This window comes from Coloeus monedula (assembly GCF_965178545.1).
Source record: "Coloeus monedula genome assembly, chromosome: W".
In the NCBI taxonomy this organism is placed as follows: domain Eukaryota; kingdom Metazoa; phylum Chordata; class Aves; order Passeriformes; family Corvidae; genus Coloeus; species Coloeus monedula.
In genome coordinates, this window is record NC_138821.1 from 17,119,268 (window position 1) to 17,695,983 (window position 576,716).

Sequence of the window (576,716 nt, forward strand, 5' to 3'; positions counted from 1 at the left end):
AATCGAGGACGCTGTCATCAAGGAAGTGAAAAACCAGCGACTTTTTGATCTGTTATTACAACTAAAACGTCCCCTATGGGTTCCGGCCAAATGGACTAAGCCTGTTGTCACTGATGAGCAACCCACAACAGAAGAAGAAAAGAAGGGTACAGAGGAAGATCTCACAAATCCTGCAGGAAGTTGAGCAGCGGTTTTGCATTACCTTCCTTGTGGACTCTGAACAGGAGATAGAGGGTTATCTCCTCCCACATTTGCAGAGACACTTTTTGCGCTTTTGCCAATCTGCTTGCTTTGCATGTAATTGTAATAATCATAAGGCGTGGGTAAGATTGCTTTGCGGAGGCTGTAATTTACAGTGGTGGGTCCACCAGCAACATCTATCAGAAGGGTTTGGGTGTCAGTCTTGTAGTTTTCACTGGCACCGTGAGACGGCTCAAGGAGCATTAGTACAACTCACAGGCAAAAATATCATTGACAGTTTGCAATTAGTTGAAAATCTTGAAGATCTGCGGCTAAGAGAATTAGCGTGGTCAGTACAGCATTTAGCAAAAAAGATCTTAGCCGATAGCTACTCTGTAGTTTTGCAATCCTCGTGCCAACCAAATATCGGGTCCCCCATTCAGTGGCAAGTTGACCCAAGAAAGTGGGATCATGTTTGCCGGCGGTTTAAGCATCGTGCTGCTAATCGCAGGCTCAGTAATGGGTCACCCCCTTTCCTACCCTCCTAAGGTGTTTGACCCTAGAGATAATATCTGGGTCTCCTTGGCACGTGAATTGAACACCACAACATTCTGTGCCTCCTTAGCCACACCCAGTACCCCATTTTTGACATGCTTAGTTGGAGTACCACTAACAGATAATACATGGCGTAACTTCGTAATCGAGACCCAGAACCAGTTCAAAATTATTAGACCATTAAAATCCACAATGAATATTACCACTGGCCTACAAGAGTATGATAGCTGGGATGATAAACTCCCGGTGGGCCCTGAGCCACAAGAGATAGAACTAGTTAATTCTCTTAACGCTACAGCCTGTATTTATATTAATAGTTCACGTAATTTATGCCAAGAGGGCAGCCTTAATGGCTGTCGACTGAATGAATCCAACCCCACCTTGATTTATCCTATTGGCAATGCTTCACAGTGGGATTTAGAATGGTGCAACGTTACCGTGAGAAATCGATCTCTTGCAGCCCCTGGAACGTTTTTCCCTCGAAAGTTACCCAGAGGGTTTTTCCTAATTTGTGGGAATCGTGCCTGGTCAGGTATTCCATCCAGGCCTGTAGGTGGGCCCTGTACCTTTGGCCAACTGAGTCTTGCACTTCCACAGCACCATCCTAATGCTACACACCGAACACGATGGCGGAGGTCTTTAACAGAAACTATAACACCTGAATGTCAGGATGACCTCACTCTATGGAGCAAATCAGAAGTGCTTTTTACCTCCCTTTTTGTTCCTGGTGCAGCTGCGGCACGAGCCCATCGTCACTTAGAAAAACTGGCATGTTGGGTAGTTAAACAGGCAAACGGTACCAGCTGAGTGTTGTCTGAACTTGCAGAAGACCTGAGTTCAGTCCAACACGCCCTGCTTCAGAATAGAGCAGCTATAGATTTTCTACTCTTAGCCCACGGCCATGGCTGTGAAGACTTTGAAGGAATGTGCTGTATGGATCTTGAGGATCATTCTAAGTCCATCCACGCCGAAATTAAGAATTTGATTGAACACTCCCAAAAAATAAAAAAAAGACTCCGGATTTTTCGGATTAGAAGGACTTACAGAGTGGATGGGCTTAGAAGGATGGATGAAAAGTGTGATTAAATCTTTAATGCTGTTGCTAATAATTGTTTTGCTTGGTTTACTTATGCTTAGCTGTATAATGTCATGTGTAAAAAATTTAATTTTGAAGTCAATCAATATGACTATGATCATGCAAAAAGAAAACAGGGGAAGTGTTGAGAGTCTTTCTGAAGAATGGCTAAAAAGCAAAGGTCATGATAACACAGCAGGCTTAGTAAAGATGCAGACACTGAGTCCTTGAGCAAGAGGTTGCATAGATAACAGAATGTGCATTCAGATAAGTAAGCAGACAGAAACCATATGGAAGAGGAAGATAAGACCACCGTGTTTGCAGATCCCATGGAATAGCTCCCACCAATGAGGAGCTCGACTTTTGCAATATGTATGAGCTAATTAAAGGTACTATAAGTAAGTGTAGTTTTGAAAAATAAATCGAGACTTGCTGAACATCATGCCTTGAGTGCTTGTCTCCCGCGACTCCACCCAACAGGAGGTGTGGAATTGTTCCAAGAACCAATACTGTTTTAAATGCCTTGGGAATAACAGAATCTATGAATGTGGCCTTAGTCAAGCTCACTTTGCCTGGAGAGGAAAATCAACTCTCTATTAATATGGTGATTGGGGATATCCCAACCAATTTATTAGGAATGAATGCCCTCGTTGGGAGACAGTGGGAGGACTCAGAGGGTCTTCTGTGGTCTTTTGGCACACCACGTTTTAACGTCAGATTGCTCCAAGCCACACCCTCCCTACCATTCAGCAAAGTAACTAATGTGAAACAATACCCCCTCCCCCTGGGTGCCAAAGAGGGTATCAAGCCAGTGATACAGGAGCTACGAGAACAAGGAGTAATAGTTAATACTCATTCTCCCTTCAATTCTCTGGTGTGGCCAGTGCGAAAGCCTAATGGGAAGTGGAGGCTGACAATAGATTTTCATAGGCTAAATGCCAACACAGACCCTCTTACAGCAGCTGTCCCAAATCTGGCAGAATTAATAACACTGATTCAAGAAAAGGCTCATTCAATCATGGCACCTATAGATGTCAAAGACATGTTTTTTATGATACCTTTACAGCCAGAAGATATGGACCGTTTTGCTTTCACTTGGGAAGGTCAGCAATACACTTTCACTAGGCTTCCCCAAGGGTACAAACATTCTCCTACCCTGGCTCATCACGCTTTAGCCCAAGAGTTAGAAAAAATACCCAAAGCTGACAATGTGGCTGTTTATCAATACATTGATGATATCCTTGTGGGAGGAGATGTAATAGAAGAAGTGAGAGATACCCAACAGAAAATAATCTCCCACTTAGAAAGCCTTGATTTGCAAATTCCCCCAGAAAAAATTCAAAACCCTTCACATGAAGTGAAATTTTTGGGAATTTGGTGGAAAGGAGGTATGACATATCCCACCTGATACCCTAACCTCTTTAGACCAGATTAAAATGCCTGAATCCAAAAAAGATCTCCAACATGCTTTAGGATTATTAGTATTCTGGAGAAAACACATCCCAAATTTTTCCATAATTGCCAGACCTCTTTATAACTTGTAAAGAAAAGGGATAAAATGGGAATGGACTGCTTCTCAAGAAGAAGCATTGCAATCGTTGATTTTTGAAGCAACAGCTCACCAAGCCCTGGGCCTTATTCACCCTACAGATCCTTTCCAGGTGGAATGGGGATTTGCCTCCTCAGGGTTGTCAGTACACATATGGCAGCGGGGCCCTGAGGGTCCGACAAGGCCTGTTGGTTTTTACTCCCGTGGCTTCAAAGATGCTGAAAAAAGATACACTACCTGGGAGAAAGGATTGTTTGTGGTTAGCTTAGCTCTCATAGAAGTGGAGAAGATTGCACGACAACAACCAATTGTTTTGAGAGGCCCTTTCAAAGTTATTAAGGCAGTCTCTACTGGGACCCCCCCACCTGACGGGGTGGCCCAGAGGGCCTCAGTAAGGAAGTGGTATGCTCAGATTGAACATTATTGTAGCATCTTCTCAGTAACTGAAAGAGCTGTAAAAAATCTGGCAATCCAAGAGACTGAAAACTTGGGTAGCAGCCAAGACAAACCTGCCTCAGTCATTAAAGTAGCCCCTCCTTTTTCCCCCGAACAGTCAGCAAATTCTTGGTTTACAGATGCTTCTGCCAAGCGAGAAGGAAAGGTGTGGAAATATAAGGCTGTAGCCCTCCACACTTCCTCAGGTGAACGAATTATCACAGAGGGGGAAGGCAGTGCCCAAGTTGGCGAGCTGATCGCTGTTTGGAGTATCTTCCAACGTGAGGCACAGAATACTTCTCTTGTCTGTATCTACACCAATTCCTATGCTGTGTTTAAGGGATGTACTGAGTGGCTTCCTTTTTGGCAGCAAAATGACTGGGAAGTTAACAGAATCCCAGTATGGCAAAAGGAAAAGTGGCAAGAAATTATAAATATTGCAAGTCAAGGGAAATTTGCCGTGGGGTGGGTAGCCTCTCACCAGACAGATGGAAATCCAGCAGGAGAGTGGAACAATAAAGCTGATGAATTAGCAAGACTAAGTCCTTTGAAAAAGGATCAGATTACAGAGGACTGGGAGCACTTATTAGAATGGTTGCATGTAAAAAGACAACACACAGGTGCAAAAGATTTGTACAAAGAAGCCCTTGCTTGTGGTTGGCCTGTTACCAGAGAAATGTGTAAAACATGCATATCAGCCTGTGAACAATGCCGCAGACGGCTGGAAAGACACCCTTTGGAAGATGACCCTCTGCATTTAAGAAAGGGTAAAGGCTTGTGGGATGCATGGCAGGTAGATTATATTGGCCCCTTTAAAAAGTCAGGAGGTAAACACTTTGTGCTGGTAGGAGTAGAGATAATATCTGGGTTAGTCCAGGCTGATGCCTTTAAAAGAGCTACAGGAGATAACACTGTCAAAGCATTGCAGGGTTGGTTTGGAACTTTCCCAAAACCACAAGAAATTCAATCTGATAATGGGTCTCACTTTACTGCCAAGCTTGTACAGGATTGGGCAAAAAGTGAAGGGATTAAATGGACTTTTCACACCCCTTACTACCCTCAAGCTAACAGGATTGTAGAAAGGACCAATGGTCTCTTGAAACGACTTCTGAAACCACAGGAGGGAAATTGGGATGTTCGGCTATGGGAAGCTGTGAAAGGTGTGAATGATAGATGGGGGGTAAACCGGTGTCCCAAAATCACTGCCTTTTGCCCAACAGCTCCAAGCATAATTCCTTCACTACAGGGACCTAATGATCCTAAGAATCCTGCACACTACCCTGGATAACCTGTTTTGGTAGACCTCCCTACTGTGGGAGAAGTACCACTAGTGCTAAAAAGCCCTCTGAATAAATATGCATGGGTAGCCTCTGATGCCCTAGGGAGAGAGCATCGGATACATACACGCTGGATAATTCCATCATTCTAATTTTCTGCCTTTTGGTGGCAGACTCTGTTGTGTTTACTTTTCACAGAAGAACTCCGAGGGACATAAAGACCACATAAACCATGATAAAACTGGTGATACTTTTCTGCATCCTACCACAACACCAGGGCCAAAACTCAGCTGAGTGGCCATGGTCTGAAGCTACCATTAGGTACACTAGTGCTCTAGGATCCTATCCCAGAGATCGTCGCCCAAACCTAGCGACTGTAGTACTGCACGACTCTGAGGTATACCGTTCAAATGAATGGGGATGGGACTTGAAGGATTGGACTACAATCCTAAATGGAACAACTGGTGAAAGAATTGAGGTAAGATGCAGAAAAGTAGAAGGATCTCTCTCCGAGAACGCTTCCACCATTGCAATTGCTGGGAATTTTCTAAAACCAGATGGGAAAAGTGATTTGCACCCCAACATTACCGCCGAACTCTGCCCTACAATGGAGTGGGTGTGTGACAAACAAACCCCCTTCATCCTGTGTTGTCATCAGAAGAATGTCGGTAACTACACCTTAGACCCCAGTACCAACAATGTTGAAATCACGAAGCTTTGCAAAAACGAACCAACTGACTGCTGGTATAACTTTAACTAAATCAGCCTATGTAACATGCAATTGGAGAAATAAACAGGCAGATCAGCCAAGTTTGAAAGGTTTAACTTATAGGTTCAAAATAAACGCCGTAGCAAAGCCCATACTGAGAGCAGTAGTTATGTACCATGGTATAAGTACCTCCCTTGTGCTAGATGACAAGAATAACGTTTTTCCTCCCTTTATGGTAACCCAAGGTGATGATGTTTCAATACGATGTAGATTAATTGATGGATCTTTTACTGAACCTATACACAGTTATAGCATTGGACCTCACAGCCGTGTTTTGTTTTGTGAAATTCAAAACCAAGATTGTTGGCTAAACTTAACCGCTGTACAATTTTCCCATAAAGTCATGTGTGGTAAAAACAATACAAAACACTGGGGGGAACTCGATGTCGATGTTGTAATACCTACCACCCAACCACCGGTTATGCTAAGCCCGAGAATTTTTGAAATTGGACCATATATAATCAGGAAAACAGGCCAACAACAAATATTGTTCAATCCGGCATGGTCCCTTAAACAAGTCAAATTGCTGATGCAAAACAATGTCTCAGAAGTTCAGCCAGCTTGTTCACATTTTCTGCAAACTTCCTTCGAGGGGTGGACAACCTGGTTGCGAAAATGGAACCCTTCTAAGAAATGAACGCAAAGAAACATAACCGGTGTTGTGGGAACAGGATTGGGAATCTTAAATAGTATTGATTCAGAAGTACTAATGAATAAATTGGCTGCCACAACTACAGATTTGACTAAAATACAACAACCACTACAGTCATCCCTATTAGCCTTGGGAGTCCATCAGTGGTTGTTATCAAACATATTACCAAATTGGGAAAAGGTAATGACCACAAACTGATAATTGACGCACCCGATGCTACACAAAACAACATTCCTTTGGCTCTCAGCTGCATCCAGGCTCAATTATGGATGCAGTCAGTTGCTGCCTCAATTATAAGAGAAGGCGAAGAAGGCACTTTCCCTACTGAAATTCAGAAAATAATCTGGAACAGTGGTACGGATTTTGAAAGAGAATTCCAATCCTGGTGGAACTTAGTGAATTTTACCTACAATCCCATCACAAACACAGCCACAGCCTTTGTATTAACCATACGTAATGCTTCAGTGCATTTGATATTCCCTGTCATTGCATTAGGGCTGAACCATGATGGAGCTGTTCTCTATCCTTTCGAGCATAGAGAATGGGCCCGTCAAATTGGTGAGAAGTGGCAAACTGTTAATTTAGAAACTTGTATTGTCTGAGAACAAGGGTTCATCTGTGAAAGTAATGCAATTAGAGCTCAAGACATTTGTTTAGATACAGAACAAAATATCTGTCATTTTGAAATTCATCCTAACGAGATTCCTGAAACAGTGCTTGTCTATATAGGTAATGGATGTGCATGCTTAAGAACTGCTTGTGATAAAGTATTTGTAGAAAATTTAAGAGTAGATACAAAAAATCTTTCAAATTTTTGTGTTTGTAACTTTACTAAAATCATAGGATGTGATTTTTCACATTTAGCCACAGTTACTTCTTATCACCTTTTACAGTCCAATTACACACTGATCCACCAATTTTTGCCTACCCCCATTGGGATGAACCTTACTTTGGTAAAGCAATTGTTGCTTCACCAAGATTTAATTGAAATTTTGGAAAAGATCAAGAAAAATGGACAGAAAACCTTGGTAACTGTTCATCACAATGTGAAAGAAATACATCGTGTTCTAGAAAGGGTAAAGAAAGATGCTGAACACAGGTGGTGGGATACTCTTTTTGGGTGGTCACCTACTGCTACAGGTGTCCTGAACAAATTGTGTCATCCCATCACTGTTCTCTTGATTTTGATTATGATTGGTTTTGCTTTATCAGCAATCTTATACATCATGAATTGGAGAATGATGAAACGGTTAACACAATTGACATCTATAATAGATGTCCACGATTTGGCCAATATCCCATCCACTGTGGACATACCCAAGGTTATTGACACGAGACGAACTACACGAATATTAAAATAAGATGTGATAAGAAATTAGAGGTGTATTTTGATTAAAATATTACATGTGTATTCTGATTAAAAAATTACTTATTTCCTTATTTTGTTTCCTTCTTTTTCTTTTCTTTTCCTTCCTTTCTTATGTTCTCTACCTTTTTTTTTCCAGGATATGCTACCAACATTGACGAGTCCTGAAGACTTCACAACAGCACTACGAAATCGTGCTGATGGAGTTCGCTTGATGACAATCGTGAGTCACGGGGTGGTGTAAGAGACAGTCTGAAGATCCCTCATCTGCCTCACGATCATCGCCGAGGACAGAGACTGAACACAGGAGTCCTGGCCTGGCTGAGGTGGGATGTCTGCCAAGTGTTGCCTGCAGGTGTGCCCACTGGGAACTGGTACGCATTCCTGAGGAAAATTAGTGCAGGTCGCAATGGACTGTGCCGTTCTTGCTGCCCAGGGGGGAAGGACTGCACTGAAGTGGAAAGGAATGACCTGTCCTGTACACCTCTCCTGTACACCTGTCCTGTATGTCTGTCCTGTATCTGTTTCCCAAAGCAACGGACCCCATAACAACGGCTGTAGATTTCCCAACCTCTTGGCCAGTTGCCCCTCGCTTCTGAAAAGGACTATAAAGGGACTTTCTGAAATAACTGAGCCCGAGATCTCCCCACGGAAAGAAGACAGATCTATTGGCGGAAAACCACAAGGACTTCGTCTCACCTGTTGGTAGCTATTGCTCCCCCCTCTTTTTCTTCCTCTCTACTTTGTGTTTCTTTCTCTCTCTCTCTCTTTCTCTCTTCTATTGCATTGCTGTGTTGTGGGCACTTAATAAAGGTGCACTGTTTTGATTAAAACTGAAATCTCTTGTGTCCTTTTACACTGAGATCGATAAACGAACTATCACGACCCCCGCTTGCATTAGTGGATCGTGACAGAAGGTGACCTCCAAAAACCCTCAGATCAAGCTACAACCTTATCTGAAGTAGCATTACAAGACATAGCTATTACAGCAAAGACATCACTGCTCCTTACTCCTGATGATTCTGTTCCTACACAATATTTCTCTAACATCAAACAGTCAGCAAATGAAAGTTTCATTAAGTTCGTTGATCGTTTAAAAACAAGCTTAGAGAAACAGGTAGAGAGTCCTGATGCACAGAAAGAACTTTTGGGTAAACTTGCCATGGCAAATTCTAACGAACAATGTAAGAATATCTTGAGGGCCCTACCCATGGACACAGAACCCACAATAGACCAAATGATAGAGAGCTGTACTAGACACACATCCACAGAAAACACAGTGACCCAAGCAGTTGTAAAGGGCATCACAGGGAGTTTCCGGTGCATTTGCTGCAGCAGTCTCTAAGGAGAATGCCAGCTGTTTCTATTGTGGCAAACTTGGACACTTTATAAAGGACTGCCCACAAATGTCACCCACCCAGGACCATCGTGCCACCTACCAAAGGCACCAGAGACAGCAACAGCACCAGCAGCATCCAAAAAACTTCTATCGGAGCGCAGTGCCAAGGCCCCGCGCTCAGAAAACAAATCACAGGCCATACTACCCCGTCCCGGCTGCAAACTCCACATCGCATCACCGAGAGCAGACAACTGGACCTCACACGGCACCATCATCCCAGGCGATCCCAGAACACGAGAAGGATCGAACACACGGAGCGCTACCGATGGGAACCAGACGTCAACTGGTAACGTCACTGCCACTTAACTTTATTGACAAGCATTTTTATTGTGTCCCCGCAGGAAAGTACGGACTGCAGAACGGCCCATGGGACATTCTTATCCTAAGTGATACCCTCCATGGTCCAGAACAACTCTTTGTATTACCTGAGATACAAACAGTGAACCCTGGACAAGAAATTCTTGTCCAGCTTTGCTGCACGGACACACCTTTCTTTCTCCCACAGGGAACACCGATTGCTCAAGCTTTTTCACTTCCACAGAACTGCCGAGAACAGCTCCCTCTCAATCCAACAGCAATGTGGATGGAGATTGTGGGTTCAAACAAACCGACCATCGAATGCAGCTTGTTCTGTAAAGGAGAGAAGATCTACCATCCAGGGATGCTGGACACCAGAGCAGACGTGACCATCATCGCCTGCTCCGAGTGGCCAGGGAATTGGGAACTGGAGCCAGTGGCAGGTATGATCTCCGGGATTGGTGGAGTTGCAGTATCCATGAGAAGCAAATGAAATGTCGTCATCGAAGGACCCAAGGGCAAGATATGGACCACCCGACCATTCGTGGTAAGGGCCCCCATCACCCTATGGAGCAGAGACCTTCTATCCCAGTGGGGTGCCACCCTCGCCATTCCCAGTCAGGATTTCTGACTGGGGCCACTGAGAAACGTGCATTACCATTTACTCCCCCGCTCACCTGGAAGACTGACAACCCAAAATGGGTTAAACAGTGGCCCCTTGAAGAAGAAAAACTCCGCGTGTTGGAAGCCCTGGTGGAAGAACAACTCGCCAAGGGTCACATCACCGAGACCACGAGCCCCTGGAATTCCCCTGTCTTTGTACTGAAAAAGCCTGGCACAAACAAATGGAGACTACTTAATGACCTACGAAAGATCATTGAGGTCATTGAAGACATGGGCACCCTCCAACTCAGCCTGCCATCACCATCGATGCTGCCCTGAGACTGGATGCTTGCCATCATAGACATAAAAGACTGTTTCTTTAACATCCTGCTCCATCCCCAAGACGCACCACAGTTCGCCTTCTCCGTCCCCTCTCTTAACGAACAAGCCTCACTCAGAAGATACCATTGGCTCGTCCTCCCACAAGGCATGAAGAACAGCCCGACCATCTGCCGGTGGTACGTCGCCCACATTCTATCCCCCATCAGGAGCCTGTTCCCAGAAGCAATCATCCACCACTATATGGATGACATCCTAATCTGTGCATCAGAAAAAACTTATTTGGACAGAACTCTTAACAGGACAATTGAAGCCATAGAAGAAGCAGGGTTCGAGATTCGAGAGGACAAAGTGCAGCACTCCAGCCCATGGACTTACCTTGTCCTCCAGATCCGTGAGAGAACCATCGCACCCCAGAAACTCACCATCAAAGATGATCCCAAAACCCTAAGGGACTTCCACAGTTTGTGCGGATCCATAAATTGGATACGCCCCTTACTAGGAGTCACAACAGACAACCTCACTCCCCTCTTCAACCTCCTCCACGGCAGCGGAGACTTGGACTCTCCACGTGCCCTCACGCCTGAAGCCCGAGATACCATCACCAAAGTCCAGGAAGCCCTGTCTTCACGCCAAGCCCATCGCGTTGAACCCAGCCTGCCTCTCCAGTTTGCAGTTCTGGGCAAGGCTCCCCTGTTGGGGTGACCCAGCCCACTGTGGGGCTGGGGCTGCGTAATGCCAATCAATCCCAGCCCCTCCCCTGGATCGAGTTCCCCGAAGAGCCAGACTCGGGGGCGGCTCAGAAGCCGAAGCTGCACCCCCCCTGGGCGGCAACCGGGTACAAGCCACCTCCCCCGGTTCGGGAAAATTCTCGGTTAGTCGGTCGTTCATTGGTTCTGTAATAACTCCCGCCTCTCGGTTTACCCCAGTGGTTCTTGTTACATTGTATCCTCCCCCTGGCTTGTAACTCATTGGTTGTTTTCCCCTTTCACCGGGGTTTTCCAATTCCCTATAAAACTGAGGACAAGGCTCTGAGGAGCCATCCCATCAATCCCATCCCATCACAATCCCATCATTCCCATCACATCGGATTCCAGCCTTCCGAGCTCGTTCGGGTTGCGAAACTTCTAACAATAAACCTGTTAGAAGTCAGACCTGAACAGCCTCTCTCTTCCTTTGTCTCCGAGCTAACGTGAGCCGACATCATCGGCTCCTGCCGTGTTCCCTCTGCAAAGAAGCCAGCTAGCTAGCCCAGCAAGCAGCTCTTTTCCTGATCCCGAAGTCGCTTCTGCGACGGGCAGAAGTAAGGCAGCTGGACTCTCTGACCTGGGGCATGCCAGAGCTCGTTAACCCTGCGTTAGGTTGGCGCACCAAGCATGGGGCTCACGCGAGTGGATTCCTGCGATGTCGTGGCTAAGAAGCGACTTTGGACTGCCAACACCTCTTGGTGCAGTCTGCTCTGTTTTAGGAGCAGTGCCCTGAGAGAAGGCTGCTAACTCCCACTGATTCTACACTAAACTGACCTTGGAGAGCAGCCTTGCCAAGGAGAACCCCACCTGTGCCTTTTACTTTGTGACCGGATGAATTTGTGCTGATTTCTGAAACTTGTGTGAGTATCCCTGGTCCCTTATACATTGTTTCTTTTTTTGTTTTGGGGGTGGCAGGTGAAACAAGTGCTGAGAGAGAGATGGGATCAAAACTGTCTCAGCCCCAAAGAGAGGTTTTTCTCCAAGTTGCGAAATTCCTTTCAGTTAATGGCTTTAGATTTTCCAAGGATCTGTTAAAACAGTTTGTTCGCTAGCTTTTCTTTTGCCTTCCTCAAGTATCTCCCACAAATTTAAAATCTCCTGCCTTCTGGCAGGATGTGGGGGATAAGATTACTGATTTAAAGCAAAAGGGAGACTCCTTTGGAGAAAAATTTTTCCCCCCTGTTCTAGTCCTTAGGGACTTGCATAAAATGGATCAGAAAGTAAAAGAAAAGCACATATCCCCTCACAGTTCTTCCCATATCTCTCCTTCCTCTCGTCCTGCTCCTCATCCCACTTCCCTTTTGTTAGAAAAACCGAATGGAGTGATATGCCAAGAGGCTCAAAGTTGCTGCCTTCTCTCTGACTCTTCTCGGTCTTTTCAGCCCCCCTGTCAGAGTAGCCCTGGCCACACCGCCTCAACCTCTTCCCAAACCCCATATCCCTCTCCCTCTTCCCCAGTTGTAAGCCCAGAAAGCTGTTCTAAATGCTGTTTGCCATTGTTCCCCCCCCACTCCACATTTCTGAACAATGGTGCCGACCACATGGCACAGTTCACCCCTCCACCCTCTTCTTCTTCTTCCCACAATCCCTTTCACCCTCCTATCCCCAACCCTTTCCTATCCCCGCCCCTGGGCGTGATGTCGTCAGGTTCCTCCCATGCGACGGGTAGCGCCCCCTGCATCGGGAATCCCTGCCCATCCTGTGACCATGTCCCCTGGTCCCCCAACCCCACCCCTGTGGAGGACTTCCTGGTTCCCACGCCCCATCTTCCGGTTCCCATCGGGCAGAAACCGGAAGCGACGCCATCTTGAAATCGGGTCTGGGAGTCCCCTCAGCCCCCTCCTACCCCTTTGCTGCTCCTGTAACATATGATCAAACTGGCAATAATCCCACATGGAAACCCTTTGATTCTGCAGGGCTCAAAGAGCTTTGCAAAGCCCAGAAAGAATTTGGGAGGGAGAGTCAGTATTTTAAGAACCTTCTGCAGATTACTCTCTAGTACAGTTCTTGTGCCACATGACCTCAAAAGCATTTTCTCCTGCTTGCTTTCCCCATCCGAGTTTCAAATGTGGGAAGAAGGTTGGAGAAAGCAACTGGGAGAGGTCCTCCCGATTTTACTGCAGGATCCAAGCAACACCGGGGTTTCTATCGATCACCTTACTGGCGAGGGGTTATTAGCCAAGCCCCAGAACCAGGCTCAAAATACACCAGAGCCAGTTCTGAATGCTGTAAAGCAAGCAGCTGAGCAAGCGTTCTTTATGATGCCTCCTAAATTAGGACCTCAATTGAATTATACTGAGATTCGGCAACTGCAAAATGAGCCATTTATTGATTTTGTGGATAAACTGAGGCTTGTGGTGGAAAGACAAGTGGAAGATCCGAAAACAAGAGAGCATATTATAATGCAAATTGCAAAAGCTAATGCCAATGATGCTTGTAAAAGAGTGATTTTGGGTCTTCCATTCGAACCTCCACTGACCCTAAGTCAAATGATTCGTGATTGCACGACATTGGTGCCAATTAACCAGCCAAATTTTAATACGGGGGAAAACTTAATAGGAACTGCAGCCGCTGCAGATGCAACAGCATCTCAGGACAAAAGAAATGCTAATTGGGTCTGTCACAGGTGTGGCAAACCAGGGCACTTGGCCCAAAACTGCAGAGCTCCGGCTCCAATTAATCAAGGTTCCTGAGCTACCTCCCCAGGGCAAATGTCATCGCCTGCCGCCGATGGGATGCAGCCAAAAAACTGACTGGACCGCGTGGAGTGGCAAAGCCACACGAGGGAACAAATCAAGAAACTGACACCAGGAAAATGGTCACCACGACCTCTGCAACTCAAATGGACTTGGTGACACCCCAGAGAATCCTCTTGAGTTGCAAGAATCTGAGAGACTGTATATTGTTTGTGTTAAAAGATGTTGTACATTCACCAGCTGACATTTGTGTTACACCAGAAATTATTCAAATGGGGCCACAAGGGTTCTTTACTGTCAATATTCAGTGTGTTAACCCTCTCTATTTTCTTGCTGCTAAGCAGGTTGTGGCCCAAGCTATTCTCATGCCCAATGGTCCGCCACAGGACTACAACCCCTCTGTCTTCTGGGCTGAGGTAGTTGGGAACGACAAACCCATGCTTAATTGCAAACTGTCTTGCCAAGGCTCAGACATCCGCCTGGCAGGAATGATGGACACGGGAGCAGACGTGACAGTCATTTCTTCCCACAAGTGGCCGTCACACTGGGAGCTGCAGCTGGCAGAAGGTATCGTGACTAGTGTGGGAGGATCTATATCTGCTCAGAGAAGCAAGGCAGTTGTCCAAATTGAGGGTCCAGAGGGACAGATAGCATCAGTCTGTCCTTTTGTAATTTACTCTGGATTTACATTATGGGGCAGGGATCTCATGTCCCAGTGGGGGGCTCGAGTCGAAATTCCATCTCAACCCCAAAATTTTTAGTAAAGGTGACTGCGGAGCGCCCCTTCCAGAAATTAAATTGGATCTCTGTCAAACACATCTGGATTGATCAGTGGCCTTTGAAAAATGACAAATTAAAGGCGCTCACCACACATGTGGAAGAGCAATTGAGAAAAGGAAATATCGAACCCTCGAATAGTGCTTGGAATTCCCCGGTGTTTGTAATCAAAAAGCCGGGGAAAGACAAGTGGCGCCTCCTACAGGACTTGCGGAAAATAAATGCAGTTATTGAGGACATGGGACCCCTGCAGCCCAGAATGCCTTCACCTTCCATGCACCCCAGGCAGTGGAAGGTAGCAGTCATTGATATTAAGGACTGTTTCTTCCAGATCCCTCTGCACCCAGACGATGCTGCCAGGTTTGCCTTCTCGGTCCCTTCCATCGACCGAAAGGCGCCCATGCAGTGCTACCAGTGGCGAGTTTTGCAGCAAGGCATGAAAAACTCACCCACCATCTGCCAGTGGTATGTTGCTCGCATTCTGTCCCCCATCAGGAAGTTAGCAGCAAAGGCAAGAGTGCTCCACTATATGGACGATGTTTTGGTGTGTGCTCCTAACCAGCAGTATTTAGACTGGACATTGGGGAAGGTAATTGAGGCCTTAGAGGCAAATGGATTTGAGATCCAGGCTGAAAAGGTCCAGAAAACCTCTCCATTTAAATACCTTGGACTAAAAATCCATGAACAGACTGTGGTTCCCCAACAGGTGAAAATGAATGATAACCCTAAGACCTTGCAGGAACTCCACCAGCTCTGCGGGTCCGTAAATTGGGTGAGGCCACTCATAGGGCTGTTTACAGAAGATCTCGCTGCTCTGTTCAACCTTCTGCGAGGGAAAGATGACCTCACATCGCCTAAGCATCTAACAGAGGAGGCGAGACAGTCCATCTGTAAGGTACAGGAAGCGCTGTCGTCCCGGCAGGCACACTGCTGCTGCCCCAGGTCTGCCTTTTCATTTTATTATATTAGGGGAAATGCCATACCTTTACGGGCTGATATTTCAATGGGACGAGGCGCAGAGTGATCCCCTGTTAATCATCGAGTGGGTTTTCCTCTCACACAAGCCGTCCAAAAGTATAACAACGCCACAGGAGCTCATGGCCCAGTTGGTGATGAAAGCTAGATCCCGTCTCTGCACCCTTGCAGGGTGTGACTTTACATGTATCTACCTACTATTGGCAACCGATTCACTTGATAAACTCCTTCAAAACAATGAGCACCTCCAATACTGTTACAGCGGGGATACTGTAACACAATGCACCAAACCAGGAGGCCCGTGGAAAAGAAATATATATGTGAACAGATTCTTGCTAGATGTTTCAGAGATGTTTATTTCTCCAGCTGCATGGCCGGGGCTCTCCCGAGGAACTCTCACAGTCACTGGGGCCGAGGGTCCTTGCCTGCGCAGGGAAACACAAACCAACCAATGGGGAACGAGGCTGACCAGGGACAGGGAAACCCCGTGCCTCCCCTCAGGGCCCCTCTCCCAGGGCTACATGGCAGGGGGAGGAGACCCCCACATTTCACCCGTTTATTTTTAACAAAAGAGATGTAAAACTTAACATTGCAAACAACAAGGACAGTTTCAAAACAAAACAAGCTACCCTCATGAGTCTTTGAATGCCCAAACAGATTCTGTGGAACATCTTAAGGCTGACAGAAGGGAGACAGAACTCTCTGAGCATGCTTTGTGGGGAAACTGAGGCAGGAAAGGGTTTAATTTCTTCCCTCCCCCTTTTCATCCCCCACTCGGCATTGGAAAGGGATTTTTGGGGAAACAATTGGCAAAGGTATGGTTTTGTGAGGGAAACCATGGATGAAGAAACGGATTGGAAATACACTGGGGGTAATAGCATATAGGGTAAAAGGGAAAGGTGGGATTAGGAAAGGGAGACTGTAGGGGAGGGCCTACAATGGAGATATTGTCTAACATGACTACGATTTTTTGTATATATACTGCCTTTCACAGGAACACCATCAGGCCCAGTGACCTGCGATGCTTGTAACCCTTTTCTACCTAGTACAATTTTGAATTCCACCACCTCTCCGTCTCCCAACCTTGGGATGCATTTTTCAGGGTTATTCTTTTTAATAGCAGTTCTATGCACGAATATGTCTTGCTGGTTGTCACATCTCATTATAAAACCATAATTTTGTTTAACATTATACCATTTTACTATTCCTAAAACCTTAGCTACTATGATCTTTTCCTTTTTCTGAGTGGCTGCTGTTTTCTGTCTTGCTGCGTTCTTGCTTTCTCTTTCGCTCTCTTCCATGCTGGAATTTCCAGAGCTGCTCGTGCCTGCCCGCTCTTCCCAGGGCCGTGCGAGCCAGGCCGGGCCACGCTGCTCAGTTCTCCGTTCGTCGCCTCCTCTGGTCGCAGCTTCGCTGCCGATGCCAGGTGCTGCATCTCGGCCGGACACCGGAGCGATGACCCCCCCGCGCCCTGCTCCAGCGCTCGTCTCGGCTGGGCGCAGCTCCGCTCCACCGCCGCCGCGAGCCGCCTCCCGCACGCTGCTCGTCTCGGTCGGGCATTCACGGGGCTCGCTCCACCATGCGCTGCGCAGGGCTCCACCGGGTCGTCCCACTCCTGCCGCGCCTTGCTCTGCCGTCGACACTGCAGCTCATGTGGCTCCGCCCGCGCACGGGAACTGCCTCGCTGCTGCTCGCAGAGGGCTCGATCCACGTGGCCTGGATCGTACGGTCCCTGAGGCAGGGTTCCCTTCACCAGGACACCGCTGACATTGCTCAACAGTCTCAGTAATTAAATAATATTCACAAAAATATTCTTCCATCGGCACATATTTTAACTCGAAAATTAACTGTGTCCAAACGGTCTTCCAAAAGTCTTTGGTAAGAATTAAATCCCAAGAAACATAGAAAAAGTTCTTAAACAACAGTGCCAGGAAGTGTTTCAGTTCTTTTTGAGCTTGAATCAAGCTAAAATTTACAAATCGTTTTTCAAGAATCTTTTCAAGTTTAAGATAAATGTCCATATGCGGCTCTGAAAGCCAAGAGTCTTCCCACGGTTCCTCCATAGTTTAGATATGGAACAGCAAAACAAAAACAAGAAGAGGAATCCAAAATTTCTAGGGTTTACTCACACAAATCAGTCGCTTAGGGATCAGGGATCGTTCTGCTCTCAATTCACCACCATTTGTTACAGCGGGGATACTGTAACACAATGCACCAAACCAGGAGGCCCGTGGAAAAGAAATATATATGTGGACATACTCTTGCTAGATGTTTCAGAGATGTTTATTTCCCCAGCCGCATGGCTGGAGCACTGCCAAGGAACTCTCACAGTCACCGGGACCGAGGGTCCTTGCCCACGAAGGGAAACACAAACCAACCAATGGGGAACGAGGCTGACCAGGGACAGGGAAACCCCGTGCCTCCCCTCAGGGCCCCTCTCCCAGGGCTACATGGCAGGGGGAGGAGACCCCAACACAATACACCCTAGACAGCTACACAGGCCAAATTTCTATACACCATCCACAACACAAACTGTTTATTTCAGTCTTCCAACTGATTCCAAAAGAAATTCAAAGCAGAAAACCATTAAATGCCTTGACAATCTTTTCAGATGCCTCCGGTCGTTCTCGCAAATCTGTCGTCACATGGAAGGATTCTCGCACTCAGAAGTGGAAGTCTGATGTGCAGGTAGTTGAAGGATCCCCACAAATGGCAGAACTTGCAGCCGTGGTCAGGGCATTTGAGCGGTTCAGTGAACCATTTAATTTGATAACTGATTCAGCCTATGTAGCAGGTGTAGTTTCCAGGGCAGAGAGAGCCTTACTAAAGGAGGTTGCAAACCCAAAAATTCATAACTTGCTTTCGAAATTGATTCAACTGATCTCCCACCGAAAGCACCCATTCTATGTCATGCATGTGAGATCACACACTGACCTGCCAGGATTTATTGCTGAAGGGAACAGGAGAGCAGATGCCCTAGCTATGCCCATCGAGTTAGTCAATCTGCCTGACAGATTCCAGCAAGCCCAGCTGAGCCATGCAATGTTCCATCAGAATGCTCCAGCTCTCATCCGAATGTTCCACCTCACTAGAGACCGGGCGAAAGCCATTGTGGCAACATGCCCCAACTGCCAGAAACATCAGCTTCCATCATTAGGTCAGGGGGTTAACCCCCGAGGCCTAGGCAGTTGTGAGGTATGGAAACAGATGTCACCCATTTCCCCCAATTTGGCCACCAGAAATATATTCACGTTTCTGTGGATACTTTTTCTGGTGCAACCTCTGCCTCAGCCTACCGTGGGGAGAGGGCCAAAGATGTCATCAACCACCTAGTACAGGCCTTTGCTGTATTGGGGACACCAAATAAAATAAAAACTGACAATGGCCCTGCATATACCTCTGCAGAGTTAGATTCATGAGTGAGTGGGGTGTGGATCACATCGCTGGCATCCCTCACTCGCCCACAGGCCAAGCCATCATAGAAAGAAAGCATCAAACAGTAAAAAGACTGTTAGAACAACAAAAAGGTGGCAATGAGATCGCTGCCCCCATCATAAGACTGTCCAAAGTGGTGTTCACTTTGAACTTTTTAAACTGTTCCTATGAGGAACCTGATCCTCCCATAATGAGACACTTCACAAACTCTGCTGAACATAAACTGACTGAGAGACCTGAGGTCCCAATAAAAGACCCTGATACTTTACAAATACATGGCCCGTACCCCCTAGTCACCCAGGGTAGAGGCTATGGGTGTGTTTCCACCCCAGAGGGTCCAAGATGGATCCCTGGGAAATGGATCAAACCTTTTTTGAGACCACCTGCGGATGCCAAGTAAAGGAAAGAAGCTGCCACACCCTATAAAAGAAGAAAAACCAAGCCACATGGAAAAAAGACTCCTCCTCCAGGCCTGAAAACCAAACCTTCCACCTCTCAGTCTCCTTAAAATGTGTCTCCCTTCCCAAAATGACCCCTCATTTTGTTTTGAAAGAGGGGGAGTCCAAGGGAGCCATTGTTATTTAAGTTAATTGTATTTGTATTAATCTTATTTGTGTTGAACTGATCCTAAAGTTACCTCCATTGACAGCATGATGACATCCTACATGCTGCTGTCCCAGTTGCTGCTGCAGCTCCTCCTCTGCACCAGGAGATCCAGCAGCCAGATTCCTTCCATTATCAAGGACATTGTATGGGGTTTCTTTATGGAATTGTTAATTTTATTAGCCCTTCCCATTTTTAAGTGTTTGGTTTTGAAATCCCTTAAGCCTTCCCCCTCATTTCAAAGTAATAAAGAAGGGGGAGATGTTGGGGTGACCCAGCCCACTGTGGGGCTGGGGCTGCGTAATGCCCAGGTACAAGCCACCTCCCCCGGTTTGGGAAAATTCTCGGTTACTCAGTCGTTCATTGGTTCTGTAATAACTCCTGCCTCTCGGTTTACCCCAGTGGTTCTTGTTACATTGTATCCTCCCCCTGGCTTGTAACTCATTGGTTGTTTTCCCCTTTCACCGGGGTTTTCCAATTCCCTATAAAACTGAGGACAAGGCTCTGAGGAGCCATCCCATCAATCCCATCCCATCACAATCCCATCATTCCCATCACATCGGATTCCAGCCTTCCGAGCTCGTTCGGGTTGCGAAACTTCTAACAATAAACCTGTTAGAAGTCAGACCTGAACAGCCTCTCTCTTCCTTTGTCTCCGAGCTAACGTGAGCCGACATCATCGGCTCCTGCCGTGTTCCCTCTGCAAAGAAGCCAGCTAGCTAGCTCAGCAAGCAGCTCTTTTCCTGATCCCGAAGTCGCTTCTGCAACGGGCAGAAGTAACGCAGCTGGACTCTCTGACCTGGGGAACGCCAGAGCTCGTGCCTCGAGCACCAAACCCTGCGTTACTCCCCGTTTCCATGGACTGATCTTCCAATGGGACCCTCAACTCAGAGACCCTTTGCTGATACTTGAATGGGTTTTCACAAGCAATCAACCTACAAAGACCTTAACGACCTTCCAAGAAGTAATGGCACATTTAATAAAAAAGGCCAGAACTCGTCTCTGCTCTCTTGCAGGGTGTGAGTTCACATGCATATACTTGCCATTGACCACTGAAGATCTGAAGCACTTGCTCCAGACCAATGAGAGCCTCCAGTTCGCCCTAGATAGCTACACAGGCCAAATTTCCGTTCACATGCCAAAACATAGACTTTTCTACTGTGATGCCACCTTTAAATTGATTCCAAAATTAATCCAAAGTAGAAAACCTCTTAAAGCTCTGACCGTCTTTACCGATGGGTCTGGCTCATCCCATCGGTTTGTCATGACTTGGAGGCAACCCAATACTCAAAAATGGGAGTCTGATATCCAAATAGTAGAGGGATCTCCACAGATTGCCGAGCTAGCAGCCGTTGTCAGAGCCTTTGAGAAATTTAAAGATGAACCTTTTAATTTGGTCACAGATTCGGCTTATGTCGCTGGTATAGCTATGAGGGCTGAACATGCTTTTCTAAAGGAGATCTCCAATCAAAAATTATACCAATTGGTTTCTACATTAATTCATTTAATCTCGCACAGAAAACAGCCTTACTACATTATGCATGTGAGGTCACACACTGACCTCCCTGGTCCCATTGCCAAAGGGAACAGGAGAGCAGATGCACTGGCCATGCCAGCAGAGACTGCAAAAGTCCCTGACATCTTTGCCCAGGCAAAGTTGTCACATGCATTTTTTCACCAAAACATTCCTGCACTCGTCAGAATGTTCAAGCTTTCAAAAGATCAAGGAAAAGCTATCATTGCAACGTGCCCGAACTGCCAGAACTACCAAATACCATCTATGGGTACCAGAGTCAACCCCCACAGTCTGAACAGCTGCCAATTGTGGCAAACCGATGTAACCCACTTCCCATCCTTTGGGAGACCCAAATATGTACACGTGTCAGTCGACACATTTTCTGGGGCAGTGTTTGCATCAGCCCACGCAGGGGAAAATGCTGTCCACGTCATCAAGCATTTTCTCCTTGCCTTTGCCACCCTGGGAGTCCCTGAAGAAATCAAAACGGATAATGGGCCTGCCTACACCTCTCGTAAGTTAGAAGATTTTTTCAACCAATGGGGAATAAAACACAAGACAGGCATACCTAGCAATCCCACAGGGCAATCCATCGTGGAAAGGACCCACCAAACCCTCAAAAGAGTCCTCAATCAGCAATGGAGAGAAACAGAAATCTTGTCTCCTGTTGAAAGACTCTGTAAGGCTCTCTACGTCATTAACTTCCTAAATGGTACCTCATCCGAGCCTGACCCCCCAATACTCCGCCACTTCTCAAATTCAACCCAAGCTAAGCTCACGGAGAAGCCACCAGTGCTGGTGAAGGACCCAGAATCACACCAGGTCTCTGGGCCTTTCCAATTGATTACCTGGGGGAGAGGCTACACCTGCGTCCAGCTACCATCTGGCCCGAAGTGGTTCCCATGAAAAAATATAAAACCATACCTAGGCCCTACAAACACTGCTCCCACAAACACCAACAAGAACTCTCCCAAATCAAATACAGGACGTCCCCAAAACCAGACCAGCTCTGCATGGAGACGAAGACATCGCCGAATGCCCGCCAACCAGAGAAAAGATCATCCCACCACATGGCAGCAGACGAAACAGAAAGCTGAACAAGAAGCTAGAGCAAAAGTCAAGCCATAGGCCAGACACAGTCTGAAAAACCAATCCTTAGTTTATATGTTCCCACCCCTTTTTTACCCCAAAATATCCCCTTCCCTCAACCCTTGTCAAACCTCCTTAAACCCCAAAACCTCCCCTCTCACCACAAAGCTAACAAATCTCGCTTATATTCCCTCTCAGAAGCCCCATCCCTGTCCAAAGATGAAATTTATCTACGTTGATGCTGTCCTCACCGCTGCCTCAATGACCTAAAAGTAGATAAGAGCCTAGACTGAGTCAATGACCTTTTTGGAGGATGGGGAATAACGGGATGGATTGCATCTTTGATTAAGGGAGCTTTGTGGGTATTCATTGTAATTATTATTGTGTTACTTATGTTCTCTTGACTCCTACGTTGCTGCAGAAAGGCTGCCGGGAATGCCTTTTTAATAAATACAGAAGGGGAAGTTGTGGGGTATGCCCAGCCACTGCCCTGGAGGGACGTCTGCTGAGATAAGGCGATTGAGCAATCTCCCAGCAGGACCCCGCCTGGAAAGGCAGCTACTCTTCAGTTATGGCAAGAAGAAGACAGACCCAGAATCCTCTGGGAGACCCTGTGCAGATCCTTTGTCACCCATTGGCCTTTACCCTCTGACACCCATCCCCTGTATCCCTATAAAGCCCCTGTGAGGGCAGAGAGCTGCCCATCCCTGGCCTCCCCTTTGCCAGAGTATGGACCAACAATAAAGTTACTTCGTGCAGAACCAGCTACACGAGCCTCTCATCTCTCTCCCTGGTCTGGCCTGGAGGCTGCCCTGCAGAGCTAAGCTGAAATCACGAGCTGACAATCACTAAAGAGCTGACGGCTTCTGCACGGGCCCTCCTAGCTAGCAGCTGAGGGAAGACACCAGACCTCAGGAAGGTGATTCCTTTTGAGACCATCTCTCCAGACCGGTCACCTCTTCCTTGGTCAGAGCTACTGACCCCTCACCAGCTGTAATACCTCATTTTATTTTGAAAGAGGGGGAGTCCACGGGAGCAATCGTTAATTGTATTTGTGTTAATTTTATTTGTGTTATACTTTTCCTAAAGCAACCACGCTTGACCGTGTGATGACCTCCTACCTGCTACTATTCCACCTGCTGCTGCAGCTCCTCCTGTGCCATCACCAATGAGGCGAGGCATGGATCATACTACAGCCACAAAACAACGTGTCGGTAACGCTGGGCCAAGCCCTCAATCAAACGGGGATATGCTTGGGCATGGGCAGGGCAAAGGACCCAATGTCGACCTGCCTTTTGATATTCCCATGCACACTGAAGAGTTTGTTGCCTACACGCATGGCATCCACATCCTCCAGCCCCACTGCTGGGACCAGTGGATGTGGAAACTTCCAACAGCCATACGGGAGCCCCAAGAACTACATCTTCAGGGGTCCGCTGAGGCAGCCTATTGTTTTAACATGTTGTCTTGGGGTGACCTTATGATGTGTATCCCATATCACTGCCTATGGCCAGAAATTAATTCCTGTGCCTTTCTATACCTCTAAACTGAGCCTGAGAGGGGGAAGGAAAAACTGAGCAAAACTTTTTCAAAGCCATTTTCAGCTTGTTCAAGGTCACACACAGATAGCAATTTGTTTCCCAGCTGTGGCAGGGGAGGGAGGAAGCACCCGGCTTGCTGTTTCCCCAGGACAGTTTTTTTTGGCCAGTTGTTCAGCTGCTTTTTCTCCGGAGACAGACTGAGAGTTGAATTTTTCCTTCCCTGGAATTTCAGATTTTCTCCCTTTTCTACTGGACTGCTTGATTGCTTTAACATCAGAGGACATCGGGAGGACCTTCCACCCAGCACAGAGGGCCTGGCCCTGGGCCAAGCCCCAGCTTCGAGGAGACCAAAGGGAGGACTCTAACACTTTCCCAGGATTTTTCTCCACAGGGAGAGATTTTATTATTTAGCATTATTTTCCTTTTCCCATGTGTTTGTTAAATAAATAGTTTTTATCTCTTTCACTTTCCTTTGAGGAAAATTTATTTTCCCCGAACCTGGTGGGGGAGGGGTGGTGACCTGCCTTCTATGAGAGGATATATTTCTAAATTTGGCCAAATCAGAACAAATTTGGTGGCGCCCAACTGCGTGGCTCGAAGGAAAGTGAAAAAACCTGTAGTAATCACATTTTGGTTTGAATTTACTTATTCTGTGTTGGGGTAAAGTAGTCACCATGCTGGTTGAGTTCATAATGTCTTTCTGCCTTGATGTACTCATGTCTTTCTGGTCCTTAGGCTTCATTGAGGTACTGGTGTTTTTCTGGTCCCTAGGGTTGTTTGCCTATCCACAACTTGCTCCAATCTTGTCCCTGATATGTAAATTTTACAGAGAAGGGAGACGAATCAGGATTTCTAGCTTGCTGTGCTCGGTGATAATGATTTATAAGAAGTTGACAGAGGTACAGGCAGCTGTTCAAAGTGTGTATGATAAGTGGTTTCTCCATCCTAACCCCAGTCCTAGCTTCAGTAGCCGGCTTTGGGAATTTATTAGTAATTGCACCCAGATTGTTAGAAGAGGAGGAGACGGGGTTTCCCTTCCCTTTAAATTTGATAGGTTATCCTTTGAGAATGTTCAGTATCCCCTGGATGTTAAAGAGACCACCTTCCTGGTATTTAATCTGGTAAGCTTCCTCTATGTGCTCTATATGTCTCGCAGGTTGTCTAGAATGAGAGCTCAGATTTCCAGGGTGACTGCTGAGACACCTGACCCAGAGGTGGAAAATCCTGAGTGGTGTGGGGAATGGGAGGACATTGGCCAAACCCTAAAGAAATTCTCTGACCCAATGGTTTGCAATTTCCCCCCTGAACAAATTCAGAAACCAGCTGAGGTGGGGAAATATCTGAAAGAGAAATACAATGACAATTCTGAGAAAAAGATCTTTGCAATATGTTGGGCTTTGGCATATGCCTATCGCACAATGCAGCAAGTAAAGATAGAAAGGCAGGAAGATAAATCAGCAAAGCTGGCAGACACCCCAGTCACTCAGGCTGCAGATAAACCAGATAGCAAGTCAAAACCAGATGGAGAGTCTAAGCCAATGACAGTGGCTCCTGTCACGAGGAAAAAGCACACAACCAAAACTGATTGCCCAGTGAAAGATGAGGATAATGCAGGGGAAGGAACCTTAAAAGATGCAGGGGCAGGAACCTCAAAGACATCAACTGACTCAGGCACAGAAACCATTACTGAGTCATTGTCCATAAAGGACCTTCACAGCCTAAGAAAGGATTACACCCGACGGTGTGATGAATCCATAAGTTGGGTGGTCCATATTTGGGATGCGGCAGGTGATGATGTAATGCTGGACGGTGCTGAAGCGAGGCATTTGGGATCCCTGTCACGTGATCCAGTTATCAACCAAACAATGATAAGGGGGCTGACTCTACCAGTGTCGGGAGACGGGTTTTGACAGGCGTGATTGACAGATATATGTGCGGAGATGATCTCTACATGCAGCAAACCCAGTGGAAGACCATAGAACAAGGGATCCAACACCTGAGAGAACTAGGGGTGGTAGAGGTTGTCTTCACAAATGACCCAGGATTGAGGAGTCCAGACCGGGCCAGAGTTATTCCATATATGTGGCAAAAACTCATACAACTTGGGCCACAAGAATACGCTTCTGCTTTAGCAATAATGAAACCGGACTACGGTGCGAATGAGACCGTGTGGGATATGGCAGTGAAGCTCCGAGCATATGCAGACTCTGTGCACTGCCCAACACATGCAAGAATCACAGCTGTGGAAACACGTGTGCAGAAAATGGAAGATAAGATAGAGAAGAATCACCAGGAGATTAAAGAGTGCCTTCTCCGCGGACGTTCCCCAGAGAGAAGGTACATCCCACGAAGTGAGCTGTGGAAATTTCTGTGTGACAGTGGGGAAGACACGAAGAGGTGGGGTGGACAACCCACCTTTGCTCTGGCAGCATGAGTGCGTGAATTGAAGGAGCGCATGTCTCAGAAAGGAAGTTCTACCAAAAAGGAAGTAGCTCCAGTTGCCTGTAGCCAAACTGCCGGAAATGATGGAAAAGACGATGGCATGTCCGATTCCCATGAAGGAACCTCTAAGATGCAGGCCCAGGGAAAGAAGGATAACCAGGCATAGAAGGGCCCTGACTCTAGCCAGGTAGAGGTCAGGGAAAACGGTGTTTTTTGGACTTTGTGGATTCATTGGCCTGGTACATCAGAACCACAAAAATATGATGCCTTGGTTGACACTGGTGCACATTGTACAATAATCCCATCACAGCATGTGGAGGTAGAATCTGTTTCTATTTATGGTGTAACAGGTGGATCACAAGATTTGACCTTGGTGGAAGCTGAGGTGAGCCTGACTGGAAATGAGTGGAAGAAACATCTCATTGTGACTGGTTCAGAGGCCCCGTGCATTTTGGGAATAGACTTCCTCCGGAACGGGTATTTCAGAGACCCAAAGGGACTCAAGTGGGCTTTTGGAATAGCTGCTGTGGAGACAGGGGGCATTAAGCAATTGAACACCTTGCCTGGATTATCAGAGAACCCATCTGCAGTAGGCCTTCTGAAGGTGGAAGAACAAAGAGTATCAATTGCTACCTCGACAGTGCATGGCCGACAGTACTGGACAACTCGAGATGCTGTGATTCCCATCCACAAGATGATCCGTGAGCTAGAGAGCCAAGGGGTGGTCAGCAAGACCCACTCACCCTTCAACAGTCCCATTTGGCCTGTGCACAAATCGGAAGGAGAATGGAGATTGACTGTGGATTATCGTGCCTTGAATTAAGTGACTCCACCATTGAGCGCTGCTGTGCCATACATGTTGGAGCTCCAGTATGAGCTGGAGTCCAAAGCAGTGAAGTGGTATGCCACTATTGACATTGCCAATGCATTTTTCTCCATTTCTTTGGCAGCAGAGTGCAGGCCTCAGTTTGCCTTCACCTGGAGGGGTGTGCAGTACACCTGGAACTGACTGCCCCAGGGGTGGAAGCACAGTCCCACCATCTGCCATGGACTGATCCAGACTGCACTAGAAAAGGGTGAGGCTTCAGAACATCTGCAGTACATTGATGACATCATTGTGTGGGGGAACACCGCAACAGAAGTGTTTGAGAAAGGAGACAAAGTTTATCCAGATTCTCCTGGAAGCTGGTTTCACCATCAAGTAGAGCAAAGTCAAGGGACCTGCTCAAGAGATCCAGTCCCTGGGAGTGAAATGGCAAGATGGACGGTGTCAGATTCCCACCGAGGTCATCAATAAGATCACAGCAATGTCTCCACCAACCAACAAGAAGGAAACGCAAGCTTTCCTAGGTGCCATAGGCTTTTGGAGGATGCATATTCCTGAGTACAGCCAGATTGTGAGTCCTCTTTACCTGGTTACCCACAAGAAGAACGATTTCCATTGGGGCCCTGAACAGCAACAAGCTTTTGCCCAAATCAAGCAGGAGATCGCTCATGCAGTAGCCCTTGGCCCAGTCAGGATAGGACCCAAAGTGAAGAACATGCTCTACTCTGTAGCCGGAAGCCATGGCCTGTCCTGGAGCCTTTGGCAGAATGTGTCTGGTGAGACTTGAGGTCGACCACTGGGATTCTGGAGCTGAAGCTACAGAGGGTCTGAAGCCAAGTACACCCCAACAGAGAAGGAACTCTTGGCAGCCTATGAAGGAATCCAAGCCGCCTCAGAGGTAATTGGCATGGAGGCACAACTCCTCCTGGCACCCCAACTACCGGTGCTGGGGTGGATGTTCAAAGCAGAGGTTCCCTCTACCCACCACGCCACCAATGCTACATGGAGCAAATGGATTGCTCTTATCACACAGCGGGCCTGTATCGGAAAACTGAATCGCCCTGGGACTTTGGAAATAATCACAAATTGGCCTGAAAGTGAAAACTTTGGTCGCGCTGATGAAGAAGAGCAAGTGACAAGTCCTGAAGAAGCTCCACCATACAACCAACTGCCATCAGAAGACACACGCTATGCTCTTTTCACCGATGGTTCTTGTCCTATCATAGGGATGAAACGAAAGTGGAAAGCAGCTGTATGGAGTCCCACACGACGGGTTGCAGAAGCTACTGAAGGAAAAGGTGGATCAAGCCAACTCACTGAACTCAAAGCTGTTCAACTAGCCCTGGACATTGCTGAAAGGGAGAAGTGGTCAAAGCTCTATCTCTACACTGATTCATGGATGGTAGCCAATGCTCTATGGGGATGGCTAGAAAAGTGGGAAAAAGCTAATTGGCAGCGTAGGGGAAAACCAATCTGGGCTGCTGAAGAGTGGAAAAACATTGCTGCCCGAGTAAGAAAGCTGGTTGTGAGAGTCTGCCATGTAGATGCCCATGTCCCCAAGAGTAGGGCTAATGAGGAACAGCAAAACAACAAGCAGGTACATCAGGCTGCAAAGATAGAAGTGTCACAGATAGGCTTGGACTGGAAACACAAGGGAGAGTTGTTCCTAGCTCGATGGGCCCATGATGCCTCAGGCCATCAGGGCAGAGATGTCACCTATAAGTGGGCACGAGATCAAGGGATGGATCTAACCATGGACAGTATCTCCCAGGTGATCCATGACTGTGAGACATGCGCTGCAATCAAGCAAGCCAAGCGAGTAAAGCCCCTGTGGTATGGTGGGCGGTGGTCCAAATACAAGTATGGGGAGGCCTGGCAGATTGATTACATCACACTGCCTCAAACCGGCCAAGGCAAGTGCTATGTGCTCACAATGGTAGAAGCCATCACAGGATGGCTGGAGGCCTACCCTGTGCCTCATGCTACTGCCCGGAACACCATCCTGGGCCTTGAAAGGCAAGTCCTTTGGAGGCATGGCACCCCTGAGAGAATTGAATCTGACAATGGGACTCATTTTAAGAATAGCTTTATTAATACCTGGGCTAGAGAACATGGCATTGAGTGGGTGTACCACATCCCTTACCATGCACCAGCTGCAGGCAAAGTGGAACGGTGCAATGAATTGTTGAAAACCACTTTGAAGGCACTAGGTGGGGGAACTTTCAAGAATTGGGACCAGCATCTGGCAAAGGCCACCTGGTTAGTTAACACCCGAGGTTCCACCAATAGAGCTGGTCCAGCCCAGTCTGAATCCCTGCATACAGTAGATGGAGATAAGGTCCCAGTAGTGCATGTCAGAGGTCTGTTAGGAAAGACTGTGTGGATAAATTCTGCCTCGAGTACAGACAAACCCATCCATGGGGTTGTCTTTGCTCAGGGATCTGGTTGCACATGTTGGGTAATGCAGAAAGATGGAACAACACGTTGTGTACCGCAGGGAGATCTGATTGTTGTATGAGAACCACCTGTTTGAAATGCTTGTATACCCCTGCTTGCTGATTGTCACTGTCACTGTTCATATATAGCTGTGTATGTATATATAAATATATATATGTGTGTGTGTGTGTGTGTATTAATGTGGGTGTACAATTAGAATATCTTCGTTTGGGCATTGAGCCAACAATATGGGATAAGGGGTGGAATGTCTTGGGGTGACCTTATGATGTGTATCCCATATCACTGCCTATGCCCAGAAATTGATTCCTGTGCCTTTCTATACCTCTAAACTGAGCCTGAGAGGGGGAAGGAAAAACTGAGCAAAACTTTTTCAAAGCCATTTTCAGCTTGTTCAAGGTCACACACAGATAGCAATTTGTTTCCCAGCTGTGGCAGGGGAGGGAGGAAGCACCCGGCTTGCTGTTTCCCAAGGACAGTTTTTTGGCCAGTGGTTCAGCTGCTTTTTCTCTGGAGAGAGACTGAGAGTTGAATTTTTCCTTCCCTGGAATTTCAGATTTTCTCCCTTTTCTACTGGACTGCTTGATTGCTTTAACATCAGAGCACATTGGGAGGACTTTCCACCCAGCACAGAGGGCCTGGCCCTGGGCCAAGCCCCAGCTTCAAGGAGACCAAAGGGAGGACTCTAACACTTTCCCAGGATTTTTCTCCACAGGGAGAGATTTTATTATTTAGCATTATTATCCTTTTCCCATGTGTTTGTTAAATAAATAGCTTTTATCTCTTTCACTTTCCTTTGAGGAAAATTTATTTTCCCCGAACCTGGTGGGGGAGGAGTGGTGACCTGCCTTCTATGAGAGGATATATTTCTAAATTTGGCCAAATCGGAACACTCGTGCTATAGTAAGCTGAGACACCAATTCCCAGTCATCCCGTTCGAAAAAATCTATAATTCCCAGGGCTGGTGTCAGAATATGGCCATGTCAGTTTCCAACTCTGTTAGTCAGGAGTTGCCAGAAGAGTTATTTTCAATCTGTGGGGACCGGGCATGGAAAAGAATCCCACCATTTCTCACAGGAGGTCCCTGCACTCTGGGGTATTTGGCCACCCTCACCCCAGACAGGTCTCAACTTCTCAAATGGCATAATTCGGCTAATCAGAATAGATCAAAACACTCTATTCACAAAATCCCTGACGATTGTGATGATTTGGTCACTAATTGGCCTCATTATAAAAGAGTTGTCTTGTCAATTTTCTTGCCGTGGGTCGAGGCAGCTAAGGCCCTTGGAGAACTTTAGCAGATTTCTTGCTGGCTAGGGAAAAACTCCCAAGCCACGTCCTCCACCCTCAGCCAACTTTTAGCTGAGGAAGAAAAAACAAGGCAGGCAACATTACAAAATCGAGCTCCCATCGATTTCCTTCTCCTCGCCTATGGCCACGGCTGCGATGAATTTGAAGGACTTTGCTGTATAGACCTTTCGTCAAATAGGAAGTCCATCCATGCCGAAATTAAAGAAATTCACACCCAAGTAGACAACCTGCACGCAGGGGGCAGCGACTGGTTTTCAAACCTCTTTTCTGCCTCCAGTTCTCCTTTGTTCCCCGGGAGCTTCAGCAGCTGGATTCCCTCTGTTATCAAAGACATTGTATGGGTTTTGTTTATGGTGTTGTTAATTTTACTTGTTTTTCCCATTTTTAAGTGCTTAGCTTTAAAATCCCTTAAGTCCTCTCCCTCATTTCAATATAATAAAAATGGAGGAGATGTTGCGGTGACCCAGCCCACTGCTGGGCTGGGGCAGTTGAATGCCAAACAAATCAGGGTTATCCCTTGGGTGGATTTCCCCACCCAGGACAGTGAGTCGGAGGGTGGGTCGATGGGCGGCACAGAAGCCTAAGCCGCATCCCTCTGGGCGGCACCTGGGTTCAAACCACCTCCCCCTGTTTGAGAAAGTTCTCTGTTATTCGGTTGTTCATTGCCTCCCTGTTGTAACTCCCGCCTGCCAGTTTCCCCCATTGGTTCTTGTTAAATTGTATCCTCCCCCGGCTTGTATCCCATTGGTTGCCTTCCTTTTCCCCACCTTTTTCCACCCCCCTACAAAACTGAAAGCAAAAACCCCTCGGTGCTTTTTTTTGGTTCCTGGACCCTGTTACGATCCGGTTTAAACCTAGAAAAGCAAAGCAAACTAAGTCTCTGTGCATAAACCGAAAAGAACTTAGAAAGTTCAAAATATCCCCAGAAATGAGATTAAAACCAAACAAGGTTAGATGTTGTTGCCAAAAAAATGGATGTATTTTATTTAATAGTAAAAGAGGCAAAGAGAAGGGAAGAGAAAAGAAAGAGAGAAAGAAAAGAAGTGTGCGTGGGGGCTGGGGGAACAGGGAGAGATGACAGGGGTTAGATGGAAGCATATCACCCATCTGAGGGTCCCAACGACGTCTCGTTGCTCCCCTCCATCTGGTCTGCTGGTGGTGAGGGTCCCCTGTCGCCGCCGTGGCCATGCCACTACATGCTGCCACACGCCGTCACAAGCTGCCACACGCCACGCCGCCACACGCTGAAGAGTGCAGAATTCCGTATATTAATATACACTTTGGGCCAGGTGGGAACGCCCATGTGCCTCCTCTTGCAGGGGCTAGCTTGACACACTGTCCCTTGCAACACTGAGGGTCTGTTGCATCATCTCTGGTGCTCTGGTACAGGGTCTGGGGACCCCTTTGAGGGGGGCCCCTGTGATGGGCCATGTCACCCCCTTCTGCTGTGGATAAGCTCCCCCCCCCCGTGAGGACCCCTCAGCTGGGCTCTGCACAGTTGGAGGATGGGCAGTCACTGCGCCTCGGACCAGAGGCTTTTCCAAGATACCCAGAGCCTCTCCTCCCTCCACCCCTTGGTGCGAGGGTCTGTGCGAGCCTGGCAGCTGATAGCCCTGGGGCTTTGGTCCTCATCTTGGAGGTGTTAAGCCTATGCTCAGTGAATGTCCCCAGCCCTGAGTTGTTACTTTATCTTATCTTCATCAGCGAGCAGTGTCAGGCCTCAGGGCCCCATTCAGGGTGTGGGAGTCTTCTCTTCAGCTTTTGTAATACAGTTTTAAAAGTCCTTTAAGAAAATGTTTAAGTCATAAAATATAATATTTCAGTCTCTGACAGACCCTCTGACAATAAACTTGTTGGAACCCATACCAGAAGCCCCCCTCTTTTCCTTTGCCTCCAGATTAATGCGAGCCCAGACCATCGGCCGTGACGTGCCTCCTTTGTGGAAGAACCAGCATGCGCGCCCAGCCAGCGCCTTTCCTGCTACTGAAGTCAGTCCTGAAGGACATCGCAGAAGTAACGCTGCATCCCCTCTGACTGAGGGCATGCCAGAGCTCGTGCTAGCGAGCCAGGGACAGCGTTAATGGCTACTGAAAAGAAAGCATTAGCAAGATCCATTACCACCTTCCAGGGATGTAAAGCTTTGCCGATTTTTCCTATGACGGTAACCATGTCTTGTACCGTAACTGTGAGTGGGGGGGTGTTACAATCCACTTAATTATAGAGGAGTAAAGAGAGCTCTCTGTGAATTGCAGGAAGAAATTCAGGTTCGAATATTCCCTGAAATGAGATTAAAACTCAAACAAAGCTATATGTTGATACCAAAAAAAAAAAATTGATATTTTCACTTTATTAACTGTAAAAGAAGCAAAGAGAGAAAGGGAAAAGTAAAGGAAAGTTGGAAAAAGATAAGATTACTTTAAAAACATAGGATAGTGTCATGGGTTAGCAAGCATAGCCCCAGAAGTGATGTTCTTGCAAAGGGGTGCTTACAGCTTCCTCTGCGTAGCGGGTTGGGTTTGGAACCGGGCGGAAACACCAATTTAGTGTAGTGGTTTGGTCCAAAATACTCATTACTGTTTACCTTCTGTGAGATAAGAATTAGGAGAAATGCAAAGCAGGCACCAATCTTGAAAGAATATAAACAAGTTTATTAACAGACCTAAAAGAAGAAAAAAAAAATCATACCACACCTTCAGAACTCTCCTCCTCCCCCCACCTTCCTCCCTTCTCCAAGTGACAATGTAAAAAAACAACCCTTGAGATGTTCAGTCTGTTTACCACTTCCATAATAACCTTGTTCAGTCCATTTAGGAAGAGGAGTCTCTCTTGCCCATGCTATGAACACATTATCACAACGAGACAGCTGCCCACTTCCAAATAACTTTGTTCAGTCCATTTAGGAAAAGGAGTCTCTCTGCTCGCATGTGAGTCCCTTCCCCCGACTTGCAACTTTCCCACAACTGCTTTCGAGGGTCCACTCTTGAAGTTTTTTGGGGTACAACTTTAAGGTTGAGCCGTTCAGAAAGAAAAGTTCTCTTCACCCATCTCTATGAGCATTTCATCTCTAAGAACAGAGGCCCTTCTCCTTTCCTGGGAGCAAAGGGTCTTCCTCCTCTTCATCTTTAGGACTATCTCTGGGAGCATCTCTAGGGACTGAGGTTTTCTCCTTTCCCATTTGGAGCAAAAGTCCTCATCGCTTCCATCTCGCCCTGTTCAACTTCTCATGAAATTACAGCTGCGTCAGCATCTGCCTATCTCAGCACAGGTGCTTTTGCTTACACGTTGAATTGAACACTCTACCCTCCATATCTTCCCTCAGGTTTTCAGCTCTTCACAGCACTAAAAGGGTTAATCTCACCTAGGCCTTGCAGCTGGAATGTTGCTTATTGTAGTGGAGAAGGGGGGGGGAGCCGGGCCGCTCTGGCTGCCCACAGCAGGGATGCGGGGGGGGGGGGGGGGGGGGGGGGGGGGGGGGGGGTGTTCTGCGGGTGGAACAGGGCCCATCGGCTCCAGGATGGCTGTGGCCCGGCCTGGCCCGGCCTGGCCCAAGCAGGGCCTGGGCTGGGCCCACTGGTCCCCCGCACCGGGGCCCGCAGCCACCTGTCCCAGCACCGGAAACGAGACAGAGAGGCTCTGCCTCGGAGTTTCCTATTCTTAAGTGTGCATCACAGAGACACTCACAACTTTAAGTGGCTTAAAGAATTGTCCATATTCAAACCGGCCATCTGATAGGTTCTGTTAGGTCACAGAGGAAGCTGTAAGCACCCCTTTGCAAGAACGTCACTTCTGGGACTATGCTTGCTAACCCATGACGCCATCTGGACATAACAGGGCTGTGGGGGGGGCCACGGGTGGAACAGGACTGCACGGCTCCACTGCGGCTGTGTCCCGGCCTGGACCCGGCCGAGCAGGTCCCAGCCCGGACCCAGCCCAGACCAAGCAGGTCCCGGCCCGGGCCCACTAGGCCCCATACAAGCCGAGCCCAGTTACCTGTCCCAAACCAGAAGCCAAAGAGTGCTTTCCTGGGGTTTGTCCATTCTTAAATGTGGACCACAGAGGCGGTCAAAATTTGAAGTGGCTTAAAAAATTGTCAATATTCAAACTAGCCAGTTGATAGGTTCTGTCAGGTCATAGAGTAAGCTGTAAGCACTCCTTTGCAAGAACATCACTTCCGGGACTATGCTTGCTAACCCATGACACTCTGTGACCTGACAGAACCTATCAGATGGCCGGTTTGAATATGGACAATTCTTTAAGCCACTTAAAGTTGTGACCGCCTCTGTGATGCACACTTAAGAATAGAAACTCCGAGGCAGAGCCTCTCTGTCTCGTTTCCGGTGCTAGGACAGGTGGCTGCGGGCCCCGTGTGGGAGCCAGCGGGCCCGGCCCAGGCCCTGCTCGGGCCAGGCCACTGCCATCCTGGAGCTGATGGGCCCTGTTCCACCCGCAAAACCCCCCCACAGCCCTGCTGTGGGCAGCCGGAGTGGCTTGGCTCCCCCCCCCTCCACTGCGGCCAAGATCGAGCTGAAGCTGCACAGCTGTCCGGCAGAGGTCATGGGACCGACAGTGATAAGCCACATTCCAGCTGCAAGGCCTAGGTGAGATTGTCCCTTTTAGTGCTGTGAAGAGCTGAAAACCTGAGGGAAGAGAAAGAGGAGATGCTTAGAAGCTGAAAATCTGTTGTAGAGCTATGATATATCAGAGTATCTGTTGTAATTTCATGAAGATATGGGGGGTGGAGTGTTCAACTCCTGAGCAAAAGCACCTGTGCTGAGATAGGCAGATGTTGAAGCAGCTGTAATTTCATGAGAAGTTTGAACAGGGAGAGATGGAAGCGATGAGGACTTTTGCTCCAAAAGGGAAAGGAGAAAACCTCAGTTCCTAGAGATGCTCCCAGAGATTTCTTAGAGATGAAATGCTCCCAGAGATGGGTGAAGAGAACTTTTCTTTCTGAACGGCTCAACCTTAAAGCTGTACCCCAAAAAACTTCAAGAGTGGACCCTCGAAAGCAGTTGGGGAAAGGAACTCACATGCAAGCAGAGAGACTCCTCTTCCTAAATGGACTGAACAAAGTTATTTGGAAGTGGGCGGCTGTCTCGTTGTGATAATGGGTTCATAGCATGGGCAAGAGAGACTCCTCTTCCTAAATGGACTGAACAAGGTTATTATGGAAGTGGTAAACAGACTGAACATCTCAAGGGTTGTCTTTTTACATTGTCACTTGGAGAAGGGAGGAAGGTGGGGGGAGGAGGAGAGTTCTGAAGGTGTGGTATAATTTTTTTTCCTCTTTTAGGTCTGTTAATAAACTTGTTTATATTCTTTCAAGATTGGTGCCTGCTTTGCATTTCTCCTAATTCTTATCTCACAGAAGGTAAACAGTAATGAGTATTTTGGACCAAACCACTACAGATAGTTTACCAACCACACTTGCGACCTTTTCACCGAGGTGGGGGGGGGGGGGGGGGGGGGGGGGGGGCAGGGGGGTGGGGCAAAGCAGTTTTTGCCTTTTTTGCCTTTTTTTTCTCTGCCTCTCAAATGGGCTTTATCTGTGTTTTCTGGTCTGCTCGAGGCTGACAGCTTAGCTGGAATGTAGTCACTTGCCTTCTGAAAAGAAGGCACAGCGCATGGTCCCTGCAGCTGACCTCGGTCCACTTGTGTTGCTCACACCAGAGGATGCAGGAGCAGAGGAGGGTTTCCACAAGTCATGAGCGTGTTTGTAACCGGGCGGAAACACCAATTTAGTGTAGTGGTTTGGTCCAAAATACTCATTACTGTTTATCTGCTGTGAGATAAGAATTAGGAGAAATGCAAAGCAGGCACCAAACTTGAAAGAATATAAAGAAGTTTATTAACAGACCTAAAAGAGGAAAGAAAAAAAATTATACCACCTTCAGAACTCTCCTCCTCCCCCCACCTTCCTCCCTTCTCCCACTGACAATGTAAAAAGACAACCCTTAAGATGTTCAGTCTGTTTACCACTTCCATAATAACCTTGTTCAGTCCATTTAGAAAGAAAAGACTCTTCTTGCTCGTGCTATGAAAACATTATCACAATGAGACAGCTGCCCACTTCCAAATATTGTTCAGTCCATTTAGGAAGAGGAGTCTCTCTGCCTGTGTGTGAGTCCCTTCCCTCGACTTGCAGCTTTTCCCGCAACTGTTTTCGAGGGTTCACTCTTGAAGTTTTTTGGGGTACAATTTTAAGGTTGAGCCGTTCAGAAACAAAAACAGAGGCCCTTCTCCTTTCCTGGGAGCAAAGGGTCTTCCTCCTCTTCATCATTAGGACTATCTCTGGGAGCATCTCTAGGGACTGAGGTTTTCTCCTTTCCCGTTTGGAGCAAAAGTCCTCATCTGGTTCATCTCTCCCTGTCCAAATTTCTCATGAAATTACAGCTGCGTCAGCATCTGCCTATCTCAGCGCAGGTGCTTTTGCTTATGAGTTGAACACTCCACCCCCATATCTTCATGAAATTACAACGGGATACTCTGATATATCATAGCTTCACAACAGAATTTCAGCTTTAAGCATCTCCTCTCTCTCTTCCCTCAGGTTTTCAGCTCTTCACTGCAATAAAAAGGGTTAATCTCACCTCGGCCTTGCAGCTGGAATGTTGAATTTTTCTTATCACAGTGGAGAGGGGGGAGAGCTGAGCCGCTCCGGCTGCCCACGGCAAGGCAGTGAGGGGGGGGGTTCCACGGCTGGAACAGGTCCATCGACTCCAGGATGGCCGTGGCCCGGCCCAGCCTGGCCCGAGCAGGGCCTGGCCGGGCCCGCTGTCCCCCACACGGGGCCTGCAGCCACCTGTCCCAGCGCCGGAAACGAGAGAGAGAGCTTGGAGGGGGAGTTTGCCTATTCTTAAATGTGGATCACAGAGGTGGTCACAACTTTAAGTGGCTTAGAGAATTGTCCATATTCAAACCGGCCATCTGATAGGTTCTATCAGTTCCCAGAGGAAACTGTAAGCACCCCTTAGCAAGGACATCCCTTCCAGGACTATGCTTGCTAACCTATGACAATGGGCCAAAGAGGGGCATTAAAAGCAGTCATATCTCTAATAATTCCCACTCCTTGGAGTGCAGGAGTCAGTTGAGTGATGTCCTCTCCCCCCCTGGAACACCATACTGCTTTACATTCACCACCTTGGCAGATGCTGGTAACACAACAGCATCCCACTCAATGACTCCACATAAAGGAGTTATAGATCAAGTGGAAAATCACACTTGTGGAGGGCTAAAGCAAAAGTAATTATTCAGTGTTTCAACAGTTTGCTCTGGCAGCACACCATTGCCCAAGATATATTCTTTAATTGGAGCAATTAACACCTGTGTGACAAATGGAGTGTCTTCTATCATTAAAGTAACCTTAGCTTGAAGGGCAGGGGTGGAAGTGCCCCTCAAGCCACAGATCTGTGAAGTAGCTTCTTTAGAAGCAATATCACCATGTAATATGGTAACTTCTGCACCTGTATCCACCAGAGCTGACACATGCAAATTTCCTCCAGATTGCTGTCATCAAATTACCTAAAACAGTTGAATAAGACTCATTAACACCAATTTAGAGTTAAAGAAGGCATCATTTATTCAGGCGCCTGAAGTGACATGGGGAATAATGTTGGGGAAGATGAAACAGGAAAGCCTTATAAATATGATTGCCTGACAAAAGATTTTGGGAATATGAAAACTATAAGCGACATCGAAATGAAGGCCACCTTTGAGATACCAAGTCTTAGTTACTGAACAACTGGAAAACAATGGTATGGCCAACTGAAGGTAATCCCCTCTTGATTGAACAGTACTCTCTGCTTGCAGACAGGTCCAAGGGTCAGAGCAGACCCTACTAGCTCAGCAGAAGGGGTCCAAAGAGTAGTTTTTAGGAGTTAAAGTGTAACACTCTATGGTAATATAATAACTCTTATAGGCTGTATGTAAATGCTATAGGATTTGTATCTTGTACTAGATTGGCTAGTGAAAATTAGAATATTCAGTACAGAAGATGATTTATTGTATTGTAACGAGGACTTCCCCCCTTACTTACTTCCTCTCCGCTCACTCTTACTCCGCTCTTACCTACTTGCTCTTACTTTTACATTCTTGCTCTCTTGGGCCTGCTCCGAGCTGCAGCTGGCAGCTCTAAGCAGTGCCCCTGTACCCACGCCCTTTGCAATAAACCGCATGTTCCAAGATCTGACTTCAGAGATCTCTCATCTCCGCCCGTCCCGACCGTCCAACCCACCCAAGCTCCTACAGAATAACACCTCCTAATGTGCCCTCCGATTTCTACAAGTGTGTTGCTAATATACAGTCACTACATGCATATTATATTTTGTCCATTACCATAAAACCCTCCCCATGTTCCCCAAGTTCCCAAACTCAGTCCTTGTTTTGGATGTAGCTACATTCCTGAGCCAGATGCCTCCTCTTTATCTTCAAATGTCCAACAGCAGTTTCTGCATGCCTTGTTTCTCTGCTAAAGGTTCAGACACAGTAGAAATTGAATTAACCTTTTTGGCATCATTGCCACTTTATAGTTAGAGGAACACAGGGGAGTTGGTCCTGCTCCCAGTGAAAGGCTACAGTGGTGGCAATTTGGGTGGACCCACCAACCTGATGTTTTGGCATCTGCCAGGAATTGAAGTGCTTCCAGGTGTCAGGAGGGGCTGTGGGGGGATTATTTCTTTTCGCAGATGCTAATTTTTGCCCCGACAAAACATTTCTGATGATGCAATACCATCTTTTTCTGACTGTGGAAAGTCAGTGAAAGGAATGAGAGGGATTTGTCTTTACAAACAAACTGTGGGTCTGCTGGTAGATAAAGCCAGATATTGGGAGATGAAAGAAGCAATGGGAGGAACCATAAATTCCATAGGAATTCCACTGGTTGACACAAATTGTTACTCACCCAAGGCCATGCTAAATCCCTGGATTTAGAGAAAAAGAACAGAGACACAAGGAAAGGAAAAGGGAGGGGTATTGTACTAGTTTGAAAACAAACCAGTGGAAGATTGCAAGTCAGAATTACAATTTAATAGGAAAATTAAAATAAATGCAATAGTACAAGAACACTGACAGAGTCAGGATACAACCTGACACCCTGTTAGTCAGGGAGGTGGTAGCAATCCAGATGAAGTGGTCCTGTTGAAGTGGTGATCCTGTAGAAAAGGGTCTGGTCTTCACCTGAAGGTCCAGTGGTAGCTCTTGTTCTCTGGGAATCCAGTAGGCAGGGCTGCTTGTGCTGTTCCAAACCCCAGATTGTTTTATTCCCACCCCAGGTGGGAATGCTTGACTCCTACCCCCTGGGCAGAGTATCACACAATGGGTTGATGTAATTCTATGAGTCATGCAGTGGGTCCTTGATTACCCATTAAACAGAGATAGCCTCCTCCTCGGGAGTTATCAAGGATGAGTCATGGTAGGAGATAACAAACATTGCCCCACCTGCTTTAACAGTTTGTGAAGATGATAATAGAATACATACTATTGGTTACATCTTACATTGTAACCTAGGACAGGTATACATTAGAAGGAGGTCTGTATTAGGCAATTTGGGAGGTCTGTACCTCTCAAGTACCTCAGCCAATGGGGAAAGAGAGAGGGAAATGAGGACGGGAAATTAGGATAAAAAGGAGGCTTCATCCTCCAACAATTTGAGAGACCCCATGGGAAATGCCCATGACCTCTCCCTTTATTCGAATAAAGTTACAGGACTCCTCTGTCTCCTTTTTGGACATAAACCTCTGGTGTTTGTGGATTAATTTTCCTGACATCATCTTGCACAAGATTGTTCCACATTTGTTTCCTTGTCACCTGCAAGTGACCCTCTGGCTTTGCCAGCTTACTTTCTTTCACTACCCACACAGCTGGCTCTGAGTCCATAGCTCCAACATCTCTCAAGGTAGTTGTCAAGGCACTTATATTACCCGTAACATTCATGACTGCTAGTGCAACCAGGGGTCTCAATTTCTCAGATGTCCCTTTTGTGAACTGCATTTTAATATTTTTTGTTAGTGCCACTTCATCGGGATTAGACCCTGTGGTCAGGGCATTGTTGAGCTTTTGACGGGGTACCCTTCCTTCTCGGACCAGGGTAAAAGAGCAGAGGAGGCTGCTGTTCTGCTAAGTTCTTTATTTCATAGTCTCATACCTTTCTCGAGTTCGAAGGGGTTACATAATAAAGCCAAGCAGCAACAGCAAACAGCAGGCAAAACCAGCTTCTTCTTCTTCTATATGCTCTATATGCTCTATACTCTATATGCTCTATACTCTAGACTCTATATTTTTTCTTACAGAAGTGTGGATTATATTTGCTAACTGACCAATAAGATTAACACACGATTCTAGTTTTTCTTTTTTTAACCTATCGTGGTCTAATTCTAACAGTCATAAGTCTTACACAAGTGTTGCATAGGTATTACACAGATTTGCGTACACAGTTTCTATCAGTTCTTATTGTTTATGTGAACATTTTATCTAAAAAATGTGAACAGTATAATTCTATCTATATTTTGTCTAAAGTAAAGAATTCTGTGAAAAGGTAACACTGTTGCAGCAAGAACTGTGTTTAAGGTCTCTGCTACAGCTTTTTAATGTTTAAGGCACTTAGCATATATTTCTACTAAAAGTTAAAAAATCTATATTTCTATCTCACTTTGGTGTGGCTTCATGTATCTCAGCTTGTCCAAAGGTTTTAATTCAACCCCTGTGCTTTGGCTTCCCTTTGGGCCTGAGTCCAGAGGAGCTTTCACTCCAACATCTCCCCCTCCTGTTTGAACCATGAAGACTGCCTTAATAGCTTTGTTGATCATTTGCCGGATACACTGAAGCAAACAAGGCACCATTATTAACACAACTATAATGGTAACTAATATGTAAAAACCCATCTTTAAAAGCCCTTTCACCCATGTTGTTAAATTCCATCCATCAAGCAGGTTATTTAACCAAGTTCCATCATCAACTCTAATCTTTGACACACCTTCTTTTAGTTGTTGAATACTCTTATGAATGGATTCTGAATGATCAGATAAATTCATACAACAGATTCCTTCAAAGTCTTTACACCCATGTCCATGTGCTAATAAAAGGAAATCAATTGCAGCCCTGTTCTGCATAGTTGCACGTCTGACATCTTTGGTATCTGTTAGCATATCACTTAATGCAAGGGAAGTAGCATTGAATTCCTTACTCAGCCAACACCCTAGTCGGTCTAATTGTTTTAGTGTGACTCCTGAAGCAAGCTGTGGTAAAAGAAGAGCTGCTGAGAGCCTTTTTACAGGACTCCAGGGTACAAAATTATCATTACAATCTGGCTTATACAGAAGAATAAACCTTTTACTTTTATGTCTCATAAAAGCAAGCATTTTTGCACTGGGTGTTAGCAAAGTAAATTTTCCCACGCTACATGGTCCACCAGTAATGTATGCTGGGATAGCAGGCCAAACTCGATCTCCACAAATGAAAAATACTCCACGTGGTAATTGAAAGGGAGTATCATATACAGAATGAATTAGAGAAGTATAATTGCACCATGAGGTCTGATTTTTTTATAAATTGTGATAAGGAGTAACATCCTTAATTAAAGATTGACCCTTGTTTGTATAATTAAATTTGACACAAAAGATCATATATGTAGAACCAAGGATCTCTAATTCCTGAGGTTCAGAAGATGCCTTGGGAAGGTGAGGAACCCACCAATCCCATGCATCTACTGGATTGTAGTAGTTCCACACATTTGTCTTAACAAAAGGACCTTGAATAGCTTCATCAGTTTCTATCGGGATTGGCCAAGCATCCATTGGCACACCAACCAAACAGGTGGAAAATGGTTTCTCAGGGGTCGTGTTGGACAAACATATAGTATCTAAACCTGATGCATTAGCTAAAGTCACCCAAACATTAGCTTTAGGTTGCTTAACTGGTAAATCTGCATAGCCAAAAGGAAGCAAAGCAAAAAAGCATAAGCATAATTTTCGATTAAGTTCCATATTCTTCTTATACTATCATCTAACAAAAAATTCTACAATACGACTGATTCCCACACCCAAAGTTCACAGTCTTCTGTAGATAGAATGCAAGACATCAGGCAGAGGTTGCGATCTCTGTTCAGTTCACATCTGTGTGCCTGCTTCTTTACTTGTGGGGTTGTCAGTGTTTCTTCGCGTTTGATAAGGTTTCACGTTCTTCGCTGGAAGCTATCTGAGTTGACCACCTGTGGAAACACAAGCAAATCCTTTGCCCCATGTTATTAAAGGAAATGGACCTTCAATCTGCCCTGTTTCTGGGTTTCTAATTAACACTGGAGGATTTTCTTTTAACTTTGCTCTTGTACTGTTAGAGAAATGTCTGAAAATTGGTGGATCAGGCTCTACAAAAGTGCTGTTTAAAAAATTAAAGACATACAGAGCTTTGCTCAACCTCATCTGTGGTGTTGCCTGTGCCATCCCTCCTTTTTGTTGATCTAGAATACGTTTTAAAGAGTGATGTGTTCTTTCAACAATGGCTTGACTTGTGGGAGAGTAAGGAACACCAAAAGTGTGCCAAACTCCCCAATCCATTAGAAAATCAGCCAATTTCTTTGCAGTGTATGCAGAATCTGTAATCAGATTAAAAGGTTCTGGAAAGAGCTGAAATGCTCTGACCACAGCTGCCAGCTCTACCACTTGAGGAGAACCTTCCACTGTTTGAATAGCTGATTCCCATCTTTTGGTTGTTTGGTTTTGCTACATTATTCCTGATTTATGGGTCTTGCCTGAACCATCAGTAAACACTGTGACAGCTTCTAAAGGCACTTCATTTAAAATAGGTTTTTCCCTGAAGCTTAATTTTGCTTGCAACAGCTTGTAACTTCGAAAGTGAATAGAGCAGGCACCTGAGTAGTTTAACAATGCAATTTGTAAATCTTCTGATTTTTGTAAACCCCAATCAAAATACTCTCTTTTTAAAGGCATATAAATTATTGCAAAGTCTTGACCTGTCATGGTCAACAGCCTTTCTCTGGCTAGGATTATGATTTGAGCCAGCATTTCCATGGTCATGAATATTGGTTTTGGCAACCTATAAGGCAAAAAGATCCATTCTATTATCAACAAAGGATCTCTTTTGGAAGTGTCCCGCTGGAATATGAGACCATACAGCTGCATCTTCTCTCCTAGGACTGCAAGGAAAAAAAGGTAGGGATTCTACACATCGATGAGCTTGTCTTTGTTGAAGAGCTTTAGTGACCTTTTCGAGAGCTATCTGGGCTTCAGGTGTTAGGGATCTCGGAGAAGTAATGTCACAGTCCCCTCTGAGTAGGTCAAAAACTGGAGCAAGTTCATAATTGGTGATCCCTAAAGTGGATCTGACCCAGTTTATTTCTCCCAAAAGTTGTTTCAGATCTTGCAAGGTGTTGATCTTGGTTTGCAGCTGTATCTTTTACTTTCCCTCAAAGGGTGTATTGATTGAAGGAGAGACGGGTTTTCTTCTTCATCAGAAGCATAACAGTCATTGTCCATTCTTCTGCTTTTATTATTCCAGCAGCTGTTTCCTTCTGGTCCATCTCCCTGTCTTGGGGTGACTTTATGATGTATATCCCATATCGCTGCCCTATGCCCAGAAATTAATTCTTGTGCCTTTCTATGCCTCTAAACTGAGCCTGAGAGGGGGAAGGAAAAACTGAGCAAAACTTTTTCAAAGCAGTTTGCAGCTTGTTCAAGGTCACACAGAGATAGCGACTTTTTTTTTTCCCAGCTGCGGCAGGGGAGGGAGGAAGCACCTGGCTTGCTGCTCCCTGGTCAGTTTTTGGCCAGTTGTTCAGTTTCTTTTTCTCCGGAGACAGACTGAGAGTTGAACTTTTTTTTCCCTTCCCTGGAATTTCAGATTTTCTCCCTTTTCTACTGGACTGCTTCAACCTCCAAGCACATCGGGAGGACTTTCCATTGGGCACAGAGGGCCTGGCCCTGGGCCAAGCCCCAGCTCCGAGGAGACCAAAGGGAGGACTCTAACACTTTCCCAGGTTTTTTCTCCACAGTGAGAGATTTTATTATTTAGAATTATTATCCTTTTCCCATGTGCTTGTTAAATAAATAGTTTTTATCTCTTTCACTTTCCTTTGAGGAAAATTTATTTTCCCCGAACCTGGTGGGGGAGGGGTGGTGACCTGCCTTCTCTCAGAGGATATATTTCTAAATTTGGCCAAATCGGCACACTCCCCCCTCTCTGTGAAATGGAATGTGTTGTTGGGAGGGAGGCTGTATCTGTGTCTGTTTATTATAAGTATTTGAGGGTGCAATAACAGAAGCAGCCACAGGTGGTGCTGAAGCTGGAGGATGAGCCTCTGGTTGCAAGGTGCTGGCGGAAGTACGTGGGCATTGTTTGCGGAAGTACGTGGGCATTTTTTACGGAAGTGACGAGAGTGCCGCCATGTTGTTGTAGTTCTCCAGGACAGCATGGTAAAAGTTTTGTAGTGAAGTTGTCTTTCGGCCTGGCGCCAGTCCGAACAAAGGAGACTTGATCCACCTGAGGAGCCATGGGTGGAGGACTGCATTCAGGGTGGTCCTGCCACTGGCTGGCCGGTGCAGGCAGCGGCCGCATGGATGACGGGGAAGTGAAGGCGGGCGCCGAGCGCTGCTCCGGCATGGGCTGCAAGCCGGATCCCACAGCAGGTCTGCATGGGCCACCCTGATCTGCCCCAACAAACCAATACCTTCCTCCATTGCACACCAGGTCCCAAGGGATAACACTAACTCAGCAGGATCTGCATGTGCTGTTAAAACCACTGCATGCAGCCAGTGATACAGCATAGGTGCAACAATATCCTGTCCATCAGGGCTTCTGATATTCCGTAGCTGAGCATAACACTGTTGGATTTTATTATCAGTGGCTATAGGAGTTAATAGATCCTTCTCACCCACTAATAAGTGAATAGCAGAAATACCAGCCTCCAGAAATAGCAGCTTCCCTACTAGTAGGTAAATGATGGACTTCTAGTGACTTGTGAAGAGGTAAATTTAGAATAATAGAATCATAGAATAGTTTGGGTTGGAAGGGACTTTTAAAAGTCATTGTCCTGGGTAACCCCAAAATGTGTATTGTATTCCATATCTGTGCTATGTCATATGCCAAAAAGTTGTAACTGCCTCTTCAAGACCCAGGGGCCAGAAGCAGAACTGAGGCATTTTACCTGGGGTCATGGAGGGGGTTGACCCAGGCTCTCTTTAAAAATCTGGGGCACTCAGGCAGAAGCTGCTCTTGCCTTTTCTCTTTTGTTCTCACCAGGAAAACTTAGACAGCGCAAGGCAGAATCCTTCTTTTGTTTCTCTGCAGGCTCCTAAGGACATTCCTTCGGCAGGTCTCCAAGTAGCTACAGTAGCAACTGGAGAAGCTGCATTTCGCAATCCAAAACTGTTTCAGAGTGAATTTTGCAACACCTGTCTACAGCAGGAGTTATTGCTGCTGAACCTGTGGTTTGCTGCTGCCCCAGTTCCTGAGTTCTCCAGTTCCCAAGTTCTTCAGCCTCCAGAGTTCCCCAACCACTTTTATTGACAGAGCTGCTGCCACCAGAGAGGGAGACAGATCTTATCCAGATTGAGGGGGATTTGACTGTTTTTGGACTCCAGGTTTTCTTTTTTTTTGTCCTTGTTCCCTGTTGGATGTTGTTTAGGGGAAGAAAAAGTTTTTGTAATCACAGAAGTTCGGTCACTGTGTTGTTTTTTCTCTCTTTGTTCTCTTTCTCCACATGTGGTCAGGAGAGGGGAGCTTGTCTGCCATTTTGCCTTTGTCTCATGGACCACGAGGTCATCTATGGAGGGCACCATCTTGGGAGAGAGGTTTCTCTGCCATTTTGTTTTTCTTTGTTCCTAGAGAGTCCACAAGATTTGGCACCTTTGTATCTAGTGATTATCATTGTTATTTTTGCATGCTGTGTTTCATTTTTTAGTAAGCTGTTATTTGTTCACTTATATCTTACATTCATGTCTCCTTATTGGTGAAAAGGGAAGTGGCTAAAAGGGGAGGTAACTCATTTTGGAGTGTTCACCCCTTAAATTGTCTTAAACCAAGATAGTCATCTAGTTCAACACCTCCTGCAATGAGCAGGGACATCTTCAACCAGATCAGGTTGCTCAGAGCCCTGTCCAATCTGACCTTGAATGCTTCCAGGAATGGGGCATCCACCACCTCTCTGGGCTACCTGTGTCAGTGTTTCACCACCCTTATTGCAAGAAAGGTCATCCTTATATCTAATCTAAATTGACTCTCTTTTAGTTTAAAACCATTACCCCTTGTCCTATCACAACAGGCTCTGCTACAAAGTTTGTTCCCATTTTTCTTATAGGCCCCCTTCAAGTTCTGAAAGGCTGCAATTAGGTCTCCCTGGAGCCCTCTTTTCTCCAGGCTGAACAACCCAAACTCTCTCAGTTTTTCCTCATAGGAGAGATGTTCCATGCCTCTGATCATCTTTGTGATTTGACAATATGCAAGAGCTATATAGGGCTAAGGACAGTAATTTAAGATGAATATAAGTGTATCCAAACAGACTGAAAGTGTCAGACATCTTCAGAGAAATATTCGAAATAGCTTCCAAGATCTTTTGAGAGATAAATTAGAATGTTATCCATTATGCTATTTTTCTCACTTGACATTGAATTGCATTTCTTTTTTTATTTGGTTTGTATGTCAAGGTTTTAGTAGGGGGGCTACATGGGTGGATTCTGTGAGAAGCTCCCAGAAGCTTCCCCTATGTCTGATAGAGCCAATGCCAGTTGGCTCCAAGACAGACACAGCGCTTGCCAAGGTTGAGCCAAAGAACAATAGTGATAGCACCTCTGTGATAACATATTTAAGAAGGAAAACAAACCCCAAAACCTTCATAAACAACAGCAACAGAGAGAAGAGTGATAATATGTGAGAGAAACAACTTTGCAGACACCAATGTCAGTGAAGAAGGAGGGGGAAGAGGTGCTCCAGGCACTGGAGCTGAGATTCCCCTGCAGCCCATGGAAAAAACATGGTAAGGCAGGCTGTTCCCCTGCAACCCATGGATGTTAATGGTGGAGCAGAGATCCACCTGCAGCCAGTGGAAGATCCCACTCTGGAGCAGGCAGATGCCTGCAGGAGGCTGTGACCCCATGGGAAGCCCACGCTGGAGCAGGTTTGCTGGCAGGAGCTGTGACCCTGCAGGGGGTCTTACACTGAAGCAGTCTGTTCCTGAAGAACTGCACCCCATGGAATGGATCCACTGTAGTAATGAGAAGTCGTCCCCCTGAGGAGGAAGGAGAGGTAGAGACAGTGTGATGAACTGACTGCATGTAGCAGGACTTATGCCCCCGCCACTAGAGAGTTTATCTGTTGTCTGTTAGCTGATGCAAGGCATCTCGCCCTTCACAAAAGCTTGCTATTTGGTTAAATAACTCACTAAAGACCACCTGTCCCAGCGTTATTCAGGTGCTATGGAAGTGACACTTCTAGGTGACAATAAACATCTTGCTGTGGAAGCGAGATGTGGAAAGATAAGCTGGGATTTCTGACTGACAGACACTTCACTTTACAAACTATAAAAGTTACACCAAACTTTGACAGAGCAGAAATCTTCTGCACATTCCCTGAAATGTGTGGAGTTTTCTCCTGTAAGTCGGGATGCTGACTTTCATGGTTATTCTCCCAGAGGTTGAGTGAAAGGAATCTGTGTACACTGTCATCGATTGGTGGTAAATTACATTGACTGCTAATCTATACTATTTCTTTCCTAGCTATAATATAGGTACCTTTATGTCATGCACTGTTTGATGTAATCTACTAGTAGTTTTTTTTGGTTTATACAGTGTAGTAAGTAACTCTGTTTAAGGACTTTTGTCTGTTACCTTCTGTCTATTCAATAAAGAACTCCTTTTATAATAGACCTAATCAGCTATTCTTAAGAACTTGCAAGCCAGAGTGATTTAGGTGCAGTTCACCTAAGTAGAGCTCCTGCCAAAAATCTGAGCCTAAGGCAGGGCTTGTCTAAAGCTCTCACTCGATCCAGAACACTGCAACTCCCATTCCCTGTCCCCCTGTGTCGCAGTTGAGGCAGGTCATGACACATATATACTCTGACAACTCCAGGCAGTGGCAAAAAGCATCTTTAATTCTACAAAGCCTCTTTTATACAGTTTCTTGGCGCTCATGCTGTGTCCCCATTAGCTTCTACATTAACACCCCACAAAACTACTGGTTACTTGCAACTAACACCCATCTAAAACAATCTAAAGCAAATATCAGTCTCCTTAGACCAGCTGTGCTTTCTACATCTGTTGTTTATGGTTTCTCGCTTCTGTTGATGCTATAATTCTCACGGGTACAAACCGAATTCTCAAGAGTACAAAGTGATTGTGTCCAAGTCGAGCTCTGTGAAACTTTCAGAGCAGCTTGTCGGTTTCCACAGTTTCCCCTTTTTGTTTTCAACCGGAAATCCCGTTTTAACAATTCTAGAAAAGCAAGCAAGGTGACACTAGTCTGTTTAGAAAGCTAGTCCTGGGATTAAGGAGAAACTAAAACACGTTTTTCTAATCCCCAAAAATCTAAGGTGCTATCGCAGTCTCTTGCAAAGGAATGCAAGGACTGTTTGTCACGGGTTGCATGCGTGTGATTTAAAGGCATAGTTAAATAAACTGTCCAATTGTATCATGCTGTGACATTCTGAAATATGGGATTTTTGGGTCACATGTTTTGAGTAGCATTAGAAAATGAATCACCTTTGCACCTGTGAAGCCATTATCCTATCAAGACTGTTACTGGTTATCTACTGGTCACAGGATAAGATACATGGAATACAGATCACAATCAATAAAACTCATCAAGAACAATCATATCACTGACAAAGAGATCAGCAGCATAGAAAAATAAAAGATAGTTTCCAATGTCCCCAGAAAGAGAGCTGCTGCTTCTTCTGCAGTTGGCAGTAAATGGCTACTGTTCCAAAGCTCATATGGCTGGAGCTCAGGAGCTGTGCTGTTTAGGCAGGAGGGAGTCGATTAGCTAGAAATGCTGACTTTAACATTACCGAATGTCTTTCTGGAAGCATGGAACAGGGAATAGCTGAATAAGTTCAGCAGGAACACAGTAACATGATGGTAGATGCAGCAGGACACAAGGCAGTTGGCAGACTGCCTCCGTAAGCTCCCAGGCACAGCCATGTTCCTGGCAGTCCTACCTCTGCTCCTGCTTTAGCCATGAGGGCTGGATGGTGAATCAGTCATTTTTCTTCTCGCTGGGCCGCATTTTCTCAGAGGCAATTGATGTTTGTCAGGTCAGGCAGGTAATCACATTAGACCTGTTGGCAATAAAACACATGCATACCTTCTTTCCTAGGTTAGTAAATCAGCTAGGCCTTGTCATTACACACCCAATTATGGATTCTTACATAAAGCCTTTTTAGAAATTGGTCTCACACACGCAAATCTTCAGACCGGTATTGCTCTGCTGGGGATCAAATTGATGATCTGCCTGCAAAAACTTTTAGTGTAAATATTGCATTATCCAAATGCTCCTGGGGAGCCATATTCCCCCTTTCTGTTTTGTGATAACCTGCATGTCTGTCACTGTAAACATGAAGGCAACATAAAAGCAAGCAAATACATGTAATGAGACAGTAAAGTCACACTGAGCAAGAACAAACAGGATAATACATATAATCCACAGCATGTGATAAAAGGATAGTAACTTGGAACAATACACTTTCAATTGCCTAAATACTGTACCATCACCCAGAGTCTGCAGTAGCTGGTGAGCCCCATTTCACAATGAGGACCTGGAGAACCCTCCTGGGCAAGGCTCCTAAGTTTATCTCAAAAGGGGGTCCAGCTTTTAGAAGCCCAAATTGGCAAGTCAAAGTGACTCAATTACGTTTTTAGTGCAGAAACACCTGGGTCTGTAGGTATGCCTCCCCACCAGGTAGGGCCAGGGCTTGGCCAGAGCCAAGGCCTTAACTGGAAGGGTTTCCCTAACATATCCTACAAAGAGACCTGTAGTAAGGGCAGCTGGGAAAGTTTCTTAAAAAGATACATATCTTACAGATAGCTACACAACAGTATGTGAAAGTTTGTAAAGCAGTTGACTTTGTCATTTATCCTTAGCTAAGTAGTCAATGGTACCATAAACAGACTGAAAACAACTAAGGAAACGCACATGTGTAACATCAAATAATATCTTCTGGATAATGCCTTTTATGAAAAGTCAGTGAATTCACGCTATTATATTAAGAGCATAAGACAGCTACAGTAACTTATTCTAAGAAATCGATAGTATACTTCTCTACACATCTATGCATATAAGAAAATAAGGCAAAGCACTGAACAGCTTACAGTCAATAATATCCATAACTTGCAATTGTTACTCATCCTTCTCTGCAACCTATGAAAGATAAAACAGCAAAGATTGTCATGAATAATCATCTTAATTGAGTGTCATGGGTTAGCAAGCATAGTCCCAGAAGTGATGTTCTTGCAAAGAGGTGCTTACAGCTTCCTCTATGACCTGACAGAACCTATCAACTGGCTAGTTTGAATATTGACAATTTTTTAAGCCACTTCAAATTTTGACCGCCTCTGTGGTCCACATTTAAGAATGGACAAACCCCAGGAAAGCACTCTTTGGCTTCTGGCTTTGGGACAGGTAACTGGGCTCGGCCCGTATGGGGCCTAGCAGGCCCGGGCCGGGACCTGCTTGGTCCAGGCTGGGTCCAGGCTGGGACCTGCTCGGCTGGGTCCAGGCCAGGACACATCCACAGTGGAGCCGTGCAGTCCTGTTCCACCCGTGGCTCCCCCACAGCCCTGTTATGTGCAGATGGCGTGGCCTAGCTCCACACACCCCCCCCCCCCCACACCCTGCCCCCCCCTCCCCAGTGCGGCTGAAGATTCAGCTGAAGCTGCCCCTCTGCCCAGAAAAGATCATGTGACCAACAGCGATAAGCGAACTTCAGCTGCAAGGCCCGGGTAAAATTAACCCTTTTAGTGCTGTAAGTTTCCTCCAGAATAGATGAAGCCTGCAGACATAAAGTAAAGAAAGAAGAGCTGAAATCCTGAGGGAGGAGAAAGAGGAGATGCTTAGAAGCTGAAAATCTGTTGTAAAGCTATGGTGGTGATAGACTATGATATATCAGAGTACCCGTTGTAATTTCATGACAGCATGGGGGGTGGAGCGTTCAAACTGTACTTGTGAGCAAAAGTACTTGTGCTGAAATAAGCAAATGATGAAGCAGCTGTAATTTGATGAGAAGTTTGAACAGGGAGAGATGGAAGTGATGAGGACTCTTGCTTCAAATCAGAAGAAGACCTCTGTTCCTAGAGATGCTCCCAGAGATAATCCTAGAGATGAAGATGATGAGGACCCTTTTTCTCCCAGGGAAGGGGGAGGGCCTCTATTCTTAGAGATGAAGATGCTCCCAGAGATGGGTGAAAAGAACTTTTGTTTTTCAATGGCTCAACCTTAAAATGGTACCCCAGTAGCTCAAGATTGGACCCTCGAAAGCAGTTGTGGGAAAAGCTGCAAGTCGGGGGAAGGGAATCACACATGCGAGCAGAGAACCAACCCAGGCGGCTGTCTTGTTGTGATACTGAAGCCATGAGAGAATTTCTTGTGAAGATGTCTCCATAGCATGGGCAAGAGAGACTCCTCTCCCTAAGTGAACTGAACAAGGTTATTATGGAAGTGGTAAACTGACTGAAAATCTCAAGGGTTGTCTTTTTACAGTGGGAGAAGGGGGAAAGGTGGGGGGCGGAGAAGTGTTCTGAAGGTGTGGTATGATTTTTTTTTCCCTTCCTTTTAGGTCTGTTAATAAACTTCTTGATATTATTTTAAGTTTTGTGCCTGCTTTGCTTTCTCCTAATTCTTATCTCACAGAAAGTAAATAAGTAAGTGATAATTTGAACAGAACCACTAAACTAAATTGGTGTTTCTGCCCGGTTACAAACTGAACCCGCTACATTGAGCAATGCAGAACATTCATACCCATAAAATTTGCAATAAATTTAAGGATCTAACAAGCTGAATCCTCACGTATTTTTACAACTTATTATCTTATATTCATAAACAGTTGCTTACCAATCCTTTATCATAATTGTTTCAATCTGTCCATTCCTATCTCTATAGCCAAAGAACTGTATCACTCAGTTTAAATGAGCATATTTCAGCAGAAGGTAGACTTAACTTCACTCAAAATAAATGTTACTCAAAAGTAACAGAAAGTAAACTGAACAGAACTTAAAGTTAACATCACTGAAACTGAACAGAAATTAACCTTAATATAACTTAAACTTACAAGACTTTTAAAATAACAAAACTTAAACTGAACATACTTAGGCTTGACTTTGCTTAAACTTAACAACACTTTAAACTAACAGAACTTTAAATATAACAGAATATCAAATTAACAGAACTTAAACTTGACATAAATTTAACAACAGGTAAACTTAGTAGAACTTAGCCTTAGCATCACTTAAACTGTACAAACTTGCACTTAGCAAAACTTAATATTAGCAGCACTTAAATTTAACAAAACTATAGTCAGAGTGGAGAGTGTTCCTTTAAAGGTGTCAAATACAGCAGAATATAACTCATTTTGACTCTATCAGTGCAAGAAAGCTACCAAAAATTTTGTCACATACCAGTTAAAAAACAGTAAGCAAGCAGACAACTGATTTGTAAATGAATTACAGCAACATAGATTTACTATAGAAATCATAAAGGTGTGGCAAATACGTTGTGATTTGACATAATTCAGCTGTGAGAATAGCTCATGGTAATGAGAAACATTATTGAACACATCCGTTCATGGTCAGGACCTTTCTGGTATAAGCACAATTTTGCAGGATTTTCCAATCTGCAGCTGTACTGCAAAAAAAAATGACAACATTGTATGTCTTTCAGTAGTTTTCTGGTATAAGCATAAATTTGTTAGGGTCTTTTAATATGCAGTTTATAAGGCACAGTACAGTCACCAAATCTCTGGCAATTTCTCAATGTGCCGAAAAATATCGTGAATGTGCTAAAGGTGTTAACAAGCTTTGAGTTAGAACTCACTGGCAACTTTTCCCACACCACGAACACAGGAAGGGAAAGGAAGAGCAGGGTGGAAGCAGGAAGCTGGACTGTCCTCCTCTTCAGGTCGGACAAATGCCCTGAAACTCAGTTCTCATTAATTAAAAAAGGCACTTTGAAAAAGTAGGCAGGTGTAGAGGGATTCCTTATGGAACAAGGGCATATCATACCCCTGGAAAGATTGGACAACTCAGGGTTGCTGAGGGATAGGCCCTAACACTAGGGAAAGCCCCTGAACAGGCCCCTGGCTGCAGGCAGGCCTGAGAGTCCTTGACAAGGTATACACTGGCTGGCTCCCCCGCTGATTAGAGGCTGTCTAGAGGGACTGGACGTGAATCTTTGCAAAAGTAGATATAAGCTGGCATAGTTGAACAAGAAAGGGAGAATGATGCTTAATCGTATCCCTGTACGTGTCGTTTATCCGGTCAGCTCTCCGGACTCGGTCCCTAACACCTGGTGCCCGAACAGGGACTAGAGTGATTTTACTCACCTAAACGTGGTTTGTTTCACCTAAACGCGGTTCGTCTAAACCCGGCAAGACTCCGAATCATCACACCGGTGGTGAGGAGCCTGGAGAGCTGGAGCAGGAGTGTCCTGGCAAAAAGCTGAGTGGTGCCGGAGACCAGAGCTTGCACGGCCGAGCAAGCCCCCGCAGGTAAGACAGCTATGGAGTACGAGGCTGCAACTCGTCTCCTAGCCAGTATCCTCTCTAAGAGAGGCGAGACTGTAAAAGATAGAGATCTATATGCCCTAATAACGTGGGCCTGCGAACAAGGGTTTTTGAAATGCACTTTGCTTTTGTTTTCGACCGAAGAGTGGTGGGAAATTGGAAACAGACTATGGGAGTTCACAATTGAGGGTGGAAAGGAAGGTAAAGAAGCTAAAGCTCTCGGATTAACATGGAGAGCTGTAACTAATACCCTCACAGAAATGAAAGCAGAGAGGAAGGTGGCCGCGGCAGCCATGGAGGCGCTGGGGGATGGCGGCCCCAGAAAAGAAAGAGAGGGGGGGCTCACAGAGCGGCGGCCAGAGGCCAGGGCGGAGTCCAGGGCTGCGCAATTCTTCTGGCTGACCGCGGGTCGACCGATGAAGGGGACATCAGTGCCTGTATGCTCACTGCGGGAGCTGCTGGACCCAGCAGGGAAGGAAGTTACCCCTCCGACGTCTGAGGGAGAACTGTTAGCAAAGGCGGAAGCGCAGGCTCCCAACCCTGGGGGCGGGGCGCAGGCGAGCAGAGGAGAAGCAAGTGGTCTTAGCTGCCGGCCGAAAACAGCAGCGCACTACCCCCCCCCCCGCCGGACAGCGGATCATCATCCGACTGCGAAGCAGCCTCTACGGCTTTGTCGCCTGTGGAGGCAGAGCCAGCCAGGGCTGCCGGGGGTCAGCCCCAAGAGGAGGAGAAGCACCAAGAGATGTTGCATGAATTAATGAAGAAGCTTGCTGAATTGTCTAGGTTTCAGGACGCGCTGGAGTCTACGGCTCACAAAACCACACCATCAGCACCATGGTGTCCTGTGGACCCACCGGTCAAGACGGCCACCAGAATTCCTCCATTCCCATTGGGAGAACCGGGTACAGGGCCTATGGCCATTCCCTTCCCACAAGAGGAGGTGCAGCCCTTGCCTCCGTCAACCCCGACGGCAAGGACTGATCCATTGCGAAGGAGATGGAACGGAGTTGTCTGTAACGCAATCATTGAAGGAGATCGGCAAGCCATAGATGCCCTAGCCTGCCCTGTACTGATACAGGGGGACACCGCAAGGTGGGAGCCCCATGACTGGAAGATCTTGCAGCAAGCGAAGCAAATGGTCACCACGCACGGCCTCCAGTCCGAAGCTACACGGAGCATCCTGCAGTTTATCTTTACAGCAGATGTCCTGTGTCCTAATGATTGCACAGTTGTTGTTGATCCCTTCACAGTTCCTGCTCTGGGAGGGAACGTGGAAGCGGCTAGGACAAGAAGAAGCTAGCAAACACCAAGGTGATACGCAAGACCCACTGTATGCTATCCAAGCCAACATGCTAACTGGGAGCGGGGCTTATGGAGCGATGGTGACACAGCTGACCATGCCCACAATCATTCATCAGTTGTCACAGACTCTTGCCCACAAAGCCTTGTTGTCAGTACCTGAAAAGAAGAAGTCTCCTCCATATGCAGCAGTCCGACAGGGGCTGTCAGAGCCATATGGTCAGTTCATCGACCATCTGTCAGCAGCCTTGAAGGACGCAACTGAGCTCTCTGAAGAGCTCCAAGAGCAAATGTTCTGGACCCTTGCCTTTGAAAATGCTAATAGGCAAACTAAGACAATTCTCGCCATGCTGCTCCAGGGAGCCGGAGTAGACAAGATGCTCGTGCGTGCTACCCGTGCGGAACAGTCATCTCAAGCAGCTGCTTTTATGCCGCCGTGTGGGAAATGGCCAGCGCAGCGCGGTGGGGCCACACGCCAGGACACAAGTGAGCGCCCCAAAGAGCCACGAGTCGAGCGCAACTCCAGTGGTTTCCTTCAGCACAACCAGCCAGCCACCCGAGGGAGCTTCGGAGTGGATGTGGCAACCTCAGTAGAGGTCACGCTGATGAACCACCACGTCACCCTGATCCTGACTACAGCCAAGGGCCCCCTGTCATCAGACAGCCCTCGTCTGGGTGGCCTACTCGTGGGGAGGCCATCAACTAGCCGGCAGGGAGTAGTGGTGCTCCCTGGAGTCATTGATGCCGACTATACCAGCGAAATTAAGATCATGGCCTACATGCTGCAACCACCTGTGACTATCCCACAGGGCAGTCACATTGCCCAAATCGTCCCCATTCCCCTCATGACCAACGGGGGAACCAGCAACAGCAGTGTCCGCAGAGACCACGCTTTTGGGTCCTCTGGGTTGTACGTGTTTTGGACATTGAACCTGGCCCAAAGACCTCAGCGGCAAGTGATCCTGCGAAGGGGGCAGAAGCCATCAAAATACGGCCTGATGTTACCATAATTAACCAAGTGGTATGGCCACCTGGTTGGGGACTGGAAAAACCAGCAGCCATGCTGGTAGGGGTGGGGGGAACACAAATCCCCCAAGTAGGTGCAACCCCAATTACCCTAGAGTTTGAGGACAATCAAACCATTATGTGTTGCCCCTATGTTATGAAGCTGCCTCAGACCCTGCAAGGCCTGATTGGACGCGACATCCTTGCGCGGCTAGGCCTTGTGCTCACCATAGACCAGCATTTATGCTGACAGCCACTGCTGATCAGCAGCCCATATGGGCTCTCACCTGGTTAACAGATGACCCTGTCTGGGTCGAGCAGTGGCCGGTAACAGACGAAAGGCTGAAGATAGTAGAACAGCTTGTTGCAGAACAGCTAGCGGCAGGACACATCAAACCTTCAGTCAGCCCATGGAACACCTGATCTTTGTGATCCCAAAGAAGTCAGGAAAATGGCGCCTCCTTCATGACTTTCGACAAGTGAATGCGTGCATGCAAACTATGGGGGCGCTGCAACCTGGGCTACCGGCTCCTACAATGATCCCAGTGGGATGGCAAATCACTGTAATTGACTTAAAAGACTGCTTTTTCACAATCCCACTGCATCCAAAGGACACAGAATGTTTTGCCTTTACAGTGCCCACAAAGAATCGCAGTGAGCCTACTAAGCACTACGAGTGGGTTGTCCTGCCCCAGGGGATGAAAAATTCCCCCATGCTGTGTCAGCTATATGTTGACTGGGCGCTATGTCTGATTCAATGACGCTACGCAGAAGCACTCATCTACCATTACATGGATGACATCCTGATAGCTACTGCTAAAGAGTTCCCAGATAAAGAGATGCAATGGGTCAGAGAGCAACTGCATGAGATTGGATTAGAGATCGCCCCCAAGAAGATCCAGCGGACTGCACCATGGAAGTACCTGGACTGGCTCATATCAGAATCGCAAATTAAGCCCCAAAAGATCGAGCTACACACAGAAATCTCCACGCTCCATGATGTGCAACGGCTGCTAGGAGATCTGCAATGGGTCCGCAGAGTCGCGGGAATCACTAATGCCGACCTTGCCCCCTTCCTGCTATGGCTGCACGGGACGAACGCTGCCAAACATCGGGAATGCTCCCGGGACCAAGCAGCAGTTCTCGCCAAGGTCGCAGATAAGCTGGCGCATGCATGGGTGTCGCGCAGAGAAGAAGGAGTCCCACTCGCCATCCTCATCACCCTGACTGGCGCAGCGGGTTCACATGCCATCATCCACCAATGGCAAAAGAAAAAGGGGGAGGACATCTGGATTCTCAAATGGATCTTCCCGCTGACTCAGCCACACTTCAGACTGCAGTCCAGGGTGGAGATGGTGGCGCTTTTCATCCAAAAGAGTCGCGACCGAGTGGTGGAGTTGGACGGCAGGGAGGCAGAGGACATCAGTATACCGGTCTGGACAGGGGACTTGGAGTGGATGCTACGCCATGTGGAGGCACTGCAAGAAGCTCTGCTCAGATTCACCAGTGTGGTCCATAACAAGCACCCACAGGGAAGGCTGGCACAGTTTCTGGGGCGCTATGAGTGGCTGGACAGCCCGCTGAATGTAGAACGGCCGGTACTAGGGCGTACAGTGTTCACGGATGCGGGGAGGAAGACGAAGTGGGCCGCCTGTGCGTGGAAAGCGAACATTCGCTGGAAGACTCATGTCATAGTGGGAGAACCGGCCGACAGCTTGCAAACACTCGAACTGCGCGCCGTAATATGGGCATTACAACAGTGGTCAAAGGAACTGGTGAATGTAGTCAGCGATTCCCTATATGTCGTTGGAGTAGCCCAACGGATCCATGATGCAGAAATCCAGCGTGCTAACAACGAACATTTGGGCAGACTGCTTATCATATTGAGGCATACCCTGCAACAACGGACACACCCCTACTGTATCCTGCACTTTCGGAGCCACCAGTGGAACATAGGGCTGGGAGAGGGCAACGCCTGTGCAGACGAGGCGGTGACCTGTGCCCCCATAGTGCATCTCCCGCCTGCGAGCACTTTCAAGCAAGCCAGATGTAGCCATGATTTGTTCCACCAAAACGCAAAATCCCTGCAGAGACATTTTAGGATCCCGCTGATAGAAGCGAAAGGCATAGTGCGGACTTGTCCCCTCTGTAGCCATCACGGCCCTGGGTTAGGTGTGGGGGTTAACCCCAAGGGTCTGAAAGCCCTCGAGCTCTGGCAAATGGACGTCCCCGAGTTTGGCCGACAGCGCTATGTCCATGTAACAACTGACACCTTTTCACACTTTCTGTGGGATACCCCTCAGACAGGAGAGAAGGCATTGCATGTGGAGCGGCATCTGCTCTCGTGCTTCGCAGTAAAGGGAGTACCCAAAAAGATCAAAATGGACAATGGGCCAGCATACACCAGCGGCCACCTAGCAAGATTTATGCAGCAGTGGGGGGTAGAACATATCACGGGGACCCCACACTCGCCCACTGATCAGGCAGTGGCAGAGAGAGCCAATCGTACACTAAAAGAATATCTGGGCCGACATTGAATTTCCTCTCTCTGGCCGAGGATAGGGAGGAGCCTCCAGTGGCAATCCATCATCAAACAGTTTGTAACGCAGGGTTTAGTGCTCAAAGCACCAACTCTGGCATGCCCCAGGTCAGAGAGAGTCCAGCTGTGTTCTTCTGCGTGTCGCTGAAGCGACTTCGGGATCAGGAAAAGAGCTGCTGGCTGAGCTAGCTAGCTGGCTTCTCGGCAGAGGAAACACGGCAGGAGCCGATGATGTCGGCTCACGTTAGCTCGGAGACAAAGGAAGAGAGAGGCTGTTCAGGCCTGACTTCTACACAGGTTTGCTGTTAGAAGTTTCGCAACCCGAACAAGCTGGAATCCGATGTCATGGGAATGATGGTATGCGATGGGATGATGATGGGAGGGCCCCTTGGAGCCTTGTCCTCAGTTTTATAGGGAATTTGAAAACCGCGGTGAAAGGGGAAAACAACCAATGAGTTACAAGCCAGGGGGAGGATACAATGTAACAAGAACCACTGGGGTAAACCGAGAGGCGGGAGTTATTACAAAACCAAGGAACGACCAACTAACAGAGAATTTTCCCAAACCAGGGGAGGCGGCTTGTACCCGGGCGCCGCCCGGGGGGGTGCAGCTTCGGCTTCTGAGCCGCCCCCTGAGTCTGACTCTTCGGGGAACTCGATCCAGGGGAGGGGCTGGGATTGATTGGCATTATGCAGCCCCAGCCCTGCAGGGGGCTGGGTCACATCAACATCTCCCCCTTCTTTATTACTTTGAAATGAGGGACAAGGCTCAAGGGATTTTAAAACCAAACACTTAAAAATGGGAAAGGCGAATAAAATTAACAACTTCAGAAAGAAACCCCATACAATGTCCTTGATAATGGAAGGAATCTGGCTGCTGGATGTCCTGGTGCACAGGAGGAGCTGCAGCAGCAGGTGGGATAGCGGCATGTAGGATGTCATCACGCAGTCATGGGAGGTAACTTTAGGGACAGTGTAACACAAATAAAATGAATACAAATACAATTAACTTAAATAACAATGGCTCCCTTGGACTCCCCCTCTTTCAAAACAAAATGAGGGGTCATTTTGGGAAGGGAGACACATTTTAAGGCGACTGAGAGGTGGAAGGTTTGGTTTTCAGGCCTGGAGGAGGAGTCTTTTTTCCATGTGGCTTGGTTTTTCTTCTTTTCCAGGGTGTGGCAGCTTCTTTTCTTTGCTTGGCATCCACAGGTGGTCTCAAAAAGGGTTTGATCCACTTCCCAGGGATCCATCTTGGACCCTCTGGGGTGGAAACACACCCGTAGCCTCTACCCTGGGTGACTAGGGGGTACGGGCCATGTATTTGTAAAGTATCAGGGTCTTTTATTAGGACCTCAGGTCTCTCAGTCAGTTTATGTTCGGCAGAGTTTGTGAAGTGTCTCATTATAGGAGGATCAGGTTCCTCATAGGAACAGTTTAAAAAGTTCAAAGTGAACAACACTTTGGACAGTCTTATGATGGGGGCAGCGATCTCATTGCCACCTTTTTGTTGTTCTAGCAGTCTTTTTAGCGGATGATATTTCCTCTCTACGATGGCGTGGCCTGTGGGCGAGTGAAGGATGCCAGTGATGTGATCCACACCCCACTCACTCGTGAATCTGTCTAACTCTGCAGAGGTGTATGCAGGGCCACTGTCAGTTTTTATTTTATTTGGTGTCCCCAACACAGCAAAGGCCTGGACTAGGTGGTTGATGACATCTTTGGCCCTCTCTCCACGGTGGGCTGAGGCAAAGGTTGCACCAGAAAAGGTATCCACAGAAACGTGAATATATTTCTGGCGACCAAATTGGGGGAAATGGGTGATATCTGTTTGCCAAACCTCACAACTGCCTAGGCCTCAGGGGTTAACCCCCTGACCTAATGATGGAAGCTGATGTTTCTGGCAGTTGGGGCATGTTGCCACAATGGCTTTCGCCTGGTCTCTAGTGAGGTGGAACATTCGGACGAGAGCTGGAGCATTCTGATGGAACATTGCATGGCTCAGCTGGGCTTGCTGGAATCTGTCAGGCAGATTGACTAACTCGATGGGCATAGCTAGGGCATCTGCTCTCCTGTTCCCTTCGGCAATAAATCCTGGCAGGTCAGTGTGTGATCTCACATGCATGACATAGAATGGGTGCTTTCGGTGGGAGATCAGTTGAATCAATTTCGAAAGCAAGTTATGAATTTTTGGGTTTGCAACCTCCTTTAGTAAGGCTCTCTCTGCCCTGGAAACTACACCTGCAACATAGGCTGAATCAGTTATCAAATTAAATGGTTCACTGAACCGCTCAAACGCCCTGACCACGGCTGCAAGTTCTGCCATTTGTGGGGATCCTTCAACTACCTGCACATCAGACTTCCACTTCTGAGTGCGAGAATCCTTCCATGTGACGACAGATTTGCGAGAACGACCGGAGGCATCTGAAAAGATTGTCAAGGCATTTAATGGTTTTCTGCTTTGAATTTCTTTTGGAATCAGTTGGAAGAATGAAATAAACAGTTTGTGTTGTGGATGGTGTATAGAAATTTGGCCTGTGTAGCTGTCTAGGGCGTATTGGAGGTGCAGGTTGTTTTGAAGGAGGTTATCAAGTGAATCAGTTGCCAATGGTAGGTAGATGCATGTAAAGTCACACCCTGCAAGGGTGCGGAGGCGGGATCTAGCTTTCATCACCAGCTGAGCCATGAGCTCCTGTGGCGTTGTGATATTTTTGGAGGGCTGGTGCGAGAGGAAAATCCACTAGATGATTAACAGGGGATCACTCTGCGCCTCGTCCCATTGAAATATCAGCCCGTGAAGGTATGGCATTTCCCCTAATATAATAAAATGAAAAGGCAGACCTGGGGCAGCAGCAGTGTGCCTGCCAGGACGACAGCACTTCCTGTACCTTACAGATGGACTGTCTCGCCTCCTCTGTTAGATGCCTAGGCGATGTGAGGTCATCTTTCCCTCGCAGAAGGTTGAACAGAGCAGCGAGATCTTCTGTAAACAGCCCTATGAGTGGCCTCACCCAATTTATGGACCGGCAGAGCTGGTGGAGCTCCTGCAAGGTCTTAGGGTTATCATTCATTTCCACCTGTTGGGGAACCACAGTCTGTTCATGGATTTTTAGTCCAAGGTATTTAAATGGAGAAGTTTTCTGGACCTTTTCAGCCTGGATCTCAAATCCATTTGCCTCTAAGGCCTCAATTACCTTCCCCAATGTCCAGTCTAAATACTGCTGGTTAGGAGCACACACCAAAACATCATCCATGTAGTGGAGCACTCTTGCCTTTGCTGCTAACTTCCTGATGGGGGACAGAATGCGAGCAACATACCACTGGCAGATGGTGGGTGAGTTTTTCATGCCTTACGGCAGAACTCGCCACTGGTAGCACTGCATGGGAGCCTTTTGGTTTATGGAAGGTACTGAGAAGGCAAACCTGGGAGCATTGTCTGCGTGGAGAGGGATCTGGAGGAAACAGTCTTTAATATCAATGACTGCTATCTTCCACTGCCTGGGGAGCATGGAGGGTGAAGGCATTCTGGGCTGCAGGGGCCCCATGTCCTCAATGACTGCATTTATTTTCCGTAAATCCTGTAGGAGGAGACACTGGTCTTTCCCTGGTTTTTTGATTACAAACACCGGGGAATTCCAAGCACTATTCGAGGGTTCGATATTTCCTTTTCTCAATTGCTCCTCCACAAGTGTGGTGAGCGCCTTTAATTTATCATTTTTCAAAGGCCACTGATCTGTCCAGATGGGTTTGACAGAGATCCAATTTAATTTCTGGAAGGGGCGCTCTGCAGTCACCTTTACTAAAAATTTTGGGGTTGAGATGGAATTTCGACTCGAGCCCCCCACTGGGACATGAGATCCCTGCCCCATAATGTAAATCCAGAGTAAATTACAAAAGGACAGACTGATGCTATCTGTCCCTCTGGACCCTCAATTTGGACAACTGCCCTGCTTCTCTGGGCAGATATATATCCTCCCACACTAGTCACGATACCTTCTGCCAGCTTCAGCTCCCAGTGTGACGGCCACTTGTGGGAAGAAATGACTGTCACGTCTGCTCCCGTGTCCATCATTCCTGCTAGGCGGATGTCCAAGCCTTGGCAAGACAGTTTGCAATTAAGCATGGGTTTGCCGTTCCCAACTACCTCAGCCCAGAAGACAGAGGGGTTGTAGTCCTGTGGCGGACCACTGGGCATGAGAATAGCTTGGGCCACAACCTGCTTAGCAGCAAGAAAATAGAGAGGGTTAACACACTGAATATTGACAGTAAAGAACCCTTGTGGCCCCATTTGAATAATTTCTGGTGTAACACAAATGTCAGCTGGTGAATGTACAACATCTTTTAACACAAACAATGTACAGTCTCTCAGATTCTCGCAACTCATGAGGATTCTCTGGGGTGTCACCAAGTCCATTTGAGTTGCAGAGGTCGTGGTGACCATTTTCCTGGTGTCAGTTTCTTGATTTGTTCCCTCGTGTGGCTTTGCCACTCCATGCGGTCCAGTCAGTTTTTTGGCTGCATCCCATCGGCAGCAGGCGATGACATTTGCCCTGGGGAGGCAGCTCAGGAACCTTGATTAATTGGAGCCGGAGCTCTGCAGTTTTGGGCCAAGTGCCCTGGTTTGCCACACCTGTGACAGACCCAATTAGCATTTCTTTTGTCCTGAGATGCTGTTGCATCTGCAGCGGCTGCAGTTCCTATTAAGTTTTCCCCCGTATTAAAATTTGGCTGGTTAATTGGCACCAATGTCGTGCAATCACGAATCATTTGACTTAGGGTCAGTGGAGGTTCGAATGGAAGACCCAAAATCACTCTTTTACAAGCATCATTGGCATTAGCTTTTGCAATTTGCATTATAATATGCTCTCTTGTTTTCGGATCTTCCACTTGTCTTTCCACCACAAGCCTCAGTCTATCCACAAAATCAATAAATGGCTCATTTTGCAGTTGCCGAATCTCAGTATAATTCAATTGAGGTCCTAATTTAGGAGGCATCATAAAGAACGCTTGCTCAGCTGCTTGCTTTACAGCATTCAGAACTGGCTCTGGTGTATTTTGAGCTTGGTTCTGAGGCTGAGCTAATAACCCCTCGCCAGTAAGGTGATCGATAGAAACCCCGGTGTTGCTTGGATCCTGCAGTAAAATCGGGAGGACCTCTCCCAGTTGCTTTCTTCAACCTTCTTCCCACATTTGAAACTCGGATGGGGAAAGCAAGCAGGAGAAAATACTTTTGAGGTCATGTGGCACAAGAACTGTACTAGAGAGTAATCTGCAGAAGGTTCTTAAGATACTGACTCTCCCTCCCAAATTCTTTTTGGGCTTTGCAAAGCTCTTTCAGCCCTGCAGAATCAAAGGGTTTCCATGTGGGATTATTGCCAGTTCGATCATATGTTACAGGAGCAGCAAAGGGATAGGAGGGGCTGAGGGGACTCCCAGACCCGATTTCAAGATGGCGTCGCTTCCGGTTTCTACCCCGTTGGAACCGGAACAGAGGGTTGTGGGAACCAGGAAGTCCTCCACAGGGGGTGGGGTTGGGGGACCAGGGGACGTGGTCACAGGATGGGCGGGAATTCCTGATGGAGGGGGCGGTACCTGACATGTGGGAGGAACCCAATAACATCACGTCTGGGGGTGGGGATAGGAAAGGGTTGGGGGTAGGAGGGTGAAAGGGATTGTGTGAAGAAGAAGAGGGGGGATGGGGTGGTCGGCGCCATTGTTCAGAAATGTGGAGTGGGGGGGGAACAATGGCAAACAGCCTTTAGAACAGTTTTCGGGTCTTACAACTGGGAAAGAGGGCAAGGGATACGGGGTTTGGGAAGAGGTCGAGGCGGCCTGGCCAGGGCTAACTCGACAGGGTGGCTGAAAAGACCGAGAAGGGTCAGAGAGAAGGTAGCAACTCTGTGCCTCTTGGCATATCACTCCATTCGGTTTTTCCAACAAGGGGAAGTGGGATGAGGAGCAGGAGGGGAGGAAGGAGGGATATGGGAAGAACTGCGAGGGAATTTGTGCTTTTCTTTTACTTTCTGATCCATGTTATGCAAGTCCCTAAGGACTAGAACGAGGGGAAAAAATTTTTCTCCAGAGGAGTCTCCCTTTCGCTTTAAATCAGCAATCTTATCCCCCACATCCTGCCAGAAGGCAGGAGATTTTAAATTTGTGGGAGATACTTGAGGAAGGTTAAAGAAAAGCCAGCAAACAAACTGTTTTAAAAGACCCTTTGAAAATTTAAAACCACTAACTTGAAGAGATTTCGCAACTTGGAGAAAAACCTCTCTTTGGGGCTGAGACAGTTTTGATCCCATCTCTCTCTCAGCACTTCTTCCACCCACCACCTGCAAAACGAAAAAAGAAACAATGTATAAGGGACCGGGGATACTCGCTCAAGTTTCAGAAATCAGTACAAATTCTTCTGGTCACAAAGTAAAAGGCACAGGTGGGGTTCTCCTAGGTACAACTGCTCTCCAAGGTCAGTTCAGTGCAGAATCAGTGGGAGTTAGCAGCCTTCTCTCAGGGCACTGCTCCTAAAACAGAGCAGACTACTCCGAGAGGCGTCGGCAAGCTCCAAAGTCGCTTCTTCTCACTGTGCACCGACAGCAACAACGTCGTAGGGATCCACTCATGTGAGCCCCACGCTTGATGCGCCAACCTAACGCAGCGTTTTGTGCTCGAGGCACGAGCTCTGGCATGCCCCAGGTCAGAGGGAGTCCAGCTGCGCTACTTCTGCGGGTCGCTGAAACGACTTCGGGATCAGGAAAAGAGCTGCTTGCTGGGCTAGCTAGCTGGCTTCTTGGCAGAGGAAACACGGCAGGAGCCGATGATGTCGGCTCATGTTAGCTCGGAGACAAAGGAAGAGAGAGGCTGTTCGGGTCTGGCTTCTACACAGGTTTGCTGTTAGAAGTTTCGCAACCCGAACAAGCTCGGAAAGCTGGGATCAGATGTGATGGGATGGGATGGAATGTGATGGGATGGCTCCTCAGAGCCTTGTCCTCAGTTTTATAGGGAATTTGAAAACCGCGGTGAAAGGGGAAAACAACCAATGAGTTACAAGCCAGGGGGAGGATACAATGTAACAAGAAACACTGGGGGAAACCGAGAGGCGGGAGTTATAACAGAGAACAACCGAGTAACCGAGAATTTTCCCGAACCGGGGGAGGTGGCTTGTACCCGGGCACCGCCCAGTGGGTGCAGCTTAGGCTTCTGAGCCACCCTCTGAGTCTGACTCTTCGGGGAACTCGATCCAGGGGATGGGCTGGGATTGATTGGCATCACACAGCCCCAGCCCCGCAGTGGTCTGGGTCACACCAACAGCCCTCAGACTATTGGTTTTGGATGGTCTGCCCGCCTTTGGGAGTTTTCAGGATAAAACGGGCACGGGCTTTTGAGTTGTTTGTTCTTGCCTCTGTTCTCTTCAGGTTTTTGCTATTAAACGCCTCAGAATTGCATGCAGAGAACCCCTCTCGCCTCTTTGTCTCCAGTTTGTGCATAGACTGTGTGTGAGCGGCTGTTCACAACCACCTGCGAAGGTGAGATTGTGTGCATGCGTAGGTTCTAAGAGAGTGCCACCTAAGCGGTCCACGAGGGACCCAGTAGGGACAAATGCAGCATCGATCCACCGAAGCCCTCTCCTTTACAGGGCCAATAATGGACACCTTGGGGTTGGGGTCTACTACAGGCCACCTAACCAAGAGGAGCCTGATGATGAGGCCTTGTTGCTTCAGCTCCAGGAAGCATCATGCTTGCAAGCTCTCATCTTGATGGGGGATTTCAACCACACAAATGTCTGCTGGGAAAGCAATAATGCTGTCTGTAAGCAATCCAGGAGACTCCCGGAGTGTGTAGAGGATAACTGCCTGGTCCAGGTATTAGACAAACCAACCAGAGAAGAAGTGTTACTGGACCTGGTGCTCACCAATGCAGATGAGCTCATTAAAGAGGTTAAGACTGGAGGCAGCCTGGGCTGTAGCAACCATGCCCTGGTTGAGTTCATGATTTCAAGGACCATGGGCCTGGCAAAGAGCAAAGTCAGGACCCTGAAATTTAGAAGGGTGAAATTCCAGCTGTTTAAAGAATTAGAGGATGACATTCCCTGGGAAACTGCCTTTAGGGGCAGAGAAACTGATCAGAGCTTGAGGAAGTTATCTTTTCAGCTTTTTACTGGCTAGGCTAGTGGTTTAATGCCTTAGAAAGCCTCGAGCAGCCTAGAGAGGTAGCACGGGCAATCTAGCACTTTAGTAGCTCTAAAATCGGTACCTGTATCAGCTGCAAAGTAAACATCACCAGCAGAAGCAAAGAGGGAGAAATATAGCTCTCTGCTCGCTCAATTTCCTGCAGTTAGAAGCTTTCAAAAGAAACAGACAACAGGAGATGTTCGCAGAAGGATAGCAGAGCCAAGAGAGGGTGGGGTGTCCCTCGATCATCTCTTTTGTTCAGAGAAGGGGAAAGGGGAGGACTGGGGGCGGACCCGGGGTGACCGGCCAATCAGACACTGCTAAAGAGTTTGAGTTACATTTGGTTTTGCCCACGCTTAGAACAAAGGAGCTCAGAGCACGTGGCAGAGGCAAGTGTCTTTGAGAGGGGGAAGGGAAGCTCAGAACAGGCAGCAACAATAGCTGGCAACTCTTTAAGGACACTTAGAGCACAAGAGCTCTCTATCCCCATGTGTAAGAAATCAGGCAAGGCAAGGCCAGAAACTGGCATGGCTGAGCAAGGATCTGCTCCTCAAACTAAGGAGTAAGAAGGAAACGCACAGCCAATGGAAGCAGGGACAGGTGACCTGGGAAGAGTACAGGGCTAGGGTTCATATGTGTAGGGATGGGATCAGGAAAGATAAGGCACAAATGCAATGGGACTTGGCAAGAGATGTGAAGAATAACAAGAAGGGATTCTATAAGTAGATATGTCAGAAAAGAAAGGTCAAGGAGAGTGCCCCCCCCCCTTCCCCGATAAATGAGAACTGATAACAACACATATGGAGAAGACTGAGGTACTTAGCAAGTTCTTTGCTTCAGTCTTCACTGGCAGTCAGGCTTCCCACTTCTCTCAAGTCCCTGAACCTCTAGGTGGGGTTGGGGGAGTGAAGTCCCTCCCACTATAAGTAAAGAGCAGGTTTGAGACCACTTTATGGAACTGAATGGGCACAAGTCTCTGGGGCTTGATGACATGCATAGAATCATAGAATAAAAGAAACATTAAGGTTGGAAAACATCTCTAAGATCAAGTCCAACCATTAACCTAACACTGCCAGGTCCACCACTAAACTAAGCACCACACTGACACATTTTTTGAAACTTTCCAGGGACAGTGATTTTACCACTTCCCTGGGCAGCCTCTTCCAATGCTTGACCACCCTTTCAGTGAAGAAAATTTTCCTAATTTCTAAGCTAAACCTCCCATGGCATAACTTGAGGCTGTTTCCTCTTGTCCTATCACTTGTTACCTGGGAGAAAAGACCAACCCCCACCTGTCTACAACCTTTCTGTTGCGGTGGCTAAGTCCACTTTACACCCCCTATGTTACTTTAAAGTGGTCTCTCCCTACACCACTGTGCTAGAAAGTTCTCCCTTTACCGAGATTCCACTGGTCACTGACTCTCTCCCCCCTCCCATCCCTTCTCCCATTGGCTCCTGTTATGTCACTCAACCTTGCCTCTGCCCCCTAGCCCTCAGATCATTGGCTTCTGATGCTCTGCCCTCCCCTGGGACCCTTCAGGATAAAACCACGCTTAGGCTTCATTCTTGGTTCTTTGTCTCTGTTTCCCTTCGAGTGTGTTTGCACCATTAAACGCCTCAGAATTGCATGCAGAGAACCCCTCTCACCTCTTCGTCTCCGGTTCATGCTTAGACTGTATGAGTGGCTGTTTGTGACTACCTGCAAGGGTGAGATCGTTTGCATGCGTGGGTGCTAGTAGAGTGCTGCCTAAGCATCTCCACGAGGGACCCTGTGGAAAAAAACATGGCATCGATCCTCCGACGCCCTCATTCCATACCTGGTGCCACGAACAGGGACCTCGGCTGAAGTCCCTGAAAGAGTGTCCCTCAGCGAGTGAATGGTCTGAGGAGTCACCATTCAGAAACACCAAGACCCCAACAGGAGATGTAAATTCTATTTGACCTGTCTGGAACGACAGCCAATACCTCTCTCAGCGTGAGAGAGCCGGCTGAAGAATGGAGAACTATCCACCGAGAATTTTTCTTTTACCCAGGAGCTGGGAGCCAGAGGGCTTGGCGGGGATCAGCGCCAGAAGTGCAGCGTGAGCAGGTACACCACAGCAGGGCTCAGCGGAGTGGCTTTGGAGTCGGCGAAAGCCGGCAAAACTTGGGGGTGAGTGAAGCCAATGAAAGCTCATTCGGATCCCTTTTCACCTTTTCTTTTACTAGCTTTTTTCTCTCGGTGGATGGGTGAGGTTTTTGGGGAAAGATGGGTATGAAATTCTCAATTCCCCAACAAGACACTTTTATCCAAGTTAAAAATACCCTAAAAGCGAGGAAAATCCCTTTTTCTAAGAGACTCAGAATGCTTTATGTGATGGATTTGCTATTATTTCCCTAACGTTACAGTAGAGTCAGCTAAGAACCCTGCGTTCTGGGACTGGGTGATCGAGAGGCTGGCGTTTCTGAGATAAGGCGGGGATGAGTCATTTAAGAAATTTTTTCCTTTAGTGGTTTTAATTTATAAAGTGGTCTCAGAATCAGAAAATGAGGCTGCAATGCCTGAGAATGCAGATTCCCAGGCAGAAGACACTCCTCCCCGCCCTGCAGCGCTCCCCACCCGTGGACAGCACGGCCACGCGTGGCCGCTTTCATGCCGGGGGGCATGCCCCCACCAAGTCCACTTAACAGCGGTAGCAACCTAGCCTGCCCTGCCACGGCACCCTCCCCGGTTCCAAGTTTGTGCGCCCCAGCCCCAGCCCCGCGCCACAAACATGGCTTGGCCCACATGGCCGACTCTGGCGCCTCATCACCCCCCCCCCCCCGCTATGGGTTTTCCCACCCCTGCCCCAAACAATGGAGGCCACGTGGCAGCGGCGGCCCCTCAAAATGGCGGAGACCATGCAGTCCCCCACAGTCCTCCTCCTCCTGTCCCCGCATGCATCATCGTGCCAGGCCCCTCCCCTACGTCGATGGGTGTAACTGAATCAGGGGGATGGGAAGCAGAAGAATTAGTTTGTTAGGAACAATGCATCTAGCTTAGTCAGCATACCAGAGGAGGAAGAAAAGATAAGAGACCACTGATAAGGGTAGGGGGAGTGTCAGACAGACATCCTGTGCTCAACCCAAAACTAGCTCAAACCAGTCTCGAAGCTTAAACTCGGGCCAGGGGTATAAAGAACATGCGCAGGGAGGAAAGGTGAAAAGTTCAGGATGAGGAAGACTCCTGACTTTATCAGAAGACGACCCTCGGAGACCCCTACCAAAGCCAACAGACAACACTGCGCACGCGCAACATAGATGTAAATGACTTTTGGGTTCATTATAATACGAAGCGAGGCTGGGCGGGGCTAGGTAATGAATATGTATAGGCGTATTGGGAAACTTAATGAATATGGAACTTGTAATCTGATAAATACCAAGCTGAATGCAGCTGTTGGCACGCATGATTTTGGAGGAGCGCTCCCCCGTGCATTCCAGCGCTGGAATAAACATACCTATTTTCCTACTTATTTAGTAGTGGAGTCTTTTCTGCTCATCATAATCGCGCTGGGACCCTCCTACATCACTGGGAATCCCTTCCATGACACAGACCCTGCCCCCACAGGGAATTCCTTTTGCATCACGGGCTCTGCCCACATTCCTGCCCCCTCCATCGGCAGCCCCTCCCCCAACCCCACCTCCCCCCTCGGTTCCCATGCCTCCCCCCTCGGTTCCCACAGTCCCGCAGACCCGGAAGGGAACAGAGACTGGAAGTTTATGGCTGCCCCAGTCATGTACAATAGGCAGGGACAGAATCCCCAGTGGGAACCATTCCTGTTTGTCAATTTAAAGGAACTGTGTAATGTGGGATATGCCCAGCCACTGCCCTGGAGGGATGTCTGCTGAGAGAAAAGATTTCGCAATCGCCCAGCAGGACTCTCTGGGAAGGCAACTACTTTTGGGTCATGGCGAGGAAAGGTAGACCCACAATCCTTTGGGAGACATTATGCAGATCGTTCTGTAACCCATTGGTCTGTCCCAGACCCTCTGTAATCCATTGGTCCCCTTGCTGATCCCCTGTATCCCTATAAAGGCAAGCTCCCTCAAACCCCTCGAGAGAGGTCGTCCGTGGCTCTCCCCTTCGCCGGAGGGGACCCATAATAAAGCTACCTTCGTGCGGAACCAGCCACATGGGCCTTCTCGTCTCTCTCTCTGGTCTGGTTTGGCCTGGAGGCAGCCCTGCAGAGCTGAGCTGGAATCACGAGCTGATATCACTAAAGAGCTGACAGCCTCTGCAAGGGCCCCTCTGCCAGCAGCTGAGAGGAAGACACCGGACCCCGGGAAGGCGATTCTTTTCGGGACCATCTCCCCGGACCGGTCATCTCTTCCTGGGTCACAGCCTAAGACCCCACCTCCAGCTGTAATAGTGTAAGGCTGCAAATGATTTTGGGCGAGAATCTCCTTATTTCAAAAGCCTAGTACAGGCTACCTTTGCCGAGAGCATTTTAGTGCCGCATGATATTAAAAAGATCATGTCTTGCCTAGTCTCCCAGCCTGAATATCTATTGTGGGAGAGAACATGGAAAAGGCTGCTCTGGGATCTCAACGCGAGTTACCAGAGAGATTCCAAGAGATCAAATTTAACCCTAGAGCAGCTATGTGGTGAAGACAACCTGGAAAAGCCTCTGGATCAGGCCCGGATACTCCCGGAGCCAGTCCTGGGTGACTTAAAGTGGGCTGCGGAAAGGGCTTTATCTCTTACCCCCACAGGTTCCACTCCCATGCTAGCTTTTCCCATATAAAGCAGGAACAAGGGGAAGGTTTCATCAAATTTGTAGACCAGTTAAAAGGGGCAATAGAGATCCAGGTCGAAAGCATAGAAGCTCAGACAGAGCTGCTTAGAACTTTGGCAAGAGATAATGCAAATGCAAGATGCCAAAGTGTCATAAGAGCCCTCCCCCTGGACCCTGCCCCCACCCTCGACCAAATGGTAGAAGTATGCACCAAACTAGTATGGGAAGAATCCACAGTTAACCCAGGTTTCCAACAAGGGGTGGTGGGTGCAATAACAGCAGGAAAAGACGATAATGAAAGGCCCTGGTGTTACAATTGTGGAAGTTTTCAACACTTCGTAAAACACTGCCCTGAACCCAAAAGATCTAACGGGAACAGAAAGCCTGTTGTTACAGACTGTTCTACCTGCAAGCACCAGCCGGGAAACGGGCAGTGAAGCGCGGCCTGGCCCCGCGCAACGACACCATATCAGCAGCCATCTCTCCCTGCCCTACCACCCATGCCACGGACAGTGACTCCTCACCACAGTAGGAAGCAGGCGAAAGACTTCTGCTTGTGAGTACCTGTGCACACCTTTTCCATGACAGAATTCAGCAACCCATACATGCAGGTTTAAAAAAACTTCTAGACAAAACAGTGGACATTTTAGTAATCGGAGACATCGTGCGAGGTCCACCCGAGCTCTCTATTTCACCTGAGGTGCACAGGATGGACCCCAGTGGACAGGTACAGATTGCTGTCTCCTGTGCCAACACCCCTTGGTTTCTACAAAAGGGTCAAGTGGTAGCACAGGCTATCATCTTACCCGAGTACTTCCCCGGGTTCTACAGGACGCCGTCCACATGGTGGGCAGAAGTAGTGGGACGGGACAAACCAACCCTTCATTGCAAACTGCACAGTGGGAAATCCACAGCTACACTGACGGGGATGGTCGATACAGGGGCTGATATCACCATCATATCCAAAGCAGAGTGGCCATGGCAGTGGGGACTTAAGCCAGCTGCTGGGGTAGTTATGGGGATTGGGGGTTCTGAAGCATCTATGAGGAGTACAAATAACATCATTATCGAGGGCCCAGATGGACACTATGCATCCATCAGGCCATTTGTTATCCCATCAGGTTTCACCTTATGGGGCAGGGACCTCCTTAGCCAATGGGGGGGCTCAGCTGGTAATCCCACCTCCATCTCAGGATTTTTAGTTGGGGCCATTGGAAAGTGTGCCACTCCAGCTCTTACCTGGAAGACAGGCAAAGCTATCTGGACCGAGCAGTGGCCCCTATCGGCTGAAAAGCTGCACGCGCTTGAGTCCCTTGTAGAGGAACAGCTGGCCAAAGGCCACCTTGTTCCCTCCAACAGCCCTTGGAACTCCCCTGTCTTTGTTCTAAAAAAGCCAGGCGAAGACAGATGGAGGCTTCTGCAGGACCACTGGAGAATTAATGAGGTAATTGAAGACATGGGTTCCCTGCAACCCGGCCTGCCCTCACCCTCAGTGCTCCCCCAACGGTGGAAGCTTGCTGTCATAGACATTAAAGACTGCTTCTTTGCTATCCGATTACACCCACACAATGCCCCTCGGTTTGCCTTCTCCGTGCCATCCCTGAACCAGCAGGTCCCCATGCGCAAGTACCATTGGCGAGTTCTACCCCAGGGTATGAAAAATTCCCCGACAATCTGCCAGTGGTATGTCGGACACGTCCTGTCCCCTATCAGGAAAGAGTTCCCCAGGGCCATCCTACTCCACTATATGCATGAAATGTCGATCTGTGCACCTGATGACAATTACTTGGACTTGACCCTCCAAGAGACTGTCCGAGCCATCGAGAAAGCAGGGTTTGAGATTCAAACCAAGAAGACCCAGCGTACCTGCCCATGGACTTACCTTGGGCTCTGCATCGGTGAATGGACTGTCATGCCCCAGCAGCTCACCATCCAAGACGACCCTAAGACCCTCCGGGATTTGCATCAGCTTTGTGGGTCCATCAACTGGGTACATCCTCTGCTGGGTGTTACGATCGAAGACCTCTCGCCCCTGTTTGACCTTCTCAAGGGTTGTGAGGACCTGGACTTGCCACGTGCCATCACCGCGGAGGCCTGGGAAGCCATCGGTAAGGTGCAGCTCGCCCTGTCTTCTTGACAGGTTCACCGGACCCTTCCACACCTGCCTTTCAGTTTCATTGTTCTAGGTAATGTACCTATATTTCATGCCTTGATCTTTCAGTGGGACTCAGTGCAGAGGGACCCTCTAATCATCATAGAGTGGATCTTTCTGTCACATCAGTCGCCCGAAAGCATCACAACACCACAGGAACGAATGGCCCTAATGCCTTAAGAGGCCTCCTAGAAACAGAGACTAGACAGGAGCAAGGGAATAAAAGTAGGTATTTATTTGAAAGGCCTTCAAAGGTACCCCCTGGGCAGCCACAGGCTATTGCCAAGATGGACCCCAAGATGGACGATAGGTCACGAGTTCTTCACACTTTTATAGGTTTGGTTCATTTGCATATCAGGGTTAATTCTCCAATTAAAGCTTCAGTTTTCCCCTCAGCTTACCCCCCCCCCCCCCCCCCCCCCCCCTGCTTAGCAGCTCTTTGGTTTATACTTTTGGGCCTAGGACAGCCTAAGTGTCCTTGAAGAGCAGGCCCAGAGAGGCTTTGTTATGTCTACCTAGCACAAGTGAGCAGAAATTAACAGGATACAAGAAACTTCAGAGTTACACACTAAGCAGTACAGAATTTGAAAAATTTAAAAGTTAAAACCTAAGGCATCATTTCCCCCCTTTAGAGGCTTGACAAGGCCTCCACCTTGGTGAGACTCTATTCCAAATATTCTAAATATCTACTAATAATATGTATCTAACAGCAGTATATATCTATAAACAAGAATTATAATTACAATCATTATAAACAATCTTTAATCCAGGGTCGGTTTGGTAACCACGAAACCAGGGTGTGGAAGATACAATCAGCTTTGAATGTTATCCAATGTAAGATCTAAGTTAATTCTCAAATTGTAAACAAATTTTGTTGATCTTTTCACTTCAGTTCACATGTCAATTATTAGTTTTGTATCCAAATGAATGTCTTTGGATATACTTTGGACTAGAATCATATGCAAAATTTAGTTCCAAACCTGAGCCAGGGTTACCGTGTAGATAATAAGCACAAGAAAAAAATCATTTAAACTACATCATCTTCGTTTGTATCAGTCTCTGTTTTCTCAGTTGTTTCAGGAGCAGAAGCCTTCTTAACTCTGGAGTAGTGAATCCAGGGTCCTTTGCCAGCGACTTTGACTGTGGTGAGGGTGGTCAGCAAAATCTGGAGTGGTCTTCTCTACTTGGCCTGTAGAGGATCACTCTCCCACCACTTAACATAGACCCAGTCTCCAGGCTGGAAGGGATGTGCAGGGGTGTCCAGTCCTATGGGTCTGGATAACACAATGTAATTCTGGAGCTTCTGCAAAGTAGAATCTAAGGCCATTAGATATCTCTGCAAATCAAGTTTTCCCCTCATGTGAATTTCACCTGGAACATGTGGAATTTGATATGGCCTGCCATACAGTATTTCATAGGGACTGATATTATCCCTCTGCCTCGGTTGTATGCGGATCCTCAGTAAAGCTATAGGTAAGGCCTGAACCCATGTCATGGATGTCTATTGACAAATTTTGCTAATTTGTGCTTTAAAGGTCCCATTCATGCGTTCCACTTTACCACTTGCTTGGGGTCTGTAAGGTGTATGCAGATCCCAAGCAATTCCCAAATTCCGGATAACTTCTTGAATCGCATTTGCAACAAAATGTGGTCCCCTATCCGAGGACATACCCAAAGGAACCCCAAACCTTGGTATTATATGATTAAGCAAAACTTTCACCACCTCCTTGGCTGTGTTAGTGCGACAGGGGTAAGTTTCAGGCCATCTGCTGAAAGTGTCAGCTAATACCAATATGTACTTGTATCCTTCTTTGCATGGTAACTCAGCAAAATCTATTTGCCAGTAATCTCCAGGAAGATCCCCTGCCTTTGTTACTCCTAACACAACTCTTTTTCTTGTATCAGGATTGTTTTTGCAGCAGATTTCACACTTGCTCACTACTGACTGTACAATATCTGTCATTCCCTTTCCTATTACTACCTTTTTCAGATGTTTCAGAAGATTTTCAACCCTGAAATGTGTGCTTTCATGTTCTCTTCGAGCTAGATCTCAAAGGATTAGAGGTGGGACTACAACCTGATTGGCAGGTGTAACAGCCCATTCATTTTCTGTGATCTCAGCCTTAAGAAACTTAATTAACTTGTGGTCAGCCTGATCATATTTTGGGGTGAAACCTGACAAGTCCATCTTTTTTTTTTGTGGAATTACTGCAAGAATACCTTTTTCTGCAGCCCTTTTTGCTGTTTCATCAGCAAAGTGATTTCCCAGTTCTGGAGTGGTTTTCCCTTTCTGGTGACCCCTACAATGCATGATAGCTACTTCTGTGGGTCTTTTGATGCTCTCTAAGAGGGCAAGGGTCTGTTCAGCATGTTTGATCTGGTTACCTTGAGCGTTCAAAAGTCCTCTCTCCTTCCAGATGGCTCCATGGGCGTGGACAACACTAAATGCATATTTAGAGTCCGTCCATATATTTACCTTCTTTCCTTTGCTCAGGTCTAGGGCCTTCGTTAATGCAATCAGCTTGACTTTCTGCGATGACACATCTGCCTGCAGGGCCTTCACCTCGATCACCTTGTCCTGGGTGGTTACTGCATAACCCATCATTCGTTTACCATTTCTCATGAAGCTGCTCCTGTCTGTAAACAGCTCCCAGTCTGGATTTTCTAGGGGCACGTCCTTCAGGTCTGGTTTGCTGGAATAGACCTCCTTGATTGTCTGCAAACAGTCATGCTCAGGCACATCGTCAGTTAAGGTAGAGGACAGAAACATGGCAAGGTTAACAACAGAAGTTGTTTTCAGGGTAACATCATCCTGTTCTAACAGCAGTGACTGATATTTAAGCATTCGGTTGCTGGACAGCCAATGTCCTCCTTTCTGTTCCAGTACTGCTGGAATGTGGCATGTGGCACATACACTACAATGTGTTGTCCAAGGGTGAGTTTCCGGGCCTCTTGAATCAGGATGACAGTAGCCGCCATGGCCTTCAAACACCCAGGCCACCCTTGGCTAACATTGTCTAGCTGTTTGGAAAAGTAGGCCACAGCCCTCCATTGGCTTCTGAGGCGCTGTGCTAATATGCCCAGTGCCACATTAAGTCTCTCATGTGTAAAAAGTTCAAAAGGCTTAGTCAAGTCTGGTAAGCCCAGTGCTGGGCCACCATGAGGGCCAGGGGCTTGCCTCCAAATCCTCGCTGGGTGCGATTTTGCATGCATACATTTGCCATTAACAGTTGGTAACTTGGAGCATTTGCTCCAGACAAACTAACATCTCCAGTACGCTCTGGACAGCTACACAGGCCAAATTTCAGTCCACAAACCCAAACATAAGCTGTTTACACAGCATTCAATCTGGTTCCAAAATCACTGCTAAGTCGAACCCCTCTCAAAGATCTGACAGGCTTTACAGATGGTTCAGGCTCTCACAAATCTGTGATGACTTGGAAGGACCCCAGGACACAGATGTGGGAATCTGATGTCCAGGTGGTAAAGGGATCCCCACAAATTGCTGAATTAGCTGACGTGGTTAGAGCATTTGAAAGATTTCAAGAACCATTCAATTTAGTCACAGATTCGGCCTATGTAGCTGGCGTGACCACCAGAGCAGAACACGCCCTGTTAAAAGAAGTGGCAAATCCCCAATTATACCAACTGCTCTCAGAACTGGTCTACCTTCTCTCTCACTGAGAGAACCCTTATCATGTGATGCATGTAAGGTCACACACAGATCTGCCAGGACCCATCGCAGAGGGAAACCGGAGAGCTGATGCCCTGGCCATGGCTGTGCACAGTCCCAATTTACCTGACACCTTTGCACAAGCCAAGTTAAGCCATCAGTTTTTCCACCAGAATGTTCCTGCCCTCATTAGGATGTTTAACATCCACAGAGATCAAGCAACGGCAATTGTAGCGACGTGCCCTAACTGTCAACATTATCAGGTACCATTGTTAGGCACAGGGGTAAACCCCCATGGCCTCAGCAGCTGCCAATTGTGGCAAACGGATGTCACCCATGTCTCCCAATTTGGGAGACTGAAATACATCCATGTGTCAGTAGACACTTTCTCTGGAGTTGTCTTTGCCTGTGTGGGAGAAAAGGCCACAGATGTAATAAAACACTTTCTCCTTGCCTTTTCTACCCTGGGCGTGCCCAAGGAAGTGAAAACGGACAATGGTCCTGCCTATGTTTCTAATAAAGTGCAAGATTTCTTTAGTCAGTGGGGCATTCAGCACACCACAGGCCTACCCCCCTCCCCCACAGGACAATCTATTGTTGAAAGGACCCACCAAACTCTCAAGAGGGTCCTTGACCAACAATGCGGAGGTGCAGTGGGTAATTCTCCCGTTGTGAGACTCTGCAAAGCTCTCTTTACCATCAATTTTTTAAACAACTCCTTCTCAGAAACCACCTCCCCCATATTCTGACACTACCAATTCAACACAAGCCAAATTAAAGGAACAGCCACCTATGTTGGTCAAGGATCCAGAGAGCTGTCAAATTCAGGGACCCTTTCCACTGATCACCTGGGGGAGGGGATACGCTTGTGTTTCCACACCAGCAGGTTTGAAATGGGTGCCAGGAAAGAATATAAAGCCCTACCTTGGACCACTGACAACAGCTCCTGAGGACACAAGAAAAAATGCAGAAAACCCTGACGCTGAACCCGAGAAAGACGAGACTAGTGCCGCCTGGAGGTGACGTGGATGCAAAGTGACAGGCCATGTGAACATCTAATTTGCGCCCCCTCCAGACAGTTTCAGTTTAAAATCCCCCTGAACCCCTCTGACCTTCCCTCATGGTTTCCCTGCCCAAATAATCCTTTACCCTTCCCATACCCCATACCTACCTTCTTTTTTGTAAAGGGAGGATGGAAAAGGGAAATTGATAAAGGGAGAACAAACATTTCCAGTTTCAGATATTCTCCTCGAGTGATTTGATCTTTCAATAATTTGCCATGATCCTTAACAACTTTGTTTGAGACCCTTACAGAGACACCGGTCCCAACTCCCCCGTGGAACCTGGCACCTGTCACCCTGCCGTCTCCTAGATGTCCCTAATCCAAGCAAGTACCCAGAGACGCTGCTGTGACTACAGGTGCTGTGGCTGATAGGAGCATGGAAATAGCAGCCTCGGTAGCCCGGAAAATCTACCGCATCCAGCACTGTCAAAGGAACTCGGGACTTGTTGGGACATTGGGAACTTGGGGGGGGGGTTGCCTCCTTTTGGGGGCTTTGCGGGTGTTTCTGCTTGTTCTGCCATCTGTTCATTGTTTGAAATACTGCCACAACCCTGGACCCTCACTGTTAAAATCAAAATACCCCTTCCCCACTCATACAAAGGGGAAGAACGGTTCCCACCTTGATTAGTTCCAAGTAAGTGGAGGAAGCCTTCTTTTAAAATAAATTAGGGGGAGATGTTGTGGTGGCTAAGTCCACTTTATACCCCCTATGTTACTTTAAAGTGGTCTCTCCCTACACCACTGTGCTAGAAAGTTCTCCCTTTACCGAGATTCCACTGGTCACTGACTCTCTCCCCCCTCCCATCCCTTCTCCCATTGGCTCCTGTTATGTCACTCAACCTTGCCTCTGCCTCTAACCCTCAGACTATTGGCTTTGGATGCTCTGCCTGCCTCTGGGACCCTTCAGGATAAAACCACACGCGGGCTTCGTTCTTGGTTCTTTGTTTCCCTTTGAGTGTGTTTGCACCATTAAATGCCTCAGAATTGCATGCAGAGAACCCCTCTCGCCTCTTCGTCTCCAGTTCATGCTTAGACTGTGTGTGTGAGTGGCTGTTCGCGACTACCTGCAAGGGTGAGATTGTTTGCACGCGTGGGTGCTAGCAGAGTGCCGCCTAAGCATCTCCACGAGGGACCCTGTGGAAAAAACATGGCATCGATCCTCCGACGCCCTCATTCCATACCTTTCAGGGAGTTATAGAGAGCAATGAAGTCCCCCGGAGCCTCTTTTTCTCCAGACTAAACAACCCCAGCTCCATCAGCCGCTCCTCATAAGAATTGTGTTCCAGCCCCTTCACCAGATTTGTTGCCCTTCTTTGGACACACTTCAGCACCTCAATGTCTCTCTTGTAGTGAGGGCTCAAAACTGAACACAGTATTCAAGGTGCAGCCTTACCAGTACTGAGTACAGGGGGACAATTGCTTCCCTAGTCCTGCTGGCCACACTATTTCTGATACAGCTAGCTCATTTCATTCAACATCCTGCAGCTGATCCTGCAGGCAGCTCCCAATTTGTACCAGTGATTAAGGCACCTGCATGGACTTTATCTAAAAGTGCAGCAGGAAGCTCTTATAGGAACATCCTTCCTGTTTGACAGTAGAAATTATGACTAGAATTGCTTTCTTGTAAGAAAAGCCCATAATAGCTTTTATGACCAAAAAGGAGGAACTTCTCCATGGATGGGATCCGCCCAGCATGCTATGGGAAAATCCATCCAGGGTTAAGCTAATGCTGCATGAACTGTGGTTCCCAGCATCTGATGGCATGTAAGATTTACTCACTATCTATATTCGTCTTTTTATTCTATCTTATTATAACAGCTATTTTATTAAGCCATTTGTTGTCAGGCCTTTTTTATCCAGATCTAGGTGCACCCTGCTCCCTCTCTCTCAAGTCCCCCTGCCTGCACAGAACAGGATGCAAACCTTTTTATTCCAGATGCACATCTTCCCATCTGTTCCCATCAATCAGTTGATATTAAAAAAAAATTGGCTTCTGAGACTGTCCATATAGTTGTTAGGATAAACTTTACATGTTGTCTTGGGGTGACTTTATGATGTGTATCCCATATCGCTGCCCTATGCCCAGAAATTAATTTTTGTACCTTTCTATGCCTTTAAACTGAGCCTGAGAGGGGGAAGGAAAAACCTTTTCAAAGCAGTTTGCAGCTTGTTCAAGGTCACACAGAGATAGAGACTTTTTTTTTCAGCTGCGGGAGGGAAGGGAAGCACCCGGCTTGCTTTTCTTTCCAGCCAGCTTTCGGCAGATTTTTTTCCCCCAGGTCTTTTCTCCTTCGGAGTGTTGAACTTTTGTTTTCCTGGGACTTCGGGTTTTTTTCCTTTTCTCTCTGCTGGACGGTTTCAACATCAGAATACATTGGGAGGACTTTCCACCGAGGCCTTGGCCCTGGAGGTGGGCCCACCACCCCGTCCCAGCTCCAAGGAGGGGGAGAAAGAGACCTATGGAAGGAATCTAAATTTTCCCAGGTTTCTCTCAGCAGGGCAAGGGGTTTTATTATTTAGCATTATTATCCTTTACCCGTGTGTTTGTTAAATAGTTTTTGCCTCTTTCACTTTCCTTCGAGGAAAATTTATTTTTCCCAAACCTGGTGGGGGAGGGGTGGTTGTGCCTTCTCTCAGAGGATATATTTCTAAATTTGACCAAGCTGGCACACATGTGTTAACTTTAAGATGAAGACACCAATGTAGTGTATTTGAAAGGAACACAAGAGGTTTTCTGGCACGTCTATGCAGATACCTGAGTTCAATCGAGTTACTTTGTTGCTGAGTTATTTTGTCACTACATAAAGTAGTAGTCCTGCAAATCAGGAAGTATGTACTATAGTAATATTTAGAGTGGAGAAATGACTGTACAATTTTACATCATCCAAAGAGTAACCACTAGAACTTTATGGTATACAGGCACATGAATGCCTGGGGGTTTTCTTTGCAGTGACAAGAATGAGGCTTGTATTAATAGAGCCATTTTAACTACTCTACTTTTGTGTCCTTCATGGTAAAGGTTTTGGAGTTGCAATTCTTCATTACCTACTTAGTGACTTCCAAAGGGAATTGAATTTTACAGAGTTTGCACCATCATATGAAAGGAAGAGGAAACAGATAAGCCATTGTTATATACAGAGAGAAATTCAGCATTAGAAAATTTTAGACTTCTTCAATAATATTGAAAAATATTTAATAGACATTGGTATAGTGTCTGTTTCTCACGCTTTCACGTGTCAGAGGAAAATAACTTTCAGGGATGGGACTATGCAATTACACGAATTTATTGTTTAAAATAACAAACACATCAGTCCAGGCGTGAGATTTTACAACACCTCCAAGTAATGGCGACTAGTCACAAGATTTAGGGTTACATCGTAATTTATAACTTTCTAATCCAATAGATACTTAAAACGACACTTTGTTTTGGATTTATGACCTATCACCTGTGGCACTTCTCACTGCAATGCAGCTGTGTCTTGACCAATAACTTCTCATGTCACGTACACACAGATGTCTCTCTTATACCATCTACATTCTTAACTTAAACTATATAAAATCACACTATTATATTTTAAAACCCTTCACCAAAACACCCAGTGTACAATTTTACTTGTAATTATAGGAATACAAGTTTGTAATCCTTTTGCTTAAAGTCCACAAATCTCTGTCAATTAAGACAGACCTAGTCTCCTCCAGGGTTGTAAATCAAAGCCTCCTTTAATTGCAGGAGTTTCTACTCTTCTGTCTCCCACAGTATAGCACTAAAGGTTTACAAATTTGTGAAATACTACTACAAACTGGACTTTTAATATAGGTGAAAACAGTGGACTTATTTTCAGTTGCCACTAACTATTCAAAATCTTGTCAATCTGATAATTACAAACAATTGTGCTTAAGTCATTAAAATGGTCTGAAAAAATAGTTAAGCCAAAACCATAAAAAATAAATGTAGGAACTTCCTATAGTTGTCCTTAAACTTTGTGACAAATAAATATAGACTAGGGGGAAAGCTAGGTTGTCTAGTAATCAAGAGTCATGAATTCTTCTGACTAAGAAAAAGAAAAGTTAATATTTGGAATGGTTTCTTGCTACACATTTAACTGATAGGGTGAATAATTCAAATTTATATTTTCTAGATTTTAGTGTGTTTTGAGGAATGTTACCAAGCTTAGTTTAAGACTCAGGAATCTAAATTAAAAGCTGCCTTTTCCAAAACAGTTTTGATAAGACTTCTCTAATAAAATGGTGCATTTATAGTATCGTACCTCACCAATTCAGTTTGTCAGCTTTTTACTAATTCAAAGGTCATCAAAAGGTTTAAAATACTATAGACTTTTGTTAGGTGCATATTACACAGATGCATGTGCTGGTTACAAAGGTATAATTTTTTACCATAAAAAGCATTGAGTTATAATTTGGGAAATCTATGGTTTTAGGAAACAGTCTACAGTTCTCAAACTATATGCTTAATATTAATACAGTAGTTAGTTGCATATTGCCTGAAACCTCATTTCCTAGTAAGTACAGAAAAAGATCAAAAGCCGAACATTTAACTTCTGAGTTGTTCAACAATGCGTGTCTTCAATGTTATGTGATCAAAGATGCTACCAACATTAAAACATTATGCATTAGTACAGTGTAACTGAAATTCCTTATCTAAAACTAACTTGGAAAAAAAGAAAAAAAAGCAATTACATTTGTCTGATTCATTATAGAGGGGAAGGTGAAGGCAAGGTTTTGAATCAGAGATTTTCATCATAAATGTGCCCATACTTCTCTAATATGAATGTACCTGTAGACAAGCACTCAGAAGGGGATTATCACTTTACATATAAAGCTATTAACAAATCAAAGATAATACCTTACTGATAGAACACAGCCTCAAAAAATATTTAACAGTAAATAATAAACAGCATTTCAAAGGTCTGAAATGAGAATTGACGAAAAAAAAATAGTATCTAGTTGTTATTTTTCTCCAACATCATAGCATATCCTCTTTGTAGACTACACCATTGATACCACCCCATGACTACTTAGACACCCCTTTTACTGATCACTGTGCTAGGATCCCACAACATAAATTGCTAACAGGAAGGAAAAACTCTCTTCCACAGCAGGTCCCAGAACTCCTGCTCTGATATATAGAGGTAGGGCTACTTGTGCTTGTCTCAAGCAGATGCCTCAATAGTTGCATCTGTAGCAGAAGCACTGCTACAGGTGAAATATGTAAGACCCTGAATGAGGTTAGATTTTTTTCTTAAGTCATGGTGCAGGGGAGGCATAGTGGCTTAGTTCATTTGAGCAAACATTCTTCTGTTTTCTTGATGAATGAATTAAGGTATATGAAGAATTGAGTTTGAAGAATAAGAATCCTGTCTAAAGGTAATATTCCGTAGTCTGAAAAAAAAGTATCTTAATTTTAAATGTAATAATTTGACAAGTTTGAATAATACAAAACCCACAAAAATAGCAACATTTCTGAATCATAAAATATTTAATAATGTATATTTTGGGGGAATATATTGTATATAAAATTTAAGGTCACCATATTAAGCAATTTAAACCCTTTCAAGCTAGCACTGTCTTCAATGCTGTATAGATTTATTGCCACTGATACAAGACCTACTAAAAGCATACATTTTAAACTAATACAAAAATGGCTTTTTTAATATGTTTTTTTTTGTACACAGCTACTGCCTTTAATATCTGTTAAGTGCAAAACAACACAGATCACTTTACATTACTGCAGCAACAATGCATTCATATTGTTCATTAGTCCTTAGTAGTCAGCTTGCATGAAATACAAGAAAAAGCACAGTGAAGCTCACAAAAATAGCGTAAAAGTCAACCTGTTCTTGAAAAAATACACAATAATGGAAGAAAGACAAAAAAAGGACTATGCACACCACAGATTTTTCTGTTCTTTAATCCAACTGACTTAAGTGCTATTTGGTTTTTGTTGGTTTATTTTGGGTATTTGGGTTTTTGGCCTTTTTGTTGAATCAACCCACATAGACTAGACATGAGTAAAATTAAGAAAGCAGTGGTAGCTGAAACTTTATGAAGTATTTTTCTTCCCCATCTTTTTTTTTCCTCTTCCTGAGGTAGTTGCAAAAAACAAATCATAATTTAAGCACCAGTTAGGACTCATCACTTAGACTTAAAGCTTCTGGTTTGGTGGTTTTTTTCCTCCCTTTAAAAATTATTTGTCAGCTCACCAAAACTATCTTTGAAGTTAAAGACAGCAGAGATTTAGAGTTCTCACTACATGAAGAAAGATGGCAATGGGGTGGAAGATGATTAGCTGATTCAAAATGTGGCAATAGATTAACTTCCATCAAGTTGACTGGTTCACTGTTGACTTTTAGATGTTTATTCTCCTTTACTGTCTATAAAATCAATGGGAGAAATATAAAATTATTTGAACACATCATCGTCCTTTACTGTAACCGGGGAAGAATTGGTCAAGTAGTGCCTGTAATATCTTGTTAGGAACCATGGCGTAGCTCTTTCCAAGGTCATAGCGGCAGGCAGGACAGGTAAAAACTTCAGCTCGGAAAGAGCGCTGTAAACAGCTCTGGGGCATACAAAGACAAAGAAGTAAAAGTGTTACAGCTTTTGCTTTTCATCAAAAATTTAGCTAGCAAAAATTAAGTAATTACTAGGAACCAAAGATGCAGTTTCTCACATTTCCAGAAACAGCAAGTTCTTACTGAGTTCTCTTGCCATATTTGTGCCTTTACAACTGAAATAATGTATTTGGTTTGGCTGGGGTGTAGTTAATTTTCTTCATAGCAGCCTGTATTTGTCTGTGTTTTAGATCTTTGACTAAACCAGTGTTGATAATACACCAATGTTTTAGCTATTGCTGAACAGTGATTGCACAGCGTCAAAGCCTTCTCAGTTTCTCATTCTACCTCCCCAGTGAGTAGGCCAGGGATGAGCAAGAGGTTGAGAGGGGACACAACTGGGACAACTGACACCAACTGACCAAATGGATATTCCATACTGTTGTGCTGGAGGGTGGTCTTTCCAAAGTAGTCATTGCTTGGAGACTGGCTGGACATTGGTCTACTTGTGAGAGGTGGTAAGAAAATGCCTTTATATCACATTTTTTCCCTTTCCTTTTTTTTCCTCTTTACTTATTAAACTGTCTTTATCTCGACCCATGAGTTTTTCTCACTGTGGAAAGGATTGAGTGAGCAGCTGGTGGGTGTTTATTTGCTGGCTGGGGTCAACTCATCACAAAGGACTTAACTAAATAAATCTTCTTTTGATTAGGAGGCAAAGCCTTGAGTCTATCAGGCATTTAAAGTGTTACTACTGATATACTTCATTTTCCCTAATGTGTTTCAGTGAATCTACCCACAGTTTCTTTCTAGCATTTCTGTTAGAGTGCTGTAAGTATTCCACAGTTTCATTTCAAGATGTAGCTGAACATACAGGTGTATAGCATTTTATCTAACAATCCATAGCTATTTCATCTCTATAAGACTCAGTGTTTAAGCCTCATGAGTAGAATAAAATAGGTTTCAGACTACAGTATCTAAAATATGATTATGAATGTTGCCTTCTTTTTTTGCTTGTCTTTCCAAACTGCAGACAGTCCAAGCGTATAAGTTAAATATGAAAATTTTATGTGGGCCAATCTTTGCCCAAAGAACAACACTGTCTGTCAGTCTATACCTTAAAACAGTAATTGTGTGTTACTTTATAATTAGTCATTGATAACTTCAGATTCTATGCTTTGAAGTTGTTGCCATTAAACATTCTCCATGTTTTTTTCTATGACTCAGTATATAAACCCCCTCATAATACTTTACCTCTATGTAACAAGCAGCTCTTTGAAGGAGCAGTCTTGCTCTATTCTAATTTCTTAGCTACATAAAATTAATCTTATTGTACTAACATCTAGCTCTGGAACAAACCAATTGCAAGCATAGCTCTACTAATTACAAGGGAGTGATAAACTTGATACATCATGTCTATAAGAAATTATACTAAATACATTTCCACTTTTTTTTAGATAAAATGAAGATTAATTATATAGCAGCCACACAACTGGAAGCAAGCACGTTACATTTCTTGCTCTGACTCCTAGGCAATAATTATTGTCTTCCTAAAATATGTGCTGGTTTTGGTGATCAATGTCTCAGAGCCAAGAACACAGTCCAGAGCAATACAGGGATTATTCTTACTTTACAGATGTTGTGGAGACACTCTGTTGTCACTGGCTGGTAAACCAGCTCCTGACAGCAGACACACATAAAAGATTGTTCCAATTGCTTCAGGAAATTCTAGTATAGGACAAAAGAAGAGAAAAATAGAACTATTAGAGGCACATTCACAAATATGCAAACAAAAAGGTGCATTTTTAGTTAAAATTATTAAAGGTTTTTTAAAAGATAATTTGCCTAACTACTGCAATTATTACCTATATTTAAATTATAAATTCACAACCAAATTCACAAACCTAAACTGGGTAAAAAATTTGGCCTTCATAGCATTTGGTAAATGCAGAGATAGATTCATGAGATACTTGTTTAACATCCTTATTATTCCTCCCAAACTCACAGTTAGCATTGTCTAATAATGCTACAAAACTGCTAGGAGTTTTTAAATCCAATATTCAGTGTGATAGGACAGTTGGACATTGCAAAGATTGTTTACACTGAAACTTTTCTATTGCGACCATCATGTCTCAGTCCAAGTTACAAATTTCCTTCCAAAGCCTACCACAATTGCTCCTGTATTAAGGGACATTTACATAAAGACATTCCCACACCCTCTGCTATTACCTCTACCTGTCTTCTGCTCATTCCCTATATTGTTGATGTTCACAGCATCTTGTTCATTCTTATTTCCTCAGAAGCGAACCTCTATTGTGCTCAGTGCAAGGTATACATTTAATAAATTATGTTTATTGCATTAAAAAACTTTTGTAAGGTTCATCTTATATCCTTCACATCTATGAGAAGCAGTGTGGCTAACAAAGTATTTAGAAAGCAAGTCCACGAGCAAATAATTTCCCTGCTTTTCATAGAATCATAGAATGGCCTGGGTTGGAAGGCACCTTAAAGATCACCTTGTTCCAACCCCCCTATGTGAGGTATGCCCAGCCCCTGCCCTAGAGGGAGGCCTGCTGATAAGGAGATTGCATAACCTCCCAGCAAGATCCCCTTGGAAAAGGCAGCAGTTCTCAGTGAGGGTGAGAGAAAACAAGAACCGTGATCCTCTGGGAGACCCTATGTAGATTCTTCGTAACCCATTGGCTTCTACCCTCTCCCACCCACCCTTGTATCCCTATAAGATCTATCCTTCTCCCCCTTTGAGTGCAGCGAGCTCGTCCCTAGCCTCCCCTTCACAGGGTGCGGACTAATAAAGCTGCCTCATGCGGAACTGCTAAATGAGCCTCTTGTCTCTCTCCTCCTGGTCTAGCCTTGCAGAACTAGAGCTGAAATCACTCTTGCTGAAATCACTAGAGAGCTGACAGCCTGCTGAGACAGGCACCCCCTGCGGAGGCACCCCGGTGGCTGAGGGACCGCCGTAGACCTCTGGAAGACTGTCCCTTGCGGGACACTCTCTCTGGGTCAGTCACGGCTTCCTGGGTCTGAGCCACAGACCCCAACCCGGCTGCAATACCCCTACTATGGACAGAGATACCACCCACTAGATCAGGTTGCTCAGAGCCCCATCCAACCTGGCCTTGAACACTTCCAGGGATGGGGCAGCCACAGCTTCTGTGGGCAACCTGTTCCAGTGTCTCACCACCCTCACAGTAAAGAATTTCTTCCCAACATCAAATCTAAATCTACCCTCTTTCAGTTTGAAGCCATTTCCCCTTGTCCTGTCACTACATCACTACATGCTCTTGTAAATAGTTTATCTCTATTTTTTTTTGTAGGCTTCCTTCAGGTACTGCAAGGCCACAATTAGGTCACCCTAAAACCTTATCTCTCTCCAGGCTGAACAAACCCAATTCACTCAGCCTTTCCTCATAGGAGAGGTGCTCCATCCATCTAATCATCTTGGTGGCCTCCTCTGGACTCACTCCAACAGGTTGATGTCCTTCCTGTGCTAGGGACCCCAGAGCTGGATGCAGTATTCCAGGTGGGGTCTTACTAGAGCAGAGCAGAGGGGCAGAATCACCTCCCTTGCCCTACTGGCCATGTTTCTTCTGATGAAGCCCAGGATGCGATGGGCTTTCTGTGCTGAAAGTACACATGGCCAGCTCACATCCAGCCTCTCCTCCACCAGCACCCCCAAGTCCTTCTCAGCAGGGCTGCTCTTGATCTGTTCATCCCCCAGCCTGTATCGATACTGGGGGTTATCTTGATATCTATTTTCTACAAGTCAGAGAACTAAGATTTTGAAGGTTATTTGGTTGTACATTATTATCAGTAAAAACAAAACAGAGAGCCCATCAAGCCTGATTCTTGGCACAATTCAGAGAATTTGGAAGCTAATAAATGTATTTAGTGATCATCGGTATAATTTTGCACATCAGTGATGGGAAAGTGATTGCTGCTGCTTTTCAAAGGGAAAGAAAAGTACCTTTTTCACTAAGAAATTCACCTCTGCACCTGCTGGAGGTATTTAATTGGTTTCTTGAGTCCTCACTGAAATAATCTGCAATAGGTAAAAGAACCTTACTGGTTTTCAGTCTTCTCAGAGCAACTCTGAAAAATGTGGGATAATTTTTGTGACATAAATTTTACACATACAAGCATACTCACTCCAGTATACAGTTATAAAAAGCAGATATAAAGTTGCTCAAAAGATAGTTATTTTCAGTACTTTAAATAGTATTAGATTCATCTCAACTGAAAAATTATAATTAAAGTTGAATGGTTGTTTCAAGCATTAAGATCACACAGAATCACAGAATTAACTAGGTTGGAAAAGACCTTTGAGATCAAGTCCAACCTATGACCTAACACCTCCTCATCAACTAAACCATGGCACTGAGTGCCACATCCAGTCTTTTTTTAAACACGTCCAGGGGCGGTGACTCCACCACCTCCCTGGGCAGACAATTGCAGTGCCCAATCACTCTTTCAGTAAAGAATTTTTTCCTGATGTCTAACCTAAACTTCCCCTGGTGCAGCTTAAGACTGTGTCCTCTTGATCTCAGTGGTTGCCTGGGAAAAGAGACTGACCCCCACCTGACTACAAGTTCTTTTCAGGTAGTTGTAGAGAGTGATAAGGTCTCCCCTGAGCCTCCTTTTTCCAGCCTAAACAACCCCAGCTCCCTCAGCCATTCTTCATAGGGCTTGCATTCCAGGCCCTTCACCAGCCTCGTTGCCCTCCTCTGGATGTGTTCAAGCATCTCAATGTCCTTCCTAAATTAAGGGGCCCAGAACTGGAAGGTTTATTTTTTCATTGCAGCTATCTAATGGTAGTTGTGTGATTCCCATTGGAATTTCTATATGGCTTTCACCACAGGCAATCAAAATTATGGGCAGGAAGCTATAGGAAAATAGCTTTCTAGTAACTGGATTTCTCTTAAGATAGTGTTTTCTTCTGCTTTAGAAACACACATCTACTGTATTTTGTCACATAAGTAAGTTGAAAGTCTGATTATTTGCAAACTCACCAGACAACTCACTGATAAACAAAACTTTACAGTATCAGCTCCTGTACAAGTACAGTAGTATTATAGCAATACTAGTACTGTAAGTGGAAGAACAAGGAGTTACCAGATGGTTTTTTCTGTCAAAGAAGCAAAGTAAATAGCCCCTTGAAATATGCAAATTAAGTCATTTATTACATTCATTTTTAGGCATCCATTCTTCATCTAATGTTTTGTTCTTTCACTGACTTGATAGTGACCTTCACCATTCTGATACCTTGATTTATTTTTCTTCTGCAAAACAGCTAAAATAACTATGAATTGGAACATCAATAAAGCTAATTAATGCTCAAAAACATAATATTTTGTAGGATATTCCATCAGAGACTAATTAAAAAATATCCACAGGTGTCTTCAAACTTGAACTATCCTTGCTATTTTCTTGACAACTGGGAAGTATTTCCTCTTTTGTACTTAAGGTTCTTTCTATAGTGAGTGAAATAATCTGCTAAACTTGAGTTAAAATATTTTCATTTGGTATCTAAGTCTCAATATAACAGTATTTCTTCTGTATCCTGAAGTGAATGAAATTACATGCCCCATCAGCTGTTTCTAAACAGATAGTATGTATTCAGCAATTTTAAGCAACCTAGATTTTAACAAAGCCTCATTTCTCCTAATTCTATATAAAGAAAGGTTAAAAATGAGTAATTTAAACATATTGCAAGCATACTGGTCCTTCCTTAAGAGAAGCAAGTACTTCGTCCCACAATTTCTGGTTCATACAGTCTTCTTTAATCAGCCACTGCTGTTGCTTGGTCAGTTGGAAAGCTTCTCCTTTCTCTCCATCTCCCATTCTCATGGCTTTGGATGTATTTTTAGTCTCCTCTATACCTGTCGAAAATTATGACAAGATACAGTAACAGTGGTGGTTTGAACTATTGAAAAGGGAAGACAAAATTATTTCTAGAAAGCTAAAACATGAATCACATCTATGTAATGATGCAATAAATCTCCGATTCAAATTGGCCAGATTTATTTTGAACTATAGATCATAATTACATAGAAGATTGTTCATATTTCTGTGAAGTTTAAGGAAAAGAAATCTTATACGTATGGAAGAACACCGTAAGATCCCCAGCTTCCCACTTTTATACTGAGTGCTTAACACACATTTGGATTCCAAATGACTTCCAACTTTCTTGTAGTTTTCATACTATTGGCTTATGTATAACTTGACAGAGCTCTAAGAGGTAAAATGAAATACCATCATCAATTGTCCTTTTATGGTTTCCATTATCCTGGCTGGTTTTCTCCTGTTTCCCACTTTGCTTCTTAACCTTAGCCTTTCTCTCTTTATTAGCCATGGCTTCCAAATAACCTTCTGGATACTAAAAAAAACATTAAAAACAGATTTAAAACAAAATCCAATGGCATCTGGAAATTCCTAAATACTGACAAGTTTATTTTCTAAAAGAATCGAAACCCCTATGACTACATATTGAAATAATATAAAAATATTTTTAAAACCCTATATAAACAGGAAAGCTTTTAAATTAATATATTTTTAGAAAGATGTAGTTAAGTTAAAGGATCTGATCTAGAATAGATTTTATTAAAAGACACCTTACATCCATAGCTACAGCTCTAACTACACAAATCAGAAAGCTAAAGTTGAAGATGATGTCATGTAGCAAAACAACCCATCCAAAGGAAATTATTGGCTTGCTGAGGAAAAAAAATACTACTTTCATTCTTCTCATCTGCCACAAATTTTGCAGTGCCTAAGTTCCTGCCTGAAATATGTTATCTGTAATAGTTCCTCAATAATAGGTTACAATTAGAGAAAAATACATAAAACCACATATTTTTTAAAATTCTAAGAAGAGACTCAACTACTGCAAGAGTTACTTTTATAAATCTTATCCCATGTAAGGATCACAAAATTGTATTCAGTTATTTCCTGATCCATATATACAGAATAATTTCCTGTTAACGCATAAAGCTTAATCAACAATTCTTTCTGCTTTGCAAATATCATAGTTTTTCAAATTAGAAATATTTCTAAAATATAAAAATATTTTTGTATTAGATCCTGCCTCGTTGTAGTATATGAAAAATAGCCCTGAAATTTTATTCACAGTCCTAGTTTTAAAATTTGAGATTCCATTTACTTGAACAGAATATCACAGCAACTTGGTGAACACTGATTCTGACCTGTACACTCAGACCCAGTTTCTTTGACCGTTCGATCCCTTCTGAAGTCCAAGGTGCGGGTTCAATATCATCTCTCCTCAGAAGATAGCGCCAAACTAAGAACCCACATTTCCCAATTTCTGGCCAATATTTTACCACCTAAGGATAAATAACAACATGCTTATATTTTTGCTATCACAGTAGATCATAGAATCATAGAATTATTTTGGTAGGAAGGGACCTTAAAGATCATCTAGTTACAACCCCCCTGCTATGGACAGGGATGCCACCCACTTGGTCAGGTTACTCAGGGCCCCATCCAACCTGGCCTTGAACATTTCTGGGGATGGGGCATCCACAACTTCTCTGGGCAACCTGTTCCAGTGCTCCACCACTGTGCTGGTTTTGCACAGCCTGGTTTTTGGTAGCGGGGGGGGCCACAGAGGTGGCTTCTGTGAGAAGCTGCTAGAAGCTTCCACCATGTCCAGCAGAGCCAATCCTTGATGGCTCTGAAGATGGACATGCCGCTGGCCAAGCCTGGGCCAATGAGAGAGGTTGGTAATGCCTCTGTCATAACATATTTAAGAAGAAAATCAAAACAAAGTGGGCATGCACAGTTTTTTTTCTACCCAGAGGAGGAGGTGAGAACATGTGAGGGAAAATGACATGGAGACATCAAGGTCAATGGAGAACGAGGGGGAGAAGGTGCTCCAGGGGCCAAAGCTGAGATTCCTCTGCAGCCTGTGGTGATGACCATGGTGAAGCAGGTTGTCCCCCTGCAGCTCATGGAGGTCCATGGGGGATGCAGAGATCCACCCGCAGCCCGTGGGGGAGGTGCTCACTCCAGGAAAGGTGCTCATGCCGGAGCAGGTGGATGCCTGAAGGAGGCTGTGATCCAGTGGAAGATCCGCGGGAGAGAGGGGATCCCTGCTTCCAAGCTGGAGCAGCCTGTCCTTAGTGGACTGCACCCCGTGGAAGAGCAACCCACGCCGCAGCAGTTTTGGGAGGAATGTTTGCCCGTGGGAGGGACTCACACTGCAGCAGTTTTGGGAGGACTGCTGCTCATGAGATTTGGAGCCATGCTAGAGAAGTTCACAGACAACTGTCTCCTGTGGGAGGGACCCCATGGTGCAGCAGGGGAAGGACTCCTCTCCCTGAGCAGCAGAAGAAAACCTTGGGTGATGAACTGATCAAACTCCATACCCTGTCTCCCTGCGCTGTTGGTGGGAAGGAGGGAGGGGTTGGGGAAAAAAAGGTGTTTTTTAAGGGCTTTGTTTACTTCTCATTATCCTCCTCTGACTCTGTAATAAATTCACTTTGTAGCTCTAATCTGAGCCTGTTTTGCCCTTGAAGTGTTTTCTCCCAGTCCTTATCTCAGCCCATGAACCCTTAGTTAATTTTTCTCTCCTCTGCCCAGCTGTGGCAGGGGAGGGTGAGCGAGCGGCTTTTGTGGGTGCCTGGCATTTGGCCAATGTCAAACCATGACAACCACCCTCTGAGTAAAGAAATTTTTCCTAACATCTAATCTAAACCTGCCCCTTTTTCAGTTTAAAACCATTGCCTCTTGTCCTGTCACTATCTGCCCATATAAAAAGTCCCTCTCCCTTGTTTTTATAAGCTCCCTTAAGTTACTGAAAGGCTGCAATGAGGTCTGCCCGAAGCCTTCTCTTGTCCAGGCTGAACAACCCCAGTTCTCTGAGTCTGTCTTCATAGGATAGGTGCTCCAGCCCTCTGATCATCTTTGTGGCCTCCTTTGGACCTGCTCTAACAGGTCCACATATTTCTTTTGCTGGGGGCCCCAGAGCTGGACACTACTCAAGGTGAGGTCTCACAAGGGCACAGTAGAGGGGGAGAATCACCTCCTTCGACCTGCTGGCCACAACTCTTTTGATGCAGCCCAGGACGTGGTTGGCTTCCTGGGCTGCGAGCTCACACTGCTGGCTCATGTCCAGCTTTTTATCCATGAGAACCCTCAAGTCCTTCTTATCAGGGCTGCTTTCCATGACTTCCTCTCTCATTCTGTACTCATGTCTGGGATTGCCCTGACCCAGGTGCAGCACCTTACCCTTGGACTTGACCTTCATGAGGTTCTTGTGGGCCCGCTTCTCAAACTTGTCCAGGTCCCCCTGGATGGCATTCCTTCCCTCTGTTGTGTCAACTGCACTGCTCAGCTTTGTGTCATCTGCAAGCTTGCTGAGGGTGCACTCAATCTCACTGTCTGTGTCATTGGGAAAGATATTAAAGAGCACCAGTCCCAAGACAGAGCCCTGAGGGGCACCACTCATCACCAGCCTCCAGCTGGACATAGAGCCATTGACCACAACTCTCTGGCTGCATCCATCCAGCCAATTCCTTATCCACTGAATAGTCCATACATCAAATTCATGTCTTTAGTTTGGAGATAAGGATGTCATGTGGGACTGTATTGAAGGCCTTACAGAAGCCTAGATAGACAACATTTGTTGGTCTTCCCTTGTTGACTGTTACTATCACTCCATCATAGAAGGCCACCAGATTAGTCAGGCACGATTTGCCCTTAACGAAGCTGTGCTAGCTGTCTCAGATCACCTCCTTGTCTTTTATGTGCCTTAGCATAGCTTCTAGGAGGATCTGTTCCATGATCTTCCTAGGAACAGGGGTGAGGCTCAGCAGTCTGTTGTTCCTCAGGTCTTCCTTTCTCCCCTTTTTAAAAGTGGGAACAATGTTTCCCTTTTTCACATCACCAGGGACTTCACCTGACCACCATGACTTTTCAAATATGATGGACAGTGGCTTGGCAACTACGTCAGCCAGTTCCCTCAGGACCCTGGGATGCATCTCAACAGGCCCTGAGCCAAAGCTGACCTCTAGATGAACCTTCCAACCAAATGTGATATGTATCCGCTCATTATTGAAGTATTATTAGCAATATGATAAATGTATTGCTTTATTGGCGAAACATGTATTTACCTTTCTGTATATAGAAACTGGACTAGGCCACATCTTGACTTGTTTGGAGGTGTAGGATCAAAGACAACTCCCTTGGTTCCCCCTAGAGCCCTGGCCAGGCTTTGGGAGAAACCCAATAGGAGAATGAAACCAGATGTTCCTGCACTAGAAGTAATGGTAGCTTGTTTATTCAACAATATAAAAGCTGGGCTTCTCTCACAGCAAAGTTAGGAAGCTTCATTGTCTGCAAAGATAGACACGCCACAAGATTTCCCAGTTACTGAGCGTGGCTCTCCAGTCCTTCACTGTGACAGCTTTCCCCATCTGATGTTTGTGGATCTAGATGAAGGGGTAAAGTATTAGGGTAACTGGTGATGTATCTTTCTTAATCGCTATAGGCAATCTTTTGTAGTAATGATTATGTGCATTGCTTATCTTATCCTTTTGTAATTCTTTGCTAATGCTTATGTGCATTGCTTAGTGTCTTGGATTAACAATGAAAGGTGTAACCAAAAGTATGTATTCTATTACCATCTACATAAACTGTTAAAATAGGTGGAGCGGCGTTCTTTATCTTCTCCATGACTCAGCCCTGGTAACTCCCTCTGGGGAAGCAGCAGCCACCCTGGGAGGGCCATCTCCACTAATGGGCCATCAAGGTCTCAGAGAATGAATCATAGAATTACATCATCCCATAGTGAGATGCCCCGCCCTGGGGGGAGGAACCAAACATTCCTACCTGGATATAATCTGAGGCCTGGAACACCACAAGAGCACTACCACTGGATTCCCAGAGGACAAAAGCCTGATAACCGCCACTGGACCTCCAGAGAAGGACCAGACCTTGCTACACACCACTTCGACAAAACCACATCCATCACTCCAATGGGACTGTAGCCACCATTTAATTGGGCTGTTACCACCACCCTGACCAACAGGGTGCCAGGTTGTATTCAGACTTTGTCAGTTTAAGCTGGTGTTTCTGTACTATTGCCTTTATTCTAATTTTCCTATTAAATTGTAGTTCTGGATTAGAATCTCTCACAAAATATTTGTGTGGAGTTAATCCCTCCCCTGGTTTGCTTTCGAACTAACACACTTGCCTTATCCTTTTGTGATTCCTTGCAGTTTTGCATTATAGTAAATTACACTATTCCTTAAATTAGCATCTGTGTCTTTGGTGCTGACCTTGCCCACCAGCAAAACAGCCCCATAGACTTGTGGCTATTCAGTTTCAAGTGGTCCCGAACCTTCTCTTCACATATAGTGGGAGAGACTTCACTCACTTCCCCCTCCACAGAGGATCAGGGACTTGAGAGAAGTGGGAAGCCTGACTGACAGTGAAGACTGAGGTGAAGAACTCATTGAGTTCCTCAGTCTTCTCTGTATCAGTGGTCACCAGTTTTCCCTTCTTGCTTATTGGGGGGAGGTACATGTGGGAACAGTACCAAGCACCTGGAATCTTAACAAAGATTAGAACAAGAGAATATTGACCCTAGAGGGTCTGCCACTCTGTGAGTTCATTGAGCATGCTGTGGGAAATTACTTCAGTGGAAGACAAATTGTATGTGAGTATGATTTACCGTGTGTACTAGTTTGAAAGCAAACCAGTGAAAGACTCCAAGTCAGAACTACAATTTAATAGGAAAATTAAATGCAATAGTACAGAAACACTGACAGAGTCAGGATACAACCTGACACCCTGTTGGTCAAGGTGGTAGTAGCAGTCGGATTACATGCTGGCTGCAATCCTGTTGAAGTGATATATGTGGTTCTGTTGAAGCAGTGATCCTGTAGAAGGGTCTGGTGTTCCTCAAAAGATTCAGTGGTGGTTATGCAGCTCTTCTCCTCTGGGAATCCATTAGGAAAGGGCTGGGTGTGGTGTTTCAAACCTCAGATTATATCCAGGTAGGAATGCTTGGTTCCTCCCTCTGGGCAGAGCATATCACAATGGGATGATGTAATTTTATGAGTCATGCAGTGAGACTTGATGGCCCATTAACAGAAGATGTCTCTCTGGAGGGAGTTATCAGGGATGTGTCATGGAAGAGATAAAGAACACTGCCCCACCTGGTTTTAACATCTTATGAAGATAGTGACAGAATACATACTTTTGGTTACATCTTACATTGTAACCTAAGACACAGTGATTGAAAACAATCACATGCATGGAATGCTTGAGACATGTTTTTGTTACAAAATTAGCAGAGATCCTAGGGACCAATCAGAAGGGGGTTATTAATCTGTAACGAAATTAAAATAAAAGGGAACTCACATGGGAAAGAGAGGAGGAGAGAGAAAAAATAACACCAGTGAGCTCAACGCTAGAACACTGTGTGTTTTTTCCCATCCCTGACATGTTAATTTTTTACATTTAGATTTTTCTTTGCATTTGATTTCATCACCAACATTTGGTGAGCCCCGATGTACAAACATATCAAAGACATGATACCAATGACGGGGGACTTTTTGGAGAACCACAATCCATCAGGGCTAAGTTGCCAGCACATCCTATAAAATTAGGACAGTGATATTCTCTGGACGAAGAAACACTGGATTGTGTAGTCTAATATCATGGGACAGGGGGTTTCCCAGGAGCATCGGCTCTACTTAAAAGTGTTACAACAGATTTTCTGCACTGCAGAACATAAAATCTCTGACAAGCAACTTTTATTACTGGTTAAAGAACACTGTAACTGGTTTCCAAATGAGGGGAGCTTTGATGTTAAGGTGTGGGAATGTGTGTGGGAACATTTACGAAGACGTAAAGACTTAGGTTTTTTGATTCCTGGTTCAGTAATAATAATGTGGTGATTTCTCATGAATGCCTTAAAGTCCCTACATGTAACAGAGGCAGGAGATGATGAAAAGGATACTGATAATGAACCAGATGAGGATGTATTACCATCAGCTCCTGTTACTCCTGAAAATGAGCCAGCACTGTATCCTCCCTTAAAACAGCCCTTAGAATCCCCTTACCCCCCTCCAGCATTTAGCGAAGAACCATTTGCACCTTATGTACCCCCCGCTGTCCCCCTGCCGTCCCTCCGCCCTCCCCCCCCCCCCCCCCCCCATCTTGAAAAAGGATCCATCTCTCCCTGGCAATGCTCCACAATCGCAAGTGTTTATGGCACTGGAATGCTGTAAAAGGGAAGCATTATTGGAGGGTGATGTAACATCTTTTGCTTTTCCCGTGCTATATCGACCTCACCAACCCCCAATTCATGAGGGCCTTCTTTATAAAGTTTTTAAAGAATTATGAAAATCAATACAGGAAAATGGGCTTCAGAGCTCATGTACTGTTGGAGTTGTTGAGGTAGTGAGTAACTCCTATTTAATGACCCCCTGGGATTGGTTTAATCTATTAAAGACTGTATTAACACCAGCCCAGTATGGTCTATGGAAACTAGAATATCAAGAGTTAGCTGCTATACAAGCTATGGAAAATATAATGAATGGAGTGGCTATTGGAATAAATATGTTAACTGGAACAGGGCAATATATCATAGCACAAACACAAACAAAGCAGAACAGACAGTTATTTGCTCAAGCCTCTCAGTTAGCTGTACGTGCCTGGAGAAGGATTCCAGAGGCAGGAAAAAACTGGCTCATTTGCATCAATTAGACAGGGACCACAGGAACCATATGCTTCCTTTATTGATAAAAATAAATCAAAGACAAATTGATAATCCTGAGGCAGCAGACACGTTACTTATGCAGTTAGCATTTGAGAATGCTAATAGTGACTGTCAAGCAACTCTTTTGGCAGTAAAGGGAAAAGCATTGGCAAACATATCAAAGTCTGTCAAAACATTGGCACTGAATCTCATTGTGCCTTGGCCCTTGCTGCCACTCTTTCACAGATACAATTCTCAAAGGAACCACTGAAATGTTTTAATTGTGGCAAGGAAGGACAAATTAGTAAAATTGCCCAGAAAAAAGACAAAAACGAAAAGACAAACCTCTGTCGACACTGTGCCCTTGATGTCACAAAGGTTATCATTGGAGCAATCAATGCAAATCAAAATTTGACGCTTGCTGGGAAATGCCCTGGGGGGGTTGCTCGAGGTCCGGCACCCCTCAAGTCTCCAGGGCCTCTCTCCTAACAGTGGGACCTCAGGAACAAAGCTGGCAATGGGCCAATGCAGAGTCACTGATTTATGCCCTGCAACATCAGGCAGCGTGAGCTTGGACTTGGCAGCTGCCTCAGAAACAATACTTAAAAATGCTAGTGAAATAGTGCTTGTTGATACTGGAGTTTGGGGACCTTTACCAGAAGGGATGGTAGGATTAATTTTGGGGCGATCTAGTTTCTCAAAACAAGGTATGTTCTTGTTACCAGGAGTGATTGATTTGGATTATCAGGGAGAAATTAAAGTGATGGTTAAGATTTTAACTGGTTATGCCATGATTGCAAAGGGACAAAGGATTGCACAAATATTACTTTTACCTTAATGGGTGCCTAATTCTCAAACAAACACCTGGGGACATGGAGGGCTTGGTAGTACCAACAGAATGATTAACTGGACTGCTGATATTACTAAGGATCAACCTCTGCTAACTATTTGGATTAAAGGAAGATCATTTACTGGGCTCATGGATATGGGTGCTGATGTTTCTATTATAGCTGAGCAAGACTGACCTCAGGAATGACCCTTAAGGCTGACACCCACATCTATAGCAGGGGTAGGAGGAATACAAATTCCTTGGCAGAGTGTGCATTTGTTGCAAGTGCAGGGACCGGAAAAACAGATGGGCTGGATTCAACCTTTTGCTCTAAAAACGCCTACCAACTTCTGGGGGTGAGATCTCTTACAAATGTGGCAAATGTGAATAGTCACAGGAGAGGCAAATTTGTCCTAACGGCCACTGAAAGAATCCCCCTACTCAACCTTCACTGCCTTAGGGAAAAATCCTGTTTGGGTAGATCAGTGGCCCTTGAAAGGGGATAAGCTAATTAAGGCAAACCAACTAGTAGTAGAACAATTACAGGCAGGACACATAGTTCCTTCTACTAGTCCCTGGAATACACCTATTTTTTTTGATCCCAAAGAAATCAGGAAAGTGGCATTTGTTGCATGATTTATGGGCTATCAATGCAGTCATAAAACCTATGGGTGCCCTGCAGCCAGGCACCCTGAACCCTATTTTACTGCCCAGGGATTGGAACTTGATTGTTATTTACTTAAAAGACTGCTTTTTTACTATTCCTTTGCACCCTGAGGACTGTGAGCATTTTGCCTTTTCTGTCCCTTCAGTTAATAAATGCTGAACCCATGTGTCGATATCATTGGACAGTGCTTCCTCAGGGGATGATAAATAGCCCTACTATTTGCCAAATGTTTGTGGCCAATGCCCTGGCGCCTGTGCAGGCTCAATATTCTCAGAGCATCATTTATCATTATATGGATGATATTTTAGTTTTTGCACAGGATGATTCATATTTGCAAGATACTATTGAGTATCTCGTTCTTAATCTTACTCAGCATGGGCTACAAATTGTCCCTGAAAAAATTCAGAGAACCCCTCCTTGGAAGTATTTAGGATGGATACTGACTGAATGAAATGTGAAACCACAGCAATTAACTTTAAAGCCTGATGTCAAAACATTGAATGATTTTCAAAAGCTGTGGGGAGCAATTAACTGAGTAAGACCCATGCTAGGTTTAGCCACTCATCAATTAAAACATTTCTCTGCTCACTTGAAAGGACACCCTGATTTATCTTCTCCATGAACATTATCTGAAGAAGCTATTTGAGAATGACATATAATTAGCTCACGAATCTCTACTGTAAAAGAGGGACAGAATTGCACCAGCTTTACCAGTTCCTTTGTTTTTGTTCCCTATTGCACCTTATCCCACAGTTTTAATAGAGCAAGTGCAGAGAGACAAAACTATTTACTTAGAATGGATTTTTGTACCAAGTACACCTAGGAAAACAATTACTACCCTGATAGAGCTCTATGCATCTTTAATTAAGAAGGACAGAACCCACATCGTACAATTGACTGGATACGATCTGGAAGTTATCCATTTACCACTGTCTGTTGACAATTATGAGTATTTGTTACAAAATTCAGATATTTTTCATATAGCATTGGCAGATTTTGTAGGACAGATTTCTTTCTCTTTACCTGCCAGAGGTTAGGATTTTTCTTTTTTTTTCTTCTTTCTCTCAGGGAATTTTGTCCCATTTGTTGCCTAAGAGATGATAATGACCCGTACTTAAGAGACAAAAGAAGTGGCCAAGGTGGGGGGAAGGGTGCAGCTGGCTACTCTCTTATCGGGGGGGGGGGGGGGGGGGAGGGGGGGGGTGTTTCTCTTGGGAAGGGCAGAGATACTGTGAGATTTTGGCTGGGGGGTGAGGGGCTGGGCTCAGCTCCTCTGGCTCTCTCGCTCTCGGATCAGAGGGGAACGGTCGCTGCTACTGCTAACTCAGACAGATGGTTTCACTCAACAGGTTGAACTTTGTGCAGCAGTGTTAGCTTTAACGACTTTTAAACAAGAAGCAGTCAATATAATTAGCGATTCTGAATATGTTGTTAATGTCATAACAAGAATACACTGAGATTTTATAAAGAAAGTCAGCCATAAGATATTGTCTGAGCTTTTTGTTCAATAAAGTCACTGAGAACAGAAAACATCCTCCTTTTGTCATTCATATACAGAGTCACACAAGTTTACCTGGTCCTATAGCAGAAGGGAATGCTAAAGTGGACAGCTTAACTGCAGCTACATTACAATTCGATTATGCCTGCTCATCTCATTCATTTTTTCAGCAGAATGAAGCAAGGCGGAGTAAGCAGTTTCACATTCCTTTGTCTCAGGCAAGAGATATCGTGCATGCTTGCCCAGACTGCCGGCAACTCCCTTCACATCCTTCCGCCCAGGAAGTTAATCCCCAAGGTCTACAGCCTAATGAGTTATGGCAGACTGATGTTACTCACATATATTCTTTTGGTAGTTTGAGGTTTGTTCCTGTTACCATTGATACATTTTTCAGCCTAATATATGCTTCTGCTCACATAGAGGAAAAAGGTAAAGACATCCATAAGCATTGGACATGTTGCTTTGCTATTATGGGCCTGCCGAAGACTATAAAAACTGACAACAGCCCAGGTTATACTTCTAAAAATACTCAGGAATTCCTTCACCAGTGGAGCATGAAACATGTTGAGAAGGGGGTTGATCAATAGTTAACTCATGTAAGCACGAATTAACCATTAAGAGACAGCAAATCTTAATCACAAAACCTAAGAAGCGGGATTCGCCTTAATCTTGTCAAGATAAGAGGAACAGGATCTTATGAAAACCAGCACAGAAACCACTGAATCATTCTACAAAGGACTGCGCATGCTCCAGAAAGAAAGGTGAAAAGTGCATTGTGACGAAGACTACTAGCATTCATCAGAAAGACCCCCGAGGATGAAGAGGAGCCTTCCTCAGTGCAACCACCAGGGTACATAGACCATGCGTGGCATGTATGCTAATGATATTAATGACTTCCAAGAAGTAATTTGTATAACCACTCCTATCCCAAGGAATGTGATGAATATTCATAAATTATACCCATAATACTGGGCTGTATGGAGTGCTGTGTGTGTGTTAGGAGGAGCCATCCCCCACGCACCTGGCACCGAATAAAGCAAATACCCGCTTCTTGGACTCTGAAGTGTCTCTTGGCCCAGTTTGGGGTGATTCAATGTTACGGGCATTCCATATAATCCCCAGGGCCAAGCCATGATAGAATGATGTCATTTAACACTTAAGTGCATGTTATTAAAACAAAAAAGGGGGAATATGGCTCCTCAAGAACAATTAGATAATGCACTTTATTTACACTAAAATTTTTGAAAGCAGATCACCAATCTTGATCCCCAGCAGAGCGACACTTCTCTGAAGGTCTGTGTGTGCAGAACCAATTTCCAAAAGTTTTATATAAGGATCCACACTTGGGTGTGCGATGGCAAGGCCCAACAGATTTGCTAACATGGGGGAGAGGGTATGCATGTGTTCTATCACCAACAGGTCCAAAGTGGTTACCTGCTTGTCTGGTAAAACCATACCATGAGCTATAAAGACCAGTCCAACAACCCAATACCCCAGCTGAAGAGACTCTCAATAGTGACAAAGAGGTGCTGCACAACACCAGCCAGCAGCATAACATGGGGGATGCTGAAGCGAGTGCAGCAAACAGCTGAAGTCCTGATGCACAGTGTAGGAGTGGCACCAACCCTGAAGAACACCTTCTTGGCCTACCTAGCAATCATAGCTAGCAACAGTACTGTAAGAAGTTTATTCTGTTTTCTTATCATGCCTTTGGTGACTGCAGAACAGGTATATTGGGCTCATGTTGTTGATCCTCCCATTTTTAGACCCCTTACATGGTGGGATGCTGAACTACCAATAGCAAGTAATGATAAAAAATGGACAGGAGGTGTTTGGCTTCCACCACAGGAGCCTTTGGAAGAAAATAAAGAATGGATCAAAAACAATGGTTCCCAAACATTTTACACTGAGTTGCCCCCAATTTGTATTGCTAAAAAACCTATCTTGGGATGCCTTGTTTCACTTACACTATCAAAGGAGTAAGAACACCCAAAAACACTAGGCATATCTTACTTTTATGTCTATATCAGGCATTAATAGTAGTGAGGTAATGAGTAACACCATGTTGGCTGCACCAGCTCATCTTCCCATTTACAAAATTCCTCAAGGCACTACTATTGATGTGTCAAAGCTTAATTGGCTTTCATGTAGACTACCTACTCTAGGTAAAAAGACCATCAATATAACCACACTAGAAATAATTGACTGGGGACCAAGAAGACACCTAATAAGCAACAGTTCAAAACCAATAAACTTCTCAGAAGTGACAAATGGAACACTGAAGTGGTCAGAAGGAGGGCTTTCAAGCCCTGTGTTGCATGCTAAATTTTTAAACAATTCTGGACCTTGGTTTACCAAAATATGGTGCTTAGCAATGCCTTTTCGTCTGTGACATGTAGTTCATGGTTATTATACAAAGACAAATGAGGCATATCGACTGAGCTTAACCAATTGGCACAACGATTCTGTAATGATATGTACTGCACATTCATATGTCTCCATGGCAGCAACTGATGTTAAGGTCAAGGTAGAGAGACACACATTTAACATGACTATCACCTATTCCTATTATTTTAGTTGTATTACTAATCAGAATGTGTCCCAATTAATCTTATCTGTTATTGTACCTATGCAAAGACAAGAAGAATTTTGGCTTCCAGTGAATTTGACCGGAGAATGGAAAGGAGAATCAGGATTAGGACAATTGGCAAGACTACTTAAAGCACCCAAGGACCGATCAAAGAGATTCATCGGATAGCTAATAGCTTTTATTATCACTGCAATAATAATAGCAGCTATGGCTGCTATCGCAACAACAACACTTACAAAAGATGTGCAAACTGCTCGTGCTGTCACCGATGTGTTAGGTAATTCTACGGCAGAAATGGCCATGCAAACAAGTATTGATCAACAACTATTAACTAGATTAGATGCATTAGAAGCAGCACTAGTGTGGTTAGGAGATCTACAAGAAGCTTTAAACACTCACCTGAAACTTCACTGGGATTGAGAACACCAGCATCAGGGGTTGTGTGTTACTCCCCTTCACTGGAATCAAGCCACTTGTGTCTGGGAACATGTTAAAGCCCATTTACAGGGTGCCTTTGCTACTAACGTTAACAGCAAAATGCAAGATTCCAATCCCTAAAACAGCAAATGGTCAGTGTGCAAAACCTGGCAGAACACGATGTATGGGATGAGTTGTCCAATAGTGTACAATAGCTTAACCCCAAACACTGATTTGAGGGACTTAATTTACGCATATGGGTTTTTGTGGCAGTGGGAGGTTTCTTAATCTTTTGTGTATTTATAGTTCTGCGACTCATCTGGAGAAACATCAGGCGTCTCTGAGATGAAGCCTGGGTGTACACTGTGATCACCATGAACCCTTTGCACAAAAAACAATAAAGGGGGAGATGTGGGAACAGTGCCAAACACCTGGCATCCTAATCAAGATTACAACAAGAGAATATTGACCCTAGAGGCTCTGCTAATCAGTGTTTGTTGAGCGTGCTGTAGGAAATTACTTCAGTGGAAGACCAATTGTGTATGTACGATTTACCGTGATTGAAAACAATCACTTGCATGGAATGCTTGAGACATGTTTGTGTTACAAAATTAGCAGAGATCCTGGGGACCAATCAGAAGGCGGTTGTTTATCTGTAACAAAATTAAAATATAGGGGTGCTTGCATGGGAAAGGAAGGTGGAAGAAGAAAGAAAACACCGCCTGTGGAGCTCAAAACTAAAACACTATATCGATGTTTTTTCCCATTGCTGGCATGTTGACTTTTTACATTTAGATTTTTCTTTACATTTGATTTCATCACTAACAGGTACACTCTCCTTGACCTTTCTTTTCTGACCTATGTACTTATAGAATCCCTTTTTGTTATTCTTCACATCCCTTGCCAAGTCCCGTTCCAGCTTTGCCTTAGCTTTCCTGATCCCATGCCTACACATTCGAACCCTCTCCCTGTACTCTCCCCAGGTCACCTGTCCCTGCTTTCATCGGCTGTGTATTTCTTTCTTACTCCTCAGTTTGAGAAGCAGGTCCTTGCTCAGCTATGTCAGTTTCCGGCCTGCCGTGCCTGATTTCCTACACACTGGGACAGAGAGCTCTTGTGCTCTAAGAAAAATGGTCTCAAAGAGTTGCCAGGTCTGTTCAGCGCCTCTGTCTTTAAGGATAGGTACCCAAGGGATCTCATTCACCAACTCCTTAAACATCTGGAAGTTCGCTTCTCAGATATAATTTAAGAAATTCTACCGAAAAGCTCAACAGATAGTTGAACTAACAGTTTGTCTAGATAGTCATTAATTTACCACAAACCAAACACATGAAGGTAGTCGTACTTTCTTGGCTCAAGGCAAGGAGAGGAAATTTGAATGATATGTTACCATTTTAAAGTATCTCTTCTCAGTTGGGAAATGTTTGCATTTTGATAAATAAAAGATGCACATCTTTATTCCGGATACCAAGAAGACATTAAGTGTATGAAAAGTCAGAAAGGGAGCTGGAAGAAGTGAAGAAATCAATTGATTTCCAGAAATGAATATAACTCAGCAAGCACACAAAAAATAGCTTACATATTCAACTTGATATATCCTATTATAGATTGTGTTCTACTATCACTGCTCTGAATAGAAGAATCATAGAATCATAGAACAGCCCAGGTTGGAAGGGATGTTGAAAGATCATTTGGTCCAACCTTTTGTGGGAAAGGGAGCTTAGATGAGATTATGTAGCACTCTGTCCAATTACATCTTGAAAACCTCCAGTGATGGGGACTGCCACATTCCTGGGGAGGTTGTTTCAGTGAATGATTATTCTCGCTTAAAATTTTTTTTCTTGTATCAAGATGAAACCTGTCCTGGTGCAACTTGTACCTATTCCACCTTGTCTTTCCCATGTGGCTCCTTTTAAAGAGAGTATGGCCTGACAAGCAGAGAGTGGTATGATCAAGTCTATCTCTGCTAGTAATGCCCCTGCAGATGCAGGCCAGGATCTGATTTGCCTTTTTTGCTGCAGCAACACATTGCTTACTCATGTTCAGCTTGTCCACCAGGACCCTGAGGTCCCTTTTAGCAAGGCTGCTCCCCAGCCACACAGATCCTCACCTGTACTGGGCTCTTGTTATTCTGACCAAGATGCAGTATTTTGCACATCTTTGTTAAACTTCATACTGTTCTTGCCAGCCCACTCTTCCAGCCTGTCCAGGTCTCTCTGTAAGATGGTTTTCCCTTCTGATGTGTTCACCTTGCCATGCAGTTTCCTGTCATCAGCAAACTTGGTGAGAATGCTTTCAATCCCACTGTCCAGATCATTTATGAAGATGTTTGTATTGGATCTGGCTGGGATGGAGTTAACTTTCGCCATAGCAGCCCTCACAGTGCTGTGCTTTGTGTTTATAACTAGAAAGGTGTTGATAACACACCAATGTTTTGGCTACTGCTGAGCAGTGCTGGCACAGCATCATCACTGTCACTCCAATCACTCCCCACATGCTAACCCCAAAGGCCAGAAGGTTGTGGGTGGGTGAGAGGTTGGGAGTGGATATAGCCAAGACAGCTGACCCAAACTGACCAAAGGGAACCCGAATGTACAAAAGTCCATGGGACCTGATGACATACATCCCAGAATCCTGAGGGAATTGGCTGATGTAGTTGCCAAGCCACTCTCCATCATATTTGAAAAGTCATGACAGTCAGGTGAAGTCCCAGGTGATTGGAAAAGAGGAAACATTGTACCCATCTTTAAAAAGGGTAGAAAGGAGGACCCTGGGACCTACTGACCTGTCAGCCTCACTTCTGTGCAGGGAAGATCATGGAACAGATCCTCCTAGAAGCTGTGTTAAGGCACATGGAAGACAGAGAGGTGATTCAGGAGAGCCAGCACGGCTTCACCAAGGGCAAGTCCTGCCTGACCAACCCAGTGTCCTATGATGGAATGACTACATCAGTGGGCAAGGGAAGGGCAACAGATGTCATTTATCTGGACTTCTGTAAAGCCTTTGACATGGTCCCCTGTCTTGGGGAGGGCTCAAAATTGTATCCCATAATCATTTGTACTGGGAATTGTCACTGTTTCCCCCCCTCCTTCATGATTCAGGGGTTATCGCAAGTGATATAAGCTCGGCCGGGACCCTGTGGGGGGGGTAGGGGCCAGGCCGGATTGGCTCTTCCCTTCCAGTTTGGGGATCGAGGAGACTGGCTGTGTGGGTGGCGGAGTGTGTGTATCTGGCCAGGTGTATTGCTATATTGTAACTTGGCACTAGGATTGGATCTGCCTGCCTTCATGGTTTCTGCCTACTGCTAGTGGTGGTACTGAGACTGATTGCTGCCCATGAATTTACAAAAGGAGCAATTTCCCCTCTTCCCCTTCGTCCAAACCTCTATCACCACCTGAGGAGCTTGCTGAGCTCATGTCAGAGCGCCCCCTGAAGCCACTGGGAAATCATCGCACCTTCCCTGCCTCTCCAGAGCCTGCTAGCATCCTCTGCAGGCTGCAAGAGTCACTGCAGCTGTCGCCTCACTGGAGCCACCAGTGCCCCCTGCCAGTTGTGGTCATAACTACACCAAAGGGGAAAAGTGGTGTTTAACAGGTGTGAAAACTTCTGTTATTGGGTTTTTTTGTTGTTTGTTCTGTTCTGTTTTATATGTATATATATATATATTCTAGTAAAGAATTGTTATTCCTTTTCCCATATTTTTGCCTGGAAGCCCCGTAATTTTGAAGTTATAATAATTTAGAGGGAGGGACTCATCTTTCCATTCCAGGAAGGTTCCCACCTTCCTTGGCAGACATCTGTCTTTGAAACCAAGATATCCCCCACAACATCCTTCTTTCAAAACTGGAGAGAGATGGATTTAGTGGGTGGACTGTTAGATGGATAAGGAATTGGTTGAGATGGTTGCATCCAGAGGGTAGTGGTCAACAGCTCAGAGTCCTGATGGACATCAGTGAAAAGTGGTGTCCCTCAGGAGTCTGTATTAGGACCAATGTTATTTAATATCTTCATTATTAGCACCCTCAGTAAGTTTGCAGATGACACCAAGCTGAGTGGTGCAGTTGACACACCTGAAGGATGGGATGCTATTCAGAGGCACCTGGAAAAGTTTGAGAAGTGGTGCATGGGAATCTCATGCAGTTTAACAAGACCAAGTGCAAGGTGCTACACCTGGGTCAGGGCAACCACTGGTATCAACACAGGCTGGGGAATGAACAGATCAAGAGCAGCCCTGCTGAGAAGGACTTGGGGGTGCTGGTGGAGGAGAGGCTGGATGTGAGCTGGCCATGTGTACTTTCAGCACAGAAAGCCCATTGCATCCTGGGCTTCATCAGAAGAAACATGGCCAGTAGGGCAAGGGAGGTGATTCTGCCCCTCTGCTCTGCTCTGGTAAGACCCCACCTGGAATACTGCATCCAGCTCTGGGGTCCCTAGCACAGGAAGGACATCAACCTGTTGGAGTGAGTCCAGAGGAGGCCACCAAGATGATTAGATGGATGGAGCACCTCTCCTATGAGGAAAGGCTGAGTGAATTGGGTTTGTTCAGCCTGGAGAGAAGAGGAGGCTTTGGGGTGACCTAATTGTGGCCTTGCAGTACCTGAAGGGAGCCTGCAAGAAAGATGGAGATAGACTATTTACAGGACCATGTAGTGACAGGTAAAGAGGCAATGGCATCAAACTGAGAGTAGGTTTAGAATAGATATTTAGGAAGAAATTCTTTACTGTGAGGGTGGTGAGGCACTGGAACAGGTTACCCAGAGGAATTGTGTCTGCCCCATCCCTGGAAGCGTTCAAGGCCAGGTTGGATGGAGCTCTGACCAACCTGATCTAGTGGAAGCCATCCCTGTCCACATCAGGGACTTTGGAACTAGATGATCTTCCCACTCATGCCATTCTATGATTCGATGAATTTATGATATTCCATACCATATGACATTGTGCTCAGAAATAAAAGCTGAGAGAAAAGAGGAGGAGCAGGGGGGCATTTGTTTTTAAGGCATTTCTCTTCCTAAAAATGTGCTATGTTTACTGAGACCCTACTTCCCAGTAGGTGGCTGGACACCTCCTGCTGATGGGAAGTAGAAAATAATTGTTTTGTGTTTTCCTTTGCTTCAGTGCATGGCCTTTTCTTTTCATTACTGAACCTTCTTTATCTTTATGCATGAGTTCTTAATCTTATTTTCTCCCCGTCTTGCTGAGGGGGGAAGTGAGAGAGCAACTAGTTGGGCACCTGGTACCCTGTGGATGCTAAAAGGCAGGAGCAGAGGAATTTTCCTGTGAAACTTTTCTTTCTCATAAGAGAGCAGTTAGAGAAATCCAGCTTCTCACAGCTTCTCTGTGAAAGCTTTCATTCTCATGCGAACTGGATGGACAACAGTTTGTAAGAATGTAAACCATTTCTGCACTTGCAAGTTGTTGTGAGAACAGTAGAATTGTTTTCAGTCTTGTGAGAATAATATTTGGAAAAGGGTGTTTTACTGCTCAGCCTATCACTTTGAGAGGTGGTGGGTCAATAGGCCAATCATGTAATTTCTCTTTGGCGAACCATGCTATAAAAGGTATGGGTGATTAAACAAGGTTGCTTCGGCCATATCTTTTAACCTGGACTTGTGTCGTGATTTCGCCGTTCTCAGGGGATAACAGCGACAGTACCCAGCCAAGGTCAACCCACCACAGTCTTTTGTGGCACCCAGTGTGGGGTATAAGACAACAGCAGTTTTGAATTGAGCATGCTATAGTTATAGTAGTTACTAAGTGGCAAGCTTCTATGCAGATTATGGAGTTTGCTGGCTGCACTACTTATCTCTATTTTTCTGAGGCTGGGAACATGTTAATAGAAACAGTAGCTATGCACTTTGCCCTGGTATTGATGCCTTTACTGTGCTGGGGTATCTATCTTGTGAAGAGAATAAGGGAATACTCCCTATCCCGGATTGATGCATGTGGTTTTATTGTGCAGGCTCCCAAGGTCCTTGTTCACCCTTATGTGAGCTGCTTAATGCTACTAATTAACATGGTTGGCTTACTCTTGGGCTTGTAGAATCTGGTGTTGTCTTGGCATAAGAGATCACTTTTGGATGAGGCAATACTGGAAGGATTTGAGCAGGTGCCTAGGGTGGTTAACATCTCCCATAGCCTAGGACTTTACACCTGAACATCAAGTAATCCTGATGAATTGACATGCCACTTGATAGAAGGGTACCTTGGCTATCTCAATGAAGACCAGCAGCTTCTAGCCCTGTACTGTGTCTTGGCCTGTTCCTCTCAAGCCACAATTCTGTACTATCAGAGAACTGTGGTTAAGACAGGAACCCAAACCACTTCTAAGAGTGCCATGATTGAGACTGGCATACAAACGACATCTAAGAACATGATAGCTGACACAAGGTACCCAAGTACCAACTACAGTAATTGCTCTGGTAGCGAAAACACAAACTGGACAAGGAGGTCAACTGGTCCATATCATCAATTAGTAAGGGAGCAGGAGGAAGGGGCTGATCCCTGCTAAGAAGGGGACACCCAAGAAGGCTCTCAGTGTAGTTGATGTTGAGACCCAAGAAGGCAATCAGCGATGTCCCAAACATAAAGGACTGAGATCACCTCCCTTGATTCTGGCAAAGGGACCTCTGATCTGGCCCTGCAAGGATCAGACAGTGAATACTCTGATCAGGAACAGGAATAGAGGGTCCCTGCCTTCAGCCAAGGGGAAGAAAGAGATGACTGGATATACTGGACTGTATGATTCAATGCCTGGCACATCAGACTCACAGAAGTATAAGGCTTTGATAGATACTGTTGCATAGTGTATACTAGTGCCATCAGGGTACAGGGGCACAGAACCCATCTGGATTACTGGACTGACAGAAGGATGCCAACAATTGTCTATATAGGTGGCTGAGGTGAGCTTAACAGGGGACAAATGGCAAAAGCACCCCACTGCGACTGGCCCAGTGTCCCAGTGTGTCCTTGGCATTGACTACCTCAGGAGAGGGTACTTCAGGGACCCAAAAGGGTACCAGTGGGATTTTGGCATAGCTACCATGAATAGAGAGAAAATCAAACTGCTATCTTGCCTGGCCTTGGAAGATCCTTCTGTTGTGGGCTTGCTGTGCATGGAAGAACAGCTGATGCCAATTGCTACTATGACAGTGCAGCAAAGGCAATATCACATCATCCAAGACTCCCTGGTTCCCATCCATGACCTGATTTGCCAACTGGAGAGCAAAGCAATGATCAGCATGACTCACTCACCATTTAATAGTCCCATATCATCAGCACAAAAGTCTGACAGAGGGTGGAGGTTAACGGTGGGCTATCGTGGCCTGATCATAGTCATATCACCTTTGAGTGCTGCCATTTGGGACATGCTAGAGCGCCAATAGGAGTTGGAGTTGAAGGCAGCCAAGTGGTATGCCACAACTGATACTGTCAATACATTTTTCTCGATCCCTTTGGCAGCAGAATGCAGGCCACAGTTTGCTTTCACATGGAGGAGTGTCCAGTACACCTGGAATCAAGTGCCCCAGGGGTGGAGGCACAGCCCTACCATTTGTCACAGACTGATCCAGACTACACCAGAGCAGGGTGAAGCCCCTGATCACCTGCAATACATTGATGACATCATTGTGTGGGGCAACACAGTGAAAATAGCAAGATGCATTGTCACAAACTCAAGGGATATGTTCAATAAGAAAACAGCTATGTCCCTGATGCCTTGAGAGGCCACCTAAAAAGAGACTAGACAAAAATAAGGGACTAAAGGTAGGTATTTATTTGAAAGGCCTTCAAAGGTACACCCTGGGGAGCCAGAGGCTACTGCCAAGATGGACACCAAGATGGATGGCAGGTCACGAGTTCTTCACATTTTTATAAGTTTTGTTCATTTGCATATCAGCATAAATTCTCTAATTAAAGCTTCAGTTAATGATGTAATTTCCCCAAGCTTGCCCCCCTTCAAAAGCTTTTGCTTTATACTTTTGGGCCTAGGACGGTCTGAGTGTCCTTGGAGAGCAGGCCTGTAGAGGCTTTGTTATGTCTACCTAACATGAGAGAGCAGAAGTTAACAGGCTACAAGAAACTTCAGAGTTACACACTAGGCAGTACAGGATTTGAAAAATATGAAAGTTAAAACCTAAGGCATCATCCCTACCAGCTAACAGGAAAGAAACACAAGCTTTCTTAGGCCTTTGCGTGATTCTGAAGAATGTATATCTGGGTTATAATCAGCCTGTGAGCCCTCTTGAGGAAGTGACCTGAAAGAAACATTTTGTCTGGGGCCCTGAGCAACAGCAGGCCTTTGAACAGATCAAACAGGACATAGGTTGTACAGTAGCTCTTGGGCCTGTCCATACAGGACCAGCTATGCAATATGTGGTCTACACTCCAGATAGGGAGCATGGCCTCACCTGGAGCCTCTGTCAGAGAGCACCAGGAGAAACCTGAGGTCGACCTGTAGAGTTTTGGAGCCAGGGGTATAGAGGATCTGAGGCCTGCTACACCCCAACTAAAAAAGGACATACTAGTAGCATATGAAGGAGTTCAAGACACTTCAGAATTTGTTGGTACAACTGTGCTACAATTCCTTGTGCTACACTATATGTTCAAAGGAGATGTCTCATCTACACATGCAACTGACACTAAATAAGAGGATAAATGGGTAGTGTTGATCACACAACAAGCTTGACTGGGAAAACCCAACCCCCAGGAATCCTGGAAGAGATCATGAACTGGCCAGAAGGCAGAGATTTTTGAGCATTACCTGAGGACATGGCTCATGCCCAAGAGGCACCACCAGACAATGAGTTATCAGAAGATGAAAGATGCTATACTCTGCTTACTAATGGATCCTGTTGTGTTGAAGGAAACCATCAGAAGTGGAAAGCTGCTGTGTGGAGTCCTGCATGACAAGTCACTGAAGACACTGAAGAAGAAGGTGATCAGTGTGGTTAGCAGAAGTGAAAGCCATCTAACTAGCCCTAGAGATTGCTGAATGAGAAAAGTGGCCTGTACTCCATCTCTACACTGACTCCTGGATGGTGGCTAATGCCCTACAAAGGTGGATGCAGCAATGGAAGAAGACCAATTGGCAGCACAGGGGTAAACCCATCTGGGCTGCTGCATTGTGGCAGGACATTGCTGCACAGGTAGAAAACATGACTCTAAAGGTACATCGTGTGGATGCTCACATGCCCAAAAGCTGAGCCACTGAAGAACATCAAAACAACAAACAGGCTGCCAAAATTGAAGTGGCTCAGTTGGATTTGTGTTGGGGTTCCTCCCCCCTGGTGTGGGGTCCGGGGGGAGGGGACCCTGGAGTAGAGGCATGGCCTACGGGGTTTCCCTACTCCCTGGTCAATCTTGTTCCTCATTGGTTGTTTTGTGTTCCCCTGTGCAGGGAGGACCCTGCTTGTCCTGTGATTGCTCAGTTCTTCAGCAGGAGCCCGGCCATGTGTCTGGAGAATAAAGATCTCTGAAACATCTATAAAGAATCGGTCCCTATTTCTTTCCACGGGCCTCGCTGTCTAATGCATGTTGCAGGACACCCCACTGCAACAGACCTGGACTGGGAGCACATGGGTGAGCTATTTGTAGCCTGATGGGCTGTCTTGGTTTGAGACAAATTCGGAGGAACATCTGAAATGAAAGTCCTCTGATAGAAGGCAGGTTACAGTCATTCCCTCCCCCACCAGGTTCGGAAAGAATTTTCCTCGGAAGAAAGTGAAAGAAAAAAAACTATTTAACAAACACAATGCACTCAGGCATGGGAAAAGAATAATGCTAAATAATAAAACCTCTCGCTGTGGAGAGAACCTGGGTAGATTTCAGAGTCCTTTGTGGGTGTGGCTTTCTCCTCTCCAGAGCTGGGGTTCGGTGTGGGCCCCTCTGGGCTGAGGTGTAAGGTCTCCCCGCCAATGTTCTGGTGTTGTTGAACAGTTCCAGAAGAGAAGAAGAAGAAGAAGAAGCCAAAGTCCCAGGGCTCCGTACTTTAGCTAATGAACAAGAAACTAGCTAAAAAGCAAAAAGAATTTAACTCTCTTTCCTGCTGCAAAAGCAGAGCAGCCAGACAGGAGAAGCCATCGAACTTATCTGTGTTTTGAACACAGAGCTGAAGGAATTCCACCAGCTCTCTGCCCTGTCTCTTAAAGGTACAGAAAGGCACAGGGTTCATGTCTGGCATAGGGCAGATGATAGGGAATACAGTATCATATAGTATCCCCAGGACATGGGTCCACAAAACATCAGGGCATCTAAGGAGATGCAACATATGGATGGGCTTGTGATCAAAGGGTGGAGCTGATCATGAAGGCTCATGAATGTGAAATGTACTGCAATCAAGTGAGCCACATGAGTAAAGTCTCCCTGGAATAGAGCGCAGTGGCTGGGTTTCCTATATGGTGAGGCCTGGCAAATTGACTACATTGGGCCACTGCCATGAACATGCCAAGGCAAGGGCTACATACTCACCATGGTGGAAGTACCTCCTGTGGCTGAAAACATACCCTATAAACCATGCCACTGCCCAAAACATCATCCTGGACCTTTAAAAGCAAATTTTGTGGTGACATGATGTCTTGGGGTGACATTCCTAAATTTGGCCAAACCGGCACACATGATATCCCAAATATAGTTGAGTCAGACAACGGGATTAATTTCCAAAATAACCTCATAAACTCCTGGGCCAAGAAACATGGCATTGATTAAGTGCATCACATCCCCTGTCACTCACAAGCCTCTAGAAAGACTGAGAGATATTATGGACTGTTAAAGGGTATGTTGAGACCATTGGGAAATGGGACATGAAAGCACTGGGATATAAATTTAGCAGAAGCTAAGAAGAACTTGGTTGGTTAACACCGGAGAATTTGCTAACTAGCCTGGCCCTGCCCAAACAGAATCCCCTACATACTATGGAGATAAAGTCCCTGTAGTGCATGCACATAAGGAAATGTTTAGGGGAAGGCAGTGTGGGTTGCTCCTCCTTTAGGAAAAGACAAACCCATTTGTGGGATTGTCTTTGCTCAAGGACCAGGGTGTACTTGGTGTGTAATGTGAAAGAATGGGGAGATCCAGTGTGTACCACAAGGAGATTTTAACTTGGGGAAAATAATCTGTGATGAAACTGTATGCTGTAGGAAGTAATATAGCAGGAACTACCTGAACCAACAAAAAGTAATCTTTGCAAGGAACCTGGTGAGTGCAGCGATGACCCAAACCAAGCTGGTGTTGGTGCCCAAAAATAGAACACTTTGCTTCTCCTGTCCTGAGCAACCATCTTGACAGATGAGGCCCAAGTAATAGCCAGTTCTTATAAATATTTTATTCTCTACTTCCCATCAGCAGCCAGTATCCAGCCACTTACTGGGAAGTAGGGCCTAAGTGTGAGTAGCAGATGCTTAGGAAGAGAAATGCCTTAATAAAAACTGCCCCCTACTCCTCCTTCTTTCTCTCAGCTTTTATTGCTGAACACAATGTCATATGATATGGAATATCCCTTCGGTCAGTTTGGGTCAGCTCACATAATTTGATACATTTACATATCTTCTAACCATCTCATTGTATATGTTTCTCATTCCTGAAATCCCCTCTTATAAATACTTACAACTGACCAAAATTACCCAAGCTGGGGTTTTTTTTTTTGTTTTCCTTTGCTTCTGTGCATGTCTTTTCTTTCTTTATTGAACTGCCTTTATTTTGACCCATGAGTTTTTCATCTTATTTTTTCCCCGTCTTAGTGAGGAGGGGAGGGATAGAACAGCTTGGTGGGCACCTAGCAGCCAGCCAAGGTCAACCCACCACAATGTTGAACAGACTAGGGTCTAGTAACAATTCCTGGGGAACCCTACCTGTGACAGGCTGCCAGCCTGAGTAAAAAACATTGACTACCACCCTCTAAGTGCAATCTGTTAGCCAATTTCCTACCCACCTTGCAGACCACCCATCCAATCTGTGGCTTGCCAGCTTGTCCAGGAGAAGGCTGTGGGTAACAGTGTTGAATGCTTTACTGAAGTCTAGGTAAACAGCATCCACTGTTCTCCCCATGTCAATAAAAGATGTTATTTTGCTGTAGAGGGTGATCAGGTTAGTCTGGTAAGATCTGCCCTTGGCAAATCTGTGCTGGCTTCTTCCAATCACCTACTTCATTTGGTTTATGATAGTTTCTAGGAGGACTCATTCCATTACTTTCCCAGGTGTGAGAGACTGGAAGGATTTATACTGAGTGCTATCACGCAGCACTTACAGGATGGCCAGGGCATCAGACCCAGCCAGCATGGGTTTATGAAGGGTAGGTCATGCCTGACCAACCTGATCTCCTTTTATGACCAGGTGACCCGCCTGGTAGATGTGGAAAGGCTGTGGATGTTGTCTATTTGGACTTCAGCAAGGCCTTTGACACTGTCTCCCATAGCATACCCCTGGAAAATCTGGTAGCCCATGGCTTGGACAGGAGCACTCTTTGCTGGGTCAGGAACTGGCTGGATGGTCAGGCCCTGAGAGTGATGGTGAATGGTGCTGCATCCAGCTGGCAGCCAGTCACTAGTGGTGTCCCTCAGAGATCTGTAATGGGACCAGTTCTGTTCAATATTTTTATTGATGACATGGATGAGGGTATTGAGTCATTCATTAGTAAATTTGCAGATGACACTAAGCTGGGAGCTTGTGTCGATCTATTGGAAGGAAGGAGGGCTCTGCAGAGAGACTTGGATAGATTGGATGGATGGGCAGAGTCCAACAGGATGAAGTTCAATAAGTCTAAGTGCCGAGTTCTGCATTTTGGCCACAAAAATCCCCAACAACGTTACAAGCTGGGGACAGTGTGGCTGGACAGTGTCCGGGAGGAAAGGGACCTGGGGGTGCTGGTTGATAGCCGACTGAATATGAGCCAGCAGTGTGCCTTGGTGGCCAAGAAGGCCAATGGCATCCTGGCCTGTATTAGGAATTGTGTGGCCAGCAGGAGCAGGGAGGTCATTCTTCCCCTGTACTCAGCACTGGTGAGGCCACATCTTGAGTACTGTGTCCAGTTCTGGGCCCCTCAGTTTAGGAAGGACGTTGAGATGCTTGAGTGTGTCCAGAGGAGGACAACAAGGTTGGTGAGGGGCTTGGAACACAAGCCCTATGAGGAACGATTGAGGGAACTAGGGTTGTTTAGCCTAGAGAAAAGGAGACTCAGAGGTGACCTTATCGCTCTCTACAACTTCCTGAAAGGAGGTTGTAGACAGGCGGGGGTTGGTCTCTTCCACCAGGCAGCAACTGACAGAACAAGAGGACGCTGTCTCAAGCTGCGTCAAGGAAGGTATAGGTTGGATATTAGGAAAAAGTTTTTCACAGAAAGAATAATAAAGTGCTGGAATGGTCTACCCAGGGAGGTGGTAGAGTCACCATCTCTGGATGTGTTTAAAAAAAGACTGGTCATGGCACTTGGTGCCATAGTCTAGTTGAGGTGTTAGGACATGGGTTGGACTCGATGATTTTAGAGGTCTCTTCCAACCTCGTGATTCTGTGATTCTGTGATTGCTTGCTCAGAACATTTCAGGTGCATGTGTGTGTGGGAAGGGGCAAGTCAGGTCTTGCTTTTGGTGAGGCAATGCCCTGCTCCATACACCCCACCTCCCTGGGCCTGTATCCCAGCCCCCCCAGTGGCTGCCAATCACTGGCACACCGGAGGCGATGCTCCACACCCTGCCTCTGGAGCCCCTAACCCATCTCCTAAGTGACCAGATGACTGGAAGTCCAACCTGGGGGAAGGGCCCAGGAAAGCCAAAGGGTATTTAACCTGAGACGTGAAGCAAGCGTGTCTTGACCCTACCTCCTCTTGGAATTTCTATCAGCTGAACACTGCTGGAACCAAGAGTGGTAGCTATGTTTGTTCTTTTCTGTATCTCTTCTTTCTCTTTCTTCTTCTAATTCCCTCTCCTTGGGATTTGGAGTAACTTAAAATCAAATGGGCTTGGAGTTTGCTAAGTTAATACTTTGAGAAGTGTTTTATGTTGATTGAATGCTGCTCTAAATATTTTGCCAAAGTTCTCTGATTTTCTGAGGTTGCCAGTAAAGTTTTTTGTTGTTTTGATCTCTTGAGAATATCTTGTCGGTATTTCTCCTGTGCGTCTAATTCAGAGTACATGAAGAACTGTAAGCCCTTTAAGGTGTCTCATCGAGCAAGGTTTTTTGGGGTCTTACACCAGGGACTGAAGCAAGACTAATGGGCCTGTAGTTTCCTGGGTCCTCTTTTGGGCCCTTCTTGTAGATGGGTATGACATTTGCCCTCTTCCAGTCATCAAGGACATCCCTTGATCTCCACGACTTTTCAAAGATTTTGGACAGTGACCTTGCAAATATGTCAGCCACTCCTATAACCCTGAGATGGATTCCACCTAGGCCCACAGATTTATGTGGGTTGAGCCCTTGCAAGAGGTCACAGACCAACCCTTCCTCCACTACTCGTGGATTTGACACACGTGTTGTTGTAGATACTTGATCCTGTGATCTGGGGTTCAGCTACACCAGTAAAGACAGAGTCAAAGAAAACATTGAGAACCTCTGTCTTGTCAGCATTATTAGTGACTAGTTTGCCTGCCCTGTTTAGCAATGGGCCATTGTCTTCCCTGTACTTCTGCTTACTGCTCACATACTTGAATAACCCTTTCTTGATGTTCTTGACATCTCTGGTCAATTTCAGTTCTAGCTGAGCCTTAGCTTACATGATGGCATCTCTGCATGTCCTAGCAAGGTTCTTGAAGTCCTCGATAGCTATTTAGCTGCCTTTCCATAGCTAGTACACTTCTTTTTTGCCCTTAAGCACAGCTAAAAGCTCATTGTTAAGCCAGGGGGGCATCTTGTTCTGCCTTCTTCCTTTCTCTTTGTAGGGGATGGATTGTTCTTGTGATTCCAGGAAACTGTTCTTGAACAACTCCCAGCACTCACAGGCTCCACTGTCTTCCATGGATACTTCCTATGGAATCCCTCACAGCTGGGGTCTCAGAGTATTGAAGATAGCTCTTCTAAAATCCAGTGTCTTTGTCCTGCTACTGGTTTTCAGTGTGCTAGGCAGGATATTAAATTCCACAATGTTGTGATCGCTGTACCCAAGGCTACCATTGGCAGTTATCTTGTCAAGTAAGTCTTCTCAGTTTGAGAGCAGGAAATCCATCAATGAACTGCTCCTAGTTGGCATGTCTAGTATCTGTGGCAGGAAGCAATCCTCAGTGCATTCTGAGAACCTGATGGTCAAATTGTGCCCCACTGTGTTGTTTCCCCAACAGATGGCTGGGTAATTGAAGCCACCCATGAGGACCAGGTCCTGTTGGCCTGAGAATTCCTTGAGTGGCCAAAGTAAGGTTTTGTCAGCCTCATCACCCTGATTGTGAGGTCGGTAATGGATACCTACCATAAGATCCCCTTGGTAACAATCCCTCCAATCCTGATCCAAAGGCATTTGATTGAACTTTTGTGGTCTCCATGATTCACCTCCATACATTCAAATTTATCTTTTACATAAAGTGCAACTCTACCTCCTCTTCTTTCTGAAAGAGCTTGTAGCCATCCATTGTGATGTTCCAGTCATATGAGTTTTCCCACCAAGTTTCTGTGATTTCTATGACATCATAACTCTCAGACTGGGCACAGAGCTCTTGTTCCTCCTGTTTGTTGCCCAGACTACTTGCATTCGTATACATGGACTTAAGGTGTCTGGACTTGCATTGGTGAGCACTTGAGGTGGCTGGACTTAGGGTTCTTGCCTTTGGAGAGGATTGGGGAACATTCCTCACATCCTGGTTCGTGGCTCTTGGCATGCAGCAAACTTTCCTTGACTGTATATCAGGCCAGCTGATGGGTGTGCCTCCATGCCTCTCAGCAGTCACCCACTACTGGCACTTGCTGCTTCCTTTTGCATCTTTTACTAAGTGTTGCTGTTGCAGTTTCTCTCTGTGAATCTTGCTCATTGGTTTCCTCTGCTGTCCAGATTTCATATCTGTTGCTGGTTGGTACTGAGAGGAAAGATGTGTGCTAATGTCTTTACAAATAATTTGATGGGTGAAGGTATGGGTGTTAATGTCTTTGAAATGGGTCTTAATGTCTCTACTGACTTTGGGCAGCAGGTTTTGCAGAGCCCAGACAGCTTGGTTCCTGAAACAGACAAGGGTCTACACAAGCCTGAACTTCTGAACTTTGGGGTAAACCAGTAGGTTCAAGGGGGGAATATGTGGTAGGCGGTTCAGGAAGGCTGTACCTTCCTAGTACCTCAGTCAATGGGGAAAGGAAGAGGGCAACATGAGGCCAGGAGTTTAGGATAAAAGGAGGCCGCACCCTCTGAAGCCCTGAGAGAGAAAACCCTGCGGGCATGTGCCCCAGTGGACTCTCTCCCTTTATTCAAATAAAGTTCAAGAACTCCTCTGTCTCCTTTTTGGACATAAACCTCTGGCATTTGCGGATTTTCCTGACACTACATACAAAGAAATGGGTGGGGATGATATCCTGTTCCCACAGGTCACCAGACACCATGGTGCCTCCTTCTCCAAGATGCTATTTGTTTGCTTTTGAAGATCTTTGTCTGGTAGTTCTTGGATGTTCTTGGATGGGGCCCTAGTATTTCTTCTCGCAAAGTCTCAAATATACTGTTTCTTGTTCCCCCTTCTTAATACAGAATAACCTGCTGACTTCCTCCTGCAGCTCCTTCACCTGCTGCCTGAGTGACTCCACTAGAGCAAAACTTGCACCCTCCTCCACCCAGGAGTGTGAGGTGCAGTCTTTACAGCCCTCCACCTGGACAGCAGCTTCCCTGATAGGAAGCTTTGTCTGGGTGGCTGCCTCCAGTCATCCCAGGTGAGCCTGGCTAGATAGATGGTGAAAGGAATAAGATAGATTTGTCTTTACAAACAGTGTGTCTGCTGATAGGTAAAGATAGATACTGAGAGAGAAGAAAAGCAATGGGAAGAACCATAAATTCCATAGGAAAAGAAAAAGAGGGGGTATACATTTGAAAGGTCTGTATTAGGCGATTTGGGGAGTCCGTACTTCTCAAGTACCTCAGTCAATGGGGAAAGAGAGAGGGAAATGTGGCAGGGAAATTAGGATAAAAAGGAGGCTGCATCTTCTAAAAATTTGAGAGACCCCAGGGGAATGTCCCATGGCCTCTCCCTTTATTTGAATAAAGTAACAGGACTCCTCTGTCTCCTTTTTGGACATAAACCTCTGGTGTTTGTGGATTAGTTTTCCTGACAATGGGCTCCCAGCTGCTGCAGAGCACAGCCCTCGCCAGGTCTCTACCACCATGCTTCCAACGATCCCAAAGCATTGCCTAATAAGCCCTTCTAATTCCCTGGAGACCTCAAGCTGCCAGTTAGGTTTGCACAGCCAACAGCTAGTTGGGGTGATCATCGGGGATGCAGCCTAAGCCTGTGAGAAAGCAGAGCAGGCAGCACTGATAACTGGCAGTGTGCAGCCCTTTCTTCTCATACATCTGTGTGAACTGCTGTGCAATATTTCAGCGCCACAGTTGGAATGGAATATTTCCATTTAATTTCACTACAGAATGATGTAGGCTAAACCATCCTCACTGTAACAAAATAATTATTCCTTCAAAAGCCATAATGAACAGTTTGCTATGTAACACAAAAGACTCTTAATAAACATCCTAAGGCAAATGTAATGCTATATATACTGCAAAAATCATAATACCTTGTAAATGCCATCATATCTGTTGCCTTCCTCTGGGGCATATTTGCTGATCCGTCGTCCTTTTGAACTGCGTACTACTCGGACTGGCTTACCAGCTCTCCAATTCTTAGACTCTGCTCCATTTTTGTCATCCAATGAGGCATCACAGTTAAGGGCCAATGCCCTGAAAATCACATGAAATATCTTTTTAAAACCGATTGCATCATGCAACATACTATTGAGAATCAGTGTGACAAGATCTAATTTGTTTGCTTTATCTTATTATGTTTATTAAGCAGAAGAATTTGCAGTGAATTCTTCAGTAGACTGAAACACCAATAGAAGCACTGAGATCAACTCTACCACGTGTGAGAATGGGAATACAGTATAGTTAGTTCCAAATGTTCACAATGAAAACTCATATAGTTGAATAAAAGAAATCCTCAGGTATAATGTCTTAAAATAAATAATTATTTCTCAAGTAACATGGAAGGATTTTAAAAAGTTGTAAGAACGGCAAATTATCTCTCTGACTATTCCACATTACTGCATATTTTTAGGCTTTTAAAGTGAGCATGAATTGATAAACATGAAAAAGCAACTGTTGGGGATTAGGTTTTGCTATTTTTTTTCTTTCTCTCAGGGAATTTTCTTCCCATTTGTTGCCCAGGAGACAATGAATGGATGGTACTTAAAAGACATGGCTAGGCGTCTTGGCATTTCCATTGGAATGGTTCTGGGGGGGAGGGGGGAAACGGTGTGGTTTCGGCAGTCTCTTAGCTGGGGGTAGGGGCGTTTTTTCCCGGCTCGGAGGGCAGAAGGTTGTGGTGTTTGGTGTTGGACTCCTGCTACCCAGAGGACTCACTGCTACTGCTGAGCTTTCCTTCACTGCTTCTCCAAGAGCCGCCGTTGGACTGGGACTTTTCAACACCCAACATCGCTGGGAGGCACCCTCACTATCTGCCTGGGTGCCTCAGGGGAAACCCGGGCCCTCACCTCCTCCCTCTCTCTGGAGGAAACACCTCCCGGCTGCTTACTGGAGCCCTGGCTGCTGCTGCCGCCGTCGCCAGGACATCACACAGGACACGTGAGAGCCAGGGGAAAACCGAAACGCCCCCCCCACCACCACCTTCTCTCTCTCCCCAAGGCCGCCATTACCCCCTGGGGAGGCTCAGAGCTTGCTTTGGTCGCCCTCTGGAGCCGCCTGAGCCAACAGCGCCATCTGCAGCTGCAGGGGAGTCACTGCACCCCCCTCTGCCTCACCAGGAGCCAACAGCACCCCCTGCTGGATGTAAGAGTCACTGCAGCCATTGCCTTGCCAGGAGCCACCAGTGCCCCCTGAAGCCGCAGGGGAGTCACTGCAGCCTCTCTTCCTCAATGTGCGCCAACATCGCCCCCTTCTGGTTATAGTTGTAACGACACCAAAGGGAAAACTGCTCGACAGGTGGGAAAAGGCTGGGTTTGGGTTTTCTGTTTCCTTTGTTGTTGCTGTGGTTGTTGTTGTCTGTCTTGTTATATAGCTATACACCTATATATATCCTAGTACAAAACCTTTTCCCGTATCTTTGCCTGAAAGCCCCATAATTTCAAGGTTATAATCATTTGAAGGGAGGGGGTCATATTTTTCCATTCCAGGGAGGTTCCCACCTTCCTTGGCAGACACCTGTCCTTCTAAACCAGGACAGTAACATATGGAAAAAAGTACCTAGTGACTATCCAAAAATCTGTTGGTAGCAAATGTTACTGTTCTTAGTCCATTAACTACCTAAGCTTAGGAGTGAAATGCCATTAACTAATTCAGATAAAAACAAACTGTAGTGGTCTTCTTTTCTATGTATTTTGATCTAGAAGTATATAGATGGATCATCAGATATTCAGAAAAGAATGACTCATAGAATCATAGAATCATAGGATCATAGAATGGCCTGGGTTGGAAGGGACCTTATAATCATCCAGTTCCAACCCCTCTGCCGTGGGCAGGGACACCTTTCACTAGACCAGGTTGTTCAGAGCTCCATCCAGCCTGGCCTTAAACATTTCCAGGGATGGGGCATCCACAACTTCTCTGGGCAACCTGTGCCAGTGTCTCACCACCCTCACAGTAAAGAATTTTTTTCTAATATCTAATCTAAACTTACTCTCTTTCAGTTTGAAGCCATTTCCCCTTGAATATCAGTAAACACCACAAAAATATTCCTCCTTGTTTAGTTGGAGCCTCTCCCACATCCCACATTAACTTTAACAATGGATGACAATAAGAATTTATATGCATGGGTGGGGGGAAAGTAATGTTTTTGCCAGTAAGTGAAAATCTTTATGGACAAACCTTTATCCCCCCAAAAGGAACACAGGTGAATAAAATAACATGGAGAGAGATGGCATTTCTGAAAGGAACTTTATAATAATATACAGGAACATTAAGCAATAGTATTTATATTGTCTAAATTTAGCTGTCTGTATGTCCATATAATTGATGAGAAGAAGTAGGTTCCAGCCTTGTCTGAGTCTCTCCTGAAGCACTCATTTGTCCTGGTTTTGGTTGGGATAGAGTTAATTTTCTCCCAGTGGCTGCTGTGGGGCTGTGTTTCTGATTTGTGCTGAACACAGGGTTGATAACATAGAGATGTTTTTGTTATTGCTGAGCAGGACTTGCACAGAGCCAAGACCTTTCCTGCTTTTTGTACAGCCACACTGGCAAGGGGGCTGAGGGTACATGGGAGCTTGGGAGGAGACACAGCCAGGACAGGTGACCCAAAGTGACCAAAGGGATAGTCCAGACCATATGACATCATGCTCAGTATGTAAAGTGGGCAGAAGAAGGAGGAAAGGGGGGGGGACGGACATTCTGAGTTATGGTATTTGTCTTTCCAAGTCACTGTTATGCCTGATGAGGCCCTGCTCTCCTGGGGATAGCTGGACACCTACCTGCCCATGGGAAGCAGTGAATGAATTCCTTGTTTTGATTTGTTTGCATGTGTGGCTTTTGCTTTTCCTTTTAAACTGTCTTTATCTCAACCCATGAGTTTTCTAGCTTTTACCCTTCCGATTCTCCCCTTGATCCTGCTGGTGGGAGAGTGAGCAAGTGGCTGCGTGGGGCTTGGCTTCTGTCTGGGGTTAAACCATGACATCACTTTTATCCACTATTTGTATAGGTGTTCTCTTCTAGAAACTTAGTATGAATCCCTGCCTGACTGAACAGTTTGAACATAAAATATCTTTATTGCCATACATTGATTTGAGTGTGTCTCTGGGATCAGGTTCAAACTCAACCATGGACCACAAAAGAAACAGTGGCACTCAGAAAAATATGGCAAACTCTACAGCCTGCAATATACAGAAAAGTAAGGAAAGGTGAAGTAATGCGGGTTTTAAAAGTATTTCTTTTGTACAGACAAAATAATATAATGTTCTGGATAAACAGAAAACCAATTCTGATTCTATTACATTCAACCATACTGTCTGTCTTAGGTTACAATGTAAGATGTAACCAAGAGTATGTATTCTGTCTGTTAAAACCAGGTGGGGCAGTGTTCTTTATCTCTTCCCTGACACATCCCTGGTAACTCCCTCCAAAGAGACATCTTCTGTTAATGGGCCATTTAGCCTCAGTGCATGACTCATAAAATTACATCATCCCATTGGGAGATGCTCCACCCAGGGGGAGGAACAAAGCATTCCTACCTGGATATAATCTGAGGCCTGGAACACCACAGTCAGCCCTTACCTACTGGATTCCCAGAGGAGAAGAGCTACATAACCACCACTGGATCTTCAGAGGAAGACCAGACCCTTCTACAGGATCACCACTTTAACAGAACCATATCTATCAGCTCAAGACAACTGCAGCCACCACCTAATAGGACTGCTACCACCACCCTGCCTGGCAGGGGGTCAGGTTGTATCCTGACTCTGGCAGTTTAAGCCAGTGTTTCTGTATTATTGCCTTGTTATATATACTAGTAAAGAACTGTTATTCCTATTTCTCATATATTTGCCTGAAGCCCCTTAATTTCAAAATTATAATAATTTGGAGGGAAGGGGGTTACATTTTCCATTCCAAGCAGACACCTGTCTTTCAAACCAAGACACTGTCCTACTTCAATCATCACAAGAGTTAAGACCATTAGACCCAAAGCAAAGACTACAGACAGCCAGTCTGATGCCTAGGTTTTAACTTTTATATTTTCCTGATTCTGTACTGCTTAGAGTGTAACTCTGAAGTTTCTTGTAGCCTGTTTGTTTCTGCTCTCTCAGGCTGGGTAGACATAACAAAACCTCTCCAGGCCTGCTCTCCAAGGTCACCCAGACCGTCCTAGGCCCAAAAAGTATAATCCAAAGAGCTTCTAAGGGGTGAAAGCAGAGGAGAAATTACATCATTAACTGAAGCTTTAATTGGAGAATTAACCCTGATATGCAAATGAACCAAACCTATAAAGGTGTGAAGAACTCGTGACCTGTTGTCCATCTTGGGTTCCATTTTTGGCAATAGCCTGTGGCTCCCAGGGTGTACCTTTGAAGGCCTTTCAAACAAATACCTATTTTATTCTTTTACTCCTGTCCAGTCTCTGTGTCTAGGAGGCCTCTTAAGGCATCGTCAAAATGGATAAATGGTAGCACCACATTATACTCCATGCATCTCAACTACTACAAAGCAACCAGACACACACTTTGCCAGTGGATTTCACAACCATTTTCTGAGAGCAGAGGAACAACAAGACTAAAGAGGTTAGGTTTTGTTCCAGGTTCCAATAAAAAGTTTGCTTTCATTATTAAAAGCCATTATAAACCTGCTGCCCAAATCTATTTTTTGTCTCACTTCTTTCCATACTCTTGTTTCTGTTAAATCTATCTCCTCCTTCTCTGTCAGTATCCCGTTTAGGCTTTTCTTCTTTCTCCTCTGAGTACCAAGAGAAGGCCTGAAAGATTACCTTCCCATTCAATTTTGGTGCTTGACAGAAGCACAGCACATCCAGTGTCAGATCTGGTAGAGAGTTCCAGTCAATCTTAGTACCCCATAGCCACTGCATGGTTAGTTGCTTCATGCAGATAGTATATATTTAGAAATGTAAAGGTATTGAGAATAGCTAGTGTTTAGGAAGGCTGTTTATAGAACATAAATATACTTTAAGTAAATTTCCAATTTATTTTTTCAAACATTTATTTTCTTCAGTCAAATCTTTTTGCTTAAAATTTGGCAAAAAAAAATAGGCCAACTTTTCTCAGGGAAATGAAATTACACAACCTAAAGGCAAAGAAATACTAATTCCTTGTTCTTCATACAAAGTATGAAGGTACTTAAGGCCATCAGATATATGTAAGATTTCTTTTAGTACAGGCAAATGAACATACTTTCTTCATACCTAACTTTCATAAATCATTAAACCATTTAAGATAAAACTTTATAAGAACAATCTGAGGCAAATACCCAGCACAGAAAATTTCATCTTAAAAGGTTGTCTTGGGGTGACTTTATGATGCTGTATCCCCTATTGCCTGCTCTACGCCAGACATGATCCTATGCCTTTCTGTGCCTTTAAACTGGGTCCAGGAGAGGGGGGAGAGAAGCAGAGCGAATTCTTCAGAGTGGTTTTGTGTTCAAGGACACATACACTCCCCTGCGCTCTCACAGCTGCAGAGCTGAGGAAGCACCTTCCTGCTTTTAGCCAGCTTTCAGCTCAGTTTTCTCAGGAGAGAGACGGAGAGTTAAAATTATTTGCCTTTTAACTAGCCTGCTATCTGAGGCAAGAAACTTTTTTTCCCCTGGGACTTTGGCTTCTTCTTCTTCTCTTCTGGACCGTTCAGCAACACCAGAACATCACCGAGAGGCCTTACACTGCAGCCCGGAGGGGCCCACGCTGAACCTCAGCCCCAGAGAGGGCAGAGCCACACCTACAAAGAACTCTGAATCTATACAGATCTTCTCCACAGCAAGAGGTTTTATTATTTAACATTGTTCATTCTTTTTTTTGGTGCCTGCCTGCACACTGCTGGTTAAAAAAATGGGATTTTTTTCACTTTCCTCTGAGGAATTTCTTTCCAAACCTGATGGGGGAGGGGCTGCTGATATTTGCCTTCTATTAGAGGATACATTCATTTCAGACGTTTCCTCCAAATTTGTCTCAAACCGGAACCAAGGTTTTAGTTTGGCAAACTTCTAATCACCTGAAAACCAAGTCTTTTCATAAGAAGTGTTGGACAATTTCAAAGAGATAAATATAAAGATAAAGATAAATATAAAATAGATACAAATACCTATCAACTGAATCTGTAATACAGCAATATGTTTTCATTAGTTACAAATAATTTAAATCAAAATAACAACGTTTTACAAAATGCCTCTAAACAGCAGGAGGCATCACTGTTTATAGTAGCAAATGTATAAAAGGGAACAAATTTTTCAAAATATCATTGTCCTTGTTTAAAGGACAGGTGTCTGCCAAGGAAGGCGGGAACCTCCCTTGGAATAGAAAATGTGATCCCCTTCCCTCCAAATTATTATAACTCAAAAATTATGGGGCTTTCAGGCAAAAATATGGGAAATCCAATAACAGTTATTTACTAATATTTATATGTATAACAAGGCAAACAAAACAACAACAGCAGCAACAATAAACAAAACCAGAAACCCAATAACAGCCCTCTCAGCAGTCAAGCACTTTCCCCTTTGGTGTAGTTATGGTCACAGCCAGCGGGGGCGCTGTTGGCTCCCAGCCGGGCAGGGCAGGTGTGATGATTCCCTCGCAGCTGCAGGGGGGGCGCCGTGGCGCGAGCTCAGCTGCCTCCTCACGTGGTAATGGCGACTCAGCCTGCGGGAGGGATGGAAAAGGGGCTTCCTTTGCAAACTCACAGGGGTAGCCGATCCTGGTGCCCCTCCAGATGGCAAAATGAGCTTTAGCAGGAACCTTGGAACAGCAGAGGTGGGCACATCCGGCGTAGCAAACAAGATGTAGCAGAAATTACACAGCTGTAGCAGGAGCTGTGGGTGTCCCAGCAGGCATGGGGTGCTAAGTTACAGTGTAGCTAAAAACCCAGAGCAGTGGCAGAAAAACAACGGGGCTGGGCAGTGGCAGCCGGGCTCCCAAACGCAGCCTGGCTCGGCTCCCTCGGAGGGGCTCGGGGTCCCGGGTTTTCCCCTGAGGCACCTGAGTAGATGGTGAGGGTCCTTTCCAGTGAGGTAGGGTGTTAATAAGGTCCCAGTTCAATGGCCGCTCTTACGAGCAGAGCCTCACTCATGGTAGGAGAAAATAGTAGGAGACAGAACTCTGCAGTGGTGGTGAATTCTTCCCACAGCGACAGCAGCCTGTGTTCCCTCCAATCCCGAGAGCGAGGAGCCAAGCCCAGGCCCTCACCCCCCAGCCAAAATTGCATATCTCTGTCCTTCCAAAGAGAATGCCCCTCAGCTACAAGAGTACAGCCAGCTGCACCCCTCCCCCCACCTTGGCCACTTCTTTTGTCTCTTAAGCACCGGTCGTTATTGTCTCTTAGTAACAAATGGGACAAAATTCCCTGAGAGAGAAAAAAAAAGGAAAAATCCTAACCTCCAACAATCATTTTTAAATTAAAGGCATAAAACTTAACTCTTTGGTCTGGATTTTTTTTTTAATTTAGTCTCAAAAACTTACCTGTTCATGTGTGTTAATGTTTGATCGAATGAATGTTCTCCAATTCTTTTATTTCCAGAAAGATCTCTACCTCCACTCCCAGTATATGTGAATTCATCTCCTCGGTCCTGTGTAAGAAGATTATCCTCCATTTTAGCATTCTGTATTAAAGCATCTGAACTGAAAACCTGCTCCTTCATTTGTTCTATTTACTCAAAGAAGAACAATTGCCTGAGGCAAAGAAAAATGTGCTGTTTTAACATCATTCTCCTTTCAGAGTAACAATGCCAGCAAAAAGTTACTGGTTCAGATACAGCATATCAGAAAGTGATTATAAAAAAAAATACACCTGCCTTAAAATATTCTTTGAACTCCTCAAGCATTACTTTTAGTCACACAGATATTTCTGGTAGAGGGAATGCCTTCTAGGTAGCATTTTCTCATTCTCTAACTTCACAGCTGAAAGGAAAATCCCATTTGGAAAATAGTAATATATCACTCAGAGTCCTCATTTCTGCATCTTCATGGGACTGAGCACCAATACAGCAAACCACTTTGTATCTAAATACAAGTAGTTTACTCCAATAACACTATACACATTACAATCAAGTAAAAATATTTCGGAAAAAAATACAAATATAAAAGAGTTGTCTATGAATGGGGTTTCTTGCATTTGCAGAGGTTGCCTCACCTCAATTTCAGTTGTTCAGAACCACTAAGAGTTTAGAAGGCTTCTTCAGATGCAAATTTTGTGAAATTGAATGAAGGTTGATTAGACATTCCTTTGAAATAAGCTTTAAATATAATTAAAATATACATAGCACTTAAGTGAAGCCACTATTATTATTCTTTAAAAATTCGGATGAAAGACACATATTTAACTATCTTTATAATTAACCAGCAAAACCAATTTACATGGGAAACAGGGAGTTCTCAAAATTTTGAGGCCTTCAAAGTAAAATTAGATGACTGGAAGATATTCTTTAATCAAAGCTATCTTTTAGACATTGGTCTTCATAAAGAGATAAGATAGATGTAAGGCCTGGGCATACATACTTACTTGACCTATAAACCTTCAGTGTTCTACACATGAATGGGCAAAATGCTATAGATTTCGGATAAACTGGAAATCCAGGAGAAGGAAAATGAGGAACAAATGGGACCAGTTCTGTTTAATATCTTCATCAATGAGGGGGATGAGGGGATCAAATGCACTCTCAATAAGTTTGCAGATGACACCAAGTTGGGTGGGATTGTTGATCTTAAGGGTAGGAAGGGTCTATAGAGGGATCTGGATGGGCTGAATCAATGGTCAGAGGCCAATCATATAAGATTGAACAAGATGAAGTGCTGGGTCCCATACTTGGGTTGCAACAACCCCATGAAATGTGATAGGCTTGGGGAAGAGTGGCTGGAAAGCCGCTCAGGGGAAAAGGACCTGGAGATGTTGGTCAACAGCCAAATGAACATGAGCCAGTGTGTGCCCAGGTGGCCAAGAAGGCCAAGGGCATCCTGGCTTGTATCAAAAATAGTGTGGCCAGCAGGACTAGGGAATTGATTGTCCCCACTGGTGAGGCTGCACCTCAAATGCCATGTTCAGTTCTGGGCTCCTCATGACAAGAAAGACATTGAGGTGCTGGAGTGTGTCCAAAGAAGGGAAACAAAACTGGTGAAGGGTCTAGAGCACAAGTCTTAGGAGAAGCAATTGAGGGGATGGGGGTTGTTTATTCTGGAAAAAAGGAGGCTCGGGGGGACCTTATTGCTCTCTACAACTACCTGAAAGGAGGTTGTGGTGAGGTGTGTGCCAGTCTCTTCTCCCAGGTAACAAGTGATGGGAAGAAAAGAAATCGCCTCAACCCTGAAAGTGGTTGTCAAGCATTGGAACAGGCTGCTCAGGTAAGTGGTTGAGTCATCATCCCTGGAGGTATTTAGTGTAGATATGACACTTACGGACATGGGTTAGTTGGTGGACTTGGCAGTGCTAGGTTAATGGTTGGACTTGATGATCTTAAGGGTTCTTTCCAGCCTAAATGATTCTATGATGATTGCTACTGTAGAGGGATTCCTTGTGGAACAGGGGCATATGATCCCCCAGGAGACTCTGGGCAACCCAGGGTTGCTGCAGAAGCACCCCTGAAGGGGCCTCAGCCTGCAGATAGGCCAGAAAGACACCTGGCAGCAGGCAGCCTTGAACAGCCTTGGGAAAAGCTACACGCTGGTCGGCTCCCCCGCTGCTTAGAGGCTGTCCCATGGGAATAGGGTGTGAATCTTTGTAAAGAAGATATAAGTGAGTGTAAGTAAACAATAAAGGGAGCACGATGCTCAAATCGTATCGGTGTTCGTATCGTGACTTCGGCCGGCTCCCCTGCACTCGGAACCCCCCTCCCCCCGCTAAATGCTACAGATCTAATTATGAGAGGCGGCATCTTGCCTTGGGGTGTTTTTATGATAATAATGTATTCCCCTATTGTCTACTTTATGCCCAGAAATGGGTCCTGTAGCTTTAAGCTGGGTCCGGAGTAGGGGTGGGAGCTGGGGGAACTCTGGCACGGGTTGTGTGCAAGCACTCACTCGCCTGTGTGCTCGGCTTTGTGGTGGGGAGTGAGTTACATTTTTGCTTTTAGCTAGCTTGGGTTTTGTTAGCTGAGTGACACTGAACCGTGCCATAAATCAAATCCCTCCTGATGGGATTGAATTTTCTAAAAGTCCTTGCAAGGAGTTTCAAAAGGTAAACTGTTGGGGAAGATGAAACAGGAAAGCCTTATAAATATGATTGCCTGACAAAAGATTTTGGGAATATGAAAACTATAAGCGACATCGAAATGAAAGCCACCTTTGAGATACCAAGTCTTAGTTACTGAACAACTGGAAAACAATGGTATGGCCGACTGAAGGTAATCCCCTCTTGATTGAACAATACCCTCTGCTTGCAGGCAGGTCCAAGGGTCAGAGCAGACCCTACTAGCTCAGCAGAAGGGGTCCAAAGAGTAGTTTTTAGAAGTTAAGATGTAACACTATATGGTAATATAAGAACTCTTATAGGCTGTATGTAAATGCTATAGGATTTGTATCTTGTATTAGATTGGTTAGTGACAATTAGAATATTCAGTACAGAAGATGATTTATTGTATTGTAACCAGGACTTCAGACACTCTTACTATTCTCTCTTACTATTCACTCTTACTATACTCTCATCTCTACACCCATTCTCTCTCACTACTTCTTCACTCTCATTCCTCTCACTTACCCGCTTACTCTCTTGCTCTCTTGGGCCTGCTCAGAGCTGCCAGCTGCAGCTCTAAGCAGTGCCCCTGTACCCACGCCCTTTGCAATAAACCGCATGTTCCAAGATCTGACTACAGAGATCTCTCGTCTCCATCCGTCACCGTCCCGACCATCCGAACCCGCACCGAGCACCCCCCAGACAGAGTTCCTACAGTCTGGCGCCCAACGTGATTGCCGAACCCCCCAAGAACCTTCAGTCTGGCGCACAACGTGATTGAAGGCTCGGTTCAGCTTTTTCCATCTGTGGGAGACTTCTCCATGGACGGTAACTAAAAGACCGGTTATAGCCACCTAGAACGTGTCGTGAGCACGGCATACCGTTGCTGCGCATCGTAAAAGCCGGAGCTCTATAATTCTGCCGAGGCAGCCCTCGAGCACGGGGATTACCTGGAGCTCTTGGAGGGAATTGCCTGGCAGTCCTCGAGCACAGGCGGCCACTGCTGCGCAGCGGCTACCTGGAGCTCTTTGAGGAAGTTTGCCGTGGCACCCCTCGAGCACGGACACGCTGCTAAGCAATGCCGACCGGAGCTCTAAGGAGGGACCCTGCCGCGCGCCCCGAGCACAGGCGAGTAGTGCTCAGCACCGCCCGCACTGGAGCTCTTAGTGTGGACCCACCCGTGAGGTCCTGAGCACGGAAAGCCGTTGCCACACGACGCCTAAAACCGGAGCTCTGAGAAAGGACCCAAAAGCAGCGTCCTGAGCGCCGAGTGGAGTGCCTGGCCAGCCCCCCACGACGGACCTCTGAGCAAGGACACTGCTCCTGCGACATCATCTAAGTGAGTATCATACTGGTCTGATAATGGGACAAATGCACTCTGCCCATGACAGAGATCTCTATAAGCAACTTAAGCATTTACTAAGCTCTAGTTCAAGACAATTACCTAAACAGGAGCTAAAAAACCTCTTAGAATGGACTCTGATTAATTTCCCAAATGCTGACCGTTCAGCCGTCTTTACAAGAGACTTCTGGGACACAGTTGGGGTTAAGCTCTTTAATAATATATCCTACCGGGATATGGCTGCCGCGCAGCTGCTCCCAGCTTGCAGAGCGCTGGTGGAGCTGTTTGCTGCGAAGGCGCCGCCCGCAGCAGTCACCCCGCCGAGCCCGGCTCCTGCTGCGAGCCCGCCCCTTGCCGCCGCGAGCCCGCAACAGGACGCGGCCCCCGCCTCTCCGCCGGACCTCGCGGCTCCAGTACCCGCGGTCCGGCTGACTCGCGCTGCCCCCCCCCCGCGCTCGCGGTCCCGGCACCCGTTGCCCCGGCCGCAGCCACCCCACCGGACCCTACGGCCCCTCCCCCCATCCCCGCCCCCGCCATCCCGCTCGTCCCCGCTGTCCCGGCTCCCGCCCTCGGTTCCAGCGTCTTCGCGGCCCCGCCCCTCGCTTCTATCACCCCGTCCGCCAGCGTCTCCGCGACCCCGCCCCTTGCCCCTGCCCCCACGTGCCCCCCCGCTGCTGCCGTCATTGTTACCCCACCCCCCACTGATGGCATATTCGTAGCCCCGCCCCCCGGTGATACCCCGGCGGGGGCGGTGGCTACCCCCCTGCTAGCTACGGGTGCTACCGCTCCCCCAGCCGCGCCAGTTATGGCCATGGCTGCCATTATAGCCGGCCCCCCGCAAAGCCAAGCGGCGACCCTTCTTCCAGCCCCCCAGGTCCCCCTTGCCGCCACCGACACGGCGCCGGTGGTAGCTAATAGCCCATCCGCGTCCGTCGCTGCTGCGTCTTCACAGTCTCCTGCCGCTCCCGAACCACCAGTACCGACAGCGCCTGTCACGACCGCGCTGGGGCCCCCGGTGCCCCCTGTGCACGTTGCCGCGGGAACCCTGCCCCCTCACCCTACCGTTCAAGCGCACACAGCACGCCCCGAGCTGTCCCCCGGCCCCGCGGCAGCACAGACGTCTATGTCTACTCCCGTCCCTGCCGGCGTCCCTGCGCAATCCCCCGATCCCGGCACACCATCGCTCGCGCTGGAACGCGGAGCGCCCCAGCCCTGCGAGCCACTTGGTGCCGGTACTGCAGCGTCTGCACGGATGGCTGCAGCCCCCTCCGTGCCTGCCGCTGCCCCAGCCCCGTCTCCCGGCACCGCCGCTCCGGCAGCGTCGTTCCTGCCCGCCGCACCACCACTCACCCCAGCCCAGCCTACAAGCTCCCAGCGGCAGTACGCCGTGATCCAGCCGCCGGCCCTCCTGCCTCCCGCCGCCCCGAGATCATCTCCTGCCGACAGAGCAGCTCTGCCGCCGCCGCCCGCCTCCGTGGCCCCAGACCGCACCCTGCTGTATCCACCACAGACTCCCGCTTCTCAGCTGCCAAATAGTGCAGTCCTACCGCCACCGGCATCCATGATCGTCCCATCGCCCCCTCCCTCGACCGCGGCCGCAGCCCCAGCCCCTGGTTCTGCAGTCCTGCCATCTCCCGCTCTTCCCGAACCGCCCGCCACACGGACTGCCGCCATCACAGCCTGCCACGTTGACCTGATGACGCAACCCACGCATGCGCAATTGCTGCAACTCCCGGACCAGCGATATCACTCCGCTCACACTCCTCCAGTCGCAGCACCGCTCCCGGGACCAGCCGCACATCACTCCGCGGCTCCGCCGCCTGCCCTCCTGCCTCCGCATCCCGGAGCCAACCCAAGCAGCACCGAATCACGCCCGCACTCCCTCGAACACCCAGCCGCGCTATCGCCCTCCGCGCTCCTGGCACCGAATGGGACTACGTTGTATCACCAATCGATCGCACTGCCACAGCCAGGCACACAAGCCGTGCAACGAGGAGGGGGAGGGTGGAATATGACACCTGCTTTTATAAATACAGGACAGACTGAGAACTATTTTGCCCCTGCAAATGCCAACACCTTAATCCCAATACAAAACAATTCCAAAAAAGAATTAAGTCTGTTCCCAAACAGGTTCACTGTCCCCCCAGTGTTTGGGACAGACTCCTCAACCCAAAAAGAGACACTAAACCCTGAAAATTCGCCTGCGTTAATCCCAAAAGTAGAAAACTCCCAAAAATGTTTTAATAATTTTCAATTAACAGACTGGCATGAAGTCAGACGCCAAATTTGCAAAGAGGAAAATCTAAATCCTTTAGCTATGCCTGTACTATTCAGCCAGCAAGCTGGTGGTCCTAGAACATGGCAAGCTATCCCACACCATGAGATTAAAGAGTTGCGGAAAGCAATAAAGGACAGTGGTATCTGCTCTCCATACTTCAAGCAACTGCTGAAAAGTACCCTGGAAGGACATACACTCATACCAAATGACTGTAAAAATCTTGCTAGTATAATTCTCACAGACTCACAATATATGCCATGGGAACTCAAATGGAAGAGACTGCTTGCAGGGGTACTAGCCACTTATAAACAAAGTACTGACGCAGACCTTCGTACCCTTGTCATATCTAAGCTGACTGGTGACCATCCTGATGATCAAAATGACAATCAAATAAATTTACCCAAAACAGCATTAGATGACATCAAAAAGATGGCTCGCAAAGCCTTCTTGCAAATTCAGCCTGCAGGAAGTTTTGAGAAAGCCTATAATCTCATTAGCCAAGAGTTGTCTGAACCATTCACCACATTTGTGGACCGGGTCATCCAAGCAGCAGAACGGCAATGCAGCGACGACATAGCTCGCCCAATAATGATACGGGACATTATTGAAAATAATGCCAATGCAGAATGTAAAAAAGTTATCAAAACTCTGGGAAAAGAAAGACCCACAGTGCCTGAGATGATTGATGTCTGTAACAAAATAGGAGGTCCACAGCAGGTGGCAACTATCCAAGCAAATGAACTTGGAAAAGCTCTAGGAGAAAAAATTGAAAGGGCTCTGACAGCTCAAACAGTACAAACAGCTGCACAGGCAGCACAAGCAGAAACACGAGACCAAAAACTTACTGAAATCCTGGCTGCCTTGCATCTAAACTTCCAGCAACAAGGCAACACCATAGCTGTTATGCAAGCTGCTGTAACTTCAGGACCTTGCTATTCCTGTAAAAAACCCGGCCATATCATGAAGAACTGCCCAGAACTCAAAAAGGGTGCACAAGCACCGGATCGCTGCCCTATCTGCAAGAAGGGAAAGCATTTTGCCTGGCAGTGTCGATCCAGACAAGATACAAGTGGAAAACACAGTCCAAAAAACTCCAATACGAGCGCGCAATGCCATCGCGTGACGAAACAAGTAGTGGCACCCCAAACACCCAAGATAAAATTTATGAATACCCCGACTCAAAACCACTTCGCTTCACCGTCAGCGCAATCCCAAGTAATGACCCAGGCCTACTACCCCCAGGGTCCCAGTGTACGTTGGCAACCTCCAAGCCAACAACCTTTTTAAAGGATAATGGCTATGACTATATTTCAACAAGAATTATAGGGACTTCACAAACTAGACAAGACTTTTTGGTTGTTGGTAAAGAGAGGAATGGCATCCTGGGACTGCTAGTTTTGCCTTGTGTAATATCTGCTAGCTGCAATGAAGAACTGCTAGTGCTAGCAAATGCCTGCCATCCCCCATTGTATATCCCACCTAGAACCCCTATAGCTATTGCCATAGCACTGCCCATGGGAACTGCGGAACAAGTACCACCGTGCCGTCTCTCAGTTGCTCCTGAAAGTCCTGAGGTTCTATGGGTTCAACACATAAGTCAGCAACGACCAATGCTAACTTGTGAATTGTCAAATGGTGGGATTCAAGTTAACATCAAGGGGATGATTGATACGGGGGCAGATGTTTCTGTTATCTCTTATTATCATTGGCCAACAGATTGGAAATTAATAACCCCCCCAGGCGCTCTCACAGGCATTGGAGGTGTCACTCCATGCCTGCGGAGCGAATCTGTAATCAGTATTACAGGACCACAAGGGAAAAAGGCATTGATCCGTCCCTATGTAGTGCAAAAACCCATCACAGTGTGGGGAAGAGATTTGCTCTCTGAATGGGGAGCCAAAATTGAACTGGATTTTTCATAGGGACCACTAAAGCACTCAGTACTTTAAAACTGACCTGGAAAACTGACACCCCTGTCTGGGTCGACCAGTGGTCCCTGCCAGATCATAAGCTGAGTGCCCTCAAAAAACTAGTGATTGAACAACTGCAAAAAGGACACATTCAACCTACTAACAGTCCCTGGAACTCGCCTGTGTTTGTAATCCATAAGAAAACTTCTGACACGTGGCGATTGTTACATGATCTCAGAAAAATCAATGCAGTAATTGAAGACATGGGCCCTCTCCAACCTGGCCTGCCCAACCTTTCCATGATCCCAAGAAATTGGCCGCTTGTAATTATCGATCTAAAAGACTGTTTCTTCAACATCCCACTGCATCCAGACGATGCTCCTTGTTTTGCCTTTTCCGTTCCAAGTACAAACCTGCAAGAACCGCTTCAAAGGTATCATTGGCTAGTTTTGCCTCAAGGCATGAAGAACTCACCGACTATTTGCCAACATTTTGTAGCCCGTACTTTGTCCCCAGTCCGTGAGCAATTCCCGCAATCAATTATTCTCCACTACATGGATGATTTGCTCATCGCAGCGTCAACACAAAAACAAATGGAAGAAACTCGTAACAGTGTTGTTGCTGAAATCAAAAAGGCTGGACTGGTGATCTCTGAATCAAAAATACAAGAGACTGCTCCCTGGAAATATCTAGGATGGAAACTAACAGAACAGTCTATTACACCTCAAAAAATACAAATTCGAACTGATGTTTGTACCTTGCAGGACTTGCATCAGCTCTTAGGAGAAATCAATTGGGTCAGGCCTGTGCTAGGAATCACTAATGATGAACTTGCTCCACTCTTTGATTTGTTGAGAGGAGACAGTGACATTAAATCCCCTAAATCTCTCACTCCTGAAGCTTGCAAGGCCCTGGAAAAAATTACTGATGCTCTGCAGAACAGGCAGGCACATCGCTGTAATCCTAACAAACCCTTTTTCCTTGCAGTTTTAGGAGAAAAGTTGAGACTGTATGGCCTCATTTTTCAATGGGATTCCTCTCAAATAGAACCGCTGTTAATAATTGAATGGGTTTTTCTTCCTTACAGGTCGCCAAAGACAATCCTCACACCTTTAGAAATGATGTCTCAAATCATCATCAAAGGCAGAGCAAGGCTTCTTTCGATAGCAGGTTGTGAATTTGCAATTATCTATTTGCCCATGATTAAATCCTATTTTGATTGGGCAATGCAAAAATCAGAGGACTTGATGTATGCCTTGCTCGATTTTCCAGGTGTTTGCTCTATTCATTACCCAGCACACGGAATAATCAAAGCTAAATTGTGCTACAAAGAAAAACCCCTAATCAGTGAAGAGCCTTTAGATGTGGTCACTATCTTCACTGATGGGTCAGGGCGAACACACAATTCTGTGGTCACATGGCAAAATAAAGATACTAAAGTCTGGAAACAAGATGTTCAAAAAGTTGAAGGTTCTCCTCAAATTGTTGAATTGGCAGCTGTTGTAAGAGCTTTTCAGCTCTTTCCAGAACCTTTCAACCTAATCACTGATTCAGCATATGTTGCTGGTATTATTAAAAGAATTGAAGGATCTCTTTTAAAGGATGTGAACAACGACAAATTGTGTCTTTGGCTCACCTGTCTCTACCAAATTTTATCACACAGAACTAATCCTTATTTCGTTTGCCACATTAGAGCTCATTCTGGTCTTCCAGGATTTATGGCAGAAGGAAACGCACGAGCTGATGCATTGGCATCAGCAGCATCTGATGGAGAAGTTGCAGCAGGCATTGAAAATCCTACCTCGGTGTTTGCTGCAACTACCTTGCCTAACACTATTGAACAAGCCAAATTAAGTCATGCGTTCTTTCACCAAAATGCACAGGCAATCAAACGAGATTTTCACATTACTTTAGAACAAGCTCAAAATATTGTACGAGCTTGCCCAAACTGTCAGCTTGTTCAACCTGTCCCCTCCTCAGGAGCCACCAACCCACGAGGGTTGGAGAGCTTACAGAAATGGCAAACAGATGTTACTAAGTACCCCTCTTTTGGAAAACTTAGAAATATTCATGTCTCTGTCGATACATTCTCAAATGCAGTCTTCGCTTCTGTGCATACAGGAGAAACAGCTAAGCATGTTTGCCATCATTTTTCACAAGCTTTTTACTATTTAGGTATCCCGCAAGAAATTAAAACTGATAACGGTCCTTCTTATGTTTCACAAGAATTAGCTGCATTCTTAAATGACTGGGGTGTCCGCCATACATTTGGTATTCCCTACTCCCCCACGAGTCAAGGAATAATAGAAAGAACACATCAAACTCTAAAACGCATTTTAGATCAACAGAAAGGGGGAGAAGCTCAGGATACACCTCAAAGGAGGTTGAACAAGGCTTTGTATGTTTACAATTTTTTGAATAGCTCTGCAGAAGAGCCTGACCCCCCCATTTACAGACATTTCTTAAACAACAAAAAAGCAAAGCTGAAAGAACACCCCCCAGTTTTAATTAAGAATCTAGAATCAGGAAAAATAGAAGGACCATACAATCTTATAACATGGGGGAAGGGATTTGCATGTCTCTCCACAGGTGAAGGAACCAAGTGGATTCCAGCAAAGAACGTGAAGCTGTACCACCCATCAAAGCCCGTTGTCGGTTCCACTTCAGCCAGTGACCCCGCGAGTGGAAGCCGAGAAGCCGTCACCCAAATGTGAACTAGGCAGAACCACTGAGAGAAGATCATCTGCCAGAAACGGCTCAAGAAAAGAATGGAGTTCTAGTATTATTTGTGTAGATGCATGTTGTTTTTAACCTTTTGTTTTTGTTTTTGTAGTGAAGCTTTACCTGTAAATCAACCAAAGACAAATGTTTGGGTTGCTTTAGCCAAATCTGCAGGCTCCGATACCATCTGTCTGTCTGACACAAGCCCTGACAAACCTTTCTCAACTTATAGAGTGCCTTTCCCAGAAGGTTTTAGTACAGTTACAAAACCTAAGGGACCTAGCTAACCAAATTACAACAGATAACCTGTCTTGGCTAGACAGTTTGTTTAATGGTTGGAGCTTTGCACCCTGGCTAAGGGAACTCTGTAAAATAGGCTTGATTATTCTAGTAGTAATAATTATAGTTTTAGTAGCAGTACCTTGTATACTTCAGTGTGTGCAAAAAATGACAAGTAGGACTGTGTCTAATATCTTAGTTGTTCATCGGAACGGGGGAGATGTTGGGGAAGATGAAACAGGAAAGCCTTATAAATATGATTGCCTGACAAAGATTTTAGGAATATGAAAACTATAAGCGACATCGAAATGAAAGCCACCTTTGAGATACCAAGTCTTAGTTACTGAACAACTGGAAAACAATGGTATGGCCGACTGAAGGTAATCCCCTCTTGATTGAACAATACCCTCTGCTTGCAGGCAGGTCCAAGGGTCAGAGCAGACCCTACTAGCTCAGCAGAAGGGGTCCAAAGAGTAGTTTTTAGAAGTTAAGATGTAACACTCTATGGTAATATAAGAACTCTCATAGGCTGTATGTAAATGCTATAGGATTTGTATCTTGTATTAGGTTGGTTAGTGACAATTAGAATATTCAGTACAGAAGATGATTTATTGTATTGTAACCAGGACTTCAGATACTCTTACTAGACTCTCTTACTATAGACTCTTACTATTCTCTCTTACTATTCTCTCTCTTTGCTTACCCGCTTACTCTCTTGCTCTCTTGGGCCTGCTCAGAGCTGCCAGCTGCAGCTCTAAGCAGTGCCCCTGTACCCACGCCCTTTGCAATAAACCGCATGTTCCAAGATCTGACTACAGAGATCTCTCGTCTCCATCCGTCACTGTCCCGACCGTCCGAACCCGCACCGAGCACCCCCCAGACAGAGCACCCACAGTAAACTGAGACTTTTCCTGGAGTTTCAGTGCTGCCGGATAGTTGTCTATTAAGTCTTATCAGAGGAACAGAGCCACTAGCGTGACCCAGGTACTGCATAGAGCACAGAAAGCAGTAGAGAAGTCTAATTATGAAGATTTACGTGGCCTTTTAAAGATAATTTAACCAATAGTTACTAAAAATGTATATTATTTTCACTTTCCTACCAATTATTCAGTAACGCAGGCAGGAACTGCAGAATTCTCTATCCAATCATTCCAAACTACTTTTACTGCAGAACATGGAGTAGTAGAAGAAGGAGAAGAAGGTTTAGAGAACAACAACAATCCTCCATTTTGATATTTTTTACTCTTATCTATTTACTACAAAGAGAAGCCTAAAACCTCTAAATTTTTCACCCTGTGACAATCTTAAGTAGTAGTCTATCACCTAATTCACACCACTGTATTTTCTAGTTCTTGTCTGATCGTTGGTAATTTTTTCCAAGGTTGGAGGTTAAAACAGTGTTGTTCAGGGGAGTAAGAACCCTTAAAAACAGGCAGAGAAATATTCTCGGCACTCTGGGTTCCTACATCGAGGACTGCAGTAGCAATCCTCTGGTGACTTCTGTGGCTTCTGGAACTGTTCGACTTAGCTTTGGTCCGAGAACCAGACCATCGGTGGGAGCCGGATGCCACAGATCAGTGGTGAGGCCGTGGGACACCACATCCTGGCTCCAGACCTCGGGAGAAGCCGAGCCAGCAAAAGAAAGAACTATTAATCCACCAGCTTTCTCCACAACAAAGAGGTTCAATATCTAAGTTATTCATTTTTTCCTGTGCCCTGTGGGCACTTTGCTTGTTAAATAAACATGTTTTTCACTTTCATCCAAGAAATTCCTTTGGTATCGGTGGGAAGGGAGTGATGAAACCTGTTTTCTTTAGAGGAAATGTTCATTCCAGAGCGTTTTCTCCCAAAATTCTCTCTAAACCGAGACATATCTCTTAGCACTTTTCAGTATAACTGTACTCCTTACCTCATTTCTGCTCATCTTCTCAAAAGAACTTTCCATGTCAGAACATCAGACAAAAAAATAATTGTGAGGAAAGACAACACAGTTGCTGGAATAGGAAGAAAATAGGACTCATAAGCAACTTACACAGAACCCCCATCATATTAAAGAAGAACAGGGGTACTGATTTGGAAGAAGGGGGAAATCAAAAGGACATTGAACCTCTGATATAAGGTGAAATAGGATATACAACTACCAATCCTTAGAATAGTACAAGTGGAAGAATATGAAATTACTTGCACCGAGAAAGGAAGTCTAGACTGACAAGAAATGTGGCCACACAGTAAGAAAGAGTAAGGTAAGTATGGGCAGAAATACAGCTTCTGCACACAGGAGTGATACTGGCAGAGTAGGACAGAATGAAAGAACCTACTCCTACAGGAGATAATGCATTTTACTTTGAAACTGGAATGTCTCAGGAATATACACACAGCCAGCTACTATGCATCTGCTGATGGATAGTGACTTATTAAATCATGATTCCTCAATAACTTTAAGATAGGATCCTCCCTACGGACAATTCAGGATCTATCTATCAATGTAGTGGGTTCAGTTTGTAACTGGGCGGAAACACCAATTTAGTGTAGTGGTTTGGTCCAAGATACTCATTGCTGTTTACCTTCTGTGAGATAAGAATTAGGAGAAACGTAAAGCAGGCACCAAACTTGAAAGAATATAAAGAAGTTTATTAACAGACCTAAAAGAAGAAAAAAAAAATCATACCACACCCTCAGAACACTTCTCCTCCCCCCCCCACCTTTCACCCTTCTCCCACTGACAATGTAAAAAGACAACCCTTGAGATGTTCAGTCTGTTTACCCACTTCCATAATAACCTTGTTCAGTCCATTTAGGAGGAGGAGTCTCTCTTGCCCATGCTATGAACACATCACAACAAGACAACCGCCCGGGTTGGTTCTCTGCTCGCATGTGAGTCCCTTCCCCCAACTTGCAGCTTTTCCCACAACTGCTTTCGAAAGTCCACTCTTGAATTACCCTCTAAGAATAGAGACCCTTCTCCTTCCCTGGGAGAAAAAGGGTCCTCCTCATCTTCATCTCTAGGACTATCTCTGGGAGCATCTCTAGGAACTGAGGTCTTCTCCTTTTCCATTTGGAGCAAAAGTCCTCATCACTTCCATCTCTCCCTGTTCAAATTTCTCATTAAATTACAGCTGCTTCAGCATCTGCCTATCTCAGCGCAGGTGCCTTTGCTCACAAGTACAAGTTGAACACTCCACCCCCCCATGCCTTCATGAAATTACAACGGGTACTCTGATACATCATAGCTTTACAACAGAATTTCAGCTTTAAGCATCTCCTCTTTCTTCTCCCTCAGGTTTTCAGCTCTTCACAGCACTAAAAGGGTTAATCTCACCTCGGCCTTGCAGCTGGAATGTGGCTTATCACTGTTGGTCACATGATCTTTTGCTAGACAGCAGGGCAGCTTTAGCTGAATCTTGGCCACAGTGGAGAGGGGGAGGTGGGCCGCTCCGGCTGCCCACAGCAGGGCTGTGGGGGGGGGTTCCGCGGGTGAAACAGGGCCCATTGGCTCCAGGATGGCCGTGGCCTGGCCCGGCCTGGCCCGAGCAGGGCCTGGGCTGAGCCCGCTGGCCCCTGCACGGGGCCCGCAGCCACCTGTCCCAGCACCAGAAAGAAGAGAGCCTCTGCCCCGGGGTTAGTCTATTCTTAAGTGTGGATCACAGAGGCGGTCACAACTTTAAGTGGCTCAAAGAATTGTCCATATTCAAACTGGCCAGCTGATAGGTTCTGTTAGGTCACAGAGGAAGCTGTAAGCACCCCTTTGCAAGAACATCACTTCCGGGACTATGCTTGCTAACCCATGACAATCAACTTTTGCAGTGTCCAGCTTACAGCTTGTGTGTGACAGGTAAGGGTTGAAGGCTTCTTAAACTTCAACAGGATCTAAGGGCAGAGCTCAAGATACTGATACTGTGATAAATTCTGGGCTGGACAGGTAAAGATTGACAAAGGTGACAATCAGCAAAGGGAATTTGTTAGTGGCATCTGCATTCCAATCGTTTATGAGAGGCCTTGAATCCCTCTTTAGAAATAATGCAATTACTAAAAACCATTAGAAATATTATCATTATTAGAAATAATAGAATTATTATAAATAATGTGAAATTATTTTACATTCTTGCCTTTCCTTTTTTTCCTTCCTCCTACCGTTTCCCCACTGTTTCCTAGCTTAAAATATAAATTTTCTATTATCTCATGCATTGGTTTGCATGGCAAGATTTTAGTAGCAGAAGGGCTACAGAGGTTGCTTCTGTGAGAAGCTGATGGAAGCTTCCCTTATACCCAATAGAGCCAGTGTCAGATGGCCCAGCCAATCAGTGACAGTAGTAATACCTCTGTGATAACATATTTAGGAAGGAAAAAAAAGTTGTGCTGAAGCAAATTGCATTCAGAGAAGAGCATATGCATTTAGTGTTGTCCATGACCATGGAGCCATCTGGAAGGAGAGAGGACTGTTGAACGCTCAAGGTAACCAGATCAAACATGCTGAACAAATCGTTGCCCTCTTAAGAGAGCATCAAAAGACCCACAGAAGTAGCTGTCATGCATTGTAGGGGTCATCAGAAAGGGAAAACCCCTCCAGAATTGGGAAATCACTTTGCTGATGAAACAGCAAAAAGGGCTGCAGAAAAAGGTGTTCTTGCAGTAATTCCACAAAAAAAGATGGACTTGTCAGGTTTCACCCCAAAATATGATCAGGCTGACCACAAGTTAATTAAGTTTCTTAAGGCTGAGATCACAGAAAATGAATGGGCTGTTACACCTGCCAATCAGGTTGTAGTCCCACCTCTAATCCTTTGAGAGCTAGCTCGAAGAGAACATGAAAGCACACATTTCAGGGTTGAAAATCTTCTGAAACATCTAAAGAAGGTAGTAATAGGAAAGGGAATGACAGATATTGTACAGTCAGTAGTAAGCAAGTGTGAAATCTGCTGCAAAAACAATCCTGATACGAGGAAAAGAGTTGTGTTAGGAGTAACAAAGGCAGGGGATCTTCCTGGAGACTACTGGCAAATAGACTTTGCTGAGTTACCACGCAAAGAAGGATACAGGTACATACTGGTGTTGGTTGACACCTTCAGTGGATGGCCTGAAGCTTGCCCCTGTCGCACTAACACAGCCAAGGAGGTGGTGAAAGTTTTGCTTAATCATATAATACCAAGGTTTGGGGTTCCTTTGGGTATGTCCTCGGATAGGGGACCACATTTTGTTGCAAATGTGATTCAAGAAGTTAGCCGGATTTTGGGAATTGCTTGGGATCTGCACACACCTTACAGACCCCAAGCAAGCAGTAAGGTGGAACTCATGAATGGGACCCTTAAGGCACAAATTAGCAAAATTTGTCAAGAGACATCCATGACATGGGTTCAGGCCTTGCCTATAGCTTTGCTGAGGATTCGTATACAACCAAGGTGGAGGGATAACATCAGTCCCTGTAGAGGGATTCCTTGTGGAATATAGGATACCCCAGGAGAGCTTGGGCATCCCAGGGCTGTTGCAGAAGTACCCCTGACGGGGCCTCAGGCTGAAGATAGGCTTGCTAGGCACCTGCTAGCCAGCAGCCTTGAACAGCCTTGGGAAAAGGCATACATTGGTCAGCTCCACCGCTGCTTAGAGGCTTTCTCATGGGAAAGGGGCGTGAACTTTGGAAAAAGTATAACGGTGTAAGTGAACAATAAAGGGGAGCACGATGCTCAAATCTAATCTCAAATCTAATGGCTTTAGGTTCTACTTTGCAGAAGCTCCAGAATTACATCATGTTATCCAGACCCATAGGACTGGACACCCCTGCACATCCCTTCCAGCCTGGAGACTGGGTCTATGTCAAGTGGTGGGACAATGATCCTCTACAGGCCAAGTAGAGAAGACCACTCCAGATTTTGCTGACCACCGTCACCACAGTCAAAGTCGCTGGCAAAGGACCCTGGATTCGCTACTCCAGAGTTAAGAAGGCTTCTGCTCCTGAAACAACTGAGAAAACAGGGACCGATACAAACGAAGATGATGTAGTTTAAATGATTTTTTCTTGTGCTTATTATCTACACAGTTGGTAACCCTGGCTCAGGTTTGGAACTAAATTTTGCATATGATTCTTGTCCAAAGTATATCCAAAGACATTCATTTGGATACAAAACTAATAATTGACATGTGAACTGAAGTGAAAAGATCAACAAAATTTGTTTACAATTTGAGAATTAACTTAGATCTTACATTGGATAACATTCAAAGCTGATTGTATCTTCCATGCCCTGGTTTCATGGTTACCAAACTGTCCCTAGTTCACAGATTGTTTATAATGATTGTAATCATAATTCTTGTTTATAGATATATACTGCTGTTAGACATATTATTAGTGGATATTAGAATATTTGGAATAGAGTCTAGACAAGGTAGAGGCCTTGTCAAGCCTCTAAAGGGGGGAAATGATGCCTTAGATCTTGACCTTTGTGTTCTTCAAATCCTGTACTGCTTAGAGTGTAACTCTGAAGTTTCTTGTGGCCTGTTGGTTTCTGCTCTCTCAGGCTGGGTAGACATAACAAAAGCCTCTCTGGGCCTGCACTCCAAGGTCACCCAGACCATCCTAGGCCCAAAAAGTATAATCTAAAGAGCTTCTAAGGGGGTGTATCAGTTTGGCCAAATTTAGAAATATATCCTCTGAGAGAAGGCAGGTTACTACCCCTCCCCCACCAGGTTCGGGAAAATAAATTTTCCTCAAAGGAAAGTGAAAGAGATAAAAACTATTTATTTAACAAACACACGGGAAAAGGAAAATAATGCTAAATAATAAAATCTCTCGCTGTGGAGAAAAAACCTGGGAAAGTATTAGAGTCCTCCCTTTGGTCTCCTCGGAGCTGGGCTTGGCCCAGGGCCAGGCCCTCTGCACTCGGTGGAAAGTCCTCCCGATGTGTTCTAATATTGAAGCAGTCCAGTGGAAAAGGGAGACAATCCAAAATTCCAGGGAAGGGAAAAAAAAATTCAGCTCTCAGTCTCTCCCTGGAGAAAAAGAAGCTGAACAACTGGCCAAAAAACTGACTCGGGAAACAGCAAGCCGGGTGCTTCCTCCCTCTCCTGCCGCAGCTGGGAAAAAAAATAAATTGCTATCTCTGTGTGACCTTGAACAAGCTGCAAACTGCTTTGAAAAAGTTTTGCTCAGTTTTTCCTTCCCCCTCTCAGGCTCAGTTTAGAGGCATAGAAAGGCACAAAGTTAATTTCTGGGCATAGGGCAGCGATATGGGATACACATCATAAAGTCACCCCAAGACAGGGGGGAAAGCGGAGAGGAAATTACATCATTGAACTGAAGCTTTAATTGGAGAATTAACCCTGATATGCAAATGAACCAAACCTATAAAAATGTGAAGAACTTGTGACCTGTCGTCCATCTTGGGTTCTATTTTGGCAATAGCCTGTGGCTCCCAGGGTGTACCTTTGAAGGCCTTTCAAATAAATACCTATTTTATTCTTTTACTCCTGTCCAGTCTCTGTGTCTAGGAGGCCTCTTAAGGCATCACTGTAGTATGCTCAGATTTCAACATCTTTAACATCTTCATTAATGATCTGGATAATGAACTGGGTGGAGTGGCTGATACTCCAGAAGGTTGTGATGCCTTCTAGGCAGACCTTGAAAACTGGAGAAATGGGCTGAGAGGACAACAATGGGAAGTGCAGTGCTGTCCCTAGGGAGGAACAATCTCATGGACCACTACATACTGAGGGCTGCCCAGCTGGAAAGCAGATTGGCAGAAAAGGACCTGGGAGTCCTGGTGGACACCAAATTGAACATGAGTCAGAAATGTGCCTTTGGGGCAAAGAAGGTGTGGTGAACCTGACTGAAAGATCACTGTACATCTAGGAGTTAGTGATCCACATAGCAGTTAATCTGGGTAGGCCCAGGCCTGTGCTGTGCTGCATAAATCCCTTGGATGAAGGATGAACTCAGACAGCACATTGTAACAAAGGAGACTTCAGACAGTTCCCACTTGGTACTGGTTATTACGCCACCTAGATGGCCTTGCCCCTATCTAATAAAGCAGCAAGAAGTTCTCATGAGAACATAGTTTCTGTTTTAACAGGAAAAAATCATGGAGTTGTTTCCTCATAAGAAAATCCTATAATAGCTTGAATGACCAAAATGGGAGAATCTCTTCTATGGACAGTGTCTGTATGGTGTACTACATGTGGATTGGAGGTCTGTTTGATGCTACATTGCTCAGGTTTCCCAGCATCTAAAGAAATCCAATATCATCTATGCTATTCTCTCTGTTATGAAGGGACTGGAGTGTTTCTCCTATGAGGAAAGGCTGAGAGAGCTAGGACTGTTCAGTTTAGAGAAAAGGCTGAGGCAGGATCTTATCAATGTATATAAATACCTTAATGGAGGGTACAAAGAAGGCAAAACCAGACTCTTTTCAGTGATGGCCAGTGACAGGAACAGAGGCAATGGGCACAAATGGAAACATATGGAAAAACTGTTACTGTGAGGGTGACTGAACACTGGAGCAGGTTGACCAGAGAGGTTGAGAAACCTCTCTTTTGGAGATATTCAAAAACCATCTGCACACAGTCCTGGACAACTAGCTCTAGGTCACCCTGCTTGAGCAGGGGGTCAGGACCAGATGAGCTGCAGAGGTCCCTTCCAATCTCAGCCATTCTATGATTCTATGACTTGTTTAGTCTCATATATGCACAAAAGCCTGCATCTGTCAATATAAAAAATATTATATGATTAAAGGTTAAGAGTTTCTTTAGTATCACAAAATAAAATCTTTTTAAAAAAAAGAGGCTATTAAATCCAAGACAAGGTTTAAATATAAGACTCTTATTTGAAACAATAAAATAGGGTTTTTCAGGCTGTGAATGTAATCTTCAACACAATGCAAGTACAGACAAGGAGACAATGAGGGGTTTGAAGATCAGGAGACAAGGAGAGATTTCACAAAATGATACAAGAAAGAGATTTTTTTTTATATTAGCATTTTGTATAAACTGAAAGGTAACAACAATATTGGAACAATATGGAAAGGAAGGTGGAGAAGAGGCTATTGCAGAACAGAAAATAGTCTGCCTAAGAATCTGAAATGCCAGTAACAAGAAAGTATGAATTTTAAAAATACCAAATAACAAAATAATGTTAATATCAGAGGTGGAAAGAGGAAACATAACAAATCTAAATGGATGGGAAGATGCTTGCTGGCTATCCCCATAGGAGAGAGATCACTCTAAGTGTCTCACATTGGAACACTAGTTCCAAAATAATAGGTGCTCACTCAGCATGGCAATTAAGAGATGTTGGAACCATGACAGCATCTATAAAACTGGATAACAACTATCAGGTTTTCAGCTCCATAATCAGTTCAGATGACTCAGGCTAGACAGATTCTCAGTAGAATGACTCTAATGAGTTTCTGATCTTGGATCCTCAGCAATATTAACAGAAATTAGAACATCTCAAAGGACTTGTACTTTTAGCAACAGTCAGCAGGGCATATTTCAAGACATTTATGTGTGATACAGCATTTCCTTTGTACCTAGCACATCAGTACCAGTTCTCACATTGGATCCAGATGATGTAGGTATCTAGCTAGCATAGATACAGATCATACATTCCATTTTGACTAGCAGTTTACGCAGACCTTTGGATATAACAACTGTTGACTCAAACCTGAAGCTCTTATTGACACATCATTTGTATCTAAAATAATTTCAACAAACAATCAGTCTTGGCAACATATCTTGGGGACTAATAAAACTGATCTATCATTTTCATTAAGGAATAAACATTAAGCAATAGTTCAGAGATTCTGGGTCATCATAAGCTTGTCCTAGGTTACAGTATAAGATGTAACCAAAAGCATGTATTCTATTATCATCTTCACAAGCTGTTAAAGCAGGTGAGGCAATGTTTGTTATCTCCTACCATGACTCATCCTTGGTAACTCCGGAGGAGGAGGCTATTTCTGTTTAATGGGCAATCAAGGACCCACTGCATGACTCAGAATTACATCAACCCATTGTGAGATGCTCTGCCCAGGGGGAGGAGCCAAACATTCCCATCTGGATATAATCTGGGGTTTGGAATAGCATGAACAGTCCTTATCTACGGGACTCTGAGGACAAGAGCTACACCACTGGACCTTCAGGTAAAGACCAGATTCTTTTTCTAGAGGATCACTGTTTCAACAGGACTAATTCATCTGGACTGCTACCACCACCCTGACTAACAGGGTGTCAGGTTGTATCCTGACTCTGTCAGTGTTCTTGCACTATTGCATTTATTTTAATTTTCCTATTAAATTATAATTCTGACTTGCGATCTCCCACTGTTTTGTTTTCAAACTAGTACAAAGCTCCAGACAAATCTAGAGATCTAAATATTATTAATGCTGTAACTGTACAATGTCAAGGAAGTAGAAGACAACCATGCTGACACATTGGAACTGATTACCCAAACACAAGATTGATGTGGATACAAAGACTATCCAAAATGGATGGTGGACTGTTTTACAAAGCAGTTTATTAATTCATATTCTAGGCACTAGATTTGATTTACACAGATTTTTTTTTTTTAAATCTAAGAAACAAATATATTAATTTGGAGTCACATTTGAGTCACTATAATTGCCCTAAAAAATATATATGTATATATTTATATATACTCAGAATCTTCAGAGCGTGAGTGATCACAGCAGATACCACTATCTGAGACATTCTCAATCTCAGTGTTGAGGCACTATATGATTGTATATGCAAAAGCCACTTAGTGGAGAAACAGACTTTGAAAATCTGAACAACACTGAATGAAAATTAACATCTTAATAATACTACCTCAATACAGCAGAATTATGTATCTCAAAATTTATACACAAAGAAAGTAAACATAGTTTTTGAGTCAAACTCAGAAACAGTGGCAACAACTAGGATATCAATTTTGCAACTCAAGGAAAAAGTAAAATATCTTCCGCCACTGTTTGATAAAGAAATACTTTAAAATCATTTAACCATGGAGTTCATGAAAATATCTTTTGCAATAGCCCAAAGTAACTAATATCTGGGTTACAAATGTTAATCCATTCTGAAAAAAATCTTACTTTCAGATTCACAAAAATAATTCTTGCACTTTCTCAGATAATATGCCCATTATAGTTAAGTATCAAGAGGACCATCAGAAGATTTGCAGTTTTAACATAACCAACACTAAATTTAAGTACTATAGTTAATGAATTTTAAATCAGGTAATGGAAGTAATGGAAGTACTTGTCACTAAAATACTAGGTTAAACATTCACAAGAGAGATATTCACATACAAAATTGTATGTAAGAATATTTTACATATGAAGCTAAATTTTATTTGACATAATATTACTTTTTCAAAGTACAACCTTATTCCTTTTCAATTTTGAGGCCCAATCTTGTATTGAGGCAACTTGTTATTACCAAGTGTTCCAAACCTTCAGGTGGGCAATGTCCCTCACAAGTCAATGTTTGCAGGATCATGAGCTTCCAAATGTGAATAATAAAAAAGACAAAACTGGAAAGTCAAACAGTGAATGCTATTTCCTGAAGTATATCTTTGAAACTACTCTTACCCCAATGGTAAACTGTTCAAAAAGAGAACATTAAAGAGGTAGCATTTTGGCAGGTTTGAAAGAGACTATAAATATACAGTAAAATGTTCTTAAAAATATATTTATTTCATAGAGTTTATCAAAATATTTAGGCTGGAAGGGACCTCCTTAAGTGTCTAAGTCCAACCCTCACTCAAAACAGATGTAGTTAGAGCAGGTTGCTCAGGGCTTTGTCCAGTCAAGGTTTGGATATCTCCAGGCATGGAGATCCCATAACTTCTTCAGGCCCCTGTCCTAGTGTATGAGGAATTTTTTTTCTTATACCTAACTGGAATATTCCATATTCCAACTTGTCTCCATTGTGTCTCATCCTTCCACTGTGCACCTCTAAAAGTCTGTCTGTTTTTTCTATGTGCTCCCAATACATAGCTGAAGACAGCAATAAGACCTCCCAGAACCTTCTATTTTTTACAGCTGAACAAATCCAGTTCTCTCCATGTATGTCATGTGTTTCAAACCCTTGATCAGCTTGGTGACCCTCCATTGGACTTGCTCCATTATGTCTCTCTTGTATGTCCAAGTCACAGGCTTTTTTTTTTTTTTTTTTTTTTCCTGACCTCTTTAAAATTAAAATTGATGTATTTAACTTTAGAGGTATTATGACTCCAAAAGAGGAGGCATCTATCTAAATTGATAACAGTAAAAGCAATGACCAGGACAGAACTTGAAGTATATCACTTGATATATGTTATAAATAAAGTATGTAATTCGTGCTATTATGTATAAAACTGGAATGTAATCAAACCATGTAGAGACCCAGTTTCAAAATCCTGGCTGAGAGAAAAATTTCACAACACCAAAAGTAGTTCTCTCACAATAAGTGAGGATTTCACCTAGGTGGGGTTGGATCTTATCACCGAGACATTTGCACCATGACGACTTGATCACCACACTCTGATATCTACATCGCATCTGATAAGGAATCAGACATTCCGGGAACTAAAAATAACTGTTCCAAGAACCAGAGATGGCCCATCCATCACCAGAAATGGCCCACTCATCACCCAGGATGGACAATTCATCAGACCCAGGAAAGGCTTTGTGCAGCCCAACTCCGGGACAAGAAAACTTCATGAATACAAGAAGAATAGAATTAATTCGGACTCTACCCAAAAACTGTATAAGAAGGGACCAGCCGAAGCAGCAGTCGTGAACTTGGGAGGTCTGGTGCGATAGAGATCAGATCTATGCGTGTTCACCCAGCTCCAACCCCGGGCTCGGTGCTGCTTTTCTCGATCGTGGCTTTTGAAACCGATATTTCAGTCTCATAATAAATGTTATTTCTTTATAAATTTTGATTGGGCACTCTGTTTATCTTAGTTTGGTGACCCTGACGTGATCCGATTTGGGGTACCGCGGACCCCTTTTTTCCCAGGAGGTGCCCCGCTAATTTTTCTAGCGGTCTGGCCGGACAAGGGACCCCGCGGACCAATCGGATCGATGAACCTAATTTAAAGTGGCACCTCGATTGAGAAAAGGAAATAAAATGAGCTCTCCGGGAACTCGGGGGGGACCCAGGGTGGGATCCCCAAAGCCGCGGCAGGGTAATTCACTCCTAAAAATCTACGTGCACGAAGAATCCACGCAGGAAAAATGGACCGTAAGTATTGCGTGGTTGAGTGGGAGCGGCCGAGCGTGTGCGAGATGTGATATTATCACGAAGCCAGTGCGGACCCCAAGATCGCAGTTCCTCTCTTCGGTGAGGGAAGAGGTCCGTCACGGGGGAAGCGAAAGAAAAACCTAATTCTTTTCCACATGTCAAGCCTGAATAAACCAAGAAATTCGGGGGATCAGCCGTGGACGGCTAGGGGGAAGGGTACGTCCTTTATAGAGTTCAAGGACTGGTAAGTCCCCTAGTCTCGGACATATTATAGTCCAGGTAAAAGTCAGTATTTTGAGAGCAGTTACCGGAGGAAAACCCCCAGGGCGGTCCCCTGCGAGGGCTACTAGACCGGTGACAAATTAAATACAAATTCAAAACTGTACCGAATTCGGAAATTTAGAGGACCCTTCACAAAATCCAGGTAAGGTACGCTAGCGAAGTAATTTTTTTTTTTCTTTCTTTCTTTAAGATGGGACAGAAAACGAGTAAAATCCCGAGAAAACCCCAAAAAAATTCAGGGGGTGGGAAGGAACAAGGGATACCTGAAATCCCGAGAGATAGTCCCTTAGGCTGGATACTAGAGCACTGGGGAGACTGTCCTGAAAGGAGAAATAAATCCAAGGAAAAAATGGTTTATTTCTGTATGGAAGTATGGGAGGGCAAATAAATCAGGGAACATGTAATTTGGCCTATTTTTGGCACTTTCGAAAAGTGGATGTGCCAAGCTTTAAGTAATTATATAAATACTAGGACTCCACCGGGAAAAGAGGAGGAAGAATATGCTAAGATGTGGGCGTCTGCTCGAACCGAGCTACTCCCGATAAAAATACAACAGGGGCCTGCCACCCTGAATGGGACATGGGACCCCTTAGACAACCTCCCGCCCCCATATTTGGTCCCTCCACACCCACCCGTGCCGGCACAAGCTCCTCAAATGGACGGTGCCGCGGCGATACCGGGACAAGTACCGGTATCACAAATTTATCCCCAGCTCCAACCCTTGCCTTCACCGCCACCTGGGGGAAATGAAAATCCCCCCACCCCCACACCGGGAGCCTACTCCCCCCCTTCCAGCAGAACACGTTTTCAAGCAAAGAAAGCCAGCGGAGATCACGGGGAGGGGGAGGGAGAAAAGCATAAGCTGCTTCCCCTGAGAGAGGTGCCAACTGCACCAGGTGTTATAGGGTTCGTAAACGTGCCCATTAACACGGGTGATGTGAGGGCTTTCAAGACAGAGATGGGAAAATTAATGGATGATCCCCTAGGGGTGGCAGACCGGCTGGATGAATTTCTGGGAAACAGTATATATTCATATGATGATATATGCGCAATACTAAGGTCCCTATTCAACACCGAGGAACGGGAAATGATTAAACAAGCAGGGATACGGGGATGGGAACACAGGAATCCACAGGGAACACCAGGCAGTCAGAAATGGCCAAGCCAAGACCTGGAGTGGAATGCTCAGACGGGGGATGGTAGACGAAACATGATAGATCTGAGAAACATAGTAATACAAGGGATACGGGAGGCAGTACCCAGAGGGCAGAATCTGAGTAAAGTGTTTGGGGAATGCCAGGGAAAGGATGAAACACCCACGGAATGGCTAGAAAGATTGAGGTGAAATTTACAAATGTACTCAGGGACTGACCCTAATTCACCGATTGGGGAAGTTCTATTAAAAACACAATTTGTTGCAAAATCCTGGGAGGACATATGGAGGAAACTTGAGAAAATTGATAATTGGCAGGAGAAGAATTTACAGGAGTTGCTCCGAGAAGCTCAGCGGATGTACATGAGGAGAGATGAGGAAAAACAAATGGCACAAGCGAAGGCGCTAGTGGCAGCAGTTAGGGAGGTGCAGAAGCAGGAACGCCCAAAGGACACAGTAAGCCCAGGACAGGGCTCCAAGCTTCAGAGGAACCGGGTCCCTCCCCCGCAACAGAACCAAGACAGCCGGAGAAACCTTCTGGAGTGCTTTTACTGTGGGAGGAGAGGCATTTTAAGAAGGATTGTAGGAAAAGGATGAAAGATGAAAAAATCTTTCAAGAGGATTAGGGGTGTCAGGGGCTCCTCAATCTAGGGTCCAGAACATCCAGAGAGCCCTTGATAAAATTAAAAGTCGGACCCCTGAAGCAAGAACTAATTTTTTTTAGTAGACTCAGGAGCTGAACAGACCACGGTTCAGCAACTGCCGAGCGGACGTAAAAAAAGTAAAGATACTCAAATAGTGGTCGGGGCAAAGGGGGAACCCTTTAAAGTTCCGGTTATTAAAGATGTAGAATTTGAATCTGAAACCAGGATATGCCTAGGGAATGTGTTATTGGTTGAAGAGGCAGACTACAATCTGTTGGGAAGAGATTTGATGGTGGCTTTGGAGGTAAGCTTGATTGTTCAAGAGTCACAGCTTATGGTGAGTTTATACAAACTAACCATAGAGGATGAAAATAAGGTTAATCCAAAAGTCTGGTATACTAAAGGAGAGGCTGGCAAAATAGAAATGACACCCATTCACATTGAAATTGAAAGACCAGAAGACCCGATCAGAGTTAAACAATACCCTCTCCCTGTAAAAGGGAGAAAGGGACTGAAACCAGTGATAGATGAACTAATAAAGAAAGGGACTCTGGAGCCTTGTATGTCCAGACATAACACTCCTATTCTGGCAATACAGAAATCAGACGGCAGTTATAGACTTGTACAGGATCTGAGAGCAGTAAATGCGAGAACTAAAACACTATTCCCCACAGTCCCTAACCCATACACTTTATTAAGTCATGTCTCCCCCTCAGATACCTGGTATAGTGTAATAGACTTAAAAGATGCCTTTTGGACTTGTCCTCTAGCAGAGGAAAGTCGAGACTATTTTGCTTTTCAATGGGAAGATCCTGAGACCCACCGGAAACAACAGCTCAGGTGGACCTCCTTGCCTCAGGGGTTTGTAGACTCACCGAACCTGTTTGGCCAGGCTCTTGAACAATTGCTCAGCCAATTTGAACCTATTCAATGAACCAAGCTACTCCAGTATGTAAATGACTTGCTAGTAGCTGGACCAACAGAAAAAGATGTAAGAGAAGCCACTATAAAGTTGCTAAACTTCCTAGGGGACAAAGGGTTAAAAGTCTCCAAGTCAAAACTTCAGTTCACTGAACCCGAGGTAAAATACCTGGGACATTGGCTAACGAAAGGAAAAAAGAAATTAGATCCTGAAAGGGTAGCAGGTATTGTGGCTCTGCCTCCGCCTGGTACAAAGAGAGAAATCAGGCAGTTACTAGGACTCCTAGGGTACTGCAGACAATGGATTGAGAGCTATAGTGAGAAGGTGAAATTTCTATATGAGAAACTAATCACCGACAGGATAAAGTGGACAGAGCAAGATGAAAAAGAATTTAAAGAATTAAAGGAGGCCCTAATAACAGCCCCAGTCTTGAGTCTTCCAGATGTGAAGAAACAGTTTCAATTATTTGTGGATGTCAGCAACCACACTGCCCATGGGGTCTTAACTCAAGATTGGGCAGGAGTTAAGAAACCAATAGGATATATGTCAAAGCTGTTGGATCCAGTAAGCAAAGGATGGCCTACATGCTTGCAGGCAATAGTAGCTGTGGCACTGATGGTAGAAGAAGCAAAAAAAGTGACCTTTGGGGCACCTTTAATTGTATATACTCCTCATAGTGTCAGGAACCTGCTGCAACAAAAAGCTGATAAATGGCTTACTGATGCTAGGCTCCTGAAATATGAGGCAATATTGGTCCATTCTCATGATTTAGAACTGCGGACAACTACAGCACAAAACCCTGCCGTTTCTGTATGGGGGGGGGGGGGGGTCTCAGAGACACCAACTCATAATTCTGCTGAAATAGTAGAACTACAAACAAAGATAAGACCGGATCTGGAGCAAGAAGAACTGGAAGGAGGAGAGAAATGGTTTGTGGACGGCTCAGCAAGAGTAGTGGAAGGTAAAAGAAAGTCAGGATATGCGGTGATAGATGGAAAGACAGGAGAAGTGGTGGACTCAGGACCTCTAAGTGCTAGTTGGTCAGCTCAAGCATGTGAATTGTATGCAGTGTTAAGAGCTCTGAAAGGATTGAAAGGAAAAAAGGGAACTATTTTTACAGATTCCAAGTATGCATTTGGTGTGGTACACACTTTTGGGGAAATTTGGGAAGAGAGGGGGCTAATTAACACCAGAGGGAGAGGATTAATCCATGGGGAAATAATAAAACAGATCCTAGAAACTGTCAGAGAGCCAGAGGCGATCTCAATAGTGCATGTTAAGGGACACCAGACAGGGATGCAGTTCCGGACCCGAGGAAATAATTTAGCTGATAAAGAAGCAAAAAATGCAGCATTATTAAAGGTAAGTACCCCGGAGGTCGAGCAAGGAGAACCCAAAGAATACCCCCCACAACCCTCCAAAAAGGAGATTGAAGATTACCTAAAAATCGGAACAAAACAAGAAGAAGGTAAGTGGAGGTTACCTGATGGGAGGGAGCTACTGTCAAAGGAATATAGTAGGAAAATTCTAAAAAGACTACACCAGCAAACTCATTGGGGGGCAAGGGCCCTAGCAGAACAATTTTTAAAATTTTTCGGACGTAAGGGCATTTATGAATTAGCAAAGCAGGAGGTACAGGGGTGCATGATATGCCAGAGAATAAACCGGGCTAACTCCCGGCAGGCAGTACTGGGAAGTTATCCTGCTGCTCATCGGCCTTTCGAAAGGATCCAAATAGATTTTACTGAGCTTCCTAAAGTCGGAATATATAAAAATTTGTTGGTATTAGTTGATAAACTAACCCACTGGGTGGAGGCTTTCCCTACCTCAAGGGCAACAGCCCAGACAGTTTCAAAGATATTATTGGAAGAAATTATACCCCGATATGGTATAATAGACTACATAGATTCGGATCAAGGGACACATTTCACCTCTAAAATTATTAAGCAATTGACTGAGGCACTAGGGATTCGATGGCAATATCATACCACTTGGCACCCCCCGAGCTCAGGCCAGGTCGAGAGAATGAACCAAACTCTAAAAGTACAATTATCAAAATTAATGTTAGAAACAAAAATGTCCTGGATAAAGTGTCTTCCCTTAGCCCTCCTAAACATCCGAACTATGCCCCACTCAGAGACAGGGCTGTCACCCTTTGAGATGCTGTATGGGATGCCTTATGAACACGGAATGCCAGTAGGGCATCCAGGGATAGAGGATGGACAAATCCATCCTTATCTGACAGCAATCAATAAAAATTTACAGGAGTTAAGGAAACGGGGGCTGGTGACACAACATTTTCCCCTGGGATTTGCTATCCACAAGATACAGCCGGGGGACAAAGTTCTTATAAAAACATGGAAGGAAACCCCTCTCACTCCTCACTGGGACGGTCCATTTCTTGTCCTCCTCACTACAGACACAGCAATTCGAACGGCAGAGAAAGGCTGGACGCACGCTTCTCGAGTGAAGAAAATCGAAGTCCAGGAAGGAACACCTGAGTGGAGGATCACCTCTTCACCAGGAGATTTAAAAATAAAATTTCACAGACCCAACAAATGACCGGAAGGGATCAGATAAGTTGTAATGTAATTGGTTGTGAATGTTATCCCTTTGTCTCTTTCAAGTGTGAATATTGTAACGAAATTTGGGTTGTTCATTGTCGCAGAGGGGATAGGCCCAGAGGCCTGTGTACAAAGTGTTTAGAGGAGGAGCAAGACCTGACTAGCCAATACTTAACCCTTGCTACTAATGTAGGGAAATTGGAACTAGACTCCCCTGAGTGGTACACCATATATAAATACGGGGTCAGGGGAAAATTGGATGCACAAGCAGAAATTCTAACAGTCGAGTGCCAGAAAACAATCAAAGTACCTTGCGGATCAGACACAATAAAGCTCTCTAGGTGGAACGTATATAAGAGAAGGTATGCTATTCGGTCCAGCCATAGGACTCCAGAAGAGTATTCCTGCTGCCGAGAAGATGGCTTACCTCACCACTGGCTGCACTCCAGTGGGCGAAGGCAAAGGCAGAGGGATACACCTATGGGGGTTCCTGATGGTTCTGAGCCTGACCATATGCCTAACACTTAATACACCACTAGAGGGTTTGTCCCCCAAAGAAGGCCGAAAAGCTGGCAGTCTTTGTGAACTGTGTCAGCAGGTCCTCCTAAAGGAACAGGAGACACATCAGAGCCCAGAGAACTGCAAGAGAAATAGCAAACATTGTGATCTGAATGGCACTCGATTTCAAATTTGTGAATTTAAAGGAAGAATTAAATGCTTATCTCGAAATGCAAGGTTTAAGAAAAGGAAGTCAGAAGCTCCTCCTTTCAAAAACAGAAACAAATACTCTAGGAGACATAAAAGAAATATAGACCAAATGCCAGTTTCAATCTGTGACCACTGTAATCATACTGTATGGGGTGGAGGGAAGAAAAAATCTATCTTCGTAGCCTATTCTCAAGTCAACAAATTATGTTATGATAATTCAAAATTAAGCATGTGCATGATGGATGGAAAAACTTACTGGGTGGGGAAAAATTTAAGGTACGAAGACAGATCACCCCTCGGCAATGAACCAGTGTTGGGGTTTTAGTTTAGTCTTAGTTTTTTTTCCTGTTAAAGGAATTTTCTCCCATATGCATGTTGCTAGGGGACAAATAGCTGTACTTAAGAAAGACAAAAAGGGGGTGGGGCGGGCCTGGCTACTCCTTTGTCTACACCGGGGTGTGGGGTCAGTTCGCTCTGAGCGTCCGGAGAGAGAAGCTGCAGAGAAAGGAGCTGCTGCTTCTTTCTTTCGGCCGTTTTTTCTTCCTGCTGGAAACAACACCGGGACCCCAAAAGCCGCTTTCCCTGCCCTGCTGGAGGCCGGGCTGTGGCTGCCTTGCCCCGCTGCTGCTGCTTCGAGCTTTCGCTACACTGTAGCTCTGCTCGCCCTGCCTGCCTGGGCCTCCGTGGGGTTTTCCCATCTGGATACATCTCGCCTGCCACCCGGGATTTGTGCTCGTCCCTGCCGCTCTAGCCTGCCGCTCTAGCCTGCCGCTCTAGCCTGCCGTTCCAGCCTGCCGTTCCAGCCTGCTGTTCCTAAGAGTCCGGGATCGGCTGCCCAGGGGTTTGTGAAGCTTTTGTTCCATCCCTTCCCGGGATCCTAAGGCACCAGTGCCGCGTGCTCCCGAGCTTGCTCCGGAGCGCCCCCTGCAGCCGCGGGGGAACCATTGCACCTGCCTTGCTCACCGGGAGCCGCCAGCACCCCTGCCGGCTGCGAGCGGAACTGCACCCAAGGGGAAAGGGCCTGACAGCTGAGAAGGCTGGGACTGGGTTTGTGTTTGCTGTTACTGCCATAGTTGTTGTTGTTTTGTTTGACTGGTTATATACATATATATATATATAGTAAAGAACTGTTATTCCTATTTCCCACATCTTTGCCTAAAGGCCCTTGATTTCAAAATATAATAACTTAGAGGGAAAAGGGGTTATATCTGCCACTTCAAGGGGGGCTTCTGCCTTCCTTAGCAGACACCTGTCTTTCAAAACCGAGACAACCAGTTATACTAGACCTCCTTGAGGAAAATGATGACAGGGCATGCTTGCAATATGATAACACCTTTTGCTTTTCTAAGAACAAGGATGGCATGGACCCAGAACACACTATGAAACAGGTAGCATTAGACCTTAAGAGACAAGAATCAGAAATAAGAAAAAAGAGAATAGAACAAGAGATACTATTGGCATTAAGCAAACAATACGACTTACTAGAAAAGCAGTATGATTGGGAATGGCCAGCCCCTAACACTAACTTGTTCATAGACCTGATGTAAGAAATTGCTACTGAGTTAGGTTTATCCAACTGTTGGATATGTGGGGGGCTAAAATCAGCAGAAAAATGGCTTTGGAAGGGTGAAGGCTTAGCTCCAGAATAACTTCTAAAAAGAGATAAAAATCAGTTCTCAAAGACTACACAGAGTCCTGAAGGCTGGATTCTAGACCAACGAGTAATAGGAATAATTTGCATCAGCAGGGAAGGAAATGAATATACTGAGGTTGTGGGATACACCCCATGTATATCCACCCTAGCAATATATTCAAATAACAAAAGTAAAATCTGGCAACCAGAACCCCCTGCAGGATATTGGAGTCAAGAAAGAAAAGCAAATTGTGATTGGAATAGTCGAGTTAACCTTTGCTGGTACAAGCAATCCGGAGCTAACCCTTACCAATCCTTAGAAGACTTAAAAGAGTATTGGAAAGAACCAGAAAATACAAGAATAAAATGGAAAGCCCCTGATGGTATATACTGGATATGTGGCAAAAAGGCATACAGCGAACTGCCCAGCAAATGGAAAGGTTCATGCACTCTAGGTATGATTTGACCTTCTTTCTTTACACTCCCCAGATCAGAAAGTGGCCTGTTAGGAGCCCCTCTATATGAAACCTTAAGCTGAAAGAAAAGGGGGATAAAGAAAACACTACCTATAGCAGGTGGGAGTCAAAAATGGGGTGAAGAAGAATGGCCCGCAGAAAGAATAATCCAATATTATGGCCCAGCAACATGGGCACAGGATGGGAGCTGGGGGTATAGAACCCCTGTCTATTTACTCAATCGGCTCATAAGGCTCCAAGCTGTAGTAGAAGTGGTTTCAAATCATACCTCGGATGCACTAGAACTGTTAGCTAAACAACATTCTCAGATGCAGGCTTTTGTGTACCAAAACTGAATTGCATTAGACTATTTGTTAGCTGAGGAAGGAGGAGTCTGTGGCAAGTTCAATGAATCAGAATGCTGCATAGAGATTGATGACTATGGAGAGACCATCAGGGACCTCGCAGCTGAGATCAAAAAGGTGGCACATGTTCCAGTCCAAAAATGGAATTCCATCTTACAAGCATCTTTGTGGGAACAATTATTTGATGGTACATGGTGGAAGAAAGCAGCATTCTTCATACTTTGTTCAATGGCTGGGGTGATATTCATACCCTGCATGATACCATGTTTTATTAGATTAATACACTCAGTAGTACAAGGTATGCAAATAGCTGCGATGCCCATGGACCCGGAACTAGCTGCTGGAGGATTAGGCAAAAACAATAAAATCTCTAAAATCATGGAATTAAAAGAAGAAGCAAATAGTAAAGCTTCCAAGGTTCTGATAAAGTTTGAAAAGCAGATTAAGGAGGAAAAGCTAGAGTTACAAGAAAAACTAAATAGCTATGACTAAAAAGAATTATTTTGTTTGAATTTTCATACCTTTATGTTTGTAGTAAGTATTTGATGATAGTATTTCTATTTTTAAGTAACAAAAGGTAGCACGAATGTAGAGGGATTCTTTGTGGAATATAGGATACCCCAGGAGGGCTTGGGCATCCCAGGGCTGTTGCAGAAGTAACCCTGATGGGGCCTCAGGCTGAAAACAGGCTTGCAAGGCACCTGCTAGCTGGCAGCCTTGAACAGCCTTGGGAAAAGGTATACACTGGTCAGCTCCCCCGCTGCTTAGAGGCTTTCTCATGGGAAAGGGGCGTGAACTTTGGGAAAAACTATAACTTGGTGTAACCGAATAATAAAACTGGAGCACGATGCTCAAATCGTATCGGTGTTCGTATCGTGACTCTGGCTGGATTCCCCTGCTCCCGGGACCCCCCCCCCGCTACACGTGGCGCCCGAACGGCAGGGACCCGGGTGAGTTTTGCTTCAGGCAGGTTCGCTTCAATGCGGTGACTCCGTATTTCATCGTATCGGTGCGGCGGAGCCAGGGGAACCAGAGCGGGTGGCCCCAAAGCCGAGTAAAGCCAGGGGCCCGGTCTCGAAGCAGAATAGAAGGCTGGAGGATAAGTCCCGAAGCCGAGTAAAGCCGGGGGCTAAACCTCGAAGCTGAGTGGCCGGAGACCGTATTTTCGCGCGCCCGAGCGAATACCCGCAGCACGGAAGCTATGGATTATGAGGCGGGGACTCGACTCCTAGCTAGCCTACTCTCTAGGAGAGGTGAGATTGTGAAAGACCGAGATCTGAATGCCCTCATTACGTGGGCCCGGGAACATGGGTGTGTGGAATACACTTCGCGTTTGTTCTCAGTCGAAGCGTGGGGGGAAGTTGGATATAAATTGTGGCTGTCCACGATTGAGGGTGGAAAGGAAGCTAAAGAAGCTAAAGCCCTCGGCTTAACCTGGAGGGCAGTAACTAGCACTCTCGCAGAGACGAACACAGAGAGGACAGTGGCTGCGGCTGCCATAGAGGCTTTAGGGAGTAGCAGCTCTGGGAAAGGAACAGACGGGGGTCTTATGGAGCGGCGGCCAGAGACCGGAGCGGAGTCCAGGGTAGCACGGTTCTTCGGGCTGGCTGCGAAAAGATCGATTAAAGGCACAGCAGCACCCGTCCGCTCACTGCGGGAGTTGCTGGACTCAGCAGGGCAGGATGTTCTCCCTCCGACGACCGAGAGAGAAATGGCTGCGAAAGAAGGAGCAGAGCCGCCCGACTCAGGGGGCGGGGCACAGACGGGCCAAGGAAACACAGGCAGTCCTGCTGTCCTGCCGAAAGCGGCAGAGCAACAGAGAGGTCCTAAAACCCAGCCAAAAGCGGCAGAGAGTAAACCCCCCCCCCCCCCCCCGCCAAACAGCGGGACGTCCGGCAGCAGCGCGGCTTCTGCGGTTTCATCTCCTGCAAAACCAAAGCCGGCCGGGGTGGCCCGGAAGCAGCCCCGGGACGGGGAGAAACATCAAGAACTGATACAAAAAGTAATCAAAAAGCTTGCTGACTTATCTACACAAAGCATTTTGCAGTCTATCTTTACAGCAGATGTCCTGTGTTCAAAGGACTACATCAGCATCGCACAATTGTTGTTGTTAACCGCTTCTTAGTTCCTGCTCTGGGAGCGAACGTGGAAGCAGCTAGCACAAGAAGAAGCTAGCAAACATCAAGGTGACACACAAGACCCACTGTATGCACTCCAAGCTGACATGCTAACTGGGAGCGGAGCTTACGGGACAACAGTAACACAGCTGACCATGCCCGTAGTCATCCGTCAGTTGTCACAGACTCTTGCCCACAAAGCCTTGTTGTCAGTACCTGAAAAGAAGAAGTCTCCCCGGTATGCAGCAGTCCGACAGGGGCTGTCAGAGCCATATGGTCAGTTCATCGACCGTTTGTCAGCAGCCTTAAAGGATGCAACTGAGCTCTCTGAAGAGCTCCAAGAGCAAATGTTCCGAACACTTGTCTTTGAAAATGCTAATAGGCAAACTAAGACAATTCTTGCCACGCTGCCCCAAGGAGCAGGTGTAGACGAGATGCTCATACGTGCTACCCGTGCGGAACAGTCATCTCAAACAGCTGCCTTTACTGCAACACTGCAGAATGTCCTGCAACAACAGGGACAATTCATCGCCGCAGCACTGACCAGAGGGGTGCCCAGCAAGTGGTGCCGTGCTACAGGACCCCGAAGCCAGAAGGTGCAGTCAGCATCAGCTCCTGAGGAAAGTGATGCCACTACCATAACAGCTGGAACTCTGGGACCTCCATCCCAAGAAGCCTTGGGAGAGGCTGCAGACGTGGCTGATTGAAGGAGCTGAGGACTTGCCAGATCCACCACTCTCCGTAGCAGGAGAGATAACGAGACCCTGGGGTGAATCTAACAACTGCCCTAGGTGGTTGCTAGTGACTTGTAGTGGGTGTCGGGGAACCCTCTCCAAAGGCGAAACCAAGAAGGAGAGTTGCATAAATTTTTGGGTATAGCACCAGACACAGAGGTAGAGTGAGAAATTGTTTTTTGACTGTCTGGAGACAGGAACATTAGCGGACATTTTCAATCAGCTGTCCACCCATTTAGATCAAGTGAAGGCAGTCAATTTGGCTAGCATCTATGTTGTTACCTGGTGTTTTGGCAGCCAGGGCTCATGCTATTTTGCATAAACTTGCTTGCTGGGAGAGGGATAAGTTAAACATAACTTCGCAGATGCTTGGTGAGTTAAGCGTAGATGTTACTAGTGTTAGACATACAGTATTACAAAATCGAGCAGCCCTTGATTTTCTACTACTAGCTCACAGCCACGGCTGCAAAGAGTTCCAGAGTATGTGCTGTATGAATCTTTCTGACCACTCTGTCCCAATTCACAAGCACCTCTCTAACCTCCAGAGGGGCCTACACATCTTTCAGGAGACAGACGACCTGATTGGAGATTGGCTTAAGGGTCTGGGTATCACCAGATGGCTGTGTACCTTGGTAGTAGAAGGCTGCCGATTGATATTTGTAGTTATATTAGGTTTAATAATACTTGGGTGTATTTTTTTGCCTTAAAGCAGGGCTGCGAAAAATCATCGACCAGACCTGGGTTGCCCAAAAAGAAAATGGGAGATGTGTAGAGGGATTCCTTGTGGAATATAGGATACCCCAGGAGGGCTTGGGCATCCCAGGGCTGTTGCAGAAGTAACCCTGATGGGGCCTCAGGCTGAAAGCAGGCTTGCAAGGCACCTGCTAGCTGGCAGCCTTGAACAGCCTTGGGAAAAGGTATACACTGGTCAGCTCCCCCGCTGCTTAGAGGCTTTCTCATGGGAAAGGGGCGTGAACTTTGGGAAAAAGCATAACTTGGTGTAACCGAATAAAACTGGAGCACAATGCTCAAATCGTATCGGTGTTCGTATCGTGACTCTGGCTGGATTCCCCTGCTCCTGGGACCCCCCCCCCCGCTACACACGAATTAATGTTTTCATATAAAAAAGGGGGGGAATTGTTATAAATAAAGTATGTAATTCATGCTATTATGTATAAAACTGGAATGTAATCAGACCATGTAGAGACCCAGTTTCAAAATCCTGGCTGAGAGAAAAATTTCACAACACCAAAAGTAGTTCTCTCACAATAAGTGAGGATTTCACCTAGGTGGGGTTGGATCTTATCACCGAGACATTTGCACCATGACGACTTGATCACCACACTCTGATATCTACATCGCATCTGATAAGGAATCAGACATTCCGGGAACTAAAAATAACTGTTCCAAGAACCAGAGATGGCCCATCCATCACCAGAAATGGCCCACTCATCACCCAGGATGGACAATTCATCAGACCCAGGAAAGGCTTTGTGCAGCCCAACTCCGGGACAAGAAAACTTCATGAATACAAGAAGAATAGAATTAATTCGGACTCTACCCAAAAACTGTATAAGAAGGGACCAGCCGAAGCAGCAGTCGTGAACTTGGGAGGTCTGGTGCGATAGAGATCAGATCTATGCGTGTTCACCCAGCTCCGACCCCGGGCTCGGTGCTGCTTTTCTCGATCGTGGCTTTTGAAACCGATATTTCAGTCTCATAATAAATGTTATTTCTTTATAAATTTTGATTGGGCACTCTGTTTATCTTAATATATCAGAGGGTTGTGCTGCCATTCAGAGGGATCTCAACAGACTTGAGAAATGGGCTGAGAGCAATCTCATGCAGTTCAACAAAAGGAAATAATAAGTCTTGCACCTGGAGGAAAGTAACCCCAGGCACCAGTACACACTGGGGGCCCAACAGCTGGAACGCAGCTTGGCAGGAAAGGCCCTTGGATTCCTGGTGGAGACCAAGTTGACCGTGAGCTAGCAACATATCCTTGTGGCAAGAAAGGCTAATGATATCCTGGGCTGCACAGTGTTGCTAGCAGATGGAGAGAGGTGATTCTTCCTCTCAGAACTGGTGAGGCCAGTTCCTGTGTCCAGTTCTGGGCTCCTCAGTACAAGAGAGACATGGACATACTGGGGGGAGTCCTGACAAAGGGCCACTAAGATGATTAAGGGATTGGAGCACCTCACATATGAGGAAAAGCTGAGAGACCTGGGACTTTAGTCTAGAGAAGAGAAGACTCGGGGGGGAAGTTTCATCAATGTGTACAAATATCTGAAGGGAGGGTGCAAAGAAGGCAGAGCCAGGCTCTTTTCAGTGGTGCCAGGTGACAGGACAAGAGGCAATGGGCACAAACTGAAACACAGGTGGTTCTGTCTGAAACACTTTTTTACTATGAGTGTGCTTGAAAACTGAAACAGGGTGCCCAGAAAGATTGAAGTTCCTATACATAGATATATTCAAAAGCTGACTAGACACAGTCCTTCTCTAAGTAACTCTGCTTGAGCAGGGATATTGGACTAGACCCTCTCAAAAGGTCCCTTTTGATCTCAATGATTCTGTTGTTTTGTGACTTGTGAGATAGAAGATTTCAAATGATAATAAATTCTGACTATATAATCCCATTGAAACTTGATTTCCATAAATATTTTTAAATTCATATATAATTAATATGAGACTAAGAATATTATTTAAGAAAAAAGTATTTTTAAAAATTATTCTAAAAATAGTAACACAGAGAAAATAAGATATTGGGTAGCAGCAATTTTTGCATACTCATATTTTCATAAGTATTAATTTTAGGATCAGCAACAGACACCACTCTTTATTGTTATAAACTTTAAAATAGTATATTAGTGATTTGACTAAATGACATACCACTTCATCTTCAAATCCTCCAGCTAGTACAAGTGAATAAGCTCCATCGTTACTGCGTCCATGAATTCCACCAACATGAGGTCTGTGAACACCTGCTTCACTCACCTCAAGTATTAAAAAAGAACAAATTTTAAAATAACTTTTTGAAACAGCTGGCCTTCTGCTATAATTTTTCTGCTTAAAAATTATTTCTATAAGTATGCTTGTGTAACAGGATTGACATGAAAGGAAATAATTTTATGATTTGATTGTTTGAGTGTTTTTAAGGAAAAAAAAACACAAAAGAAAGGACATCCAATGAAAAGAAACAACAGTATAGAACAGTGCTGATACAAAGATGAATAGGTAGACTTTGCCCCTTAGTAAAAAGTCTTCATAATTCTTGCTATAAGCAACATTATAGACCAGATTCATAATTGCTTAGACCAACTCTAAGAAGATACATATTATCTTCTAATTCAGTAGTATTTTAAATTTGTGTAAATAATTATGCAAGAAAGATCATAGTGAGCAAAATTTTTTTGTGAAAATTATGTCAAGTATTGTTAAAAGTTAACCAGCTCAGGAAAATACAATCACATTTACAGCCCGTCTTCATCTCTGAACATTTTCTCTTTTTCCAGTTCTGCCCAATCCCTCTACTTCCCCACACACTTTTATGCAATTTTATAAGATTTTATATTGCCATAAGAATATGAGTCGTCAAGCTGCATCAAACCAGAGTTCCAGCTAGCCAAATATTCTGTCTCTGACAATGAATAAAAGCAGATATCCGATCAGTGTGAAAACTATCAAGTGCACAATGATATTTACATGTAAATTTTCTCAGTTTCCAGCTCTGTGTGGCTTAGATTTCCTGGGCCAATGGCATAATCTTTGCATTTCATGGAAGAAAAGTCAGACAATGATTATTAATTTATCTACTTGAGTTATGAACTCTTGCACACTAAGCTTTCACAATGTCCTAAAGGAAAGAGTTCACAGTATTGAACATTTGTTCTTAATCTAGCAACTGATCATTTCATTTGATGGCCCCTCGTTTTGCATCAAAAAAGTACATACAGTTGTTCCCTATTCACCTTCTTCAATTTTAATAGACCTCTGTAGTATAGCATCTTTCATACATGTTTTGTATGAAAGCTATTCCATATCTTTAAGCATCCTTGTTCTTCATAATCATATTGGCTCGCATCTTATTTTCTTAATTGTAGAGGGATTCCTTGTGGAATATAGGATACCCCAGGAGGGCTTGGGCATCCCAGGGCTGTTGCAGAAGTAACCCTGACAGGGCCTCAGGCTGAAGATAGGCTTGCTAGGCACCTGCTAGCCAGCAGCCTTGAACAGCCTTGAGAAAAGGCATACATTGGTCAGCTCCACCGCTGCTTAGAGGCTTTCTCATGGGAAAGGGGCGTGAACTTTGGAAAAAGTATAACGGTGTAAGAGAACAATAAAACTGGAGCACGATGCTCAAATCGTATCGGTGTTCGTGTCGTGACTCTGGCTGGATTCCCCTGCTCCCGGGACACTCCCCCCCGCTACACTTAATAATTCCTAACAGTTGATTTATGTTTCTGACCATTACTGAGCAGAAAAATGCCATTAAAAAATTACCTATTACAAATTCTGTTTCCTAAATGATAATAATTAGCTGAAAGCCCTTTATCGGTGTCTTGGGGTGACCTTATGATGTGTATCCCATATTGCTGCCTATGCCCAGAAATTAATTTTTGTGCCTTTCTATGCCTCCAAACTGAGCCTGAGAGGGGGAAGAGGAAAAAACTGAGCAAAACTTTCTCAAAGCAGTTTGCAGCTCGTTCAAGGTCATATAAAGATAGCAGGTTTTTTTCCCCCCAGCTGCGGCAGGGGAGCGAGGAAGCACCCGGCTTGCTGTTTTCCAGTCAGCTTTTGGCCAGTTGTTGTCAGTTTCTCGTTCTCCAGAGAGAGACTGAGAGTTGGACTTTGCTTTTCCTTCTCTGGAATTCCGGATTTTCTCCCTTTCCTACTGGACTGCTTTCAACCTCAGAGTACATCGGGAGGACTTTCCACCGGGCACAGAGGGCCTGGCCCTGGGTCAAGCCCCAGCTCCGAGGAGACCAAAGGGAGGACTCTAACGCTTTCCCAGGTTTTTCCTCCACAGTGAAAGATTTTACCATTTAACCTTATTTTCCTTTCCCGGGTGTTTGTTAAATAAATAGTTTTATCTTCTTCACTTTCCTTCTAGGGAAATTTTTTTTTTTCCTGAACCTGGTGGGGGAGGGGTGGTTGTGCCTTCTCTCAGAGGATATATTTCTAAATTTGGCCAAACCGGTACAATCGGCTATGAGAAACTGAGGTTTTTTCCCCTCATCTTTACTTAGCATTGTGACTTAACTGTGAGTCATTTTTCAACTTTTCCAGACCATTTATAAACATGTTGAACAGCACAGGCTCTGTTTTCTCGCATTCTATTAACGGTAATTTCATTCATTCCTTCTTTCATTTTCATGAGGTATGTGGAATTTGACTTAAAATTTAGATTTCTGTCCTCTGGATGCTGTATCCAGAAACAGTCCTAAGTCAATTTCCTGGTAGGAAAAAGAGATTTGTAAGCTTTTGAACTACATGGCTAAACATAATATATAATACACCACATTTACATATTCTTAAGAAGCTTGTTGCATGAAAAAAGGAAGAAAACCATGAGACAGCATTTACAATATTTTCCTTCTAAATTCTCATAAATCTGCTAAGAATCCATTTTCATACAAAAGAACAGTTGAGTCAGAAATAAAAGTGTAACGTTTTACACAGAAAAATATTGATCTTTTCAAAAAGTATGTAATTAATACATAGCCATTATTAAATAATTATGTACAAATAATTCTTCTAATATTTACACCCTACATTATAAGTCTTATCTGCTTAATTTTCTGAGAAAACCAAACCTCTTTACTTATAGTCCTGTTTGCAATCAGCACTTGGAAATTCTGGTATCTATTTGATCTATTTCACTAATGGAATCCTTAAAGAGGTGAAATCCTAACCTTTATTCCTGCTCATACTGGCTGATCCAGTAACAATAAAATTTGATACAGAGGTCTTGAGATAAAGGATAGATAAGAATAGGCATTAATTTTCTCAAACAAGTAGATGTGAGAAAAATCAATTAATAATTGACAGTAACACTGCAATTTTACATTAAGAAATTAATTTGCTTTGCTATTCTCTGTATTGATGGAAGTGCTCACATTAGCACCAAAGTAAGATAAGATCCAAGGATATTGTTTAGTATTCAGCTGTTTCACTGTGAATTCTATTAAGGGAGAAACTAAAAACTGTTGGTAAGGGGTAAAACCTCTGCTATTGACCATTTTAGCCTGAAGACTTGCATGTCATACCAACCCCCAAATTATTCAGATATTAATTTTCCATAAGAAAAGAAAGGGGGTTTATATGTACTTTCTCTGGAGGCAATGTGTGGGATGAAGATGCCAGAAAACACATTAGAAAAGGCTTTTGGTTATTGTCATGCCCTTCTTCCCCAACGGGGAAAAAAGTCTCTGGCTATTCTGGCTATGATGAGAATAATCCTGAAATATGTTCTTCTCCACACTGTTCATTCCTGCCCCCTTTGTGCTGACACAGTATTTGTATAGCCACAAAGTGAAAGGATTGGGAAAATTACCCTCCCCCACAAAAGATTGTTTTTCTGATAGATTACATTCCAATATAGTTTATCATATGGCCTGAGAAACATTTGAGACAGAAAATGGAAGGGACAGTGCAAGAAGTGGACATAGCTGGGTGGACTACTTCTTTCAATAGTCAATACTATTCATCAGCCTAAAGGAAGGTACTGATGCCAGTTGTGTATGACCTAAAAGGAACAGGTAATCAATTTATAGTGATACAATCAGAGGTGGCTCTTACCTTGGGAACAGTAGGTTCCAACCCCACCAGAACTTTAGAACCCTCAGTAAAATCTTATTTCTTTCCTGTATTAAGTATGGATAACATGCAAACTAGCACCAAGCCTGGTACCGCAACACATTGGAAGAGAAGTATGCACTGAAACAGGAACTATATTGCACCTGCACAATAGCTGTCAGTGGGGATCCTGACCAGTTAATAAGCATTAGAGACACCATTGGACACAATAAATATTTTCTGAATGCTATAATCTATATCCATAAGTGGAGTAGATCGGTTCATGTTCCATAGCATTAGACTTCTGAAAATATTCAGCTTCCTCTATTTATTTCGGTTGGCAGTTTAACACACAAGATATAAGTCCATCCTAATTATAGCAGGTTCCCCTTTAAAAATAGTAAGTACTATGTTTACAATTGGAATTAAGTTGTATTTTCAAATCCACTATAATTGGCAGTATTTTGAATATTAGAATTTAAAATACACTCTCCATCTTTATTCTTAGTGAATATGACAATTACCAATACACAAATATTTTTGTGTCCAAGACATACCTATTATTTTGATTTATTTCAATTGCAAATTAAAAAACATACCTGAACTCTAAATTTCCAGGTTGTCCCAACAGGGACACCAGGTATAGGACCATAGTGATTAGAAGGGACAATAGTGCATTCCTTAGTGCGACCAACACAAGCCATGCCCTAAAAAACACAGTTGAGAGAATGAATTTTCTAATATTTAAAATAATTTATAAAAGCTGATGCAGATATCAAGACATCCAACCATTATAGTAAACACTTCAAAATATATTAATATTAACATTGTCAACAGATGTTTTAATTAATTAATTATAATGTCTTTATTTACCTCTAGTAATCTTAATAATTCTTTAGAAGTTTTAACTTTCAGTAGACAGTGTACAGGATTCAACATTTCTTTACAGTCTGTTCAATCCTGTACTGAATATTGTGCAATGCATACACATAGTTAGACATGCAACACATGCATGAATGGTGAGCTATTTTTAAATTGTAACACACTCTACCTTGCCCCAGTCTCTCTGTCTTTCAGAACTGGCAGATGGCATCTTTGCTTTCTTTTTACTCTGTTTGAGTTTTTCTCCAGCCTTTATAACTTCATTAGAATCGTTTTTGCATGAAGGACAATACCTAAAATAAAAGTTTCAGTAAATTCTTTATTACTTAGTAATAATAGCAATACATTTCTTCCAAGAAAAGTAGTGTCACATTTGTTCATCCTGAAGAAATATTTTGAAGCTAGCAAATATACAACAGTTTTTAAAAGCTGAGGACTCGGGCTGAAAACTAAACTTAACAAGAACAAATACTGTCCACTTCTAAAACAAGATTTGTTTTTTTAAGTAGGGTGGTAGAGGTGAAACATTTCACTCCTCACGTGATGTACAAGAGATCCTCACATTTCCTTCATTCCCTCCTCATTTTCTCTTCCTCTCCTTGCTTGTCCAGATCACATAGGGGAGAGGAGAAATGAGATTAGAATATACTGCTCATGGTTAATTTCCACATCCTGCCCACTCATCAGGTGCTTGTACTGCACCAAATCTCACTTCAGACAGTTGAATGTGGAACAGCCCTAGGATACCACAAAACATGCATACATGTACACATGAATCCTTATCCTACCTCACCATGCCTAAGGCATCAGGAATGTGACTTAGTACTCAACAAATGGGAAGAGTATTAAACTCCATTTCTATCAATTTCTTTGCCTCAAATGGCATTGGGACTCATTCCAGCCACCATAAAACCATTACGGTAGAAAAAGGATAGGAGACGGTAGGAAACAGTGGCTAAGGCAAAGGGAGGAAAGGAGCACACAGATCCTTTTATTGCTTCTAACCGCACTTTTTTCCCACTCCAGGAGTGCCAAGACAAAGGCAACTGCCACTGCTTCTGGTTTCCATAGGCTGTTTGGTTCCAAAGTCACTAGCGGAAGAAGTCTGATCTACAATAATAACAACAATATATTTAGATTACTGGTACTACTAATGCTTTACTTTTACTGGATACCTTTTATCTTTGAGTATGAACAGAACTATTTACCAGAGGGCAACAAATCACTGTGTACAGATATTTCACAAGAATTGCCTGTGTACACACTCTAAACCCTCTAAGAGGATAGGAGCTACCTCAAATCAGTTTTTTATTTGCAATCTAGAATTCATACAGATGCTTATTGCAGAACACAGTCACAATTCACAATTCAGTTTAACACTTGGGATCTTGGTACTCTTAAAGCAGCTTATTACACCAAAACCAAGAAATAATGTAAAAGTATTCTAAATTTCTAAAAATTGAAAAATAGAGACTAAAACAATCATATCCAAATCATACCTGTTCAATTTAAAGGTAAAGAAGAATTTTTCCATAATTTTCACTGGGCAAACTCCCCCTGGACATTGACATTCAGTCTATGTTCTTTCCTGTTCAAACATGTTTTGAGGGTTGTTCTTTTATAAAAAAATTAAACTTGGAGCACGTGCACTTTCCTTTTTGTAACTTTGTTGTTATTAATATTGGAACATAAAATTGCTTTTTGCTGCTGGAGTACTGGTATAGAGTCTTTTAGGAGTAAGGGGACCTGAAGAAGAATGGATGCAACGGCAGAGGACAGATTCTAAATAGTATTTCCTTTAATATTCTGAATGACTGTAGTAAAAAAACTTCTCAGTTGTTCACAGAATCACAGAATTAGCTAGGTTATGAAATAAGAAGTTTGTTTTACATAGCTAAGCACAAGTAATTAGCATAAGTAAACAAGTACTTACCACAAGTATACATAAGTGCTTAGCATAAGAGCATAAGAAAGCCTGACAGGCCTAGCTTGACAGGAGTATGACTGACAAAAAAGGCTTTAGACTTAGTATACCAGAATAGCTAAGGGCAAGTAGGGAATTGCCCCTGTGCAAGGAATCGATAAGGAAGACTAGCTGCTTTAGGGCATGTAGACTGCACATGGACACTAGTTTAAAGTATAGGAATCTGACGCAATGTATTTCTAACCTTTGCTTATTGGGTACTAACTTTAGGAGTGTAAAGATGTGTAGTATTTTTGATAAAAATGCTATATAAACCCATTGAAATTTGAATGTGATGAAGAAGCATTTTGGTGGGGTGTGGACCCCTGCTCTCCCACTGGCTAAAATAAAAACGCTTTTGGCAGACAATCTGTTTGTTTGTCAATTTTTTTGAATCAGTTTTGGCGGAGCCAGGCAAGAGACCCTCTGTTTGGCTGCAGGACCCTGGGGCCAGAGGACTCACCTGGGCACCCCAGGCCCTTTTTCCTGTAAAGGAGACTCCACAGACCCAGGATCTACACAGGGACAAACAAGGACCTGAAGTACGTCATACAGAAAAGCACTTTACTACTAACCATCTGCATTTGTTATATCTGTCACTTTGTTACCTGCAGTATAAAGTAATACTTGTAAGTTGTACACAGAGGCCCCCACCTACATGGCTCGTTCACGTGGTGTGGGATAAAGTCCCATGTGTCGGTTGCGCAGGTGGGTTAGAGTCCCACCTAGCTGTCCCAGGTTTAGAGTCCCCTCTGGTGGGTTAAAATCCCACTGACACAGGTTAAAGTCCCATGGGTTGGTGTAGTGGGTTCAGTTTGTAACCGGGCAGAAACACCAATTTAGTGCAGTGGTTTTGGTTCAAAATACTCATTACTTACTTATTTACCTTCTGCGAGATAAGAATTAGGAGAAACGCAAAGCAGGCACAAAACTTAAAAGAATATAAAGAAGTTTATTAACAGACCTAAAAGAAAGAAAAAAAATTCAGACCAAACCTTCAGAACACTTCTCCTCCCCCCCACCTTTCTCCCTTCTCCCACTGACAATGTAAAAAGACAACCCTTGAGATTTTCAGTCAGTTTACCACGTCTATAATAACCTTTTTCAGTTCACTTAGGGAGAGGAGTCTCTCTTGCTCATGCTATGGAGACATCTCCACAAGAAATTCTCTCATGGCTTCAAGTATCACAATGAGACAGCTGCCCGGGTTGGTTTTCTGCTCGCATGTGAGATTCCCTTCCCCCGACTTACAGCTTTCTCCACAACTGTTTTCGAGGGTCCAATCTTGAGCTACTGGGATACCATTTTAAGGATGAGCTGTTCAGAAGCAAAGGTTCTCTTCACCTATCTCTGGGAGCATCTTCATCTCTAGGAACAGAGGTCTTCTTCCGATTTGGAGCAGGAGTCCTCATCACTTCCATCTCTCCCTGTTCAAATGTCTCATCAAATTACAGCTGCTTCAGCATTTGCTTATTTCAGCATAGGTACTTTTGCTCACAAGTACAGTTTGAATTCTCCACCCCCCCCATGCTTTCATGAAATTACAACGGGTACTCTGATGTATCATAGTCCATCACCATCATAGCTTTACAACAGAATTGCAGCTTCTAAGCATCTCCTCTTTCTCCTCCCTCAGGGTTTCAGTTCTTCCTTCCTTACTGACTTTGGTGTCTCTCTGGTGCTCTCTTAACTTGCCGTCACCTTACTTTCTTCCTCTGACTCGGGAGAGGATTGATGTCTGCAGGCCTCATCTGTTCTGGAAGAAACTTACAGCACTAAAAAAGGGTTAATCTCACCTGGGCCCTGCAGCTGGAATTCACTTCTCTCTGTTAGTCACATGATCTTTTCTGGGCAGTGGGGCAGCTTCAGCTGAATCTTCGGCCGCACTGGGGGGGGGAGGGGTGGGGTGTGGAGCTGGGCCACGCCACCTGCACATAACAGGGCTGGGGGGGGGGGGGGGCACGGATGGAACAGGGCCGCACGGCTCTAGGATGGCTGAGCAGGGACCGGCCCGGCCCCACTGGGCTGCACAGGCCCCCCCCACAGTTACCTGTCCGAAAGCCAGAAGCAAGAGAGAACTTTCCCGGGGTTTGTTCATTCTTAAATGTGGAACACAGAGGCGTGTCAAGCTCCTTAAGTGTCTTTAAAAGTTGCCAATATTCAAACTAGCCAGTTGATAGGTTCTGTTAGGTCATAGAGGAAGCTGTAAACACCTCTTTGCAAGAGAATCACTTCCGTAGCTATGCTAACCCATGACAGTTTGGAATGGTAGACTAACTGGTATTGAATAAATGTGGCTGGAATTTGGACTGGGAGCTGGTTTAGAGTTTTATTAAGTCTGGTATTATATTGTGTGTGTTCATGTATTAAGTCTGTCACTGCACCATTGATTATTCCTTGCCTGTGTTAAAGTAAGTGTCTTGGTTTAAAAGACAGGTGTCTGCTAAAGAAAGCAGGAGCCTCCCTTGGAATGGAAAATATGACCAAAGTATTACAACTTTGAAATTAAGGGGCTTTCAGGCAAAGATATGAGAAAAGGAATAACAGTTCTTTACTAGTATATAGAACAAGGCAAACAAACAACAGCAACTATGGCAGCAACAACAAACAAAACCAGAGACCCAGTAACAGCCTTCCTGGCTGCAGGCACTTTCCCCTTTGGTTGAGTTATGGTCACAGCTGGCAGGGGCACTGGTGGCTCCCCAGCCAGGCAGGGCAGGTGCAATGATTCCCCCGTGGCTGCAAGGGGGTGCTCTGGTGCAAGTTCGGGGACCACGCGTGTGCCAGTTTGGACAAATTTGGAGGAAAATATCCTCTGATAGAAGGCAGGTTACAACCAGCCCTCCCCCACCAGGTTCGGGAAAAAAGAAATTTTCCTTGGAGGAAAGTGAAAGAGATAAAAACTATTTATTTAACAAACACACAGGAAAAGGATAATAATGCTAAATAATAAAACCTCTCGCTGTGGAGAGAAACCTGGGAAGATTTCAGAGTCCTTCTGTAGGTGTGGTCTCTCTCCTCCTCCTCAGAGCTGGGTCGTGGGCCCACCTCTGGGGCTTATGTGGGAAATTCTCCCGGTGAGTTCTGATGTTGAAACAGTCCAGAAAACAAGACGAAGGGAAAAAACTGAAGTCCCAGGAAAACAAAGTTCAACTCTCCGTCTCCCTCCAGAGGAAAAGGGCCAAAAGCTGGCTGAAGAGCAAGCAGGGTGCTTCCCTCCCCTCTCACTCTGCTGCCACAGCTGAACGCAGAGGAGCTGTCTCTATCTCTGTGTCCTTGAAACACTGCTTCGAAAGTTCTCTCGGGTTTTTTTCCTCTCCCCCCTCTCAGGCTCAGTTTAAAGGCATAGGAAGGCACAAAATTAATTTCTGTGCATAGAGAAGTGATAGGATATACACATCATAAAGTCACCCCAAGACATTCCACCCCTTATCCCATATTGTCGGCTCAATGCCCAAAATAATATATTCTAACTTTAAACATACACATTAATACATACATATATACAGCTATGTACAAACAGTGATGGTGACACTCAGCAAGCAGGGGTATACAAGCATTTCACATTACAGATGGTTTTCACCCAACAATCAGATCTTCCTGCGGCACACAACGTGTTGTTCCATCTCTCTGCATTACCCACCATGTGCAACCAGGTCCCTGAGCAAAGACAACCCCACGGATGGGTTTGTCTGTACTCGAGGCCAAATTCATCCACACAGTCTTTCCTAACAGACCTCTGACATGCACTACTGGGACCTTATCTCCATCTACTGTATGCAGGGATTCAGATTGGGCTGGACCAGCTCTCTTGGAGGAACCTCGGGTGTTAACTAACCAGGTGGCCTTTGCTAGATGCTGCTCCCAATTTTTGAAAGTTCCCCCACCTAGTGCCTTCAAGGTGGTTTTCAACAATCCATTGCAGCATTCCACGTTGCCTGCAGCTGGTGCATGGTAAGGGATATGGTGCACCCACTCAATGCCATGTTCTCTAGCCCAGGTATTAATAAGGCTATTCTTAAAATGAGTCCCATTGTCAGATTCAATTCTCTCAGGGGTGCCATGCCTCAAGGACTTGCTTTTCAAGGCCCAAGATGGTGTTCCGGGCAGTAGCATGAGGCACAGGGTAGGTCTCCAGCCATCCTGTGGTGGCTTCTACCATTGTGAGCACATAGTGCTTGCCTTGGCGGGTTTGAGGCAGTGTGATGTAATCAATCTGCCAGGCCTCCCCATACTTGAATTTGGACCACCGCCCACCATACCACAGGGGCTTCACTCACTTTGCCTGCTTGACTGCAGCGCATGTTTCACAATCATGGATAACCTGGGAGATACTGTCCATAGTTAGATCCATCCCTCGATCTCGTGCCCATCTATAGATGACATCTCTACCTTGATCACCTGAGGCATCATGGGCCCATCGAGCTAGGAACAACTCTCCCTTCTGTTTCCAACCTAAGTCTATCTGTGACACTTCTATCTTTGCCGCCTGATCTACCTGCTTGTTGTTTTGCTGTTCCTTATTAGCCCTACTCTTGGGGACATGGGCATCTACATGGCGGACTTTCACAACCAGCTTTCTTACTCGGGCAGCAATGTCTTTCCACTCTTCAGCAGCCCACATTGGTTTTCCCCTACACTGCCAATTAGCCTTTTCCCACTTTTCCAGCCATCCCTATAGAGCACTGGCTACTATCCATGAATCAGTGAAGAGGTAGAGCTTTGGCCACTACTCTCTTTCAGCAATATCCAGGGCTAGTTAAACAGCTTTGAGTTCAGCGAGTTGGCTTGATCCACCTTCTCCTTCAGTGGCTTCTGCAACCCGTCGCGTGGGACTCCATACGGCTGCTTTCCACTTTCGTTTCATCCCTACGATGCGACAAGAACCGTCAGTGAAAAGAGCGTAGTGTGTGTCTTCTGATGGCAGTTGGTTGTACGGTGGAGCTTCTTCAGCACATGTCACTTGTTCTTGTTCTTCTTCATCACTGAGACCAAAGTTTTCACCTTCAGGCCAATTTGTGATTATTTCCAAAATTCCGGGGTGATTCAGTTTTCCGATATGTGTGATGAGAGCAATCCATTTGCTCCATGTGGCATTGGTGGCGTGGTGGGTAGAGGGAACCTCTGCTTTGAACATCCACCCCAGCACCAGTAGTCGGGGTGCCAGGAAGAGTTGTGCTTCAGGGCCGATTACCTCTGAGGCGGCTTGGATTCCTTCATAGGCTGCCAAGATTTCCTTCTCTGTTGGAGTGTAGTTGGCTTCAGACCCTCTGTAGCTTCAACTCCAGAATCCCAGTGGTCGGCCTTGAGTCTCACCAGGCACCTTCTGCCAGAGGCTCCAGGACACACCATGGCTCCCGGCTGCAGAGTAGAGCACATTCTTCACTTCGGGTCCTGTCCTTACTGGGCCAAGGGCTACTGCATGAGCGATCTCCTGCTTAATCTGGGCAAAGGCTTGTTGCTGTTCAGGGCCCCAATGGATATTGGGTTTTTTTTGCAGGTAACCAGGTAAAGAGGACTCACAATCTGGCTGTACTCAGGAATATGCATCCTCCAAAAGCCTATGGCACCTAGGAAAGCTTGCGTTTCCTTCTTGTTGGTTGGTGGAGACATTGCTGTGATCTTATTGATGACCTCGGTGGGAATCTGACGCCGTCCATCTTGCCATTTAACTCCTGGGAACTGGATTTCTTGAGCAGGTCCCTTGACTTTGCTCTTCTTAATGGCAAAACCAGCTTCCAGGAGTATCTGGATGATTTTCTCACCTTTCTCAAACACTTCTGCTGCGGTGTTCCCTCACACAATGATTTCATCAATGTACTGCCACACGAGCCTCTCGACTCTCTCTCTGGTCTGGCTTGGCCTGGAGGCTGCCCTACAGAGCTGAGCTGAAATCACGAGCTGATAATCACTAAAGAGCTGACAGTCTCTGCACAAGCCCTCCTAGCTAGCAGCTGAGGGAAGACACCGGGCCTCGGGAAGGCGATTCCTTTTGGGACCATCTCTCCGAACCAGCCACAGCTTCCTCAGTCAGAGCTACTGACCCCTTCTGCAGCTGTAATAAATAGTGGCACACCACTTTGCTGCTTTGGACTCTAGCTTGTACTGGAGCTCCAACATGTTCGGCACAGCAGCGCTCAATGGTGGAGTCACTTCATTCAAAGCACGATAGTCCACAGTCAATCTCCATTCTCCTTCAGATTTGCGCACAGGACAGATGGGACTGTTGAAGGGTGAGTGGGTTTTGCTGATCACCCCTTGTCTCTCCAGCTCACAGATCATCTTGTGGATGGGAATCACAGCATCTCGAGTTGTCCGGTACTGTCTTCGATGCACTGTGGAGGTGGCAATTGGTACTCTTTGTTCTTCCCCCTTGTCCTAGGTTACAATGTAAGATGTGCCCACAAGCATGTATTCTATCACCATCTTCATGAGCTGTTAAAACCAGGTGGGGCAGTGCTCCCTGCCTCCTCCCTCAAGACTATGTCCTGTTAATGGCCCATCAGTGCCTTATGTCATGACTCATCATTCCATTGTGAGATGCTCCACCCAGAGGGAGAAACCAAGCATTCCATCCTGGATATAAACTGCGATTTTTGAAGACCACAAGAAGCCTTTTCCCACTGGATTTTCCAGAGGACAAGAGCTACATACCTACCACTGGACGTTCTGAGGAAGACCAGATCTTTCTACACAGGATCACCACTTCAACAGAACCACATCTGTTCACTTCAGGAGGACTGCAGCCACCACCTTATTGGACTGCTACTGCTACCCTGACTAACAGGGTCAGGTCGTATCTGACTCTGTCAGTTTAAATCAGTTTTGTTCTTTTTTTTTCCTACCTTGTTTTATATATATATATGTATAAATATATATATATATATATTATAAAAGAAATGTTATATCTATTTCACATATCTTTGCCTGAAAGCCCCTTGATTTCAAAATTATAATAATTTGTAGGGAAGGGGGGTTGCATCTGCCATTCCAAGGGAGGCTCCTGCCTTCCTTAGAAGACACCTGTCTTTCAAACCAAGACACCCCTTCAGAAGGCCTACTGCAGATGGGTTCTCTGATAGTCCAGGCAAGGTGTTCAATTGCTTAATGCCCTCTGTCTCCACAGCAGCTATTCCAAAAGCCCACTTGAGTCCCTTTGGGTCTCTGAAATACCTGCTTCGGAAGAAGTCTATGCCCAAAATGCATGGGGCCTCTGAACCAGTCACAATGAGATGTTTCTTCCACTCATTTCCAGTCAGGCTCACCTCAGCTTCCACCAAGGTCAAATTTTGTGATCCACCTGTTATACCAGAAATAGAAACAGATTCTACCCCCACGTGCTGCGATGGGATTATTGTACGCTGCGCACCAGTGTCAACCAAGGCATCATATTTTTGTGGTTCTGATGTACCAGGCCAACGAATCCACACAGTCCAAAAAACACTGTTTTCCCTGGCCTCTACCTGGCTAGAGTCAGGGCCCCTCTATGCCTGGTTATCCTTCTTTCCCTGGGCCTGCATCTTAGAGGTTCCTTCATGGGAATCAGATATGTCATCATCTTTTCCATCATTTCCGGCAGTTCGGCTACGGACAAGAGGAGCTACTTCCTTTTTGGTAGTACTTCCTTTCTGAGACTTGCGCTCCTTCAATTCACACACTTGTGCTGCCAGAGCAGAAGTGGGTTGTCCTCATGTCTTCCCCAATGTCACACAGGAAATATCACAGCTCACTTAGTGGGATGTACCTTCCCTCTGGGGAACGTCCACGTTTGGTAGCAGAATCTCTGATCTGTACTGCCGAGATTTGGAGAAGGCCCTCTTTAATCTTGTTCTCAATCTCCTTCTTGAGTTCCTGGTGATTCTTCTTCATCTAATCTTCCAATTTCTGTATACGTGTTTCCACAGCTGCGATTCTTGCATGTGTTGGGCCATGCATGGAATCTGCATATGCTCGGAGCTTTGTTGCCGCATTCTGCACAGTCTCATTCACACCGTAATCCGATTTCATCATTGCTAAAGCAGAAGCATATTCTTCTGGCCCAAGTCGTATGAGTTTTTGCCACATCAATGGATTAACTCTGGCCCTGTCTGGACTCCTCAATCCTGGGTCATCTGTTGTCTCGGTTTTGAAAGACAGGTGTCTGCTAAGGAAGGCAGAAGCCCCCCTTGAAGTGGCAGATATAACCCCTTTTCCCTCTAAGTTATTATATTTGAAATCAAGGGCCTTTAGGCAAAGATGTGGGAAATAGGAATAACAGTTCTTTACTATATATATATATATATGTATATAACCAGTCAAACAAAACAACAACAACTAGGGCAGTAACAGCAATCACAAACCCAGTCCCAGCCTTCTCGGCTGTCAGGCCCTTTCCCCTCGGGTGCAGTTCCACTTGCAGCCGGCAGGGGCGCTGGCGGCTCCCGGTGAGCAAGGCAGGTGCGATGGTTCCCCCGCGGCTGCAGGGAGCGCTCCGGAGCGAGCTCGGGAAACACGCGGCACCCGTGCCCTGGGATCCCGGGAAGGGAAGGAACAAAGGCTTCACAAACCCCTGGGCAGCCGATCCCGGACTCTCAGGAACAGCAGGCTGGAACGGCAGGCTGGAACGGCAGGCTAGAGAGGCAGGCTGGAGCGGCAGGGACGAGCACAAATCCCGGGTGGCAGGCGAGATGTATCCAAATGTAAAAACCCCACAGAGGCCCAGGCAGGCAGGGCGAGCAGAGCTACAGCGTAGTGAAAGCTCAAAGCAGCAGCGGGGCAGGGCAGCCACAGCCCGGCCCCCAGCAGGGCAGGGAAAACGGCTTTTGGGGTCCCTGCGTTGTTTCCAGCAGGAAGAAAAAACGGCCGAAAGAAAGAAGCAGCAGCTCCTTTCTCTGCAGCTTCTCTCTCCGGACGCTCAGAGCGAACTGACCCCACACCCCGGTGTAGACAAAGGAGTAGCCAGGCCCGCCCCACTTCCTATTTGTCCCCTAGCAACATGCATATGGGAGAAAATTCCTTTAACAGGAAAAAAACTAAGACTAAACTAAAACCCCAACATCTGTGAAGACAATCTCTACCACCGCTAGTGCTCTCAGGCGCTGGATCCCCTGTTCTATAGTCTTCCACTGGGTTTGCTGCATATAGAAAATATCTCCGCAAAGATATCTATCCCTCACGCCATTCAAGACCACGTCTCCAGAGACTGTCAGACTCAGCCCTACTTATTATTGCTTGGTAGATAGCTGGATCAGGTGACAAGGATCCCAAATGCCTTGCTTCAGCAGCATCCAGCATTACATCATCACCTGCAGCATCCCAAATATGGACCGTCCAACTTATTACAGATTCATCAGACCATCAGATGTGGTCCTTTCTTAGGCTATGAAGGTCCTTTATGGACAATGACTCAGTAATGGTTTCTGTGCCTGAGTCAGTTGGTGGCTTTGAGGCTCCTTCCCCTGCATCATCATCATCTTTCACTGGGCGATCAGTTTTGGTTGTGTGCTTTTTCCTTGTGACAGGAGCCACTGTCAATGGCTTCGGATTGCTGTCTGGTTTATCTGCAGCCTGAGTGACTAGGGTGTCTGCTGATTTATCTTCCTGCCCCTCTACCTTTATCTGCTGCTCCATAGTACCTAGCAGTGTGCAATAGGCATATGCCAAGGCCCAACATATTGCAATGAGCTTTTTCTCATTAGACTTGTCATTGTATTTCTCTTTCAGATATTTCCCCACCTCAGCTGGTTTCTGAATTTGTCCAGGGGGGAAATTCCAAGCTATTGGGTCAGAGAAATTCTTCATGGTTTCGCCCCTATCCTCCCATACCCCACACCACTCAGGATTTTCCACATCTGGGTCAGGTGTCTCATCAGTCACCCTGGAAATCTGAGCTCTCATTCTAGCCAAGCTGCAAGACATATAGAAGAAGCTTACCAGATAAAATACCAGGAAGGTGGTCTCTTTAACATCCAGGGGAAACTGAACATTCTCAAAAGATAATGTATCAAATTTAAAGGGAAGGGAGATGAAAGGCTGGGAAACCCCGTCTACTCTGCCGCCAACAAACTGGGTGCAATTACTAATAAACCCCCAAAACAGGCTACTGAAACTAGGACTGGCATTAGGACGGAGAAACCACATATCATACACACTTCAAACGACTGCCTGTACCTCTGTTAACTTCTTATAAACCATTATCACCGAGCACAGCAAAATACAAATCCTGATTCGTGCCCCTGCTCTGCAAAAGTTTTGTATCAGGGACAAGATAGGAGTAATCTGTGGATAGGCAAATAGGCCTAGGAACCAGAAAGACATTAATACATCAAGCCAGAGAGACATTATGAACTCAACCAACATGGTACCAAAATGTAATTAGTACAGGTTTTTCACTTTCCTTCGAGCCACACGTTTTGGGCGCCACTAATTATTTGTGCCGGTTTGGACAAATTTGGAGGAAAATATCCTCTGATAGTAAGCAAGTTACAACCAGCCCTCCCCCACCAGGTTTGGGAAAAAAGAAATTTTCCTTGGAGGAAAGTGAAAGAGATAAAAACTATTTATTTAACAAACACACAGGAAAAGGATAATAATGCTAAATAATAAAACCTTTCGCTGTGGAGAGAAAACCTGGGAAATTTCAGAGTCCTTCCATAGATCTCTCTCCCCCTCCTTGGAGCTGGGTCGTGGGCCCACCTCTGGGCCTTGGTGGAGAACTCTCCCAAGGTGTTCTGATGTTGAAACAGTCCAGAAAACAAGAAGAAGGGAAAAAACTGAAGTCCCAGGAAAACAAAATTCAACTCTCTGTCTCCCTCCAGAGGAAAAGGGCCAAAAGCTGGCTGAAGAGCAAGCAGGGTGCTTCCCTCCGCTCTCACTCTGCTGCCACAGCTGAATGCAGAGAAGCTGTCTCTATCTCTGTGTCCTTGAAACACTGCTTTGAAAGTTCTCTCGGTTTTTTTTTTCCTCTCCCCCCTCTCAGGCTCAGTTTAAAGGCATAGAAAGGCACAAAATTAATTTCTGGGCATAGAGAAGCGATAGGGGGTACGCATCATAAAGTCACTTCAAGACAACTGAAAATCATGAAAAGCCATCTTACCATCTGCGAACTGAGCAGGTTTTAAGTGCAATTGGCCAAGACATACAGTGTTGTCATTTGTTTGAGTACAGTTGCAATTTGGAAAATCATGCAAAATTGTGCTTATACCAGAAAAGTCCTGACTGTGAACAGATATTTTCAATAATGTTTGTAGTTACCACGAGCTATTCTGAAAACTAAATTATGTAAAATCACAACTTATTTGCCACACCTTTATAATCTCTCCAGTAAATCCATGTTGCTGCTATTTCATTTACAAATCAGTCATTTGCTTGCATATTGTTCATTGACGTTGTCATAGGTTAGCAAGCATAGTCCCAGAGGTGATGTCCTTGCCAAGGGATGCTTACTGCTTCCTCTATGACCTGATAGAACCTCTCAGATGGCCAGTTTGAATATGGACAATTCTCTAAGCCACTTAAAATTGTGACCGCCTCTGTGATCCACACTTAAGAATAGACAAACCCCCCACAGCTGTCTCTCTTGTTTCCGGTGCTGAGACAGGTGGCTGCGGGGCCTGTGCGGGGGCCAGTGGGCCTGGCCCCTGCTCGGGCCAGGCTGGGCCAGGCCACAGCTCCAGGATGACCCCCCCCCCCCCCCCCCCAGCAGGGCTGTGGGCAGCTGGAGCGTCTCGGAACCAACCCCCCCCCCCTCCACTGCGGCCAAGATTTCAGCAAAAAGCGGCACTGCTGTCCGGCAGAGGTCAGGTGACCAACAGCGATAAGCCACATTCCAGCTGCAAGGCCGAGGTGAGATTAACCCTTTTAGTGCTGTGAAGAGCTGAAAACCTGAGGGAAAAGAAAGAGGAGATGCTTAAAGCTGAAAGTCTGTTGTGAAGCTATGATATATCAGAGTATCCTGTTGTAATTTCATGAAGATATGGGGGGTGGAGTGTTCAACTCGTAAGCAAAAGCACCTGCTCTGAGATAGGCAGATGCTGATGCAGCTGTAATTTCATGAGAAGTTTGGACAGGGAGAGATGGAAGCGATGAGGACTTTTGCTCCAAATGGAAAAGGAGAAGACCTCAGTTCCTAGAGATGCTCCCAGAGATAGTCCTAACGATGAAGATGAGGAAGACCCTTTGCTCCCAGGGAAGGAGAAGGGCCTCTGTTCTTTTTTCTGAACAGCTCAATCTTAAAATTGTACCCCAAAAACCTTCAAGAGTGGACCCTCAAAAGCAGTCGTGGGAAAAGCTGCAAGTCGGGGGAAGGGACTCACATGTGAGCAGAGAGACATCTTCCTAAATGGACTGAACAATATTTGGAAGTGGGCAGCTGTCTCGTTGTGATAATGTTTTCATAGCATGAGCAAGAAGAGACTTCTCTTTCTAAATGGACTGAACAAGGTTATTATGGAAGTGGTAAACAGACTGAACATCTCAAGGGTTGTCTTTTTACATTGTCAGTGGGAGAAGGGAGGAAGGTGGGGGGAGGAGGAGAGTTCTGAAGGTGGTATAATTTTTTTTTTTCCCTCTTTTAGGTCTGTTAATAAACTTCTTTATATTCTTTCAAGTTTTGTGCCTGCTTTGCATTTCTCCTAATTCTTATCTCACAGAAGATAAACAGTAATGAGTATTTTGGACCAAACCACTACACTAAATTGGTGTTTCTGCCCGGTTACGAACCGAACCCGCAACAGATGTTTAACTGTTCTATGACAAATTTTCGGTAGCTTTCTTGTAATGATGGAGTCGAGATAAGTTAAATTCTATTGTATCTGAAACTTTTAAAGGACCACCCTCAACTCTGTCTTTAGTTTTGTTAAATTTAAGTGATGTTAGGTGTAGTGGTTTTGGTTCAAAATATTCATTACTTACTCATTTTCCTTCTGTGAGATAAGAATTAGGAGAAAAGCAAAGCAGGCACAAACCTTAAACAGTTGCAGTACAATGAAAGAGTTTTATTACTAATAGAATTAAAAGTAAAGAGACAATAACAAAACAAAATTAAAGCAAATCCTCCCCCCCCTCCCCCAGCACTTCTCTCCTTTCACCTAGCTCACACAAGGGATAACAGAACATGGGATGTTAGTCAGTGTTCCAGTTCTTGAAAAGTCTCTCTCTTATGCTTAAGGGAAAAAAGGGTTTTTCCTTCAGTTGCACGTGGTTCCCAAACTGCCACTAACAGCAGATCCGCCCGGAAACAATCAATCTGCTGTGTGTAGAACATCTCTCCCATGAAAAATCTCACAGTTCCTTCACACTGCAAAACATGGGCCATCACATGGGGTTATTCATCTTTTTAAGGATAAGTTCTTTTGGCCTGCACACAAAGGCTCTTCTTCGCCACAAGTCTCTAACAGCCTCTTACTACTATATAGCCTGGCATCGGCATTCTTCACAATCTTCATAGGCACACGAAGATACTCCATCCCCCCATGTTCTTCAAATGGATTAAAGAGACAAACAGTTTGTGGTATTACAGTTTCTTACCACGGCATGCAAGAAGGTTTCTTTTAAGCTGCCCGCCAGAATCGCGGCACCGCCCTCTTTTCTCCCGTCGCCATTTCCAGCTCCGTCCCACGTGACTCACTTCTCTTTCTCTCTGACTCTGACGCCGCCATGCTGAAGAGTGTTCTTGTTCGGCCTTTACAGTGGGGAAAGCCTCGCTCCCTCTGTGCTGCTGGCTGCGTGGTGTCTTCTTCAGTTCAGCACGAAGTGTGCTGGCTGCAGACAGGAGGCTCTGCCGGCTCCCATTGACTCCGCCGGCTCCGCATGGAGAGGAGAGGGACCCGCCGGTCCCCAGAAGCCGCGCTGGATGGGTTTAGCTCTGAGCAGTCCATGGCTGGTTTTAGCTGCCTGTGGCTCTGAGGCAGCCCCCCCCCAGCCACCCAGGGTCCGTGCCGCAGTGTTGGGAAAGGGGGAAAGGGGCAGTGGCCCCGGCCCGGCCGGGTGGGGCCGGGAGGCCCCGAGCTGCCCCCACCTCCCAGCAAGCGAGCTCCGATCAAAAGGGGAAGTCCCGCCTTTCTGTGCAGTTTAAATATGTAAATTGTGAGAAGCGTAATTGGTCTTAAAGACTGTCCATCAACTCAGGGTCAACCCAATACATTAGGTTTTAGTTCTGTTAATTTTAAGTTCTGTTTCATTTAAGTTCTGTTACATTTAATTTCTGTCAGGTTTAAGTGTTGTTAAGTTTAAGCGAAGTTAAGTTTAATTCTTGTTCAGTTTAAGTCTTGTTCAGTTTAAATTCTGTTAAGTTTAAATTCTATTAAGATTAATTTCTCTTCAGTATCAGTAATGTTAACTAAGTTCTGTTAGGTGTACTTTCTGTTACGTTTAAGTGACGTTAAGTTTGAGTAAAGTTAAGTTTAAGTTCTGTTGAAATATGCTCATTTAAATTGAAAGATACAGTTCTTTTGTTATAGAGATAAGATGGAACCGACTGAAGCAATTATGATGGAGAATTGGGAAGCGATTGTTTAAGAATATAAGAATAGAAGTTGTGTAAAAATATGTGAAGATGCAGTTTATTAGATCCTTAATTTCATCAAAAATTCTATGAGCATAAATGTTCTAGATTTGTCAATTAAGGTAATTATTCATAACAATCTTTGCTGTTTTATCTTCCATAGGTAGCACAGAAGAATGAGTAACAATTCCAAGTTATGCATATTATTGACTGTAAGCTGTTTAGTGCTTTCTTTCTTGCTTTTATTTTGCTTTATTGTCATATATACATAAATGTGTGGAGACATATAATCTCAATGTCTTAGATCAGTTACTATTGCTGTATTAACGATTCTGAATATGTTCTTAATGTCATAGCATGAATTCACTGACTTTTTATAACGGGCATTATCCATACGGTATTATTTGATGTTACACATGTGCATCCTTTTGGTTGTTTGCAGTTTGTTCATGGTACCATTGACTACTTAGCTAAAGATAAATGACAAAGCCAGCTGCTTTACAAACTTTCACATACCGTTGTGTAGCTATCTGCAAGACATGTAGCATTTTAAGAAACTTTCCCAACTGCTATTAATAGAGGCCTGATTGTAGGATATGTTAGGGAAACCCTTCCAGTTAAGGCCTTGGCTCTGGCCAAGCCCTGGCCCTAGCTGGTCAGAAGTATGCCAACAGACCCAGGTGTTTCTGCACTAAAAATGTAATCAGGTCACTTTGATTTGCCGATTTGGGCTTATAAAAGCTGGACCTCCTTTCAAGGTAAACTTGGAAACCTTGCCTGGGAACAGTTCTCCAGGTCCTCACTGTGAAATGGGGCTCGCCAGCTACTGTAGACTCTGGGTGATGGTACAGTATTTAGGCAATTGAGGGTGTATCGTTCTAAATCACTATCTCTTCTCTCGTGTGCTACTGATTACATGTATTACCTTGCTTATTTTTGCTCAGTGTGATTTTATTCCTTTATTAAATGTATTTTCTTACTTTTATGTTGCCTTCATGTTCATAGTGAGATGCACATGTTATCAAAAAAACAAACAAGGGGGAATGTGGCTCCTCGGGAGCATTTAGATAATGCAATATTTACACTAAAGTTTTTGCAGGCTGATCATCAATTTTGATCCCTGGAGGAGCGGTGCTGCTCTGAGGATTTGCATGTGCGGAGCCAATTCCTAAAAAGTTTTATGTAAGAATACACAATTGGGTGTGCAATGGCAAGGCTTAGCTGATTTTGTAACCTAGGAGAGAAGGTATGCATGTGTTTTATTGCCAACAGGTCTAAAGTGGTTACCTGCTCGTCTTGACAAACATTGATTGTCTCCGAGGAGACGAGGCTCAGTGAGAGGAAAAATGACCTAATCACCATCCAGCCCTCATGGCCAAGGCAGGAACAGAGGTAGGGCTGCCAGGAACATGGCTGTGCCTGGAGGCTTACAGAGGCAGCCTGCCAACAGAGGCCTTGCATCCCACTGCACCCACCATCATGTTATTGTGTTCCTGCTGACCTTCTTCAGTTATTCCCTGTTCCATGCTTCCAGAAAGACATTCAGTAATGCCAAAGTCAGCATTTCCAGCTAATGGACTTCCTCCTGCTTAAACAGAACAGCCCCTGAGCTCCAGCCATATGAGCTTTGGAACAGTAGCCATTAACTTCTAAGTGCAGAAGAAGCAGCTCTCTTTCTGGGGACATCAGACACTATCTTTTGTTTTCCTATGCTGTGGGTCTCTTTGTCAGTGGTATGGTTGTTTTTGATGGGTTTTTATTGACTGGGATCTGTATTCCATGTATCTTATCCTGTGTCCAGCAGATGACCAGTAATAGTCTTAATAAGATAATGGCTTTACAGGTGCAGGCTGTTTTGGCATTAGGGTACATGAACCCTTTGCACAAAAAACAAAGGGGGAGATGTTGCGGATAGGTAAAACCTTATAAAATGAAGGCCTTGTTACCCTTGTAAGATCATGGTTCACTTCTGTTACTTCGGCTAAGTAGAAAAGGACTCTGGGTAATGACTAAGCTGGAATAGAGGTAGAAAACAAGTTACGTAACCATAGAAAGCAAGTTATATAACCACCACGTATTCACATTGTTATAAATAAAGTATGTAATTCGTGCTATTATGTATAAAACTGGAATGTAATCAGACCATTGTCCTGGGTTGCAGTGTATTCTATTACCATCCTCATGAGCTGTTGAAATCAGGTGGGGCAGTTTTTCCCTTGCCTCCTCCCCCCAGACTATCTTTCTGTTAATGGCCCATCATTGTCCTGCTGCATGACTCAGAGATAACTCCCTCTGGACTATCTTCTGTTAATGAGCCTAATCAACACTTGGCCTCATGACTCATTACCCCATTGTGAGATGCTCCACCCAGAGGGAGGAACCAAGCATCCCATCGTGGATATAAGCTGAGGCTGAACACCAGAGACAACGCCTTTCCACTGGATTTCCAGAGGACAGGAGCTACACAGCCACCACTGGACCTTCTGAGGAAGAGCAGACCCTTTTTTCTACAGGATCACCACTTCAGAGGACTGCAGCCACCATTCTACCAGACTGCTACCATCACCCTGCCTAACAGGGACTCAGGTTGTATCTTGACTCTGTCCGTTTGAAACAGTCTCTTTTCTTTTCTTGTCTTGTCTTTTCTTGTCTTTTCTTTTCTTGTCTTTTCTTGTCTTTTCTTTTCTTTTCCCATTAAATTGTTATTCTCATTTGGTGCTTCCCACTGGTTTGTTTTCAAACTAGTACACCATGTCGAGACAGAGTTTCAAAATCCCTCCACCAGCCTGGCTGAGAGAAAAATTTCACAACACTAAAAGAAGTTCTCTCACAGATGTAATCAATAAGTGAGGATTCCACCTAGGTGGGGTTGGATCTTATCACCGAGACATTTGCACCATGACGACTTGATCACCACACTCTGATATCTACATCGCATCTGATAAGGAATCGGACATTCCGGGAACTAAAAATAACTGTTCCAGGAACCAGAGATGGCCCATTCATCATCAGAGATGGCCCATTCATCATCTAGGATGGACAATTCATCAGACCCAGGAAAGGCTTTGTGCAGCCCAACTTCGGGACAAGAAAACTTCATGAATATGCTAAAATTAAGAGAAGAATAGAATTAATTCGGACTCTGCCCAAAAACTGTATAAGAAGGGACCAGCTGAAGCAGCACTCGTGAACTTGGGAGGTCTGGTGCGATAGAGATCAGATCTATGCGTGTTCACCCAGCTCCGACCCCGGGCTCGGAGCTGCTTTTCTCAATTGTGGCCTTTGAGACCGATATTTCGGTCGCATAATAAATGTTATTTCTTTATAAATTTTGATTGGGCAATTCTGTTTATCTTAACATTGTGGTTTACGGTTGTTGGCTGAATTGTGGTTGTTGTGCTTTAATGGAATGTTACTGATAAAGGCCTAATTGCTTAAAAAGGCCTGGTTTTTTGCAATAAAGGCGCTCCCTTTTGCACCTGCCTGGAGGCTCCATGTCACTTCTTACACCAACAGAGACTCAGAGGGAAAGAGCATTGTATGAGCTTGCAGATTGGAAATTAAAATTGATCAAGCATCTAGAGAAGTTAGGATATTGTGAGCAAATTTTGGAGGACACTGGAAGCCTGGCTGGGAATTTTGTCCAGCAATAGGTTGGTATCTTTTGGATGCTAGGACAACCTTGAATACTAAGAAAATTTCTAGGTTGTGAAAAGCCCCTAAGTACCCTTTTGTGTTGTATGAAAGAGTGTGAATGTGCATGTGTTAGAGGTTAGGATGTTTCCTTTTTTTTTCTTTCTCCCAGGGAATTTTTCTCCCATTTGTTGCCTAAGAGATGAAATGATGGGTACTTAAGAGACAAAAGATGTGGCTAGGAGGGGGAGGAGGGGGAAGGGGTACAGTTTGCTATAGCCTCTTAGCTGGGGGGCTTTCTCTGGGGAAGTGCAGAGATACTGTGAGACTGGGTTCGGGTCCGGGGCTGGGCTCAGCTCTCTCTTGCCCCTCTCTCTTGGGGATCAGAGGAGAGACAGTCATGGTCTTGGTGCCGGGCTGCTGCTGCGGGGAGAATTCGCTGCTACTGTGGAGCTTTGGTCCTTCACTGCTTCTACTTACTGTGGGTGATCCATTGCTAGCAAGAGCAGTCATTGAACTGGGACCTTTTCAACACCCGATCTCACTGGGAAGGATTTTCACCATCTGCTCCGGTGCCTCAGGGAAAACCCGGGACCCCGACCCACTCCCCCTCTCCAGAACATCCAGAGCATCTCCTGGCTGTTTGGGGGACCCTGGCTGCCGCTGCCCAGCCCTGCTGTTTTCTGCTGCTGCTTCAGGTTTTTTGCTGCACTTTAGCTCAACACCCTGTGTCCGCCAGGACCCACCCCACTGCTTCTGCTTCTGCCATCACTTTGGGTTTAGTGCTACACTTCGATTCGCTGCCCTGGGGGATCTGCTCGCCTCTGCTGTTCCAGCTGCCACTCCAAGGTTCCTGCTACAGTCCATTTCACGACCCAGAGGGGCACTGAGACCGGCTGCTCCCCGTGAGTTTGCAAAGGGAGCCCCTTTTCTCTCTCTCCCGCCATCTGAGCCGCCATTACCATGTGGAGAAGCGGCTGAGCTCGTGCCACAGAACCCCCTGCAGCCACGGGGGAATCATCGCACCTGCCTTGCCTGGCTGGGAGCCAACAGTTCCTCTGCCAGCTGTGGCCATAACTACACCAAAGGGGAGGTTGCTTGACAGCCGAGACAAGGCTGTTATTGGGATTCTGTTTTTAGTTGTTGCTGCTGCTGTTGTTGTTTGTTTGTCTTGTTATATATATTAGTAAAGAACTGTTATTCCTTTTCCCATATCTTTGCCTGCAAGCCCTGTAATTTCAAAGTTATAATAATTCAGAGGGAAGGGGTCATATTTTTCATTCCAAGGGCAGACACCAAGAACAGCGTGTGAAAGAGACGTGCCACAGGCACACAGCAAGTGGGACTCTGAAACCATGTTTCCATTGTCCCGTGAGGGGCTTGGCCCGTGAAGAACGAAGCATATGGTGAGAAAGAAGAGTGACACTGACATGAATGAGACATATCATCTGATACGAAATTAATGTAGGTTTTGCGAAGACAAGGCAAATGGGATGAGGTTGTGTACTTGAATATGTTTTTTTATTTGAAGGATCACCCTGAATTGCAGTGGGAATGTGGTTTTAATTTGTTTTCAAGGGATCCTTTCATGTTGGCTTTGGAGAAAGATCACAAAATGGAAGGAAAGGGAGGACTTAGAAGGTGTTATTCTGCATGTTCCATAGGCCAAAAGTGTTTAAAATATAAAGAGAATGAAGAGAGGATGGAGGATTTGGTTGCTCCTTTTGAGTCATGGGAAGAGGGAGGACAGGGAAGGCATTTGAAATCCCTGGTAAATGCTACCCAGGAAACTGTGCCTTTGAGTCCCCCTTCGTCTCTGGAACTTGAAAGAGGAAGAACTTGTCCTATAGAACCAAAGGCAGAAAGGAAGTCGTGGTATTGTCACCCTTCAGCCTCCCCCCCTCGGACCCATTTGCAAGGGCTGGGAGGCAAATCAGCATCTTTTTGGGAGACGGTCATTCAGGCACCGTTATGGGAGGCAGCGGGACCTATGGGTCCCATGAAAATCAAGGTACCCCTCTCGTTTGCTGATTAACAAACATGGAAATCTGTGGCTAGGCAATACCGGGGATGATGCACTGGGAGTAGCCAAAAGATTCAGGGCATTTGTTAAAGCCCTGTGATGCCTTATAGATCTAGAAATAAAACAACACACTTTTGAGACAATATTAGTATAGGAGGTAATATAAAAGCCAGTCTTTAATTGGAGGCCTTCAGGGGCAGATATGCAAAAATGCCCACCCCACATAGGGCAAATACAGTTTCATAAGTTTAGCAAATTAGCATAATTGACAAGAATTCCCAATTAGAAGCACAAGTAATGAGGCAATTCCCCCCCTTTGGTTCCACCTCTTCTGGAGCCCCCCTTTCTTGCTACTAGCTGTACTAGCTGTACTTTGTTTATGAGAAAGTGTCTCGAGAAGCTGGTTTTAACCTTGATTCCCAGAGGAGGTAAGATAGGATAGGAGCCTTTGGAATGTGTTTTGTCTTTCTGCCTATCAGGGTAGGAAAAGTACTGGAGTTAGCTAGAAACTATATAACTATACAATAGTCTACAGAGCTATGAATATATATGAAGGAAATATAAAAGCACAAATCATTTTGGCATCACCTGGAGCCAGACTGGGAGGATATAGATCTTATGCTAGACACTAACAAACACAGAGAAAGAGCTGGTATTAAAAACTGTGCAGAATTATGAAAGAGCCAGGCTGCGGGCAGGAGAAGATATAGAAGAGGCATGTCCTCTCACAAAACCTCCTTGGGACTATAATAATTCTGGTCACTATCAACTCCTGCAGAGGTATTGGGAATGGGTTAGTTTTGGGTTGGAAAATGATATCCCCAAGGCTGTAAATTGGGGTGCACTATATGAAGTAAAAGAAGGGCCTCATAAAACCCCGACTGAATTTTTTGACCAATTTTGGGAAGCCATACGTAAACATACTACTCTAGACCCGCCAGATGATTATGGCATAAAACAACTAATTTCCCTTTTCCTGGGCCAATCTTCTAATGCTATTAGGCAGAAACTACAAAAATTAAAAATGGAAGACCAAAGAAGTATAGAAAAACTGCAAGAAGAAGCATGGCGAGTTTATAGAAACCATAATCAGGTGGAGCATAGGCAGCTGGAGAAGGTAATCACTAATGCTACTATTGCAGCCCTTAGAGGGGAGCCACCCAAAGGCCCCTTGTCAGGACAAAGAAATGACCGGGGTGGGCAGAGACCTGACCCTAAACTCCCAACCACTCAATGTACCTATTGTAAGAAAGAAGGGCATTGGAGGAGAGACTGCCCTCAACTCAAACCCAAGATGATTGCGGAACTGGATCAATGCTAGGGCTGACCAGAGGGCATACCCCCAGAAACCCCTCTGGTCAAAATAGAACTGGGGGAAGATACGGGAAAATTTGAATGTTTGATGAATACAGGTGCAACATATTCTGTATTAAATGTAAAACTGGAAGAAATTGATCCTGGTAAAGTTGTGCATTTTATTGGAGCCACAGGTCAACAGCAGAAGGTATCATTTTTAAAATCACTATCTTCTAAATTGGGAAAAACAGTCGGAATACATCAGTTCTTATATATGCCCACAGCCCCAAAACCCCTCATAGGAAGGGATTTGTTGGAGAAATTACAGGCTAAAATTAAGTTTACCCCTGAAGGAGTTCAGATCAAAGTCAATGATGAAGAATTAATTAATGTTCTAAGTCTAGTGATGCTTTGATCTGCTCTTATTACAGATTTGTCTAAAACAGAAGAGATACCAGAAGAAATTCTTAATCAGGTTTATCCTAAAGTCTGGGCGGATGGGACTCCTGGTAAGGCCAAATCAGCACAACCTGTAATTATTAAACTTTAACCTGGAACACAACTGGTAAGAATTAAACAATATCCACTTAAAGTGGAAAACATAAAAGGTGTTAAGCCCATAATAGACAATTTTCTAAAATTTGAGTTGTTAGTGGAACATGAATCTGAATACAATACACCCATTTTAACCATACAAAAGCCCAATGGATCAAGCTATATGCTGGTTCAAGACCTACGGGCTATTAACAAAATAGCTGAAGATCTCCAGCCAATGGTTGCAAATCCATACACCTTGCTAACCAAATTAAAAGATGAATACATGTGGTTTACAATAGCCAGAGATCTGCCGGGATGAACCACGCTTCTCATAGAGATATGATGGAACTTCGTTTATTCTATTGTCAGTCCCATATTTATACTCTAATTCCTCAAGCACGCATAAGCAAGCTCCATACTATTGGATTACAGCTACTGTTCACGCGGCCTTTAATAGCAAACGATTGGTTACAGATTGATATGCACGCGACTAACATAAGTCTTTCTATGGTCAGCATTCCCCTCCCCAACATCCTGTTGGCTTGCCACATCAGCATTGCTCTTCTCTTTTTTCTCTAGTCAAGGACAGTTCACTAATATAGCTTGGATTGTGCACGTATACATGTCCCTGTTCACTCAGCCATTTCTCTACAATTCCCCCTTTTTCTTCTTGCACAAGCCAAGCCCGATGAACAACTTTCTCTAAAGCTTTCCGTATGCACCCAAAACCACAACAAATTATTATTGCTACAATTACTAGTGTAGCTAGTTGATGTAATCCTTCTTGAAGCAGGTTTCCTAACCACCCTGTCAGACCAAGCGAGGACAGCCACTCAGAGAAGCTGTCTGTATGGATCTGTATCCTTTGAAAAGCATCTTGCAGTTCTGAGAGCTGTCGGTGGATACTCTGGGAATGGTCTGACAGGTTCATGCAACACATACCTTCAAACTCTTTGCAACCATGGCCATGAGCTAGCAATAAAAAATCAATCGCAGCTTGATTTTGTAGTACAGCATGCCTAATGCTATCTACATCAGTTAAAAGCTCATTTAACATATGGGAAGTCCTATTAAATTCCTTTTCTGACCAACAGGCCAACTTTTTCAGATTGTTATAGCCATGAGCTGCAGCACCCCCTGGGTTAAAAGTAGCCAATGGTATAAATGCACTCAAACTCATAATGTTTACCTTATCATTACAATCTTTATCAAATGTGGAAACACTACGCTGGTATCTATTCCGCATCCTATTTTTCCAACTTTCTGATGCCGTAATGTTTTGCCATGCTTGTATAGAAGGGGCAAACATAGTTAGCTTTCCCAGGTAGCAAGGACCCCCAATTGGACTATGCAGAATCCCATTCCATGCTCTATCTCCGCATATCAAAAACACTCCAGGAGGTAAAACCTTTCCTCCGGTTGTGTCAATAGACTTAGCTCCTCCCAACGTGGTCGGCACGTTCCAGCCTCCAATGGAGTGTCCTGATACGTTCTGTTTCCATGGAAAGGAGGCCATGCCCTGTCGTGCCCAAGGATCTCCAAAGAAGAAAACCCCAGACCCATTGGCATATTGCATTGGAGGCACCACATTGGAACAGTTGGTCCATGGTGTTACATTAACAAGCATACAGGGAAAAAGGGACCCATAAAGCTGTAGCTCTTGAAAGAGGCAAGGTTGCATTTTTTGTTAAATTTGCAATAATATGGGTTTGCTGCAAGGAGTGCCGATAACTAGACCAACAACCTAAGCACTCGCCCCGGTTTCTTTTGCTTTGCATTTGTTGCTTCACTTCCTCATTGATTTTCCCGATATCTGTCACCCATTTCTGAAACGTGTCTTCGAGTGAGATCCATGGCACGCCAATTAGACATGTGCGAAATGGATCTGCTGCTGACCCCATGGCCAGACAGAAGTCCGTCTGGTTCACCTGGTGAGCCCATGTTACCCACATGTTTTCTCTTTCTGACACTGAAGTTATCACAGCTTTACTCAGGGTGAAAGTACTTGAGAGGAGAAGCCACATGTAGGGCACCATGCCTGGGTTACAGTGGTCTTTTTACTCACTTGCAGACGTCTAATGGCTTCCTTCCCTGCCCACACTTCCAAGCTTAGTAAAAACTCGTGTGGATCCCTAAATGAGCTAACTGTTGTGGTGGAATTCCGAGCACGATAGATGCACACTGCCTAAAACTTCTTGTCTCAGGCACTTGATAACATTCTCGGCATAAACTACCTCGCTCATCTACATTCCAAGTTCCCCTAGTAAGCTCTTCCCCACAGCCCCCACAGCACAAGCACAAGCTATTATACCAGCATAAACAATTTCTGTGGCGATTAGCATGCACACTTGGTGACTGTTCCCAGACTCCGAGTGGTCGTCCAAATGTGAGGTTGTCAGCCACCAAGTGAAGGTTCACTTCCCAAAGGTTGGGAACATCTGTTGTATGTGCCACGTCCTGGCTCAAAGTCGGGAGGTGGAGCGGAGGGCTCGACTTGAGCCCATTCCTGTAGTTGCAGGGCCGTCTGGGCCACACCCCTTCGGGACTGAATGGGACCCTGTTGTGGCTCCTGCTTTCGATTGAGCTTTTCTTCCATAGAAGACAGAGCACAATCAAAGTGTTGTTTCATTTGATGCATTGCCTCTACTACTTGATGAGCCCATCTTTCCAATGCTTGTGGGTTCACACAAGATCCTGGGGGATGAGCACGTAGCTCATTTGTCACCTCTGTCATTGGTATGTCATCATCTGGCAGAGGAACAGTCTGTGGCTCCGGCCGAAAAGCAGTCTGTGGCTCCGGCAGGGAAACAGTCTGCTGGCAGAGAGGCAGTCTGTGGTCCGGGATGGATCTCTGCTGGCAGTGGAGGTGGAGGGGGTGGGCAAGCAGGGTAGAGGCACGGTTGACAAGAAGGACCGCCCATTGCTCCGCCCATTGACCGGTCGACTGTAACTTCCGCATTTGCTTTCAGTTTGCTCTGAGGTGTGGTGGTGGTAATTTCCTCTTTTGGCTCTGATTGCAAGAGCTCTTTCTCCTGCTCCCGCAGGAGCTCACTGACAATCTCAAAGTGCTTTTCTGCTTTCTGCCCTTTTATCGCGCTCGAGCTTTTAAACAGTCCACTCAGCCCCCCGCGCTGTGTAGTTCAGGCAGGAGCGACAAGGCCAGCCGGTGTTGCAATTGCCTCCACCGCAGCTGCAGCTACTTTCAATTCGGCTTGCATATTTTTCAAGGCATTTATAACAGTTCTCCAGGTGGCCCCTAAGTTTGTCATTTCTTTCCCTTTTCCCTGGATAGTACAGTCCCACAGGTGATCCCCTACTTCCCTCCACTCGGCTGCATCAAAGGGGGGGGGGGGGGGGGGGGGACTCGCAAATGTCCATGCTCCTGCGCCCATAAAATGAGCTTATTTATATCCTTTTCCTTGACCTCCTCCCCTCGCTTAGCAAGGATACTGAGGAGTAATTTCTGTGCTGCCGCAAACTCTAAATCCATGCTAGCAGGGTATCACGGAGGGAAGGTAGCGACCCTTCTTACCGGCCTGACCGACGTCCTTTGACTCACGGTCGACACTCTCCGCCCGCAGTATCTCTGTCACTCGTCGTCATCACCCTTCTTTCGGTGATCAGCGAGCGTATCTTCCTCTAAGGAACGGTCCCTGGTTGGGCGCCAGAAATAGCCAGAGATCTGCCGGGATGAACCACGCTTCTCATAGAGATATGATGGAACTCCGTTTATTCTATTGTCAGACCCATAGTTATACTCTAATTCCTCAAGCACGCATAAGCAAGCTCCATACTATTGGATTACAGCTACTGTTCACGCGGCCTTTAATAGCAAGTCATTGGTTACAGATTGATATGCACGCAACTAACTAACATAAGTCTTTCTCTTTCTATGGTCAGCATCCCCCTCCCTGTTGCAGTGGGGATACTGCAACATGCATATATCAAACCAGGAGTCCCGTGGAAAGGAAATATATATGGACAGACAGATTCTTGATAGATGTTTCAGAGAGATGTTTATTTCTCCAGCCGCATGGCCGGGGCTCTGCCCAGGAACTGTTCCAGTCACGGGACCAAGGGTCCTTCTGCCCTCGCAGGGAACACAAACCAACCAATGGGAACGAGGCTGAGCAGGGGCAGGCAAACCCCGTGTCTGTGCCCTCAGGGCCCCTCTGCCAGGGCCACATGGCAGGGGAGGGACCCCAACACCTCCCCAACATCCTGTTGGCTTGCCACATCAGCGTTGCTCCTCTCTTTTTTCTCTAGTCAAGGACGGTTCACTAATATAGTTTGGATTGTGCACATATACATATCCCTGTTCACTCAGCCATTTCTCTGCAGTTTACCGTTTTAGATCTCAAAGATGCTTTCTTTTGTATACCCCTGGATCCTGGCAGCCAAAACCTGTTTGCCTTTGAATGGGGAAATCCAGAAACTGGAAGGAGAACTCAACTTACCTGGACTGTATTACCACAAGGATTCAAGAATAGTCCAACCATATTTGGAAACCAGTTGGCTAAGGATCTTGAAATTTGGGTAAGTCCCTCCCCAAATGGAATTTTGTTATAGTATGTGGACAATCTCCTTATAGACACTGAAACCAAAGAAGACTGGAATGGAGAGAAAGCCTATTAAATTATCTGGGACTAAGTGGATACAAGGTATCCAGAAACAAAGCTCAAATAATCAAACAAGAAGTCACTTACTAAGGATACAAAAGATCCCAAGGGTAGTGACGACTAAGCCAGGAATGCAAAGAGGCCATACACCGAACCCCACTCCCTACTAATGCCAAAGAATTGAGAACCTTTCTAGGAATGACTGGATGGTGCAGACCCTGGATTTTTAACTACGGACTGCTGGTTAAGCCACTGTACCAGCTGTTAAAAGACAATCACAGACACCTGGAATAGACATACAAAGGTAAGAAAGCCTTTCAAAAGCTGAAGGAATAATTGAAAAGAGCACCTGCTCTGGGCTTGCCAGACGTCTCAAAACCATTCCAGCTTTTCTCTTATGAGAGGCATTGGGAGTACTGGCTCAAACAATTGGCCTGGCTGTCTGCGAGCAGTCGCCGCTGTTGTTTTAAATGTCCAAGAAGCCCAGAAATTCACTCTGTGTCAACAAATTACGTTTGTCTCACATTCAGTGGCAACAGTTCTTGAGCAAAAGGGTGGGCATTGACTCTAGCCCTCCAGATTCCTTAAATAGCAAGCAATTCTAGTGGAACAAGATGATATTACAATACTAACCTCTAGTTAACCCAGTAGCATTTCTGGCTACTCACCAGATAGACAACAAACCTTTGCAGCATGACTGTATCGAAACCCTTGAGTCCACTTATTCCAGCCACCCAGATCTTAAAGAATCCCCAATTCCAAGAGCAGAATCTTGGTACACAGATGGGAGCAGCTTCATGAAAGCTGGACAACGAAAATCAGGATGTGCAATTACCACTGAGCAAGAGGTGATAGAAACCCTGCCTCCACTGATGCCTTAGGATTGTAGCTTTTATATTTTTCATATATTTGTAATCCTGCAATTCTTTAGTGTATAACTCTAAACTCCATATAGAGTGTTAGCCACTGTTTTCCCATTTTGGTCAGACAAAACAATTCCTCTCTAGGCCCGGGAATCAAGGACACCTGACTGTCTCAAGCCCTGAGAAATGTAAACAAAAGTGAGTTGAGGGGGAGAAAACTTGGGGTAAATTACTTCATTACCTGAAGCTGTAATTGGAAGATTAACCCCCGATATGCAAATGGAACAAACATATAAATGTATGAAAACCTGTGACCCGTTGTTCATCTTTTTGGGTATAGCCCCTGGAGGGCTTTGTCTGCCCTAAATGTACCTGAAGGTCCTTCAATAAATATAACCTCTTTTTATTCTCTTAATTTTGTCTGGCCTCTGTTTTTAGGTAGTCCCATAAGGCATCAGTTTCTGGTGACCCCCAGATGGGACAGGAGGCCTCTGGAGAATCCTCTGGACCAAGTAAGACTCAGCTACACACACACTCCCCCCACCCCCCCCCCCTCTGCTCGCACTTTTGGAGACAGTGGCTATGGTCCAGGCAGCATCGGAGCCCAAGAATCCCGCACAGAGGCAGAAAACATAAGTGGGCAAGTGAAAAAGCGGTGTTTTGTTGTTAACACCTGGGTTTGGTGTTAAGAGATCTCTTATAGTTTTGTTTGGTGTGTAGAAGGGATCCGAGAGGGTCATGGGGGGGTTTTGTTCATTTGTTGTGTCCCCCGTTCCTCGCGGTGGTTTAGTCCGATGACCAGGCATGGTCGTGGGCTGTTTGCTCATAAAGTAGGAGGGGACTCCCTCCAAACGGAGTTTTAGCACTGCAGAGGTGAATTTTGGCTGAGGGCCAGCAGTAGTGTGGTGGCTTAAGCTCTACACTGCTAGTCCAAAGGTTGGGAGTTTGAATCCTGAGCTATACCTTGTTCTTGTTCTTTCTCTCTCCCTGCTTATTAGTGTTTGTCTTCAGGTCGCTTCACTTTATTTTTGTGGTTTTTTCCTGTTTATTAGTGTAGACATGGGGTGTGTCTTCTCACATGAAGATACAACTCAAATACCTAGAGATTCCTTTTTAGGTTAAATATTGAAGAACTGGCAGAGATTAATGGGCAAAGAAACATTTCTTTCAAAAGTTGAATTGATTAGACTATCAGAACAGGTCTGACCAACGTATAAATTAGAGAAAAACGAGATGTGGCCTAAATTTGGCAGCTTTGATGAGGAATTAATATTAAATCTGATGTCTTGCATATGCCAAGATCAGTATTTGGAGGAACTTAAGTATGCTAAGCTTTTTGTGCTTTTATTATGTGATGAAAAGCTACAGAGATCTAAGAAGGAACAGCATGTAATGCTTCTGAGAAGGAAGGGGAAGAAAGATGAGAGGGAGGAGCCCGTTCTTAGTCCACCGTGTGTGAGGGACAAGGAAGAGGTGGAAATGGATTTGGTAGCACCCTCTCTGAGGACAGGGCCTCCTGCCATGGCAGGCCCCCCTTCACCGCCTCCGCTGCCCCCCTTCTGCTGCAATCTCCCCCAGAAGCGGCCGGGAGTGGGGGTGCGGCTTTGGCAATACCCCCGCCGATAGAAGAGGAAAGGGAGCGAAAAGGGGATTCTTATAGACCACCGCCTCCCTCTCGGGAGACGGCGGCGCTCTGGCTGCCGCTTCCGCCTTTCTCTCCCTCCCTTCCTCCCCTCCTCTGGCCCCTCCTGGGTCCAGAGGAGCGAAGGGTCAGCTCCTGCAGCCAACGACACCGCCCCTAAAGGCGGAGCCAGAGGGCAGAGCCTCCCATCAAGAGGGTGGGCACAGAGCCTCCCACCGAGAGGGCGGGGAGAGGATTTCCCACCAAGGGGGCAGCACCTCTGTCACTCTCAGAGGTAACAACTTGCGCCTGAATTTCCATGGGAGCACCGTTAGCCTGGAGATAGGTGCAGGAAATGACGTCACGCTCGGCGTCAGCGAAGCCAGTGAGGCTGGAGCTGTTCTGCCTCAGGGCCATCGGGCCGGGGCTGCTCGGCTTCTGCGCCGTTGTAAATCCTGCTTGGTAATTCCTAGTACCAATACTGGCCAAGACAGCTCCAGCGAGGCAAATTCAACAGAAACGGACAGTAGTATTAACTCAGATAACTCCTCTGGAGAGGAGGATGAGGAGACAGCTGTTTTGATCAGATGAAAAAGGGGAAAAATAGCAAAGAAAGCCATTGAGGCACGTCATCTGGTAGCTAAATGTACCAGATCCAAAAGGGAAGAACCGGTTTTACAAGCCCCTCTGAGACAGGCAGTTGGTAACCAAGGGCCTATATATAAAAATGTCCCATACTCTCTTGTAGAGTTAAAACAGTGGAAGACCACCATTGGAAAATATAAAGAAAATCCAGACAAAGTAGCTAACTTGGTAGAGAGGGCAACTGACACACAGAACCCTGACTGGAGTGATTTGAAGTCTATGATGGACACATGGCTTGATCACACTGAAAGAGAGATGGTTAATAAGGCTATTATAACTTCTGTAGAGGCACAAATAGCAAGGGGTTTGATGCAGGGCACAGTTGCTGAAGTCTTCCCGTTGGTTAATCCAGGGTGGGATCCTAATGTGCCAGACCAAATGGCAAGGCTAAAACAATACCAGAATCTCATAGTATATGGGTTAAGACATGGTGTTCCTAAAGCTCTAAATTGGGCTAAGTTATATGAAATAAAGCAAAATCAAGATTAATCTCCCACCAATTTTTTAAATAGGCTAAGAGAAGCTGCAATCAAATACACAACCCTACATCCTGATTCAACCAAAAGGAAGTCTTACCTAACGCTCCTGTTTATAGGTCAAGCTACAAATGATATAAGAAAAAAAAGCTGCAAAAGATAGAAGGGGTTCAGGACATGAGTAAATCATTAGAGGTAGCCTGGAAGGTGTATCAAAACAGAGACTCAAGTGTCAAAGTTAGACACCATCTTAGTAAGAGGGTTATTCAGGAGAAGTCACCCAAGAGTACTTCTTCCCCTCTGGACAAAGATCAGTGTGCCTTTTGTAAGTAAAAGGGACATTGGAAAAGTGACTGTCTGATGTTGAAGAAGAAATCCCCAGTTCCCCAACTGACTGTGAGACAGGAATCAGAATGAGGAGGCCCAAAGGCCTCTCCCTCAGCAGAGCCTTAGGTTATAGGTAAGCTGGGGAAAGACAACAGTGAATTTGTGGTATATACTGGAGTGGCATATTCTATGTTAAATACTGTAGAAGGGAAATTGAGTCAGAAAACTGTTCATGTCGTTAGGGCAACAGGGGTAACTGAAACATGACCTTTCTTCCAACCTTTAAAATTCAAACTGGGGAAGCACTGGGTAACTCACCAATTTCTTTATATGACTAACTCCCCCAAACCATTTCTGGGGAAGGATTTACTGGAGAAATTGGAAGCAGAAATTAAATTTAAAAAGGGAAGGGGTGTGTGAGATTCCTGAATCTAAATTTGTCAAAGTTTATGCACTTTTTATACAGGAAAAATGTGGTGAAATCCCCATTGAAGTTGAAAATGCTGTCAATCCAATTGTGTGGGCCAGTGATGTTCCAGGAAGATCCAAACTGGCAGAACCAGTGAGTATTACACCCAAACCAAGAGCCACACGGGTAAGGCAAAACCAATACCCTTTGAAATTAGAAATTCATAGGGGATTGGCACCTATAATTGAAAAATTCCTCCAACATGGATTATGAGTGCAATGTGAGTCCAGGTATAACACGCCAATCCTTTCAGTAAAGAAAGCTGATGGTAAGAGTTATCGATTAGTACAAGATTTAAGAGCAATTAACAAAATTACAGCGGGCATACACCCAGTGGTAGCAAACCCCTACACTCTTTTGACCACACTGACAGACAAACTAGGGTGGTTTACTGTCGTAGACCTGAAGGACACATTTTTCTGCATTCTTGTGCATAAAAACAGCCAGGAGCTTTTTGCTTTTGAGTGGGAAAATCCTGAAACGGGGAGAAAAAGTCAGCTTACTTGGACAGTCCTACCCCAGGGTTTCAAGAATAGCCCAACAATATTTGGAAACCAGCTAGCAAAGGAATTGGAGGATTGGAGGAGACAAAAGACAGGAGGGGTTATCCTTCAGTATATTGATGATATCTTGATTGCAGCTAAAACCAGAGATGACTGTATCCAATTCACTGTAAGCTTGTTAAACTTTTTGGGACAGAGTGGATACAGAGTTTCCAGAGACAAGGCATAGATTTCCAAGGAAGCAGTAGTTTATTTGGGACTTGAGATCTTCCGTGGACACCGACAGCTCAGCAAGGAATGGAAAGAAGCCATCTGCCGACTTCCAGAGCCCCACACCATGAGAGAGATGCAAGCTTTCCTGGGAATGGTGGGGTAGTGCCAACTGTGGATATCAAATTATGGACTACTGGTAAAACCCCTGTATAGAACATTAAAAGCAGCCGAAAAGGGAATCATTATGTGGACTGAGAGCACAAGAGCTGCATTTAAACAGCTGAAACACTCTGTAATGTCAGTTCCAGCATTGGAGTTGCCAGACTTAACTAAACCTTTTGAACTCTTTACATATGACAGATTAAATGTTGCTTTAGGGGTACTAGCACAGTGCCTCGGGAACCAACGGAGGGCTGTGGCCTACTTTTCCAAACAGCTAGACAATGTTAGCCAGGGATGGCCTGGGTATTTGAAGGCCGTGGCAGCTACTGTCATCAAGATTCAAGAGGCCCGGAAACTCACCCTTGGACAACACATTGTAGTGTATGTACCCCATGCAGTAGCAGCGGTACTTGAACAAAAAGGACATTGGCTGTCCGGCAACTGGATACTTAAATATCAATAACTCTTGTTGGAACAGGATGATGTTACCCTGAAAACAACTTCTGTTGTTAACCCTGCCATGTTTCTGTCCTCTGCCTTAATTGACGATGTGCCTGAGCATGACTGTTTGCAGACAATTGAGGAGGTCCATTCCAGCAGACCAGACCTGAAGGACATGCCCCTAGAGAATCCAGATTGGGAGCTGTTTACAGATGGGAGCAGCTTCATGAGAAATGGTAAGCAAATGACAGGTTATGCAGTAACAACCCAGGACAAGGTGATCGAGGCGAAGGCCCTGCCAGTAGATGTGTCATTGCAGAAAGCTGAACAGGACTGTTGAACACTCAAGGTAATGAAATCAAACATGCTGAACAGACCCTTGCCCTCTTGGAGAGCATCAGAAAACCCACAGAAGTAGCTATCATGCATTGTAGGGGTCACCAGAAAGGGAAAACCACTCCAGAATTGGGAAATCGCTTTGCTGATGAAGCAGCAAGAGGAATTGCAGAAAAAGGTATTCTCACAGTGATTCCACAAAAAGAGATTGATTTGTCAGGGTTCACCCCAAAGTATGATCAGGCTGACCACAAGTTAATTAAGTTTCTTAAGGCTGAGATCAAAGAAAATGGATGGGCTGTCACACCTGCCAATCAGGTTGTAGTCCCACCTCTAATCCTTTGAGAGCTAGCTCGAAGAGAACACAAAAGCACACATTTCAGGGTTGAAAATCTTCTGAAACATCTAAAGAAGGTAGTAATAGGAAAGGGAATGACAGATCTTGTGCAATCAGTAGTAAGCAAGTGTGAAATCTGCTGCAAAAACAATCCTGATACGAGGAAAAGAGTTGTGTTAGGAGTAACAAAGGCAGGGGATCTTCCTGGAGATTACTGGCAAATAGACTTTGCTGAGTTACCATGCAAAGAAGGATACAGGTACATACTGGTATTGGTTGACACCTTCAGTGGATGGCCTGAAGCTTGCCCCTGTCGCACTAACACAGCCAAGGAGGTGGTGAAAGTTTTGCTTAATCATATAATACCAAGGTTTGGGGTTCCTTTGGGTATGTCCTCAGACAGAGGACCACATTTTGTTGCAAATGCGATTCAAGAAGTTAGCCGGATTTTGGGAATTGCTTGGGATCTGCACACACCTTACAGACCCCAAGCAAACAGTAAAGTGGAATGCATGAATGGGACCCTTAAGGCACAAATTAGCAAAATTTGTCAAGAGACATCCATGACATGGGTTCAGGCCTTGCCTATAGCTTTACTGAGGATCCACATACAACCGAGGCGGAGGGATAACATCAGTCCCTATGAAATATTGTACGGCAGGCCATATCAAATTCCATATGTTCCAGGAGAAATTCACATGAGGGGAAAACTTGATTTACAGAGATATCTAATGGCTTTAGATTCTACTTTGCAGAAGCTCCAGAATTACATTGTGTTATCCAGACCCATAGGACTGGACACACCTGCACATCCCTTCCAGTCTGGAGACTGGGTCTATGTTAAGTGGTGGGACAGTGATCCTCTACAGGCCAAGTGGAGAGGACCATTCCAAGTCCTGCTGATTACCCTCACTGCAGTCAAAGTCGCTGGCAAAGGCCCCTGGATTCACTACTCCAGAGTTAAGAAGGCTTCTGCCCCTGAAACGACTGGGAAAACAGAGACTGATACAAACAAGGATGATGTGGTTTAAATGGTTCTTTTTCCGTGCTTGTTATCTACACAGTTGGTAACCCTGACTCAGGTTTGGAACCAAATTTTGCATATGATTCCAGTCCAAAGTGTATCCAAAGCTCTTTATAAGAAAACATTCATTTGAATACAAAGCCAACAACTGAGACGTAGATCAAAGTGGAAAGGTCAGCAAGGATTTGTCTACAATTTGAGAACCAACTCAGATCTTACATCAGATAGCATTCAAAGATAACACACTGAGCTTTGATTATATCTTCCACACCCTCACTTCATGGTTACCAAACTGGCCCTGGATTAAAGAACTGTTCATAGTAGTTATAATCATAGTTCTTGTTTACATATACTGTTCTTAGATATATACTGCTGTTAAATACAACTGTAAGTAGATATTTAGAATAGAGACTCGACAAGGTAGAGGCCTTGTCAAGCCTCTAAAGGGGAGGAATGATGCCTTAGGATTTTAGCTTTTATATTTTTCAGATCCTGTACTGCTTTAGTGTGTAACTCTAAAACTCCATATAGCCCCTTAGCTACTGTTCTCCCATTCTGGTTAGACATAACAAATCCTGTCTAGGCCTGGACTTCAAGGACACCTTACTGTCTCAGGCCTCAAAATATGGAAACAAAGCCTCTAAAAGAGGGGAACAAACTTCGGGTAATGACTTCATTACCTGAAATTGTAATTGGAGAATTAATCCTGATATGCAAATAGACCAAACTTATAAAAGTATGAAAAACTCGTCACCGGTCATCCATTTTGGGTGAATTCTTCTTTGAAGGCTTTTGACTGCCCAAGCCGTACCTGAAGGACCTTCAATAAATACCCGCTTTTATCCTTTTAATTTTGTCTAGCCTCTGTTTTCAGGTAGCCCCATCAAGGCATCAAAACTGTCAGACCTTCCCCCCCAACACACACCAGAACAAAAACTCAAAATTCCAGGGAAAATACCCACTCACAACATGTGCTACAAGATGGCACTGGCTTCTCTCTGAGGGAAAAAAAACCCCAAACAAACAGGAGCTTCATGCAGCAGTTCAGGCAGCAGATGAAAATCTGGTGACTCTGACGTCAACCTCCTCTCCACAGCAGACGAAGCAGCTGGGCTGGAGCCTCTTGGTGTGCTTTCTTTCCCCGGCTCAGCTTCCTGATGTTTGGGGCTGAAATGGAGCGGCCCCTCTCCTGCCGGTTCCATTTCTCTGGTCTCAGACTAACAAGCTGTCCAGTTTATCTCAAAGATAGCTGAAGGATAGTTGCTGCAGCTTCTCCAAGGCCAGAAAAAGGAAAAACTTCTTACCTGGGTGTCATGGGTTAGCAAGCATAGTCCCGGAAGTGATTTTCTTGCAAAGAGGTGCTTACAGCTTCCTCTATGACCTGACAGAACCTATCAATTGGCTAGTTTGAATATGGACAATTTTTTAAGCCACTTAGAATTTTGCCCACCTCTGTGGTCCACATTTAAGAATGGACAAACCCTGGGAAGCCCGCTCTCTTGCTTCCGGCCGGAGGACTGGTAACTGGGCTGGGCCCTGCTGGGCCCTGCCCGGACCTGCTCAGGCCAGGCCAGGCCACAGCCAGCCCTGTTCCACCTGCGTCCCCCCCCCCCCCCCCCCCAGCCATGCTACGTGCAGATGGACCGCTCCCCCTCTCCAGTGCAGCCGAAGAATTCAGCTGAAAGCTGCCCACTGCCCGGCAAAGATCATGTGACCAACAGCGATAATCGAAATTCCAGCTGTAAAGCCCGGGTGAGATTAACCCTTTTAATGCTGTGAAGAGCTGAAAACCTGAGGGAGGAGAAAGAGGTGATGCTTAAAGCTGAAATTCTGTTTTAAAGCTATGGTGGTGATGGACTATGATATATTAGAGTACCCGTTGTAATTTCATGAAAGCATGGAGGGTGGAGCATTCAAACTATTTGTGAGCAGCAGCATCTGTGCTGGAATAAGCAAATGCTGAAGCAGCTGTGATTTGATGAGAAATTTGAACAGGGAGAGATGGAGGTGATGAGGACTCTTGCTCCAACTGGAAGGAGAAGACCTCTGTTCCTAGAGATACTCCCAGAGATAGAGATGAAGATGTTTTTTTTCTCCCAGGAAAGGAGGAAGGCCTCTATTCTCAGAGATTAAATGCTCCCAGAGATGGGTGAAGTGAACTTTTGTTTCTGAATGGCTCAACCTTAAAATTGTACCTCAGTAGCTCAAGATTAGACCCTTGAAAGCAGTTGTGGGAAAAGCTGCAAGTCGTGGGAAGGGACTCCCACATGATGCGAGCAGAGAACCAACCCAGGCGGCTGTCTTGTGATACTGAAGTGGCTATCTCGTTGTGATAATATCTCCATATTATGAGCAAGAGAGACTCCTCTTCCTAAATGGACTGCACAAGGTTATTATGGAAGTGGTAAACAGACTGAACATCTCAAGGGTTGTCTTTTTGCATTGTCAGTGGGAGAAGGGAGAAAGGTGGAGGGAGGAGAAGTGTTCTGAAGGTGTGGTATGATTTTTTGTTTGTTTGTTTGTTTTTCCCTCTTTTAGGTCTATTAATAAACTTCTTTATATTCTTTCAAGTTTTGTGCCTGCTTTGCTTTTCTCCTAATTCTTATCTCACAGAAGATAAACAGTAATGAGTATTTTGGACCAAACCACTACACTAAATTGGTGTTTCTGCTCGGTTACAAACTGAACCTGCTACACTGGGTCAACAAAACCAAGCTAGCCAAGCAAAACCAAACTGCACCGCACCCCGGATGCCTGGGAAGTGAGGCTTTGAAAAAACCCAACAAAGAGCCCAAGTTGCCCCCTCCCCTGGCCACAGCTTAAAGATACAGTAACCACTTTTGGGCATAAAGTGGAGGATCATGGAATAGACTATCATCATAAATCACCACAAGACATGCCCCTCCTTGTTTCACCAAATATTGAGACCTCTATTATTTAATGGTCACTGTACCCTAGATGGCCTCTGACCACTACATCTCCCACCAGCCCTTCTCTGTTTGTAAACAGTAGATCTACCGGAGCCCCATCCCTGGTAGGTTCGCTCAGCAGCTGCAACAAGAAGCTCTCCATACACTCTAAGAACCTCCTAGACCGCCTCTTCTCTGCTGTGTTGAGTTCCCAGCAGACTTCTGGCAGGTTAAAGTCTCCTACAAGAACAAGGGCTGGTAATCATGAAACATCCTCCAGCTGCTTATAGAATAATTCATCCACCTCTTCATCCTGGTTGGGTGGTCTTTAACAGACTCCCACCAGGATGTCAGCCTTGTTGGTCTTCCCCCTGATTCTTACTCATAGGCACTCAACCTTATCATCATTAACCTCAAGTTCTATAGTGCCAAAAGATTCCCTAATACACAGAAACACCCCTCCACCTCTCCTACCTTGTCTGTCTCTTCTGAAGAGCATGTAGCCATCCATTGTAGCACTCCAGTCATGCAAATCATCCCACCATGTTTTTGTGATGGTGACTACATCATATCTTTCCTTCTGTACAACAATTTACAGCTCCTCTTGTTTGTTACCCATGCTGTGTGCATTAGTGTACATGCACTTCAGCTGAGCTGCTGATTTCACCCCTGACTCTGGCTTACCACCCTTAGGCTCATCTCTGGAGAGCCTCATTTTATCCCCTTCCCCCTTCAAACCTAGTTTAAAGCCCTTTCAATCAGCCTCATGGGCTAGAATCCTTTTGCCCTTGTTAGATAGATGGAGCCCATCTGACTCAAGCAGGTCTGGCACCATAAAAGTTGCCCCATGACCAAAAATCCCAAAATTCTGCTGATTGCACCAGCTCTTAAGCTATTCATTGATAATGCGGGTTTTCCTGTTCCTTTCATCATTCATCCCTGCTACTGAAGGAATTGAGCAGAACACCACCTGCGCTCTTGTCCCATCAACCAATCTACCCAGAGCCTTGAAGTCCTTTTTAATTACCCTGGTACCCTTCTTGTCAACCTCATCACTGCCAACCTGGACAACCAACAGTGGGTAATAATCAGAGGGCTGAATTAGTTCAGGGAGTCTCTTGGTAATATCCCATACTCAGGCCCCGGGGAGGCAGCAGACTTCCCTGCGGGATGGATCTGGTCGACATACAGGGCCCTCAGTTCCCCTCAGAAGGGAGTCACCAACTACCCTTCTTTTCTTCCTAATACCTGAGGTTGTGATCCATCTGACAGATGAAGTGCAACTGGGAGATTATCCAGACGGATTCTTTTCTTTAGTGTCATCTGCCTGACTCTGTATCCAGGGCTTCGCACCTATTCTGTAAAGGCACCCGGGAAGGTGATGGAGGTTAGGAGGGGATTGTTTTACCTCCCTGAGCCTGTTTCCATTCCCCCCATCTACTAGGTCTCCTCCTGCCTGATGGTGAGGGGCAAGGCTCCTCTGACTCCTGCTGAGCTTCTCTCAGGGTTGGAAGGGTTTAACTCCACCAGTCTATTTCTCTTTCACTTTCCCTAATACTCCTTAGCCTTTCCACTTCTTCCTTAAGCTCTGCCACCAGACAGAGCAGATCATTCACCTGCTCACACCACATGCAGGTGTCTTTTGCACTGTCCTCTGGTACTAACACCAGGCTCAGACACTCCCTGCAGCCAGTGACATGGACAGCTGCATCCTTCTTGGGGGGTTCTGTTTGTGTTAGTACACTCTTGCTGGCAGCAGCACCAATGGCTTTTGATGGTTTGTAAACCATTTGCTGGATCTAGCCAAGTTGGGGAAAAAGAAAAACAAAAAAACCAGCCAAAACACCACACCCACCTAACACAAAGCCCAACACCAGGCTCTGGGAGAGTGTCTGTGCCCTTCCTGTGTGAACTACCTCGTGAACTGCAGTGCCACACACTTGTTTGCTGTATCCTGTTTCATGCTCCCCAGAGCCATTTAAATCACCTGCAAATGGCCCTGTGAACACCCCTTGCTCACCTCAATGGCTGGCAAGTCATTTGTTATACCCAGAAATCAAGCACAGTCACAAAAGAAAACTGTTTAAGGATGGTGACCAACTCTGAAGCACTACAGCATAGAATGCTTTCCAACACATGATTGTGAAGCACTAAGGTCTTCGGCTCACTTCCATAAGCAATTAGTAGGAAGTGAATAGATGTTGGAGCAGATTAGTCCTCTGTGCATAGAAGTAGAAAACCTGGAGATCGTTTGGATTCACATGCTACTCAAAAAAGATTGTTGAATAAAGAGGATATATACCTGTGTACACAATCTTTTTGCATATACAAGAAATCGGAAGCACACAGACAGTAATTGTTATATTTAGTTCCACCAAATCATACATATTTGCAATGTTTTCTAGATAGTGTTCAAATTCAACAGTTTCTCCAAACAGAGCAAATATGAGTAAAAGTCTTTTCAGTTCAGGATATTCAAAAAAGAAATGTCTATTACCTTTTAAATCAGCAGAAGCATCTCATTCTGCACATATACACAATGAAAAAACCCTCACCAAATGTCATAATTGAAGTTGCACATATGTATAAATATAACTGGAGTCTGGGGAAACTGAAATATATTAGCCCATGAAAAAAGGTAGAGTATTAGACACTGAACTATAAACAAATGTACTCAATATGAGGCAGCTGATATAATATAGTACAATGTTATTTACTTCTGTGACGAATGAGTGAATGATAAATGTTGTCTTTCGCATATATGATTTCAACATTTACAAGCGATAATGTACTATGTAGAAATAGTGTTAAGAAAATTTAGTTAAGTAGAAACACGATTAGAGTGAATTGTAACTTCGAAATACTTGTAATATGTTGGGAAACGTAATAATAAATACATGGTAATAAATATCCTTTAAGTTGACAAACTACAGAGCCAGAAACCAGGACATCTTAAAGAAACAAAGAAGATAAACCGCATGCATCCCAGGAAGACTGTTATCTCATCAAAACTCACACCTCCCAAGGAAACTGTCAGATACAAATTAGGCTGGAGACTGGGGAGGCACCCTAGAGAGGATGCCTGCCTTCAATTCTGAAGCTATCCAGAGGACCGAGGTGGCAGTCATGCTGGTGGGAGGGGGCAGAGACCGGAGAGGGGGGAAAAGTTGAGTAAAGTGTAAATTACTTTCTGGGCTTAATGAATATGTAACAGTTTAAAGAAGTACTTAAGTTCAAGGTAAAATGAATGGAGTGGCTCCTCTGGCAATATTGCTAAGCGCCCCAGTGCTGTGATATGTCTTTGTTCTACTAATAAATGTTCAATATTATGCTGCTGAAAATTCAGCTCTTTAATTCATTTATCTCACTTCCATAGAATGTTAAACTTTTAAAGTACTTAAAATATTTTATTTGAAGTGCGCAGTTCCACTAAAATCTATCACAAAATGCAGTTCAAAGCTTTTCTTAAAACATGTCCATAGACATCTATTGATGTATTCATAATGGAAAACTTTAGAATTAAGTTCTATTTATGTCACAAAAGATTAGTGTTGGGGAAGATGAAACAGGAAAGCCTTATATGATTGCCTGACAAAAGATTTTGGGAATATGAAAACTATAAGCGACATCGAAATGAAAGCCACCTTTTGAAATACCAAGTCTTAGTTACTGAACAACTGGAAAACAATGGTATGGCCGACTGAAGGTAATCCCCTCTTGATTGAACAATACCCTCTGCTTGCAGGCAGGTCCAAGGGTCAGAGCAGACCCTACTAGCTCAGCAGAAGGGGTCCAAAGAGTAGTTTTTAGAAGTTAAGATGTAACACTCTATGGTAATATAAGAACTCTTATAGGCTGCATGTAAATGCTATAGGATTTGTATCTTGTATTAGATTGGTTAGTGACAATTAGAATATTCAGTACAGAAGATGATTTATTGTATTGTAACCAAGACTTCAGACATTCTCTCTCACTACTTCTTCACTCTCATTCCTCTCACTCTCTCTCTCTCTTTACTTACCCGCTTACTCTCTTGCTCTCTTGGGCCTGCTCAGAGCTGCAGCTGGCAGCTCTAAGCAGTGCCCCTGTACCCATGCCCTTTGCAATAAACCGCATGTTCCAAGATCTGACTTCAGAGATCTCTCGTATCCGTCCGTCTCCGTCTCCGGCCGAACCCACACCCAGCACCCACAATTAGCATTTAATATATTTTACAAGCAGGTTATAACTACAAATGGTATGAGTTGCACAACTGATACAGGTGAGATGTGGCATGGAACTCAAGATAAGCTTCAATTAGCTGATGCTGGCTTGATGCAGAGTCAGCTCAGAATGGAGTTAGCTGAGTCCACCAAGGTGTACTCGTTTGGGTTTCTTGCTGGTGGTACTAGTTACTGGAAATCAGGTAGTAGTTTTCTTACAGCAGAAAAAATGACTGAGGCAGCTATAGAATAAGGGAAGGGCAAGGAGCCAGCAATAAGGGCTGAGATTGAGGGGAAAGAAAAAGAGAAGCAACAATGAAGCCTGAATAAAACAAATAAAATGTTGGGGAAGCATCACTGCAGGTGGTGCTAATTAAGTCTAATAACATCAATCACACAGAGGTCATAAACTGAACAATCTAATTTCTGAAAGTATGTAATGATCAGTAATGCTCAATACCAGTAGTTTATGAATTATATTTATAAATAGAATCCTAATATAAAATGAAGATATGTTTACATACAGTGCAAGGATAAAAAACATACCAGATTGTCTTGGTCTGAAAGACAGGGGTCTGCTAAGGAAGGCAGGAGCCTCCCTTGGAATGGCAGATGCAACCCCCCTTCCCTCCGAGTTATTATAATTTTGAAATCAAGGGGCTTTTAGGCAAAGATGTGGGAAATAGGAATAACAGTTCTTTACTATTATATATCTATATGTGTATAACCAAACAAACAACAATAACTATGGCAGTAACAGCAAACAATCACAAACCCAGTCCCAGTCTTGGCTGTCCGGCCCTTTCCCCTTGGGTGCAGTTCCGGTCGCAGACAGCAGGGGCGCTGGCGGCTCCCAGTGAGCAGGGCAGGTGCCATGGTTCCCCCGCGGCTGCAGGGGGCGCTCCGGAGCGAGCTCGGGGAACATGCGGCACTGGTGGCCTGGGATCCCGGGAAGGGATGGAACAAAAGCTTCACAAACCCCTGGGCAGCCAATCCCGGTGTCCGGCCAGACCCTCAGAAACAGCAGGCTGGAAGGGCAGGGACGAGCACAAATCCCGGGTGGCAGACAAGATGTATCCAAACTGCGGAGCTGCGGTGGGAACCCCCCGGAGGTCTGGGCAGGCAGGGCGAGCATGGCTACAAAGTAGCAAAGGCTCGAAGCAACGGCGGGGGCAAGGCGGCCAAGGCCCGGCTCCAAGTGGGGCAGGGAAAGGCGGGCTTGGGATCCCGGGGTTTCTCTGGCAGAAGGAAAAGCAGCAGAAGAAACAGCCTCCCTCTCCATCCAAACGCTGGGACCGACTGTCCGCACACTCAGGTGAAACAAAAGAGTAGCCAGATGCACCCCACTCCAATGGCTACCTCTTTTGTTTTTCTGAAGTACCCAGCAATTTGTCCCCCTAGCAACACGTATGGGGAAAATTCCTTTAACAGAAAAAAAAAAACAAAACCAGGAGAGCTCCTAAAACCCCAACAGAGATGTATAAAAGCTCTTCAGTAATTTCTCTAGTTGCAAATAATAGAGGTACGTTGTGTAGAATGTGAATATACATAAGTAAATCATCTTTGTATACTTACCAATCCTCATCTTCTGGTATATTGCTTAAGGGAGGGTTCAGGCAGTATATATGATAAGCCATATTACATTCATCACAAAGGAGTTGCATATGAGCATCTTGTTTTCCACCACACAAGTAACATGAGCAAAAGCGACATTCCTTATCTGGGTCAGCCCTGCAGTGCTTACATTCAGGGCCACTCTTTCCTATCAAAAAAAGATACAAAGCCACAGGTCAGAAAAGCAATTTCAGATTCATAAATACAACATAATCGCAGAAGAAAATATACATGTGTGCTCATATGAATATGCCATGGATGTAGTAGCTTTGCTATTACAATGAAGTAAAAAGATCAAGCCAACATGAACAGTTTAGACCTAGATAACACTTATGTATCACTACATGATTAAGCAACTACTGTGACTATCAACTTGTGTTCTTCATCCTAATATTTATGAGAGTCATTGCCATTTTCCAGGTTAGGCTGCAACCTAGCCTGTTGCTCTGCTACCCTGATCATCAGGGGATGGGGGCATGTGGGATGTAAAAAAGAAAGAAACTAGCTCTACATACTCAAACAATGGCAACATAATTCACCGGCAGCTTGGCTGTACTGAGGGCAGTATAAAACCTGACTAATTTTATGAAGACTTAGCACTTATTAATGTGAATGGACTCATTTTGATGGACTAGATCATGAGAAGATATTGTTCTGCAAGTTGCCTTGGCAAGACTGCCTGGAGATCTTGAACAGAACTGTGAAATGTCCTTTATACTGTTGCAATTTTAAAAAACGCACAGAGTTAACAAATAAAGAATAATACTGTTTTATTCTAATTTCATCAATTCACAATAATTTTTATTTAAATCTGAAAAAATAGACAAGTTTAATCTTTATTCTTGGTAATAAGCTAATTTTTTCCTTTTAATTCAAGCAGCCAAATGAAAGAATATGTTTAATTATGTAGGTTTACTGAAACTTAAGCACTTAGATCAGCCTACATTAGTGTTGTAAAATGACCAGTTATTGTCTTTATGCATTACTACATCAATAGGACTTAATTCTTTACACATATGAGCACTGTCCCTATTTGTAAATGGAACTTTTATAATGAGGCATTTGACTCCCTGGACTAATGGAATTTCTTCTGCCGTATGTACAAGCAACACTGCAAGTGACCAATCAGCAGTTTCTCTGATTCCTCACCACCACTGCTCCACCTGTACACTCTTCCTACAGATCAGATCTGGGTACATTAAATGTAGATATTAAAAATTCTAAGTGGATAGCTTAAGACTTATGAAGAGTAAATTACAACTCAAAAAAACTCCATCCCTCTAAAAAATTAATATACAGATGAATATAAGAATTATTAATCAAGGATGACAGATGATCCCAGATCACAAATTTTCACACAGTTTCTTTTTATAGAAATTGAATTATTGCCTGTTTCTGCTCATTTGGGAATTTGGACCAATATATCCTTTATACAGTAACAGCATAGGTACTAGTTCCTCGGCTAAGGTAAGAAATGCCTTTATAGAAAAAGGATACATTTAATAATCTTATATTAGATGCAAAGGAGATAGTAGGTAAATCAACTACATGTAGCAGAACTAACTATTACAGAAAGTGTCTGAAATAAGTTTAGAAGGAAAAAAAGACTTAAGAGCACTTGACCGCACCTCAAAGAGCTATAGCATTACAGGAAAACAATTTTGGAGTGAGTATTTCTGTGTGGAAACCATCAAGAAAGACTATGGAAGTGAATTGGACAAACTAAACTATGAGGATGTGATACAGAATATAATAATAACAATGACTAAGTACTGTGATGATCAGAGTACTTCCAGACAGCTGAAGGAACATTTTTCTTACTTCAATAAGTAAATGGGCCTTGAATCAGAGCACAAGGGGGAACTGAAATGATTCTTTCAGAGTTTGGGTTGGAAGCAGAAAGCTAGTGCAGTGGTGTCCAAATGTTTTTGTTTGCACACCTCATCAGTAAAAAACTTTTGAGTATGCACCTTCAATATATTTATGTTTATTTATAAATTATATACATGTACTTCTCTACTAATATATTATGTACATTATAAAACATACACAAAAAAGGAAATTAAAAAGGAATCATATAAGGATGAAATAAACACTGTTTAAAGTTTAAATTTATTTTATTTTTTAACAGGACAAAAATGATTTTCTTCCTGTTCCCCAATGGATTATCTTTCACACCTCCTGGGGTGCATGCACCCCACTTTAGTGTCCACTGAGCTAGAGAACCAAGAAACCTTTGATAATAATGGATAAATGAGTAGTATGAGTCAAAGTATAAATTAGCTTCTCTTTTCCCCATATCGCATTTTCTTCAACCATTTTATGAAGTTTACAATTTGATCTTCTGGTTCTTTGAAACTATTGCAATATTTGTTATTCACTTTAACAGAATTCTTTTCTGATGCTCCCAAGTAAGTCTAGACTGTCAGAAATGCTATAAATTCAGATTAGCTTTTTCTTACTTTTAAAAGAAGTGATATATCTGGAGGCCTACCAGATAACATTTGACTCCTGTTACTACTATTACTTTAGGTCAAAATGTGGTGATGTATATAATTAAATAAAGCATGACAAATTTACATACCCTCCAAAATCCATCCATTTTTTAAACAAGAAATATTCTAATATACATATAAAAATTAGATACATAAATGCAAAGCAGATATAACCTTGTTTTATACTGTCTAGGCATTTCTGAAACTGTCAGTTTATCAAAAAAATATTATTTTAAAATTAAATGAGAACATAAATGGAATGAAGTCTGTTTCCATTGATTAAGCTGAGAAAAATAACAAGCAATGAAAAAAATAAATGGCTTAAAATACCTTCATTTATTGAAAATTACATTTCTACTTTTATGAATACATTTGCAAATGGAATTTCCTTTTTTAAAAAAAACCCTTATTTTTAATATATCATTGCTTTAACAGTACACTGCAAATAGTATAGATTATAAATGAAAGCTAAACTGCAATAAATTTTCTTCTTTTAAAATTCAGTAATATCTATCAATAATGCCACCTTTCAGGGTTCCCATTATAAACACTATCTTATAACGCCTGTTCTTTAATTTTTGTATATTTTTAAAATTAGGATAAAATTTTAAATTGCTTTATAGAGAACTGTCCTTTGGCAGGGGGTAGGGAGGGGACATGGTTTATTTAGTGCTCAGAAGGACACAATAATCTAAAATTGAATATATCTGTTTTTTTCACAGTTCTAGCAAGCTTGACACTTTCTTGCTCTACACAGCTAAGGATTTTTCATTCTTAGATAATGCCATGGTTAAAGACAGCAGTCTTTTTCATCTGTTAAGAACTCAAATGAGATGTCCATTATGATAGTAAGTTTTGTGATTTGGATGCCTGCCTAGGATCTTATCTCAGAATATGAATTCAACCCATACAGATCATCTAAAATATCAATGATTTACCTGCTATATTCACAGCACTAATGTGTTGATATATTACATCAACAATTTATTCTCAATATGCCATGTAATAAAGTTACATTCTCGTAAAAGCTTTTCAACCCAAAATCTGTGTAATAACAATTCTTTTATTATGCACAAAAGAAACCTTAATCAAATTGATTCTGTGGTCTGATCCCTTAATTTTTAAATGTCATTCAAATATTTAACTAACAGTCTCAATCACACAAAGAAAAGCTCATACTTTTGAAATCTCCATCTGAAAATGTCAGTGGATAAGCTCCTGGCTTTTCAATCTTGTACATTTCCTCTATAAAAATGATTCTGCAGTCATTTATTGCATCTTCTGGGCCTCTGAAAAATAAAAATATTATAAAGTACATTGTTTTTTAGTCTTACCCTCTATAATTGGCAAACTCTAAGCAAAATAGTATAGTTAATTGGCATCTGTTTTGTCAATAAGAAAATAGCTCTTATGGACTTTGCAAACAAAATTCAATGGAGTGCTCTAACATAGGAAAATCAAAATGCAGTGTACAGTCTACTTAGTGGCACTGATGAAGAACATCCTAACACAAAGTTTCATTGTCCAGCTTGATTCTTCTATGAATGTTTCTAATGTAATACACACCACAAAAGTTATTTTTCTCTTAAATCAATACACAGTTATGCCTCATTTTCCTTCTAAATAACAGAAAACTTTGAGTTGAAAGAATATATACACACATGCATATTTGTGTGCATGTGCGTTCGTGTGTGTATAATGCAAAATGTAAAAATATAAATATATCTTAAACTTGAGGCAGATCTATATGGGAGAACCAAAGCAAATGCAAATTCAATAAATTGTTGGCTATTAGTAAGCACCTATTTAAATTCAGAAGCATACTGTATTAAACTGGTAACTTAAAATTTATTTAAGAAATAAACTTTTTTGATAATTTCAGCATAAATCAGGCATTGAAGCTACAAATGAGACTTTCCCTAGCAGCTAGTAAAATGGAATTTTTGGCTGGAAAAGATAAGGGGAAGAAGAAAGAGAGGACAAGAAAAGGATGTCTTTAGTAACAGCTTAGACAAATGCCTTACAGAAATAACAGGTGCAGTTTATCATAAAGGATGGTCTAAGAGGAACTAATTTAGTCCCTTCCAAACTTCCTGTTTATGATTACTTAGATGCTGAATTTAGCTACTGTATCTCAACTAGGACCTTCAAAGAGGATAATCACAATGATGAGTGGCTCTAAATCACAGCAATCAAGGATTCCCTTTAAGAAGCTTTGATACATATAGGGCCTGTGTCTCCATGGGTCTCCCATGGGGTCACAGCCTCCTCTCAAGCATCCACCTGCTCCTGTGTGGGGCTCCTCCATGGGCTTGTCTTGGGGTGACTTTATGATGTGTATCCCCTATCTCTGCTCTATGCCCAGGAATTAATTTTGTGCCTTTCTATGCCTTTAAACTGAGCCTGAGAGGGAGGAGAGGAAAAAACCAAGCAAACTTCTCAAAGCACTTTTGTTTCAAGGACACACAGATATACACACAGACTTCTCTGCGCCCTGAGGCAGCGAGAGCAAGAGTGGAAAGAAACATACTGCTTGCTTTTTTTCAGCCAGGTATCAGCTACTTTTCTCTGGAGAGAGATGGAGAGTTGAACTTTGTTTTCCTGGGACTTCGATTTTCCCCTTCTTCTCTGCCGGACTGTTTCAACATCAGAACACATCGGGAGGATTTTTTTCATCAAGGCCCAGAGGTGGGCCCACCCTGTCCCAGCTCGGAGGAGGAGGGGAGAGGCTACCTATGGAAGGACTCTGAACTTTTCCCAAGTTTTCTCTCCACAGTGAGAGGTTTTATTATTTAGCATTATTATCCTTTTCCTGTGTGTTTGTTAAATAAATAGTTTTTATCTCTTTCACTTTCTTCCAAGGAAAAATTTCTTTTTTCCCGAACCTGGTGGGGGAGGGGCTGGTTGTAACCTGCCTTCTATCAGAGGATATTTTTCCTCCAAATATGTCCAAACTGGCACAAATAATTAGTGGCGCCCAAAACGTGGCTTGAAGAAAAGTGAAAAACCTGTATTAATTGCATGTTGGTTTGAATTTAATTACTTTGTGTTGGGGTAAAATAGTCACCATGTTGGTTGAGTTCATAATGTCTCTCTGGCTTGATGTACTCATGTCTTTCTGGTCCCTAGGCCTATTTGCCTATCCACAGATTACTCCTATCTTGTCCCTGGTATGAAACTTTTGCAGAGCAGGGGCACGAATCAGGATTTGTATTTTGCTGTGCTCGGTGATAATGATTTATAGGAAGTTAACAGACGTACAGGCAGTTGTTTGAAGTGTGTATGATATGTGGTTTCTCCGTCCTAATGCCAGTCCTAGTTTCAGTAGCCTGTTTTGGGGGTTTATTAGTAATTGCACCTAGTTTGTTGGCGGCAGAGTAGACGGGGTTTCCCAGCCTTTCATCTCCCTTCCCTTTAAATTTGATACATTATCTTTTGAGAATGTTCAGTTTCCCCTGGATGTTAAAGAGACCACCTTCCTGGTATTTTATCTGGTAAGCTTCTTCTATATGTCTTGCAGCTTGGCTAGAATGAGAGCTCAGATTTCCAGGGTGACTGATGAGACACCTGACCCAGATGTGGAAAATCCTGAGTGGTGTGGGGTATGGGAGGATAGGGGCGAAACCATGAAGAATTTCTCTGACCCAATAGCTTGGAATTTCCCCCCTGGACAAATTCAGAAACCAGCTGAGGTGGCAAAATATCTGAAAGAGAAATACAATGACAAGTCTAATGAGAAAAAGCTCATTGCAATATGTTGGGCCTTGGTATATGCTTATTGCACACTGCTAGGTGCTATGGAGCAGCAGATAAAGGTAGAGGGGCAGGAAGATAAATCAGCAGACACCCTAGTCACTCAGGCTGCAGATAAACCAGACAGCAATCCGAAGCCATTGACAGTGGCTCCTGTCACAAGGAAAAAGCACACAACCAAAACTGATCGCCCAGTGAAAGATGATGCAGGGGAAGGAACCTCAAAGCCACCAACTGACTCAGGCACAGAAACCATTACTGAGTCCATGTCCATAAAGGACCTTCATAGCCTAAGAAAGGACCACATCTGATGGTCTGATGAATCTGTAATAAGTTGGATGGTCCATATTTGGGATGCTGCAGGTGATGATGTGATGCTGGATGGTGCTGAAGCGAGGCATTTGGGATCCTTGTAACGTGATCCAGCTATTGACCAAACTACAATAAGTAGGGCTGAGTCTGACAGTCTCTGGAGATGGGTCTTGAATGGCGTGAGGGATAGATATCTGTGCGCAGATGATCTCTATATGCAGCAAACCCAGTGGAAGACTGAGAGAACTAGCGGTGGCAGAGATTGTCTTCACAGATGACCCAGGAGTGAGGAGTCCAGACCTGGTCAGAGTTAATCCATTGATGTGGCGAAAACTCATACGACTTGGGCCACAAGAATATGCTTCTGCTTTGGCAATGATGAAACCAGACTACGGTGCAAATGAGACTGTGCAGGATGTGGAAACGAAGCTCCGAGCATATGCAGATGCCGTGCATGGCCCAACATATGCAAGAATTGCAGTTGTGGAGACACGTATACCAAAATTGGAAGATAAGATAGAGAAGATGCACCAGGAACTCAAGAAGGAGATTAAAGAGGGCCTTCTCCAAATCTCGGTGGTACGGATCAGAGATTCTGCTCCCAAATGCAGACGTTCCCCAGAGAAAGAGAGAAGGTACATCCCACAAAGCGAGCTGTGGTATTTCCTGTATGATAGTGGGGAAAACATGAGGAGGTGGGAGAGACAACCCACTTCTGCTCTGGCAGCATGAGTGCATGAATTGAAGAAGTGCAAGTCTCAGAAAGGAAGTTCTACTAAAAAGGAAGTAGCTCCAGTTGCCTGTAGCTGAACTGCCGGAAATGATGGAAGAGATGATGACATGCCCGATCCCCTTGAAGGAACCTCTAAGATGCATGCCCAGGGAAAGTCGGATAATCAGGACTAGAGAGGCCCTGCCTCTAGCCAGGTAGAGGCCAGGGAAAACCATGTTTTTTGGACTGTTTCAACATCAAAATACATCAGGAGGACTCTCCATCGAGGCCTTGGTCCTGGAGGTGGGCCTACCCCATCCGAGCTCCAAGGAGGAGGGGAAAGGCTACCTACAGAAGGACTCTAAAATTTTCCCAAGTTTTGTCTCCACAGCTAGAGGTTTTATTATTTAGCATTATTATCCTTTTCCCGTGTGTTTGTTAAATAAATAGTTTTTATCTCTTTCACTTTCGTCTGAGGAAAAAATTCTTTTTTTCCTGAACCTGGTGGGGGATGGTTGTAACCTGCCTTCTATCAGAGGATATTTTTCCTCCAAATTTGTCCAAACCGGCACAGGCAGCACATGGATCTCTGCATTCCCCATGGACCTCCCTGGGCTGCAGAGGGACAGCTGCTTCACCATGGTCTTCACCGGAAGCTGCAGAGGAATCTCAGCTCCAGTGCCTAGAGCACCTCCTCCCCCTCCTTCTTCACTGACCTTAGTATCTGCATAGTTGTTATTGTCACATGTTCTCAGTCTGTTCTTCTCTGGCCACAATTAAAACTGTGCAACAACTTTTTGTTTATCTTTCTTCTTAAATATGTTATCACAGAGGCATTACCACCATTTCTAATTGGCCCAGCCTTGACCAGCGGCACATCCATCTTTGGATCCACCAGGGATTGGCTCTGCTGGATACTGAGGAAGCTTCTAGCAGCTTCTCACAGAAGCCACCCCTGTAGCCTCCCCATTACCAAAAACCAGGCCATGCAAACCCTGATCATTTTCACATCCCTCCTCTGGACTTGTTCCAACAGGTCCACATCCTTCTTATGTTGGAGACCTGTCCTGGTTTCAGCTGGGATAGAGTTCATTTCTTCTCAGTAGCTAATAAAGTGCTGTATTTTGGATTCAGAATGAGAATAATGTTGATAACATACTGATGTTTCAGTTCTTGTTAAGTTGTGTTTATCCTAAGTCAAGAACTCTTTTTTGGATTGTGACTCATGCTCTGCCAGTGAGGAGGTTCGCAAAATAAACTGGGAGGGTACATAGCCAGGACAAGTGATTTGAACTGGCCAAAGGGATATTCCACACCATAGACAATCATGCCCAGTATATAAACTGGGGGAGTTACCAGAAGGAGACCTGATCTGGGTTCAGGAACAGGAGTCTGGCATTGGTCAGCACGTGGTGAGCAATTGTATTGTGCATCACTTGTTTGGTTTTTTTCCTTTCCCTTTTAATTATTATTATTATTATTATTATTATTATTTATTGTTATTATTGTATTTTATCTTCAATTACTAATCTGCTCTTATCTCAACCTACAAGTTTTATTTTTTATTCTCCTCACCATTCCACTGGGGTGGGAGGGAGAGAGGCCATTTGAGCAAGCAGCTGCATGGTGCTTAGTTTCCAGGTAGGCTTAAACCACAACAAGGCCCCAGAGATGAATGCAGTACTCCAAGTGGGGTCTCACAAGAGCAGGGTAAAGGGGCAGAATCACATCCCTTGACTTGCTAGCTACGTTTCTTTTGATGCAGCCCAGGGTACAGTTGGCCTTCTGGGCTGCAAGTGTGTATTGCTGGGTCATATTGATCTTGTCCACCAGCACCTCCAAGTCCTTCTCCTCAGGGCTGCTCTCAATCCATTCTCCATCCAACCTGTATTTGTGCTTGGGATTTGCCATGGTTTAGCATAGTTTGGGTTTTTAGTTAAAGAGGACTCCATCAGCCATGGAAGTGATTCGTTGCAAAGAAGTGCTTACAGCTTCCTCTAGACCCAATAGAACCAATCAACTCACTAGTTTGAATATTGGCAACTTTTTTAAGCCACTTAAGAAGCTTGACACGCCTCTGTGATCCACATTTAAGAACAAACAAACCCTGGGATAGCTCTTTTGCTTCCAGTTTTCGGACAGGTAACTGGGGGCCTGCGGTGTGGCCCAGTGGGGCCGGGCTGGACCCTGCTCGACGTGGTCCAGCCGGGTCAGCCATGGCGCAGCTTGGCTGAGATCTCAGCCACTTCTGCTTGCTGGACACCCGGTGCAGTCCCCCTCAGTGCAGCTCGGGCCAGCCGGGAGACAGCCACCCCCGAGCCTCGCAGCCCGGTTCCATCCGCAGCCCTGCTGCGTGCAGGCAGCCCGGCGGCGTGGCTCAGCCAGGCCAGCCCTCGCCTAGTGGGCCAAAATTCATCTGAGGCCCTGCTGCCTGGCAAAGATCATGTGACCAACAGCGATAAGCAAATTCCAGCTGCAAGGCCCGGGTGACATTAACCCTTTTAGTGTTGTAAGTTTCCTCCAGAACAGATGAAGCCTGAAGACATCAACCATCTCCCAAGTCAAAAGAAAAGGAAGGGTGAGGGCACGTGAAGAAAACACCATAAAGACACCAAAGTCAGTGAAGAAGGAAGAGCTGAAACCCCAAGAGAGGAGAAAGAGGAGATGCTTCAAACCTAGAAGCTGAAATTCTGTTGTAAAGCTATGGTGATGGACTATGATACATCAGAGTACCTGTTGTAATCTCATGAAAGCATGGGGTGTTCAGTGTTCAAACTGCAAATGTAAGCAAAAGTATCTGTGCTGAAGTAAGCAAATGTTGAAGTAGCTGTGATTTGATTAGAAGCTTGAACAGAGAGAGATAAAAGTGATGAAGACCCTTGCTCCCAGGGAAGAAGACGACCTCTGTTCCTAGAGATGAAGATGCTCCCAGAGATAGGTGAAGAGAACCTTTGCTTCTGAACAGCTCATCCTTAAAATGGTACCTCAGTAGCTCAAGATTGGACCCTCGAAAACAGTTGTGGGGAAAGCTGTAAGTCGAGGGAAGGGACTTTCACATGCAAGCAGAGAACCATCCCAGGAGGCTGTCATGCTGTGACATTGAAGCCATGAGAGAACTGTTTCTTGTGGAGATGTCTCCATAGCATGAGCAAGAGAGACTGCTTTCCCTAAGTGAACTGAAAAAAGAGATTATTATAGAGGTGGTAAACTGACTGAAAATCTCAAGGGTTGTCTTTTTACATTGTCAGTGGGAGAAGGGAGAAAGGTGGGGAGAAGTGTTCTGAAGGTTTAGTCTTTTTTTCCCTTCTTTTAGGTCTGTTAATAAACTTATTTATATTCTTTTAAGTTTTGTGCCTGCTTTGCTTTCTCCTAATTCTTATCTCACAGAAGGAAAATAAGTAAGTAATGGATATTTCAAACCAAACCACTACAGGATCGCCCCACCCCAGGTGCAGGATCTTGTATTTGGCCTTCCTGAACCTCATGAGGTTCCCACCAGACCACCTTTCAAGCTTGTCAAGGTCCCCCTGGATGGCATCCTGTCCTACAGGTGTGTCGACCACACCACTCAGTTTGGTGTAATCTGCAAACTTGCTGAGGGTGCACACAATCCCACTATGTCATTGATGAAGATAGTGCTGGTGCCAATATGGACCCCGAGGGACACCACTTGTCACCAATGTCCATCAGGACACTGAGCTGTTGACCACGACCCTCTGGATGTGATCATCCAACCAATTCCTTATCCACCAAATAGTCCACCCATTAAACCCATATCTCTCCAACTTAGAGAGAACGATGTTGTGGGGGACTGTGTCAAAGGCCTTACAGAAGTCCCAAGAGATGACATGTAGCTCTTCTCTTGTCCACTGATGGAGTTACTCCATCATAGAAGGCCTCTAGTTTGGTCAGGCAGGAGTTGCCCTTGATGAAGCTGTACTGGCTGTACTGAATCACCTCCCTGTCCTCCATGTGCCTTCGCACAGCTTCTAGGAGGATCTGTTCCAGGATCTTCCCGGGCACAGAGGTGAGGCTGACAGGTTGGTAGTTCCCAGGGTGCTCCTTTCTACATTTTTTAGATAGTGTAGTGGTTTGGGAATGGTATTCTCCAATTTAGTAGTCCCGCTAAAGCCGCTTGCTCTCACTCCCCTTCCCCCTCCAAGTGAAAGCACAAAAGGCAAAGATCAGGGATTGAGATAAGAACAATTTACTGGAAACAGCAATGAGATAAGAAAATTAACAATAACAGCAACAATATTTAGAACAAAAGGTATAAGACAAAGAAACTATTTACACATAAAATAAAACAATACTGGACAGTTTCACCCGCCATGCTTTCTCCTACCAGTAGGAATGCCCTTCTTTTCAGAAGCAAGAGAGTCCCTTTCTCCCACCCCTGGAAATGACATAAGGTGGTATCGAATAACCTCCTAGACACACCCACAGTCACACCCTCACAGTTACCTCAAAAAAACCCATTAACTCCTTCCTGGCCAGAACCAGGACATTATCCACCCTTTATTCTATACCATCTATGTCATGCCCAGATCCTACACTGTCTTGGGGTGACTGTATGGTACTGTATTCCCTATCGTCTGCCTTATGCCAGACATGAATCCTGTACCTTTCTGTGCCTTTAAAACTGGGTCTGAGAGAAAGGAAAAAAAAAAGCCAGGCAAATTCTTCAGAGTGTTTTGTGCCCAAGGACACTCCACTCCCCTGCATTCCAACAGTGGCTGAGCGGAGGAAGCACCTTCCTGCTTTTTTTCGCAGCTCTCGGCTCCTTTTCTCAGAAGACAGATGGAGAGTTAAAATTCTTTGCTCTTTTTCCACTGGCCTGCTAGCTGAGATAAGAACTCTTATGGAACTGTTCAAAACTCCAGAACATCAGAACCTCACTGGGAGGCCTTTCCACCAAGGCCCGGAGGGGCCCACGCCAAGCCCCAGCTCTGGAGAGGAGACGGTCACGCCCACAAAGGACTTTGAATCTTCTCATGTCTTCTCCACAGCGAGAGGTTTTATTATTTAGCATTACTCTTTTTTTCCCCCATGCCTGCATGCACTCTGCTTGTTAAATAAATAACTTTTTTTTTCACTTTCCTCCCAGGAAAATTCTTTCCGAACCTGGTGGGGGTAACCTGCTGTAACCTGCCTTCTATCAGAGGACATTCATTTCGGACGTTCCTCCGAATTTGTCTCAAACCAGGACATACACCTTCCAACAACCACTGAGACTAGCTCAGTTGGTTAGTGAATGGTGCTAATAACGCCAAGGTTGTGGGTTCAATCCCCACATGGGCCATTCACTTAACAGCTGGACTCAATGATCCTTGTGGGTCCCTTCCAACTCAGAATGTTCTATTATTCTGTGAAATATACACATATATGTAAATACACACAGGCACAGGTATCATTTCCATAGTTACTGGCCATCCCTCCAAGATGCCTGTTGAGTTCCTTTAGTCCATGACTGTGGGTTCTATCCATCCTAGATGTCTTCCAGGGCAGGGGTGCTAGTTGCTGCATCAGCAGCTCACAACTGGTGTATCTGGAGCACTCCATCCTCATTGGCCATGGTAGTTATGGCATACAGTGGCAGTGTCAGGCAGCAACCAATATTATACAACTCAACATTACAGACTGTTCTTACCCAAAAATCAAATCCCCTTGAGGTACACATTGTGTTTCCATGTCCCTCTGTATCACCCACCAAGTGCATCCAGGTCCTTGAGCAAAAACAATCCCATGGATAGGTTTGCCTTTGTTTGAGGCAGGACTAATCCAAACTGTCTTCCCTAACACACTTCTCATATGCACCAGGGGGCTTTAACTCCTTCTACAGTGTGTGAAGGTTTTGATTTGGTATGTGTGCATCTACATGATATATTTTTACTGCCAACTTCTCCCCAGTTGCAGTGTAGAGCACATTTTTCAAATCTTGTCCTGTCCTGACTGGCCCAAGTGCTGCTGCATGAGCAATCTCCTGTTTAATTCGTTCAAAAGCTTGTTGTTTTTCAGGACAGCACTTGAAATCATTCTTCTGGGTCACAAGATAGAAAGGGTTTACAATCTGACTGCAATCTGGAATATGCATCCTCCAAAAACCCACAGCACCTAGGAAAGCCTGTGTTTTCTTCTTGCAGGTTGGTGGGGACATAGCTGCTGTTTTGTTGACCACATCCCTTAGAATCTGATGATGTCCATCTTGGCATTTTACTCCTAAAAACTGAACTTTCTGGGCAGGTCTCTTGACCTTACTTTGTTTTATGGCAAAATCAGCCTTCAGGAGAGTCTGGATTATCTTCTCCCCTTTCTCAAAAACTTCCTCTGCTGTGTTGCCCCATACAATGATGTCATCAATGTATTTCAAGTGTTCTGGAGCCTCACCCTTTTTGAGTGCAGTCTGGATCAGTCCATGGCAAATAGTGGGGTAGTCAGTTCCAGGTGTGCTGCACACCCCTCCAGATGAAAGCAAACTGTGGCCTGCACTCTGCTGCTAAAGGAATGGAGAAAAAAGCATTATCAATGTTGAGGGCAGCACCACTTTGCTGCCTCCGACTCCAGTTCATACTAAAGTTCCAGCATGTCCGGCACTGCAGCACTCAGTGATGGTGTGACTTGGTTCAGGCCATGATAGTCCACTGTCAGTCTCCACTCTCCATTGGATTTATGCACTGGCCATATAGGGCTATTAAAGGGGGAGTGAGTCTTGCCACTCCCTGTGTCTTTAATCCATGAACAATCTCATGGATGGGGGTCACAGCTTCACGGTTGGTGCAGTGTTGTCAATGGTGAACTGTTGTAGCAATCAGTACCTGTTGTTCTTTGACCCTCAGGAATCACACAGCAGAAGGGTCCTCTGAGAAACCAGACAAGGTATTCAGCTGTCTAATTCCCTCTTTCTCCACTGCAGCTATCCCAAAAGCCCAACAATATCTTTTTGAGTCCTTGATATACCCTCTCCTGAGGTAATCTATGCCAAGGATGCATGAGACCTCACAATGGGGTGTTTCTGCAATTCTTTCCCAGTCAGGGTCACTTCAGCTTACAGTACAGTCAGATGCTTGTGATACCAGAAGGGTTAATTCAATTTTTACTGTGCCTGTGAAACTTTTAGCAGAGAAACCAGGCATGCAAACACTGCTCCTCCAGCAAGGACAGTGGGAAGATAAGAAGACGTGGCTCAAGAATGCAGTGATAGACAAAACAAAGGACTGAATCTCTGGGAACCTGGGGTGGGATTTATGGTAATGGGTAAATTGTAATATATATATAGCAATTGTATATAAGCAACACACTTTTAGAATCACATGTCCACTTAAAGCTAGGAGTATTGCTTGTTGGACCTCAGGTCTGAATAAATTATGCCCTCTTTAACACAACCTTACTGTTGGACAGTCTTATTCCAATATTTTGGACATTTGGTAACAGCAATTGGCACCCCAGATGGGACCTCAGCCTTGAGCCTCAGTGGATCTGAGGCCAATAGATATCTAGCCAGCTCCAAGGGATTCTTGGGGAGAGCTTTGACTTCTGATCATCACCTGGGGCTCAGGCAGGATCCCTGGGTGAGTAAAGGCATCATTTACATTAATTATTTTGCGGTTATTGGAAAGGGCTATGATCAGAATTACTGGAAAGGGGGTTCGAGTACCTTAGAACGGGGTTCAAGAAAGAGGTTCACAGGTTCATAGGGTTTGAGCCCCTGGGTAAGCTTACCAAAAAGGAAAGGGGGGAAATTGAGTGTCCCAGTTTGAGACAAATTCGGAGGAAAGTCTGAAATGAACATCCTCTGATAGAAGGCAGGTTACAGCCATCCCTCCCCCACCAGGTTCAGAAAGAATTTTCCCCCTCGGGAGTTTCTCCCCCTTCCAGGTTTGAGTCCTTGAAGTATTAGGGGTTCAAGTCCCCTGGGGAAGGAAAAAGGGAAGAAAACGAGTAATATGTCAGAGATAGTCCCCGGGAGGTATCATCAGATTGAGCTCTTGATTTTGTCGTCTCGTAGAGCACTGTTGCCGTCTTGACTCCGGTGGAGAAAGAAAAAGAACAAACCCAGTCTCAATTTACAACTGAAGCCTGGCCCCAGCTTTGGCTGGAGTGTGGTGAAGTTTGTTCAATTGCTTTGCAGTCTTTGCATTTTTCTTGACCTCTGGGAGTGTGTTTGTGTGAGAGTGGTGTGTTAATTTGAGTTTGCCTGCATATGAACCGAGGGACACCCATGATCTAAAAAAATCTGTTTGCTGAGAGTGTTGCAGTGTGATTGCTGGGATTTTGGAGTTTTATCGAAGGTCGCTGTATTTCTGTAGGTGACTGAGATTGCATTTGTGGACTTAGAGCGCCCTCTTATGTCCATTTTAGTGATTGCAGCTTGGCCATTCTTCTCCCACCCACTGTTACAAACCCAGAAGTTCTAAGGTAATAGCTCGTGTACTTGTAATTATTGAATATGGAGGCAGTTTCTTCTAAAACTAAAGTGGGACATGACAATCCAAATTCTCCATTGAAATGTATATTGAACCACTGGAAAAATATAGGAAGAGGCCCTCTAAGAAAACCTAAACTAATTCAATATTGTAATCATTGGTGGCCAGCATATAAATTAAACTGCCAGGCTAGGTGGCTGAAGAATGGTACCTTAGATTATAACACCTTTACAACTGATGTTGTTTTGTGGAAGATAGAGGAAGTGGGATGAAGTGCCTTATGTGGATTTATTCTTTAATTTGAGAAACCATCAAGAATTGCAAAAGGGGTGCCTACCTGCCCCTTCAGACCCTCTCATGTTAGCTTTAGAGAAGGAAAGGGCAAGGAAAGGAGAATGAAGCGATATTGTTCTGTTGCTCCTGCAGTATCAGACACCATTGTTTGAAATGCCATGGTCAACGGGAGGAAGATGATGTAGAAATGATGGGGGCACCAGAAGCGGAAGATACAGGGAGACACAATCTGGTTGTATCTGATAATGGGGAAACGCAAGGATGGGGTGAGCAGTCGGGGGGAAGCAGGAGTTAACTTCAAGCCTGGTGGCAGGGCTAACTGGGTAAGAAGGAGGGGTGTCAGAGACTGAAATATTATAATTTATGATTTAAACATTTTCTTAAAAGACTTTTAAAACTGTATTACAAAAGCTGCAGAGAAGACTACCGCACCCTGAATGGGGCCCTGACTGAGGCCTTACAGGACTCACTGATGAAGATCAGATAAAGTAACAACTATGGGCTGGGGACATTCACAAAGCACAGGCTTAACACCTCCAAGGTGGAGACCACAGCCCCAAGTCTATCAGCCGCCAGGCTAGCACAGACCCTCGCACCAAAGGGTGGAAGGAGGAAAGGCTTTGGGTATCTTAGAAAAAGTCTGTGGTCAGAGGCGCAGTGACTGCCCATCCTCCACTGTGCAGAGGAGCCCAACTGAGGGGTCCTCACCGGGGGCGGGGGGAAGCTTATCCACAGCAGAAGGGGGTGACATGGCCCATCACAGGAGCCCCCCTCAAAGGGGTCCCCAGACCCTGCACCAGAGCACCAGAGATGATGCAACAGACCCTCAGTGTTGCAAGGGACAGTGTGTCAAGCTAGCCCCTGCAAGGGGAGACACGTGGGCGTTCCCACCTGGCCCAAAGCATATATTAATCCACGGGATTCTGTACTCTTTGGCGTGTGGTGTGGTCGCATGTTGGCGGCGTGGCCACGGCAGCAATGGGGGATCCTCACCACCAGAAGACCAGATAGAGGGGAACAACGAGATGTTGTTGGGACCCTTGGATAGGTGATATGCTTCCACCTAACCCCTGTCACCTCTCCCTGTCCCCCCACCCCTCACACACACTTCTTTTTTCCATTTCTTTCTTTTTTTCTTTTATCTTCCCTTCTCTTTGCCTCCCTACTATTAAATAAAACACATCAATTTTTTTCGCATCAACATCTAACCTCGTTTGGTTTTAATCTCATTTCTGGGAATATTTTGAACCTTCTAAGTTCTTTCTGGTTTATGCACAGAGACTTAGCTTGCTTTGCTTTTCTGGGTTTAAACTGGATCATAACAGGGGGTTAAGCAGGAGATGGGTAAACAGGAGGTGATAGCTCTGCTCCAGGAGGAGGTGGGATCTCATGACTCAGTCGTGGTAAAGGTACCTTTCTCCCCCATCCACCTTGAGGCATGGGTGAGTCTGGCAGGACTCGATAGAGAAAATCCAGAGAGGGTAGCTAAAGTATTTGAAACCATTCTCAAGACCCAGAATCCAAACTGGGGGGAGATACAAGTTCAGCTAGATAATCTATTAGATTCTACAGAAAGAGAGATGTTACTCAGGACTGCTACGAGGGAGGTGGACAGGATAGACACAGTGGGGAGGTTACCAGGAACTGTTGAAGAGCATTTTCCCTCCCAGGACCCCCATTGGGACCCCAACACAAAGAAAGGGAGGGTTTACTCAAACAGTATCAAAGATGGATATTATTTGCCTTTAAATACACAATGCCAAAGGTAATAAATTGGTCTAAATTTTATGAGGTGAAACAAGAGCCACATGAGACAGAATGAATTTGAGGAATGCCTTAAAGTAGCTGCCAGGAGATACACTAATATAAATCTGGAGAAACCTGGGGAAATGGTACAGTTGGCTTCCATATTCATAGGGAATTCAGCACCAGATATTAAAAGAAAGTTACAAGAACTGGAAGAACCAGACTCTCATGACCTAGGGAAACTTTTAGAAATGGCCTAGATAGTCTTTAATAATAGAGGAGAAGAGGAAGTGAAAAAAGAGAAGAGAGAAAGAAAACTGGAAAAAGGAATGTGTCAGAGACTGAAATATTATATTTTATGACTTAAACATTTTCTTAAAAGACTTTTAAAACTGTACTACAAAAGCTGCAGAGAAGACTACCACACCCTGAATGGGGCCCTGAATCCTGACACTGCTCGCTGATGAAGATAAGATAAAGTATGGGCTGGGGACATTCACAAAGCACAGGCTTAACACCTCCAAGATGAGGACCAGAGTGCCAGGGCTATCAGCTGCCAGGCTCGAACAGACCCTCGCACCAAGGGGTGGAAGGAGGAGAGGCTTTGGGTATCTTGGAAAAGCCTGTGGTCAGAGACGCAGTTGTTACAGCGGGGATTCTGTAATACAGTGTATCAAACCAGGAGGCCCGTATAAAGAAGTATATAAGGACAGATTCTTGGAAGATGTTTCAGAGATGTTTATTTCTCCAGCCGCATGGCTGGGATCTGCCGAGGAACTGAGGCAGTCACGGGACCGAGGGTCCTTGTCCGGGCAGTGAAACACAAAACAATCAATGGCGAACGAGGCTGACCAGGGGCAGGGAAACCCCGTGCCTCCCCTCAGGGCCCCTCTCCCAGGGCTACATGGTGGGGGAAAGGGACCCCGACACGCAGTAACTGCCCATCTTGCACTGTGCAGAGGAGCCCAGCTGAGGGGTCCTCACCGGGGGCGGGGGGAAGCTTATCCACAGCAGAAGGGGGTGACATGGCCCATCACAGGGGCCCCCCTCAAAGGGGTCCCCAGACCCTGCACCAGAGCACCAGAGATGATGAAACAGACCCTCAGTGTTGCAAGGGACAGTGTCAAGCTAGCCTCTGCAAGAGAGGCACGTGGGCGTTCCCACCTGGCCCAAAGTGTATATTGATCCACGGGATTCTGCACTCTTCGGCGTGTGGTGTGGTGGCCTGTGGTGTGGCGGCGTGGCATGGCGTGTGGCAGCATGTAGTGTCGTGGCCACAGCAACAACGGGGGGCCCTCATCACCAGAAGACCAGATAGAGGGGAACAACGAGATGTTGTTGGGACCCTCGGATGGGTGATATGCTTCTACCTAACCCCTGTCACCTCTCCCTGTTCTCCTACCCCTCATACACACGTCTTTTTCTATTTCTTTCTCTCTTTTCTTTTCCCTTCTCTTTGCCTCTCTACTATTAAATAAAATACATCAAGTTTTTGGCAACAACATCTAACCTCATTTGGTTTTAATCTTGTTTCTGGGGATATTTTGAACCTTCTAAGTTCTTTCCGGTTTATGCACAGAGACTTAGCTTGCTTTGCTTTTCTGGGTTTAAACTGAATCGTAACAGATGGGAAGAGACTTGGGTCTGGGCTGGTCCAGTGTTGTGATGGGTGTGTGGACTGGACAGTTAGGTTGGGTGGCCGAGGGGGCGGCGCCTTGGATTGTAGCAGCATTTTACAGCTGGTGGTGTCTTGTGCAAGCCTTGTGTACACTGTGTGTGCTCTCAGTGCATTGTGTCTGTGCTGTCTGTGTCTTTGTCCCTATGTCTCTGTGCACTGTGTGTCTCTTGTTGTTTGTGTGTGTACACTGTATGTCTGGGTGAATGAGAGTAACTAAAGTATTTGAAACCATTTTCTGCTGGATAACCTATTAGATTTCACAGAAAGTGAGAAATCAGGAAGAGAATGAACAGGAAAGTAGGAAGAGGGTAAGAGGAAGTGAAAAAAAAGGAAGCGAATGAGCAGGGAATGGCAAAAGAAGAGGTGATAGCTATCAAGGAGAAGGAAAGGGAGGAAAGAGTGTATTGGTTTTGCATGGCCTGGTTTTTGGTAGCAGGGGAGCCACAGAGGTGGCTTCTTTGAGAAGCTACTAGAAACTTCCACCGTGTCTGGCAGAGCCAATCCCTGGTGGCTCTAAAGATTGACATGCTGCTGGCCAAGGCTGGGCCAATTAGAAATGGTGGTAACACCTCTGCAATAACATATTTAAGAAGAAATCAAAACAAAAGTTGTGGTACAGTTTTAATTCCAGCCAGAGAAGAGCGAGGTGAGAATATGTGAGATAAACAACTATGCAGACACCAAGGTCAGTGAAGAAGAAGGAGGGGGAGGAGGTGGTCCAGGCACCAGAGCTGAGATTCCTCTGCAGCCTGTGGTGAAGACCATGGTGAAGCAGGCTGTCCCTCTGCAGCCTATGGAGGTCCACGGGGAATGCAGAGATCCACCTGCAGCCCATGGAGGGGACTCACGCAAGAGCAGGTGGATGCCTGAGAGGAGGCTGTGATCCTGTGGGAGACCTGTGGAGGGAGAGGCCCTGCTCCCAGGCTGGAGCAGCCTGTCCTTGAAGGACTGCACTCCATGGAAGTCACCTACTCTGCAGCATTTTGAGGGGTACTGTTGCCTGTGGGATGGACTCACATTGCAGCAGTTCACAGGGAGCTGTTGCTCGTGAGATGGAGCCACATCAGAGAAGTTAATGGAGAACTGTCTCCCATGGGAGGGATCCCACAATGCAGCAGAGGAACAACTCCTCTCCCTGAGCAGCAGGAGAAGCCACAGGTAATGAACTGACCATAACGCCCATTCCCTGTCTCCTTGCACTGCTGGGGTAGGAGGTAGAGCTGGGAAGGAGGGAGAAGTGGGAGGAAGGTGTTTTTAAGGGCTTGTTTTACTTTTCATTATCCTGCTCTGATTTTGTTAGCAATAAATTCACTTTATATCTCTAAGTTGAGCCTGGTTTTCCCTTGATGGTATTTAGTGAGCGGTCTCTCTGTGTCCTTATCTCAACCCATGAACCCTTTGTTAAATTTTCTCTCCTCTGTCCAGCTGCAGAGGGGAGTGAGTGAACGGCTTTTCATGGATGCCTGGTATCCGGCCAGCATCAATCCACAACAAAGAGAAAGAAAATGGGAGCTGGAAAGGGAAAGGAGAGAAAGACATAAAGATGTAATGCTAATCTAATTGTGGGACAGGGAGAGGATCTGCCCAGGGAGGACTGAAGATGAATCAGTGTGCATATTGTAAGGGTTTTGGACACCAAGGTCCCCAGAAGTTGAAGGGGGCAGAGGTAGCAAAGTTACCCCTACATCAGGACTGATGGGAACTGGGGGTGGAACCCCAGCTTAACCCCTGGTTACCATACAGCTGGGGAAAGATAAAAAAGAAAATTAACTTTTAATAGACACTGGAGGTAAATATGAACCAAAAAAAATTAGGCTAAAAAACTGTAAATGTTTTTGGTGCAACAGGGAAAGCAGAGAAAAAAGCATTCTTTAACCTTATTAATTCTAAATTGGGGAAAAGATGGTGTCTTGGGGTGATTTTATGATAATACTGTATTCCCCTATCATCTTCTTCTTGCCCAGAAATGGGTCCCGCAGCTTTAAGCTAGGTTCGTGAGAGGGGGGAGAAGCTGGGTGAATTCTTCAGCGTGGTTTGTGTTCAAGGGCTTACACACACTCCCCCATGTTGCTCAGCTTTTGCAGCATGAGTTAGATTCCTGCTTTTTGGCTAGCCTGTTGGCTGAGGCAGGATGTTTTTCCCAGGACTGCATGGCAAAATCCTCCAGTAACTTCTTCTTCTTCTGGAACTGTTCAGCCTAGCTGTGATCCGAGAACCAGATCATTGGACCCCGTGGACCAGTGGGGAGGCTGCGGGGGCACCACATCCTGGCCTCGGACCTTGGGAGGGGCCAAGCCAGCTGTGGAGGGAAATCTAAATCCACCAGCTTTCTCTGCAGACATGAGGTTTATTATCTGACATTACTCATATTTTTCCTGTGCCCTGCTGGCACTCTGCTTGTTAAATAAATAGATTTTTTCACTTTCATCCAAGAAATTCTTTTCACATCGGTGGGGGAGGGAGTGCCGAAACCTGTCTTCTCTCAGAGGAGACATTCATTCCAGAGCGTTTTCCTCCTAAACTTGTCTCAAATCAAGACAGAATGGCTCACAGCTGCATCAAGGGAGGTTCAGACTTGACATTAAGTAATATTTCTTTACTGAAAGAGTGGTCAAACAATGGAACAGGCTTCGTATTTTATTCTTTACTTGTCACTTTCCTTGGTGTTTTTTATATTTATGAACTCCTTGGGGATCATCCCCTTACACTTCTTGAAGGACGTGCACAATTCATTACCATTCAGCACTGGGGTTTTGGTATATTTACCATAATTGATGGAGTCTGATCTTGAGGCCGCACCCATTTTGTTCTCACCCCTCTCTCCTTTCCCTATTCTGAAGCTGCCAATGATCCCTGAGACTCACCTGTTCCAGAAATTGCTCCTTTTACCTTCTTCACAAGCTCTCATAGGGACTACAGTGTGAGCATGTATTCCACCTACCAATACCATCACCATCACTCTAATTACAGGGTTACTAAGACCAGTTTTGTATGAAGGAATTCTGAAAAGAGTAGCTTAAATAACTACCTGCTGCTTTGCTTGTAGCCAAGAAAGGGTGCATATTGTTCTTTTTTTTACAGATTATCCCCTTTGACATCCTGCTACTCTGAAGAAAAAATTCCATTTCCCCATGATTCTAGCTTCACTAGATTTTCAAGACAAATGTGAAAATCTGGCTAATAGAATCCCCTATTTTAATATTGCCAGGTCCGTGATCTATCCCATGGATCATCAACAATGGGCCTGGCAAGGAATGAAATTATGGCAATCAGTAGACATTGAAGCTTGCATCCCTGAGCCAGGTCTGGAGTTCATGGGTGAAGGAAATTCCTTTAGAACCTTTGATATGTGCCTTCGTTCCCATAGCAGAGACTGTAATTTCTCAATAGACCACAATGAACATGCTGAGACAATACTTGCCTGATCAGATTGTCCTCTTTTATTACTGAGTCATGGAAGCACTATCTGGACTTGTTAACTGTAAATTTTCTTCACACACAAACCCCAGACTTAGCTATGGAATTACAGTATGTTAATCTAATGAGTAGCAAACAAACCTAAAAGCTTTAGGTTTTGTTTGTTTGTTTAAGAATGCAAATAGACTTCCCATATTAGCCAAAGAAATCTTACCCCAGCAGAATTTTAGCATGAACCTCTTTGTTAGTCCTTGAAATTTCTCTGAGAGAGGTAATTTCTGCATCAAACCAGAATCCTCTTTCTTCTGGAGCCTCAACATTGTAGTTAACCATCACCACATCACCCACTTTTAGTTCACTCCACTTCAGAATGGTTCTTGCTCGTGGTCGAAGATTTTTGGTGTCCATTTCTACTATGCCATTCTCTGGATACCTTGAAAGGCAAAACCAAACAAAAGTGACAGTTAGCACTCCCAAAGTAATAAGAAGTAAGTTAAATACAATATTTTTCACAAACACATTTTTCAAAATAGCTTTTGGGAGTGTTAATGTTTAACTCTATTTAAAAATTAGATCTAGTATGCTTTTTATAAATTTTATATTGGTTTAAATGCAGACTAGTGACTTGACTAATCTCATAGCAGAAAAAGTATCCAGCAATCCAAAGGAAAAAAAAAACCACGAACATTTGAAGATTTCTTTTTATAAGTTCAAACTTCCACATAGGCACAGATCAAATTTGTTCTCAGTTGTGCCGGTTTGGACAAATTTGGAGGAAAATATCCTCTGATAGAAGGCAGGTTACAACTGATGCCTTGGGTTTTAACTTTCATATTTTTCAAATTCTGTACTGCTTAGTGTGTAACTCTGAAGTTTCTTGTAGCCTGTTAATTTCTGCTCTCTCGTGCTAGGTAGACATAACAAAGCCTCTCCGGGCCTGCTCTTCAAGGATACCCAGACCTAGGCCCAAAAAGTATAAACCAAAAAGCCTCTAAGGGGTGAAAGCTGAGGGGAATTACATCATTAACTGAAGCTTTAATTGGAGAATTAACCCTGCTATGCAAATGAGCCAAACCTATAAAAGTGTGAAGAACTCGTGACCTGTCATCCATCTCGGGGTCCATCTTGAGAATAGCTTCAGGCTCCCCAGAGTGTACCTTTGAAGGCCTTTCAAATAAATACCTACCTTATTCCCTTACTCCTGTCTAGTCTCTGTTTCTAGGAGGCCTCTCAAGGCATCACAACCACCCCTCCTCCACCAGGTTCGGGAAAAAACATTTTCCTTAGAGGAAAGTGAAAGGGATAAAAAACTATTTATTTAATAAACACACAGGAAAAGGATAACAATGCTAAATAATAAAACTTCTCATTGTGGAGAGAAACCTGGGAAGATTTCAGAGTCCTTCTGTAGGTGTGGTCTCTCTCCTCCTCCTCAGAGCTGGGTCAGTGTGGGCCCACCTCTGGGGCCTCGGTGGAAAATTCTCCCAATGTGGTCTGATGTTGAAACAGTCCAGAAGAGAAGGGAAAAACCGAAGTCCCAGGAAAACAAAGTTCAACTCTCCATCTCCCTCCGGAGAAGAGGAGCCAAAAGCTGGCTGAAAAGCAAGAACGGTGCTTCCTCTGCTCTTGCTACTGCAGCAGAACGCAGAGGAGTGTGTATTTGTGTCCTTGAACAACTGCTTTGAAAAGTTTGCTTGGTTTTTTTTTCTCTTCCCCCTCTCAGGCTCAGTTTAAAGGCACAGAAAGGCACAAAATTAATTTCTGGGCATAGAGCAGCGATAGGGGATACAACATCATAAAGTCACCCCAAGACATCAGTAAAGTCAAAGGATCCAATTAAACCAACAGTGAAAAAACAACAAAGATTAAAACTTGAATCTTCAAAACTGCTAAATTCTAGTTTAGCTTGGCTTTCATACATTTGTTACATTTTCACCAACTTCAATAACAAAATGGAATTTAAAAAATACATGCCCTACAATCACAGCATGTATAAAAAAAATCTCATTATGAAGATTGCATGAGTCCACATTCCGTTTAACAATGTTTTAAAAAATGGCTAACTGCAGAAACACAACAAAAATCAGGACTAGTTCTAAGACTTTTTAATAGACACGGCAGCTAATAGTTTAAAAGTGTTTTCTCTCTTCAGTTATAAAATTCAACCCCTATTATGTTAAATCAGAGAAGCAATACTTCCGAATTTCTCTTCATGAGATACAGTAATGCTTGAAAATTATAAGAAATAAAGAATAGGCAAAAAGAAAAAAGACACTTCACTAAAAGACATTAAAGGGATTTTGAGTTCTTTGGCAGTTTTGTTTTTCTTTTACCTAGAAATCTGATTTTCCCTCCCCTTTTGACTATATTATGAATAATTTCTAGTGAACTCTATTCCCTTTTAAAGTTGAGACACATTCATTTAGAAAAATTAAAGTAGGACTATTTGAATGGGATTTTGGACGTGTCAATTCTGCTTAACAACATAGTCTTAAATTCTCTGTGTAAAGACATTTTGCAGTGACTGTAGAGGTTGAATAGTCTCCTTGGCGCTGAAAAACCGCTCAATGTGGACCCTGGAAATAACCACTAGAAAAAGAAAATATAGACATATAACCTCTTAAACTAAAGCAGATAGAATAGAATAGAATAGAATAGAATAGAATAGAATAGTTCAGTTGGAAGAGGCCTACAACAATCATGTAGTCTAACTGCCTGGCCAATTCAGGGCTGACCAAAAGTTAAAGCATGTTACCAAGGGCATTGTCCAAATGCCTCTTAAACATTAACAGGTTTGGGACACTGACCACCTATCTAGGAAGCCTGTTCCAGTGTTTGACCACCCTCTCAGTAAAGAAATATTTCCTAATGTCATGTCTGAACCTCCCTTGATGCAGCTGTGAACCATTCCCATGTGTCTTCTCACTGGATACCAGGGAGAAGAGATCAGCAACTCTGTCTCCACTTTCCCTCCTCAGAAAGCTGTAGAGAACAATGAGGTTATCCCTCAGTCTTCTTTTCTCCAAACTAGACAAACACAGAGACCTTAGCTGCTCCTCATAGGATGTTCCTTCCAGCCCTTTCACCAGCTTTGCCCTCTTGGCTGCCAGGGCTCCCAGCTGACTCATACTGAGCCTGCTGCTGATCAGCACCCCCAGATCCCTTTCTGCAAGACTGCTCTCCAGCCACTCCTTTCCCAATCTATACTTGTGCCCAGTGTTATTCCATCTCAGGTGCAGAATTGGGCATTTGTTCTTGTTAAATTTCATTCCATTAATCATTGCCCCATGTCCCAATCTATCCAGATCCCTCTTCAAGGCCTCTTGTCCCTTGAGATAGTCAACAGCTCCTCCCAGTTTGGTATCATCAGCAAGCTTGCTAATGATGCATTCAAGTCCTGCATCCAGATCATTGATAAAAATATTAAAGAGAACTGGCTCTAGAATTTAACCCTGAGAAATGCTGCTGGTGGCCAGTCACCAGCCAGATGCAGCCCCATTCACTACAACCCTTTGAGCCCTTCATCCAGGCAGTTCTTCACCCAGTGCACCATGAACCTGCTCATGTCACAGTTGGACAACTTGTCCAGAAGGATGCTCTGAGGGACAGTATCAAAAACCCTACTAAAATCCAGAAAAACTACATTCATTGCCTTCCCTTCATCCACTGTGTGACATTATGGTAGAAGGCTATCAAGTTAGTTAAACAGGACTTTCCCTTTGCGAACCCTTGTTGACTGTGCCTGATGATTGGATTGCTCTTTAAATGCCTTTCAGTAGCACCCAGTATGATCTTCTCCATAATTTTTCCAGGAACTGAGGTTAGACTAACAGGTCTGTATTTCCCTGGGTCTTCCCTCATACCCTTCTTGTAGAGGGATTCCTTGTGGAATATAGGATACCCCAGGAGGGCTTGGGCATCCCAGGGCTGTTGCAGAAGTACCCCTGATGGGGCCTCAGGCTGAAAACAGGCTTGCAAGGCACCTGCTAGCTGGCAGCCTTGAACAGCCTTGGGAAAAGGTATACACTGGTCAGCTCCCCTGCTGCTTAGAGGCTTTCTCATGGGAAAGGGGCGTGAACTTTGGGAAAAAGTATAACTTGGTGTAACAGAATAATAAAACTGGAGCACAATGCTCAAATCATATCGGTGTTCGTATCGTGACTCTGGCTGGATTCCCCTGCTCCCGGGACCCCCCCCCCCCCCCGCTACACTTCTTGTAACTAGGAATAGCATTGGCCAGCTTCCAGTCAGCTTGAGTCCCCAGACTCCCCAACCTTTGACAGATGATTGAGAGAGTTCCTGTCATAACATCTTCTAGCTCCGTCAGTACTCTGGTGTAGTGGTTTGGTCCAAAATACTCATTACTGTTTATCTGCTGTGAGATAAGAATTAGGAGAAATGCAAAGCAGGCACCAAACTTGAAAGAATATAAAGAAGTTTATTAACAGACCTAAAAGAGGAAAAAAAAATTATACCACCTTCAGAACTCTCCTCCTCCCCCCACCTTCCTCCCTTCTCCCACTGACAATGTAAAAAGACAACCCTTAAGATGTTCAGTCTGTTTACCACTTCCATAATAACCTTGTTCAGTCCATTTAGAAAGACAAGTCTCTTCTTGCTCGTGCTATGAAAACATTATCACAATGAGACAGCCACCCACTTCCAAATATTGTTCAGTCCATTTAGGAAGAGGAGTCTCTCTGCCTGCGTGTGAGTCCCTTCCCCCAATTTGCAGCTTTTCCCGCAACTGCTTTCGAGGGTCCACTCTTGAAGTTTTTTGGGGTACAATTTTAAGGTTGAGCTGTTCAGAAACAAAAACAGAGGCCCTTCTCCTTCCCTGGGAGCAAAGGGTCTTCATCATCTTCATCATTAGGACTGTCTCCGGGAGCATCTCTAGGAACTGAGGTTTCTCCTTTCCCGTTTGGAGCAAAAGTCCTCATCTGGTTCATCTCTCCCTGTCCAAACTTCTCATGAAATTACAGCTGCATCAGCATCTGCCTATCTCAGCACAGGTGCTTTTGCTTACAAGTTGAACACTCCACCCCCCATATCTTCATGAAATTACAACAGGATACTCTGATATATCATAGCTTCACAACAGAATTTCAGCTTTAAGCATCTCCTCTCTCTCTCTTCCCTCAGGTTTTCAGCTCTTCAAAGCAATAAAAGGGTTAATCTCACCTCGGCCTTGCAGCTTTGCAGCTGGAATGTTGAATTTTTCTTATCACAGTGGAGAGGGGGGGAGAGCCAAACCGCTCTGGCTGCCCACGGCAAGGCAGTGGGGGGGGGGGGGGGGTCCACGGCTGGGACAGGTCCATCGACTCCAGGATGGCCGTGGCCCGCTGGCCCCCACACGGGCCCGCAGCCACCTGTCCAAGCGCCGGAAACGAGAGAGAGCTTGGGGGGGAGTTTGTCTATTCTTACGTGTGTATCACAGAGGCGGTCACAACTTTAAGTGGCTTAAAGAATTGTCTATATTCAAACTGGCCAGCTGATAGGTTCTATCAGGTCCCAGAGGAAACTGTAAGCACCCCTTAGCAAGGACATCCCTTCCGGGACTATGCTTGCTAACCTATGACATCTGGGATGATGAAGTACTAAGGCCTGAACAACAGGCCCTGAGCCAAAGTTGACCTCTAGATGAACCTTCCAACAAAATGTGATATGTATCCGCTCATTAATGAATTAATCAGTTAATTAGCGATATGATATATGTATCTGGTCATTGGCAAAACATGCATTTACCTTTCTGTATTTAGAAGCCAGACAAGGCCACATCTGGCCTTGTTTCGGGGTGTAGGATCAAAGACAACTCCCTTGGTTCCCCCTTGAGCCCTGGCCAGGCTTTGGGAGAAACCCAATAGGAGAATGAAACTAGATGTTCCTGCACTAGAAGTAATGGTAGCTTGTTTATTCAACAATATAAAAGCTGGGCTTCTCTCACAGCGAATTCAGAAGCCTTTTTGCCTGCAGATGGACGCACTTGCAGGATTTCCCAGCTGCCGGGAGTGGCTCTCCAGTCCTTCACTGTGATAGTGGCTTCCCCCAGCTGACATACCGATCTGGATGAAGGGGTAAAGTATTAGGGTAACTGGTGATGTATCTTTCTTAATCACTATAGGCAATCTTTTGTAGTAATGATTAGGTGCATTGCTTAGCTTATCCTTTTGTGATTCTTTGCAGTTTTGCATTATAGTAAATTACATTATTCCTTAAGTTGATGACTGTGTCTTTGGTGGTGACCCTGCCCACTGGCAAAACAAATGAATCCCATCAGACGCTGTGGACTTGTGAACGTTCAGCTGAGACGACTGGTCCCTTACAATTTCAGTATCCACAAATGGAAAGTCACTGTTCCCACAGTCATGATCCTTTGGCTAAGGGGACCTGGCAGCCCAAGATCTATCAGTATTAATAAAGACTGAGGAAAAAAACCCCATTGAATGTCTCTGCTTTTTCTTCATCCCTATTAGTCAGATGGCCATCTCCAACAAGTATCAGTCCAATGTTTTCTTTAGACCTCCTCTTGCCACTGATGTGATTAAAAAACCCCTTCTTGTTATCTGACACAACACTGCCCAGTTTCAAGTCAGATATGGCCTTTTGTGTCTTCTCCCTGCACGTATGAACCACAGCTCTGTAATCAACCCGCGAAGCCTGACCTCACTTCCAGAGATCATACAATTTCTCTTTCCTCTTGAGCTCCACAAGGAGTTCTCTGTTCAGCCAAGCTGGTCTTCTGCCCCACTTGCCTGACTTTTGACACAATGGGATTGCCTGCTTCTGTGCTTCTTAAAACCTGACCAGCACTTGTAGACTCCTAAGCCCTCAAAAGCAGATTTCCAGGTGTGGCGGTACACTCTCCCCCCTCTTTGGGCTGCTCTACAATCTTAGGAAGTCCTTTTAGGCCTTGACCTTTAATTAATGAGTTGAGCAGTTGTACTGGGTCCTGGCCTGTGCTTATCAAGCCACAATTCAGTACTCTCAGAGGGCTGTAGTTGAGGCAAGAACCCAAACTGTATTTGAGGACACTATAGCTGAGATAGGGACCCAAACAACAAAAACTACAGTAATTGCCTCAGTAGCAAAAAAGAAAAAATGGATAAGGAGAGCTACAGGTCCATATAATCAATTAGAAGAAGAATCAGGAAATCAGGAGAGGAGGAGTGAGATCAAGAGGCCAGTCCTTCAACAAAGAAATTGAAAGGAGTTAGACAAATCAAGCAGGAAACAGAAGTTACTTGGTCCCTGACCTCAGCAGAACTTCAAGACTTGCAAAAAGACTACAGCCACCAGACAGGTGAGTGGATTTCTTCCTGGACACTTTGATACTGGGATAACAGGGCCAACAGTCAGCGATTAGGTCATGAGAACTAACAGCTGGGATCCCTTAGTAGAGATTGAGGAACTGAAAGAGGAATTGGAAAAGAAGGAGCAATTTGCAGTCTCTGGAGGTGGCTCATCTCAAGCATGAGGGCAAGATATCCGTTTAAGGAAGATCTTGTGAACTTCCCAAGAAAGTGGCCATGTGGTGTTACAGTGGGGCTTCTGTAACACGATGTATCAAACAAGGAGTCCTGTGGAAAAGAAATATATATGGACCAATTCTTGATAGATGTTTCAGAGATGTTTATTTCTCCAGCCGCATGGCTGGGATCTGCCAAGGAACTGAGGCAGTCACGGGACCCGAGGGTCCTTGCCCGCGCAGGGGAACACAAAACAACCAATGGGGAACAAGGCTGACTAGGGGCAGGGAAACCCTGTGTCTCCTCCCCCAGGGCCCCTCTCCCAGGGCTACATGGCGGGGGAAAGGGACCCCGACATTCCACCTGTTTTATTTTAATAAAAGGAGAATGAAAACAACTGGATAAACATAACTAGAACAGTTTTAAAATAATACAAGCCACCCTCCTGAGCCTTTAAATATCCAAACAGATTCTCTGGAACATCTTAAGGCTGACAGAAGGGAGACAGGACTCTCCGGGCATGCTTTGTGGGAAAACTGAGGCAGGAGAGGGTTTAATTTCTTCCCTCCCCCTTTTCATCCCCCCCTCGGTGATGCCATGAAGACTTTTGCCTTTTCTTTTATACCCCTGTTATACCTTTTTACAACTTCTGTATTCCTAGTGCTTTTTGCCTACATTCTTGGACTTGTTTGTCAAGCTAAGAGACACAGAGACACAGAGACACAGAGAGAAGGACACAGAGATAGATTCGGCGGGGTGCATCTCGATGCATATGACCTAGACATGTACACCTAAGGATCCTTAAAATAAATACCAAGGTAAAATCCCTTTTCCCCTTCTAACCGTGTATGACTCTTGATTTTAAGACCAGGAAAAGGCATCAGTTGCTGGCATCATCGGCATCGGAGAGGAGTTGTAGGGAAAGGGAATTGTATAGGGAAGCCATGGGGTGAAAAACAGATTAGGGATAAATTGGGGATGGGGTAAACTTAGGAAGGGGTTCATATTGGGTATAGGGTAAAAGGGGAAAGTAGGCTGTGGGTAGGGAAGTTGCTGGGATGGATATTGTTTATAATTTTGTGCATAACGGCTGCCTTTGACTGGAATACCTCCAGGCCCAGTAACATTCACTGCTTGTAAACCCTTCTTTCCTTGTACTATATCAAATTGTACAACTTCCCCATCTCCTACACTTTGCAGGTAATTTTTAGGGTTATTCCTTTTAATGGCAGTTCTATGGATGAATAAATCTTCCCCTGTATCATCTCGTGTTATAAATCCATAGTCGTTTTTTACATTGTACCATTTCACAGTTCCTGTGATTTTCGTTGCTATAACTTCTCCTATCACATGCTTGTGTGTTTGTCGTGGCTGCTGGTCCCGCGTGGCTGCCACCTCGCTGACTCCAATGTCTCGGCTGGGCCCCCGCGTTGCGGCTGCTCCGCGCCCTCTGAGTGGCACTGCTCCGGCACGTGTCTGGGCTCTGCACGGCCCCGCGTTGCCATCGCTGCCAGCCCCGTGCCCTGTGAGTGGTTTCGCTCCGCCAACTCCACACTGCTTTGAGTGCAGCCCCGTTACGGCTCAGCGCTGGGCTGTGCAGCTTCTCGTGTCGCTATGGAAACTGCTGCTTCTCGCTCTACAGGGATCTCCGAGCCGTGTGCTCAGAGCGGGCTTCCATGCTGACCCCTGGTTCCTGGCTGCTCGTGGGCACCGCCTCTCTGCTGCATGTGGCCCATGGCACCTGCGGCGCCTGCGGCATCACTCCCTCACTCGCGGTTGAGCGGCCAGGGACCCCGAGACAGGGATGGGGTCCGTGATAAGGCGCAGGCTCCCGAGGGGGTTGGGCACATCCAGCACAGGCACCTCCACTGGCACAGCTGCAGTCACGCGCTCCTGGGATGGCTGACGCACGGTCTCAGCCACGGGATTATGGCCATCCTCTGCTCTAGGGGTAATGGGACCATACAAATGCTCTTCAAGAGCTTCAGTGATTACAGTTGATCCACGGAGCGCTTCTGACGCTAGTCCATGTTTTGTTTGATCCCTTATCTTATCCCAGATATCATACCAAAAACACTCGAGATTAGTTCCAGGAGGATCAATATCAAAAAGTAAGTCTCAAGAAATATAGAAGAAATTTTTGAAAAGCCAGTTAAAAAAATGTTCTATATCTCCCGGAATGTTGGGGAAGATGAAACAGGAAAGCCTTATAAATATGATTGCCTGACAAAAGATTTTGGGAATATGAAAACTATAAGCGACATTGAAATGAAAGCCACCTTTGAGATACCAAGTCTCAGTTACTGAACAACTGGAAAACAATGGTATGGCCGACTGAAGGTAATCCCCTCTTGATTGAACAATACCCTCTGCTTGCAGGCAGGTCCAAGGGTCAGAGCAGACCCTACTAGCTCAGCAGAAGGGGTCCAAAGAGTAGTTTTTAGAAGTTAAGATGTAACACTCTATGGTAATATAAGAACTCTTATAGGCTGTATGTAAATGCTATAGGATTTGTATCTTGTATTAGATTGGTTAGTGACAATTAGAATATTCAGTACAGAAGATGATTTATTGTATTGTAACCAGGACTTCAGACACTCGTGCTCTCTCTTACTAGACTCTCTTACTATAGACTCTTACTATACACTCATACTACGCTCTTACTAGACTCTCTTACTGTAGACTCTTACTATTCTCTCTTACTATTCTCTCTTTGCTTACCCGCTTACTCTCTTGCTCTCTTGGGCCTGCTCAGAGCTGCCAGCTGCAGCTCTAAGCAGTGCCCCTGTACCCATGCCCTTTGCAATAAACCGCATGTTCCAAGATCTGACTACAGAGATCTCTCGTCACCATCCATCTGGCCCGACCGTCCGTCTACGCCCGGTCCAGACTGAACACCCTGCACCTACACCGGAACAAATACTTTCTTGTTTTGTTTTTCAAGGATTTCTTTAACTTCTGGATACATTTCTTTCTGTGGTTCAGAGAGCCGCACTTCCCACAATCCTTCCATAGTCCAGAGAGAATATCCAAACCAAGGCGAGAAGAGAGAGATCGAGTGTTTTTTACTCACGAATTTTCTGTTCTTAGGGATCGGTGTCTTGCCAGCATTACCCACCATTTGTTACAACGGGGATTCTGTAATACAGTGTATCAAACCAGGAGGCCTGTAGAAAGAAGTATATAAGGACAGATTCTTGGAAGATGTTTCAGAGATGTTTATTTCTCCAGCCGCATGGCCGGGATCTGCCGAGGAACTGAGGCAGTCACGGGACCCGAGGGTCCTTGCCCGCGCAGGGGAACACAAAACAACCAATGGGGAATAAGGTTGACCAGGGGCAGGGAAACCCTGTGTCTCCCACCCCAGGGCCCCTCTCCCAGGACTACATGGTGGGGGGGAGGGACTCTGACAATGTGGAGGAAGATGGTTCCAAAAGCCCCTGCATCATATTCTAAAAGCTTGGTAGTACTGTATTACCCATAAATGGATATACCAACTGTAGACATGGCATCCTCCTGGCTCCAAAACATAGAAGAAACCCTGGGTGCTTCTACATCCCTATGGGCCAGCACCTCAGCTCTCAAGGGCAGCCTAAAAGATCAGTCCTCTCCTGCCCCAGTCAGAGGGGAAGGAAGCACCAAGCACAGGCCATGTGGTGCACTCTGCTTCCTTCTGCTTGACCAGGGGAAGAACATGAGGAAGTGGGATGGTGGAAGCTTTAAGCTGGAAGCCCATGTACGTGAACTGAGAGGGAAGAGAGCTGTTAAGAAGGGGTCACCCAAGAAGTAGTTGCTGCAGAGACACAAGAAGGTATTCAGCGATCTCCCAGACATAAAGGAACTGAAATCACCTCCCTTGATCCTGGTGAGGTGACTTCTGATCTGGAATCACAAAGGTCAGACAGTGATTCTGAGCGGGAACAGGAATAGAAGGTCCCTGCCATTGGCCAGGAGGCAGAAAGGGATGACTGGGCATACTGGACTGTGTGGATTTGATGGCCTGGCACATCAGACCCACAGAAGCGCAAAGCTTTAGTAGATACTGGTGCACAATGCACACTGATGGTGATGCCAAATGAATTTTTGCCTTTTTCCTTTTATATATTCTCTGTATTGTTTACACATATATTTGTAGCTCTGTACCTATTATTCATAGCTAGTTTTCCCTACCTTTTCACTACCTTGATAGGCAGAAAGACAAAACACATTCCAAAGCCCCTGTCTTATCTTGGTTCTTTCTGGGAACCAAGGCCGAAAAACAGCTCTTCAAGACACATTTTCATAAACAAAGTTCAGTCCCATCTGAGGGGGGAGGATTTAGAAGGGGCTTAAAACGGGGGAAATTGCATCACCTCTTATGTATCTAATTGGTGCTTTTGGTCAATTATGCTAATTTGCTAAGCTTATAAAACTGTATTCACCCCGTGGAGGGGTGGGCATTTTGTGGACATTTTCCATATCTGACCCTGGAGGCCTCCAATAAAGACCAACCTTTACATTATGGCCTATACTAATATTATCTCGAAAGTGTGTTGTTTTATTTCTAGGTTCCTTAAGGCACCAATGGCATTGAGACACAGGAGTGCAGAACCTATCTGGATCTCTGGAGTGACGGGGATGCCAGGAGTTGTCTGTATTAGAGGCTGAGGTGAGTTTAACAAGCGACAAGTGGGAAAAGCACCCCATTGTGATTAGCCTGGAGGCCCCTTGGATCCTTGGCATCGACTACCTCAGGAGAGGGTACTTCAATGATCCAAAGGGGTATCGATGGGCTTTTAGTGTAGCTACTGTGAAAACAGAGAAGATCAAATAATTATCCACCCTGCCTGGCATCTCAGAAGATCCCTTCATTGTGGGAGTGCCACAAGTTGAAGTAACAACTGCTACCAGGACAGTGCATCAGTGGCAATATCGTGTAGATGCTGAGAAGGCTAGCAGAGAAAAATTCTCCACTTTTACTGTCTCATGTGAAAGTCTCCATTCTCACGCAAGCTATCTCTCTGACGGTTTGCTAGTTGGTAAACATTTGCAGGTGCAAGGCTGTTGTGAGAACGTAGTGGAATTGTTTTAGTTTACTGGGAATAATATTTTGAAATGGGTGGTTATACCTCTTAGCCTATCATCTTGGTAGGTGGTTGACCGATGGGCCAATCATGTAATTTCTTTTTTGCGATCCATGCTATAAAAAGATGGGGTTTTGGCATTAAAAGGTCAGCTTCGACCATCTTCTCTGACATGAATGCATGTCGTTCTTCGCCGTCCCTGCTCGCAACAGTGACATCTGGTGACCTCGCGTGTACTGCAACCGAACCGGACCAGGTTAGTCGGACCGCGGCTGCCCCCCCCCCTCCCCCCCCCCCCCCCCCCCCCCCCCAGGGCCACGCGGCACTTTGGGCAAAATGGAACAGAAATCCTCAAAAGACAGCACGCTGCTTTCTGCATTCGAGTCTGTGATACAGACCGCAGGAGCTAATATAAGCGATGGGGATTTTTCGGCTCAAGGGGGGACGCGGCTGCGGCCATGCTCGCTGTTCTTGGACTCTCTCGGGGAACAGATCTTGGCAGTTTTGCATAAGATATTGCAGCGGCTCGATGTACAGGAGGCAGTGTCGCAACAGCTTGCAGCGTCTGGGTCCCCGCTAGAGCCGGCGGCGGGGTCCACGGAGCTACGGGCAGCACCGGCCGTTCCGGTCGCGCGGTTGACTGTGGGGCCGGCGGGCGCGCCACCGGTCGTTCCGGCCGCGCGGCCGCCGCCAGAGCCGAGCGCGCCCTTGCAGGCGGCTCTAGCTGTCCCGGCTGTGAGCCTGGGCGTGGGGCTGGTGGCCCCGCAGACCGCGCCTGCGCCAAAGCCGGGCACGTCGCCAGAGAGGAAGCTGACGGCCCCGGAGCCTGACCAGAAGCCAGCGCCTGTGCCCGAGCCCGTGCCCGAGCGGAAACCGGCACTAATTCGACCCGCCACGTTCCAGGCTCCAGGAGCGGCCGCCGCCGCTTCGGCCGTAGCGCCCATGGCGGCCGCCGCTATTCCAACCTCCGAAACTACGCCCCCTACCACTCCAGCCTCTGCGACTCTGCCCCCTGCCGCTCCAGCTCCTGCCGGAGTCCCAGCCTCCGTCGATACCCCGCCAGCTGGCTCAGACGCGGTATGCCCGTCTCCCGGGAGACTATCCAGCACACCCTCGGACGAGATAAGCTCTGTTGCTATGGAGACGCCTGTCCCGCAGGTAGACTCCGTGAAGGCGCTCAAGAGACACCGGCGTGCAGCGCGGCGAGCCCGCCGTTATCCTTGGACCCTCCCGGATGGTGAAGTGACTGTCCGTCCTATAAATCCGAGACAGTTCTGGGAACAGGTTAAAAGGGGTGCATTGCGGGCCGGGGACTGAGAGTTGCTAGAAAGAATTGGGTTACCAGCTTGGCAAATGGTGCCTGACCAACCTGCTACTTTGCCTCAGAATACAAAACAGGGGGAACAAAGCGATATAACAATGCAGCAAAGTAGTGATGATACAGATGGAATTGTCCAGGCTTTTCCCGTGCAGAAAGCTCTGCCTAACTCTGGTCAGACTGACAAACATGAGTGTTTCGCTTGGAAAGTGATTCAGGATTTGCACACTAAGGTTGCCCAGTATGGATTAGGCTCTCCTGAGGTCATGCAGATTATTAGAGTGTTGAATACTGATCTGCTCACTCCATATGATATTAAGCATTTAGGTCAGATGTTATTTCAACCTGTACAATATTCAGTTTTTTAAGCCAATTGGAGAAGGTTGGCTGAGAAGGCTGTAGCTGGGAATATGCAATTGCCTCAAACTGATCCCAGGCATCTAATTCCTGTGGATGGTTTTATGGGACTCAATAATTATTGGGACCCTGATGTTCAGGCTACCTGGCATCCTCATATTCTGGAGCAGATTCAAAATGTTGGCATGGCAGCTCTTATAAAGAGCTTAGATATAGCTGCTCCTAAGACGAGATATGTAAAAATATCTCAGGGGCAGAAAGAGAATTTTTTATCTTTTGTGGAAAAGCTTGCTGCAGCCTTGAAAAAACAGGTTGAAGATGAAGCCATGAGACAACTGTTATGCAGGCAGCTAGCAAGAGATAATGCTAATGATGAGTGCAGAAGGATTATTGATGCCTTGCCAGGGGAACCCACACTTACACAGATGGTTGATGCCTGTGTTAAGGTGGGATCTGGAGAGCAAAAATCTGCTTTAGCAGCAGTTCTAAGACCTCTTCAATTAAATTCTGGTGGACAAAAGAGACCTAAGGTTGAGAGCACACAGAAACAGCTTAAACGAAGGAAGAGAAACAAGAAGAACAGGCGAGTTGTTCAATGCAAAAGATGTGGTAGGCCAGGTCATTCTTCAGACTACTGCCAGTCTATTTATCATGCCAATGGTCGACTTTTGATACATTTAGGGAAATTGACCAGGAACGCAAAGGAGCATCAAATATTTCCTCAGGGCATAGATCCTCTGAGACAGGCCTACTCAGCCAGCTTAGAGCCGACACCCAGGGATCGGCCAGCGTGGATGTGCATGCCGTAACAACAGTCAACTTAGAACATGGGGAAAAAAAAAAGAAAGGGGGAAGAATCTGAGAGGCAGGTGCTGGAAGGCCATGAGTCAGACTCAGCCCAGCTGGTTGAACTGAGGGCTGTTGCCATGGCTTTTCAGTGGTTTTCTCAGGTTCCTTTGAATTTGGTCACTGATTCTGCTTACGTAGCAGATATAACGCAGTGCTTAGATTGTTCGCTTTTGAAGGAAGTGAATAATGCGGCTCTGTTTTCACTATTGAGGGCCTTGTGGAGTGCAATTCAGACTCGAGTGCATTCATATTTGTCCTGGGTTGCAGTGTATTCTATCACCATCCTCATGAGGTGTTGAAATCAGGTGGGGCAGTGTTTCCTTGCCTCCTCCCCCCAGACTATCTTGCTGTTAATGGCCCATCATTGTCCTGCCGCATGACTCAGAGATAACTCCCTCCAGACTATCTTCTGTTAATGAGCCTAATCAACACTTGGCCTCATGACTCATTACCCCATTGTGAGATGCTCCACCCAGAGGGAGGAACCAAGCATCCCATCGTGGATATAAGCTGAGGCTGAACACCAGAGACAACGCCTTTCCACTGGATTTCCAGAGGACAGGAGCTACACAGCCACCACTGGACCTTCTGAGGAAGAGCAGACCCTTTTTTCTACAGGATCACCGCTTCAGAGGACTGCAGCCACCATTCTACCAGACTGCTACCACCACCCTGCCTAACAGGGACTCAGGTTGTATCTTGACTCTGTCAGTTTGAACCAGTGTTTTCTTTTAGTTTTTTTCTTTCCTTTTCTTTAACTTCCCCATTAAATTGTTATTCTGACTTGGTGCCTCCCACTGGTTTGTTTTCAAACTAGTACAATATTACATTTTGCATATTCGAAGCCACACTAATTTACCAGGTTTCATAACAGAAGGCAATGCTAGGGCTGACAGGCTAGCTAACCCTGCCTGGGTAGTGCCTCAGCCTGACAAAATTGCACAAGCTAAAGCATCGCACAATTTCTTTCATCAAAGCACACACACTCTGCAGAAGCAATTTCACTTAACGCCAACTGAGGCTCGGGACATTGTCAGTGCTTGTGCTGACTGTCATGGACTCGCTGCACCTTTGCCGTTGGGGGTAAACCCCAGAGGCCTACGGGCCTTGCAGCTTTGGCAGACAGATGTAACACACATTCCTGAATTTGGCAGATTTAAGTATGTGCATGTGTCTATTGACACTTTCTCCTCAGCTATGTGGGCTACTGCTCATACTGGGGAGAAAGGCCGTGATGTCATGGCCCATTGGAAACTCGCTTTTGTGATTATGGGCGAACCTTCTTCTGTGAAAACTGATAATGGTCCTGCCTATGTCTCTCAGAAGATGTGGCAGTTTCTGCACCTATGGGGTGTAGATCATACTTTGGGTTTTCTGCATTCCCCTACTGGCCAAGCCATTGTTGAACGCGCCCATGGCACTTTGAAACGTGTTCTGGAGAAACAAAAAGGGGGAATGCATGGAGAAACCCCACAGAGCCGACTAGAAAAAGCATTATATACAATTAATCGTCTTACAGTGCCACCGAATTCAAACAGTCCTGTCATTTGGAACCATTTTCTCATTGCAGTCTGCAGGCGAGACATACCTGCCTTGAGCGAAAGTCTGGGTACGGGGCCTCCTCACTAAGAAGTGGGAAGGCCAGTGTGGGAACCCAGAGTGCCGAGAATATTTCTCTGCCTGATTTTAAGGGTTCTTACCCCCCTGAACAACACTGTTTTAGCTTCAAACCTTGGAAAAAATTACCAACAGTCAGACAAGAACTAGAAAATACAGTGGTGTGAATTAGGTGATAGACTACTATGTAAGATTGTCACAGGGTGAAAAATTTAGAGGTTTTAGGCTTCTCTTTGTAGTAAATAGATAAGAGTAAAAATATCAAAATGGAGGATTGTTGTTGTTCTCTAAACCTTCTTCTCCTTCTTCTACTACTCCATATTCTGCAGTAAAAGTAGTTTGGAATAACTGGATAGAAAATTCCGCAGTTCCTAGTCGTGTTACTGAATAATTGGTAGGAAAGTGAAAATAATGTACATTTTTAGTAACTATTGGTTAAAATATCTTTAAAAGGCTGTGTAAATCTTGATAATTGTCTTCACTCCTACTTTTCTTCCTTCTATGCTGTACCTGGGTCACGCTAGTGGCTCTGTTCCTCTGATAAGACTTAATAAACAACTATCTGGAAGCATTGAAACTAAAGGGAAAGTCTCGGTTTATCTTTGAAACTCCTTGCAAGGACTTTCAGCAAATTCTCTCCCATCAGGAGAGACTTGATTTACGGCACGGTAAAGTGTCAGCTAGCATGAACTCATTGCTTGGGCGCGTGGGTATGCTTGCGTTTCCACAAATACTGGGGTATGATGGCTACCTGCAAGATGCATTCACTCTGGCCTGTGGCACTAGCAGCAGAACAGGTAACCTCCAAGGCAACCTTCAAATGATGACCAGAATGCAGATCATCCATCGAATGATCCCTCTGATGATGACCAAGATGTCAACCATCAGCCTGGTCCTTCTACAAGCAGAGACTGAGTTTCAGAGACTGAATTTTATGTTATGGAGTCAGAATGTTATGTAGAATGTTAGAGCCTTTAAGGCTATTCAGAATTAATGACTGGAAGTATAGCTGGGTTCACTAAATGTATTTCCCATGGCACTGCTGGAGAATCTCTTTGCCTGCCTTAAATCAGTATCTGATTGTCATAGGTTAGCAAGCATAGTCCCGGAAGGGACGTCCTTGCTAAGGGGTGCTTACAGTTTCCTCTGGGAACTGATAGAACCTATCAGCTGGCCAGTTTGATTATGGACAATTCTCTAAGCCACTTAAAGTTGTGAACACCTCTGTGATCCACATTTAAGAATAGGCAAACTCCCCCTCCAAGCTCTCTCTCGTTTCCGGCGCTGGCACAGGTGGCTGCGGGCCCCGTGTGGGGGCCAGCGGGCCCGGCCAGGCCCTGCTTGGGCCAGGCCGGGCCGGGCCACGGCCATCCTGGAGCCATGGACCTGTTCCAGCCATGGAACCCCCCCCACTGCCTTGCCGTGGGCAGCCGGAGCGGCTCGGCTCTCCCCCCTCTCCACTGCGATAAGAAAAATTCAACATTCCAGCTGCAAAGCTGCAAGGCCGAGGTGAGATTAACCCTTTTACTGCTGTGAAGAGCTGAAAACCTGAGGGAGGAGAGAGAGAGGAGATGCTAAAAGCTGAAATTCTGTTGTGAAGCTATGATATATCAGAGTATCCTGTTGTAATTTCATGAAGATATGGGGGGTGGAGTGTTCAACTCGTAAGCAAAAGCACCTGCGCTGAGATAGGCAGATGCTGACGCAGCTGTAATTTCATGAGAAGTTTGAACAAGGAGAGATGAACCAGATGAGGACTTTTGCTCCAAACGGGAAAGGAGAAAACCTCAGTACCTAGAGATGCTTCCAGAGATAGTCTTAACAATGAAGATGAGGAAGACCCTTTGCTCCCAGGGAAGGAGAAGGGCCTCTGTTTTTGTTTCTGAACGGCTCAACCTTAAAATTGTACCCCAAGAAACTTCAAGAGTGGACCCTCGAAAGCAGTTGCGGGAAAAGCTGCAAGTCGGGGGAAAGGACTCACACGCAGGCAGAGAGACTCCTCTTCCTAAATGGACTGAACGATATTTGGAAGTGGGTGGCTGTCTCGTTGTGATAATGTTTTCATAGCATGAGCAAGAAGAGACTTCTCTTTCTAAATGGACTAAACAAGGTTATTATGGAAGTGGTAAACAGACTGAACATCTTAAGGGTTGTCTTTTCACATTGTCAGTGGGAGAAGGGAGGAAGGTGGGGGGAGGAGGAGAGTTCTGAAGGTGGTATAATTTTTTTTCTTCCCTCTTTTAGGTCTGTTAATAAACTTTATATTCTTTCAAGTTTGGTGCCTGCTTTGCATTTCTCCTAATTCTTATCTCACAGCAGATAAACAGTAATGAGTATTTTGGACCAAACCACTACACTGATTTAGATTCTGTTTGGTAACTGGCCACTACCAAACAGACCCCTTATGCTGTGTTTGTTCTCCTTGCTGCAAGGGGTCCTGCAGGGGATTACAAACGCCACCTTTTTGGTCTTTAAAACAAAAAGGGGGAATTGTAGATGCTGAGACGGCTAGCAGAGGAAAATTCTCCACTTTTTATTGTCTCATGTGAAAGTCTCCGTTCTCACGCAAGCTGTCTGACAGTTTGCTAGTTGGTTGTAGAGGAATTCCTTGTGGAACGGGGGTATAGGATACCCCAGGAGAGCTTTGACATCCCAGGGTTGTTGCAGAAGTACCCCTGACAGGGCCTCAGGCTGAAGATAGGCTTGCAAGGCACCTTTTAGCCAGCAGCCTTGAACAGCCTTGGGAAAAGGTATACACTGGTCAGCTCCCCCGCTGCAAAGAGGCTTTCTCGTGGGAAAGGGGCATGAACTTTGCAAAGTATAACTTGGTGTAAGTAAACAATAAAGGGGAGCACGATGCTCAAATCGTATCGGTGTTCGTGTTGTGTCTCTGGCTGGTTCCCCTGCACACGGGACCCCCTCCCCCCCCCCCGCTAAAGTTGGTAAACATTTGCAGGTGCAAGGCTGTTGTGAGAACATAGTGGAATTGTTTTAGTTTACTGGGAATAATATTTTGAAATGGGTGGTTATACCTCTTAGCCTATCATCTTGGTAGGTGGTTGACCAATGGGCCAATCATGTAATTTCTCTTTTGCGATCCATGCTATAAAAAGATGGGTTTTTGGCATTAAAAGGTCAGCTTAGACCATCTTCTCTGACCTGAGTGCATGTCGTTCTTTGCCGTCCCTGCGCGCAACAGCGACAATATCGCACCAACAGAGACTCTGTAACTCCCATCCACGAACTAATTCATCGACTGGAGAGCCAAGGAGTAATCATCAGGTCCTGTTCACCTTTTAACAGCCCCATATGGCCAGTGTGGAAGTCTAATGGAGAACAGAAGCTGACAGTAGACTATCGTGGCCTGAATGAAGTCACACCACCTCTGAGTGCTGCTGTACTGGATATGTTGGAACTTCAATATGAGCTGGACTCAAAGGCAGGCCAGCGGTGCCAGAATTGATATCGCTAATACATTTTTCTCAATCCCTCTGGCAGCAGAGTGCAGGCCACAGTTTGCTTTTACTTGAAGGGGTGTCCAGTAGTCCTGGACTCGACTGCCCCAGGGGTAGAAACACAGGCCTACCATCTGCCATGGACTGATCCAGACTGCACTGGAACAGGGTAAAGCTCCCAAACACCTGAAATACATTGATGAGATCATTGTGTAGGGCAATACAGCAGCAGAAGTTTTTGAGAAAGGGAAGAAAATAATCCAAATTCTTCTGAGAGCTGGTCTTGCCATAAAACAAAGTTAGGTAAGGGGACCTGCATGGGAGATCCATTTCTTGGGAGTAAAATGGCAGGAAGGACACTGTCATGACCCCATGGAGGTGGTTAACAAAATTGCAACTATGTCTCCACCAGCTAACAAGAAGGAAACACAAGCTTTACTAGGCCTTGTGGGGTTCTGGAGAATGCATATTCCAGGTTATAGTCAGCCTGTGAGCCCCCTCTATCGAGTGACCACAAAGAAGAACCATTTTGAGTGGGGCCTTGAGCAACAATAGGCCTTTGAGCAGATCAAACAGGAAATAACTCATGCAGTAGCTCTTGAGCCTGTTTGGACAGGACCAGCTGTGCAAAATATACTCTACACTGCAGCTGGGGAGCAGGGTCTCACCTGGAGCCTCTGGCAAAGGGCATCAGGAGAAACCCGAGGTGGACCATTAGGGTTTTGGAGCTGGGGTTATCGAGGATCAGAAGCCCACTGTACTCCAACTGAGAAAGAGACACTAGCGGCCTATGAGGGGGTTCAAGCCACCTCAGAAGTTGTTGGGACAGAAGCATGTCTGCTTTTGTCACTACGATTGCCTGTGCTACACTGGATGTTCAAAGGAAATATCCTCTCAACACATCATGCAACCAGCACTACATGGAGTAAGTGGGTACCATTGATTACACAATGAGCCTGAATGAGAAAACCGAATTTCCCAGGAATCCTAGAAGAGATTATGGACTGGCCAGAAGCCAGAGATTTTAGAGCATTGCCTGAGAAGGTGACTCGTGCCCAAGAAGCACCACCATATAATAAGTTACCAGAAAACAAAAGAGGCTATGCTCTATTTACTGATGGTTTCTTTTGTGTGGAAGGAAACCATCAGAGGTAGAAAGCTGCTGTGTGCAGTCCCACACAACGAGTCGTTGAAGCTGCTGAAGGAGAAGGTGAGTCAAGCCTATTTGCAGAAGTGAAAGCTATCCAACTAGTCCTGAAAAGTGGCCTGTACTCTATACTGACTCCTGGATTGTGGCTAATGCCCTATGGGGGTGTCTGCAGCAGTGGAAGAAGGCCAATTGGCAACACAGGAGTAAACCCATCTGAGCTGCTGCATTGTGGCAGGACATTGCTGCACAGGTAGAAAACATGACTGAAGGTACGTCATGTAGATGCTCACATGTCCAAAAGTTGTGCCACTGATGCCTAAAGATCTTTAGCTTTTTTAATATAATTGTAGCTTTGTAGATTTTTAATATATAGCTGTATAGTTTCCAGCACTTTCTCACACTTTAGAACAGTAGTTACCCTTTCTCACATGTTATGCCATATTCTTAAAATTCTGTTTGGTCTTATTTTCAAAGAAAATAATTTCTAACAGGGACATCCTGTTTTGCACCAGCACCTGGGCTGAAATAATAAGATACTTTGTAGACATAACAAGATATAGGGCTAAGAACCCCTTGGAGGGGCTCCAATGGGGCAGATCCAAGGGTGGGTTACCAGGGCAACTGTTCTCCTGTTGGATGTACTTGCTAGATATACTAATTAGTTAAACTTATAAAAATTGAAAATTCGATGCTGCACGTGCTCATAGGTATAATCTATGCACCGGAAAGCTTTCATTAAAAGACTGCTCTTTATGTTATCAATTTTAATATTGTTTGGAAAGTTTTTCTTCCAATTTTAGGCAGCACCACTGAAGAACATCAGAACAATGAACAGGTAGATAAGGCTGCCAGGATTGGAATAGCTCAGGTAGACTTAGACTGGGAGCAGAAGGGTAAGCTATTTATACCCAGATTGGCCTATAAAACATCAGCACATCTAGGAAGGGATGCCATATACAGATGGGCTTGTGATTGAGGGATAGACATGACCATAGAGGCCATCACACAGGTCATTCATGAATGTGAAACGTGCTGCCATCAAGTGAGCCACATGAGTAAAATCTCCTTGGAATAGAAGATGGTGGCTGGGTTTCTAATATGGTGAGGCCTGTTAAATTGACTACATTGGACCACTGCCACAAACATGCCAAGGCAAGAGCTACATACTCACCATGGTGGAGGCAACAACTGGCTGGCTGGAAACATATGCTATAAACCATGCCACTGCTCAAAACACTGTCTTAGGCCTTGAGAGGCACATTTTGTGGTGACATGGTACCACAGAGAGAATCGAATTGGACAATGTGACTCATTTCTGAAATAACCTTATAAACTCTTGGGCAAAGAAACATGACACTGAGTGGATATATCGCATCCCTTATCACCTGCAAGCCACTGGAAAGATTGGGAGGTATAATGGACTGATGAAGACTATGTTAGGAGCATTAGGTAATGGGGCATGGAAGCATTGGGATGCAAATTTAGCAGAAGCCACTTGGCTGGTAAACACTAGGGAATCTGCTAACTGCCCTGGTCCTGCCCAAACACAACCCCTACATACTGTGGGAGGAGATAAGGTCCCCACAGTACACATGGGGAAGTATCTGGGGAAGTCAGTGTGGATTTCTTCTCCCATGGGAAAAGACAAGACCATTCCGGGGATTCTTTGCTCAAGGGCCTGGATGTACTTGGTGGGTAATGTGGAAGGATGGGGAGACCCAGTGTGTGCCTCGAGGAGATTTAACCTTGGGGGAAAAACAATCTCTGTGTAAGTTGTATGTTGCAGGAAGTAAAGTAGCAGGAATGACATGAACTGATGAAGAATGAATTTTGCGAGGAGCAAGGAGAGTGCGATGATGACCTGAGCCAGACTGGTGTCGGTGCCCAACGATCAAGTGTACTGCTTCTCCTGTCCTGACCACTCATCCTGATGGAATGGAGCCCAAGTCATGGCCTGTTTTTGAATATCTGGAGAGGTGGAGGAAGCCCATGAAATGGGAAAATAATATCTGTCTGTGAAAGGACGGGGTATAGTAGGTAATGAAAATATATGTTGGGTGTAAAGATGGTTTCCTTAAACCATCTTTCCTTAAACTGTAGTTTAAGTTGTATGTGTTGGTAGGAAGGGATTTCAGTAATGAGAAATAAATTCAATGGAATAGTAAGAAGATATATAAATTATGTGGGATCTGAGTACAATGCAAATGGTATGGAATAAGTGATACAGGGGGCTTAGAATTTTAAGAGTTAACTACTGACCGCGGTATTGCTAGTATTGCTAAATTTTGCAGCTGCTTGCTAAACAATGTATATCGCTTGCTTAACACTCATTGCGCTTGCCAGGCAAAGGGAAGGATGTAAGGGAGGATAAGGGGAAGATGCAGGACCATTGACAAGGGGAAGAAACCGTGACCGAAGATCCTGCTCAGACCCTGAAACCAGCCCAAACCACCTCTGAAGTTTGGATTTGGGCCAGGAGCTCAGACAGCATGCGCAAAAAGGTGAGGTAAAAAGTTCAACCCGAAAAGACTACTTACTTCATCTGAGGAAGACCTTTACTTCATCCCAGAGACCCCGGTCTGTGACCACCAGGCGGCACTGCGCAATCGCACTGATATGTTAATGACTTTAGAGCTAATTATAATACGAAGCGAGGACAGGCAATGAATATGTATAGGCGTATTGTGTAATTTGACACATATGTAGTTTGTAATTGGATAAATACTAAGCCAAGAACCGCTGAAGGTATGTATGTCTTTGGAGGAAAGATCCCCCATGCGTCTCAGCTGATTAAAACATACCTACTTTGCAACTTTCGAGTTGTAGAGTCTTTTCCACGTATCATAAGGGGTGGAGATTGTATTGGGTCTGTCTGAGTTGGAGTTAATTTTCCCATAGAAGCCCTCCCAGTGCTGTGCTTTGCATTGGTAGCCAGAAAGGTGTTGAGAACACAATGAAACACAGAATTTTAAAAGAAACTTTAAAGATTTAGTTAGAAAGTAAGCTATGCTGAATTTAGTTAAAATAGAAGTGAGTTTAGACTTGGCTAGAATTAATTAAAGGTTAATAGTTAAGAAGAGCTGGGCCTGAAATGAGTTTTCAAGATGCAAGTAATTGATTACTGAATAATTGATTGCCTGTCACTTTTATGTTTTCTTAACTGTGCTTAGAATGGGAAACAGAAACATTGATAAAGTCGGTCCAAGGAACAAGGACAATTACCAATTTCCTCCCTCTGTGAGAACCGATCCAAAAGTCATGCAAGAGGAAATTTGGAGGTCACCAAAGTGATTAGGATTGTTAAAGTTCAGAAAGGCGAAAAGGTCAAAATGAGGAAGACGAGTGTTACTTTATCCATCTGGGACCATTCCCCAAATAAAAGACCACCGACTCAATTCAGAGAACACACTACACATTCTTAATGACATTTAAGCTCATTTCCATATGAAGCAGAGAATGGGAGGTGTTAATGTTATAAATATGCATTTGTATTTTGGATAGTCATAATTTTTGTAGATAAATAAGCTTGTGTTTGCTTGTATCTTTGCACTGCATATCAGGGAACTATCCCACGCAGCTGCCCGGTGCGGGAATAAAAACATACACTTTCTAACTCTAAACTGTTAGAGTCTTTGTCCGTCTCATTTGGATATCAATACTAGATCCTTATCCATATTTTGGTAAATCAACACCAGTGTTTTGGCTACTGCTGAGCAGTGCTGGCACAGCATCAGCTCTGTCTCTCAACATTCCCCCCTCATCAAGGGGCTGGGAGTGGGCAAAATCCTGGGAGGGGACACAATTATGCCAGATGATCCAAATTAACCAAAGGGATATTCCATACCATATATCAGCTCAGATATAAAAGCTAAGGAAAGGAGAAGGAAGGGGGGGCATTCGTTATTTACAATGTTTGCCTTCTGAAGCAACCGCTCCCCGTGCTGAAGCCCTGCTTCCCAGGAAGTGGCTGAACATCGCTCGCTGATGGGAAGCAGAGAATAAACCTATTTTTTTCCCTCTTTGCTTATGAACATATAAACTTTTGTTTTTGCTTTAGTAAACTGCCTTATCTCAACCTATGAGTTGTTTACCCTGTCCAGCTGGGAAGGGGAGTGATAGAGCGGCTCAGTGGTGTCTTGGGGTGACTTTATGATGTGTATCCTCTATGGCTGCTGATGAAACCGGATAACGGTGCGAATGAGACTGTGCAGGATGTGGCGACAAAGCTCCGAGCATATGCAGATGCTGTGCATGGCCCAACACATGCAAGAATCGCAGCTGTGGATAAACGTGTACATAAATTGGAAGATAAGATGGAGAAGATGCACCAGGAACTCAAGAAGGAGATTAAAGAGGGCCTTCTTCAAATCTCAGCAGTACAGATCAGAGATTCTGCTACCAAATGCAGACGTTCCCCAGAGAAAGAGAGAATGTACATCCTACAAAGCGAGCTGTGGTATTTCCTGTATGATAGTGGGGAAAACATGAGGAGGTGGGAAAGACAACCCACTTCTGCTCTGGCAGCATGAGTGCATGAATTGAAGGAGCGCAAGACTCAGAAAGGAAGTACTACCAAAAACGAAGTAGCTCCAGCTGCCTGTAGCCGAACTGCCGGAAATGATGGAAGAGGCGATGACATGTCCGATCCCCTTGAAGGAACTTCTAAGATGTATGCCCAGGGAAAACCGTGTTTTTTGGACTGTGTGGATTGGTTGGCCTGTGTCCTGGGTTGCATTGTATTCTATTGCCATCCTCATGGGCTGTTGAAACCAGGTGGGGCAGTGTTTCCTTGCCTCCTCCCCCCAGACTATCTTGCTGTTAATGGCCCATCAATGTCCTGCCACATGACTCAGAGATAACTCCCTCCGGACTATCTTCTGTTAATGAGCCTGTTGGGGTTTTAGTTTAGTTTTAGTTTTTTTCCTGTAAAAGGAATTTTCTCCCATATGCATGTTGCTAGGGGACAAATAGCTGTACTTAAGAAAGACAAAAAGGGGGGTGGGGCGGGCCTGGCTACTCCTTTGTCTGCACCTGGGTGTGGGGTCAGTTCGCTCTGAGCGTCCGGAGAGAGGAGCTGCAGAGAAAGGAGCTGCGGGTTCCTCGTCTCGGCCGTTTTTTTTTTTCTTTTTCTGCTGGAAACAACGCCGGGATCACAAAGCCGTTTTCCCTGCCCTGCTGGAGGCCGGGCTGTGGCTGCCCTGCCCCGCTGTTGCTTCAAGCTTTCGCTACGCTGTAGCTCTGCTCGCCCTGCCTGCCTGGGCCTCCGTGGGGTTTTCCCATCTGGATACATCTCGTCTGCCACCCGGGATTTGCCCTCGTCCCTGCCGCTCCAGCCTGCCGTTCCAGCCTGCTGTTCCCGAGAGCCCGGGATCGGCTGCCCAGCAGTTTGTGAAGCCTTTGTTCCATCCTTCCCCGGGATCCCAGGGCACTGGAGCCGCGTGCTCCCCGAGCTCGCTCCGGAGCGCCCCCTGCAGCCGCGGGGGAACCATCGCACCTGCCCTGCTCGCCGAGAGTCGCCAGCGCCCCTGCCGGCTGCAAGTAGAACTGCACCCAAGGGGAAAGGGCCCGACAGCCGAGAAGGCTGGGACTGGGTTTGTGTTTGCTGTTACTGCCATAGTTATTGCTGTTTTGTTTGACTGGTTATATATATAATAGTAAAGGACTGTTATTCCTATTTCCCACATCTTTGCCTAAAGGCCCTTGATTTTTCAAAATTATAATAACTCAGAGGGAAAGGGGTTATATCTGCCACTTCAAGGGAGGCTTCTGCCTTCCTTAGCAGACACCTGTCTTTCGAAACCGAGACAGATCTTGGCGCCCAATGTGAGGCCTGAGGGCATTAAGAGAGAGAGGTGAAAAAGGAATAACAGTTCCTGGATAACTTAATTTTGTGTGCTGGATATTGGAACCTTGTTAGGCAGCACTATGTGGTCTAGTTTACCCTGGTTCGGGTGGCATGTGGCTGTGGCTATATTCTTCCCCTTTGCAGCTCCTTACTTGAATATGGGTCCTCTGACTAAGGCTACCATTGCTGTTATCCAGCTTGCGCTATGGGTCGAGAAGGTGAGGAATTCGTGGGTTTTTAACTCCCTCCGGAATGTGGGCACATGGATAAACAGCTATCACACACTGAGCACATGTTTTTGGGGTTATGTTAACAATGGTACCTTCTGTGAGGAAATGACACCAGGGGAAGTTTTCCCCCAACCCCTCAACCAGTTCTTTGAGCCCACCCCATGAATTTTCGAAGGGTTTAAATTCCCTCTGAATACTAACCATCTGCTGCTGGTAGGCCTACTCTATTTAGCACTCAAAGATAAGTTGAGATTGGCTTGGATAACTACCCAGACACCAGCCCCAGAGACTAGAGATCCTACCCCAGAGCCTGATCCTGCCCCAGAACCTGACACGGCCCCAGACACTAGAGATCCTACCCCAGAGCCCGATCCTGCCCCAGAGCCTGACACAGCCCCAGACACTAGAGACTCTGCCCCACAGACTGATACCGCCCAACAGTCCACCTCAGAAATGGACTACCCAAACTGGGTGGGAGTACTGGCAAAAGGGATGCAGGAGATATGCCAGGAGATGGGCCAGGTGCGCAAGGAGATGTGCCAGGAGATGGGCCAGGTGCGCAAGGAGATGGGCCAGGTGCGCCAGGAGATATGCCAATTGCTAAGGGAATACGCCTCCTCAGCTAGTGAAAAACCCTCTCCCTGCCCCAAAGAGGGTGAGTCCGATGGTGCAGCAGTGGAACCCACGGATATTACAACCGTCCAGGTTTCAGCTGACCCACAAGGACAACCACAGCCAGCAGCAGTCGCCCCTGTGCAAAGGAGGAAGTGTAAGACCAAATCAGTACAACCAGTTAATGATGATGGGGAACCAGGGCCCTCACAACCAGCAGGAGAGCCAGAGCCAGAAATCATCACTGAGTCCCTGTCGTATGACAGTCTCCGCGCTATGCGAAACGACATTGTGCGAAGGGGGCGTGAGCCTTATACAACCTGGCTGCTTCGGGTTTGGGACCTTATGGGCACAAGTGTGCAACTGGATAGTGGTGAGGCAAGGTATCTGGGATCATTGACCCAGGACCCAGGTGTGGACCAGATATTTGTGAGGGAGCCAGGGCCCCTTTCTCTCTGGGAGCGGCTCTTAAGGAGTGTGAGAGAAAGGTTCATTCACAAAGAAAGAATGCAGGAGTACCATCATAGAATGCAGTGGAAGACACTCGAGCAAGGGATCCAACAGCTAAGAGAGGTGGCAATATTAGAGGTACTCTTTGGGAAGGATGGACAGCATGATAATGACCCCGATAAGGTCAGGTGCACAGGACAGATGATGTGGAACCTGGCAAAGCTAGGGCCATCGCAATACACCACCTTCATTGCAACGATTGATGCTGACAATACCCGAGAAACAGTGGGCTCTGTTGCCAACAAGCTCAGGAATTATGACAGCATGGTCAATGGCCCGCTGAAAGCTCATGTCTCTGCTGTGGTCCAGGACCTCAAAGAGGAGATGAAGGAGATGAGGGAGGAGATGAGGGAGGTGATGAGGAAGGTCAGTGTGGCACCAGTGCAAGTCACAGGCCCCCAAGTCAGAGCCTGTCGTCCCCCTGCCAGAGAGAGAGGGTACACCCCACGAGCTGAGCTGTGGTTTTTCCTGTGTGAGCATGGGGAAGACATGAGAAGGTGGGATGGGAAACCCACCTCTGTCCTGGCAGCGCGGGTGCGTGAACTCAAGGAGGGAGGCACTAACCGAGGGGGTTCCGCTAAGGTGAAAGTAGCCTCAGCCTCCTGTGACCGAGCTGCCAGGTATTACAGAAGGGAGGATGATATGTCGGATCCCCTTGAAGGTACCTCGAGCATGTACGCCCAGGGAAAGAATGATAACCAGGCCTAGAGGGGCCCTGCCTCTAGCCAGGAAGAGGCACGGGAGAACCGGGTTTTCTGGACGGTGTGGATTCGATGGCCTGGCACATCAGAGCCACAAAAATATGATGCATTGGTTGATACTGGGGCACAGTATACTTTAATGCCATCGGGACATGTGGGGGCAGAACCTGTATCCATCGCTGGGGTGACCGGGGGATCACAGCAGTTGACCCTTTTGGAAGCTGAGGTGAGCCTGACTGGGAAGGAGTGGCAAAAGCATCCGATTGTGACCGGCCCAGAGGCCCCGTGTATTCTGGGCATAGACTTCCTCCGGAATGGCTATTACAAAGACCCAAAAGGACTCAGGTGGGCATTTGGGATTGCTGCTGTGGAGGCAGAGGGCATTAGGCAATTGAACACCCTGCCTGGACTATCAGAGAATCCTTCTGCAGTTGGGCTCCTGAAAGTGGAAGAGCAACGAGTGCCAATTGCCACCTCGACAGTGCACCACCGGCAGTATCGGACAAATCGAGATGCTGTGATCCCCATCCACAACATGATCCGCGTTCTGGAGAGCCAAGGGGTGGTCAGTAAGACCCACTCACCCTTCAACAGCCCCATCTGGCCTGTGCGCAAGTCTGACGGGGCATGGAGATTGTCTGTGGACTATCGTGCCTTGAATGAAGTGACTCCACCGTTGAGCGCTGCTGTGCCGGACATGTTGGAGCTCCAGTACGAGCTGGAGTCCAAAGCAGCGAAGTGGTACGCCACTATTGACATTGCCAATGCATTCTGCTCTATTCCTCTGGCAGCAGAGTGCAGGCCTCAGTTTGCCTTCACCTGGAGGGGCATGCAGTACACCTGGAACCGACTGCCCCAGGGGTGGAAGCACAGTCCCACCATCTGCCATGGACTGATCCAGACTGCACTAGAAAAGGGTGAGGCTCCAGAACATCTGCAGTACATTGATGACATCATTGTGTGGGGGAACACTGCAACCGAAGTGTTTGAGAAAGGAGAGAGAATAATTCAAATTCTCCTGCGAGCTGGTTTCGCCATCAAGAAGAGCAAAGTCAAGGGACCTGCCTGAGAGATCCAGTTCCTGGGAGTAAAGTGGCAAGATGGACGGCGTCAGATTCCCACTGAGGTCATCAATAAGATCACAGCAATGTCTCCACCGACCAACCAACAAGAAGGAAACACAAGCTTTCCTTGGCGCTATAGGTTTCTGGAGGATGCATATTCCCCAGTACAGCCAGATCGTGAGTCCTCTCTACCTGGTTACCCGCAAGAAGAATGATTTCCACTGGGGCCCTGAACAGCAGCAAGCCTTCGCCCAGATCAAACAGGAAATTGCTCACGCCATAGCCCTTGGCCCAGTCAGGACAGGACCAGAGGTGAAGAACGTGCTCTACTCTGCAGCCGGGAACAATGGTCTGTCCTGGAGCCTCTGGCAGAAGGTGCCTGGTGAGACTCGTGGCCGACCACTGGGATTCTGGAGCCGAAGCTACAGAGGATCTGAAGCCAACTGCACTCCCACAGAGAAGGAAATCCTGGCAGCTTATGAAGGAGTCCAAGCTGCCTCAGAAGTAATCGGCACAGAGGCACAACTCCTCCTGGCACCCCGACTACCGGTGCTGGGGTGGATGTTCAAAGGAAAGGTTCCCTCCACGCATCACGCCACCGACGCTACTTGGAGCAAATGGATTGCCCTCATCACGCAGCGCGCCCGAATTGGAAACCCAAGTCGCCCTGGGATCTTGGAAATAATTACGAGCTGGCCAGAAGGTGAGACTTTTGGGTTATCTTCGGAAAAAGAAGAGGAGCAGGTGACACGTGCCGAAGAAGCCCCACCATATAACGAGCTACCAGAGCGTGAAAGACAATATGCCCTCTTCACTGACGGTTCCTGCCGAATTGTAGGCTCTAGCCGGAAATGGAAAGCCGCTGTATGGAGCCCCACACGACAAGTTGCACAGGCTACTGAAGGAGGAGGTGGATCGAGCCAATTTGCTGAGCTCAAAGCTGTCCAATTAGCTCTGGACATAGCTGAAAGAGAGAAGTGGCCAAAGCTCTAGCTCTACACTGATTCATGGATGGTAGCCAATGCTCTGTGGGGTTGGCTGGAAAGGTGGAATAAAGCAAACTGGCAGCGCAGAGGAAAACCAATCTGGTCTGCTGAAGAGTGGAAAGACATTGCCACTCGGGTAGAGAAGCTATCCGTGAAGGTCCGTCATGTAGATGCTCACATCCCCAAGAGCCGGGCTAATGAAGAACATCGTAACAACAAACAGGTAGATCAGGCTGCGAAAATAGGGGTGTCCCAGATAGACTTGGATTGGCAACATAAAGGAGAGCTGTTCCTAGCTCGATGGGCCCATGATGCCTCAGGTCATCAGGGCAGAGATGCCACCTATAAGTGGGCACGAGACCGAGGGGTGGATCTAACCATGGACAGTATCTCCCAGGTTATCCATGATTGTGAGACATGCGCTGCGATCAAGCAGGCCAAGCGGGTGAAGCCTCTGTGGTATGGTGGGCGATGGTCCAAATACAAGTATGGGGAGGCCTGGCAGATTGATTACATCACACTGCCTCAAACCCGCCAAGGCAAGCGCTATGTGCTCACAATGGTAGAAGCCACCACTGCATGGCTGGAGACCTACCCTGTGCCTCATGCTACTTCCCGGAACACCATCCTGGGCCTGGAAAAGCAAGTCCTTTGGAGGCATGGCACCCCTGAGAGAATCGAGTCTGACAATGGGACTCATTTCAAGAACAGCCTTATAAACACCTGGGCTAGAGAACATGGCATAGAGTGGGTGTACCACTTCCCTTACCATGCACCAGCAGCTGGGAAGGTTGAGCGGTGTAATGGACTGCTTAAAACCACCTTGAAGGCACTGGGTGGAGGGACTTTCAAAAACTGGGAGGTGTATTTAGCAAGAGCCACCTGGTTAGTTAACACTCGAGGCTCCACCAGCCGAGCAGGCCCTGCCCAATCCGAACCCCTACAAACAACAGACGGAGATAAGGTTCCAGTGGTGCACATGAGAGGTATGCTTGGAAAAACTGTTTGGGTAAAGTCTGCCTTGAGCAAAGACAAACCCATCCGTGGGGTCGTTTTAGCTCAGGGACCAGGTTGCACCTGGTGGGTGATGCAAAAGGATGGAGAGACCCGATGCTTACCTCAAGGGGACCTTGTTTTAGGGTGAACTACCCATGGCTCTGTACTTGTATCACTATCAGCATGTATATTTGTATATAATTTGGGTGATGCATGGATTTATATGGTTAAAAAAGTTAAGTTTCATGTAACATGTTATTATGGGAAAAAGTTCGGGGTGGATAATGTTGGGGTTTTAGTTTAGTTTTAGTTTTTTCCTGTAAAAGGAATTTTCTCCCATATGCATGTTGCTAGGGGACAAATAGCTGTACTTAAGAAAGACAAAAAGGGAGTGGGGCGGGCCTGGCTACTCCTTTGTCTACACCTGGGTGTGGGGTCAGTTCGCTCTGAGCGTCCGGAGAGAGAAGCTGCAGACAAAGGAGCTGCTGCTTCTTTGTTTTTGGCCGTTCTTTTCTTCCTGCTGGAAACAACGCCGGGACCCCAAAAGCCGCTTTCCCTGCCCTGCTGGAGGCCGGGCTGTGGCTGCCCTGCCCCGCTGTTGCTTCAAGCTTTCGCTACGCTGTAGCTCTGCTCGCCCTGCCTGCCTGGGCCTCCGTGGGGTTTTCCCATCTGGATACATCTCGTCTGCCACCCGGGATTTGCCCTCGTCCCTGCCGCTCCAGCCTGCCGTTCCAGCCTGCTGTTCCCGAGAGCCCGGGATCGGCTGCCCAGCAGTTTGTGAAGCCTTTGTTCCATCCTTCCCCGGGATCCCAGGGCACTGGAGCCGCGTGCTCCCCGAGCTCGCTCCGGAGCGCCCCCTGCAGCCGCGGGGGAACCATCGCACCTGCCCTGCTCGCCGAGAGTCGCCAGCGCCCCTGCCGGCTGCAAGTAGAACTGCACCCAAGGGGAAAGGGCCCGACAGCCGAGAAGGCTGGGACTGGGTTTGTGTTTGCTGTTACTGCCATAGTTATTGCTGTTTTGTTTGACTGGTTATATATATAATAGTAAAGGACTGTTATTCCTATTTCCCACATCTTTGCCTAAAGGCCCTTGATTTTTCAAAATTATAATAACTCAGAGGGAAAGGGGTTATATCTGCCACTTCAAGGGAGGCTTCTGCCTTCCTTAGCAGACACCTGTCTTTCGAAACCGAGACAGATCTTGGCGCCCAATGTGAGGCCTGAGGGCATTAAGAGAGAGAGGTGAAAAAGGAATAACAGTTCCTGGATAACTTAATTTTGTGTGCTGGATATTGGAACCTTGTTAGGCAGCACTATGTGGTCTAGTTTACCCTGGTTCGGGTGGCATGTGGCTGTGGCTATATTCTTCCCCTTTGCAGCTCCTTACTTGAATATGGGTCCTCTGACTAAGGCTACCATTGCTGTTATCCAGCTTGCGCTATGGGTCGAGAAGGTGAGGAATTCGTGGGTTTTTAACTCCCTCCGGAATGTGGGCACATGGATAAACAGCTATCACACACTGAGCACATGTTTTTGGGGTTATGTTAACAATGGTACCTTCTGTGAGGAAATGACACCAGGGGAAGTTTTCCCCCAACCCCTCAACCAGTTCTTTGAGCCCACCCCATGAATTTTCGAAGGGTTTAAATTCCCTCTGAATACTAACCATCTGCTGCTGGTAGGCCTACTCTATTTAGCACTCAAAGATAAGTTGAGATTGGCTTGGATAACTACCCAGACACCAGCCCCAGAGACTAGAGATCCTACCCCAGAGCCTGATCCTGCCCCAGAACCTGACACGGCCCCAGACACTAGAGATCCTACCCCAGAGCCCGATCCTGCCCCAGAGCCTGACACAGCCCCAGACACTAGAGACTCTGCCCCACAGACTGATACCGCCCAACAGTCCACCTCAGAAATGGACTACCCAAACTGGGTGGGAGTACTGGCAAAAGGGATGCAGGAGATATGCCAGGAGATGGGCCAGGTGCGCAAGGAGATGTGCCAGGAGATGGGCCAGGTGCGCAAGGAGATGGGCCAGGTGCGCCAGGAGATATGCCAATTGCTAAGGGAATACGCCTCCTCAGCTAGTGAAAAACCCTCTCCCTGCCCCAAAGAGGGTGAGTCCGATGGTGCAGCAGTGGAACCCACGGATATTACAACCGTCCAGGTTTCAGCTGACCCACAAGGACAACCACAGCCAGCAGCAGTCGCCCCTGTGCAAAGGAGGAAGTGTAAGACCAAATCAGTACAACCAGTTAATGATGATGGGGAACCAGGGCCCTCACAACCAGCAGGAGAGCCAGAGCCAGAAATCATCACTGAGTCCCTGTCGTATGACAGTCTCCGCGCTATGCGAAACGACATTGTGCGAAGGGGGCGTGAGCCTTATACAACCTGGCTGCTTCGGGTTTGGGACCTTATGGGCACAAGTGTGCAACTGGATAGTGGTGAGGCAAGGTATCTGGGATCATTGACCCAGGACCCAGGTGTGGACCAGATATTTGTGAGGGAGCCAGGGCCCCTTTCTCTCTGGGAGCGGCTCTTAAGGAGTGTGAGAGAAAGGTTCATTCACAAAGAAAGAATGCAGGAGTACCATCATAGAATGCAGTGGAAGACACTCGAGCAAGGGATCCAACAGCTAAGAGAGGTGGCAATATTAGAGGTACTCTTTGGGAAGGATGGACAGCATGATAATGACCCCGATAAGGTCAGGTGCACAGGACAGATGATGTGGAACCTGGCAAAGCTAGGGCCATCGCAATACACCACCTTCATTGCAACGATTGATGCTGACAATACCCGAGAAACAGTGGGCTCTGTTGCCAACAAGCTCAGGAATTATGACAGCATGGTCAATGGCCCGCTGAAAGCTCATGTCTCTGCTGTGGTCCAGGACCTCAAAGAGGAGATGAAGGAGATGAGGGAGGAGATGAGGGAGGTGATGAGGAAGGTCAGTGTGGCACCAGTGCAAGTCACAGGCCCCCAAGTCAGAGCCTGTCGTCCCCCTGCCAGAGAGAGAGGGTACACCCCACGAGCTGAGCTGTGGTTTTTCCTGTGTGAGCATGGGGAAGACATGAGAAGGTGGGATGGGAAACCCACCTCTGTCCTGGCAGCGCGGGTGCGTGAACTCAAGGAGGGAGGCACTAACCGAGGGGGTTCCGCTAAGGTGAAAGTAGCCTCAGCCTCCTGTGACCGAGCTGCCAGGTATTACAGAAGGGAGGATGATATGTCGGATCCCCTTGAAGGTACCTCGAGCATGTACGCCCAGGGAAAGAATGATAACCAGGCCTAGAGGGGCCCTGCCTCTAGCCAGGAAGAGGCACGGGAGAACCGGGTTTTCTGGACGGTGTGGATTCGATGGCCTGGCACATCAGAGCCACAAAAATATGATGCATTGGTTGATACTGGGGCACAGTATACTTTAATGCCATCGGGACATGTGGGGGCAGAACCTGTATCCATCGCTGGGGTGACCGGGGGATCACAGCAGTTGACCCTTTTGGAAGCTGAGGTGAGCCTGACTGGGAAGGAGTGGCAAAAGCATCCGATTGTGACCGGCCCAGAGGCCCCGTGTATTCTGGGCATAGACTTCCTCCGGAATGGCTATTACAAAGACCCAAAAGGACTCAGGTGGGCATTTGGGATTGCTGCTGTGGAGGCAGAGGGCATTAGGCAATTGAACACCCTGCCTGGACTATCAGAGAATCCTTCTGCAGTTGGGCTCCTGAAAGTGGAAGAGCAACGAGTGCCAATTGCCACCTCGACAGTGCACCACCGGCAGTATCGGACAAATCGAGATGCTGTGATCCCCATCCACAACATGATCCGCGTTCTGGAGAGCCAAGGGGTGGTCAGTAAGACCCACTCACCCTTCAACAGCCCCATCTGGCCTGTGCGCAAGTCTGACGGGGCATGGAGATTGTCTGTGGACTATCGTGCCTTGAATGAAGTGACTCCACCGTTGAGCGCTGCTGTGCCGGACATGTTGGAGCTCCAGTACGAGCTGGAGTCCAAAGCAGCGAAGTGGTACGCCACTATTGACATTGCCAATGCATTCTGCTCTATTCCTCTGGCAGCAGAGTGCAGGCCTCAGTTTGCCTTCACCTGGAGGGGCATGCAGTACACCTGGAACCGACTGCCCCAGGGGTGGAAGCACAGTCCCACCATCTGCCATGGACTGATCCAGACTGCACTAGAAAAGGGTGAGGCTCCAGAACATCTGCAGTACATTGATGACATCATTGTGTGGGGGAACACTGCAACCGAAGTGTTTGAGAAAGGAGAGAGAATAATTCAAATTCTCCTGCGAGCTGGTTTCGCCATCAAGAAGAGCAAAGTCAAGGGACCTGCCTGAGAGATCCAGTTCCTGGGAGTAAAGTGGCAAGATGGACGGCGTCAGATTCCCACTGAGGTCATCAATAAGATCACAGCAATGTCTCCACCGACCAACCAACAAGAAGGAAACACAAGCTTTCCTTGGCGCTATAGGTTTCTGGAGGATGCATATTCCCCAGTACAGCCAGATCGTGAGTCCTCTCTACCTGGTTACCCGCAAGAAGAATGATTTCCACTGGGGCCCTGAACAGCAGCAAGCCTTCGCCCAGATCAAACAGGAAATTGCTCACGCCATAGCCCTTGGCCCAGTCAGGACAGGACCAGAGGTGAAGAACGTGCTCTACTCTGCAGCCGGGAACAATGGTCTGTCCTGGAGCCTCTGGCAGAAGGTGCCTGGTGAGACTCGTGGCCGACCACTGGGATTCTGGAGCCGAAGCTACAGAGGATCTGAAGCCAACTGCACTCCCACAGAGAAGGAAATCCTGGCAGCTTATGAAGGAGTCCAAGCTGCCTCAGAAGTAATCGGCACAGAGGCACAACTCCTCCTGGCACCCCGACTACCGGTGCTGGGGTGGATGTTCAAAGGAAAGGTTCCCTCCACGCATCACGCCACCGACGCTACTTGGAGCAAATGGATTGCCCTCATCACGCAGCGCGCCCGAATTGGAAACCCAAGTCGCCCTGGGATCTTGGAAATAATTACGAGCTGGCCAGAAGGTGAGACTTTTGGGTTATCTTCGGAAAAAGAAGAGGAGCAGGTGACACGTGCCGAAGAAGCCCCACCATATAACGAGCTACCAGAGCGTGAAAGACAATATGCCCTCTTCACTGACGGTTCCTGCCGAATTGTAGGCTCTAGCCGGAAATGGAAAGCCGCTGTATGGAGCCCCACACGACAAGTTGCACAGGCTACTGAAGGAGGAGGTGGATCGAGCCAATTTGCTGAGCTCAAAGCTGTCCAATTAGCTCTGGACATAGCTGAAAGAGAGAAGTGGCCAAAGCTCTAGCTCTACACTGATTCATGGATGGTAGCCAATGCTCTGTGGGGTTGGCTGGAAAGGTGGAATAAAGCAAACTGGCAGCGCAGAGGAAAACCAATCTGGTCTGCTGAAGAGTGGAAAGACATTGCCACTCGGGTAGAGAAGCTATCCGTGAAGGTCCGTCATGTAGATGCTCACATCCCCAAGAGCCGGGCTAATGAAGAACATCGTAACAACAAACAGGTAGATCAGGCTGCGAAAATAGGGGTGTCCCAGATAGACTTGGATTGGCAACATAAAGGAGAGCTGTTCCTAGCTCGATGGGCCCATGATGCCTCAGGTCATCAGGGCAGAGATGCCACCTATAAGTGGGCACGAGACCGAGGGGTGGATCTAACCATGGACAGTATCTCCCAGGTTATCCATGATTGTGAGACATGCGCTGCGATCAAGCAGGCCAAGCGGGTGAAGCCTCTGTGGTATGGTGGGCGATGGTCCAAATACAAGTATGGGGAGGCCTGGCAGATTGATTACATCACACTGCCTCAAACCCGCCAAGGCAAGCGCTATGTGCTCACAATGGTAGAAGCCACCACTGCATGGCTGGAGACCTACCCTGTGCCTCATGCTACTGCCCGGAACACCATCCTGGGCCTGGAAAAGCAAGTCCTTTGGAGGCATGGCACCCCTGAGAGAATCGAGTCTGACAATGGGACTCATTTCAAGAACAGCCTTATAAACACCTGGGCTAGAGAACATGGCATAGAGTGGGTGTACCACTTCCCTTACCATGCACCAGCAGCTGGGAAGGTTGAGCGGTGTAATGGACTGCTTAAAACCACCTTGAAGGCACTGGGTGGAGGGACTTTCAAAAACTGGGAGGTGCATTTAGCAAGAGCCACCTGGTTAGTTAACACTCGAGGCTCCACCAGCCGAGCAGGCCCTGCCCAATCCAAACCCCTACAAACAACAGACGGAGATAAGGTTCCAGTGGTGCACATGAGAGGTATGCTTGGAAAAACTGTTTGGGTAAAGTCTGCCTTGAGCAAAGACAAACCCATCCGTGGGGTCGTTTTAGCTCAGGGACCAGGTTGCACCTGGTGGGTGATGCAAAAGGATGGAGAGACCCGATGCTTACCTCAAGGGGACCTTGTTTTAGGGTGAACTACCCATGGCTCTGTACTTGTATCACTATCAGCATGTATATTTGTATATAATTTGGGTGATGCATGGATTTATATGGTTAAAAAAGTTAAGTTTCATGTAACATGTTATTATGGGAAAAAGTTCGGGGTGGATAATGTTGGGGTTTTAGTTTAGTTTTAGTTTTTTCCTGTAAAAGGAATTTTCTCCCATATGCATGTTGCTAGGGGACAAATAGCTGTACTTAAGAAAGACAAAAAGGGGGGTGGGGTGGGCCTGGCTACTCCTTTGTCTACACCTGGGTGTGGGGTCAGTTCGCTCTGAGCGTCCGGAGAGAGAAGCTGCAGACAAAGGAGCTGCTGCTTCTTTGTTTTTGGCCGTTCTTTTCTTCCTGCTGGAAACAACGCCGGGACCCCAAAAGCCGCTTTCCCTGCCCTGCTGGAGGCCGGGCTGTGGCTGCCCTGCCCCGCTGTTGCTTCAAGCTTTCGCTACGCTGTAGCTCTGCTCGCCCTGCCTGCCTGGGCCTCCGTGGGGTTTTCCCATCTGGATACATCTCGTCTGCCACCCGGGATTTGCCCTCGTCCCTGCCGCTCCAGCCTGCCGTTCCAGCCTGCTGTTCCCGAGAGCCCGGGATCGGCTGCCCAGCAGTTTGTGAAGCCTTTGTTCCATCCTTCCCCGGGATCCCAGGGCACTGGAGCCGCGTGCTCCCCGAGCTCGCTCCGGAGCGCCCCCTGCAGCCGCGGGGGAACCATCGCACCTGCCCTGCTCGCCGAGAGTCGCCAGCGCCCCTGCCGGCTGCAAGTAGAACTGCACCCAAGGGGAAAGGGCCCGACAGCCGAGAAGGCTGGGACTGGGTTTGTGTTTGCTGTTACTGCCATAGTTATTGCTGTTTTGTTTGACTGGTTATATATATAATAGTAAAGGACTGTTATTCCTATTTCCCACATCTTTGCCTAAAGGCCCTTGATTTTTCAAAATTATAATAACTCAGAGGGAAAGGGGTTATATCTGCCACTTCAAGGGAGGCTTCTGCCTTCCTTAGCAGACACCTGTCTTTCGAAACCGAGACAGAGCCTAATCAACACTTGGCCTCATGACTCATTACCCCATTGTGAGATGCTCCACCCAGAGGGAGGAACCAAGCATCCCATCGTGGATATAAGCTGAGACTCTGAACACCAGGGACAACTCTTTCCACTGGATTTCCAGAGGACAGGAGCTACACCGGACTTTTCTGAGGAAGAGCAGACCCTTTTTCTACAGGATCACCACTTCAGAGGACTGCAGCCACCATTCTACCAGACTGCTATCACCACCCTGCCTAACAGGGACTCAGGTTGTATCTTGACTCTGTCAGTTTGAACCAGTGTTTTCTTTTAGTTTTTTTTTTCCTGTTCTTTAATTTCCCCATTAAATTGTTATTCTGACTTGGTGCCTCCCACTGGTTTGTTTTCAAACTAGTACAGCCTGGTACATCAGAACCACAAAAATATGATGCCTTGGTTGACACTGGTGCGCAGTGCACAATAATCCCATCACAACGTGTGGGGGTAGAATCTGTTTCTATTGCTGGTGTAACAGGTGGATCACAAAATTTGACCTTGGTGGAAGCTGAGGTGAGCCTGACCAGAAATGAGTGGAAGAAACATCTCATTGTGACTGACGCAGAGGCCCCGTGTATTTTAGGAATTGACTTCCTCCGAAGCAGGTATTTCAGAGACCCAAAGGGACTCAAGTGGGCTTTTGGAATAGCTGCTGTGGAGACAGAGGGCATTAAGCAATTGAAGAACTTGCCTGGACTATCACAGAACCCATCTGCAGTAGGCTTTCTGAAGGGGGAAGAACAAAGAGTACCAATTGCCACCTCGACAGTGCATCGCCGACAGTACAGGACAACTCGAGATGCTGTGATTCCCATCTACAATGTCGCTGTTGTCCCCAGGGATGGCGAGAATCGCGACACGAATTCAGGTCCAGGATGAACAGGGTTATTTAATTAATTATAACCTCATTTATATAACTTGGTTCGCAATAGAGAAATGACATTATTGGGTGCTTGACCCTACACCGCCCGGAGTGATTGGCTGAATGCTACAACACCTATTTGAAAATATATTCTTCAGTGAACCAAAACACCTTACAGGTGCAAGATAGTTAGTTTACAGAAATGTCTTTCACTGTTTCTCAGCCAAAGCATGAGAAAGGAAAAACTTCACAAATGCTTCAGCAGCCAGAAAATTCGTCTGCTCCTGCTTTTTAGTGTCCACACACAAGATGATCCGTGAGCTGGAGAGCCAAAGGGTGGTCAGCAAAACCCACTCTCCCTTCAACAGTCCCATCTGGCCTGTGTGCAAATCTGAAGGAGAATGGAGATTGACTGTGGACTATCGTGCCTTGAATGAAGTGACTCCACCGTTGAGCGCTGTTGGAGCTCCAGGACGAGCTGGAGTCCAAAGCGGCGAAGTGGTATGCCACTATTGACATTGCTAATGCATTTTTCTCCATTCCTCTGGCAGCAGAGTGCAGGCCTCAGTTTGCCTTCCCCTGGAGGGGTGTGCATTACACCTGGAATTGACTGCCCCAGGGGTGGAAGCACGGTCCTACGATCTGCCATGGACAGATCCAGACTGCACTAGAAAAGGGTGAGGCTCCAGAACATTTGCAGTACATTGATGACATCATTGTGTGGGGGAACATCGCAACAGAAGTGTTTGAGAAAGGAGACAAAACCATCCAAATTCTCCTGGAAGCTGGTTTTGCCATCAAGAAGAGCAAAGTCAAGGGACCTGCTCGAGAGATCCAGTTCCTGGGGGTGAAATGGCAAGATGGACAGCTGTTCTGGTTTGGCCAAATTTAGAAATATATCCTCTGAGAGAAGGCACAACCACACCTCCCCCACCAGGTTCGGGAAAAATAAATTTTCTTTGAAGAAAAGTGAAGGAGATAAAACTATTTATTTACCAAACCCACAGGAAAAGGAAAAAAATGCTAAATAATGAAATCCCTCGCTGTGGAGAAAAAAACCTAGGAAAAAGTGTTAGAGTCCTCCCTTTGGTCTCCTTGGAGCTGAGGCTTGGCCCAGGGCCAGGCCCTCTGTGCCCGGTGGAAAGTCCTCCTGATGTGCTCTGAGGTTGAAAGCAGTCCAGTAGAAAAGGGAGAAAATCCGAAATTCCAGGGAAGGAAAAGCAAAGTCCAACTCTCAGTCTCTCTCTGGAGAAAAGGAAACTGAAAAAAAAACTGGCCAAAAGCTGACTGGAAAGCAGCAAGCTGGGTGCCTCCTCGCTCCCCTGCGGCAGCTGAGCGGAAACTGCTCTCTGTGTGACCTTGAACAATATGCAAACTGCTTTGAAAAAGTTTTGCTCAGTTTTTCCTTCCCCCTCTCAGGCTCAGTATAGAGGCATAGAAAGGCACAAAGTTAATTTCTGGGCATAGAGCAGCAGCATGGGATACATATCATAAAGTCACCACAGGAAAACAGTGTCAGATTCCCACCGAGGTCATCAATAAGATCACAGCGATGTTTCCACCAACCAACAAGAAGGAAAAGCAAGCTTTCCTAGGTGCCATAAGCTTTTGGAGGATGCATATTCCTGAGTACAGCCAGATTGTGAGTCCACTTTACCTGGTTACCTGCAAAAGAACGATTTCCATTGGGGCCCAGAACAGCTACAAGCTTTTGCCCAGATTAACCAGGAGACTGCTCATGCAATAGCCCTTGGCCCAGTCAGGACAGGACCCGAAGTGAAGAATGTGCTCTACTCTGCAGCCGGGAACAATGGTCTGTCCTGGAGCCTTTGGCAGAATGTGTCTGGTGAGACTCGAGGTTGACCACTGGGATTTTGGAGTCAAAGCCACAGAGGGTCTGAAGCCCAACAGAGAAGGAAATCTTGGCAGCCTATGAAGGAATCCAAGCCTCCTCAGAGGTAATCGGCACTGAAGCACAACTCCTCCTGGCACCCCGACTACCAGTGCTGGGGTGGATGTTCAAAGCAGAGGTTCCCTCTACCCACTACGCCACCATTGCTCCATGGAGCAAATGGACTGCTCTCATCACCCAGTGTGCCCATATCAGAAAACTGAATCACCCCGGGATTTTGGAAATAATCACAAATTGGCCTGAAGGTGAAAACTTTGGTCACACTGATGAAGAAGAAGAAGAAGTGACACGTGCTGAAGAAGCTCCACTGTACAACCAATTGCCATCAGAAGACACACACTATGCTCTTTTCACTGACGGTTCTTGTCGCATCGTAGGGATGAAATGAAAGTGGAAAGCAGCTGTATGGAGTCCCACACGACGGGTTGCAGAAGCTACTGAAGGAGAAGCTGGATCAAGCCAACTCGCTGAACTCAAAGCTGTTCAACTAGTCCTGGACGTTGCTGAAAGAGAGAAGTGGCCAAAGCTCTACCTCTACACTGATTCATGGATGGTAGCCAGTGCTCTATGGGGATGGCTGGAAAAGTGGGAAAAGGCTAATTGGCAGTGTAGGGGAAAACCAATCTGGGCTGCTGAAGAGTGGAAAAACATCACTGCTCGAGTAAGAAAGCTATTTGTGAAAGCCCGCCATGTAGATGCCCATGTGCCCAAGAGTAGGGCTAATGAGGAACATCGTATCAACAAACAGGTAGATCAGGCTGCAAAGATAGAAGTGTCACAGGTAGACTTAGATTGGAAACACAAGGGAGAGTTGTTCCTAGCTCGATGGGCCCATGATGCCTCAGGCCATCAGGGCAGAGATGCCACCTATAGGTGGGCACAAGATCAAGGGGTGGATCTAACCATGGACAGTATCTCCCAGGTTATCCATGATTGTGAAACATGCACTGCGATCAAGCAGGCCAAGCGGGTGAAGCCCCTGTGGTATGGTGGGTGATGGTCCAAATACAAGTATGGGGAGGCCTGGCAGATTGATTACATCACACTGTCTTAAACACGCCAAGGCAAGCACTATGTGCTCACAGTGGTAGAAGCCGCCACGGGATGGCTGGAGACATACCCTGTGCCTCACACTACAGCCGGTAACACCATCCTGGGCCTGGAAAAGCAAGTCCTTTGGAGGCATGGCACCCCTGAGAGAATCGAGTCTGACAATGGGACTCATTTCAAGAATAGCCTTATTAACACCTGGGCTAGAGAACATGGCATTGAGTGGGTATATCATATGCCTTACCATGCACCAGCTGCAGGCAAAGTGGAATGCTGCAATGGATTGTTGAAATCCACCTTGAAGGCACTAGGTGGGGGAACTTTCAAAAATTGGGAGCAGCATCTAGCAAAGGCCACCTGCTTAGTTAACACCCGAGGTTCCACCAATAGAGCTGGTCCTGCCCAATCTGAATCCCTGCATACAGTAGACGGAGATAAGGTCCCAGTAGTGTATGTCAGAGGTCTGTTAGGAAAGACTGTGTGGATGAATTTGGCCTCGAGTACAGACAAACCCATCCGTGGGGTTGTCTTTGCTCAGGGACCTGGTTGCACATGGTGGGTAATGCAGAAAGATGGAACAACACGTCGTGTACCGCAGGGAGATCTGATTGTGGTGTGGAAACCATCTGTAATGTGGAATGCCTATATACCACTGCTTGCTGAGTGTCACTGTCACTGTTTGTACATAGCTCTATATATATATGTATGTATTAATGTGTGTGTTTAGAGTTGGAATATATTAATTTGGGCATTAAGCCGACGATATGGGATAAGGGGTGGAATGTCTTGGGGTGACTTTATGATGTGTATATCCTATCACTTCTCTATGCCCAGAAATTAATTTTGTGCCTTTCTGTGCCTTTAAACTGAGCCTGAGAGGGGGGAGAGGAAAAAAAAAACGAGCAAACTTTTCAAGCAGTTGTTTCAAGGACACAGACACACACTCCTCTGCGTCCTGTGGCGGCAAGAGGAGCAGGGGAAGTATTCTTGCTTTTCAGCCAGTTTTTCAGCTCTTTTTTTATCCGGAGGGAGAAGGAGAGTTGAACCTTGTTTTCCTGGGACTTTGGGTTTTTCCCTTCTTCTTTTTTGGACTGTTTCAACATCAGAACACATCAGGAGAATTTTTTATCACGGCCCCAGAGGTGGGCCCACCACAACCCAACTCCAAGGAGGGGGAGAGAGACTATGGAAGGACTCTGAAATTTTCCCGGGTTTCTCTCCAAAGCAAGAGGTTTTATTATTTAGCATTATTATCCTTTTCCTGTGTGTTTGTTAAATAAATAGTTTTTATCTCTTTCACTTTCCTCTGAGGAAAATTTTTTTTCCCAAACCTGGTGGGGGAATGTGGTTGTAACCTGCCTTCTATCAGAGGATATTTTCCCTCCAAATTTGTCCAAACCGTCACAGGTGGGTATCTGGTATTCAGCCAAGGTCAATCCACCAGAGCAGTGAAGTGTCCTTTGACCATACTAGAAACTGTTGCATGCTTAAGGTGGGGGCAGCACTGTCCATACCAGGAACTTCTCTTGTCTGACCAAGGAGGGGAATGAGAGATAATCAGTCATCCCCAGACAGCCTTGGAACATTACTTACCTGAATCATAGCCCAAGTGGAAAGGTACCATTGTTACTGGACTTTCAAAAAATTTCCTTGTTTTTTTCCTTCTTCTTCTTAAATATGTTTTCACAGAGGTGTTACCACCATTTCTATTTGTCCCAGGCTTGGCCAGCAGCATGTCTGTCTTTGGAACTACCAGGGATTTGCTCTTCCAGACATGGAGGAGGCTTCTAGCAGCTTCTCACAGAAGCCACCCCTGTACCACTCTCACTACCAAAGCTTGGCCATACAAGCCCAATAAGCCTATAAACAGCAATCCTATATGAAGCCCTTTGAGCTCTACTGGGCTGCAGCAGGTTGCATACCTCTGAGTGGACCGCCTCTCAGAGCTCACAAACTGTCAAGTTCACTATACTTGGAGCCAAAATCTGATGACAGGGCCTAGGCTCCACTCCCCAAGGCTCAAGCCTCACCCATTGAGAAATGCAAAGGCATTTGACATGAGTATTTCACTGAACTCGCATTTTTGACAAATACCTTTGTACATATAGAGAGATATACATGCATCCGTGTCTGTGTGCATTCATGTGTGAATTGATTCAAACACCCTATAGCAAGTATAGTAGGAATGTTGCCATCTCAGATCTATAATTAAGTTGTTGTAATTGTAGTAAATCCTTTTGAATCACTTTGCAAATGTTAAATTAGTCAATGATTAAGGGCTGCTAAAATCCTTTAGACATAAACCATTGACTAGGTTTGAGACCAAGTTTGGACTCAGCTGCACCTAGGCTTTTTTGGGAGTTTAGAAAGCAAGGGGGTCCACTTTGAATCTGGTGAATCAATGTGAGGATCTCCCTTACCCTTTTGTATCCCCAATCTCTGTGCAAATTATTTTAAATTTATTCAAATCTGATGTTCTTTTGTATGCTTCATCCATGTAGTAAGAGTGAACCTTGCCATTGAACTCTATTAAGTTGTGCTTTCACAGATTTATATTAAACCTGCTTTTGCTAATGTCTTTGAGAGCGATTCTTTAATTGGCCTAAACCACTCATTTGCAACAAATTGTTGTAGTTGGCAAGATGGCAAGTGATATTACTGATTACTTACAAAAGCATGGAATAATTACAAGTCTCAAATTCTCAGAAGAATGGGCTCATGATAACTGGCATGATTGGAAAGCTGTCTAGCAACAGCTAAAGGTGGCCAGAGGCCATATAAAGGATGAAAAAGACAAAGGCATTACTTGTAAAGTGTTAGGCACCTGCCTAGAAGTTGATTGTCAGTTTAAAAAGAATAATGATAAGAGAGGAAAAAGGAAGAAATAGAGGGCAGGAAAGCAGCTGAGTTATTACCATCTTTGAAAACCGAGCAGCCGTAAAAACAGTTACAGGAAGGAAAGGAGAAAAAAACCCCAAACTATTGGGAAAAAAGGTTGATATCATCCTTATGTGGGTTCCCAATCTCCCTGATATTGTACAGATTAGAAAACTAATTGCATCCCCTGAAGAATGGGATGGAAATATATGGGGTGAGCCCTATGGTAATGCACCAAGGGAAGGAGATTCTTTATCTCCTTCAAATCCCCCTTAATATGAAGACAGACCCATTACAAAAACAGAGGAAGCTACTGGACCTCAAGAGAAAGGCTATAGAAGGTACACACCAAGGGATATCCTGTGGTTTCACCTGTGGAACCATAGAGACAACATGAGGAAGTAGATGGAAAATCTACCTCGAACTTAGAGGCACAGGTACATGAACTGAAGGGAAGAACAATCACAAATGGGGGTTATTCCAAGAAAGTTGCTGCTCCAGTTTTCAGTGGGTAGTTTCCCAGCCTGAGTGTAAGGGCAGATCTTACTCCTGATCCTATAGAAAGGAATTCAAATCCATTTCTGAAAGAAGTGGAGAATCCTACGACCAGTACTAGAAGGGCCCTGCCTCCAGCCAGGTGAAGGAGAAGGATAACCAGGTTTACTGGACTGTGTGGATTCGATGGCCTGGCACCGCAGCCCTACAGGAGTACCAGGCTTTAGTAGACACTGGTGCACAGTGTACCCTGATGCCCTGATATGCGGGGCAAAACTCATTTGTATTTCTGGAGTGATGGGAGGATCCAAACAGCTGACTGTATTGGAGGCTGTATTAGCCTGACTGGGCATGAGGGGCAAAAGCACCTTATTTTGACTGGCCCAAAGGCTCCATGCATCCTTGGCATAGACTGTCTCAGGAGAGGGTATTTCAAGGACCCAAAACAGTTATCGGTGGGCTTTTGGTATAGCTGCCCTGGAGATGGAGGAAATTAAGAAGTTACCTACCTTGTTCGGTCTCTTGGAGGATAATGTTCGGGGTTAGGACTTTTCCTTTTAATTTTCCTTTCTCCCAGGGAATTTTTCTCCCATTTGTTGCCTAAGAGATGAAATGATGGGTACTTAAGAGACAAAAGATGTGGCTGGGAGGAGGAGGAGGGGGAAGGGTACAGTTTGCTACCGTCTCTTAGCTGGGAGGCTTTCTCTTGGGAAGTGCAGAGATACAGCGAGATTTTGGCTGGGGGGTGAGGGGCTGGGCTCGGCCCTCGCTCTCTCTCGCTCACGGAGTGGGGACAGGTGTGGTTTTGGTGCCGGAATGCTGCTGCCTGGGGGGGTTTGCTGCCACTGTGGAGTTTTCATCCTTCACTGCTTCTCCTTATCATGGGTGATCGTTTGCTCGCAAGAGCAGCTGTTGAACTGGGACCTTTTCAACACCCAACCTCACTAGGAAGGGGACCCCGACCCCCTCCCCTTTCCCAGAGGGAGGGTCTCCTGGCTACTTGCGGCAGCTGCTTGCAGAAGCCCATCTGCCGCTGCCCAGCCCTGCTGTTTTCTGCTGGTGCTTCGAACTTTTTTTGCTACACTTTAACCCGATACCCTGTGTCTGCCCTGACACCCCGTGGCTCCTGGCATGGCTTCGGAAGTTTTCGCTACACTTTGTTTGCCACCCCGGGTGTGCTCACCTCTGCTGTCCCAGCCTGCTGCTCCGAGGTTCCTGCTGTTATAAATGTATTGTGATGTTGGCTTTTCGCATGTTATATAATTGTTATGAATGTATTGTGATGTTGGTGTTTTGCATGTTATTTAATGTTGGAGAAACTTTGCCTAGGTTCTATGATGTAATGCATGGTATAGAATGTCTATTGTTTATGTAGTCGGTTTGGAGAAGGTGGGCAGAGAGAGAGAGTCTTCACATTCCTGGAGTATCTTATCAGAGAAGAAGAAGACCCGAAACCAGAGAGGAATTGATGGAGGGAGCAGAGACGGAATGGACCCAAGGAGGAAGATAAGGCTGATGGGATGATACTTAGAGACGCCAAAGAATTCATGAATTATGCATGATGGTGATGAATACGCAATAAGCGATGTACTTTTAAAGACGATCTTTTGGATATAGAAGTGTGCCTTTGGCTCTGCCAAAGCACCTGGCCATAATACCCTTTTTGCTGTTGTCTCCTAATTGTCCATTTTATTAAATTTTTCTTAAAATTTTACCAAGAGTGAACCTTCTTTTTCACACTGCTACAGTCCATTTCATGACCCAGAGGGGCACTGAGACCAACTACCCCCTGTGAGTTTGCAAAGGAAGCCCCTTTTCTATCTCTTCCACTGGCTGAGCCACCCTTACCACGTGGAGAGGTGGCTGAGCTCGCGCCACAATGCCCCCTGCAGCTGCAGGGGAAGCATCACACCTGCCCTGCTTGGCTGGGAGCCAACAGCGCCCCTGCCGGTTGTGGCCATAACTACACCGAAGGGGAAAGTGCTTGATGGCCAAGAGAAGGCTGTTGTTGGGTCTCTGTTTTCTTCTGTTTGTTGTTGCTGTATTGGGTCTGACTGAGACAGAGTTCATTTTTCCTTAGCAGCCCTCCCAGTGCTGTGCTTTGCATTGGTAGCCAGAAAGGTATTGAGAACACACCAGTGTTTTGGCTACTGCTGAGCAGCGCTGTCTCTCTAACATTCCTTCCTCCCCTTCATCAAGGGGCTGGGAGTGGGCAAGTGTAGAGAAATGGCTGAGTGAACAGGGACATGTGTACGTGCACAGTCCAAGCTATATTAGTGAACTGTCCTTGACTAGAGAAAAAAGAGAAGAGCAATGCTGATGTGGCAAGCCAACAGGATGTTGTGGAGGGGGATGCTGACCATAGAAAGAGAAAGTTAGTCGCGTGCATATTAATCTGTAACCAATCGCTTGCTATTAAAGGCCGTGTGAACAGTAGCTGTAATCCAATAGTATGGAGCTTGCTTATGCTTGCTTGGGGAATTAGGGTATAACTATGGGTCTAACAATAGAATAAACGGAGTTCCATCATATCTCTGTGAGAAGCGTGGTTCATCCCGGCAGATCTCTGGCAATTTCTGATGCCCGAACAGAGATGGTTCCTCAGAGGAAGATACGCTCGCTGATCACCGAAAGAAGGGTAACGACGAGGAGTGACAGAGATACTGCGGTCGGAGAGTGTTGACCACGAGTCAAAGGACGTCGGTCAGGCCGGTAAGAAGGGTCACTACCTTCCCTCCATCATACCCTGCTAGCATGGATCTAGAGTTTGCGGCAGCACAAAAATTGCTCCTCAGTATCCTCGCTAAGTGAGGGGAGGAGGTCAAGGAAAAGGATATAAATAAGCTCGTTTTATGGGCGCAGGAGTATGGACATTTGCGAGTCCCCCCCCTCCTCTTTGATGCAGCTGAGTGGAGGGAAGTAGGGGATCACCTGTGGGACTGTACTATCCAGGGAAAAGGGAAAGAAATGACAAACTTAGGGGCCACCTGGAGAACTGTTATAAATACCTTGAAAAATATGCAAGCCGAATCGAAAGTAGCTGCAGCTGCGGTAGAGGCGATTGCAACACCGGCTGGGGTTGTCGCTCCTGCCCGAACTACACAGCGCGGAGGGCTGAGTGGACTGTTTAAAAGCCCAAGCACGATAAAAGGGCAGAAAGCAGGAAAACACTTTGAGACTGTCAGTGAGCTCCTGCGGGAGCAGGAGAAAGAGCTCTTGCAATCAGAGCCAAAAGAGGAAGTTACCGCCACCGTGCCTCAGAGCAAACTGGAGGCAAATGCAGAAGTTACAGTCGACCAGTCAATGGGTGAAGCAACGGGTGGTCCTTCTTGTCAACCACGCCTCTACCCTGCTTGTCCGCCCCCTCCACCTTTGCTGCCAGCAGAGATTCATCCCGAACCACAGACGGTTTCTCTGCCAGAGCCACAGACTGTTCCTCTGCCAGATGATGACATACCAATGACAGAGGCGACAAATGAGGTACCTGCTCATCCCCCAGGATCTTGTGTGAACCCACAAGCATTGGAAAGATGGGCTCATGAAGTAGAAGAGGCAATGCATCAAATGAAACAACATTTTGATTGTGCTCTGTCTTCTATGGAAGAAAAGCTCCTTCAGAAGCAGGCGCCACACCAAGGTCCCACTGAGTCCCGAAAGGGTGTGGCCCAGACAGCCCTGCAACTACAGGAACGGGCTCAAATTGAGCCCTCCGCTCCACCTCCCGACATTGATAATGCACCACCTCCGCCCTACGCCACGGGCACTCCCACTACTTCTCAACTGGGACAGAGGTGGTCTGGAATTATAAAAGATGCTATCCTGGAGGGAGACTGGCAAGTGGCAGGGCAAATTGCATGCCCCATCATATTCCAGAATGGTGAACGACGATATGAGCAGCATTGCTGGAAAATTTTACAACAAGCCAAGAAGTCTGTAACAGATCATGGAATAAAATCTGAGGCCCCCCCACATGGCCTTGGATTGGATTTTTACAGCAGATACCAACTCTCCTATAGACAACACTAACCTCGCAAGGCTTCTCTTTACACCCTCCCAGATCCTTCACTGGGAGCGAGAGTGGAAAAGACTAGCCCAGATGGAGGCCAATCGTCCGTGACAGCAGAATGAACCTCTACACGGTATTAACCCAGACATGTTGACCGGGTCTGGAGTATATGGACATTTACAAGTGCAGCTTCAATACCCACTGCCCGTCCATCATCTGTCAGCGCAGCTTGCCCACCAAGCCTTCAACGCAGTATCTGATTCCTGGCCTCAACCCAGCTTCGCCACCATCTGACAAGGCCATTCTGAAGGATATTCGCATTTCATCGATAGGCTTTGGCAAGCACTGGCCAGCCAATCAGACATGACAGCGGACGCAAAGCAGAGTATGTTTAAGTTGTTGGCATTTGAAGGAGCCAATCCAAATACGAAAGGTGTCCTCGCCACCCTTCCAAGGGGTACAGAAGTAAGTGATATGCTCGAGCTAGACCATCGAGCAGTACAACAACAACAAAAAGGACAAGTTATGGCCAGTATGGTATCAGAGGCCATAAAACCTGCTGCAAAGCTCCTGGCCACCGCAGTTACAAGGATGTGGGTTAAATCACAAGGAGAAGAGTCAGGAACTTGCTTTCGCTGTGGCCAAAAAAGACATTTTCGTCGCATTTGCAAGGTGGCTGTATGGTGTGATCAATGCAAAAGGATACCCATTCTACAATCGTATGCAAGAGGTCAAAAAACGGGAAATCCAGCGCGAGGCCTTACCGTGCTCCAACACAAGTAGTCGTCCAGGCATCAGCATCCAAGACCTTCTCCTCCCCACCACCAGGGGAAGCCTGGGAGTCGATTTGGCAGCAGCAGTGAATATCACCTTAAAGGACAGCACTGTCCACAAAATTCCCACAGGTGTTTTTGGCCCCGTGGTAGAAGTCGACAGTTCATTTGGAGCATTGCTATTAGGGAGATGATCAACAGGACTTGCTGGACTAATAGTCTTAACAGGGGTCATTGATGCTGATTACACTGGAGAAATTATGATTTGCGCTTATACCTTGTTTCCCCCTCTTACCATTAAAGTGGGACAACGGATTGCTCAGCTCATGTTTATAGACAAGCCCGCAGGAGAAGAAATTCATACTCATCTTTATCACAAAGACCGTGGCTTTGGGTCCACTGGGGAAACAGTCATCAATCTTGTACAGCAAATGAAAGTTTGGCCCATGGTTACTATTACCATGTTAAATTACACTGAGGTGCATCAAATTACTGCAATGATGGATACAGGTGCTGATGTTACAATCATCAGCAGAGACAAGTGGCCTCGACGGTGGTCTCTGTGTCCTGCAATTGATGCAGTACAAGGCGTAGGGGGAGGAACCACCCCCATGCGCAGTCTGCAAGCAATAAAGATGAAGATGCCAGAAGGGCAAGAAATTACTCTTTGTCCATATGTCATGACCCTTCCAGGGGGCTTGGGAGGTCTCATCGGACGAGACATCCTCAGCCAGATAGGGGCCACATTAAATGTGCCAACACCTTTTTAGGTGCGGCCACTACAGAACAGCTGCCTACCCCAAAAAGTCCATGGAAAACTGATGAATCTGTGTGGGTAGAGCAGTGGCCTCTAAATGAAGAGCAGCTCCAGATTGCTAAGCACCTGATACATGAACAATTGCAAGCAGGCCACATAAAGCCCTCCATCAGTCCATGGAATACACCCATCTTTGTAATTTCCAAAAAATCTGGAAGGTGGCGCCTTTTGCATGATCTATGAGCAGTAAATGAACAAATGTGGCCAATGGGCACCCTCCAGCCTGGCATGCCATCTCCTACTATGTTGCCTCGAGACTGGGAAATTTTGGTTATTGATCTTAAGGACTGTTTTTTCACTATTCCCTTGCTATCTGAAGATACTGTGTGCTTTGCTTTCACAGTGCCCTCTGTCAATAAAAGCGCCCCAACAGAAAGATATGAATGGATCGTCCTGCCTCAAGGCATGAAAAACTCTCCCACTATGTGCCAGTTATACCTGCATTGGGCATTGGAACCAGTTCGAGAGCACTTTTCTGCCACCATCATCTACCATTACATGGACGATATTCTGTTTTGTCGGCAACGACCCTTTACTGATGAAGATGTTTCTTACATCACTCGATTGCTACAGAACAGAGATCTTGTAGTGGCACCAGAAAAAGTGCAACGATCAAGCCCCTGGAAGTATTTGGGATGGGTGCTCACCTCTAGCTCCGTACACCCTCAAAAAGTGACTCTTGCCACTGATGTCATCAGCCTACACGATTCTCAGACTTTAATTGGTGACTTACAATGGGTACACAACAGAACAGGGCTCTGGAATGATGAAATAGCTCCACTAATGCCCCTATTACACGGTACCTCTCCTCAATGCCCTGTCCAGCTTAGCAACAATCAGCGCCGCTGTTTGCAGCATCTTGGGAATAAGATAACAGGTGCCTTTGCTGATCGCTGCTTCCCAGATGAACCCATAGGGGTGTTTGTATTTAACCAAGAGGTTTCCCCTTTTGCAATGCTCTGTCAACGGCAAGCCTAGCAAAAAGAAAAGGGGGGAAACGACCCTGTTGATAACACAATCTGTAGTGCCAGGCTGCAGTGACAACAACAAACACAAGCACCCGACAAAGCGACAACAAAGCAACCGAAAACTCCAGATGACAAATTTGCCCTATTGGAATGGGTGTTTAGGTCGCACATGCCTGCAATGAGGATTTGGGCCAGAACAGCGGCAATTGCCCACTTGATTCACAAAGCCAGGACTAGGACTCTTGAAATTGGTGCTATGGAACCTGCATTCATAGCTTTACCTCTGAAAGCAGAGTTGAAACAATGGATGTTACAACACCCTGAACCTCTACAAGTGGCATTACTGGCCTACCCTGGAGATGTTATTGACCGATACCCAAAGGATGCGCGACTCCAAATGTTAGGGAAACAACTGTGGCTTGAGACTGCAAAGGTGTCCAAGCGTCCTGTAGAGGGACGTACGGTATTTACTGATGCAGGCAAACAAAGTAGAAAAGCTGCCTGCACATGGCTAGAGGGGACCACATGGAAGCATCACCTGCTGTATGGAACTGATCAGGACTCATTACAGACACTTGAATTAGCCGCAGTAGTGTGGGCACTAATACAGTGGAGAACGGAACCATTGAATGTAGTATCCGATTCACTATACGTGGTGGGTGTAGTGATGAGAATCGAGGACGCTTTGATTAAACCACCCAGCAACCCACATCTTGGACAGTTGTTCTTTAAAGTGCGGCAAGCGATCCATGATCGGACTGAGCCATGCAGCATACTGCACATCAGAAGTCACCTCTCTGACTGACGATTAGGCGAAGGCAATGCCCAAGCCGATGCCTAGGTTAGCCCGCTATTGAAGGCACCTCAGGACTCTTTTGCAGCAGCCCATAAGAGTCATGCTATGTTCCACCAATCCGCAAAGGCCTTGCAAAGACAGTTTCGCATTACTAACACTGATGCACACGGGATTGTGAGGGCCTGCTCACAGTGTAGCCAGCACGGCTCAAGTTTAGGCCTCGGAGTGAACCTGTTGGGGTTTTAGTTTAGTCTTAGTTTTTTTCCTGTTAAAGGAATTTACTCCCATATGCATGTTGTTAGGGGACAAATAGCTGTACTTAAGAAAGACAAAAAGGGAGTGGGGCGGGCCTGGCTACTCCTTTGTCTACACCTGGGTGTGGGGTCAGTTCGCTCTGAGCGTCCGGAGAGAGAAGCTGCAGACAAAGGAGCTGCTGCTTCTTTGTTTTTGGCCGTTCTTTTCTTCCTGCTGGAAACAACGCCGGGACCCCAAAAGCCGCTTTCCCTGCCCTGCTGGAGGCCGGGCTGTGGCTGCCCTGCCCCGCTGCTGCTTCAAGCTTTCACTACGCTGTAGCCGTGCTCGCCCTGCCTGCCTGGGCCTCCGTGGGGTTCTCCCATCTGGATACATCTCGCCTGCCACCCGGGATTTGCGTTCGTCCCTGCCGTTCCAGCCTGCTGTTCCTGAGAGTCCGGGATCGGCTGCCCAGGGGTTTGTGAAGCCTTTGTTCCATCCCTTCCCGGGATCCCAGGGCACTGGTGCCGCGTGTTTCCCGAGCTCACTCCGGAGTGCCCCCTGCAGCCGCGGGGGAACCATCGCACCTGCCCTGCTCACTGGGAGCCGCCAGCGCCCCCTGCCGGCTGCGAGCGGAACTGCACCCGAGGGGAAAGGGCCTGACAGCCGAGAAGGCTGGGACTGGGTTTGTGCTTGCTGTTACTGCTACAGTTATTGTTGTTTTGTTTGACTGGTTATATATATATATATATATATATATATAGTAAAGGACTGTTATTCCTATTTCCCACATCTTTGCCTAAAGGCCCTTGATTTCAAAATATAATAACTTGGAGGGAAAAGGGGTTATATCTGCCACTTCAAGGGGGGCTTCTGCCTTCCTTAGCAGACACCTGTCTTTCAAAACCGAGACAGAACCCAAGAGGGCTGCAGGCGTGCGAACTGTGGCAGATGGATGTCACACGTGCCTGAATTTGGGTGTTTAAAATATGTGCATGTCACCATAGACATCTTTCTAAAATGATATGGGCTACTGCACAGGCAGGAGAGAAGGCAATCCATGTGATTCGTCACCTAACTGCATGTTTTGCCGTTATGGGTGTACCAGACTCCTTGAAAACTGATAATGGGCCTGCTTACGTGGGGGGTCGAGTGCAGAAGTTTTTACAACTATGGGGTGTTAAGCATAGTACCGGCATTCCTCATGTGTCTACAGGACAGGCTATTGTAGAATGGGCCCATAGGACAATCAAGGAGTATTTAGCTAAACAGAAGGGTACTGAGCAAACAGATCCTGTAATTAGGCTGCAACAGGTACTGTTTACTCTAAAATTTTTGAGTTTGTCAGGAGATGCCGAACAGCACCCCGTAGTCACACATAACAGCCACATTAAGTTACAAGCCACCCCAGGGGTACAAATTTGTTATAAAGACCCACGGACGGGACAATGGGAGGGGGGGGGCAGCTCCATTGTTATTTAATGGTCGAGGTTATAGCTGTGTTTCTACAGATACCGGACCAATATGGGTTCCTAGCAGATGGACCAAGCCTGCTCCCAGTCCCGCTGTCAACAAAAGTGGCTCCAGCGAGTGCGTGACCAACTGAGCCAAGACGTGGCACATACAGCAGATGTTCCCAACCTTTGGGAAGTGAACCTTCGCTTGGTGGCTGACGACCTCACATTTGGATGACCACTCGGAGTCTGGGAACAGTCACCAAGTGTGCATGCTAATCGCCACAGAAATTGTTTACGCTGTTATAATAGCTTGTGCTTGCGCTTGTGCTGTGGGGGCTGTGGGGAAGAGCTTACTAGGGGAACTCAGAATGTAGATGAGCGAGGTAGTTTATGCCGAGAATGTTATCAAGTGCCTGAGACAAGAAGTTTTAGGCAGTGTGCGTGTCTTCCACTGCAACGGATTAGAGTTAGCTCATTTAGGGATCCACACAAGTTTTTACTAAGCTTGGAAGTGTGGGCAGGGAAGGAAGCCATCAGACGTCTGCAAGTGAGTAAAAAGACCACTGTAACCCAGGCATGCTGCCCTACATGTGGCTCCTCCTCTCAAGTACTTTCACCCTGAGTAAAGCTGTGATAACTTCAGTGTCAGAAAGAGAAAACATGTGGGTAACATGGGCTCACCATGCGAACCAGACGGACTTCTGTCTGGCCATGGGGTCGGCAGCAGATCCATTTCACACATGTCTAATTGGCGTGCCATGGATCTCACTCGAAGACACATTTCAAAAATGGGTGACGGATATAGAGAAAATCAATGAGGAAGTGGAGCGAAAAATGCAAAACAAAAGAAACCAGGGCGAGTGCTTAGGTTGTTGGTCTAGTTATCGGCACTCCTTGCAGCAAACCCATATTATTGCCAATTTAACAAAAAATGCAACCTTGCCTCTTCAAGAGCTACAGCTTTATGGGTCCCTTTTCCCCTGTATGCTTGTTAACGTAACACCATGGACCAACTGTTCCAATGTGGTGCCTCCAATGCAATATGCCAACAGGTCTGGAGTTTTTGTCTTTGGAGATCCTTGGGAGGACTATCAGGCACGACAGGGCATGGCCTCCTTTCCATGCAAACAGAACGTATCAGGACACTCTATTGGAGGCTGGAACATGCCAGCCACGTTGGGAGGAGCTAAGTCTATTGACACAACCGGAGGAAAGGTTTTACCTCCTGGAGTGTTTTTGATATGCGGAGATAGAGCATGGAATGGGATTCCACATAGTCCAATTGGAGGTCCTTGCTACCTGGGAAAGCTAACTATGTTTGCCCCTTCTATACGAGCATGGAAAAACATTACGGCATCAAAAAAATTGGAAAAGTAGGATGCGGAATAGATACCAGCGTAGTGTTTCCACATTTGATATTGTAATGATAAGGTAAACATTATGAGTTTGAGTGCGTTTATACCATTGGCTATTTTTAACCCAGGGGGTGCTGCAGCTCATGGCTATAACAATCTGAAAAAGTTGGCCTGTTGGTCAGAAAAGGAATTTAATAGGACTTCCCATATATTAAATGAGCTTTTAACTGATGTAGATAGCATTAGGCATGCTGTACTACAAAATCGAGCTGCGATTGATTTTTTATTGCTAGCTCATGGCCATGGTTGCAGAGTTTGAAGGTATGTGTTGTATGTACCTGTCAGACCATTCCCAGAGTATCCATCGACAGCTCTCAGAACTGCAAGATGCTTTTCAAAAGATACAGATCCATACAGACAGCTTCTCTGAGTGGCTGTCCTCGCTTGGTCTGACAGGGTGGTTAGGAAACCTGCTTCAAGAAGGATTACGTCTGCTAGCTACACTAGTAATTGTAGCAATAATAATTTGTTGTGGTTTTGGGTGCATACGGAAAGCTTTAGAGAAAGTTGTTCATCGGGCTTGGCTTGTGCAAGAAGAAAAAGGGGGAATTGTAGAGAAATGGCTGAGTGAACAGGGACATGTATACATGCACAATCCAAGCTATATTAGTGAACTGTCCTTGACTAGAGAAAAAAGAGCAATGCTGATGTGGCAAGCTGACAGGATGTTGGGGAGGGGGATGCTGAGCATAGAAAGAGAAAGACTTATGTTAGTTAGTCGCGTGCATATTAATCTGTAACCAATCGCTTGCTATTAAAGGCCGCGTGAACAGTAGCTGTAACCCAATAGTATGGAGCTTGCTTATGCGTGCTTGGGGAATTAGGGTATAACTATGGGACTGACAATAGAATAAACGGAGTTCCAACATATCTCTGTGAGAAGTGTGGTTCATCCCGACAGATCTCTGGCTATTGGCAAGATTCTGGGAGGAGACACAACCAGGACAGCTGACCCAAATTAACCAAAGGGATATTCCATACCATGTGACATCAGCTCAGATATAAAAGCGAAGGGAGAGAGGAGGAATGGGAGGCCATTTGTTATTCTACAATGTTTGCCTTTTGGAGCAACTACTACATGTGCTGAAGCCCTCCTTCCCAGGAAGTGTCTGAACACCACTTGCTGATGGGAAGTAAGTTTTCCCTTTGCTTATGCGCACTCAGATTTTTGCTTGTTTTTTTCCTTTCCTTTAGTAAACTGCCTCATCTCAACCTACAACTTGTTTTCCATCTTATTCTCCCTCCCCTGTCCCACTGGGAAGGGGAGTGGTTGTTGGGGCCCTCCCTCTGCCATGTGGTCCTGGGAGAGGGGCCCTGGGGGGGAGACACAGGGTTTCCCTGCTCCCTGGTCAACCTCCTTCCCCATTGGTTGTTTTGTGTTCCCCTGCGCGGGCAAGGACCCTGGGGTCCCATGATTGCCTCAGTTCCTCATCAGAGAAATAAACATCTCTGAAACATCTATCAAGAATCGGTCCATACATATTTCTTTTCCACAGGCCTCATTGATTGATGCGCGTGTTGCAGTTTCCCCACTGTAACAAGTGGTAAAGCAGCTTACTGGGCACCTGGCACTCAGCCAGGGTCAAACCACTACATGTCCTGTGGAAGTGGTTGCAGCAGTGGAAGCAGAATAACTGGCAGCACAGGGCTAAACCTATCTGGGCTGCTGCATTGTGGAAAGATATTGCTGTCTAGCAGGAGAACCTGGTTGTGAAGGTACATCATGTAGATGCTCATGTATCCAAGAGCCGGGTCACTGAAGAACATCAGAACAACCAGCAGGTGGATTGGGCTGCTACAATTGAAGTGACTCAGTTAGATCTGGACTGGCAACATAAGGGTGAATTATTTCTAGCTCTGGGCCCATGACACCTTGGGATATCAAGGAAGAGATGCAACTCATAGATGGGCTTGTGATCGAGGAGTGGACTTGGCCATGGACACTGTCATACAGGTTATCCATGAATGTGAAACATGCGCTGCAATTAAGCAGGCCAAGCGGTTAAAGCCCCTGTGATATGGAGAACAATGGCTAAAATATAAATATGGGAGGCCTGGCAGATTGACTATATCACACTCCCCCAAACCCGTGATGGCAAGCACCATGTCCTTACAATGGTGGAAGCAACATATCCCATGCCCCATGGCACCTCCCAGAATACTATCCTGGGCCTTCAAAAGCAAGTCTTATGGTGACATGGTACTCCAGAAAGAATTGAGTCAGACAACAGAACTCACTTCTGAAACAAGCTCATAGACCCTTGGGCCAAAGAACATGGCATTGAATGGGTGTATCACATTCCTTATCATGCACCAGCCTCTGGAAAGAATTGAATGATGCAATGGACTGTTAAAGACTACACCTAGATAAATGGGTGGTGGGACCTTCAAACACTGGGATACACACTTAGCAAAAGTCACCTGGTTAGTCAACACCAGGCGATCTTCCAATTGGGCTGGTTCTGCCCAATCAAAACCTGTATGTACTGTAGAAAAGGATAAAGTTCCCATAGTGCTCATAAAAAATAGTCATGGTTATTCCACCCTCAACCAAAGGCAAACCCATCCATTGGACTATTTTTGCTCAAGGACCTGGGTGCACTTGGTAGGTAATGTGAGAGGATGGGGAACTCCAATGTGTGCCATAAGGGAATTTGATCTTGCGTGATGTCCTGGGCTGACTGTATGATACTGTATTTCCTATCGTCTGCCCTATGCCAAACCTGAGTTCTGTGCCTAACTCAGTCAGTAGAGCATGAGGCTCTTAATCTCAGGGTCATGGGTTTGAGCCCCACATTGGGTGCCAAAATTATTTTGTCCCGGTTTGAGACAAATTTGGAGGAATGTCCAAAATGAACGTCCTCTGATAGAAGGCAAATTTCAGCAGCCTCTCCCCCACCAGGTTCGGAAAGAATTTTCCTCAGAGGAAAGTGAAAAAACCCTATTTATTTAACAAGCAGGGTGCATGCAGGCACCAAAAAAATAATGAATAATGTTAAATAATAAAACCTCTCACTGTGGAGAAAAAACCTGGTAGATTCAGAGTCCTTTGTAGGTGTGGCTCTGCTCTCTCCGGAGCCGGGGTGCAGCTTGGGCCCTCCCGGACCGTGGTGTAAGGCCTCCTGGTGATGTTCTGGTGTTGCTGAACAGTCCAGAAGAAAAGAAGAAGAAGCCACAGTCCCAGGAAAACTCTGTGCTTCAGCTAGCTAACAAGAAGCTAGCTAAAAAGCAAGAGAATACAACTCTCTTCCCTGCTGCAGAGAGCCGAGAGCTGGGGAAAAAAAGGGGAGCGAGTTATCTGTGTTTTTGAACACAGACTGCCGAAGGAATTCCACTGGCTCCCCCCCCCTCTCCCAGACCTAGCTTTAAAGGCACAGAACTCATGTCTGGCATAGGGCAGACGATAGGGAATACAGTATCATACAGTCACCCCAGGACACGTGAGAACAATGAATTACATTGTATGATGTTAATTGCTATATTACACTGTATATCATCACTTCTATGGTGGCTATATGCCAAATCAAGGGTACTACAGTAAAAATCACTCAGATTAATGAAAAATTAACTTTGATGAAACCAGACAAGCACAGTGATGATAGAATCAGAACTGGCTTCATCATGCAACCAACACCACATATCCTCTTTCACGCTCTGAAAGACTGTTATAACGGATGGAGCTCAAGGTCATGGACTAAATGAATGCAACAGACTTTTATAGGGATGGTTCATAGACTAAGGGAATTATACCTGTGTGTATATATCAAAAGAAGGGAAAGGTGATGGTGGTTAACTGGGATGTGTTCAAAAGCGTCGTACCTGGACATGGTGCAAATAGTATGGAATAAGGGATGGATACTGTCCTGATTTTGGCTGGGATAGAGTTCCATTTCTTCCTAGTAGCTGGTACAGTCCTGGGTTTTGGATTCAGTATGAGAATAATGTTGATAACACATGGATGTTTTAGTTGTTGCTAAGTAGTGCTTACCCTGAGTCAAGGACTTTGCAGTGTCTCATGCTCTGCCAGTGAGGAGGTGCACAAGAACCTGGGAGGGACCATGGCCAGGACAGATAACCTGAACTGGCCAAAGGGATATTCCACACCATAGAGCATCATGCTCAGTATATAAACTGCAAGGAATTGGCCATGAGGTGCTGATCACTCCTCGTGGACTGGTTGAAGATCAGTCAGTGGGTGGTGAGCAATTGCATTGTGCATCACTTGTTTTTCTTGGCTTTTATTTCTCTCTCTCTTTTTTTAATCTCCCTTTTCTTCATCATCATCATCATCATCATCATTTCCCTTATTAAAGTGCTCTTATCTCAACCCACAGGTTTTAGATTTTTCCAATTCTCCTTCCCACCCCACCAAGGGCTGGGGGGCAGGCAGGGAGTGAGTGGCTGTGTGGTATGTAGTTGACAGCTGGGCTTAAACCACAACATGCCAAGAGCGGCTTAAATGTGAGGGCTCTGACAAAGTCACATGTCTACTCTTCAACAGCTGATTCAAGATCCACTGACATTAAATGAAATATTCTCTTTTAAGTAAATGGGTTTGGGCTTTAGATGTCTTATATTAAATCTTACACCCTGGTTTGTTACCACATAGATGAGTTAGGGAAATAACTGAGAAATACTCTAATACTGTTTGCCTTCTACTGGAGACCTGGACAGAATTTGGTTTGAATTTGTTGAAATATTATTCAAGTTTATTTGGGGGGTGGGAATCCTACCACACCACACCAGGAACCACAATAGTTTAAATGTGTCTGTATCTTTATATAAACCAATGGGCCCAATAATAAACACATTTATCCTTAATAACAGTGCTAAAGAAAAAAAATTGTTTTCCCCATCATTTACTGCTCCTTTCTAATTTATCAAACTGTAGTATATAATAATGTCATAAGAGAGGTATTTGCGATAGAGATGCTATTCAAATGACAATCTCATTGGACATAACTTGTGGTTTGTAAAACTTTTTTTACTTGGGGTTTTTTGGTATCTTTTGTCTTGCAGTTTTCCTTCAAAAGAACAACTATTCTACATCTGATTGTCAAAATAATTACTGTGAAATAAAATATACACAGAAGCAATAAAACAGATTAATCTAGAGGTAATAAAAATGATGCATAAAGCAAACATAAGATAATTTCTTTTTTATTGCAGAGCCTGGATAATGACATAGCATTATAGACCAACAGACTTCCAAAAAACTAAAACACGAGTTTATATATACTGATTGGACTTAGTCCCTATCTTGCAATAAAACTTTTGCACAATTATTTGAAAAATCATGGGGAAAAAAGAAAGTAGGATATAGTAGAGGGAAAGCCAGTTTAACTCCAAAATTGAAACAGGACTTAAACTTCAGAATACTAGAGATAAAAACAAAGTAGAAATGTAGTTTATGCACACAGTAGAAAAAATACTGAAAAGTAACTGTAAACAGTATATATAAGTGTGGCTAGAAAGATAACCAATATACATTGAGAAGATTCTTACATCATTATCAAGCAAATTATTTAAACAAGTGTGATTTATAGCATTTCTGGTACATAAGAGTTACTCAACACTAAGAGTTATGTTGTCCCAGATTCGGTTCTGTGCCATGTTTCTTATCCCAGTAAGAACTCTGAAAAGAATCTTTCACGATGTATTACTGATGCACTTCTAGCATTTTTATCCCTAATAGCTATTCCATCCTAGTTCTGAAACACATCCAATAAAAAGAATCTAAAAAAATAAGATTGCTGGGCAGCATGAATAAAGTCATGTTTCAAAGCCAGGCACCCAAAATATCCCATTTTATAGACAGAAGACAGCTACTCTCCAGAAAAGAAAAAAGGAGATAGTTATCACAGTTGCTTCTGTTACTGCATGCTCAGACACTTGAGAAACATTCTTTTGGAGGAACAGATAGCCTGAAAATGGGTGAGACTTTCAGAATCCAGTTTTCTGGTTCTATATGTAGAATGTTGGAAAGAAGATTTATGTTTTCACAAGATACGTGATGCTTCAAGAGGCCTTTTACATACCTCTCTAATGGATGCTGCTTCAAAGTGCATATCTGAAGGTCTGTTGTGAAGACACAATTTATTTTGAAATTAATTATTTTTCAGATGGCCACAGAAAAAAGTTCTTAGAAATCATGCAAATTCTAGAATGGGACATCCAACTGCCAAACAATCAGGCTTTTAAAAGTGATTTTTTTTTTTACAATTCTTGTCTTACAGGAGTTTCTTAATAAACTAAAGAAACAATGCACACTTGGGAGCCAGAGCCCTTCTTTTCACTCATTTGTGCTTGACTTCTGGACTTCCATACACCAGGACAACTGTAAAGGAACAATATTCATCCTTATTACTGCATGCTTTTCTATGGATTCCAAGTTAGTCCTGAAGTCATTATATGAGTAGTAATTTTTTATCTTCCTGTCTTCCAGCACAGACATGCATCTGATCTAAGATAGTATTATCAATTTAAGGAAAAAGTTCCTAATTTACAAAAAAGGAAATATTCAAAGTGACATGGTTTGAGGAAAGTGTAATTGTAATGTTTTCCTTAGAAAACCCCCCATATGTAACCTTTCAACCATTTACCTCATGAAATTAAAAAGCCAGTCTACTTGAATAATCAAGACATGCATTTTGTTTCAGCCTAAATCAGTATGGTTATATAGAAGCTGGATCAAGGATAAAACCCAAGGATGTTCCCATGTAATGCAAAATCCACTGTTTACGACTTGTCCATTTCTCTATTTATTCTACAACTTTTCTCAGTGGGGTACTATAACTTTATAGATATGAGGGCAAAAGTGTGTCAATTGAATATATTTTCCCCTTCTAGGTCTCACAATTTCTGTCCAACATGCAAGAAGTCTCATTATTAAAAGACTACCAGATTCAGAGACTTTTGCAATTGTTACCACTCATATTAAGCATGGTCTAAGGAATCCATTCAATAGGCTAAAGCACAGTAATTTTTATAGTCAATGGGACACAGAAGAGAAGCAGCTAGCATTCATATTTGTCCATACCCAACATGACAAGTTGAACATAGAATGATAGAATCATAGAATATGCTGAGTTTTAAGGGACCCACAAGGATCATCGTCCAAGTCCTGACCCTATGCAGGACACCCCAAGAATCACACCATATCCTGAGAGTATTGTCCAAACACTCCTTGAACTCAGACAGGCTTGGTGCTGTGACCACTTCCCTGGGGAGCCTGTTCCAGCCCTCAACCACACTCTGGGTGAAGAACCTTGCCCTGATATCCAACCTAAACCTCCCCTGACTGAATTTCATGCCATTTCTTTGAGTCCTGTCACTGGTCATGAGAGCGAAGAGATCGGTACCTGCCCCTCTGCTTCCCCGCATGAGGATGTTGAAGACTGCAATGAGGTCTCCCCTCAGTCTCCTCTTATCCAGGCTGAACAAACCAAGTGACCTCAGCCGCTCCTCATAAGCCTTCCCCTTCAGACCCTTCACCATCCTCGTTGCCCTCATTTGGGCACTCTCTAATGGTTTAACATCTTTTTCATATTGTGGTGCCCAAAACTGCACACAATACTCAAGGTGAGGCTGCACCAGTGCAGAGTAGAGCGGGACAATCACCTCCCTTGACCGACTGGCAATGCTATATCTGATGCACCCCAGGACACAGTTGGCCCTCCTGGCTTCCAGGGCACTGCTGACTCATATTCAACTTGCCATCAACCAGGTCCCCCAGGTCCCTTTCCACAGTGCTGCTCTCCAGTCTCTCATTGCCCAGTCTATACAGACAGCCAGGGTTACCCCATCCCAGGTGCAGAATCCATCACTTTCCCTTGTTAAACTTCATGCGATTAGTGATTGGCCCTCTCTCTAATTTGTTGAGATTTCTCTGCAGGGCCTCTCTGTCCTCAAGGGAGTTGACAGCTCCTCCCAATTTATTGTTGTCATCAAATTTACTTAGTATTCCTTCAAGTCCTGTATCCAAGTCTTTAATGAAGATGTTGAAGAGCACAGGGCTGAAGATGGAGCCCTGTGGAGCCCCACTAGTGACTGGGCACCAGTCTGATGTCACCCCATTCACTATAACTCTTTGTGCATGACCCCTGAGCTGGTTGTTCACTGATTGCATAACACAGTTATCCAGCTGGAGGCTGGACATTTTGTCCATAAGGATCCTATGAGAGACAGTATCAAAAGCTTTGCTGAAGTCCAAAAAGATTCTATCAACTGACTTCCCTTGATCAACTAGTTGGGTTACCCAGTTGCAGAAGGAAATCAGGTCTGACAAGCAGGACTTTCCCCTCATGAAGCCATGCTGGTTGTGACCGATGACTGTGTCGTCCTCCAGGTGTTTTTCAATACTTCCCAGAATAATCTTTTACATGATTTTACCAGGCAATGAATGGAGACTGACGGGCCTGACTTACATTATATCATGTAAGGAATAAATTGCACTTTTATAGTAACCTTCTGACCTCAGATATATCTAATACTGCAATTCCACAAAAAAAGCATATTTTCCTTCCTATGACCTTAAGCATCTAGACTTTTTCTCTCCTTCCCTTTCAGTTATTCTAAATAACAAAAATAAGCACAGAGAAAATAGATTCAGTTTAAGTAGTGCTACTTATTCCATGTAAAATTTCATCCTATATTTAAACATTATATGAATGACCACATTAAATTAAAACCTACACTCAAATATACAAGATGTCTATGTAACTAAGGTAGCAGAAAATGGGACTATGCAGGGTTATGTAAATGAAGCTAATACAAGAGAAAAAACCATACTCTTAAAAAGACTCAAGAACTAAATACTGTAAAAATTTTCAGTTTTCTCACTTTCACTAAAGAATCCATGTCAGTAAAAACTGAATTAAAAATATTACTAGATACACCTATGGTTATGTCGTGGTTTGATGCATAGTTAGGCACCAAGCACACGAAATCTATTTGCATAAGGGGAAATAAGGATTATTGAGGAAAACAGAAAAGACTGCAAGGCAAAACAGGTCCACACTTAAGCAGTTACAATATAAAGAAAGTTTATTACTAACAGAATAAAAAGTGAAAAGAGATAATAAGAAAGCAAACTTTCAAATGCCTTTCTCTCCCAGTGCCTCCCTCCTTCCCATCGACCTGCACCAGGGATAACAAAACATGGGATTTGGTCAGTATTGCATTTCTTAAGAGTCTTTTTTATGCTTAAGGAAAAAGAGTTTCTTCTGCTGTGCCATGGGATTCTTCACAACTCAGCAGTCCGCCCGGAAAAAACAATCTGGTGAAGTGAAAAAAAAAAACTCTCCCATGAAATCTTACAGTCTTCTCACACTGCCAGTCATGGGCTATAACATAGGGTTTAGTCTTTTAAGGATGAATTTAACGCAACCGGGGCCTTGTCAGCACAAGCCCTGGCGTGCCCTCGGGCAGAGGGGACGCAGCATTAGCCTCCACAGCGTCCAGACGGCTCAGTGGAATCAACGTGAGATGGGTGCGTGCGCTGGCTCCTCCTCAGAGGAAGCACGTCGTCGGGCAGCCGATGATCAGGCTGGCGTTAGCCCGGAGGCAAAGAAGGCGGGAGGGGCTTCTGGTGTGAGTTCCAACAGGTTTATTTGCAGGAGGGACCAGGGGCCAGCAAAAAGCGCCGAGGAGACGTGGGCTAGCCCCTTTATGGGGGGGGTGGAGCAAGGCAGGGAAAGGGAAAACAACCAATGGGGTACAAGCAGAGGGGAGGATACAATTTTTCAGAACAAATGGGGAAAACAGGGAGGCAGGAGTCATAACAGGGAACCAATTAATAACTACAAAAGGGAGAACTTTCTGGAATAGGGTGAGGTAATTTAGGATTGGGAGCCACCCAGGGGGAGGTAACCTAGACCGCAGTGATCTCTTCTGGTGACTGACATTTGATGGTTTCAGCCCGAGAGCAGGCTGAGCCACCCCAACATGAATTATTCTAGCCTGAAAACAAAGGCTCTCTTCAAGATCTCTAAAAGCCTCTCACAGCTTCTATATAACTTAGTATAGGCATTCTCTTATCTTCACAGGCCACGGGCGGATTTTCCATCCCCCCATGTACTTTAATTATAGAGAAAACAGTCTGTAATATTACAGTCTTTACCATGGCTTGCAAAGAGAATTTTAAGCTCTGGCCGTAGAAGTGCCTCCGCCCTCTTTTTCCACCGCCATTTTGGCTTCGTCCCAGGTGACTTTACTTTTCCTTTCTTTCTGACCTTGGAGTCATCATATTCTCCCTCGTAACTTTCTTTCCTTTCTCGCTAACTTGGAAGAAAGGGTGACCTTGTCGGCTGCGTGTGGTGTTCTTTTCGGTTCGGTGCCAGCTGTGCTGGCTGCAGGGAGGGAAGTGGGGCCCGCCGGTCCCCAGAAGCCGCGTCGCATGCTCTTGGCTGCGCTGCAGCTCCGGGATATTTCTTCCCAGAGTCCCGGCCCCGTGCTGCCGCACCGGGGGAGGGAGCTCGGGCTGGCTCCAGCCCGGAGCCTGGGCCCATTCCCCCTCCCCCCCGTCGGCGGGAAGCTGGAACAAAAAGCTAAATTCCGCGCCTGCGTGCCCTCCAAATATGCAAATCACAGAAGTGCCACGAGCTTTCTCATTGGGTTAGCAACTTGTCCATCAACTAAATTTCAACCTACTACAGGTTAGTAAAGGGGTTTTCTCATTTATTGACTTTCTTTTAAAATCCTATGGTGATCCTCATGGGACAACAGAAGTTACATGTAGTAATTACACAGCATCAAGGCTGCCTGTTTCTCACTCTGCTCTCACAGCAAGTGGGCTGGATGTGTGCAAGCAGTTAGGAGGAGACACTCCTGGAACAGCTGACCAAGAAGTGGTTGGATATCTGCTTGCTGATGGGAATTAGTGGATGAATTCCTCTTTTTGCTTGGCTTGTGCATGCAGCTTTTGCTTCACATCTTAAACTGTATCTCGATGCACAAATTTTTTTGCCTTCCTTCTACTTTCCTTCTGCCATCCTGTGGGAAACAGGAGTAAGCGAGCAGCTGTGTGGGGACTTGACTGTTGGCCAGGGTCAATCCACTATGTCCCCCCATGACAATACAGTCTTCAGAGTGACTGGCTGGGTAGCAGCTCTGCAGAAAAGGACCTGGGGGTCCTGGTAGACAGCAAGACGAACATCAGCCAGCAGTGTACCTGGCAGCAAAGAAGGCCAACAGCATCCTGGGTTGTGTCATCAGGAGCATAGGCAATAGATTGAGTGATTATTTCCCTTTACTCAGTGCTTGTTGGGTCATATCTAGAATATTATGTCTGGTTTAGGTCTGTCATAGGTTAGCAAGCATAGTCCCGGAAGGGACGTCCTTGCTAAGGGGTGCTTACAGTTTCCTCTGGGAACTGATAGAACCTATCAGCTGGCCAGTTTGATTATGGACAATTCTCTAAGCCACTTAAAGTTGTGACCACCTCTGTGATCCACATTTAAGAATAGGCAAACTCCCCTCCAAGCTCTCTCTCGTTTCCGGCGCTGGGACAGGTGGCTGCGGGCCCCGTGTGGGGGCCAGCGGGCCCGGCCAGGCCCTGCTTGGGCCAGGCCGGGCCGGGCCACGGCCATCCTGGAGCCATGGACCTGTTCCAGCCATGGAACCCCCCCCACTGCCTTGCCGTGGGCAGCCGGAGCGGCTCGGCTCTCCCCCCTCTCCACTGCGATAAGAAAAATTCAACATTCCAGCTGCAAGGCTGCAAGGCCGAGGTGAGATTAACCCTTTTACTGCTGTGAAGAGCTGAAAACCTGAGGGAAGAGAGAGAGGAGATGCTTAAAGCTGAAATTCTGTTGTGAAGCTATGATATATCAGAGTATCCTGTTGTAATTTCATGAAGATATGGGGGGTGGAGTGTTCAACTCATAAGCAAAAGCACCTGCACTGAGATAGGCAGATGCTGACGCAGCTGTAATTTCATGAGAAGTTTGGACAGGGAGAGATGAACCAGATGAGGACTTTTGCTCCAAACGGGAAAGGAGAAAACCTCAGTTCCTAGAGATGAACCAGATGAGGACTTTTGCTCCAAACGGGAAAGGAGAAAACCTCAGTACCTAGAGCTGCTCCCAGAGATAGTCTTAACGATGAAGATGATGAAGACCCTTTGCTCCCAGGGAAGGAGAAGGGCCTCTGTTTTTGTTTCTGAATGGCTCAACCTTAAAATTGTACCCCAAAAAACTTCAAGAGTGGACCCTCGAAAGCAGTTGCAGGAAAAGCTGCAAGTCGGGGGGGGGGAAAGGACTCACACGCAGGCAGAGAGACTCCTCTTCCTAAATGGACTGAACGATATTTGGAAGTGGGCGGCTGTCTCGTTGTGATAATGTTTTCATAGCATGAGCAAGAAGAGACTTCTCTTTCTAAATGGACTAAACAAGGTTATTATGGAAGTGGTAAACAGACTGAACATCTTAAGGGTTGTCTTTTTACATTGTCAGTGGGAGAAGGGAGGAAGGTGGGGGGAGGAGGAGAGTTCTGAAGGTGGTATAATTTTTTTTTCCCTTCCCTCTTTTAGAGTTGTTAATAAACTTCTTTATATTCTTTCAAGTTTGGTGCCTGCTTTGCATTTCTCCTAATTCTTATCTCACAGCAGATAAACAGTAATGAGTATTTTGGACCAAACCACTACAAGGTCCCTCAATGCAAGGAAGATGCTGACAACCTGGAGTTAGCCCAGTGGAGGGCCGGCAAGATGGCCATCAAGATGTGCCATGAAGAGAGGCTGGGGAACTAGGCTTGTTCAGCCAGGCGAAAGAAAAGCTTGATGGGGGAATGATGGTGGTGGTGGCAGCTAAAAGCAGCTTTTCGATGCCTACAAGGAGGTTGGTAGGACCTCTTAGTATGATCTTTTCTCCCCCCCCCCAAGCAAATCACAGTCATGCTCTAGTATAAGTATAGCTGATTAACGTTCTCAACTACAAAGGTGCAAGATATATTATGTCAGACAACATTCAACTTGCTCTTGAATTGACCAGTGAAAATACTGATGGGACAATTCAGGGTGGGGGGGGAAGGAAACAAAGAAACAGCTCTAGATCTTCATTTAAGTTGAGACTTGTGGGATCTTTTGGGTTTGAAGACAGCTGGGAGAAATAGACCTGTACTAGGAAGCTTGGTCCAAAGAACTAGATTTATGACAGTGGAGGGCTCCATGTTGAGATCCAGGGTGGATAGCTTTCCAGTATCCCCTGAATAAACATCACTGAGTAGTCAGTTCCAGATGTAAACAGAAAGAAAACGAAAAGAAAATGAATGTTTGGTACAGCCCCCCCACCTACATGCACACTGTCATACATGAAATCCCTATTTGTGCTTGGTCTTTGCATATTAAGTGCTTTAAGTAATTAATTTTGAGTTAATTATTTTTAAATTGAATGTTACAATTAACCCATCAGCCCAGGTACAAAAATCCAGTTCCATTATCAGTGTTTCCATTTGTTTAAAGTTTATTAATAGAGTTGCACCCTTCCCAGTTAAAATTTTTCCCAGTAAAAAAATCACAAACTTGCCCCTTTTCAAGCTACAAACCACTGGTACACCATAAGAGCTACCTTTCCTGTGTTTACTGTATACTTTTACAAGTGTTTTGAGGTGTGTTGGATGTATTTTAATACTTTTTGTAGGTGTTTCACTTGCATTTTGATTCCAAGGCCAAACCCCCCACCCAGTCTTAATAGCCAGCAGCTATTTTTAGCTACAGAGCCATTACTCTGCAGGCAAGTTCCATGGCAACCTGAATACCTGAATTTTAATGAAGGCATTGTATTCCCTTATCTCTAACTGATACCACCCCCCTTGACAACGATGAGCCATTGGTGGACGGAGATGATCCATCAAAGGGAAAGCACCAATCGCCTTGGACCGAAGGGGCGGGCTGTGGGCGGACTGGGGGCGGAGCAAAAACTATAAAAAGGACGAAGCCGAGAGGCGGGCTCTCTTCTCTCTTCCCCTCTTGCTCTCTCCAGACTAGCTGTGGGAGACATCAGTGCTGGGCATTAAAAGCCTTACCCCTTTTAAGGGGCTTTTAGTAATTTTTTAAAGTCAACCCAGCACTGCAAGTTCTTTTTCTCTACCTGAGGTCTAGTGCTGTCTCAGCCAGAAGATCTCATATCCCTGCGCTCCTGGGGCATACCATCTACCGAGCCATAGGATCCCAAATTTTTATATTTTTCTGATTTCTGTAATTTTTCAATTTTTGTGTTTTCAATAAATTAATCTTTTTAAGAGTTGTCTCATTTCTCACACACACACATCCCCTTTTTGGACCTGCCACAACAGCTCAGTATCAAACGATCTTTGCCATAACATGAAGTCTCAGAAACAAAGAGCAGGTCCTAATCCATGTCCCCAATTCCATCTCAAAACATTACAACAGACTTGTCCTTCAGCTGTAGCCTTCTTGGTGAACAGTTTTTCTAGACTGGATAATAAAACAAGCAGTGAAGGAGAACCGGTCTAGATACTGAGATGATCTCACTGAGGATCTGAGCAGCTGTCAGTCTGTGTCAGAGGCAAACCCTATGGTCTTCTCCATAATGTAAGACATTTTGATGTCTTTATGGGCACCAGGTATATGGTCTCCATCTGTAGGTTGCTTGTTAGATGATGTTGAAAGGTCACAAAGTGTCACAAATGATGTCTTGTGTTTTGTCATATGTAGGCTGTTAACTTTTACTGAAGTTTCTATTAGCTGATAAATGCATAGATCTTGTTTGCTAGAAAGTTTTAAAATAGTTTTTTCTCCCCATAAGCTCAAACGTTTAACATTTCAGGCCAATACAGTAAATGACCATTACATAAGCAAAATTAGATAAGACATATTGTTTTAGGATGGTCACTGGCTAAGAACACAAACCCGTGACAGATCATATTATAGGAAGACTAAGATAACTGCATCTACTGGAAATGCTAGATCTTAAGGTACACATGAAGTAAAATCAGTGTTTTGTAAGCATAGGTACACCTATGCAAATCAGATCAGCTTGACTATACTTTCTACTTCACAGGTGGCTTCTCCCTCAAATCTCTATCTACAAAAGAAAATAACATAATTTAACTCCAATAATTATGAATACACTCTCTCAATTTTTTGCCCTTTGTTCAATTAAATACTTCTGTGATGTTACACAATCAACCGATCTTAGAACCAGGTCTTTGAAAGCATACCATGATGCATATCTGTCATTTTAGAGACTATTTATTTATTTATTTCAAAATAGTTCAGTTAAAAGGGACCTGCGACAATTATCTAGTCCAACTGTAATGAGACAGGGTGATTGAAGTTGTGAGAAACTTCTGAATTTAAGTATTACAATAATTTAAGTAAATTTTTGCTTTCAGCACTGCAGGTATCTATTTTGTGTGTGTGTGTGTGTGCATGTGGACAAACATATCTGCAGGTAAAAAATTGATGCTTGCAGATATAAAACTGCATTTGAACTCCACATTCAGACAAAAGTTATATTATCTTCCAAGGTATGTATATAAAGAAAAGTTGTATCTAGTATTGCCAAGACCAGCTAAAAAATGTTCAGCTCGAGTCTTCAACATTCTTGCTATTTTCCCTAGCAAAACTCGTTTAAATTGTAATTATTAAAACAATGAAACTTGAAATTGATACTTTAAAAAATTTTTGAAATCTTTAATTGAATTTATTTTCAACAAGACTAATACTGAATATGCTGCTGTGTAAAGTAAACATGTTCCTTTAATCTTGCACGCCAAAGTGGGATTTTTTTTGTTGTTCTCTGTAATAAAAAATTCTTATTGATGCCATTGGTTTAGAAGCTTAGTTAGCTGCTTCAGCAAATTAAGGCATGATTAAAAAAACTAGGATCCAATTTATGTGAATGCATCAGTGCAAAAGCTGGTGATGAGAAATCCCTGCAAATCCTACTGAGTTTATGGCACAAAGCCCCTACTCCGCCATAGGTTCTGAAATTTGCTTGTACTGCAGATTTAAAAAATAAAAATAAAAAATCCCTTTGTACACTCACTCCAGCTCAGAACTGGTTTTTTGTTCCCAGTCACCAGATTCTCTACAAGAAGCCTCTACATGAAATGCAGACCAGTCATCTCATACATAAATATTAGTTTTAGAACAAAATTTAAGCAATTCAAGTACCAGAATTTGTTCCCATTAAATACTTGTTTAGACTTCAATGGAAGGAACTGAATATGAGCAAAGTAGTTTTTAAAGAAAATATTAACTTATACTTTACATAGAAAAAAAAAGTACAGAAAAATCCAATGCATAGTTTCCTTTCCATAGTGATAGGGATTTTGAGTTTCATAAAGTCAAGATAAAGTTAATACTTCACAGGAACTTGTGAATAAAATTTAAAAAACCCTCATTACTCTCAGGGTATTCATTATATGTGACTGAAAGACATTATGGCTTTTTAATATTTCTTTCCTTGGTTGCAATATTGAACTTGTTCTCTTTGATTCCAAGTTTCTTCAACAAAATTCTTTGTTTATACACACCAAATCATAATATATGATGTCCTCAAAATAATATCAGAAACACTTACTCATCATACTTGATATGATAGATAGCTTCTTCATCAGTGTCCCTGCAGTCTGAGTAAGATGTGGATGGTCTACTGTCCAAATAATTTGCATTCTCTCTAGAATGATCTTGACTTAAGTTTCCATTAATCCTTTTGTAAGAATTGCCAGTCTTTACTTGAGCTTTACCATTGTTATGTCCTTTTGTTGCTCGAGTGACATTTTCTATATGGGCTTCAAACCAGGCTCCAATGCTGACATCACGGGCATCCACCAATTCATTTATCTAAAAGGAAAATTTGATAATGAATATTTATTTTCTGTAATCCTGGTTAAGAACAAAAAGGAAAACTGACTAAACTATTTAACTGTCAATGAAAAGAATTCTACACTGCTGATTTCAACTGGTTTGAGCTTGTGTAAATCAGAGCAATGTTCAGTCATTCAAGTGTTGTGCTTTAAGTATTTTATTCTTCTACTGTTAAAAAGATCTCTTATGAACACAATTTGCATAAAATATATTTTTAAAAGTTGAGGATGATTTATTATTTTTTAACCTACAAAGTAGCTTAATCTCTCTTTCCACTGAGCTTTTTCTTGCTTCATGGAATTGTTCCTTATGACTAAATCAAGCACGTATACTTAAAATACTAGCCAACAACCAGATTTTAAGACTTCCCTGGACTTCCAAATTGGGATTATTACTTAACCCAGATACTTTTTGGCCTGCACTGCTGCTGAATCCTCCAGTGTTTGAGAAAGACTTGGAAAGCCCATCTCCCTCCCCCCTCCTAACAAGGCTGCTGTCATAACCAATCGAGACTGGTGTTTCCATAAATCTTTCAACTGAAAGAAAAAGAAGTCTTTTGTGACTCCTCTCCTTTCTGTGCTCACAATAGTGCTGGTAGTAAGTTATTAAACTACTCTATTGTAGAGCATGTTTCATTCATTCATTATCCTAACACATTTTCTCAAGCCTTCAACTAATTAAATACATTTTACTTCAACAATACAAGATTTTTCCTGTGATTCAAGTTAAACCACTGAGGTATACATTACTTCAGTTACACAGGCATTCTTTTAAAAACTGTAGTGTATAAACAGTTATTTTCTTTGAAATGTCAACTGGATTAAAATAGTATTAAAAAACCCCGCTTAAGCAACACCTTCATACACTGCACACCAAGTGTAAGAAAACATTACTGCGCTAGAACTGCTATGGAGCCATACCAAGTGAAAAAGATAAGGCATATGGAAAAGGACTCTAAGATGAAAAATTAAAAGTAAATTATAAAAATGCCCAGAATATATTCAGTTACTGTAAAATCAAATTGAAGAAACTACTTTTCAGAAATAATATTTAACAGGAAGGTTTCACAGATGTATTTTTAGTTTTACTTTATTTGCAAAACATCCTTTTCTTCTAATTTTTTTTACATAAAGAAGCAAAGTTACCTTCTGAAGACTATCTAAATGTCCCTTAAAAAAAACCCAACACCAACAAAAAAAAAAAAAAAAACAAACAACCAAAAAAACAACCAAAACACCCAAAACACCCAAAACAGAAAAATTGAGCCCAAAAGATAACACGTTAATGTAGCAGCCAACCTCAGGGCATGAACAAACTTTTTTCACCACACTACGATGCATACAAGACAATTGTGCATTTCCAATATATTTAATAAGCAGTATCTGTACTGATACATAGATGGAACAATTATAAAACTAATTTTTCTGGGAAAAATTGATAGGGTTGAATTGATTCAGGGGCTGTGTTATGTGTTTACCGTTTTTTAAAATGAGGACAGTTTAATTTGCCACAGATGTGTATGGTTTAATTTATAGCCTTAATCAAGCAGCAAGATTGAGACAGAGATGGATATTTATTCTTACTACACCCAGAGACCAGCATCTATAAATAAAACATGAATGATATTACTTATCAGTAGTTAAACTGAAGCAATCATTAGGTAATTTGAAGTACAAATAAAAGCAGTTCCTCAACTAACAAATTTATCGAGAGACAGAGGGTGAAAGGTAAGAATATAATGCATAAAGTATATATCATATTGAGCCTATTCCTTCTTAATTGTTATATGCTTCCTTGGGAAAAAAAAAAGCATACAAAAAATAAAACCTTTCCTTCCCCCCTTAAAATGCCAGTATCCAATTTAAATTTTTATTCTCAACTCCCACAATATTAAAAGTATGCCTTTTTAAAACAGAAACATATAATACACGAATGAAAGCTCCACCTTGTGGTCAGTCTGTTGACCTATTTTAAACATAAGGAGTGGGTATTTCTGTGAGGAAACCTCAGGAAAACATTGCTATATACACTTAGGCATGTGTTGTGGTTTAACTCCAGCCAGCAGCTAAGTATCACGCAGCTACTTGCTCACTTCCCCTGCTCCGTGGAAAGGGAAGCAGAATCAGAATAAAAAGTAAAACCCATGGGTTGAGATAAGAACAGTTTAATAATTAAAATGAAGTGATTTGCAACTTCCTCCTCCTGAAAATGCAGTTGAGACAGACATTATTGAGGTTTCCCCACCTGCAGCTACTTCTTCAGACTAGCTACAAAATAGCAAAGAAGCCATGTTATTCAAGCCAAAAAAACATGAGCCAGAAAGAAGTCTCCTGTGATCATTCCTCCCAAATGCATCTTTCTGTGCTGTGATACTCACACTTCGACAAAAGACTTCCCAGCCTTGTAGAGAATAAAAGCAAATAATTTCGAGTATAAACCCTTGAGGACTATATCACAGTTACTTTATATACCACCCCTTATGGTATATATACCTAATGAACTAAAGATGTAGACAATAGCAGAGGAGTTCAAAGAAAAGCTAAATCATTCAGAATAATGTTAATCAGTGGCACAAAACCAAAGCCTTTTTAATCTGTAACTCTGTTATGAATATAATTTGACTTGGTAAATCAACATGGACACTTTAAGCTTAAAGGCAGCCATTGATACAGAGAGCTTTAAACTAGACTTAGCAGGGGAAGGGGATGTGGTTTTGAGCAACAGAGAAGAGACAGGGGCTGTTGATGTGTTAGGGACCAACAGGGCAGGGAAACATCTGTGATCATAATAATCACATGAACATATGTGGTCATAAACCATCAAAGAGCCTCAAAGTGCCCCCAGACTCATTTCTGGAGCCTTCCACCAGAGGACTGCACATGATCCACAGTGTTGCATCAGACAGCATAAAACTTCCCCCCAGGGGAGGTACCTGGGCATTCCCACATAAACCTGAACGTATATTAACCCACTGAACTCTTTGTTTCGTGGGCCCCCACCCCTGATGGATCAAGACTGCGACCATCACTTTGACCAATGGACATAGAAATTACAAAAATCACATCTTGCATCTGGATCCATGGGTGGTGATATCTTTCCTCTCCACTGTCTAATCTTATCCTTAGTTTCTCTTTCTTTCTTTTCCATATATATTTTTAAAGTGATATTTTTATACTTTTATACTGTTATATTTCTATAGATAATAACCAAAACAGCTACATACCTCTTTTTCATTGCAATTAAATTGTATTATAATTTTAAAAATCCTTTATATATATATACACACACACACACCCCCACACCTCCACACACCCACACCTGTCATTCAGTGTCATTTCACTCTAATCCACCCCAAGGGATCTATCAACAAGAACTTCAGTTACCCCACCTCAGGGGCAGGTTATAACATCAGGTGAAGTTCCCAGTGACTGAAAAAAAGGGAAACATTGCACCGATTTTTAAAAAGGGTAGAAAGAAGGACCTTGGAAACTATCAATCTGTCAGCCTCACCTCTGTGCCTGGGAAGATCATGGAACAGATCCTCCTAGAAGATATGCTAAGGCACATGGAGAACAGGGAGGTGATTTGAGGCAGCCAGTACGGCTTCACCAAGGGCTGGCATTGATGCCATTCCTGTGCTGGGCAAACTACCTTGTGGGGAGAATGAAGGATTACATCTCCCTTTTCTCTGGGATTGATGCAACTGGCTCTGTTGCATGGGCTCCAGAGGTTCTTGTTCATCTTTATGTAAGCTGTTTGATTCTGTTATCTAACAAACATCATTGGTTTTTTGTTGAGTATGTAGGACCTAGTTTCATCCTGGCATAAGAGGAAACAACTTGTCGGTGAGGCCACAGAGAAACATAGAATAGTTTGGACTGGAAGGGACCTTTAAAGGTCATCTAGTTAAACCCCCCCTGCAATGGAGGTTGACATGCCCTGAGGCGGTAGGATGTGTGGGAGGATTTAGGCAGATGCCTAAGGTGGTTATCATATCTGATAGCCTGGGGTTTTATGCCTGGACAGGCACGTAATCCCATTGAATTGATGTGCTACTTGACAGAAGGGTGTCTTGCCTACCCCAATGAGACTCAGCAGTATTGGGGCATGACCTGTGCCTATTGAGCCTCTGTTCAGCACCATTAGAGGAGCAGAAGAAGGAGTGCCTCTACATCTGAGGACACAGTGGCTGAGACAAGGACCCAAACCCCAACTACAGTAATTGCCCCAGTAGTCAAAAAGAAACACTGGATGTGTAGGTTGACAGGTCCATACCATTGATAAGTAAGGGAGGAGGAGGAGGAGGAAGGGTCTGATCAAGAAGCTGGTTCTTTGACAAAGAAACAGGAGGAGGAAGTGGCAGACCACCCAAGAGGCAGAAACCACATGGTTCCTAACCCTGAGTAAGTGAACTTCAAGATCAGTGGAAAGATTACAGGCTTCAGCCAGGCAAGTCAATTGCCTGATTGCTCTGATGCTGGGATATTGGGGGCCAACAGTCAGGAATTAGAGGGTAAGGAAGCCCAGCAGCTGGTATCCTTATCTTGGGACTGGCAAATTGACAAAGAAATCAGAAGAGAGGCAACAATTCTCAGTCTCTGGAGGTGGCTCCTGTTGAGTGTGAAGGTGAGATATTCCCTCAAGGATGATCTTGTAAATTACCGAGGGAAGTGGACCATTACTGAGGAAGGCATCCAGTATCTGAGAGAATTAATGGTGGTAAAAGTCATCTACAGTGACCTGGACAGCAACCAGGTCTCCAAAGATCTGAATAACATCCAGTGTACATGGGTCATGTGGAGGAGGTTTGTTTGGAATACACCAGTGTTGTACTCCTACACCCTGTCAGTGATGAACTGGACAGGCTTCAATATGCCAACTGTGGAGAGACTGTCCCACCAGCTCCAGCATTCCAAAGAGAATCTCTCATCCTCCTCATCCCTGTGGGCCAGCGTCTTGGCTGTCAGGGGGCCCCATGGAGCCAGCATCTCCCAGCCAGAGGTAAAGGGAGCCCCAGGATCACCCTATGTGACCAGAGGGAGGACATGAGGAAGTGGGATGGTGAGCCCACCTCAAAACTAGAAGCCGACATGTGTGACTTGCAGAGGAGGACAGCTGCTAAGAAGAGGCCATGCAAGAAGGCTTTTGTTCCAGGTGCTGTTGAAATGGTAGAAGGCAACTGGCGACCAGCAATCCCCCAGATGCAGAAGAAGGGCTGAGTGCACCTCTCCTCTTGATTTTGGTGAAAGGACTTCTGGTCTGACACCGCAGGTGTCAGATAGTGAATATGCCAATGAGGAATAGAGGGTCCCTGCCTTCAGCCAGGCAGTGGAAAGGGATGACTGAGTGTACTGGACCGTATGGGTTCTATGGCCTGGCACATCAGACCCTGAGGATTATAAGGCTCTGGGTAGACACTAGTACACAGTGTACCCTAATGCCATTGCGGTACAAGGGGGTGGAACGCATCTGGATTTCTGGACTGACAGGGGGATCCCAGTTGTCATCTGTGTTGGAGGCTGAGGTGAGCCTAACAGAACAAGTGGTGAAAGTACTCCATTGTGACTGGCCCGGGGGCTCTGTGCATCCTTGGCATAAACTACCTTAGGAGAGGGTACTACAAGGACACAGAAGGATACCAGTGGACCTTTGTTGTAGCTGCTGTGGATACAGAGAAGACTAAACAACTGTCTACCTTGCTCAGACGTTCAGAGGATCCCTCTGTTGTGGGGTTGCTGTGAGTCAAAGAACAGCAGATGCCAATTGCTACTATGACGGTGCACTGGCAACAATATTGCATCATCTGAGACTCCCTGTTTCCCATCCACAAGTTGATTTGTCGACTGGAGAGCAAATGGGTGATCAGAAAGACTTTCTTGCCTTTTAGTAGTTCCATATGGCCAGTGCAAAACTCTGACAGAGGGTGCAGGTTAACAGTGGACTATTGTGACCTGAACAAAGTCACACTGCCATTGAAGGACATGCTAGAACTCTTATATGAACTGGAGTTGAAGGCAGCCAAGTGGTATGCCACAACTGATATTGTCAATGTGCTTTTCTCGATCCCTTTGGCAGCAGAATGCAGGCCACAGTTTGCTTTCACATGGAGGAGTGTCCAGTACGCCTGGAATCAAGTGCCTCAGGGGTAGAAGCACAGCCCTACCATTTGTCACAGACTGATCCAGACTACACCAGAACAGCGTGAAGCCCCTGAGCACCTGCAATACATTGATGACATCATTGTGTGGGGCAACACAGCATAGGAAGTGTTTGAGAAAGGGGAAAGGATAATCCAGATTCTTCCAAAAGCTGGTTTTGCCATAAGACAAAGCAAGGTCAAGGGACCTGCACAAGACATCCAGTTTTGGGGAATAAAATGGCAAGATGTAAGTTTTCACAGAACCAAGAGGTGTGATCAATAAGATTCCATACACTTCAAAAGTTGTTGGTACCGAAGCACAGCTCCTCTTGGCACTGTGATTGCCTGTGCTACACTGGATGCTCTAAGGAAACGTCTGCTCTACACATCACACAACCGACGCTATGTGGAGTAAGTGGGGAGCGTTAATCATGCAATGGGCTCAAGTGGGGGACCCCAAACACCCAGGAATCCTGGAAGACATTGGGGACTGGCCAGAAGGCAGAGATTTTGGAGCATCGCCTGAGGAGGTGGCTTGTGCCCAAGAGGGGCCAACATATAATGAGTTATTAGAAGGTGAAAGGCAATATGCTCTGTTTACTGACGGATCCTGTTGTGCTGTAGGAAACCATTGGAAGTGGAAAGCAACAACACATCAAATTGTTGAAGCCACCAAAGGAGAAGGCAAGTTTATTCAGTTTGCAGAAGTGAAAGCCATCCAGCTGGCCCTACAGATTGCTGAATGAGAACAGTGGCCAGTACTCTATACAGACTCATGGATGGTGGCAAATGCCCTGTGGGAGTGGCTACAGCAATGGAAACAGATCAACTGGCCGTGTGGAGGTAAACCCATCTGGGCTGCTGTACTGTGTCAAGACATTGCTGCCCGGGTAGAAAAACTTGCTGTAAAGGCACATCATGTAGATGCTCACATGCCCAAGAACCATGTCCCTGAAGAACATCAAAACAACAAGTAGGTAGACCAGGCTAACAGAATTGGAGTGGCTCAGGTGGACCCGGACTGAGAAAGTAAGGGTGATCTATTCATAGCTTGGAGAGCCCATGACACATCAGGACATCTAGGGAGAGATGCAACGTACAGATGGGCTTGTGATCGAGGGGTGGAGCTGACTATTGAGGCCATCACACAGGCCACCCATGAATGCAAAATGCACTGCAACGAAGCGAGCCACACAACTAAAGTGTCCCTGGAATGGTGGTGGCTGGGATATTGATATGGTGAGGCCTGGTATATTGACTATATTGCCACAAACTTGTCAAGGCAAGTGCTGCGTGGAAGCAACTTACTGGGTAGCTAGAAACATACCCTGTAAACCCTGTCACCACTTGAAACACCATCCTGGGCCATGAAAGGCCAGTTCTGTGGCAACAGGATATTACCGCAGGCCTGGACCCTAGGGTATATCACCGTGTCCTGCAGCCATAGGGAGGAGAAGGAGAGAAGATCCAGCAGGCAGGAATTGTGCAGCAAGATTGATTTCTTTAATTATTTTACAAACTCTTTTATAGACTTTTTTCTTCATAGTCTAATTGGACAAAGGATCAGCCACCCCTTGGGGTGATTGGCTAAAATCCTAAAACATCCATTGTCAAAATATTTTTCTACTATACCATAAACAAGACTTTTCAAGGTTGCAGGTGGCTTGGTTGTTTACATTCCCTGCTACCTCTTCTGTGAGAGAGAAAAGTCTCTCACAGACTTAGAAAATAGCAAGAAAATCCTTGTTAGCAGCATTTTTGTATCTACAACAGGACACCCCAGAAAGAATCGAGTCAGACAATGGGACTCATTTCTGAAACAACTTCATAGACTCCTGGGCCAAGAGCGTATCACATCCCCTATCACCCACAAACCTTCGGAAAGATGTTGAGGGCACTGGGCGCTGGGAAATAGAAACACTGGGATGTAAAATTAGCAGAAGCCACTTGGCTGGTTAACACCAGAGGGTCTCATAACTGACTTGGTCCTGCCCAAACACAGCTTCATTAAGATTTAAAGAATAACATAAGTTGGAAGACAATCAGTACTTGAGGGGCTCTACTTTGTTATAGAAGGAGAGAAAAGCTACAAGAAGGTGTGTTTTCCTGAAGTACACACACTACACTACAGTTAATGTTACAAGGGGCTCATAACCAGTAAGGCTACATTCTCATAGCCAGCTACTGCAAGGAAACAGCTATGCCCACAACATAGTACCACTTTCTCCAGCATACCCTTCCCTCTGCAATTAAGATAACACTTTCTGGTCTGTTCCAGCTTTCCAAGTTGTACTAAAGAAATGTCAGATATAGAAAATTCAGGATATAGCCCCAGGTCTATAAATGAACAGACAAGGACAATCTGTGCACGTTCAAAGGAAATTAATACAATAGACACTTTAAATCCTTACTGAACACAGTATTACTTATAAAAAAAGTTCTTCTTCCCAGTAGTCAGTTCCTACATCACCAGAAATCATGAAAGCATTACAGAAATGAGTCACAGATAATCCCTCCGACAAATTAAGCATTCAATCTAAAAAAATGGCAATTTTCATCAAAATAAGTACTGCAATTTGTCTCTGAAATGCAGCTTCAGGAAATGGGTAAACAGCAAGTCCCCCGATAAGCTTGATAGGACATTCAATCCAACAACTGTTTATATAGCAGATTAAGTAAAGCTTTGCTCAAAGACAACTCCCCTAAATGAGGGTGGCTAGGCAATGCATTAAACTAAAAGATATACATTTGGTAAACAATCTTAAATAATATTTAAAAGAACATTCATCATCAGTACAGAATTTACATTTATGAAGCCAAATTTAGAAATATATCCTCTGAGAGAAGGCACAACCACACCTCCCCCACCAGGTTTGGGAAAAAAATAAATTTTCCTCGAAGGAAAGTGAAGGAGATAAAACTATTTATTTAACAAACACACGGGAAAGGAAAATCATGCTAAATAATAAAATCTTTCGCTGTGGAGGAAAAACCTGAGAAAGTGTTAGAGTCCTCCCTTTGGTCTCCTCGGAGCTGGGGCTTGGGCCAGGGCCAGGCCCTCTCTGCCCAATGGAAAGTCCTCCTGATGTGCTCTGATGTTAAAGCAATCAAGCAGTCCAGTAGAAAAGGGGGGAAATCTGAAATTCCAGGGAAGGAAAAATTCAACTCTCAGTCTCTCTCCAGAGAAAAAGCAGCTGAAACACTGGCCAAAAAAAAAAAACAACTGTCCTAGGAGCAGCAAGCCAGGTGCTTCCTCCCTCCCCTGCCACAGCTGGGAAACAAATTGCTATCTGTCTGTGACCTTGAACAATCTGCAAACTGCTTTGAAAAAGTTTTGCTCAGTTTTTCCTTCCCCCTCTCAGGCTCGGTTTAGAGGCATAGAAAGGCACAAAAATTAATTTCTGGGCATAGGGCAGCAACCTGGGATACACATCATAAAGTCACCCCAGGACATTCCACCCCTTATCCCATATCATTGGCTCAATGCCCAAATTAATATATTTTAATTCTACACACACATTAATACATATATATATATATACACAGCTATATGTGAACAGTGACAGTGACAATCAGCAAGCAGGGGTATACAAGCATTTCACACTACAGGTGGTTCTCATACAACAATCAGATCTCCCTGCAGTACACGACGTGTTGTTCCATCTTTCTGCATTACCCACCATGTGCAACCAGGTCCCTGAGCAAAGACAACCCCACGGATGGGTTTGTCTGTACTCGAGGCCAAATTCATCCACACAGTCTTTCCTAACAGACCTCTGACATACACTACTGGGACCTTATCTCCATCTGTTGTATGCAGGGATTCAGACTCTGCTGGACCAGCTCTATTGGTGGAACCTCGGGTGTTAACTAAGCAGGTGGCCTTTGCTAGATGCTGCTCCCAATTTTTGAAAGTTCCCCCACCTAGTGCCTTCAAGGTGGTTTTCAACAATCCATTGCAGCATTCCACTTTGCCTGCAGCTGGTGCATGGTAAGGGATATGGTACACCCACTCAATGCCACGTTCTCTAGCCCAGGTATTAATAAGGCTATTCTTAAAATGAGTCCCATTGTCAGATTCAATTCTCTCAGGGGTGCCATGCCTCCAAAGGACTTGCTTCTCAAGGCCCAGCATGCTGTTACGGGCAGTAGCGTGAGGCACGGGGTAGGTCTCCAGCCATCCTGTGGTGGCTTCTACCATTGTGAGCACATAGTGCTTGCCTTGGCGGGTTTGAGGCAGTGTGATGTAATCAATCTGCCAGGCCTCCCCATACTTGTATTTGGACCATCACCCACCATACCACAGGGGCTTCACCTGCTTGGCCTGCTTGATCGCAGCACGTCTCACAGTCATGGATAACCTGCAAGATACTGTCCATGGTTAGATCCACCCCTCAATCTCGTGCCCACCTATCGGTGGCATCTCTACCTTGATGACCTGAGGCATCATGGGCCCATCGAGCTAGGAACAACTCTCCCTTCTGTTTCCAACCTATCTGTGACACTTCTATCTTTGCCGCCTGATCTACCTGCTTGTTGTTTTGCTGTTCCTCATTAGCCCTACTCTTGGGGACATGGGCATCTACATGATAGACTTTCACAACTAGTTTTGTTACTCGGGAAGCGATGTTTTTCCACTCTTCAGCAGCCCAGATTGGTTTTCCCCTACACTGCCAATTAGCTTTTTCCCACTTTTCTAGCCATCCCCACAGAGCATTGGCTACCATCCATGAATCAGTGTAGAGGTAAAGCTTTGGCCACTTCTCTCTTTCAGCAATGTCCAGGGCTAGTTGAACAGCTTTGAGTTCAGCGAGTTGGCTTGATCCACCTTCTCCTTCAGTAGCTTCTGCAACCCGTCGTGTGGGACTCCATACGGCTGTTTCCCACTTTCATTTCATCCCTACGATGCGACAAGAACCGTCAGTGAAAAGAGCGTAGCGTGTGTCTTCTGATGGCAGTGGCTTGGACAGTGGAGCTTCTTCAGCGCGTGTCACTTGTTCTTCTTCATCAGCGAGACCAAAGTTTTCACCTTCAGGCCAGTTTGTGATTATTTCCAAAATCCCAGGGCGATTCAGTTTTCCGATACAGGCGCGCTGTGTGATGAGAGCAATCCATTTGCTCCATGTGGCATTGGTGGCGTAGTGGGTAGAAGGAACCTCTGCTTTGAACATCCACCCCAGCACCGGTAGTCGGGGTGCCAGGAGGAGTTCTGCCTCAGTGCCAATTACCTCTGAGGAAGCTTGGATTCCTTCATAGGCTGCCAAGATGTCCTTCTCTGTTGGGGTGTAGTTGGCTTCAGACCCTCTGTAACTTCGGCTCCAAAATCCCAGTGGTCAACCTCGAGTCGCACCAGACACCTTCTGCCAAAGGCTCCAGGACAGACCATGGCTCCCAGCTGCAGAGCACATTCTTCACTTTTGGTCCTGTCCTTACTGGGCCAAGGGCTATGGCATGAGCCATTTCCTGCTTGATCTGGGCAAAGGCTTGCTGCTATTCTGGGCCCCAGTGGAAATCATTCTTCTTGCAGGTTACCAGGTAAAGAGGACTCACAATCTGGCTGTATTCAGGAATATGCATCCTCCAAAAGCCTATGGCACCTAGGAAAGCTTGTGTTTCCTTCTTGTTGGTCGGTGGAGACATTGCTGTGATCTTATTGATGACCTCAGTGGGAATCTGACGCAGTCCATCTTGCCATTTCACTCCCAGGGACTGGATCTCTTGAGCAGGTCCCTTGACTTTGCTCTTCTTGATGGCAAAACCAGCTTCCAGGAGAATTTGGATTATTTTCTCTCCTTTCTCAAACACTTCTGTTGCGGTGTTCCCCCACACAATGATGTCATCAATGTACTGCAAATGTTCTGGAGCCTCAGCCTTTTCTAGTGCAGCCTGGATCAGTCCATGGCAGATGGTGGGACTGTGCTTCCACCCCTGGGGCAGTCGGTTCCAGGTGTACTGCACACCCCTCCAGGTGAAGGCAAACTGAAGCCTGCACTCTGCTGCCAGAAGAATGGAGAAAAATGCATTAGCAATGTCAATAGTGGCATACCACTTTGCTGCTTTGGACTCCAGCTCATACTGGAGCTCCAACATGTCCGGCAGAGCAGCGATCAATGGTGGAGTCACTTCATTCAAGGCATGATAGTCCACAGTCAATCTCCATTCTCCTTCCGATTTGCGCACAGGCCAAATGGGGCTGTTGAAGGGTGAGTGGGTCTTACTGACCACCCCTTGGGTCTCCAACTCACGGATCATCTTGAGGATGGGATTCACAGCATCTCGATTTGTCCAGTACTGTCGGCGATGCACTGTCGAGGTAGCAATTGGTACTCTTTGTTCTTCCACCTTCAGAAGGCCTACTGCAGATGGGTTCTCTGATAGTCCAGGCAAGGTGTTCAATTGCTTAATGCCCTCTGTCTCCACAGCAGCTATTCCAAAAGCCCACTTGAGTCCCTTTGGGTCTCTGAAATACCCGCTTCGGAGGAAGTCAATTCCTAAAATACACGGGGCCTCTGGGCCAGTCACAATGAGATGTTTCTTCCACTCATTTCCTGTCAGGCTCACCTCGGCTTCCACCAAGGTCAAATTTTGTGATCCACCTGTTACACCAGAAATAGAAACAGATTCTACTGCCACATGCTGCGATGGGATTACTGTACACTGCGCACCAGTGTCAACCAAGGCATCATATTTTTGTGGTTCTGATGTACCAGGCCAACGAATCCACACAGTCCAAAAAACACGGTTTTCCCTGACCTCTACCTGGCTAGAGGCAGGGCCCCTCTATGCCTGGTTATCCTTCTTTCCCTGAGCCTGCATCTTAGAGGTTCCTTCATGGGAATCGGACATGCCATCGTCTTTTCCATCATTTCCAGCAGTTTGGCTACAGGCAGCTGGAGCTGCTTCCTTTTTGGTAGAACTTCCTTTCTGAGACTTGCGCTCCTTCAATTCATGCACTCGTGCTGCCAGAGCAGACGTGGGTTGTCCACCGCACCTCTTCACGTTTTCCCCACTGTCACACAGGAATTTCCACCGCTCACTTCGTGGGATGTTCCTTCTCTCTGGGGAACGTCCGCTGAGAAGGCACTCTTTAATCTCCTGGAGACTCTTCTCCATCTTATCTTCAATTCTCTGCACATGTGTTTCCACAGCTGCGATTTTTGCATGTGTTGGGCCATGCACAGAGTCTGCATATGCTCGGAGCTTCACTGCCATATCCTGCACAGTCTCATTCGCACCATCGTCTGGTTTCATTATTGCTAAATCAGAAGCGTATTCTTGTGGCCCAAGTTGTATAAGTTTTCGCCACATATATGGAATAACTCTGGCCCGGTCTGGACTCCTCAATCCTGGGTCATTTGTGAAGACAACCTCTACCACCCCTAGTTCTCTCAGGCATTGGATCCCTTGTTCTATGGTCTTCCATGGGGTTTGCTGCATGTAGAGATCATCTCCGCACATATATCTTTCGCCCACGCCTGTCAAGACCCGTCTCCAGACACTGGTAGAGTCAGCCTCCCTTATCATCGCTTGGTCGATCACTGGATCACGTTACAGGGATCCCAAATGCCTCGCTTCAGCACCGTCCAGCATCACGTCATCACCTGCCGCATCCCAAATACGGACCATCCAACTTATTATGGATTCATCAGACCGTCGGGTGTAATCTTTTCTTAGGCTGTGAAGGTCCTTTATGGACATGGACTCAGTAATGGTTTCTGTGCTTGAGTCAGTTGGTGGTTTTGAGGTTCCTTCCCCTGCATCTTTTGAAGCCTAAGGACCAGAAAGACATGAGCACATCGAGCCAGAGAGACCTTATGAACTCAACCAGCATGGTGACTATTTTACCCCAACACTGAATAAGTAAATTCGAACCAAAATGTAATTACTACAGGTTTTTTCACTTTCCTTCGAGCCATGCAGTTGGGCGCCACTAAATTTGTTCCGGTTTGGCCAAATTTAGAAATATATCCTCTGAGAGAAGGCACAACCACACCTCCCCCACCAGGTTTGGGAAAAATAAATTTTCCTCGAAGGAAAGTGAAGGAGATAAAACTATTTATTTAACAAACACACAGGAAAGGAAAATCATGCTAAATAATAAAATCTTTCGCTGTGGAGGAAAAACCTGAGAAAGTGTTAGAGTCCTCCCTTTGGTCTCCTCGGAGCTGGGGCTTGGGCCAGGGCCAGGCCCTCTCTGCCCAATGGAAAGTCCTCCTGATGTGCTCTGATGTTAAAGCAATCAAGCAGTCCAGTAGAAAAGGGGGGAAATCTGAAATTCCAGGGAAGGAAAAATTCAACTCTCAGTCTCTCTCCAGAGAAAAAGCAGCTGAAACACTGGCCAAAAAAAAAAAACAACTGTCCTAGGAGCAGCAAGCCAGGTGCTTCCTCCCTCCCCTGCCACAGCTGGGAAACAAATTGCTATCTGTCTGTGACCTTGAACAATCTGCAAACTGCTTTGAAAAAGTTTTGCTCAGTTTTTCCTTCCCCCTCTCAGGCTCGGTTTAGAGGCATAGAAAGGCACAAAAATTAATTTCTGGGCATAGGGCAGCAACCTGGGATACACATCATAAAGTCACCCCAGGACATTCCACCCCTTATCCCATATCATTGGCTCAATGCCCAAATTAATATATTTTAATTCTACACACACATTAATACATATATATATATATACACAGCTATATGTGAACAGTGACAGTGACAATCAGCAAGCAGGGGTATACAAGCATTTCACACTACAGGTGGTTCTCATACAACAATCAGATCTCCCTGCAGTACACGACGTGTTGTTCCATCTTTCTGCATTACCCACCATGTGCAACCAGGTCCCTGAGCAAAGACAACCCCACGGATGGGTTTGTCTGTACTCGAGGCCAAATTCATCCACACAGTCTTTCCTAACAGACCTCTGACATACACTACTGGGACCTTATCTCCATCTGTTGTATGCAGGGATTCAGACTCTGCTGGACCAGCTCTATTGGTGGAACCTCGGGTGTTAACTAAGCAGGTGGCCTTTGCTAGATGCTGCTCCCAATTTTTGAAAGTTCCCCCACCTAGTGCCTTCAAGGTGGTTTTCAACAATCCATTGCAGCATTCCACTTTGCCTGCAGCTGGTGCATGGTAAGGGATATGGTACACCCACTCAATGCCACGTTCTCTAGCCCAGGTATTAATAAGGCTATTCTTAAAATGAGTCCCATTGTCAGATTCAATTCTCTCAGGGGTGCCATGCCTCCAAAGGACTTGCTTCTCAAGGCCCAGCATGCTGTTACGGGCAGTAGCGTGAGGCACGGGGTAGGTCTCCAGCCATCCTGTGGTGGCTTCTACCATTGTGAGCACATAGTGCTTGCCTTGGCGGGTTTGAGGCAGTGTGATGTAATCAATCTGCCAGGCCTCCCCATACTTGTATTTGGACCATCACCCACCATACCACAGGGGCTTCACCTGCTTGGCCTGCTTGATCGCAGCACGTCTCACAGTCATGGATAACCTGCAAGATACTGTCCATGGTTAGATCCACCCCTCAATCTCGTGCCCACCTATCGGTGGCATCTCTACCTTGATGACCTGAGGCATCATGGGCCCATCGAGCTAGGAACAACTCTCCCTTCTGTTTCCAACCTATCTGTGACACTTCTATCTTTGCCGCCTGATCTACCTGCTTGTTGTTTTGCTGTTCCTCATTAGCCCTACTCTTGGGGACATGGGCATCTACATGATAGACTTTCACAACTAGTTTTGTTACTCGGGAAGCGATGTTTTTCCACTCTTCAGCAGCCCAGATTGGTTTTCCCCTACACTGCCAATTAGCTTTTTCCCACTTTTCTAGCCATCCCCACAGAGCATTGGCTACCATCCATGAATCAGTGTAGAGGTAAAGCTTTGGCCACTTCTCTCTTTCAGCAATGTCCAGGGCTAGTTGAACAGCTTTGAGTTCAGCGAGTTGGCTTGATCCACCTTCTCCTTCAGTAGCTTCTGCAACCCGTCGTGTGGGACTCCATACGGCTGTTTCCCACTTTCATTTCATCCCTACGATGCGACAAGAACCGTCAGTGAAAAGAGCGTAGCGTGTGTCTTCTGATGGCAGTGGCTTGGACAGTGGAGCTTCTTCAGCGCGTGTCACTTGTTCTTCTTCATCAGCGAGACCAAAGTTTTCACCTTCAGGCCAGTTTGTGATTATTTCCAAAATCCCAGGGCGATTCAGTTTTCCGATACAGGCGCGCTGTGTGATGAGAGCAATCCATTTGCTCCATGTGGCATTGGTGGCGTAGTGGGTAGAAGGAACCTCTGCTTTGAACATCCACCCCAGCACCGGTAGTCGGGGTGCCAGGAGGAGTTCTGCCTCAGTGCCAATTACCTCTGAGGAAGCTTGGATTCCTTCATAGGCTGCCAAGATGTCCTTCTCTGTTGGGGTGTAGTTGGCTTCAGACCCTCTGTAACTTCGGCTCCAAAATCCCAGTGGTCAACCTCGAGTCGCACCAGACACCTTCTGCCAAAGGCTCCAGGACAGACCATGGCTCCCAGCTGCAGAGCACATTCTTCACTTTTGGTCCTGTCCTTACTGGGCCAAGGGCTATGGCATGAGCCATTTCCTGCTTGATCTGGGCAAAGGCTTGCTGCTATTCTGGGCCCCAGTGGAAATCATTCTTCTTGCAGGTTACCAGGTAAAGAGGACTCACAATCTGGCTGTATTCAGGAATATGCATCCTCCAAAAGCCTATGGCACCTAGGAAAGCTTGTGTTTCCTTCTTGTTGGTCGGTGGAGACATTGCTGTGATCTTATTGATGACCTCAGTGGGAATCTGACGCAGTCCATCTTGCCATTTCACTCCCAGGGACTGGATCTCTTGAGCAGGTCCCTTGACTTTGCTCTTCTTGATGGCAAAACCAGCTTCCAGGAGAATTTGGATTATTTTCTCTCCTTTCTCAAACACTTCTGTTGCGGTGTTCCCCCACACAATGATGTCATCAATGTACTGCAAATGTTCTGGAGCCTCAGCCTTTTCTAGTGCAGCCTGGATCAGTCCATGGCAGATGGTGGGACTGTGCTTCCACCCCTGGGGCAGTCGGTTCCAGGTGTACTGCACACCCCTCCAGGTGAAGGCAAACTGAAGCCTGCACTCTGCTGCCAGAAGAATGGAGAAAAATGCATTAGCAATGTCAATAGTGGCATACCACTTTGCTGCTTTGGACTCCAGCTCATACTGGAGCTCCAACATGTCCGGCAGAGCAGCGATCAATGGTGGAGTCACTTCATTCAAGGCATGATAGTCCACAGTCAATCTCCATTCTCCTTCCGATTTGCGCACAGGCCAAATGGGGCTGTTGAAGGGTGAGTGGGTCTTACTGACCACCCCTTGGGTCTCCAACTCACGGATCATCTTGAGGATGGGATTCACAGCATCTCGATTTGTCCAGTACTGTCGGCGATGCACTGTCGAGGTAGCAATTGGTACTCTTTGTTCTTCCACCTTCAGAAGGCCTACTGCAGATGGGTTCTCTGATAGTCCAGGCAAGGTGTTCAATTGCTTAATGCCCTCTGTCTCCACAGCAGCTATTCCAAAAGCCCACTTGAGTCCCTTTGGGTCTCTGAAATACCCGCTTCGGAGGAAGTCAATTCCTAAAATACACGGGGCCTCTGGGCCAGTCACAATGAGATGTTTCTTCCACTCATTTCCTGTCAGGCTCACCTCGGCTTCCACCAAGGTCAAATTTTGTGATCCACCTGTTACACCAGAAATAGAAACAGATTCTACTGCCACATGCTGCGATGGGATTACTGTACACTGCGCACCAGTGTCAACCAAGGCATCATATTTTTGTGGTTCTGATGTACCAGGCCAACGAATCCACACAGTCCAAAAAACACGGTTTTCCCTGACCTCTACCTGGCTAGAGGCAGGGCCCCTCTATGCCTGGTTATCCTTCTTTCCCTGAGCCTGCATCTTAGAGGTTCCTTCATGGGAATCGGACATGCCATCGTCTTTTCCATCATTTCCAGCAGTTTGGCTACAGGCAGCTGGAGCTGCTTCCTTTTTGGTAGAACTTCCTTTCTGAGACTTGCGCTCCTTCAATTCATGCACTCGTGCTGCCAGAGCAGACGTGGGTTGTCCACCGCACCTCTTCACGTTTTCCCCACTGTCACACAGGAATTTCCACCGCTCACTTCGTGGGATGTTCCTTCTCTCTGGGGAACGTCCGCTGAGAAGGCACTCTTTAATCTCCTGGAGACTCTTCTCCATCTTATCTTCAATTCTCTGCACATGTGTTTCCACAGCTGCGATTTTTGCATGTGTTGGGCCATGCACAGAGTCTGCATATGCTCGGAGCTTCACTGCCATATCCTGCACAGTCTCATTCGCACCATCGTCTGGTTTCATTATTGCTAAATCAGAAGCGTATTCTTGTGGCCCAAGTTGTATAAGTTTTCGCCACATATATGGAATAACTCTGGCCCGGTCTGGACTCCTCAATCCTGGGTCATTTGTGAAGACAACCTCTACCACCCCTAGTTCTCTCAGGCATTGGATCCCTTGTTCTATGGTCTTCCATGGGGTTTGCTGCATGTAGAGATCATCTCCGCACATATATCTTTCGCCCACGCCTGTCAAGACCCGTCTCCAGACACTGGTAGAGTCAGCCTCCCTTATCATCGCTTGGTCGATCACTGGATCACGTTACAGGGATCCCAAATGCCTCGCTTCAGCACCGTCCAGCATCACGTCATCACCTGCCGCATCCCAAATACGGACCATCCAACTTATTATGGATTCATCAGACCGTCGGGTGTAATCTTTTCTTAGGCTGTGAAGGTCCTTTATGGACATGGACTCAGTAATGGTTTCTGTGCTTGAGTCAGTTGGTGGTTTTGAGGTTCCTTCCCCTGCATCTTTTGAAGCCTAAGGACCAGAAAGACATGAGCACATCGAGCCAGAGAGACCTTATGAACTCAACCAGCATGGTGACTATTTTACCCCAACACTGAATAAGTAAATTCGAACCAAAATGTAATTACTACAGGTTTTTTCACTTTCCTTCGAGCCATGCAGTTGGGCGCCACTAAATTTGTTCCGGTTTGGCCAAATTTAGAAATATATCCTCTGAGAGAAGGCACAACCACACCTCCCCCACCAGGTTTGGGAAAAATAAATTTTCCTCGAAGGAAAGTGAAGGAGATAAAACTATTTATTTAACAAACACACAGGAAAGGAAAATCATGCTAAATAATAAAATCTTTCGCTGTGGAGGAAAAACCTGAGAAAGTGTTAGAGTCCTCCCTTTGGTCTCCTTGGAGCTGGGGCTTGGGCCAGGGCCAGGCCCTCTCTGCCCAATGGAAAGTCCTCCTGATGTGCTCTGATGTTAAAGCAATCAAGCAGTCCAGTAGAAAAGGGAGAAAATCTGAAATTCCAGGGAAGGAAAAATTCAACTCTCAGTCTCTCTCCAGAGAAAAAGCAGCTGAAACACTGGCCAAAAAAAAAAAACTGTCCTAGGAGCAGCAAGCCAGGTGCTTCCTCCCTCCCCTGCCACAGCTGGGAAACAAATTGCTATCTGTCTGTGACCTTGAACAATCTGCAAACTGCTTTGAAAAAGTTTTGCTCAGTTTTTCCTTCCCCCTCTCAGGCTCGGTTTAGAGGCATAGAAAGGCACAAAAATTAATTTCTGGGCATAGGCAGTGATATGGGATACACATCATAAGGTCACCCCAAGACATCAGTACAGAATTTACATTTATGAAGTCGATAGGCAAATAACTAAAGCTGTATTTCATATACGTCATTAATGACTCTGAAAGGATATTAGAATATGTACTAAAACAAGAATAACTTGGTTTAGAGCAGGAATAACAGATTTTTTCATTCCACTAGCTCTTCTAACTCGAGTAATTTAGAAAACAGTCAGGTTCCCTTAGTAAAATTCACTTCCATTTTTTCTTCCTGTTTAGCATACTTCTAAAACCTAGGGCCTCATTAACGTCTTTTGATTGATGCACCACCAATAAACAGCTATACTTGGTGCATCTGTCATCACTCTTTCAGTATACTGCGCATCTACAAGTACAAGAAAAAGATGACATCTTCCAAACACTTAGACATTCCTAGCCTTTACAAAGCATGCAATGATTTTGTTATTTAGTTGCTCCTTAGGGAGCACAGCAGCCCAGAGCACTGCAAACAGAGATGCAGCCACTAGCAGGGGCAGTTTGTGGTGCAGGGTGCCTGGGATGCTGCAGAGGCTGCTCTCAGTTTGCACAGCAGGTCGCACATAGAAAGGCCGACTCCTGATTAGGGAGGATCCGCCTCACAGAGAGCAGCAGATAGTGACATGGTAGTTGTTGCAGCAGTTATTAGCACAACTGTGGTACAGAGGGGACAGGCACTTATGCTGAGGACTGTGTGAGGCTGCTTGGAGATTGTGCAGCGATAGTCTCAACATGAAGCAGGGCACGCTCCCCAGTACTGACTGGTGATGATGCCCTTGGCACACTGGAGACCCCGATCCAAACAGTTGGGACAGGGTGGGAGGATGGCACTTCCCAGGTCTCGGGCTGCAGAGAGTGCCTGAGGCCTCTCTGTGGGACTGCAGGCAGTGGTGGCATCTCCTGTGAGAGATGTGCTCTGGTCAAGGTGTTGAGTCACCAGGGTGAAGGAGATGCAGGAAGAAGTGAGCAGGCTGCAAATCATCAGGGAGGACTATGAGGAGATTGACAGGGTCTTTGCAGAAACTCTGCAGAGACAATGACCTGAGCCACACACAGCAAGGAAGGAAGGACAACTAAAGACCATGGTCAAACAGGGAGCTGAGGGTGGCTGTCAAGATGGAGAAGGCTGGAAGCTTGTGACTTCTGGCAAATGGAAGAAAGGCTCCTGCTCCACCGGCAGACCTGCAACTGCCCCGGGCATAGTGTCCTGGGCACCGATGAGGACAAACAAGACCCTTCCGGGTATGCATCAGAGCCAACTGAGCCCAAACCTTGTGTCTGCACAAAGGGAAAAAGGAAAGTGACAGTGATTGGAGTCCCCCTCCCATGCTGGACAGGAGACACCTATCTGCTGACCCAAGCTGATGTCTCTGGAGGTTTTTTTGCTTGCCAGGAGCCAGGATCTGTGATGTTGCAGAGGGACTGCCAAGGCTTGTCTGGCTCTCAGACTATTACCCCTTCCTGCACTTCCACGTGGGCACCAATGTTACTGCCAGGGGTAACCTGGAGTATTTCACAAGTGCCTACAGAACTCTGGGGGCAAGGGTGAAGGGCATGGGGACCCAGGTGGTATTTTCAATACTGCCAGTGAGGAAGAAAGGCTCAGGTATAAGTAGACTCATCTAGTGGGTCAATACTTGGTTGTGTGGCTGGTGTCACAGGCAAGACTTTGGCTCCTATGGCCATGGGACACTTTTTGAGCAGCAAGGACTACCAAGCAGGGGTGGGATACATCTGACAAAGTGGGACAAGAGTGTTTTTGCAAACAGGCTTGCTAAGTGAGTGAGGTGGGCTTTAAAGTAGGTATGCCAGGGGAGGGTTACTCTAACCTGAAGACAAATGAAGGCACAAGGGGCAGAACAAACATATCTGGGGGACAGCATGACAGGAGAGGCTCTCACACTTACCCTGTAAAACCAGCATGACTCGGGGCCCATCTCAAAAGCCTGAACAGAAACACATATAGCATGGGGAACAAGCAGGAGGAATTAGAAGTCTGTACACAGTTGCAGAGCTATCGCCTCATTTGGATTATGGAGGCATGGTGGGATAGCTCTCCTGATTGGAGTGCTCCAATGGAGTGACGAAGGCTTTTCAGGAAAGATAGGGTGGACAGGCGAGGAGGAGGAGGGGTTAAGCTCTACACAAAGGGGCGGCTTGAATGCATGGAACTTTACCTTAGGACAGGTGACAAAGCAGCTGAAAGCTTGTGAGAAAAGATTAGAAGACAGACCATCACAGGTGATGCTGTACTAGCTGTCTGCTACAGACCTCCTGATCCAGAAGAAGAGGTAAATGAAGTCTTCTTTAGGCAGCTGGAGAAATCTTCACAGTCACATGCCCTCGTACTCATTTAAGCACTCCAGTATCTGCTGGAAGGACAATACAGCAGGGGGCAAACAATCCAGGAGACTTCTGGAGTGTATAGAAGACTATTTCTTGATGCGAGTGATCAGTGAACTGACTAGTGAAAATGCACTGTTGGACCTGCTACTCACAAACAAGGAAGGACAACATTTTATGATCTTATGAAGAACTGGTTGATGGTGTGAAGGTCGAGGGCAGCCTTGGCTGCAGTGACCGTGAGACTGTGGAGTTTAAGATCCTGAGAGGCATGATCAAGATAAACAGCAGAATTACAACCCTGGACTTCAGAAGAGCAGGGTTTGGCCTATTCAGAGACCAGCTTGGCAGGATCCCAGAGGAAATTGCCCTAGAGGGCAAGGGTACCCAGGAGAGCAGGTTGATCTCCAAGGACAAACTCCTCAGAGCACAAGAACGGTCCATTTGCAATGTACAGGAAGTCAAGCAAGTGTGGCAGAAATCCAGCATGGATGAACAGGAAACTCCTGACTGCGCTCAGACACAAATAAAGGAAGTACACAGGAGGTAGAAGCAGGGGCATGCTACTTGGGAGGAATATAAAGGCGCTGTGTGTGCAAGTAGAAATGCAGTCAGGAAAGCCAAAGCTCAGCTGGAGTTGAACCTAGCAAGGGAGGTGAAGGGCAACAAGAAAGGTTTTTCTAAGTACATCAGTACCAAAATGAAGACTTAAGGAGAGCATGAGCTCATTGTTCAGTAGGGCAGGGCACCTTGCAACAAGCAATAGGGAAAAGGCTGAGGTACTCGATGCCTTTTTTTGCCTCAGTTTTCACTGGTAAGGTCTTCCCTCAGGCCTCCCAGGTCCCTGAGCATCCTAGCAGAGTCTGGGGGAGTGAAGTAGTAGCCCCAGTAGAGGAGAAAAGAGTTAGAAACCACTTAACCCACTTGGACATACACAAGCTCATGGGATCAGATGGCATGCATGGGCTCAGAGTTGTGATCGGTGGTGCAAAGTCCAGCTGGGGCCCAGTAACTAGTGGGATCCCTCAGGGATCAGTACTAGAACCAATACTGTTTAATGTCTTCATTAACAACCTGGATGAGGGGACAAAGTATACTCTTGGGAAATCTGCAGATGACACCAAAATTGGCAGGGGAGCAGTCAGTGTGCGGGAGGGCAGGGCTGACTTTCAGAGGGATCTGGACAGTCTGGAGAAACGTGCTGACAGGAACCTCATGAAGTTCAACAAAAACAAATACCAAATCCTGCACCTGGGCTGGACTAACCCTGTGCAACAGTACAGGCTGGAGGTTGACTGCATAGGAAGCAGCTCTGCTTCACTGAGGTGAGTTTTACCAGTCTTTATCTCCTTGAATTCTCCTTCTTGAGATAGGTGTGATGTTTGCTTCTTTCCAGTCATCAGGAACCCTCAGGGTCATCTTGTCTGGTTCCATGGACTCGTGTATGTCCAGTTGGCTGAAGTGCTCCCTAACTCAGCCTTCCTCTGCAGTGAGTAATACTTCCTTGGCCCAGAGTCTGCCACTAGGTTCAGGAATCTGGGAGACCTGAGGGCCAACCTTACCTGTAAAAAACTGAGGCAAGGAAGGCACCGAGTTCCTTAGTCTTTTTGATGTCCTTACATTCCATACTCCTGTGAGCAGTGGGCACATGTTTTCCTTAGCCTTTCTTTTGCTGATGCTGTACTTATAATAGCCCTTCTTGTTGCTATTCACATTTCTTGCTAGTTTCAACTCCAGCCAAGCTTTGGCTAAACTAAATCCTTGCATACATCTCCATATTCCTCCTGGGGAGCCATTCCCTGCTCCCACCTTCTGTGTACTTCCTTTTTGTCTTTGAGCTTAGTCAGGAAGCCCCTGTTCATCTATGCCAGCCTTCTGCCATGCTTGCTCGACTTCCTGCATGTCTGAGTGGATTATTCTTGTGCTTTGAGGAAGTTGTCTTTTTGAGGATCAACCAGCCCTCCTGAGCTCTTTGCCCTTTAGGACAGTCTATCATAGCATTCTGCCAAGCAAGTCCTTTAACAAGCCAAAATCTGCTCTCCTGAAGTCCAGAGTTGTAATTTTGCGATGTGTCTTGCTCACTTCTTTCAGGATCTTCAACTTCATCCTCATCATGGCTGTTGCTATGGGTGCCATCGACTTTTATGTCCCCAACCTGTTCTTTGTTTGTGGGTGACAGGTCCAACATTTTTCCCTAGTTGGCTCATTATCTCCATCAAGAGTTTGTATTCAACACACTCCAAAAACTTCCACAATTGTTTCTTGTCCTTTCATGTTGCCTCTCCATCAGATACTGGTGTGGTCAAAGTCCCTTGTGAATACCAGGGCCTGTGATCGTGTGGACTTTTCCCAGTAGTGTAAAGAAGGCTTCCTCTACTTCCTCTTGATCAGGTGCTCTACAGCAGACATCTCCCCAGTGTCGTGGTTTAACCCTGGCCAGCAACTAAGCACCACAGAGCTGCTCGCTTGCTCCCCATTCAGTGGGATGGGGGGAGAATCAGAAGGGTAAAAGTGAGAAAACTTGTGGGTTGAGATAAAGACAGTTTAAGAGGGAAAGCAAAAACCGTGCACGCAAGCAAAAAGCAAAATAAGGAATTCACTCGCTACTTCACATGGGCAGGCAGGTGTTCAGCCATTTCCAGGAAAGCAGGGTTCCATCATGCATAACAGTTGCTTGGGAAGATATACCCCGTAACTCCAAATGTCCCCCAATTCCTCCTTCTTCCCCCAGCTTTTATTGCTGAGCATGACATCATATGGTCTGGAATATCCCTTTGGTCAGTTGGGGTCAGCTGTCCCAGCTGTGTCCCCTCCCCACTTCTTGTCCGCTCCCAGCCTACTTGCTGGTGGGGCAGCATGAGAAGCGGAAAAGGCCTTGATGCTATGTAAGCCCTGCTCAGCAATAACTAAAACACTCCTGTGTTATCAACACTGTTTTCAGCACAAATCCAAAACATAGCCTCATACAGGCTACTATGAAGAAATTTAACTCTATCCCAGTCCAAACTAGTACACTCAGGCATCACCTGTGTTGGTCTGTTCTCTGACTTGTACTCACATTCTCTTGACTGGCTCCTCCCCTGCTCCAAGGCAAAGCTGCGTGTGTTTGAGCTACTCCTTTGCACAGAGCACAACCTCTCCCTGCCTATTGTCCAGCCCGTCCTTTCTGAAGAGCTTCATCCATCCATGGCTGCACTTCGTTTATGTGACCTATTCCCCACTTCTCTGTAATCCCCATGAGAACAGAGCCCTGCTACCGTGCCCAGAATATTGACTTCTCTTGGTTTTGTCATGTGTGTCCTCCCTCCATGCTGCATACTTTTATGTGAAGGCACTTGAGATGGGTTCCCACTTTGTGCTGCTTTCACAGGGAAAGTGAGGGCCTACCTGTCCCCTGGGTGCTTTCTCCGTGCCTCTGTTCCTTTATTTCTCTTCAGACTTTGGTCATCATGACCTGTCAGACCTAGCTCAAAGTCCTTCTCCCTATGCTGGCAAAGATGCCCCACTTTGTCAGGTGTCTCTTGTTCTTTTTCAGCAGTCCTCATCAATCAATTAGGATCCCATGGACACTAGCTGTGCAGCCAGGTGTTGACCTATAGAATGCATCTGCTCCTACTGGAGCCTTTTCCCTTCACCTGCAGTATTGAGAAGAACACTTGGGCTCCCATGTACTTCTCCCTTGTTCCCAGACCTCTGTTGTCACTTGTGATTTGGTCTATGTCAGTCTCTTTTTTGCAGTGTTAGCAGCATCCACACAAATGAGCAGTAAGGGGTGACAGGTCAAAGGACTGGACGAGCCTTGGCAGCCTCCCTGTAGTATCCTGTATCTGGGCCTCCAGCAAGCAACAAACCTCCTGTGATAGATTCTTTCCTACAAGAAGACAGAACCAGGCTCTTCATAGTGGTGCATGATGGGAGGATGAGAGGCAATGGGCATAAGCTGAAATAAGAGAGGCTCTGACTGAATATGAAGAGAAACCTTTTTCACAATGAAGTCAATCAAACAGTAGAGCAGGTTGCCCAGAGGGGTTATGCAATCTCTGGTTTTGGATGTTTTCAAGATCTGACTGGATAAAGCCCTGAGCAACCTGGCCTGAATGCAGCCTTGACCCTGCTTTGAGCAGGATGTTGGACTAGGACCCTTCTGAGGTCCCTTCCAACCTGAATTATTCTATGATCCTATGTCTGGTCAGCAGATGGATCCCCTGCAGAAGGGAGACTCCAACTGCAGTCATCCAATGTTCCCTCTTGGTGCTAATGCCACAGTTCTATTGGGTGTACCAGGGCAAGGTTTTGGTAGCTAGGAGTGGGACTGCAGGGGTGGCTTCTGTGAGAAGAGATCAGGGGCTGCCCTGTGCCAGACACAGTCGGTTCCAGCCAGCTCCACAACAAACCCACTGCAGGCCAGAGCTGAGACAATCAGTGAAGCTGGTGGTGCCTCTACGAAAGCATATTTAAGAAAGTGCAAAACGACGCATGGCGGAGAAGAGTGAGGAAGAAAAGTGTGAGAAATGTCCCTGTGAACACCGAGGGCAGAGAAGGAGGGGGAGGAGGTGCTCCAGGTGCTGGAGCAGATCTTCTGCTGCGGCCCATGGAAAAGACCACAGTGGAGCAGGTATTTCCATGTAGCCTGTGGGTGGGACCCCGTGCTGGAGCAGGGAAAAAGTGTGAGAAGGAAGGAGTGGCAGAGACAAAGTGTTATTAACTGACTGCAACCCCCAAATCCCCATATCCCTGTACTGCTCAGGGGGGTGGGGAGGTGGGTGTAGAGGAGTCAGGAATGAAGGAGTGAAGTTGAGCCTGGATGGGGTGGGGGAAAGATGTTGTTTTAATTTTTGGTTTTGTTTCTCACCATCCAACTCTCTTGTAATGGACAAGAAAATTAAATTTCATTTTTTCCCAAGTCAAGTCTGTTTTGCCCGTGATGGTAATTGGTAAGTGATCTCCCTATCTTTATCTCAACCCACAAGCTTTTTCATCTTATTTTCTCCCCCTGTCCTCCTGAGGAGGGGGAATGAGAGAGAAGCTGGGTGGGCATCTGGCAGCCAGCCAAGGTCAACCTACCACAACAGTTCGGGCCCAGCTGGCTCTGAAGCCTCCCTCAGAGCTGGTTTCTCCTCTTTGACTACCAAGGTACTCTACCGGTTCTGTAAATTCAGATCTGCAGGTAGGGAAGGAGCCTTTCTTCTGCTGCCAGAAGTCACAAGCTTCCAGCTCCACACCCCTATACCCCTTACACACACACACACCTGGGCATGTCCATCCTGCTCTCGTTCAAGCATAACCACTAGCCATCCCTCCTTCTTTGCATCATGTGGCTCAGGCTCACCTCTGTAGAGTCTCTGTGAAGACCCTGTCCACCTCCTGCTCATCCTCCTCAATGCCACACAGCCTGCACCCCTCCTCCCATAGCTCCTTTATCTGCCAACTCAGTGCCTTGACCAGAGCATGTCTCTCACAGGTGATGCCACCATCACCCCCACTCCCAGGGAGAGGCCCCAGGCACTCCCTCCAGCCCCAAACCTGGGCAGATGCATCCTCCTGTTACAGAATCCCCACTGCAACATAATGGTAGCTTAAAGGGTCCTCCCTCCAGGGCTCTGTGTCTGAGTCAAGCTCTCTGCCATACTGGGACTACTTGCTCCACCCAGTGCTGGGGACTGAGTTCTGTGGCATGTCACTGCCATTGTCACACAGCTTTAAGCAGTTCCTATACTGTCTCTGGAGCACTTTCTGGGCCTCCTTTGTGCCCCCTGCCTTGACAGCTGCCAAGTCTCTTAGCTGTGCTCTGCAAACTTGCTTAGTGGTTAGATAGGTGCTCCCCTGTAGCAGATAAGTTTAGTATGACCAACTTTGCTGTTGTTTTAGTCTATTAGGGAGCTAGTTATCTGGCTGTTTTGGTCTTTGATACTGAATTGGTCTTCCAGGGATACACTTTGAGGTGTGCTTTGACAGCAAGTTTACTACTTGACAAAATACACAACATCAGCAGCTTTGACACGTGTACTATGGCAATGAAGACATTTTTCTGATAGTCGTGATGGTATATGTATCATCATGATTGCTGAATGAAATGGCAATACCTTCTATATCTCCATTAGGTGGCTATGCATCAGTACAATAATTTGCATAGAAAATATTGCACACATTGGACTCCTAGTCTACACAATCAAGGATTAAGTCTTAGGTGCTTTGAAATATTGCTTGTCACTTGCTGTGCCAGTGAATTACAGCATATTAGCACAAATGCCTGGAAGAGAGAAGGCTTCAGAGTGACCTAATTGCGGCCTCCGAGTACCTGAAGGGAGTCTACAAGAAAGCTGGAGAGGGACTTTTTAATAGGGCATGTAGTGACAGGACAAGGGGAAATGGCTTCAAACTGAAAGAGAGTAGGTTTAGATTAGATATTAGGAACAAATTCTTTACTGTGAGGCTGGTGAGGTACTGGAACAGGTTGCCCAGAGAAGCTGTGGATGCCCCATTGATGCCTTTTACTGGTCTTAAAATCAAGAGGCATACACGGTTAGAAGGGAAAAAGGGATTTTACCTTGGTATTTATTTTTAGGGATCCTTAGGTGCACTACGTCCAGGTCGAATGCACCTCAATGCACACCGCAATGCACACCCCAAAAGATCTGGTATAACATTATAGGTCTTACTAATTAGCATATCTATCAAAGATTCCCCAATGAGAGGCTCGAATGAGCGCCCCCCCTCCCCAAGGAACCTTCCCCTGGATGGTTCTATCTTAGTTTACAAAATGTGTTCTGGAGAGGACTTTGGGGTCTGGGGCACACTGATCCCTAACTACGAAGCTTCTAAAATGTTTAGTCTCCTAGCTTGACAAACAAGTCCAAGAATGTAGGCAAAAAGCACTGAGAATACAGAAGTTGTAAAAAGGTATAACGGGTATAAAAGAAAAGACAAAAAATCATCATGGCATCACCATCCCTGGCAGTGTTCAAGGCCAGGCTGGATGGAGCTCTGAGCAACCTGGTCTAGTGGAAGGTGTCCCCATATACAGCAGAGGGGTTGGAACTAGATGGTCTTTAAGGTCCCTTCCAAACTCAGCCATTCTATGATTCTATGAAATAGTTTTATCAACTATTTTTTCCTTAGCAAAACCTAAGGACGTTAAAATATTTGCCTTTTCTTGCATGATTTGAATATTTTCATTCCTGTCCAGCCCAGACAGTAGTAATTGAGACCCTTGGGAAGAGACTAAGTACTTCAAAGTATTACTAAAAAGAAGAAATAGAAAAAAAAAAAAAAAGATTAAATTTGACACTGATACCTATATTTAGTAGCCTTCCAAAGTATTTTGCTCTGTAGCACTTTCCAAATGGACTAGCTCCCACTCATATATATACGTATATGCGCCAAAAAAAAGAATTGTAATGGCATGGTATCAGGAATTAGCTGATACCATGGTTCTGAGAGAAATATAGCTGGACTACAGTAGCATTGTTCATTGGGTAATTAGCATTGCTGCCAGAGCTACTTAACTGTCCCGGAAATGACACTGCACTAATACAACTATATTATTCTAGTTCCAGTGATGCCATGATGATTTTTTGCATTTTCTTTTATACCCCTGTTATACCCTTTTACAACTTCTGTATTCTCAGTGGTTTTTAGCCTACATTCTTGGACTTGTTTGTCAAGCTAGGAGACTAAACATTTTAGAAGCTTCGTAGTTAGGGATCAGTGTGCCCCAGACCCCAAAGTCCTCTCCAGAACACATTTTGTAAACTAAGATAGAACCATCCAGGGGAAGGTTCCTTGGGGAGGGGGGGCGCTCATTCGAGCCTCTCATTGGGGAATTTTTGATAGATATGCTAATTAGTAAGACCTATAATGTTATACCAGATCTTTTGGGGTGTGCATTGCGGTGTGCATTGAGGTGCATTCGACCTGGACGTAGTGCACCTAAGGATCCTTAAAATAAATACCAAGGTAAAATCCCTTTTTCCCTTCTAACCGTGTATGCCTCTTGATTTTAAGATCAGGAAAAGGCATCAGTTGCTGGTGACCACGAAGGGACCCTAAAGACCTTGAAACTTGCAGTCTTGGGTTGAAACACATCTTGCTTTGCCCCTCTCTCTGCCGGCGAACTATAGAGGGGCCGGAGCGATGATCCAGGACTGTGACCAGGAATTTGGCCATTTTGGCCAAATCTAGAAATATATCCTCTGAGAGAAGGCAGGTTACAACCATCCCTCCCCCACCAGGTTCGGGAAAAAAAGAAACTTTTTCCTCGAAGGAAAGTGAAAGAGATAAAAACTATTTATTTGACAAACACACGGGAAAAGGATAATAATGCTAAATAATAAAACCCCTCGCTCTGCTGAGAGAAACCTGGCAAAATTTCAGAGTCCATCCATAGATCTCTCTCTCCCCCTCCTTGGAGCTGGGATGGGGTGGTGGGCCCACCTCCAGGGCCAAGGCCTCAGTGGAAATTCCTCCCGATGTATTCTGATGTTGAAACAGTCCAGCAGAGAAAAAAAAAGGGAAAAAACAAAGTCCCAGGAAAACAAAAGTTCAACTCTCCATCTCTCTCTGGAGAAAGAAAAAGGAGCTGAAGAAACTGGCCGAAAGCAAGCAGGGTGCCTTCCCCACACTCGCTCTCCTGCCGCAGCTGAAAAAAAAGTCTCTATCTCTGTGTGCCCTTGAACAAGCTGCAAACTGCTTTGAAGAAGTTTTGCTCAGGTTTTCCTCCCCCCTCTCAGGCTCAGTTTAAAGGCACAGAAAGGCACAAAATTAATTTTCTGGGCATGGGGCAGCGATAGGGGATACACATCACAAAGTCACCCCCAGACAAGGGCCCAGCATGGAAAGGCATCACCAGCACTAAATTGGGGTGTCTGTACTGCACTCTGTTGTGCGGTGGAAATGGGCTATATATTTTTTTTTTTTATTCTTGATTGCGCCTTATTTTTTTCTTTTGTGCAAGGAAGGCCTTCTGTCGCAGCGGGGATTACTGCAACAAGTATATTTCAAACCAGGAGTCCCGTGGAAACCGAAGTATATATGGACAGATTCGTGGTAGATGTTTCAGAGATGTTTATTTCTTCAGCCGCATGGCCGGGGCTCAGCTCAGGAACTCCCCGGTCACGGGACCCCAGGGTCCTTGGCCACCCCGGGAAACACAAACCAACCAATCGGGAAATGAGACTGACCAGGGGCAGGGAGACCCCGTGCCTCCCCCCCAGGGCCCCTCTCCCAGGGCTCCATGGCAGGGGAGGGACCCCAACAGCCTTCCTCAGATTAGATGGCAGTCTGGCATCAGCTTTACAACATATGGCCTTATATGTTGCTTGTCTATCTTAGTTTTGTTTTCTATTCTGACATTTTAGAGTTTATTGATGCTTCTTTAATTTCTTTATTGTATGGCTCTTTGCATGCTAGTAATATGTCTTTCCTCAGGCTCTTCTCATTTCAAGGTTCTCTTTCTGAAGAAATAAGATGGAGTCTAGTTGGTCACTTCCTGTAAATATCTATGCTGTATACTTGCATGTAATACCTTTCTTTCACTTCTGAATGTATGCTGGTTAATTTATTTGGTGATAATTAGTTCTGTATTCTTACTAGTGAGTTTGCAGTAGTGGTTTGGGCTGAAATCTTGGAAGCATTTTTGCATGACTCACTTAAGCAAACTTCCATGGTAACTGAATATTATACTGCATACTGCTACATCTTTAAGTTTTGGTATTGTTATTGTCTTGTTTCTTATGAAGACTGATATAAGCTTCTGTTGCAGTGAAAATAAGGGTATAGCGCCTCTAAACGTTTCAAAGGAAAGCGGAGGTAATGTGACAGTAAAATCATAAAATCATAGAATGGTTTGGGTTGGAAGGGACCTTAAAGATCATCTGGCCCCAAACTCCCTGCCATAGGCAGGGACACCTTCCATTAGACCAGGTTGCTCAAAGCCCCATCCAACCTCACCTCAAACACTGCCAGGGATGGGGCATCCACAACTTCTCTGGGCAACCTGTTCCAGTGCCTCACCAGCCTCACAGTAAAGAATTTCTTCCTAACATCAAATGTAAACCCACTCTTTCAGTTTGGAGCCATTCCCCCTTGTCCTGTCACTACAGTTCCTGATGAAGATTCCCTCTCCGGCTTCCTTGTAGGCGCCCTTCAGATGCTGGAAAGTTGCTATGAGGTCTCCATGCAACCTTCTCTTCTCCAGGTTGAACAGCTTCAACTTTCTCAGCCTGACAATAATGTTTCAAATTATCAAGGGCAAGCCCAGCAGAGGGTCACCAAGATGGTCAGAGGCCTTGAGCACATGACATGCAAAGAGATGCTGAGAGCTTGTGCCGGTTTGGCCAAATCTAGAAATATATCCTCTGAGAGAAGGCAGGTTACAACCATCCCTCCCCCACCAGGTTCAGGAAAAAAATAAATTTTCCTCGAAGGAAAGTGAAAGAGATAAAAACTATTTATTTAACAAACACACGGGAAAAGGGATAATGATGCTAAATAATAAAACCTCTCGCTCTGCTGAGAGAAACCTGGCAAAATTTCAGAGTCCTTCCGTAGATCTCTCTCTCCCCCTCCTTGGAGCTGGGATGGGGTGGTGGGCCCACCTCCAGGGCCAAGGCCTCAGTGGAAATTCCTCCCGATGTATTCTGATGTTGAAACAGTCCAGCAGAGAAAAAAAAAGGGAAAAAACAAAGTCCCAGGAAAACAAAAGTTCAACTCTCCATCTCTCTCCGGAGAAAGAAAAAGGAGCTGAAAAATCTGGCCGAAAGCAAGCAGGGTGCCTTCCCTACACTCGCTCTCCTGCCACAGCTGAAAAAAAAGTCTCTATCTCTGTGTGCCCTTGAACAAGCTGCAAACTGCTTTGAAGAAATTTTGCTCAGGTTTTCCTCCCCCCTCTCAGGCTCAGTTTAAAGGCACAGAAAGGCACAAAATTAATTTTCTGGGCATGGGGCAGCGATAGGGGATACACATCACAAAGTCACCCCAAGACAGAGCTGGGTTTGTTCACCCTTCAGAAGAGAAGGTGCCAGGAGCCATTATTTCTGTTTGCAACTACCTGACCAGAGTATACAGAGAAAACGGAGCCAGACTCTTCTCAGAGGTGCACAGTAATAGGATGAGAGGTAAAGGACACATGTTGGAACATGAGAAATTCTGTTTAGATATTAGGAGTTTGCTTGTTTGTTTTTATTATCCATGAGGGTGTTCAAATACTGGAGCAGGATCCCAGACAAGATCCTTTGATCTTCTGAACCCCACTGCCATGCACACACACACACGCACTCTCTACTATAATACCTGCATCTAACAATTAAGATGAAGCTACATAGAGAGTGTAGTAGAGGGGGGGTTGTTTGGTTTTAAACTTGAGAAGAATAGGTGATGGTAAATCTTAATCTGCCCAGGCTTTACGTGCTCCCTAAAATAGTTCTTGAACAGAAAAGACATAAGGATAGATTCAAGTTGAATAAGAAAACTTTGGTTAAGGGTCCTTTGTAGAAGTTGTCCACACTAAACCCATCATAAAGAACGTTATTTTGAATAAATTAAAGGAACCTAGAACTCCCCATTGGGTGTCCACATAAGTGAAGTTCAGTGGAGCTTTTGGAATTTCTACTATACTCAGTCTCATGATTTATGTACAGAACTCGCTCTTCCTGCCATGCAAGAAGTTTGCTGGGATTGTCACTTCCATCTAACCTTTTCCAGAAGTTAAGGAGTTCAGGATTTTTGATTCCTTGAGCACACAGCAGGAGAGTTCCCTGTTGAATATACTCAATGAAGGCTTTCCTCCGGTCAAAAGTTGCATCAAGTAACGGTCTCGTACAGAAGTATAGCACTTGGCCAATGCATTTACCTGGCCAAGAGCTGTATTTCTCTTGCTTTCAAGGGTGCTTCAGAGAAGCCTTAGAGTAACAGAGCTGCAATAAAGAATATCACCAGAAAACCAAATCAAAAAGCTGTAGGTATCCACCCATAGTATATAAACAGAGCATGATCCCAACATCAATTTGAGCACCACAGGTCTAGTCACCCAGGCTATGTATTTGGACATACCTCCAAACAGCTTTTACAACTCAGAAAGTTAAGTGAAAATTTTAAACCAGCTTTTATGAATGTAGCAGTCATTCTTGGAAGAAAAGAGCACCCTGTTAGGTTATGTGATAAAAAAAGCTTGTCTCCAGAGGAACAATGGCAAGTGGGGGAACCTAAAGAATAATCTGCCCAGGCCTATTGCAGGAGAACCATCAGCCCATCGAAGGTTCATCTCCACACACACCCAGGAGGGAGCGCAGAGGCACAATGGCGGGCAGGGGAACTCCGATAGCACAGTCAGAGTAAGGGACACCCTGCCCCAGCTCCTCTCCTGTCCCAGGAGAGCTTCAGTCCCATTGTCATTGTCCAGGGGTGACACCCATCAAAGATGGTGCCAAGATGGTGATGGTTGGGCTTGATGATCTTAAAGGTCTTTTCCAACCTAAATGAGTTTATGATTCTAAGATGAGTCAATGGGAAAGGCTCTCTGGATCACCTGTGGACTGGGGTGGGGATGGGGAGGTACTGCCTAGGGAATATGGGACACATTATGGGATGTAAGGTAAGAGCATTTGGGGATCACACAAGACATTATAGGATGCTTAGGGGAGGAAGCAAAGGCAGGGGGAGGGATCTATGTGGTTTTGGGAAAAACAAGCATGGGAAACAGAGGGATAAAAGGGCCCGGTCATGGGTACGCAGATGGTCAGTCAGTATGCTTCTCTGTCCATACCTTGCACCTGATCATCACAGTCTGTCCTGTCTTCTCATTAAAATCCGTTTTACCTCTTTTCCTGGATGAAGGAACTCTCTATTCTGTGTGTACATGTGTGCATGGAGGTCTAAATGCCAGCAACTAGAGTCAGACCACGGGTCATAAGGGCCCATGTGTCTGGGGTGCCAGCAACTGGAGCGAGTGAGGGTACGCATGTTGGTGCATGACCACCTAACTAGCTGGAGAGTGGGTTAAGTGGCTTGGGAGCCAGGTGTGCATGTGTGCCTCATGGGATGTGACAACCAGAGTAGTTGACTACTGGAGGGTCCAGGGTGTTCAGGCCAACTGCTGGAGGGACCAACCAGAGGGTCTGGGGGTTGACTAAGAGACCCCTTTATACATGTCTGTGCGTGAGGCAACTGGGGAGAGCAAGGATGCAGCTACTGGATGGACTGAGTGTGTATGCCCAATTATTGGAGAAATCCAAGGCACACATATCTGTGTTGGTGTGTTGTCAAGGGAGGTCTGTACCAGCAACTGGGGAGACCGGGGATCCAGGAGCCAACTACTGTGTAGACTGTCTAAGCCCAGCTACTGGAGGGAACCACGTGTCATGGGTTAGCAAGCACAGTCCCGGAAGTGATGTTCTTGCAAAGGGGTGCTTACAGCTTCCTCTGTGACCTAACAGAACCTATCAGCTGGCCAGTTTGAATATGGACAATTCTTTAAGCCACTTAAAGTTGTGACCGCCTCTGTGATCTCATTTCCGGTGCTGGGACAGGTGGCTGCGGGCCCCGTGTGGGGGCCAGTGGGCCCGGCCCAGGCCCTGCTCGGGCCAGGCCAGGCCGGGACACAGCCATGCTGGAGCCAATGGGCCCTGTTCCACCCACGGAACCCCCCCCACAGCCCTGCTGTGGGCAGCCGGAGCGGCTCGGCTCCCACCCCCCCCCACCCCCCCCCCCCTCCACTGCGGCCAAGATTCAGCTAAAGCTGCCCACCACTGTCAGGCAGAGATCATGTGACCAACAGCGATAAGCAACATTCCAGCTGCAAGGCCGAGGTGAGATTAACCCTTTTAGTGTTGTGAAGAGCTGAAAACCTGAGGGAAGAGAAAGAGGAGATGCTTAAAGCTGAAATTCTGTTGTGAAGCTATGATATATCAGAGTACCCGTTGTAATTTCATGAAGGCATGGGGGGTGGAGCGTTCAACTTGTACTTGTGAGCAAAAGCACCTGCGCTGAGATAGGCAGATGCTGACGCAGCTGTAATTTCATGAGAAGTTTGGACAGGGAGAGATGGAAGCGATGAGGACTTTTGCTCCACATGGGAAAGGAGAAAACCTCAGTTCCTAGAGATGCTCCCAGAGATAGTCCTAAAGATGAAGAGGAGGAAGACCCTTTGCTCCCAGGGAAGGAGAAGGGCCTCTGTTCTTAGAGATGAAATGCTCCCAGAGATGGGTGAAGAGAACTTTTGTTTCTGAACGGCTCAACCTTAAAGTTGTACCCCAAAAAACTTCAAGAGTGGACCCTCGAAAGCAGTTGTGGGAAAAGCTGCAAGTCGGCAAAGGGACTCACATGCGAGCAGAGAACCAACCTGGGCGGCTGTCTCGTTGTGGTAATGTTTTCATAGCATGGGCAAGAGAGACTCCTCTTCCTAAATGGACTGAACAAGGTTATTATGGAAGTGGTAAACAGACTGAACATCTCAAGGGTTGTCTTTTTACATTGTCACTGGCAGAAGGGAGAAAGGTGGGGGAAGGAGAAGAGTTCTGAAGGTGTGGTATAATTTTTTTTTCTTCTTTTAGGTCTGTTAATAAACTTCTTTATATTCTTTCAAGTTTGGTGCCTGCTTTGCATTTCTCCTAATTCTTATCTCACAGAAGGTAAACAGTAATGAGTATTTTGGACCAAACCACTTCTTAAATTGGTGTTTCTGCCCGGTTACAAACTGAACCCGCTACACCACGTGGCATATACGTATATATTTCCTACTTACAGACCTTCATCCTGATCAATCAGAGAGGAGAACAGGATGAGATAATTGGTGTTGGTTGGGTTTATGTGAATGCTGAGTGTTTCTGCTGTGTGACCAGCTGTGTGTGCATGTATGCATATTGTATATGTGTGAGACCTACTGGAAATACAGGCTCAGTCTCGCTACTAGTTGGGCCTGGGGGTATGGAGCTGTGTCCCCAAGCTAAATGGGTAAACAGTTTTTGCTTATGCTTTTAACACTGAAGGGCACCTGACCTCGGTGCCGGGGAAGGTTATGGAGCAGATCATCTTGAGTGCCATCAAACAGCACGTACAGGACAACCAGGTGATCAGGCCCAGTCAACATGGGTTTAGGAAAGGCAGGTCCTGCTTGACTAACCTGATCTCCTTCTATGACAAAGGTGACCATCTTGGTGGATGAGGGAAAGGCTGTGGATGTTGTCTACCTGGACTTCAGTAAAGCCTTTGACACTGTCTCCCACAGCATTCTCCTGGAGAAACTGGCTGCTCATGGCTTGGACTCTTTGCTGGGCAAAACACTGGGTGGATGGTTGGGCCCAAAGAGCAGCAGCGAACAGAGTTACATCCAGTTGGTGGCTGGTCACAAGTGGTGTTCCCCAGGGCTCAGTATTGGGGCCAGTCCTGTTTAATATCTTTATTGATGATCTGGATGAGGGGATTGAGTGCACCCTCAGTAAGTTTGCAGATGACACCAAGTTGGGCTGTAGTCTTGATCTGCTGGAGAGTAGGAAGGTTTGACAGAGGGATCTGGACAGACTGGAGTAATGGGCTGAGGACGATCATATGAGATTCAACAAGGCTTGTATCAGAAATAGTATGGCCAGCAGGACTAGGGAAGTGATCATCCACCTGTACTCAGCATTGGTGAGGCCACGCCTCGAATACTGTGTTCAGTTTTGAACCCCTCAATACAAGACAGACATTGAGGTCCTGGAGTGTGTCCAAAGAAGAGCAACAAAGCTGGTGAAGGGTTTTATGAGGAGCTGGGGTCGTTTAATCTGGAGAAAAGGAGGTTCAGGGGAGACCTTATTGCTCTCTACAACTACCTGAAAGGAGGTTGTAGTGAGGTGGATGTCAGTCTCTTTTCCCAAGTAATGAGAGGAAATGGCCTCAAGTTGTGCCAGGGGAGGTTTAGATTGGACATTAGGAAAAATGTCTTCAACAAAAGGATTGCCAAGCATCAGAACAGGCTGCCCGGGGAAGTGGTGGAGGTATTTAAAAGATGTGTAGACATGGTACTTAGGGACATGGTTTAGTGGTGGACTTGTCAGTATTAATGGTTGGACTCGATGATCTTAAGGGTCCTTTCCAACCTAAATAATTATATGATTCTAAGGCAAAACTGGATGAATCAAGGCTTGGGATACAGTAGCTGAACAGAACATTTTAGGATTCTAGGAGCTTTAAACAGAAGTATGAACCACATATGGAACAGTATATGCAATGTTAAGCTTTAAAACACGTTTGCACCAGATCCATTTCCTGAAGTACAGTTACCTCAACTCTCACCAAACTGAAAATTAAATAAAAGGGAATTCAAGAGCTGACCATATGAAGGAAATTAACATATTTCCATGAATTGTAGTGGTTAAGACATGCTCTCTTAATGTGTTCACAGTTCCGGGAGACCCACTATATCCTCAAGCAACGCTTACTTATGACAGATGTTCCAACTCCCATATCGGCTGCTCTATCAAAAAGCATTTATCTCTAGATCCATTGTGCAGTCAAAAATAGATTCTTGTCCTATTGTTTTCTATTTGACATTCATGATTGATTCCCCTAGTTCTCCCATTCTCCTTGCTGCTGAGATTTCTTGCAAAAAACCCCAGATTTTAACAATAACACAGTCGTTAAATGGTTTGGGTTGGAAGGAACCTTTAAAGATCCTTCTCTTCTCCAGGCTGAACATCCTCAACTCTCTTAGCCTTTTCTCATAGGAGAGGTGTTCTATCCCTCTGATCATTTCTGTGGACCTCCTCTGGACCCGCTTTGACGGGGAAGAATCACCTCCTTTGACCTGTTGGTCAAGCTTCTTTTGATGATATGATTGGCTTTCTGGGCTGCAAGCGCACATTGCCAGCTCACATCCAGCTTTTTGTCCACCAGTACCCCTGATGCCCTTTCCTGGTCTTAAAATCAAGAGGCATACACGGTTAGAAGGGGAAAAGGGATTTTACCTTGGTATTTATTCTTAAGGATCCTTAGGTGTACACGTCCAGGTCATATGCATCGAGATGTACCCCACTGAGTCTTTCCCTGTGTCTCTGTGTCTCTCTTCTTCCGTGTGTCGTGTGTGTGTGTGTGTGTGTCCCCAACATTGGGTATAACATTATAGGCTTTTCTAATTAGCATATCTATCAAAGATTCCCCAATGAGAGGTTCAAGTGAGCCCCCCCTCCCCAAGGAACCTTCCCCTGGATGGTTCTATCTTGGTTTACAGAATATGTTCTGGAGAGGACCTTGGGGTCTGGGGCACACTGATCCCTAGCTACGAAGCTTCTAAGATATTTAGTCTCTTAGCTTAACAAACAAGTCTAAGAATGTAGGCAAAAAGCACTAGGAATACAGAAGCTGTAAAAAGGTATAACAGGGGTATAAAAGAAAAAGCAAAAATCTTCATGGCATCACCCCCAAGTCCTTCTCCACAGGGCTGCTCTCAATCCCTTCATCCCCCAGTCTGTACTGATACTGGAGATTGCCCCAAACCATGTGCAGAACCTTGCACTTGGCCTTGTTGAACTTCACTTCTCGAGCCTGTCAAGGTCCCACTGGATGCCATCCCTTCCCTCAAGCACCACTCAGCTTGGTGTCATCTGCAAACTTGCTGAGGGTGCACACAATCCCATTTTCCACGTCACTGATGAAGATATTCAACAGTACTGGTCCCAATACAAACCCCTGAGGGACACCACTTTGTCATGGGTTAGCAAGCATAGCTCCGGATTTTCCTGCAAAGAGGTGCTTACAGCTTCCTCTATGACCTGACAGAACCTATCAACTGGCTAGTTTGAATATTGACAAATTTTTAAGCCACGTAGAATTTTGACCGCCTCTGTGGTCCACATTTAAGAATGGACAAACCCTGGGAAGCCCGCTCTCTTGCTTCCAGCCGGGGGACAGGTAACTGGGCTGGGCCCGTACAGGGCCCGGTGGGCCCTGCCGGGCTGTGCCGGCTCCAGGCCAGGACCTGCCTGGGCCAGGCCTGGGCCGGGATACAGCCATCCTGGAGCTGATGAGCTCTGTTCCACCTGTGGGCCCCCCCCCCCACCCAGCTCTGCTATGTGCAGACTGCGTGGCCTGGCTTTCCCCGCTCCGGCACGGCTGAAGATTCAGCCGAAGCTGCCCCGCTGTCTGGCAAAGATCATGTAAACAGACTGAACACCTCAAGGGTTGTCTTTTAACAGTGGGAGAAGGGGGAAAGGTGGGGGGAGGAGAGGAGTTCTGAAGGTGTGGTATGATTTTATTATATTTTTTTTCCATCTTTTAGGTCTGTTAATAAACTTCTTTATATTCTTTCAAGTTTTGTGCCTGCTTTGCTTTCTCCTAATTCTTATCTCACAGAAGGTAAATAGTAATGAGTATTTTGGACCAAACCACTACAGTTACCAGTTTCCATTTGGACACCGAGCCATTGACTGTAACTCTCTGGATGCAACCATCCAGACAGTTCCTTATCCATCTAAGAGTCCACCCATCAAATCCATATCTCTCCAATTTAGAGAGAAGGATGCTGTGTGGGACTGTGTCAAAGGCCTTACAGAAATCCAGGTAGATGACATTTGTAGCTCTTCCCTTGTCCACTGATGCAGTCACTCAATCGTAGAAGGCCACCAGATTTGTCTGGCACAATTTGCCCTTGGTGAAGCCATGAGGCTCTCAACCTGTGTACTGCTGTTTTTCAAAGACAGCTCTGTGCAATCAGTCCATTTTTTTACTTAGAGGGTGTGGAGGACCAGGCATAAGCACGTAAAAAGCATGTTTTGTCTCAAATATTATAACCATTGCGACAGGAAAGCTGTGATTGGAAGAGAGGGTCCTGCAGAAGTGGGGCAGCGCTGTTCTGAGCCAACTTCCTTTTCTGCCTTGATGCTCATGCTCAGTGTGCCTGCGTCAAGAGAAGGGTTGAGTCCCGGGCACCTCACTAAAAGGGGCTCCAAGCCCACCACAGACCCCCAACTCCCTCCCCCCCAACTCACTTCCTGGAGGGCTCAAAAGGGCTGACTGCACATGCGTGAACAATGTGGCGTGAATGGGGCGAAAAATCTGTTTTACATAAGAGGCCTGCACCAGGTAAGCTATAAAAGGAAGTGGATCAGTCCCGCTCATGCGTGCTCTCTCTCTCTCTCTCCCTTTGTCAACCCCAGATCCGGACCATCCATAGAGGCAGAAAGAATGTGGGATCTAAGGACTAGTGATATTTTTCCTTCTCTTTCTCTGTTTTCCATTTTTATTCCCCCCTCTCTTGTTTTATCCCAGCAAGTGTGACAATCACATTCTACCCCTTACTCCATACCTGAAGTTTGTTGTGGGAGTCGGGAGCTTGTTAAAGTTAGTTATAAAAGTCAAGAGCTTGTTAGCCAACACTTCCAAGACTAAATAGTGGACTAGTTGCTGGAGTTAAGGCATTATACAATAAAGCATAAGAGTTCCCTGACACGTGGACTGGTGTCTTTGTCCAGCCTGGTGAGAATTTACAATGAACATTGAGCCCCCTTCCAGGTTGTGGCAGAGGGCACCCCCCTTCCCCCCTTTCTTTCCTTCCTTGCCTGTTCTTCCTCAACAGCTTATAGCCATCGATTGCAGCATTCCATCCTGTGATTTATTTCCTAAGTTTCAGTGATAGTGACAAATCATAGGTTTCCAGTTTCAGAGCTGCTTTCAGGTCTTCCTTTTTGTTTCCCATGCTGCATGCATTGGTATAGATATACTTCAGTTGTACTGTCGACTGTTTTGTAGACCTTTTTGGAGGGTTGGGGGGCATTCCTCATTACTATGGTAGGTGCACTTATCCACCCTGTTGCTTGTGAGTACACAAGTGTCACAGCTTTGAACTCCTTTCCCCAATTTCCTTGGTTTAAAGCACTGTTCACTAAGCCGATATGCCAGCAAAAATTCTCCTTCCTATTCTAGATAGGTGGATCCCATCTCTCCCCAATGGGCTTTATTAGTCAAAGAACATCCCGTGATCATAGAAGCCAAAACCCTGGCGACAACACTGGCCACCAAGCCAGGTGTTGATCTGCATGATGCGTCGAGTTCTGCCCGCATCTCTGTCCTTGACTGGGAAGACAAAGAAGATCACTTGGGCCCCTGTCCCCTTCGCTTGTACCCCCAGGGCTCTCAAATCCTGCTTGATCTTGCCCAGACTATGCTTTATCATCATTGGTGCCCATGTGGAAAAAAGTGGTGGATAATAGTCTGCTTTTAGCCAGTTGTATCAATTTCTCTGTGACATCCTGGATTTTGGCTCCTGGCAAGCAGCAAACTTCCCTTGACTGTATATCAAGCCAACAGATGGGTGCCTTGGTGCTTCTCAGCAGAGATTCAACTGCTACTAGCACTTGCCACTTTCTTTTGCAACTTTTAGTGTGTGCAACTTCTGCGGTTTCTTCCCATGAGTCTTGTTCTTTGGCTTCATCCGCTGCCAGGACTTAGTATCTGTTGCTGGTTTGTACATACAAGGAAATGGGGGGGAGTGATATCCTGTTGTCACGAGTTACCAGAGACCATTGGTGAAACACGAACAGGTTGCCCAGAGAGGTTGTAGATGCCCCATGCCTGGGAACATTCAAGGTCACCTGATCTAATTGAAGATGCCCCTGCTCATTGTAGGACGGTTGGACTAGATGACCTTTAAAGGTCCCTTCCAACCCAAGCTATTCTATGGCGCCTCCTCCAAGGTGCTGTCTGTTTGCTGTTGATGCTCTTTGTCTGGTAGTCCTTGGAGGTCAGAGCCATGAAGACCTAATATTTCTTCTTGCAAAGTCTCAAATATACTCTGTTTCTTGTTCCCCCTTCTTAGTACAGAATAACCTGCTGACTTCCTCCTGCAGCTCCACCACCTGTTGCCTGAATGACTCCACCAGAGCACAGCTTGCACCCTCCTCCACCCAGGAGTGTGAGGTGCAGTCTTTACAGCCCTCCACCTGGACAGCAGCTTCCCTGATAGGATGCTTGGTCTGGGCGGCTGCCTCCAGTCATCCCAGGTGAGCCTGGCTAGATAGATGGGCTCCCAGCTGCTGCAGAGCACAGCCCTCGCCAGGTCTCTACCACCATGCTTCCAACAATTCCAAAGCATTGCCTAATAAGCCCTTCTAATTCCTTGGGGACCTCAAGCTGCCAGTTAGGTTTGCACAGCCAACAGCTAGTTGGGGTGATCATTGGGGCTGCAGCCTAAGCCTGTGAGCGAGCAAAGCAGGCAGCAGCCTGACAACTGGTAGAGTGCGCTGCCCTTCTCACACAAACTGCCACAGTGACCCCAATTGACCAAAGGGATATTCCAGACCGTTTGATGTCACGCTCAGCAATAAAAGCTGGGGGAAGAAGGAGGAATGGGGGGGACATTTGGAGTTATGGGGTATAACTTCCCAAGTAACCATTATGCATGATGGAGCCCTGCTTTCCTGGAAATGGCTGAACACCTGCCTGCCCGCAGGAAGTAGTGAGCGAATTCCTTATTTTGCTTTTTGCTTGCATGCGCAGTTTTTGCTTTCCCTCTTAAACTGTCTTTATCTCAACCCACAAGTTTTCTCACTTTTACCCTTCCAACTCCTCCATCCCATTGGGGGGGGGGGGGAGGGCAGTCCTAGATTGGCTGTGTGGTACCTAGTTGCTGGCAGGTGTTAAACCATAACAGTAATGCTTAAGGATTTTTACTAGAATGTTGTGGTAGACTGTACCATAGGCCTTACAGAAGCCCAGGTAGATGACATCTGTAGCTCTTCCCTTGTCCACCAAAGCAGTCACCCCAGTGCAGAAGGGAATTGATAGTTCTTGTACTCTAAGAAAAATGTCCAAGAGGACTTCCATCCACTAACTGCTTAAAAAACTCAAAGTTTCCTCTCGTAAAATTCAGCATCTTGACTTGCCTCTTTGCCTAGCCCATATCCCTCAAGACTCTGAATTCCACCAGGGTCCCCAATTCCTGCTACTTTGTTCTTGAACTTCAATTATATAAATAACTATGTATACACATAGACACATATATATATCAACTTGCTGATGGTAGTCTTCCTCTTCTTAAAGCAAGTCATCTATAAAAGGGTAGCCAAGTTTGAACCTATTTTAAAGAAGTGGTAGACATTATGTTGAAATAGTCACTGTTTTAATTATCTTGCAATAATTTTAAACAAATTATCTCCTTAGGTCCTTGGAATCTCTGAATATGTTACACACCTGTATGCTAGGTTTGGAAAGAATACCTTAGCTAATAATATATTCCAATTGCCTCTGTTCACAGAATCAAAAATCATTTAGGTTAGAAGGGACTTTTTGAGATCACCTTGTTCAACCTCCCTGCTCAAGCAGGGTCAGTTAAAACAGGTTGCTCAGGATCTTGTCCAGTAGGGTTTTGGATACCTCCAAGGATGGAGACTCTACCACCTCCCTAGGAAACATTTTCCAGTGTTCGACCAGTTTTAGGTTCTAACTAAATGATTTGTTAACTCAGTTTAAGATTTATTTTAATCTGCACAGTGCAAACTAACCATGACCCTCTCAGACCCACTGGCATAAAGCTGGTTATGAAAGAAAACTGTTTCAAGATACAGGCCTCTATAAGCAATAAAATTAAAGTGATAGATGCAAGATAAGGCCTTTGCTTTCAAAATTTGGACATACCTTGTACAATCCAATGCCAGGATCTATAAGAAACAAGTGAGCTGATGTAGATGGCTGATTTGGTGATCTGTTACTTGCTGCTCTTTTTACTTTGTTTTGACAGTTGGAAACAGCACAGGGATTGACCTCTCCATCCTGATTTGTCACAGAAGTGGTAGGAGATTCAGATTCAGAGCGTATCAAAAGCTGAACTATGTCATTTAGTCCAACACCGTAGTCAAATAAAGTGTGTCCATCTTCCATCTGTCAAGAAAAAAACAGTATATTGGTAAAGTTCCACCTGTATGTAGCCCTCCTCTTAGAGAGGATAATTTAAAAGAGGAGATATTTGCTTCAAAGTTGAGGAGACATAATACATATTTCAGTTAAATCTAGAAAATCATGTATCTTGAGTGAACTCAAAAGCGACTCAGATTTCTGCCCCATGACATCTCTTCAAAACAAGCATCTTGATATTAGATGAGTTCGTTAGAGCATGGTACTAATAATGCCAGTGTTGTGGATTTGATCCCTGTACAGGCCATTCACTTAAGAGCTGGACTCAATGATCCTTGTGGGTCCCTTTATACTCAGAATATTCTGTGATTCTGTGATCTTTACAGACTCAAGGTGTTTTAATCATAGGACATGAACTGGTATTTTCGACTCAGATCCAGGATTAGAACTGCATTGCAATTTATACCATTATGGAATAATGAAGGGTAAACATGATTTTTAAATTCTCTTTAATAATGATTGCATTGTATATATTATGGTTAAGCAAGTACATGATTTGTTCATTCCTGATCTTATTCAAACAAAACTGTTTTTTACTTCTTTAGTATTGACTTTTCAAAACATATGGAAGACGGGGAGATGATTAGAAAAAGAAAGGTAAAGAAAAGGCAAAGAGCGAGTGCTAGTAACAGGTGAACCTCTGCTGAGAGGGGGAATGAATCAAAGGATGGAATGCTGCAATCGATGGCTATAAGCTGTTGAGGAGGAACAGGCAAGGAAGGAAAGAAAGGGGGGAAGGGGGGTGCCCTCTGCCACAACCTGGAAGCGGGCTCAATGTTCATTGTAAATTCTCACCAGGCTGGACAAAGACACCAGTCCACGTGTCAGGGAACTCTTATGCTTTATTGTATAATGCCTTAACTCCAGCAACTAGTCCACTATTTAGTCTTGGAAGTGTTGGCTAACAAGCTCTTGACTTTTATAACTAACTTTAACAAGCTCCCGACTCCCACAACAAACTTCAGGTATGGAGTAAGGGGTAGAATGTGATTGTCACACTTGCTGGGATAAAACAAGAGAGGGGGGAATAAAAATGGAAAACAGAGAAAGAGAAGGAAAAATATCACTAGTCCTTAGATCCCACATTCTTTCTGCCTCCATGGATGGTCCGGATCTGGGGTTGACAAAGGGAGAGAGAGAGAGAGAGCACGCATGAGCGGGACTGATCCACTTCCTTTTATAGCTTACCTGGTGCAGGCCTCTTATGTAAAACAGATTTTTCGCCCCATTCACGCCACATTGTTCACGCATGTGCAGTCAGCCCTTTTGAGCCCTCCAGGAAGTGAGTTGGGGGGGAGGGAGTTGGGGGTCTGTGGTGGGCTTGGAGCCCCTTTTAGTGAGGTGCCCGGGACTCAACCCTTCTCTTGACGCAGGCACACTGAGCATGAGCATCAAGGCAGAAAAGGAAGTTGGCTCAGAACAGCGCTGCCCCACTTCTGCAGGACCCTCTCTTCCAATCACAGCTTTCCTGTCGCAATGGTTATAATATTTGAGACAAAACATGCTTTTTACGTGCTTATGCCTGGTCCTCCACACCCTCTAAGTAAAAAAATGGACTGATTGCACAGAGCTGTCTTTGAAAAACAGCAGTACACAGGTTGAGAGCCTCATGGCTTCACCAAGGGCAAATTGTGCCAGACAAATCTGGTGGCCTTCTACGATTGAGTGACTGCATCAGTGGACAAGGGAAGAGCTACAAATGTCATCTACCTGGATTTCTGTAAGGCCTTTGACACAGTCCCACACAGCATCCTTCTCTCTAAATTGGAGAGATATGGATTTGATGGGTGGACTCTTAGATGGATAAGGAACTGTCTGGATGGTTGCATCCAGAGAGTTACAGTCAATGGCTCGGTGTCCAAATGGAAACTGGTAACTGTAGTGGTTTGGTCCAAAAACTCATTACTATTTACCTTCTGTGAGATAAGAATTAGGAGAAAGCAAAGCAGGCACAAAACTTGAAAGAATATAAAGAAGTTTATTAACAGACCTAAAAGATGGAAAAAAATATAATAAAATCATACCACACCGTCAGAACTCCTCTCATCCCCCCACCTTTCCCCCTTCTCCCACTGTTAAAAGACAACCCTTGAGGTGTTCAGTCTGTTTACATGATCTTTGCCAGACAGCGGGGCAGCTTCGGCTGAATCTTCAGCCGTGCCGGAGCGGGGAAAGCCAGGCCACGCAGTCTGCACGTAGCAGAGCTGGGTGGGGGGGGGGGGCCCACAGGTGGAACAGAGCTCATCAGCTCCAGGATGGCTGTATCCCGGCCCAGGCCTGGCCCAGGCAGGTCCTGGCCTGGAGCCGGCACAGCCCGGCAGGGCCCACCGGGCCCTGTACGGGCCCAGCCCAGTTACCTGTCCCCCGGCTGGAAGCAAGAGAGCGGGCTTCCCAGGGTTTGTCCATTCTTAAATGTGGACCACAGAGGCGGTCAAAATTCTACGTGGCTTAAAAATTTGTCAATATTCAAACTAGCCAGTTGATAGGTTCTGTCAGGTCATAGAGGAAGCTGTAAGCACCTCTTTGCAGGAAAATCCGGAGCTATGCTTGCTAACCCATGACAAAGTGGTGTCCCTCAGGGGTTTGTATTGGGACCAGTACTGTTGAATATCTTCATCAGTGACGTGGAAAATGGGATTGTGTGCACCCTCAGCAAGTTTGCAGATGACACCAAGCTGAGTGGTGCTTGAGGGAAGGGATGGCATCCAGTGGGACCTTGACAGGCTCAAGAAGTGAAGTTCAACAAGGCCAAGTGCAAGGTTCTGCACATGGTTTGGGGCAATCTCCAGTATCAGTACAGACTGGGGGATGAAGGGATTGAGAGCAGCCCTGTGGAGAAGGACTTGGGGGTGATGCCATGAAGATTTTTGCTTTTTCTTTTATACCCCTGTTATACCTTTTTACAGCTTCTGTATTCCTAGTGCTTTTTGCCTACATTCTTAGACTTGTTTGTTAAGCTAAGAGACTAAACATCTTAGAAGCTTCGTAGCTAGGGATCAGTGTGCTCCAGACCCCAAGGTCCTCTCCAGAACATATTCTGTAAACCAAGATAGAACCATCCAGGGGAAGGTTCCTTGGGGAGGGGGGGCTCACTTGAACCTCTCATTGGGGAATCTTTGATAGATATGCTAATTAGAAAAGCCTATAATGTTATACCCAATGTTGGGGACACACACACACACACACACGACACACGGAAGAAGAGAGACACAGAGACACAGGGAAAGACTCAGTGGGGTACATCTCGATGCATATGACCTGGACGTGTACACCTAAGGATCCTTAAGAATAAATACCAAGGTAAAATCCCTTTTCCCCTTCTAACCGTGTATGCCTCTTGATTTTAAGACCAGGAAAGGGCATCAGGGGTACTGGTGGACAAAAAGCTGGATGTGAGCTGGCAATGTGCGCTTGCAGCCCAGAAAGCCAATCATATCATCAAAAGAAGCTTGACCAACAGGTCAAAGGAGGTGATTCTTCCCCGTCAAAGCGGGTCCAGAGGAGGTCCACAGAAATGATCAGAGGGATAGAACACCTCTCCTATGAGAAAAGGCTAAGAGAGTTGAGGATGTTCAGCCTGGAGAAGAGAAGGATCTTTAAAGGTTCCTTCCAACCCAAACCATTTAACGACTGTGTTATTGTTAAAATCTGGGGTTTTTTGCAAGAAATCTCAGCAGCAAGGAGAATGGGAGAACTAGGGGAATCAATCATGAATGTCAAATAGAAAACAATAGGACAAGAATCTATTTTTGACTGCACAATGGATCTAGAGATAAATGCTTTTTGATAGAGCAGCCGATATGGGAGTTGGAACATCTGTCATAAGTAAGCGTTGCTTGAGGATATAGTGGGTCTCCCGGAACTGTGAACACATTAAGAGAGCATGTCTTAACCACTACAATTCATGGAAATATGTTAATTTCCTTCATATGGTCAGCCCTTGAATTCCCTTTTATTTAATTTTCAGTTTGGTGAGAGTTGAGGTAACTGTACTTCAGGAAATGGATCTGGTGCAAACGTGTTTTAAAGCTTAACATTGCATATACTGTTCCATATGTGGTTCATACTTCTGTTTAAAGCTCCTAGAATCCTAAAATGTTCTGTTCAGCTACTGTATCCCAAGCCTTGATTCATCCAGTTTTGCCTTAGAATCATATAATTATTTAGGTTGGAAAGGACCCTTAAGATCATCGAGTCCAACCATTAATACTGACAAGTCCACCACTAAACCATGTCCCTAAGTACCATGTCTACACATCTTTTAAATACCTCCACCACTTCCCCGGGCAGCCTGTTCTGATGCTTGGCAATCCTTTTGTTGAAGACATTTTTCCTAATGTCCAATCTAAACCTCCCCTGGCACAACTTGAGGCCATTTCCTCTCATTACTTGGGAAAAGAGACTGACATCCACCTCACTACAACCTCCTTTCAGGTAGTTGTAGAGAGCAATAAGGTCTCCCCTGAACCTCCTTTTCTCCAGATTAAACGACCCCAGCTCCTCATAAAACCCTTCACCAGCTTTGTTGCTCTTCTTTGGACACACTCCAGGACCTCAATGTCTGTCTTGTATTGAGGGGTTCAAAACTGAACACAGTATTCGAGGCGTGGCCTCACCAATGCTGAGTACAGGTGGATGATCACTTCCCTAGTCCTGCTGGCCATACTATTTCTGATACAAGCCTTGTTGAATCTCATATGATCGTCCTCAGCCCATTACTCCAGTCTGTCCAGATCCCTCTGTCAAACCTTCCTACTCTCCAGCAGATCAAGACTACAGCCCAACTTGGTGTCATCTGCAAACTTACTGAGGGTGCACTCAATCCCCTCATCCAGATCATCAATAAAGATATTAAACAGGACTGGCCCCAATACTGAGCCCTGGGGAACACCACTTGTGACCAGCCACCAACTGGATGTAACTCTGTTCGCTGCTGCTCTTTGGGCCCAACCATCCAGCCAGTGTTTTGCCCAGCAAAGAGTCCAAGCCATGAGCAGCCAGTTTCTCCAGGAGAATGCTGTGGGAGACAGTGTCAAAGGCTTTACTGAAGTCCAGGTAGACAACATCCACAGCCTTTCCCTCATCCACCAAGATGGTCACCTTTGTCATAGAAGGAGATCAGGTTAGTCAAGCAGGACCTGCCTTTCCTAAACCCATGTTGACTGGGCCTGATCACCTGGTTGTCCTGTACGTGCTGTTTGATGGCACTCAAGATGATCTGCTCCATAACCTTCCCCGGCACCGAGGTCAGGTGCCCTTCAGTGTTAAAAGCATAAGCAAAAACTGTTTACCCATTTAGCTTGGGGACACAGCTCCATACCCCCAGGCCCAACTAGTAGCGAGACTGAGCCTGTATTTCCAGTAGGTCTCACACATATACAATATGCATACATGCACACACAGCTGGTCACACAGCAGAAACACTCAGCATTCACATAAACCCAACCAACACCAATTATCTCATCCTGTTCTCCTCTCTGATTGATCAGGATGAAGGTCTGTAAGTAGGAAATATATACGTATATGCCACGTGGTGTAGCGGGTTCAGTTTGTAACCGGGCAGAAACACCAATTTAAGAAGTGGTTTGGTCCAAAATACTCATTACTGTTTACCTTCTGTGAGATAAGAATTAGGAGAAATGCAAAGCAGGCACCAAACTTGAAAGAATATAAAGAAGTTTATTAACAGACCTAAAAGAAGAAAAAAAAATTATACCACACCTTCAGAACTCTTCTCCTTCCCCCACCTTTCTCCCTTCTGCCAGTGACAATGTAAAAAGACAACCCTTGAGATGTTCAGTCTGTTTACCACTTCCATAATAACCTTGTTCAGTCCATTTAGGAAGAGGAGTCTCTCTTGCCCATGCTATGAAAACATTACCACAACGAGACAGCCGCCCAGGTTGGTTCTCTGCTCGCATGTGAGTCCCTTTGCCGACTTGCAGCTTTTCCCACAACTGCTTTCGAGGGTCCACTCTTGAAGTTTTTTGGGGTACAACTTTAAGGTTGAGCCGTTCAGAAACAAAAGTTCTCTTCACCCATCTCTGGGAGCATTTCATCTCTAAGAACAGAGGCCCTTCTCCTTCCCTGGGAGCAAAGGGTCTTCCTCCTCTTCATCTTTAGGACTATCTCTGGGAGCATCTCTAGGAACTGAGGTTTTCTCCTTTCCCATGTGGAGCAAAAGTCCTCATCGCTTCCATCTCTCCCTGTCCAAACTTCTCATGAAATTACAGCTGCGTCAGCATCTGCCTATCTCAGCGCAGGTGCTTTTGCTCACAAGTACAAGTTGAACGCTCCACCCCCCATGCCTTCATGAAATTACAACGGGTACTCTGATATATCATAGCTTCACAACAGAATTTCAGCTTTAAGCATCTCCTCTTTCTCTTCCCTCAGGTTTTCAGCTCTTCACAACACTAAAAGGGTTAATCTCACCTCGGCCTTGCAGCTGGAATGTTGCTTATCGCTGTTGGTCACATGATCTCTGCCTGACAGTGGTGGGCAGCTTTAGCTGAATCTTGGCCGCAGTGGAGGGGGGGGGGGGTGGGGGGGGGTGGGAGCCGAGCCGCTCCGGCTGCCCACAGCAGGGCTGTGGGGGGGGTTCCGTGGGTGGAACAGGGCCCATTGGCTCCAGCATGGCTGTGTCCCGGCCTGGCCTGGCCCGAGCAGGGCCTGGGCCGGGCCCACTGGCCCCCACACGGGGCCCGCAGCCACCTGTCCCAGCACCGGAAATGAGATCACAGAGGCGGTCACAACTTTAAGTGGCTTAAAGAATTGTCCATATTCAAACTGGCCAGCTGATAGGTTCTGTTAGGTCACAGAGGAAGCTGTAAGCACCCCTTTGCAAGAACATCACTTCCGGGACTGTGCTTGCTAACCCATGACACGTGGTTCCCTCCAGTAGCTGGGCTTAGACAGTCTACACAGTAGTTGGCTCCTGGATCCCCGGTCTCCCCAGTTGCTGGTACAGACCTCCCTTGACAACACACCAACACAGATATGTGTGCCTTGGATTTCTCCAATAATTGGGCATACACACTCAGTCCATCCAGTAGCTGCATCCTTGCTCTCCCCAGTTGCCTCACGCACAGACATGTATAAAGGGGTCTCTTAGTCAACCCCCAGACCCTCTGGTTGGTCCCTCCAGCAGTTGGCCTGAACACCCTGGACCCTCCAGTAGTCAACTACTCTGGTTGTCACATCCCATGAGGCACACATGCACACCTGGCTCCCAAGCCACTTAACCCACTCTCCAGCTAGTTAGGTGGTCATGCACCAACATGCGTACCCTCACTCGCTCCAGTTGCTGGCACCCCAGACACATGGGCCCTTATGACCCGTGGTCTGACTCTAGTTGCTGGCATTTAGACCTCCATGCACACATGTACACACAGAATAGAGAGTTCCTTCATCCAGGAAAAGAGGTAAAACGGATTTTAATGAGAAGACAGGACAGACTGTGATGATCAGGTGCAAGGTATGGACAGAGAAGCATACTGACTGACCATCTGCGTACCCATGACCGGGCCCTTTTATCCCTCTGTTTCCCATGCTTGTTTTTCCCAAAACCACATAGATCCCTCCCCCTGCCTTTGCTTCCTCCCCTAAGCATCCTATAATGTCTTGTGTGATCCCCAAATGCTCTTACCTTACATCCCATAATGTGTCCCATATTCCCTAGGCAGTACCTCCCCATCCCCACCCCAGTCCACAGGTGATCCAGAGAGCCTTTCCCATTGACTCATCTTAGAATCATAAACTCATTTAGGTTGGAAAAGACCTTTAAGATCATCAAGCCCAACCATCACCATCTTGGCACCATCTTTGATGGGTGTCACCCCTGGACAATGACAATGGGACTGAAGCTCTCCTGGGACAGGAGAGGAGCTGGGGCAGGGTGTCCCTTACTCTGACTGTGCTATCGGAGTTCCCCTGCCCGCCATTGTGCCTCTGCGCTCCCTCCTGGGTGTGTGTGGAGATGAACCTTCGATGGGCTGATGGTTCTCCTGCAATAGGCCTGGGCAGATTATTCTTTAGGTTCCCCCACTTGCCATTGTTCCTCTGGAGACAAGCTTTTTTTATCACATAACCTAACAGGGTGCTCTTTTCTTCCAAGAATGACTGCTACATTCATAAAAGCTGGTTTAAAATTTTCACTTAACTTTCTGAGTTGTAAAAGCTGTTTGGAGGTATGTCCAAATACATAGCCTGGGTGACTAGACCTGTGGTGCTCAAAGTGATGTTGGGATCATGCTCTGTTTATATACTATGGGTGGATACCGACAGCTTTTTACGTGCTTATGCCTGGTCCTCCACACCCTCTAAGTAAAAAAATGGACTGATTGCACAGAGCTGTCTTTGAAAAACAGCAGTACACAGGTTGAGAGCCTCATGGCTTCACCAAGGGCAAATTGTGCCAGACAAATCTGGTGGCCTTCTACGATTGAGTGACTGCATCAGTGGACAAGGGAAGAGCTACAAATGTCATCTACCTGGATTTCTGTAAGGCCTTTGACACAGTCCCACACAGCATCCTTCTCTCTAAATTGGAGAGATATGGATTTGATGGGTGGACTTGATGCCATGAAGATTTTTGCTTTTTCTTTTATACCCCTGTTATACCTTTGTCATAGGTTAGCAAGCATAGTCCCGGAAGGGACGTCCTTGCTAAGGGGTGCTTACAGTTTCCTCTGGGAACTGATAGAACCTATCAGCTGGCCAGTTTGAATATGGACAATTCTCTAAGCCACTTAAAGTTGTGAACACCTCTGTGATCCACATTTAAGAATAGACAAACTCCCCCTCCAAGGTCTCTCTCGTTTCCGGCGCTGGGACAGGTGGCTGAGGGCCCCGTGTGGGGGCCAGCGGGCCCGGCCAGGCCCTGCTTGGGCCAGGCCGGGCCGGGCCACGGCCATCCTGGAGCCATGGACCTGTTCCAGCCATGGAACCCCCCCCACTGCCTTGCCGTGGGCAGCCGGAGCGGCTCGGCTCTCCCCCCTCTCCACTTCGATACGGAAAATTCAACATTCCAGCTGCAAAGCTGCAAGGCCGAGGTGAGATTAACCCTTTTACTGCTGTGAAGAGCTGAAAACCTGAGGGAGGAGAGAGAGAGGAGATGCTTAAAGCTGAAATTCTGTTGTGAAGCTATGATATATCAGAGTATCCTGTTGTAATTTCATGAAGATATGGGGGGTGGAGTGTTTAACTCGTAAGCAAAAGCACCTGCACTGAGATAGGCAGATGCTGACGCAGCTGTAATTGCATGAGAAGTTTGGACAGGGAGAGATGAACCAGATGAGGACTTTTGCTCCAAACGGGAAAGGAGAAAACCTCAGTACCTAGAGATGCTCCCAGAGATAGTCTTAATGATGAAGATGATGAAGACCCTTTGCTCCCAGGGAAGGAGAAGGGCCTCTGTTTTTGTTTCTGAACGGCTCAACCTTAAAACTATACCCCAAGAAACTTCAAGAGTGGACCCTCGAAAGCAGTTGCGGGAAAAGCTGCAAGTCGGGGGAAAGGACTCACACGCAGGCAGAGAGACTCCTCTTCCTAAATGGACTGAACAATATTTGGAAGTGGGCGGCTGTCTCGTTGTGATAATGTTTTCATAGCATGAGCAAGAAGAGACTTCTCTTTCTAAATGGACTGAACAAGGTTATTATGGAAGTGGTAAACAGACTGAACATCTTAAGGGTTGTTTTTTCACATTGTCAGTGGGAGAAGGGAGGAAGGTGGGGGGAGGAGGAGAGTTCTGAAGGTGGTATAATTTTTTTTCTTCCCTCTTTTAGGTCTGTTAATAAACTTTATATTCTTTCAAGTTTGGTGCCTGCTTTGCATTTCTCCTAATTCTTATCTCACAGCAGATAAACAGTAATGAGTATTTTGGACCAAACCACTACACTAAATTGGTGTTTCCGCCCGGTTGCAAACCGGACCCGCGACAACCTTTTACAACTTCTGTATTCCTAGTGCTTTTTGCCTACATTCTTGGACTTGTTTGTCAAGCTAAGAGACTAAACATTTTAGAAGCTTCGTAATTAGGGATTAGTGTGCCCCAGACCCCAAGGTCCTCTCTAGAACATATTCTGTAAACCAAGATAGAACCATCCAGGGGAAGGTTCCTTGGGGAGGGGGTGGGCTCACTTGAGCCTCTCATTGGGGAATCTTTGATAGATATGCTAATTAGTAAAACCTATAATGTTATACCCAATGTTGGGGGGCGGAGGAAGAGGAGAGACACAGAGACAGAGGGAAAGACTCGGTGGGGTGCATCTCGATGCATATGACCTGGACGTGTACACCTAAGGATCCTTAAAAATAAATACCAAGGTAAAATCCCTTTTCCCCTTCTAACCGTGTATGTCTCTTGATTTTAAGACCAGGAAAAGGCATCAGTTGCTGGCGACCACGAAGGGACCCTAAAGACCTTGAAACTCGCAGTCTTGGGTTGGAACACATCTTGCTTTGCCCCTCTCTTTGCCGGAAAATTACAGAGGGGCCGGAGCAACAATCTAAGACTGTGACCAGGACTTTAGGACCCAGCACGGAAAGGCAGAAGCACGGAAAGAGGTGAGTGAAAAGGGGACCAGTACCACTGAGACTGTGCTAGCACTAGGGAAGGAGATCTCCAAGGGGGTTGGAAAGGTTGGGGGCATAGAAGCCCAAAAAAGGGGAAAGCTTAAACTTTTCCCCTGCAAACTGTGGAAAGGAGGGGACGCCCTCCAGGAGTCCAGAGGCCGCACCCTACGCAGCCGCAGGAGTGGCTTAGAGGTTGGTTGGTTGGTTGGTTGGTTCAGACGTCAGGAGTTGTGGGTTCGAATCCTGTTAAGATCAGATTTTCGTGCGCGCGCATTTACTGCTTGCTAAAACTAGTTGCTTTTTAGTATTTTAAAGTGCTGTTTTGAAGTGTTTGTGTAGTAACCTAGATAAACTGCCTGGGAAATCGGAATTCCAAGGCCAGATTGCAGGCTGAATTCCAGAGTTAAGAGCTTTCCTCTGGCAGTTTTCCTGTCTGTGAGAAAACATGGGTGGTGTGAATGAAAAAATTCCTCCTAACAGCCCGTTGGAGCTGATAATAAAACACTGGAAATGGCTGACAGGGCGAAAAACTACTTTGAACACCCGAGAATTGATTAGACTGTCTACACAGGTTTGGCCGACTTTAAGTCAAGGAAATTGGCCTCGCTATGGGAGTTTGGAAAATAACATCATTAATGACCCGATGGTAGCATTGAGATCATTACGTAGGTTTGATGAACTAAGATATGCAGAACTTTTTACTATGTATTTGAACAGGGAAGAAGCATATGTGGTAGACAAAAGTAATATGGAAATGACTTTGAGGAGGAGAAAGGGAAAGAAAAAGCTGCAGCAAGCTGACTCGTATACTAATACGGACAGAGAAATTGATATGACAGATAGAGATATGGTAGCACCAGCTTTGCGCAATGGGGGGGGGGGGGGGGGGGGGGGAGGGGGGTCTCCCCACCCTGTTCAACTGCCGGGGCAGCCCGCACAGGTGGGGGCGGGGGATGGGGGAGCAGTGGCTCCCCCACCGCCGCCACCACAGCCGCCGCCGCTGCCTCCGCTGTCCCCGCCGCTGTCCGAGCGGGGGCAGGGGAGGGAGCAGGCGGCCAGCTCCAAGCCGGAGGAGCGGCGCTGGGCGCCCCCAGCCCCAGCCTCGTCAGGGGCGGAGGGCGGGCGCGGAGGCAGGGAAGGGGGAAGGGAAGGGGAAGGCTGGCCGCCTTTCCCCGAGTACCCTGAACACGGAAGTGAAGGTAGAAATGGACACGGGCAATTGCGGCGGCATTCCCCAATACAGAGAACCGCAAGTTTCCGAGCCAGAGACAGGAGGAGCCGCTCGCTCTCCCCACCTCGCGGCACAGGCAGTGTTAAAGCTGAGGGCAGATGGGATGGCCCCGACCCAGGCGGCTCTTACAGAGCTAGGGACGGAAGAAGCTGCTTGCAGCCCCTGCCTCCCTACCCCTCCACTGCCGCAAAGAGCGAGATGGTTCCTGATCAATATTCGCCTGGAACAAGTTTTAAAACCAATGAACCAATTTCAATTAAAAGCGAATGGGATGATTTTGATACAGATGGTTCTCACGGGGAGGGAGGTAGAAGGAGGGGCAGGATAGCCCGAGAAGCTATGAGAGCAGTCAGTCCCGTTGCTAAACACACAAGGTCCAAAGCAGGTAAAGGGGGGGAGGAAGAACTTGTATTAGAAGCACCTCTGAGACAGGCTGTGGGAAATCAAGGAGCCATTTATATAAAAGTACCATTTTCTCTCGGAGAATTACAGCAGTGGAAAAACTCAATTGGGAAGTACAGGGACAACCCAGAGAGAGTAGCTATGCATGTAGAAATGGCCATAAAATCCCAAAACCCAGATTGGGGTGATCTAAATGTTATGCTAGATGAATTATTGAATAAAACAGAGAGAGAAATGGTCAACAAAGCTGCTATATCTGCTATAGAAACTCAAATTGCAACTGGGAGTCTCCAAGAGTCAGATAATGATATCTATCCCCTAGCAAACCCTGGCTGGGATCCCAATGTCCCAGAACAGATGGAAAAGCTGAAGCCATACCAGAAATAGGTGTTTGTTGAGTTAACAACGTATTCTGTGTTAAATACTTTAAAAGGTAAACTGAGTCAAGGCACTGTAGATGTGATTGGAGCTACAGGGGTAAATGAAACAAGGTCTTTTTTCCAACCTTTAAAATTTAAATTGGGAAAACACTGGGTCACTCACCAGTTCCTGTATATGCCAAATTCCCCAATGCCATTATTGGGCAGAGATTTATTGGAAAATTGGAAGCTGAAATTAAGTTTTCAAAGGAAGGGGGAGTGAAAGTTATAATCCCAGAATCTAAAATTATCGAAGTAGCTGCTATATTTGTACAGGAATGCCATGGAAAAATTCCCAAAGAAGTTGAAGAGGCTGTCATTCAAATAGTGTGGGCCAATGATTCTCCTGGGAGATCCAAAAAAGCTGAACCTGTGAGTATCACACTCAAAGCAGGGGCTACACCAGTAAGACAAAGACAATATCCTCTGAAATTAGAAGCTCGTAAGGGATTGGTACCTGTGATTGAAAAGTTTCTCAAATTTGGGTTGTTAGTAGAATGTGAATCCAGGTACAACACACCAATCTTGCCAGTGAAGAAAGCTGATGGTAAAAGCTACAGGTTAGTACAAGATTTGAGGGAAATCAACAAGATAACAGAGGACATACACCCAGTGGTAGCAAATCCTTACACACTTTTGACAACACTAACAAATGAATTAGGGTGGTTCACTGTTTTAGATCTCAAGGATGCATTTTTCTGCATTCCTGTGCATAAGATTAGCCAAGAACTCTTTGCTTTTGAGTGGGAGAATCCAGAAACAGGGAGGAAGACCCAGCTCACCTGGACAGTTTTACCACAAGGATTCAAAAACAGCCCGACCACATTCGGAAACCAGCTGGCAAAGGAGCTTGAGGACTGGAGGAAACAAGAACCAGGAGGAGTGGTTCTCCAGTATGTTGATGACATCTTGATAGCGGCCAAGACACGAGATGACTGCATCGAGCTCACTGTAAGTCTGTTGAACTTTTTGGGCCAAAGTGGGTATCGGGTCTCGAAAAAGAAGGCACAGGTTGCCAGGGAAACAGTAGTATACCTGGGCCTGGAAATTTTCCGTAGACATCGCCAACTCAGCAGAGAACGGAAGGAAGCTATCTGCCAACTTCCAGAGCCCCATACCATAAGGGAGATGCAGGCCTTCCTGGGAATGGTAGGTTGGTGTCGCCTGTGGATATCAAACTACGGTATACCGGTGAGACCTTTATATGAAGTCCTTAAAGCAGCTGAAAAGGGGACAATCATGTGGACAGAGAATGCCAGAGCTGCATTTAAACAGCTGAAACATTCCTTGATGTCAGCCCCAGCTCTGGGGCTGCCGGACCTGACTAAACCTTTTGAACTCTTTACACATGAGTGACTGAATGTTGCTCTGGGGGTACTGGCACAGCACCTTGGAGACCAGCGAAGAGCTGTGGCCTATTTCTCAAAACAACTAGACAATGTAGCCCAGGGTTGGCCAGGATGCTTGAAAGCTGTGGCAGCAACAGTCCTTCTGATACAGGAGGCCCGTAAATTCACCCTTGGGCAGCACATTGTCGTGTATGTACCCCATGCAGTGATAAATGTGCTGGAGCAAGAGGGGGGACACTGGCTATCCCCTAGCAGGATGCTCAAATACCAATCTGTGTTGTTGGAACAGGACGATGTTACTCTAAAGACAACTTCTGTGGTAAACCCTGCGATGTTTTTATCATCCACATTACTTGACAGTGTGCCTGAGCATGACTGTTTGCAGACAATAGAGGAAACTTATTCCAGCAGACCAGACCTGAAAGATGTTCCTTTGAAAGATCCAGACTGGGAACTGTACACTGATGGGAGCAGCTTCATGAGAAACGGTAGGAGGATGACCGGTTACGCCGTAACCACCTCAGATAAAATCATTGAGGCAAAAGCCTTGCCTCCAGATGTATCATCACAGAAGGCTGAACTCATTGCACTAACGAGAGCTCTAGAACTGAGTGAGAGGAAAAAGGTGAACATATGGACTGATTCCAAATATGCCTTCAGTGTTGTTCATGCCCACGGAGCTATTTGGAAGGAACGTGGCCTACTGACTGCTCAAGGTAATGAGGTTAAGCATGCTAAACAAATTCTTGCACTTTTACAGAGCATTTGGAAGCCTACGGAAGTGGCTATCATGCATTGCAAGGGTCATAAAAAAGGGAAAACAGCCCCCGAACTGGGAAATCGTTTTGCTGACGAAACAGCCAGGGGGATTGCAGAAAAAGGCATTTTTGCAGTGGTACCACAGAAAGAGATAGATTTGTCATCATTTACCCCAAAATACGATCAGAGACATCACAAATTAATTAAGTTCCTTAAGGCTGAAATCAAAGAAGGTGGGTGGGCTGTTACCCCGGTAGGTCAAGTTGTAGTTCCACCCCTGATCCTTCGGGAAATAGCCCAACGAGAGCATGAAAGTACCCACTGGGGAGCGGAAAATCTTTTAAAACATTTGAGGAAAGTGGTGATAGGGAGAGGAATGACTGATATTGTACAATCTGTAACAAGCAAGTGTGAAACCTGCTGTAAAAACAACCCTGACACAAGCAAGAGAGTTGTGTTAGGAGTAACAAAGACAGGAGATCTCCCGGGAGATTACTGGCAAATAGATTTTGCTGAGATGCCACGCAAAGAGGGATGTAGGTATATACTGGCACTGGTTGACACCTTCAGTGGATGGCCTGAGGCTTTCCCCTGTCGCACCAACACAGCAAAAGAAGTAGTGAAAGCTTTGCTCAATCATATAATACCAAGATTTGGGGTTCCTTTGGGAATGTCATCAGATAGGGGACCGCATTTTGTTGCAACAGTGGTTGGGGAAGTTAGCGAGATTCTGGGACTTACCTGGGACCTGCACACACCATACAGGCCCCAGGCAAGTGGCAAAGTTGAACGCATGAATGGGACCCTCAAAACCCAGATTTGCAAGATTTGTCAAGAGACATCCATGACATGGGTTCAAGCCCTGCCTATAGCCTTGCTGAGAGTCTGCATACAGCCAAGGCGAAGGGACAACATCAGTCCCTATGAAATATTATATGGCAGGCCATACCAGGTTCCACATATCCCAGGGGAAATTCATATGAGAGGTAAAAATGATTTGCAGAAATATTTAATGGCTCTGAGTTCCACTTTGCAGAAGCTCCAGAGATTCGTCATGTTATCCAAACCAATAGGATTGGACACACCTGCTCATCCATTCCAGCCTAGAGACTGGGTCTACATCAAGTGGTGGGACAGCGACCCCTTGCAAGCCAAGTGGAAGGGACCATTCCAAGTTTTGCTGACCACTTTTACTGCGGTCAAGGTTGCTGGCAAGGGACCGTGGATTCACTACTCCAGGGTGAAGAAAGCTTCTGCTCCCGAAATCACCAAGAAGACAGAGACTGATACGAATCAGAAAGATGCAGTTTAAACTGTTTTTTACATGTTTGCTGTTTGCCCAACTGGTAACCATGGTTCAGGGTTCACCCCATGATTTGCATAAGACTGTGGTCCAAAATGTTTCCAAAATTCTTAATAAGAGCAATTGCTGGATCTGTACTCAGTTACCACCCCTAGATGGGAAGGGTCACTGGCCATTGATTGGCATTTTAATGGAAGAGAACCGCACTGAAACGTGGGAACCAATTAATAGCACCCTTCTGCCTCCCATTACCCTGAGTGGCCTGGTAGAGCGTGCAAACTATAAGATTCCTTGTGCAATTGTAAACGCCACAGGAAAAGCTGTTCTTCCTTCATATTGTCATCAGACCCATTTCAGAGAAATAATACACCCAAGAATTGCAGCAAAGATGAAATTGACAGGGTAGAGACTGGCTCAGCCATTTGGTACGTGGTTATATTGGATATGTGGTGATAAGGCCTGGAAAGTTATGCCCGTGAACAAAGACCAGGCTTGTGCTATTGGGGCTGTGGTCCCAAATATAACAATATTTGACCATCTTGAAAAACCAAATGAGAGGAGGAAAAGATCTCTTAATCCCCTCATTGAACGTCCCACACTTTTTCATAGCATAATCAGAGCCCTTGTACCTGCTTATGGAGTAGTTGAACTGGAGAGAGCAATTGTAAACATCTCGGCTGTCATTGAACGTATTGAGCAGCATACTGCAGATGCAATTTCAGCCTTACAGGAGGAAGTTGACAGTCTGTCCCGTGCAGTTATGCAAAACAGGATAGCTCTCAATTTCATACTTGCTGCACAAGGAGGTGTATGTGCTATTGTCAATACCTCTTGTTGTTCTTATGTGGACCAAAGTGGAAGAATTAAGAAAGATTTGGATGAAATTTGGAAGGGAACTCAAATTCTACATGAAGTGGCTTCTAGAAATAACACTTTAAAATTTGATCATATTTTTGATACCCTCACCTCATGGTTACCAAACTGGGCCTGGGTAAAAGCAATATTCATAATAGTTGTAATTGTAGTTATTATCTATGTAATTTCCTGTGAAGCAGCCGGTTGTGTAAACTGGTTCTACGGGTAGAAAAGTAGAGTAGAGTAGAGACTAGACAAGATAGAGTTTTGTTAGTCTCTAAAAGGGGGGAAATGATGCCATGAAGATTTTTGCCTTTTCTTTTATATCCCTGTTATACCTTTTACAACTTCAGTATTCTCAGTGCTTTTTGCCTACATTCTTGGACTTGTTTGTCAAGCTAAGAGACTAAACATTTTAGAAGCTTCGTAATTAGGGATTAGTGTGCCCCAGACCCCAAGGTCCTCTCCAGAACATATTCTGTAAACCAAGATAGAACCATCCAGGGGAAGGTTCCTTGGGGAGGGGGGGGCTCACTTGAGCCTCTCATTGGGGAATCTTTGATAGATATGCTAATTAGTAAAACCTATAATGTTATACCCAATGTTGGGGGGGGGGGGGGGGGGAAGAGGAGAGACACAGAGACACAGGGAAAGACTCGGTGGGGTGCATCTCGATGCATATGACCTGGACGTGTACACCTAAGGATCCTTAAAAATAAATACCAAGGTAAAATCCCTTTTCCCCTTCTAACCGTGTATGCCTCTTGATTTTAAGACCAGGAAAAGGCATCAGACTCTTAGATGGGTAAGGCACTGTCTGGATGGTTGCATCCAGAGAGTTACAGTCAATGGCTCAGTGTCCAAATGGAAACTGGTAAGTGTAGTGGTTTGGTCCAAAATACTCATTACTATTTACCTTCTGTGAGATAAGAATTAGGAGAAAGCAAAGCAGGCACAAAACTTGAAAGAATATAAAGAAGTTTATTGTTGGAAAAGTTCGGGGACTTCGGCGGGGAGAGCAATTGCAGTCCAGCCAATATGGTTGATAAAAGCAAACTCCGTTTATTAGCAATCCAAAGGCACTTATATAGTATACCAGCTTGTTAACTCTTAAGTGGCTTAAAACTTATCAAAGCACATTTCTGCTTCTACATAATTAGACTACATTGGCAAGCTTCTACCAGTTATGTGATGATTAAAAGAATTCAGAGTTCACCCTCCCTTCTCCGGGTCTTATCTGCACAGCTGCACATCCCCAAAAACTCCCTTCTTGTTCCCAGGCCTGTTTCTCACTCAGGCACTTCTCATGGAGGGTTTTTCTCATGCAGGCCTTTTGCTTGCAGGCTTTTGCCTGTACAGTTATTGATTTGTTCCCTTTATCAATGATCCATGTCCCTGATCCTCTAATCATTTTTCAACAGTTTATTAACAGACCTAAAAGATGGAAAAATGTAGAGAAATGGCTGAGTGAACAGGGACATGTATACGTGCACAATCCAAGCTATATTAGTGAACTGTCCTTGACTAGAGAAAAAAGAGAAGAGCAATGCTGATGTGGCAAGCTGACAGGATGTTGGGGAGGGGGATGCTGACCATAGAAAGAGAAAGACGTATGTTAGTTAGTTGTGTGCATATTAATCTGTAACCAATCGCTTTCTATTAAAGGCCGCATGAACAGTAGCTGTAATCCAATAGTATGGAGCTTGCTTATGCGTGCTTGGGGAATTAGGGTATAACTATGGGACTGACAATAGAATAAACGGAGCTCCATCATATCTCTGTGAGAAGCATGGTTCATCCTGGCAGATCTCTGGCAATTTCTGATGCCCGAACAGGGACCGTTCCTCAGAGGAAGATACGCTCGCTGATCACCGAAGGAAGGGTGATGACGACGAGCATGGAGATACTGCGGGCGGAGAGTGTCGACCGCGAGATAAAGGACGTCGGTCAGGCCATTAAGAAGGGTTGCTACCTTCCCTCCGTGATACCCTGCTAGCATGGATTTAGAGTTTGCGGCAGCACAAAAATTACTCCTCAGTATCCTCTCTAAGCGAGGGGAGGAAGTCAAGGAGAAGGATCTGAACAAGCTCGTTTTATGGGTGCGAGAGCATGGACATTTGTGGGTAACACCTCTCCTCTTCAATGCAGCCGAGTGGAGGGAAGTAGGGGATCACCTGTGGGACTGTACTATCCAGGGAAAAGGGAAAGAAATGACAAACTTAGGGCCCACCTGGAGAACTGTTATAAATACCTTGAAAAATATGCAAGCCAAATCGAAAGTAGCTGCAGCTGCGGTAGAGGCGATTGCAACACCGGCTGGGGTTGTCGCTCCTGCCCGAACTACACAGTGCGGAGGGCTGAGTGGGCTGTTTAAAAGCCCAAGTGCGATAGAAGGGCAGAAAGCAGAGAAGCACTTTGAGACTGTCAGTGAGCTACGGGAGCAGGAGAAAGAGCTCTTGCAATCAGAGCCAAAAGAGGAAGCTACCGCCACTGTGCCTCAGAGCAAACTGGAGGCAAATGCAGAAGTTACAGTCGACCAGTCAATGGGCGGAGCAACGGGTGGTCCTTCTTGTCAACCACGCCTCTACCCTGCTTGTCCGCCCCCTCCACCTCTGCTGCCAGCAGAGATTCATCCCGAACCACAGACTGTTTCTCAGCCAGAGCCACAGACTGTTCCTCTGCCAGATGATGACATACCAATGACAGAGGCGACAAATGAGGTACCTGCTCATCCCCCAGGATCTTGTGTGAACCCACAAGCATTGGAAAGATGGGCTCATGAAGTAGAAGAGGCAATGCATCAAATGAAACAACACTTTGATTGTGCTCTGTCTTCTATGGAAGAAAAGCTCAATCGAAAGCAAGAGCCACAACAAGGTCCCACTGAGTCCTGAAAGGGTGTGGCCCAGACAGCCCTGCAACTACAGGAACCGGCTCAAGTCGAGCCCTCCGCTCCACCTCCCGACATTGATAATGCACCACCTCCGCCCTACGCCATGGGCACTCCCACTACCTCTCGATTGGGACAGAGGTGGTCTGGAATTATAAAAGATGCTATCCCGGAGGGAGACTGGCAAGCGGCAGGGCAAATTGCATGCCCCATCATATTCCAGAATGGTGAACAACGATATGAGCAGCATTGCTGGAAAATTTTACAACAAGCCAAGAAGTCTGTAACAGATCATGGAATAAAATCTGAGGCCCCCCACATGGCCTTGGATTGGATTTTTACAGCAGATACCAACTCTCCTATAGACAACACTAACCTCGCAAGGCTTCTCTTTACACTCTCCCAGTTCCTTCACTGGGAGCGAGAGTGGAAAAGACTAGCCCAGATGGAGGCCAATCGTCCGTGACAGCAGAATGAACCTCTACACGGTATTAACCCAGACATGTTGACCGGGTCTGGAGTATATGGACATTTAAGAGTACAACTTCAATACCCGCTGCCCGTGCATCATCTGTCAGCGCAGCTTGCCCGCCAAGCCTTCAACACAGTACCTGATTCCTGGCCTCAACCCAGCTTTGCCACCATCCGACAGGGCCATTCCGAAGGATACTCGCATTTCATCGATAGGCTTTGGCAAGCTCTGGCCAGCCAATCAGACATGACAGAAGACGCAAAGCAGAGTATGTTTAAGTTGTTGGCATTTGAAGGAGCCAATCCAAATACAAAACGTGTCCTTGCCACCCTTCCAAGGGGTGCGGAAGTAAGTGATATGCTCGAGCTAGCCAATCGAGTAGTACAACAACAAAAAGGACAAGTTATGGCCAGTATGGTAGCAGAGGCCGTAAAACCTGCTACGAAGCTCCTGGCCGCTGCAGTTACAAGGATGGGGGTCAAATCACAAGGAGAAGAACCAGGAACTTGCTTTCGCTGTGGCCAAAAAGGATATATCCGTCGCATTTGCAAGGTGGCTGTATGGTATGTTCCAGTTTGGCCAAATTTAGAAATATATCCTCTGAGAGAAGGCACAACCACACCTCCCCCACCAGGTTCGGGAAAAATAAATTTTCCTCGAAGGAAAATGAAGGAGATAAACCTATTTATTTACCAAACACACAGGAAAAGGAAAATAATGCTAAATAATAAAATCTTTCTCTGTGGAGGAAAAACCTGGGAAAGTGTCAGAGTCCTCCCTTTGGTCTCCTCAGAGCTGGGGCTTGGGCCAGGGCCGGTGGAAAGTCCTCCCGATGTGCTCTGATATTAAAGCAGTCCAGTAGAAAAGGGAGAAAATCTGAAATTCCAGGGAAGGAAAAAAAGTTCAACTCTCAGTCTCTCTCTCCGGAGAAAAAGAAACTGAACAACTGGCCAAAAGCTGACCGGGGAGCTGCAAGCCGGGTGCTTCCTCGCTTCCCTGCCGCAGCTGGGAAAAAAAAAGTCGCTATCTCTATGTGACCTTGAACAAGCTGCAAACTGCTTTGAGAAAGTTTTGCTCAGTTTTTCCTTCCCCCTCTCAGGCTCATTTTAAAGGCATAGAAAGGCACAAGAATTTATTTCTGGGCATAGGGCAGCAATATGGGATACACATCACAAAATCACCCCAAGACATTCCACCCCTTATCCCATTTTGTTGGCTCAATGCCCAAACTAATATATTCTAATTCTGCACACACACATTAATACATATATATATATACACAGCTATGTACGAACAGTGACAGTGACACTTCTATCTTTGCAGCTTGGTCTACCTGCTTGTTGTGTTGTTGTTCTTCATTAGCCCTACTCTTGGGGACATGGGGATCTACATGGCGGACTTTCACAACCAGCTTTCTTACTCAGTGTCTTGGGGTGACTTTATGATGTGTATCCCATATCGCTGCCTATGCCCGGAAATTAATTCCTGTGCCTTTCTATGCCTCTAAACTGAGCCTGAGAGGGGGAAGGAAAAAACTGAGCAAAACTTTTTCAAAGCAGTTTGCAGATTGTTCAAGGTCACAGACAGATAGCAATTTGTTTCCCAGCTGCAGCAGGGGAGGGAGGAAGCACCAGGCTGGCTGCTCCCAGGACAGCTTTTTTTGGCCAGTGGTTCAGCTGCTTTCTTCTCTGGAGAGAGACGGAGGGTTTAATTTTTTTTCCCTTCCCTGGAATTTCAGATTTTTCCCTTTTCCTGCTGGATTGCTTCAATATTAGAACACATTGGGAGGACTTTCCATCGGGCAGAGAGGGCCTGGCCCTGGCCCAAGCCCCAGCTCTGAGGAGACCAAAGGGAGGACTCTAACACTTTCTCAGGTTTTTTCTCCACAGCGAGAGGTTTTATTATTTAGCATTATTTTCCTTTTCCTGGGTGTTTGTTAAATAAATAGTTTTATCTCCTTCACTTTCCTTCAAGGAAAATTTATTTTTCCTGAACCTGGCGGAGGAGGGATGGTTGTGACTTCCCTCAGAGGATATATTTCCAAATTTGGCCAAACCGGAACAAATTTGGTGGCACTTAACTGCGTGGCTCTGTCATAGGTTAGCAAGCTGAGTCTCGGAAGTGATGTTGTTCTTACAGCTTCCTCTATGACCTGATAGAACCTATCAGATGGCCAGTTTGAATATGGACAATCCTTTAAGCCACTTAAAGTTGTGACCGCCTCTGTGATCCACACTTAAGAATAGACAGACTCCCCCCCAAGCTCTCTCTCATTTCCAGTTCTGGGACAGGTGGCTGCAGGCCCCGTGCGGGGTCCCGTGGGCCCGGCCCAGGCCCTGCTCCGGCCAGGCCGGGCCGGGCCACGGCCATCCTGGAGCCGACGGGCCTGTTCCATCCGTGGAACCCCCCCACTGCCTTGCTGTGGGCAGCCGGAGCGGCTTGGCTCTACCCCTCTTCACTGCAATAAGCAACATTCCAGCTGCAAGGCCGAGGTGAGATTAACCCTGTTATTGCTGTGAAGAGCTGAAAACCTGAGGGAAGAGAAAGAGGAGATGCTTAAAGCTGAAAGTCTGTTGTGAAGCTATGATATATCAGAGTATCCTGTTGTAATTTCATGAAGATATGGGGGGTGGAGTGTTCAACTCACAAGCAAAAGTACCTGCGCTGAGATAGGCAGATGCTGACACAGCTGTAATTTCATGAGAAGTTTGGGCGGGGAGAGATGGAAGCGATGAGGACTTTTGCTCCACACGGGAATGGAGAAAACCTCAGTTCCTAGAGATGCTCCCAGAGATAGTCCTAAAGATGAAGAGGAGGAAGACCCTTTGCTCCCAGGGAAGGAGAAGGGCCTCTGTTCTTGTTTCGGAATGGCTCAACCTTAAAACTGTACCCCAAAAAACTTCAAGAGTGGACCCTCAAAAGCAGATGCGGGAAAAGCTGCAAGTCGGGGGAAGGGACTCACATGCGAGCAGAAAGACCTCTTCCTAAATGGACTGAACAATATTTGGAAGTGGGCGGCTGGCTCGTTGTGATAATGTTTTCATAGCACGAGCAAGAAGAGACTTCTCTTTCTGAATGGGCTGAACAAGGTTATTATGGAAGTGGTAAACAGACTGAACATCTTAAGGGTTGTCTTTTTACATTGTCAGTGGGAGAAGGGAGGAAGGTGGGGGGAGAAGGAGAGTTCTGAAAGTATGGTATAATTTTTTTTCTCTCTTTTAGGTCTGTTAATAAACTTCTTTATATTCTTTCAAGTTTGGTGCCTGCTTTGCGTTTCTCCTAATTCTTATCTCACAGAAGATAAACAGTAATGAGTATTTTGGACCAAACCACTACAGGCTCGAAGGAAAGTGAAAAAAAACCTGTAGTAATTACATTTTGGTTTGAATTTACTTATTCTGTGTTGGGGCAAAGTAGTCACCATGCTGGTTGAGTTCATAATGTCTCTCTGGCTTGATGTACTCATGTTTTTCTGGTCCTTAGGCTTCATTGAGGTATTGGTGCTTTTTTGGTCCCTAGGGTTGTTTGCCTATCCACAACTTGCTCCAATCTTGTTCCTGATATGTAAATTTTACAGAGAAGGGAGACAAATCAGGATTTCTGTCTTGCTGTGCTCGGTGATAATGATTTATAAGAAGTTAACAGAGGTACAAGCAGCTGTAGGAAGGTTGCATGATAAGTGGTTTCTCTGTCCTAACCCCAGTCCTAGCTTCAGTAGCCTGTTTTGGGAATTTATTAGTAATTGCACCCAGATTGTTAGAAGAGGAGGAGACGGGGTTTCCCTTCCCTTTAAATTTGATAGGTTATCTTTTGAGAATGTTCAGTTTCCCCTGGATGTTAAAGAGACCACCCTCCTGGTATTTAATTTGGTAATCTTCCTCTATATGATTCGCAGCTTCTCTAGAATAAGAGCTCAGATTTCCAGGGTGACTGCTGAGACACCTGACCCAGAGGTGAAACATCCTGAGTGGTGTGGGGAATGGGAGGACATCGGCCAAATCTTGAAGAAATTCTTGGACCCAATGGTTTGCAATTTTCCCCCTGAACAAGTTCAGAAACCAGCTGAGGTGGCAAAATATCTGAAAGAGAAATACAATGACAATTCCAATGAGAACAAGCTCCTTGCAATATGTTGGGCTTTGCCTATTGCACACTGCAGCAGGTAAAGGTAGAAAGGCAGGAAGATAAATCAGCAAAGCCTGCAGACACCCCAGTCACTCAGACTGCAGATAAACCAGACAGCAAGCCCAAACCAGATGAAGAGTCTAAGCCACTGACAGTGGCTCCTGTCACGAGGAAAAAGCACACAACCAAAACTGATCATCCAGTGAAAGATGAGGATAATGCAGGGGACGGAACCTCAAAACCACCAACGGACTCAGGCACAGAAACCATTTCTGAGTCCATGTCCATAAAGGACCTTCAAAGCCTAAGAAAGGACTACACCCGACGGTCTGATGAATCCATAATAAGTTGGATGGTCCATATTTGGGATGCTGCAGGTGATGATGTGATGCTCTTTTAGACTAATGGCGCTTCTCACAATTTACATATTTAAACCTCACGGAAAGGTGGGAATTGCCTTTTGTCCTAGCTCGCCTGCTGGAAGGTGGGGGGGCTCCGAGCCTCCAGGCCCCGCCGGGCCGGGGCCACTGCCCCTTCCCCCCTTTTCCCAACGCCGCGGCACGGACTCTGGGTCGCTGGGGGGGGAACTGTCCCAGAGCTGCAGGCAGCTAAACCCATCCAGCGCGGCTTCTTGGGACAGGCGGGTCCTTCTCCTCTCCATGTGGAGCCGGCGGAGTCAACGGGAGCTGGCGTAGCCTCCTGTCTGCAGCCAGCACACTTCGTGCTGAACTGAAGAGGACACCACGCAGCCAGCAGCACAAAGGGAGTGAGGCTTTCTCTACCGTAAAGCCTGAACAAGAACACTCTTCAACATGGCAGCTTTAGAGTCAGAGAGAAAGTGAGTCATGTGAGACGAAGCTGAAAATGGTGACGGGAGAAAAGAGGGCGGTGCTGTGTTTCTCACGCGTAGTTTAAAAACCTTCTTGCATGCTGTGGTAACAAACTGTAATATCACAAACTGTTTGTCTCTTTAATCCATTTGAAGTACATGGGGGGATGGAGAATCGACATGTGGCCTGTGAAGATTGTGAAGAGTGCCTATGCCAGGCTATATAGAAGCAGTGAGAGGCTTTTAGAGACTTGTGGCAAAGAAAGCCTTTGTGTGCAGGCCAAAATAACTCATCCTTAAAAAGATTAATGACCCCATGTGATGGCCCATGTCTTGCAGTGTGAAGGAACTGCGAGATTTTTCATGGGACAGATGTTTTACACCACAGCAGATTGATTGTTTCCGGGCGGGTCTGCTGTCGGTGGCAGTTTGAGAACCACATGCAACTGAAGAAAACTTTTTTTCCTTAAGCATAAGAGAGAGACTTTTCAAGAACTGCAACACTGACTAACATCCCATGTTCTGTTATCCTTTGTGCGAGTTGGGCAAAAGGAGAGAAGTGCTGGAAGGGGGGGGGGGGGGGGGGCGGGGTTGGCTTTAATTTCTTGTTATTTCTCTTTACTTTTAATTCTATTAGTAATAAAACTCTTTCATTGTACTGCAACTGTTTAAGGTTTGTGCCTGCTTTACTTTTTCTCCTAATTCTTATCTCACAGAAGGAAAATAAGTAAGTAATGAATATTTTGAACCAAAACCACTACACTTAATTGGTGTTTCTGCTTGCTTTACGAACTCAACCAGCTACACGGGGGCAAAAGATATATGTGCGGTGATGATCTCTACATGCAGCAAACCCCATGGAAGACCATAGAACAAGGGAACCAACGCCTGAGAGAACTAGGGGTGGTAGAGGTTGTCTTCACAAATGACCCAGGATTGAGGAGTCCAGACCAGGCCAGAGTTATTCCATATATGTGGCGAAAACTTATATAACTTGGGCCACAAGAATACGCTTCTGCTTTAGCAATAATGAAACCGGACTACGGTGCAAATGAGACCATGCGGGATATGGCAGTGAAGCTCAGAGCATATGCAGACTCTGTGCATGGCCCAACACATGCAAGAATCGCAGCTGTAGAAACACATGTGCAGAGAATTGAAGATAAGATGTAGAAGAGTCTCCAGGAGATTAAAGAGTGCCTTCTCCGCAGACGTCCCCCAGAGAGAAGGAACATCCCACGAAGTGAGCTGTGGAAATTCCTGTGTGACAGTGGGGAAGACACGAAGAGGAGGGGTGGTGTCATAGGTTAGCAAGCATAGTCCCGGCAGGGATGTCCTTGCTAAGGGGTGCTTACAGCTTCCTCTGGGACCTGATAGAACCTATCAGATGGCCAGTTTGAATATGGGCAATTCTTTAAGCCACTTAAAGTTGTGACCGCCTCTATGATGCACGCTTAAGAATAGACAAACTCCCCCCCCCAAGTTCTCTCTCGTTTCCGGCGCTGGGATTGGTGGCTGCGGGCACCGTGCGGGGGCCAGCGGGCCCGGCCCCTGCTCGGGCCAGGCCGGGCGAGCCACGGCTCCAGGATGACCATCCCCCCCAGCAGCGCTGTGGGCAGCCAGAGGGGCTCGGACACCTCCCCCCCTTCGCCCCCCCCCCCCCGCGGCCAAGGTTTCAGCAAAAGCGGCACCACTGTCCTGCAGAGGTCAGGTGACCAACAGCGATAAGCAACATTCCAGCTGCAAGGCCGAGGTGAGATTAACCCTGTTATTGCTGTGAAGAGCTGAAAACCTGAGGGAAGAGAAAGAGGAGATGCTTAAAGCTGAAATTCTGTTGTAAAGCTATGATATATCAGAGTATCCGTTGTAATTTCATGAAGATATGGAGGGTAGAGTGTTCAACTCATAAGCAAAAGCACCTGCGCTGAGATAGGCAGATGCTGACGCAGCTGTAATTTCATGAGAAGTTCGGACAGGGAGAGATGGACCAGATGAGGACTTTTGCTCCAAATGGGAAAAGAGAAAACCTCAGTTCCTAGAGATGCTCCCAGAGATAGTCCTAAAGATGAAGAGGAGGAGGACACTTTGCTCCCAGGGAAGGAGAAGGGCCTCTGTTCTTAGAGATGAAATGCTCCCAGAGATGGGTGAAGAGAACTTTTGTTTCTGAACGGCTCAACCTTAAAGTTGTACCCCAAAAAACTTCAAGAGTGGACCCTCAAAAGCAGATGCGGGAAAAGCTACAAGCCGGGGGAAGGGACTCACATGCGAGCAGAAAGACCTCTTCCTAAAGGGACTGAACAATATTTGGAAGTGGGCAGATGGCTCGTTGTGATACTGTTTTCATAGCACGAGCAAGAAGAGACTTCTCTTTCTAAATGGACTGAACAAGGTTATTATGGAAGTGGTAAACAGACTGAACATCTTAAGGGTTGTCTTTTTACATTGTCAGTGGGAGAAGGGAGGAAGGTGGGGAGAGGAGGAGAGTTCTGAACGCATGGTATAATTTTTTTCCTTCTTTTAGGTCTGTTAATAAACTTCTTTATATTCTTTCAAGTCTGTGCCTGCTTTGCGTTTCTCCTAATTCTTATCTCACAGAAGAAAAACAGAAATGAGTATTTTGGACCAAACCACTACACTAGATTGGTCTTCCTGCCCTGTTAAAAACCCAACCCGCTACAGGTGGAACCCCCACCTCTGCTCTGGCAGAACGAGTGCGTGAATTGAAGGAGCGCAAGATTCAGAAAGGAAGTTCTACCAAAAAGGAAGTAGCTCCAGTTGCCTGTAGCCAAACTGCCAGAAAGGATGAAAAAGACGATGACATGTCCGATTCCTATGAAGGAACCTCTAAGATGCAGGCCCAGGGAAAGAAGGATAACCAGGCATAGAGGGGCCCTGCCTCTAGCCAGGTAGAGGTCAGGGAAAACCGTGTTTTTTGGACTGTGTGGATTCGTTGGCCTGGTACATCAGAACCACAAAAATATGATGCCTTGGTTGACACTGGTGCGCAGTGTACAATAATCCCATCACAGCATGTGGGGGTAGAATCTGTTTCTATTGCGGGTTTAACAGGTGGATCACAAAATTTGACCTTGGTGGAAGCCGAGGTGAGCCAGACGGGAAATGAGTGGAAGAAACATCTCATTGTGACTGGCCCAGAGCCCCCGTGCATTTTGGGAATTTACTTCCTCCGAAGCAGGTATTTCAGAGACCCAAAGGGACTCAAATGGGCTTTTGGAATAGCTGCTGTGGAGACAAGAGGGCATTAAGCAATTGAAGACCTTGCCTGGACTATCAGAGAACCCATCTGCAGTAGGCCTTCTGAAGGTGGAAGAACAAAGAGTACCAATTGCTACCTAGACAGTGCATCGCCGACAGTTCTGGACAAATCGAGATGCTGTGGTTCCCATCCATGAGATGATCTGTCAGCTAGTGTTGGGGTTTTAGTTGAGTTTTAGTTGTTTCCTGTTAAAGGAATTTTCTCCCATATGCATGTTGCTAGGGGACAAATAGCTGTACTTAAGAAAGACAAAAAGGGGAGTGGGGCGGGCCTGGCTACTCCTTTGTCTACACCTGGGTGTGGGGTCAGTTCACTCTGAGCGATGGACAGAGGAGCTGCAGAGAAAGGAGCTGCTGGTTCCTCGTCTCGGCCGTTTTTTTTCTTTTTCTGCTGGAAACAACGCCGGGATCACAAAGCCGCTTTCCCTGCCCTGCTGGAGGCTGGGCTGTGGCTGCCCTGCCCCGCTGCTGCTTCGAGTTTTCGCTACGCTGTAGCCCTGCTCGCCCTGCCTGCCTGGGCCTCCGTGGGGTTTTCCCATCTGGATACATCTCGTCTGCCACCCGGGATTTGTGCTCGTCCCTGCCGCTCCAGCCTGCCGTTCTAGCCTGCTGCTCCAGCCTGCCGTTCTAGCCTTCCGTTCCAGCCTTCCGTTCCAGCCTGCTGTTCCCGAGAGCCCGGGATCGGCTGCCCAGCAGTTTGTGAAGCCTTTGTTCCATCCCTCCCCGGGATCCCAGGCCACCGGAGCCGCGTGGTCCCCGAGCTCACTCCGGAGCGCCCCTCTGCAGCCGCGGGGGAACCATCGCACCTGCCCTGCTCGCCGGGAGTCGCCAGCGCCCCTGCTGGCTGCAAGTAGAACTGCACCCAAGGGGAAAGGGCCCGACAGCCAAGAAGGCTGGGACTGGGTTTGTGTTTGCTGTTACTGCCATAGTTATTGCTGTTTTGTTTGACTGGTTATATATATATAATTCTAAAGAACTGTTATTCCTATTTCCCACATCTTTGCCTAAAGGCCCTTGATTTTTCAAAATTATAATAACTCAGAGGGAAAGGGGTTATATCTGCCACTTCAAGGGAGGCTTCTGCCTTCCTTAGCAGACACCTGTCTTTCGAAACCGAGACAGATCTTGGCGCCCAATGTGAGGCCTGAGGGCATTAAGAGAGAGAGGTGAAAAAGGAATAACAGTTCCTGGATAACTTAATTTTGTGTGCTGGATATTGGAACCTTGTTAGGCAGCACTATGTGGTCTAGTTTACCCTGGTTCGGGTGGCATGTGGCTGTGGCTATATTCTTCCCCTTTGCAGCTCCTTACTTGAATATGGGTCCTCTGACTAAGGCTACCATTGCTGTTATCCAGCTTGCGCTATGGGTCGAGAAGGTGAGGAATTCATGGGTTTTTAACTCCCTCCGGAATGTGGGCACATGGATAAACAGCTATCACACACTGAGCACATGTTTTTGGGGTTATGTTAACAATGGTACCTTCTGTGAGGAAATGACACCAGGGGAAGTTTTCCCCCAACCCCTCAACCAGTTCTTTGAGCCCACCCCATGAATTTTCGAAGGGTTTAAATTCCCTCTGAATACTAACCATCTGCTGCTGGTAGGCCTACTCTATTTAGCACTCAAAGATAAGTTGAGATTGGCTTGGATAACTACCCAGACACCAGCCCCAGAGACTAGAGATCCTACCCCAGAGCCTGATCCTGCCCCAGAACTTGACATGGCCCCAGAGAGTAGAGTTCCTACCCCAGAGCCTGATCCTGCCCCAGAACCTGACACGGCCCCAGACACTAGAGACCCTGCCCCACAGACTGATACCGCCCAACAGTCCACCTCAGAAATGGACTACCCAAACTGGGTGGGAGTACTGGCAAAAGGGATGCAGAAGATATGCCAGGAGATGGGCCAGGTGCGCAAGGAGATGTGCCAGGAGATGGGCCAGGTGCGCAAGGAGATATGCCAATTGCTAAGGGAATACACCTCCTCAGCTAGTGAAAAGCCCTCTCCCTGCCCCAAAGAGGGTGAGTCCGATGGTGCAGCAGTGGAACCCACGGATGTTACAACCGTCCAGGTTTCAGCTGACCCACAAGGACAACCACAGCCAGCAGCAGTTGCCCCTGTGCAAAGGAGGAAGTGTAAGACCAAATCAGTACAACCAGTTAATGATGATGGGGAACCAGGGCCCTCACAACCAGCAGGAGAGCCAGAGCCAGAAATCATCACTGAGTCCCTGCCGTATGACAGTCTCCGTGCTATGCGAAACGACGTTGTGCGAAGGGGGCGTGAGCCTTATACAACCTGGCTGCTTCGGGTTTGGGACCTTATGGGCACAGGTGTGCAACTGGATAGTGGTGATGCAAGGTATCTGGGATCATTGACCCAGGACCCAGGTGTGGACCAGATATTTGTGAGGGAGCCAGGGCCCCTTTCTCTCTGGGAGCGGCTCTTAAGGAGTGTGAGAGAAAGGTTCATTCACAAAGAAAGAATGCAGGAGTATCATCATAGAATGCAGTGGAAGACACTCGAGCAAGGGATCCAACAGCTAAGAGAGGTGGCAATATTAGAGGTACTCTTTGGGAAGGATGGACAGCATGATAATGACCCCGATAAGGTCAGGTGCACAGGACAGATGATGTGGAACCTGGCAAAGCTAAGGCCATCGCAATACACCACCTTCATTGCAACAACTGATGCTGACAATACCCGAGAAACAGTGGGCTCTGTTGCCAACAAGCTCAGGAATTATGACAGTATGGTCAATGGCCCGCTGAAAGCTCATGTCTCTGCTGTGGTCCAGGACCTCAAAGAGGAGATGAAGGAGATGAGGGAGGAGATGAGGGAGGAGATGAGGAAGGTCAGTGTGGCACCAGTGCAAGTCACAGGCCCCCAAGTCAGAGCCCGTCGTCCCCCTGCCAGAGAGAGAGGCTACACCCCACGAGCTGAGCTGTGGTTTTTCCTGTGTGAGCATGGGGAAGACATGAGAAGGTGGGATGGGAAACCCACCTCTGTCCTGGCAGCGTGGGTGCGTGAACTCAAGGAGGGAGGCACTAACCGAGGGGGTTCCGCTAAGGTGAAAGTAGCCTCAGCCTCCCGTGACCGAGCTGCCAGGTATTACAGAAGGGAGGATGATATGTCGGATCCCCCTGAGGGTACCTCGAGCATGTACGCCCAGGGAAAGAATGATAACCAGGCCTAGAGGGGCCCTGCCTCTAGCCAGGAAGAGGCATGGGAGAACCGGGTTTTCTGGACGGTGTGGATTCAATGGCCTGGCACATCAGAGCCACAAAAATATGATGCGTTGGTTGATACTGGTGCACAGTGTACTTTAATGCCATCGGGACATGTGGGGGCAGAACCTGTATCCATCGCTGGGGTGACCGGGGGATCACAGCAGTTGACCCTTTTGGAAGCTGAGGTGAGCTTGACTGGGAAGGAGTGGCAAAAGCATCCGATTGTGACCGGCCCAGAGGCCCCGTGTATTCTGGGCATAGACTTCCTCCAGAATGGCTATTACAAAGACCCAAAAGGACTCAGGTGGGCATTTGGGATTGCTGCTGTAGAGGCAGAGGGCATTAGGCAATTGAACACCCTGCCTGGACTATCAGAGAATCCTTCTGCAGTTGGGCTCCTGAAAGTGGAAGAGCAACGAGTGCCAATTGCCACCTCGACAGTGCACCGCTGGCAGTATCGGACAAATCGAGATGCTGTGATCCCCATCCACAAGATGATCCGCGAGCTGGAGAGTCAAGGGGTGGTCAGCAAGACCCACTCACCCTTCAACAGCCCCATTTGGCCTGTGCGCAAGACTGAAGGAGAATGGAGATTGTCTGTGGACTATCGTGCCTTGAATGAAGTGACTCCACCATTGAGCGCTGCCGTGCCGGACATGTTGGAGCTCCAGTACGAGCTGGAGTCCAAAGCAGCGAAGTGGTATGCCACTATTGACATTGCCAATGCCTTCTTCTCCATTCCTCTGGCAGCAGAGTGCAGGCCTCAGTTTGCCTTCACCTGGAGGGGCGTGCAGTACACCTGGAACCGACTGCCCCAGGGGTGGAAGCACAGTCCTACGATCTGCCATGGACTGATCCAAGCTGCACTGGAAAAGGGTGAGGCTCCAGAACATTTGCAGTACATTGATGACATCATTGTGTGGGGGAACACTGCAACCGAAGTGTTTGAGAAAGGAGAGAGAATAATTCAAATTCTCCTGCAAGCTGGTTTTGCCATCAAGAAGAGCAAAGTCAAGGGACCTGCTCAAGAGATCCAGTTCCTGGGAGTAAAGTGGCAAGATGGACGGCGTCAGATTCCCACTGAGGTCATCAATAAGATCACAGCAATGTCTCCACCGACCAACAAGAAGGAAACAGAAGCTTTCCTAGGTGCCATAGGCTTTTGGACAATGCCCATTCCCGAGTACAGCCAGATCGTGAGTCCTCTCTACCTGGTTACCCGCAAGAAGAATGATTTCCACTGGGGCCCTGAACAGCAGCAAGCCTTCGCCCAGATCAAACAGGAAATAGCTCACGCCGTAGCCCTTGGCCCAGTCAGGACAGGACCAGAGGTGAAGAACGTGCTCTACTCTGCAGCCGGGAACAATGGTCTGTCCTGGACCCTCTGGCAGAAGGTGCCTGGTGAGACTCGTGGCCGACCACTGGGATTCTGGAGCCGAAGCTACAGAGGGTCCGAAGCCAACTACACTCCCACAGAGAAGGAAATCTTGGCAGCTTATGAAGGAGTCCAAGCTGCCTCAGAAGTAATCGGCACTGAGGCACAACTCCTCCTGGCACCCCGACTACCGGTGCTGGGGTGGATGTTCAAAGGAAAGGTTCCCTCCACGCATCACGCCACCGACGCTACTTGGAGCAAATGGATTGCCCTCAACACGCAGCGCGCCCGAATTGGAAACCCAAGTCGCCCTGGGATCTTGGAAATAATTACAAACTGGCCAGAAGGTGAGACTTTTGGGTTATCTTCGGAAAAAGAAGAGGAGCAGGTGACACGTGCTGAAGAAGCCCCACCATATAACGAGCTACCAGAGAGTGAAAGACAATATGCCCTCTTCACTGATGGTTCCTGCCGAATTGTAGGTGCTAGCCGGAAATGGAAAGCCGCTGTATGGAGCCCCACACGACAAGTTGCACAGGCTACTGAAAGAGAAGGTGGATCGAGCCAATTTGCTGAGCTCAAAGCTGTCCAATTAGCTCTGGACATAGCTGAAAGAGAGAAGTGGCCAAAGCTCTACCTCTACACTGATTCATGGATGGTAGCCAATGCTCTGTGGGGTTGGCTGGAAAGGAGGAATAAGGCAAACTGGCAGCGCAGAGGAGAAAACCAATCTGGGCTGCTGAGGAGTGGAAAGACATTGCCACTCGGGTAGAAAAGCTATCCGTGAAGGTCCGGCATGTAGATGCTCACATCCCCAAGAGCCGGGCTAATGAAGAACATCATAACAACAAACAGGTAGATCAGGCTGCGAAAATAGGGGTGTCCCAGATAGACTTGGATTGGCAACATAAAGGAGAGCTGTTCCTAGCTCGATGGGCCCATGATGCCTCAGGTCATCAGGGCAGAGATGCCACCTATAAGTGGGCACGAGACCGAGGGGTGGATCTAACCATGGACAGTATCTCCCAGGTTATCCATGACTGTGAGACATGCACTGTGACCAAGCAGGCCAAGCAGGTGAAGCCCCTGTGGTATGGTGGGCGATGGTCCAAATACAAGTATGGGGAGGCCTGGCAGATTGATTACATCACACTGCCTCAAACCCGCCAAGGCAAGTGCTATGTGCTCACAATGGTAGAAGCCACCACTGCATGGCTGGAGACCTACCCTGTGCCTCATGCTACTGCCCGGAACACCATCCTGTGCCTGGAAAAGCAAGTCCTTTTGAGGCATGGCACCCCTGAGAAAATCGAGTCTGACAATGGGACTCATTTCAAGAACAGCCTTATAAACACCTGGGCTAGAGAACATGGCATAGAGTGGGTGTACCACTTCCCTTACCATGCACCAGCAGCTGGGAAGGTTGAGCGGTGTAATGGATTGTTGAAAACCACCTTGAAGGCACTGGGTGGGGGGACTTTCAAAAACTGGGAGATGCATTTAGCAAGAGCCACCTGGTTAGTTAACACTCGAAGCTCCACCAGCCGAGCAGGCCCTGCCCAGTCCGAACCCCTACAAACAACAGACGGAGATAAGGTTCCAGTGGTGCACATGAGAGGTATGCTTGGAAAAACTGTTTGGGTAAAGTCTGCCTTGAGCAAAGACAAACCCATCCGTGGGGTCATTTTTGCTCAGGGACCAGGTTGCACCCGGTGGGTGATGCAAAAGGATGGAGAGACCCGATGCTTACCTCAAGGGGACCTTGTTTTAGGGCGAACTACCCATGGCTCTGTACTTGTATCAGTATCAGCATGTATATTTGTATATAATTTGGGTGATGCATGGATTTATATGGTTAAAAAAGTTAAGTTTCATGTAACATGTTATTATGGGAAAAAGTTCGGGGTGGATAATGTTGGGGTTTTAGTTTAGTTTTAGTTGTTTCCTGTTAAAGGAATTTTCTCCCATAGGCATGTTGCTAGGGGACAAATAGCTGTACTTAAGAAAGACAAAAAGGGGAGTGGGGTGGGCCTGGCTACTCCTTTGTCTACACCTGGGTGTGGGGTCAGTTCACTCTGAGCGATGGACAGAGGAGCTGCAGAGAAAGGAGCTGCTGGTTCCTCGTCTCGGCCGTTTTTTTTCTTTTTCTGCTGGAAACAACGCCGGGATCACAAAGCCCCTTTCCCTGCCCTGCTGGAGGCTGGGCTGTGGCTGCCCTGCCCCGCTGCTGCTTCGAGTTTTCGCTACGCTGTAGCCCTGCTCGCCCTGCCTGCCTGGGCCTCCGTGGGGTTTTCCCATCTGGATACATCTCGTCTGCCACCTGGGATTTGTGCTCGTCCCTGCCGCTCCAGCCTGCCGTTCCAGCCTGCTGTTCCCGAGAGCCCGGGATCGGCTGCCCAGCAGTTTGTGAAGCCTTTGTTCCATCCCTCCCCGGGATCCCAGGGCACCGGAGCCGCGTGCTCCCCGAGCTCGCTCCGGAGCGCCCCCTCCAGCCGCGGGGGAACCATCGCACCTGCCCTGCTCGCCGGGAGTCGCCAGCGCCCCTGCTGGCTGCAAGTAGAACTGCACCCAAGGGGAAAGGGCCCGACAGCCAAGAAGGCTGGGACTGGGTTTGTGTTTGCTGTTACTGCCATAGTTATTGCTGTTTTGTTTGACTGGTTATATATATATAATTCTAAAGAACTGTTATTCCTATTTCCCACATCTTTGCCTAAAGGCCCTTGATTTTTCAAAATTATAATAACTCAGAGGGAAAGGGGTTATATCTGCCACTTCAAGGGAGGCTTCTGCCTTCCTTAGCAGACACCTGTCTTTCAAAACCAAGACAGCTAGAGAGCCAGGGGGCGGTCAACAAGACCCACTCACCCTTCAATAGTCCCATTTGGCCTGTGTGCAAATCTGAAGGAGAATGGAGATTGACTGTGGACTATTGTGTCTTGAATGAAGTGACTCCACCATTGAGCACTGCTGTGCCAGACATGTTGGAGCTCCAGTATGAGCTGGAGTCCAAATCAGTGAAGTGGTATGCCACTATTGACATTGCTAATGCATTTTTCTCCATTCCTCTGGCAGCAGAGTGCAGGCCTCAGTTTGCCTTCACCTGGAGGGGTGTGCAGTACACCTGGAACCGACTGCCCCAGGGGTGGAAGCACAGTCCCACCATCTGCCATGGACTGATCCAGACTGCACTAGAAAAGGGTGAGGCTCCAGAACATTTGCAGTACATTGATGACATCATTGTGTGGGGGAACACCGCAACAGAAGTGTTTGAGAAAGGAGAGAAAATAATCCAAATTCTCCAGGAAGCTGGTTTTGCCATCAAGAAGAGCAAAGTCAAGGGACCTGCTCAAGAGATCCAGTCCCTGGGAGTGAAATGGCAAGATGGACTGCGTCAGATTCCCACTGAGGTCATCAATAAGATCACAGCAATGTCTCCACCGACCAACAAGAAGGAGACGCAAGCTTTCCTAGGCACCATAGGCTTTTGGAGGATGCATATTCCTGAGTACAGCCAGATTGTGAGTCCTCTTTACCTGGTAACCTGCAAGAAGAATGATTTCCATTGGGGCCCAGAACAGCAGCAAGCCTTTGCCCAGATCAAGCAGGAAATAGCTCGCGCCATAGCCGTTGGCCCAGTCAGGACAGGACCCGAAGTGAAGAACGTGCTCTACTCTGCAGCTGGGAGCCATGGTCTGTCCTGGAGCCTTTGGCAGAAGGTGCCTGGTGAGACTCGAGGTTGACCACTGGGATTTTGGAGTCGAAGCTGCAGAGGGTCTGAAGCCAACTACACTCCCACAGAGAAGGAAATCTTGGCAGCCTATGAAGGAATCCAAGCAGCCTCAGAGGTAATTGGCACTGAGGCACAACTCCTCCTGGCACCCCGACTACCGGTGCTGGGGTGGATGTTCAAAGCAGAGGTTCCCTCTACCCACCATGCCACCAATGCCACATGGAGCAAATGGATTGCTCTCATCACACAGCGTGCCTGTATCAGGAAACTGAGTCGCCCTGGGATTTTGGAAATAATCACAAACTGGCCTGAAGGTGAAAACTTTGGTCTCACTGAATGATGAACAAGAACAAGTGACACGTGCTGAAGAAGCTCCACCATACAACCAACTACCATCAGAAGACACAAGCTACGCTCTTTTCTCTGACGGTTCTTGTCACATCGTAGGGATGAAACGAAAGTGGAAAGCAGCCGTATGGAGTCCCACACGACGGGTTGCAGAAGCTACTGAAGGAGAAGGTGGATCAAGCCAACTCACTGAACTCAAAGCTGTTCAACTAGCCATGGACATTGTTTAAAGAGAGAAGTGGACAAAGCTTTACCTGTACACTGATCCATGGATGGTAGCCAATGCTCTATGGGGATGGCTGGAAAAGTGGGAAAAAGCTAATTGGCAGCGTAGGGGAAAAACCAATCTGGGCTGCTGAAGAGTGGAAAGACATCGCTGCCCGAGTGTTCCGGTTTGGCCAAATTTAGAAATATATACTCTGAGGGAAGGCACAACCACACCTCCCCCACCAGGTTCAGGAAAAATACATTTTTCTCGAAGGAAAGTGAAGGAGATAAAACTGTTTATTTAACAAAAACACAGGAAAAGGAAAATAATGCTAAATAATAAATAGAGCATTGGCTGCCATCCATGAATCAGTGTAGAGGTAGAGCTTTGGCCACTTCTCTCTTTCAGCCATGTCCAGGGCTAGTTGAACAGCTTTGAGTTCAGCGAGTTGGCTTGATCCACCTTCTCCTTCAGTAGCTTCTGCAACCCGTCGTGTGGGACTCCATACGGCTGCTTTCCACTTTTGTTTCATCCCTACGATGAGACAGGATCTGTCAGTGAAAAGAGTGTAGCATGTGTCTTCTGATGGCGGTTGTATGGTGGAGCTTCTTCTGAGCGTGTCACTAGTTCTTCTTCATCAGTGAGACCAAAGTTTTCACCTTCAGGCCAGTTTGTGATTATTTCCAAAATCCCAGGGCGATTCAGTTTTCTGATACAGGCATGCTGTGTGATGAGAGCAATCCATTTGCTCCATGTGGCATTGGTGGCATGGTGGGTAGAGGGAACCTCTGCTTTGAACATCCACCCCAGCACCGGTAGTCGGGGTGCCAGGAGGAGTTGTGCCTCAGTGCCAATTACCTCTGAGGCTGCTTGGATTCCTTCATAGGCTGCCAAGATTTCCTTCTCTGTGGGAGTGTAGTTGGCTTCAGACCCTATGTAGCTTCGACTCCAAAATCCCAGTGGTCAACCTCGAGTCTCACCAGGCACCTTCTGCCAAAGGCTCCAGGACAGACCATGGCTCCCAGCTGCAGAGTAGAGCACGTTCTTCAGGTCCTGTCCTGACTGGGCCAAGGGCTACGGCGTGAGCCATTTCCTGCTTGATCTGGGCAAAGGCTTGCTGCTGTTCTGGGCCCCAATGGAAATCATTCTTCTTGCAGGTTACCAGGTAAAGAGGACTCACAATCTGGCTGTACTCAGGAATATGCATCCTCCAAAAGCCTATGGTGCCTAGGAAAGCTTGCGTCTCCTTCTTGTTGGTCGGTGGAGACATTGCTGTGATCTTATTGATGACCTCAGTGGGAATCTGAAGCCGTCCATCTTGCCATTTCACTCCCAGGAACTGGATCTCTTGAGCACGTCCCTTGACTTTGCTTCCAGGAGAATTTGGATTATTTTCTCTCCTTTCTCAAACTCTTCTGTTGCGGTGTTCCCCCACACAATGATGTCATCAATGTACTGCAAATGTTCTGGGGCCTCACCCTTTTCTAGTGCAGTCTGGATCAGTCCATGGCAGATGGTGGGACTGTGCTTCCACCCCTGGGGCAGTCGGTTCCAGGTGTACTGCACACCCCCCCAGGTGAAGGCAAACTGAGGCCTGCACTCTGCTGCCAGAGGAATGGAGAAAAATGCATTAGCAATGTCAATAGTGGCATACCACTTCACTGATTTGGACTCCAGCTCATACTGGAGCTCCAACATGTCTGGCACAGCAGTGCTCAATGGTGGAGTCACTTCATTCAAGACACGATAGTCCACAGTCAATCTCCATTCTCCTTCAGATTTGCGCACAGGCCAAATGGGACTATTGAAGGGTGAGTGGGTCTTACTGACCACCCCTTGGGTCTCCAACTCACGGATCATCTTGTTGATGGGAATCACAGCATCTCGATTTGTCCAGTACTCTCGGCGATGCACTGTCGCGGTGGCAATTGGTACTCTTTGTTCTTCCACCTTCAGAAGGCCTACTGCAAATGGGTTCTCTGATAGTCCAGGCAAGGTCTTCAATTGCTTAATGCCCCCTGTCTTCACAGCAGCTATTCCAAAAGCCCATTTGAGTCCCTTTTGGTCTCTGAAATACCCGCTTCGGAGGAAGTCAATTCCCAAAATACACGGGGGCTCTGGGCCAGTCACAATGAGATGTTTCTTCCACTCATTTCCTGTCTGGCTCACCTCGGCTTCCACCAAGGTCAAATATTGTGATACACCTGTTACACCAGAAATAGAAACAGATTCTACCCCCACATGCTGTGATGGGATTATTGTACACTGCGCACCAGTGTCAACCAAGGCATCATATTTTTGTGGTTCTGATGTACCAGGCCAAGAAATCCACACAGTCCAAAAAACACAATTTTCCCTGACCTCTACCTGGCTAGAGGCAGGGCCCCTCTATGCCTGGTTATCCTTCTTTCCCTGGGCCTGCATCTTAGAGGTTCCTTCATGGGAATCGGATATGTCATCGTCTTTTCCATCATTTCCGGCAGTCTGGCTACAGGCAACTGGAGCTACTTCCTTTTTGGTAGAACTTCCTTTCTGAAACGTGCGCTCCTTCAATTCATGCACTCTTGCTGCCAGAGCAGAGGTGGGTTGTCCACCCCACCTCTGCCTGTCTTCCCCACTGTCACACAGGAAATCCCACAGCTCACTTCGTGGGATGCTACTTCTCTCTGGGGAACGTCCGCATTTGGTATCAGAATCTCTGATCTGTACTGTCGAGATTTGGAGAAGGCACTCATTAATCTCCTGGAGACTCTTCTGCATCTTGTCTTCCATTTTCTGTATATGTGTTTCCACAGCTGGGATTTTTGCATGTGTTGGGCCATGTATGGAATCTGCATATGCTGGGAGTTTCACTGCCGTATCCTGCACGGTCTCATTTACACCATAGCTCGGTTTCATTATTGCTAATGCAGAAGCATATTCTTGTGGCCCAAGTTGTATGAGTTTTCGCCACATGAATGGATTAACTCTGGCCCGGTCTGGGCTCATCAGTCCTGGGTCATCTGTGAAGACAACCTCTACCACCCCTAGTTCTCTGAGGCGCTGGATCCCTTGTTCTATGGTCTTCCACGGGATTTGCTGCATGTAGACATCATCTCCGCACATATATATCTTTCAACCACGCCTCTCAAAACCCGCCTCCAGAGACTGGCAGAGTCAGCCCCCCTTTTCATCGCTTGGTCGATCACTGGATCACGTTACAGGGATCCCAAATGCCTCGCTTCAGCACCATCCAGCATCACGTCATCACCTGCAGCATCCCAAATACAGACCATCCAACTTACTATGGATTCATCAGACCGTCGGGTGTAGTCCTTTCTTAGGCTTTGAAGGTTCTTTATGGACATGGATTCAGAAATGGTTTCTGTGCCTGAGTCCGTTGGTGGCTTTGAGGTTCCGTCCCCTGCATCTTCATCATCTTTCACTGGACGATCAGTTTTGGTTGTGAGTTTTGTCCTCGTGACAGGAGCCACTGTCAATGGCTTAGACTCTTCATCTGGTTTGGGCTTGCTGTCTGGTTTATCTGCAGTCTGAGTGACTGGGGTGTCTGCAGGCTTTGCTGAATTATCTCCTTCCCCTCTACCTTTACCTGCTGCAGTGTGCAATAGGCATATGCCAAAGCCCAACATATTGCAAGGAGCTTGTTCTCATTGGAATTGTCATTGTATTTCTCTTTCAGATATTTTGCCACCTCAGCTGGTTTCTGAACTTGTTCAGGGGGGAAATTGTAAACCATTGGGTCCAAGAATTTCTTCAAGATTTGGCCGATGTCCTCCCATTCCCCACACCACTCAGGATGTTTCACCTCTGGGTCAGGTGTCTCAGCAGTCACCCTGGAAATCTGAGCTCTCATTCTAGACAAGATGAAAACCACATAGAGGAAGATTACCAAATTAAATACCAGGAGGGTGGTCTCTAACATCCAGGGGAAACTGAACATTCTCAAAAGATAACCTATCAAATTTAAAGGGAAGGGAAACTCCGTCGTCTCCTCCTTTAAGAATCTGGGTGCAGTTACTAATAAATTCCCAAAACAGGCTACTGAAGCTAGGACAGGGGTTACGAGGGAGAAACCACATATCGTACACACTTCAAACAGCTGCCTGTACCTCTGTCAACTTCTTATAAATCATTATCACCGAGCACAGCAAAATAGAAATCCGAATTCATGTCCCTGCTCTGCAAAAATTCCTTATCAAGGATAAGATGGGACCAAGCTGTGGATAGGCAAATAGGCCTAGGGACCAGAAAGGCACTAGTACCTTAAACAAGCCTACGGACCAGAAATACATGAATATTTCAAGCCAGAGAAACGTTATGAATTCAACCAGCATGGTGACTATTTTACCCCAACACAGAAAAAGTGAATTCGAACCAAAATGTAATTAGCACAGGTTTTTCACTTTCCTTCGAGCCCCGCAGTTGGGCACCAGTAAATTTGTTCCGGTTTGACCAAATTTAGAAATATATTCTCTGAGAGAAGGCACAACCACCCCTCCCCCACCAGGTTCGGGAAAAATAAATTTTCCTCGAAGGAAAGTGAGAGAAATAAAACTATTTATTTAACAAACACACAGGAAAGGAAAATCATGCTAAATAATAAAATCTTCCGCTGTGGAGGAAAAACCTGGGAAAATGTTAGAGTCCTCCCTTTGGTCTCCTCGGAGCTGGGGCTTGGGCCTGAGCCAGGCCCTCTGTGCCCGGTGGAAAGTCCTCCTGATGTGCTCTGATATTAAAGCAGTCCAATAGAGAAGGGAGAAAATCTGAAATTCCAGGGAAGGAAAAAAGTTCAACTCTCAATCTCTCTCTCCAGAGAAAAAGAAACTGAACAACTGGCCAAAAGCTGACCGGGCAGCTGCAAGCCGGGTGCTGCGTCGCTTCCCTGATGCAGCTGAAAAAAAAGTCGTTATCTCTATGTGACCTTGAACAAGCTGCAAACTGCTTTGAGAAAGTTTTGTTCAGTTTTTTCCTTCCCCCTCTCAGGCTCAGTTTAAAGGCATAGAAAGGCACAAGAATTTATTTCTGGGCGTAGGGCAGCGATGTGGGATTCACATCACAAAGTCACCCCAAGACAGGTGTGACCAATGCCAAAAGGATACCCATTCTACAACAGTATGCAAGAAGTCAAAAAATGGGAAATCCAGCGCAAGGCCTTACCGCGCTCAGACACAAGTAGTCAGCCAGGCATCATCATCCAATACCTTCCCCTCCCCACCACCAGGGCAAGCCTGGGAGTCGATTTGGCAGCACGTGATTATCACCATAAAGGACAGCACTGTCCACAAAATTCCCACGGGTGTTTTTGGCCCCATGGTAGAAGTGGACACTTCATTTGGGGTGACCTTATGATGTGTATCCCATATGGCTGCCTATGCCCAGAAATTGATTCCTGTGCCTTTCTATGCCTCTAAACTGAGCCTGAGAGGGGGAAGGAAAAAACTGAGCAAAACTTTTTCAAAGCAGTTTGCAGCTTGTTCAAGGTCACACACAGATTGCAATTTGTTTCCCAGCTGTGGCAGGGGAGGGAGGAAGCACCTGGCTCGCTGCTTCCAGGACAGTTTTATTTTTTTGGCCAGTGGTTCAGCTGCTTTGTTCTCCGGAGAGAGACTGAGAGTTGAATTTTTCCTTCCCTGGAATTTCGGATTTTTTCCCTTTTCTACTGGACTGCTTGATTGCTTTAACATCAGAGCACATCGGGAGGACTTTCCACTGGGCAGAGAGGGCCTGGCCCTGGCCCAAGCCCCAGCTCCAAGGAGACCAAAGGGAGGACTCTAGCATTTTCCCAGGTTTTTCCTCCACAGCGGAAGATTTTATTATTTAGCATGATTTTCCTTTCCTGTGTGTTTGTTAAATAAATAGTTTTATCTCCTTCCCTTTCCTCCGAGGAAAATTATTTTTTCCCAAATCTGGTGGGGGAGGGGTGGTTGTGCCTTCTCTCAGAGGATCTATTTCTAAATTTGGCCAAACTGGAACAGGAGATGATCAACAGGACTTGCTGGACTAATTGTCTTACCAGGGGTCATTGATGCTGATTACACCGGAGAAATTATGATTTGCGCTTATACCTTGTTTCCCCCTCTTACCATTAAAGCGGGACAATGGATTGCTCAGCTCATGTTTATAGACAAGCCCGCAGGAGAAGAAATTCATACTCGTCCTTATCGCAAAGACCGTGACTTTGGGTCCACTGGGGAAACAGTTGTCAATCTTGTACAGCAAATTAGTTTGGCCCATGGTTACTATTACCATGTTAAATGACACTGAGGCACATCAAATTACTGCAATGATGGATACAGGCGCTGATGTTACGATCATCAGCAGAGACAAGTGGCCTCGACAGTGGCCTCTGTGTCCTGCAATTGATGCAGTACAAGGCATTGGGGGAGGAACCACCCCCATGCGCAGTTTACAAACAGTAAAAATAAAGTTGCCAGAAATGCAAGAAATTACTCTTTGCCCATATGTCATGACTCTTCCAGGGGGCTTGGGAGGTCTCATCGGACGAGACATCCTCAGCCAGATAGGGGCCACATTAAATGTGCCAACACCTTTTTAGGCGCGGCCACTGCAGAACAGCTGCCTACCCCAAAAAGTCCATGGAAAACTGATGAATCTGTGTGGGTAGAGCAGTGGCCTCTAAATGAAGAGCAGCTCCAGATTGCTAAGCACCTGATACATGAACAATTGCAAGCAGGCCACATAAAGCCCTCCATCAGTCCATGGAATACACCCATCTTTGTAATTCCCAAAAAATCTGGAAGGTGGCGCCTTTTGCATGATCTACGAGCGGAAAATGAACAAATGTGGCCTATGGGCGCCCTCCAGCCTGGCATGCCATCTCCTACTATGTTGCCTCGAGACTGGGAAATTTTGGTTATTGATCTTAAGGACTGTTTTTTCACTATTCCCTTGCTATCTGAAGATACTGTGTGCTTTGCTTTCACAGTGCCCTCTGTCAATAAAAGCGCCCCAACAGAAAGATATGAATGGATCGTCCTGCCTCAAGGCATGAAAAACTCTCCCACTATGTGCCAGTTATACGTGCATTGGGCATTGGAACCAGTTCGAGAGCACTTTTCTGCCACCATCATCTACCATTACATGGACGATATTCTGTTTTGTCGGCAACGACCCTTTACTGATGAAGATGTTTCTTACATCACTCGATTGCTACAGAACAGAGATCTTATAGTGGCACCAGAAAAAGTGCATTGATCAAGCCCCTGGAAGTATTTGGGATGGGTGCTCACCTCTAGCTCCATATGCCCTCAAAAAGTTACTCTTGCTACTGATGTCACCAGCCTTCACGATTCTCAGACTTTAATTGGTGACTTACAGTGGGTACGCAACAGAACACGGCTCCGGAATGATGAAATAGCTCCACTAATGCCCCTATTACACGGTACGTCTCCTCAATGCCCTGTCCAGCTTAGCAACGATCAGTGCTGCTGTTTGCAGCACCTTGGGAACAAGATAACAGGTGCCTTTGCTGATCCCTGCTTCCCAGATGAACCCATAGGGGTGCTTGTATTTAACCAAGAGGTTTCCCCTTTTGCAATGCTCTGTCAATGGCCAGCCTGGCAAAAAGAAAAGGGGGGAAATGACCCTGTTGATAACACAATCTGTAGTGCCAGGCTGCAGCGACAACAAGCACAAGCACCCGACAAAGCGAGAACAAAGCAACCGAAAACTCCAGATGACAAATTTGCCCTATTGGAATGGGTGTTTAGGTCGCACATGCCTGCAATGAGCATTTGGGCCAGAACAGCGGCAATTGCCCACTTGGTTCGCAAAGCCAGGACTAGGACTCTTGAAATTGGTGCTATGGAACCTGCATTCATAGCTTTACCTCTGAAAGCAGAGTTGAAACAATGGATGTTACAACACCCTGAACCTCTACAAGTGGCATTACTGGCCTACCCCGGAGATGTTATTGACCGATACCCAAAGGATGCGCGACTCCAAATGTTAGGGAAACAACTGTGGCTTGAGACTGCAAAGGTGTCCAAGCGTCCTGTAGAGGGATGTACGGTATTTACTGATGCAGGCAAACAAAGTAGAAAAGCTGCCTGAACGTGGCTAGAGGGGACCACATGGAAGCATCACCTGCTGTATGGAACTGATCAGGACTCGTTACAGACACTCAAATTAGCCGCAGTAGTGTGGGCACTAATACAGTGGAGAACGGAACCATTGAATGTAGTATCCGATTCACTATACGTGGTGGGTGTAGTGATGAGAATCGAGGACGCTTTGATTAAACCACCCAGCAACCCACATCTTGGACAGTTGTTCTTTAAAGTGCGGCAAGCGATCCATGATCGGACTGAGCCATGCAGCATACTGCACATCAGAAGTCACCTCTCTGACTGACGATTAGGCGAAGGCAATGCCCGAGCCGATGCCTTGGTTAGCCCGCTATTTAAGGCACCTCAGGATTCTTTTGCAGCAGCCCATAACAGTCATGCTATGTTCCACCAATCCGCAAAGGCCTTGCAAAGACAGTTCCGCATTACTAACACTGACGCACACAGGATTGTGAGGTCCTGCTCACAGTGTAGCCAGCACAGCTCAAGTTTAGGCCTCAGAGTAAACCCAAGAGGGCTGCAGGCATGCGAACTGTGGCAGATGGATGTCACACATGTGCCTGAATTTGGGCGTTTAAAATATGTGCATGTCACCATAGACACCTTTATAAAATGATATGGGATACCGCACAGGCAGGAGAGAAGGCAATCCCTGTGATTTGCAACCTAACTGCATGTTTTGCCATTATGGGTGTATCAGACTCCTTAAAGACTGATAATGGGCCTGCTTACGTAGGGGGTCGAGTGCAGAAGTTTTTACAACTATGGGGTGTTAAGCATAATACCAGCATTCCCCATGTGTCTACAGGAATGGCTATTGTAGAAAGGGCCCATCAAACAATCAAGGAGTACTTAGCTGAACAGAAGGGTACTGAGCAAACAGATCCTGTAATTAGGCTGCAACAGGTACTGTTTACTCTAAAATTTTTGAGTTTGGCAGGAGATGCCGAACAGCGCCCCGTAGTCACACATAACAGCCACATTAAGTTACAAGCCACCCCAGGGGTACAAATTTGTTATAAAGACCCATGGACAGGACAATGGGGGGGGGGGGGAGGTCGGAAGCTCCATTGTTATTTAATGGTCAAGGTTATAGCTGTGTTTCTACAGATACCGGACCAATATGGGTTCCTAGCAGATGGACCAAGCCTGCTCCCAGTCCCGCTGTCAACAAAAGTGGCTCCAGCGAGTGCGTGACCAACTGAGCCAAGACGTGGCACATACAGCAGATGTTCCCAACCTTTGGGAAGTGAACCTTCGCTTGGTGGCTGACGACCTCACATTTGGATGACCACTCGGAGTCTGGGAACAGTCACCAAGTGTGCATGCTAATCGCCACAGAAATTGTTTACGCTGTTATAATAGCTTGTGCTTGCGCTTGTGCTGTGGGGGCTGTGGGGAAGAGCTTACTAGGGGAAGTTGGAATGTAGATGAGCGAGGTAGTTTATGCCGAGAATGTTATCAAGTGCCTGAGACAAGAAGTTTTAGGCAGTGTGCGTCTATCGTGCTCGGAATTCCACCACAACAAACAGATTAGAGTTAGCTCATTCAGGGATCCACACAAGTTCTTACTAAGCTTGGAAGTGTGGGCAGGGAAGGAAGCCATCAGATGTCTGCAAGTGAGTAAAAAGACCACTGTAACCCAGGCATGGTGCCCTACATGTGGCTCCTCCTCTCAGGTACTTTCACCCTGAGTAAAGCTGTGATAACTTCAGTGTCAGAAAGAGAAAACATGTGGGTAACATGGGCTCACCAGACGAACCAAACGGACTTCTGTCTGGCCATGGAGTCCCTTTTTCCCTGTATGCTTGTTAATGTAACACCATGGACCAACTGTTCCAATGTGGTGCCTCCAATGCAATATGCCAACAGGTCTGGAGTTTTCTTCTTTGGAGATCCTTGGGAGGACTATCAGGCACGACAGGGCATGGCCTCCTTTCCATGCAAACAGAACGTATCAGGACACTCCATTGGAGGCTGGAACGTGCCAGCCACGTTGGGAGGAGCTAAGTCTATTGACACAACTGGAGGAAAGGTTTTACCTCCTGGAGTGTTTTTGATATGCGGAGATAGAGCATGGAATGGGATTCCGCATAGTCCAATTGGAGGTCCTTGCTACCTGGGAAAGCTAACTATGTTTGCCCCTTCTATACGAGCATGGAAAAACATTACGGCATCAGAAAGTTGGAAAAATAGGATGTGGAATAGATACAAGCGTAGTGTTTCCACATTTGATAAAGATTGTAATGATAAGGTAAACATTATGAGTTTGAGTGCGTTTATACCATTGGCTATTTTTAACCCAGGGAGTGCTGCAGCTCATGGCTATAACAATCTGAAAAAGTTGGCCTGTTGGTCAGAAAAGGAATTTAATAGGACTTCCCATATATTAAATGAGCTTTTAACTGATGTAGATAGCATTAGGCATGCTGCACTACAAAATCAAGCTGCGATTCATTTTTTATTGCTAGCTCACGGCCATGGTTGCAAAGAGTTTGAAGGTATGTGTTGTATGTACCTGTCAGACCATTCCCAGAGTATCCATCGACAGCTCTCACAACTGCAGGATGCTTTTCAAAAGATACAGATCCATACAGACAGCTTCTCTGAGTGGCTATCCTCACTCAGTCTGACAGGGTGGTTAGGAAACCTGGTTCAAGAAGGATTACGTCTGCTAGCTACACTAGTAATTGTAGCAATAATAATTTGTTGTGGTTTTGGGTGCATATGGAAAGCTTTAGAGAAAGTTGTTCATCGGGCTTGGCTTGTGCAAGAAGAAAAAGGGGGAATTGTAGAGAAATGGCTGAGTGAACGGGGACATGTATACATGCACAATCCAAGCTATATTAGTGAACTATCCTTGACTAGGGAAAAAACAGAAGAGCAATGCTGATGTGGCAAGCCGACAGGATGTTGGGGAGGGGGATGCTGACCACAGAGAGAGGAAGACTTATGTTAGTTAGTCGCGTGCATATTAATCTGTAACCAATCGTTTGCTGTTAAAGGCCACGTGAACAGTAGCTGTAATCCAATAGTATGGAGCTTGCTTATGTGTGCTTGGGGAATTAGGATGTAACTATGGGTCTAACAGTAGAATAAACAGAGTTCCATCATATCTCTGTGAGAAGCGTGGTTCATGCCAGCAGATCTCTGGCAATTGAAAAAAAAAAAAATAAAATCATACCACACCTTCAGAACGCCTCTCCTCCCCCCACCTTTCCCCCTTCTCCCACTGTAAAAAGATAACCCTTGAGATGTTCAGTCTGTTTACCACTTCCATAATTACCTTGTTCAGTTCATTTAGGGAGAGGAGTCTTTCTTGCCCATGCTATGGAGACATCTGCTACAGTGGGGATACTGTAACACGATGTATTAAACCAGGAGGCCCGTAGAAAGAAATATATATGGACCGATTCTTGATAGATTGTTGCAAAATGATTAGAGGATCAGGGACATGGATTATTGATAAAGGGAACAAATCAATAACTGTACAAGCAAAAGCCTGCAAGGAAAAGGCCTGCATGAGAAAAACCCTCCATGAGAAGTGCCTGTGTGAGAAACAAGCCTGAAAACAAAAAAAGAGTTTTGAGGATGTGCAGCTGTGCAGATAAGATGTACTGACCAGGAGAAGGGAGGGTGAACTCTGAATTCTTTAACCATAACATAACGAGTAGAAGCTTGCCAAAGTAGTCTAATTAGGTAGAAGCAGAAATGTGCTTTGATAGGTTTAAGCCAATAAAGAGTTAACAAGCTGGTATACTATATAAGTGCCTCTAGATTGCTAATAAAGGGAGCTTGCTTCTTATCAATCATACTGGTTGTTCTGCAATGTCTCCCCCCGCCGCAGTCATAGAACATTTCCAACAATAGATGTTTCAGAGAGATGTTTATTTCTCCAGCCGCATGGCTGAAGATTGGCCCAGGAACTGATCAATGACGGGACCCGAGGGTCCTTGCCCGGGCAGGGGAACACAAAACAACCAATGGGGAATGAGGTTGACCAGGGGCAGGGAAACCCCGTGCCTCCCCCCCCAGGGCCCCTCTCCCAGGACCACATGGCAGGGGGGAAGAACCCCGACAGACATCTCAACAAGATATTCTCTCATGGCTTCAGTATCATAAGACAGCCGCCCATGTTGGTTCTCTGCTCACATGTGTGAGTCCCTTCCCCCGATTTGCAGCTTTTCCCACAACTGCTTTTGAGGGTCCACTCTTGAGCTACTGGGGTGCCATTTTAAGGTTGAGCTGTTCAGAAACAAAAGTTCTCTTCGCCCATCGCTGGGAGCATCTTCATCTCTAAGAATAGAGGCCCTCCCCTTTTCCTGGGAGAAAAGGGTCCTCATCATCTCTAGGACTCTCTCTGGGAGTATCTCTAGGAACAGAGGTGTTCTCCTTCCAATTGGAGCAAAAGTCCTCATCGCTTCCATCTCTCCCTGTTCAAATTTCTCTTCAAATTACAGCTGCTTCATCATTTGCTTATTCCAGCACAGGTGCTTTTGCTCACAAGTACAAGTTGAACGCTCCACCCCCCATGCTTTCATGAAATTCCAATGGGTACTCTGATATATCATAGTCCACCACCACCATAGCTTTACAACAGAATTTCAGCTTTAAGCATCTCCTCTTTCTCCTCCCTCAGGATTTCAGCTCTTCTTTCTTTACTTAATGTCTGCAGCACTTATAGCACTAAAAGGGTTAATCTCACCCGGGCTGTAGGAACCCAGAGTGCTGAGAATATTTCTCTGCCTGTTTTTAAGGGTTCTTACCCCCCTGAACAACACTGTTTTTACCTCCATCCTTGGAAAAAATTACCAACCATCAGACAAGAACTAGAAAATACAGTGGTGTGAATTAGGTGATAGACTACTATGTAAGATTGTCACAGGGTGAAAAATTTAGAGGTTTTGGGCTTCTCTTTGTAGTAAATAGATAAGAGTAAAAAATATCAAAATGGAGGATTGTTGTTGTTCCCTAAACCTTCTTCTCCTTCTTCTACTACTCCATGTTCTGCAGTAAAAGGAGTTTGGAATGATTGGATAGAGAATTCTGCAGTTCCTGCCCATGTTACTGAATAATTAGTAGGAAAGTGAAAATAATATATGTTTTTAGTAACTATTGGTTAAATTATCTTTAAAAGGCTGTGTAAATCATGATAATTGGAGACTTCTCTCCTGCTTTCTGTGCTCTATGCTGTACCTGGGTCACACTAGTGGCTCTGTTCCTCTTATAAGACTTAATAAACAACTATCTGGCAGCATTGAAACTCAAGTAAAAGTCTCGGTTTATCTTTGAAACTCCTTGCAAGGGCTTTTAGAACATTCTCTCCCATCAGGAGGGATTTGATTTATGGCACGGTCCAGTGTCACGGGCCTTGCAGATGGAATTTCGCTTATTGCTCTTGGTCACATGATCTTTGCCAAACAGCAGGGTAGCTTCGGCTGAATCTTCGGCAGTGCCGGAGCGGGGAAAGCCGGGCCACGCAGTCTGCACATAGCAGAGCTGGGGGGGGGCCCACAGGTGGAACAGAGCTCATCAGCTCCAGGATGGCTGTGTCCAGGCCCGGGCCTGGCCCAGGCAGGTCCTGGCCTGGAGCCGGCACAGCCCGGCAGGGCCCACCGGGCCCTGTACGGGCCCAGCCCAGTTACCTGTCCCCCGGCTGGAAGCAAGAGAGCGGGCTTCCCAGGGTTTGTCCATTCTTAAATGTGGACCACAGAGGCGGTCAAAATTCTACGTGGCTTAAAAATTTGTCAATATTCAAACTAGCCAGTTGATAGGTTCTGTCAGGTCATAGAGGAAGCTGTAAGCACCTCTTTGCAGGAAAATCCGGAGCTATGCTTGCTAACCCATGACAAAGTGGTGTCCCTCAGGGGTTTGTATTGGGACCAGTACTGTTGAATATCTTCATCAGTGACGTGGACAATGGGATTGTGTGCACCCTCAGCAAGTTTGCAGATGACACCAAGCTGAGTGGTGCTTGAGGGAAGGGATGGCATCCAGTGGGACCTTGACAGGCTCGAGAAGTGAAGTTCAACAAGGCCAAGTGCAAGGTTCTGCACATGGTTTGGGGCAATCTCCAGTATCAGTACAGACTGGGGGATGAAGGGATTGAGAGCAGCCCTGTGGAGAAGGACTTGGGGGTGATGCCATGAAGATTTTTGCTTTTTCTTTTATACCCCTGTTATACCTTTTTACAGCTTCTGTATTCCTAGTGCTTTTTGCCTACATTCTTAGACTTGTTTATTAAGCTAAGAGACTAAACATTTTAGAAGCTTCGTAGCTAGGGATCAGTGTGCCCCAGACCCCAAGGTCCTCTCCAGAACATATTCTGTAAACCAAGATAGAACCATCCAGGGGAAGGTTCCTTGGGGAGGGGGGCTCACTTGAACCTCTCATTGGGGAATCTTTGATAGATATGCTAATTAGAAAAGCCTATAATGTTATACCCAATGTTGGGGACACACACACACACACACACGACACACGGAAGAAGAGAGACACAGAGACACAGGGAAAGACTCAGTGGGGTACATCTCGATGCATATGACCTGGACGTGTACACCTAAGGATCCTTAAGAATAAATACCAAGGTAAAATCCCTTTTCCCCTTCTAACCGTGTATGCCTCTTGATTTTAAGACCAGGAAAGGGCATCAGGGGTACTGGTGGACAAAAAGCTGGATGTGAGCTGGCAATGTGCGCTTGCAGCCCAGAAAGCCAATCATATCATCAAAAGAAGCTTGACCAACAGGTCAAAGGAGGTGATTCTTCCCCGTCAAAGCGGGTCCAGAGGAGGTCCACAGAAATGATCAGAGGGATAGAACACCTCTCCTATGAGAAAAGGCTAAGAGAGTTGAGGATGTTCAGCCTGGAGAAGAGAAGGATCTTTAAAGGTTCCTTCCAACCCAAACCATTTAACGACTGTGTTATTGTTAAAATCTGGGGTTTTTTGCAAGAAATCTCAGCAGCAAGGAGAATGGGAGAACTAGGGGAATCAATCATGAATGTCAAATAGAAAACAATAGGACAAGAATCTATTTTTGACTGCACAATGGATCTAGAGATAAATGCTTTTTGATAGAGCAGCCGATATGGGAGTTGGAACATCTGTCATAAGTAAGCGTTGCTTGAGGATATAGTGGGTCTCCCGGAACTGTGAACACATTAAGAGAGCATGTCTTAACCACTACAATTCATGGAAATATGTTAATTTCCTTCATATGGTCAGCCCTTGAATTCCCTTTTATTTAATTTTCAGTTTGGTGAGAGTTGAGGTAACTGTACTTCAGGAAATGGATCTGGTGCAAACGTGTTTTAAAGCTTAACATTGCATATACTGTTCCATATGTGGTTCATACTTCTGTTTAAAGCTCCTAGAATCCTAAAATGTTCTGTTCAGCTACTGTATCCCAAGCCTTGATTCATCCAGTTTTGCCTTAGAATCATATAATTATTTAGGTTGGAAAGGACCCTTAAGATCATCGAGTCCAACCATTAATACTGACAAGTCCACCACTAAACCATGTCCCTAAGTACCATGTCTACACATCTTTTAAATACCTCCACCACTTCCCCGGGCAGCCTGTTCTGATGCTTGGCAATCCTTTTGTTGAAGACATTTTTCCTAATGTCCAATCTAAACCTCCCCTGGCACAACTTGAGGCCATTTCCTCTCATTACTTGGGAAAAGAGACTGACATCCACCTCACTACAACCTCCTTTCAGGTAGTTGTAGAGAGCAATAAGGTCTCCCCTGAACCTCCTTTTCTCCAGATTAAACGACCCCAGCTCCTCATAAAACCCTTCACCAGCTTTGTTGCTCTTCTTTGGACACACTCCAGGACCTCAATGTCTGTCTTGTATTGAGGGGTTCAAAACTGAACACAGTATTCGAGGCGTGGCCTCACCAATGCTGAGTACAGGTGGATGATCACTTCCCTAGTCCTGCTGGCCATACTATTTCTGATACAAGCCTTGTTGAATCTCATATGATCGTCCTCAGCCCATTACTCCAGTCTGTCCAGATCCCTCTGTCAAACCTTCCTACTCTCCAGCAGATCAAGACTACAGCCCAACTTGGTGTCATCTGCAAACTTACTGAGGGTGCACTCAATCCCCTCATCCAGATCATCAATAAAGATATTAAACAGGACTGGCCCCAATACTGAGCCCTGGGGAACACCACTTGTGACCAGCCACCAACTGGATGTAACTCTGTTCGCTGCTGCTCTTTGGGCCCAACCATCCAGCCAGTGTTTTGCCCAGCAAAGAGTCCAAGCCATGAGCAGCCAGTTTCTCCAGGAGAATGCTGTGGGAGACAGTGTCAAAGGCTTTACTGAAGTCCAGGTAGACAACATCCACAGCCTTTCCCTCATCCACCAAGATGGTCACCTTTGTCATAGAAGGAGATCAGGTTAGTCAAGCAGGACCTGCCTTTCCTAAACCCATGTTGACTGGGCCTGATCACCTGGTTGTCCTGTACGTGCTGTTTGATGGCACTCAAGATGATCTGCTCCATAACCTTCCCCGGCACCGAGGTCAGGTGCCCTTCAGTGTTAAAAGCATAAGCAAAAACTGTTTACCCATTTAGCTTGGGGACACAGCTCCATACCCCCAGGCCCAACTAGTAGCGAGACTGAGCCTGTATTTCCAGTAGGTCTCACACATATACAATATGCATACATGCACACACAGCTGGTCACACAGCAGAAACACTCAGCATTCACATAAACCCAACCAACACCAATTATCTCATCCTGTTCTCCTCTCTGATTGATCAGGATGAAGGTCTGTAAGTAGGAAATATATACGTATATGCCACGTGGTGTAGCGGGTTCAGTTTGTAACCGGGCAGAAACACCAATTTAAGAAGTGGTTTGGTCCAAAATACTCATTACTGTTTACCTTCTGTGAGATAAGAATTAGGAGAAATGCAAAGCAGGCACCAAACTTGAAAGAATATAAAGAAGTTTATTAACAGACCTAAAAGAAGAAAAAAAAATTATACCACACCTTCAGAACTCTTCTCCTTCCCCCACCTTTCTCCCTTCTGCCAGTGACAATGTAAAAAGACAACCCTTGAGATGTTCAGTCTGTTTACCACTTCCATAATAACCTTGTTCAGTCCATTTAGGAAGAGGAGTCTCTCTTGCCCATGCTATGAAAACATTACCACAACGAGACAGCCGCCCAGGTTGGTTCTCTGCTCGCATGTGAGTCCCTTTGCCGACTTGCAGCTTTTCCCACAACTGCTTTCGAGGGTCCACTCTTGAAGTTTTTTGGGGTACAACTTTAAGGTTGAGCCGTTCAGAAACAAAAGTTCTCTTCACCCATCTCTGGGAGCATTTCATCTCTAAGAACAGAGGCCCTTCTCCTTCCCTGGGAGCAAAGGGTCTTCCTCCTCTTCATCTTTAGGACTATCTCTGGGAGCATCTCTAGGAACTGAGGTTTTCTCCTTTCCCATGTGGAGCAAAAGTCCTCATCGCTTCCATCTCTCCCTGTCCAAACTTCTCATGAAATTACAGCTGCGTCAGCATCTGCCTATCTCAGCGCAGGTGCTTTTGCTCACAAGTACAAGTTGAACGCTCCACCCCCCATGCCTTCATGAAATTACAACGGGTACTCTGATATATCATAGCTTCACAACAGAATTTCAGCTTTAAGCATCTCCTCTTTCTCTTCCCTCAGGTTTTCAGCTCTTCACAACACTAAAAGGGTTAATCTCACCTCGGCCTTGCAGCTGGAATGTTGCTTATCGCTGTTGGTCACATGATCTCTGCCTGACAGTGGTGGGCAGCTTTAGCTGAATCTTGGCCGCAGTGGAGGGGGGGGGGGGGTGGGGGGGGGTGGGAGCCGAGCCGCTCCGGCTGCCCACAGCAGGGCTGTGGGGGGGGTTCCGTGGGTGGAACAGGGCCCATTGGCTCCAGCATGGCTGTGTCCCGGCCTGGCCTGGCCCGAGCAGGGCCTGGGCCGGGCCCACTGGCCCCCACACGGGGCCCGCAGCCACCTGTCCCAGCACCGGAAATGAGATCACAGAGGCGGTCACAACTTTAAGTGGCTTAAAGAATTGTCCATATTCAAACTGGCCAGCTGATAGGTTCTGTTAGGTCACAGAGGAAGCTGTAAGCACCCCTTTGCAAGAACATCACTTCCGGGACTGTGCTTGCTAACCCATGACACGTGGTTCCCTCCAGTAGCTGGGCTTAGACAGTCTACACAGTAGTTGGCTCCTGGATCCCCGGTCTCCCCAGTTGCTGGTACAGACCTCCCTTGACAACACACCAACACAGATATGTGTGCCTTGGATTTCTCCAATAATTGGGCATACACACTCAGTCCATCCAGTAGCTGCATCCTTGCTCTCCCCAGTTGCCTCACGCACAGACATGTATAAAGGGGTCTCTTAGTCAACCCCCAGACCCTCTGGTTGGTCCCTCCAGCAGTTGGCCTGAACACCCTGGACCCTCCAGTAGTCAACTACTCTGGTTGTCACATCCCATGAGGCACACATGCACACCTGGCTCCCAAGCCACTTAACCCACTCTCCAGCTAGTTAGGTGGTCATGCACCAACATGCGTACCCTCACTCGCTCCAGTTGCTGGCACCCCAGACACATGGGCCCTTATGACCCGTGGTCTGACTCTAGTTGCTGGCATTTAGACCTCCATGCACACATGTACACACAGAATAGAGAGTTCCTTCATCCAGGAAAAGAGGTAAAACGGATTTTAATGAGAAGACAGGACAGACTGTGATGATCAGGTGCAAGGTATGGACAGAGAAGCATACTGACTGACCATCTGCGTACCCATGACCGGGCCCTTTTATCCCTCTGTTTCCCATGCTTGTTTTTCCCAAAACCACATAGATCCCTCCCCCTGCCTTTGCTTCCTCCCCTAAGCATCCTATAATGTCTTGTGTGATCCCCAAATGCTCTTACCTTACATCCCATAATGTGTCCCATATTCCCTAGGCAGTACCTCCCCATCCCCACCCCAGTCCACAGGTGATCCAGAGAGCCTTTCCCATTGACTCATCTTAGAATCATAAACTCATTTAGGTTGGAAAAGACCTTTAAGATCATCAAGCCCAACCATCACCATCTTGGCACCATCTTTGATGGGTGTCACCCCTGGACAATGACAATGGGACTGAAGCTCTCCTGGGACAGGAGAGGAGCTGGGGCAGGGTGTCCCTTACTCTGACTGTGCTATCGGAGTTCCCCTGCCCGCCATTGTGCCTCTGCGCTCCCTCCTGGGTGTGTGTGGAGATGAACCTTCGATGGGCTGATGGTTCTCCTGCAATAGGCCTGGGCAGATTATTCTTTAGGTTCCCCCACTTGCCATTGTTCCTCTGGAGACAAGCTTTTTTTATCACATAACCTAACAGGGTGCTCTTTTCTTCCAAGAATGACTGCTACATTCATAAAAGCTGGTTTAAAATTTTCACTTAACTTTCTGAGTTGTAAAAGCTGTTTGGAGGTATGTCCAAATACATAGCCTGGGTGACTAGACCTGTGGTGCTCAAATTGATGTTGGGATCATGCTCTGTTTATATACTATGGGTGGATACCTACAGCTTTTTGATTTGGTTTTCTGGTGATATTCTTTATTGCAGCTCTGTTACTCTAAGGCTTCTCTGAAGCACCCTTGAAAGCAAGAGAAATACAGCTCTTGGCCAGGTAAATGCATTGGCCAAGTGCTATACTTCTGTACGAGACCGTTACTTGATGCAACTTTTGACCGGAGGAAAGCCTTCATTGAGTATATTCAACAGGGAACTCTCCTGCTGTGTGCTCAAGGAATCAAAAATCCTGAACTCCTTAACTTCTGGAAAAGGTTAGATGGAAGTGACAATCCCAGCAAACTTCTTGCATGGCAGGAAGAGCGAGTTCTGTACATAAATCATGAGACTGAGTATAGTAGAAATTCCAAAAGCTCCACTGAACTTCACTTATGTGGACACCCAATGGGGAGTTCTAGGTTCCTTTAATTTATTCAAAATAACGTTCTTTATGATGGGTTTAGTGTGGACAACTTCTACAAAGGACCCTTAACCAAAGTTTTCTTATTCAACTTGAATCTATCCTTATGTCTTTTCTGTTCAAGAACTATTTTAGGGAGCACGTAAAGCCTGGGCAGATTAAGATTTACCATCACCTATTCTTCTCAAGTTTAAAACCAAACAACCCCCCCTCTACTACACTCTCTATGTAGCTTCATCTTAATTGTTAGATGCAGGTATTATAGTAGAGAGTGCGTGTGTGTGTGTGCATGGCAGTGGGGTTCAGAAGATCAAAGGATCTTGTCTGGGATCCTGCTCCAGTATTTGAACACCCTCATGGATAATAAAAACAAACAAGCAAACTCCTAATATCTAAACAGAATTTCTCATGTTCCAACATGTGTCCTTTACCTCTCATCCTATTACTGTGCACCTCTGAGAAGAGTCTGGCTCCGTTTTCTCTGTATACTCTGGTCAGGTAGTTGCAAACAGAAATAATGGCTCCTGGCACCTTCTCTTCTGAAGGGTGAACAAACCCAGCTCTGTCTTGGGGTGACTTTGTGATGTGTATCCCCTATCGCTGCCCCATGCCCAGAAAATTAATTTTGTGCCTTTCTGTGCCTTTAAACTGAGCCTGAGAGGGGGGAGGAAAACCTGAGCAAAATTTCTTCAAAGCAGTTTGCAGCTTGTTCAAGGGCACACAGAGATAGAGACTTTTTTTTCAGCTGTGGCAGGAGAGCGAGTGTAGGGAAGGCACCCTGCTTGCTTTCGGCCAGATTTTTCAGCTCCTTTTTCTTTCTCCGGAGAGAGATGGAGAGTTGAACTTTTGTTTTCCTGGGACTTTGTTTTTTCCCTTTTTTTTTCTCTGCTGGACTGTTTCAACATCAGAATACATCGGGAGGAATTTCCACTGAGGCCTTGGCCCTGGAGGTGGGCCCACCACCCCATCCCAGCTCCAAGGAGGGGGAGAGAGAGATCTACGGAAGGACTCTGAAATTTTGCCAGGTTTCTCTCAGCAGAGCGAGAGGTTTTATTATTTAGCATCATTATCCCTTTTCCCGTGTGTTTGTTAAATAAATAGTTTTTATCTCTTTCACTTTCCTTCGAGGAAAATTTATTTTTTTCCTGAACCTGGTGGGGGAGGGATGGTTGTAACCTGCCTTCTCTCAGAGGATATATTTCTAGATTTGGCCAAACCGGCACAAGCTCTCAGCATCTCTTTGCATGTCATGTGCTCAAGGCCTCTGACCATCTTGGTGACCCTCTGCTGGGCTTGCCCTTGATAATTTGAAACATTATTGTCAGGCTGAGAAAGTTGAAGCTGTTCAACCTGGAGAAGAGAAGGTTGCATGGAGACCTCATAGCAACTTTCCAGCATCTGAAGGGCGCCTACAAGGAAGCCGGAGAGGGAATCTTCATCAGGAACTGTAGTGACAGGACAAGGGGGAATGGCTCCAAACTGAAAGAGTGGGTTTACATTTGATGTTAGGAAGAAATTCTTTACTGTGAGGCTGGTGAGGCACTGGAACAGGTTGCCCAGAGAAGTTGTGGATGCCCCATCCCTGGCAGTGTTTGAGGTGAGGTTGGATGGGGCTTTGAGCAACCTGGTCTAATGGAAGGTGTCCCTGCCTATGGCAGGGAGTTTGGGGCCAGATGATCTTTAAGGTCCCTTCCAACCCAAACCATTCTATGATTTTATGATTTTACTGTCACATTACCTCCGCTTTCCTTTGAAACGTTTAGAGGCGCTATACCCTTATTTTCACTGCAACAGAAGCTTATATCAGTCTTCATAAGAAACAAGACAATAACAATACCAAAACTTAAAGATGTAGCAGTATGCAGTATAATATTCAGTTACCATGGAAGTTTGCTTAAGTGAGTCATGCAAAAATGCTTCCAAGATTTCAGCCCAAACCACTACTGCAAACTCACTAGTAAGAATACAGAACTAATTATCACCAAATAAATTAACCAGCATACATTCAGAAGTGAAAGAAAGGTATTACATGCAAGTATACAGCATAGATATTTACAGGAAGTGACCAACTAGACTCCATCTTATTTCTTCAGAAAGAGAACCTTGAAATGAGAAGAGCCTGAGGAAAGACATATTACTAGCATGCAAAGAGCCATACAATAAAGAAATTAAAGAAGCATCAATAAACTCTAAAATGTCAGAATAGAAAACAAAACTAAGATAGACAAGCAACATATAAGGCCATATGTTGTAAAGCTGATGCCAGACTGCCATCTAATCTGAGGAAGGCTGTTGGGGTCCCTCCCCTGCCATGGAGCCCTGGGAGAGGGGCCCTGGGGGGGAGGCACGGGGTCTCCCTGCCCCTGGTCAGTCTCATTTCCCGATTGGTTGGTTTGTGTTTCCCGGGGTGGCCAAGGACCCTGGGGTCCCGTGACCGGGGAGTTCCTGAGCTGAGCCCCGGCCATGCGGCTGAAGAAATAAACATCTCTGAAACATCTACCACGAATCTGTCCATATATACTTCGGTTTCCACGGGACTCCTGGTTTGAAATATACTTGTTGCAGTAATCCCCGCTGCGACAGAAGGCCTTCCTTGCACAAAAGAAAAAAATAAGGCGCAATCAAGAATAAAAAAAAAAAATATATAGCCCATTTCCACCGCACAACAGAGTGCAGTACAGACACCCCAATTTAGTGCTGGTGATGCCTTTCCATGCTGGGCCCTTGTCTGGGGGTGACTTTGTGATGTGTATCCCCTATCGCTGCCCCATGCCCAGAAAATTAATTTTGTGCCTTTCTGTGCCTTTAAACTGAGCCTGAGAGGGGGGAGGAAAACCTGAGCAAAACTTCTTCAAAGCAGTTTGCAGCTTGTTCAAGGGCACACAGAGATAGAGACTTTTTTTTCAGCTGCGGCAGGAGAGCGAGTGTGGGGAAGGCACCCTGCTTGCTTTCGGCCAGTTTCTTCAGCTCCTTTTTCTTTCTCCAGAGAGAGATGGAGAGTTGAACTTTTGTTTTCCTGGGACTTTGTTTTTTCCCTTTTTTTTTCTCTGCTGGACTGTTTCAACATCAGAATACATCGGGAGGAATTTCCACTGAGGCCTTGGCCCTGGAGGTGGGCCCACCACCCCATCCCAGCTCCAAGGAGGGGGAGAGAGAGATCTATGGATGGACTCTGAAATTTTGCCAGGTTTCTCTCAGCAGAGCGAGGGGTTTTATTATTTAGCATTATTATCCTTTTCCCGTGTGTTTGTCAAATAAATAGTTTTTATCTCTTTCACTTTCCTTCGAGGAAAAAGTTTCTTTTTTTCCCGAACCTGGTGGGGGAGGGATGGTTGTAACCTGCCTTCTCTCAGAGGATATATTTCTAGATTTGGCCAAAATGGCCAAATTCCTGGTCACAGTCCTGGATCATCGCTCCGGCCCCTCTATAGTTCGCCGGCAGAGAGAGGGGCAAAGCAAGATGTGTTTCAACCCAAGACTGCAAGTTTCAAGGTCTTTAGGGTCCCTTCGTGGTCACCAGCAACTGATGCCTTTTCCTGATCTTAAAATCAAGAGGCATACACGGTTAGAAGGGAAAAAGGGATTTTACCTTGGTATTTATTTTAAGGATCCTTAGGTGCACTACGTCCAGGTCGAATGCACCTCAATGCACACCGCAATGCACACCCCAAAAGATCTGGTATAACATTATAGGTCTTACTAATTAGCATATCTATCAAAAATTCCCCAATGAGAGGCTCGAATGAGCGCCCCCCCTCCCCAAGGAACCTTCCCCTGGATGGTTCTATCTTAGTTTACAAAATGTGTTCTGGAGAGGACTTTGGGGTCTGGGGCACACTGATCCCTAACTACGAAGCTTCTAAAATGTTTAGTCTCCTAGCTTGACAAACAAGTCCAAGAATGTAGGCTAAAAACCACTGAGAATACAGAAGTTGTAAAAGGGTATAACAGGGGTATAAAAGAAAATGCAAAAAATCATCATGGCATCACTGGAACTAGAATAATATAGTTGTATTAGTGCAGTGTCATTTCCGGGACAGTTAAGTAGCTCTGGCAGCAATGCTAATTACCCAATGAACAATGCTACTGTAGTCCAGCTATATTTCTCTCAGAACCATGGTATCAGCTAATTCCTGATACCATGCCATTACAATTCTTTTTTTTGGCGCATATACGTATATATATGAGTGGGAGCTAGTCCATTTGGAAAGTGCTACAGAGCAAAATACTTTGGAAGGCTACTAAATATAGGTATCAGTGTCAAATTTAATCTTTTTTTTTTTTTTTCTATTTCTTCTTTTTAGTAATACTTTGAAGTACTTAGTCTCTTCCCAAGGGTCTCAATTACTACTGTCTGGGCTGGACAGGAATGAAAATATTCAAATCATGCAAGAAAAGGCAAATATTTTAACGTCCTTAGGTTTTGCTAAGGAAAAAATAGTTGATAAAACTATTTCATAGAATCATAGAATGGCTGAGTTTGGAAGGGACCTTAAAGACCATCTAGTTCCAACCCCTCTGCTGTATATGGGGACACCTTCCACTAGACCAGGTTGCTCAGAGCTCCATCCAGCCTGGCCTTGAACACTGCCAGGGATGGTGATGCCATGATGATTTTTTGTCTTTTCTTTTATACCCGTTATACCTTTTTACAACTTCTGTATTCTCAGTGCTTTTTGCCTACATTCTTGGACTTGTTTGTCAAGCTAGGAGACTAAACATTTTAGAAGCTTCGTAGTTAGGGATCAGTGTGCCCCAGACCCCAAAGTCCTCTCCAGAACACATTTTGTAAACTAAGATAGAACCATCCAGGGGAAGGTTCCTTGGGGAGGGGGGGCGCTCATTCGAGCCTCTCATTGGGGAATCTTTGATAGATATGCTAATTAGTAAGACCTATAATGTTATACCAGATCTTTTGGGGTGTGCATTGCGGTGTGCATTGAGGTGCATTCGACCTGGACGTAGTGCACCTAAGGATCCCTAAAAATAAATACCAAGGTAAAATCCCTTTTTCCCTTCTAACCGTGTATGCCTCTTGATTTTAAGACCAGTAAAAGGCATCAATGGGGCATCCACAGCTTCTCTGGGCAACCTGTTCCAGTACCTCACCAGCCTCACAGTAAAGAATTTGTTCCTAATATCTAATCTAAACCTACTCTCTTTCAGTTTGAAGCCATTTCCCCTTGTCCTGTCACTACATGCCCTATTAAAAAGTCCCTCTCCAGCTTTCTTGTAGACTCCCTTCAGGTACTCGGAGGCCGCAATTAGGTCACTCTGAAGCCTTCTCTCTTCCAGGCATTTGTGCTAATATGCTGTAATTCACTGGCACAGCAAGTGACAAGCAATATTTCAAAGCACCTAAGACTTAATCCTTGATTGTGTAGACTAGGAGTCCAATGTGTGCAATATTTTCTATGCAAATTATTGTACTGATGCATAGCCACCTAATGGAGATATAGAAGGTATTGCCATTTCATTCAGCAATCATGATGATACATATACCATCACGACTATCAGAAAAATGTCTTCATTGCCATAGTACACGTGTCAAAGCTGCTGATGTTGTGTATTTTGTCAAGTAGTAAACTTGCTGTCAAAGCACACCTCAAAGTGTATCCCTGGAAGACCAATTCAGTATCAAAGACCAAAACAGCCAGATAACTAGCTCCCTAATAGACTAAAACAACAGCAAAGTTGGTCATACTAAACTTATCTGCTACAGGGGAGCACCTATCTAACCACTAAGCAAGTTTGCAGAGCACAGCTAAGAGACTTGGCAGCTGTCAAGGCAGGGGGCACAAAGGAGGCCCAGAAAGTGCTCCAGAGACAGTATAGGAACTGCTTAAAGCTGTGTGACAATGGCAGTGACATGCCACAGAACTCAGTCCCCAGCACTGGGTGGAGCAAGTAGTCCCAGTATGGCAGAGAGCTTGACTCAGACACAGAGCCCTGGAGGGAGGACCCTTTAAGCTACCATTATGTTGCAGTGGGGATTCTGTAACAGGAGGATGCATCTGCCCAGGTTTGGGGCTGGAGGGAGTGCCTGGGGCCTCTCCCTGGGAGTGGGGGTGATGGTGGCATCACCTGTGAGAGACATGCTCTGGTCAAGGCACTGAGTTGGCAGATAAAGGAGCTATGGGAGGAGGGGTGCAGGCTGTGTGGCATTGAGGAGGATGAGCAGGAGGTGGACAGGGTCTTCACAGAGACTCTACAGAGGTGAGCCTGAGCCACATGATGCAAAGAAGGAGGGATGGCTAGTGGTTATGCTTGAACGAGAGCAGGATGGACATGCCCAGGTGTGTGTGTGTGTAAGGGGTATAGGGGTGTGGAGCTGGAAGCTTGTGACTTCTGGCAGCAGAAGAAAGGCTCCTTCCCTACCTGCAGATCTGAATTTACAGAACCGGTAGAGTACCTTGGTAGTCAAAGAGGAGAAACCAGCTCTGAGGGAGGCTTCAGAGCCAGCTGGGCCCGAACTGTTGTGGTAGGTTGACCTTGGCTGGCTGCCAGATGCCCACCCAGCTTCTCTCTCATTCCCCCTCCTCAGGAGGACAGGGGGAGAAAATAAGATGAAAAAGCTTGTGGGTTGAGATAAAGATAGGGAGATCACTTACCAATTACCATCACGGGCAAAACAGACTTGACTTGGGAAAAAATGAAATTTAATTTTCTTGTCCATTACAAGAGAGTTGGATGGTGAGAAACAAAACCAAAAATTAAAACAACATCTTTCCCCCACCCCATCCAGGCTCAACTTCACTCCTTCATTCCTGACTCCTCTACACCCACCTCCCCACCCCCCTGAGCAGTACAGGGATATGGGGATTTGGGGGTTGCAGTCAGTTAATAACACTTTGTCTCTGCCACTCCTTCCTTCTCACACTTTTTCCCTGCTCCAGCACGGGGTCCCACCCACAGGCTACATGGAAATACCTGCTCCACTGTGGTCTTTTCCATGGGCCGCAGCAGAAGATCTGCTCCAGCACCTGGAGCACCTCCTCCCCCTCCTTCTCTGCCCTCGGTGTTCACAGGGACATTTCTCACACTTTTCTTCCTCACTCTTCTCCGCCATGCGTCGTTTTGCACTTTCTTAAATATGCTTTCGTAGAGGCACCACCAGCTTCACTGATTGTCTCAGCTCTGGCCTGCAGTGGGTTTGTTGTGGAGCTGGCTGGAACCGACTGTGTCTGGCACAGGGCAGCCCCTGATCTCTTCTCACAGAAGCCACCCCTGCAGTCCCACTCCTAGCTACCAAAACCTTGCCCTGGTACACCCAATAGAACTGTGGCATTAGCACCAAGAGGGAACATTGGATGACTGCAGTTGGAGTCTCCCTTCTGCAGGGGATCCATCTGCTGACCAGACATAGGATCATAGAATAATTCAGGTTGGAAGGGACCTCAGAAGGGTCCTAGTCCAACATCCTGCTCAAAGCAGGGTCAAGGCTGCATTCAGGCCAGGTTGCTCAGGGCTTTATCCAGTCAGATCTTGAAAACATCCAAAACCAGAGATTGCATAACCCCTCTGGGCAACCTGCTCTACTGTTTGATTGACTTCATTGTGAAAAAGGTTTCTCTTCATATTCAGTCAGAGCCTCTCTTATTTCAGCTTATGCCCATTGCCTCTCATCCTCCCATCATGCACCACTATGAAGAGCCTGGTTCTGTCTTCTTGTAGGAAAGAATCTATCACAGGAGGTTTGTTGCTTGCTGGAGGCCCAGATACAGGATACTACAGGGAGGCTGCCAAGGCTCGTCCAGTCCTTTGACCTGTCACCCCTTACTGCTCATTTGTGTGGATGCTGCTAACACTGCAAAAAAGAGACTGACATAGACCAAATCACAAGTGACAACAGAGGTCTGGGAACAAGGGAGAAGTACATGGGAGCCCAAGTGTTCTTCTCAATACTGCAGGTGAAGGGAAAAGGCTCCAGTAGGAGCAGATGCATTCTATAGGTCAACACCTGGCTGCACAGCTAGTGTCCATGGGATCCTAATTGATTGATGAGGACTGCTGAAAAAGAACAAGAGACACCTGACAAAGTGGGGCATCTTTGCCAGCATAGGGAGAAGGACTTTGAGCTAGGTCTGACAGGTCATGATGACCAAAGTCTGAAGAGAAATAAAGGAACAGAGGCACGGAGAAAGCACCCAGGGGACAGGTAGGCCCTCACTTTCCCTGTGAAAGCAGCACAAAGTGGGAACCCATCTCAAGTGCCTTCACATAAAAGTATGCAGCATGGAGGGAGGACACACATGACAAAACCAAGAGAAGTCAATATTCTGGGCACGGTAGCAGGGCTCTGTTCTCATGGGGATTACAGAGAAGTGGGGAATAGGTCACATAAACGAAGTGCAGCCATGGATGGATGAAGCTCTTCAGAAAGGACGGGCTGGACAATAGGCAGGGAGAGGTTGTGCTCTGTGCAAAGGAGTAGCTCAAACACACGCAGCTTTGCCTTGGAGCAGGGGAGGAGCCAGTCAAGAGAATGTGAGTACAAGTCAGAGAACAGACCAACACAGGTGATGCCTGAGTGTACTAGTTTGGACTGGGATAGAGTTAAATTTCTTCATAGTAGCCTGTATGAGGCTATGTTTTGGATTTGTGCTGAAAACAGTGTTGATAACACAGGAGTGTTTTAGTTATTGCTGAGCAGGGCTTACATAGCATCAAGGCCTTTTCCGCTTCTCATGCTGCCCCACCAGCAAGTAGGCTGGGAGCGGACAAGAAGTGGGGAGGGGACACAGCTGGGACAGCTGACCCCAACTGACCAAAGGGATATTCCAGACCATATGATGTCATGCTCAGCAATAAAAGCTGGGGGAAGAAGGAGGAATTGGGGGACATTTGGAGTTACGGGGTATATCTTCCCAAGCAACTGTTATGCATGATGGAACCCTGCTTTCCTGGAAATGGCTGAACACCTGCCTGCCCATGTGAAGTAGCGAGTGAATTCCTTATTTTGCTTTTTGCTTGCGTGCACGGTTTTTGCTTTCCCTCTTAAACTGTCTTTATCTCAACCCACAAGTTTTCTCACTTTTACCCTTCTGATTCTCCCCCCATCCCACTGAATGGGGAGCAAGCGAGCAGCTCTGTGGTGCTTAGTTGCTGGCCAGGGTTAAACCACGACACTGGGGAGATGTCTGCTGTAGAGCACCTGATCAAGAGGAAGTAGAGGAAGCCTTCTTTACACTACTGGGAAAAGTCCACACGATCACAGGCCCTGGTATTCACAAGGGACTTTGACCACACCAGTATCTGATGGAGAGGCAACATGAAAGGACAAGAAACAATTGTGGAAGTTTTTGGAGTGTGTTGAATACAAACTCTTGATGGAGATAATGAGCCAACTAGGGAAAAATGTTGGACCTGTCACCCACAAACAAAGAACAGGTTGGGGACATAAAAGTCGATGGCACCCATAGCAACAGCCATGATGAGGATGAAGTTGAAGATCCTGAAAGAAGTGAGCAAGACACATCGCAAAATTACAACTCTGGACTTCAGGAGAGCAGATTTTGGCTTGTTAAAGGACTTGCTTGGCAGAATGCTATGATAGACTGTCCTAAAGGGCAAAGAGCTCAGGAGGGCTGGTTGATCCTCAAAAAGACAACTTCCTCAAAGCACAAGAATAATCCACTCAGACATGCAGGAAGTCGAGCAAGCATGGCAGAAGGCTGGCATAGATGAACAGGGGCTTCCTGACTAAGCTCAAAGACAAAAAGGAAGTACACAGAAGGTGGGAGCAGGGAATGGCTCCCCAGGAGGAATATGGAGATGTATGCAAGGATTTAGTTTAGCCAAAGCTTGGCTGGAGTTGAAACTAGCAAGAAATGTGAATAGCAACAAGAAGGGCTATTATAAGTACAGCATCAGCAAAAGAAAGGCTAAGGAAAACATGTGCCCACTGCTCACAGGAGTATGGAATGTAAGGACATCAAAAAGACTAAGGAACTCGGTGCCTTCCTTGCCTCAGTTTTTTACAGGTAAGGTTGGCCCTCAGGTCTCCCAGATTCCTGAACCTAGTGGCAGACTCTGGGCCAAGGAAGTATTACTCACTGCAGAGGAAGGCTGAGTTAGGGAGCACTTCAGCCAACTGGACATACACGAGTCCATGGAACCAGACAAGATGACCCTGAGGGTTCCTGATGACTGGAAAGAAGCAAACATCACACCTATCTCAAGAAGGAGAATTCAAGGAGATAAAGACTGGTAAAACTCACCTCAGTGAAGCAGAGCTGCTTCCTATGCAGTCAACCTCCAGCCTGTACTGTTGCACAGGGTTAGTCCAGCCCAGGTGCAGGATTTGGTATTTGTTTTTGTTGAACTTCATGAGGTTCCTGTCAGCACGTTTCTCCAGACTGTCCAGATCCCTCTGAAAGTCAGCCCTGCCCTCCCGCACACTGACTGCTCCCCTGCCAATTTTGGTGTCATCTGCAGATTTCCCAAGAGTATACTTTGTCCCCTCATCCAGGTTGTTAATGAAGACATTAAACAGTATTGGTTCTAGTACTGATCCCTGAGGGATCCCACTAGTTACTGGGCCCCAGCTGGACTTTGCACCACCGATCACAACTCTGAGCCCATGCATGCCATCTGATCCCATGAGCTTGTGTATGTCCAAGTGGGTTAAGTGGTTTCTAACTCTTTTCTCCTCTACTGGGGCTACTACTTCACTCCCCCAGACTCTGCTAGGATGCTCAGGGACCTGGGAGGCCTGAGGGAAGACCTTACCAGTGAAAACTGAGGCAAAAAAAGGCATCGAGTACCTCAGCCTTTTCCCTATTGCTTGTTGCAAGGTGCCCTGCCCTACTGAACAATGAGCTCATGCTCTCCTTAAGTCTTCATTTTGGTACTGATGTACTTAGAAAAACCTTTCTTGTTGCCCTTCACCTCCCTTGCTAGGTTCAACTCCAGCTGAGCTTTGGCTTTCCTGACTGCATTTCTACTTGCACACACAGCGCCTTTATATTCCTCCCAAGTAGCATGCCCCTGCTTCTACCTCCTGTGTACTTCCTTTATTTGTGTCTGAGCGCAGTCAGGAGTTTCCTGTTCATCCATGCTGGATTTCTGCCACACTTGCTTGACTTCCTGTACATTGCAAATGGACCGTTCTTGTGCTCTGAGGAGTTTGTCCTTGGAGATCAACCTGCTCTCCTGGGTACCCTTGCCCTCTAGGGCAATTTCCTCTGGGATCCTGCCAAGCTGGTCTCTGAATAGGCCAAACCCTGCTCTTCTGAAGTCCAGGGTTGTAATTCTGCTGTTTATCTTGATCATGCCTCTCAGGATCTTAAACTCCACAGTCTCACGGTCACTGCAGCCAAGGCTGCCCTCGACCTTCACACCATCAACCAGTTCTTCATAAGATCATAAAATGTTGTCCTTCCTTGTTTGTGAGTAGCAGGTCCAACAGTGCATTTTCACTAGTCAGTTCACTGATCACTCGCATCAAGAAATAGTCTTCTATACACTCCAGAAGTCTCCTGGATTGTTTGCCCCCTGCTGTATTGTCCTTCCAGCAGATACTGGAGTGCTTAAATGAGTACGAGGGCATGTGACTGTGAAGATTTCTCCAGCTGCCTAAAGAAGACTTCATTTACCTCTTCTTCTGGATCAGGAGGTCTGTAGCAGACAGCTAGTACAGCATCACCTGTGATGGTCTGTCTTCTAATCTTTTCTCACAAGCTTTCAGCTGCTTTGTCACCTGTCCTAAGGTAAAGTTCCATGCATTCAAGCCGCCCCTTTGTGTAGAGCTTAACCCCTCCTCCTCCTCGCCTGTCCACCCTATCTTTCCTGAAAAGCCTTCGTCACTCCATTGGAGCACTCCAATCAGGAGAGCTATCCCACCATGCCTCCATAATCCAAATGAGGCGATAGCTCTGCAACTGTGTACAGACTTCTAATTCCTCCTGCTTGTTCCCCATGCTATATGTGTTTCTGTTCAGGCTTTTGAGATGGGCCCCGAGTCATGCTGGTTTTACAGGGTAAGTGTGAGAGCCTCTCCTGTCATGCTGTCCCCCAGATATGTTTGTTCTGCCCCTTGTGCCTTCATTTGTCTTCAGGTTAGAGTAACCCTCCCCTGGCATACCTACTTTAAAGCCCACCTCACTCACTTAGCAAGCCTGTTTGCAAAAACACTCTTGTCCCACTTTGTCAGATGTATCCCACCCCTGCTTGGTAGTCCTTGCTGCTCAAAAAGTGTCCCATGGCCATAGGAGCCAAAGTCTTGCCTGTGACACCAGCCACACAACCAAGTATTGACCCACTAGATGAGTCTACTTATACCTGAGCCTTTCTTCCTCACTGGCAGTATTGAAAATACCACCTGGGTCCCCATGCCCTTCACCCTTGCCCCCAGAGTTCTGTAGGCACTTGTGAAATACTCCAGGTTACCCCTGGCAGTAACATTGGTGCCCACGTGGAAGTGCAGGAAGGGGTAATAGTCTGAGAGCCAGACAAGCCTTGGCAGTCCCTCTGCAACATCACAGATCCTGGCTCCTGGCAAGCAAAAAAACCTCCAGAGACATCAGCTTGGGTCAGCAGATAGGTGTCTCCTGTCCAGCATGGGAGGGGGACTCCAATCACTGTCACTTTCCTTTTTCCCTTTGTGCAGACACAAGGTTTGGGCTCAGTTGGCTCTGATGCATACCCGGAAGGGTCTTGTTTGTCCTCATCGGTGCCCAGGACACTATGCCCGGGGCAGTTGCAGGTCTGCCGGTGGAGCAGGAGCCTTTCTTCCATTTGCCAGAAGTCACAAGCTTCCAGCCTTCTCCATCTTGACAGCCACCCTCAGCTCCCTGTTTGACCATGGTCTTTAGTTGTCCTTCCTTCCTTGCTGTGTGTGGCTCAGGTCATTGTCTCTGCAGAGTTTCTGCAAAGACCCTGTCAATCTCCTCATAGTCCTCCCTGATGATTTGCAGCCTGCTCACTTCTTCCTGCATCTCCTTCACCCTGGTGACTCAACACCTTGACCAGAGCACATCTCTCACAGGAGATGCCACCACTGCCTGCAGTCCCACAGAGAGGCCTCAGGCACTCTCTGCAGCCCGAGACCTGGGAAGTGCCATCCTCCCACCCTGTCCCAACTGTTTGGATCGGGGTCTCCAGTGTGCCAAGGGCATCATCACCAGTCAGTACTGGGGAGCGTGCCCTGCTTCATGTTGAGACCATCGCTGCACAATCTCCAAGCAGCCTCACACAGTCCTCAGCATAAGTGCCTGTCCCCTCTGTACCACAGTTGTGCTAATAACTGCTGCAACAACTACCATGTCACTATCTGCTGCTCTCTGTGAGGCGGATCCTCCCTAATCAGGAGTCGGCCTTTCTATGTGCGACCTGCTGTGCAAACTGAGAGCAGCCTCTGCAGCATCCCAGGCACCCTGCACCACAAACTGCCCCTGCTAGTGGCTGCATCTCTGTTTGCAGTGCTCTGGGCTGCTGTGCTCCCTAAGGAGCAACTAAATAACAAAATCATTGCATGCTTTGTAAAGGCTAGGAATGTCTAAGTGTTTGGAAGATGTCATCTTTTTCTTGTACTTGTAGATGCGCAGTATACTGAAAGAGTGATGACAGATGCACCAAGTATAGCTGTTTATTGGTGGTGCATCAATCAAAAGACGTTAATGAGGCCCTAGGTTTTAGAAGTATGCTAAACAGGAAGAAAAAATGGAAGTGAATTTTACTAAGGGAACCTGACTGTTTTCTAAATTACTCGAGTTAGAAGAGCTAGTGGAATGAAAAAATCTGTTATTCCTGCTCTAAACCAAGTTATTCTTGTTTTAGTACATATTCTAATATCCTTTCAGAGTCATTAATGACGTATATGAAATACAGCTTTAGTTATTTGCCTATCGACTTCATAAATGTAAATTCTGTACTGATGTCTTGGGGTGACCTTATGATGTGTATCCCATATCACTGCCTATGCCCAGAAATTAATTTTTGTGCCTTTCTATGCCTCTAAACCGAGCCTGAGAGGGGGAAGGAAAAACTGAGCAAAACTTTTTCAAAGCAGTTTGCAGATTGTTCAAGGTCACAGACAGATAGCAATTTGTTTCCCAGCTGTGGCAGGGGAGGGAGGAAGCACCTGGCTTGCTGCTCCTAGGACAGTTTTTTTTTTTTGGCCAGTGTTTCAGCTGCTTTTTCTCTGGAGAGAGACTGAGAGTTGAATTTTTCCTTCCCTGGAATTTCAGATTTTCTCCCTTTTCTACTGGACTGCTTGATTGCTTTAACATCAGAGCACATCAGGAGGACTTTCCATTGGGCAGAGAGGGCCTGGCCCTGGCCCAAGCCCCAGCTCCAAGGAGACCAAAGGGAGGACTCTAACACTTTCTCAGGTTTTTCCTCCACAGCGAAAGATTTTATTATTTAGCATGATTTTCCTTTCCTGTGTGTTTGTTAAATAAATAGTTTTATCTCCTTCACTTTCCTTCGAGGAAAATTTATTTTTCCCAAACCTGGTGGGGGAGGTGTGGTTGTGCCTTCTCTCAGAGGATATATTTCTAAATTTGGCCAAACCGGAACAAATTTAGTGGCGCCCAACTGCATGGCTCGAAGGAAAGTGAAAAAACCTGTAGTAATTACATTTTGGTTCGAATTTACTTATTCAGTGTTGGGGTAAAATAGTCACCATGCTGGTTGAGTTCATAAGGTCTCTCTGGCTCGATGTGCTCATGTCTTTCTGGTCCTTAGGCTTCAAAAGATGCAGGGGAAGGAACCTCAAAACCACCAACTGACTCAAGCACAGAAACCATTACTGAGTCCATGTCCATAAAGGACCTTCACAGCCTAAGAAAAGATTACACCCGACGGTCTGATGAATCCATAATAAGTTGGATGGTCCGTATTTGGGATGCGGCAGGTGATGACGTGATGCTGGACGGTGCTGAAGCGAGGCATTTGGGATCCCTGTAACGTGATCCAGTGATCGACCAAGCGATGATAAGGGAGGCTGACTCTACCAGTGTCTGGAGACGGGTCTTGACAGGCGTGGGCGAAAGATATATGTGCGGAGATGATCTCTACATGCAGCAAACCCCATGGAAGACCATAGAACAAGGGATCCAATGCCTGAGAGAACTAGGGGTGGTAGAGGTTGTCTTCACAAATGACCCAGGATTGAGGAGTCCAGACCGGGCCAGAGTTATTCCATATATGTGGCGAAAACTTATACAACTTGGGCCACAAGAATACGCTTCTGATTTAGCAATAATGAAACCAGACGATGGTGCGAATGAGACTGTGCAGGATATGGCAGTGAAGCTCCGAGCATATGCAGACTCTGTGCATGGCCCAACACATGCAAAAATCGCAGCTGTGGAAACACATGTGCAGAGAATTGAAGATAAGATGGAGAAGAGTCTCCAGGAGATTAAAGAGTGCCTTCTCAGCGGACGTTCCCCAGAGAGAAGGAACATCCCACGAAGTGAGCGGTGGAAATTCCTGTGTGACAGTGGGGAAAACGTGAAGAGGTGCGGTGGACAACCCACGTCTGCTCTGGCAGCACGAGTGCATGAATTGAAGGAGCGCAAGTCTCAGAAAGGAAGTTCTACCAAAAAGGAAGCAGCTCCAGCTGCCTGTAGCCAAACTGCTGGAAATGATGGAAAAGACGATGGCATGTCCGATTCCCATGAAGGAACCTCTAAGATGCAGGCTCAGGGAAAGAAGGATAACCAGGCATAGAGGGGCCCTGCCTCTAGCCAGGTAGAGGTCAGGGAAAACCGTGTTTTTTGGACTGTGTGGATTCGTTGGCCTGGTACATCAGAACCACAAAAATATGATGCCTTGGTTGACACTGGTGCGCAGTGTACAGTAATCCCATCGCAGCATGTGGCAGTAGAATCTGTTTCTATTTCTGGTGTAACAGGTGGATCACAAAATTTGACCTTGGTGGAAGCCGAGGTGAGCCTGACAGGAAATGAGTGGAAGAAACATCTCATTGTGACTGGCCCAGAGGCCCCGTGTATTTTAGGAATTGACTTCCTCCGAAGCGGGTATTTCAGAGACCCAAAGGGACTCAAGTGGGCTTTTGGAATAGCTGCTGTGGAGACAGAGGGCATTAAGCAATTGAACACCTTGCCTGGACTATCAGAGAACCCATCTGCAGTAGGCCTTCTGAAGGTGGAAGAACAAAGAGTACCAATTGCTACCTCGACAGTGCATCGCCGACAGTACTGGACAAATCGAGATGCTGTGAATCCCATCCTCAAGATGATCCGTGAGTTGGAGACCCAAGGGGTGGTCAGTAAGACCCACTCACCCTTCAACAGCCCCATTTGGCCTGTGCGCAAATCGGAAGGAGAATGGAGATTGACTGTGGACTATCATGCCTTGAATGAAGTGACTCCACCATTGATCGCTGCTCTGCCGGACATGTTGGAGCTCCAGTATGAGCTGGAGTCCAAAGCAGCAAAGTGGTATGCCACTATTGACATTGCTAATGCATTTTTCTCCATTCTTCTGGCAGCAGAGTGCAGGCTTCAGTTTGCCTTCACCTGGAGGGGTGTGCAGTACACCTGGAACCGACTGCCCCAGGGGTGGAAGCACAGTCCCACCATCTGCCATGGACTGATCCAGGCTGCACTAGAAAAGGCTGAGGCTCCAGAACATTTGCAGTACATTGATGACATCATTGTGTGGGGGAACACCGCAACAGAAGTGTTTGAGAAAGGAGAGAAAATAATCCAAATTCTCCTGGAAGCTGGTTTTGCCATCAAGAAGAGCAAAGTCAAGGGACCTGCTCAAGAGATCCAGTCCCTGGGAGTGAAATGGCAAGATGGACTGCGTCAGATTCCCACTGAGGTCATCAATAAGATCACAGCAATGTCTCCACCGACCAACAAGAAGGAAACACAAGCTTTCCTAGGTGCCATAGGCTTTTGGAGGATGCATATTCCTGAATACAGCCAGATTGTGAGTCCTCTTTACCTGGTAACCTGCAAGAAGAATGATTTCCACTGGGGCCCAGAATAGCAGCAAGCCTTTGCCCAGATCAAGCAGGAAATGGCTCATGCCATAGCCCTTGGCCCAGTAAGGACAGGACCAAAAGTGAAGAATGTGCTCTGCAGCTGGGAGCCATGGTCTGTCCTGGAGCCTTTGGCAGAAGGTGTCTGGTGCGACTCGAGGTTGACCACTGGGATTTTGGAGCCGAAGTTACAGAGGGTCTGAAGCCAACTACACCCCAACAGAGAAGGAAATCTTGGCAGCCTATGAAGGAATCCAAGCTTCCTCAGAGGTAATTGGCACTGAGGCAGAACTCCTCCTGGCACCCCGACTACCGGTGCTGGGGTGGATGTTCAAAGCAGAGGTTCCTTCTACCCACTACGCCACCAATGCCACATGGAGCAAATGGATTGCTCTCATCACACAGCGCGCCTGTATCGGAAAACTGAATCGCCCTGGGATTTTGGAAATAATCACAAACTGGCCTGAAGGTGAAAACTTTGGTCTCGCTGATGAAGAAGAACAAGTGACACGCGCTGAAGAAGCTCCACTGTCCAAGCCACTGCCATCAGAAGACACACGCTACGCTCTTTTCACTGACGGTTCTTGTCGCATCGTAGGGATGAAATGAAAGTGGGAAACAGCCGTATGGAGTCCCACACGACGGGTTGCAGAAGCTACTGAAGGAGAAGGTGGATCAAGCCAACTCGCTGAACTCAAAGCTGTTCAACTAGCCCTGGACATTGCTGAAAGAGAGAAGTGGCCAAAGCTTTACCTCTACACTGATTCATGGATGGTAGCCAATGCTCTGTGGGAATGGCTAGAAAAGTGGGAAAAAGCTAATTGGCAGTGTAGGGGAAAACCAATCTGGGCTGCTGAAGAGTGGAAAAACATCGCTTCCCGAGTAACAAAACTAGTTGTGAAAGTCTATCATGTAGATGCCCATGTCCCCAAGAGTAGGGCTAATGAGGAACAGCAAAACAACAAGCAGGTAGATCAGGCGGCAAAGATAGAAGTGTCACAGATAGGTTGGAAACAGAAGGGAGAGTTGTTCCTAGCTCGATGGGCCCATGATGCCTCAGGTCATCAAGGTAGAGATGCCACCGATAGGTGGGCACGAGATTGAGGGGTGGATCTAACCATGGACAGTATCTTGCAGGTTATCCATGACTGTGAGACATGCGCTGCGATCAAGCAGGCCAAGCAGGTGAAGCCCCTGTGGTATGGTGGGTGATGGTCCAAATACAAGTATGGGGAGGCCTGGCAGATTGATTACATCACACTGCCTCAAACCCGCCAAGGCAAGCGCTATGTGCTCACAATGGTAGAAGCCACCACAGGATGGCTGGAGACCTACCCCGTGCCTCACGCTACTGCCCGTAACAGCATGCTGGGCCTTGAGAAGCAAGTCCTTTGGAGGCATGGCACCCCTGAGAGAATTGAATCTGACAATGGGACTCATTTTAAGAATAGCCTTATTAATACCTGGGCTAGAGAACGTGGCATTGAGTGGGTGTACCATATCCCTTACCATGCACCAGCTGCAGGCAAAGTGGAATGCTGCAATGGATTGTTGAAAACCACCTTGAAGGCACTAGGTGGGGGAACTTTCAAAAATTGGGAGCAGCATCTAGCAAAGGCCACCTGCTTAGTTAACACCCGAGGTTCCACCAATAGAGCTGGTCCAGCAGAGTCTGAATCCCTGCATACAACAGATGGAGATAAGGTCCCAGTAGTGTATGTCAGAGGTCTGTTAGGAAAGACTGTGTGGATGAATTTGGCCTCGAGTACAGACAAACCCATCCGTGGGGTTGTCTTTGCTCAGGGACCTGGTTGCACATGGTGGGTAATGCAGAAAGATGGAACAACACGTCGTGTACTGCAGGGAGATCTGATTGTTGTATGAGAACCACCTGTAGTGTGAAATGCTTGTATACCCCTGCTTGCTGATTGTCACTGTCACTGTTCACATATAGCTGTGTATATATATATATATGTATTAATGTGTGTGTAGAATTAAAATATATTAATTTGGGCATTGAGCCAATGATATGGGATAAGGGGTGGAATGTCCTGGGGTGACTTTATGATGTGTATCCCAGGTTGCTTCCCTATGCCCAGAAATTAATTTTTGTGCCTTTCTATGCCTCTAAACCGAGCCTGAGAGGGGGAAGGAAAAACTGAGCAAAACTTTTTCAAAGCAGTTTGCAGATTGTTCAAGGTCACAGACAGATAGCAATTTGTTTCCCAGCTGTGGCAGGGGAGGGAGGAAGCACCTGGCTTGCTGCTCCTAGGACAGTTGTTTTTTTTTTTTTGGCCAGTGTTTCAGCTGCTTTTTCTCTGGAGAGAGACTGAGAGTTGAATTTTTCCTTCCCTGGAATTTCAGATTTCCCCCCTTTTCTACTGGACTGCTTGATTGCTTTAACATCAGAGCACATCAGGAGGACTTTCCATTGGGCAGAGAGGGCCTGGCCCTGGCCCAAGCCCCAGCTCCGAGGAGACCAAAGGGAGGACTCTAACACTTTCTCAGGTTTTTCCTCCACAGCGAAAGATTTTATTATTTAGCATGATTTTCCTTTCCTGTGTGTTTGTTAAATAAATAGTTTTATCTCCTTCACTTTCCTTCGAGGAAAATTTATTTTTTTCCCAAACCTGGTGGGGGAGGTGTGGTTGTGCCTTCTCTCAGAGGATATATTTCTAAATTTGGCTTCATAAATGTAAATTCTGTACTGATGATGAATGTTCTTTTAAATATTATTTAAGATTGTTTACCAAATGTATATCTTTTAGTTTAATGCATTGCCTAGCCACCCTCATTTAGGGGAGTTGTCTTTGAGCAAAGCTTTACTTAATCTGCTATATAAACAGTTGTTGGATTGAATGTCCTATCAAGCTTATCGGGGGACTTGCTGTTTACCCATTTCCTGAAGCTGCATTTCAGAGACAAATTGCAGTACTTATTTTGATGAAAATTGCCATTTTTTTAGATTGAATGCTTAATTTGTCGGAGGGATTATCTGTGACTCATTTCTGTAATGCTTTCATGATTTCTGGTGATGTAGGAACTGACTACTGGGAAGAAGAACTTTTTTTATAAGTAATACTGTGTTCAGTAAGGATTTAAAGTGTCTATTGTATTAATTTCCTTTGAACGTGCACAGATTGTCCTTGTCTGTTCATTTATAGACCTGGGGCTATATCCTGAATTTTCTATATCTGACATTTCTTTAGTACAACTTGGAAAGCTGGAACAGACCAGAAAGTGTTATCTTAATTGCAGAGGGAAGGGTATGCTGGAGAAAGTGGTACTATGTTGTGGGCATAGCTGTTTCCTTGCAGTAGCTGGCTATGAGAATGTAGCCTTACTGGTTATGAGCCCCTTGTAACATTAACTGTAGTGTAGTGTGTGTACTTCAGGAAAACACACCTTCTTGTAGCTTTTCTCTCCTTCTATAACAAAGTAGAGCCCCTCAAGTACTGATTGTCTTCCAACTTATGTTATTCTTTAAATCTTAATGAAGCTGTGTTTGGGCAGGACCAAGTCAGTTATGAGACCCTCTGGTGTTAACCAGCCAAGTGGCTTCTGCTAATTTTACATCCCAGTGTTTCTATTTCCCAGCGCCCAGTGCCCTCAACATCTTTCCGAAGGTTTGTGGGTGATAGGGGATGTGATACGCTCTTGGCCCAGGAGTCTATGAAGTTGTTTCAGAAATGAGTCCCATTGTCTGACTCGATTCTTTCTGGGGTGTCCTGTTGTAGATACAAAAATGCTGCTAACAAGGATTTTCTTGCTATTTTCTAAGTCTGTGAGAGACTTTTCTCTCTCACAGAAGAGGTAGCAGGGAATGTAAACAACCAAGCCACCTGCAACCTTGAAAAGTCTTGTTTATGGTATAGTAGAAAAATATTTTGACAATGGATGTTTTAGGATTTTAGCCAATCACCCCAAGGGGTGGCTGATCCTTTGTCCAATTAGACTATGAAGAAAAAAGTCTATAAAAGAGTTTGTAAAATAATTAAAGAAATCAATCTTGCTGCACAATTCCTGCCTGCTGGATCTTCTCTCCTTCTCCTCCCTATGGCTGCAGGACACGGTGATATACCCTAGGGTCCAGGCCTGCGGTAATATCCTGTTGCCACAGAACTGGCCTTTCATGGCCCAGGATGGTGTTTCAAGTGGTGACAGGGTTTACAGGGTATGTTTCTAGCTACCCAGTAAGTTGCTTCCACGCAGCACTTGCCTTGACAAGTTTGTGGCAATATAGTCAATATACCAGGCCTCACCATATCAATATCCCAGCCACCACCATTCCAGGGACACTTTAGTTGTGTGGCTCGCTTCGTTGCAGTGCATTTTGCATTCATGGGTGGCCTGTGTGATGGCCTCAATAGTCAGCTCCACCCCTCGATCACAAGCCCATCTGTACGTTGCATCTCTCCCTAGATGTCCTGATGTGTCATGGGCTCTCCAAGCTATGAATAGATCACCCTTACTTTCTCAGTCCGGGTCCACCTGAGCCACTCCAATTCTGTTAGCCTGGTCTACCTACTTGTTGTTTTGATGTTCTTCAGGGACATGGTTCTTGGGCATGTGAGCATCTACATGATGTGCCTTTACAGCAAGTTTTTCTACCCGGGCAGCAATGTCTTGACACAGTACAGCAGCCCAGATGGGTTTACCTCCACACGGCCAGTTGATCTGTTTCCATTGCTGTAGCCACTCCCACAGGGCATTTGCCACCATCCATGAGTCTGTATAGAGTACTGGCCACTGTTCTCATTCAGCAATCTGTAGGGCCAGCTGGATGGCTTTCACTTCTGCAAACTGAATAAACTTGCCTTCTCCTTTGGTGGCTTCAACAATTTGATGTGTTGTTGCTTTCCACTTCCAATGGTTTCCTACAGCACAACAGGATCCGTCAGTAAACAGAGCATATTGCCTTTCACCTTCTAATAACTCATTATATGTTGGCCCCTCTTGGGCACAAGCCACCTCCTCAGGCGATGCTCCAAAATCTCTGCCTTCTGGCCAGTCCCCAATGTCTTCCAGGATTCCTGGGTGTTTGGGGTCCCCCACTTGAGCCCATTGCATGATTAACGCTCCCCACTTACTCCACATAGCGTCGGTTGTGTGATGTGTAGAGCAGACGTTTCCTTAGAGCATCCAGTGTAGCACAGGCAATCACAGTGCCAAGAGGAGCTGTGCTTCGGTACCAACAACTTTTGAAGTGTATGGAATCTTATTGATCACACCTCTTGGTTCTGTGAAAACTTACATCTTGCCATTTTATTCCCCAAAACTGGATGTCTTGTGCAGGTCCCTTGACCTTGCTTTGTCTTATGGCAAAACCAGCTTTTGGAAGAATCTGGATTATCCTTTCCCCTTTCTCAAACACTTCCTATGCTGTGTTGCCCCACACAATGATGTCATCAATGTATTGCAGGTGCTCAGGGGCTTCACGCTGTTCTGGTGTAGTCTGGATCAGTCTGTGACAAATGGTAGGGCTGTGCTTCTACCCCTGAGGCACTTGATTCCAGGCGTACTGGACACTCCTCCATGTGAAAGCAAACTGTGGCCTGCATTCTGCTGCCAAAGGGATCGAGAAAAGCACATTGACAATATCAGTTGTGGCATACCACTTGGCTGCCTTCAACTCCAGTTCATATAAGAGTTCTAGCATGTCCTTCAATGGCAGTGTGACTTTGTTCAGGTCACAATAGTCCACTGTTAACCTGCACCCTCTGTCAGAGTTTTGCACTGGCCATATGGAACTACTAAAAGGCAAGAAAGTCTTTCTGATCACCCATTTGCTCTCCAGTCGACAAATCAACTTGTGGATGGGAAACAGGGAGTCTCAGATGATGCAATATTGTTGCCAGTGCACCGTCATAGTAGCAATTGGCATCTGCTGTTCTTTGACTCACAGCAACCCCACAACAGAGGGATCCTCTGAACGTCTGAGCAAGGTAGACAGTTGTTTAGTCTTCTCTGTATCCACAGCAGCTACAACAAAGGTCCACTGGTATCCTTCTGTGTCCTTGTAGTACCCTCTCCTAAGGTAGTTTATGCCAAGGATGCACAGAGCCCCCGGGCCAGTCACAATGGAGTACTTTCACCACTTGTTCTGTTAGGCTCACCTCAGCCTCCAACACAGATGACAACTGGGATCCCCCTGTCAGTCCAGAAATCCAGATGCGTTCCACCCCCTTGTACCGCAATGGCATTAGGGTACACTGTGTACTAGTGTCTACCCAGAGCCTTATAATCCTCAGGGTCTGATGTGCCAGGCCATAGAACCCATACGGTCCAGTACACTCAGTCATCCCTTTCCACTGCCTGGCTGAAGGCAGGGACCCTCTATTCCTCATTGGCATATTCACTATCTGACACCTGCGGTGTCAGACCAGAAGTCCTTTCACCAAAATCAAGAGGAGAGGTGCACTCAGCCCTTCTTCTGCATCTGGGGGATTGCTGGTCGCCAGTTGCCTTCTACCATTTCAACAGCACCTGGAACAAAAGCCTTCTTGCATGGCCTCTTCTTAGCAGCTGTCCTCCTCTGCAAGTCACACATGTCGGCTTCTAGTTTTGAGGTGGGCTCACCATCCCACTTCCTCATGTCCTCCCTCTGGTCACATAGGGTGATCCTGGGGCTCCCTTTACCTCTGGCTGGGAGATGCTGGCTCCATGGGGCCCCCTGACAGCCAAGACGCTGGCCCACAGGGATGAGGAGGATGAGAGATTCTCTTTGGAATGCTGGAGCTGGTGGGACAGTCTCTCCACAGTTGGCATATTGAAGCCTGTCCAGTTCATCACTGACAGGGTGTAGGAGTACAACACTGGTGTATTCCAAACAAACCTCCTCCACATGACCCATGTACACTGGATGTTATTCAGATCTTTGGAGACCTGGTTGCTGTCCAGGTCACTGTAGATGACTTTTACCACCATTAATTCTCTCAGATACTGGATGCCTTCCTCAGTAATGGTCCACTTCCCTCGGTAATTTACAAGATCATCCTTGAGGGAATATCTCACCTTCACACTCAACAGGAGCCACCTCCAGAGACTGAGAATTGTTGCCTCTCTTCTGATTTCTTTGTCAATTTGCCAGTCCCAAGATAAGGATACCAGCTGCTGGGCTTCCTTACCCTCTAATTCCTGACTGTTGGCCCCCAATATCCCAGCATCAGAGCAATCAGGCAATTGACTTGCCTGGCTGAAGCCTGTAATCTTTCCACTGATCTTGAAGTTCACTTACTCAGGGTTAGGAACCATGTGGTTTCTGCCTCTTGGGTGGTCTGCCACTTCCTCCTCCTGTTTCTTTGTCAAAGAACCAGCTTCTTGATCAGACCCTTCCTCCTCCTCCTCCTCCCTTACTTATCAATGGTATGGACCTGTCAACCTACACATCCAGTGTTTCTTTTTGACTACTGGGGCAATTACTGTAGTTGGGGTTTGGGTCCTTGTCTCAGCCACTGTGTCCTCAGATGTAGAGGCACTCCTTCTTCTGCTCCTCTAATGGTGCTGAACAGAGGCTCAATAGGCACAGGTCATGCCCCAATACTGCTGAGTCTCATTGGGGTAGGCAAGACACCCTTCTGTCAAGTAGCACATCAATTCAATGGGATTACGTGCCTGTCCAGGCATAAAACCCCAGGCTATCAGATATGATAACCACCTTAGGCATCTGCCTAAATCCTCCCACACATCCTACCGCCTCAGGGCATGTCAACCTCCATTGCAGGGGGGGTTTAACTAGATGACCTTTAAAGGTCCCTTCCAGTCCAAACTATTCTATGTTTCTCTGTGGCCTCACCGACAAGTTGTTTCCTCTTATGCCAGGATGAAACTAGGTCCTACATACTCAACAAAAAACCAATGATGTTTGTTAGATAACAGAATCAAACAGCTTACATAAAGATGAACAAGAACCTCTGGAGCCCATGCAACAGAGCCAGTTGCATCAATCCCAGAGAAAAGGGAGATGTAATCCTTCATTCTCCCCACAAGGTAGTTTGCCCAGCACAGGAATGACATCAATGCCAGCCCAAGTACATTGCTTTTATCAAAATGTTCCCAGGCACAGCAAAATAGAGAGATAAGCAGTACAGCAAATAGCAAGAGTCGGAAGCAGCCACTAACAAGCCCTAAATGCTGTTATACAATAGAGTGAACAAGCTCTGTGACCAGCAGAAAACTCTGTCAATTAACAACTACAACAGCTATAGCATGCTCAGATTAAAACTGTTGTTAACTTGTGCCCCACACTGGATGCCAAAAAGGGGTGTGGTGGCCTGATCCCAGTTCCTGGAGTGTGTGCAAGAGAACTCCCTGACAGGGCTGGTCAGTGAGCCAACTCAGGAAGGTGCTCTGCTGGACCTGCTGTTTGTGAACAGAAAATGACTGGTGGGTGATGTGATGGCTGGAGGCTGTCTTGGGCATAGTGAACAAGAAATTATATAGTTTTCCATTCTTGGAGAAGGAAGGAGGGGTGACAGCAGAACTGCCACCTTGGACTTCCAGAGGGCAGACTTTGGCCTGTTTAGGAGACTGGTTGAGAAAGTCCTTTGGGAGGCAGTCCTGAAGGGCAATGGAGTCCAGGAAGGCTGGACATTCTTCAAGAAGGAAATCCTAAAGGCGCAGGAGCAGGCTGTCCCCACATGCTGAAATATGAGCTGGTGGGGAAGATGACTGGCCTGGCTGAACAGAGAGCTTTGGCTGGAACTTGGGGGAAAAAAGAGAGTATATCACCTCTGGAAAAAGGGGCAGGCAACTTGGGAGGAAGGCCAGAAGGCAGATCCAGGGAACTAGACGCCTTTCAGCCTGACCTTGGTGCCAGGAAAGATTATGGAGAAGATCATCTTGAGTGCCATCACACATCATGTACTGGACAACCAGGTGATCAGTCCCAGTCAGCATGGGTTTAGGAACAGCAGGTCCTAAATTCAGGGATTCAGGGACTTGAGAGATGTGGGAAGAAAGATTTTCATTGAAAACAGGCAAAAAGTTTGAGTACCGCTGCCTTCTCTATGTCAGCTGTCACCAGACCCTGTGTCCTATTTATCAGGGGGGTACAATTTCTTTTGTCTTCCTTTTCTAGACAGTGTAGCTGTAGAAGCCCTTCTTGTTATTCTTCACATCCCTTGGAGAGACCTTGATTAAGAAATTGTCTTCTGTGCACTCCAAAAGTCTCCTGGACCGCTTACAGCTTGCTGTGCAGCTTTTCCAGCAGATGTCAGGGTGACTGAAGTCTCCCAGCAGGATCAGAGCCTGCATGCGTGATGCCTCACATAGCTGAAGTAAGAACACTTCATCAACAGGCTCCCCTTAATCAGGTGGCCTGTAATAAACACCAGCCACGAGGTTTCTTTTGTTGGCTTTGCCCCTAATTTTTCCACATAACCTCTCAACCTGTTCATCGCTATTTTTGTTACCCATGCTGCATGCAGTGATATAGAGGCACTTCAGCTAGGCTACTTGCCTTGTCACCTTTTTAGAGGAACACAACCCAATTACTTTGAGGTGTTTCACAGATGTTTCCCTGCCCTGTTGGTCCCTAACACATCAACAGCCCCTGTCTCCTCTCTGTTGCTCAAAACCACATCCCCTTCCCCTGCTAAGTCTAGTTTAAAGCTCCCTGTATAAATGGCTGCCTTTAAGCTTAAAGTGTCCATGTTGATTTACCAAGTCAAATTATATTCATAACAGAGTTACAGATTAAAAAGGCTTTGCTTTTGTGCCACTGATTAACATTATTCTGAAGGGCAGCAAAGCTGGTAAAAAGCCTAATAGAATTATAGAACTGTGGAATTTAACAATGCTTCAGATGTGTATTACAATAAGAAGTTTTGTTAACAGGGATTACATTGATAAACATCTCGTACAAGCAAAATAAAAACATGTAAAAAGTTTTACTTTGTTGGCAGTAACACCAGTTTCATTAGTGTTCCGGTTTGGCCAAACTTAGAAATATATCCTTTGAGAGAAGGCACAACCACTCCTCCCCCACCAGGTTCGGGAAAAAAAAAAAAATTTTCCTCGAAGGAAAGTGAAGAAGATAAAACTATTTATTTAACAAACACACGGGAAAGGAAAATAATGTTAAATGGTAAAATCTTTCGCTGTAGAGGAAAAAACCTGGGAAAGCGTTAGAGTCCTCCCTTTGGTCTCCTCGGAGCTGGGGCTTGGGCCGGGGCCAGGCCCTCTGTGCCCAGTGGAAAGTCCTCCCGATGTGCTCTGATGTTACAGCAATCAAGCAGACCAGTAGAAAAGGGAGAAAATCCGAAATTTCAGAGAAGGAAAAGTTCAACTCTCAGTCTCTCTCCGGAGAACAGGAAACTGGAAAAACTGGCCAAAAGCTGACCGGGCAGCAGCAAGCCCAGTGCTTCCTCGCTCCCCTGCCACAGCTGGGGAAAAAAAACCTGCTATCTTTTTGTGACCTTGAACAAGCTGCAAACTGCTTTGAAAAAGTTTTGCTCAGTTTTTTCCTTCCCCCTCTCAGGCTCAGTTTAGAGGCATAGAAAGGCACAAAAATTAATTTCTGAGCATAGGCAGCGATATGGGATACACATCATAAGGTCACCCCAAGACAATTAGTTTTAGATATAAACGAATCTTCCGATGTATCCAAATCATAAGTTTCTCAAAAAAAATTGGGGTCAGAGGACACAACATACACTTCAAAGATATCAGAAAGCAGCAAGAAAGGCTGTCTTGATATCGACCTTTTTTCAAAAATACTTAATCATTAACTTAGTCCTCCAGTGCCTCACATCTAAAGCTGTCAAAGAACTGAGATCTTTCCATGTGGAAGACATGGTAGCACATCTCAATTGTAATTTCAAATCTTTACACTGGTCTTTTGAGGATTTACACAAAAAAAATTACAACCACAAATTGTTAACCAGTCATAAAAAAAAAACCCAAAACCCAAAAACCTCAACCACATTTGGTTTTAACTACTGAACCACTACTGCCAAATATTCTTGTTCTTCAAATGCCTTCCTATTTTCAAAATATTTCTTCCTTTTGTTTATGTGAATGTCAAACTTGGAAAGTGGCAAAAGAGAGGGTACACTGAGACTGCTTTTACAGAGCGCAAACCAAGTATGACCTTGTCTTCTATTTATTAAACATCTAGTGATTCTACTTTAGTCTAATGATACACTTGAGTTTAAATTGTCATTTTTAGTTGAAAAGATCCTTTAAAATTATATTTTTAGTTTTTCTCAGCAGACAGCTGTATAGGCAGCAAAAATCTATGGTGTTTGGCTCAAAGAAAAAGCATTGAATAGTATTATTTTGGCTTGTTTATGCTATTTGCAAGAAGCATGCAAAAGTTCCAATACCAGAAAAAGGATAACGAGAGGCAAATGTCAATAATCAGTCTTCTCAACCTGTCAGACTAACATAGTGACAAAAATTCAGCATCCACTTTTTTTTGTGGCTGAAAATCTGTCACACCCAAGTGTAAAACACAAGCAGTAACTCAAACAAACTTACTTTAGAACATCAAGAAACTTTCTACAGGACTCCATAAGACAAAATCCAGAATGTTTTGAAGTGCAAAGCTACTATTCAACAAATTAATGTAAAACTAGCAAAGAATTTTCCACTGAGTCTAGAATATTACTTGCTATCTTAGAATAGCAAAAGGAACTCAAAAATCTCCATTTGTTACATGCTACTGTTAGACTATAATTCCTCATCCTGTCAGAGGAAGATCCAGTTTAAAATGTTTTCATTTCCTCCAACCTCGGTTGTGCCAATTCATCAGATTACACCATTACATTCTTTAACAGATGCATGAAGTAACCCATTTGGAAAAAAGAATCAGAAGGGGCATTCTTCCTAAAGCACAGCCATACAAAAAATAAATTCACATAGAGAGCAGAAACCGGAGCATAACAGACATGCATAAGTGAAAACATCTTAAATTTGATGCATTGCTGACAACACACAAACATAGAAACACAACTTTAAAAACCAGGAGTTGTCAAAACCAAACCAGAAGAGTCTTTTTTACTTCAAGGACAAAAGCAAACCTCAGGAAAGAAATTAGCCTAGAAGCTGACTTCAGGAAACAAAGTTTCAGTCATGTTGAACCAATTTCATTCCAAGGAAGACACTTTTAACAAATGTAAACATCTTAAAGAAACTAGTTCCTCCAAAAAAAAACATCCAACATAAGATTTAACTGCTACTTTCACAAGCGGAAAAAAAAAGTTCATGTCTGCTTTTCTTTCTCCTGTATGAATAAATATAACATGATTTCCTTAAAAAGGAAAAATAACACTCCAAACGTAACAAAAACTGGATACCGTGGTTTTGCTAAAGGCTGGATATCTGGTGGGACATGATGACACCCTGTAATATATCTTTTATCTTAAAGTCAGTCTTAAGCTGTCAAAATCAGCCTTTTCCTCAAAACACGTAATAAAGAATGATATTCATGTGTCATGCAGAAAAGTTTTAAATTATCTACAAGTCTGCTCAACTTCCTGCATCAACTATGAACTCTGCTACAGTTCCATCTCTAATCAACTATGCAAAGTGTTGGGGTTTTAGTTTAGTCCTAGTTTCTTTTTCTGTTAAAGGAATTTTTCCCCTATACATGTTGCTACGGGAACAAATGGCCAAGTACTTAAGAAAAACAAAGGACCTGGTTGCTCTTTTTGTTTCACCTGGGTGTGTGGGCAGTTGGTCTTGGCTTTCAGAGAGAGAGAAGCTGCTTGTTCTTTTTCGGCAGTTTTTCTTTCTGCAGAGAAAGACCCCAGGATCCCCGGCCCACCTTGCCTGCCCCGCTGGAGGCCGGGCTGTGGCCGCCCTGCCCCGCTGCTGCTTCGAGCCTTCGCTACGTTGTAGCCGTGCTCGCCCTGCCTGCCTAGACCTCCGGGGGGTGCTCCGTTTGGATACACCTCGTCTGCCATTCGGGATTTGTGCTCGTCCCTGCCGCTCCAGCCTGCCGCTCCAGCCTGCCGTTCCCGAGGGTCCAGCTGGACACCAGGATCAGCTGCCCAGGGGTTTGTGAAGCCTTTGTTCCATCCTTTTCCCGGGATCCCAGGCCACCGGTGCCGCGTGCTCCCCGAGCTCGCTCCGGAGCGCCCCCTGCAGCTGCGGGGGAACCATCACACCTGCCCTGCTCACCAGGAGCCGCCAGCGCCCCTGCCAGCTGCGAGCAGAACTGCACCCAAGGGGAAAGGGCCTGACAGCCGAGAAGGCTGGGACTAGGTTTGTGATTGTTTGCTGTTACTGCCATAGTTATTGTTGTTTGTTTGACTGGTTATACACATATAGATATATAATAGTAAAGAACTGTTATTCCTATTTCCCACATCTTTGCCTAAAAGCCCCCTTGATTTCAAAATTATAATAACTCAGAGGGAAGAGGGTTGCATCTGCCATTCCAAGGGAGGCTTCTGCCTTCCTTAGCAGACACCTGTCTTTCAAACCAAGACACAAAGTTAATGTACTGAAAGTCCAAAATTATAAATGAATCAATCTATTCAAGAGTAAGAGTAAACAGATAAAAACCAAGTGTTTAACAAACAGTAAAAATCCCTGTAGATCCCAGGGATTCTTTTGTTCAGGGTCCCTCCCTGAAGGCACCTAGCTCAAGCTGCTTTTGTGTTGCTGCACCACAATTAAATTACTTGAAGGAACCAGATGTCTGAGACTCTGCTATGGGAAACAGAGGGTCAAGCTGGGAAGGAAAACTTGTCTGACTGTATGAGTGTGGTGTGTGTAGGGAGTCAAACGGGGCACCTGTTGGCCCATTGGAGCCACCCACAGTGAAAGGGCTTTGGTCTCAGCAGTGAAAGTCTCGGGTGGTGTGAGTGTGACTCCCAGAGTGGCTACTGAATGGCCAAACAGGAAAGTTTCCTTAATAAGGGTATGGGGCACAGAACCCATCTGGATCTCTAGACTGACAGAGGTGTTGCCAGATGAAGAAGCATATGCATCTGATGGGATAATACAATGCTTATTCTTCAAAAAACACTGGCCTATGGAACCGCACAATACTTATTCTATAGGAAGAAGAACTGGAAAGCAACCAGGCCAGTTATGCCAACTTTTACCAGTTCACCAAGTGGTCAGGTATGACTTTCGAGTCACTGACAACCAGGGACCACCAAAGAGACCCCTGGGACAGGAGAACACATGCACTGATGGGAGGGAACACATGCTAATGACTTTGGGGAAATGATTATCATATGTATGTTTCTTCTGGGAAAACCTATGAATATGTATGTAAAATATAGTATATAAACAGAAGCTTTTTCTGTACTCAGAATGCACAATATTTCAGAGGAGATGTCACCTCATGCATCCAGCCTAATAAAGAATGCCTGCTTCTTAATGCTACATTGGTGCTTTTTATTTTTACCAATTTTTGGTAACAGAGAGATGCCAACAATTGTCTGTATTGGAGGCTGAGGGGAGCTTAACACGGGACAAGTGGCAAAAGCACCCTACTGTTACTGGCCCAGAGGCCCTTTGTATCCTTGGCATCAACTACTTCAGGAGAGGGTATTTCAAGGATACAAAGGGGTACTGAGGGGCTTTTAGTGTAGCCACTGTGAATACAGAGATCAAGCAGCTATCCACCTTGCCTGGCCCGTCAGAAGGTCTCTTTGTCATGGGATTGCTATGAACTGAAGACCAGCAGGTGCCAATTGCTACCAGGATGGTGCACCGGCAGCAATATTGCACAAACTGAGAGTCCCTGGCTGCCATCCATGAGCTGATTCATCAACTTGAGAGCCAAGAAGTAATCAGCAAGACTTACCTTTTAAGATTCCCATATTGTCAGTGCAAGTCTGAAAGAGGGTGGAGGTTAACAGTAGACTATCGTGGCCTGAACAAAGTCACACCACTACTGAGTGCTGCTGTACTGAAGATGCTAGAACTCCAATATGAACTGGAGTAGAAGTCAGCCAGGTGGTATGATGCAATTGGCATTGCCAATGTGCTTTTTTCAATTCCTTTGGCAGCAGAGTGCAGGTTACAGTTTGCTTTCACTTGGAGGGTCATCCAGTACACCTGGAATGGATTGCCCCAGGGGTGGAATCATAGAATCATAGAAGAGTATGGGTTGGTGTGCAGGTTCTCGACCCCCACATGTCCTCCCCGGATGGGGGAGGAAGTCCTTGCCAGGAGTAAGAGATGAACAGGACTTTTGGATCTTCTCGGTCTTCAGATTGTTTATTATATCTTATCAGTAATTTACATGCCGCCAACATAGCATGATGCAGAGCAAGTACCAAAAGACAAAATGCAGGAAACTCAAGGCCCTTTTAAAGATAAATCACCCAATTGTCACTAAGAACATACATTATTTTGACTTTTCTACCAATGCCTAATGAACTATCTATTCATGTAGCCCTATACTGCAGCATTTCCTAACCAATCGTTCTGTGCTACCAACACTGCAGAAAATGGAGTAGGTGAAGAAGAAGGAAGAGACCTGAAAAATGACAGGAGTTATCCATCTTGTCTTCATCTACTTACCATATTAATAAACCTAAAACTCTAAATTTTTCACCCTGCAACAAACTATATATTATACTACCACCTAACTCACACCCTTGTAGATTCTAATTCATCCCAAAGCCTTGGCAGCTCTCTCCATGGACAAAGGTTAAAAACAGTGTTTCCCTGGGGGGATGGGCCCCTCAGGACAGGCAGAGAAACATTCCCTGCACTTTGGGTTCCAACAGGTTGGAAAGGATCTTTAAAGGTCATCTAGTCCAACCCCCCATGCAATGATCAGGGATATCTTCAGCTAGATTAGGTTACTCAGGGCCCCATCCAAGGTGACCTCAAATGTTTCCACGGATGGGACAACTACCACCTCTCTAGAAAACCTGATCCAGAGTTTTACCACTTTCATTGTAAAAAATTTCTTCCTTATATCTAGTCTAAATCAAACCCCTTTTATTTTAAAACCATCACCCCTTGTCCAATCACAACAGGCCCTGTTAAAAAGTTTGACCAGATTTTTCTTATAGGCCCCATTTAAGTACTAAAAAGTCACAATAAGGTCTCTCCAGAGCTTTCTCTTCTCCAGGCTAAACAACCCCAACTCTCTACGCCTTTCTTCATAAGAGAGATGTTCTAGTCCTCTGATTGTTTTGTGGCCCTCTTCTGGACCCGCTCCAACAGGTCCATGTCTTTTACAGTACTTCAGGGCTGCAAGCACACACTGCCAGCTCATGTTCAGCTTTTCATCCACCAGTATCCCCCAAGTCCTTCTCAGCAGGGCTGCTCTCAATCCTTTGTCCCCCAACCTATATTGATACTGGGGTTGCTCTGATCCAGGTGCAGGACCTTGCACTTGGCCTTGTTGTACCCCGTGAGGTTCACATGGGCCTACTTCTCAAGCTTGTCTAGGACCCTCTGGATGGCATCCCATCCCTCAGACATAACTGCACTGTAGCAGGGGGGGGTCCCGGGAGCAGGGGAATCCAGCCAGAGTCACGACACGAACACCGATACAATTTGAGCATCGTGCTCCAGTTTTATTATTCGGTTACCCCAAGTTATACTTTTTCCAAAGTTCACACCCCTTTCCCATGAGAAAGCCTCTAAGCAGCGGGGGAGCTGACCAGTGTATACCTTTTCCCAAGGCTGTTCAAGGCTGCCAGCTAGCAGGTGCCTTGCAAGCCTGCTTTCAGCCTGAGGCCCCATCAGGGTTACTTCTGCAACAGCCCTGGGATGCCCAAGACCTCCTGGGGTATCCTATATTCCACAAGGAATCCCTCTACACATCTCCCGTTTTCTTTTTGGGCAACCCAGGTCTGGTAGATGATTTTTCGCAGCCCCGCTTTAAGGCAAAAAAATATACCCAAGTATTATTAAACCTAATATAACTACAAATAGCAATCGGCAGCCTTCTACTACCAAGGTACACAGCCATCTGGTGATACCCAGACCCTTAAGCCAATCTCCAATAGGGTCGTCTGTCTCCTGAAGGATGTGTAGGCCCCTCTGGAGGTTAGAGAGGTGCTTGTGAATTGGGACAGAGTGGTCAGAAAGATTCATACAGCACATACCTTGGAACTCTTCGCAGCCGTGGCCGTGAGCTAGTAGTAGAAAATCAAGGGCTGCTCGATTTTGTAATACTGTATGTCTAACACTAGTAACATCTACGCTTAACTCACCAAGCATCTGCGAAGTTATGTTTAACTTATCCCTCTCCCAGCAAGCAAGTTTATGCAAAATAGCGTGAGCCCTGGCTGCTGAAGCACCAGGTAAAAACATAGATGCTAGCCAAATCAACTGCCTTCACTCGATCTAAATGGGCGGACAGCTGATTGAAAATGTCCGCTAATGCTCTTGTCTCCAGACAGTCAAAAAACTAATTCCCTACTCTATTTCTGTGTCTGATGCTATACCTAAAAATTTATGCAACTCTCCTTCTTAGTTTTGCCTTTGGAGAGAGTTCCCCGACACCCACCGCAAGTCACTAGCAACCACCTAGGGCAGCTGTTACATTCGCCCCAGAGTCTCGCTATTTCTCCTGCTACGGAGAGTGGTGGATCTGGCAAGTCCTCAGCTCCCTCACTCAGCCACGTCTGCAGCCTCTCCCAAGGCTTCTCGGGACAGAGGTCCCAGAGTTCCAGCTGTTGAAGTAGTGGCGTCACTTTCCTCAGGAGCTGATGCTGACTGCGCCTTCTCACTTCGGGGTCCTGCATGCGTAGCACGGCACCACTTGCTGGGCACCCCTCTGGTCAGTGCTGCGGCGATGAATTGTCCCTGTTGTTGCAGGACATTCTGTAGCGTTGCAGTAAAAGCAGCTGTTTGAGATGACTGTTCTGCACTAGTAGCACGTACGAGCATCTTGTCTACACCTGCTCCTTGGGGCAGCGTGGCAAGAATTGTCTTAGTTTGCCTATTAGCATTTTCAAAGGCAAGTGTTCGGAACATTTGCTCTTGGAGCTCTTCAGAGAGCTCAGTTGCATCCTTTAAGGCTGCTGACAAACGGTCAATGAACTGACCATATGGCTCTGACAGCCCCTGTCGGATTGCTGCATACGGGGGAGACTTTTTCTTTTCAGGTACTGACAACAAGGCTTTGTGGGCCAGAGTCTGTGACAACTGATGAATGACTACGGGCATGGTCAGCTGTGTCACCGTCGCCCCATAAGCTCCGCTCCCAGTTAGCATGTCAGCTTGGAGCGCATACAGTGGGGTCCTGTGTGTCACCTTGATGTTTGCTAGCTTCTTCTTGTGCTAGCTGCTTCCATGTTTGCTCCCAGAGCAGGAACTGAGAAGGGGTTAATAACAGTTGTGCGATGCTGATGCAATCATTCAGACACAGGACATCTGCTGTAAAGATAAACTGCAGAATGCTTCGTGTAGCTTCAGACCGCAAGCCACGCGTGGTGAGTGTTTGCTTGGCTTGCTGCAAGAGCTTCCAGTCATGGGGTTCCCACTTTGCAGTGTCCCCTTGTATCTGTACAGGGCAAGCGAGGGCATTCACTGCTTGCCAATCACCCTCAATGATTGCATCACGGATAACTCCATTCCATCTCCTTCGCAACGGGTCAGTCCTCTCCGTCGGGGCTGATGGAAATGACAGCTGCACCTCCCCTCGCGAGGAGGGAGGGGCTGTAAGCACTGTGCTTGATTCTCCCGACGGGAACGTAGGAAGTTTGAGTGCTAACTTGACCGGTGGGGCCACGGGACGCCACGGTGCTGATGGTGTAATATCACAAGCTTTGGACTCTAGCGCGTCTTGCCGTGTAGATAAGTCAGCAAGCTTCTTGATTACTTCTTGCATCCTTTCTTGGTGCTTCTCCCCCTCTTGGGGCTGACTCCCAGCAGCCCTGGCTGGCTCTGGCTCTGCAGGCGACGAAACCGCAGAAGCTACTTCGCTGCTGGACGTTGCTCTGCTGTCTCGCAGAGGGGGATTGCGCTCTGCCACTTTTGGCTGGGCTTTAGGACCGCATGTCTGCTCTGCTGCTTTTGGCCGGGCACCAGGACTGCCTGTGTCTCCTTGGCCTGCCTGTGCCCCCCCCCCGAGTCGGGCGGCTCTGCTCCCGCTTTCGCAGCCATTTCTCTCTCGGCCGTTGGAGGGATAACATCCTGCCCTGCTGAGTCCAGCAACTCCCGCAGTGAGCGGACGGGTGCTGCTGTGCCTTTAATCGGTCTTTTCACAGCCAGCCCGAAGAACCGTGCTACCCTGGACTCTGCTCGCGTCTCTGGCCGCCGCTCCATAAGACCCCCGTCTGTTTCTTTCCCAGAGCCGCTACTCTCTTAAGCCTCTATGGCAGCTGCGGCCACTGTCCTCTCTGTGTTCATCTCTGCGAGAGTGCTAGTTACTGCCCTCCAGGTTAAGCCAAGAGCTTTAGCTGCCTTTCCTCCCTCAATTGTGGACAGCCACAATTTATATCCAACTTCCCCCCATGCTTCGGTTGAAAACAAAAGCGAAGTGTAACTCAATAATCCATGTTCCCGGGCCCACGTAACGAGGGCATTCAGATCTCGGTCTTTCACAATCTTGCCTCTCATAGAGAGAATATTAGCTAGGAGTCGAGGTCCTGCCTCGTAGTCCATAGCTTCTGTGCTGCGGGTATTCGCTCGGCCGCACGAAAATACGGTCTCCGGCTACTCAGCTTTGAGGTTTAGCCCCCGGCTTTACTCGGCTTTGGGACTTATCCTCCAGCTTTCTATTCTGCTTTGAAACCAGGCCCCCGGCTTTACTCGGCTTTGGGGCCACCCGCTCTGGTTCCCCTGGCTCCGCCGCACCGATACGATGAAATTCGGAGTCTTACCGCATTGAAGCGAACCTGCCTGAAGCAAAACTCCCTCGGGTCCCTGCCGTTCGGGCGCCACGTGTAGCGGGGGGGGGGGTCCCGGGAGCAGGGGAATCCAGCCAGAGTCACAACACGAACACCGATACGATTTGAGCATCGTGCTCCAGTTTTATTATTCGGTTACCCCAAGTTATATTTTTTCCAAAGTTCACGCCCCTTTCCCATGAGAAAGCCTCTAAGCAGCGGGGGAGCTGACCAGTGTATACCTTTTCCCAAGGCTGTTCAAGGCTGCCAGCTAGCAGGTGCCTTGCAAGCCTGTTTTCAGCCTGAGGCCCCATCAGGGTTACTTCTGCAACAGCCCTGGGATGCCCAAGCCCTCCTGGGGTATCCTATATTCCACAAGGAATCCCTCTACACTGCACCACTCACCTTGGTGTCATCTGCAAACTTGCTGAGGGTGCATTTGATCTCACTTTCTATGTCATTGATGAAGACATTAAACAGTACTGGTCCCAGTACAGACCCCTGAAGGACACCACTTGTCACCAATCTCCATCTGGACAGTGAGCCATTGACTACTACCCTCCAGATGTGACCATCCAACCAGTACCTCATCCACCCATCAAATCCATCTCTCTCCAATTTAGAGAAGGATGTTGTGGAGGACCGTGTCAAAGGCTTTACAGAAGGCCAAATAAATGACATCTGTAGACCTTCCCTCGTCTACTGATGGAATCACTCCATCATAGAAGGACACTGGGTTGGTCAGGTCGGACTTTCCCTTGGTGAAGCCATACTGGCTGCCTCAAATCACCTCCCTGTTCTCCATGTGCCTTAGCATATCTTCTAGGAGGATCTGTTCCATGATCTTCCCAGGCACAGAGGTGAGGCTGACAGATTGATAGTTTCCAGGGTGCTTCTTTCTACCCTTTTTAAAAATTGGTGCAATGTTTCCCTTTTTTCAGTCACTGGGAACTTCACCTGATGTTATAACCTGCCCCTGAGGTGGGGTAACTGAAGTTCTTGTTGATAGATCCCTTGGGGTGGATTAGAGTGAAATGACACTGAATGACAGGTGTGGGTGTGTGGAGGTGTGGGGGTGTGTGTGTGTGTATATATATATAAAGGATTTTTAAAATTATAATACAATTTAATTGCAATGAAAAAGATGTATGTAGCTGTTTTGGTTATTATCTATAGAAATATAACAGTATAAAAGTATAAAAATATCACTTTAAAAATATATATGGAAAAGAAAGAAAGAGAAACTAAGGACAAGATTAGACAGTGGAGAGGAAAGATATCACCACCCATGGATCCAGATGCAAGATGTGATTTTTGTAATTTCTATGTCCATTGGTCAAAGTGATGGTCGCAGTCTTGATCCATCAGGGGTGGGGGCCCACGAAACAAAGAGTTCAGTGGGTTAATATACGTTCAGGTTTATGTGGGAATGCTCAGGTACCTCTCCTGGGGGGAAGTTTTATGCTGTCTGATGCAACACTGTGGATCATGTGCAGTCCTCTGGTGGAAGGCTCCAGAAATGAGTCTGGGGGCACTTTGGGGCTCTTTGATGGTTTATGACATCTTCTAAGACATGACCGCTGTTTCTCATGCCTGTGTAGTTGAGCCAGTTATGCCTTATCAGAAGGGATGAATGCCTTTAGGCCTATGAATGAATGTCCTGATACCTCCCACTGGGGGGGGGGGGGAGGAAGCTTTACACAGTCAGCCTTATTGGGAGGGAGGAAATTGGCATGATAAAAATGATTAGCCCACCTCCACAGGACCTTCTTACACACCTTTTCCCTTGCCTAGACAGAAAACAGCTTGTTTAAGATATCAGTCACAGGTTATCAGGGACACAGTGATTTGGTTTATCTGAACAAAGTTTGGTCCTCTGCTTATCTTAACCTGTCTAGAAACTTTTTTACTTGGTTGCATTTTGGTCTGTCACACCTGACTGCCATGACTTTTCAAATATGATAGAGATTGGCTTGGCAACTACATCAGCCAATGAGCCAATGGAGAGATGCTCCAGACCCTAATCATCTTTGTGGCCTCTGCTGGACCCTCTCCAGTAGCTTCTTGTCTTTCCTGTACTGAGGAGTCCAGAACTGAACACAATACTCCAGAGGTGGCCTCACTAGGGCCAAGTAGAAGGGGAGGATCACCTCCCTCCACCTGCTGGCCACACTCTTCCCAATCCACCCCAGGACACTATTGGCTCTCCTGGCCACAAGGGCACACTGCCGGCTCATGCTCAACTTGTCATCCACCAAGACTCCCAGGTCCTTCACAAAGCTGTTCTCTAGTAGGTCAGCCCCCAACCTGTACCGGTACTTGGGGTTATTCCTCCCTAGGTGCAGGACCCTACACTTGCCCTTGTTGAACCTCATTAGGTTTCTCTCTGCCCAACTCTCCAGCCTATCGAGGTCCCACTGAATGGCAGCACAGCCTTCAGGTGTATCAGCCACTCCCCCCCAGTTTCTTATCATCAGCAAACTTGCTAAGGGTACATTCTATCCTTTCATCCAGGTCATTGATAAAAGAATAAGGGTGGACCCAGTATTGATCCCTGGGGAACACCACTGACTACAGGCCTCCAACTGGATTCTACTCCTCTGATCATGACCCTCCTGAGCTCTGCCATTCAGCCAGTTCTTGATCCACTTCACTGTCCATTCATCTAACCCACATTTCCTGAACTTACCTGCGAGGATGTTATGGGAGACAGTGTCAAAAGCCTTGCTGAAGTCAAGGTAGACAATATCCACTGCTCTCCCCTCATCAAACCATCATAGAAGGCTATTGGATTGGTCAAGCATGATTTCCCCTTGGTGACTCCATGCTGACTACTCTCGATGATCTTTACTTTACATGCTTAGTGATGACCTCAAGAATGACCTGTTCCATCACTTTTCCAGGGATGGAGGTGAGGCTGACTGGCTGTTAGTTTCCCAAGTCCTCCTTCTTGCCCTTTTTTTGAAGATGGGAGTAACACTGGCCTTTCTCCAGTCATCAGGCACCTCTCCCATTTTCTATTATTTTTCAAAGTGGCTTAGCAACATCTGCCATCTCCCTCAGCACCCGTGGGTGCATCCCATCAGAACCCATGAATTTATGGGTATTAAATCTGCCTAGCTGATCTCTAACACAACCCTCTACGACCGAGGGGAAGTCTTCCTTTCTCCATCCTTCCTCTCTTACCTCCAAGGTCTGGGATTCCTGAGGGCCGGCCTCAGCAGCGAAGACATCTTCTCTGTGTCTTCTATGACCAGGACACCCATCTGATTAAGCAGTGGCCCTACATTTTCCCTAATCTTCCTTTTGTTGCTGATGTACTTGCAGAAGCCCTTCTTGTTGTCCTTGATATCCCTTGGCAGACTTGATTCCAAGTGGGCCTTGGCCTTACTCATCACATCCCTGCATATTCTGATGATATTCCTATAGCCGTCCCATGTGGCCAGTCCCTTTTTCCACATCCCATAAATTTCTTTCTTCCATTTGAGATTTGCTAGAAGCTTCCTGCTCATCTATGCAGGTCTCCTGCCCCCTTTGCTTGATTTCTTGCTCATGGGGATACACTGGTCTTGAGCTTGGTGAAAGTGATGCTTGAATACTGACCAGCTCTCTTGGATCCCCTTCTCTTCTAGGGCCCTAACCCATGGGATACCTCTAAGTAAGTCTTTGAAGAGGTCAAAGTTAGATCTCCAGAAGTTCAGAGTTCTAGTCCTGGTTACTGCTTTGCTTCCTCCATGCAGGATCCTGAGTTCCACCATCTCATGGTCACTACAGCCAAGGCTGCCTCCAATGTTCACGTCTTCAACCAGTCCCTCCTGGTTTGTTAGCACAAGGTCCAGCTACACACCTCTCCTCATTGGCTCTTCCACCACTTGCCTCAAAAAGTTTTCATCAATAATCTGCAGGAACTTCCTGAACTGTGTGTGCCAAACTTTGTTGTCTCTCCAACCAATATGAGGGTGGTTGAGGTCACCCAGGAGAACTGGAGCCTGTGACCATGAGGCTATTTCCAGCTGTCCATAGAAAGCCTCATCAACTTCCTCCTACTGATAAGGTGGTCTACAGTAAACACCCACGACAGTGTCACCCATATCACCCTGTCCCTTAATTCTCACCCATAAACTCTCAACTCGTTAGTCTGTCCCTGGGTACATCTGTCCCCAGCTCGATACATTCCAGTTGCTCCCTCACATTAAGAGCAACTCCACCACCTTACCTCCCTGACCTGTCCTTTCTAAAAAGTAAATAGTCATCCATGACAACATTCCAGTCACGTGAGCTATCCCACCATGTCTCAGTAATTGCAATGAGATCATGGCCCTGCAACCGCACAGAGATTTCCAGTTCTTCCTGTTTATTCCCCATGCTCCGTGTGTTTGTATACAGGCACTTCAGAGAGGTAATCAAGCATGCGGGTTCCCTAGAAGGGGTGTAAGAGGACTCACCACAGCCATACACACCTGTGGATACAAAAATGCTGCTAGCAAGGATTTTCTTGCTATTTTCTAAGCCCATGAGAGACTTTTCTCTCTCACAGAAGAGGTAGCAGAGTTATGTAAACAACCAAGCCACCTGCAGCCTTGAAAAGTCTTGTTTATAGTACAGTAGAAAAATATTTTGACAATGGATGTTTTAGGATTTTAGCCAATCACCCCAAGGGGTGGCTGATCCTTTGTCCAATTAGACTATGAAGAAAAAAGTCTATAAAAGAGTTTGTAAAATAATTAAATAAATCAATCTTGCTGCACAATTCCTGCCTGCTGGATCTTCTCTCCTCCTCCTCCCTATGGCTTCGGGATGCGGTGATATACCCTAGGGCATAGGGCTGCGGTAATACACACCCTCGATGTGGTTAGCCCTATGATTCTCATGCTGAGAGGCAGCCAAGGAACATCTGTCGCTGCACTGGTTGGCATGGCCTACTCCCTGTGAGGAAGCAATGGCACAAGCATCGACACTTTGGACCCCCATCCCCCAAGCCCTTGCCCCATCTTACATTGATCAGCTTAATCTAGCATTGCCATCCTCATTTGTAGTAACAAGTCAAGCTCCCTAGAAATAAAATACATCTGATACTCTTTGTTTTCCCCTCATGTAATATTTATGCCTCACTCTAATACTCAAGCACTGTGCATACCTCAGTTATGTAAAGTAGCTTAAAACAAGTTACACCTTTCATCAGCAAAAACACAGCCCGAGACAGTCTCTTTGGATAAAGACGTGCCCCACCCTGATGAGGGGAGAAAGTATCAACTCACAGAAAAAAAACCTTTTAATCAGCAGTCCCAAATACCATTGGAACCAGGTGTAGATTAAGCACTTCTTGAGATATCAGCTAAAACTGACATCCTTCTCTGTAAAAAGCTGTTTGCAGCACCTAAAAGGACTAGGACGCTAAACTCTCACAGCTTCAATACAAAGGAGACAGGGAGTGCAAGAAGATGCAGGCTGCCGCTTCACCCCACCGCACTGCACCACCCCCCCCCCCCGCGCCAACAGTTGAATACCCACCTCCAGGAAGGATTCTAAGGAGTCCTATGTCTCTCCTCTTCTGGTGGATGGAATGAGTTTGGAGTCCACAGTCCCCGAAAACCCTTAGTCTGTGATGTGGCACCTAGGCCTTGGAAAGCACTTGCAGGGTACACATAATAAACGTTTTCCTTATACCCAGATGGGGCACTGAGAGGGCAGGAACCCAGGGAAAACACCTGAGTCCTCTTGCCTGGTCGAAAAAGCAAAACAGGGAGTTTCCTCCCCCTCACACCCCCAGTCTGCTCTGTCATTTAGGTTCGATAAACTGAAGGAGCCTCCCTCGGTTTGGGTGAAAAAAAAGAAAAACACAAAGGGACCTCATTAGTACCCACTCACTTACTGTGGAGGGTGGGGAGAAAAAAGAAAAGTATACAGAAAAACCAGTTGGGCTCAGAGCCTTTTGTTGTCATGCCAGGCAGCTTGTCTTCCCTCTTTATCCCTCACCACCTCCTAGGCTCAGTGAGAGGAGAGAAAACAAAAGCCAGAGATCTCAGTATGGGAGGCGATAAGGAGTTTTGCATTCAGTCACGGAGAGCAGAACATAGGGAAGATGACATAAAAGACAAGATCCCCCCCATCCCAACCCACCAGGTCTCCACCTCACCTGCTTGCCCCGGTAGAAGAGGCGCTGGCGGCTGGGGCTCACACAGAAGGTCTTCTGGATCTTTTCCCGCAAACATTCAATCCTGGTGAGACGGCTCAGATCATCAATAGTATGTGTCTCAGTGCCGTCTATGGTACGAACTTGGATCCACATGGTGTGCGCCTTCTGCTAGCTCAGCCACCCGCGGTGAAGGGGAGGTCTTGTTCTCCAAGTGCGTGATAACAGAAGACCGAACAGACGTTTCCCTCACTTCTTTGTTCAGCTCAATAGAAGCAGGTTTTTTGAATCCCGACGAACAGGCACGAACCTCCCTGCACACAGGCCTCGCTCAGAAGAGCGGAGGGGTAAAGGAGACCTAACCCAATCCTTGTGTACTCCCCAAGCGTACCCCGTAATCATACAAACAGAATCGTAAGCTCTCCAAGCCAGCACAACATGAGGTCTGGCGGGAATTGCCACAGACAGGTCGAACAAACACCACCAGGAACCATCACCAACCCTCAGAGCGCGTTTACTAGCCTCTACCACTCTCGTACAGAGGTCACGGCACCAATAGTAATCTCGCGAGAGCCCTCAGCCGTAAAGAGACGACATTGGGAAGTGGGGGGAGAATAGATAGCATCGTCACTTCTCCTTCCGCATTCGGCTTTGCACAAGGTCACGCCCAGCTTCGCTCAGCCCAGTCCCGCTCAGCCCAGCCCCAACCCCTTTCTTTGAGCATTCTCTGGACGGCGTCTTTTTTCCTCCGGCTCGGTAGTTCTATCAAGGACCTGAGTGGGGGGAGAGTAGAGTAAGCGGCCATTATCGTTCCTATGGGAGCCAAGCGCGTCTTCTTGTTCCCTCACAGGGCAAAGCGTCTCTAGTCTCAGGCTTGCAAATTATACCAATGACATAGGAAGTGATTCTGGTAAAATGGTACTGTAAAAACATATCTGCTGCAGTACTCAGTGAGATTCAGCTTATGGATATAGCTCTCTGTGATGCTATTATACCTGAGAGCATTGAAGCCTACATTTTTTGGGGCAGAGTTCGCAGCAGCTTTGTTGCCCAAGTAGTAAAACTTTAGAGACTGAGATAACAAACTGACAAGTTCCAGATGATAGAGATGTGGTTTTGTGGCATTTTTTGTATAAGGATGATATCAAAGATCCCTGTATATTAATTTCAGGTCTGACATAATTCACACTGTGGCCTTGGTTGAGTTACTTTTAAGACCTGGTTTATGAGTATTAAGCACTTGCAAAGGCAGCAGAAATAAATCTGTTCCTTGCCTTTTTATCTCCATTGTTCCATCTCTGCTAGTGAGATAACACACCTTCCTGTAACTATACCTACTACAGTGCAACACCAGAGTGTCAGAGACACAAGTTCAGAGTTTGGTTTATTGACTGGTGGTGATGGTACAAGCTCCAATTCAAGTAATGTAGTGCATGTGATTTAGTCAAATCTTTGTTTGCCAGCCTTCTTGGCTTCCCTGAAACACTCAAAGATATTAATGCAGAGGAATACAGTATGAATGTGGGTTAACAATCATAATTAAAAAGAGATAAATCAAGCTGTCTTCAGCTTTGCCCTAGTTCCACTCTACCACCACGGTAAAGAGAAGAGTCCCAATAAAATCCTTTTGCAGTGTCTTGTTTTGCAGATCACAATCTTTCTCTTGAAGCTATTGCTAACAACAGAATGTGTCTCTTCTGGAGTGGGGAGAAAAAAGTTCTGGAGGGACTGTCTTGGGGTGACCTTATGATGTGTATCCCATATCGCTGCCTATGCTCAGAAATTAATTTCTGTGTCTTTCTATGCCTCTATACTGAGCCTGAGAGGGGGAAGGAAAAAACTGAGCAAAACTTTTTCAAAGCAGTTTGCAGCTTGTTCAAGGTCACACAGAGATAGCAGGTTTTTCCCCCCCCCCCAGCTGCGGCAGGGGAGCGAGGAAGCACCCGGCTTGCTGCTTTCCAGTCAGCTTTTGGCCAGTTGTTTCAGTTTCTTGTTCTCCGAAGAGAGACTGAGAGTTGGACTTTGCTTTTCCTTCTCTGGAATTCCGGATTTTCTCCCTTTTCTACTGGACTGCTTTCAGCCTCAGAGCACATCGGGAGGACTTTCCATTGGGCAGAGAGGGCCTGGCCCTGGCCCAAGCCCCAGCTCCGAGGAGACCAAAGGGAGGACTCTAACACTTTCTCAGGTTTTTCCTCCACAGCGAAACATTATTTAGCCTTATTTTCCTTTTCCCGTGTGTTTGGTAAATAAATAGTTTTATCTCCTTCACTTTCCTTTGAGGAAAATTTATTTTTTCCCGAACCTGGTGGGGAAGGGTTGGTTGTGCCTTCTCTCAGAGGATATATTTCTAAATTTGGCCAAACCGGAACAGGGACTCTGAAATGGGGTCAGTTTTAATGGGTTAGAGGAAATAGAATCAATATTTTGTGAGAGACTATGTTGAAAGCGCAGAATCAGCTTTCTGGAATAGGAAACACCTTTTGCTAGAGAGAAAGAGACTGAAAGAGGATCAACCTGCTACAAAACCTTATCTGGAAATCCAAAGGAGATGGTCGTGTGTAAGCAAGCTGCTGGTCAGTATGCGTGTCTGGGCAAGCCCTGCATCCAATCACTGCAGTCTGTCCTATCTTCTTATTCAACTCTATTCCTATTTTCTTTTTCTGCTCCCTCTCTATTCTGTGTGTCTATAAGCATACATATATGTTCTGCTAGCAAGCTTCAAGTCAGACTTAGCCAGTAAGTAGGAGAACAACATCTGGAAATACCCATGGCCCATGACTGAATAAAGAGCTCAGGGTCTGGGCCTGGCTACTGGGTGGACCTCAAGTCCATGACACTGTTCAAGGGATCTGCAAATGAGAGTGTGCCCATGAATCAAGACTGAGGGTATATGTTCCACTAGTGACCTCCAATCCTAATCAATCCTGTCAGGGCCCTGAGTAGCCTCACCTTTTGCCTTCACCTACAGCCTCTGTCCATGACCCCAGTAGCAGGACCCCTGCTTTCTGTGAGCTATGTTGCAGGAGTAGTGGTCTCTACCTCAACCACAGGATTGCTTGTATCTGGCTATCAGTCCCATTGGCATCAATCTGCACTGACTTGTGGACTGTTTTGGCATCAGACATATTGCTGTGGACCTTCCTGGCAATCATTAGCCTGTATCTGACCCTGTTTGCCCTCACCAAACCTGGTTCTGATCCTGACCTGTGGATTAACTTTTGGCTGTACTTTGGACCTGGCTCATCAACATGAACTTGCCTGATGATCTGGACTCTTGGTTCAATCTAGCTTCCATCTCTGGGTCTGCTGTGCTCCTTTTGCTTGCATACTGTAGGGCTGTTCCCTAGCTGATGAGGCCCCCGCCCTGCTGGCTATGTTATTGGTTTTTGTGCCCTGCCCCTTAAGGAACAGATGGCCCTTACTCCTCTCTGACACTGGAAAGGAAGAACAGGATGGGTTGATCTGTGTTGTTTATGTGAGTGCTTCTGGTGTTTATGTGGGTGCTGGTAAAACTATTGCTGTCTGCCTGCTTTGGTTTCTACGTGGTTGGTTGTGTCTGTACTTCATGTGTGTATCTATTGCATTTTTTGAATACTTCCTTGGTGTGGTGGGTTAGCCCTGGCTAACAGTCAAGCTCCCACCCAGCCACTCACTTCCCCCACCTCTCCAGTGGGATGGGGGGGGGAGCAGTAGAGAGAATCAGAAGATGTATTGGGTTTGTATGGCAAGGTTTTGATAGCGGGGAGGGCCTATATGAGTGACTTCTGTGAGAAGATGCCAGAAGCTTCTCTTAGATCTGATAGAGCCAATGCCAGCTGGCTCAAAGATAAACCCACTGCTGGCCAAAGCTGAGACAATCAGTGATGGTGGTAGTGCTTCTGTGATAACATATTTAAAAAGGAAAAAAGTTCTTTCCTTGTCTGTCCCTTCTGAACAAAACCATATCTGAAAATCCATTACCTGGTTAGGGCTGTAAAGAAACAGAAATGGGGTTGCTGGCAGAGGGGTTACTGATTAGAAAGAACACATTGTTATGGATTGATTGTAGGTAGCCTATTTTGTAACATGAAAAGTGGAATTAGAGACTAGAATATAAAGCATAAGAAAGAATGTAAATAGTATTTGGTAGTCTGTGAGAGGATGTGAAAAGGGGAGGTTAGAGGAAAAGTGAACTAGTTATTTAGTAGGTGATAATGTCCTGGTTGGGTATGCTAGTGAGAAAATTATGTACTGATAACAGAGAAATTAAATGAGCAGCATAATATGCATTATGGACTGGAATGAGGGTAGCAGAGACTAATTTCCCAGCAGAGAAATTACAGGATGGGCAGATCATATGACTAAGCCATCTGATGTATTAAGCAATAATGCAGTTAGGTGGCAGCAAAGATAAGGTTTGAGACAGTAGACACGATTAATAGAGTTGTTTTCTTGCAATCAAATCCTCTAATAGCTTGAATGACTGAAGGGGGGGACCTTCTTCCGTGAATGGGGTCTGAATGACATGCTGTGCATGAGTCAGAATCCTGTTTGATGCTACACAGATAGCAAAGGGCTTGTGTTATCTGGCTCTTATAACCAAGAGCACGAATTATGTCAGGCAGTGTCTGAGAAAGGCATTACCCACTTCACCTTACGTTTCCTTCTTAGATGCTGGCCAGTTTTATCCTTGGTTCTTAATATGATATTGTCCTAACTACATTATAATGAATATATGTATGTATGGCTATACATTTGCATATAACACATAATTTTCACTCTTTAGAAACATCACTATCTTCTGTATCTGTATCATAACACTAGATTTCTATTCACAAACTGTTCATGTTATATACAAATGCAATTTTAATTTCTGTCTATAAATTAGCAATACTGATGCTTTGTTTTCAGCATTTTATTTCTTCCCATGTTAGAAGTACTTCAAAAGAAAACAACTCGCACTTCAATACCTTAGTTTCCAGTATACTTGTCATAATTTTCATTCTATTAAATTTTGAATTATATTAATTTAGTTCATAAATGTATAAAAACCCCTTAATGTATTAGCTAAAGAGTATATGCATTTTTATTCCTTTAAAAAGTTCCGTTTCTATGAGAAAATAAAGTTTTTATAAGCAAGTAAAAATCATAGTTTTCTTGGTTTGAAAGACAGATGTCTGCTAAGGAAGGCAGAAGCCTCCCTTGGAATGGCAGATGTAACCCCTTTCCCTCCGAGTTATTATAATTTTGAAATCAAGGGCTTTTAGGCAAAGATGTGGGAAACAGGAATAACAGTTCTTTACTATTATATATATAACCAGTCAAACAAACAACAATAACTATGGCAGTAACAGCAAACAATCACAAACCCAGTCCCGGCCTTCTCGGCTGTCAGGCCCTTTCCCCTCAGGTGCAGTTCCGCTCGCAGCTGGCAGGGGCGCTGGCGGCTCCCAGTGAGCAGGGCAGGTGCGATGGTTCCCCCGCGGCTGCAGGGGGCGCTCCGGAGCGAGCTCGGGGAGCACGCGGCACCGGTGGCCTGGGATCCCGGGAAAAGGATGGAACAAAGGCTTTACAAACCCCTGAGCAGCTGGCCCCGGTGTCCAGCCGGACCCTCAGGAACGGCAGGCTGGAGCGGCAGGCTGGAGCGGCAGGGACGAGCACAAATCCCGAGTGTCAGACGAGATGTATCCAAACGGGGAGCCCCCCCAGAGGTCTAGGCAGGCAGGGTGAGCACGGCTACAACGTAGCGAAGGCTCGAAGCAGCGGCAGGGCAGGGCGGCCACAGCCCGGCCTCCAGCAGGGCAGGGAAGGTGGGCCGGGGATCCTGGGGTCTTTCTCCAGCAGAAAGAACAAAAAAAGCGGCCGTAGGAAAAACAGCTTCCTCTCTCTCTGGACTCGGAGACCCAACTGCCCACACCCCCAGGTGAAACAAAATGAGCAGCCAGGTCCTTTGTTTTCCTAAACTAAAACCCCAACAATAGTTTTCAACTTTTCTCCACATTTAGGTTTTAAAGGAAAAATATTATTTTCCTTTCCCCTCTACTTCTACATGTCTGGAAAAGGTATATCTAGACTAAGTTCACTCCTTATTATTTGCATTTTCTCTGTCTAACATATATCAGTTAACAACTCTTTCAGGGATGCTAGTTGTGGCATAATTTTTTGGTAAAGATCAGAGTAGCCCATCTGAGGTAGGCAAAACCTCCATAGTAAATAAAATACTCCCCAAGAAAATGTAATTCTCTCTCTTTTTATTTACTTCATACTTCTTGACTTTGTTTTCCCTCTTTTTATAGGCAAAGAATGTAGAGATATCATTAACTCAAATGGAAATGAACAAGATTATCTCCTTTTCAAGTATGTAACATACCTCCTGTAAGCTAAAAATTTTTATTATATTGCTATCAACATTTCATAAAGGTGCAATAAAATGTTATCTCTAGTGACTGATAAACAGAAAGCACAATAGTACAAGTCTTCTATAATATTATTTATGTAGATGTAGATGTGGTTTTGATATAAAAAGTAAACAATACCTTCAAGGGACTGTGAATCCTTGATTGATATTTCATGATGGCCACCTTCATCTAAGTCAAAATGAACCGCTTTTGAGTCTTGTTACAATCCGGTTTAAACCCAGAAAAGCAAAGAAAGCTAAGTCTCTGTGCATAAAACGGAAAGAACTTAGAAGGTTCAAAATATTCCAATAAATGAGATTAAAACCAAATGAGGTTAGATGTTGATGCCAAAAATTGGATGTACTTTATTTAATAGTAAAAGAGGCAAAGAGAAGGGAAGAGAAAAGAAAGAGAGAAAGAAATGGAAAAAAGAAGTGTGCATGGGGGTGGCGGGACAGGGAGAGGCGACAGGGGTTAGGTGGAAGCATATCACCCATCCAAGGGTCCCAACGACATCTCGTTGCTCCCCTCCATCTGGTCTGCTGGTGGTGAGGGTCCCCCATTGCCACCGTGGCCACACCACCACACACCACCACACCACACGCCAAAGAGTGCAAAATCCCATGGATTAATATACACTTTGGGCCAGGTGGGAATGCCCACGTGCCTCCTCTTGCAGGGGCTAGCTTGACACTGTCCCTTGCAACACTGAGGGTCTGTTGCATCATCTCTGGTGCAGGGTCTGGGGACCCCTTTGAGAGGGGCCCCTGTGATGGGCTATGTCATCCCCTTCTGCTGTGGATAAGCTTCCCCCCCCCTGCAGTGAGGACCCCTCAGCTGGGCTCCTCTGCACAGTGCAGGATGGGCAGTCACTGTACCTCTGACCACAGGCTATTCCAAGATACCCAAAGCCTCTCCTCCCTCCCCCCTTTGGTGTGAGGGTCTGTGCAAGCCTGGCAGCTGATAGCCCTGGGGCTGTGGTCTCCACCTTGGAGGTGTTAAGCTTGTGCTTTGTGAATGTCCCCAGCCCTGAGTTTGTTACTTTATCTTATCTTCATCAGTGAGCAGTGTAAGGCCTCAGTCAGGGCCGATAGTCTTCTTTGCAGCTTTTGTAATATAGTTTTAAAAGTCCTTTAAGAAAATGTTTAAGTCATAAATTATAATATTTCAGTTTCTGATGAGTCTTCTGTCCGTATATAAAATTTCGTTGTTACTCACAGACTAAAAGTTAATTGTAAATTAATTTTAGTTAGTTCCACTAATAGTAGTAAAAAATATAAAATTCCATACAAATAAATCAAATGTATTCTTATAGCAACCTTTGCTTGATAATCTCTATGTACTTCACCAAAACTAAATGTGTCTTAGAACAGTACAGGCAACATTGCAATGAAAGCATATAGTGGACATAGGCAGCTGTGTTTTTGGATTCGGTGGTGGTGACAAAAAAGAAAAGTTCTGTGCTTGAATGTTTCTGTAAATGAAGACAAGAAATGTATGCTGAGCCTTGGAGAGTTAAGGTATGTTAAAGCTCACATCTTGAGAAAGTGGCTTCCAACTCAAGAAGAAGAGGGTTAAGTCTGAGCAAAAAGTGTATGAAGGGGGATTTGAGATTACAGATGGCTGTGTTGGAAGACACTGATGAGGCTGGGGGACTGAGCCACAGAGTGGGCTTGAATTAGCAGTTAGTTGAGGAATGGTGAGACAGAGGAAGCACATGCAGTGCAGGACACACCAGTGTGTGGAGATAGAATAAGAGATGGATTGCACAGAGAAGCTTGTACTTGGAGAGAAGAGCAAAAGATCTTGAGAGAAAAGTTCCAGTTATTTCCATTCCAGGGGGAAGAAGTTAAATTGGGGGTGGGGTGGAAGTGTCTTACTGTTTCCAGACTAGATTCTTCTATTTCATAACCTACTTCTTGCATATTTCCCAATTTTGCACTTTTAGATCTGTCTATAGGGAAGTATTTTCACGTGCATATGGCTACCTACAGTAGCAGCATTTATTTTGGATACCAATCATCTTTCATAGAGAAAGCAAATCTCCTTGAGTAAATGCTGTCAGAAAAAGGATTTGAAGTACAAGAAACATTAGGAGAAACCACAGCTCCTGAGCTATACATATATACTGACACTTGGGCAGTATACAAGGGATTAACTGCATGGGTTAATAAGTGGCAAACAGAAACCTAGACAATGAGATGCATGAATTTATACCTGTGGGTTCAACATGTTGATATTTGTGTCACCTGGAGTGTTAAGTAAGAGGGGGAGCACAATGCCACAGTTGATCACTTAGCTCAAGTTAATAGCACTACTTTACTTCCTGATCCTGATGCCATTTTGGTTTTTGCCTTTTTTTCTTTTATATGTTCTCTGTATTCTTCACATATATATTTGCAACTCTGTAGCCTATTGTATTATTGGCTACTTTTCCCAGTAATTTTACATAGCCTTTCCCTAGGCAGAAAGACAAAACAAATTTCAGAGCTCCAAGCCCTATCCTATCTCGGTTCTTCCTGGGAACCAAGGCCGAGAACAACTCTGAAGATATTCTCACAGCACACTTAGCCAGCTAGGCTCATAGTTTAGTGCCTTGGAAAGCTCCGAGCTGCCTGGAGAGACTGCACGGGCGACCTAGCACTTCAGTGGCTCCAAAAAGTGGCAAGTGATAGCTGCAAAGCTAATATCAAGAGCAGAAGCAAAGAGGTAGAAATAAAGCTCAATTGCATGGGACCCGGATAGGATGCTTGTGAGAAGCAAACCTCTGAGAATGTTTGCGGGTCCAGCGCTGCTTTGTCACTTCCCAGTGCTCGGGGCCACCACATGCTGCTGCAGGACACGAACCTGTGTGCTACCCTCTCACCCTAACGCTGCCTTCACTCGATCTAAATGGGCAGACAGCCAATCAAAGATGTCTGCCAATTCCCTTGTCTCAAGACAGTCCAAAAACACTTCCCCACTCTACCTCTGTGTCTGGTGCTATACCCAAGAATTTATGCAACTCCCCTTCTTGGTTCCGCCTTTGATCATGGTCCACACAAGGTGGGCACGTATACCACCCACTTACTAACGTTAGCTCCCAGAGCAGGAACTGTGAAGGGGTTAACAACAATTGTGCGATGCTGATGCAATCATTAGGACACAGGACATCTGCTGTAAAGATAAACTGCAGGATGCTCCGTGTAGCTTCGGACCGGAGGCCATGCGTGGTTACTGTTTGCTTAGCTTGCTGCAAGAGCTTCCAGTCATGGGGTTCCCACTTTGCAGTGTCCCCTTGTATCAGTACAGGACAGGCAAGGGCATCCATGGCATTCCAGTCACCTTCAATGATTGCATCACGGATAACTCCAGTCCATCTCCTTCGCAACAGATCAGTCCTCCCTGTGGGGGCTGATGGAGGCGATGGCTGCACCTCCCCTCGCAGGAAGGGAGGGGCCGTAGGCACTGTGCCCGGTTCTCCCGATGGGAATGTAGGAGTTCTGGTGGCTATCTTGACCAGTGGGGCCACGGGACGCCACGGTGCTGATGGTGTGGTTTTGCAAGCCTTAGATTCCAGTGCATCCTGATGTGTAGACAATTCAGCAAGTTTCTTGATTACTTCATGCATCATCTCTCGGTACTTCTCCTCCTCTTGGGGCTGACCCCTGGCTGGCTCTGTTTCTGCGGGCGACAAAGCCGTAGAGGCTGCTTCGCCGTCGGACGATGATCCGCTGTCCGGCAGAGGGGAGTGGCACACTGCCGCTTTCAGCCGGGAGCTAGGACCGCTCATTTGTCCTCTGCTGGCCTGCGCCCCGCCCCCTGGGTCGGGAGCCTGCACTTCCACCTTTGCAGCCATTTCTCCCTTCGACGTCGGAGGGGTAACTTCCTTCCTCGCCGCGTCCAGCAACTCCCGCAGGGAACGCACGGGTGCTGCTGTTCCCTTAATCGGTCTGCCCATGGTCAGCCCGAAGAATTGCGCAACCCTGGACTCCGCCTTGGTCTCCGGCCGCCGCTCCGTAAGACCCACGTCACCTTCCTTCCCAGAGCCGCTACCCCCTAAAGCCTCCATGGCCGCCGCGGCCACTGTCCTCTGCTTTCATCTCTGTGAGAGTGTTAGTCACTGCTCTCCAAGTTAATCCGAGAGCTTTAGCTGCTTTACCTTCTTTTCCACCCTCAATCATAGACAGCCACAGTTCGTTCCCAACTGCCCACCACGCTTCGGTCGAAAACAAAAGCGAAGTGTATCTCAAAAATCCATGTTCCCGGGCCCACGTAACAAGGGCACTAAGATCCCGATCCTTTACAGTCTCACCTGTCTTAGAGAGGATACTGGCTAGGAGGTGAGTCCCTGCCTTGTACTCCATAGCTTCTTACCTGCAGGGACTCGCTCGGTCGTGCGAGCTCCGGTCTCCAGCGTCACTCCGCTTTGAGACCCTTCCCGCATCCAGCTCCCACAGGCTCCAGCACCGATAATACGATGATTTAGAGTCTTACCGCATTTAAGCGAACCTGCATTTACGCGCAAAAATCACTCGGGTCCCTGCTCCGGGTGCCAGGTTTAGCGGGGGGGGGGGGGGGGGTTCCGAGTGCAGGGGAGCCGGCCGAAGTCACGACACGAACACCGATATGATTTGAGCATCATGCTTCCTTTATTGTTTACTTACACTCACTTATATCTACTTTACAAAGATTCACACCCTCTTCCCACGGGACAGGCTCTAAGCAGCGGGGGAGCCGACCAGTGTGTAACTTTTCCCAAGGCTGTTCAAGGCTGCCTGCTGCCAGGTGTCTTTCTGGCCTATCTGCAGCCTGAGGCCCCTTCAGGGTGTCTTCTGCAGCAGCCCTGGGGTGCCCAGACTGCCCAGACTGTCCTGGGGTATCTTATGCCCCTGTTCCACAAGGAATCCCTCTACAGTAGGCAGGCCCATTATCAGTTTTTATCTCTTCAGGTACACCAAGCACAGCAAAAGCTTGGACAAGATGTTTTTCAACGTCCTTAGCTTTTTCACCAGCATGTACAGAGGCATACATAGCACCAGAGAAGGTATCAATAGAAACATGAACATATTTTAATCTTCCAAATTCAGGGAAATGTGTGATGTCCATCTGCCACACTTCATCACTATTAATGCCTCTGGGATTAACCCCCATGCCCAGTGATGGAAGTGGTAGCTTCTGGCAGTTGGGACATGTCGCTATGATTGCTTTTGCCTGTGTCCATGATAGGTGGAACATGCAGATAAGAGCAGGAATATTTTGATGGTACATGGCATGGCTCAATTTTGCCTATTCAAAAACTTGGGGGAGCTTTGGCAAGTCAGCTGATAAAACTAGGTCTGCTGGCATAGCCAGGGCATCAGCTCTACGATTACCTTCTGCAATAAATCCTGCAAGGTTTGTATGTGACCTCACATGCATGACAAAATAGGGATGCTCTCGGTGGGAAACCAGATAAATTAGCTTTGAGAGCAGATCATAAATTTTTTTGTTTGAGACTTCTTTTAGGAGAGCCTGTTCTGCTCTCACAGTTACTCCAGCTACATATGCTGAATCAGTGACCAAATTAAAGGGTTCTTTGAACCTCTCAAATGCTCTAACAACAGCTGCTAGTTCAGTTACTTGTGGTGATCCCTGGATTACCTCGACGTCAGATTCCCACTTTTGCGTCTTTGGATTTTTCCAAGTTAGGACGGATTTTTTACATTTTCCCAAGCCATCTGTAAAAATGGTTAGAGCATCGAGAGGTTTTCTACTTTGAATTTCTTGAGGGATGAAAGAGAATGCAAGAATAAACAAGTAATGTTTTGGGTAATGATTGGAGGTTTGGCCTGAGTAACTATCTAATGCAAATTGTAAATTCATATTATTTTGAAGCAGGTGATCTAATGTGTCAGTTGTTACAGGTAAGTAGATGCATGCAAAGTCACATCCTGCCAGGGTGTGGAGCCTTCCTTTACCCTTCATGATAATTTTTGCCATCAGTTCTTGTGGCTTGGTGATGGTTTTAGGCGGTTGGAGTGGGAGGAACACCCATTCAATTATGATGAGGGGTTCCTTCTGCTCCTTGACCCAATGAAAAATAAGGCTGTGAAAGCGTGGTACCTCCCCTAGAATGACAAGCTTAAAGGGTAGGGAGGGATGATATCTGTGTGCCTGCCTGGTGGAAATGGCCTCTTGTATCTTTTTGAGAGACTGCCTTGCCTCTTCTGTCAGGGATCTAGGGGATGCTGGACCACCTTCCCCTGACAGCAGGCTCACAATAGGAGCTACATCCTCTGTGGTGAGTCCTAGCCAGGGTTTTATATAAGTCAGTGTCCCACAGAGCTGTTGCAATTCTACTATAGATACAAAAATGCTGCTAGCAAGGATTTTCTTGCTATTTTCTAAGTCCGTGAGAGACTTTTCTCTCTCACAGAAGAGCTAGCAGAGTATGTAAACAACCAAGCCACCTGCAACCTTGAAAAGTCTTGTTTATGGTATAGTAGAAAAATATTTTGACAATGGATGTTTTAGGATTTTAGCCAATCACCCCAAGGGGTGGCTGATACTTTGTCCAATTAGACTATGAAGAAAAGTCTATAACAGAGTTTGTAAAATAATTAAATAAATCAATGTTTCTGCACAATTCCTGCCTGCTGGATCTTCTCTCCTCCTCCTCCCTAAGGCTGCGGGACACGGTGATATACCCTAGGGCCCAGGCCTGCGGTAATATTTGGTGCTGCCTGACGTGATCTGCACTCTCTGACGTGTCCTGCTGCTGCGAGCCAAGCCGAATTTCTCTAGAGGTACACTGTTCCCCTTCCCCCCGGGACCGAGAGGTCCGACGGGACTGAGAAATGGTGAACAGCGGCTCACAAACCGATGCTGTGGTAATGGTCTGGAAAGGTGTGTTTAGCATAATGCACACCTCCATTTCTGAAAACTCAGTTTGGGAATTATTAGATTGGGCTACCTTAAAAGGGATTTCCATGGACAGAGATACTGCCCTGGACTTTGCCTTATGGCAGGAACTTGGCTGTGCTGTCCAGCAAGAACTCCTGTCTGGGGACCCAGCAGTGTTAGAATTATACCAAACCTGGCGTTTGTTATTTATTCTGCTGACAGACCTTGACTGTAGCAGCCGAGCTGGCTCGCCTATTTCGGTGATGAGTGACGGAGGAATGTCCGAGGGGGCAAGTGATGGTCAATCAGAAAAAACCCCCTCGGCTCCACAGGCAGAGCCTGCTCCGCCTAACCCTGCACAATCGCAGGACTCCGCGGCCCCCAGGGACCCCGCGCCGGCAGAGGTGGGGATGTCAGGGCGGTGGGAGGGTACACAGTATGCCTTGCCGCTCAGCTCGGCGGCGGCCACGGCTTATCCTGGGCCGCGAATTGGCGGCTTAGCGAATTGGACCCCCAGAGCGGCTCCTAGCCCGTTTGCGTATGCACCAGCGGAGCAAAAGCGGCCCGGATGTTCCCTCTTAGCCAGCGTAGTGCCAGGTGTGACTGCACTGAGACTGCCTGGGTGTGGTCCGCTGCCCTCCTTGGCGCTGGACTGTCCTGCACCGCTGCAGAACCGAGCCATCAACCTTTTATTAAAGCATCTGCCTTTGCTGACAGTTACCGAACATATCCCGGCAGCTGGGAGAATTCCTCAGCCTGCAAAAGCAGCTGCCGTGGACAACAGAGGCACCCTGCAGCGCGGGGTGCACCGGGCCCGCGCCACCAGCCCCGCCCGCACCAGACGCGGTTCCAAACCAGGGAGTGGCGCGGCCCGCGGCGAAACTGGAAGTAGCGCTGCTGCAGGAAAACCAGGAAGCGGCCATGGCTGCAGAGCGGCAGCTGGGGGCAGCGGTGCCGAACGCGGCCGGGGAGTGAGAAAAAGCAGTTTCGGAAGTGGTGTCGAGCGCTGGCGCGGTGCAAGAGGCAAGCAAAGAGCTGGGCGCGGCTGCAGTCCCGGAGACGGTTGCAGCAGCTGCAGTACCAGTTCGGTCAGAACCGGCCGAGACGGCATCCTGTAAAGAGGCTGCTGTTCAAACTGCAGTGCTGCCAACTGTAGTCTGTGCTGTCTGTTCTGCTGCTAGCATACCCAGCCAAAGTGCTCCTCTCCATCCACCTCTGTTCTCTCCCAGCGTCTCAGAGTTGCCTTTGCCTGATTCCTCATCGTCAGGCAGTGAGGCAGATGAGGTTCTGGCCCCAGGTCGTAAGGTGGCTGTAGCCGCGTGGTGAAGGAAAAGGCTGCTCCGGTCTTGCCCCTGGACCTTTCAGGACTGCACGGTAACAGTGCATCCGACCCTCTACAGTCGCTTCTTAGAGTCAGTTAAAATACGAGCATTGGAGGAGGGTGACTGGAGGTTATTGGAAACACTTGGAATGCCAAATAGATTTGAGGATTCTGGGGGTAATCGAGAAGCTGTTACACTCCATCCACAGGCTGTGCCAGAAGTTCAGGATGGTAGTGATTCCCCAAAAGGGGAGATCCAAGCTTTCCCAGTGTATAAGGCTCTCCCAAATTCTGGCGAGCGTGATAAGCATGAGGTGATTGCTTGGAAAGGTTGCCTAGGACCTGCAATCCAAGGTGGCACAACATGGGCTAGGTTCTGCTGAGGTTATGCAGACAATAAGGGTGATAAATACAGATTTACTTGCTCCATTTGATATCAGACACTTAGGTCAAATTCTATTTCAACCTGTACAATTTACAGTTTTTGAGAAAACCTGGAGAAAGCTGGCCAACAAGGCTGCATTAGGGAATATGTAGCTCCCTGCTGCCGATCCTAGACAGACAGTGGGAATGGATGCTCTTATGGGGACTGGTCCCTTCTCTGATCCCAGCCTACAGGGTACTTTGTCCTCTAGCGTCCTGCAGCAAGACCAACAGGTCGGCATGGCTGCCCTGTTGAAAACCATAGAGTTGTCTGCGCCTAGAAAGCAATATACTGAAATAGGTCAAGGAAAATCAGAGTCATTCCTCTCTTTTGTAGAGAAAGTTGCTGCTTCTCTCGAGAAGCAGGTTGAGGATAATGGGTTAAGACAGTTGTTAAGGCAGTTAGCGAGAGATAACGCGAACGAGGAGTGCAGAAAAATCATAGATGCCTTACCAGGGGATCCTGAACTCACAGACATGGTTGAGGCCTGCGCTAAGGTGGGATCTGGGAACCAGAAAAGGTCAGCTTTGGCTGCGTTCCTGCAGCCTGTTCACACATCTTCTGATAGTGAACCAAAGCAACCAAAACAGGTGAAGAAACGGAAGCAGCCTAAGCCAATCCAAAAAGAGAATACACTGATCCCCCAGTGCAAGAGGTGTGGCAGGCCAGGGCATTGCTCAGACTATTGTAGATCCCTGAGTCATGCCGATGGTCGGCCTTTGTCGGGAAACTTCCACTGGGGTGCAAGGAGGGGGAATTGCTGTCCGATGCAGTCGCTCCCCCAGAGAGTGGCACAGGTACAGGCACAGGCCTACCCAGCCACCCTAGAGACAGCACCCAGGGATCAGACGGTTTTGACATCCACACCGCAGCCGCAGTCGTCTTAAGACTCTACCGGTATTTATAAAGTTCCCTTGGATGCATATGGACCCTTAGCCCAGGGATCCAGTGCGATGCTGGTAGGAAAACCTGATGTTGCCCATCAAGGTACCTTAGTGCACTCAGGAGTTATTGATGTGGACTAAAGGTCAGATTTGCACTATGGTCTCCATGCAAAAACCCCCTGTCACTATTCCTGAAAAGACCTGCCTTGCTAAATTAGTGCCTTTTAAGTCTTGTGTCCCCAGGATAGAACAACAAACTCACGGAGATAGCGGCAGTGGATCTACAGGACTTCCACAGGCCTTCTGGACTGCAGACATCTCTGACCAAAGGCCACAGATGACATGTACCCTGGTCCTGCCGAACGCCCGTCCGCCCCGGACTCAGCTTCGAGGTTTGATTGATACGGGTGCTGATGTAACTATCATCTCCTTCTCTGCATGGCCTCCCTCATGGCCTTTAGCCCCTGTGGGATTGGCCATCGCAGGAGTAGGAGGAACCACACAGAGCTATTTAAGCGAACGGCCTGTGGTGGTGAAGGACTCAGAGGGGCACACAGCTACAATTAGGCCTTATGTTACTACCACTTCCCTTAACCTTTGGGGACGGGATGTATTGGCAGCTTGGGGCGTACGGATTGGGACAAATTTTTGCAGGGGTCACTGTGCGTTAGGGCGCACAGTCTCCTACACTGCCTTGCGGTGGTTCATTAACACACCAATCCGAGTCAGACTCTGCTCAGTTAGTTGAATTACGGGCCGTTATCATGGCTTTTCAATGATTCTCACAGGAACCTTTGGACTTGGTTACTGAAGCAGACCTGCAAAAGCTTTGTATACAATCAGTCACCTTACAGTACCACAAAATTCAAATAATCCTTTTATTCTGAATCATTTTCTCTCATTGCAGTCTGCAGGCGAGAGGCAACTGCCCTGGGCAAAAGTCTGGGTACGGAATTTACTCACTAACCAGTGGGAAGGCCCGCATGAGCTTATCGTTTGGGGTCGTGGGTATGCTTGCATTTCCACAGATACTGCGGTATGGTGGCTACATGCAAAATGCGTTCGCCCTGACCTAGGGTACCAGAGGCAGAACAGGAAACCTCCAAATGATGACCAGAACACCAACCATCCAAATGGCGACCAGAATATAGATCATCAGCCTAATGACTCTTCTGATGATGACCAAGATGTCAGCCATCAGGCAGATGGTCCTTCTACAATCAGAGACTGGGATGGTCCTTCCACAAGCAGAGACTGAACTTTAAATTTCTTGTTATGGAGTCAGATAGTTAAAGCCTTAAGCACATATTTAGAATTAATAACTGATGTAAATTTCTATTTAGGATTAATAGTAGAGTTTTTCTCTTATCAAACAAAAAGTGGGAATTGTAGATACAAAAATGCTGCTAGCAAGGATTTTCTTGCTATTTTCTAAGTCCGTGAGAGACTTTTCTCTCTCACAGAAGAGCTAGCAGAGTATGTAAACAACCAAGCCACCTGCAACCTTGAAAAGTCTTGTTTATGGTATGGTAGAAAAATATTTTGACAATGGATGTTTTAGGATTTTAGCCAATCACCCCCAAGGGGTGGCTGATCCTTTGTCCAATTAGACTATGAAGAAAAGTCTATAAAAGAGTTTGTAAAATAATTAAATCAATCAATCTTGCTGCACAATTCCTGCCTGCTGGATCTTCTCTCTTCCTCCTCCCTATGGCTGCGGGACACGGTGATATACCCTAGGGCCCAGGCCTGCGGTAATATTCTACTAATGTTTTTGGATTAATATTAATAGTGACAGGTGTTGGGGGGATAGAGGTTTCTGTCATTTTGAGTCCGAGGTATTTCCAAGGGCTTGTTCCCTGCATTTTTTCAGGTTGTAATTCAAAGCCCTTGGAGTCTAGGGCCTCGATCACCATGTTAAGTGTCTGCTCGACATATTGATTATTGGGAGCACATACCAGCACATCATCCATGTAATGTAGGATGATGGCTTTCTCTGCTTTGGCATGGATGTGAGATAGAATTTTAGCAATATACTCTTGACAGAGAGTTGGGGAATTTTTCATACCTTGGGGAAGCACGAGCTTGGGGGCCTCATGATTAATAGAGGGCACGGAAAATGGAAATCGAGGGGCGTCTGCAGGGTGTAGTGGAATATGAAAGAAGCAATCTTTAATATCAAGGACAGCCAAATGCCAATGTTGTGGGAGCATTGAAGGTGATGGCATACCTGGTTGAAGGGGTCCCATGTCTTCAATAACTTCATTGTTTTTTCTGAGATCTTGGAGAAGGTGCCACCTGTTCTTTCCCGGTTTTTGTATTACAAACACGGATGAGTTCCAGGGGCTATTGGTTGGTGCAATGTTCCCTTTAGCCAATTGTTCATCTACTAATGTTTGGAGTGCCTCTAAGTTTTCTTCTTTTAGCAACCACTGGTTAACCGACACTGGTTCATCTGTTTTCCAAGTTAACTTTTGTGGTTGGCACTCAGCTCCAGTGGCCGCAAGGGAAAATTTTGATGTCTAGGGGTGATAAAAATTTTTGTTCCCCACTGAGACATGGCATCCCTTCCCCACAGGGTGAATTTGGTGTCCAGGACATACGGACGAAGTGTCACTATTTGTCCTTCAGGACCTTCAATTTGAATGATGTATTTGGATTGCTTCGCAATTTGGGTACCTCCAATCCCTTGTATGATACCCTGAGATTGCAATTCCCATTGTGCAGGCCACTTATCAAATGGAATGACAGACACATCGGCACCTGTGTCTATCATTCCCGTGATACTGATTTTATGTGATCCATGACGGAGCTTACATTCTACTATAGGCTTATTGTTTCCCAGAACCTCAGTCCAACAGATGGCTGGGATATGACCATCTGTGGGCAGGTATTTGGGCAGTGGAATGGCTTGTGAAATGACTTGACCTTTTGACATAAAGTATGGTGGACATATACATTGTACTATTAGGTTAGAACCCCCGTTCTGGTCCACTTTCATGAGTGTGGGTGTAACCTCTATCCCAGCAGGTGTTTCCCGAGTGTCCCCAATAACAAAAAGGTATGTAAAGTCTGGTATGTGGTCCACATTTTGGAATGTGATTGGTATCGCAGTCTGTTTGTTGTAGAAATGGTGTGTTTCATCACAGGTTACCTTAAACCTAAGTCCAGGAGTCCATGTTGCTTTGTCTGAATGCGGAACTGTTAGGACGCATTGGGCCGTTATTTTCCCTGCTGTTGACCTGGGGAAACAGTCTTTGAAGAGTTTTTATCAGCAGATATTATTGTTCTGCAATTCCGAGCCACGTCTCTTCTTCTGACAACGATAGCATACAAGGTTACCTCGAGATTAAGTTTCCCCTGTACCCATCGCATTCTCCACAACCTCCCCCACCATCCCCACTTTTTTCAGAAAAGGAACAGTTGTGTTCAGCTGCACCTTCTTTGTACAAACTTCGAGGATGGTTTCAACAGTTGGGGTGGATGCAAGGGAAGACTCAAGATCACTTGCTTGCAAGCATCATTCGTATTTGCCTGGAGCAATTCAAGTAGGAACGCTTGTTGGAGGCCAGGATTGGGGACCTGGGAAAAGATTGCCTCATGCAAACGGTTATAAAACTGAATAATATTTTCAGTTGGCAATTGTTTGATGTTGGTATAATGAGATTCAGGAGTCTGAGATGGTAGTAATGTTAAGGCCTTTTCAGCAGCACATGTTACTTCAATAAGAACTGGACGAGGAATAAGCACTGCTTGTTTTTGAGCATTTGCCATATTATTGTCACCAGATAGAAGGTCTAATGTGATATAACTGTTGTCAAAGTTCAGATAACTATCTGGAGTTTGCCACAGAATTTGCAATAAATCAGATAAAATTAATTTCCATTGTTGTTTCCACAATACAAATTCACCGGGTGAGTGAGGAGTTTGCATTATTGTACTCAGATCATGAGGTACGAGCAAATGTGTTGAAAAAGTAGCACTTAAAAGGCTCTTAAAATAGTTACTATGCATCCCAAACTTCTTAATTGCCTTGCACAAATCTTTGATATCAGAATATGGGAAAGGGGTCCAGCCAGGATTAGCTCCTGTGCTAGCATGAGAGAATGTAATAGCAGTAGCCGGAGGTACTTCCTGGTAGCCATGGGTTCCCAGATGTAAAGGGGTAGTCACATGACCATGGGAACCTGGAGCGGGACAATGGGAAGCAGGGGCAGAGAGTGGAGGGGCAGGGGCGGAGAGTGGAGGGGCGGAGGCAGCAGGAGGAGGGGAGGGGTTGGGGGTGGGGTTGTGGGAGGCAGGGGTGGTACTTGCATCATGGGCGGGAACAGAGGGAGGGGTGAAACATGACGCTGTGGGGGCGGGGTTGGGGGCAGAGGTAGGTTCCGACGCAGTCGTGGGAGGGGATGGGGACAAGAAGGGATTTGTGGGATGGGGGAGAAAGGGATTGTGGGAGGTGTAGTTCGGAGATGAGGACACGTAGCATCCACCATTATTGGAAACAAATAGATTCGGGGAAAAGGGGTTGGGGGGAGGGGTTTTTTCCCGGGCTGCGAGCACATGGTTATGGCTGTCCCTGGGAACAAAGAGATCAGGGGAGAAGGGGTTTTTATGCGCGCTTAAAACATGAGGACTCGAAACTGGGGACAAAGGCGTGGAGAAAAGGGGTTGGAAAGGTCCTGGGACGGGCTCCGGATTCCCGTCCAAGGCAGGGTGCTGAGGAGACACGGGTGAGCCAGGAGGTCGATAGCTCTCCTGTGCTAAAAAGCAGTCTGTTCTAGCCATGTTTTCTACCGTAGGGGAACAGGGATCAGGGACACAGCGGTTGGAAGAGGGTATAAGGGAATTAACATGGGGATTTTTCAGTGGCTTTTCATGTACTGCGTTTTTCTCCGGCAAAGTGTAACTTAGGAGAGGAAAAAATTTTGAAACTCTTTCGTCTCCCGATCATCTGAGAGAGGAGAGTTTTCTCCCAACACTATCCCAAAATTCAGAAGATCACATATCCTCAGAGGTTAGATTAGGAAAGTACTGAAAAAGCCAGCGCACAAAAGATTGAACTAGATTTTTAGGGTATTTATGCCTGTTGCTGCCTGTTCCGAGCTTCCCCTCCCCCCTCCCAAAGACATGTGCTCCGAGCTCCTTTGTTCCAAGCGCGGGCAAAGCCAAATGTAACTCAGACTCTTCAGCAGTGTCTGATTGGCCGCTCACCCCGGGTCCGCCCCCAGTCCTCCCCTTTCCCCTTCTCCTAATAAAAGATGGTCGAGGAGAGGCCACGCCCTCTCACTCAGCTCAGCGACTTTCCTGCGAACATCTCTGGTTGTCTGTCTCGTTTGAAAGCTTCTTAACTGCAGGGAATTGAGCGAGCAGGGAGCTATATTTCTCCCTCTTTGCTTCTGCTGATGGTATTTGCTCTGCAGCTGATTCAGGTACCGATTTTAGAGCTACCAAAGTGCTAGATCGCCCTTGCTACCTCTCAAGGCTGCTCGAGGCTTTCTAAGGCATTGAAATACAAGCGCTAGCCGGTATAAAGCTGAAAAGATACTTTCCACATATGCCCAGTACAAGAAAGGTAGCTTTGAACTTGGTAGTATATTTCTCTGTGGTGTGCAGAAACTTCAGATCCCATTATGAAAGCAACACCACAAACCCTCAGCCCCAAATTGCAAAAAAAAAGAGGGAAAAAAAGAGAAAAATTTGAACCGAAACCAGCTTAAGACATGAGCCCCCAAAACAGCAGGGAAATACTCACCAGAATTCTGGATTCACCACAGGAAGCAGTTCCGGAGAAAAGAAATCAGCGAAGTGGGTCTCCTGCTGTTTCAGCCGTCCCCTTGCCACGTGGTGTGGGGGAGGGTAGGCTGAAGCTTTGAGCTCGCTGCTACACAGGAAGTAACAGACGGGCTGCAAAGCGCTGCCACTACACACACAGGGTTAACTCCGTGTTGCGGGTTGGGTTTGTAACCGGGCAGAAGCACCAATTTAGTGTAGTGGTTTGGTCCAAAATACTCATTACTGTTTATCTTCTGTGAGATAAGAATTAGGAGAAATGCAAAGCAGGCACCAAACTTGAAAGAATATAAAGTTTATTAACAGACCTAAAAGAAGAGGGAAAAAAAAATTATACCACCTTCAGAACTCTCCTCCTCCCCCCACCTTCCTCCCTTCTCCCACTGACAATGTAAAAAGACAACCCTTAAGATGTTCAGTCTGTTTACCACTTTTATAATAACCTTGTTCGGTCCATTTAGAAAGTCTCTTCTTGCTCGTGCTATGAAAACATTATCACAACGAGCCAGCCGCCCACTTCCAAATATTGTTCAGTCCATTTAGGAAGAGGAGTCTCTCTGCCTGCATGTGAGTCCCTTCCCCTGACTTGCAGCTTTTCAAGGTCACACACAGATAGCAATTGGTTTTCCCGCAACTGCTTTCGAGGGTCCACTCTTGAAGATTTTTGGGGTACAATTTTAAGGTTGAGCAGTTCAGAAACAAAAAACAGAGGCCCTTCTTTCCTGGGAGCAAAGGGTCTTCCTCGTCTTCATCGTTAGGACTATCTCTGGGAACATCTCTAGGAACTGAGGTTTTCTCCTTTCCCTTTGGAGCAAAAGTCCTCATCTGGTCCATCTCTAGGGACTGAGGTTTTCTCCTTTCCCGTTTGGAGCAAAAGTCCTCATCGCTTCCATCTCTCCCTGTCCAAACTTCTCATGAAATTACAGCTGCGTCAGCATCTGCCTATCTCAGCGCAGGTGCTTTTGCTTACGAGCTGAACACTCCACCCCTCATATCTTCATGAAATTACAATGGGATACTCTGATATATCATAGCTTCACAACAGACTTTCAGCTTTAAGCATCTCCTCTCTCTCTTCCCTCAGGTTTTCAGCTCTTCACAGCTATAAAAGGGTTAATCTCACCTAGGCCTTGCAGCTGTGTGGCTTATCGCTGTTGGTCACCTGACCACCTGACCACTGCCAGACAGAGGTGCCGCTTTGCTGAAATCTTGGCCGCAGTGTGAGGGGGGGGGGGGGGGGGGGGGTGGTGGTTCCGAGCCACTCTGGCTGCCCACAGCCTTGCTGGGGGGGGTCATGGGTCATCCTGGAGCCATGGCCCGGCCCGGCCTGGCCCGAGCAGGGCCTGGGCCGGGCCCACTGGGCCCCGCAGCCACCTGTCCCAGCGCCGGAAACGAGAGAGAGCTTGGGGGGGGGGGGGGGGGGGGGAGTTTGTCTATTCTTAAGTGTGTATCACAGAGGCAGTCACAACTTTAAGTGGCTTAAAGAATTGTCCATATTCAAACTGGCCAGCTGATAGGTTCTATCAGGTCATAGAGGAAACAGTAAGCACCCCTTTGCAAGGACATCACTTCTGGGACTATGCTTGCTAACCTATGACACTCCGGCAGACACGTGGCTCGCTGGGACACCCCAAAAGTCTCTCCAGAACCGAGGTTCACAGATAGCACGTGTAGCGCCAAATGAAGATATTCTCACAGCACACTTAGCCAGCTAGGCTCATAGTTTAGTGCCTTGGAAAGCTCCGAACTGCCTGGAGAGACTGCACGGGCGATCTAGCACTTCAGTGGCTCCAAAAAGTGGCAAGTTAGAGCTGCAAAGCTAATATGAAGAGCAGAAGCAAAGAGGTAGAAATATAGCTCAAGCTTGTGCTTCAATCTTGTTTGTCTTATCCCTCCCATCCCGAGAAAGAGACAGGAGCAGTTGTTAACAGAAGAGCCAAGGCAAGAGAGGGCGGAGCCCGCTCAGCTTCTTTTATTCGGGGGAAGGGAAAGGGGAGAACTAGGGGTGGACCGGGGATAACCAGCCAATCGGATTCTGTTTCGGTGGAGTCCGAGTTACTTTCAGTTTTACCCGCGCTTAGTACAAAGGGGATTCAGAGCACATGGCTAAAACAAGTCTGGACTTGTCTGGCCAGTCCCAGGGTGGTGCTGCACCTTGGGGGCAGGCAGCAACACAACTCTTTGAGCTACATCTTCATAAACAAAGTACAGCTAGTACCAAGGGGGAACTCCAGAGAAGGGGCTTGACCTGGGGGGGAATTCCATCACCACTTGTCCTCCTAATTGGTGCTTTTTGTTAATTACGCTAATTTGCTAAACGTATAAAAACTGTATTCACCCCCTGTGGGTGGGCTTTTGTGGACATCTTTCCATAACTGCCCCTGAAGGCCTTCAATAAAGATCCACTTTTATATTACCTCCCATATTAATATTCTCTCGAGTTTCATTTCTAGGTTCAAAAAGGCAATAATCCCCTGTCCCATTATGCTCTATCTCCTGATGAGGAAGCCCTTGCTAAATAGGCCCACAAAAACTCTGGGCACCTGGATGTCAATGGCATACATAGATGGACTTAAAGCCAGAGAATCCCATATACCTGAGAAGCTGATGCCTAAGATTTTTACTTTTTATATTTTTCATATATTTGTACCTTTATAGATTGCTAATGCATGGCTGTAGCTCCTAGTACTTTTCCTATCCTTTTTCCCTACATTTAGGAAAAATAAGGTAATCTTCTAACATTCTGTTATAAACATATATTATAGTATTGGCTTCTCGCAAAGTATTAAGGTAGATATTATATAATGTTAGAAATGCTTTTTGCTGTGTGGATGTAGTTTTCTCTCGTTTTAGCAAGAATGTTAGCAAGTGTGAGCAAGTAAGATAACCTCCAATCGAGCAGAGGATGAGGCCCAAGGAGCTGCTAATCAACACTTTGTCCAGAGAACAAAAGGGCCCAAAGGCTACTCCACCCGGAGAACAGGCGGCCAGGAGAGTCAAGAGCCGCTATCACCGCTCTGCCCAGGGGGCAAAGAGGCCCAAAGCTGCAATCAGCCCTGACTGTCTGGAGAATTAGATCCACCCTACCATCGACTCTTACCTAGTGGGCCCAACCCCAAGAATCAAAAGAAATAAAACCGCAAGGCAGAAGACTACGCATGCTCTAAAAAGGCGGACCCAAGGAGTGGCCATGCAGAACAGTTCCTGGAAAAGTTTTAATATGAATAGAGAACAGACAGTAAAAATGGTATAAAAAGGACTCACCTCTAGCATCAGGTGTGCTCTTGGCAGAGCGCCAAGGCACCCGGCCGTTATCTCTTTGCTTTATTTTATGTGTCTCTTATTGTCTTTATATTAAACTCTTTAAATTCTAACAGGAGAGTGAACCTCGTTTTTCACAATTCCTAAAATATTTAGTCTTATTCCAAGAAGAGAACAAACTACAAGAACAGTCTGTTTTGCAACCAGAATCTGAACCAGACAACAAGTGGGGCAAAGAAGCCCCTGGACCACTTCCAGTGGGGCAGGACCTCATGAATTATTACCTAACCAACTAACCTTTTAATTGGATAATTTATGATAGATATACTAATCCACTAACCTGTAGTGGGTGGACCCTGGCTGGGTGCCATGTGCCCACTAAGTCGCTCCATCACTCCCTTTTCCCACTGGGACAGGGGAGAGAATAAGATGAAGAACAACCAGCAAGGTGAGATAAGGCAGTTTTATTACAGAAAAAAGAAAAGAAATAAGCAGAGATCTGCACGCACAAGAGCCAAAGAGAAAAAAAAAGTCTGTCTCTATGTAGGAGCTTGGGTGGGTCGGACGGTCGGATACGGATGGTGATGGGAGACGTGTGGTGACGAGAGATCTCTGAAGTCAGATCTTGGAACATGCAGTTTATTGCAAAGGGCGTGGGTACAGGGGCACTGCTTAGAGCTGCAGCTGGCAGCTCTGAGCAGGCCCAAGAGAGCAAGAGATTAAGCAGGTAAGTAAAGAGAGAGAGGGAGAGAGAGGAATGAGGGTGAAGAAGTAGTGAGAGAGAATGGAAGTAGTAGAGTATAGTAAGAGTGTATAGTAAGAGTGTCTGAAGTCCTGGTTACAATACAATAAATCATCTTCTGTACTGAATATTCTAATTGTCACTAACCAATCTAATACAAGATACAGATCCTATAGCATTTACATACAGCCTATAAGAGTTCTTATATTACCATAGTGTTACATCTTAACTTCTAAAAACTACTCTTTGGACCCCTTCTGCTGAGCTAGTAGGGTCTGCTCTGACCCTTGGACCTGCCTGCAAGCAGAGGGTATTGTTCAATCAAGAGGGGATTACATTCAGTCGGCCATACCATTGTTTTCCAGTTGTTCAGTAACTAAGACTTGGTATTTCAAAAGGTGGCTTTCATTTCGATGTTGCTTATAGTTTTAATATTCCTAAAATCTTTTGTCAAGCTATCATATTTATAAGGCTTTCCTGTTTCATCTTCCCCAACATCTCTACTTCCCATCAGCAGCGATGTTCAGACACTTCCTGGGAAGCAGGGCTTCAGCACACATAAGAGTTCCTCCAGAAGGCAAACACTGAAAACTCACAAATACCCCACCTTCCTCCTCTCTCCCTTAGCTTATATATCTGAGCTGACATCATATGGTATGGAATATCCCTTTGGTTGATTTGGGTCAGCTGGCCTGGTTGTGTCCCCTCCCAGGATCTTGCCCACTCCCATCCCCTCTGGTGGGGGAAGGAATGTTGGACAGCACTGCTCGGCAGTAGCCAAAACATCAGTCTGTTATCAACACCCTTCCAGCTACCAATGCAAAGCACAGCACTGTGAAGGCTGTCAACTTTACCTTGGTCAGACCCAGTACAATCTCCACCCCTTATTCCGTACCATTTGTGTCATGCTCGGATCCCATATAATCTATATTAACTACTATCGCCTGTCCTTTCACATCCCTCCAGGTGGTCTTCATTCCAGCAGGATGGTGGGGTCAGGACAGGAGAAATAGTACACTTGATGGTTGATGGTTGGGCACCGACACCATCCCTGTTCATCATTGCTTTTTTCTTGCTCCTCGCTGTAGGAACCCAAAGTGCCAAGAATATTTCTCTGCCTGATTTTAAGGGTTCTTACCCCCCTGAACAACACTGTTTTAGCCTCCAACCTTGGAAAAAACTACCAACCATCAGACAAGAACTAGAAAATACAGTGGTGTGAATTAGGTGATAGACTACTATGCAAGATTGTCACAGGGTGAAAAATTTAGAGGTTTTGGGCTTATCTTTGTAGTAAATAGATAAAACATATCAAAATGGAGGATTGTTGTTGTTCTCTAAACCTTCTTCTCCTTCTTCTACTACTCCATGTTCTGCAGTAAAAGTAGTTTGGAATGATTGGATAGAAAATTCTGCAGTTCCTGTCCATGTTACTGAATAATTGGTAGGAAAGTGAAAATAATGTACACTTTTAGTAACTATTTGTTAAAATATCTTTAAAAGGCTGTGTAAATCTTGATAGAGAGCTCTCACTCCTGCTTTTCCTCCTTCTATGCTGTACCTGGGTCATGCTAGTGGCTCTGTTCCTCTGATAAGACTTAATAAACAACTATCTGGAAGCATTGAAACTCAAGGAAAAGTCTCGGTTTATCTTTGAAACTCCTTGCAAGGACTTTCAACAAATTCTCTCCCATCCGGAGGGACTTGATTTACGGCACGGTACAGTGTCACTCGCCAAAACTCATTCTTTGTCAACTCATGTTCCTCCTACTACTTTACCTCCTGTAACATACAACTTACACTATAGGTTATTCTTACCCCAAGGTTAAATCTCCTTGAGGTACACACCAAGTCTCCCTATCCTCCTGCATCACCCACCAAGTACACCCAGGTCTTTGGGCAAAGACAATTCCACGAATGGGTTTGCCTTTTCCCATGGGGGAAGAAATCCACACTTGTTGGAGTTAAAGCTTCTCTGGACTCAGGCCCAGAGGAAAGCCAAAGCACAGGGGTTGAATTAAAACCTTTGGACAAGCGGAGATACATGAAGCCACACCAAAGTGAAACAGAAATATAGATTTTTTAACTTTTAGTAGAAATATATGCTAAGTGCCTTAAACATTAAAAAGCTGCAGCAGAAACCTTAAACACAGTTCTTGCTGCAGCAGTGTTACCTTTTCACAGAATTCTTTACTTTAGACAAAATATAGATAGAATTATACTGTTAACATTTTTTAGATAGTGTTCACATAAACAATAAGAGCTGATAGAAACTATATATGCAAGTCTGTGTAATACCTATGTAACACTTGTGTAAGAGTTATGACTGTTAGAATTAGACCAGGATAGGTTAGGAAAAGGAAAACTAGAATTGTGTGTTAATCTTATTGGTCAATTAACAAATATAATCCACACTTCTGTAAGAAAAAATATAGAGTCTAGAGTATAGAGCATATAGAAGAAGCTGTTTTTGCCTGCTGTTTGCTGTTGCTGCTTGCCTTTATCATGTAACCCCCTTCAAATTCTGCGTTCGAGAAAGCTATGAGACTATGAAATAAAGAACTTAGCAGGACAGCAGCCTCCTCTGCTCTCTTACCCTGGTCCGAGAAGGAAGGGTATCCCATCAAAAGCTCAACAAATGGTGCCTCTATTTTAAGGCGAAAGGACTTTAACGCATCTCCAAGTAGGAAGAAAAAGGCTGTTTGGGAGAAACAGAAAAATCCCGGGAGCAAAGTAGACCTTGAAACAAAAGGTGATGCGGTATCTATTGGATGCTGAAAGGAAAACATAAACCCATCTCGCAGGATGAGCTGGCGAGAGCCACGCTGAAGCTTGCCTTAAGGGAGATAAGGTAAGCACCCTTTGGAGTAATCTAGATGGGGAACCATATGACAAAAGAGCAGAGGCAGATTTATGAATGTCTTGGTTTTGAAAGACAGGTGTCTGCTAAGGAAGGCAGAAGCCTCCCTTGAAGTGGCAGATGTAACCCCTTTCCCTCCGAGTTATTATAATTTTGAAATCAAGGGCCTTTAGGCAAAGATGTGGGAAACAGGAATAACAGTTCTTTACTATATATATATATCCAGTCAAACAAAACAACAATAACTATGGCAGTAACAGCAAACACAAACCCAGTCCCAGCCTTCTCGGCTGTCAGGCCCTTTTCCCCTTGGGTGCAGTTCCGCTCGCAGCTGGCAGGGATCGCTGGCGGCTCCCGGTGAGCAGGGCAGGTGCGATGGTTTCCCCGCGGCTGCAGGGGGAGCTCCGGAGCGAGCTCGGGGAGCACGCGGCACTGGTGCCCTGCGATCCCGGAAAGGGATGGAACAAAGGCTTCACAAACCCCAGACGGCTGGCCCCGGTGTCCGGCTGGAGCTTCGGGAACAGCAGGCTGGAACGGCAGGGATGAGCCCAAATCCCGAATGGCAGACGCGATGTATCCAAGCGGGGAACCCCCCGGAGGTCCAGGCAGGCAGGGCGAGCACGGCTACAACGCAGCGAAGGCTCCAATCAGCGGCGGGGCAGGGCGGCCACAGCCCGGCCTCCAGCGGGGCAGGGAAGGTGGGCCGGGGGTCCTGGGATCTTTCTCCGCAGAAAGAAAAACGGCCGAAAAGAACCAGGCTCCTCTCCCCCAGAACGCCGAGAGCGGACTGCCCCCACACCCAGGTGAAAACAAAGGAGTAGCCAGGCCCGCCCCACCCCCCTCTTTTGTCTTTCTTAAGTACAGCCATTTGTCCCCTAGCAACATGCATATGGGAAAAAATTCCTTTAACAGGAAAAAAACTAGGACTAAACTAAAACCCCAATAAACTAAAACCTCAACAATGAACATCTAAAATATTTATTAATCTGTAATGCTTATGAGGTCCCAAGCAAAGATTTGAAAGATCTTTTCATATATGCTCAAAAAAAAATTCCAGAAGGTAAAGCAGGCTCTGCATTAAATAAAAAATTATGGGACCAAATTGATATAAAATTATTTGATGAATCCACCCGTGGAAATAAATCTGTATCAAATATACTGCCCATTTGGCGAATAATTGTTGAAATATTGAATAATCCCTTCTCTAAATTCATAATTACAGTCCCTGATGTAGAATCTGATAATGAAATATTGCAAAGTCCAGTTTCAAATTCTATATCGCAGCTAGACATTAACGTGAGTGGAGAGGGTTCTCAGCCAGATGCAGCACATACGGGAGACACGGATGCGCGCGAATTTGTAGGTAGCGACTCGGGCGCGGGTGGCCCATCCGCAATATCTCCGTATTCTTTAAGTGCTGCTAAGATGCAGCCACGGGACTCCCCGGGACCGGCGGACATGGCACAGCCGTCCCCGTGTGAAGCCCCGGCGCCTCCGCGCGTCTCTCCAAGCGACCCAAGCGGCATCCTCTCGGATGCTTTGGAAGCCGCTGCTCGCGGAGCAACTCCCCCCTTGCCCCCGAAAGCTGCAGACTCCACCCCGTCTCTATGGGCAACGGAGGTGCTTTCTGCAGGTGCTGCCGCTTCTTTTTTATCGCAATTCCCATCCCCCTCCCAACCAGGGAAAACAGGAGGGATTCTCCCTTCTTTTTCCGAAACGGTATTACCTTTTGTCTCCACGGCCGAGAAACCCGAAAATTTTATAGATCTGGGCTCGGTCCCGCAGCCCGATCCATGCGCTGGACCTCCGCGTGGCGCAGTTCGGGCAGGGTCTCTGCTGCTGCCGCTCGCGGCTTCCCCCCGGGCAGCGCGGCTCGGGCAGAGTATCTGCCGCCGCTGCTCGCGTCTTCCCCCCTGTGCGGAGCTGCTGTGGGGTCAAGCCTACAGCCCGTGGCGGATCGGCGCTCGGCGCCCGCCTTCGCTTCCCCGTCGCTGGTGCGGCCGCCGCCTGCACCAGTCGGCCAGCCACCAGACCTCCCTGGCTGCGGTTCTCTACCCATGGTTCCTCAGGAGGATCGAGTCTCCTTTATTCGAGCCAGCGCCAGGCCGAAAAACAACTTCACTATAAAACTTTTACCGCGCTGTTCCGGAGAACCACCTGACGTCATAACAACAGCATCCGCCGTACAAGAACATGGCGGTGCTCTCATCACTTCCGTAAACAATGCCAACGTACTTATGCCGGCGCCATCTTGTAACCAACAAGTTGTTTATCCTCCAGCTGCAGCACCACCTGTGGCTGCTTCTGTTATTGCACCCTCAAATACTTATAATACAAAGATACAGCCTCCCTCACAACAACGCATTTTATTTCACAAAAAAGGGGGAGATGGACCAGAAAGAAACAGCTGCTGGAATAATAAAGACAGAAGAATGGACAATGATTGTTCTGCTTCTGATGAAGAAGAAAGCCTATCTCTCCCTCAATCAAGACACCCTCTGAGGGGAAGTCAAAAGCCAGTTACAACAGACTGGGCAGAAGTTAGACAAAAGGCACTAAAGGAAAAAGATTTTGACTTAGCCCGAGAGCCACTTCTAGCTCTGCCAGTCAGATACAGCCGAGGGAATGTCGAACCAAAATGGGTGAAGATAGAACACCATAATATCAAGGATTTGAGAAAAGCAATTTGAGAAAGTGGGATAGGCTCACCATATTTTAAACAGTTGCTAAAAGATATTTGATAATGCGGACCTAACACCTTTTGACTGCAGATACATTGCTTCATCAATTTTAACAAAATCACAATACATCCTATGAGACATGAAATGGAGGAAATTCTTGAATCAAAAAATTGCAACATATGCTGGAGGTCCCCACGCAGCACTTACAAGAGCCCAGCTAACAGGCAACCCCCCCAATGATAAGCCTGAAGAACAAGTAGATTTACTGAGAGCAGTATTAAGGGACATTAAAAAAAGCAGCCTTGAAGAAGGGGCAGTCAATAACTAACTCATGTAAGCACAAGTTAACTATTGGGAGACAGCAAATGTTAGTTCAGACAGAAGATGTTAATTCCAAAGCCTGAGAAGCTGAATTCACCCTAATCTTGTCAAGATAGAGGGGACAAGGATCATCTCAGAGACTGCTGAATCATTCCTCTACGCATGCCCAGGGAGAAAGGTGAAAAGTTCACTGGGAGGATGACTACTGGCCTTCATCAGAAAAGACCCCCGAGGAAGAGGAAAGGTCTTCCTCAGTGCGACCACCAGGACACACAGCGCATGTGTGGCCCATATGCTAATGACTTCCGAGAAATAATTTGTATAACCACACCTGTCCCAAGGAATGTGATGAATATTCATAATTTAACCCTTAATATTGTGTTGTAGAGAGTACCAGGTGTGTGTGTTTGGAGGAACGATCCCCACACACCCGGTGCGCCGAATAAAGTAAATACCCACTTCTCTGACTCTGTCTCTGAAATGTCTCCTGGCCTGGTTGTGGCATGATTCAGCCTGCAAATCTTTTTTATTGACAAAACCAGTGGGGACCCCTGTAGAGGGATTCCTTGTGGAACAGGGGCGTATGATTCCCCTGGAGAGATTGGACAACCCAGGGTTGCTGAGGAAAACCCCTGAACTGGGCCCTGGCTGCAGGCAAGCCTGGAAAGCACCTGGCTGCAGGCAGCCCTGAAAGTCCTTGGCAAAGTTATACACTGGTCATCTCCCCCGCTGATTAGAGGCTGTCTAGAGGGACTGGGTGTGAACCTTTGCAAAAAGTAGATATAAGCTTGCATAGTTAAACAATAAAGGGAGAACGATGCTCAAATCGTATCAGTGTACGTGTCATTACTCTGGCCAGCTCTTCAGACTCGGTCCCTAAAACCTGGCGCCTGAGCAGGGACTCGAGTGATTTTCGCTTAGGTGCGGTTTGTTTTTCACTTAAATGGGTTTCGCTTAGATGCGGCAAGACTCTGAATCATCGCACCGACGGTTGATGGAGAGCTGGAGTGGGAGTGTCCCGGCAAAAAAGTTGAGTGGAGCCGGAGACCGGAGCTCGCGCGGCCGAGCAGGCTCCCGCAGGTAAGAAGCTATGGAATACGAGGCTGCCACTCGTCTCCTAGCCAGTATCCTCTCTAAGAGAGGCGAGACTGTAAAAGATAGAGATCTCTATGCCCTAATTACATGGGCCCAGGAACAAGGGTTTTTGAAATGCACTTCGCTTTTGTTCTCGACCGAAGAGTGGTGGGAAGTTGGAAACAGATTGTGGCTGTCCACAATTGAGGGTGGAAAGGAAGGTAAAGAAGCTAAAGCTCTGGGATTAACATGGAAAGCTGTGACTAATACCCTCACAGAAATGAAAGCAGAGAGGAAGGTGGCCGCGGCAGCCATGGAGGCCCTGGGGGGTGGCGGCCCCAGAAAAGAAAGAGAAAGGGGTCTCACGGAGCGGCGGCCGGAGGCCAGGTCGGAGTCCAGGGTTGCACGATTCTTCGGGCTGACTGCGGGTCGACCGATGAAGGGAACAACAGCACCCGTACGTTCGCTGCGGGAGCTGCTGGATGCGACAGTGAAGGAAGTTACCCCACAGACACCTGAGGGAGAAATGGCCGCAAAGGCGGAAGTACAAGCTCCCGACCCTGGGGGCGGGGCGCAGGCGAGCAGAGGAGAAATGAGCGGTCTTAGCTCCCGGCCGAAAACGGCAGCACGCCATCCCCCTCTGCCGGACAGCGGATCATCGTCCAACTGCAAAGTAGCCTCCACGACTTTGTTGCCCGCAGAGCCAGAGCCAGCCAGGGCTGCCGGGGGTCAGCCCCAAGAGGAGGAGAAGCACCGAGAGATGATGCATGAATTAATGAAGAAGCTTGCTGAATTGTCTACATGTCAGGACGCGTTGGATTCTAAGGCTTGCAAAACCACACCATCAGCACCATGGCGTCCCGTGGACCCACCAGTCAAGGCGGCCACCAGAACTCCTACGTTCCCTAACGCAACCGGGGGCTTGTCACCACAAGCCCCGGCGTGCCCTCGGGCAGAGGGGACGTAGCGTTAGCCTCCACAGCGTCCTCGCTGGATGGCTCAGTGGAATCAGCGTGAGATGGGTGCGTGCGCTGGCTCCTCCTCAGAGAAAGCACGTCAGGCGGCCGATGATCAGGCTCGCGTTTGCCCGGAGGCAAAGAAGGCGGGAGGGGGTTCTGGTGTGAGTTCCAACAGGTTTATTTGCAGGAGGGACCAGGGACCAGCAAAAGCCCCGAGGAGACGCGGGCTAGCCCCCTTTATGGGGGGGGGGGGGGGGGGGGGGTGGAGTAAGGCAGGGAAAGGGAAAACAACCAATGGGGTACAAGCAGAGGGGATGATACAATTTTTCAGAACAAATGGGGAAAACAGGGAGGCAGGAGTCATAAGAGGGAACCAATTAATAACTAAAAAAGGGAGAACTTTCTGGAACAGGGGGAGGTAATTTAGGATTGGGAGCCACCCAGGGGGAGGTAACCTAGACCTCAGTGATCTCGTCTGGTCCGCCTTCCGATCCACTGTCCTGGGTGGGGAAATCCACCCAGTGGATAGCCCTGGTTTGACTGACATTTGATGGTTTCAGCCTGAGAGCAGGCTGATCCACCCCAACAGCTCCCGTTGGGAGAACCGGGCACAGGGCCTACGGCCCCTCCCTTCCCACAAGAGGAGGTGGAGCCATTGCCTCCATCAGCCCCGACAGCGAGGACTGATCCATTGCGAAGGAGATGGAATGGAGTTGTCCGTGACGCAATCATTGAAGGAGATTGGCAAGCCGTAGATGCCCTAGGCTGCCCTGTACTGATCCAGGAGGACACCGCAAGGTGGGAGCCCCATGACTGGATAATCTTGCAGCAAGCAAAGCAAATGGTCACCACTCACGGCCTCCAGTCCGAAGCTACACAGAGCATCCTGCAGTTTATCTTTACAGTAGATGTCCTGTGTCCTAATGATTGCATCAGCATCGCATAATTGCTGTTAACCCCTTCACAGTTCCTGCTCTGGGAGTGAGTGTGGAAGCGGCTAGCAGAAGAAGAAGCTAGCAAACACCAAGGTGATATGCAAGACCCACTGTATGAGATCCAAGCCAACATGCTAACCAGGACCGGGGCTTATGGAGCAACGGCGACGCAAGTGACCATGCCCACAATCATTCATCAGTTGTCACAGCCTCTTGCCCACAAAGCCTTGTTGTCAGTACCCGAAAAGAAGAAGCCTCCTCCATATGCAGCAGTCTGACAGGGGCTGTCAGAGCCATATTGTCAGTTCATTGACCATCTGTCAGCAGCCTTGAAGGACACAACTGAGCTCTCTGAAGAGCTCCAAGAGAAAATGTTCCGGACCCTTGCCTTTGAAAAAGCTAATAGGCAAACTAAGACAATTCTTGCCACACTGCCCCAGGGAGCAGGAGTAGATGAGATGCTCATGTGTGCTACCCGTGCAGAACAGTCGTCTCAAACAGCTGCATTTACCGCAACGCTGCAGAATGTCCTGCAAAAACAGGGACAAGTCATCGCCACAGCACTGACTGGAGGGGTGCAAAGAAAAAAAGGGGGCGAAGGCTGCTGACCCACCTCCTGGTCCCCAGATGGGCGGAGTAGCCTGTTTCCGGTGTGGGGAAGAGAGGCCTGCGTAACCTTCGGGAGACAGACAACCCTATTAGATATTAGCTTAAGAGTCTAGGTATCACCAGGTAGCTGCGTACCTTGGTAGTAGAAAGCTGCTGATTGCTATTTGTAGTTATATTAGGCTTAATAGTATTTGGGTGCATTTTTTCTTGCATTAAAGCAGGGCTGCGAAAGATCATCGACCAGGCCTGGGTTGCCCAAAAAGAAAACGGGGGATGTGTAGCAGGATTCCTTGTGGAACAGGGGCATATGATTCCCCTGGAAAAATTGGGCAACCCAGGGTTGCTGAGGAAAAACCACTGAACTGGGCCCTGGCTGCAGGCAAGCCTGGAAAGCACCTGGCTGCAGGCAGCCCTGAAAGTCCTTGGCAAAGTTATACACTGGTCGTCTCCCCCCCCGATTAGAGGCTGTCTAGAGGGACTGGGTGTGAATTTTTGCAAAAAGTAGATATAAGCTTGCATAGTTAAACAATAAAGGGAGTACGATGCTCAAATCGTATCAGTGTACGTGTCATTACTCTGGCCAGCTCTTCAGACTCGGTCCCTAAAAGACCCCAGAAGAGACTTATACATCAGTAAAGCAGGGGCCATTAGAGCCGTATACCGCATTCATCGATCGTCTGACACAAGCCTTGGAAAGGCAGTGTGAAGATGATGAAGCCTGACCACTTCTGCTTCGCAACCTTGCATATGCGAATGCCAGTGAAAATTGTAGAATAGTCATTAGAAGTCTACCTGAACAAGAGCCTACCCTACCACAAATGATAGAAGCCTGCAGCAAAATTGGTAGCCCTCAACAAATAGCTACCATGCGAGCAGCTACCTTGGGAGAGTCACTTGAAAAGGCTCTCAAAAGCCAGTCAGAAGTAATAGACCAGAGACTTGCAAAAACCCTTGACACTCTCAATTTAACAATTCATCAGAGCAACAAGGTCATGTAAGAGCTGATGAATTGACAGTAGCTATTGTTAATACCCTGCCTAATATTTTTGAACAAGCAAAACTGAGTCATGCTTTTTTTTCATCAAAATGCACAAGCACTCGTGAATGTTTCATCTTTCTAGGGATCAGACAAAAGCAATCATAAGTGCCTGTCCTGACTGCCAACTTGTACAGCCTCCTGTCTCAACAGGAGCAGTCAATTCACGAGGATTGCAAAGCTTGCAATTGCAGCAGACAGATATTACCAAATACCCGCCTTTCAGGAAATTTAAAAATATCCATATATCAGTGGATACCTTTTGAGGTGCAGTCTTTGCTTCAGTACATACAGGTGAGACAGCCAGTCATGCCTGTCAGCATTTTTTGCAAGCGTTTGCTTCAATAGGGGTACCTCAAGAGATAAGAACAGACAATGCCCCTGCATACACCACAAAGAAATTGGCCGATTTTTTAATGGATTGGAGAGTTTGGCACACTTTTGGTGTTCCTTACTCTCCTACAAGTCAAGCCATTGTTGAAAGAACACATCTAACGCTGGTCCCTGGCTCGTTTCCACGAGCTCTGAAATGTCCTCAGTCAGAGGAGATGCAGCGTTATTTCTGTGACGTCTTTCTGGACCGGCTTAGCAGAAAAGCGCTGTCTGTGTGCACGTGCTGGTTCCTCTAAGGAGGAGGCACTTCAGGGACCCGATGATCTGGGCTCGTGTTGCTCCAGAGGCAAAGAGAGAAGCTTCTGGTCTGGCTTCTAACAGGTTTATTGTCAGAAGTTTAGCAACCAGAACACGGCAATGATCATAATGGCAGCGAGAGGCTTCTCCCTCAGTTTTATAGGGTGTCTGAAAACTGCGGGGAAAGGGGGAAACCACCGATGAGTTACAAGCCAGGGGGAGGATACAATTCAACAAGAACCAATGGGGGAAACTGAGAGGCGGGAGTTATAACAAAGAACCCATGAACAACCGAGTAAGAGAGAATTTTCCCGAACAGGGGGAGGCTGTTTGGATCCGGGCGCAGCCCAGGGGGACGTGGCTTAGGTCTCTGTGCCGCCCATCGACCCTCCCTCGTTGTCACTGTCCTGGGTGGGGAATTCTACCCATGGGAGAGCCCTGAATTGATTGACATTCCCCTGCCCCAGCCCAGCAGTGGGCTGGGTCACAGCAACACACACCACTCTTTAAAACGTATTTTAGATCAGCAAAAAGGAGGGTTGGCACAGGCAACACCGCAGATGAGGTTGAGCAAAGCTCTGTATGTCTTTAATTTTTTTAACAGCTCTTTTGTAGAGCCTGATTCACAAATTTTCAGACATTTCTCTAACAGTACAAGAGCAAAGTTAAAAGAAAATTCTCCAGTGTTAATTAGAAACCCAGAAACAGGGCAGATTGAAGGTCCATTTCCTTTAATAACATGGGGCAAAGGGTTTGCTTGTGTTTCCACAGGTGGTCAACTCAGATGGCTTCCAGCGAAGAGCATGAAACCCTATCAAGCATGAAAAAATGCTGACAACCCCACAAGTAAAGAAGCAGACACACAGACGTAAACTGAACAGAGATCGCAACCTCTGCCTGACATCTTGCATTCTATCTACAGAAGACTGTGAACTTTGGGTGTGGGAATCAGTAGTATTGTAGAATTCTTTGTTAGATGATAGTATAAGAAGAATATGGAATTTAATCGAAAATTATGCTTATGCCTTTTTGCTTTGCTTCCTTTTGGCTATGCAGATTTACCAGTTAACCAACCTAAAGCTAATGTTTGGGTGACTTTAGCTAATGCATCAGGTTTAGATACCATATAGACCCCGAGAAACCATTTTCCACCTGTTTGCTTGGTGTGCCAATGGATGCTTGGCCAATTCCGAAAGGAATTAATGAAGCTATTCAAGGTCCCTTCTTTAAGACAAATGTGTGGAACTACTACAGTCCAGTAGATGCATGGGATTGGTGGGTTCTTCACCTTCTCAAGGCATCTTCTGAACCTCAGGAACTAGAAGTCCTTGGTTCTACATATATGACCTTTTGTGTCAAATTTAATTATACAAAGAAGAGTCGATCTTTAATTAAGGATGTTCTCCTTATCACAATTTATATAAAAATCAGACCTTATGGTGCAATTATACTTCTTTAGTTCATTCTGTATATGATACTCCATTTCAATTACTGCGTGGAATATTTTTCATTTGTGGAGATAGAGTTTGGCCTGCTATCCCAGCACAAATCACTGGTGGACCATGTAGCGTGGGAAAACTTACTTTGCTAACACCTGTGGATACAAAAATGCTGCTAGCAAGAATTTTCTTGCTTCTTTCTAAGCCCGTGGGATACTTTTCTCTCTCATGAAGAGATTAACAGAAGATCTGTGAACCATGAACACCTGCAACCTTGTAGAACTATGTTTATGGTACAGTAGAAAAATATTTTGACAATGGATGTTTAGGATTTCTAGCCAATCCACCCAAGGGGTGGCTGATCTTTTGTCCAATTAGACTACGAAGAAAAAAGTCTATAAAAGAGTTTGTAAAATAATTAAATAAATCAATCTTGCTGCACAATTCCTGCCTGTTGGATCTTCTCTCCTCCTCCTCCCTACAACTGCGGGATACAGTAATAAACACCCAGTGCAAAAATGCTTGCTTTTATGAGACATAAAAGGTCTATTTATCAGTATAAGCCAGATTGTAATTATAATTTTGTACCCTAGGGTCCTGCAAAAAGGCTCTCAGCAGCTCTTCTTTTACCACAGCTTGCTTCAGGAGTAGCACTGAAACAATTAGACTGACTAGGGTGTTGGCTGAGTAAGGAATTCAGTGCTACTTCCCTTGCATTAAGTGATATGCTAACAGATACCAAAGATGTCAGAGGTGCAACTATGCAGAACAGGGCTGCAACTGATTTCCTTTTATTAGCGCATGGACATGGGCGTGAAGATTTTGAAGGAATGTGTTGTATGAATTTATCTGATCATTCAGAATCCATCCATAAGTATATTCAACAACTAAAAGAAGGTGTGTCAAAGATTAGAGTTGATGATGGAACTTGGTTAGATAACCTGCTTGATGGATGGAATTTAACAGCAGGGGTAAAAGAGCTTTTAAAGATAGGTTTCTACATATTAGTAATCATCGTAGTTGTGTCAATAATGGTGCCTTGTTTGCTTCAATGTATTCGGCAAATGATTAACAAAGCTATTAAGGGAGTCTTCATGGTTCAAACAGGAGGGGAAATGTTGGAGTTAAAGCTTCTCTGGACTCAGGCCCAGAGGGAAGCCAAAGCACAGGGGTTGAATTAAAACCTTTGGATAAGCTGAGATACATGAAGTCACACCAAAGTGAAATAGAAATATAGATTTTTAACTTTTAGTAGAAATATATGCTAAGTGCTTTAAACATTAAAAAACTGCAGCAGAGACCTTAAAACACAGTTCTTACTGCAGCAGTGTTGCCTTTTCACAGAATTTCTTTACTTTAGACAAAATATAGATAGAATTATACTGTTCACATTTTTTAGATAGAGTGTTCACATAAACAATAAGAGCTGATAGAAACTGTGTACGCAAATCTGTGTAATACCTATGTAACATTTGTGTAAGACTTCTGACTGTTAGAATTAGACCAGGATAGGTTAAGAAAAGGAAAACTAGAATTGTGTGTTAATCTTATTGGTCAATTAACAAATATAATCCACACTTCTGTAAGAAAAAAATATAGAGGAAACTAGAATTAGAAGAAGCTGTTTTCTGCCTGCTGTTTGCCTGTTGCTGCTGTTGCTGCTTGACCCTATCATGTAACCCCCTTGAACTCTGCCTTCAAGAAAGCTATGAGACTATGAAATAAAGAACTTACTAGTCTCCTCTGCTCTCTTACCCTGGTCCGAGAAGGAAGGGAATCCCATCAAAAACTCAACACACACTGACTTGCCCAGCCACTTCCCTATGTGTAATGCAGGAACCTTGTCTTCTTCCAAAATGTCTAAGGGCTTAGTTTGAGCCGGACCAAGGCAGTTAGCAGATCCCCTAGTAGTGACTAGCCAAGTGGCTTCTGCCAAGTTCACATCCCAGTGCTTCCATGTCCCATTACCTAATGCCCTTACCATAGTTTTTAGCAGCCCATTATATCTTTCCATCTTCCCAGAGGCCTGTGGATGATAGGGAATGTGATATATCCACTTAATGCCATGCCTCTTTGCCCAGGAGTTTATAAGATTATTTTGAAAATGAGTCCCATTGTCTGACTCAATTCTATCTGGGGTTCCATGTCGCCACAAAATGTGTCTTTTGAGACCTGAAATCATGTTCTGGGCAGTGGCATGGTTTACTGGGTACATTTCCAGCCAGCCAGTTGTGGCCTCTACCATGGTGAGGATATAACTCTTGCTTTGGCGTGTTCGTGGCAATGGCCCAATGTAATCAATTTGCCAGGCTTCAACATACTGGAAACCCAGCCACTGCCCTCCGCTCCAGAGAGGCTTCACTCATGTGGCTCGCTTGGTGGCAGTGCATGTTTCACACTGATGAATAGATAACCTGTGTGATGGCCTCCATGGTCAGGTCCACCCCTCAATCATGAGCCCATCTGTATGTTGCATCCCTTCCAAGATGCCCTGATGCTTTGTGGGCCCATCGGGCTATAAATAGCTCACCCTTCCTTTCCCAATCTAGGTCCACCTGAGCTATTCCAATTTTGGCGGCCTTATCTACCTGTTCATTGTTTTGATGCTCCTCAGTGGCACGACTTCTGGGCACATGGGCATCTACATGACTGTCGTGGTTTGATGCTGGTTAGGCGTGGAGCACCAACGAAAACTATTCACTTGGTGCCCAGTGTGTGGCCTGGAGGAAAGCGAAAAATTGTGATAATTACATTTTGGTTTTAATTACTTTGTATTGGGGTAGTCACCATGTTGGTTGAGTTCATAATGTCTCTCTGGTTTGAGGTACTAATGTCTGTCTGGTCCCTAGGCCTGTTTGAGGTACTACTGTGTGGTGGCTGGTGAGCCTATGATACAAGGGACAAAGAGAGTCCTCTGATGAGACAGTCCCTGGTATCAGAGATCCTCCCCAGGTTAGAGTGAACAGAAAAGGCTTTCCCCAGCATGCATTGTTCTGTTATGTTAATCTAGCCCAGTTCTGCTTTCCTGGTTGGCCCGTGGCCCCTCCATCCCTTTGTTACCTTATATGTCCCATGCCCTAGAAGGTTCTCCACTCCAGGCTCCCCCTATTGGCCCTTGTGCCTCACCACTCCCTCAGAGTTTCCCCACTGGCTCCCATTCCTTAGTCCCCCCTCTGTACCACCCCCATGACCTCAGATCATTGGTCCATGATGCTCGCTCTGCTCCTGTACTTAAACCTGGACTCTCCATTGTTTCTTGTCTTTGTCTCTGGACTCCTTCACAATGTGGCTGCAATAAACCTCTGTCCGTGGAACTCTATACAGAGACCCTTCCTGCCTCTTTGCCATTGACCCATATTACTGAAGCTATCTGTGTGTTTGTGCATACACGCATGCATGAGTGTGTGGCTGATCCTGCCGAGCGGCTTTGCTAAGGAGATGCTTTTGGAAGGTCGCAGCACCTCGCCCTACAGCCCAGAAGCTGCAGAGCCCAGCATAGTGACAGAGTGGTGCCCAAACAGGGACCTCTTCAGACCATCCCTGAAAGTGTCTCCAGCAGTTTTATGCCACTGGAGAGCAAGCCGCTTTTGGAGCAGCCATTTCCCCGGAGAGAACTCTGAGTTTTATCAGGGTGATCCAAGGGGTGACCAACAACCTTCTCAGGAAAGAGAAGACTGGTCGAGGAGCTGACAGACCACCCTGAGAATTTCAGTTGATCCTTTGGTGAGTGTATTATGGGTCACGCTTGTATCCTTTTCTGTTAACTTCCTTTTATCTCGGGTGTTGGGAAGAGTAGGAGATGGGGGCTGAGTTGTCCCATCTCCTGCGGGAAGTTTGTCTCCCAGTTCTGAGAGTCCCTGTTCGGGCACCATGTATCGCTAACTCGGGCTCCGTGGCTTCTGTGCCGGAGAGCAAGGTGCTGCGATCTTCCAAGAGCGTCTCATTAGCAAAGCCACTCGGCAGGATCAGCCACACACTCATATCACAATGATATCGTCAATATATTGTAGGTGTTCTGGAGCTCCACCCTGTCCCAGGGCAGTCTGGATCAGGCCATGGCAGATGGTGGGGCTGTGTTTCCACCCTAGGTGCAGTCAGTTCCAGGTGTATTGGACACCCCTCCAGGTGAAAGCAAATTGTGGTCTGCACTCTGCCGCCAGAGGGACTGAGAAAAATGCATTAGTGATGTCAGTTGTGGCATACCATTTGGCTGCTTTTGACTCCAGCTCATATTGAAGTTCCAACATGTCTGGCACGACAGTGCTTAGAAGAGGCGGCTTGACTTCATTCAAGCCCCAATAGTCTACTGTCAGCCTCTATTCCCCATTTGACTTCCACACTGGCCATATGGGGCTGTTGAAGGGTGAGTGGATTCTGCTGATTACTCCTTGACTCTCCAGTCGACTAATTAGTTCATGGATAGGAGTTACAGAGTCTCGGTTTGTGTGATACTGCCGCCAGTGCACTGTCCTGCTAGCAATTGGTACTTGTTGGTCTTCCACATGCAGCAATCCTACAATGAAGGGATCTTCTGACAGGCCAGGCAGGGTGGATAACTGTTTGATCTTCTCTGTATTCACTGTAGTCACACCAAAAGCCCATTGATACCCTTTTGGATCCTTGAAGTACCCTCTCCTGAGGTAGTCGATGCCAAGGATACAATGGGCCTCTGGGCCAGTCACAATGGGGTGCTTTTGCCATCTGTCCCCTGTTAAGCTCACCTCAGCCTCTATTACAGGCAAGTCCTGGCATCCCCCTGTCACTCCAGAGATCCAGATAGGTTCTGCACTCTTGTGGCTTGATGGCATAAGTGTACACTATGCACCGGTATCTACTAAAGCTTTATACTTCTGTGGATCCGATGTGCCAGGCCAGTCCAGTATACCCAGTTGTGGGAGTGTGTCTTGTTTGGTTCAGTCTGGGTCTCCCCTTTGGGTTTTGTATTACTGTACCATCCCAGTTTATACCCTCCTGGTTTCGTGTTCATAACCCTGCTTTCTCTATTTGTCTCCTCCCAGACCCCTGCCAATCGCTCCGGCACCCCTCCCAAGCTTCTAGAAAGTTCTGGCAGGGGCGTCGAGTGATTGGTCTTGGGGGGAGGATCCCTCCCTTCCTTTCCCGAGATAGGTTCCCTTGTGTGTCCCCCATCCCGCAGACCCATCCTTCTCCTTCCCTGATTCGATGCTGTTGTCATCCCTCCCCTGTCGCCACCCCCCCCATAAAACCCCTGGCAGGCGCGTTCAGGGTTGCTCATTGCTGGACACCCCCGGGGGGCGAGGTCCCCTGTTCGGAGACACAATAAACCTTCCGGATTTCATCCACAATTGAGCCTGCCTCCTTCTTCCACCACCTGCCTCTATTGCCGCAGTCCTGTGGAAGGACCCACGAGCCAGACCTCTGGTCTCCCGGATTCCGGAAGCTGGCCCCCGCAGCCTGCTGCGTCCAGAGCTGACTGGGCAAAGTGGGAACTGCTCCAAAAAGGACGCAGAGGCACCCAGTCATCCCTTTCCTCCTCCTGGCCGAAGTCAGGGACCCTCTATTCCTGTTCCTGGTCAGAGTATTCACTATCTGACCTTTGCGATGCCAGATAAGAAGTTTCCTCATCAGGGCTGTAGGAAATGTTTTTAGTTCTCTTATATCTGGGAGGTCGCTGATTGTGTTCTGGTCTCTCTGTGGCAACTACACTGACAGTCTTCTTGGGCGCCCCCTTCTTAACAGGTCTCTTCCCTCTCAGTTCACGGACACGGGCTTTTGTTGCTGTTGTATCAAGAAATGGCCACAATCACGACACAAGTCCAAGGAGAAAATGGAATTCTTTTTATTAAATACAAGCTAGGTTATATACCTTTGTACGTAAGAGAGCATGATATGATTGGTCGTTTGACCAGCCACCCCCTAAAAGGATTGGCTGAGGTTCTCTAACACCCATTCACAATATTTTTTCCCAGAGTTCCAAAACAAGGCTGGAAAACAAACCCAGGTGCAGAGATAGAGAATTAGTTTACAAAACCATCTTTCACTGTTTCTCAGCTAAAGCATGAGAAAGAAAAACTTCACAAAATGCTTCAGCAGCTGGAAAATTTCTCTGCTCCTGCTTTTTAGCATCCACAGGCTTTCAGCTTAGAGGTGGGTTCACCATCTGACTTCCTCATGTCGTCCCCTTGCTCATGCAGAAAGAACCAGAGTTCATTGCGTGGCCTGTTCTTGGGGCTTCCCTTCCCTCTGACCAGGGTTGGAGAGGAGTGATTTCTTGGGCTGCCCCTAAAAGTTGGGGTACTGGCTCGTAGGGGTGAGGGAGTACCGAGAGTTTCTTCTACATTTTGGAGCCAGGAGGATGCCACCGCTACAGTTGGTGTATCCATTTGAGGATAATACAGTGCTACCAAGCTGCAGGAATATGATGCAGGGACGCCTTGAACCACCTTCCTCCACATGGCAAGTGTACAGGGGACATCCTCTGGATCTTTAGAGACACTGTCATTCTTTAGATCACTATGGATGACTTCCAGCACTGCTAATTCTCTCAAGTACTGGGTATCCAGTACTTCATCTGCATTGGTCCACTTCCCTGGGGATTTCACAAGATCTTCCTTAAATGGATATCTTGCCCTCACGCTTGAGAGAAGCCGTGTCCAAAGGCTGCAAATTGCTCCTTCCTTTCCAAGTCCTCTTTCAATTTCCCGATCTTTAGCAAGGGATTCCAGCTGTTGGGCTTCATGACCTTCTAACTGCTGACTGTCGGCCCCATTATCCCAGCATCAAAGCAGCCATGCAGAAATCTGCTCACCTGGCTGGCAGCTGTAATCTTTTTGCAAGTCTCGAAGTTCTGATGAGGTCAGGGACCGAATAACTTTGGTTTCCTGTTTGACTTGCCTCACTCCTTTTGGAGGGGCCCGAGTGCTGAAGAGCTAGCTAGAGTAACGACACGAACACCGATACGATTTGAGCATCGTTCTCCGCTTTATTCTTTAACTACACAAGCTTATATCTACTTTTGCAAAGATTCACGCTCAGTCCCTCTAGACAGCCTCTAAGCAGTGGGGGAGACAACCAGTGTATAACTTTGCCAAGGACTTTCAGGGCTGCCTGCAGCCAGGTGCTTTCCAGGCTTGCCTGCAGCCAGGGGCCAGTTCAGTGGTTTTTCCTCAGCAACCCTGGGTTGCCCAATTTTTCCAGGGGAATCATATGCCCCTGTTCCACAAGGAATCCTGCTACACATCCCCCGTTTTCTTTTTGGGCAACCCAGGCCTGGTCGATGATCTTTCGCAGCCCTGTTTTAAGGCAAGAAAAAATGCACCCAAATACTATTAAGCCTAATATAACTACAAATAGCAATCGGCAGCTTTCTACTACCAAGGTACACAGCTATCTGGTGATACTCAGACCCTTAAGCCAATTTCCAACAGGGTCGTCTGTCTCCCGAAGGTTGTGCAGGCCCCTCTGGAGGTCAGAGAGGTGCTAGTGAATTGAGACAGAGTGGTCTGAAAGATTTATACAGCACATACCTTGGAAATCTTCACAGCCGTGGCCGTGGGCTAATAGTAGAAAATCAATGGCTGCCCTATTTTGTAATACTTCATGCCTAGCACTAGTAACATCTGCACTTAGCCCATCAAGCATCTGCAAAGTTATGTTTAGTTCATCCTTCGCCCAACAAGCAAGTTTGTGTAATGTTGCAAGCACCCTAGCTGCTGAAGCACCAGGTAAAAACATGGATGCTAGCCAAATTGTACTACAACTCCAAAAGATGGGGTCTTCAGTCCTTTCACATTTTAGGTCATGGACTGAACGCCGCACCCTGGTTTCAGTGCGGTGGGTGATATTTAAGAGTTGATGCAGGTTTGGGTGGAACAGGGTGAGTTTCCCTAAGTATCACGGTCCCCCATGTGGGCTGGCGGGAACCCCATTCCACATGCGGTCCCTGCATATTAAGAACGTACCACTGGGGAGGCGTTTTGGGGCTTGACCTGTGAGGTTGATTCGGTAATAAATTGCTTTGGACTCATAGTTTCTCAGAAACCAGTCTGCAAGAGGGTCAATAGTGGCCCAAAGGCACCTATTAACATTTAATTGACTGGTAGTGGGTGGCTCAAATGTCATGTAACCATCCCCAGTTTGGTTTGTAGAACCCAGTAGATCTAACTCTTCGGGTGTCCCCATAGTGACATTGATGCTTTTCAAGAATGCAGCTTGCCATCAGGCACGCTGCTGCACAGGCTTCAGTCCGATCAGCCCTGAACAATTGCCATTGCCTGTGGTGTTCCCTATCAGGGAGCTGTTGTTTAGCATCCCTCGGAAGTCTTGCGGGTTAAAATATGGTACCCCAATTAAGCAGGTGTGAAATGAGTCCCCTGGCGTGGCCAGGCTCAGACACATGGAGTCTTGCCCCGTTAAATCAGCTAGGGTGACCCACATGTTTTATCTCTTTTGGATTGCTCTCAACATTGCTTGAGACCCGGTTAGGATGCTTACGAGAAGCAAACCTCTCAGAATGTTTGCGGGCCCAGCGCTGCTTTGTCGCTTCCCAGCACTCGGGGACCACCACATGCTGCCACGGGACACGAACCTGTGTGTTACACTCTCGCCCTAACACTGCCACACTCCGTACTGCCTTCACTTGGTCTAAAAATGGGCGGACAGCCGATCGAAGATGTCCGCCACTACCCTTGTCTCAAGACAGTCAAAAACAATTCCCCACTCTATCTCTGTGTCTGGTGCTATACTCAAGAATTTACGCAACTTTCCTTCTTGGTTCCGCCTTCGATCACGGTCCACACAAGGCGGGCACATATACCACCCGCTTTCTAACGTTAGCTTGTGTGTCCAGAGGGTCCGCCGACAACCACCGCAAGTCACTAGCAACCACCCAGGGCAGCCACTACATTCTCTACAGGGTCTCACTATTTCCCCCACTACAGAGAGTGGTGAACCTGGCAAGTTCTCAGCCCCCTCACTCAGCCACATCTGCAGCCTCTCCCAAGGTTTCTCGGGATGGGAGTCCCAGTGTTCCAGCTGTTGTAGTAGTGGCGTTACTTTCCTCAGGAGCCAATGCTGACTGCTCCTTCTCGCTTTGGGGTCCTGCATGCGTAGCACGGCACCATTTGCTGGGTACCCACAGCGGTCCCTCTGGGGAGGAAACACATATATCCTCGACCGTTAAATAGCACTGGGCTGGGACCTTCCCACAACCCCATTCGAGGGTTATGGTACAAAACACTTATTCCTGGAAGGGCCTGCTCGATTCCCCTACAAACCGTCTGATGATGGATTGCCGCTGGAGTCTCCTCCTTATCCCCAGCCAGAGAGAGGAAGTTCAATGTAAACAGCACTTTGCTTAGCCGCTTACTTGGTTCCATCTTTTCCCCTTTCTGTCGGCCCAGATATTCTTTTAGTGTACGATGGGCTCTCTCTACCACTGCCTGACCGGTGGGCGAGTGTGGGATCCCCGTGATATGTTCTAACCCCCACTGCTGCATAAATCTGGCTAGGCGACCACTGGTGTATGCTGGCCCATTGTCCATTTTGATCTTTTTGGGTACCCCCATTACTGCGAAGCAAGAGAGCAGATGCCCTCCACATGCAATGCCTTCTCTCCTGTCTGAGCGGTAGCCCACAGAAAGTGTGAAAAGGTGTCAATTGTTACATGGACATAGTGCTGTCGGCCGAACTCAGGGACATGAGTGACGTCCATTTTCCAGAGCTCGAGGGCTTTCAAACCCTTGGGGTTAACTCCCACACCTAACCCAGGGCCGTGATGGCTACAGCGGGGACAAGCCCGCACTATGCCTTTCGCTTCTATCAGCGGGATCCTAAACTGTCTCTGCATGGATTTTGCATTTTGGTGGAACAAATCATGACTACATCTGGCTTGCTCAAAAGTGCTCACGGGCAGGAGATGCACTATGGGGGCACAGGTCACTGCCTCGTCTGCACAGGCGTTGCCCTCTCCCAGCCCAATGTTCCACTGGTGGCTCCGAACGTGCAGGATACAGTAGGGGTGTGTCCGTTGTTGCAGGGTATGCCTCAATATGATAAGCAGTCTGCCCAAATGTTCGTTGTTAGCACGCCGGATTTCTGCATCATGGATCCGTTGGGCTACTCCAACAACATATAGGGAATCGCTGACTACATTCACCGGTTCCTTCGACCACTATTGTAACGCCCATATCACAGCACGCAGTTCGAGTGTTTGCAAGCTGTCGGCCAGTTCTCCTGCTATGACATGAGTCTTCCAGCGGTCGTTCTCTTTCCACACACAGGCTGCCCACTTCGTCTTCCTCCCCGCATCCGTGAGCACTGTGCACCCTAATACCGGCCGTTCTACATTCAGTGGGCGGTCCAGCCACTCATAGCACCCCAGCAACTGCGCCAGCCTTCCCTGTGGGCACTTGTTATGGACCACACCAGTGAATCCGAGCAGAGCTTCTTGCAGTGCCTCCGCATGGTGTAGCATCCACTCCAAGTCCCCTGTTCGAACCGGTATACTGATGTCCTCTGCCTCCCTGCCGTCCAACTCCACCACTCGGTCGCAACTCTTTCGGATTAAAAGCGCCACCATGTCTACCCTGGACTGCACTCTGAAGCATGGCTGAGTCGGCGGGAAGATTCATTCGAGGATCCGGATGTCCTCCCCCTTTTTCTTTTGCCATTGGTGGATGATGGCATGTGAACCTGCTGTGCCGATCAGGGTGATGAGGATGGCTAGTGGGACTCCTTCTTCTCTGCGTGACACCCATGCATGCTGCAGCTTATCTGCGACCTTGGCGAGAGCTGCTGCTTGGTCCGGGGAGCATTCTTGAGGTTCGGCAGCATTCGTCCCATGCAGCCATGGCAGGAAGGGGGTGAGTTCGGCGTTCGTGATTCCTGCGACTCTGTGGACCCATTGCAGATCTCCTAGCAGCCGTTGCACATCATGGAGTGTGGAGATTTCTGAGTTTAGCTTGATCTTTTGGGGCCTAATTTGCGATTCTGATATGAGCCAGCCCAGGTACTTCCATGGTGCAGTCGGCTGGATCTTCTTGGGGGCGATCTCTAATCCAGTCTCATGCAGTTGCTCTCTGACCTATTGCATCTCTTTATCTGGGAACTCTTTAGCAGTAGCTATCAGGATGTCATCCATGTAATGGTAGATGAGTGCTTCTGTGTAGCGTCATTGAATCAGACATAGCGCCCAGTCAACATATAGCTGACACAGCGTGGGGGAATTTTTCATCCCCTGGGGCAGGACAACCCACTCGTAGTGCTTAGTAGGCTCACTGCGATTCTTTGTGGGCACTGTAAAGGCAAAACATTCTATGTCCTTTGGATGCTGTGGGATTGTGAAAAAGCAGTCTTTTAAGTCAATTACAGTGATTTGCCATCCCGCTGGGATCATTGTAGGAGCCGGTAGCCCAGGTTGCAGCCCCCCCATAGTTTGCATGCACGCATTCACTTGTCAAAGGTCATGAAGGAGGCGCCATTTTCCTGACTTCTTTGGGATCACAAAGATGGGGGTGTTCCATGGGCTGACCGAAGGTTTGATGTGTCCTGCCAATAGCTGTTCTGCAACAAGCTGTTCTACTATCTTCAGCCTTTCGTCTGTTACCGGCCACTGCTCGACCCAGACAGGGTCATCTGTTAACCAGGTGAGAGCCCGTATGGGCGGCTGATTGGCAGTGGCCGTCAGCATAAATGCTGGTCTATGGTGAGCACAAGGCCTAGCCGCGCAAGGATGTCGCGTCCAATCAGGCCTTGCAGGGTCTGAGGCAGCTTCATAACATAGGGGCGACACACAATGGTTTGATTGTCCTCAAACTCTAGGGTAACTGGGGTTGCACCTACTTGGGGGATTTGTGTTCCCCCCACCCCTACCAGCATGGCTGCTGGTTTTTCCAGTCCCCAACCAGGTGGCCATATCGCCTGGTTAATTATGGTAATGTCGGCCCCAGTGTCGAAAAGCGGCTGTATTTTGATGGCTTCTGCCCCCCTTCGCAGGATCACTTGCCGCTGAGGTCTCTGGGCCAGGTTCAATGTCCAAAACACGTCGAACCCAGAGGACCCAAAAGCATGGTCTCTGCGGACACTGCCATTGCGGGTTCCCCCATTGGTCATTAGGGGAATGGGGATGATTTGGGCAATGCGACTGCCCAGTGGGATAGTCACTGGTGGTTGCAGCGCATAGGCCATGATCTTAATTTCGCTGGTGCAGTCGGCGTTGATGACTCCAGGGCGCACCACTACTCCCTGCCGGCTGGTTGATGACGGCCCCACGAGTAGGCCACCCAGACGAGGGCCATCTGATGACAGGGGGCCCTTGGCTGTGCTCGGGATCAGGGTGTTCCGGTTTGGTCAAATTTAGAAATATATCCTCTGAGAGAAGGCACAACCACCCCTCCCCCCACCAGGTTCGGGAAAATATAAATTTTCCTCGAAGGAAAGAGATAAAAACTATTTATTTAACAAACACACGGGAAAAGGATAATAATGCTAAATAATAAAATCTCTTGCTGTGAAGAAAAAACCTGGGAAAGTGTTAGAGTCCTCCCTTTGGTCTCCTCAGAGCTGGGGCTTGGCCCAGGGCCAGGCCCTCTGTGCTCGGTGGAAAGTCCTCCCAATGTGTTCTGATATTGAAGCAATCCACAGAAAAAGGGAAAAATCTGAAATTCCAGGGAAGGAAAAAAAGTTCAACTCTCAGTCTCTCTCCAGAGAAGAAGAAGAAAAAAACTGAAGAAAACTGGCTGAAAGCTGGCTGGGAAAGAAAAGTCGCTATTTCTGTGTGACCTTGAACAAACTGCAAACTGCTTTGAAGAAGTTTTGCTCAGGTTTTTCCTTCCTCCTCTCAGGCTCAGTTTAAAGGCACAGAAAGGCACAAGAATTAATTTCTGGGCATAGGGCAGCTATATGGGATACACATCATAAAGTCACCCCAAGACACAGGGTGACCTGGTGGTTCATCAGCGTGACTTCTATTGAGGTTGCCATGTCCACTTCGAGGCTCCCTCGGATGGCTGACTGGTTCTGCTGAAGGAAACCACCGGGGTTGCACTCGACTCGTGGCTCTTTGGGGTGCTCACTTGTGTCCTGGCATGTGGCCCCACCGCGCTGCGCTGGCCATTTCCCGCGCGGCGGCATGCTATGGTGGCATGGGTGCCGGAATTGCAGTTGTGGCACCACACCATTTTCCGGCAAGTGCGCCTCAGGTACCCCTCTTCACCGCATTGGAAACGGCCTACTCCGCCCGTCTGGGGACCAGAATGTGGGCCAGCGGCCTTCGCCCCCTTTTTTCTTTCACCCCTCCTGTCAGTGCTGCAGCGGTGACTTGTCCCTGTTTTTCCAGGACATTCTGCAGCGTTGCGGTAAATGCAGCTGTTTGAGATGACTGCTCCACACAGCTAGCACGCACGAGCATCTCATCTACTCCTGCTCCCTGGGGCAGTGTGGCAAGAATTGTCTTAGTTTGCCTATTAGCTTTTTCAAAGGCAAGGGTCTGGAACATTTGCTCTTGGAGCTCTTCGGAGAGCTCAGTTGCGTCCTTCAAGGCTGCTGACAGATGGTCAATGAATTGACAATATGGCTCTGACAGCCCCTGTCGGACTGCTGCATATAGAGGAGGCTTCTTCTTTTCGGGTGCTGACAACAAGGCTTTGTAGGCAAGAGTCTGTGACAACTGATGAATGATTGTGGGCAAGAGGCTGTGACAACTGATGAATGATTGTGGGCATGGTCAGTTGCCTCACTGTCGCTCCATAAGCCCCGGTCCCAGTTAGCATGTTGGCTTGGATCGTATACAGTGGGTCTTGTGTATCACCTTGGTTTTTGCTAGCTTCTTCTTGTGCTAGCCGCTTCCATGTTCGCTCCCAGAGCAGGAACTGTGAAGGGGTTAACAGCAATTATGCGATGCTGATGCAATCATTAGGACATCTGCTGTAAAGATAAACTGCAGGATGCTCTGTGTAGCTTCAGACCGTAAGCCATGTGTGGTTACTGTTTGCTTTGCTTGCTGCAAGAGCTTCCAGTCATGGGGTTCCCACTTGGCAGTGTCCCCTTGTATCAGTACAGGGCAGGCTAGGGCATCTACGGCTTGCCAATCTCCTTCAATAATTGCGTTACGGACAACTCCATTCCATCTCCTCCGCAATGGATCAGTCCTCGCGGTCGGGGCTGACGGAGGTGATGGCTCTACCTCCTCTTGTGGGAAGGGAGGGGCTGTAGGCCCTGTGCCCGGTTCTCCCAATGGGAACGGAGGAGTTCTGGTGGCTGTTTTGACCGGTGGGTCCACGGGACGCCACGGTGCTGATGGTGTGGTTTTGCAAGCCTTAGACTCCAGCGCGTCCTGACATGTAGACAATTTAGCAAGCTTCTTCATTAATTCATGCATCATCTCTCGGTGCTTCTCCCCCTCATGGGGCTGACCCCCGGCAGCCCTGGCTGGCTCTGGCTCTGTGGGCAACAAAGTTGTGGAGGCTGCTTTGCAGTTGGACGATGATCCGCTGTCCGGAAGAGGGGATGGCGTGCTGCCGTTTTTGGCCGGGAGCTAGGACCGCTCATTTGTCCTCTGCTCATCGGCACCCCGCCCCAAGAGTCGGGAGCCTGCGCTTCCGCCTTTGCGGCCATTTCTCCCTCAGGTGTCTGTGGGGTAACTTCCTTCACTGTCGCATCCAGCAGCTCCCGCAGCGAATGTACGGGTGCTGCTTTTCCCTTCATCGGTCGACCTGCAGTCAGCCCGAAGAATTGTGCAACCCTGGACTCTGACCTGGCCTCCGGCCGCCGCTCCGTGAGACCCCTTTCTCTTTCTTTTCTGGGGCTGCCACCCCCCAGGGCCTCCATGGCTGCCGCGGCCACCTTCCTCTCTGCTTTCATTTCTGTGAGGGTATTAGTCACAGCTTTCCATGTTAATCCCAGAGCTTTAGCTTCTTTACCTTCCTTTCCACCCTCAATTGTGGACAGCCACAGTCTGTTTCCAACTTCCCACCACTCTTCGGTCGAGAACAAAAGCGAAGTGCATTTCAAAAACCCTTGTTCCTGGGCCCATGTAATTAGGGCATAGAGATCTCTATCTTTTACAGTCTCGCCTCTCTTAGAGAGGATACTGGCTAGGAGACGAGTGGCAGCCTCGTATTCCATAGCTTCTTACCTGCGGGAGCCTGCTCGGCCGCGCGAGCTCTGGTCTCCGGCTCCACTCAACTTTTTTGCTGGGACACTCCTGCTCCAGCTCTCCAGGCTCCTCACTGTCCTTACGATGATTCGGAGTCTTGCCGCATTCAAGCGAAGTCGCATTTAAGCGAAAACAAACCGCACCTAAGCGAAACGCATTTAAGAGAAAATAAACCGCATTTAAGCGAAAATCACTCAAGTCCCTGCTCAGGCGCCAGGTTTTAGGGGGGCCCAAATGCTGAAGAGCTAGCCAGAGTAACGACACGAACACCGATACAATTTGAGCATCGTGCTCCGCTTTATTGTTTAACTACACAAGCTTATATCTACTTTTGCAAAGATTCATGCCCAGTCCCTCTAGACGGTCTCTAATCAGCAGGGGAGACGACCAGTGTATAACTTTGCCAAGGACTTTCAGGGCTGCCTGCAGCCAGGTCCTTTCCAGGCTTGCCTGCAGCCAGGGCCCAGTTCAGGGGTTTTTCCTCAGCAACCCTGGGTTGTCCAATTTTTCCAGGGGAATCATATGCCCCTGTTCCACAAGGAATCCCACTACACACTCCCTTCGATTTCTTTGTTGAAAGACCTGCCTCTTGATCGAACCCCTCCTTTCCTACTATTACTTCCTCTTGTTCTTCCTCTTCTTCTTCCTCCCTTACTAATCAGTGGTATGGGCCTGAGACTTGTCCATTTTTTTGTTTTCACTACTGGGGCAATTACTGTAGTTGTTGTGGTTTGTGTCCCTGCCTCAGCCATAGTGTCCTCAAACACAGTTTGGGTTCCTGCCTCAACTACAGTCCTCTGAGATTATTGAACAGAGGCTCGGTAGGCCCAGGTCAGGCCCCAGTGCAGGGCAAGAAGCTGCTCGAATTCCTAGGAGTAAACAAGACACCCTTCTATCAGTCGATGGGCCAGTTTGTTAGGGTTGTTTACCTCTTCAGGAGTAAAATCCCAGGCAATGGGAGGTGATAACTGCCCTAGGAACCTGCCCAAATCCCTCCATACACCTTTCCACCCAGGAACTGGGTGCCTCAGGGCGGATTTTAACAGCTCCTCACCCAAAGGTTGTTTCCTCTTATACCAGGATGATGACAAATTCCATTAATTCCATAGTGTAGCAACGGTATTGGCTAATACTATTAATGATATCAGGCAGCTTATATAAGGATTGGCAATGACCATGGGAGCCTGCAGTAAAAAGTCATCAATATTCAAATTCACCCCAGGCAGAGAGAAGGAGTTATATTCATTCATAGTTATTGTTTGTTTCAACATGTTCCCAAACTTAGCAAAATAAAGATAAGCAGTGTGGCTGCCGAAGGCCGTGTGCCACACAGGAGCTTACTACTTGAGAATTGCTATTGATAATTACTAGAACATGCAATATATATATATGTGTGTATATATATATATATAAAACTGTAAGCACTGTATATAATACTGTAACAGCACTGTAAAGGCTGTGAACTTTACCTGGATCAGACCCAATACACCATTCATCTTGGAATTGTGTTCCCTTTTCCTCAAAACAAAGGATTAGCCAAGACTACAAGTTTCTATAACTTTCACAGTGCGATTACTTAATCATAACTGCTATAGCTACTGATTAACAACAGCAAAAAAAATTGAAAAGTTTGGTTCAAATCTTGAGGGAGTAGATATCAAGTTTAGGTCAACTGTTCTGGCTGTGTCCCCTCTCAAGTTCTTATGTACCCTCAGCCTACTTGTTGGTGAGAAGGCTTTCTGAGAAGCAGAAAAGGCCTTGTCATAAAGTACTGCTCAGAAATAGCTAAGGCATGGGTGTATTATGAACACAGTTTTCATTACAAATCCAAAACAGCCCCATACAGCCACTATGAAGAAAAGTAACTCTATCCCAGCCAAAATCAGTATATAAATCCCCATCTTCCCTTATGTCAATCAGTTTTTCTTGCAAATTCATAGGAAGGAAAGGAAAGAATTCACAGAAGGAAAATAAGTAATGGATTTTTGAACCAAACCACTACAAGGTGTTACAGTTTTATAGCTTTAACAAATGGGTTCAAATCCTCCTGGAAATCTTCATTTGGAAGATTTTTACACAGGTTAGAAAATTCTGCTTCCAAATTTTTTAAGTGCAAAAATATGAAAGTTTTTATTTGTGATACACTTACCAATTGATTATAAGGACCCATCAAATTTCATGTCCAGTGTTTCTTTTTCACTGCTGTGGTGTTTACTGCAGTTGGGAGTCTTGTCCCTTCAACCATGGTGTCCTGAGATGTGGTTTGAGTCCCTATCTCAACCATACTCCTCTGATGGTGCTGAACAGAGTCTTGAGAGGCATAGGCCAAGATCCAGTACAGTGTTAAGAGCTGCTAGGTCTCATTGGGGTAGGTAAGGCACCCTTCTCTCAAGTGGTGCTTGTTCAGTGTTGGAAACCTGGGTTTAGAGAATTTAGGTTTCTGGGATATAATAACATATAAATGTGTAACAACATGGAGGATTTGGGGTGTGGATTTGTTCTTCTTTTCTCCTTCTTCTTCACAAATCTGGGTGTTCTGGTATTGGGTCAAAAAACCCACAGTGCAGATCATGAAGTTAGTTATTGGACTATAAGTAAAAACAAATTAGTTGGCATTCCATAATTGGGTGATTTGGATCTTAAAAGACCTTGGAAGTTAGAACTCGGAGACATTTTCCACCTTGTTAACTAAGAAGTATATCCCGTGCAGCTGTACCACAGATAAGAATTAATAAACATCTAAGTCCGAAGAACAACTGTATTGGGTTGACCCTGAGTTGATGGACAGTCTTTAAGACCAATTACGCTTCTCACAATTTACATATTTAAACCGCACAGAAAGGCGGGACTTCCCCTTTTTGTCGGAGCTCGCCTGCTGGAAGGTGGGGGGGGCTCCGAGCCTCCCGGCCCCGCCGGGCCGGGGCCACTGCCCCTTTCCCCCTTTCCCAACGCTGCGTCACGGACCCTGGGTGGCTGGGGGGGACTGCCTCAGAGCCGCAGGCAGCTAAAACCAGCCATGGACTGCTCACAGCTGGACCCATCTAGCACGGCTTCTGGGGACCGGCAGGTCCCTCTCCTCTCCATGCGGAGCTGGCGGAGTCAATGGGAGCCGACAGAGCCTCCTGTCTGCAGCCAGCACACTTCGTGCTGAACTGAAGAAGACACCACGCAGCCAGCAGCACAAAGGGAGCGAGGCTTTCCTCACCGTAAAGCCTGAACAAGAACACCCTTCAACATGGCGGCTTCAGAGTCAGAGAGAAAGAGAAGTGAGTCACGTGGGACCGAGCTGAGCATGGCGACGGGAGAAAAGAGGGCAGTGCCGCAATTCTGGCGCGCAGCTTAAAAGAAACCTTCTTGCATGCCGTGGTAAGAAACTGTAATACCACAAACTGTTTGTCTCTTTAATCCATTTGAAGAACATGGGGGGATGGAGTATCTTCGTGTGCCTGTGAAGATTGTGAAGAATGCCTATGCCAGGCTATATAGAAGTAGTAAGAGGCTGCTAGAGACTTGTGGCGAAGAAAAAGCCTTTGTGTGCAGGCCAAAAGAACTTATCCTTAAAAAGATGAATAACCCCATGTGATGGCCCATGTTTTGTAGTGTGAAGGAACTGTGAGATTTTTCATGGGAGAGATGTTCTACACACAGCAGATTGTTTGTTTCCAGGCGGATCTGCTGTTAGTGGCAGTTTGGGAACCACGTGCAACTGAAGGAAAAACCCTTTTTTCCCTTAAGCATAAGAGAGAGACTTTTCAAGAACTGGAACACTGACTAACATCCCATGTTTTGTTATCCCTTGTGTGAGCTAGGTAAAAGGAGAGAAGTGCTGGCTGGAGGGGGGGGGGGGGGGGGGGGGGATTTGCTTTAATTTTGTTTTGTTATTGTCTCTTTACTTTTAATTCTATTAGTAATAAAACTCTTTCATTGTACTGCAACTGTTTAAGGTTTGTGCCTGCTTTGCTTTTCTCCTAATTCTTATCTTACAGAAGGAAAATAAGTAAGTAATGAATATTTTGAACCAAAACCACTACAACAACCTAACCTAACGACTTCTGCCTTTTAATCCAAACTCTGAGTAAAACAACTCGTGAAACAAAGGCAAAGAAGAAAGAAAACTAAACAAGAGAAAATCAATAATTGGTGCCTGTGTGTGAGGACTCAGAGATTGGACTTCCTGAAGAAAACGAGAGAAAAGAAGAAAAAGCAGCTTCGAGCTGGAAAAGGAAAAAGAGTATTCCCCAGGGAAAAAAGGATCTCGGACTCTAGTGGCTGGTGAAAGGAACCAGGACTGTACTTCTGAACAGTTACGGAACAGAGGGAACTGAGGAAGACTTCTGACAGCAAAGTCAGGTATGGGACCCAGGTGGCTTCCTGCGAAGAACGTGAAGCCATACTGTGGATACAATATTGCTGCTAGCAAGGAATTTTCCTGCTTCTTTCCAGTCCCGTGGGATACTTTTCTCTCTCACGGAAGATATTAGCAGAGTTCTATAAACTATGAACATTTGCGACCTTGCAGAGCTTTGTTTATGGTACAGTAGAAAAATATTTTGACAATGGATGTTTAGGATTTTAGCCAATCACCCGAAGGGGTGGCTGATCCTTTGACCAATTAGACTATGAAGAAAAAAGTCTATAAAAGAGTTTGTAAAATAATTAAATAAATCAATCTTGCTGCACAATTCCTGCCTGTTGGATCTCTCTTCTCCTCCCTACCACTGCAGGATACCGTAATATTTGGTGAATCCCAACGTGTCCTGCACACTGCGAGCCAAGCCAAAATTCTCTAGAGGTACGCTGTTGTCCACCCCCGGACCGGGATGTCCGACGCGACTGAGAGAATGGCAAACAGCGGTTTAAAAACTGACTCTGTGTTATCAGCCTGGAGGGGTGTTTTCAGTTCAAAAGACACCTTTATTTATGAGAACTCACTCCATGAGGTATTAGACTGGGTTATCAGGCATGGATTCTTACCGAACTCGGCGACCGCCCCGGACTTTGGGTGGTGGCAGGAGCTCGGGTCTGCTCTATTTCGCGACTTCCCGTCTGGGGATTCGTCAGTGCCAGAATTACTACGCGCTTGGCAGGGTTTGTTCAAGCTGCTGATAGAGCTTACATGTCGCAGCACAGCTGGCTCGTCTGTTTCGGAGGCACGTGATGGAGAGATATCTGAAAAACCTCCCTGGCTCCACAGGTGGGGGATGCCGTGGAGCCTGCACTGGGTCGTGATGAGCTGCCGCGGAACCCCTCACCCCCCGAGGACGCCACGCAGACAGAGCAACTGGCGGGGTATTACTGTATCCCGCAGCCGTAGGGAGGAGAGGAGAGAAGATCCAACAGGCAGGAATTGTGCAGCAAGATTGTTTTATTTAATTATTTTACAAACTCTTATATAGACTTTTTTCTTCATAGTCTAATTGGACAAAGGATCAGCCACCCCCTGAGCTGATTGGCTAAAATCCTAAACATCCATTGTCAAAATATTTTTCTACTGTACCATAAACAAAGCTCTGCAAGGTCGCAGGTGTTCATAGTTTATAGAACTCTACTACTATCTTCCATGAAAGAGAAAAGTATCCCACGGCTTAGAAAGAAGCAGTAAAATTCCTTGCTAACAGCATTTTTGTCTCCACAGCAGGGGTGTCGGGGCAGCAGGATGGCACACAGCCCGCCCTGCCTTTCGCCTCCGCAGCGGCTGCCGTGTTTGCAGCACCGGTGTTTAGTGGGCTCGCATCTTGGGCCCCCATGGTGGCTCCTAGCCTGTCTGCGCAGGCGCCTGCCGCGCCGAGGATGCCCGGATGGACGTCTTTGGCTGGCGTAGCGCTGGACAGTGATGTGGAAAAGCAGAACCAAGCAGTCGACCTTTTAATACAGCATCTGCCTTTGTTGACAGAGCTGCCGAACATATCACAGCAGCTGGCGGAGCTGCTCAGCTTGCAAAAGCAGCTGTTGCAGCTGCCAGAGACACCCCGCTGTACGGGGCCCGCGCCGCCTGCGCCGCCCGTGAGAGACGCAGCGAACTCAGAAGTGGCGCGGCCGGCTGCTCCCAACCCGGAACCCGCGGCGGTGGCAGTCACGGTGTCAGTGACCAGCACTGCGCCAGTGTCCCAGCTGCCAGCGGAGCCAAGACCAGCTAAAGAAGCGACAGTCGCGGCGGCTGTGCCCCGGCCGGCGGCGGCTCCAGGCGCTACCGCAGCACAGGAGATGGCAGCAGCTCCAGGTGCGACAGCAGCACTGGAGACGGCCGCAGCAGCCCCAGCGCTGGCTCGGTTGAAACAGCCTGAGGTTGCATCCACGACAGCGGCTGCAGTTCAAACCCCTGCACAGCCAACTGCAGCCTCTGCTATCAGTTTCTCTTCTGGTCGGTCAATTCTTCCCCGCCCACCTCTGTTCGTTCACGGCTCCTCAATGCTGCTCATACCCGACGATTCATCGTCGGGCAGTGAGGCAGAGGGAGGCTTTGGCCCCGGGGCGTAAAGCCGCTGTAGCCGGGAGGCGAAAGAAAAGGCTGCTGCAGTCTTGCCCCTGGACCTTCCCGGACTGCACTGTGACACTGCGTCCAACCCACTACAACCGTTTCTGCGAGTCACTTAAGATGTGGGCTCTGGAGGAGGGCGATTGGGATTTATTGGAAACACTGGGAATGCCAAGGAGATTTGAGGATTCTGAGAGTAATCGGGAAGCTGCTACACTCCATCCACAGGCTGTGCCAGTAGTTCAGGGTGATAGTGACACCCTGAAAGGGGAGATCCAAGCTTTCCCAGTGTGTTGGGGAAGATGAAACAGGAAAGCCTTATAAATATGATTGCCTGATGGGAGATTTTGGGAATATGAAAACTATAAGCGACATCGAAATGAAAGCCACTTTTGAAATACCAAGTCTTAGTTACTGAACAACTGGAAAACAATGGTATGGCTGACTAAAGGTAATCCCCTCTTGATTGAACAATACCCTCTGCTTGCAGGCAGGTCCAAGGGTCAGAGCAGACCCTACTAGCTCAGCAGAAGGGGTCCAAAGAGTAGTTTTTAGGAGTTAAGATGTAACACTCTATGGTAATATAAGAACTCTTATAGGCTGTATGTAAATGCTATAGGATTTGTATCTTGTATTAGATTGGTTAGTGACAATTAGAATATTCAGTACAGAAGATGATTTATTGTATTGTAACCAGGACTTCAGACACTCTCACACACACTCTTATTCCTCTCTTACTACACTCTCATTCCACTCCACTCTCTCTCTCTCTCTCTCTTTACTTACTCGCTTACACTCTTGCTCTCTTGGGCCTGCTCAGAGCTGCCAGCTGCAGCTCTAAGCAGTGCCCCTATACCCACGCCCTTTGCAATAAACCGCATGTTCCAAGATCTGACTTCAGAGATCTCTCGTCTCCGTCCATCCCGACCGTCCAACCCACCCAAGCTCCCGCAGTCTGGCGCCCAACGTGATTGCTGACCCACCAAAGCTCTTACAGTCTGGCGCACAACGTGATTGAAGGCCCGGTTCAGCTTTCTCCATCTGTGGGAGACTTCTCCATGGACGGTAACTAAAAGACCAGTTATAGCCACCTAGAACGTGTCGTGAGCACGGCATACTGTTGCTGCGCATCGTAAAAGCCGGAGCTCTATAATTCTGCCGAGGCAGCCCTCGAGCACGGGGATTACCTGGAGCTCTTGGAGGGAATTGCCTGGCAGTCCTCGAGCACAGGCGGCCACTGCTGCGCAGCGGCTACCTGGAGCTCTTTGAGGAAGTTTGCCGTGGCACCCCTCGAGCACGGACACGCTGCTAAGCAGTGCCGACCGGAGCTCTAGGGAGGGACCCTGCCGCGCGCCCCGAGCACAGGCGAGTAGTGCTCAGCACCGCCCACACTGGAGCTCTCAGTGTGGACCCACCCGTGAGGTCCTGAGCACGGAAAGCCTTTGCCAAGCAACGCCTAAAACCGGAGCTCTGCGAAAGGACCCAAAAGCAGCGTCCTGAGAGCCGAGTGGAGTGCCTGGCCAGCCCCCCACGACGGACCTCTGACTAAGGACCCTGCTCCTGCGACATCTAAGTGAGTATCATACTGGTCTAATAATGGCACAAACTCACTCTGCCCATGACAGAGATCTCTATAAGCAACTTAAGCATTTACCAAGCTCTGGTTCAAGACAATTACCTAAACAGGAGCTAAAAAACCTCTTAGAATGGACTCTGATTAATTTCCCAAATGCTGACCGTTCAGCAGTCTACACCAGAGACTTTTGGGACTCAGTGGGAATCAAATTATTTAATGCCATATCACGCTGGGACAAGAGTGCCGCAGAACTCATCCCGGCTTGTGCAGAGTTAATGGAACTATTCGCCATGCCCCCCCCACCGCCGCGCAGCTCCGCCCCGCCTCCTCGCCCACCGCCTCTTCAATCGGCCTTGCCGGAGTCACAAAGCGAGTCCCCCGCGGCCCCGCCGCCTCCTCGCCCGCCGCCACCGAGATCGGCTGCGCCACTCCAGAGCTCTGCCGTGCCATCACCGCCCCCGCCAAGCCCCATCCCCGCGCCGTAGCCGCCCCCGCCGGGGTCCCCCGACACCGCGCAGCCGTATCCCGACACCGTGCAGCCGTATCCCTCCGCCGCCCAGCCGTATCCCTCCACGCAGCGCAGCCTCGCCTCAGAAGCCGCGAGCAGGGGAGGAACGGATGGGAATGATGCAGCTCCAGTAGCAGGGGAGACGGAGAGCCCCTCTGCCGGAGCCGATGCTTTAAATCTAACACAAGTAAACTCTGAAAAGCAGCCAGATTTGTTTGCAATGAGCCCCAGAGTCCCGCCAGCGAGCGACAGGGATCTTGCAACCCAGAAAGAGAAAACGAGTTCTGAGAGTTTGTCAGCGCTACCTTCTGAATCAAAAAATCCTCCAAAGTGCTCAGATTATGCTCAATTAACAGATTGGCATGAAATAAGACTCCAAATCTGTAAAGATGAAAGTCTTAGTCTATTAGCTAAGCCTGTGATAGCTAGCCAACAGCCTGACAGTCCTAAAACGTGGGCTCCCATCCCCACTCTCGAAATTAAAGAACTAAAAAAGGCTGTAAGATACAGTGGCATTTGCTCACCGTATCTTAAACAACTGCTAAAAAGTACCCTAAAAGGAGCACATCAAACTTTAAAACGCATTTTAAATCAACAGAAAGGGGGAAAAGCCCAGGCTACACCTCAAAGAAGGTTGAATAAAGCCTTGTATGTTTTTAATTTCTTGAACAGCTCTGCAGAAGAGCCTGACCCCCCCATTTTCAGACATTTCTTGAACAATAAAAAAGCAAAACTGAAAGAACACCCCCCAGTTTTAATTAAGAATTTAGCATCAGGAAAAATAGAAAGACCATACAATCTTATAATGTGGGGAAAGGAATTTGCATGTCTCTCCACAGGTGAAGGAACCAAGTGGATTCCAGCAAAGAACGTGAAGCTGTACCACGCATCAAAGCCTGCTGTTGGTTCCACTTCAGCCAGTGACCCCGCGAGTGGAAGCCGAGAAGCTGTCACCCAAATGTGAACTAGGCAGAACCACTGAGAGAAGTTCGTCTGCCAGAAACGGCTCAAGAAAAGAATGGAGTTTTAGTATTATTTGTGTAGATGCATGTTGCTTTTATTCTTATGTTTTAGTTTTTGTAGTGAAGCTTTACCTGTAAATCAACCAAAGACAAATGTCTGGGTTGCCTTAGCCAAATCTGCAGGCTCTGATACCATCTGTCTGTCTGACACAAGCCCTGACAAACCTTTTTCAACCTGTTTAGTTGGAATACCTTTTCCAGAAGGTTTTGATAATGTTACTCTTGATAAGTACTGGCCATACGACGATCATCAAGTATCTCCAACTACCAGCCATAAACACCAAACTTATATTGATAATTCTAAAATTGATAAATCTGACCTTCAAGAGCTAGAAATCCTAGGCTCGTTAACTATGGATACCTGCTATTTCTTTCACTTTCTAGGAGAAAATGGTCCTCATTTAAACGTTACCCCATATCACCCAGCTTTTAGCAATGTAACTTCTTGGTGCAATCAAGCTAAGCTTCTTATATATGACGAACCTCATGCAGATCGTTTTAACAAACTTCCTATTCGATTCCCTAGAGGAATTTGGCTCATCTGTGGAGACAGAGCCTGGCAAGGTATACCTTCAAAATTAGATGGTGGCCCTTGTGCTCTGGGGCAACTTACAATTATTGCTCCCAGTGTCAAAGAAGTAACCAAAAAGAAAAGCAGAAAGATTAGATCCTCCTGGGGACATCAGAATGAGAGCGACTGTGATAGTAACTTTCACCCTTGGAACTCTGAAAAATCAATTATTGCTAGCATTTTTCTACCTCAGTTAAGTTCCTCAATTGCGTTAAAACAGTTAAACAAGTTGGGATGTTGGCTCAGCAAGGAGGTAAATGCCACCTCTACTATGATCAGTGACTTGTTAACCGATGAAGAGGCAGTCAGACATGCCACTTTACAAAATAGAGCTGCCATTGATTATCTTTTATTAGCACATGGGCATGGCTGTGAAGATTTTGAAGGATTATGCTGTATGAACTTATCCGATCATTCTGTTTCCATTCACAAACAGTTACAAAACCTAAGGGACCTAGCTAACCAAATTACAATAGATAACCTGTCTTGGCTAGACAGTTTGTTTGATGGTTGGAGCTTTGCACCTTGGCTAAGGGAACTCTGTAAAATAGGCTTGATTATTCTAGTAGTAATAATTATAGTTTTAGTAGCAGTACCTTGTATACTTCAGTGTGTGCAAAAAATGACAAGTAGGACTGTGTCTAATATCTTAGTTGTTCGTCAGAACGGGGGAGATGTTGGGGAAGATGAAACAGGAAAGCCTTATAAATATGACTGCCTGACAAAAGATTTTGGGAATATGAAAACTACAGGCGACATCGAAATGAAAGCCACTTTTGAGATACCAAGTCTTAGTTACTGAACAACTGGAAAACAATGGGATGCCCGACTGAAGGTAATCCCCTCTTGATTGAACAATGCCCTCTGCTTGCAGGCAGGTCCAAGGGTCAGAGCAGACCCTACTAGCTCAGCAGAAGGGGTCCAAAGAGTAGTTTTTAGGAGTTAAGATGTAACACTCTATGGTAATATAAGAACTCTTATAGGCTGTATGTAAATGCTATAGGATTTGTATCTTGTATTAGATTGGTTAGTGACAATTAGAATATTCAGTACAGAAGATGATTTATTGTATTGTAACCAGGACTTCAGACACTCTTACTATTCTCTCTTACTATTCACTCTTACTATACTCTCATCTCTACACACATTCTCTCTCACTACTTCTTCACTCTCATTCCTCTCACTTACCCGCTTACTCTCTTGCTCTCTTGGGCCTGCTCAAAGCTGCCAGCTGCAGCTCTAAGCAGTGCCCCTGTACCCACGCCCTTTGCAATAAACCGCATGTTCCAAGATCTGACTTCAGAGATCCCACCGTCTCCGTCCGTCCCGACCGTCCGACCCACCCAAGCTCCCACATCACAGACTCTTGCCCATAAAGCCTTGTTGTCAGTACCTGAAAAGAAGAAGTCTCCTCCATATGCAGCAGTCTGACAGGGGCTGTCGGACCCATATGGTCAGTTCATCGACCATTTGTTAGCAGCCTTAAAGGATGCAACTGAGCTCTCTGAAGAGCTCCAAGAGCAAATGTTCCAGAGCCTTGCCTTTGAAAATGCTAATAGGCAAACTAAGACAATTCTTGCCATGCTGCCCCAAGGAGCAGGAGTAGACGAGATGCTCCTACGTGGTACCCGTGCGGAGCAGTCATCTCAAACAGCTGCATTTACTGCAATGCTGCAGAATGTCCTGCAACAACAGGGACAAGTCATTGCCGCAGCACTGACCGGAGGGGCTCAAAGAAGAAAGGGGGCGAAGGCTGCTGGCCCACCTCCTGGTCCCCAGATGGGCGGAGCAGCCTGTTTCCGATGCGGTGAAGAGGGGCACATGAGGCGCACTTGCCAGAAAACGGTGTGGTGCCACAACTACAATTCCGGCATCCATGCCACCATAGCATGCCGCCATGCGGGAAATGGCCAGTGCAGCATGGTGGGGCCATGCGCCAGGACACAAATGAGCGCCCCAAAGAGCCACGAGTCGAGTGCAACCCCAGTGGTTTCCTTCACCAGAACCAGCCAGCCACCCGAGGGAGCCTCGGAGTGGACGTGGCAACCTCAATAGAAGTCACGCTGACAAACCACCAGGTCACCCTGATCCCGACCACAGCCAAGGGCCCCCTGTCATCAGACGGCCCTCGTCTGGGTGGCCTACTCGTGGGGCGGTCATCAACCAGCCGGCAGGGAGTAGTGGTGCTCCCTGGAGTCATCAACGCCAACTACACCGGTGAAATTAAGATCATGGCCTACGCGCTTCAACCACCCGTGACTATCCCACAGGGCAGTGGCATTGCCCAAATTGTCCCTACTCCCCTAATGACCAATGGGGGAACCAGCAACAGCAGTGTCTGCGGAGACCACACTCTGGATTCAACGTGTTTTGGACATTGACCCTGGCCCAGAGACCACAGAGGCAAGTGATCCTGCGAAAGGGGGAAGAAGCCATCAAAATACAGCTGCTTTTTGACACAGGGGCCGATGTTACCATAATCAACCAGGCGGTATGGCCACCTGGTTGGGGACTGGAAAAACCAGTGGCCACGCTGGTAGGGGTGGGGGAACACAAATCCCCCAGGTAAGTGCAACCCCAATTACCCTAGAATTTGAGGACAATCAAACCATTGTGTGTCGCCCCTATGTTATGAAGCTGCCTCAGACCCTGCAAGGCCTGATCGGACGTGACATCCTTGCGCAGCTAGGCCTTGTGCTCACCACAGACCAGCATTTATGCTGATGGCCGCTGCCTATCAGCTGTCCATACGGGCTCTCACCTGGTTAACAGATGACCCTGTCTGGGTCGAGCAGTGGCCGGTAACAGATGAAAGGCTGAAGATAGTAGAACAGCTTGTTGCAGAACAGCTAGTGGCAGGACACATCAAGCCTTCGGTCAGCCCATGGAACACCCCCATCTTTGTGATCCCAAAGAAGTCAGGAAAATGGCACCTACTTCATGACCTTCGTCAAGTGAATGCGCGCATGCAAGCTATGGGGGCGCTGCAACCTGGGCTACCGGCTCCTACAATGATCCCAGCGGGATGGCAAATCACTGTAATTGACTTAAAAGACTGCTTTTTTACAATCCCACTGCATCCAAAGGACACAGAATGTTTTGCCTTTACAGTGCCCACAAAGAATCACAGTGAGCCTACTAAGCACTACGAGTGGGTTGTCCTGCTCCAGGGGTTGAAAAATTCCCCCACGCTGTGTCAGCTATATGCTGACTGGGCGCTACATCCGATTCGACAATGCTACGCAGAAGCACTTATCTACCATTACATGGATGACATCCTGATAGCTACTGCTAAAGAGTTCCCAGATAAAGAGATGCAATGGGTCAGAGAGCAACTGCATGAGACTGGATTAGAGATTGTCCCCAAGAAGATCCAGCGGACTGCACCATGGAAGTACCTGGGCTGGCTCATACCAGAATCGCAAATTAGGCCCCAAAAGATTGAGCCAAACTCAGAAATCTCCATACTCCATAATGCACAACGGCTGTTAGGAGATCTGCAATGGGTCCGCAGAGTCGTGGGAATCACGAACGCCGACCTCGCCCCCTTCCTGCCATGGCTGCACAGGACGAATGCTGCCGAACATCTAGAATCTCCCCGGACCAAGCAGCAGCTCTTGCCAAGGTCGCAGATAAGCTGCGGCACGCATGGGTGTCGCACAGAGAAGAAGGAGTCCCACTCGCCATCCTCATCACCCTGATCGGCGCAGCAGGTTCACATGCCATCATCCACCAATGGCAAAAGAAAAAGGGGGAGGACATCTGGATCCTCGAATGGATCTTCCCGCCGACTCAGCCATGCTTCAGAGTGCAGTCCAGGGTACAGATGGTGGCATTTTTAATCTGAAAGAGTCGTGATCGAGTGGTGGAGTTGGAGAGCAGGGAGGAAGAGGACATCAGTATACCAGTCTGGACAGGGGACTTGGAGTGGATGGTACGCCATGCGGAGGCACTGCAAGAAGCTCTGCTCGGATTCACCGGCGTGGTCCATAACAAGTGCCCACAGGGAAGGCTGGCGCAGTTGCTGGGGGGCTATGAGTGGCTGGACCGCCCGCTGAATGTAGAACGGCCGGTACTAGGGTGCACAGTGTTCACAGATGCGGGGAGGAAGACGAAGCGGGCCGCCTGTGTGTGGAAAGAGAACAACCGCTGGAAGATTCATGTCATAGCAGGAGAACCTGCCGACAGCTTGCAAACACTTGAACTGCGCGCCCTGATATGGGCATTACAACAGTGGTCGAAGGAATTGGTGAATGTAGTCAGCGATTCTCTATATGTCGTTGGAGTAGCCCAACGGATCCATGATGCAGAAATCCAGCATACTAACAACGAACATCTGGCCAGACTGCTTATCACATTGAGGCATACCCTGCAACAAAGGACACACCCCTGCTGTATCCTGCACATTCAGAGCCACCAGTGGAACATTGGGCTGGGAGAGGGCAATGCCCGCGCAGATGAGGCGGTGACCTGTGCCCCCATAGTGCATCTCTGGCCTGCGAGCATTTTTGAGCAAGCCAGATGTAGCCATGATTTGTTCCACCAAAATGTAAAATCCCTGCAGAGACAGTTTAGGATCCCGCTGATAGATGCGAAAGGCATAGTGCGGGCTTGTTCCCGCTGTAGCCATCAGGGCCCTGGGTTGGGTGTGGGAGTTAACCCCAAGGTTTTGAAAGCTCTTGAGCTCTGGAAAATGGATGTCACTCACTTCCCTGAGTTCGGTCGAGAGCGCTATATCCATGTAACAACTGACACTTTTTCACACTTCCTGTGGTCTACCGCTCAGACAGGAGAGAAGGCACTGCATGTGGAGCGGCATCTGCTCTCTTGCTTCACAGTAATGGGGGTACCCAAAAAGATCAAAATGGACAATGGGCCAGCATACACCAGCGGACACCAAGCCAGATTTATGCAGCAGTGGGAGGTAGAACATATCATGGGAATCCCACACTCGCCTACTGGTCAGGCAGTGGTAGAGAGAGCCCATCATACACTAAAAGAATATCTGGGCCAACAGAAAGGGGAAGAGATGGAACCAAGTAAGCGGCTAAGCAAAGTGCTGTTTACATTGAACTTCCTCTCTCTGGCCGGGGATAGGGAGGAGCCTCCAGTGGCAATCCATCATCAGTCGGTTTGTAGGGAAATTGAACAGGCTCTTCCAGGAATAAGTGCTTTGTACCATAACCCTCGAACGGGGTTGTGGGAAGGTCCCAGCCCAGTGCTATTTAATGGCTGAGGATATATGTGTGTTTCCTCCCCAGAGGGACCACTGTGGGTGCCCAGCAAGTGGTGCCGTGCTACACATGCAGGACCCCGAAGCAAGAAGGCGCAGTCAGCATCGGCTCCTGAGGAAAGTAACGCCACTACTACAACAGCTGGAACTCTGGGACCCCCGTCCCAAGAAGCCTTGGGAGAGGCTGCAGATGTGGCTGAGTGAGGGGGCTGAGAACTTGCCAGGTCCACCACTCTCTGTAGTGGGGGAAATAGTGAGACCCTGTGGCAAATGTAGCGGCTGCCCTAGTGGTTGCTAGTGACTTGCGGTGGTTGTCGGCGGACCCTCTGGACACACAAGCTAACGTTAGAAAGCGGGTGGTATACGTGCCCACCTTGTGTGGACCGTGATCGAAGGCGGAACCAAGAAGGGGAGTTGCGTAAATTCTTGGGTATAGCACCAGACACAGAGGTAGAGTGGGGAATTGTTTTTGACTGTCTTGAGACAAGGGCATTGGCGGACATCTTTGATTGGCTGTGCGCCCGTTTAGATCGAGTGAAGGCAGTACAGAGTGTGGCAGTGTTAGGGTGAGAGTGTAGCACACAGGTTTGTGTCCCGCGGCAGCATGTGGTGGCCCCCGAGCGCTGGGAAGTGACAAAGCAGCGCTGGGCCCGCAAACATTCTGAGAGGTTTCCTTCTCGTAAGCATCCTAACCGGGTCCCACGCAATGTTGAGAGCAATCCAAAAGAGACAAAACGTGGGCCACCCTAGCTGAATTAACAGGGCAAGACTCCATGTGTCTGAGCCTGGCCACGCCAGGGGACCCATTTCGCACCTGTTTAATCGGGGTCCCATATTTTAACCCAAAAGACTTCCGAGGGATGCTAGAAAACAGCTCCCTGACAGGGAATGCCACAGGCAATGGCAATTGTTCAGGGCTGATCAGACTCATGCCTGCGCAGCAGCATGCCTGCTGGCAAGCTGCATTCTTGGAAAGCATCAATGTCACCATGGGAACACCAGAAGAGTTAGATCTACTGGGTTCCACAAACCAAACTGGGGATGGTTACATGACATTCAAGCCTCCCACTACCAGTCAATCAAATGTTTATAGGTGTCTTTGAGCCACTGTTGACACTCTTGCAGACTGGTTTCTGAGAAACTACGAGTCCAAAGCAATTTACTACCGAATCAACCTCATGGGTCAAGCCCCAAAACGCCTCCCCAGTGGTACGTTCTTAATATGCGGGGACCGCACATAGAATGGGGTTCCCGCCAGCCCACATGGGGGACCGTGCTACTTAGGGAAACTCATCCTGTTCCATCCAAACCTGCATCCACTCTTAAATATCACCCACCGCACTGAAACCAGGGTGCGGCGTTCAGTCCGTGAGCTAAAATGTGAAAGGACGGAAGAGCCCGTCTTTTGGAGTCGTAATACAATTTGGTTAGCATCCATGTTTTTACCTGGTGCTTCAGCAGCCAGGGCTCATGCAATTTTACACAAACTTGCTTGCTGGGCAAGGGATGAGCTAAACATAACTTCGCAGATGCTTGACAAGCTGAGCGCAGATGTTACCAGTGTTAGGCATGCAATATTACAAAATAGGGCAGCCATTGATTTTCTACTATTAGCCCACGGCCACAGCTGTGAAGATTTCCAAGGTATGTGCTGTATGAATCTTTCTGACTACTCTGTCCCAATTCACAAGCACCTCTCTGACCTCCAGAGGGGCCTGCACAACCTTTGGGAGACAGACGACCCTATTGGAGATTGGCTTAAGGGTCTGGGTATCACTAGATGGCGGCATACCTTGGTAGTAGAAGGCTGCCGATTGCTATTTGTAGTTATATTAGGCTTAATAGTATTTGGGTGCATTTTTTCTTGCCTTAAAACAGGGCTGCGAAAGATCATTGACCAGGCCTGGGTTGCCCAAAAAGAAAACGGGGTATGTGTAGAGGGATTCCTTGTGGAACAGGGGCATATGATACCCCTGGAAAAATTGGACAACCCAGGGTTGCTGAGGAAAAAGCCGTGAACTGGCCCCTGGCTGCAGGCAAGCCTGGAAAACACTTGGCTGCAGGCAGCCCTGAAAGTCCTTTGCAAAGCAATATACTGGTTGGCTCCCCCGCGGATTAGAGGCCGTCTAGAGGGACTGGGTGTGAATCTTTGCAAAAGTAGATATAAGCTTGTATAATTAAACAATAAAGCGGAGCACGATGCTCAAATCGTATCGGTGCCTGTGTTGTTACTCTGGCTAGCTCTCCAGCACTCGGGATCCCCCTCCCAAAATGTATGTATTAATGTGTGTGTGTATAATTAGTATATATTAGTTTGGGCATTGAGCCAACAATATGGCATAAGGGGTGGAATGTCTTGGGGTGACTTTGTGATGTGTATCCCCTATCGCTGCCCCATTCCCAGAAATTAATTTTGTGCCTTTCTGTGCCTTTAAACTGAGCCTGAGAGTGGGAGGAAGGACCCTGCTTGCTTTCAGCCAGTTTTTCAGCTCCTTTTTCTTTCTCCGGAGAGAGACAGAGAGTTGAACTTTTGTTTTCCTGGGACTTAGTTTTTTCCTTTTTTTTTCCCTCCGCTGGACTGTTTCAACATCAGAATACATTGGGAGGAATTTCCACCGAGGCCTTGGCCCTGGAGGTGGGCCCACCACCCCGTCCCAGCTCCAAGGAGGAGGAGAGAGAGATCTATGGAAGGACTCTGAAATTTTCCCAGGTTTCTCTTAGCAGAGCGAGAGGTTTTATTATTTAGCATCATTATTCTTTTCCTGTGTGTTTGTTAAATAAATAGTTTTTATCTCTTTCAGTTTCCTTCGAGGAAAATTTATTTTTCCTGAACCTGGTGGGGGAGGGATGGTTGTAACATGCCTTCTCTCAGAGGATATATTTCTAAATTTGGCCAAACTGGAACAGTACATAATTTGGGTAGCCATGAAATGTTTGTACATGAGTGAAAAGCAGTAGTTTCCTAGGATACAGGTTTATTCTTGTCTATACTCTGAAAAGGACTGAAAAATGGAAAAGGGATTGTGTCTGTGTTCATGGGGTGTGTGTGAGTGTACAGCTGCACTGGTGGGAAAGTAGAAGAGGACACTGCACTGCACAGCTCTCCAGTGACCTAGAGTGTCTGCACTGCAGTTCTGTGCTTCATACACATTTAATTAATAAAAGAACTGTTGGGGTTTAGGATTTGTTCTTTTTTTCCTTTCTCTCGTGGAATTTTGTCCCATCTGTCGCTAAGGAAAAATAACAACCAGGTACTTAAGACAGACAAAAGAAGTGGCCAAGCTCAGGGGAGGAGGGCATCTGGTTGCACTTCTCTTGCCTGAGGGTTTGTCTGGGACAGAGGAGATACCTCGAGAACTGGGCTGGGAAAAGAAGGGGCTGGGGCAGCTGCTAGCTCTCTTGCTCTCTCGGCATTCGGAGGGGAAGGACGCTGCAGTCGCTGTGGGAAGAATTCACCACCAAAGTGGGGTTCTGTCTTCTGCTGCCTTGTACTGTGAGTGGAGCTCTGCTCGTAAGAGTGGCTGTTGCGCTGGGACCTTATTAACACCCTACCTCACTAAAAAAGGACTTTCACCATCTGCTTGGGTGCCTCAGGGGAAACCCTGGGATCCCGACTCCTTTCCTCTCCCAGGGAGCCTTTCTCTTGCCCCTGCCCCGCCCCCGCTGTTTTTTGCCACTGCTCCGAGGTTTCTTTGCTACACTGCAACTCGCACTCCCTGCCCTGCCGGGATGACCCGCGGTTTCAGCTACAGTTTCTGATACATCTCATCTACCACTTCAGGACTTTGTTCATCCCTGCCTTCCCAGCTTGCTACTCCGAGATTCCTGCTACAGCTCCTTTTGCTATCCAGAGGGGCACCAGGATCAACTCCCCCTGTGAGTTCGTAAAGGAAGCCTTTTCTCCATCCATTTCTGCCGGCTCCGTCTGCCATTACCACATGGAGGGAGATGGTTGAAACTCACGTTACAGCGCCCCCTGCATCCGTGGGGGATTCATCGCACCTGCCCTTCCCTGCCGGGAGCCTGCCAGCACCCCTGCCAGCTGTGACCATAACTACACCAAAGTGGAAAGTGCCCACAGTCGAGAAGGCTGCTACTGGGTTTCTGGTTTTGTTTGTTGTTGCTGCGACTCTTGTTGTTTGTTTGCCTTCTTATACATACTAGTAAAGAACTATTATTCCTTTTCTCATATCTTTTCCTGAAAGCCCCTTAATTTCAAAATTATAACAATTCGGAGGGAAGGGGGTCATATTTTCAATTCCAAGGGAGGGTCTTGCCTTCCTTAGCAGACACCTGTCTTTCAAACCAAGACAAGAACTGTTACAGTGGGGATACTGTAACACGAATTATCAAACAAGGAGGCCTGTGGGAAAGAAATATATATGGACCGATTCTTGATAGATGTTTCAGAGATGTTTATTTCTCCAGCCGCATGGCCGGGATCTGCCGAGGAACTGATCCAGTCACAGGACCCAAGGATCCTTGCCCATGCCGGGGAACACAAAACAACCAATGGGGAACGAGGCTGACCAGAGGCTAAGGAAACCCTGTGTCTCCCCTCCAGGGCCCCTCTCCCAGGGCTACATGGGGGGGAGGGACCCTGACATTTCACCCATTTATTTTTAACAAAAGAGATTTAAAAATTAACATTGAAAACAACAAGGACAGTTTCAAAATAAAACAAGCTACCCCCCTGAGTCTTTAAATGTCCAAACAGATTCTCTGGAACATCTTAAGGCTGACAGAAGGGAGACAGGACTCTCTGAGCCTGCTTTGTGGGGAAACTGAGGCAGGAGAGGGTTTAATTTCTTCCCTCTCCCTTTTTAAAGAACAAACAGCAACTTCCCTTTTACATTATGTAGAATTATAAAATTACTAGAGGAGTTTACTGATGCATGTGCCTGTCTTGAGACTGTCTTCTCAAGGTTCAGTTTCTGATTTTGCTCTGTCTTGTGTGGTCTTTAAGAGAGATGGTGTTTGTAAGCTCAGAGGTTGGATAGTGAAAGGCTTCTGCTGCGGCAGTGAGCAGTAGATGGCAGTGCTGTCCTGTTTCAGTGCTTGAAGGGACATTATTAGAAGTTTTAAATCCTGTGTAACGTGCCCTACATTACATGTCTACTGTTGAAACAGTTTAATAGTTTGGTTAAATATTGTTCCACCTAGAATTAGGTTAGTTCTCTAAAGACAATTATCCATGTCAAAATTTGAGGGGGTCAGGATGTTATAGGGCTTTATTTATAAATAGATACTAAGTGCATATATATTCATCTGTTACCTGTTTTGTATGTTTTTCAGACATAGATGCCTAATGATAGTACAATGCCACTTAATGCTATTTTAAATGCAATGAGAATGCACTGCAATATGTACATCCTAACTTTTTTTTCCTCTAGGGGAATTATTTGCTTTTTGCAGAAACAATGGTTGGTTCGTAATTCAAAGTTCATTCCTGTAAATCATAGAATCATAGTAAGAAAATATGCTGAGTTCGAAGTGACCCACACGGATCATTGAGTCAACCTCCTGATCCTGCACAGGACACCCCAAGAATCACACCATGTACCTGAGAATGTTGTCCAAATGCTTCTTGAACTCAGAAAGGCTTTGTGCTGTGACCACTTCCCTGGGGACCCTGTTCCAGTGCTTAACCACCCTCTGGGTGAAGAACCCTTTTCCTGATATCCAACCTAAACCTCCCTGACACAATTTCAGGCCATTCCCTTGGGTCCTGTCACTGGACACCAGAGCGGAAAGATCAGTGTCTGCCCCTCCGCTTCTTCTCACGAGGAAGTTGTATACTGCAATGAGGTGTCCCCTCAGTCTCCTCCAGGCTGAACAGACCAAGTAACCTCAGCTGCTCCTCATAAAGCTTCCCCCCCAGACCCCTCACCATCCTCATGGCCCTCCGTTGGACGCTCTCTAATAGCTTAATGCCTTTTTTATATTGTGGTGTCCAAAACTGCACACAGGTCTCAAGATGAGGCCAAACTGATGCCATGAAGATTTTTGCCTTTTCTTTTATACCCCTGTTATACCTTTTTACAACTTCTGTAGTCTTAGTGCTTTTTGCCTACATTCTTGGACTTGTTTGTCAAGCTAAGAGACTAAACATTTTAGAAGCTTTGTAGCTAGGGATCAGTGTGCCCCAGACCCCAAGGCCCTCTCCAGAACACATTCTGTAAACTAAGATAGAACCATTCAGGAGAAGGATCCTTGGGGACGGGGGCTCACTCGAGCCTCTCACTGGGGAATCTTTGATAGATATGCTAATTAGTAAAACCTATAATGTTATACCTGATCTTTTGGGGTGGGCATTTTTGGCGGGGTGCATTTCGATGCATATGACCTGGACATGTGCACCTAAGGATCCTTAAAATAAATACCAAGGTAAAATCCCTTTTCCTCTTCTAACCGTGTATGACTCTTGATTTTAAGACCAGGAAAAGGCATCAAAACCAGTGTAGAGTAGAGCAGGACAATCATCTCCCTCGATCAGCTGACGATACTGTGCTTGATGCACCCCGGGACACAGTTGGCCCTCTTGGCTGAAAGGGCACTGCTGACTCATATTCAACTTGCCATTGACCAGGACCTCTGGTGGCTGGTTAGCCTGTGGTACAAGGGACAAAGAGAGTCCTCTGGTAAGACAGTCCCTAGCACCAGAGACTTCTGCCCAGGTTAGGGTGAGAAAAGAAACTTCCCCCAGAATGCTTTGTGTTGCTATGTTAATGTATCCCAGTTCTGCGTTCCTTGTTGGCCATTGGCCTCCCCGCCCCCTTGCTACCTAATATGTCCCATGTCCTAGAAAGTTCTCCACTCAAGGTTCCCCCCATTGTCCCTTGCCCCTCGCCACTCCCCCAGAGCTTCCCCATTGGCTCCCATTTCCTAGTCCCACCTTTGTACCACCCTCATGCCCTCAGATCATTGGTCCCTGATGCTCATCCAGTTCCCGTACTTAAACCTGGACCCTCCATTGTCTTTTGTCTTTGTCACTGGATCCCTTCATGGTGTGTCTGCAATAAACCTCCATCTGTGGAACTCTACATGGAGACCCTTCCTGCCTCTTTGCCGTCGACCCATATTACTGAAGCTACCCGTGCGTTTGTGCGTGCACACGTGTGAGTGTGTGGCTGGTTCAGCCAACCGGCTTTGCTAAGGAGACGCTTTTGGAAGATCGCAGCACCTCGCGCTACAGCACAGCAAAGCCGCAGCACCCCAGCATAGCAATAAGGACCTTCAGGTCCCTTTCCGCAGAGCTGATCTCCAGCCTCTCATTCCCCAGTCTATACACACAACCAGGGTTGCCCCATCCCAGGTACAGAATCCAGCACTTTCCTTTGTTAAACTTCATACGGTTGGTGATTGCCCAGTCCTCTAATTTGTTGAGGTCTCTTTGCAAGGCCTCCGTGCCTTTGAGGGAGTCAATAGCTCCTCCCAGTTTTGCATAATCTGTGAACATGCTTAGTCTTCCTTCAAGTCCTGCATCCAAGTCATTAATGAATATGTTGAAGAGAACTGTGCTGAGGATGGAGCCCTGCAGAACCCCACTAGTGACTGGACATCAGCCTAATGTCACCCCATTCGCTATAACTCTTTGTGCCCAACCTGTGAGCCAGCTGCTCACCCATTGCATAACATATTTATCCAGCTGTATGTTGGACATTTTGTCTAGAAGGATACTGTGAGAGACAGTATCAAAAGCTGTGCTGAAGTCCAAAAAGATTACACCAACTGGCTTCCCTTGATCAACCAGGTGGATTACCCTGTTGTAGAAGGAAATAAGGTTCAACAAGCAGGACTTTTCCCTCATGAAGCCATGCTGGCTATGACCGATGATTGCATTGTTCTCCAGGTGTTTTTCAATACCTTGCAGAGTAATATTTTCCATGATTTTACCAGGCATTGAAGTGAGACTGACAGGCCTGTAGTTTCCAGGGTCATCGAGAGAGGCTTTGTGATGACATCAGCCAGCTCTTTGAGGATTCTTGGATGAATCCCATCAGGGCCCATAGATTTGTAGGGATCCAGCTGGATCCCTTTCGCCCACCTACCCCCAACCCTTTCCTATCCCCACCCCCAGACATGACGTATTCGGGTCCATCCCACACGTCAGGTATCGCCCCCTGCATCAGGAATCCCCGCCCATCCTGTGACCACTCCTCCTGGTCCTCCAACCCCGCCCCCTGTGGAGGACTTCCTGGTTCCCACACCCCCCCCCCCCGTTCCGGTTCCCACGGGGTAGAAATCGGAACCAACGCCTTCTTGAAATCGGGTCCGGCAGTCCTCTCAGCTCCGTCCTGTCCCTTTGCTGCTCCTGTAACATATGACAGAGCAGGCAACAATCCCACATGGAAAACTTTTGATTCTGCAGGGCTGAAAGAGCTTTGCAAAGCGCAGAAAGAATTTGGGAGGGAGAGTCAGTATTTTAAGAACCTTCTGAGAATAACCCTCAGCAGTACAGTGATTGTGCCACATGACCTCAAAAGCATTTTCTCCTGCTTGCTTTCCCCATCCGAGTTTCAAATGTGGGAAGAAGGTTGGAGAAAGCAACTGGGAGAGGTCCTCCCGATCTTACTGCAGGATCCAAGCAATGCAGGAGTTTCTATGGATCACCTAACCGGTGAGGGGTTATTAGCCAAGCCCCAGAACCAGGCTCAAAATGCACCAGAGCTGGTCCTGAATGCTGTAAAGCAAGCAGCACAGCAAGCATTCTTAATGATGTCCCCTAAATTAGCACCTCAATTGAATTACACAGAGACTCGGCAACTGCAAAATGAGCCATTTATTGATTTTGTGGATAAACTGAGGCTCATAGTGGAAAGACAAGTGGAAGATCCGAAAACAAGAGAGCATATTACAGGGCAAATTGCTAAGACTAATGCCAATGATGCTTGCAAAAGAGTGATTTTGGGTCTTCCATTCGAACCTCCACCGACCCTAAGTCAAATGATTTGTGCTTGCATGACTTTAGTGCCTATTAATCAGCCGAATTTAAGAACGGGGGAATTTAATAGGAACTGCAGCCACTGCTGATGCAACAGCACCTCAAAGCAAAAGTAATGCTAATTGGGTTTGCCACAGGTGTGGCAAACCAGGGCACTTGGCCCGAAACTGCAGATCTTCAGCTCCAATTAATCGGGGTTCCCAAGCTGTCTCCCCAGGGCAAATTACATCACCTGCCGCCTATGGGTAACGCAACCGGGGGCTTGTCACCACAAGCCCTGGCGTGCCCTCAGGCAGAGGGGATGCAGCGTTAGCCTCCACAGCGTCCTCGCTGGACGGCTCAGTGGAATCAGCGTGAGATGGGTGCGTGCGCTGGCTCCTCCTCAGAGGAAGCACGTCGGGCAGCCGATGATCAGGCTCGCGTTAGCCCGGAAGCAAAGAAGGCGGGAGGGGCTTCTGGTGTGAGTTCCAACAGGTTTATTTGCAGGAGGGACCAGGGACCAGCAAAAAGCGCCGAGGAGACATGGGCTAGCCCCCTTTATGGGGGGGTGGATTAAGGCAGGGAAAGGGAAAACAACCAATGGGGTACAAGCAGAGGGGAGGATACAATTTTTCAGAACAAATGGGGAAAACAGGGAGGCAGGAGTCATAATAGGGAACCAATTAATAACTACAAAAGGGAGAACTTTCTGGAACAGGGGGAGGTAATTTAGGATTGGGAGCCACCCAGGGGGAGGTAACCTAGACCTCAGTGATCTCTTCTGGTGACTGACATTTGATGGTTTCAGCCCGAGAGCAGGCTGAGCCACCCCAACATCTCCCCCTTCTTTATTACATTGAAATGAGGGGAAAGGCTTAAGGGATTTCAAAACCAAACACTTAAAAATGGGAAGGGCTAATAAAATTAACAACTCCATAAAGAAACCCCATACAATGTCCTTGATAATTGAAGGAATCCGGCTACTGGAGCTCCCAGTGTACAGGAGGAGCTGCAGCAGCAGGTGGAACAGCAGCATGTAGGATGTCATCACACAGTTATGGGAGATAACTTTAGGAACAGTGTAACATAAATAAAATTAATACAAATACAATTAACTTAAATAACAATGGCTAGCTTGGACTCCCCCCCTTTCAAAACAAAGGGCCACTTAGGGTAGGGAAACACAGAGAAGGTGGGAAAGGGAATGTTTGTCTTTGCAGCCTGGGAGGAGAATTTCTTGTTTATTCAGGAGGTCTTGTTTCTCCTCCTTTTCCAGGCTGTTGCTACTGTGTTTTCAGGCTGCTTTGGTTTTGATGTCTTTGTTAAGAAAGGTTTGATCCACTTTCCAGGGATCCATTTAGGTCCTTCTGGGGTTGAAACACACCCGTAGCCTCTACCCTGGGTGACTAGGGGGTACGGGCCACGTATCTGTAAAGTGTCAGGGTCCTTTATTAGGACCTCAGGTCTCTCAGTCAGTTTATGTTTAGCAGAGTTTGTGAAGTGTCTCAGGATGGGAGGATCAGGTTCCTCATAGGAACAGTTTAAAAAGTTCAATGTGAACAACACTTTGGACAGTCTTATGGTGGGGGCAGCGATCTCATTGCCACCCTTTTGTTGTTCTAGCAGTCTTTTTAGTGTTTGATGTTTCCTCTCCACGATGGCTTGGCCTGTGGGCGAGTGAGGGATGCCAGTGATGTGATCCACACCCCACTCACTCATGAATCTGTTTAACTCTGCAGAGGTGTACGCAGGGCCATTGTCAGTTTTTAATTGATTTGGTGACCCCAACACAGCGAAGGCCTGGACTAGGTGGTTGATGACATCTTTGGCCCTCTCCCCACGGTGAGCTGAGGCAAAGGTTGCACCAGAAAAAGTATCCACAGAAACGTGAATATATTTCTGGCGGCCAAATTGGGGGAATTCGGTGACATCTGTTTGCCATACCTCACAACTGCCTAGGCCTCGGGGGTTAACCCCCTGACCTAGTGATGGAAGCTGATGTTTTTGGCAGTTGGGGCACATCGCCACAATGGCTTTCGCCTGGTCTCGAGTGAGGTGGAACATCCGGACGAGAGCTGGAGCATTTTGATGGAACATTGCATGGCTCAGCTGGGCTTGCTGGAATCTGTTAGGCAGATTTGCTAGCTCGATGGGCATAGCTAGGGCATCTGCTCTCCTATTCCCTTCGGCAATAAATCCTGGCAGGTTAGTGTGTGACCTCACATGCATTACGTAAAAGGGTTGCTTTTGGTGGGAGACAATTTGGATTAGCTTCGAAAGCAATTTATAGATTTTTGGATTTGCCACCTCTCTGAGTGATGCTCTTTCTGCTCTGGACACCACGCCTGCTACATATGCGGAATCTGTTACCAAATTAAAAGGTTCATTGAACCGCTCAAATGCTCTGACCACTGCGGCGAGCTCTGCAACCTGCGATGATCCTTCGACCACCTGCACATCAGACTCCCACTTCTGAGTGCGAGGATTCCTCCAAATGATGACAGACTTGTGAGATGCCCCAGAACCATCCGTAAAGATCGTCAGGGCATTGAGGGGTTCACGACTCTGAATTTCTTTTGGAATTAGTTTAAAGGCCGAATTGAACAATTTATGTTTTGGGTTGTGAGCCGATATTTGTCCCGAATAACTATCAAAGGCAAATTGGAGATGATTGTTGTTTTGAAGGAGATGGTCCAGTGCATTGGTTGTCAGTGGCAGGTAAACACATGTGAAATCACACCCCGCAAGGGTACGGAGGCGAGACCTAGCCTTTATCACCAACTGAGCCATGAGCTCCTGTGGTGTGGTAATACTTTTGGACGGCTGGTGCGAGAGGAAAACCCACTCAATAATCAGAAGGGGATCCCTCAGCACCTTGTCCCACTGGAAAACCAGCCCATGGAGGTATGGCATTTTCCCCAACACTATAAATTGAAAGGGCAGACCTGGGGCATAACGATGGACTTAGCGAGATGACAGCGCCTCCTGGACTTTGATGAGGGAGTTTCTTGCCTCTTCTGTCAACTGCCTCGGGGATTTGAGATCCTTGTTCCCACAAAGCAGGTTGAACAGAGGGGCAAGGTCCTCAGATGTCAGTCCCAGGAGCTGCCTCACCCAGTTGATGGACCCGCAGAGTTGATGGAGTTCCTGCAGAGTCCTGGGGTTATCACTGATCTTTAATGGTTGGGGCACCACTGTCTGCTCCTCAATTTTGAGTCCTAGATATTTAAAAGGTGAGGTCTTCTGGACCTATTCGGGATGGATTTCGAATCCATCAGCCTCTAAAGCCCTGATTACCTCCCCCAGAGTCCAGTCCAGGTACTGCTGCGTGGGCGCACACACCAAAACATCGTCCATGTAATGTAGGATCACAGCTCTAACTGCCTTTTTCTGGACAGGGGACAGAATGCGAGCGACATACCACTGGCAGATGGTGGGCGAGTTTTTCATGCCTTGCGGCAGAACTCGCCACTGGTAGCGCTGCATGGGAGCCTCTTGGTTGAAGGAAGGCACCGAGAAGGCAAACCGGGGCGCATCGTCCAGATGCAGGGGGATATGGAAGAAGCAGTCCTTGATGTCTATGACTGCTAGCTTCCACTGCCTAGGGAGCATAGAGGGTGATGGCATTCCGGGCTGTAGGGGTCCCATGTCTTCAATGACCTCGTTAATTTTCCGCAGGTCGTGAAGGAGTGTCCATTTGTCTGTCCCCGACTTCCAGATCACAAAGACCGGGGAGTTCCAAGTGCTGTTGGAAGGCTCACTGTTCCCCTTCCCCAGCTGCTCCTCCATGAGTGCAGTGAGCGCTCTCAATTGGTGTGGTTTTAAAGGCCACTGATCCACCCAGACCCTTTTATTGGTGAGCCAATTCAATTTCTGGGTGGGGAGCTCCGCAGTGGCCCCTACTAAAAATCCTGGGGTTGAGATGGGATCTCAACCCGGGCTCCCCACTGAGACATGAGATCCCTGCCCCACAATGTAAACCCAGAGTCAATAACAAATGGACGGACTGTTGCAATCCACCCCTCTGGGCCCTCAATCTGGACAAGAGTCCTGCTTCTCTGGGCAGCCACAGATCCTCCCACACCTGTAACAATACCTTCCGCTGGTTGCAACCCCCAATGTGACGGCCAGGTGTTGGAGGCAATGACCGTCACGTCTGCCCCCGTGTCCATCATCCCTGCTAGGCTGATGTCCGAGCCCTGGCATGAAATCTTGCAGCTTAGCATCGGCTTGTCCTCCCCTACCACCTCAGCCCAGAAGACAGATGGGTTGTAGTTTTCTGGTGAACTTCTGGGCATGAGGATGGCCTGGGCGAGAACCCGGCCAGCTGCAAGGAAGAAAGGTGGATGAATACATTGGATGTTAATTGTAAAGAGTCCTTGTGATCCTACTTGGACGATCTCTGGTGTTATTGAGATCTCTGGTGGTGTACGCGTGGTGTCTCCTATTATAAAGAAGCAGCAGTGTTTCAGTCCTTTGCAGCTCATGAGGACCCGTTGAGGTGTGATGGAGTCCATCGTGGTTGCAGTGGCTGCAGTCACAGTTTTTCTGGTTGCGGCTTCTTTATTTATGTCATCACGTGGGGCCACAGATCCATGCTGGGTCCTCAGTTTCCCGGCTGTACCTCCATGGGAGTGGGCGATGCTACTCTCCCTGGGGAAACAGCTCGGGAACTTTGATTAATCGGGGCTGGAGCTCTGCAGTTCCGGGCCACATGTCCTGGCTTGCCACATCTGTGACAGGTCCAGGTTCTGTTTGTCATCCTCTTGTCTTGAGGTGCCGGTGCCTCAGCGGCACCCGCAGCTCCCACCACATTCCCCCTCATTTTTAAATTTGGTTGGCCAATTGGAACTAAGGTTGTGCAGTGCCGAATCATCTGCTTTAACGTTGGTGGAGGATCAAGTGGAAGGGTCATAATCACTCTCTTACAAGGTTCATTTGCATTAGCTTTTGCTATTTGAGTGATTATGCTTTCTCTAATTCTTGTATCTTCCACTTGCTTCTCCACCACTAATTTTAATTTGTCAATAAAATCAATAAACGGTTCATTTGGGAGTTGCTGAATTTCAGTAAAATTTAGTAGAGGCGCCGATTTAGGGGGCATCATTAAAAATGCTTGCTCCGCCGCATGTTTAACAGCACTTAAGACCGGCTCTGGGGTGTTTCGGGCCTGGTCTTGTGGCTTAGCAAGCAACCCCTCACCGGTAAGGTGGTCCATGGAAACCCCTGCGTTATTAGGGTCTTGCAACAGGATTGGGAGGACCTCTCTTAGTTGCTTTCTCCACCCATCATCCCACAACTCGAATTCGGCTGGAGAAAGCAAGCAAGAAAAAATGCTTTGGAGGTCTGCTGGGACCAACACTGTATTAGTGAGGGTGGTCTGCAGGCGATTCCGGAAATATGGACTCTCCCTCCCAAACTCCTTCTGGGCCTTACAAAGTTCTTTGAGCCCAGCAGGGTCAAAGGGTTTCCAGGTGGGGTTACCGCCAGCTCGGTTATAAGTAACCGGAGTGGCGAAGGGACCGGAGGAGGCTCCCGGTTCTGGGTTCAAGATGGCATCGGTTCTGGTTTCCACAGCGTGGGAACCGGAAGACGAGACGTGGGAACCAGAAGGCTCCTCCTGGTAGGCGGGGGCTGAGGACAAAGAGGAGTGGCCACGGGAAGGGCGGGGACTCCCGACGCAGGGGGCGGGACCCGGCGCGAAGGAGGAGCTCACAGACGTCACATTAGGAGGGGGCGGGGCCAGGACAGGGTGAGGAGGAGGGGGGGCAAGAGGATTTTAGGAAGAAGAAGGAAAAAAGGCGGGCTGTGCCATGCGGTCTCCTCCATTTTGGGGGAGTGCAGGAACAGCAGGGAAAGGGGACAAACCGGTGGACGGAGAAAAGCCTTCACCGTCATTTTCAGGGCAATAAAACTGGGAACCGCTTTTTGGGAGAACAACCGGGGAAGAGGGCATAGGAGAGAGGGTTTGGGTAGAAGCCGAAACAGCCTGGCCAGAGCTACTGCGGCAGGGTGGCTGAGAGAATCAAGGAGAGTCAGGGAGACGGTGGCACCCCTGTGCCTCTGGGCATTTTACAACTCCCGGTCTTTTCAGCGACGGGGTAGTGGGATGAGGAACGCGAGGGGGGGAAAGAGGGACTTGGGAAGAACTGGGGAGAATTCGGGGCTTTTCTTTTTTTTTCCGATTAGCTTTGTGTATATCTCTCAAAGCCCAGACCATGTAGAGAAACCTCTCTCCGGAGGGATCTCCCCTTTGGTTTAATTCTAATATTTTGTCCCCCACAAATTGCCAAAATGTGGCTGACTTCAAATTAGCAGGGGACATCTGGGGAAAATAAAAGAACAGCCACTTAACAAACCTTTTCAAAAACCACTTTGATAACTTTAATCCACAATTCTTCAGGGATTCCCCAACTTGGACATAGACCTCCCGCTGAGGCTGAGAAAGCTTAGCTCCCATCTTAAACCTCAGCCTCTACTTCACCCACCACCGGCAAAAAGGAGAAATTAAAAATAATTTTCCAGGGGCCGGGAATCACAAGAATACTCACAAGAAGACACAGGCTTCCAGTCCTGGAAACAAAAAGGCACGGTGGGGTCCTCCGGGACAGGCTACTCTCCTGGCAGGAGTTGGCAGCCTCCTCTCGGAGCGCGGCTTTTAAAACAGAGCGCGCTGCCGCGAGAGGCGTCGGCGTCTCCGAATCGCTGACACTCGCAGCATCCTGGCAGCGAGGACGATGCAGGAACGCACGTGTGTGTCGTCCCTGTTCGGGCGCCAACCTAACGCAACCGGGGGCTTGTCACCACAAGCCCCGGCATGCCCTTGGGCAGAGGGGACGCAGCGTTAGCCTCCACAGTGTCCTCGCTGGACAGCTCAGTGGAATCAGCATGAGATGGGTGCGTGCGCTGGCTCCTCCTCAGAGGAAGCACGTTGGGCAGGCGATGATCAGGCTCGCGTTTGCCTGGAGGCAAAGAAGGCGGGAGGGGCTTCTGGTGTGAGTTCCAACAGGTTTATTTGCAGGAGGGACCAGGGACCAGCAAAAAGCGCCGAGGAGACGCGGGCTAGCCCCCTTTATGGGGGGGTGGATTAAGGCAGGGAAAGGGAAAACAACCAATGGGGTACAAGCAGAGGGGAGGATACAATTTTTCAGAACAAATGGGGAAAACAGGGAGGCAGGAGTCATAACAGGGAACCAATTAATAACTACAAAAGGGAGAACTTTCTGGAACAGGGGGAGGTAATTTAGGATTGGGAGCCACCCAGGGGGAGGTAACCTAGACCTCAGTGATCTCTTCTGGTGACTGACATTTGATGGTTTCAGCCCAAGAGCAGGCTGAGCCACCCCAACAGATGGGATGCAGCCAAAAAACTGACAGGACTGCATGGAGTGGCAGGGCCACGCGGGGGAACAAATCATGAAACTGCCACCAGGAAAATGGTTACCACAACCACTGCGACTCAAATGGACTCGGTGACACCCCAGAGAATCGTCATGAGTTACGAGAATCGGAGAGACTGTATATTGTTTGTGTTAAAAGATGTTGTACATTCACCAGCTGACATTTGTGTTACACCAGAAATTGTTCAAGTGGGCCCACAAGGGTTCTTTACTGCCAACATCCAGTGTGTTAACCCTCCCTATTTTCTTGCTGCTAACCAAGTTGTAGCTCAGGCTATTCTCATGCCCAGTAGTCCGCCACAGGACTACAACTCCTCTGACTTCTGGGCTGAGGTAGTTGGGAACAACAAACCCATGCTTAATTGCAAACTGTCTTGCTAAGGCTCGGACATCAGCCTGGCAGGAACGATGGACACGGGAGCAGATGTGAGTCCTTTCTTCCCACAATTGGCCGTCACACTGGGAGCTGCAGCTGGCAGAAGGTATCATGACGGGTGTGGGGAAATCTATATCTGCCCAGAGAAGCAAGGCAGTTGTCCAAATTGAAGGTACGGAGGGACAGATAGCATCAGTCCGTCCTTTAGTGGGGGGGGGGGGGGTCCCGGGTGCAGGAGAGCCAGCCAGAGTCACGATACGAACACTGATACGATTTGAGCATTGTGCTCCAGTTTTATTGTTTACCTACACCAAGTTATACTTTTTCAAAGTTCACGCCCCTTTCCCATGAGAAAGCTTCTAAGCAGAGGGGGAGCTGACTAGTGTATACCTTTTCCCAAGGCTGTTCAAGGCTGCCGGCTAGCAGGTGCCTTGCAAGCCTATCTTCAGCCTGAGGCCCCGTCAGGGGTACTTCTGCAACAGACCTGGGATGCCCAAGCTCTCCCGGGGTATCCTATGCCCCTGTTCCACAAGGAATCCTGCTACACATACCCCGTTTTCTTTTTGGGCAACCCAGGCCTGGTCGATGATTTTCTGCAGCCCCGCATTAAGGCAAGAAAAAATACACCCAAGTATCATTAAGCCTAATATAACTACAAATAGCAATCGGCAGCCTTCTACTACCAAGGTATGCAGCCATCCGGTGATACCCAGACCCTTAAGCCAATCTCCAATAGGGTCATCTGTCTCTTGAAGGTTGTGTAGGCCCCTCTGGAGGTCAGAGAGGTGCTGGTGAATTGAGACAGAGTGGTCAGAAAGATTCATACAGCACATACCTTGGAACTCTTCACAGCCATGGCCATGAGCTAGTAGTAGAAAATCAATGGCTGCTCGATTTTGTAATATTGCATGTCTAACACTGGTAACATCTACGCTTAGCTTGTCAAGCATCTGCGAAGTTATGTTTAACTTATCCCTCTCCCAGCAAGCAAGTTTATGCAAAATAGCGTAAGCCCTGGCTGCTGAAGCACCAGGTAAAAACATAGATGCTAGCCAAATTAACTGCCTTCACTCGATCTAAATGGGCGGACAGCTGATTGAAAATGTCTGCTAATGCTCCTGTCTCAAGGCAGTCAACAAACAATTTCTCACTCTACCTTTGTGTCTGGTGCTATACCCAAAAATTTGTGCAATTCTCCTTCTTAGTTTTGCCTTTGGAGAGGGTTCCCCGACACCCAGCACAAGTCACTAGCAACCACCTAGGGCAGCTGTTACATTAGCCCCAGAGTCTCGCTATCTCTCCTGCTACGGAGAGTGGTGGATCTGGCAAGTCCTCAGCTCCCTCACTCAGCCACGTCTGCAGCCTCTCCCAAGGCTTCTTGGGACGGAGGTCCGAGAGTTCCAGCTGTTGTAGTAGTGGCGTCACTTTCTTCAGGAGCTGACTGCGCCTTCTCGCTTCGGGGTCCTGTACGCATAGCACAGCACCACTTTCTGGGCACCCCTCTGGTCAGTGCTGCGGCGATGACTTGTTCCTGTTGTTGCAGGACATTCTGCAGTGTTGCAGTAAAAGCAGCTGTTTGAGATGACTGTTCTGCACTAGTAGCACGTACGAGCATCTTGTCTACTCCTGCTCCTTGGGGCAGCATGGCAAGAATTGTCTTAGTTTGCCTATTAGCATTTTCAAAGGCAAGTGTTCGGAACATTTGCTCTTGGAGCTCTTCAGAGAGCTCAGTTGCATCCTTTAAGGCTGCTAACAAATGGTCGATGAACTGACCATATGGCTCTGACAGCCCCTGTTGGACTGCCGCATACAGGGGAGACTTCTTCTTTTCAGGTACTGACCACAAGGCTTTGTGGGCAAGAGTCTGTGACAACTGATGAATGACTACGGTCATGGTCAGCTGTGTTACTGTTGCCCCGTAAGCTCCGCTCCCAGTTAGCATGTCAGCTTGGAGTGCATACAGTGGGTCTTGCGTGTCACCTTGATGTTTGCTAGCTTCTTCTTGTGCTAGCTGCTTCCACGTTCGCTCCCAGAGCAGGAACTGTGAAGGGGTTAATAACAATTGCGCAATGATGATGCAATCATTAGGACATAGGACATCTGCTGTAAAGATAAACAGCAGAATGCTTCGTGCAGCTTCAGACCGCAAGCCATGCGTGGTGACTGTTTGCTTTGCTTGCTGCAAGAGCTTCCAGTCATGGGGTTCCCACTTTGCAGTGTCCCCTTGTATCTGTACAGGGCAAGCGAGGGCATTCACTGCATGCCAGTCACCCTCAATGATTGCATCACGGATAACTCCATTCCATCTCCTTCACAATGGGTCAGTCCTCTCCATCGGGGCTGATGGAAATGACGGCTGCACCTCCCCTCGCGAGAAGGGAGGGGCTGTAGGCACTGTGCCTGAGTCTCCTGACGGGAACGTAGGAGCTTTGAGTGCTAACTTGACCAGTGGGGCCACGGGACGCCACGGTGCTGATGGTGTAATATCACAAGCTTTGGACTCTAGCGCGTCTTGCTGTGTAGATAAGTCAGCAAGCTTTTTGATTATTTCTTGCATCATTTCTTGGTGCTTCCCCCCCTCTTGGGGCTGACCCCCGGCAGCCCTGGCTGGCTCTGGCTCTGCAGGCGACGAAACCGCAGAAGCTGCTTTGCTGCCAGACGTTGCTCCGCTGTCCGGCAGAGGGGGATTACGCTCTGCCGCTTTCGGCTGGGCTTTAGGACCGCTGGTTTGCGCCGCCGCTTTCGGCCGGGCACCAGGACCGCCAGTTTCTCCTTGGCCCGCCTGTGCCCTGCTATTACCGTGGCCTGGTTCCTACGGTATATCACCGTGTCCTGCAGCCATAGGGAGGAGGAGGAGGAGAAGATCCAGCAGGCAGGAATTGTGCAGCAAGATTGATTTATTTAATTATTTTACAAACTCTTTTATAGACTTTTTTCTTCATAGTCTAATTGGACAAAGGACCAGCCACCCCTTGGGGGTGATTGGCCAAAATCCTAAAACATCCATTATCAAAGTATTTTTCTACTATACCATGAACAAGACTTTCCAAGGTTGCAGGTGGCTTGGTTGTTTACATTCCCTGCTACCTCTTCTGTGAGAGAGAAAAGTCTCTCACGGACTTAGAAAATAGCAAGAAAATCCTCGCTAACAGCATTTTTGTACCTACACCCTGCCCCCTGAGTCAGGCTGCTCTGCTTCCGCGTTCTCAGCCATTTCTCTCTCAGACGTCAGAGGAATAACTTCCTTCCCTGCTGAGTCCAGCAACTCCCGCACCGAGCAGACGGGTGCTGCTGTGCCTTTAATTGGTCTTTTTGTGGCAAGCCCGAAGAACCGTGCAACTCTGGACTCTGCCCTGGTCTCTGGCCGCTGCTCCGTAAGACCCCTGTCTGTTCCCTTCCCGGAGCCCCCACACCCGGAGCTGCTACTCTCTAAAGCCTCTATGGTGGCCACGGCCACTGTCCTCTCTGTTTTCATCTCTGCGAGTGTTCCGGTTTGGCCAAATTTAGAAATATATCCTCTGAGAGAAGGCACAACCACCCCTCCCCCCACCAGGTTCGGGAAAAAATAAATTTTCCTCGAAGGAAAGTGAAGAAGATAAAACTATTTGTTTAACAAACACACGGGAAAGGAAAATAATGTTAAATGGTAAAATCTTTCGCTGTAGAGGAAAAAACCTGGGAAAGTGTTAGAGTCCTCCCTTTGGTCTCCTCGGAGCTGGGGCTTGGCCCAGGGCCAGGCCCTCTGTGCCCGGTGGAAAGTCCTCCCGATGTGCTCTGATGTTACAGCAATCAAGCAGTCCAGTGGAAAAGGGAGAAAATCTGAAATTCCAGAGAAGGAAAAGTTCAACTCTCAGTCTCTCTCCGGAGAACAAGAAACTGAAAAAAACCTGGCCAAAAGCTGACTGGAAAACAGCAAGCCGGGTGCTTCCTTGCTCCCCTCCCCAGCTGGGGAAAAAAACCTGCTATCTTTTTGTGTCCTTGAACAAGTTTCAAACTGCTTTGAGAAAGTTTTTGCTCAGGTTTTTTTTTTCTTCCCCCTCTCAGGCTCAGTTTAGAGGCATAGAAAGGCACAAAAATTAATTTCTGGGCATAGGCAGCGATATGGGATACACATCATAAGGTCACCCCAAGACAGCGAGAGTGCTAGTTACTGCCCTCCAGGTTAAGCCGAGAGCTTTAGCTTCTTTAGCTTCCTTTCCTCCCTCAATCGTGGACAGCCACAATTTGTATCCAACTTCCCACCACGCTTCGGTTGAAAACAAACACGAAGTTTAACTCAATAATGCATGTTCTCAGGCCCATGTAACAAGGGCATTCAGATCTTGGTCTTTCACAATCTCACCTCTCATAGAGAGAATACTAGCTAGGAGTCGAGTCCCCGCCTCGTAATCCATAGCTTCGTTGCTGTGGGTACTCGCTTAGCCAGGCGAAAATACGGTCTCTGGCCACTCGGCTTTGACGTTTAGCCCCTGGCTTTACTCGGCTTTGGGGCCATCCGCTCTGGTTCCCCTAGCTCCGATACGATGAATTTCGGAGTCTTACCACGTTTAAGCGAACCTGCATGTAGCAAAACTCACTCGGGTCCCTGCCGTTCGGGCTCCACGTTTAGCGCGGGGGGGTCCCGGGTGTAGGAGAGCCAGCCAGAGTCACGATACGAACACTGATACGATTTGAGCATTGTGCTCTAGTTTTATTGTTTACTTACACCAAGTTATACTTTTTTCCAAAGTTCACGCCCCTTTCCCATGAGAAAGCCTCTAAGCAGCGGGAGAGCTGACTAGTGTATACCTTTTCCCAAGGCTGTTCAAGGCTGCCGGCTAGCAGGTGCCTTGCAAGCCTATCTTCAGCCTGAGGCCCCATCAGGGTTACTTCTGCAGCAGCCCTGGGATGCCCAAGCTCTCCTGGGGTATCCTATGCCCCTGTTCCACAAGGAATCCCTCTACACTGTCCTTTTGTAATTGACTCTGGATTTACATTGTGGGGCAGAGATCTCATGTCCCAGTGGGGGGCTCGAGTCAAAATTCCATCTCAACCCCAAAATTTTTAGTAAAGGCCACTGCGGAGCGCTCCTTCCAGAAATTAAATTGGATCTCTGACGATCACATCTGGATGGATCAGTGGCCTTTGAAAAAAGACAAATTAAAGGTGCTCACTGCACTCGTTGAGGAGCAATTGAAAAAAAGGAAATATCGAACCATCTAATAGTGCTTGGAATTCCCCGGTATTTGTAATCAAAAAGCCAGGGAAAGACAAGTGGTGCCTCCTACAGGACTTGCAGAAAATAAATGCATTCATTGAGGACATGGGATCCCTGCAGCCTGGAATGCCTTCACCCTCCATGCTCCCCAGGCAGTGGAAGGTAGCAGTCATTGATATTAAGGACTGCTTCTTCCAGATCCCACTACACTCAGACAATGCACCCTGGTTTTCCTTCTCGGTACCTTCCATCAACCAAAATGTTCCCATGCAGCGCTACCACTGGCGAGTTCTGCCACAAGGCATGAAATCTCACCCACCATCTGCCAGTGCTATGTAGCTCGCATTCTGTCCCCCATCAGAAAGTTAACAGCAAAGGCAATAGTGCTCCACTATATGGACGATGTTTTGGTGTGCACTCCTAACCAATTGTACTGGTTTGGTCTAAAATACTCATTACTGTTTATCTTCTGTGAGATAAGAATTAGGAGAAACGCAAAGCAGGCACCAAACTTGAAAGAATATAAACAAGTTTATTAACAGACCTAAAAGAAGGGAAAAAAATTATACCACCTTCAGAACTCTCCTCCACCCCCCACCTTCCTCCCTTTTCCCACTGACAATATAAAAAGACAACCCTTAAGAAGTTCAGTCTGTTTACCACTTCCATAATAACCTTGTTCAGTCCGTTTAGGAAGAGAAGTCTCTTCTTGCTCGTGCTATGAACACATTACCACAACGAAACAGCCACCCACTTCCAAATATTGTTCAGTCCATTTAGGAAGAGGTCTCTCTCCCTGCATGTGAGTCCCTTTCCCTGACTTGCAGCTTTTCAAGGTCACACACAGATAGCAATTGGTTTTCCTGCAACTGTGTTCGAGGGTCCACTCTTGAAGTTTTTTGGGGTACAATTTTAAGGTTGAGCCGTTCAGAAACAAAAAACAGAGGCCCTTCTCCTTCCCTGGGAGCAAAGGGTCTTCCTCATCTTCATCGTTAGGACTATCTCTGGGAGCATCTCTAGGAACTGAGGTTTTCTCCTTTCCCATTTGGAGCAAAAGTCCTCATCTGGTCCATCTCTCACTGTCCAAACTTCTCATGAAATTACAGCTGCATCATCATCTGCCTATCTCAGCGCAGGTGCTTTTGCTTACGAGTTGAACAACTCCACCCCCCATATCTTCATGAAATTACAACGGGATACTCTGACATATCATAGCTTCACAACAGACTTTCAGCTTTAAGCATCTCCTCTCTCTCTTCCCTCAGGTTTTCAGCTCTTCACAGCACTAAAAGGGTTAATCTCACCTCAGCCTTGCAGCTGTGTGGCTTATCGCTGTTGGTCACCTGACCTCTGCCGGACAGAGGTGCCGCTTTGCTGAAATCTTGGCCTCGGTGGAGAGGGGGGGAGTGGTTCTGAGCCGCTCCGGCTGCCCACAGCCCTGCTGGGGGGGGGTCGTCCTGGAGCCATGTCCTGGCCCGGCCTGGCCCGAGCAGGGCCTAGGCCGGGCCCACTGGGCCCCGCTCGGGCCCCGCAGCCACCTGTCCCAGCACCGGAAACGAGAGAGAGCTTGGGGGGGGGAGTTTGTCTATTCTTAAGTGTGTATCACAGAGGCGGTCACAACTTTAAGTGGATTAAAGAATTGTCCATATTCAAAATGGCCAGCTGATAGGTTCTATCAGTTCCCAGAGGAAACAATAAGCACCCCTTAGCAAGGACATCACCTCCAGGACTATGCTTGCTAACCTATGACACCAATCCTATTTAGACTGGACATTGTGGAAGGTAATCGACGCCTTAGAGGCAAATGGATTCGAGATCCAGGCCGAAAAGGTCCAGAAAACCTCTCCATTTAAATACCTTGGACTGAAAATCCATGAACAGACTGTGGTTCCCCAACAAGTCAAAATTAATGATAACCCTAAGACATTGCAGGAACTCCATCAGCTCTGTGGGTCCATAAATTGGGTGAGGCCGCTCCTAGGGCTGACGACAGAAGATCTCACTCCTCTGTTCAACCTTCTGCGAGGGAAAGATGACCTCATATCACCTAGGCATCTAACAGACGAGGCGAGACAGTCTATCTGTAAGGTACAGGAAGCGCTGTCATCTCGGCAGGCACACCGCTGCGCCCAAGGTCTGCCTTTTCAATTTATTGTATTAGGGGAAATGCCATACCTTCACAGGCTGATATTTCAATGGGATGAGGTGCAGAGTGATCCCCTGTTAATCATCGAGTGGGTTTTCCTCTCGCACCAGCCATCCAAAAGTATAACAACGCCACAGGAGCTCGTGGCTCAGCTGGTGATGAAAGCTAGATCCTGCCTCCGCACCCTTGCAGGGTGTGACTTTACATGCATCTACCTTCCATTGACAACTGATTCGCTTGATAACCTCCTTCAAAACAACATGCACCTCCAATTTGCCCTAGACAGCTACACAGGCCAAATTTCTATACACTACCCAAAACACAGACTGTTTACTTCAGTCTTCAAACTGATTCCAAAAGAAATTCAAAGCCGAAAACCATTAAATGCCTTGACAATCTTTTCAGATGGCTCTGGTCATTCCCGCAAGTCTGTCATCACTTGGAGGGATTCTCGCACTCAGAAGTGGGAGTCTGATGTGCAGGTAGTTGAAGAATCCCCACAAGTGGCAGAACTTGCAGCCGTGGTCAGAGCATTTGGGCGGTTCAGTGAACCATTCAATTTGATAACTGACTCACCCTATGTTGCATGCGTAGTTTCCAGGGCAGAGACAGCTTTACTAAAGGAGGTTGCAAACCCAAAAATTCATAACTTGCTTTCGAAATTGATTCAACTGATCTCCCACCGAAAGCAACCATTCTATGTCATGCATGTGAGAACACACGCTAACCTGCCAGGATTTATTGCAGAAGGGAACAGGAGAGCAGATGCCCTAGCTATGCCCATCGAGCTAGCAAATCTGCCTAACAGATTCCAGGAAGCCCAGCTGAGCCATGCAATGTTCCATCAAAATGCTCCAGCTCTCATTCGAATGTTCCACCTCACTCGAGACCAAGCAAAAACTATTGTGGTGACATGCCCCAACTGCCAAAAATATCAGCTTCCATCATTAGGTTAAGGGGTTAACCCCCGAGGCCTAGGCAGTTTTGAGCTATGGCAAACAGATGTCACCCAATTCCCCCAATTTGGCCACGAAAAATATATTCATGTTTCTGTGGATACCTTTTCTGGCACGATCTTTGCCTCAGCCCACCGTGAAGAGAGGGCCAAAGATGTCATCAACCACCTAGTACAGGCCTTCGCTGTGTTGGGGACACCAAACAAAATAAAAACTGATAATGGCCCAGCATACACCTCCACAGAGTTAAAAGGATTCATGAGCTAGTGGGGTGTGGATCACATCACTGGCATCCCTCACTCGCCCACAGGCCAAACCATCGTGGAAAGAAAGCATTAAACACTAAAAAGACTGCTAGAACAACAAAAAGGTGGCAATGAGATCGCTGCCCCCATCATAAGACTGTCCAAAGCGTTGTTCACTTTGAACTTTTTAAACTGCTCCTATGAGGAACCCAACCCTCCTATCATGAGTCACTTCACAAACTCTGCCAAACATAAACTGACTGAGAGACCTGAGGTCCTAATAGAAGATCCTGATACTTTACAAATACGTGGCCCATACCCCCTAGTCACCCGGCGTAAAGGCTATGGGTGTGTATCCACCCCAGAGGGTCCAAGATGGGTCCCTGGGAAGTGGATCAAACCCTTTTTGAGATCACCTGCGGATGCCAAGCAAAGGAAAGAAGCTGCTACAGCCTGGAAAAGAAGAAAAACCAAGCCACCTAGAAAAAGGACTCCTCCTCCAGGCCTGAAAGACAAACCCTCCACTTCCCAGTCTCCTTAAAATGTGTCTCCCTTCCAAAAATGACCCTCATTGTGTTTTGAAAGAGGGGGAGTCCAAGGGAGCCATTGTTATTTAAGTTAATTGAATTTGTATTAATTTTATTTGTGTTATACTTTTCCTAAAGTTATCACCCTTGACTGCATGATGACATCCTACCTGTTGCTGTCCTACCTGCTGCTGCAGCTCCTCCTGTGCCACCACCAACGAGGCGAGGCATGGAACATACCGCGGCTTTTAAAACAACGTGTGGGTATCGCTGGCCCAAGCCCTCCACCAGACGGGGATATGCTTGGGTAACGCAACCGGGGGCTTGTCACCACAAGCCGCGGGGTGCCCTCGGGCAGAGGGGACGCAGCGTTAGCCTCCACAGCGTCCTCGCTGGACAGCTCAGTGGAATCAGCGTGAGATGGGTGCGTGCGCTGGCTCCTCCTCAGAGGAAGCACGTCGGGCAGCCGTTGGATTAGGCTCGCATTAGCCCAGAGGCAAAGAAGGCGGGAGGGGCTTCTGGTGTGAGTTCCAACAGGTTTATTTGCAGGAGGGTCCAGGGACCAGCAAAAGCCTCGAGGAGACGCGGGCTAGCCCCTTTATGGGGGCGTGGAGTAAGGCAGGGAAAGAGAAAACAACCAATGGGGTACAAGCAGAGGGGAGGATACAATTTTTCAGAACAAATGGGGAAAACAGGGAGGCAGGAGTCATAACAGGGAACCAATTAATAACTACAAAAGGGAGAACTTTCTGGAACAGGGGGAGGTAATTTAGGATTGGGAGCCACCCAGGGGGAGGAAACCTAGACCTCAGTGATCTCGTCTAGTCCGCCTTCCGATCCGCTGTCCTGGGTGGGGAAATCCACGCAGTGGATAGCCCTGGTTTGACTGACATTTGATGGTTTCAGCCTGAGAGCAGGCTGATCCACCCCAACACTTGGGCACGGGCAGGGCGAAGGACCCAATGTCTTCCTGCCTTGTTGGTATTCCCTTGCACGCTGAGGAGTTTGTTGCCTACACCCACGACACCCACATCCTCCAGCCTCACCGCTGGGACCGTTGGATGTGGAAACTTCCGGTAGCCATATGGGAGCCCCAAGAATTACATCTCCAGGGGTCTTCTGGGGCAGCCTGTTGTTTTAACTCACACTATAGCAAGCCAGCACACCAATTCCCAGTCAGCCCTTTCAACAGAATCTATAAAACCCAGAGTTGGTGTCACAATATGGCTCTGTCAGTTTCCAACTCCATCAGTCACAGCAAGGTGCTGCGGGAGGGTTTATTCTTAATCTGTGGAGACTGGGCGTGGAACGGAATCCCACCATTTCTCACAGGAGGCCCCTGCACTCTGGGGCATTTGAACACTCTCACCCCAGATAGGGCTCAAGTGGCAAAATTCGGCTAATCAGGCTAGGTCAATTTACAAAATCCCTGATGATTGCGATAATTCGGTCACTAATTGGCCTCATTCTAAAAGAGTTATCATGTCAATTTTCCTGCCGTGGGTGGCGGCAGCTAAGGCCCTTGAGAACTTGAGCAGATTTCTTGCTGGCTAGGGAAAAATGCCCAAGCCACATCCTCCGTCCTCAGACAGCTTTTAGCTGAGGAAGAAAAAACAAAGCAGGAGACATTACAAAATCAAGCTGCCGTCGATTTCCTTCTCCTCGCCCATGGCCACGGATGCGATGAGTTTGAATGACTCTGCTGTATGGACTTTTTGTCAAAGAGCAAGTCCATCCATGCCAAAATTAAGGAAATTCATGCCCAAGTTGACAACCTGTGTGCAGAGGGCAGCAACTGGTTTAAAAACATCTTTTCCACCTCCAGTCTTTCTTCGTCCACTGGGAGCTTCAGCAGCTGGATTCCTTTAATTATCAAGGACATTGTTTGGGTTTTGTTTATAGTGTTGTTAATTTTATTAGCCCTTCCCATTTTTAAGTGTTTGGTTTTGAAATCTCTTAAGTCTTCCCCCTCATTTCAAAGTAATAAAAAAGGGGGAGATGTTGCTGTGACCCAGCCCACTGTGGGGCTGGGGCAGTGTGATGCCAATCAATCCCAGCCCATCCCCTGGATCAAGTTTCCCTAAGAGGCAGACTCAGAGGTCGATGGGCAGCTCAGAAGCCTAAGCCGCACCCCCCTGGGCTGCTCCCAGGTAAAGCCGCCTTCCCCAGTTTGGGAAAATTCTTGGTTACTCGGTTGTTCATTGGTTCTTTGTTATAACTCCCGCCTCTTGGTTTCCCCCAGTGGCTCATGTTACATTGTATCCTCCCCCTGGCTCGTATCTCATTGGTTGTTTTCCCCTTTCACTGCGGTTTTCAAATTCCCTATAAAACTGAGGACAAGCCTCGGAGGGCATCCCATCACATTCCATCCCTTCTGAGCTTGTTCGGGTTGCGAAACTTCTGACAATAAACCTGTTAGGAGCCAGACCAGAACAGCCTCTCTCTTCCTTTGTCTCTGAGCTAACATGAGCCTGTACTAATGGCTCCTGCTGTGTTTCCTCTGCTGAGAAGCCGGCTAGCTAGCCCAGCCAGCAGCACCCTTTCTTGATGCTGAAGTCGCTTCTGTGACACACAGAAGTAATGCAGTTGGACTCTCTCTGACCGGGGGCTCGCCAGAGCTCGTGCCTCGAGCACAAGAACTGCGTTACCCTCCTAAAAAGATTGTAACCATCCAACAGGGCACTCCCATCACAGGACTCATCCCACCAGGTTTTACTTACATCAATGATATCAAATCTCTGGAACTGGGCCAAAGCTTTGAACTCCTCTTGTTTGTTGCTCATGCTGCATGCATTAGAGTAAGAACATTTCAAGTGTGGTGCTTTGTAGCCAACACCTTGTGAAGCAGATTGAGGGATCCCATTAGTGCTCATTTCCTCAAGTTTTGGCACATCATTCCATTGCTCATCACTGTCGAGCCTGGTTTTGTCCCTTTCCCCCTTCCAAGCTTGTTTAAAGCTCTGTCAATGAGCCCTGCTAGCTCCTGTGCCAGAACTCTTTTTCCTCTCTGAGAAGTTGAAACAGTAACAATCCTTTGACTAATTACCCTGCAGGGTTCTGAGTCCACCTGCTTCTCCACTACAGTGGAGGTTCAATACTCCTGAGAGTCTTGAGATTGTAGTGTCTCTGTAAATAACCAGTCAATCTCTTGCTTTTTGGATCAAATACTACGTAGCCTATCCACTTCCTCCTGTAGATCCTTTACCTGGTGACTCAGCTCTTCAACCACAGCACACCTGCAAAAGAACTGTTTGTCAGCCCCAGCCTCACAGAGAGGCATCAGGTACTCCTGGCAACCTGTGACCTGGAGAGCTACTTCTACCATCAACAGATCTGGCTGGTTAGAGGCCTATGACACAGCTGGTTCAGTGACTCCAGCAGCTGCAGGGGAACAAGCTCCCACTTCATCATACTGAAACATTTCTACAGTCTGAAAGCTTGAGGACTCATAGTTTATCAGTCTTTTGAGTCTTAAGTCAGGGCAAATCCCTCATGGCTTTTCTAGAACCAGAAATGTTTGTGGAGATTGTTTTCTCTTTATCCATGAACTACTTGATCACTTTTTTTTGTCCTAAAGAGTCATCTGATTGCAAATATAAGTTTTCCCTGTCTCTTTCTCCTTTTTTTCTAGAATATTAATTCTCTATAAAAAGATGAAAAAAAAAGATGAAATATGAAAAAGGATGAAATTGTATTTAATCTATATCACTAAAAAAAGGTTATTAGATTTGGCCTTTTGGATGGCATGTTAGCAGAAAATTCCTGAGAATATTTCACCTCTCTAACAGTCTGAACTTGTTTCCCTTCTGAAGTTTTTATTAAACACCTTGTAAAGAACTTTGATCTGTATTCTTACAAGTATATATTTTTTCAGGTTAGACTGAGACTTTTATTAGAATCATATAATATCTCAAGTTGGAAGGGACCCCTAAGGATCGCCAAGTCAAACTCCCTGATCCTTGAAGGACTAACTAAAACTAACTTATATGACTAAGAGTGTTTTCCACACACTATTTGAACTTGTACAGGCTTAGTGCTGTGACCACTTCCCTGGGGAGCCTGTTCCAGTGACCAGCACACCCTCTGGGTTAAGAACCCTTTCCTAATGTCAAATCTGAACTTCCCCTGACAGAGCTTCATTCCATTTCCTCAAGTCCTATTGCTGGTCACCAGAGAGAGGAGATCAGCACCTTCCTTTCGCTGCCCCCCTTGAGGTAGTTGTAGACTGCAATGAGGTCACAATTATTAGTGTTTGGAAATTTAGTTCTAGTGATTTTTTTTTTGGAGGGGGGGTGTAGATATGCAAGATTTTTGCAGGTTCTGTAAAGGAACTAAGGAATTTATATTTCTGCAGTAATTTGCAGAAATGTTATGTTAGAAATGCAACATTTTATGACAGGCTATTCTTGTTAACCTGCTAGTTCTTTTTTTTTTGTGAATATGGAAATTATTAACATCAGGCTATAAGAGTTTAAAATGCTGTTTTAATAGTTATTTAACTTAAATTGAACTGCTCATGATGGCAGAAATAAATTTTGCCACCTGTCATTTTTGAATTTACAAAGAAAAGTATTTAAGGAGTTAAGATTTTGTTCTTGCCCAAATGTTTTCTATAAGAAATACTTCCATAGGAGTAGTTGGATTGTTTTGAAAAGATTAGAGAATAATACTTAAATGATGGGGTGTCAATTTTTAAAGATGGAGCTTGTATCCAAATGGTTGTTAAAACCAGCCTTTGCTTTCTATCATGATACATCTTCACTATCAGCAAACTGGCTTTATAGTATAGTCATTTTTTTTCTGAAAGACTAAAGGCTACTTACTGTAAACTTTAAAAAATCGAATTAGGAGGCAAAAAAAATAGCAGTAATAATCACTAATTGCAAACGCTGAAATCTCACAGCCTTTTCAGGAACAAAGAGAAAATCAAAATGGCAGAGAAACTCCTCCCCCAAGATGGCACCCTCCACAGACAATCGCATGGCTCAAAAGGGAAAGGAAAAATGGCAGACAAACCCTCCCCTAAGTTGGTGCCCTCCGCAAATGACCATGCGTGGAGACATAAAAACAAAGATGGCAGCAGCCCTCCCCCCTTTCCCAACTCTGTGTGGAGAAAGAGAACAAAGAATAAAAAAAAAAAACCAAGACAGAAAACGAAACCTTCGCAACTACGGAAAACTCCCTCTTCCCCCAAACAACAACCAACAGGGAACAAAGACCAAACAAAAGGAAATCTGGAGTCCAAAACCAGTCAAATGCCCCCTCAATCTCTCCAGCAGCAGCGACTCTGTTGGCAAAGGTGGCTGGCACATTCCAGTGGCTGGAACTCGGGAAATGAAGACCTCAGCGAACCTGCAGTGCCAACCTCTCTGCCTCTCTCTTGGCCAGCTGGATCCAGACAGTGTTGGCACTGCAGCCTCCCAGCCGCTGGTGTTGGTGCTGCAGTCTTGTGTCCCTGTCCCGAGGGGAAGAGGACAAAAAACAGACTCCTGACCACCGAAGAACAGTGTCCTGACCCTTACTGGCTCTGGCTTCACACTGCAGACAGGTGTTGCAAAATTCACTCTGAAACGTTTTTGAATTGCCAAATGCAGCTTCTTAGGTTGCTGCTGTTGCCACCCAGAGACCTGCCCAAAGCAATCCCCTCCAGAGGCCAGAGAGGAAAAAAGAAAAACGAAGGGAAGCCCCTGCCTGTGCTGCCTCAGCTCTCTTCCTGCAAGAACAAAAAAGAAAGCAAGAGCCAAGAGGGAAGAGAGCTCTGCCTGAAAGATCGTGATTTTAAAAAGATGCTGCAACCTCCCCTCCCCCTGCCCCAGCCCCGTGTTTTTGTTTGTGGCCACAGGGTCTTAAAGAGACAGTAACAATTTTGGGCACAGATAGCTATGGAATACAATAACAATTAGGGCTACCCAGGACATTACATAGTACTTTTTGTAAATTTTTAAACTGTATCATGGAAAGCCATGTTTTGTTTTTTTGGAGGCAGAAAAAAAATTGCTTTACTTTTAGTTTCTGCATAGCCGGACTTGCTCTTATATTTGTAATATTTAAAGAAGTTCAATAGAGGGCCCTTGGTACTTTGATCTAGTGCCATGGTACAGTTAAATGAGAGACGTGTTTTCAATATTGTCTGCAACACTGCAAATTCTGTTAGCTTGGTATTAAACAAGGAAATGCAAGATTTACACCTCAGAAACTTTCTCATATTTCTGGGCACCCTTTCTGTTTGAAACAGGCAATTACAAAAACCTCCAGATCAATTTTTGTAAAGGGGCACCCTAATGGGTGCCATGACTGAAGTGTGACATGAGCCTTTTCCAATACAATGGGTGGCATAATATTCCTCAGGAAGGCCAAGCTCATTAAACATTCTCTTCTTTTTTTCCACCCTCTTCCCCTCTTTGTGCACTTACCTTGGGTTGTGCTAAGTCTGAGATTTCTTCACTGCGGAACCTTGGAAAATTGCATAGAGTTCTCAGATTGAATTTTTTATGTGTATGACTTCATGATGGCTTTATCATGTGCTTTGATCCATGCACGAATGGCACTGGGTTGGCTCTTATTGCCATATCCAGATGGGGTTACAGGGAAAAAAACAGCTGTGTTTTAGGCTTTCTTAATAGACTGTCTAAACTGGTCTTGCAGCAGACAGATACAGCCACCCACCAAATTAGTGTTTGTCAGATTTATGGTAACGGTTCACCAAAATATTCCTGTCACTGACATTAAGATTTATGCCTGTGGAAGGTATCTTTCAGTTTCTACCAGCTAGGCTAGTGGTTTAATGCCTTAGAAAGCCTTGAGCAGCCTAAAGAGGTAGCACGGGCAATCTAGCCCTTTAGTAGCTCTAAAATCGGTACCTGTATCAGCTGCAAAGCAAATACCATCAGCAGAAGCAAAGAGGGAGAAATATAACTCTCTGCTCGCTCAATTTCCTGCAGTTAGAAGCTTTCAAAAGAAACAGACAACCAGAGATGTTCACAGGAAGGTAGCTGAGCCAAGAGAGGGCGGGGCCTCCCTTGATCGTCTCTATTATTTGGAGAAGGGGAAAGGGGAGGACTGGGGGCGGACCCGGGGTGACCGGCCAATCAGACACTGCTAAAGAGTTTGAGTTATATTTGGTTTTGCCCGCACTTAGAATAAAGGAGCTCGGAGCACATGGCAGGAGGAAGTGTCTTTGGGAGGGGGAGGGGAAGCTCAGAACAGGCAGCAACAATTCCCTATTTTTTTTCTTTAAAGCTGGGTTGTAACTCTTAGTAACTTAGAAGTGCATAGAACAGTAACAAAACAACAGTGCAAAACATAATTGTAATCTATCGTCCCTACAACTCGACAATACCTAGGATGTCTTTAAACTAGTTCCCCAGTCAAAACTCAGGGGGTTAGTCAGGACATCTATGGTATGGGATATCAGGACGAAGATTTACAAAATACAGTGCAAAACGTGAGTGCAAAACAGTGCAACTTAACTTAAGGGATTGTCTTGGGGTGACCTTATGATGTGTATCCCATATCGCTGCCTATGCCCAGAAATTAATTATTGGCCTTTCTATGCCTCTGAACTGAGCCTGAGAGGGGGAAGAAAAAAAACTGAGCAAAACTTTCTCAAAGCAGTTTGAAACTTGTTCAAGGTCACATAAAGATAGCAGGTTTTTTTTTCCCCAGCTGGGGGCGGGGGGAGCGAGGAAGCACCCGGCTTGCAGCTTTTCCAGTCAGCTTTTGGCCAGTTTTTCCAGTTTCTTGTTCTCTGGAGAGAGGCTGAGAGTTGAACTTTTCCTTCTCTGGAATTTCAGATTTTCTCCCTTTTCCACTGGACTGCTTGATTGCTGTAACATCAGAGCACATCGGGAGGACTTTCCACCGGGCACAGAGGGCCTGGCCCTGGGCCAAGCCCCAGCTCCGAGGAGACCAAAGGGAGGACTCTAACGCTTTCCCAGGTTTTTCCTGCACAGTGAAAGATTTTACCATTTAACATTATTTTCCTTTCCCGTGTGTTTGTTAAATAAATAGTTTTATCTCCTTCACTTTCCTTTGAGGAAAATTTATTTTTTTCCCGAACCTGGTGGGGGGGAGGGGTGGTTGTGCCTTCTCTCAGAGGATATATATTTCTAAATTTGGCCAAACCGGAACAAATTTAGTGGTGCCCAACTGTGTGGCTCGAAGGAAAGTGAAAAAACTTGTGCTAATTACATTTTGGGTTGAATTTACTTATTCTGTGTTGGAGTAAAGTAGTCACCATGCTGGTTGAGTTCATAATGTCTCTCTGGCTCGATGTACTCATGTCTTTCTGGTCCTTAGGCTTCATTGAGGTACTAGTGCTTTTTTGGTCCCTAGGGTTGTTTGCCTATCCACAACTTGCTCCAATCTTGTCCTTGATATGTAAATTTTACAGAGAAGGGAGACGAATCAGGATTTCTATTTTGCTGTGCTTGGTGATAATGATTTATAAGAAGTTGATAGAGGTACAGGCAGCTGTTCGAGGTGTGTATGGTAAGTGGTTTCTCCGTCCTAACCCCAGTCCTAGCTTCAGTAGCCTGTTTTGGGAATTTATTAGTAATTGCACCCAGATTGTTACAGGAGGAGGAGACGGGGTTTCCCTTCCCTTTAAATTTGATAGGTTATCTTTTGAGAATGTTCAGTGTCCCCTGGATGTTAAAGAGACCACCCTCCTGGTATTTAATCTGGTAATCTTCCTCTATATGATTCACAGCTTCTCTAGAATAAGAGCTCAGATTTCCAGGGTGACTGCTGAGACACCTGACCCAGAGGTGGAAAATCCTGAGTGGTGTGGGGAATGGGAGGACATCGGCCAAACCCTAAAGAAATTCTCTGACCCGATAGTTTGGGATTTCCCATCTGAACAAATTCAGAAACCAGCTGAGGTGGGAAAATATCTGAAAGAGAGATATAATGACAATTCTAATGAGAACAAGCTCCTTGCAATATGTTGGGCTTTGGCATATGCCTATCGCACAATGCAGCAGGTAAAGGTAGAAAGGCAGGAAGATAAATCAGCAAAGCCTGCAGATACCCCAGTCACTCAGGCTGCAGATAAAACACACAGCCAGCCCAAAACAGATGGAGAGTCTAAGCCACTGACAGTGGCTCCTGTCACGAGGAAAAAGCACACAACCAAAACTGATCGCCCAGTGAAAGATGATGATGATGCAGGGGAAGGGCCCTCAAAAGATGCAGGGGCAGGAACCTCAAAATCACCAACGGACTCAGGCACAGAAACCATTACTGAGTCCATGTCCATAAAGGACCTTCACAGCCTAAGAAAGGATTACACCCGACGGTCCGATGAATCCATACTAAGTTGGATGGTCCGTATTTGGGATGCGGCAGGTGATGATGTGATGCTGGACGGTGCTGAAGCGAGGCATTTGGGATCCCTGTCACAAGATCCAGTGATCGACCAAGAGATGAAAAGGGAGGCTAACTCTACCAGTCTCTGGAGACGAGTTTTGACAGGCGTGATTGAAAGATATATGTGTGGAGATGATCTCTACATGCAGCAAACCCCGTGGAAGACCATAGAACAAGGGATCCAACGCCTGAGAGAACTAGGGGTGGTAGAGGTTGTCTTCACACATGACCCAGGATTGAGGAGTCCAGACCGGGTCAGAGTTATTCCATACGTGGCGAAAACTCATACAGCTTGGGCCACCAGAATACGCTTCTGCTTTAGCAATAATGAAACCGGACTATGGTGCGAATGAGACTGTGAAAGATATGGCAGTGAAGCTCCGAGCATATGCAGACTCTGTGCATGGCCCAACACATGCAAGAATTGCAGCTGTGGAAACACGTATGCAGAAAATGGAAGATAAGATAGAGAAGAATCTCCAAGAGATTAAAGAGTGCCTTCTCCGCGGACGTTCCCCAGAGAGAAGGTACATCCCACAAAGTGAGCTGTGGAATTTCCTGTGTGACAGTGGGGAAAACATGAGGAACTGGTGTGGACAACCCACTTCTGCTCTGGCAGCACGAGTGAGGGAATTGAAGGAGCGCAAGTCTCAGAAAGGAGGATCTACCAAAAAGGAAGTAGCTCCAGTTGCCTGTAGCCAAATTGCCGGAAATGATGGAAAAGACGATGGCATGTCCAATTCCCATGAAGGAACCTCTAAGATACAGGCCCAGGGAAAGAAGGATAACCAGGCATAGAGGGGCCCTGTCTCTAGCCAGGTAGAGGTCAGGGAAAACCGTGTTTTTTGGACTGTGTGGATTCGTTGGCCTGGTACATCAGAACCACAAAAATATGATGCCTTGGTTGACACTGGTGCGCAGTGTACAATAATTCCATCGCAGCATGTGGGGGTAGAATCTGTTTCTATTTCTGGTGTAACAGGTGGATCACTGTTGAGAGTCTTTCTGAAGAATGGCTAAAGAGCAAAGGTCATGATAACACAGGAGGCTTAGAAAAGATGCAGACACTGAGTCCTTGAGCAAGAAGTTGCATAAATAACAGTGTGCATTCAGATAAGAAAGAAGACAGAAACCATATGGAAGAGAAAGATAAGACCACCGTGTTTGCAGATCCCACGGAATAGCTCCCACCAATGAGGAGCTCAACTTTTGCAATATGTATGAGCTAATTAAAGGTACTATAAGTAAGTGTAGTTTTGAAAAATAAATCGAGACTTGCTGAACATCATGCCTTGAGTGCTTGTCTCCCGCGACTCCACCCAACATCTGGCACCCGAACAGGAGAAGTTGCCCTTGCCTTATGCGATGGGGGAGTTGCGTTGGGGTCGGGTCCCGCAGCTAGACGGACGGCGAAAGAGGTCTCGTATACTGCAACGATTTCCTCCGCGCCCGAGCGACCGCACAGGCGGGCTCGCCGATACGTGCTGCCGAAGCCTGGAGGGGCTAGCAACGGTACCGACGTAAGTATGGAAAGGCAAGCAGCACAGGAACTTTTCAAGGCTTTTTTGCTTAAGCGTAATTTTAAAGGGATTGATCTTGATAAAGACCTCCCCGCTCTTTTAACGCATGCGCGCTCTTACGGTTTTTTCACTGACCCCCACTCCATTCATGAATTAAGTCAGTGGCGCGCGTATAGTGATAAACTTTGGGATCTTGTCTTAGATGACGATAAGCCAGCTAAAAAGATAGCTAAACTATGGAGAGTTGTTTATAATGAACTTTTAATGGTACAGGCAGAAAAGAAAGCCGCAGAAAAGATTAAAGTTGCACAGGACCGTAATCGTCTTTACGGGGAACATGGTCCTTCTCCCTTCTCTGGTCCGCCTAATCCCCCCACCTTTGCTACGGTTCACGTACCCCCTGAGGCCCTTGCCTCTGAGTTGCCTTCCGCGCCTTCCCCCCCCCCCCCCTCCTGCTCCTCCCACGCCTTCCTTGCCGCAGCCTGCTCCTCCGCCCTTGCCTCACCCGTCTCCGCCGGACTGTTCTCGCTCGCGAAACCCCTTTGTTAGCCCTGAGCCTGTCCCTGGGGCAGAGTCTGACCTCGCGGAGGCCATGGCTAGGGGCCATCGAGAACTTTGGGCTGCGATTGCTCGTGAGGGCTTACAAAAGGGTGATTCTGACATGCTGGCGGCTGCTCAGGACAGCATAGCGTTCCCTGTCCTATTTGTCCCTAATCCGCAAGGGGGCGGCAATATCGCGCAGGTGACTAATCTGGATTGGAAGCTGTTAGCTCAGCTACGAGCAACGGTGGGGAATTACGGTGTCACCAGTGAACCAGTTAAACAGATGCTTGATTATATTTTTAACGCTTTTACCCTTCTTCCTGCTGACATTAAAGGCATTACTAAGCTCATGTATACCCCGCATCAGCGACTGCTTTTTGAGGCTCGCTGGAGGGAGGAGGCAGCTGTTAGTGCAGATCTCGCTAGACCCCAGGGAGATCCGTTAGCAGATATCACTGTAGATGAACTACTAGGACAGGGTCAACATATGAGGGTTGAGGCTCAGGCTGCACTAGGCCCTGCTAAATTGCGGGAAGCTATAGCAGTTGCTAAGAAAGCTATGGATAAAGTCCGAGCCCCGGGTGGGATCCCTATGTATATGAACATTAAGCAAGGCAGAGAGGAATCTTTAGGCTCTTTTGTTGACAAAGTTATGGAAGCCATCTCAAAAGCTGGGGTTCAAGAGCATATGCATGACCCGTTACTTAAGCAATGCCTTTTACAAAATGGCAATCAAGCCACTCGTGCCCTTATTACTTCCACCCCAGGGGATTGGACTGTCCAGCAGCTCCTAGAAAAGGCTGCTACCATGCCCACTGGCTCTCAGCTGTTCTTAGCACAAGCCTTAGCAAAATTAGGTGAAGGGCTTAAAGAACAGGCTATTAGCTCTCAAAATCAGGTTATGGCAGCCCTTGCTCCTCTCCAAGCGGCAGCAGCACGTCCCCGCCCAGCTCCAGGTGGCCGCATGAAGTGTTATCGCTGTGGGACACTCGGTCATATTCGTCGCGAATGTACAGCCGCAGGAATCTGGTGCAACAAGTGTCAATCCAATACGCACAACTCGAACGCATGCCGTAATAGCAACAAGAAACAGGGAAACCCCCGACCCAGCGCGAACAGCGGCCGCGCGACGACACAAGTAACCGCTCCAGCACCTCTACCTGTCCCCGCCCAGCGACAAGCGGAAGTCTCGGCCTGGACCTGGCAGCCTCAGTAGATACCGAGTTGCTAACATCAGAAATCCATCGCATTCCCACTGGTGTCATCGGACCTGTGTATATTAATGGCCAAGCTATGGGAGAACTTATTGTAGGTCGTTCATCTGCAATTACAATGGGACTCCTAGTAGAGACTGGTCTTGTTGATGCTGACTCCGCTGGAGAAATTTTTATTCTAGCACATACCGATTATCCTCCCGTTAAGATCCCGGCAGGACAAAAGTTAGCACAACTAGTACCATTACGACATCTGGCTTCAAGCATTCCGCCTGTTTGTGATGCACCTAGGTGTCAGCCAAGTCCTGGCTCTACTGGATCTCTGACCTTACTCACTATTGATCTCACCTCCCGCCCACGGAAGCGTTGTCTCCTGCTGTATCAGGCAGAGTCCATCACCTTGGAACCTATCCTCAACCCCCGACGCCCATGCCTTGGGTGCGCTACAAAGACCCCAAGACGGGACTTTGGCAGGATCCTGTAAAAACCTTGTACTGGGGAAGAGGTTACTTATGTGTGTCCACTCCGACAGGTCCCCTATGGGTTCCGGCCAAATGGACTAAGCCTGTTGTCACTGATGAGCAACCCACAACAGAGGAAGAAAAGAAGGGTACAGAGGAAGATATCACAGATCCTGCAGGAAGTTGAGCAGCGGTTTTGCATTACCTTCCTTGTGGACTCTGAACAGGAGATAGAGGGTTATCTCCTCCCACATTTGCAGAGACACTTTTTGCGCTTTTGCCAGTCTAGTTGCTTTGCATGTAATTGTAATAATCATAAGGCGTGGGTAAGATTGCTTTGCGGAGGCTGTAATTTACAGTGGTGGGTCCACCAGCAACATCTATCAGAAGGGTTTTGGTGTCAGTCTTGCAGTTTTCACTGGCACCGTGAGACGGCTCAAGGAGCATTAGTACAACTCACAGGCAAAAATATCATTGACAGTTTGCAATTAGTTGAAAATCTTGAAGATCTGCGGCTAAGAGAATTAGCGTGGTCAGTACAGCATTTAGCAAAAAAGATCTTAGCCGATAGCTACTCTGTAATTTTGCAATCCTCGTGCCAACCAAATATCGGGGTCCCCATTCAGTGGCAAGTTGACCCAAGAAAGTGGGATCATGTTTGCCGGCGGTTTAAGCATCGTGCTGCTAATCGCAAGCTCAGTAATGGGTCACCCCCTTTCCTATCCTCCTAAAGTGTTTGACCCTAGAGATAATATCTGGGTCTCCTTGGCACGTGAATTGAACACCACAACATTCTGTGCCTCCCTAGCCACACCCAGTACCCCATTTTTGACATGCTTAGTTGGAGTACCACTAACAGATAATACATGGCGTAACTTCGTAATCGAGACCCAGAACCAGTTCAAAATTATTAGACCATTAAAATCCACAATGAATATTACCGCTGGCCTACAAGAGTATGATAGCTGGGATGATAAACTCCCGGTGGGTCCTGAGCCACAAGAGATAGAACTAGTTGATTCTCTTAACGCTACAGCCTGTATTTATATTAATAGTTCACGTGATTTATGCCAAGAGGGCAGCCTTAATGGCTGTCGACTGAATGAATCCAACCCCACCTTGATTTATCCTATTGGCAATGCTTCACAGTGGGATTTAGAATGGTGCAACATTACCGTGAGAAATCGATCTCTTGCAGCCCCTGGAACGTTTTTCCCTCGAAAGTTACCCAGAGGGTTTTTCCTAATTTGTGGGAATCGTGCCTGGTCAGGTATTCCATCCAGGCCTGTAGGTGGGCCCTGTACCTTTGGCCAACTGAGTCTTGCACTTCCACAGCACCATCCTAATGCTACACACCGAACACAATGGCAGAGGTCTTTAACAGAAACTATAACACCTGAATGTCAGGATGACCTCACGCTATGGAGCAAATCAGAAGTGCTTTTTACCTCCCTTTTTGTTCCTGGTGCAGCTGCGGCACGAGCCCATCGTCACTTAGAAAAACTGGCATGTTGGGTAGTTAAACAGGCAAACGGTACCAGCCGAGTGTTGTCTGAACTTGCAGAAGATCTGAGTTCAGTCCAACACGCCCTGCTTCAGAATAGAGCAGCTATAGATTTTCTACTCTTAGCCCACGGCCATGGCTGTGAAGACTTTGAAGGAATGTGCTGTATGGATCTTGAGGATCATTCTAAGTCCATCCACGCCGAAATTAAGAATTTGATTGAACACTCCCAAAAAATAAAAAAAGACTCCGGATTTTTCGGATTAGAAGGACTTACAGAGTGGATGGGCTTAGAAGGATGGATGAAAAGTGTGATTAAATCCTTAATGCTGTTGCTAATAATTGTTTTGCTTGGTTTACTTATGCTTAGCTGTATAATGTCATGTATAAAAAATTTAATTTTGAAGTCAGTCAATATGACTATGATCATGCAAAAAGAAAACAGGGGAAGTGTTGAGAGTCTTTCTGAAGAATGGCTAAAGAGCAAAGGTCATGATAACACAGGAGGCTTAGAAAAGATGCAGACACTGAGTCCTTGAGCAAGAAGTTGCATAAATAACAGTGTGCATTCAGATAAGAAAGAAGACAGAAACCATATGGAAGAGAAAGATAAGACCACCGTGTTTGCAGATCCCACGGAATAGCTCCCACCAATGAGGAGCTCAACTTTTGCAATATGTATGAGCTAATTAAAGGTACTATAAGTAAGTGTAGTTTTGAAAAATAAATCGAGACTTGCTGAACATCATGCCTTGAGTGCTTGTCTCCCGCGACTCCACCCAACAGATCACAAAATTTGACCTTGGTGGAAGCTGAGGTGAGCCTGACTGGAAATGAGTGGAAGAGACATCTCATTGTGACTGGCCCAGAGGCCCCGTGCATTTTGGGCATAGACTTCCTCCAGAATGGGTATTTTAGAGACCCAAAGGGACTCAGGTGGGCTTTTGGAATAGCTGCTGTGGAGACAGAGGGCATTAAGCAATTGAACACTTTGCCTGGGCTATCAGAGAACCCATCTGCAGTCGGCCTTCTGAAGGTGGAAGAACAAAGAGTACCAATTGCTACCTCGACAGTGCATCGCCGACAGTACCGGACAACTCGGGATGCTGTGATTCCCATCCACAAGATGATCCGTGAGCTGGAGAGCCAAGGGGTGGTCAGCAAGACCCACTCACCCTTCAACAGCCCCATCTGGCCTGTGCGCAAATCTAAAGGAGAATGGAGATTGACTGTGGACTATCGTGCCTTGAATGAAGTGACTCCACCATTGAGCGCTGCTGTGCCGGACATGTTGGAGCTCCAGTATGAGCTGGAGTCCAAAGCAGCGAAGTGGTATGCCACTACTGACATTGCCAATGCATTTTTCTCCATTCCTCTGGCAGCAGAGTGCAGACCTCAGTTTGCTTTCACCTGGAGGGGCGTGCAGTACACCTGGAACCGACTGCCCCAGGGGTGGAAGCACAGTCCTACCATCTGCCATGGACTGATCCAGACTGCACTAGAAAAGGGTGAAACTCCAGAACATTTGCAGTACATTGATGACATCATTGTGTGGGGGAACACTGCAACAGAAGTGTTTGAGAAAGGAGAGAAAGTTATCCGGATTCTCCTGGAAGCTGGTTTCGCCATCAAGAAGAGCAAAGTCAAGGGACCTGCCCGAGAGATCCAGTTCCTGGGAGTGAAATGGCAAGATGGACGGCGTCAGATTCCCGTTGAGGTCATCAATAAGATCACAGCAATGTCTCCACCAACCAACAAGAAGGAAACACAAGCTTTCCTGGGTGCCATAGGCTTTTGGAGGATGCATATTCCTGAGTACAGCCAGATTGTGAGTCCTCTTTACCTGGTTACCCGCAAGAAGAACGATTTCCATTGGGGGCATGAACAGCAACAAGCTTTTGCCCAAATCAAGCAGGAAATCGCTCATGCGGTAGCCCTTGGCCCAGTCAGGACAGGACCAGAGGTGAAGAATGTGCTCTATTCTGCAGCCAGAAGCCATGGCCTGTCCTGGAGCCTCTGGCAGAAGGTGCCTGGTGAGACTCGAGGTCGACCACTGGGGTTTTGGAGCCGAAGCTACAGAGAGTCTGAAGCCAACTACACCCCAACAGAGAAGGAAATCTTGGCAGCCTATGAAGGAATCCAAGCTGTCTCAGAGGTAATTGGCACTGAGGCACAACTCCTCCTGGCACCCCGACTACCGGTGCTGGGATGGATGTTCAAAGCAGAGGTTCCCTCTACCCTCCACGCCACCAATGCCACATGGAGCAAATGGATTGCTCTCATCACACAGCGCGCCCGAATTGGAAAACTGAATCGCCCTGGGATTTTGGAAATAATTACCAACTGGCCTGAAGGTGAAAACTTTGGTCTCCCTGATGAAGAACAAGTGATATGTGCTGAAGAAGCTCCACCGTACAACCAACTGCCATCAGAAGACACACGCTACGCTCTTTTCACCGATGGTTCTTGTCGCATCGTAGGGATGAAACGGAAGTGGAAAGCAGCCGTATGGAGTCCCACACGACGGGTTGCAGAAGCTACTGAAGGAGAAGGTGGATCAAGCCAACTCGCTGAACTCAAAGCTGTTCAACTAGCCCTGGACATTGCTGAAAGGGAGAAGTGGCCAAAGCTCTATCTCTACACTGATTCATGGATGGTAGCTAATGCTCTGTGGGGATGGTTAGAAAAGTGGGAAAAAGCTAATTGGCAGCGTAGGGTGTTGCTGCCTGTTCCGAGCTTCCCCTCCCCCCTCCCAAAGACATGTGCTCCGAGCTCCTTTGTTCCAAGCGCGGGCAAAGCCAAATGTAACTCAGACTCTTTAGCAGTGTGTGACTGGCCGGTCACCCCGGGTCCGCCCCCAGTCCTCCCTTTCCCCTTCTCCTAATAAAAGATGGTCGAGGAGAGGCCACGCCCTCTCACTCAGCTCAGCGACTTTCCTGCGAACATCTCTGGTTGTCTGTCTCGTTTGAAAGCTTCTAACTGCAGGGAATTGAGCGGGCAGGGAGCTATATTTCTCCCTCTTTGCTTCTGCTGATGGTATTTGCTCTGCAGCTGATTCAGGTACCGATTTAAGAGCTACCAAAGTGCTAGATCGCCCTTGCTACCTCTCAAGGCTGCTCGGGGCTTTCTAAGGCATTGAAATACAAGCGCTAGCCGGTATAAAGCTGAAAAGATACCTTCCACATTTGGCGCCTAACGTGCTATCTCGGAACTCCGGTTCTGAGAGACTTTCAGGGTGTCCCGGCAGCTGTGTGTCTGCTGGAGTTAGCTCTGCACGTCCTGCTGTGCCAGCTCTGTGTAGCGAGGTGTTACTTTTTGTGTAACATCGAGCCCAGAGCCTCAGCCTGTACCCTCCCCCACACCACGTGGCGAGGGAACGGCTGGAAAGCAGAAGACCCTTCTCGCGTGTTTTTTTTTCTCCGGACCTGCTTTCCTGTGATAAATCCAGAATTCTGGTGAGTATTTCCCTGCTGGTTCAGGGGCTCCTGTCTTAAGCTGGTGCCGGTGTAAACTTTCTCTTTTTTTCCTCCTTTTTGGCGAGTAAGAGGTTGAGGTTTGGTGTGCATTTATCATGGGATCTGAAGTTTCTGCACACCATAGAGAAATATACCACCAAGTTCAAAGTTACCTTTCTTTAACTGGGCATAAATACCCTAAAAATCTAGTTCAATCTTTTGTACAATGGCTTTTTCAGTACTTTCCTAATCTGACCTCCGAGGACATAAGATCTGCTGAATTTTGGGATAAGGTGGGGAGAAAACTCTCCTCTCTGAGGCGTGCAGGAGATGAAACAGTTTCAAAATTCTTTCCTCTCCTGCTACTAAGTTATACTTTGCCCAAGAAAAAGGCAGTACATGAAAAGTCACTGCAAAACCCCCCTGTTAATTCCCTTATACCCTCTTCCAACCTCTGTGTCCCGGACCCCTCTTCCCCTACGCTGGAAAACACAGCTAGAGCAGACTGCTTCTCAGCACAGGAGAGCTATCATCCTCCTGGCTCACCCGTGTTTCCTCAGCACCCTACCTTGGATGGGAATCCGGAGCCTGTCCCAGGACCTCTCCAACCCCTTTTCTCCACTCCCTTTTCCCCAGTTTCTAGCCCTCATGTTTCAAGCGCGCGTAAAAACCCCTTCTCCCCGATCTCTTTGTTCGCAGGGGCAGCCATTGCCATGTGCTCGCAGCCCGGGAAAAAACCCCTCCCCCCAACCCCGTTTCTCCGAGTTTGTTTGTCTCCAGTAATGGCGGATGCAATGTTCCTTCCTCTCCAAACTACACCTCCCACAATCCCTTTCTTCCCCATCCCACAAATCCCTTCTTGTCCCCATCCTCTCCCACTCCCGCGTCACAACCTGACCCCGCCCTCAACCCCGCCCCCACAGCGTCGTGTTTCACCCCTCCCTCTGTCCCCGCCCACGGCTCAAGTACCGCCCCTGCCTCCCACAGCCCCGCCCCCAGCCCCTCCCCTCCTCCGGCCGTGTCCCCGCCTCCACTCCCCGCCCCTGCCCCTCCACTCCCCGCCCCTGCTTCCCATTGTCCCGCCCCAGGTTCCCGCAATCCCGTGACTGCCCCTCTGAATCCGAGAACCCATGCCTACCAGGAAGTAACTCCAAATGCTTCTACTACACTCTCTTGTACTAGCAATGGAGCTAACCCCGACTGGAAACCCCTTTCTTATTCTGATATTAAGGATTTGTGCAAGGCAATTAAGGAGTTTGGAATGCATAGTAATTATTTTAAGAGCCTTTTAAGTGCTACTTTTGCAACTCACTTACTTGTACCTCATGATTTACTTACGTTAATGCAAACTCTTCTCACACCTGGTGATTTTATGATGTGGAAAAAGCAATGGAAAATAATTTTATCTGATTTATTAAAAATTTTGTGGCAAACTCCAGATAATTACCTGGATTTTGAAAACAATTACATCACATTAGACCTTTTATCTGGTGACAGTAATATGGCAAATCCTCAAAAACAAGCAATGCTTATCCCTCGTCCAGTTCTTACTGAAATCACATGTGCTGCTGAAAAGGCCTTAACATTATTACCATCTCAAACTCCTAATTCTCATTATACCATCATCAAGCAATTGCCAAATGAAAATATTATTCACTTTTATAACCGTTTGTGTGAAGCTGTCTCTTCCCAGGTCCCTAATCCTGACCTCCAACAAGTGCTCCTACTCGAACTTCTCCAAGTTAATACAAATGATGCTTGCAAACAAGTCATTCTCACTCTCCCGCTGTATCCTCCTCCTACTGTTGAATCCATCCTCGAAGTCTGTACAAAGAAGGTGCAGCTGAACACAGCTGCTCCCTTTTTGAAAAAAGTGGGGATGGTTGGGGAAGTTGTAGAGAATGTTACAGGTACAGGAGAAAATCAATTGCGCGGTAACTTTGTATGCTATCGTTGTCAGAAAAAGGGACATGTAGCTCGCAATTGCAGAGCGATTATAACTGCTGATAAAAACTCTCCAAAGACTGTTTCCCCAGGTCAACAGCAGGGAAACTAGCGACTCAACGTGTCCTAACAGCTCCGCATTCAGACATAAATAGGGCTGCAGACAAAGCAACTTGGACTTCTGGACTCAGGTTTAAGGTAACCTGTGATAAAGCACACCATTTCAACAACAACAAACGGACTGTAATACCCATTTCATTCCAGAATGTGGACCACATGCCAGAATTTACATACCTTTTTGTTATTGGGGACACTCGGGAAACACCTGCTGGGATAGAGGTTACACCCACACTCATGAAAATGGATCAGAACAGGTGTTCTAACCTAATTGTACAATGTATATATCCACCGTACTTTATGCCAAAGGGTCAAGTCATTGCACAGGCCTTTCCACTGCCCAAATACCTGCCCACATATGGTCATATCCCAGC

At 46.4% G+C, this 576,716-nt stretch overlaps 1 protein-coding gene and 1 long non-coding RNA gene across 2 annotated transcripts; both read right to left on the reverse strand.

Annotated features, from left to right (window-relative positions):
* Nucleotides 1-84,753: 84,753 nt before the first annotated feature.
* On the reverse strand, nt 84,754-462,206 carry LOC309584632 (E3 ubiquitin-protein ligase UHRF2-like). The gene is made up of 16 exons (XM_082300767.1): nt 461,724-462,206; nt 361,141-361,383; nt 316,071-316,333; nt 242,300-242,518; nt 222,930-223,039; nt 219,217-219,403; nt 174,730-174,853; nt 174,278-174,385; nt 169,773-169,877; nt 130,867-130,973; nt 123,266-123,428; nt 93,068-93,205; nt 92,118-92,241; nt 91,584-91,744; nt 87,477-87,575; nt 84,754-85,855 (listed from the first exon to the last, which is right to left on the reverse strand). Exons 1-16 carry the CDS (start codon nt 461,874-461,876, stop codon nt 85,709-85,711), a joined length of 2,451 nt encoding a protein of 816 aa, XP_082156893.1. The 5' UTR covers nt 461,877-462,206; the 3' UTR covers nt 84,754-85,708.
* A 28,217-nt stretch (nt 462,207-490,423) lies between these two features.
* LOC309584628 lies at nt 490,424-492,406 on the reverse strand. The gene is made up of 2 exons (XR_014227249.1): nt 491,970-492,406; nt 490,424-490,962 (listed from the first exon to the last, which is right to left on the reverse strand). It is a non-coding gene; the product is annotated as an uncharacterized lncRNA (long non-coding RNA).
* Between the last annotated feature and the right edge of the window lie 84,310 nt (nt 492,407-576,716).

Bases quoted from the DNA above. Each gene is read 5' to 3' on its own strand.
- LOC309584632 (XM_082300767.1), bottom strand. From the start codon at position 461,876: ATGTGGATCCAAGTTCGTACCATAGACGGCACTGAGACACATACTATT. The intron at 123,429-130,866 runs GTAAGTTTTTGA...TGTGATTTTCAG, and splicing joins ACATTAACACACATGAACAG to GGCATTGGCCCTTAACTGTG. The intron at 87,576-91,583 runs GTATGCTTGCAA...GTCCTATACTAG, and splicing joins CTTCTCTTAAGGAAGGACCA to AATTTCCTGAAGCAATTGGA.